Below are 544,261 nucleotides of genomic sequence, written 5' to 3'. Positions count from 1 at the left end.
CTATTATTAATGACTTAGATGATGGGACTGAGTACAAGGTATCCAGGTTTGCTGACGATACAAAGTTCAGTGAGAAAGTAAGCAATGAGGAGGACGCAAGGAGCCTGCAGAGGGTTATGGACAGATTGGGTGAGTGGGCAAGAAATGGCAGATGGAATACAATGTGGCAAAGTGTGAAGTTATCCACTTTGCTAGGAAAAAACAATCTTTTTTGAATGGTGAGAGACTGGTAATTGTGTGCAGAGAGACATAGGTGTCCTGGTACATGATTCAAAGGAATTTAACATGCAGGTACAGCAAGCAATTGGGAAGACAAATGGTATGTCAGCTTTTGTGATAAAGGGGTTGAAGTATAAGCATAAAAAAGTCTTATTAGAATTATAAAGGGCATTAATGAAGCCGACCTGGAGAACTGTGTGCTGTTTTAGTCTCCTTACCTAATGAAGGACATACATGTCCGAAAGGGAACGCAATGAAGGTTCACTAGACTGGTTCCTGGAATGAGGTAATCATCCTATGAGGAGAGATTGAGTAGACTAGGCCTATATTCCCTGGATTTTAGAGGCATGAAAGGTGATCTAATTAAAATATATATAATTCTTAAGGGACTTGACAGGGTAGATGCTGTAAATATGTTTCCCCTGGCTGGGGAATCGAGAACACGGGTCCACAATCTCAGAATAAAGCGATCGGCCATTTAGGACTGAGACAAAGAGAAGTTTCTTCACTCAAAGGATTGTGAACCTTTGGAATTTTCTACCCCAGACAGCAGTGGATGCTCAGTCATTGAGTATATTCAAGGCAGCGGTTGACAGATTTTTGGATACTAAAGGAATTAAGGGATATGGGGACAGTGCAGGAAGATGCAGTTGAGGTAGAAGAGTAGCCATGATATCATTGAATGGTGGAGCAGGCTGGAAGGGCTAAATGGTCTACTCCAGCTCCTATTTATGTACTTGTGAATTCTGTCATCCTGAGAGAGGACAGCAGGTTTGTGATTCACAGAGCCACTGCCACTTCTTCAGGGTGGCGCCTCTATCATCCTAGTAATCTGTTGGAGGACAGTTGCTCGACTGCTGGGAGATCCTCCATATCCCTTTGAGCACAAATTCCCAGCCATGATGGCAGCAGTTTCAGCCTGCATGCCAGCAAGCATGGATCTCATGACCTCACTCTGACGTTCCACTGCAATACTGAGATGTTGGGTGATGTGCTGAAATGGAAGCTGAGATATTGGCCACCAGACACTGGATTACGGCAAAAGGAAGAGTAGTAAAGGGACCAGGAAAGAAGCAAAAGATTTGTCGAGAGGAAATTTCCTTTTATCTTTTATCTTGCAGGATCATCACTTTTGATTTTTTAATCATTCTTGCCTTCCACCCATCACAGACCTTCCCTTTTGTTCTTTCCTCCCCCCTTCCTTTCTCTGTCTCTGCACTTAGTTAAAATCTAACAATTGCCATTTCTGATGAAAGGTCATCAACAAAGAACAAGAACAAAGAACAGGACAGCACAGGAACAGGCCATTCGGCCCTCCAAGCCTGCGCCGATCTTGATGCCTGACTAAACTAACACCTTCTGCACTTCCGGGGCCCATATCCCTCTATTCCCTTCCTATTCATATGTTTATCAAGATGTCTCTTAAACGTCTCTATCGTATCTGCTTCCACCACCTCCCCTGGCAGCAAGTTCCAGGCACTCACCACCCTCTGTGTAAAAAACTTGCCTCGCACATCCCCTCTAAACTTTGCCCCTCGCACCTTTAACCTATGTCCCCTAGTAACTGACTCTTTCACCCTGGGAAAAAGCTTCTGACTATCCACTCTGTCCATGCCGCTCATAACTTTGTAAACCTCTATATCATGTTGCCTCTCCACCTCCGTCGTTCCAGTGAAAACAATCCGAGTTTTTCCAACCTCTCCTCATAGCTAATGCCCTCCAGACCAGGCAACATCCTGGTAAACCTCCTCTGTACCCTCTCCAAAGCCTCTACATCCTTCTGGTAGTGTGGCGACCAGAATTGCACGCAATATTCTAAGTGTGGCCTAACTAAGGTTCTGTACAGCTGCAACATGACTTGCCAATTTTTATACTCTGTGCCCCGACCGATGAAGGCAAACATATGCCTTCTTGACTACCTTATCCACCTGCGTTGCCACTTTCAGTGACCTGTGGACCTGTACGCCCAGATCTCTCTGCCTGTCATTACTCCTAAGGGTTCTGCCATTTACTGTATACCTCCCACCTGCATTAGACCTTCCAAAATGCATTACCTCACATTTGTCCAGATTAAACTCCATCTGCCATTTCTCCGCCCAAGTCTCCAACCGATCTATATCCTGCTGTATCCTCTTGACAATCCTCATCATTATCCAAATCATTTATATATACTACAAACAGCAAAGGTCCCAGCACTGATCCCTGCGGAACACCACTAGTCACATCCCTCCATTCAGAAAAATACCCATCCGCTGATACCCTCTGTCTTCTATGACTGAGCCAGTTCTGTATCCATCTTGCCAGCTCACCTCTGATCCCATGTTACTTCACCTTTTGTACCAGACTGCCATGCGGGACCTTGTCAAAGGCTTTACTAAAGTCCATATAGGTAACATCCACTGCCCTTCCTTCATCAATCATCTTCGTCACTTCCTCAAAAAACTCAATCAAATTAGTAAGACACGACCTCCCCTTCACAAAACCATGCTGTCTCTCGCTAATAAGTTCGTTTGTTTCCAAATGGGAGTAAATCCTGTCCCGAAGAATCCTCTCTAATAGTTTCCCTACCACTGACGTAAGGCTCACCGGCCTATAATTTCCTGGATTATCTTTGCCACCCTTCTTAAACAAAGGCACAACATTGGCTATTCTCCAGTCCTCTGGGTCCTCACCTGTAGCCAATGAGGATGCAAAGATTTCTGTCAAGGCCCCAGCAATTTCTTCCCTTGCCTCCCTCAGTATTCTAGGGTAGATCCCATCAGGCCCTGGGGACTTATCTACCTTAGTGCTTTGCAAGACACCCAACACCTCCTCCTTTTTGATAATGAGATGACTGAGACTATCTGCACTCCCCTAGGCTCATCATCCACCAAGTCCTTCTCTTTGGTGAATACTGATGCCAAGTACTCATTTAGCACCTCGCCCATTATCTCTGGCTCCACACATAGATTCCCATCTGTGTCCTTGAGTGGGCCAACCCTTTCCCTGGTTACCCTCTTGCTCTTTATATATGTATAAAAAGCCTTGGGATTTTCCTTAATCCTGTTTGCCAATGACTTTTCATGACCCTTTTAGCCCTCCTAACTCCTTGCTTAAGTTCCTTCCTACTGTCTTTATATTCCTCAAGTGCTTCGTCTGTTCCTAGCCTTCCAGCCCTTACAAATGCTTCCTTTTTCTTTTTGACTGGGCTCACAATATCCCGCGTTATCCAAGCTTCCTGAAACTTGCCAAACCTGTCTTTCTTCCTCACAGGAACATGCTGGTCCTGGATTCTAATCAGCTGACGTTTGAAAGACTCCCACATGTCAGATGTTGATTTACCCTCAAACAGCCGCCCCCAATCTAAATTCTTCAGTTCCTGCCTAATATTGTTATAATTAGCCTTCCTCCAATTTAGCACCTTCACCCGAGGACTACTCATATCCTTATCCACAAGTACCTTAAAACTTATGGAATTATGGTCACTGCTCCCGAAATATGAATATTTCAATCTGAAATATTGGGCAGGATTTTCACCCCCAGATGGGGGTGAGTACGGAGGTGGGCAGGTGCCAAAATTTGGTTTGCCGGCACCATCCCCTCACCAAGCCATTTTCCCAGAAGCGGAATGGGGGTTGGCAGGACTACCTGCCCACAAGCGACAGGTAAGCAATTAAGGGGATTAAATGGCCACTTAAGGCCTCTTGTCAGAGGCTGACTGGAATTTTCCAATGGGACAAGTAAAAGAAACAAAAGAAAAATCTGGAGGAAGTGTAAATGGGAATAGGAGAATCATCTCCAACAGCTACTGCCTGAAAAAAATGGGGGCAATGGTTATTGTTGTGTATAACTGTTATGATCTGAAATTGTTGAACTCAATGTTGAGTCCAGAAGGTTGTGAAGTGCCTAATCGTAAGGTGAGGTGCTATTCCTTGAGCTTACACTGAGCTTCATTGGAACAGTATAGTGGGCCGAGGACAGAGAGGTCAGAGTGGGATTGGGTGGAGATTTAAACTGGCAGGTGACTAGATGCTTAGGGTCGTGCTTACTAACATGAACAGAGGTGTTTTGCAAAGCAGCCCCTCAATCTGTGTTTGGTCTTCCCCAGTGTGCTCCCGAGTCCAACCGACTTCCAAAAGCCAACTGCTTTCTCTGTGTCCAACAGCCTATCTGAAGCCAACAGCTTTCTAAAAGCCAACAAATTGTCAGCAAGCATACAGATCAAAATCCCAACAGACACTCTCTGCATTATCTATCGCCATAGCAAAGTGGTACATATGGTATGTCCCAGATAGCAATTTAAACTAATTATTTTCAACTCCAAATCTTCTCTTTGTTCTGGGAAAGCATATGAATAATTTAAACCCTTGATTGAGGCAGCTGCAGACACCCATCCCCAAGAAGAGAGGTTCCCATTGTTCAGGGTCTTCACATTTCCCGTTATGACCTTATTAAATAAACATGGGCCACCCTTTGATTTGTAACCACCCTAGATTTGTTTTAAAAACAAGAAGTGCTGGAACCACTCAGCAGGTCTGGCAGCATCTGTGGAGAGAGAAGCAGAGTTAACGTTTCGGGTCAGTGTTTGCCTGCTTCTCAAAACAGGTGTTTTCATATGTCTTGCATTTAAAAAATAAATTATTTAATTAAAAGTTAGTTCTAGAAAATTAAGACAAACCATGAATTAGATGATTATAATAGCCTGCTGAGCTGCTGACCCTCCAATTAATTGGCTGCCATTGACAAAATGCAACCCTGTTCCCACAGACTGCCGAAAAGATGTGGCTTTCACCACCACCCCGCCACCCCCCCACCCCACCCCACCCACCTTCAGGGCAGTCGGTGGGACCCATGCTGCAATAACAAAATCCAGCCCCATATGGTAGTGAGTTCTACATTCTCATCAATAACTGCGTAAATAAATTCCTCCTAAATTCTTTATTTGATCTCTTAGTGTCTGTGTTATATTTATTTCCCTTCATTCTGAACTCACCCACCCTATCAATACTTTTCATCATTTTAAAGATCTCTATCAGGTCTTCTTAGTCTTTCTCCCCAAAGAAAAATCCCTAACCTGCTCAATCTTTCCAAATAGTTTCCTTTTCAGTTTAACTGACTCTTAGTTTTTGCATTTTGCCAGTTCATTATTTCCCTTCCACTTCAAATGTAGCCCATCCTTGGTGAACAGCTCCAATTTTCCTCTGAAATGATGCCAAAGCCCCATAAAATGAAACCTTTCCTGACATCACAGGCCACAATAATCTTCATGGCCTTTCTTATTCTACTATATGGCGAGAGGAGTAATCCAGAGATTATCATCCTTGAAGACCTACTGCTAAATCTGATTCCCAATCTCCCAAAAATCAGTTGCAGAATTTTAGACCTTTCCTATAATATGGGTCCACAATGACTGCCACTTTTTCGTTCTCCTTCCATGACCTTTATGTGGCTTACAAAAATGTCCCTTGCCCTAGCACCTGGGAGGCAACAAAGTATCTGAGACGCTAGGTTTCAACTGCAAAAGATAATGTCCACCCTTCTAACTTTCAAGTCCTCTGTTGCTATTGCATTCCTAACTGAATTGATAATCTCATTCCCACCTCATATTTGGTGCCAATGTAATCCATTTAATGCTATTTCTCAGATTCATCGTCATCCACATAGGAAGCCAGTGCTTCAAAGATGTTAGGGTAATTTACTCTGGCTTGCTTTTCCTGACCTCTGGATAGTCACCCCTCCTTCCTCCACCACTACTAGCCCTCTATCTCTCAGTGGAATGGCTACCCTCTGAAAGTCTTGCTCAGAAATTTGTCTTTCTTCTGGATGAGGCACATTGTCTCTAACTCCACCTTGAGTTCTGAGATTTTGATCTCAAGTAATCTCAGTCGGAGGCACTTCCTGTAGACGTCCAAGTTAACATCTGCTACTTGGAACTCATGGATCCTGCCTGTGCTACCAATGTCACTACAAAGGTTAGTTAATTTTACATTCTTATCAATTCAAATTTCATTCAAACTGCTCTGCTCCTCTTTCACCCCTGTTCCAAACTCCTAATCTAGTCTAATTCCCATCATGGAAGCACTGTTTTCACTTACTCCATAATGTGCTTTACACTCAAACTGGTGTGCTCTCACTAATATCTCTTTTTATTTACATCTTTTGCGGTAGTCAGAACAAGGTCTCATCAGAAATGTTAACTACAGACATGCCAGCTTTTATATTTACTTCGGGCAGCACAGTGGTGCAGTGGTCAGCCTCACAGTTCCAGCAACCTGGGTTCAGTTCTGGGTACTGCCTGTGTGGAGTTTGCAAGTTCTCCCTGTGACTGCGTGGGTTTCTGCTGCGTGCTCTGGTTTTCTCCCACAGCCAAACACTTGCAGCTGATAGGTAAATTGGCCATTGTAAATTGCCCCTAGTGTAGGTAGTTGGTAGGAGAATGGTGGGAATTTGGTAGGGAATATGGGATTAATGTAGGGTTAGTATAAATGGGTGGTTGCTGGCCAGTACAGACTTGGTGGGCTGAAGGGCCTGTTTCAGTGCTGTATCTCTCTATATCTAACTCTTGCAAATTCACCATGAGAGACAAAATTTTTGGGTAAAATTGAGCCTCTCTCACAATCTTGCAAGAGGGCTCAGAAATTTTGGGATCTCACTGAACATCAGAGACGAGGCTAGCACCAAAGGAGATGGGAAACTGGCAGTGGCTGCGGTTGAGACCTGAATGCCTGAGGAATGCAGAGGCCTAGGGAAGAGAGAGGGAGTGCGGACCAGCAGCCACTACCAACAGTATGAAGTGACTTGAGCAGTGGAGGCGGCTCTTCAATCTCAGGGTAGAGTGGCCTCCAAAGAGCGCATTTGTATACCTGTTGTGTTCTGTCGTAAGGAAAGTACAAGATTTCAGATCACACCCTGCCTGCAACATTTCTTAGGAAAGTGGCCAGATAATGGCACAGGTGAAATATGTTCACAAAAAGTTACTTCGGGATTATATTATAAAATGTAAAATTTTTCATGAGTTTGTCAGATCCAGACAAGTTACAGCCTTAGCTGTACTGAATAGAAGCAATATCTATTCCCAGTCAAACTTATATATTTGTGTCAAAAGCCCACTTTTGAAATTAAAGCAGCAAAAATAGAACCAATTCCAGAAATGGAGTTATTAATTCTAACTCATTGATCCCCACCATTAAAATTGTGCCACTGATAAGACTCAGAGGAACCTCTACCCTGAGGTTCTTCCACACATCTACAATCTATGCACTCACTTTGATGCACTGCTTCCCAATCTGATGTCAGTATATGCCATATACACCGAGATCAGCCGTGGGCTCTTAAAATCCAGCCCAATATGTGTGTTTTTCTGAGTTTCCAGCACCAATGATAAAAGCGTGTGACATGTCATTTGGATCTGACTATTTCTCTGTCCAGTCCTTCCCTATGTTTAATTGTACATATTAAAGGAGATGCTAATGGCATGAGAGATCGACCATTGACATGCTGTTCTCCCTTCGTCAGCCGCAGGAGAAATGCCGCGAACAACAGATGCCCCTCTGTGTTGCTTTCATTGATCTCACCAAAGCCTTTGACCTCGTCAGCAGACGTGGTCTCTTCAGACTACTAGAAAAGATCGGATGTCCACCAAAGCTACTAAGTATCATCACCTCATTCCATGACAATATGAAAGGCACAATTCAGCATAGCGGCGCCTCATCAGACCCCTTTCCTATCCTGAGTGGCGTGAAACAGGGCTGTGTTCTCACACCTACACTGTTTGGGATTTTCTTCTCCCTGCTGCTCTCACACGCGTTCAAGTCTTCAGAAGAAGGAATTTTCCTCCACACAAGATCAGATGGCAGGTTGTTCAGCCTTGCCCATCTAAGAGCGAAGACCAAAGTACGGAACGTCCTCATCAGGGAACTCCTCTTTGCTGATGATGCTGCATTAACATCTCACATTGAAGAGTGTCTGCAGAGTCTCATCGACAGGTTTGCGGCTGCCTGCAATGAATTTGGCCTAACCATCAGCCTCAAGAAAACGAACATCATGGGACAGGATGTCAGAAATGCTTCATCCATCAATATCGGCGACCACGCTCTGGAAGTGGTTCAAGAGTTCACCTACCTAGGCTCAACTATCACCAGTAACCTGTCTCTCGATGCAGAAATCAACAAGCGCATGGGAAAGGCTTCCACTGCAATGTCCAGACTGGCCAAGAGAGTGTGGGAAAATGGTGCACTGACATGGAACACAAAAGTCCAAGTGTATCAAGCCTGTGTCCTCAGTACCTTGCTCTACGGCAGCGAGGCCTGGACAATGTATGTCAGCCAAGAGCGACGTCTCAATTCATTCCATCTTCGCTGCCTCCGGAGAATCCTGGGCATCAGGTGGCAGGACCGCATCTCCAACACAGTCATCCACAAGGCGGCCAACATCCCCAGCTTATACACACTACTGAGTCAGCGGCGCTTGAGATGGCTTGGCCATGTGAGCCGCATGGAAGATGGCAGGATCCCCAAGGACACATTGTACAGCGAGCTCGCCACTGGTATCAGACCTACCGGCCGACCATGTCTCCGCTTTAAAGACGTCTGCAAACACGACATGAAGTCCTGTAACATTGATCACAAGTCGTGGGAGTCAGTTGCCAGCGATCGCCAGAGCTGGCGGGCAGCCATAAAGGCGGGGCTAAAGTGTGGCGAGTCGAAGAGACTTAGCACTTGGCAGGAACAAAGACAGAAGCGCAAGGGAAGAGCCAACTGTGTAACAGCCCCGACAACCAATTTTTTCTGCAACACCTGTGGAAGAGTCTGTCACTCTAGTATTGGCCTTTATAGCCACTCCAGGCGCTGCTCCACAAACCACTGACCACCTCCAGGCATTTACCCATTGTCTCCCGAGACAAGGAGGCCAAAGAAAGAAAGAAAGAATGGCAAATGAACAGAGGGGACAGAATTTGTCAACTAAAATGCATTGGTGAGAAGGAGCATGAGTTCAGTAACGTCAACAAAAATCAAACTTTGTCCGTGAATGGAGAGCGGTCATTTTCAAAATTTAAAATTCTCAAATACTCATTTGCAATTATCTGTCACTGGTGAGGCTGTAATTAATGATAAGGAAATTCCTTGTAAAAAGATTATCAGTGGTTAGATTGGATGTGGTAGATTTCCATCTTCACTGCCCATGGTGGGGAGTTGGGAGTTGGGGGGTGTGGGGGGGTGGCGGGGTTTATCTGTCAGCGTGTCCTATTATAGAAATAGCCCAAAGTCAGTGAAGAAAATTGGCTGAGGTAAAAAAACAGGTAACTGATTCACTACTGCAAGCACTCTATCTCTGCTGAAGTTACAGATTACCCCCAATTGTGTTATGTAGTTGAGGGCCCAGCCTCTTTGATTCATGATGCCATCAGGGTTGTAAATTGTCATCATTAGATGACACCAAGCTTGATGGTGTGTTGCTTGAACATTGTCGGAGATTATAGACATTAAAGGCTACGATGACAGGTCTAAATCCAAGACAGGTATCTAAGCTCAACATGGCACTTTCTTAATTCTTGCAGACCATCATTCCAGAAATTCCCACTGGTTTTAGATAACTAATGTAGACTACCACATTCTTAGAAAGTATATTTCCATTACCCTGGTAGCAGGAATGCGTCAGGGAGCTGTCCCAGCTTGTCAAGGGGCAGGGAAAATTCAGCCGACTAACTCTGTTTCTTTCTCCATAGATGCTGCCAGACCGGCTGAGTCTTTCCAATATTTTCTGATTTATTTCTGATTTCCAACAGCTACAGTGTTTTGCTTTTGTCAGAAATGTTATGTTATTTTCTGCTGTCACATTTATGACCAGACCATCAATATCTTCCTGCAGCCTACAGCTATCCTCCTCGCTATCTACCACACGGACAATCTTTGTGTCATCTGCAAACCTCTTGATCATGCCCCCTACATTTACATCCAAATCGTTAATACATATCACAAAAAGCAGGGAACCCAGTACTGAGCCCTGCGGAATGCCACTGGAAACAGCCCTCCAATTGCTAAAACACCCGTCAACAATTACCTTTTGTTTCCTGCCACTGAGCCAATTTTGTATCCACCTTGCGGCAATTCCCTGGATCCCATGGGATCTTTTTTTTAAACCAGTTTGCCATGTGGGACCTTGTCAAAAGCCTTGCTAAAATCCATATAGACCACATCAACTGCACTACCGTCATCTATCTTCCTTGTTACTTCTTCAAGACATTCGATCAAGTTGTTCAAACAAGATCTTCCCTTAACAAGTCCATAGTACAACATGGAGTGGTTGAAGAAAATAGTATAGATGCATTTAAAGGGAAGGTAGACAAGCATGAGAGAGCAGGGAATAGAGGGTTATGATGATAGATTTAGAAAAGGAAAGATGGCAGGAAGCTTGAATGGAGCAAAAAATGCTGGCATGGACTGTCTGGGCCGAATGGCCTGTTTCTGTCCTGTATATCCTATGTAGTCCTATATAATATGTAATCCTTGCAGGATGGTTTGCTAGTGCTTTTTGGGAGGGTTTAAACTAAATTGGCAAGGAGATGGGAAACAAGAGGTAACAGCAGAGAGCACGGTGCATGAAGAATTGGAAGAGGAAGATACCAAAGAGTAAGAAGGACTGGGCACTAAATAGGGGAGGTAGTGGCGTAGTGGCATTGTCACTGGACTAGTAACCCAGAGACCCAAGGTATTCCTCTGGGTACATGGGTTCGAATCCCACCAATGCAGAAGGTGGAATTTGATTTCAATTAATAAAAAAAACCCTAGTCTAATGATGGCCATGAAACCATTATCGATTGATGCAAAAACCCATCTGATTCACTAATATCCTTTAGGGGAAGGAAATCTGTTCTCCTTACCTGGTCTGGCCTACATGTGACTCCAGACCCACAGCAATGTGATTGACTCTTAAATGGCCTAGCAAGCTGCTCAGTTGTACCTAACCACTGAAAGGTCAATAAGGAATGAAACTGGACCGACCACCCGGCATCGACCTGGGCACCATAAACAACAATGGCAAACCTAGTCCTGCTGACCCTGAAAAGCCCTCCTTCCTAACATCTGCGGGCTTGTGCCAAATTTGGGAGAGTTGTCCCAAAGACTAGTCAAGCAACAGCATGACCGTCATACCTTACAGACAATGCCCCAGACACGACCATCACCAGCAGAGGCAGGGGTATACAGTCAGGAGGGAGTTGCCTCAACGTCGAGATCGGACCCCATGAAGTCTCATGGCATCAAATCAAACATGGGCAAGGAAACGTCCTGCTGATTACCACACATTGCCCCTCTCAGCTGATGAATCAATACTCCTCCGTGTTGAACACCACTTGGAGGAAGCACCGAGGGTGGCAAGGGTGCAGAATGTACTCTAGGTGTGGGACTTCAATGTCCATCACCAAGAGTGGCTTGGTAGCACCATGACTGGCCGAGTCCTAAAGGACATAGCTGCCAGACTGGGTCTGTGGCAGGTGGTGAGGGAACCAATAAGAGGGAAAAACATACTTGACCTCATCCTCACCAATCTGCCTGTTGTAGATGCATCTGTCCATGACAGCATTGGTAGGAGTGACCACCACACAGTCCTTGCAGAGACAAAGTCCCATCTTCACATTGAGCATACCCTCCATCGTGACACTACCACCATGCTAAATGGGATCGATTTCAAACAGATCTAGGAATGCAAAACTGGGCATCCATGAGGCGCTGTGGACCATTAGCAGCAGCAGAATTGTACCCAACCACAAGCTATAACTTCATGGTTATATCCCCCACTCTACCATTACCAACAAGCCAGGGGATCAACCCTGGTTCAATGAAGAGTGCAGGATGGCATGCCATGAGCAGCACCAGGCATACCTTAAAATGAGTCGTCAATCTGGTGAAGCATGCTAAGCAGCATGCGATAGAGCTAAACGATCCCATAACCAATGGATCAGATCTAAGCTCTGCCGTCCTACCACATCCAGTCGTGAATGGTGGTCGACAATTGAACAACTAGCAGGAGGAGGTGGCTCCACAAATATCCCCATCCTCATGATGGGAAAACCTGGCACATCAGTGCAAAAGATAAGGCTGAAGCATTTGCAACAATCTTCAGCCAGAAGTGCTGAGTGGATGATCCATCTCAGCTTCCTCCTGAAGTCCCCGCATCACAGATGCCAGTCTTAAGCCAATTCGATTCACACTGCGTGATATCAAGAAATGACTGAAGGCACTGGATATTGCAGAGGCTAAGGGCTCTGATAACATTCCGGCAATAGTACTGAAGACCTGTGCTCCATAACTTGCCGCGTCCCTAGCCAAGCTGTTCCAGTACAGCTGCAACACTGGCATCTACCCGGCAATGTGGAAAACTGCCCAGGTATGTCCTGCACACAAAAAGCAGGACAATCCAGCCCAACCAATTACCGCCCCATCAGTCAACTCTCAATCATCAGTAAAATGACGGAAGCTGTCATTGACAATGCTATCAAGCGGCACTTGCTTAGCAATGACCTGCTCAGTTTGGGTTCCGCCAGGTTCAGGTCCACTCAGCTCCTGACAGCCTTGGTTCAAACATGCACAAAAGAGCTGAACTCAAGAGGGGAGATGAGAGTGACTGCCCTTGACATCACGGCAGCATTTGACCGAGTATGGCGTCAAGGAGCCCTAGCAGCGGCAACAGGGAGAGCAAGGTGGCAGCTGGGTAAGTGAGTTTACAACTTATATAAACTTACCTTTTTGTTTTGGCGGTTTCTTTTTGCAGCGGCGACAGGGAGAGCGAGGTGGCAGCTGGCTAAGTGAGTTGACAACTTACATAAACTTACCTTTTTGTTTTGGCGGTTTCTTTTTGCAGCGGCGACAGGGAGAGCAAGGTGGCAGCTGGGTAAGTAAGTCCTATATATTTGGGCAGCGGTTGAACCCGAGACACTACACCTGCAGTGTCTCCCACCCGCCCTCCTCCTCTAACCAAAAAAAAGGACTCGGTGGTGTGTAGATAAGGTAAGGCTTTTTCTATTTATTTTTTTTTCTTGTGATTGGTAAAAACTTTTCGTTCCTTTTTCGTTTATCTAAGTTAAGACTAACTTAAGCTTAAGATTGAAAATGGCAGGAGATCTCAGACCCGTGTTATGCTCCTCTTGCTCAATGTGGGAGCTCAGGGACACAGCTGATGTCCCTGACTCCTTCATGTGCTGGAAGTGTGTCCAGCTGCAGCTCTTGTTAGACCGCATGACGGCTCTGGAGCTGCGGATGGACTCACTTTGGAGCATCCGCGATGCTGAGGAGGTTGTGGATAGCACGTTTAGCGAATTGGTCACACCGCAGATCAGGATTGCTGAGGGTGAAAGGGAATGGGTGACCAAAAGGCAGAGAAAGAGCAGGAAGGCAGCACAGGTGTCCCCTGCGGTCATCTCCCTCCAAAACAGGTATACCGTTTTGGATACTGTTGAGGGAGATGGCTCACCAGGGGAAGGCAGCAGTAGCCAGGTTCATGGCACCGTGGCTGGCTCTGCTGTTTGGAAGGGCGGGCAAAAGAGTGGGAGGGCTATAGTCATCGGGGATTCGATTGTAAGGGGGGTAGATAGGCGGTTCTGTGGTCGAAAACGAGACTCCCGAATGGTATGTTGCCTCCCAGGTGCACGGGTCAGGGATGTCTCAGATCGGCTGCAGAGCATTCTGAAAGGGGAGGGTGAACAGCCAGTTGTTGTTGTGCACATAGGCACCAATGATATAGGTAAAAAAACGGGATGAGGTCCTACAAGCAGAATTTAGGGAGTTAGGAGCCAAGTTAAAAAGTAGGACATCAGAGGTAGTAATCTCAGGATTGCTACCAGTGCCACGTGATAGTCAGAGTAGAAATGAAAGAATAGTCAGGATGAATGCGTGGCTTGAGAGATGGTGCAGGAGGGAGGGGTTCAGATTTTTGGGACATTGGGACCGGTTCTGGGGGAGGTGGGACTATTACAAATTGGACGGTCTACACCTGGGCCGGACGGGAACCAATGTCCTTGGGGGTGCTTTTGCTAACGCTGTTGGGGAGGGTTTAAACTAATGTGGCAGGGGGATGGGAACCAAATGAGGTCAGTGGACAGTAAGGAGGTAGTAACTAAAGCCTGTAAGGAACTAGATAATGAAGTCAGCATGACTAAGGGAAAGAGTAGACAGGGAGCAGATGATGAACGCAAAGGGACTGGTGGTCTGAGGTGCATTTGTTTTAATGCAAGAAGTGTAGTAGGTAAGGCAGATGAACTTAGGGCCTGGATTAGTACCTGGGAGTATGATGTTATTGCTATTACTGAGACTTGGTTGAGGGAAGGGCATGATTGGCAACTAAATATCCCAGGATATTGATGCTTCAGGCGGGATAGAGAGGGAGGTAAAAGGGGTGGAGGAATTGCAGTACTGGTCAAAGAGGATATCACAGCTGTGCTGAAGGAGGGCACTATGGAGGACTCGAGCAGTGAAGCAATATGGGCAGAACTCAGAAATAGGAAGGGTGCGGTAACAATGTTGGGGCTGTACTACAGGCCTCCCAACAGCGAGCGTGAGATAGAGGTACAAATATGTAAACAGATTATGGAAAGATGTAGGAGCAACAGGGTGGTGGTGATAGGAGATTTTAATTTTCCCAACATTGACTGGGATTCACTTAGTGTTAGAGGTCCAGATGGAGCAGAATTTGTAAGGAGCATCCAGGAGGGTTTTCTGGAGCAGTATGCAAATAGTCCAACTCGGGAAGGGGCTATACTGGACCTGGTGTTGGGGAATGAGCCCGGCCAGGTGGTTGAAGTTTCAGTAGGGGACTACTTTGGGAATAGTGATCACAATTCCGTAAGTTTTAGAATACTCATGGACAAAGACGAGAGTGGTCCCAAAGGAAGAGTGCTAAATTGGGGGAAGGCCAACTGTACCAAAATTGGCAGGAGCTGGGGAATGTAGATTGGGAGCAGCTGTTTGAAGGTAAATCCACATTTGATATGTGGGAGGCTTTTAAAGAGAGGTTGATTAGCGTGCAGGAGAGACATGTTCCTGAGAACATGAGGGATAGAAATGGCAAGATTAGGGAACCATGGATGACAGGTGAAATTGTGAGACTAGCTGAGAGGAAAAAGGAAGCATACATAAGGTCTAGGAGGCTGAAGAAAGACAAAGCTTTGAAAGAATATCGGGAATGTCGGACCAATCTGAAACGAGGAATTAAGAGGACTAAAAGGGGTCATGAAATATCTTTAGCAAACAGGGTTAAGGAAAATCCCAAAGCCTTTTATTCATATATAAGGAGCAAGAGGGTAACTGGAGAAAGGATTGGCCCACTCAAGGACAAAGGAGGAAAGTTATGTGTGGAGTCAGAGAAAATGGGTGAGATTCTAAACGAGTACTTTGCATCGGTATCCACCAAGGAGAGGGACATGACGGATGTTGAGGTTAGGGACAGATGTTTGATTACTCTAGGTCAAGTCGGCATAAGGAGGGAGGAAGTGTTGGGTATTCTAAAAGGCATTAAGGTGGACAAGTCCCCAGGTTCGGATGGGATCTATCCCAGGTTCCTGAGGGAAGCGAGAGAGGAAATAGCTGGGGCCTTAACAGATATCTTTGCAGCATCCTTAAACACGGGTGAGGTCCCGGAGGACTGGAGAATTGCTAATGTTGTCCCCTTGTTTAAGAAGGGTAGCAGGGAAAATCCAGGTAATTATAGACCGGTGAGCCTGACGTCAGTGGTAGGGAAGCTGCTGGAGAAGATACTGAGGGATAGGATCTATTCCCATTTGGAAGAAAATGGGCTTATCAGTGATAGGCAACATGGTTTTGTGCAGGGAAGGTCATGTCTTACCAACTTAATAGAATTCTTTGAGGAAGTGACAAAGTTGATTGATGAGGGAAGGGCTGTAGATGTCATATACATGGACTTCAGTAAGGCATTTGATAAGGTTCCCCATGGTAGGCTGATGGAGAAAGTGAAGTCGCATGGGGTCCAGGGTGTACTAGCTAGATGGATAAAGAACTGGCTGGGCAACAGGAGACAGAGAGTAGCAGTGGAAGGGAGTTTCTCAAAATGGAGATGTGTGACCAGTGGTGTTCCACAGGGATCCGTGCTGGGACCACTGTTGTTTGTGATATACATAAATGATTTGGAGGAAAGTATAGGTGGTCTGATTAGCAAGTTTGCAGACGACACTAAGATTGGTGGAGTAGCAGATAGTGAAGGGGACTGTCAGAGAATACAGCAGAATATAAATAGATTGGAGAGTTGGGCAGAGAAATGGCAGATGGAGTTCAATCAAGGCAAATGCGAGGTGATGCATTTTGGAAGATCCAATTCAAGAGTGAATTATACAGTAAATGGAAAAGTCCTGGGGAAAATTGATGTACAGAGAGATTTGGGTGTTCAGGTCCATTGTTCCCTGAAGGTGGCAACGCAGGTCAATAGAGTGGTCAAGAAGGCATACGGCATGCTTTCCTTCATCGGATGGGGTATTGAGTACAAGAGTTGGCAGGTCATGTTACAGTTGTATAGGACTTTGGTTCGGCCACATTTGGAATACTGCGTGCAGTTCTGGTCGCCACATTACCAAAAGGATGTAGATGCTTTGGAGAGGGTGCAGAGGAGGTTCACCAGGATGTTGCCTGGTATGGAGGGTGCTAGCTATGAAGAGAGGTTGAGTAGATTAGGATTATTTTCATTAGAAAGACGGAGGTTGAGGGGTGACCTGATTGAGGTGTACAAAATCATGAGAGGTATAGACAGGGTGGATAGCAAGAAGCTTTTTCCCATAGTGGGGGATTCAATTACTAGGGGTCACGAGTTCAAAGTGAGAGGGGTAAAGTTTACGGGGGATATGCGTGGAAAGTTCTTTACGCAGAGGGTGGTGGGTGCCTGGAACGCGTTGCCAGCAGAGGTGGTAGACGCAGGCACGATAGCGTCTTTTAAGATGTATCTCGACAGATACATGAATGGGCAGGAAGCAAAGAGATACAGACCCTTGGAAAATAGGCGACATGTTTAGATAGAGGATCTGGATCGGCGCAGGCTTGGAGGGCTGAAGGGCCTGTTCCTGTGCTGTAATTTTCTTTGTTCTTTGTTCTTGAAGTCAATGGGAATCAGGGGGAAAACACTTCGCTGGTTGGAATCGTACCTAACGCAAAGGAAGATGGTTATGGTTGAAAAACAAGAAATGCTGGATTCACTCAGCAGGTCTGGCAGCATCTGTGGAAAGAGAAGCAGAGTTAACGTTTCGGGTCAGTGACCCTTCTTCGGAACTGCCAAGTATTAGAAAAGTCACAGATTATAAACAAGTGAGGTGGGGGTTGGGCAAGAGATAACAAAGGAGAAGGTGCAGATTGGACCAGGCCACATAGCTGACCAAAAGATCACGGAGCAAAGGCAAACAATATGTTAATGCTGTGTTGAAAGACAAAGCATTAGTACAGATTAGGTGTGAATATACTGAATATTGAACAGCAGCAAGTGCAAACCTGAAGAAAAACAACCTGAAAAAAACAGTGGGTAAGCAAACTGAACAAACTAAGATGAAATGAAATAAATGCAAAAAAAGATTGTAAAAAATGTAAAAAGGAATGTAAAAAAAAGGAAGAAAAAATAACTAAAAATGACTAAAAATGAAAGTAAAGTGGGGGGCTGTCATGCTCTGAAATTATTGAACTCAATGTTCAGTCCGGCAGGCTGTAGTGTGCCTAATCGGTAGATGAGATGCTGTTCCTCGAGCTTGCGTTGATGTTCACTGGAACACTGCAGCAATCCCAGGACAGAGATGTGAGCATGAGAGCAGGGGGTAGTGTTGAAATGTTTCAACACTACCCCCTGCTCTCATGCTCACATCTCTGTCCTGGGATTGCTGCAGTGTTCCAGTGAACATCAACGCAAGCTCGAGGAACAGCATCTCATCTACCGATTAGGCACACTACAGCCTGCCGGACTGAACATTGAGTTCAATAATTTCAGAGCATGACAGCCCCCCACTTTACTTTCATTTTTAGTCATTTTTAGTTATTTTTTCTTCCTTTTTTTTACATTCCTTTTTACATTTTTTACAATCTTTTTTTGCATTTATTTCATTTCATCTTAGTTTGTTCAGTTTGCTTACCCACTGTTTTTTTCAGGTTGTTTTTCTTCAGGTTTGCACTTGCTGCTGTTCAATATTCAGTATATTCACACCTAATCTGTACTAATGCTTTGTCTTTCAACACAGCATTAACATATTGTTTGCCTTTGCTCCGTGACCTTTTGGTCAGCTATGTGGCCTGGTCCAATCTGCACCTTCTCCTTTGTTATCTCTTGCCCAACCCCCACCTCACTTGTTTATAATCTGTGACTTTTCTAATATTTGTCAGTTCCGAAGAAGGGTCACTGACCCGAAACATTAACTCTGCTTCTCTTTCCACAGATGCTGCCAGACCTGCTGAGTGAATCCAGCATTTCTTGTTTTTGTTTCAGATTTCCAGCATCCGCAGTATTTTGCTTTTAATTAAGATGGTTATGGTTGTTGGAGGTCAATCATCTGAGCTCCTGGACATCACTGCAGGAGTTCCTCAGGGTAGTGTCCCAGGCCCAACCATCTTCAGCTGCTTCATCAATGACCTTCTTTCAATCATAACGTCAGAAGTGGGGATGTTCGCTGATGATTGCACAATGTTCAGCACCATTCGCGACTCCTCAAATACTGAGCAGTCCGGGTAGAAATGCAGCAAGACCTGGACAATATCCAGGCTTGGGCTGATAAGTGGCAAGTAACATTTGTGCCACACAAGTGCCAGGCAATGACCATCTCAAACAAGAGAGAATCTAACCATCTCTCCTTGACATTCAATAGCATTACAAATGCTGAATCCCCCACTATCAACATCCTGGGGGTTACGATTGACCAGAAACAGAACTGGAGTAGCCATATAAATACTGTGGCTACAAGAGCAGGTCAGAGGCTAGGAATCCTGCAGCGCGTAACTCATCTCCTGACTCCCCAAAGCCTGTCCACCATTCACAAGGCACATGTCAGGAGTGCGATGGAATACTCCCCACTTGCCTGGATGGGTGTTGCTCCAACAACACTCAAGAAGCTCAACACCATCCAGGACAAAGCAACCCGCTTGATTGGCACCCTGTTCACAAACATTCACTCCCTCCACGACTGACGCATAGTAGCAGCAGTGTGTACCATCTACAAGATGCACTGCAGCAATGCACCAAGGCTACTCAGGCAGCACCTTCCAAACCCGCGACCTCTACCACTTAGAAGGACAATGGCAGCAGATGCATGGGAACACCACCACCTGCAAATTCCCCTCCAAGCCACATACCATCCTGACTTGGAACTATATCACCGTTCCTTCACTCTCACTGGGTCAAAATCCTGGAATTCCCTTCCTAATAGCACTGTGGGTGCACCTACCTCACATGGACTACAGCGGTTCAAGAAGGCATCTCACCATCACCTACTCAAGCGCAATTAGAGATGGGCAACACTGGCCTGGCCAGCGATGCCCACATCCCATGCAATGAATAAAAAAACATTCCTGGATACAAGACGTTCAGGAAAGATTGGGAAGGCAAGAAAGGAGGAGGGGTGGCTGTTTTCATTAAGGAGAATCTTACAGTGCTGGAGAGAAAAGATGTCCTGGAGTGGTCAAGAACAGAATCTATTTGGTCAGAGCTAACAAACAATAGAGATTCTTTAGGCCACCAACTCGACGAGAGATAAGGTTCCCCACGGTAGGCTATTGCAGAAAATACGCAGGTATGGGGTTGAAGGTGATTTAGAGCTTTGGATCAAAAATTGGCTAGCTGAAAGAAGACAGAGGGTGGTGGTTGATGGCAAATATTCATCCTGGAGTTTAGTTACTAGTGGTGTACCGCAAGGATCTGTTTTGGGGCCACTGCTGTTTGCCATTTTTATAAATGACCTGGAAGAGGGTGTAGAAGGGTGGGTTAGTAAATTTGCGGATGACACGAAGGTCGGTGGAGTTGTGGATAGTGCCGAAGGATGTTGTAGGGTACAGAGGGACATAGATAGGCTGCAGAGCTGGGCTGAGAGATGGCAAATGGAGTTTAATGCGGAAAAGTGTGAGGTGATTCACTTTGGAAGGAGTAACAGGAATGCAGAGTACTGGGCTAATGGGAAGATTCTTGGTAATGTTGATGAACAGAGAGATCTTGGTGTCCAGGTACATAAATCCCTGAAAGTTGCTACCCAGGTTAATAGGGCTGTTAAGAAGGCATATGGTGTGTTATCTTTTATTAGTAGGGGGATCGAGTTTCGGAGCCACGAGGTCATGCTGCAGCTGTACAAAACTCTGGTGAGACCGCACCTGGAGTATTGCGTGCAGTTCTGGTCACCGCATTATAGGAAGGATGTGGAAGCTTTGGAAAGGGTGCAGAGGAGATTTACTAGGATGTTGCCTGGTATGGAGGGAAGGTCTTACGAGGAAAGGCAGAGGGACTTGAGGTTGTTTTCGTTGGAGAGAAGGAGGAGGAGAGGTGACTTAATAGAGACATATAAGATAATCAGAGGGTTAGATAGGGTGGATAGTGAGAGTCGTTTTCCTCGGATGGTGATGGCAAACACGAGGGGACATAGCTTTCAGTTGAGGGGTGATAGATATAGGACAGATGTGAGAGGTAGTTTCTTTACTCAGAGAGTAGTAGGGGCATGGAATGCCCTGCCTGCAACAGTAGTAGACTCGCCAACTTTAAGGGCATTTAAGTGGTCATTGGATAGACATATGGATGAAAATGGAATAGTGTAGGTCAGATGGTTTCACAGGTCGGCGCAACATTGAGGGCCGAAGGGCCTGTACTGTACTGTAATGTTCTAAAACAAAAGGAACAAATTTTCAAGAAAATTACAAAAGATGCAAAATCTATAGTGTAGTTATAATGGGGGACTTTAATTATCCTATTATAAACTGGGATACTAATAGTGTAAAATGCAGAGAAGAGGAAGAGTTTTTGAAGTGTGTTCAGGAGAATTTTCTACATCAGTATGTTTCTGGTCCAATGAGGAAGGAGGCATCAGTGGATCTGGTTCTGGGTAATGAAGTGGGGCAAGTGGATCAATTGTCATTTAGGGGAACATTTAGGGGACAGTGATTGTGTCATAAGCTTTAAGTTAGCTATGGAAAGGAAAAAGGAGCAATCCAGAGTAAAAATAATTTACTTGTGGAGAGCCAATTTCAATGGGGTAAGAATGGATCTGGCTCAGGTAAATTGGAATCAAAGATTGGCAGGCAAATCTGTAACGGAACAATAGGCTGCTTTTAATAAGGAGATAGGTTGGGTACAGTTGAGGTACATTCCCATGAGGAGGAAAGGTAAGACGCGGAAAGCCAGAGCACCCTGGATGACGAAAGAGATAGAAAGTAAGATGAAGCAGAAAAAGGGTGCACATGATAGATGTCAGGTTGATAATAGTTGAATAAAAAGGAAGTTCAGAGGGGAAGTGAAAAAATAAATAAGAGAAGCAAAGAGAGAGTATGGGAAGAGACAGGACAACTAACAAAAAGGGAATTCAAAACATTTCTGTTGGCATATAAATAGTCAAAGGTGATAAAGGAGTGGGGCTGATTCGGGACAAAAAAAGAGGATTTATGCATGGAGACAGAGGGAATGGCTGAGGTGCTAAATGAGTTATTTGCATCTGTCTTTACCAAGGAGGAAGATGCTGCCAAAGTCATAGTGGAAGAGGAGGTAATTGAGACACTGGGTGAGTTAAATATTGATAAGGAGGAGGTATTAGAAAGGCTGGCTGTACTTAAAGTTGATAAGTGACCAAGACCAGATCAGAAGTATCTGAGGACACTGAGGGAAATAAGAGTGGAAATTGAGGCAGCACACAGGCCATAATCATCCAATCCTCTTAGATACAGGAGTGGTGCCAGAGGACTGGAGAATTGCAAATGTTACTACCTTGTTCGTAGTGTGTAAAAGTGTGTAAGGATAAACCCAGCAACTACAGGCCAGTCAATTTAACCTCAGTGGTGGGAAAGCTTTTAGAAATGATAATCCAGAAGAAAATTAAACAATCACTTGGATAAATGTGGGCTAATTAAGGAAAGACAGCACGGAATTGTTAAAGGCAAATAATGTTTAACTAAGATGGACTTCCAAAAAGCATTTGATAAACTCCCACATAACAGGCTTTTCAGCAAAGTTGAAGCCATGGAATAAAAGAAACAGTGGCATCTTGGATACAAAGTTATCCAAGTGACAGGAAACAGGGTGTAGTGATGAAGCCTTTTTGTCCGGACTAGAGGAAGGTAGTTAGTGGGATTCCCCAGCAGTCGGTATTAGGACCACTGCTCTTCTTGATTTGTATTAATGACCTAGACTTATGCAGGGCGCAATTTTAAAATTTGCAGATGATACCAAACTTGGATGTATTGTGAACAGTGAGGAGGATAGTGAAAAACCTCAAGAGACATAGAGGCTGGTGGAATGGGTAGACATGTGGCAGATGAAATTTAGTGTAGCGAAGTTGAAATGATATATATTGGTAGGAAGAATGAGGAGAGGCAATTTAAAATAAAGGATACAATTCTAAAGGGGGTGCAGGAACAGAGAAACCTGATATGTGAACAAATTGTTGAAGGTGGCAGGGCAAGTTGAGAAAACGGTTAATAAGGCCCATGGGATCCTAGGCTTTATAAACAGAGGCACAGGCCAGAATTTTATGTTACTCACCACCCCCAGCCCCCTTCGGAGATCAGACTGGGGAGGCAGGGTGACTTAAAATCGGGTCAGATGACCTGCCTATCACCTACCCGCCTCTGCTGGTATTTTACCAGCACTCATAAAGTCATAGAGTTATGCAGCACAGAAACAGGCCCTTTGGCCCATCGTATCCATGCTGGCCAACAAGCACCTATCTATTCTAATCCCATTTTCCAGCACTTGGCCCGTAGCCTTATACGCTATAGCATTTCAAGTGCTCATCTAAATAATACTTAAATGTTGTGAGAGTTCCTGCCTCTACCACCCCTTCAGGCAGTGTGTTCCAGATTCCGACCACCTTCTGGGTGAAAATGTTTTTCCTCAAATCCCCTCTTAACCTCCCACCCCTTACCTTAATTCTATGCCCACTGGTTATTGACACCTCCGCTAACAGAAAAAGTTTCTTCCTATCTACCCTATCTATGCCCCTCATAATTTTGTATACCTCAATCTACAAATATGAAATTCACATACGTGTTTGGTGAATACTTACAGATTGAAGTCAGATTGAATTTCACCGAAATCTGATAAAATGTTATTCTTTTGAAATCATTTTGTAATATTGGTATCACTCCTACCTTTGACATCTGTTAGTTCTTAGGCAGCAAAAGCATTCTTAGTGCATTACATTAAAGTCAATATTTTTGACCTTTGTTCTCCACTCATAGAAATGCATGACTTTAGTCTATGCAACCTCTAGAAACTCTGTTGCATTAGAGTGCACTAACATTGCACACAACTGCTGGCAGCTAAAATGGCTGGCAAAATTCTTCTTAGGTAGTTAACCCATTTAACTAATTCATATATACTGTTGTGCACAATGGGCCAATCAAGTTATTATTGCAAAATATCTGTGAGAAATGAAATCAGAATATTGAAAGCATAAAAATAGAAGTAAAGATCAACCTCTGCCGTGCAAGAACCTGGGAAAAATGCTCTCCTTGAAAATGAGGGGCAAGCCAACATTGCCAAGAAAGTGAAACAGGTGTGATATTAATTATGCAGAAGGTTATCATTAGCTCACATCCAAGGAGTTGTGGGTGTATATTCAGAAGTGTCAGATTTAAGGAAAATTGCTGGGGGAGCAATGAGAATCTAAGTATCAGTAATGTTCAGTTAGTAAGCACATGCTACCCCGTGGGCTACAATTATTAAATCACTATTCATAATCTATCTGGCTATGCTCTGTACTGGGCTCTGCTTTAATTTCACTTTTTAGAGCAGGTATCAGTAATGTTAGCACTCAATCCCTTCCTAAACATCTCCTAATTATTTGATTATAATTCCTAGTTCCCATGCTTGTTGGCATTATTTTACTCCAGCACAATTCCAATTTCTTTCAAAACTATCACCATTGCTCCTCTCTTCTAAAGCCCCACTCTTAATTGAGCTATTCTCTCTAATAACAACCCAGGTCTAATTTCCATTTCATCTCTAACTTCCTTGACTGTGTCATTGCTTCCCAACATTGTTTCTCAGTTGCCAATAGAGGGAGAGAAAGGTTAAGTAATGGACCTGACATTTCAGGGAAACTGGTAATGAATCAAGGACTGGAGCTCACCAAAGTAAATGTAAGCAAGAGAACAGTATTAGCAAAAATAATGGCACTAAAGACTGACAAATCCCCAGGACTTGATGGTTTCCACCCCAGGATTTTAAGAGAAGTAGACTAGTCACTGGACTAGTAATCCAGAAGCCCAGGCTAACGCCCTGGGAAACAAGTGCAAATCCCACCAATACATTCAGTTAATTAATAAAAATCTGGAATTGAAAGCTAGCATCAGTAATTGGGCCATGAAACTATCATCAATTGTTGTAAAAAAAACATCTGGCTTTCTAATGTCCTTTAGGGAAGGAAATCTGCCAACCTTACCTGGTCTAGCCTACATGTGTCTCCAGACCCACAGCAATGTGGTTGACTCTTAACTGCCCTCTGGAATAGCCTAGCAAGCCACTCAGTTGTCAAGGACAATAAGGGATGGGCAACAAATGTCTGCCTTGCCAGTGAGGCCCATATCCCATGAAAGAAAAAAAGAGAAAATTGCAGATGCTTTAGCCATATTTTTACAATTTTTTTTAGATTTGGGAATTAGCCCTTTACAAAGGTAAGAGAGATAGAGAAATCAAGAAATTATAGACCTCCTGCTCCCGCCCCGAACTGGAAAACTTTATCAACTTTGCTTCCAATTTCCACCCTTCTCTCACCTTTACATGGTCCATCTCTGACACTTCCCTTCCCTTCCTTGACTTCTCTGTCTCCATCTCTGGGGATAGGTTGTCTACTAATATCCATTATAAGCCCACCGACTCCCACAGCTACCTCGACTACACTTCTTCACTCCCTACCTCCTGTAAGGACTCCATTCCATTCTCCCAGTTTCTCCGTCTCCGACGCATCTGCTCTGATGATGCTACCTTCCATGACGGTGCTTCTGATATGACCTCCTTTTTCCTCAATCGAGTATTTCCCCCCACTGTGGTTGACAGGGCCCTCAACCGTGTCCAACCCATTCCCCGCACCTCTACCCTCACCCCTTCCCCTCCATCCCAGAACCGTGACAGGGTTCCCCTTGTCCTCACTTTTCACTCCACCAGCCTCCATATCCAAAGGATCATCCTCCGCCATTTCCGCCACCTCCAACGTGATGCCACTACCAGTCGCATCTTCCCCTCCCTTCCCCTGTCAGCATTCCGAAGGGATCATTCCCTCCGCGACACCCTGGTCCACTGCTCCATTACCCCCACCACTTCGTCCCCGTCCCATGGCACCTTCCCCTGCAATCGCAGGAGGTGTAATACCTGCCCATTTACCTCCTCTCTCCTCACTATCCCAGGCCCCAAACACTCCTTTCAGGTGAAGCAGCGCTTTACTTGTACTTCTTTCAATGTAGTATACTGTATTCGCTGCTCACAGTGTGGTCTCCTCTACATTGGGGAGACCAAGCACAGACTGGGTGACCGCTTTGCGGAACATCTCCTCTCAGTCCGCAAGCAGGACCCTGAGCTTCCGGTTGCTTGCCATTTCAACACTCCCCCCTGCTCTCATGCTCACATCTCTGTCCTGGGATTGCTGCAGTGTTCCAGTGAACATCAACGCAAGCTCGAGGAACAGTATCTCATCTACCGATTAGGCACACTACAGCCTGCCGGACTGAACATTGAGTTCAATAATTTCAGAGCATGACAGCCCCCCCATTTTACTTTCATTTTTAGTTATTTTTTCTTCCCTTTTTTTTTACATTCTTTTTTACATTTTTTACAACCTTTTTTTTTGCATTTATTTCATTTCATCTTAGTTTGTTCAGTTTGCTTACCCACTGTTTTTTTTCAGGTTTGCACTTGCTGCTGTTCAATATTCAGTGTATTCACACCTAATCTGTACTAATGCTTTGTCTTTCAACACACCATTAACATATTGTTTGCCTTTGCTCCGTGACCTTTTGGTCAGCTATGTGGCCTGGTCCAATCTCGACCTCCTTTGTCATCTCTTGCCCCACCCCCACCTCACTTGCTTATAACCTGTGACTTTTCTAATATTTGTCAGTTCCGATGAAGGGTCACTGACCCGAAACGTTAACTCTGCTTCTCTTTCCACAGATGCTGCCAGACCTGCTGAGTGGTTCCAGCATTTCTTGTTTTTATTTCAGATTTCCAGCATCCACAGTATTTTGCTTTTAAATTATAGATCTGTTAGTCTAACATCTGTTATAGGAAAGTTATGGGAATCTATAATTAAGGACAGAGTGACTGAACACTTACAGAAATTTGAGCTGGTTAGAGAGACCCAACATGGATTTGTAAGGAATAGGCCATGTCTAATGGACATAATTGATTTTTTGAGGAAGTAACTAAAGTAGTGGCCAGGGGAATGTCTATGGATGTAGTTTATGTAGACTTCTGGAAGGCATTCAATAAAGTTCAACATAAAAGACTGTTAGCTAAAGGTAAACCTTATGCAATTGAAGGCAAATATTGACCTGGTTAGGAGATTGGTTAGGTGGTCGGAAAGACAGAGTATGCATCATGGAAATTGGAAGTAAATGATTGGTAGTGTCCCATGAAGCTGTGTGCTGTGGCCTCAACTATTCACTATATTTATTAATGACTTAGATAACACAATAGAGAGCCATATATTCAAATTTGCCATGACACAAAGATTGGTGATGGGAGCATAAAATTACAGAGACATTGATAAATTAAGTGAGTGGGTAAAACTGTGCCAGGTAGATTTCACTGCATGTAAGTGTGAAGTCATCGATTTTGGAACAAAAAAGGATAGATCAGAGTATGTTTTAAAGGCAGAAAGCTAGGAACAGTGGATGTCCAAAGAGACTTAGGGGTCCATGTACACAGATCACTAAAATGAAGTAGTCAGGTACAGAAAATAATCAAAAAGACAAATGACACATTAGCTTTTATAACTAACGGGATAGAATATAAAGGGGAAGATGTTTTGCTACATCTACACAAAGTACTGGTTAAACCACATATTGAGTATTGTGTATAGTTCTGGGCACTTCTTCACAAGTCCATCTTTTCAACAAAGCTATTAGTCACACCTCCTAACTCCAAAAATGACTTGGCACCTGTTCCTTTTTATTTTTACCTCTGTAAAGTGCCTCAGGATGATTTTCTAGATTAAAAGCATTATATTAACACAAGTAGTTGCCTTTGTCATTTAGATTTTAAAACAAGCATAAACAACTTTACATATTTTAATTTAAGTGGTGTTTAAGAAGCCAACAAACTAATCCTGGAACCTAGTGTCTTACATGCATTCAACCAATTTGTTCCTTTGGAGGCATAGTTAAAAATGCACTAGTGTTTCATTAATGTTCCACTACTGCACATTAACTCATACTTAGTGGTTGCATTAGCTCTAAAATGGCTTGGCCATGTGAGCCGCATGGAAGATGGCAGGATCCCCAAGGACACATTGTACAGCGAGCTCGCCACTGGTATCAGACCTACCGGTCGTCCTTGTCTCCGCTTTAAAGACGTCTGCAAACGCGACATGAAGTCCTGTGACATTGATCACAAGTCGTGGGAGTCAGTTGCCAGCGATCGCCAGAGCTGGCGGGCAGCCATAAAGGCGGGGCTAAAGTGTGGCGAGTTGAAGAGACTTAGCAGTTGGCAGAAAAAAAGACAGAAGCGCAAGGGAAGAGCCAACTGTGTAACAGCCCCGACAACCAATTTTTTCTGCAACACCTGTGGAAGAGTCTGTCACTCTAGTATTGGCCTTTATAGCCACTCCAGGCATTGCTCCACAAACCACTGACCACCTCCAGGCGCTTACCCATTGTCTCCCGAGACAAGGAGGCCAAAGAAGAAAAATAGAGTAATTTCATTGTTCATTAATTATGCCAACCATCGTAGATTTAAACAAGGATGATTTTGGAGTATATTTTTCTTGAGTTACTATTACTAGTAAAAAAGGTTGATGCAAGTATAAAACAGTTATTCCTGTTTTATAGTACACTAACTTTTATGCTAACCTTTGTGACAGGAGAAAAATATGGCCCAAATGACCAAATTAACAAGGAATAATCTATTTTGACAATTTCAACATAACAACAGTTTGGAACTCAACCAGGCCATATATGAATGCAATTATTACTTAGAGAAAAAATTATAAAATCTACTGACCCTTCTGGGTACCTTTTCCATAATCCCATAGGGTTTTCATAGAAAAGGATAATGTGCCATAATGTTCTAGAAATGCAAGCTGATAGCAGGGTAATGAGGCATCTGGGAACTCAGTGAATGGAGGGACCACAGCGTATCTCCTTAACCAATGAGATTTAAGGATTGAGAAAGAAACCGAGAAACGACTAAGAAGGAGGGTAAATTAGAGTCAAATCAGATCCAGAGAGGGAAAGAAAGATTGAATTAAGAGAGAGAAAAAAAGTCAGGAAAGAAAAGTAAGGAAAAGATTTTAAAACTTAAAATTTGACATTTTTTAATTCACTAAGAACAATTTACCACCTGAAGGAATGAGACTCCACTGTTTAAATTGTTCAATTTCTGGGCTAGATAGGTTGACTGGCATTTCATTAACAACTATCATGTCACTAAAAAGGTACGATACTGTTAATTACTAGACTTAACTTTCTGTGGTGAGTTTAATGGGCAATTAATGTGCAAATCCAGACAGTTTTTAAAAATAATTAGAAGACAAAGGGCGAGATGGCAGTAGTGTGAAGTAAACAGCGGAGTTGGGTAATTCAGCCAACAAGTCCTGGAGATTCACAGCTAATGGCGTGTCTCTTCATCCCTGAACTTGCTGGCCGATTTACACATTAATAATGGCAGGAGTCTCTAATATGCTATTATTTTTCCAACAAGATCCAGCCCAATGAATTGAAAAAATCTTTTAACATCCCCAACAGTGTGATAACATATACATTATATACAGACAAGCATATACATTTTGATATACAGTTGAAGCAGAAATACAGACATTCCTTTTAATACACTATAGATAAGATGCAAATGCATAATAAGGCACACCAGATCTTATGGTTTATGAAAAGATCCAATTGTTTGCTGTTCCAATTACTTGCACGAGGTCTATGTAGAAGATGTTGACAGCTTTAAGATTTTTTGGTTCCCTTCCAGAGATGTTGATTGGAAATATATACACATGTTTCAATAATGCACTTTCAGTACCAATCAAAACAAAAATTTAGAACAAGCAGATTACAGGGCAAATTTCTCCAGTGTAAGGTGGCTAATGTAAAGGCAGAATTGTCACTTTCCTCAGTGCTAAATTGAGATAGCCACACTATGCTAATAATTCCCAACACACTATTCTTATAAAGCTCATGTGTCCCAGGGTAGTTGAAATTAAAATTTACTGCATTGTTGGTGATAGCATAATGAAAGCCATAGTTTACTCCACTTTTTCAGAATTATGCTGCATAAATTATTCAAATTGTTCTTTCTTGCCGGCACTGGACGATGGTCTGTGTGACATGTTTTTCATTTCTAATCACACAGGTTGACCATCTGTTATTCAGTTCATATTTCATCACTGGTTGCTTCATTTGTGGAAATAAAACCACATTAAACAGATTGCCAATCAACATTCTCTATCTATAATAAACCGTCTCATGCGACTAAATCTGAACTTAGTTTGCCAGAAGTATCAGGCTGTACAGAAATAACAGACAAGCAAATCAAACTGGCAACATCCCAGTTGTAGTGCTGAGGACCTGTGTATCAGAGCTAGCCACTCCCCTGGCCAAGCTGCTCCAGTACAGTTATGACACTGGGATCTATCTGACAATGTGGTAAAAGAACAGGAATAAAGCTAACCCAGCCAATTGCTGCCCTATTAACCTCCTTAATCATCAGTAAAGTGATGGAATGCCACAGTGTTCAGCTTATTATTCTTCCTGTAATGAAATGACCCGTGCCAACCTGCAGCAGTCCTGGATTTACGTAGAGTTACAGCACAGAAACAGGCCATTCAGCCCAACTGGTCTATGCTGGTGTTTATGCTCCATCCACACCTCCTCCCACTCTTCCTTATCTAACTCTATCAGCACATCCTTCTATTCTTTTCTCCCTCATGTGTTTATCTAGCTTCCCCTTAAATGCATCCATGCTATAAGGGTAACATCAATGCTTGTGCTAACAACTGGGAGGTAACATTCATACCTCATAGTAATTTGGTAATGGCCATCTCAAATAACAGATGAATCAGCCACCCCTCCTTAACCTTCAAAGGTGTTACCATCACTGAGTGCCCCGTCATCAACTTGACCAGAAGGTGAACACATCAGCCATCTAAACACTGTATTTACAAGTGCAGGATAAAGAGCAGGTGCTCTACAAGTAGCTAGCCTCCTGATACTTCAATACTTCTCCACAATCCATAAGGTTCAAGTCAATATTCTTCACTGGCCTGGATGGGGGTAGCCACAAAAACACTCATAAAGCTTTACACCATTTGGAATGGGGCAGTTTGCTTGTATGGTGTCCCTGCCTCTGATTTCAGTATTCATCCCCTCCATTACCAATGCACTATGGCTGCAGTGTGCACCATCCATAGGATACAGTGCAGCAACTTGTGAAGGTTATTTCAACAGCATCACCTTACTTTGTGATCCCTACAATCAACGAGGCCAAGAACAGTAATGTCATGGGAACACCATCACCTCCAAGTCACACATTATCCTGGCATGGACATTGATCAGTGATTTTTCATTATCATTAGGTCAATATCCTGGAATCACTTACCTAATATCATCACCACAAGGACAGCAGTGGTTCAACGAGAAGTCTCTCCACTAACTTGTGAGGGTAACTATGGATAAGCATTATTACAGACTTGGTAGTATCGTCTGCATTATAAGAGTAAATAAACAAAAAAATAGACAAAGGGATGTAAGGTAAAGAGATTGTGCTCAGCCTTGATGCTCCTCATGATTGAATAGCCTCTCAAAACTTACTATTCAGTCTTACAAATAAAGAATGATTACTTGGGCAAGATACTGTGGAAAAATATTCCATCACAAGCCCATGCCTTCAGGACGAGAGAGAAATGGAAGGAAAAATACTTTCTCAGTAAAATACTTGTCAAACTGAAACACTAATTTATTTTATACAGCTTTAAAAATGTTTCTTTTAATCCTATGACATTCAAGGTAGGGACTTAGCTATCTTATCTATAATATATATAGTGATGGCATCTTCGCTGCCTCCGGAGAATACTTGGCATCAGATGGCAGGACCGTATCTCCAACACACAAGTCCTCGAGGCGGCCAACATCCCCAGCTTGTACACACTACTGAGTCAGCGGCGCTTGAGATGGCTTGGCCATGTGAGCCGCATGGAAGATGGCAGGATCCCCAAAGACACATTGTACAGCGAGCTCGCCATTGGTATCAGACCCACCGGCTGTCCATGTCTCCGCTTTAAAGACGTCTGCAAACGCGACATGAAATCCTGTGACATTGATCACAAGTCGTGGGAGTCAGTTGCCAGCGTTCGCCAGAGCTGCGGGCAGCCATAAAGACAGGGCTAAAATGTGGCGAGTCGAAGAGACTTAGCAGTTGGCAGGAAAAAAGACAGAGGCGCAAGGGGAGAGCCAACTGTGCAACAGCCCCAACAAACAAATTTCTCTGCAGCACCTGTGGAAGAGCCTGTCACTCTAGAATTGGCCTTTATAGCCACTCCAGGCGCTGCTTCACAAACCACTGACCACCTCCAGGTGCATATCTATTGTCTCTCGAGATAAGGAGGCCCAAAGAAGATTAACAACCATATATCTGCATGCACTTTCAACCTTTTTCATTAAAAATTATGTCCATGTCTAGAATGGCAAATGCCTATGTAAATCTTTCATGCTCTACCTACAGTCTCCTATAAGTATTCAAAAGTTATGCATTCACAATTATAAGGGAACCTAAAAAAGGGAAATATGGAAAAATTATTTCCTTGGGTTACTAACTGGGGGCATCAATCTAAGATATTCACTGGTAAAATAAAGGATGCGGTTAGAATTTTTTTACATATAAAGGTTAGAATGTGGAATGCAGGAATACAGAAATAATGGTGGAAGCAGAATCCTTAATAGTTTTAAAAGGGAATTTTTGGGGAGGATTTCAACTACCCCAATATCAACTGGGATACAAACATTATGAAGGGCACAGAGGGCACAAAATTCTTGAACCGCATTCAAGAGAACCTTTTTAGCCAGTACGTAACAAGCCCAACGAGAGGGGATGCAATTCTAGATTTAGTCTTTGGTAATGAAGCTGGGCAAGTGGAGGAAGTAACAGTGGGTGATCATTTTGGAGATAGTGACCATAATACAGTATAATCATAGAAAAGGACAAAGATAAAGCAGGAGTAAAAGTTCTAAATTGGGGGATGGCAAATTTTACAAAACTGAGAGGTGACCTGGTGAAAGTGGACTGCATACAGCTACTTGAAGGAAAATCAGTGACAAACCAGTGGGAGGCATTCAAAAGCGAGATTCTACAGGCACAGTGTAGACATGTCCCCACAAAGATAAAGGGTGCTACTGTCAAATCTGGAGCCCCAGGTTATCTAGAAGCTTACAGGGTAAGTTAAAGCAGAAAAAGAAAGCTTATGACAATCACAAAAAACTTAATACTTTAGAAAGCCTAGAGGAGTATAGAAAGTGCATGGGTGAAGTAAAAAAGGAAATTAGAAAAGTCAAGAGAGGACATGAAAAATTATTGACAGGTAAAATCGAGGAAAACCTGAAGATGTTTTACCAGTACATTAAGAGCAAGAGGATAACTAAGGAAAGGGTAGGGGCTATCAGAGATGTAGAAGGGAACTTATGAATGGATGCAGAAGGTGTGGGCAAGGTTCTTAATGAGTTTTTTGTCTGTCTTCGCAAAGGAGATGATTGATGCAGACATTGTAGTTAAAGAAGAGGAGATTAGATACGATAAGCGTAATGAGAGAGGAAATACTAGAGGGTCTGACATCCTTGAAAGTGGATAAATCACCAGGGCCAGAGGGATTGCATCCCAGTTGTTAAAGGAAGCCAGGGAGGAAATAGTGAATGCGCTGATGATCAATTTCAAATCCTCACGAGATACAGGCAAGGTACCAGATGATTGGAGGTCTGCAAACATTGTACCATTGTTTAAAAAGGGTGCGAGGGATAGGCCAAATAAGAATAGGTCAGTCAGTCTGACCTCGGTGGTGGGTAAATTAATAGAATCAATTCTGACGGACAGGATAAACTGCCACTTAGAAAGGCACGGATTAATCAGGGATAGTCAGCATGGATTTGTTAAGGGACGGTCAAGTCTTGCTAACTTGATTGAGTTTTTTGAGGAAGTAACAAGGAGGATTGATGAAGGTGTGCAGATTGCAAGCTGAGTTTGGAGGTTTGAGTTTGGTGAGTGGCGAGTTCGGTGAAAGGAGAGGAGGTGTTCCATTTTTCTACTTTTTTTTCTACTTTTATAATGCTCAAGAATTTTGTTCTTGTTTTGGTAGTGGAAGGAGCTGTTTGGTAAGTATCTGATAAGCTATTCTACTTATAATAAATAGTCTGTAAAGTTAAGGTATAACAGGGCATCTCTGCCGAGTGGAATGTACAGCCTGTGACATGTGGGAAGTCATGGACGCACCATGTATCCTAGACAAACACATCTGCAGGAAGGGTCACCAGCTGCAGAAGTTTGAGCTCCGGGTTTCAGAACTTGAGCGGCGGCTGGAGTCACTGTTGTGCATCCGCGAGGTGAAGGACTACGTGGATAGCACATTTAGGGAGGTGGTCACACTGCAGGTTAGGAGCATGCAGGCAGATAGGGAATGGGTGACCACCAGGCAGTCTAAGAGAACCAGGCAGGCAATGCAGGAGTCCCTGAATATGATCCCACTCGCTAATCAGTTTTCCATTTTTGATATTGGTGAGCATGGTGGTTCCTCAGAGGCGTGCAGTCAAAGCCAAGTTTGTGGCACCACAGGTGGCTCAGCTACACAGGAGGAGAGGAAGAAGAGTGGAAGAGCAGTCGTGACAGGGGATTCATTGTTTAGGGGAACAGACAGGCGTGGCTCCAGGATGGTGTGTTGCCTCCCTGGTGCTAGGGTCAAGGATGTCACAGAGTGGCTGCAGGACATTCTTCTGGGGGAGGTTGAACAGCCAGAGGTCGTGGTCCACATTGGTACCAATGACATAGGTAAGAAAGGGGATGAGGTCCTGAAAGCAGATTTTAGGGAGCCAGGAAGATTAAAAAGCAGGATCTCAAAAACAGTAATCTCGGGATTACTCCCAGTCCCACATGTAAGTGAGCACAGGAATAGGATAATTGAGCGATTGAACACATGGCTGGAGAACTGGTGTAGGAGGGAGGGCATCAGGTTTCTGAAACATTGGGACCAGTTCTGGGGCAGGTGGAACCTGTACTGGCTGGATGGGTTGCATCTTACCAGAACTGGGATGAATATCCTCACAGGCAGATTTGCTAGTGCTATTGGGGAGGGTTTAAACTAAATTTTAGGGGGATGGGAACCTGAGAGGGAGCTCAGATTAGAGAGAAGCAAAACTGGTAACTTGTCAGGGGTGTGGGAACCAGGAGCAAGTATCAGAGAGGAATACCAAGGAGTACAGAATACTGGGGGAGATAGATAGCACGAGAGTAGGGAATAGTAAGTTATTAGGTGGGAACAGAGTCAGGGAAAAAGTAATAAAGTCTGAATCAGGGTTAATGTGCATGGATTAGAATGCATGGAGTGTGGTGAATATGATTGGTGAGGTACAGGTGCAGATTGCCATGTGAAAATATGATGTTGTGGCTATAACAGAGACCTGGCTCAAAAAAGGGCAGGACTGGGTGTTAAATGTTCAGGAAAGATAGGAAAGGGAAAAAAGGGGGAGAGGTGGCGGTAATGATTAAGGAGAGCATCGCAGTGCAGGAGAAAAATGATGCCCCAGACGGGTCGAGGACAGAATCAATCTGGCTTGAGCTAAGGAACAAAAAGGTGCAGTTACATTGCTTGGTGTTGTCTATAGGCCACCAACTAGTGGGAAGGACGTGGAGGAACAAGTTTGCAAGGAAATTACAGAGAAAGTGGTAACGCAGGTAGACAGGGTGGTGAAGAAGGCGTATGGCATGCTTGCCTCCATTGGCCGAGGCATTGAGTACAAGAGTTGGGACGTCATGTTACAGTTGTACATGACGTTGGTTAGGCAGCATTTGGAGTACTGTGTGCAGTTCTGTTGCCTGCTTTGGAGGGCTTGAGTTATAAAGAGAGATTGGATAAGCTGGGTCTGTTTTCTCTGGAGCGAAGGAGGCTGAGAGGGGACATGATAGAGGTATATAAAATTATGAGAGGCATCGATAGGGTAGATAGCCAGAGTCTGTTTCCCATGGTAGGGGTGACTAAAACTAAAGGGCATAGATTTAAGGTGAGAGGGAGGAGGTTTAAAGGGGATCAAAGGGGTAAATTTTTCACACAAAGAATAGTGGGTATCTGGAATGAACTGCCTGAGGAGGTGGTGGAGGCAGGAACAGTAGCGACATTTAAGAGGCATCTGGACAGGTACTTGAATGAGCAAGGCATAGAGGGATATGGAATTAATGCAGGCAGATGGGATTAGTATAGATAGGCATTGTGGTCGGCATGGACGCGGTGGGCCGAAGGGCCTGTTTCTATGCTGTACGACTCTATGACTCTATGACTCTAAGTGCAAAAATTATAGGGTAGTTACAATGGGGGACTTTAATTATCCAAACATAGTCTGGGATAATAGTAGTGTAAAGGGCAGTGAGGGGCAAGAGTTCTTCGAGTGTGTTCAGGAAAATTTTCTACAACAGTATTTTGCCAGTCCAATGAGAAAGGAAGCACTGCTAGATTTGGTTCTTGGAAATGAGATGGGCCAAATGGATCAAGTATCAGTAGGAGAGCATTTAAGGGATTGTGGTCATTGTATCATAACGTTTAGGCTGACTATGAAAAAGGACAAAGAGCAATCCAGGGTAAGAATAATTAACTGGGGGAAAGCCGACTTCAATGGAATAAGAATGAAGCTGGGGTGAATAAATTGGAGTAAAAGCTGGCAGGAAAACTGGTAGATGAAAATGGGCTACCTTCAAAAAAGAGATAATTTGGGCACAGTCAAAGTATGTTCTCTCGAAGGGGAAAAGTAGGGTAAACAAATCCAGAGCTCCCTGGATGACAGAGATTAAGATAAAGAAGAAAAAGTGTGCTTTTGACAGATGCCAGGTAGAAATTACTATTGAGAACTAGGCTGAATATGGAAGGTCCAGAGGGGAAGTGAAAAAGCAAATAAGAGAAACAAAGAGAGAGCATGAAAAGAGACTGGCAGCTAGCATTAAGGGAAATCCTTAAGTTTTCTATAGGCATATAAATCATAAAAAGGTGGTAAAAGGAGGAATGGGGCCAATTAGGGACCAGAAAGGGGATTTACACATGGAGGCAGAGGGCATAGCTGAGGTATTAAATGAATACTTTGCATTTGTCTTTACCAAGGAAGAAGATCCAACCCAGGCAATGTTGAAAGAGCCAGTGAGTCAGACACTAGAGGGGTTTAAAATTGATAACGAGGAAGTATTAGATAGGCTGTCTGTACTTAAAGTGGATAAAACACCAGGACCAGATGAGATGCATCCAAGGATGCTGAGGGAAGTGAGGATGGGAATTGCCGAGGCACTGGCCATAATTTTTCAATCTTTCTTATACTCTAGGGTAGACTGGAAAATTGCAAAAGTTACACCCTTGTTCAAAAAAGGGTGTAAAGATAAGCCTAGCAACTACAGGCCAGTCAGTTTAACTACGGTGGTGGTAAAACTTCTAGAAAAAATAATGCAGGACAAAATCAATAGTCACATGGACAAATGTGAGTTAATTAAGGAAAACCAGCATAGATTTATTAAGGGAAAATCATATTTAACTAACTTACTGGAGTTTTTTGAACAGACAGGTGGCAGATAAAGTTCAATGCAGAGAAATGTGAAGTGATTCATTTTGGTAGGAAGAATATGGAGAGACAATATAAAATAAACGGCACTATTCTAAAGTGGGTGCAGGAGCAGAGGGACCTAGGTGTATATGTTCATAAGTCATGAACAGACGGTGGCAGGATAGGTTGATAGAGAAGTTAATAAAGCATACAGAATCCTGGCTTTATTAATAGGGGCATAGAGTACAAGAGCAAGGAAATTATGTTGCACTTATATAAGACATTTGCTCGGCTTAGTATTGCATCCAGTTCTGGGCGCCGCACTTTAGGAAGGACGTGAGGGCTTTGGAGAGAGTACAGAAAAGATTCACGAGAATTGTTCCAGGGATGAGGAATTTCAGTTGTGAAGATAGATTGGAGAAGTTAGGACTGTTTTCCTTGGAAAAGAGAAGGCTGAGAGGTGATTTGATAGAAGTATTCAAAATCATAAGGGGTCTGGATAGAGAGAAACTGTTCCCACTCGTGAAAGGAGCGAGAACGAGAGGGCACAGATTTAAAGTATTTGGTAAGAGAAGCAAAAGTGACACGAGGAAAAACTTTTTCACGCAGCGAGTGGTTAAGGTCTGGAATGCATTGCCTGAGAACGTGGTGCAGGCCGATTCAAATGAAGCATTCTAAAGGGAATTAGAAGTTATATGAAAAGGACGAATGTGCAGGGTTATGGGGAGAAGGCAGGGGAGTGGAACTGAAGGAATTGCTCTTTTGGAGAGCCAGTGTGAACACGATGGGCCGAATGGCCTTCTTCTGCACTGTAACGATTCTGTGATTCTGGATGTGGTCTACATGGATTTTAGTAAGGTATTTGACAAGGTCCCACATAGCAGACTGGTCTGTAAAATGAAAACCCATGAAATACAGGGAAATGTGGCAGGTTAGATCCAAAAATGGCTAAGTGACAGGAAACAAAGAGTAGTAGTCGACGGATGTTTTTGCCACTCCAAAGCAGTTTCCAGTGGCTTCCACAGGGCTCAGTGTTGGGTCTCTTGCTGTTTGTGGTATATATTAATGATTTGGACTTAAATGTGGGAAACATGATTGGGAAATTTGCTGATGACACAAAAATTGGCCATGTAGTTGATAGTAAAGAGGATAGCCGTAGACAGCAGAATGATATCAATGGTTTGGTTGAGTGGGCGGAAAAGTGGCAAATGGAATTCAATCCAGCAAAATGTGAGGTAATGCATTTGGGCAAACAAAGAGAAAGAATACACAATAAACGAGAGGATACTGAGAGGGGTAGAAGAAGTGAGAGACCTTGCAATGTATGTTCACAGGTCCTTGAAGGTAGCAGGCAGGTGAAGAGAGTGGTGAAGAAGGCATATGGAATGCTTTCCTTTATTGGTCGAGGTATAGAATACAAAAGCAGGGATGTAATGTTGGAACTTTATAAAATGCTGGTTAGGCTACAGCTGGAGTATTGCGTACAGGTCTGGTCACCCACCGCATTACAAGAAGGGCATAATTGCTCTGGAGAGAGTATAGAGGAGATTCACAAAAAATGTTGCCAGGGCTTGAAAGTTGCAGCTATGAGGAAAGATTGGATAAGCTAGGTTTGTTTTCCTTAGAACAGAGGAGGCTGAGGGGGTGACTTAATAGAGGTGTACAAAGTTTTGAGGGGCCTAGATAGAGTAGATAGGACAGACTTGTTTCCCCAAGTGGAGAACTAGAGGGCACAGATTAAGGTGATTGTTAGAAGGATTAGAGGGGACATGAGGAAAAACTTTTTCACCCAAAGGCTGGTAGGTATCTGGAATTCACTGCCAGGAATGGTAGTGGATGCAGAAACTCTCAATTCTGGATGTGCACCTGAAGTGCTGGAACCAGCAAGGCTGGTTCAAGTGCTGGAAGATGGGATTAGATTGGGCGGCTAGTTTATCTTTGGCTGGCACGGACATGATGGGCTGAATGGCCTCCTTCTGTGCCATAATTTTTCTATGTTTCTATGGAAGAGGAAAACTCTTAGTAAAAGAATAATTTAAAGGGCAGAGAAATAAAACAAAGCACATAGCTTTTTCAGAGTCGTGGAACAGGTGTGTTGGGCTGAATGGCCTCATTCTGTGCTGTGAAATTCTATGGGCAGAATTTTCCCAGGCTCGGAGCAGTGGTCTTGGAGGCAGCAGAGGGGGGAGTGGTGGGGGGTGTCCAGGAAAATAGGGAGTCGCTTCGGAATGGTTCCCTGTTGCATTCTCTCTGCCGAGGAGCTTTCTCAGGGGTAGGCTGAAATGCGGATCGACAGCCCACTAAACAGAAGTTGGCAGCCAATGTAAATACTTAATGCCCCAATTAAGGGTGAGTTAGAGGGCCCGCCGGCAATTTTCTGGTGGCGGAGAAGTACCCTGCTATGTGGCGAGGCCACCACCTCAATGGAGCTGGCCTCCCTGCAGCAATCTGGGGGGGGGGTGAGGGGGGTGGTGGCTGGGTGGGGGCCATAGGAACCAGAGACTCCAGCCCCCAAAGAGGGGGCTGGTGACAGCAAAGGCCGCACCCACAGTCCAAATCCCTACCTGCTTGGCCCCTCTAAATTTATAGTTTAAATTCATACCTCTGAGGATGCTTCCATTTTGAGGTGTCCTCGAGGTCTCTTACCTGCCTCAGCAATGCCCACCTCTCTCGCTCCCACCCTGTGATTGGGCCGTGTGCATCAGGACCCTATTCCTAATTGGACAGCAATGTATAGGCAGCTTATAAGGATGCCACCTCCAGGAAAATAGCTCCCCCGTCTGGCTCCTGGCAAGTGCGGGCACTGGACCCCCGTTTGGTCCCAAAGTCGGTGCCCTGAAGCTCACAGGACAATCCTGCCCTATGATTTGGCTTGCTGTTTTCACTATTTTTGTAACGCTTTTTATGCCAACATTTTTAGTAGAAAAAAGCTTGTCAAAACTTTATGATGGTCAAATCCTATTTTCCTGTCACACTGTTCTGGAAGGTCTCCTTCTCTGCCTCCCCATGCTGTCACTAATCACGATTGCAAGACTGCTTTCCTTTATGCTGTACTATCTCTCAGTTACTTCAGCACTTAACTCTTCCTGGGCTCATTCCTCAGCTCTTTAGGCCTGTCCTTAATTGTAACCATGCTCGAGCTTTCCTTACAATTCCCAGGGGTTGCTTTTACCTCATGTTTTCTGACCTGCCTGTTTCATGCTTGATGCTTCGAAATGCACATCTGCCATCATCCCTTCCAATCCTGGCATGCCCAGTTTAACAGATCATCAAAAGATGGCACTCCAGACAATAAGGCACTCTGTCAGTAATTCACTCAAGTATTAGCCTAGATTATGTGCTGAAACAATGGAAATGAGCTTGAAGCCTCAAGCTTCTGACTCAGAAATAAGAGTGCTACCAACTAAGCCAAGGTAATGCTTAAAGTACATTTATTCAGGTTTTGTTAAAAAGGAAAAGATTTGACAAGTACTGAATTTACATTAACTTTATCATGAAATATAAACACCATTTAATCGTTTTAATATTTTAATGTTCTTGGATTCAAAATTTTAACATTGAAATACAGTTGAAATCTTTTTTTAAAAGTGCCATTATCGTACCTAAATGCAGGAAAAGTCTTCCAGTTAAGTCATGGTGGTGGAGCAGGAGCAGCTCTGAGGAAATTTGGAATTTGTATGTACCTATAGTACAGGTAATTCTGTACTTCATCTGGATCTGCCTGTTAATTCTGTGAAAGTGGTGTGAACCAGCTTAATGTTTGGAAAAAGATGTGGAAAGCGTAATGATTTTGTGGTGCCAGTAATGGTGATGTATTCAGCGTTTGCCGCTACTGGATGTTGAAGAAGCTCCGGACACAATAGTGCATTAATCTGAGAACTGAGGTGATTTGGTCCACTGGCCGGTAACGGAGGTCCAGTGGAGCTTTGGGATTTCAATTCTCCCTCGCCATAATTGCACATGTAAGGAAAATTAGGGACATATTAGAATCCTGCATATAAGTTTTGAAAATAACATACATACATATGAACTAGGAACAGGAGTAGGCTATTCAGCCACTCGAGTCTGCTCCACCATTCTATAAGACCGTGGCTGATCTGTTTGTGGACACAACTCCACTTTCCTGCCTTCCCCCAATACCCTTTGACTCCCTTGTTTGTCAAGATTCTGTCTACCTCTGCCTTAAAAACATTCAATGACCCTGCCTTCACTGCTCTCCAGGGAAGAAAGTTCCACAGACTTACAACCCTCAGGAGAAAAACATTTCTCATCTCTTTCTTAAATGGGAGACCCCTTATTTTTCAACTGTGCCCCCTATAGACAATAAATTACTATAAATTACTGTACAAACTACATGAATACAGATGATACCATGGTTCAGACTCACTGAATGACTTGCAAAAGGCAAGTTTCACATTCCAATTACCAGCTTTGATCCATCACTTTTAAAGGTGCTTTTGCATAAACAGACAATGATTTTCATATAATAAAAGCAAAATACTGCGGATGCTGGAAATCTGAAATAAAAACAAGAAATGCTGGAACCACTCAGCAGGTCTGGCAGCATCTGTGGAAAGAGAAGCAGAGTTAACGTTTCGGGTCAGTGACCCTTCTTCGGAACTGGCAAATATTAGAAATGTCAAAGGTTATAAGCAAGTGAGGCGGGGGTGAGGCAAGAGATAACAAAGGAGAAGGTGTAGCTGACCAAAAGGACATGGAGCAAAGGCAAACAATATGTTAATGGTGTGTTGAAAGACAAAGCATTAGTACAGATAGGGTTTTAACGGACTGAAGATTGAACAGCAGCAAGTACAAACATGAAAAAAAAAACAGGGGGTAAGAAAACTGAACAAACTAAGATGAAATGAAATAAAATAAATGAAATAAATTATTATTAATGATTTTCATATATTTGGGAAACTATGAGAATCATTACCTTCCCATCAATCGGCGTGTACATTTGCTCCGGATGCACGCTTGCCTCCCCAACTGCGACAATTATTGCTGTGGCTTCATTGTGTGTGGGCCTGGGCAGTGTTGTTGCACCAACAGGCATGATCCTGGGCTGTGACTGGACATGGAGTGACGTGGAGGGCCTGGGTTGCATAGCCAAATTGAGAGGCTGGTGCATTCCTCTTGTAGCAACAGGAAGGAAAAGAAACACTATGGTATCAGATTTTGCGAGGGACATTTGTGCAAATCCAATAGATCTATCATCTTTTTCTGACTGAAGGATGCTGCATTAGTCAGCACTGGAAGAGATGTGGCATGTAACATGAAACTTGCAGTTATATAAACAAATATATTACCCTGGCCGAAGGCAGTAAGAATTTCTTCTTGGAGGCAGCAATTAAGTATTGAAACCTCCTCCACCTTCTCCTGGAGGGCTGCCTTCTCTGCTTCCAAACTCTCAATCTTAACAAGCAGCTCCTGGCACTGGACAGGCACTTGTCCTGAGGAATGCAAGTGGGGTGGGACTTCCATAGAAGCATGGTGGGGGGGAGGTGGTGTGAGCGGGGAGCGGGTGGTGCTTGGGGAGCTCTGTCACAATCTCCAGTTCTTTATGGGGCCAGGAGGTATCAGCTGTTCTCGGGGGCAACTTCACTGCCCCCTTCACCTTTCCCATTAGTCGCTTGTCCATGATGGTCTTCAGCTGCTTGACTTGGGCATCCTGAATTCGTGCAGACCTTTCCTTCTGGAAAAAAATGAGATATTCAGAAGCTTTTCACAGCATTTGACATTGATGGTGTCACTGGATTTACAAGTTCCATACGTTCTTCGCAACATGGCACTTAATTGTCCATGCAGGCCTGTGAGAATAACATTTTAAATGCTGTAATGAAAATCACCGAGAAGATAGCTGCTGGAGAACATGCCCTGCCCATATTAACACCTTCCATTGCTCTCTTTGTGCTCATAGTTGAAAGGGGGACATCATCAGTACTGCTGCCTGGTTCCACTGTGGTATCCACAACCTTAAGGATGCGGAATCTCAAGCCGCATTCCATCTTAAATCGGATCTCTTTATGGGTCTCTGTGGGAACAACAATTAACATGCCCGAAAAACACACTGAATTTGCTAAGATTCATGACTCTTCTCAGCCCTTATGGTCCAGAAATCAAATTTTCCTCATTTCATTTAAATTTACCTGCATGCATAAGGATCTGCGCTCTATAGAACCCGTCATCCTTTTTTCTGTTCTCCTTCCCGGAGTTGTAGTCTACGGAGCCACCAACACTCGCTTGGACCCATCGCACCATGTAGGCCTTGATCTCGTGGTGGGACTCTGGATCAAAATGTTTGACATCTTCTGCAATGCAGACTAGCCGGCGGATATTATCGGCAAGGAATCGGGCATATACGAACTTAACAGATATGACAGAGTTAGATCTGTACAGATAAATAAATTGATATGGTTAATTTAAATTTGTGTCATTAAAAAATTGATGTTAAGAGAAATAGCTCTCTCATATCATTAAAACGGAAAGTTTGGAAAGGTCATAGACCTGAAACATTAACTCTGTTTCTCTCTTCACAGATGCTGCCAGACCTGCTGAGCATTTCCAGCACTTTCTGTTTTTATTTTAGATTTCCAGCATCCGCAGTATTTTGCTTCTCTCTTCCCCCCCAAAAATAGTAATGTCCCAGTTAGAATCTTTCTCCCCATTTGCAAAAATTCCAAAAAAAATCCATGAAATTCAGATTTTCAAATCTCTCACCCCTAGTTGCAAAAAAATCAAAGAAGATAAGATTTTAAAATCTCTGTCTCCCTGCATTTGGAAATAAAAGAATAAATTAAGTCCAGCTCCCACTTTTAGACTCTCTCCCTAAAAGCTTCTCAAATGTGTATCCAAAACTTACCTGCCAAATCCTGCAGAGATAGGGAATGAATCAAAATGCCTGCACAGACTCTCTTAATGCTGCTGCTGATTGACATTTGCAGTAGCCAATAAGTGACCACCTCCAGGCGCGTATCCATTGTCTCTCGAGATAAGGAGGCCCAAAAGAAAGAATAAGTGAGGGAAATTTCAAAAGCAGCTGACCAATCGGAATGCAAGTGGGGTGGGATTTCTGTTTCGACCTCTCCCTCCCTCCCTGAAAACCACCTGGTGTTTGCAAATAGGCTGCGTTTGCTGACAACGTAACCACTAGGTGGTGCAGTACTTGCACATGTGCAATCACAGCCTCTTGCACTGAAACCTCACTGTCTGCGATGTTTTTGGCAGCTGCCAGTAAAGATGGCACTGCTTAATTTATCACAAAAACAAAAACAAATGAAACCCAAATGTCCACAGTGGCTGCGATTGCCACCTCTATCCCACCCTCAACAGAACCCCGCTCCCTCCTGCCATTGCTGTTCTCTTTGCCGCTGCCTCCCGTGCCCATTGGCTCGCTGCTTGCTGCACGCTTCGCCACTTCACCCCCCTCGGCCACTCGCTCCCCACTTCAACAACCCCCCCCCACCTGTGGGCCACTCGCTGCTTCATCTCCTCTTCTCTGCCTCTGCTTCCCGGTCCGTCCCGCTCGCAGTCTCCCTCCCCTCCCCTGCCTATCTTGTCACTCTCTCTCTCCCCCACTTCCCCCGCAATTGCGGGAGTGAGCGGGGACCGGAAGCGGGAGGGAGTGGGGTGCAGAGGTGGGAGGGAGCGGGGAAGCAGAGGGGAGGAAAGGGTGAGGCCAGGAATGAGTGGCCCGCAGGTAGGTTGGGGGCGGGGGGGTGGGTGGTAAAACAGGGAGCGGGCAGCCAAGGGGAGAGATGTGGTGAGGCAGAAAGCGAGCGGCAAGCAGACATTACAGTACACGATGATGTTTTAGCGCGTGTGCGAATTAGTCCTGGCAAGCTGAGTGCTGCGTGTAAAAAAAAAGAAAAAAGTGTCCCTTCTGTGCATGTACGAAGCTGGGAGTGGTCTGATGACATAGGCACTGGGCTGCGTTGTCAGGAGTCACTTTGTTGCAAATATGCTCTTCAGGCAGTTCCTTGGGTTGTGATGAGGTCTGAGGCTTCTAAAGCAGAGGTCAGCATTCCTTTCTGATCTGCATATTTTCATATGCTGCATGTGAACAGAGATTATTGTAGTTTAGAGAGCACATGTGACTTGCAGCAGAAAGGGGTGTGAATTGTCTGAAATCTCGGTGTGATTAGTATTTATGTTAAAGACATTAGTCAGAACAATACACGTAGAAGCTACAGCAGGCATGCTAGCTACATCTCATGTCAAGGTGCAAGTTTCCGGTATTAGCCCAGTTCCTTTTGTAATGTGCATAAGTTTCTTCACATGCAAAATTTGCCACTCTTGATGCATGAGCTTGCAAGCTCACCATTAGTTAAAAGATTTTGTAGTGCAATGTTAAGCCAAGGAAGAGAGAAGAAAATGCCCTTGAAACCTTTGGGGAAATAAACTTTTTAGGCAGAGGTGAGTTGCGAACATTCAATTCCCAAGAAGTGGCAGCTTTATCCAGAAAAGGTTATACCATTGATAGGGATGATATGGCACATGTATACACAGAATATGCAAGAATAGGATGGTTGCTTTGTACACCACAATACAGATCTAAGACTCTGCGCATAAATGATCCTCTTCTGTTATTAGCCAATCAGCAATTTGGTCAACTGCAAAGGTTATTGTCTAGTGATTAAGAAAGAGCTGTTGATTCAAAATGCCCATTTCAGGATCCACAAACAAACTGCATTTCATATCTGAAAGTCCACACAGGCATTTCTCCAAATATAAATGGAATGCCTCCTGGAGAAGCAGTGGCCAAATGTGTATAATGGACATTGGTGATAGTGGCAGATCTTCCATTGCATACTTTCCAAATTATGTGGTTCCAAATGTGATCTCTGTTTATTTGAACAGTTTGAAACTGTACTCTATAATTACATGGCTCCTTGTAACAAAGTGTTCTTGTGTAAATCTCAAACAGTGCGAATCGCCATTGAAATTCTCACTTCATTCCTGCAACTTTGTTTTGCAAAAACAATAAAAGGATGCAACAATGAACATGCACCTCAAACAGACTTTCATTTTCACAAAAGGATTTTTCCAGCCCTCGGAATAATGTACATGGAATATTGTGAGTCTGTTGGTAATCAATTAAACCATTGCCGTTAGGTGTACAAAATTCCTGACAAGCGCCCTTTCGGAACAAAATAGGTTCCCCGAGAGGGACAAGTCAACATTGTTACTGGTTTGATTTAAGTCATACCAATTTGCATTAACTGGTGTGTCTTCACTTAAATTTACAACCAGTTTCCTTTCAGTATGTTCATCTGCATGCCATCTTGTTCCAGTTAAACCAGCTACATGTAAACTGCCTCCAATTAACTCCGACTGCTTCCAGCTCAAACATGCACATCTGACAACTGGATCCACATTTACCAGTTAACATGTTAACTGGTACCAGTGAAGTTGAACTGATTCTAGTTTAAGTCGGTTGGAAAATGCTATCTCCAAATGGACACCTGGAATCCCAACTGGCTTCCAGTTATACTTGCCAGTTATCCCAACTGACTCCACTTGAAATCAGTTGAGACCACAAGGCATCCTAGTTGTCTCCAGTTTAAATCGTTTGAGACCAATTATGACTATTTGAAATTTTCAGCTGGATCCAGCTAGTTATCCCTTTTCATTAAGAGCCTTGTTAACCAGAATTAAAAGATACTGACTGAGATTGTCAAGTCCGTCTCCAGTTTCCCAATGCAACATGGGTGGTGGGGGCGCAGTTTAACTGCTTCGAGTCATGCACCCAGCGGCAAGAGGGGGCCAGCGCTCCTGGCAGGCCTATAGGCGCTTCCTGGCTGCCTGGGTGCACATGCAGCCAAAGGCCACTATGTAGAGGGATTCACAATGCTCGCCTGGCTGCTTTTACTGTTTTTTGTTTAAATTGTTAAGAAGTTTCCATGTTTCACCTCCATGTTCAATAGCCCTCTCAGTTACTTAGGGCTAAATTTTCGCAGCCCCCTAACGTCAGGAACAGAGGTGGGGATGGTGGGGGGGGGGGGGGGGGGGGGAGGGCCTGAAAATACCAGCACCGTTTTTCCTGACAATTTCAACACACTGATCCAGATGCTGGCAATAATCACGAGGGCTGGTGGAGGGTGGGATTGGAATCCCACTTTCCTCCCAGTTGAGACCAATTATAACCGTTTAAAAACTCGCGAAGAGCTTGTCCTGATTGAACCTTGAATTTTTTAAAGGAGCGCTCACGTTACCCAGCTTTCAGAAACAGATCTAATGAAGGAAGGCGGATACAGAATGAGGAGTCAGCAATGGCTGTCCCTGGGAATCTCCCCAGTCCCACAAGAGGGCCAGCAATGCAAAGGGGGACTTGACACTTGGAATGGAGGTGTCCTTAGTGCTGCACAGGTGGCAGGGAGAGTGGGTATTCAGTGCTCAGGTGTTAAACAGGGTTGGCACACCCCTGGCATCGTGGGGCAGAAGAGCAGGGGGGAAAGCTGCCAAGGACAATTGGGGAGCCATCGGTCCAGAAGGAAAGCTGCAGCTGGCAATTGGGACACGATTGTCAGTTTTTGGGCCCAGTGGCGATGAGGAGCAACACCCTCTGCAGTAAAGATGGAACCCTGAGCAGCAGGAGGGCACAGGAAAGGAACGAGGGGCAGAAAGGTCTTCCCCAAAATACAGGAACTACCACCAAAAATGGAGCTCCCTGGAGATGGGCGAGACCCAGTGTCACAGGTGACTGAGTCTCTCCAGGCTGATGGTCACAGACATCTGTGCCCTAATCACCGAAGACGTGCACCCCACAGCAATAGTCACCACACGTAATCAGTAGCCATCAAAGTCATTGTCCTTGAACCTCTTCACTTCTGGCTCATTCCAAGGATCTTCTGTGGACCTTGGTGGCATCTCGTAAGCAGCTGCATAATACAACATCTCACAGGTCACTGATTCTCTCTTTTGCTGGGCCAGACAATACATGCATTTCACGAATGACCCGGCTTCGCAGGGCCGGAGGGCATTGGGTATTGCCGCCATTGCTGGATTCCCCCGAATGTAGGGCATCATTGATTGAACCCATGTGGCCATTAATGCATCCAGTGACTGCCCACTCAGATTTATCAAGTGGAAGGGCTTCCACTCCCTCAACGTTCAACTGGTCTGCCACCACAACAAGAGCTTCCTCCATGTGTGTGCCCACTTTCCTGGCAGTTGCCATGACTCCTTCATCATCCGCCAGTCCACTCTCCCTCAGATCTTCACTGCAACCCCCAGAGGGCATGGATGGATCCTTGGGGACAAGGGATATCCCTTGAAGACATGGCCACTTACCCTGCTACAAGAGCCTAAGATAGAGGCACAGAGATGATACAACCAATACCACCTTCTCAGTAGGACAAACATTGATCAGGCCATTTGACTTCTGACAATGCAATTCCAGTGCCTGGACCAGTCAGGTGGTGCTTTCCAATATCCTCCCGCAATGGTCTCAGTCACTGTCATGGTCTGCTGCTCTCTCCATACATGGCCCTCCAGAGAGGTGTGAACCTTGAGGATGGTGAGGCTCTGGAAGGAGACAGCTCATCTGGGCAAGAGCAGGAGCAGGAGTTAAGAGAGGAGATGGAGCAAGATGACACTGATCAGAGATGTGCCCCTGCTGCACAACGAGTTGGCCTCCTCCTGCCACCTCCTTCCTCTCCTTACGGCCTCCAGAATTAGATCCAGGTGGGCATCAATGAAGTGAGCAGCATCCCTGCCCGGGTGCCAAGCCTCCCGTCTTCTGTAACAACTTGCCTCCCTCTGGCGCTGTGGAAAGTTTTGGCACAAGCAGCAGATTTCTCCCTTCAGACAATAACAGCCTCAGTGATGACTGCCATGGGAAATCTAAATGAATCACACACTTCATCTGACCTGCCTTTGCTCCCACTCCCACTGGCTCTAAGTGAACAGGAAACCTGTCGCCATAGCAATTAATGGCTCACCACCATGAAAATCTTAACTTTAATCAGTTTCCCAGCAGAGTCGGGTTTCTGACCGATAACAAACCTAGCTCCTTTTTCTCACATCTGTGGTGAAAATTCAGCCTTACTCTCTTCTGCAGCCTGCTGCTCCTCTCAAGTTGGAAGGCCTCCGATTGGCCCTCCAGCTTTGAGAGCCTGTCTGCCACCCTTAATTGGACAGGGAATCTTTCTCCATGCCAATTAAAAGGGTGCCTCCGTGAAAATCCGAATGAATGACTGTTTCCTCCCGGGGTGGGTTCGGGACCTAGAAACAGTTTCCCACCCACGTAGGGAAAATCCAGCCTGTTAACTCTGTTTGTCTCTCGACAGATACTGCCTGACCTGCTGTGTGTTAACCACTTTGAGGTTTGTTGTTGATTGATTTCTAATGGCTGTTGGATTTAGGAGAAGTGTTTTGATGTTTGCAGAGCCACTTAAAGTTGATGAAGTCTATAGTGAGTAATCGGTAGGTGTTGAAGACCTTGGGCTGGATTTTATTCTGGCAACAGTGTTCCTGGTGATGGGACAGAAAGACGAGGGGCCTCCGCCATTTGTCAGCATCTTGGCCGCATTCAATGATGGGCAGGCAATGAACTGCCCATCGTCAGGGCTGCCATCCCCTTTAAGGACGGCAGCCCGCTTCAAGAGCTGCTGGCCAATCAGAAGGCCGGCAGTTCCTCAGTCCCAACAGCACCACTAGAAACAGGAGCCACTCCTGGGACTGCAGATGATGACAATAGACACCAACCACTACACAAGGTGAGTGGGGTTGGGGTTCATCAGGGCCAATCGGGCAGGCAGTCAGGCCCTGGTGATCGGGTGGGGACAGGGTTAATGGTGAGAGCAGGGGGCATTTGTACTGCGAGGGCAGCTATTGCCACCAGGGTTGGGGGGGGGGCCCTCTCCGTAAGCCACAAGTGGCCGAGTAGGAGGGCCCCCGGAGTCTGCTAGGTGGCCGCCAGGCTTCACGTAGAGCTGTATCCATGTGGCAGTGGGCCCCTCCAAAGTTGGCTAAATGCCATTGGAGATGAAGGCACCCCTTAAGTGGCCCTTAATGGGCGACTTGAGTGGCTCAATTGGCCTTCCAGCAGACCTCCCATCCACCACAGTGCCTGCCTGAACAAAATGGCATGGGACCTGGACAATATTGGGCACACCACCTGACACTACCCCGCGCCATTTTGTCTGCCCCCCGGCTCCCAGCCTGTTGCCACAGGCCCCATGAACATTTGTCCCTTGGTTCTCACTTCAAGTGTTCTTCTCACACCACTTGTTCCCAGTCATGGCTGCTGTAGTTTCTATAGCCCATGGCCTACTGCAGAACAGAAAGAATAAGAACGTAAGAACACAACAAATAGGAGCAGGAGTAAACATACTGCCTCTCAAACCTGCTCCGCCATTAAAATATGATCATGGCTGATCTTCTACCTCAACCTCACTTTCCTGCTTGTTCTCAATATCCTTTGATTCCCTGAGAGACAAAAAAGATCTAATTATATGTAAAGATGGAACATTCACAACCCCCTGGATAGACCATTCCAAAGATTCACAACCCTCTGATTGAAGAAATTTCTCTTCATCTCAGTCCTGAATGATCGACTTCTTATCCTGAGACTGTTCTAGACTCTCCAGCCAGGGGACACAAACTCACAGGACTGGATTTTTGGCCATGGCTAGGGCCAGGAATGGAGGCGGACGGGAGCTAAAAATAGCTCCGCCAGCCACTGCGGCAGTTCCCTGGCTCCATCCAGTCTCTGGACCATTTTTGCCAAGGTTGGAATGGGGACCAGCAGGGCTACCTGACTGCAAGCAGTGAGTAGCCGATAAGGCTCATTGAGAGCCTAATTGAGGCCAATTGAAGAGGCCGACTGGAATTTTTTACTCAGTCTCAAGGTTCCTGCAGGTGGCAGGGGAACCAGCTTAGGTCCCTGCAGGCAGGCATCAGGTGGCAGGCCGTTGGAGGGGGACAGAGGGCAGTGCTCCAGACAGGTCTGGAGACCCTCCATGTTTGCCTCTGCCTGGGTGCATGAGCTGCTACACATCACCCTGTAGAGGGGCTCCCCCCACCCCCCATGCCCCCCACCCCACCCAACAGTGGTAGCCTGGCTGCAGGATCCAATTTTTGATGAAAGATTTTAAAAAGGTGGAGAAATGACTTCTTCATTGCCGTCTTCTCCTCCTTTCAAGCTGGAAGGCCTCTGATTGGGCCTCAGGCTTCGAGAGCCCATGGCCATCCTTAAGTGGATGGCGAGTCCACCCTCTGGCCATTAATTCGGGGAAAATCAAATGGGTTTCCACACAGTGCAGGCTTCTGACCACATTTGAGCCTGATGGAGGAGTTCAGAAGCCTACAGGAAAATCCTGCCATCAGTGTCCACCCAATAAAGCTTGTTCAGAATCTTGTATGTTTCAATGAGATCACTTCTAATTCTTCCAAAGTCCAGAGAGTATAGGCCCAATTTATTTAGCCTCTCATCGTAGGACAACCCTCTCATCCCAGGAACCAATCTCGTGAGCATTCACTGTATCTCCTTCAATGTAAATATATCCTTCTTTGGCTTATGTAGACTAAAACTGCACACACTAATCCAGGTGTGGTCTCACTAAAACCCTATGCAACTGTAGCAAGACTTCCTTCTTCTTGTACTCCAATCACCTTGCAATAAAAGCCAGCATACCATTTGCCTTCCTAATTGCTTGCTGTACCTGCATGTTAACTTTCTGTGCTCCTTGCATGAGTACACCTAAGTCTCTCTGAACATCAACATTTAGAAGTGAAACAATATTCAGCTTTTCTATTCTTACTACCAAATAGCTGCACACTTCCCCACATTATACTCCATCTGCCATCTTGTTGCTTCTTCACTTAACCTGTCTTTATTTCTTTGCAGCCTTTGTGTCTTACTCACAACTTATATTCCCTCCTAGCTTTATATCATCAGCAAACTCTTGGTCTCTTTGTCAAAGTTATTGATATAAATTGTAAATAGCTGAGGCCCCAGCACTGATCCTTGCGGCGCTCTACTCAAGCCTGCTAATTTGAAAATGTCCCGGTTATCCCTATTCTCTGCTTCCTCTCCATTAACCAATCCTCAATCCATGCTAATATATTACCCCCAACTTCATTAGCCCTTATCTGGCTTATTAACTTTTTGTGTGGCACATTATCGAATAATTTTGGAAATCCAAGTATACTACATCTACTGGTTCCCCTTTATCTACCCTACTAGTTACATCCTCTGGGCTGTAGTTCCCTGTTTTCTCTCTCCCTCTTTTCTTAAACAGTGGTGTTATATTGCTAACTTTCAATCCATTGGGACCATTCTACAATCTAGGGGATTTTGGAAAATCAGAACCGGTCCATCAACTATCTCTGTAGTACCTCTTTTAGAGCCCAAGGATGTAGGACATCAGATCTTGGGGATTTGTCAGTTTTTAGCGCCTTAAGTTTCTCTAATACTTTTTCTCTGCTGATATTAATTGCTTTAAGTTACTCACTCTTATTAGCCCCTTGATACCCTCTATTTCTGTTATGTAAAGACAGACAAAATGTATGTGACACAAAGCTGTGTGCAAGACTGGTGTTTGACAACTCCATGCTCCTTGACAGTGAACATAGGCTTTCTGGTAAGCTCAGCACTGGCTGCAGCCTCAGTCATGGCTACTCCAATGAAAAGGCTGAAGACATGCCTTCATGCCTGTCCCCTGCAGGTTAGGTCCTGCTGCCTGTGGTTGTGCATCACCTTGTCCTGCAAGAGAGAAGGAGATGTGGTCAGTCAGTGTGGTGCCATGTAAACACATTACACATCGCTGTCATGGTTGAACTGCTGGGAGTGTGGGCAAGGTATGAAATGTAGGTGTGAGCCTTTCAGCAGTGCTAAGTGTGTGAGGGTGAGGTGAGGCTTTAAATATGAAGTCTGAGTTGTGATTGAGAGTGATTGTTGGTAGGTGAGTGAAGGGACAGTGATGAATTGAGCAATGTGTGAGGTTAATGGTTTGCATGTAAGGATATGGCATTTGAAGATGCATTCACTGACTTTGACCAATTCTGTGAGATCATTGAACTTCTTGCGGTACTGTATCCAGGTCTTGGAGTTTCACTGCTGGCACTGACCACGACGGTTATCTGTTCCCACTGCTTGTGCAGTGTCTGAAAGAGAGCCCCCTGGACCCCTGTGGATAGAGCAACTCTCTCCTCTTGTCCACCTCCTTCACCAAAGCCTCCATTGCTACATTTGATTGCTAAATGTGCTGTTTGCACATTTTTCAGTGTTCCTCCTGCATGGACACTCTCCCCAGCCACTTCCAGCACCTGTTGCAACCAGAATGCACCTCCCTTTAAGAGGTGCAGGCTGCCTTTAAGTAGTCCAGGCTAACTTTAAGTGGTTCTAACTTTTCATGATTGTGCACTCACGGATCAGTGCGGCCACTCAGTAACATTCTTAGCATTGGCTGTACACTACAATCATGGTAATGAGCAGGCAGCACCAAGTTTTCATGCTGCCTGTATCGCGATCAATGTTGTTACAACCAGGTGAGGAAGGTGACTAGGTGTCTGTTACTGTCTTTACCTGGTCTTATTGTAACAGGGTTTTATTTTTTAAACACACTGTGTTTTGAGCTCCCCCTTTGTGAATCCTTGTTCACAGCTTTCCAATTATAAGGTAAAGAAATGAGCATTAATGGGCTTCCTTAGGTTTAAAGAAAGAAAGTGAAATTTATTAAACCTTAAACTTAAACTCTAATATGGTTCACGCCTATGGATGTAAGATGCGCCCATACTAGCATGCGCATGCGATACATACATGCAAATAGAGACAGAAAAGAGCAGAAGAAAAATAAAATGGAGAGGTTTGAGGCAGTCTCTAAAGGGGGTTCCTTGTTACTGTTTCTGTGTTTCCAGCTCACCGTAGAATCCTTGATTGTAGACAGCTCTTACTTTTCGTTGGGGCCCCAGTATTCTTCTTAAATCTTGTTCACTGTAGGAGACTTTTCTCTCTTGGAGTTCATATGTCTTCATTGGTTTCCGAAGCTGGTGACAGCGAGATGAGAGCAGACAGGAGAGAGGTGTTCTCAGTCCAGGAGAAAAGTGCTTTCTGATCTCAAAATTCGGTTGGAAGCTCAAATTCAAAAAACTCCAACAGTCAGCCATGTGACCAAACTGGCCCGACTACGTCTGTTTGTGTATTCGGCCATCTTACTAGTTAACCTGGAATGCTTCAATGTCTGGTAATCAAAAGTTCATTGTGGATTAAAGTTGGAGCAGGGAATAGCTCCTTTGTCCTTTGAAGTACTTGTCTGTTGATATGCTAATGTCTCTCTCCAGCCAAAGTCTCCAATTGATTTTTAAAGCAAGTTCTTTCTTCACCCTCAGCAGCTTAAAATCAATGTTCATGTGGCAAAATTAATTTCCTCATTCTTGGCAGGTGGGGGCTTGCCTGACACCTCCACACCCAGGGGAATGAAATGTGATTTGAAGAAAAACGACGCATATCATTATAGGGTTTGAAAGAAATAAACGATACAGAAAGAAAAACTATGCATTTCTCTCATTCATTTTCATTCATTCACCCAGTCTTAAAACCTATTAAAAATGATCTTTCCGAGGTGCCAGGGCTGTTTTAATTTCCCCTTTTTTTTCCTCAAGAGAGTTAGTAGTGGGAGAGTCTATCCTGAACTCTCTGAGTCATGAAAAGGCTTTTGACTTCTGGGGATGGGTAGTTCCCTTTTCCTCTGACTGTGGGGGAGGAGTATTTGTTACCCTCTCCTTTGCTCTCTGGGACACTTCTACCTGCAGGTATTTGTGCAGACTTAACTGCACTCTCCTGTGACTAGGTGAGGCATCGCCCTCACAGTTTCTCTGCCCCCTAGAGATTTCTCTTTGTCTCTGCAGATTCCTGTAAATGCATGTTAGCAACTCTGGTGATGTGCTTCTAGACTCTGCATTTACATAAGAGGATGTGGGGTCTGTCTTTTCACATTTTACGGGGTTGGTTGTTCGGACAGTAGGGGATTTCATCCAGAATTCTTCCCAGACTTCCTTTAACCTGCCCTCTTGGTCACTTCTTTCCCTTCTCTTTCTACACTTTTGCCAGCCGTGTGCCTACCTGTCTCCTTTTGTTCTCGGCAGGGGTCCCCTACAGTTCAGCAGCCCTTGGCTGGAGGGTCCTTTTAACACCGTTAAAGAACTTGGGGTACAGGTTTCACTGTAGATTGGGGTTTCCCCTCAACATGGCACATGTGGCAACTCCTGCAGTACTCCACCACATCTTTGTGGAGTTTTGGCAAGTCAAACCGTTATCTTATGCTGGCTTTGGTCTTTCGTATACTGCTATGTACAGCCACTGTAGCCTTGTGAGCCCTTCTTAATATTTCTCCCCCGTACCTCTGTGGCACCACGAACTGCTGAATTACTGTCCACCCCTTGTCCTCAGGTCTGTGAGGAGAACTCCATTTCCTCATCAGTACCTCATTCTTTAAATAGTAGCAATCAGGGACTCCCTCTGCTTCACTTTCAGACTGGGTAGCCTGTGCTAACTCTCGCAATACTGGGTCGGCTCGCTGAGCCTCAGCTAGGGAAAAGTTATTTAATTCATTCCCTGGGTCTCCTAACTTTCCAAAGAAATTCTCGGACAGGCAGACCTCATGGTCATTTGCCTGCAGTGCCAATGCCGTCTCCTCTTGGGGAGCTGGTTTGATCATAGCCTGATCCACTACACATTCAGGGACTCTGCAGGGGACTGTCTCCTGTCACTGTCCTGTCTCTCTGACCTCCTGTAGTCTTTCTTTCACTACTGGGGGGCTACTACCTTCATCCCTGCCAGGTCATTACCTAGGAGGAGGTCAACCCCATCCACAGGCAAACGAGGGACAATCCCCACAGTCACCGGTCCCGAAATTAGGTTGCACTCCAGGTGCACCTGGTGTACAGGTACAGGCATACACTACCCTCCAATACCATTCACCACCATTCTGGTGTTCATTGAATTCTCTGGGGAAAAGGTCAGGCCTTATCCCAGTAAAAGGGATCTGCTGACCCATGTGTCCCTGAGAATTACTATGGCTTGCTTGCCCCACTCGAGGGGTATGGGGTTACTTTCCCTATTACCTTTTCCTGTAGTGGCCGTAGTAAGCTTCCTGGGTTGCACACTTACTGCAGTTAAAGCCATCGCTTGCTCTGTGCTTTCCATCAGGGTCCCGTCTGCACTGAGCGGGTGTTCCCTGATTAACCCTACCGGTTTTCCCTTTAGTTTCCAGCAGTTAGCTTTTAAATGCCTTGCCTTATTAAAATGGAAGCACATAGCTCTCCGGGTCTCACTCTTGCTCACAGCACCTTCCTTTTTTGCTGGAGGAGGGCCCTCTGTGTCTCCTGCTTTCCTTTCTCTTCCAGGACTGCCTGGGCAGATATCAACTTCCCACCCTTTGTCCTTTTCGGATTTGTGGAGGTGATTAGGAAAGGTTCTCCCCTGGGAAACCTACTTATAAATTAAAGCAAACTCATCGGCCAGAACAGCCGCTGGCCAGATTCCCTGAGCCTGCTGCTGCTCTACATGGGTCTTTATTGAGAATGGGAGAGAGTTTTTAAATTCCTCTAACAGGATTACTTCTCTGAGAGTCTCATAGCTGAGCTGTATTTTTAAAGCCCTCAGCCACTGGTCAAAAGCCAGCTGCTTACTTCTTTCAAACTCAAGTTAAGTTTGATTGGCTTGCTTTTTGAGGGTTCTAAACATTTGCCGATAGGCTTTGGGTACTAATTCATATGCCCCGAGGATAGCATTTTTGTTCAGCTCAAAATTTGATGAACTCTCATCTGGCAACAAGGAATAAACATCATGGGCTTTTCCCGGCTAGTTTGCTTTGCAATAAGAGAGACCAGGCCTCAGCTGGCCATTTTAGCTGCCTTGCCAGTTTCTCAAAAGACACAAAAAATTCTTCCACATCTTCCTCATTGAATTTTGGAATTAATTGAGCGAGTTTTAACAATTTTGTACCCAGCCCTGAATTATGCTCCTCCATATTGTCCATGCTTTCACTGGGGTCACTCTGTCACCCCCTAGTTAACGCAAGCTGCCTCAACTCTCTTTCTTTGCATTCTTTCCGGAATATTCTTTATCTCTCTCTCTCCTCTCTCTCTCTTTCTTTCTCCTGTCTTTCTGTTTTTTTCACCTTCCTTCTGGAAGGCTCTCTCTTTCTCCTTCTCTTGACTCTCTCTCTCTCTCTCTCTCTTTCCTGTCTCTCTCTCTTTTCCCTCTAATTTAAGTTTCCTTTGTTCCAATTGTATCTTTGCTAGCAGAACCCTGTCTGGGTCTGCTTCTAACCCTGTTTCTGCTTCTTCTGATTCAAGGGAAAAATGGTTGACCACTAGCCTTAGGAGTTCAGACTTCTTAGCCTTGCCAGTACAGTGATCCCACACTGCTCAGCCATTTTCCTCAACTCCTCCATAGACAGTGCTTTTAACTTATCCCAAGTTACTTCACCCTGGCTTGGAGAGCTACTAGCTTCAGTTGCAGACATGTTAGTTTTCAGTCACACACAACCACAAGAAAACCTGTATTGAAATTTGCTTTTTGATTGCGAACAATTTGGCTTCCCACTTCCAATTTCATTTGTTCATCTATGGGTAAAATTCTTTACAGTAGCACCCAAATGTCTGTTATGACCAGGTGAGAAAGGTATCTAGGTGTCTGTTATTGTCTTCACCTGGTCTTATTGTAACAGGGTTTTATTTTTTAAACACACTGTGTTTAGAATTCCCCTTTGTGAATCCAATTATAAGGCAAAGAAATGAGCATAAACAGGCTTCCTTAGGTTTAAAGAAAGAAAGTGAAATTTATTAAACTTTAAACTTAAACTCTAATATGGTTCACACCTACGTATATATGATGTGCCCACACTAGCATGCACACGCGATACTATTTACTATTTAATGCGAAATTTAATCTTCCTCATTCTTGGCAGGTGGGGGGCCTGCCTGACAATGGGCACATCACGATTGCCACACCTGTTTACAGGCCTTATCAAATTTCATAGCTTATGAATGATGCTTGCTTTTACAAGTCGAAATATAAATTAAAAATGTCACTACTGGCTGTGATTTATTAATTATGCTTGCTTGAAACATTACAACTTTTTAAATATTATTTCAATGTAGTTTATACAAATTTTTGTGGGGAGCTTTGAGAACCTGAAGAACATTTTAATACCTACCATTATGTTATGGAAGCTGCTTTTCATATCCTCCAGAGCTAACCAGCCAGCACCTCGAAAATCCCTAAAGAAGATTAAATATTAAATTCAGAACCATCTCAGCCTCAAAAAGTACTTGATCGAGTGTTTAGCCACGCATCTGGTATTACTGTTTAAATAAAGAGAAAAAAACTGCAAATACTGGAAATCTGAAATAGAATCCAAAAGTACTTGTAGTACATTTCAGGCCAGTTAGCATGCGGAATGCACATTAAAAGAAACCTTCTTCACGATGGTAAATTGAAAGATAAAGGTGAAAATGGCCTTTGGTGGTAATGTGAATCAGGCAATAGTAAGCTCATGCCCAATTTTCTTTTGCATTCAAGTCCCTGTTCACCATCAAAATTCTTCTGTAATAAAAGCAAAATACTGTAGCTGCTGGAAATCTGAAATAAAAATAAGAAATGCTGGAAATACAGGTCTGGCAGATTCAGTAGAGAGAGAAGCAGAGTTAACGTTTCAGGTCAGTGACCCTTCATCAGAACTCAGCAAAATTCTTCTGTCTGTCTGAACTTGTTCTTGACTTGAATCTTTTAATTCCAGTCACTTTCTACAGATGAACTGTCCATTGGTCCTGCTGATGCTTGCCTTTTTGTACATAAGAACAGGTGCAGGCCATTGAGCTCCTCGAGCCTATTCTGCCATTCAGTTAGCTAATGGCTGATCTGTATCTCAATTCCATTTATCTGCCTTTTTCTCATACCCCTTGATACCCTTCTCCAATAAAAATCTATCAAACTCAGTCTTGAAAATGTCAATGGTCCTAGAGTCCACACTTGCTGTGACAGACTTCAAGATTTCCAATACCCTTTGTAGAACACTCTGTGTTCTAATCTTGCTCAATCCTCCTCCCTTCTTCCATTACATTGATGCCTGTGTCAGTTCTGTTTCCTGCTCACACTCTGAACTGCAGAATTTCATTAACTATGCTTCTAACTTCCAGCGATCCTTCAGCTTCATTTTTTTCCATCTGTTCATGGGATGTGAGCGTCACTGGCTAGGCCAGCATTTATTGCCCATCCCTAATTGCCCTTGAGAAGGTGGTGATGAGCTGCCTTCTTGAACCACTGCAGTCCTTGGGGTGTAGGTACACCAACAGTGCTGATAGGAAGCGAGTTCCAGGATTTTGACCCAGCGATATTGAAGGAACAGAGATATAGTTCCATGTCAGGATAGTGTGTGGCTTGGAGGGGAACTTGCAGGTGGCGGTGTTCCCATGCATCTGCTGCCTTTGACCTTCTAGGTGGTAGAGGTCGGGTTTGGAAGGTGCTGTCAACTTGGTGAGTTGCTGCAGTGCATCGTGTAGATGGTACACACTGCTGCCACTGTGTGTCGGTGGTGAAGGGAGTGAATGTTGAACATGGTGGGGATGGGGTGCCAATCAAGCGGGCTGCTTTGTCCTGGATGTTTTTTTTAAAATTCATTCATGGGATGTGGGCGATGCTGGCTATGCCAGCATTTATTGCCCATCCCTAATTGCCCTTGAGAAGGTGGTGGTGAGCTGCCTTCTTGAACCGCTGCAGTCCATTTGGGGTAGGTGTACCCACAGTGCTGTTAGGAAGGGAGTTCCAGGATTTTGACCCAGCGACAGTGAAGGAACGGCGATATAGTTCCAAGTCAGGATGGTGTGTGACTTGGCGGGGAACTTGCAGGTGGTGGTGTTCCCACGTATTGCTGCTCTTGTCCTTCTAGTTGGTAGAGGTCATGGGTTTGGAAGGTGCTGTCTAAGGAGCCTTGGTGCATTGCTACAGTGCATCTTGTAGATGGTACACACTGCTGCCACTGTGCGTCAGTGTTGGAGGGAGTGAATGTTTGTAGATGGGGTGCCAAACAAGCGGGCTGCTTTGTCCTGGATGGTGTCGAGCTTCTTGAGTGTTGTTGGAGCTGCACCCATCCAGGCAAGTGGAGAGTATTCCATCACACTCCTGATTTGTGCCTTGTAGATGGTTGACAAGCTTTGGGGAGTCAGGAGGTGAGTTACTCGCCTCAGGATTCCTAGCCTCTGAACTGCTCTTGTAGCCACGGTATTTATATGGCTACTCCAGATCAGTTTCTGGTCAATGGTAACCCCCAAGATGTTGAGAGTGGGGGATTTAGCGATGATAATGCCATTGAACATCAAGGGGAGATGGCTAGATTCTGTCTTGTTGGAGATGGTCATTGCCTGGCACTTGTGTGACGCGAATGTTACTTGCCACTTATCAGCCCAAGCCTGGATGGTGTCCAGGTCTTGCTGAATATGGACACGGGCTGCTTCAATGTCTGAGGAGTTGTGAATGGTGCTGAACATTGTGCAATCATCAGTGAGCATCCCCACTTCTGACCTTATGATGGAGGGAAGGTCATTGATAAAGCAGCTGAAAATGGTTGGGCCTAGGGCACTACCTTGACGAACTCGTGCAGTGATGTCTTGGGATTGAGATGATTGATCTCCAACAGCCACACCCATTTTCCTTTCTGCTGGGAATGAGTTTTTCCCCTGATTCCCATTGACACCAGTTTTGCTAGGGCTTCCTGATGCTATTCTTGGTCAAATGCTACCTTGATGCCAAGAGCAGTCACTCAGACCTCACTTCTGGAGTTCATCTCTTTTGTCCATGTTTGGACCAAGGCTGTAATGAGGTCAGGAGCTGAGTGGCCCCGGTGGAACCCAAACTGAGCATCAGTGAGCAGGTTATTGCCGAGCAAGTGCCACTTGATAGTACTGTCAACAACCTCTTCCATCACTTTGCTGTATTTTTGTGGATCATCAAGTGCTATTAAAAAGGAGACAACTTCAAGTTTAAACAGCTTGTACATAAAGAGGTCAGTAACAATATAAAATTGAAGAGGGCATATGGCGCCTTTGGTATACCAGAAAATAAGGAAAGAGGATGAGGAAAGCAAATAAGGAGTATGAGGACAGCATGTCAAAAATATTTGAAAGGAAGTAAAATATTCTATAAATATATCCATAAAAAACAAATTGTTAAATGTGGGGTGGGATTCCTGATAAAAAAAAAAGCATAGGAAGTTCATCGAGGATAAATATAAATTAGCAGGAATACTGAACAAGTGTTTTGTATCAGTGTTTATCAAACAGAAGGGTATTGGTCCAGTGGGCCACAATATTTTTATGGACAAGGAGAATCCCCACATAAACACTCCATAAAAAAGGTTCTGGGTCTTTTCCTAAATGGCCACCACCTGTCTCTTTAAGGCCGCTAACCACTTGATACAAATAGGCAGCATATGTCTGACATAAGTCCACCCATTTGTACCGAAAATTAAATTTGGAGCCCTAAAAGGACTTTGCATATTTCAGCAACCTTACACCTGAAACATGCTGTGTGTCCATTTACAGGCCTGCCTGAAAATTACATCAGGTGGGCCTTTGGCATCAATGGGCCAGCTGAGTTGCTCCTCAACCCCCTGCAATTTTTAACTGCTGCTTCTTAGCTGAGAAACAGGCAAACAGCAGTTGAAAATTGCCCAGACTATTTTCAGTAGTTGAGGGGTCTAGAATGAGGGGATATAGATAAACTATAGATTTAGAGCAGAGCGTAGGAGAAATCTTTTTAGATAAAGGTCTGCAAATTTATGGAATGCTCTACCAGAGATAATGATTGAAGCAGATTTCACATCAATATTTAAGAGAGAGAAATACAGGGATATGGGAGCAGCCCAAGCAAATGGGCTCAAATCCATAGTTTGTGTGGAAAATAAACACCACTACAGACTGATTGGACTGAACAGCCTCTTTGTATGTGGTAATATCTATGCAATTCTTTGTGACGGCACTACGCTTTCAATACCAAAAATGCCTGTCTTTTTCTCTCAGAATCTTGATTGTTCTTAACTCAATAACTTTGGCAATGTAATAACTGTATCATTCTTGCTGTCATCTGTAACATTTTTAATGAATAGCCCAAGAGATTAGCACTGAAATAGTTAATATGTGTCATACATTGGCAGTTTTTGTGCTGTACAGATGTTTGGGTTACATCCACAGTTAATTTTTTTATCACTTGCTGAGGTGATGCATGCCGAGGAACTGGTAGACTCTGGATTCCTCCAGCACACATATGTTACCAAATGAAAGACGATAACTAACTCTTATCAGGTTACTGCAGACCTTCATCCATCTGAGAGTGGAGTTTCACCATGATGGTTGTCTTATGATTATTAAAGTTGTGGTCTGAAGCGTTGCAAGTGCTTAATAAATTATGCAAAGCTCCAGTGCTGTAATTTTAATCAGAGATTAGATGAAAGTCTAAGCTCTTAAGAAGTAATTTATTCTATTATTATCGAAGAAACATTACAAAAAAATTCCAATGCTGAAACAATTGCCACTGGAGTATATAATACATCAAAATACTTTTCCTACATTCACAGGAGCATTAAAAAGCAGTTAAATATTGTGGCTAATACATAGTATAGCCGTGATGTACAATATTAGTTGTAAAAGACAATTTTATGTGTTCATGCTGGAAGCAGGGAGCATATTGTGAAGCTGCAGCAATTGTTTTAATGGACATAATATTGTAGGCTGTAAGCTGATGCTTTTTAGAATATGCACAGCTGGCAGTCTCCACAAGCAGATCAAAGGGAGAATTTCTTTCTCAAGTTCCACTAGCTGACAGCATGTTGAAAGTGGGTGGTGCGAAGATTCAGGCCACAGCTGACCATTGTTGCCATTGCATACATCAGCTCTTATACTGCATGGTACCAGCAGCCCTTCCTACATGAGATGATACATCATTTGTATCTTTCTCTCTCTGCTGACCTAAATCATGAGGAGACTGTTCCCGTGGTCATTGACTAATAAACATAACAGCCCTGCAGAAATGCTTGTTGTCTTATTGGCAGGTGTGGTTAATTGGGGTGCAGTGACCCCATCATGCCTTCTGTGATGCAGTGATCAGGGAGGAACCATCCAACATTACGGTTATTCAGATATTGACATACTTTTAGTGGTTTTCTGTTCCCATTTTCTTTAAGAAGATGAATCTCAGCTGCCATAATTATCTGTTAAAGTGAGGCATAGTCACCTCTGTCTCTAGATGTAGCTGTGCAGTTCCTGGCTGCTTGTTGGTAGGCACACAGCATCTCTGTTGTAGTCAAAGCTGCCTGATGTCCATCTGTAGGTCATTCTCTTTCTCAAGACACATCAGAGACAGCAATTCCTTTTGACAAACCAATTACTGACAGTGGTGGTGTTCAAGGCAAAAGTAACTAATTTACATCACTAGGCACATGAGAGGCTAAGGTCTACAAAGAAAAAGAATGAAGCAAAACTGTTAGGGGGTGTTGGTGATAATGTCACTGTGCTAATAATCCAGAGGCCCAGGCTAATGCTCTGGGGTCATGTGCTCAAATCCCACCATAGCAGCTGGTGAAGTTAAATTCTATTAATTAATAAAAATATGGAATTGAAAGCTAGTTTCATTAATGGTGCCATGAAACTCTGAGCAATTGTTGTAAAAACCTATCTGGTTCACTGATGTCCTTTCGGGAGGAAATCTGCTGTCCTTACCTGGTCTGGCTTACATGTGACTCCAGATCCACAGGATTGTGGATGACTCTTAACTGCCCTCTGAAATGGCCTGGCAATCCATTCAGTTGTCAAGGGCAACAAATACTGGCCTTGCCAGCGACCCCCACATCCCATGAAAGAATAAAAAGAAGGCTGAAGCACTTACTTTTATATTGCTACATCCTTCCGATAACCTCCTGAATGCTCATCACTGCCTATTAACTCTGGACATTCAATTATAATAGATGTAGAATGTCATGCACAACAGAATTGTGGAAACAGGTGTGCAAGCCGAACATACTCCCAAATGAAACGAGTGTTAAAAATAGCAGGTGATTCTACTGCGACGGGTCCTACCCATCAGAAGATAACAAACACTGACTGAGCAGTCACACAAAGTGTAATACGTTTTTCATCCAAGTTATGTGGGTTTGCTGGTAAGTCTGGCATTTGTTATTCATCCCAAGTTGCTTTAAGAAGTTGTTGGTGGACACTCCCAGAGGACAGTTAAGTGCCAACCATGTTTGTGTGGGACTGGAGTCTAATATAGATTAGATCGGGTAAGGCTGGCAGGTTTGCTTCCATAAAAAGCAATGATGAAGTAGTTAGGCTTGCATGCCAATCCAACAGCTTTATGGCAACTTTCACTGATATCAGCTTTGAACATATATTTGCTAGATTATTAGTTCATACCTCTGGATTGTTAGTCCAGTAACATGCACACAAGCAATGATTTGCATCTTGTCTAGCTTAGCATGGGCTGAAACAACTAAAATAAATTTTAAAAGATGTTTCACATTGAGTATGATAAGGTTAGCACCGCAGCCTCACAGCTCCAGCGACCCGTGTTCAATTCTGGGTACTGCCTATGTGGAGTTTGCAAGTTCTCCCTGTGTCTGCGTGGGTTTCCTCCGGGTGCTCCTGTTTCCTCCCACATGCAAAGACTTGCAGGTTGATAGGTAAATTGGCCATTATAAATTGCCCCTAGTATAGGTAGGTGGTAGGGAAATATAGGGACAGATGGGGATGTGGTAGGAATATGGAATTAGTGTAGGATTAGTATAAATGTGTGGTTGATGGTCGGCACAGACTCGGTGGGCCGAAGGGCCTGTTTCAGTGCTGTATCTCTAAACTAAACTAAACTATGCCTGACTGCATGGGTCACCTAATTTGCAGAAAAGTGTGAAGAAATACATTTTCAAAGTAAAAACCAGGAAAAGGAATGCATCATAAATTGTGATTTTAAATGGAGTTGAGGAGTAGTGGCACCATGGTTTGCAAATGCATTGGTCATTAAAGGTGGTAACACAGATATATAAAATCATAAAAAACCAAAGAAATTTCTTGCTTTATAACTAGATGTATCGAATATAAAAGCAGAGATTATGTTAAATTTGTTCTTAGGCTGCATTTGAGGTACAATGTGATATTTTGAACACTCCATGGTAGGAATGGCATAAAAAAATTAAAATCATTCAATGTTGGTTCATATGAACTAAGAGCAGAAGTAGGCCACTCGGCCCCTTGAGCCTTCTCCGCCATTCAACAAGATCATGGCTGATCTGATTGTAACCTCAACTCCACATTCCCGCCTACCCCTGATAACCTTTCACCCCCTTGCTTATCAAGAATCTATCTATCTCTGCCTTAAAAATATTCAAAGACTCTACTTCCACAGCCTTTTGTTTGATAGAGTTAGAAAGACTCACGACCCTCTGACAGAAAAAAATGTCTTATCTCTGTCTTAAATGGGCGACCCCTTATTTTTAAACAATGATCCCTAGTTCTAGATTCTCCCACTAGAGGAAACATCCTTTCCACATCCACCCTGTCAAGACCCCTCAGCAGCTTATATGTTTCAATCAAATCGCCTCTTACTCTTCTAAACGCCAGCAGATACAAGCCCTAGCCTGTCCAACTTTTCCTTGTAAGACAACCCGCCCATTCCAGGTATTGGTCTAGTAAACTTTCTCTGAGCTGCTTCCAATGCATTTACATTCTTCCTTAAATAAGGAGACCAATATTGTACACAGTACTCCAGATGTGGTTTCACCAATGCCCTGTATAACTGAAGCATAACCTCTCTACTTTTGTATTCAATTCCCCTCACAATAAACGATAACATTCTATTAGCTTTCCTAATTACTTGCTGAGCCTGCATACGAACCTTTTGAGATTAATGCACTAGGATACCCAGATCCCTCTACATCTCAGAGCTCTGCAATTTCTCACCATTTAGATAATATGCTTATTTTTTATTCTTCCATTCAAAATGGGCAATTTCACATTTTCACACATTATACTTCATTTGCCAGATCTTTGCCCACTCTCTTAACCTATCTATATCCCTTTGTAGCCTCCTTATGTCCTCTTCAAAGAACAAAGAACAGTACAGCACAGGAACAGGCCATTCGGCCCTCCATGCCTGTGCCGATCTTGATGCCTGTCTAAACAGGTATCTGTATGATTGCCTTTAAGAGTGATATCTCTTTAAGATCTGCTATACTACTGAGCTAAGTACCAGCATGTAGTCATGTGACTCAAAACTAGAATCACTCTGCAACTTTAACACCCAGAGTAAGGTTCTGTACTGTATAATAGTTTAGCTGTAATTTATCTGTTTGAGAGCTTCAACTAACTAGACTCCACACATCTCATTTATGTTGCATCAAACAACATAAAGAACTCATTATATGGTGGCAGCCGTGGTGAAAAGACAAAGTCTCAGTTTGAAGACCACAAATAAAATAGCCTTGAAAACTACCCTTCCTACAGCCAAGAGAGAGAAAGTAAAAATAAATACTGGCTCAAACAGTAAAAAAAAAGGAACTTACCTCCAGCTGTAGAAGACAGAGCATAGAACAACAGGCTGCAAGTAAATTCCTGCATTCAGGGTGAATCAAAAGAAAAAGCTCTGAAGTGCTTACAATTGTTTTTTTCTCTCAAAGCCTCCGTAGGAGATGGAAGAAAAAGGGGAAGACCTGACTCCTCTTCCAGGCTGATTGAGGTCAGCGCCATTACAGGAGGCGTCCGATTGCAAGAAGACGGGAAAACCCTGATCACTGCAGAGCCTTCATCCACGCAGCCAAAGTTTAAAAAAACATGAAATCATTTGAGCATGAAGAAGAGCTTCCATTTGTAAAGCTACAGTTAGAAAAAACATTGAACTACTTGAGTGTGAAGAACATGAACAAACTCTCACAAACAAAACATTGAACTGCCTAGTGAACAGCTGTGTAAACAGACCAGCTTAAGTGCTGCAAAAAATCTAAACAAATAACAATTGAGTTGCCTTTTGAAGAGCTGTGTAAACAGACTAGCTTAAGTGCTACAAGCAAGATAAACACACAGCACTACAAAACACTTGCTCCTCTCCATCAAAGCAGCTAGTCTAAATAACAGAGAGTTTCTTAAAGGAGAAACAGTGCAGAGTCATAGGACAAGTTGTAAAGCAAAAGAACAGCAGGAAGACGGATACCAAGTTTCCCATCATGGAATGGAAGGCCATGGATATTATATCTGAATTCAAACTTTTTAAACAAAGAATGCAGTTATGCTTCACTGACCAAGCAACTGCAGCACCAGCAAAACAGGCTGTAAAAATACTAATAGCAGTTGAAAATGAGGGATTACTCAGAACAAATCTCTCGGGATTATCTGATGAGGACCAGAAAGATCCCGCAAAGGTATGGAAAGTGCTAGAAGATCAGCTCCAGTTATGAGTGAACTTTAGAATTCACTGCCTGGAATTGATGTCCTATAGGCAACAGCAACAGGAATCAATATATCAATTCATCAGCAGATGTCATAGTAAGGGCAACGAATGTGATTTTTCAGAAACTGAACTGTCAGAGTGACTAATGGAACTGGTGATTGGCTCAATCCCCATTGAAGCATTTCAGAAAGATCTCTTGGGGAAAAAGAACGGTCACAGCATTGATGCACTGCTAGAAGATGACAGGAAATACGGAGCCATTGTAGCTGGACAACAGCACCTGCAAGCAGTAGGTGCAGCCAACAATATTGGCATGATAACCAGGTCAAAAAGAGCAAGCAAGCTGTGTGGTAAGTGTGGTTGGTCCCACTCACTGTGAATTTGTGCTGCATTTCAAGACCTGTGCAAGGCGTGTGGTGCAAAAGGACACTGGGCACACCTATGAAAGAAATCTGTCTCCAAAAATGTAGCCAGAAGTCATGGTAGGTCACAATCAAACAGAAAACAGGGCAACAGCAGCAAGGAACGTTTCAGAGACCTGCGTAAACACAAGCCGATACACAAAGTCCACAGCAAAACAGACCTGAGACAAGAATCAAAGAGAAGCAATTCTCAGTCAGAAGATGAACAGGCGTTTCACATTGTGAACCTGACACATCATGTTGATGAAGTCAAACTATTGGAAGCTTTTGCTACCATTAACATTACGTGCCCAAAGAAAGCTGGCAAACATACACTCAGGGTTAAGATTGACACCGGCACTAGTGCAAATATCCTACCAGTCCGAATTCTGAACGATATGTACTGGAGTCATTGGAAATCAATGACGGAACCGACAAATGCAAAGTTATCTGCATAAAACAGGTCACCCATCCCTTGCAGTGGCACACTAACAACACAATGCAGCTACGGCAAGTGGACATGGAAACCACAAATATTCTACCTGGGAGACATGAGTGGACCAGCAGTGGCAGGACTACCAGCATGTAAGGACCGCAACATGATAACTATCCACAAGGTCACTAAGATATCAATTACATCAGAAGACACCAACAGTATCTGCATTGAGTCACAGTTCCTCCAGGAGCTCAGTAATTCTGGTTTGGAGATGTTACACCAAGAGAATGAAGATCCAAACTCAGATGGTGAAAGTTTTTTGTCAACAGGCAGTGTATCCTCACACTCCAACGACTTAGAAGAAGAGATTGATGTTGTCACTACTGAGAAGTAAAGGCTGGCAGTGGGGAGCATTGCCGAGGGGAAATCTCCAAAGACCAGAACCCACTCGCATACTCTGGCCAACATCAAATGGTGCCGTCTGGAAATCCAGAAACAGCACAACTATGCTGCGCCTTCACTTCTGCTCTTTAGAGAACCGCCAGCACCACAATGAGACTTCATGGTACTTCCATGAGGCCAAGTAATCCTCCCCCAACAAGTCCTTGACCTTGAGCCCAAGACCTTCAGACGCGAGGAGAGGCGAAGGACACGCGATATCCTGAAGTGGCAGAGGAGAAATGGTTAAAGCGTTGTCTGTTGGCTCTTTGAGATGAGGTGCTAATGAGCTAAGTATCAGGATGTAGCCATGTGACCCGAAACCAGGATCACTCTGCAACCGTAACACCCAGAGTAAGGCTCTGTAAAGAGTTAGCCCTGTACAGTATAATAGTTTAACTATAAACTTGTAATAAACTTGTTTGAGATCTTCAGCAAACTGAACTCCACACATAAAGAACTCATTACATTCACAACTTACTTTCCTACCTATCTTTGTGTCATCAGCAAATTTAGCAACCATACCTTCAGTCCCTTCATCCAAGTCATTTATATAATTGTAAAAAGTTGAGGTCCCAGCACTGATCCCTGTGGCACACCACTCATTACATTGTGCCAACCAGAAAATGACCTATTTATGCCTACTCTCAGTTTCCTGTTACCTAGCCAATCTTTTATCCATGCCAATATGCCACCCCCTTATTGTTATTATTATTACAGAGGATGAAGTGCTTCAGTCATAGATCATGGAATCATAGATTGGTTACAGCACACAAGAATGCTTTTCCCCATAACCATGCAAATATTTTCACTTCAGGTAAATATCCAATTCCCTTTTGAAAGCCATGATTGAATCTGTCTCCAACATACTCTCAAGCAGTACATTCCAGATCCTAACCATTTGCTGTGTAAAAATATTTTTCCTCAGGTTGCCTTTTGTTTTTTTGCCATTCACCTTAAATCGGTACCCTCTGGTCCTCAACCCTTCCGCAAATGCGAACAGTTTCTCCCTATCTACTCTGTCCAGACCCCTCATAATTTTGAAATCCTCTATCAAATCGACTCTCGACCTTCTCTTCTCCAAGGGGAACGGCCCCAGCTTCTCCAATCTATCCAAGTAAATGAAGTCCTTTATTCCTGGAATCATTTTCGTAAATATTTTCTGCACGCTCTCTAATGTCCACACATCCTCCCTCAAATGTGGTGCCTAGAATTGGACACATAAAGAGAGACTTGTGAAATTAGGGCTTTGTTCACCAGCAATGGGAAAGTTTGAGGACTTCAAAATTATGAAAGCTTATGATAAAAATAAATAGCAATAATAGTTTATATCTACTGGTCAAGATGGTACAAATTTACAAAAATGAGAGGAGATGTTAGAAAAATAACTTTGCACAAAGGATGATTGGAATGTGAAATTATTTGCTAGAAATTATTGTTGCAAGAGTCCATATATTTCCTCAAGGAAAAATTAGCTGCTTGGAAAAGAATAAAAGAAGCGAGCAGGAGAGTAGGATAGACTAGGGTGGCTCATGCAGAGAAAAATACCAACGCAGACCTAATGGGCCAAGTGGCTTGTTTCAATGCTGTAACATTTTATGATTCTATTATTTTGCCACATCAAACCTCTCAGAGGCGTCCCTGGCTGAAGTAATTTATTATGCTGAATTTCCTCTTATGAATTAAAATCACATAAAATGATGACAGAAATTTGCACTTCCATCAAATATTTTTTTAAATTACACAGAAAATACAGCAGTAGGATAGTAAACCAGGTGATGAATGTAGTTATGGACTTTCCTGTGAAACAAAGTGTTAATGTTTGAGAGCAGTCACAGAACGGCATAATTAACAATGATATTAATTAGCAAGACAGCTTGCACTGGTACAACACCTGTGATGTGTATGAGTAATGATTGCACTGTCCTGTGCATGAATCTTGATATCAGAATTAATCCTGAAGACTAATAATCTAAAACATTTATACCTAGAAATTTCTGTTGACATGGTCATCAGATCATAGTGATTTTTGAAAAGTATTAGGAAAATTCACAGCAGCTTATTAACCCTCAATATTTCTGTTGTTGCTGCAAGTGAATTGACTAGTCTCTACAGCAGGCTGACTAATTGCAATTTAGCAGTTTAGAAAGGATTTAAATCCCAGATTAATGCAAACCGTGAAAAGATTTGTTGATCAAATAATAGAAGTATTTGTTCAAGAAATGAGGGAATAAGGGGTTTCTTTTTGGCACACTGGAGCTCCTCCTCCAAAAGTGACTGGTCCAACAAACTTTGGAATTTGATTGCATTAGATTGACATGTTCATTTTCTGTTTTGTTTCAATGCGTCTTGCATCACTCTCACCGCCATTACCAAGCATCAGCACAGGTACACGTGCCCCAGTGGATTTAACAATCTTGATGAGATAACACGGAGCAAGTCACAGTTCACTAGTGAGGAAGAACAAATGGTGTTGGCAATAAGATCAGTCACTGGGTGCCTAAAGATCCAACATGGTTCATGCTTTTATTGCCGTGACGAGTGAATTCTAATCTCAGAATTTACAAATAAATAAGGATTGCAGGCTGAGCAGAAGTATCTCCAGAAACCACTTGAATCCATGCAAAATACCCTACAGAATCTAGTTAGAAGCATGAAAGAATCTTTAAGTTAAATGTGTAGGAAACTCTTCTACACAGGAAGAAGTTTGTAATTCTCTTCCACAATTGGCAATTGATACTAGATCAATTGTTATATTTAAAACTGGGATTGATAGATTTTTGTTAACCAAAAGTATTAAGGGATATTAGGTATAGGCTGGTATATGGAGTTAAATTGTGGATCAACCATGATCTCATTGAATAATGGAACAGGCTCGAGGGGCTAAATGGCCTCCTCTTATTCCTATGTTCAGTGTTCCAATCTGAAGCAGAGCCCTCAGTGGTATTGGCTCTTGGAACAAAGGGATTATCCTATGAATACACAATTTGTTCTGTAGGCTTTGTTTTCCAGTGTAGAAAAGGCTCTCTTATAATGCTTTAATATATTGGGCAATTGACTCATGGATAAATTGAGGGAATACTCACCAGAAGTGGGATAACTTAAGTAGGCATGATTGAAGCTGCAGCTCCTCAGAACAATGTTACATCTGGTCCATTCAACAATTTTGTGCCAGTGACAATAGATAAAGCAGAAAGCAAGTAAGACCATTCAGCCACAGTGGCAAACATGCTGAATCAGTTGTGGAACCATCTCATATGAATTTCAATCTATTCTCACTGAAACCCAGCAAATATCATACTCCTTTTACACCTAAAATAAGTCATTAGGGGTTAGCACACAAAGTTTATTAATATCAAGGGAAAGCTCTGTTGGAAAAGGCAGAGATGTCATTCACACATAAAATAGGGTAATGAATTGCTTGAGCTGTATTTGAACTTTATCCAGAGAGTTTAATTTTGATTGAGCAGAATAATGTAGCAGCACAGTGAAGGAATAACGTCAATGATAGTTGAATAAATGAAAAAGGCGAGGAATTTTGGGCCACTTAATTTTATGAACATAAACAAGAGGATTCTTTAATGGGGCAGCGCAGGCAGTCAGTTAAATACATGCTGTACGAGAGCTTGACACATAGGTTCGTATTTCCAAATTTGAGGCGGGAAACAGGAGCCTGGACTGGTTTTTGGTCAGAAAACTGCCTCCTGTGGGAAGCTGATTCAGACTGTAATTTTCAAATGGGAAAGCCTTAATTGGTACTGGGTCTGTTTTCCTGTCCTCTTAGAGGCAGTGGGATTGAAAATGGCAGTGAGGCAGATCAAGTCTGGGGCTCGTGTAGACTCCTGCGGCAGCCATCACTGAGGCTGCTTCTCCTGAGGGAGAGATCTGCCTTCCAGAGCACATGAGGGAGGTGAGATGTCACAGGGGAGCTGGAGGCCCGGCACTAGGGGCAGGGCAGACCCTCGCTTCATCCATGCCCACCTGGATCTAATGCTGGAGGCTGTGAGGGAGTGGAGGGAGATCCTCTTCCCAGAGGGTGGCAGGAGGGGGCTACCTCATCGTGCAGCATGGGCACCTCTTTGTTCAGTGTTATCTCCCTCTGCCTCCTCTTCCCCCACCTTTCTTACCTCCTGCACCTCCTCTGATGAGCTGTCTCCTTCCAGGGCCTCACTGTTCTCAAGGTCCACACTTTCCCTGGAGGACCATGTTATGGAGAGCACAGCAGACCACCACAATGACACAGACCCTTGCAAGAGGGGATTGGAGGGCACCATCCGACCAATCCAAGCACCAGATTCGCATCTACAGAAACCTGACGGCCTGCTGAATGGTTGGCCAGCTGAGCAGGTGGCATTGGTTGTTTCGCCTCTGTGCCTCTGTCTGGGGCTCCCATAGAGGGGTCAGTAGCCATCTCTCCAAGGAATTTCCCTTGTCTCCATCCATGCACTTTGGAGGATGGAGTGAAGGTCTGATGCAGTCTGGACTGGCGAAGGAAGGAGTCATGGCAGCTGACAGGAAAGCGAGTGCAAACATGGAGGATGCTCTTGTTGTGGTAGCGGACCATTTGGACATTGATGGAGTGGAAGCCCTTCCTGTTGATGGATCTCATTGGCCAGTCGTTGGGTGCCTTGGTGGCCACATGGATAGAATCGATAATGCCCTGCACCTGAAGGAATCCACCGGTAGCATCAAACCTCAATGCCCTCTGCGCCAGCGCAGGCTCATTTGTGTCAAAGTGGGTATAGTGCCTGCCCTCCTGAAAAGGGCATCCATGATCTGCGTGATGGCATAATGAGAAGCCGACTGCGAAATGCAACCTAGATCTACATCTGATCCCTGGAATGACCTGGTTGCATAGAAGTTCATGGTGCCTGAGACCTTGATGGCTGCATGTAGGGGACTACCATGGGAGCTATGAGGCCTCAGGTCATTTGTAGATTAGAGCACACAGGACTGAGACCATCTTCCTGGATAGGTGTACACCTCCTACGGCACGCGCTTTGTCATTTGTATGTAGTTGACTATCGGGCTGTGCACCCGATGTCTTGGGTAGCACTTTCACCCCCTTGAAGCCCCCCACTGCACTCCTCTGGCCTCCTGCCGTCCAGGAGGTTGCATCTACTGAAGCTCATCCTGGCTGCTCCGTCCAATGTCTGAATAGTCTGCTCCCATCTGACTTGAGTCAGCTGGGCTTTGAATGCTCACCAGGCCTTCCCGTGCCAACCCGAGCTGCCACTGTGATTCAGTGGGCTCACTTCCCTATCCAGTTTCATGGCACTCTCCAATGTAACATTTAACTCTTCCAGTTTCAACAATATCCACACTGAGACGTATGTGAGGCGGCACAGTGGTTAGCACCGCAGCCTCACAGCTCCAGCGACCCGGGTTCAATTCTGGGTACTGCCTGTGTGGAGTTTGCAAGTTCTCCCTGTGTCTGTGTGGGTTTCCTCTGGGTGCTCCGGTTTCCTCCCACATGCCAAAAGACTTGCAGGTTGATAGGTTAATTAGCCATTATAAATTGCCACTAGGATAGGTAGATGGTAGGGAAATATAGGGACAGGTGGGGATGTGGTAGGAATATGGGATTAGTATACGATTAGTATAAATGGGTGGTTGATGGTCGGCACAGACTCGGTGGGCCGAAGGGCCTGTTTCAGCGCTGTATCTCTAAACTAAACTTGCTGCCTCTGCTTTAATTTAATCAACCCTTCCCATAGCCCTCATATCCCTCCACAATGCTTATGTTTTCACAAACCTGTTGTGCTCTCCCCATACCCAGACTTTACAAATAGCTCCTTGCTCCTCATCGGCCAATTAATGAGCTCTTTAATGAGCTCAACAGGCAATTAATTGGATGCAAGACCCAGCACCAAGAACACAAAAACACAAGAAATAGGAGCAGAAGTAGACCATATAGCCCATTGAGCCTGCTCCGTCATTCAATATGATCATGGCTGATCTTGGGCTTCAATTCCACTCTCCTGCCCATTCCCCATATCCCTTGATCCCCTTCGAGACCAAAGGCTGAATTTTATCAGTGCATTGCGCGACGCGGCAACGCGCTGTGAAGGCGGCGGACTTCCGACACGGAAGTGCCACTGCATAGCCCCGCAATATTATGCGCGGGAGCTCATTTAAATGGAGGGGACGGAGTGGCCGCCCCTGATGACATCGAGGGGGTGGCTGCCACACATCCGGCGCCATTTTCAAGGGCTTCAGGCCCTTCAGGATATATTTAAATATTTAAAAGTGCCGGTAGGCTTAAAAAAATTTATAAATGTCTAATGTAACATTGAATCCCCTATTCCACCTCCCACCCCCACTGAGCCCGAAACACAGAAATTGACCTACTCCCCCCAAAAATACACTTTTTGAAGTTCTGAATGTTCCCCTGGAGCTTCAGTATCTTTGACACTCAACCCCTTCCCACCATCCCCACAACCAATAAGAATAGTTTTCTTCGCTCCCCTCCACCCTGATAATTTTATTCCTCCCTGCTCCCCACCAGTCTCTCGCCTCCAAACTCCAACGGAGTTCCAAAGGCGTGAGAGTTGCGGCCGGTTGGCTGTAAAATCAGTGTGGGACAGTCTGCGGCGACAGGTAAGTTCATTTGCATTTTAATGTGGCTAATTTCAATATTTTAATGAAGGCCTTGCCGCTTGGCAGCGTGGGGACTACACTGAGGCCTCGCCACCACCACTAATATCCAACAGGGCCGTCTTGGCATTGTGAGTCGTGGCGGGCCACACCCGCAAGCATTTTATGGGTCTCCCCACTACAACCCATGGCGTCGAGGGGCTGGTAAAATTCAGCCCCAAAAATCTGTTTATCCCAGCCTTAAATGTATTCAATGATAGAGCATCCACAACCCCTTGGGGTAGAGAATTCCAAAGATTCACAATCCTTTGAGTGTAGTAATTTTTCCTCATCTCAGTTCTGAATGATAGGCCCCTTATCCAGAGACTGTGTCCCCATGTTCTAGATTCCAATCTCCGGAGAGCATAGGCCCAATTTACTCAGCCTCTCGTCATGGGACAACCCCTCATCCCAGGGACCAATTTAGTAAATCATCGCTGCACTGCCTCCAGTGCAAGTACATCGGGCTGAATGTTACCAGCCCTGCGACACCGTGGGTTGCGGCGCAGAGGCCGGTAAAATTCTGCGGGGAGAGGCCCGCCTCGACCCACAACATTGAGAAGGGACCACTGCTTATTACCGGCAGTGGGGGGACCTCGGTGCAGCCCCACCACCGCATGCAGTGTGCCCTTCATCTAAATATGCAGATTAACATTAAGTGGATGCAAATACACTTACCTGCAGATGGCGGCCATCCCATGCTGATTTTACGGCCGCTATTCGTGCGTCATGTGTCTTCGGAACTTCATATGGAGTTCCGAGGCGAGAACCTGGTGGGGAAAGGGGAGGTATGACATCTTCAGGGCGGGAGGGGTGGAGGTGCGGGGAAATCAATTTTTATTGGTTGTGTGAATGGTGGGAAGTGGTTGAAAGGCAAAGAGTGCAAAGTTTGGGGTATAAAGGTCGGGGCTGTCAAGAATGGTTTATTGGTGGAGGGAGGGTTATAAATTTATTGTGTGATCAATGTGCAGGGTGGATGTGGCGATTTTATGGTAAATGAAAGTTTTCATTGAAAGTTAAAGTCCTGGTCCTTTTAAAACCAAAATCTCTGCTAAGGGCTTAAAGCCCTTTAAAAATGGCGCCAGCGCCTGCACAGTGGCACTGGATGCCATTGCCAGTTGTGCTGCGGCTGCCCCCTCTATGTCATCGGGGGCAGCCGCTCCCCCCTCTCTATTTATATGAGCCTCCACACGTAATATCGCGGGGGCTCCTCGGCAGCACTTCCGTGTCGGAAGGCCGCCAAGTTGAAAGTGCGTGATTAAAATTCAGCCCATCCTTTCTTTAATGTGGAGACCAAAACTGCACGCAGTATTCCAGGTGCGATCTCACCAAAGCCCTGTACAATTTTAGTAAGACTTCTTTATTCCTGTACTCCAATCTCCCTGCAATAAAGGCCAACATGTCTTTTGCCTTCCTAATAGCCTGCTGCACCTGCATGTTAACTTTGTGCGTTCCTTGTACGAGTACTCCCAAGTCTCTCTGAACATTGACACTTAGCAGTATCACACCTTTTAAAAAATATTTTACTTTTCTATTTTTAGGGCCAAAGTGAACAACTTCACACTTCCCTACATTATACTCCATTTGTCATCTTGTTGCCCACTCAATTAACCTGTCTATATCTCTTTGCAGCCTCTCTACATCCTTCCTGCAGCTTACCTTTCAACCGAGCTTTGTATCATCAGCAAACTTAAGATAGTCATTAATATAGAGTGTAAATAGCTGCCTGCCAACTTGAAAATGCCCTATTTATGCTCACTCTCTGCTTCCTGTCTGTTAACCAATCTTCTATCCATGCTAATATATTACCACCAACACCATGAGCCCTTATCTTGCTTATTGATCTTTTATGTGGCGCCTTATCGAATACCTTTTGGAAATCCAAGCATACTACATCTACTGGTTCCCCTTTAACTACTTGATGAGTTACATCCTCAAAAAACTCTAATAAATTTGTCAAACAGGATCTTCCTTTAGTAAAACCATGCTGACTTGTGCTAACCATACTATGCTTTTCCAAGTCCAAAGTTAAGACTTCTTTAATAATAGTTTCCAGCATCTTCCCAATAAACTGATGTTAGGCTACTCACCTGTAGTTTCCTGTTTTCTCTCTACCTCCTTTCATGAAAAGCGATGTAGCATTTGCCAACTTCCAATCTGATGAGACCATTCCTGAATCTAAGGAATTCTGGAAAATCATAGCCAGAGCATCCACTATCTCTGCAGCTATCTCTTTTAGAGCCCTGGAGTGTAGGCCATCTGGTCCCAGGGACTTGTCAGATTTTAGCCCCTCAAGTTTCTCTAATACTTTTTCTCAGCTGATATCAATTTCCTTAATTTCCTCACTCTTTTTAGCCCCTAGGTTACTGCCTATTTCTGGTGGGAATTTGGTCTTCTACTTTTAGTTTAAAACTTCGAAACCGACCTTCAAACTGTGCTCGCTGCCGTTCTCACTCTGAGCAGCGTTTGAAATTATGGCCCATAGTTTTTCAGACTCCGCTGGTGTTTCAGAAGCTACAATCACATGGTCAATATTTGCTTCATGCTCTGGCCTTGATTCCTAATTGGCATCCTCCTTTCCCACAGTTAGGTTTCTTTGGATATAGCGAAAACTCACTGGTAATGATGGTCTTGGATACTCTGTACAGGCTGTACTGCAAGATGTTCTCGAATCTGATTAGACATTTGAGTGCTGCCAATATACATGCTCAATAATTAGCCTCGTGGTTGCATACCTCTCTTATCTATGGTCTGCTTCTGTCCATATCTGCCACAAGGATGTGTTTAGATACGTTGAGCAGTATTACCTTTGTTCTGAAGGAACTATCCTTCCATCTCCCTTCACCTTGAAATAAGGTGGGCAAAGATGATCAGCATAAAGTGAAAGCATTATAGGATTTGCTGGGGAACAAGCATTGGCCTATATTATTTGGTTCCTGATACTCACAAACAGTTGCGCACTGATGGAGTAGAACTGCTTTACATTTTGGTGAGGAGCCTGGATAGCCACAAGGGTGCTTTCTGTCACTCTGTTCTTGAAGAACATTGGGAGTCAAGTAGAATTAGACAGCACAGTCTTGCTGCTGTTGCAGGTGAATGGGAAAGGAAGTGAAGATGTAAGCGTTCATCAGTAAATCATTAATCTGTGGACAGAAAATTGGTTAATACTACTCATAACCCTCTCCACCAGTCTGGAAGAAACCAGAAGTATAAAGATTGAGGGCTAAAAATTGGATATGACCCATTAACGGGCACGGAGATCATGAGTCGTGATTAATCCATGCCCGATCGAGGTGATGCAGGCAGCATGCAAACTTCGTGCTGCTTGCTCATCTCTGTGATTGTGGCATGCAACTCAGTTGGCTCCACTCCCCTGCCTTTTCCCCGTATACTTACAAATTGTTTCTGTTCAGATAATTATCCAGTTCTCTTTTGAAAGCCTTGATTGAATCTGCCTCCACCACACTCTCAGGAAGTGCATTCCAGATCCTAACCACTTGTTGTGTAAAAATGTTTTTCCTCATGTCACTGTTAGGTCTTTTGCCAATCACCTTAAATCAGTGTCCTCTGGTTCTGGATCCTTCAGCCAATGAGAACAGTTTCTCCCTCTCTACACTGTCCAGACCCCTCATGATTTTGAACACCTCTATCAAATCTCCTCTTAATCTTCTCTTCTTCAAGGAGAACAGACCCATCTTCTCCAATCTATCCACATAACTAAAGTTCCTCATCCCTGGAACCATTCTTGTGAATCTGTTCTGCCCCCTCTCGGCTGTCTTAACACCCTTCCCAAAATGTGATGCCCAGAACTGGACATAATACTCTAGTTGAGGCTGAACCTGCGTTTTATACAGGTTCATCATAACTTTCTTGTTTTTGTACTCTACGCTCCTGTTTATAAACCCCAGTATCCCATATGCTTTATCAACTGCTTTCTGAACCTGCCCTACAACCTTCAATGATTTGTGCAGATATACTCCCAGGTCCCTCTGATCCTGCACACCCTTTAGAATTGCAACCGTTAATTTATATTGCATGCGGTGAAAGTGGCTGGGATAGACTTTGTAAGCAGGAACAAAGCTGTGAAATGGAGCAGCAAGACAGAGAGAGGGCTCACAGGTTCCCTGATGCAGCACAGGAGGCCTTATTGCAGGAGGTGGAAACAAGGAGAGATCTCAGCTTCCAGAAGGGGGCCAGGAGACCCTTCAGACATACACTTTGAAGGCAGTGGAAGCAGATAGCCACAGGGTCAATGCAAGGAGTCTGGACCCAAGGACTTGCCTACAGTGCCAGCAAAAGTTCAATGTCCTCACACAAGTGGAAAAGTCAGGGTATGCATTTTCAAATGTCATCTGCTATTCACCGCATTACCAGCCTCACGCACTGCTCAATGGACCACACCCTCATCACTTAACCATCAGCTCTCTCTAGCAATTAGAACTCGTGCCAAACATTCATCACATTCCATCTCAGCCTCACACACTCACCACTGTTGTGAGCCTCACATCCACATCTTGCAGCTTCAATATGCTTCCAGCTATTATAATAAAATAAAAGCAAAATACTGCGAATGCTGGAAATCTGAAATAAAAACAGCTATGAAGGTACATCACCCTAACAAATTGCAACACTCTCACTGATACTCCCTCTCTCTCTTGCAGGACAAAGTTGCACATAACAGGAGGTAGCAGCAAAGAATCAGCAGGGGCAGACACGGTTACATGCCCTCAGCCCCTTGGAGAAGACAGTACTATGAATTACTGGTGCGGCATTCACAGAGGCTGTTGCAACTGGCATTGCTGAAACCATCCTGGATGATAGTCTGTTCCTGCCTTATGCACCTTCTCAAATCCCACTTTACCCTCAACCTGCAATTTGGTATGATATACAAACTGCAGATGCTCTGACTATGCACCTCTTGTTTTTGACATCCCCCCCCCCAAATGCCCCGACTTCTCTCACCTTAACACCACCGCCACCACCACTAACCCCCCCACACCCCAGCCTGACTTCTGCATTTATGCTTTCATAGACCTGCTGCCTGACTAGTCAGTGCAGCTTGATGAGGAAGGGCAAGAGCAAGAGCACACTTTTGAGATAGAAGAAACATCATCACTTGATCTGACACTTACAGGCACCAGACCAGATACTAGCACCGCATATACCTTAAAGGGTAGAATAGAGGCAAGATCTGCACTTGGTGAGTCACCGGGCAAGGGTGGGCTGCAGCAAGGTCAAGGGAAAGAATAGCATGCATGCCAGCTCCCCAGAGGGCAAAGTCACAGATGAATTCTGCTGGAGAGGACTCAGATAAAGACTTCTATGGGGTGGTGTACAGAAAAAGGCTGATGGACATGCACAATGAAATGCACTTGCAGGCCTGCCACATGGCCTGTTGTCACTGTCAAGGAGTATGGAGGAGTCCAGCTCCAAGTTGGCACAAGGCTTCACACAGAGTTTGGAGTCCATCCTTTCCAGTGTGGAAGTGGTGGCCTACTCCATGACAACACTTGTGGACTCAGCTGTGACATGACGTGACGTTTGATGGCCACTATTTCAGCTTCCATTGCAGCACAAGCAGGAGCCACCCAAAATCTGAGTGCTACAGTGGAAGCTCAGAGTGAGGCCACAAGATCTTTGCATGTTGCCATGCAAGCTCAGACTGCAGCCACCATGGCTGCGGATACCAGTGCTCATAAAGGCTTGCAGGGTGTTCGGGTGTCACAGCTGTCCAGCAATCTGAGCTCCAGCAGATTAGTAGGATTGCTGAGGTGCCACACTGGGGGAGTGGCAGTTGCTCTGTGAAGTATGAACCAGCTATCTCTCATGATGTCAGTATTTGAAGTCCCACCACAGCCACTCTGCCAAAATCCCAATGTTGCCTTTCAACCATTCAGCCCAGACCACTGCTGCCCATTCTGAGGTGGTACAGTCTGAAGCCAGGCCTCAAGTCCAGAGCTGCTTGAGGTTGTTCTGCAAGGCCATCTGTAGTCTCCCACATTGAAAGTTAGCAACTTTCCACCAGCCATGCTGCAGCCAATGAAGGTGGTACTGTGTAAGAGGACTAGGCCAGGAAAAGGTATCCACAAGACAGGCACTAAGAGGATGCATAAGGGTGATTAATTGACATTTGCATAGAATATTGGAAGAGATTTTTGGATAAATTTGGCATGGAATTGTTGTTTTGTCATGTCTTTTCTTTCAGGATTTTGGACAAGGTGTCGCTGCGATGGTCTGTGAAAGAGAGATGGAAAGGTGAGGAAGTGTGGAACAATGGTGATCTGGAGATTTTTTCACAGTAGCTGGAGTCTGATGGACAGCCCATCCAAAATGATGATGTCCTGGTTGCCTCCTCCTTTCCTCCACCTCCTGAAGTGGTCGTTGAAGGCCTGGTGGCAATGACTGCATCTTCATGACGGCAGGTTGTTGAGGACACAACAGACCATCATGAGTCACAAGATCACAAAATAGGAGCAGGAGTAGACCATATGGCCCATCGAGCCTGCTCTGCCATTCAAAACTATCATGGCTGATTTTAGGATTCAATTCCACTTACCCGCCCACTCCTCATATGCCTTGATTCCCTGTGAGACCAAAAATCTGTATGTTCCAACCTTAAATATATTCAACGATGGAGCATCCACAACCCTCTGGGGTACAGAATTCCAAAGATTCACAACCCTTAGAGTGAAGTAATTTTCCCCCAGCTCAGGCATAAATGATTGGCCCCTTATCCTGAGACTGTGACCCTGTGTTTTCGATTGCCCGACCATTGGAAACAATTTCTCAGTGTCTACCTTATCCAACCCCTTTAGAATCTTATATGTTTCAATGGGATCACCTCTAATTCTTCTAAACTCCAGAGAATATAGGCCCAATTTACTTAGCCTCTCATCATAGGACAACCCCCTCATCCCTGGGACCAATTTAATGAACATTTGCTGTACCACCTCCAATGCAAGTATATCTTTGCTTAAATGTGGAGACCAAAACTGCATACAATACTCCAGATGTGGGCTCACCAAAACCCTGTAAAATTATAGCAATACTTCCTTATTCCTGTACTCTAATTCCCATGCAGTAGAGGCCAACATGCCAATTGCCTTCCTAATTGCTTGCTGTACCTGCATGTTAACTTTCTGCGTTCCTTGTACAAGTACACCCAAGTCTCTTTGAACATCAATACTTACATGTTACACACCTTTTAAAAAATATTTTGCTTTTCTATTCTTATGACCAAAGGGAGTCGCAAGACATGCTCTGGTGAGCAGAGCTCTTTAGAGCTCCCCCTGAGTGGTCAAGGCAGTGGAACCATTGTTTGAGGATGTCGATAGTCTGCTCCATGACGTAGCATGGCTCTCATTGTAAGAGCACTGTCCACATGTGGTTGGGTGGTGGACGGGAGTCATCAGTCACATGTTCAGCAGTTAGCTCTTGACTATGAGCAGCCACACTCTGATTCAACATGATAGTTCAAAGATGGCAGTAATGGCTGTCTGGTGCAGGACAAAATACCATGACTGCTGCCAGTGTAATAGTCATTCGCCAACATGATGGTCTGGGCATGGTCACACACTAACTGTACGTTCAGGCAGTGGAACCCTTTACAGTTCTGGTACACTTTCTGATTGGGATGCAGCACCTGCAGAGCCTCCTGCTTCTCTCTGCTTGGCGAGAACACAATGAAGTCCCCTATCCTGGCAAACAGGGTTACGGAGACCTCTCTGATACAGCAATGGATGATGAACTGAGATATTTTGGCGATGTTACTGCTCCAGCCTAGAAGGATCCTGAGGCATAGAAATTGAGACCACTGTGACATTGCCAACCACTGGCAGCACTGTCCGAACCCTGCTGAACAGTTGCAGGTCTGGCTGGAAGAGGTGGCAGTTCAGTAACTACCTCTTTTGTGAAATTGCTCCTGGCTGAGATGGAGGTAGGGGATGTGCTGTCTGAAGACTCTTGATGGATATGTCCTGTTGAGAACTCCCCTCCTCCTCCTCCCTTTCTGAACAGCTTCTTTTCTCTGCTGCCTCTGCTGTAGCTCCATGTCATGTTGCAGCCCAAGAGGAGAGGGTCGTCATGGCCTATCCCGCCCCCGGGAGAATCGGAACCGGGATTCCCAGCGTCGGGTTCCATGACGCGCGATTCTGCTATAATTCTCCATCTCCCCCACCACAAAACCCGCCGTTGAGATGAGAACAAAATTCAGCCCTACATGTTTGGAATCCTTTTACTCTGTACAATAATTGTGAAACTGAGTAAAGATCGGCTCCAGCATTATCCTTTCACAATAAGCTTTCGAGAATTTAGCACCAGCAAGGGATGGGAAGGGAGGGTACTGAGGGCAGGCAGGGGTGATTGCTGAGGAGCGGCCTTTGCCTCTGGGGGCCCTCTGTGGGCCACAGATTGCCCACAAAAGAGGCCCTCCCCCCAGGCCACCGGGAGGCTGCCTTGTTAAACTGAGCGACCTCCTCGCATGGCGGAACCACCCCCCACTCCTGCAACCCCGCCGCTGGTCTAATTCCAGCAGCAGTGGGAAGAGGCCCTTAAGTGGCTAGTGGTTAGCCAGCTAAGGGCCTCAATTGCCCTCTTGGTGGGAAGTCTGTCTTTGGCCTTTCTCACCCCTGACTTAATTGCGGTCCAATTGGAAGGCAACTGGTCCTTTGCCCTCCACCCTGCCCCCCCCTCCCCTACCCATCCCCGCCACCGATCTTCTATGGGCTCCCTGCCTCCCAGCCTGTCTCTCGGGGGCCCATTAAATTCCACATCTTGTGTGAACTCCTCCAGCAACACTGTACACAGTGCTTCCTCTAACTCTGCAGCAGCAAATAGAACGTCAAAAGCACCAGCTTACCAGTCGAATTTAGTGGCCTGAGGGTCATAGTAAACTTAATGGTCACTGACAGTGCTGTTCCAATGTTTGAACTTGACTGTAATTATTTCTGTAGCAGATTGCACAACTCTGGATTTACCTCCATGCCAAACATCAGTCTCTGAAGGAAATGCTTTTCAGACAATACCAAATATCTGTACCTGGGTCTATAGTGGACTGGTATTTGGGAAGTTCTGGTGGCGTGTAAGATCTCTTGCAGCTCTTCCTTTCTGAATACTGAAATGAGAGATCCAGTCTAAGTTGTAATGCTCGTTTCAAATGGATAGAATGAGCAAATTCCTTTGATAATACATTAAAATTGTAATGTTGTGGGCTGTCCTTGAATATCCAATAATTTTCCAAATCAGGAACCAAGGTTAATGCATGATTTAGGTGCAGCACTGCATCCTCAATTTAATCCTCATATACAATTTTAGGACAGGTGGAAAAATGGGCAGACATCACACAATACAAGAGACTTACCAAGTTGCTAGTCATTAACATTCAACTGTAGCTGACATAAATCTTTGTATCAACAATAATTTCTATGCTGTAATCTTAAAGATAAACAGTTATCATAGTTCACAGTGACAAATAAAACCTTAGCTGATGCACCAAACATAAGCCTAATGTGCAATCATAAACAGTCATAAAAACAATCACAAAAACCATCAGAAACGAGCAATCAAATCCTTTTGCTTTTAACTCTTCTTTAGAATAAAAATTACAGTGCTCCTCATAAAAAAATCTTCTGTTTTAATGGAGGCATTAATTTATTGGGATTAATGTTTCCATTACAAAAGCAGAAAGTTATTTTATGAGTTTTCAACCATTCATATGATAACGATGTGACACTTATTTCTACCATTGTACCTCTTCATTCAGATAGTGCTCCATGTTATTGTGCCTACTGTAGGTATTCATGCACTGTGTAATGCTTCTGCTTACCTTGCCATTTCTTTGCCCAGTTGCACCATTTTGCACTGCATTTTTGGGTCTCCCCGAGGATGGGAATGGAGGTGAGGGGGTTAATGGTAGGGCCTGAAAATACTGGCATGTCAGTGTTGAGATGCAGTTCCCAGCGCTGGCAATGTTCACCTGAGTGGGGGGCTGCTGGCAGAACAGTGAACCTGTCCGCCTCCTGATTGAGGCCATTTAAAATACTTCAGCAGCTTGTTAAGAGCTTGTTAGAGGTGGAGGTTGAAAATTTGAAGGGGGCACACGGGTTTAGCACACTGTCAGTTGCTGATCAGCTGAAGGGAGGCAGGTACTGAGTGAGGATCCAGTCATGGCTGCCCCAGGAAATCACCCCAGCCCCATAAGAGGGTCAGCGGGGCAAAGGGGACTCACCCTTTGGTAAGGAGGTGCAGGTGACAAGGAGAGTAAGTACTCAGTGCTCGTGATTTGAACGGGTTCATCTTCCCCTGGAATCGCGGAGGCAGAAGAGCAGGGGGGAAGGCTGCCAATCACAGTAGGGTGGCCACCTGCCCAAAAGGAATGCTGCAGCTGTCAATGGGGGCACGCCTGTCAGAGTTTGGGCCCAGTGGCAATGAGGGGTGACACCCTCCGCAGGAAGGGCGGAACCCCGAGAAGCAGGAGGGCACCAGAGAGCAAAGAAGCGCAGGAAACCACGGAGGCCTTATCCACACAACATGATCTACTGCCAAAGACGCAGCTCCCTGGAGATGACCGAGATCCAGTGCCGCAGGAGACTGCGACTCTTCAGGCCGATAGTCACTGATGTCTATGACCTCGTCACCAAGGACCTCTCACCTGGCAGCGCTGGTCACCATGCCCTGTCAGTAGCTGTCAAACTCACTGTGGCCTTGAACTTCCTCACTTTTGGCTCCTTCCAGGGATCAGCTGTGGCTGTTAGTGGCATTGCACAATTGGCAGCACAGCATTGCACCTTACAGGTCACTGATGCCCTCTTCAGTAGAGCTGGACAGCGAACATACACGGCATCGCAGACACAAGGGGGCAATAGGTGTCAGCATCATCACTGGATTCCCCCAGGTGCAAGGCATCATCGATTGCAGGCATGTGGTCATCAAGGCACCCAGTGACTGCCTAATCGGATTCATCAGCAGGAAGGACTTCCACTCCCTTAATGTTCAGCTGCTCTGCGACCACAATTACAGCTTCCTCCTTGTGTGCACTCACTTTTCTGGCAATTGCCTTGACTCCTTCATCCTCCAGCAGTTCAAGCTACTGCAGCTCTTCACTCCAACCCCCAATGCGTTGATGGATCCTAGAGGACAAGGGATATCCTCACCCTTCTCACCCCTCTAGGTGAGCCGCAGGCTGGGGTGATACAGCCAAAGCCTCCTGCTTTGAGCAGGCCATCGGGCTTCTGAAGATACTATTCCGGTGCCTGGACCGGTCCGGTGCCGCCCTACAATACCCTCCTGCAGTGGTCTCAGTCATTGCAGTGGTCTGCTTCGTTCTCCATAATATAGTCCGCAAGAAAAGTGCGAACCTTGAGGGCAGTGAGGTTCTGGAAAGAGACAGTTCATCAGGGGAGGAACAGGAGGTAAAAGAGGAGGCGGGCGTGGAGGCGAAGAGAGATGACGCTGAATAGAATGGCGCCCAGCTGCATAAAGGGGTGGCCAGTCATGGCTCAAGGCATGAAGAGCCCGTCAGGACGCCATGAATGTTGGGGATCTCCTGATTCAGGAATGCTTCAATTGCACCTCTCTAACCCAGGTGAGGGGCATGGCAGGGAAGGGAGTCTGTGATACCTGTGCTAACACATGCATGGAAGATGCAACCTGGAACATCTAATCACATACCACCAATGAAGGAAGCCCAGAGGTTTTGCCCTCACAGTGGAGGATCCCATTATCTCTTTCACCACCTCATGCCACTTTTCTTGTCATGGCAGCAATAAAACGAGTCCCAGACATGTGGCTTAAAGTATCATCTCCACATTGCAAAGAGAGAAAAACAGTTGACAGAGACAGTAAGAAGCCACCCCAGTGACTCACTTAGTGCTCCACTCGATGCGGTGGCCTCCGTACTTGGCCACTTCTATGCAGTGCTCCCTTCGTGGCTTAGGAGGAGGTGGAGGCAACCTGCTCACTTACCTTGGCTTGTGGTTGAGTTGAATATGCTGGTAGTCCTCGTTGCAAAGGTACAAGTGGGGTTACCTCCAGAAGCTACTGCACCTGCATCATTGCAGAGACAGCCTCCGTCACATGGCTCTGCTGCACAGATGGTCCCTCAGTCAGAGGGACCAAGGAAGGCGAGGATGATAAGGCATCCAGCGAGGGGTGGCACCCTCAAACTTCTCCGTGACTTCTTCAGCCCTTGCCAGCTGCTCAGGATGCCTGGTGGAGGACACCAGCTGGGGTGCAGAGATCCAAAGCTCTCTGTGCCATCAGAGCCACTGACTTGTCCATGTTACCCAGCGTCTCATACCTCCTGTGAATGTCAGTGTGCACTCCTAGTGATGCCTCATATGGCTTTCCATGCCTGGAAGACAAGGAGGCCATGGAAGGGTGCTGCCCTCCCAACCAGGTAAGTGGGCTCTGGGGATGCTAGGGATGCCAGGGCCAGTCAGGCAGGCCCTGGAAAGAGGGTGGGGGTGGGGTGTTGGTTTGGTGAGGGTGAGGAGGATTGCCTCAGGGATGGCCATTGCCGGAGGTCTGTCCATGGGCCAAAGAGTGCCCAGCGAGGAGGGCCCTGTAATGAGAAGCTTTTTATGTTGTCTGATGCAACATAAATGAGATGCGTGGAGTTCAGTTGATTGAAGATCTCAAACAGGTTTATTAACAGCTAACACGTATATACAGTACAGAACTACCTATTTACAGAGTGAGTTCTGGCATCTTGACTGCATCCTGGTGCTTAGCTCATTAGCATACTGAGATCTTAAAGGGATATCACTCTTAAAGGCAATCACACAACAGGCCCTCCCACCTAGAGCCTGCAAGGCCGCTGCCAAGGTTCACCAAGGCAGTCTTCTCATGCAACGGAGGGCCCATTATTCCCAATGGCAGGAAGAGGCTCTTAATTGGCCACTTAATTGGGAGGAAGGGCCTTCCTCCACATGTGCCGCCACTGGTAAAATGGCAAAATAAATTGCAGATGACACATAAATTGGCCATGTAGTTGATAGTGAAGAGGATAGCTGTGGACTCCAGAATGATATCAATGGTTTGGTTGAGTGGGCAGAAAAGTGGCAAATGGAATTCAATCCGGAGAAGTGTGAAGTAATGCATTTGGGGAGGGCAAACAAAGCAAAGGAATACACAATAATCGGGAGGATATTGGGAGGGGTAGAGGAAGTCAGAGACCTTGGAGTGCATGTCCACAGGCCCCTGAAAGTAGCAGGACAGGTCGATAAAGAGGTGAAGAAGGCATATGGAATGCTTTCCTTTATTGGCCGAGGTACAGAATACAAAAGCAGGGATGTAATGTTGGAACTGTATAGAACACTGGTTAGGCCACAGCTGGAGTATTGCGTACAGTTCTGGTCACCACATTACAGGAAGGACATAATTGATCTGGAAAGAGCACAGAGGAGATTTACAAGAATGTTGCCAGGGCTTGAAAGTTGCAGCTATGAGGAAAGATTGGATCGGCTGGGGTTGTTTTCCTTAGAACAGAGGAGGCTGAGGGGTGACAATTGAGGTGTACAAAATTATGAGGGGCCTAGATAGAGTAGACAGGAAGGACCTGTTTTCACCCAAAGGGTGGTGGATGTCTGGAACGGTGGTGGAGGCAGAAACCCTCAACTTATTTAAAAGGTACTTGGACATGCACCTGAAGTGCTGTAACCTGCAAGGCTACGGACCAGGTGCTGGAAGGTGGGATTAGATTGGGCGGCTAGTTTTTTGTTTAGCCAGCAGACACGATGGGCTGAATGGCCTCCTTCTGTGCTGTAACTTTTCTATAGTTCTATGGCTGTATGACATGGTGGTGGGAAGCTGATGGTCACTCCACCCCCTGCCTTCCCTCGCCATTTTACAGGCCCTCCTGCTGCCTCCCAGCCCATCCCTAGAAGGTTGGTAAAATCTTACAGCATATATTAACCCTGAAACCATTAGTTAGTTTTTTTTATTCATTCATGGGATGTGTGTGTCGCTGGAAAGGCTTATCCCCAATTACCCTTGAGAAATCTGAATGTGTTTCCTGCTATCCTCTTTGAACTGTTGTTATCAGGCTGAAAACTTTCCACAATGAACCTTTCAAACCATGTTGCATGTTTTCTTTAAGTTATGGAACACTAAAAATATTGTGGTCCCAATTTCTGTCATTCATATAATTTTGTATTTTATTACTCTTGATTTACAATTTGCTGCAGAATATGTGCCAACAATAGTACTAGCTTCATGTTTGGACATTGCACTTCCTCCTAGAGATGAGAGCAAAAACATATTTTTTGCCATGTGATTTTCACTCCATGTTGTCAGCAGAGTACAGTGGAGTTAATTAATGCTGATGGTCTGCAGCTTGAACATGGTCCAATGTGAATTCATTGAGACCAAGTGCCTTGCCACGTTTCATGTTATTGAGCGCTTTTGCCCCTTCTGCTTCATCGGATTATCAGTGACACTTTCTGCCTAACTCTCAGTGGGTCCAGCAGGCTGATATCTAACAGATTCCATTCATTCAGCAGCTTTTGAAAGTCATGATTCCATCTGGTCTATATCAGTGCTGGAGATTGGTGATTTTTACCATCTGTATACTTCACACAAGATGACAGCATTGGATTAACCTTGGCTTTCCCTCTGCCTTGTGAAACTGTAGCTTTGCTGTCTTTCCACGTTTTCAGAAGTCAAGTAGTTCAACATGTGCTTTGCTTTTCCTATCACACAATTCTCTGAAATGCAAGCTTAAATTGTCAATAGGACTCTGGGAATAGGCTTAATGTATATTTAGTTTTCCTTGGCTTAATGATTCTCTTTAATTGATGAGATGAAAAGATCATCATCATTATCATTTCTACAAGGAAGTTCAGCTTCTGAGACAGGAATTCCTGACAGTAGTCACGCTAAGTTATTTGTTTTCCAGATTTGCTTCCTTATCTCTCCTCCCTGAAAGCATCAACTTCCGCTACAGCATACAAGCAGTGGCAGGCCTCTGATTTCTCAGCTAAGTAACGTCCCATGTGACTGTTGGGATAGCCTAGTCTAGATTTTCCAATCCTGGTGAAGTTCAGTGCTAAATGATTAGAATTGGTGATTTTTGCCTTCTGAGTGCAAAGTTAATCAGGTGTGTAGTGTGCTATTTGTACACAATTTTCTGTGAATAGCTCATTAGCATAACTATTCATAGCTCCAAATGCTGTTTTGGCCTTGTGGGGGAGGGAGCCTCATTGCCTCATTTAGTTGGGGGTGGGGGGAAATGGGAAATTGTACCACATTAATATGAGGGGAAATAGATACTTAAAGTTAAAAGACAGCATAAGGCTCAAAATTATTACAGCCTTTCTTAAAGGTCAAAATGCATTCCATCCATTAGTAACTTATGGCCCTGATTTTGACTCTGGGCTGGTTTTGGATCTGTGGATGAAGGTGTGTTACAAACTCTGGCGCAGCTCCAGAAATGAGCTCTGGAGTCCTCAACTCTCAAGCCTTATTTAAGTCTCGATGGCAGACTTGCCACCTGTTCCAGCCATGTGGCCCCCAAGACCAGGTAAGTGGTGGAATTGGTTGCCAGTGGCATCTCATGGGGGTGTCACGATCAGGAATAGGGTTTGTGGGGGTGGGGGGGGTGGGTGGTGGATGTTGGGGAGAGATCTGTGCCAGGGAAGACCTAATCTTTCCTTGTGGGGCCTGGAGGTAGATTTGTGCTTCTCATGGCCTCACAATGAAAGTTAAAGAAAAGTTTTAAAACTTAGGTTTTTGGGCCATTTCTGGCCCTGATCCACTTACACGCTAGGCTGGCCTGGCAGGAAACTCACTGCATCTGTCAACTAAGGTCATCAAGTTAAAATGGCAGATGGATTCCTTATGACATCACCAGGATCCAATAGGCATATGTAAAAAAGCCGATACTCTTCTCAAGTGGCAATGCTGGATGCCCATTTTATATGAGCATGACTTACATTCAAAATTATTGAGGCAATAGTGATGGAAGAAGGCTGTATGATGCCACCATATCTTTACTCCCACATTTAAAAAGGCCTGTTCATTTTAGGATGGACACTACTGATGTTAACAGGAAAGAATGGGAAAAAATGTAATGGTTGTAGTAAGGAGTGGTATCTGATGTATATTTTCTTGTCCACACCTGATGGAAATCCAAGCTATTTTTGGGGCTTAGTAGAGGGGGTTCATTCTGCACCTAACCAGGCTATAGCTCGCCTAAGAGAATTTGATGCTAACACTAGCCAAAAGCAGAAGGACGTGTTCCATTACCTCCTTCACCTTGAAGAATACAGGAATTCAATAAAAATATAAATGTAAAATTGTAGTGGGATTTTGTAGGAACTTAAACCATATTTGTACTTCGGTTTATGTCAGTGAAAGGGTTGCTCAGCACTTGGTTGAATTTAAGAATTGATTAATAAGGCAAAGTGATTTTATTATATTCTATTGTGTCATGAATCAGCTAAAGTCGTGTCATGAATCAGCTAAAGTCACTGAACAAAAAAACACAGTTCAATCAAAAGCTAATTCTAAACACATTCAGAAAATATTCATGTTAAAGTAAATTCTAAGATGAATTATGTTCAAGTTGATTAAAGTCTGAACAGAAGTAACCTCAAGTATTTTGTGTTGGAATATAGCACCTGCTCCCAATCAATATTATATTAGGAATGTATTGAAACCCTGTATATAACCCTGACCATGTAATCATAGTCACTGAAACAAGAAATTGGAATGACAGCAGTGGTCACCCCTATCTGTTTTAAATAATTTTTTCCTTTAGAACAAAAAGTCCAATGTGACAGAATAATTACTAAAAATATCCTTTTCCACACTGCCAAAAAAATGGAATGACTATGTCAGAGAAGGAGAACTTTCAGATCGCAAGCAAATTACTGTTAGAAAATCATTAAAATTTTACAACTTTGCTCTTTTGACAGAGAGCTTACCTCACTGGTAGCACACGTTGGAAATTCAGACGCATGCAAAGTCGCTGGAAAATCACGTGTAGCATGGACCCACATTTCCAACATGTACTGGTAATGCGTGAAGTCCTTCATCAACAATACAGTCACAAAATTTTCACAGACACAGTTGTCACATGTTTCAAAAAGTACACACAATGGACACCAGCTGTAGAGTAAACCAAAAGGGGGACTGAATTTTACCAGCCCCTTGACATCGGGGGTTGTGGTGGGGGGAGGGCCCATAAACAACTTGCGGGAGCGGCCTGCCATAACCCCCGACGCTAAGAAGGCCCCGCCGCATATTACCGGTGGCGGCAAGGCCTCGGGGAAGGGGGAGGAGTGAAATTATCAGGGCTGGGGGGGCAGTGGTGAGCGTGGAAAACAATTTTTATTGGCTGTGGGGATGATGGGAAGGGGTTTAAGGACAAATGTAACGATGTTGGGGGGGACAGTTTGGAGTGGGAATAAAGTTATTGATCATCATGTAGGACAAAAAAAAAATTGGGGAGGTTGGGAAAGGGCCTCTAGCTTTTGATTATTTTTATAACAAATTCCAGAGTAATGTTCGTTTAAAAATTCTCATTTTTCTATGGGCTTGAAGCCCTTTAAAAATGGCGCCAGACACCTTTGGTGGGGACAGAGCGGTCGCCCCCTTATGCGTCTGAGGCGGCCGCTCCACCCCCTCCATTTAAATGAGACCCTGCATGATATATCGCGGAGGCTCAGCGGTGGCGCCTTCGCGCCCGAAGGCCGCCGACTTCAAAGTGCGCCACCGCGATATTGCGGTGCGCTAATAAAATTCAGCCTGGGATGTTGAGAAGATCTAACTTTTCGGCTTGTACATTGAATTCACTTGCAAGCCCTGAAAGCTCCTGTTTTATCTATTTATTTGCCTGCAAACAAAGAAAAAGCTTGGAAGAAGCCAATGAGCTGGATTTTACCAACCCTGTGATGGGCTGGGAAGCTGGAGGCCTCGTAAAATGGTGGCGGAAGGCGTCAGAAGGGGAGCTAAATGTCTTCCCACTTCCACCGGATATTATCAGCGATGGGAACCTCAGTGGCATGGCCAATGAAACCAATTAAGAGGCCTGTCTGCCTGGTGTGAGAAAGTGAAAAAACTTACCTTGCCTTTGAGGGTGCCTCTTCTTCCTTCAGCCTCAGCAACGGTCACCTCTATGGTGGTGCTGCCGAGGCTGCTGAGCAGCCAACCCTCTGATTGGGCCAGCGGCTCTGGGAAGCTGGGGCGCGGTGGACAGCGGTCCCTGCAGCAGCCTCCTAATTGGCCATTGCCGGTAAAATGCTGCCCAAGTTCCCACCCGCCGCCGGCCAGTGCAGGGTCAGGCCTTACTTTTGGTCCCGGCGGAGGGACTACTTCTGAGAAAATAAAGCCCAGCGTGTTTATATTCCAACTGAACATCCAGTTATCAATTACTTTTAGTTTCTCGTCTACTCAATATAAGGTTTTATATCCGAAAGCATTTCCGAAATTTGTTGAACTGTTTCCTGGATTTATGTATTGCTTGTGTTACCTGATGTTGAATGTACCTTTCAAAAAGCAATTGTGTGAGGACACGATAACTAATTGACTACGACCGAAATCAAATCTGATCACATATTGCTGTTGGATTCCAACATAATAGCAAATTATGGTCAGTCACTTTGTCGGGCGACTTGAAGAACATTTAAATCTTTTTCTTTATTATGACAGTTTTAGATGTGGCGACGACTATTTCCATGAAATTATAGTTATATCCAAAAATTGGTAGAAGCCCTATCCCCTATGATATCAGCCCTCAGAAGAGTATAAACAATATTAATATGGGGGTGAAAATGTACTGAAGAATTTTTATTCATTTTATTATCCCAATAATTTTGCATATGTTTACAGGGTAACTTTGCTTATTTTTTCTGAAGGAAATGACTGTCAGAAAACGCTTAGTGCTAAAATACATCAAACTGTCCACGGGAAGACACTGAACGTTTAAAATGGTACAAGATTGCTGCAAGGCTATGCACAGAGCTGGTTTTCATTAATTACTCGACATACTTCAGTAAAGGCCTTGATTGTTCAACATCTGCTGCATGCACAGTCATAGAATGCTACACAATTGTAATTTTTTTTTATTTGACTGTTCAACAAGAAAAATGGCAATACATAACCAAGCCTAGATTAACATTCTCAGTGCCCCAGTTGACTTTAATTTTTATTTGTTCAGAATTAGATGCAATCCTGGCCAGTATACCACAAGAAACAACACATTATCATGGGCAAGACATTTTACCATGGATGGGTGAATCTGCACTTTGGTCACCTCTACACCACCAAGAATAACTAGTTTCTCTCTATCAGATCAGCAGGAAACAAATTTTGCTTGTGTCCACTGTTATGCAGAAGTGAATATATATTGACTTATCAGGACTTCCAACCACCACATTCATGCATTACTGATTCCAACTGATTATCCAGCCTTTGGTCATTATTATAATTCTGCTGGGCTCCTCAGACCCTGCTGGAGAGTCCACCTAGAGAGGGTGTGGAATATTGCTGTGGCAAGGCATGCATGCCTACCATAGTTTTGAGTTGTTGGTGGCCACTGTAGTAGCTGAGGATGTTTCCCAATTTTTTTAAAAGTTAGTGCAATCAATTGCTTTAGCTTTTAGGCCATTTAAACGTTACGAAAGCTGAGGTGCAATCCGTCCAGCTGTACAGGTCCTATCTCTTCCAGAACCAGTCTCAATGCCCCATGAATCTAAAGGCCGCCCTCCTGCATCATCTCTCCAGCCATGCATTCATCTGCTCTATCCTTCAATTTCTATACTCACTTGTGCATGGTACCGGAAGTAATCTGGAGATTACTACCTTTGAGGTCTTGCTAGCTAGTTTCTTTTCTTCCTCCCTAAACTCTGCCTGCAGGACCTCATCCCCCTTTCTAACTATGTTGTTGGTACAGATATGGACCACGTGCTGGCTGTTCACCCTCCCCCCTCAGAGTGCTCCTCAGCCACTCAGTGACATCCTTGACCCTGGCACCAGGTAGAGAACATATCATCTTGGATTCAGATCTGCTACCTCAGTAATCCCTGTCTGTTCCCCTAATTATTGAATCCTCTATTACTATTGCATTTCCAATCTTCCTCCTGCCCCCACTGTATCTTCTGCACTTCTACAAACATCAAACTGGGATTTGGAGGCTGGATTGCTCCTTCATTTGCTTGCAGACTCATGCCTGCACCTTGAATTTCCTTTCTCATCCCTTTTGCTTGCCACTTAATCATTTGCTCCCTCACTACAGATTTGGCAAAGGCTGTTAAGTGGTTGAGCTGCCTTCTGAGCCTTCGAAAGGCCTTCAGAATTATTCTCCACTTAAACTGACACTCCCCTTAAATTTTATCCCTCCGTTTAAATTCCACGCCATTTTCTTCTCCCACCACTAATGTGCTCAACGCACCTGTCCAAATAAACACTAGCTATTTGGGTCTAAGCTATGTCCAATGTAGAAAATCTAGGTTATGTAATCTTGGGGTGGATTTTATCAGGGCCCCAACATCGGGGGTCATGGCAATTGGTCAGGGGGGAGTGGGTAAAATGGCTCTGGGAGAAGCCCGCCACTCTTCCCGATGCCAGGAAGGCAACACCCCATATTACCGCCAGCGGTGAGGCCTCATGGTGGCCCCCCCCCGCCGCTCAGTGACAGGAACATAATTAATATATGTTAATGCGTGTAAATTTAAGAATTAATACTTACCTCATCGCACCAGCCACCCCACTGCCATAATCCAGCTGGTTGCTGGGACTCCTGCGCCTTCAGATCTCCGTTCAGAGATCCGAGGCAGCACATTGGTTGGGAGGGGGGAGCAAGTAAGTTTTCAGGGCTGGGGGGGAGCGGGGAAAGGTATTGTGACTGGTGGAGGGGATGGTAGGAAGGGGTTGAAGGTGAAAGTTAAAGTTCGGGGGAAAGGTCGGGATCACAGGGTAAGCTTTTTTGGGGGGAGAAGGCAATTAATAAATTGTTTAGTCATGGGAAGGGGTGGGAGAGGGGCTTGAATCCTTTAGTAAATTTTTAAATTTAACTTCAAAATGTTTACAACTTAAAAATTTAAATGAAGTTGAAGGGCTTGAAGCTCTTTAAAAATGGCACCGGCACCTGTGCAGCAATGCCAGACACTGTTGCCAGGGATGGAGCACCTGCCTCCTCCACGTCATAGGGGGCCGGGGCGGGCGGCGGTTCACCCCATACATTTAAATGAGCCGCCGTGTCGCGGAGAATCCTCGCGCGTGCGCCCCTTGAAAAGATTCAGCCTCTTGTCCTAGGAATGATCAGGAGAAGGGTTGATTTTCTTCTTTTGTATTTGGTTTCAAATGATTGCCAGAGCAGAGGAAAATCAAAGAATCATTTCTGGATAATGGAGTTTGCTCGATTTTCTGCCCTTCTAAATCAAGTAATTGCATCCTACCAATGGAACTATTTACACCCACATGCAAAAGAGGAAAATTTAAGTAAAATAAAAGCAAAATACTGCGGATGCTGGAAATCTGAAATATAAACAAGAAATGCTGGAACCACTCAGCAGGTCTGGCAGCATCTGTGGAAAGAGAAGCAGAGTTAACGTTTTGGGTCAGTGACCCTTCTTCGGAACTAGCAAATATTAGAAATGTCAAAGGTTATAAGCAAGTGAAGTGGGGGTGGGGCAAGAGATAACAAAGGAGAAGGTGTAGATTGGACAAGGCCACATAGCTGACCAAGACGTCATGGAGCAAAGGCAAACAATATGTTAATGGTGTGTTGAAAGACAAAGCATTAGTACAGAAAGGGTGTTAATGGATTGAAGATTGAACAGCAGCAAGTACAAACATGAAAAGAAACAGTGGGTAAGAAAACTGAACAAACTACAATGAAATGAAATAAACAAAAGAAAAAAAAATTGTAAAAATTGTAAAAAAGAGAAAAAGAAAAAAGAAAAAATAACTAAAAATAAAAGTAAAACTAAAAATGATAGTAAAAGCAAGCTCCAGCAGCTGATGGGGGACGAATGCTCCTCCAGATCCTCCTTCCGCTTCACTTCCCTCTGACCCCACCCCTTCTGATCTGACCCCTTGCCGTGTATTCACTATACCCTCTGACCTTCCCCTCTCTGATGCTGAACGTTCTGTACTCAGCAAAGGTCCCAGTTTTATCCCCTTATGCCCCCACCTCAATGCATTTCGTGCTTGGCATGACGTTGAGCTCTTCTTCCGTCGCCTCCGCCTTCGGGCTCACTTCTTTGACCAGGAGTCCTCCCCCCGACCAGCAGACCCATTCACCCGCCTCCAGCATTCTCCCTCTACCTGGACCCCTCCCCCTGGCCTCTTACCTGCTCTTGATCTCTTCAGTGAAAACTGTCGACGAGACATTGGTCATCTCAATTTCTCTGACCCCCTCACTCACTCTAACCTGTCCCCCTCTGAACTTGAGGCACTCCGTTCTCAGGTCTAACCCCGACATGGTCATCAAACCTGCAAACAAGGGTGGTGCTGTTGTTGTATGGCGTACCGACCTCTACCTTGCAGAAGCTCAATGCCAACTCACAGACACTTCTTCCTACCTCTCTGTGGACCATGACCCCACCACCGAACATCAAGCCACTGTCCAAAGGACTGTCACTGAACTCATCTCCTCTGGAGATCTTCCCTGTACAGCTTCCAACCTCATGGTCCCGCAACCCTGGACAGCCCGCTTCTACCTCCTTCCGAAAATCCACAAACGGGACTGTCCCGGCAGACCCATTGTGTCAGGCTGCTCCTGCCCCACTGAACTTATTTCTTCCTATCTTGGCTCTATCTTTTCTCCGCTGGTCCAGTCTCTTCCCACCTACATCCGTGACTCTTCTGATTCCCTACGTCATTTTGACAATTTTCAGTTTCTTGGTCTCAACCGCCTCCTCTTCACTATGAACGTCCAATCGCTCTACACCTCCATCCCCCACCAGGATGGTTTAAGGGCTCTCTGCTTCTTCATTGAACAGAGGCCCAACCAGTCCCCATCCACTACCACCCTCCTCCGCCTGGCTGAATTTGTTCTCACATTGAACAACTTCTCCTTCAACTCCGCTCACTTCCTTCAAGTAAAAGGTGTTGCTATGGGTACCCGCATGGGTCCTTGTTATGCCTGTCTTTTTGTGAGATATGTCGAACATTCTTTGTTCCAGTCGTACTCAGGCCCCCTCCCCCAACTCTTTTTCCGGTACATTGATGACTGTATCGGTGCCGTTTCCTGCTCCCGCCCCGAACTGGAAAACTTTATCAACTTTGCTTCCAATTTCCACCCTTCTCTCACCTTTACATGGTCCATCTCTGACACTTCCCTTCCCTTCCTCGACTTCTCTATCTCCACCTCTGGGGATAGATTGTCTACTAATATCCATTATAAGCCCACCGGCTCCCACAGCTACCTGGACTACACTTCTTCACACCCTACCTTCTGTAAGGACTCCATTCTATTTTCCCAGTTTCTCCGTCTCCGATGCATCTGCTCTGATGATGCTACCTTCCATGACGGTGCTTCTGATATGACCTCCTTTTTCCTCAAGCGAGGATTCCCCCCCACTGTTTTTGACAGGGCCCACAACCGTTCCGCCCATTTCCTGCACCTCTACCCTCACCCCTTCCCCTCCCTCCCAGAACCGTGATAGGGTTCCCCTTGTCCTCACTTTCCATCCCATCAGCCTCCATATCCAAAGGATCATCCTCCGCCATTTCCGCCACCTCCAGCGTGATGCCACTACCAAACGCATCTTCCCCTCCTTCCCCTGTCAGCATTCCAAAGGGATTGTTCCCTCCGCGACACCCTGGTCCACTCCTCCATTACCCCCACCACCTCGTCCCCATCCCATGGCACCTTCCCCTGCAATCGCAGGAGGTGTAATACCTGCCCATTTACCTCCTCTCTCCTCACTATCCCAGGTCCCAAACACTCATTTCAGGTGAAGCAGCGATTTACTTGTACTTCTTTCAATGTAGTATACTGTATTCGCTGCTCACAATGTGGTCTTTTCTACATTGGGGAGACCAAACGCAGACTGGGTGATCGCTTTGTGGAACACGTCCGCTCAGTCCGCAAGCAGGACCCTGAGCTTCCGGTTGCTTGCCATTTCAACACTCCCCCCTGCTCTCATGCTCACATCTCTGTCCTGGGATTTCTGCATTGTTCCACTGAACATAAACACCAGCTCGAGGAACAGCATTTCATTTACTGATTAGGCACACTACAGCCTGCCGGACTGAACATTGAGTTCAATAATTTCAGAGCATGACGGACCCCCATTTTACTTTTATTTTTAGTTTATTTTTTTACATTTTTTTTCTTTTGTTTATTTCATTTCATCGTGGTTTGTTCAGTTTGCTTACCCACTGTTTTTTTTCATGTTTGTACTTGCTGCTGTTCAATCTTCAGTCCATTAACACCCTATCTGTACTAATGCTTTGTCTTTCAACACACCATTAACATATTGTTTGCCTTTGCTCCATGACGTCTTGGTCAGCTATGTGGCCTTGTCCAATATACACCTTCTCCTTTGTTATCTCTTGCCCCACTCCCGGCTCGCTTGCTTATAACCTTTGACATTTATAATATTTGTTAGTTCCGAAGAAGGGTCACTGACCCGAAAGTTTAACTCTGCTTCTCTTTCCACAGATGCTGCCAGACCTGCTGAGTGGTTCCAGCATTTCTTGTTTTTGAAAATTTAAGTGACTCTGATATACCTTGCAGAATTATGACTGTATGAGAGACAAAAGCAACAGGCTCTCACTGAACATTGCAGCAAAAACCCTTATATTTAAAGTTATAAGGCAAGCTGATTGTGGTATTTCTGTAGTTTAAAGTTTACCATAATCAAATAAAGCACGTGATCATGGAAAGGCTGTTGAAGCATTACCAACCTCAGTGGAGCAGCATTCTAAAATTGGTATCTGTGCAATTATCCAATCACAAATACAAGCATGGTGCCATGGCAATCACCACTTTATTAATAATTATAGGCACTGCCAACATTGCACTGTAATTGATTTTGGCTGTTCACCATCTGATAGCTTTAATTATTGATGGCCTGTGCATCAGTGGTCTCTGTTAACTAGATAGTGCATATATGTGCATATTATCTTCAAGTACTGAAATGCACTCCAAACACCGCTATATGTTTCCTTTGTGTGACTGATGTAGAAGCACAATTTTTTTTACCTTGTTACATCTACAAATACTTAAAAATAAGCTTTATTGTGCAGCAGTACTGTTCAAAAACTTAATGGAAGAAAGAGAATTGCTCCCTTTTCATGAACTGCTGCTACTCACTGTAATGAGACCTTAGGGAACATATCTGTTGTTGCTCAAAGGATCAGCTTATAATGAGTTCTTTCTGTTGTCTGATGCAACATAAATGAGATGTGTGGAGTCCAGTTGGTTGAAATCTCAAAACAGGTTAATACAGTACAAAGCTAATACAGAACCTTACTCTGGGTATTACAGTTGCAGTTACAGAGTGACTCAGGCTTCGAGTCACATGACTACGTCCTGGTACTTAGTTCATGAGCATACTAAGATCTTAAAGGGACATCACTCTTAAAGGCAATCATATAACACCCCCCTTCTTTCCAAAGATAAGTCCCATAGGCTAAAAGTAAAAATACATAAAATTAGACGATGTCAAAATTATTTACACAGGTATAGAGATTATAAAGTTTACACATGCCGAAGCTTAATAGTCCGCATAGCGGGCTGAATTTTACTGAACCCGACGTCGGGATCGTGGCGCGGCGGGGGACATAACATAGCTCCGGGAGAGGCCCGCCACACTCCCTGATGCCAGGAAAGCCCTGCCCCATATTACTGGCGGCGGCGAGGCCTTGTGGCGGCCCCCTACCGCCGCTTGGCGACGTCAGCCACATTTAAATATGTTAATTAATGTTAATTAAGGAATTAATCACTTACCTGGTCCTGTGAGCTGTCCTACCCCGATATTGCGGTCAGTGGCCAGCATTCCTGTACCATTGGTTCTACGACCAGTGTTGTAAGATGGAACAGTGGTGCGGAGGGGGGAGGAAGTAAGTATATCGGTGGGGGTGGGGTGGGGAGCGGGGTCGTCTCAGGGGTAATGGGAAGTATTAAAGTTAAACGTTTCTGAACTTTGAGTGGGGAAGGTCAGGTGAATGAGCTAAGTATTTTGGGGGATGTGGGAGAGGGGCTGGGAACATTTATTAAATTTTTTTTCATAACTTTTGAGGCAATGTGTTATAAAAATTTAAATCAAATGTAAAGGCTGGAAGCTCTTTAAAAATGGCGCCAGCACCGGCGCAGTGGCGTCGGATGCCGTTGTTAAGGATGGATTGCCCGCCCCCTCCATGTCATCGGGGGTGGGGGGGGAGGGGAGGGGTGCGGGGTCCAACCCAGCCATGTAAATATACCACCATCTGCTGCGGAGTAAAACCCGTGTGTGCGGACCGCCATCTTTTATGGTCAGGCGGCAAAATAAAATCCACGCTTTGGTGGTTTGATAACTCTTGCTCAGAGAATTTGCTTCTTAGTTGTTGCTGTTTTCTTCTGAGGTTTCTCCCTTTCTGCGTTCAATTTCTGTTACTCTATCTTCAGCCTGGAAACATACTCTGTTGCTTTTCTCAAGATACCGACTTTGAGGCCTTGTTATTCTTGGAAAGCTCTGGCATCTCATCTCGAAGAGCCAACAGGCAATGCTTCAACTCATTCCCCCTCTGCTTATTCAGGCCATTGCGTGCCCTTTGCCTCTCCTCATCCTCCATGTCGGAAGGCTTGGGGCTCAAGGTCGAGGACCTGTTGGGGGAGGAGTACTTGGTCTCATGGAGGTACCTGTCCATTCTGGCTCATTGTTGTGCTGGCAGTTCTCTCGAGAGCAGAGGTGATGGCGCGGCATAGTTGTACTGTTGCTGGGTTTCCAGACTGCACCGTTTGCTGCTGGCCAGATTCTGTGATCTGGTCCTTGGAGACTTCCCCTTGGCAATGCTCTCATAGATAGTTATGATGTTCAGGTCCTTACACGCAAGGTAGAATGTTTGTGGTTTCCATGCTGACTTGCCATATCTGCATTGCATTGTCAATGTTCTATTTCAAGGGAGGGGTGACCCATTGTATGCAGATAACTTTGCAGCTGTAGGTTGTTTCATTGGTTTCCAATGGCTCCAGTACATATCTTTGAGGATTTGGACTGGTAGGATATTTGCACTAGCACTGGTGTCAATCTTGAAGGGAATCTAACTGTGGAGCCAGAGGAAATGAGTGAGGGACTAAATGAGTACTTTGCATCAGTATTTACCAAAGAGAAGGACTTGGTGGATTATAAGCCTAGGGAAGGGAGTGTAGATAGTCTCAGTCATCTCATTATTGAAAAGGAGGTGGTGTTGGGTGTCTTGCAAAGCATTAAGGTAGATAAGTCCCCAGGGCCTGATGGGATCTACCCCAGAATACTGAGGGAGGCAAGGGAAGAAATTGCTGGGGCCTTGACAGAAATCTTTGCATCCTCATTGGCTACAGGTGAGGTCCCAGAGGACTGGAGAATAGCCAATGTTGTTCCTTTGTTTAAGAAGGGTAGCAAGGATAATCCAGGAAATTATAGGCGGGTGAGCCTTATGTCTGTTGTAGGGATATTATTGGAGAGGATTCTTCGGGACAGGATTGACTCCCATTTGGAAACAAACGAACTTATTAGCAAGAGACAGCATGGTTCAGTGAAGGGGAGGTCGTGTCTTACTAATTTGATTGAGTTTTTTGAGGAAGTGACAAAGATGATTGATGAAGGAAGGGCAGTGGATATTATCTATATGGACTTCAGTAAAGCCTTTGACAAGGTCCCGCACGGCAGACTGGTACAAAAGGTGAAGTCACACGGGATCAGAGGTGAGTTGGCAAGATGGATACAGAACTGGCTCAGTCATAGAAGAGAGAGGGTAGCAGTGGAAGGGTGCTTTTCTGAATGGAGGGATGTGACTAGTGGTGTTCCGCAGGGATCAGTGCTGGGACCTTTGTTGTTTGTAGTATATATGAATGATTTGAAGGAAAATGTAGCTGGTCTGATTAGTAAGTTTGCGGATGACACAAAGGTTGGTGGAGTTGCGGATGGTGTTGAGGATTGTCAGAGGATACAGCAGGATAAGCAGGATATAGATCGGTTGGAGACTTGGGTGGAGAAATGGCAGATGGAGTTTAATCTGGACAAATGTGAGGTAATGCATTTTGGAAGGTCTAATGCAGGTGGGAGGTATACAGTAAATGGCAGGATCCTTAGGAGTATTGACAGGCAGAGAGATCTGGACGTACAGGTCCACAGGTCACTGAAAATGGCAACGCAGGTGGATAAGGTAGTCAAGAAGGCATACGGCATGCTTGCCTTCATCGGTCGGGGCATAGAGTATAAAAATTGGCAAGTCATGCTGCAGCTGTACAGAACTTTAGTTAGGCCACACTTAGAATATTGCGTGCAATTCTGGTCGCCACACCACCAGAAGGACGTGGAGGCTTTGGAGAGGGTACAAAAGAGGTTTACCAGGATGTTGCCTGGTCTGGAGGGCATTAGCTATGAGGAAAGGTTGGAAAAACTCGGATTGTTTTCACTGGAACGACGGAGGTGGAGGGGCAACATGATAGAGGTTTACAAAGTTATGAGCGGCATTTTATTTTTAATTCATTCATGGGATGTAGGCGTCGCAGGCCAGGCCAGCATTTATTGCCCATCCCTAATTGCCCTTGAACTGAGTGGCTTGCTAGGCCATTTCAGAGGGCGTTTGAGAGTCAACCATATTGCTGTGGATCTGGAGTCACATGCAGGCCAGACCAGGTAAGGACAGCAGATTTCCTTCCCTCAAGGACATTAGTGAACCAGATGGGTTTTTACAACAATCGACAATGGTTTCATGGCCATCATTAGACTAGCTTTTAATTCCAGATTTATTAATTGAATTCAAATTCCATCTTCTGCTGTGGTGGGATTCGAACCCATGTCCCCAGAGCAATATCTGGGTCTCTGGGTTACTAGTCCAGTGACAATACCAGTATGCCACCACCTCCCCCTGGAGGACAGAGTGGATAGTCAGAAGCTTTTTCCCAGGGTGGAAGAGTCAGTTACTAGGGGACATAGATATAAGGTGAGAGGGGCAAAGTTTAGAGGGGATGTGCGAGGCAAGTTCTTTACACAGAAGGTGGTGAGTGCCTGGAACTTGCTGCCGGGGGAGGTGGTGGAAGCAAATACAATAGCGACGTTTAAGAGGCATCTTGACAAATACATGAATAGGATGGGAATAGAGGGATACGGTCCCCGGAAGTGCAGAAGGTTTTAGTTTCGGCAGGCATCAAGATCGGCGCAGGCTTGGAGGGCCGAATGGCCTGTTCCTGTGCTGTACTGTTTTTTGTTCTTTGTTCTATGTTTGCCAGCTGTCTTTGGGCATGTGATGTTAATAGTGGTGAAAGCTTCCAGTTGTTTCACTTCATCAACATGATGTGTCAGGTTCATAATGTGGAATGCCTGTTCATCTTCTGGCTGAGAGCTACTTCTCTGAGTCTTGTCTCAGGTCTGCTTCACTGTGTACTTCATCTATCAGCTAGTATTTATACAGGTCTCTGGCGTTTTCCTTGCTGCTGTTGCCCTGTTTTCTGTTTTCTTGTGCTCTACCGTGACTTCTGGTTGCATCTGTCGAGCCAGATTTCTTGCATCGATGGGCTCAGTGTCATTTTACACTGTACGCCTTGCATAGGTATTGAAATGCAGGCAGCTTCGCAGTGAGTGTGACCAATCACACTTACCCCACAGCTTGCTTGCTCTTTTTGATCTGGTTATCATGTCATCTTCCAGCAGTGCATCAATGTTGTCACCTTTCTTTTCCCCCCCAAGAGGTCTTTCTGAAATGCTTCAATGGGTTCTAATACAATCACCAAATACATTATTCAGCCTGACTGCTCAATTTCTGAGAAGTCGCATTTGTTGCCCTTACTATGACATCTGGTTCTGATGAACTGGTCTATTGATTCCTGTGACTGTTGCCTGTAGATATCAATTCCAGGTGGTGAATTTTAAAATTCACTCTTAATCAGAGTAGGACTTCTAGCACTTTCCATATCTTTGAGAGATCTTTCTGGTCCTTTTCAGCTAAGCCAGAGATATTGATTCTGTGCAATCCCTCATTTCCAATTGCTATTAGTATTTTTTCTGACCTGTTTTTCCTGGTTCTACAATTACTTGGCCGGTAAAGCATACCTGCATTCTTTTTTTGAACAGTTGGAACTCAGACAGGATATCCAAGTCCTTCCAGTTCATGCTGTAAAATTTGTTATCCATCTTTCTGATGTTCTTTTGCTTTAAAACTTGCTTTAAGATTTGTTCTATGACTCTGCACTGTTTCCCCTTTAAGAAACTGTTACTTAGACTAGCTGCTTTGATTGACAGGAGCAGGTGTTTGCTAGTGCTGTGTGTTTATCTTGCTTCCAGCACTTAAGCCTATTCTGTTTACACAGCTGTTCAACAGGCAGTTCAATTTCTTTTTTGGAGCTTTTTTTACAGCACTTGAGTTGTTGTGTTTACACAGCTCTTCACTAGGCTGTTCAATAGGTTTTTCTTTAGTTGATGTTCTTCACGCTCAAGTGGCTTTAATGGCGTTTTTTTTACTGTGGCTTCCTGAATGGAAGCTCTTTTTCATGCTTGAGTGGTTTATGATTTTTTAAAAACTTTGGCTGTATGGATGAGGTTCTGCAATGATAGGGTTTTCCTACACTGTTTATAACAGATGCCCCTTCCAATGGCACTAGTAGGGGAGTCAGGTTCCGCTCCCCCCCCCCCCCCCCCACTTTTTATGGATCCTTCAGAAACAATCAACCTTTTAAGGCACTTCAAAGATTTTTTTAAAAGCAAGATCCCTCGACTGTTGGTATTATGACTCATCCAATTTCCTTGCAGCCTGTTGTTCTGTGTTCTGTCTTCTACAGCTTGAGGTAAGTTTTTTTTACTGTTTGAGCCAGTATTTTTGAACATTCTCTCTAGTGGCTGTAGGAATGTTTTTTAAAGTTGTTTTACCTGTGGTCTTCAAGCTTAGACTTAGTTTTCTTACCACAGCTGCCACCATCTAATGAGTTCTTGATGTTGTCTGATATAACATAGATGAGATGTATGGAGTCCAGTTGGCTGAAGATCTCAAAACAGGTTTATTACAGCTAACTATTCTATATAGTACAAAGCCAACTATTCACAGAACCTTACTCTGGGTGTCACAATTGCAGAGTGACTCAGGCTTCGAGTCACATGACTACATCCTGGTACTTGGCTCATTAGCATACAAAGATCTTAAAGGGACATCACTTATAAAGGCAATCATACAACACAGATAACGACAACATTTCTGACTAAGACTGGAAATGGACACATCAACAGCCTAAAAATAGGAAATCCAAACAATCTGTATACAGCTGCCTTATCACAAAACTGTAGCTTTGTTTATATGGAGCTGTAGCACTGTGTTCTTGCATGAAAATGCTTCATAAAACCTATTTCATCAACACAACTTACCGTAGACATTGTGAAAAGGGCTTCAGCATCTCAAATGTTCTTTCTGATGTTGGAATGAAATAATATTCTCAATGAGCAGATAATGGCCAAGATTTTACTGGCCCCTGGAGGCAGGCTGGGTGGCGGGTGCGGGGGGGGTGGGGGGGGGGGGTGCTGGTAAAATTGCAGGGAACCATATCCAATTGGTTCCCCAGTGCGTTCCCACCATTGGGGTATTTTACTGGTGGCAGGACCAGATGTGGAATAATTAATGGCCAATCTAGGGCCATTTTGCAGATCTGTCACATTTTGCTGACGACAGGGTGACCTGGTGACCCTCCCGCTGTGTGGGAAGGCGCCATATATTGATGGCAGCCTCCCAGTGGCAGCCTGGGGTGGGGGAAGGTTTTATGGATCCAAGGAGGAGGCGGCAGAAAGGGAAAGCCATCCCGTGACCCAATGGTTTCCTCGGAGGGACATTCCCCCCCGAAACTGGGCCCCTTGATTTTTTTTCCTCACCTGCTGTCAACTCAATGTCTCCTGCATTCTTCAACAGCGACCACCTCTCCTGGTGGCACTGCTGAGGGTTCAGAGCTGCTGGCCCTCTGATTGGACTGGCAGCATCAGGAACAGGTCCACAGGCAGCCAATTAGGATGCAACCTGTGGTAAAATTGCCGAGTAGCTCCCGCTGCTGGCAAGCGCAGGCTCGGGACCCGCTTTTTACCCCGACGTCGGGAATCCAATGCTCCTCATAAAATCCTGCCAATGTTTCAGTCCAAGCTGCTGAATGAATGAACAGGTTATAAGAATTTTATATGCATGTGTAAAGATATGGCTAAAACTCATGAGTAGGCTTAACTTGTTCCAAATTTGATCATACTTTAAAAGAGAGATTTTTTGCCCTCTTGTTTTAAAGTTACTCAGAGCACATTCTTGGAGCTGAGTTGAGTTAGGATTCATTACAAGGAATGTACAGTTGAGCAGCTAGTCAGGAATGAACTGCAATGGTGATGCTAATTTCTACTTTAGCCCCTTAATGTACACAGTGGTGCTGTAATTAATGCCTGCTGCATCAATCCAACTATGGAACAAACAAATTGGAGCACTGACGAAAGTGGTGAAGCATAGAAAGTCTATTTTACTGATGAGGCTTTTCAGATTATTGTGAAGGGATGGAGGAATGCTGTCTGCAGATCAGAAGTGGAACTCACCATCTAAACAGGTGTTAGAGGTAATCGAATGGGAGGTCAACCCTATCTCTACAGCCTGCTGAATTTGGACCTGTGTTTGAAGAGGAGACAGAGCAAGTTACTGATCACATGTCAGGAAAAGGGTGGTGATGACTGAAGAAGGGCTAGCTGCCAGGTCGCAATAATAAAGCATGGCCATAGGCTGTACTTTTCAGTCATAATTTCTCAAGGTGTATTTCTTACAGTGCTATCCCCTATATGGAGGGCTGGACTGTTTTACGTTGGAATATTGCCATTTCCTCTATATTTTATTATTAAGTAATTTTTCCTGGCATTCTACTCCTCGTTTTCTCTTCAAGTTTACCTGACCTTTACAATGGTGCTTCCTGGGCACAAACATCTGGAGGCACTAGGTAGTGCCCAGGCCTGGCAATTCCTTCCAATTATTCCTGTGCTCCATGGGCAGATATCACAGCCTCTTCTCAACAACTCTAATATGGACTGGATCAAAACTGGAACAGAAATGGTCTCAAATCACTAATTGCCCTATTCTATAGGACAAATTAATTGGCAGTTTCTGACTAACATTCCTTCAATGCCAAGGTTATCCCATTTAATATAAATGAGTTAATGTCAGCATTAAATCTGGTGAGTGAAAAATCTGAGCCTCAATGCTCTAATATGCAGGACCACCCGAGAAGTATAATACTTTGTAATTTAAGATCAAGCATATGTTAGGCATTAAGTTGCACAGAAAAGGTTCATTGTAATTATAAAGAAATACTGTGCCAATTTCTTATATGCATCTTTTTTCAATAAAGATTGATTTCTAATCACACCCATTGGCACAGACTCATTGGACAGAATTTTCCTCTGGGGCTTCAGGAACCCACCATCAGGGTCAAATGGGAGTCCAAAGCCCGCACTGTATGGAGAACAGTCACCAAGAATTGGCCAATTAGTGGCCAGAGGGCAGGCTTAATGTTCAATTAAGGACGTTGGGCAGGCTCTCAAAGCTGGATAGCCAGCCAATAGGAGGTCTTTCGGCAATGAAGAAGCAGCAGGCTGCCTTTTCAGGTAAGTGAGAGAGAGGGCACCCCAAGATGGAGTACCCTCAAACTTTTTTAACTTTAAACTAAAAAATCCCCTTAGCAACCAGGCCACTGATGTGGAGGGGGAAATCCACTACAGGATAGCCTGTGGATGCAGCTGAAGCCAGGCAGACAATAACAGCCTCTAAGCCTGACCAGGCAGCTACACTGTTCCCCAATGCCTTGGGAGGCCTGGAGGTCGACTGGAAAATTCCACTCGGCCTCTGACAATAGACCTTAATAGGCCTTTAATTGGCTCAAATGGCTACCCGCTGCTTGCAGGCAGGTAGTCTTGCTGCACCTCCACCCCCATTCCACCTCTGGGAAAATTGCCCAAGGGCGGAATGGTACACGCCGGCTAGTGGCGCAAATTTACACGACTGCCTAGCTCCATGCTCGGCCCCATCGAGGCCTAAAAATTCAGCCCATTGTGTTCTTCTGAGTCTTAATAATAGCTAAAAATAGGCATTTAAAATGTTACATTTGGTCCACAGTTATAGTGTTGCCAATATATTTATACAATAGTGGAAAGCCACAGGAGGCCTTCCTGTAATTACAGATATTAGCAACAGAATGACTGTATATTGTAATACAACTTGAACAAAGCACAATATATTGGAGAATTAACAACTTGTGAACAATACCAATACAAAAGCAGAAAGGATTCCATTTTTTTAGGTTCTTTCAGCTACCATTTAATTTGATCAAAAGCCTTGTGAGTATACTACATAAAATCAGATTGTAAGCAAATAAATAACTTTACTCATGTCATTGCCATGAAATATTCCCAATAAATGTTGACCATTGAAGCTTACACATCTCAGGAATATGCTAGACAGAGAGCTCCTGGCAACTGGATGGACAGGCAATTAAAATCAGGTAGCGACTTACATCCTCCAATCCTCGGTCTATTGGATGTCAGGCAACATCTGTGGAGAGAAAAGCAGAGTTAACATTTCAGGTCAATGAAGGCCATAATGGGGCTCCCAGCACTGGGTCGAAAAGGCAGAAGATCCCCGCCATGGCCTTTTTGTCCCCGCCCCGGGAGGAATCCTCCATTGTTTCACTGCCTAAGTGTCCTGCCCCAGCATGCCCATTCCCTTAAAGACGGGGATCCCGCCTCCAAGAACGGCTAGCTAATCACAGGGTCAGCAGCTCAGCAGTAGTGGTGGCCACTGCCAGTACTGCAGAGGTCTTGGACCCAGGCCCAGCGCTGGAGACCCAGACCAGAAGTAGGCGAAGTGGGGTTACCAGGGTCAGTCTGGAAGGCCCTGGCGAGGGCTGGGTGGGGAAGCTGGGCATGAAGTCCAGGGGGAGAGGGGGTTATGGAGTTTTAGGTTTTGCTGGCGAGGGTCCTCTGTGGGCCAGAAATTGCCCATGAAGATTGAGCCCCTCCACCCCACCCACCAAGACCGCAGGGAAGGTGCCTCATTTTACAGGGTACCCTCCCTGCATGGTGGAGGCACCCCCTGCTGATGGTTAGATCCCAGTGGCAGTGGGAAGAAGCCCTTAAGTGGTCGTTAATAGGCCACTTAAGAGCCTCAATTGTCCTCTGGGCAGGAAGGCTGTCATTGGCCTATCCCACACCTGGCAAAATTGCATGGCGACGGGGCAGCAATGGGCCCTCCACCCCCTGCCTTGTGTCACGATTCTATGGACCCCACCCCCCACCTCCAAGCCCACCTCATGGGGGCCCATAAAATCCAGCCTGTTAACTCTGCTTTTCTCTCCACAGACACTGCCTGACCTGCTGAGTATTTACAGCAATTTCTGTTTAACTTTCAGATTTCCAGCATCAGCAGTATTTTGCTTTTGTTGTAGGAATGTAAAATGTTCAAGAAAAATAATCAGAGCTATTTCCTTGACCTAGATTCTTGTATTTTCTTACCTTCTCAGACTGCTACTTGTTTCCTTGTGGTTAAAACAGTAATTTCCAACGTGATAGTAAAACCTAGGCTTTGTTGATTTAAGAAATACAGCTCTTTATGATGATCTATTTGTTGGAATTTTCAAACTGTCTTCTTTTGCTAAACTCAATATTACTTAAGATGCAGTTCAGTTCAATCCAGACCCATTACAGTATACCCGCCTCTTGGGCTGGGTATCCTGCGAACCCCAAACCCACCTCAGCAAAAATGGTTGGCACCCGCAATGAGATCGGGAAACCAGCTCACCAGCTGGTGCCGGTATTTTCGGGCTCCGTCTGCCTCCATTCCCAACCTCGGTGGGGCCTGATAACTCTTCCCAATCTTTCAGATCTGTGACTTTTCATCAGAACTGGGAGAAATTAGAAATGTTATAGGTTTTGAGCAAGTAAAACGGGGAGAAGGTGGGAAGAAGAATAAAAGGGAAAGTCAGGTCTGTGATAGGATGGGGGGTAGGAGAGATTAAATGACAAAAGGTTTCATGTTACAAGGCCAAAAGGAGTGATAATGCGACAAGTAAAGAAAAAAAATGTGGCTAGAGGAGGTGCGAAAGGCAGAACAGCTGCCATCCGAATACAAAGTGAAGGAAACAAGAGAGAACGGAGAGAGAAAGAAAACAAACCAGCAAAAAAACACAAAACAAAATGGGGGCAGAAGTTAAGATCTAAAATTGTCGAACTTAATACTGAGTCCAAAAGGCTGTAAAGTGCATTGTCAAAAGATGAGGTGCTGTTCCTTGAGCGTACATTGAGTTTCATTGGAACCCTGTGACAGGCCAAGCACAGAAAGGTCAGAGTGGGAGCTCCCAGTGGCTGACCTGCTGAGTATTTCCAGCATTTTATGTTTTTATTTCAGATCTCCACCATCCACAGTGTTTTGCTTTTGTGTTTGTGTCAAAGGGTTGATAATCTATCTAGGCCTCCACCTGAGGTCCCCAGCATTACAAATGCCAGTCTTCAGCCAATTTGAATCATTTCACGTGATATCAAGAAACTGTTGACTGCACTAGATACAGCAAAGCCTATGGGCCCTGATAACGTCCCAGCAGTAGTGCTGAAGACAGTAGTGCTCCAGAACTAGCCGCACCACTAGCCAAACTGTTCTATTACAGCTACAACACTACCATCTACCCAACATTGTGGAAAATTGCCCAGATATGTCAAGTATACAAAAAGCAGGACAAATGCAATCCAGCCAATTACTGCCCGAATACTCTCAATCATCAGTAAAGTGATGGAAGGTGTTGTCAACAGTGGTATCAAGTAGCAGTTACACAGCAATAACATGCTCACTGATACTCAGTTTGGATTCCGTCAGGGCTACTGGGCTCCAGACCTCATTACAGCCTTGGTCCAAATGTGGACAAAGGAGCTAAATTCAAGAGGTGAGGTGAGAGTTACTGTCCTCGACATCAGGGCAGCATTTGGCTGAGTATGGCAACAAGGAGCCCTAGCAAAATTGAAGTCAATGGAAACAGGGAGAAAACTCTCCTCTGGTTGGAGTCATACCTAGCACAAAGGAAGATGGTTGTGGTTGTTGGAGGTCAACATCTAAGCCCCAGGACATCACTGCAGGAGTTAGTTCCTCAGGGCAGTGTCCGAGGCCCAACCATCTTAATCTGTTTCATCAATGACCTTCCGTCCATCATGCGGTCAGAAGTGGGGATGTTCGCTGATGATTGCACAATCTGTAAACTCATGGCATTACATATTCCTTACTCCAACAAGAGAGAATCTAATCATCTCCCCTGACATTCAATGGCAATACAATTGCTGAATCCCTCACCAGGGCTTACCATTGACCAGAAACCTAACTGAACCAGCCATATAATTACTGTGGCTACAAGAGCAGGACAGAGGCTAGAAATTCTGTGGCAAGTAAGTCACCTTCTGACTCTCCAAAGCCTGCCCACCATCTGCAAGGCACAAGTCAGGAGTGTGATGTAATACCCTCCACTTGCCTGGATGCGTGCAGCTCCAACAACACTCAAAAAGCTCGACACCATCCAAGACAAAGCAGCTCGCTTGATTGGCACCCTATCCACCACCAGTGCACAATGGTAGCAGTGTGTACCATATACAGGATGCACTGCAGCAACTCACCAAGGCTCCTTTGACAGCACCTTCCAAGCCTGCGACCTCTACCGCCTAGAATGACAAAGGTAGCAGATGCTTGGGAACACCACCAGCTGCAAGTTCCCCTCCAAGCCACACACCATCCTGCCTTGGAACTATATCACCATTCCTTCACTGTTGCTGAGTCAAAAACCTGGAACTCCCTTCCTAACAGCACTGTGGGTGTACCTACACCCCGAGGATTGTAGCGGTTCAAGAAGACGGCTCATCACTCACCTTCTCAAGGGCAATTAGGAATGGGAAATAAATGCTGGCCTAGCCAGCGACACTCACATCCCATGAAAGAATAAAAAAAAGCCTGTTGGGGTGGGAGGGGCGCATCCTTCCTGCAGCTGAATGCATTTTCTGCTGTGCAAGGTTAAGAGAGAGCATTAGCTCCTCAGGGAGATCAGGAGTTCCTCAGGGTAGTGTCCTAGGCCCAACCATCTTCAGCTGCTTCATCAATGACCTTCCTTCAATCATAAGGTCAGAAGTGGGGATGTTCGCTGATGATTGCACAATGTTCAGCACCATTCATGACTCCTCAGATACTGAAGCAGTCCGTGTAGAAATGCAGCAAGACCTGGACAATATCCAGGCTTGGGCTAATAAGTGGCAAGTGACATTCGCGCCACACAAGTGCCAGGTAATGACCATCTCCAACAAGAGAGAATCTAACCATCTCCCCTTGGCATTCAATGGCATTACCATAGCTGAATCCCCCACTATCAACATCCTAGGGGCTACCATTGACCAGAAACTGAACTGGAGTAGCCATATAAATACAGTGGCTATAAGAGCAGGTCAGAGGCTAGGAATCCTGCGGCGAGTCACTCACCTCCTGACTCCCTAAAGCCTGTCCACCATCTACAAGGCACAAGTCAGGAGTGTGATGGAATATTCACCACTTGCCAGGATGGCTGCAGCTCCAACAACACTCAAGAAGCACAACACCATCCAGGACAAAGCAGCCCGCTTGATTGGCACCCCATCTACAAACATTCACTCCCTCCACCACCAAAGCACAATGGCAGCAGTGTGTACCATCTACAAGATGCACAGCAGCAATGCACCAAAGCTCCTTAGACAGCACCTTCCAAACCCACGACCTCTACTAACTAGAAGGACAAGAGCAGCAAATGCATGGGAACACCACCAGCTGCAAGTTCCCCTCCACACCACACACCATCCTGACTTGGAACTATGTCGCCATTCCTTCACTGTGACTGGGTCAAAATCCTGGAACTCCCTTCCTAAAAGCACTGTGGGTCTACCTACCCCAAATGGACTGCAGCGGTTCAAGAAGGCAGCTCACCACCACCTTCTCAAGGGCAATTAGGGATGGGTAATAAATGCTGGTCTGGCCAGCGATGCCCAAATCCCATGAAGGAGTAATAAAAAAAATTAGCTGGAGTGTTGAGGTTGAAAATGGCACCCCTGGAGTCAAATCACTATTACATGCTGACTAACGTCACAATCTTCTTACCCTGCATACTCCTGGCACCTAAACTAATGACCTGCCCAAAATGGTTTCCAGTGAGGCCCACACCAACAGTGTGTGCGTGCTGCATGGATGTCATTTTAGATCTGTTGTGTCAAATGTATGGGCACTACACAATCGAATTGGCATCTATAGATTCATAAAGCTGGATTTTACCAAGCCCAAAACATCGGGCGCTGTGGCGGGGGTGGGGGAGGCGGTGGTGGTGGGGGCAGAATATGGGTCCGGCAGCAGCCCGCCACAGAGGTTGACGCCAGGAGGGCCCGGCCTGGTGACAGGAACAGCATTCCAATATTTAAATGAATAACATGAATAAATATAAGTAAACGTGCCTGAAATCTTCCGGGCGTGCCGTGATTTTTGGCACGGTGATCAGCACTTCCGCGCCTTCAATTTCCCGTCCAGGGAAAGTCAGCATGACACTGGTGGGGAAGGGGGAGGAGTTAAGATTTTCAGTTGGGGGTTGAGTCAAATGAACATAATGGGTGTAGGGGATAGTGGGAAGGGGTGAACTTTAAACTTTGTGCAGTTTTGGGGAGCAAGGTCAAATTTAAAAGTGGCTTGGTGAGGGAAGGGCAAATAGTTAATCTCGTTCTTATTGGGGAATGGGGAATGGGAAAGGGGCGTTATAATTTTATTGGATAAATTTTGGGGGGATGCTGCTTTAAAAATTCAAATTGACTGGCAGGGCTGGCTGCCCTTTAAAAATGGTGCCAGTGCCTGCGTACAGGCAGCTGATGTCACTGCCAGGGACGGACGGCATGTGTGGTCTGAGATCAGCGGTGAGCTCTTAAAATCCAGCCCATAGAATCTTACAGCAAAGAGTAAGGCCATCTGGCCCATAATGCCTGACTAGTTCTTCGCAAGAGCTATCCAATTAATTCCACTCCTCTGCTTTTTCCTCATAGCCTTGCAACTCTATATTCATGAAAGCAAACTTGCTTAAGGAAATGTAACACTCAGTCATAGAGTCATTTTTGGCACAGAGGAGGCCATTTGGCTTGTGTAACATCTTTGCACCCTTTTGTAGCTCAAAACTATCGCAACAAATTTACATGCATAAAAACTGCACTTCAATGCCTGCAACATGTAACTGTGGAAACTGTTCAACAAAAGAAACTGTAAAATTAAATATTTAAAGCATTGTCCTGCTTGCACAAAAACATTTGAACAAAATTCTTACTAATAGTTGTTTGGTAGTACAGAACTCGCGTATTGCTGAAAAAAAAGAGACATTTTGTCGAAGCTTTTTGTCACACTCATCAGGACAATTCACAAAAATACCAATGTAAGGGAAGCACACATTGCGCCTGTTTCAGCTAAACAAAATAAGTGACTGTCATTTGCTGGTTCATTCCTCAGGGCAATGCCTTGACCAAACAGAGTCGAGCTGCCTGGTTTAAATTTCAAACAAAGTTTGGCAGTTAACTGTCAATCACCATAAACTGGTGCATTCTCCATGGCAATGCCACTACCAATCATAGCCCACTTGCCAACCAATCAGCACTCTCTTCTCACACAGTATAAATCTGTTGCTTCCTTACATACCACTGGGATGCTGCTGTGGTCAACTTTGCATGCAATATTGGCGGATACTGATGCATTCATCATTTTGCATCTGAGCATGACAAATTTCTTGGAGCTTTTTTGAACTTGCTGTCCATTGTGATGCAGTGAACTGAGAATATGACTCAATCTCATTAATAAAGTTAACATATTGTCGTGTAGGATGGTCAACAGTAGCTCTGGACAACGCATCTGCTGTGGTTTGCAGCTTGCCCTGTACGCTTATCATTTCGTATGTGATTCTCATTAGTCTCAACTGGAATCCCTGGACTCTAGGAGGCATCCTAGCAAGTTCCTATTCATCAAGTAAGGAAACTAGAGGTTTGTAGCCTGTCTCTATGACCACTAAGTTGTTAATAGAATCTGAGAACTTCTCACAAGCCCAAGTGACTGCGAGAGCATCTTTCTCTATGTCGGCGTACCTCGTCTCAGTCTCAAACAATGCTTGAGATACATAATAAACCGATCTTCGACATCCATCTGGTTGATCTTGAAAAAAGATGGCCCCTAACTTATAGATGAGGCACCTGCTGCAATTGTGGTCGGTAGTAAGGACTTACGATGCGCTAAGACATCTGGCAAAATCAACAGCTCCTTGATCCTTTGAAATGCTTGCTCCTTATGTGTATCCCAACACCATGCTTGAGCTTTCCTTAAGGGTTCAGTAACTTGTGCTAGATTGGGTAAAAATTTTGCCAGGCAGGGTTTAATGGTATCTTTTGCTTTCCCTCCCCCTCTGGTTAAGGAACTGTACGGTCGCTGGACGTTTCCTGAACCAAGGCTTTTCTTCACCTCTCAGGATTGTTCTGTTCTTTTTCCAGACCTCTGTTTGTCTCACCAGCTGCAATGCTTTGTCTAGGATGAGGTCTTCCTTAGACTGCAATAAATCTGATTGGGATTCATCAGCAATTAGGTCTCCATATTCACATCCTGCAGCTAGTCTGTAAAGGTCATTAATAAAACCATTAACTGTTTCACCTGGTTTCTGGATCCTTCTGTTAAATTTGGCCCTTTCTAGAATCTTATTGCTCCTCAGATTAAAATAATTATCAAAGGCTTTTAAAACTTCATCGAATTTGTCTGATGTCTCATTAATGCCTGTCTTGCAATAACATCCAATTGCTAATGCTTCAATGGAATAAAGCAATATATTAGCTTGTTTTGCTACAGACTGGCTGTTTAATTTTGAAGCAATTCTATACCACAAAAATCTTCTTCGTCAGTGGCCAATTTTGAGTTTGATTTGGTCCTTCCATGTGTCCAGACCTCTCTGGTGTCATAAATTTAAGAGCCATGGCTTTCTATGTAGTTTACATTCTTTTTAACATTTTCCCTCCAATATCGGATGTTTCCTGCACTTTTCTGCATCACACTGACTCCCGCTATAGTCATTGTTTTTCCCCTGTGATTTATTTCTTTAAACATGGTTTTGCAGTATTTTTCCATACTCTTTACTCCCTTCTCTTGAAGTATTGAGTATTTGCAGCCTCTTTGTTCTTTTCTGCCTCACGGTAGCCACGTGTAAGGGCGCCAACCTTGGATCTGTCCTCGCTAAGGACTTTTGGTTTTCCCAGTGAAGCCTGCCGAGTGCCATTAGGAACAAATTTTTACCCTCTGTTCGGGTTTCTCACCAGATCCCAGACCATTGTTTGGTTCTCTGCCTCTGTGATGCAGCCTGAATGCCTCTGCAAGCCGATTCCCTGAATCTCCGTGCCTCCGTGATCCATGGAGCAGCTCTGGAGCTTTTTCTCAGCCTCTTTTCAAGTTCTGCAGTTCTGGTGCCTTTTTTCATTTCAGCTTTCTTCAAAGTATTTTTCAAATTCTTCTGGGTGTTTTATGGTAAGAAGCGTCGCTGTTCACCATATTGTATGTTTGGTTAGTCTGCCACCACTTGAATATTTGGTTAGTCTAGCTAGAAGAGATTACTGAGTCTTCTGTAATTTTAACATTAACTCATTTATTACATTTTAACTGTATACAGATTTACCATAAGTCTGTATGACTTCTCTGAAGCCATGCTGCTTCTCATTTGAGTCTCTCTCACATGTGATCTCTTATATCATCATGGTGGGAGGTATACCTCACACCTTCTAAAATATTAACCCTTTCAAACCGTTGTACTACAAACACCATGTTGATTCGGGCTCCGTAGAGGCATCTTTGACGGCTGCCTGAAACAGGTAATAAGTGTCCGAATTCCTCTTCCCTCCCTTCCTTTACTCAACAACAACAATATAGCTGAAGCAATGGCTTGCAAACTGTTACACCTTTAGGAGCAAAAACTCAACTGATGCGAAGGGACTTACTTTGCAGCACCTGTTCTATGGTTAGCCTAAGGAGGACTATTCACGTGCATGAATCACATTACGGAAACCTCCCCTCATTTGTGCACAAATTAGTGTTCCAATGAGTCTAGCTCATGTTGAGTAGGCTGTAAGCATGTGAGGTGCTGCCAGGTCAAATTATACAATGCTGAGTACATGGGATGCTCTGTAGGTCTCAGATGTCACCACCCTATAATGCAGGGAGTAGGTGCTTGAAAAAGTACTACAGGTGCTGAAGATCAGGTTATCTGTCATCTAGTTCCTACCTTAGTAATATCTGCAAGCATTTTCTCTCTATTCCCATATGTATTTATATATAAGAATAAATTATGCTTGTTTGTTCTTCTTGCACAGAACCACGTTTGACAGGAGCACAAATGTCTGCCTGATTCACGGTACTCCTGGTTTTCTGGCAATTAATATCATATATAAAACACATAACCTTGAAATATAATCTATATAAAATCTATATGTGTTTTGGGAGTTTAATGGCACTGTAAATGAAAAGCTTTTTAAAGAATTGATCAGAAAGTCTAAGACAAAGGTTAAATACAAAATAATTTTTTGTCTTTATATTCTCAGATCGCTGGTAGAGGCACATGTGTAAAAACACATTAGGACAGACCGCAATCTTGAAATAATGAGAAACAAATTATACAGAAGCTGCAAATCCACTGCTTCACTGATTTTAACCAGACCATGGGAGCAGTTGTCTCGCTGATTAGGTTCAAACACTCAAATGTATTTTTTGAAATACTTCTAATTGACACATGGACTTGATTTAGTACAGCTTGAATAGGGTATATTAGAACATTAGTGCAACCTACCAATAATTGCTACCATTCTATTAATACATTTTGTGGTTGAATTTCTGCAGGGATTGAACTGATAGTCTGTGAGAACTTCGGCAGCAGATCAATGGAAACCCCAAAGGAACTCCATTCCCTCAGGCCTTGCACTGAAGGTAGAGAAGATGATCGGATGAACCCTTGTCGAAATTCAACCCTTTTACCTTAATGTGACAGTGTCATTCATAATGATTGTCTTACAAGCTGCATATCCTGGTTTGGAAACAATGGCCTGGGATTTATGTGGTAATGTTTTTGGTCTCCTATTATAACTTCAGTGGGAGATTGTCAGTAGCCCCACTATGTAATTGGCCATTTCCAGCCATTAATCTAGTTTCTATGGGGACTCTATCAGTCTCCTTCTGAAATAACAAAGGGAGATTGGGAAAACTACAACACAATTTCTGGGCAAATGCATAAATTAGATTTTGGTGCATTAGGGATCAACCATCAAAGCCTTGATCCAGGCATGGACTGAAGAGCTAAAGTGTCAACCACACCTCAGTGGCAGCACTCTTGCCACAATCAAGCCCCATTCCAAAGACTTCAGGACATAGTCTAGGCTGACACTTCAGTACACTACTGAGGGAGTGCTGCGTGTGGAGAGGTACTGTATTTCAGATCAGATATAAATCACGGTCCTTTTTTCTCTCTCAGATGTGCATGAAATTTAAGTATTACAGGTTTATACCTAAGTGCATTAAAATTGTGTCCCAGGTGGAATGCTTCTGTTTAGCTGCTCCCAGATTCAGCACTTTTCAACTCTTGACAGCTGGGTTGAAATTTTAACGGTGGTATAGAATTCAGTGTTTGCAGTCATCTGTCATTTAATAACTGTCCTAGAATTGACATCTGAAAACTTTTGATACCTTCTGCTGTAGTCTATTGGATACAGTAAGTTGCTTTGCTGTGTCAAATGTCTCTCTCCACGTAGAAGATAATTATTTGGCTCATAATGTCATCAAAATTAGTTGGTGAGTTTCAGCTGTTGACATCTCAAGTATACAGTATACAGAATGATTGCGACTGGAAGATGCAGCATTCAAGCAATTCACTAATGAGTTATACCAAAAATAATAAGAACTGTCAACAATTCTTACCGGCCACCCGCAGCAAGGTACCTCTAAATCACTACTGTAACATAGCTGCACCTTTCAGAAGGTGCACAGATCCTTTCAGCCCAAACAACACAAAGTTTCATCCTGGAACAAAAGCTGCTGGTCATGATTCTCTCAACACTTAGAAATTGTGGCAACAATGGGCAGTTTTAAATTTTTGGACCTGCTCACAGCAGGGGAGTCCAGCAGTGGGTCCAAAACCCAAATGTTCTGGGAGTGGGTTTTGCCATGGCTCTTCCAGTTTTGTAAGGTGCTGTCGAAGGAAACTTGGTTAGATGTTGCAATGTATCTTGTAGATGGTACACACTGCTGCCACTGTGCGTCGGTGGTGAAGGGAGTGAATGTTAAAGGTTTTGGATGGGGTGCCAATCAAGTGGGCTGCTTTATGCTGGATGGTGTTGAGCCACTTGAGTGTTGTTGGAGCTGCCATCCAGACAAGGAGTATTCCATCACACTCCTGACTTGTGCCTTGTAGATGGTGGACAGGCATTGAGGAGCCAGGAGGTGAGTTACTCGCTGCAGAATTCCCAGCCTCTGACCTGCTCTTGTAGCCACAGCATTTATATGGCTGGTCCAGTTCAATTTCTGGTCAATGGTAACCCCAGGCTGTCGATAGTGGGGATTCAGCGATGGTAATGCCATTGAATGTCAAGGGGAGATGGTTAGATTCTCTCTTGTTTGAGATGGTAATTGCCTGGCACTTGTTTGCATGAATGTTACTTGCCACTTATCAGCCCAAGACTGGATGTTGTACAGGTCTGGCTGCATATGGACATGGGCTGCTTCAGTATCTGAGGAGTCGCGAATAGTGCAGGCATTGTGTAATCATCAGTGAACATCCCACTTCTGACCTAATGATGGAGGGAAGGTCATTGATGAAGCAACTGAAGATGGTTGGGTGTAGGACGCCACCCTGAGGAACTCCTGCAGTGATGTCCTGGGATTGAGATGATTGACCTCCAACAACCACGACCATCTTCCTTTCTGCTAGGTACGACTCCAACCAGCGGAGAGTTTTCCCCCTGATTCCCATTGACTCCAGTTTTGCTCGGGATCTTTGATGCCATGCTCAGTCAAATGCTGTCTTTATGTCAAGGGCAGTCATTCTCAACTCACCTCTTGAGTTCAGCTCTTTTGTCCATGTTTGGCCAAAGGTTGTAATGTGGTCAGGAACCCAGTGGCCCGGCAGAGGCCAAACGGAGCATTAGTGAGCAGGTTATTAGAATTAGAATTAGAACATTACAGCGCAGTACAGGCCCTTCGGCCCTCGATGTTGCGCCGACCTGTGAAACCATCTGACCTACACTATTCCATTTTCATCCATATGTCTATCCAATGACCACTTAAATGCCCTTAAAGTTGGAGAGTCTACTACTGTTGCAGGCAGGGCGTTCCATGCCCCTACTACTCTCTGAGTAAAGAAACTACCTCTGTCATCTGTCCTATATCTATCACCCCTCAACTTAAAGCTATGTCCCCTCGTGTTTGCCATCACCATCCGAGGAAAAAGACTCTCACTATCCACCCTATCTAACCCTCTGATTATCTTATATGTCTCTATTAAGTCACCTCTCCTCCTCCTTCTCTCCAACGAAAACAACCTCAAGTCCCTCAGCCTTTCCTCGTAAGACCTTCCCTCCATACCAGGCAACATCCTAGTAAATCTCCTCTGCACCCTTTCCAAAGCTTCCACATCCTTCCTATAATGCGGTGACCAGAACTGCACGCAATACTCCAGGTGCGGTCTCACCAGAGTTTTGTACAGCTGCAGCATGACCTCGTGGCTCCGAAACTCGATCCCCCTACTAATAAAAGCTAACACACCATATGCCTTCTTAACAGCCCTATTAACCTGGGTAGCAACTTTCAGGGATTTATGTACCTGGACACCAAGATCTCTCTGCTCATCAACACTACCAAGAATCTTCCCATTAGCCCAGTACTCTGCATTCCTGTTACTCCTTCCAAAGTGAATCACCTCACACTTTTCCGCATTAAACTCCATTTGCCATCGCTCAGCCCAGCTCTGCAGCCTATCTATGTCCCTCTGTACCCTACAACATCCTTCGGCACTATCCACAACTCCACCGACCTTAGTGTCATCCGCAAATTTACTAACCCACCCTTCTACACCCTCATCCAGGTCATTTATAAAAATGACAAACAGCAGTGACAAAACAGATCCTTGCGGTACACCACTAGTAACTAAACTCCAGGATAAACATTTGCCATCAACCACCACCCTCTGTCTTCTTTCAGCTAGCCAATTTCTGATCCAAAGCTCTAAATCACCTTCAACCCTATACATCCGTATTTTCTGCAGTAGCCTACCGTGGGGAACCTTATCAAATGCCTTACTGAAATCCATATACACCACATCCACTGCTTTACCCTCATCCACCTGTTTGGTCACCTTCTCGAAAAACTCAATAAGGTTTGTGAGGCACGACCTACCCGTCACAAAACCGTGCTGACTATCGCTAATGAACTTATTCTTTTCACGATGATTATAAATCCTATCTCTTATAACCTTTTCCAACATTTTACCCACAACCGAAGTAAGGCTCACAGGTCTATAATTACCAGGGCTGTCTCTACTCCCCTTCTTGAACAAGGGGACAACATTTGCTATCCTCCAGTCTTCCGGCACTATTCCTGTCAACAATGACGACATAAAGATCAAGGACAAAGGCTCTGCAATCTCCTCCCTGGCTTCCTAGAGAATCCTAGGATAAATCCCATCTGGCCCAGGGGACTTATCTATTTTCACACTTTCCAAAATTGATAACACCTCCTCCTTGTGAACCTCAATCCCATCTAGCCTAGTAGTCTGAATCTCAGTATTCTCCTCGACAACATTTTCTTTCTCTACTGTAAATACTGACGAAAAATATTCATTTAACGCCTCTCCTCTGATTCCACACACAACTTCCCACTACTATCCTTGATTGAACCTAATCGAACACTCGTCATTCTTTTATTCCTGATATACCTATAGAAAGCCTATAGTCCTCTTGATCACACTATCGACAACCCCTTCCATCATTTTGCTGATGATGGGAAGGTAGACTGATAGGGCGGTACTTGGCTGGGTTGGATTTGTTCTGCTTTTTGTATACAGGACATGCTTGGGCAATTTTCCATGTTGTTGGGTAGTAGCACTGCTGCCAGTGTTGTAACTGGACTGAAACAGCTCGGCTAGGGGTGGGGCTAGTTCTGGAGCACAAGTCTTCATCTCTTGGCCCTCTGTCAGACCCCCAGCCGAATTCCATAAGGCCTGGCTGAATTCCGTGGCAGGCAACCAATTAGCTGTCTGCCGTTTGGGACACTGTCCCTTTATGGGGACAATTGGACAGTCAGCAGCTCAGCAGTACCAGTAGTGGTGGCCACTGCCAGTACTGCAGGATTTAAGTGAGGTCAGAGTTGCCAGGGCTCCGGTAAGAGGATGGGGGGATCTTGCCATTGGCATGGCCATTGCCACCAGGGAGACCCTTCGTGGACCATGGGTTGCCCCCAGATGGGGGTTCTTGCCCCCGAACATGTTAGGATGCCGCCAGCTCTCACCTGGTTTTGTTTCCACACGGAGGCAGGCCACCCCGCCCCCCCGACATTAGTTGAATGGGAATGGAAGCAGGAAGCTGTACTTAACTGGCCCCTTAAGCGGCTCATTTGGCCTTGGGCTGGAGCGCCGTCCTCCACCTTCCCCACCTCTGGCAAAATGGCATGCGGGTAGGAGAATGTCAGGCATGTCACCTGACGACAACCCACATCAGTTGTGTGCCACCCCCACCTCCGGTTCACATCTCCAAGGGCAGGATAAAATGCAGCCCTATGGGCCGAATTTTAGGCCCCCCCCCCCCACATAGAGCAGAAGGTGGCAGGGGGGTGGGGGGTGCGTAAAAAGGAGCGGAAGGCTCGGACAGCCCTTTCCAACCCTCTCCCGCCTCCACCGCCACTTTACACAGGGCGGCGGTGGCGAAAAATGGCCCACCCACCCCAGGCCAATCAAGGCTCTTAAATGCCCAGTTAACGGCCACTTAAAGACCTCCGCCCGCCTCCATGGGGATTTTACCCTTGGCTGGTTGGGTAGCCCAGGCCCGAGAAAAGCCGCCTGACAAAAGCAGGCAGCTCTCTGATGGCCTGGTGGGCCTTCATGATCAGGTACCCTGTGCCCGATGGAGTGTTGCTCCCGATGCCCCAACCACCCCCAACACCCAACACGCCACCCTGTCCACCCAATCGATCACTGTTGCCTCGCCAGGGCCCGAAAACTTACCTTTTCCTGAGGCCGTCCTTCATCTTCCTTCCGATGGCTGGCCGCTGCTCCTGGTGGTGCTGCTGGGGCAGAGATCTGCCAGCCCGTTGATTGGCTGGCAGCTCCATTAAGCTGGACCTCCTACCTTAATGAGGTGGAAGTCCCGCCTCAGACCAATTAAAGGTCTGGGGACCGTAAAATGCAGGCCGATCCCCAGGCCAGGCGGATTCGGGTTCGCCACTAACCTTTCCGTTGGTTGACGGCTCCCGTCTATTGAGGGTAAAATTTAGCCCTATGTTTCACATAAGTTTTCTCTATTAGGACCTCAAATTGAAAATATATGGTGACAAAGGAAATAAATTAAAGCACTGGTGAAGGGACAGAAGCAGCAGCAAAATAAAACTGGGGCTAAGGAGATTACTTGAATAGTTTAAGACCCTAAAACCACGGAATGATAGTTTCCTTCAGCTCTTTCTCTGCTTAGGTCTCCCTGGTGACTCAGTGACACATTTCATTCAGTTGCTGAGCCATTTAATTTTGGAAGGGTCCTGATTCAATTTTTAGTCTGTGTTGAATTTGGTGAATTGTTTCCCTCTCCAACACTGATCTTTTCCTCTCTTTACTTTCCTCCTTTAGTAGAGAACGGTTGCACCTTAGCAACGTGTGGCTGACTCCAGCTCCCTTTCATTCATTAGAGTTCAAAAGAAACTGTTCATAACATTTTATGACATTAATACAATGTGAATAAGATTAAAATAAGTTCAACCTAGCCTACATTACAATAAATTTACCCAGATGAAAACATCAGCAATACCTTTTTGATTGTGCCCCATATCACAGTAGATGTCACAATGCCTAGTCAAACTGCTAAGGTTTAATTGCCTCTTTCCTTAATTTTAGTGGAATAATTTTGTTGTAATATTAAAAGTGAGAAACTCCATTATTTCCTTATCATAAATAATAAGCAAAAATATAATTAATATTTATGAATCTTTTAGCACATTCAACTTTCGTAAACAACATTTTTGTAAGTGTTGAAGATGATTACATTGTAAATGGTTGCAAAGTACTAACTCGTTATTTAAAATACAATGTCTTCTTTGGCCTCTTTGTCTCAGGAGACAATGGGTAAGCGCCTGGAGGTGGTCAGTGGTTTGTGGAGCAGCGCCTGGAGTGGCTATAAAGGCCAATACTAGAGTGACAGACTCTTACACAGGTGCGGCAGAAAAGGTTAGTTGTCGGGGCTGTTACACAGTTGGCTCTCCCCTTGCGCTTTTATCTTTTTTCCTGTCAACTGCTAAGTCTCTTCGACTCGCCACACTTTAGCCCCGCCTTGTATGCTGTTGAATTCCACCACAATCTTTTGATGTAGATGCTAATTATTCCTTAAATAATCTTCAGAAAACTTGTTTAGTAACTAGAATTTCCGTCCGCGCACTGTGAAAAAGAACAGCCAATGGGGTGGGTGATCTGTGGGGGTGTGGGCAATCTCGAAGGGGGTTTGATTGGGCTAAGAGGGGGGGTCAATTGGGGAGAAAGGAGGAGAATCTCGGGTGGGGAGGAGTAGATCAAGGGGGGGCTCAATCTGAGGGGGGGGGGGGCGGTTGTCAATCAGATGTGGTACCAATCCCAGGGAGTAGGATTGGAGGCCTCATGGTGGGGAGGGCAGATCCTTGGTGGTGGGGGAATTCGGAAACTTGGAGGTGTGGAGATTCTGGGCCATGGTAGTGGAGGGTAGGTCAGAGGCCTCATGGGGGGATTGAAGGCTTTGGAGGGGTCAGTTGGGTGGGGGCGGGGGGTTGGGTGCGGTGGGGGGGGCTGTGGAGGGGTGGTGATGGCCGATTATTTAGGCCTCTCAGGTAGGCACCTGGATCCAGGAGCTAGGTGTAAATCTGCCAAGTCCTCACCTTGTTGAAGCTGCCGGGTGTCCCAACACTGGGAAAGCCAGGCCAACTAGAGTTAAAGTTAAAAAGCAGAATGACAATCAGGCTTGCAACCTCATTATCATATTTAAAGTTCCAACCTGCTTCCTTGGTTGCCTGCCCACCTTCTGACCTTAGACCTTAAAGCCAGAAATGGGTGGGTTGGAGGGGGGCTTGAGTGGGGAATCAGATTTTTCAGACTGTAACCTCCCCAACCATTTGTTAGGTCAAAATTGACCCCAGTAATTCAGTAAATCATTTAATATATTCAAGAAAAGAAATGATTTGGATTAAGAGGCTAAGTGATTAAGCTTTTTTCTACCATCTCCCATTAATTTCTTCATTAAAAAGGAAGAAAAAAACAGAAAGTTAATTTCCATTTCTGCTATTTCTCCATGGTTTCTGTTGATTTTCTGCTGAAGTTATAGTGAGACATCAGGAGAATCTCCATGGAAATTTCAGGCATTAACTAATGGTCTGGTTTAGCATTGCTTGTTGGTGCCAGTGAAAGACTTGATAGTGGGCCTGACACTGTCTGGTGTCCTTTCCATTAAGGGCAATATTACACTCCAAAGTGAAGTCAGAATTCTCACCAAGAAAGTTAAAGATGCCAGGGAATGTGGCTACAGTAATTTCAGCAGCATTTCATTGTGGCAGAGCAGGAATGAAGGTTCACAGTTATTCATAGGTGTTAGCTCCAAAGTCCTGGTCCACAAGTCCAGTGCCAAAGTCTGTCACAGAGACATTCTCTTTTTAACTAGAGAACTGACTGAACATGTGAGCAGCCTGTGACCCGTTGCATTTGCTAATCTGGTTCAGCCCTGCTCCAAGCTCATTTAAACAGTGGACCAGCTGATTTGGCCTATGTCCCTTGCAGCGACTTAGAAGACTTAGAAATTCAATGTAATGGGAACCTTTACAGCCACAGAAAGGGTACCTCTGAGGTAGAAGTTGTCTGCACATTAGCCTGGAGGAGATTGCACAGTTCTGTGATCGCCTTTCTCATGAAGTGAATGTTTCCTCTGAATTCCTCAGATACGTTTATCTGGGTCTGTAAATGCAAGCTCTACTCTAAGAATGGGAACACGTATAACACATAAGGTGAAGTTGCATCCGCCTTATTGTCCCCGCAGCATGACATTTTTCTCATCTCAATTATGAAGTACTTTTCGGACATCTCGAGGAATTCGCACCTGGGCCGCTTTACTGCAAATTCTATTAATTGGTAACTTAAAAGTCAAGCAATGCAGAAACAATGGTTCCCTCCACAGCAACAGAAATCCATGCACAGAAGAAAATACACAGCAAATGTATGTTCTTACTTTAAAAAATTATACGTTGCAACCAAAAACTGATTCACAGCTTTCAGTTGTAACAAAGAGTCTAGATTTGAAACATTTAAGTCACGTAGTAACATTATAATACTTTTAGGCAGGAGATCACCTTCAGTCCATCTAGTCCACCTATTGACACTATTTTCTTGATACACTTTTAATAACCCTGAATCCCATTTATTGACAAGAACCTGATGAATGTTTTTCTTGCAACCTATTACAGTTGCTTGGTCGACCAGCTGGGTCAGTAATAGTCATGGCCCTTTTAGTAAAGGCTTCCTCCTGCATTTCCTATTTTCTTTTGTCATCCTTAAGTATGACTCCCTGATGCTTAAATGTTGTATGCATGCACAAAAGCATATCTGGATCCAATTTGTCCAAACCTTTCAGAATTTTAAACAATTCTATCATATCTCCTCTCAGTCTCCTACTTTCAAGAGAGAAAATACCCCAGGTAGACAATCTTTCCTCATACATCGATCCCTTAAGTTCTGACATCAGCCATGTAAACCACCTCTCCAATAACTGAATATCCTTGTAAAATAGAGAGATCAAAACTGCACACATCTCATCAGGGCAACTTAGTTTTAAAATTATCTGTCTAGATTTATGTTAGTTATTATATGGGTACCTTAATATAATGTTTCAGAATGAGTCCCTTACAATTTCAATAAATTACTGCTTGCATGCAAACTTTCCCCTTTGTGCACTCCGGTCCATATGAGGAAGATTGAAATTCCCCAGGATTATTACAGAACATTTGACACTCATCTGCATTATTATCTCCCACATAACTGCATCAGCATCCCTTTCATTATTTGGTGGCCTATAGCACATTCCTGTTGCTAAGTTGCCTGTTCTCTACAGATTTGACTGACCTGCTCTGTGTTTCCAGATGTTACCATTTATGTTTCAGATTTCCAGTGTCAGCGATTTTTTTTCTTCGTGCTTTGTTTATAACCTTTACAGGTCTGGACAGGCAATGACTCAAGGAGCTATTTTACATGGGAGAGAGAATCGAGAAAACAGCGTGATCTCTAGCATGCAATCTATTTAAATCAATCATTGCAAGTGTAATGAGGCTGCTGTAGTACTGTAGATCAAAGCTGGTAATTTACTTTAACACAAAATGTGGCACATAGTGCATCCAATTTCACAGCCTGCACTCACTGATAGTAGGACTCCATGCTGCCAACACAGCCTGTCAAAATCGGGGCTGTAATTAAACATCAGAGCTCATAGAAAATGAGAACATTTAATAGTCCTAAATACATAAATTAATTTGAAAAATTATCTTAATTCTCACACCCAATGAGCAATTGATGGATTATGTTAACCTGATATTATTGTAAATCCCACAGCTAGTTGCATATTTCCAAAGCACTAACAGTTAGAGCTTCTTAACATCCATCCCTGAATTGTTAAAGTTTCTGAATTTGCCATTTAAATATTTGGTGAATAATTATTGCCACTTCTTTTCATATGCACCAATCTAGTCCTGGATGTTGCAATGTGGCAGACATCAAACATGTGTCATCATTAATGGTCAGGTCACTGAAAGTGTGAAAAGTGCAAGAAAATTGATAAAGTGAAAGCTTTAGACCGGATTTATTAAATATTATTTTTGTCTAATTACTCCTGAGGACATTTTTTTCTACAATAAAGGTGCAATATAAATGCAAGTTGTTTTTGCTATTTTTATTTTACAGGGATTTCATTAAAGTTTCTATTAGTAGGACCATCTAATTACACATTTCAAAATTGTGGGAACTAAGGTTTGTTGTTTGGGTTAATGTTGCACGATATACATAAGTAGCCTAGGAATTTCGGGATGGGGTAGGGGGTGTATGGGGCTGGGGGGAAGAAAGAGGTGAGTTTTTCCAGTCCACTGCTGTAACTTTGGCAGAGCAGCAGGGAAATAGTGTAAAAGTCTAAAAATGGACATCAATGATGTTTCTCCAGGATGTTCACCAATCTTCTGCAGTAGTCACAGTAAAAGATTTTGAGAACCCAATTGAAATTCTCTCCTAGTGTTACATAACAACTCACATTTAAACAACACTTTTGATGCAGTAAATTTCAGAAGGCATTTCACAGAGGATGAAGGGGAATAAATGGATGCAACACCTAGAAGATATTAAAGAACATTGGCCAAAATCCTGGTCAAAGAGATGGATTTTGAGGGGATATTAGAGGAGGAGACGGAGGTGGAGAGGTGAAGGAGTTTAGAAAGGTTGTTAACAGTCTGGATCAGAACAATTGCAGGCCAAATCAATACAGTGTGCACACATTTCAATACAGGTTACAGTTGTCATATAATCATACTGATGCACAATTTGCTTTTTCTCAATCAGTGCATGTGGGTTAGCTGGATTCCTATATGCTTCAGATATGAAGTTAATGAATACCAGGGGCTGAATTCTGTGGCCACCCCGACGTCGGGGTTCGTGGCGGGAGGTGGGGGGGGAGGGGGTGGGGGTGGAAAATGCCTCCGGGAGAGGGCCGCCATGCACCCCGAGGTCGGGGCCACATTTGGCCAGCAGCGGCGAGGTCTTGTGGCGGCCCCCCGTCGCTTGGCAACGGGACCCCCATTTACATATTCAAACAAATTTAAACAAATGCATTAATTATACTTATGCCGCCGCCTTCCGTCCCAGTGCGATCTTCCTGCTGCTGGCTGGAATTTTTCGAATCCCCGTCTGGGGAAACGAAGCAGAACACTGGTGGGGAGGAGGTACGTGTCTCAATGTGGGAGAGGGGTGAGGAAATGGGGTCAAAGGGACAGCATTGGTGTAGGGGATGGTGGAAAAGGCTTTAGGTTAAAGTTTATGCACTATGGCGGATGAAGGTCGGGTGGACAAGGTAAGTGTTTTGGCAGGGCAAGGGCAAGTAATTAATTTTATGGTTAATGCAGGGGTGGGAAAGGGGCAAAATAAATGCATTTTTTAAAATTAACTGCAGCTTTGAATTTAATGGTAGGACTCAAAGACCTTTAAAAATGGCGACAACACCTGCGCAAAGGCAGCTGGCGCCATTGCCTGGGACATACAGCCCGCCCCCTCCGCGTCATCGGTGGGGGGAGCAGTCTGCCCTGGCTATTTAAATGAGCCGCCATGCTTAGGATGGCTGTGGCTCCGTAACGTGCAGCCTGCATGGACGGGCTGCCATTGTTTTTGCCCACCGCCAATTTCAGCAGCGGGAATGTAAAAGTCAGCCCCAGATCTTTCCATATAATCACGATAGTATTTCTCCATCTCACGTGTAGTTAAGTCCATATTGTCTGTATTGAAGTCAATAGAATTGAAAAATGGGTGGCTGAATTGATATCGCCCATTTTACACTATTGCTCAAAGTCAAAATTATACCCATAATGTGAATAGCAGTGGATGTTATTCATGTCCTCTAAACAATTTGTCATTTATATGTGTTGGATTGGGCTTATCTGCCATCAGAGGGTTTAGGGACATCACATTTACCCTGTTGGAAACTTCATGCCGGACACACTAGTGAAAGATTGCTGACAACAATAAAAGATGGGATTTCATACAGGAGGGTATTATTGTTAATAAAACTAGCAAATAGGGATATTGAATACAAAATCATAAATGTTTTTAACTGTGTGCAGAATCAAAGCTATAAACCCAAATTCAACTCACCATTGTGCAGCTTATTGGAACTCCACTGCATGAAACACCACTGTCCAAGCATCGACTAGCTATTACTTTTTGATGTAGTGCCAGACGTAGCTCAAATGAGTTTTTTATCCTTGATAGTGATGGAAATGACCGAGGATGGAGGGGTACACTGTCTTTCTCTATTTCTACTTCTCCACGGGTCACAACATATATTTAAATGTTTTATCCAGTTACCAATATGGCTAATTATATACTTCATCTATTTTAGTTTCAGAATAAAATCCACGAATCAGGTTTCTTCAATAGACAACAAAATTATTAATTTATTATAAAACAAATGCTGCAACCAGGTGAGAAAGGTGTCTAGGGGTCTGTTACTGTCTTCACCTGGTCCTTTGTAACAGGGTTTAATTTTAAACATGCTGTGTTTTGAACTCCCCCTTGGTGAATCCTTGTTCAGAACTTTCTAATTATAAGGCAAAGAAATGAGCATAAACAGGCTTTCTTAGGTTTAAAGAAGAAAAGTGAAATTTTATTAAAACTCAAACTTAAACTCTAATATGGTTAACGCTTAAAAATATACGATACTCCCATACTAGTATGCATGCACGATATGCACATGCAAATAGGGACAGAAAAAGAGCAGAAGAAAAAAATAAAGTAAAAAAGTTTGTGGCAATCTCTGGAGGGATTTTTGCTGTGCTTCGAGCTCGCTGTAGTCCTTTATTGTAGGTAGTCTTGCTTTTTGTTGGGGCCCAGTTTTCTTCTTAAACCTTGTTCACTGTAGAAAACTTTTCTCTCTTGGGGTTCATGTATCTTCAATGGGTCTTCAGTTCCATGAGAAACAGATGGAAGCAGACAGGAGAGAGGTTTTCTCAGTCCAGGAGAAAAGAGCTTTCTGAGTTCAAATTCCCTATGGCAAGTTCAAATTCAAACAGCCAGTTAGTCATGTGACAAAACTGGCCTGACCAGCTCTTCTGTGTATTGGAGAAGCAGGAACTGGGTTCTTTGTTCCAACAGTGTCTGCCAGTATGCACAAAAAGGTCTTTCCGGCGAGGGGTCTGGCAATTCCTTGTGATAGGCTCCCTTTACTTCCCAGCAGCAATTTTAAGTTTTAATCTTCATAAATAATGTGCACCTCATTCTTGGCAGGTGGGAGCCTGCATGACACAAGACTTATTCAATAAAGATGCAAAGCATTAACACGGAGGTTGAAACATGAAAGTTCCCTTCTAAATTAGCCCAACACTCTCTCTCTCTCTCTCTCTCACACACACACACAAATACACATCCATTAAAAAATAAAAAATAAAGAAGTTTTCTCTGCAGAAATCTCTTCACAAAATGACAAAAAAATATTTTGAACAAATACCTGTTAATACTTGAAAGAGAAAAGGATAAGATATGCAATGTTGTCTGCTTGCCCTCTTAGTCTGGTGTTTTTTTTAATTCATTCATGGCATGTGGACGTCGCTGGCCAGGCCAGCACTTATTGCCCATCCCTAATTGCCCTTGAGAAGGCGGTGGTGAGCTGCCTTCTTGAACCGCTTCAGTCCATGTGTCCAGATACTCGTAAACAGCTGCCCTGTGATCTCTTTTTGGAGCAGTTCTCTTCAGGCGACATTGACGATTAATCTGGCAGGCTTTTCAGGAGAAATGCAGCATCAATTTCTCCAGTTCACACACTGGATTCTTCGAGTTTCTCAAAGGGGTGGAAAAGGATGGGGTGGGCTTCACAGGTTGACCACCAACTGACTTAAAACAATATCCAAAGTGAAACCAACTCTTGGCCACCATAAATTTTGACATGTCACTTCTCTGTAAGCAACTCCCCTAGTCACCAAGGCTCCAGCTGTTTACTTAGCTCAAGGCATGTGACATCCAGTAAGGGTTTGTTTTGAAACAAAATATCAAGTTCTTCCAGTAACATTTAAAAAAGAACAAAGTCCAGCACCTATGGAATCTCTTCAATCTTTCAGATGAATCCATTTCCACAATTTTTAAACATGAGTTCTGAAAAATATAAAAAAAATGGAAGTACGTTCATAACACTTCTATCCTTGGAGGAATGAAACACCATTTTAATGCATTTCATTACAAAGAGTGGAAAAAAGATGAAAAAATGAAAACACATTTAGACACTCATTCACTCTTTACCTGTAACTAATACAGTTATGCCCTGTAACATCTTTGTACTCAGATAACTCAAAGCAAGGTTAAATCCTAGAAAAAGCATCAGCAGTTACATTATTTTTCCCCACAAAATGGATAATCTTTAACTGATAGGGTTGCAATAGTAAACTCCATTGAAATAGTCTGACATCTGGTTTTGGAATTTTTCCACAAAGGCTAGGGGATTATGATCAATATATACCAGTGTCTCTCTGTAGTCATGGTGGACAGATACTTCAAAGTGTTTAAGAGCTCGTAATAAGCCCAGGGTTTCTTTTCCCACTGTAGAATATCATTTTTGGTTTTGATTTAGCTTTTTGGAAAAGTATCCCACTGGCCTGTTTATTCCCGATTCATCTTCTTGTAACAGGACTGCACCAACCCCCAGATCACTAGCAGCAATTGCTACCTTGAAGGTCTTAGTGAAATTAATCAAAATGGCTTTCAGCCTCTCAAACGATGCTTGGCATTTTTCTGACCACACTATCTTGGCTTTATTTTTTTGTAACAAATCCGTCAGTGGAGCAGCTATAGTGCTAAAATTTGGTACAAACTTGTGGTAGAAAACACACATCCCCAAAAACCTCATGAGTTCTCATTTAGTCTTAAGGGCAGGGAACTCCAACAATGCTTTTGCTGTTCTTGACAACACTTGTCCTTGCCCTACTATATGCCCTAGGTGAGTTACCCGCGCTTTTGCGAATTCACTTTTGGCAAGGTTTATCAACAAATCTGCTGACTGTAATTTTCTAAATAGTTTCGAGTTGTTCCAAGTGGTGCTTCCAAGTGTCACTGTATACCAGCACATCATCAAGGTAAACCACACAGTTAGAAACACTGGATACCAGTTGGTTCATTAGTCTCTGGAAAGTTGCTGGGGCATTTTTTTAGCCGAATGGCATCACTCAGCATTAGAACAAACTGTCTGGTGTGACAAAGGCCAATATTTCTTTAGCTCGGGATGTTAAAGGAACCTGCCAGTATCCTTTAAACAAATCTATTTTGGTAAGAAACATGGCACTGTCAACTCTATCAATATAGTCTTCCAAGGGGGAGGCGGTGGCGTACTGGTATTGTCACTGGACTAGTAACCCAGAGACCCGGGGTATTGCTCTGGGGTCATAGGTTCAAATACCACCACGGCAGAAGGGGGAATTTGAATTCAATTAAATAAAGCTAGTCTCATGGTGGCCATTGCTGAGTGTCGTAAAAACCCATTTGGCTCACTAATGTCCTTTAGGGAAGAAAATCTGCCATCCTTACCTGGTCTGTCCTACATGTGACGCCAGACCCACAGCAATGTGGTTGACTCTTAAAATGCCCTCTGAAATGGCCTAGCAAGCCACTCAGTTCAAGGGAAATTAGGGATGGGCAATAAATGCTGGCCAATCCAGCGGAGCCCACATCCCACAAATGAATAAAAAAACACATCAAGGACAAAGCAGCCTGCTTGATTGGCACCCCATCCACAAACATTCACTCCCTCGACCACAGACGCACATTGGCAGCAGTGTGTATCATCTACAAGATGCACTGCAGCAATGCACCAAGACTCCTTAGGCAGCACCTTCCAAACCCGCGACCTCTACCACCTAGAGGAACAAGGGCAGCAGATGCATGGGAACACCACCACCTGCAAGTTCCCCTCCAAGCCACACACCATCCTGACTTGGAACTACATCGTTATTTCTTCATTGTCGCTGGGTCAAAATCCTGGAACTCCCTTCCTAACGGCACCGTTGGTTTACCTACACAACATGGACTGCAGCAGTTTAAGAAGGCAGCTTACCACGACCTACTCAAGGGCAATTAAGGATGGGCAATAAATGCTGGCCTAGCCAGCGACGCCCACATCCCACGAACAAATTTTAAAAAGTGAGAATTGGGTAGGAGTCTGCCTTTGTTACTGCATTAACCTTTCTGTAGTCCATGCAAAATCTAGTTGAACCATTGGGTTTATGCAGTAACACCACTGGGGAACTCCAGTTGCTTTGACTGGGTTCAATTAGGTGGTTTTCCAACATGTATTGGATTTTTGCTTTCACCTGGGCAGCAATAAGGATGCTGTTTTATCGGAAAGGATTCTGCTACATCCACAACATGTATGGCTAAGATTGTACATCCTGGTTTATCCATATAGACTGCTTTAAATGCAGTGAGTAGGCTTGTCAGGACTTCTCGTTGTTCTGCATCTAAATATGAAAGCATAGTGTCTAATCTCCCTAACAGTTCAGTATTAGCTAACTGGATAGTAGGAGATTGAATTTGAGAATTATCTTGGCCTCCTTCTGCCTCATCCTCACTATCCCTTTCATCCTCCGCTGCCCCTACTACCTGACATACCTGTTCTTGTTTATCCTCCTCCCAGCGGTGATATTGTTTCAATATATTGATGTGACACAGTTGATTCTTTTTCCGGCAATCTGGAATGGCAATCAAATAATTTGCTTTACCAATCCTTTTGACTCCTCTATTTGTCCACTGAACCGTGCTTTCAGTGGTTCACCCTGTAAAGGCAGTAATACTAACACATCATCACCTGGTTGAAATGTTCAGGCCCTGGCATACTTGTCTGATCATTTCTTCATGGTTGTTTGGAAAGCTTTAAGGTGTTCCTGAGCCACTTTGCAGGCTCTCGTGAGCCGCTGCCAGAACATGGATACATAATCTAACACGGAAGATTCGTCCCTCAGTTTTGAAATCTTTTCTTTGGTTAGTTTTAGAGGACCTCGTACCTCATGCCCATAAACTAATTCAAAAGGACCAAAACCAGTAGACTAATTAGATGAATCCCTGGTGGCAAAAAAAGAAATTCCAGCTTTTTGTCCCTATCATGGAGATATTCATGACAATATGCCCTGATCATTGTTTTGAGAGTCTGATAGTACCATTCTAAAGTCCCTTGTGTCTGTGGGTAGTATGCTGAGTACTTTAACTGTATTATACCCAGATTACTCATAACTTTGTGAAAAATTTTAGATATAAAATTGGAACCTTAATCCAACTGGATCTCAATTGGTAATCCATATCGAGTGAAGAATTGGGTTATCATCTCTACCAATACCTTAGCAGAAATTTTTCTCAAGGGAGGGCTTGTGCAAATTTAAACAGCTCTCCACTGGGTCCTGGGTCGTTCCTCAGCAGAATTTCCATCAGGGTCAAGACCACTTTTTTTTTTAGTTCTAGTTTGTTTAAATTGAAATATCCTTTCTTACTCTCTTTCTTCTTTTTATCTTTCTTTTCTTTTTCTCTCTCCTGCCGCTCTGCTTGCTCCCTTTGAAATTCAAATTCAAATTTTTCATTTCTTTTTCTCTTTCAAATTCAAGCTGCTTCATCTGCAACTGAATTCTAGCTAATTCAACTGAACAATCATTTGGTTCGCCTTTTCCTTCTTCCGAATTTCAAATGCTGTTCTATTACTTCACTTATGTCTACTTTCCTAGCCTTTGCTTTTAATTCTAGCTCCAACTTTTCTGCCCATTCTTTTAGCCTAGCCTTGATTAAGTTTTTCAAATTACTCAGGGATAAGTCTTCCCTCTCCAGAAAGGTCATAGCAACTGACAAAGTCATTCCGGCAGTGTAAACTTTAATGCACAAGAAACCTGGTTTTCCTTTTCCAGTATTATTACCCAACTTACAATTGCATATTGTCAGCTTTGGGTTATCCTGGATGAGTCCCCAATTAATTTATTATAAAACAAGACTTACTCAAATTCAACTCACCATAATGCAGTATATTGGAACTTAACTGCATGAAACACTGCTGCCGAGGCTTCTCCTAGCTATTATTTTTTGATGTCGTGCCAGACTTAGTTCGAATGAGTTTTTTAATCCTTGATATTGGTGGAAACCTGGAGCACAATATATGACTCGGGTAGACATTGGCCTCCAAAAGGTAAAGGTAATCTTTGCACATAGGTCAGTTCTCAGCTCATTCCTAATCCTTCAAGCCATGATTTTATTTCTTTGATCCTTATAGGGATTCTATTAAATTATACATGCAGTCTTAATTTACACTGGAAATAGAAGCATAGGTCATTTAATCCCTCCAGCTTGTTTCACCATCTAGTGAGATCATGGCTGATCTGTGACCTAGCTCCATATACCCTACCTTTATGCCAAATCCCTTAATTCCTTTGGTTGTCAAAAAGCTAACAATCTCAGACTTAAAATTAACAATTGACCTCGCATTAATTGCCACCTGCGGAAGATAGTTCCAAATTTCTGCCAATCTTCGCATGTAAAAGTGTTACCTAATTTCACTCATGAAAGGACTGGCTCTATTTTAAAGACTATGGTCAGAATTTTACAGCCTCCAAACAGCAGGCTGGTGGCAGGGGTGGTGTAATATTGAGTGGGAGAACAGGGGATTCCCGACTCCCTCCTGCCCTGCTGCAATTTTATGCGGGGCAGTGGTAGCAAGAAAGGGCTTGCCTGCCCCAGGCCAATCAAGGCCCTTAAGTGGCCAATTAACCGCCCCCAAAGCCCCAACTACCCCATCGCACAACACTTCTCTGCCCCACAAACTACCCCCCCTTGCCTCATCGGAGTCCAGCTGATTTGTCCCCGGCAAGGCCCCAAGAACCTACCTTGTTCCAGGGCCCTCCTTTACCTTGCTTGCAATAGCTGGGTGTAGTCCAGCTGTGGCCACCACTCCCAGTGGTGCTGCTGGGATTAAAAGCTGCCACCCGTTGATTGGCCGACAGCTCCATTAGGCAGGACTTCCTGCCTCAAGGAGGTGGAAATCCTGCCTAAGGCCAATTAAAGGCCTGCGGAGTGAAAAATCCTGCCGTGGCTCCCCAGGCCTGGCGGACGTGAGCTTGCCCCCAACTTTTTGGCTGGTGGCAGGGGCCTCCCACCCTACATAAAATTCTGGCCTATACCTTTTAGTCTGAAACACCCCAACCAGCAGAAATAGTTTCTCTCTGTCTACCCTATGGGTTTCCCTTAATATTTTGAAAACTTCGACTAAATCACCCCTTAAACTTCTAAGTTCCAAGGAATACAACTGAGTTTGTGTCATATGTCCTTGTAATTTAACCCTTGGGGTCCAAGTATCATACTGGTAGATCTCTACTGCACTCCCTCCAAGATCAATATATCCTTCCTAATGTGTGGTACCCTGAACTGAACATAGTACTCCAGGTGTGGTCTAACCAGGGTTTTGTTTTGTAGTATGATTTCTACCCTCTTGCACTCTAATCCTCTAGATACAAAGGTCAGCATTCCAGTTGCCATTTTGATTATTTTCTCTACCTTTCCCCAGGACCAGATGGTTTCCATTCCAGGGTTTTAAAGGTAGGTGAGAACATTGCAGATGCCCAACTATAATCTTCCAAAGTTCTCTAGATTTGGGAACCATTTCTTTATATTTGAAAATTATTTATGCCACTCCACTATTTAAGAAAGGTGAGAGAGGAAAACATTTTGATGATTTATGTACATGGCCTCCCAAGTCTCATTGATCTCTACTGTTTCCAGCTTTTCACCATTTTAGACAGTACGCTGTTCTATGCTTTTTAAGGCCAAAGTGGATGACCTCACATTTGCCTACATTGAAATCCATTTGCCACAGTTTTGCCCATTCACTTAATCTATCAATATCTCTTTGTAATTTTATGGTTCCATCTACACTGCTTACAATGCCACCTATCTTTATGTCATCGGCAAATTTGGATATGTGGCTTTCTATCCCATGATTTAGGTTGTTAATAAATATGGTGAATAGTTGAGGCCCCAACATAGCACCTTGCAGGACACCACTAGTCACATCCTGCCAATTAGATTACCTATCCATTATTACTCTCTGTCTCCTTCTGCTCAATTAATTTCCAAACCAGGTCAATAATTTGCCTTCAATTCCATAATCTTCAACTTTACTGAACAGTCTCTTGTGCAGGACTTTATCAAATTCTGGGAGCTGATATAAATAACATCCATAGATATTCTCCTGTCTAATACTTTAATCACCTCTTCAAAAAAAATTCAGTTAAGTTTGTCAGGTATAAAGTATGCTTAACAAATCCATGCTGGCTCTTTTGATCAGCTGAAATTTTCAATGTGTTCGTCACTTTATCTTTAATTATTGACTCGAATAATTTCCCGATAACATATTTTAGGCTAACTGATCTATAATTCTCCAGTTTTCCTCTCTCACCTTTCTTAAATAGTGTGGTGACATAAATAATTTTCGAATCTAAAAAAATGGTTCCCAAATCAAGAGAACTTTGGAAGATTATAGTTGGGCATCCGCAATGTTCTCACTTACCTTTAAAACCCTGGAATGGAAACCATCTGGTCCTGGGGATTTGTTACCCTTTAGTTTCTTCATTACTGTTATTTTGCTTATGTTCATTTTGGTGAGTCCCTGTCCCTGATTTAATATTAGTTTCCTTGGGATGTCTGGCATTCTATTGTCATGCAGGCCCCCACCTGCCAAGAATGAGGCACATCATTTTGCCACATGGACATTAAACTTAAAATTGTTGCTGGGAAGAAAAGAGGGTCTATCACAAGGAATTGCCAGGCCCCTCACTGGAAATATCTTTTTTGCATAATGACAGACAGTGTTGGAACAAAGGAACCAGACCCTGCTCCCCCAATACACGAAGACGTGGTCAGACCAATTTAGTCACATGACTAACTGACTTTAAACTTGCCACAGAGAATTTGAACTCATAAAGTTGTTTGCTCCTGGACTGGAAAAGACCTCTCGTGGCTGGCATGCCACCGCCTCTCTCCTGTCTGCTCATCTCTTTCTCACCAACTTTGGAATCCATTGAAAACACAGGGACCCCTAGAGAGAAAAGTTTCCTACAGTGAACAAGGTTCAAGAAGAATACTGGGCCCCAATGAAAAGCAAGAATTATCTACAAGCAAGAACTACCTACAAAAGAACTATTGTGAGCTTGAAGAACAGTAACAAGAAACTCTTTTGATATTACCTCAAACCGCTCTACTTTATTTTTTCTTCCGTTCTTTTCAGTCTCTATTTGCATGTGTGTATTGCGTATGCATGCTAGTGTGGGGCGCGACAGGTATCCGTAGGCGTTAACCGAATTAGAGTTTAAGTTTTAATAAATTTCACTTTTCTTCTTTAAATCAAAGAAAGCCTGTTTATGCTTATTTCTTTGCCTTATAATTGGAAAGTGGTGAACAAGGATTCACCACGGGGGAACTCAAAACATGGTGTGTTTAAAAATCAAATTCTGTTGCAATAAGACTAGATGAAGGCTGAAAGAGACCCCTCGACACGTTTCTCACCTGGTCGTAACCCTATCCTCTTTCTCTTGTAAATACTGATGCAAAGTAATTATTCAATTTTCTTATTTTCATTGACAATGCCATCATTATCAGTTTGCAACGGGGGGGGGGCCCACATTTATATTAACTGCCCTCTTTTTCCGAATATAACTGTAAAAATGTTTTGTGTTGATTTTGATTTCCCTGGCAAATTTCTTTTCATGCTCCATTTTTGAAGCTCTTATTTTCCATTTTGTCATCTTTTATTGTTCTTCGTATCTGTCCCAGTTGCCAGGATCTGTGCATTTTTTGTGCATTTTTGTATACTTTTTCTTTTAGTTTTATGTTATCTCTTTGCTCTTTAGTCATCCACGGCTGTTTATTTTTGGCAAGTGGAGTCCTAGCCCATTAGGGGTATAAACTGCTCCTGTAACATAGTAAATTTTTATGAATAACTCTCACTGATCTTGTCCTTACCCATTAACAGATTTGGCCAGTTTACTGGGGACAGTCACAGGGCTGGAATTTCTTCACGCGCTGTGCTCTGCGGCGATGCACTTTGAACTCAGCGGCCTGCCCGCACTGAGCGGCAGCCAGCGAGCTAGCGCGGGGGCTCATTAGCATCACTGCAACGCACCAACCACCCCCCCCCCCACCGGCTGCACCCCCCCCCATATTATGGGGAGAGCCGGGACATCTGGCGCAGTGAGGGACCTTTTATCAGCTGTGTAGTAGGTGCTGGAGCTCTATTTAAAGCGCTTCCTGCTTCCTGACAGCTGCCAAAGAAATACTTACCTCACTACTGAAGAGTGGGGCTGCTGTCAATCTGGCAGCAAAGCTGAAAGTGCTGGAGAAACTACACAGGTCAGGCAGCATCTGTGGAGAAAGAAGCAGAGTTAACTTTCAGGTCTGACCAAGTTCACAGACCTGAAAGTTAACTCTGCTGCTCTTTCTACAGATGCTGCCTGACCTGCTGGGTTTCTCCAGCACTTTCTGCTTTGCTGCCACATACTTGCTCTGCTGTGTCCCAGTGTCCTGTGAAGTTGCGATCCTCTTCTTCCACTCAAATGATACATTGCTTCTTGTAGGCATGCCACACCTGGGTGAATAATCTTAATTTTGCACATTTTAGGACGTGAGACTTAAATGTACCAGAAAAGGCAAATACACAACAGAAGTAAAACTATAACTGAAGAATATCGACATACTATGGGCTTCTAAACAGCTGACTGTGAAAAACCGCAGACTAATATGCATTTGGAATCTGTTTTCATTTCTCTGCTAACTGTTTTGTGAAAAGACATGTAACTGCAATTAAACAATCTTTGTAAAAAAACAGGAAATATGTTCATACTCTAGCTGCATTGCCAACTAGAAATATTACACCAATAACTATGATCAGCTGTTGCAGAAGCAAAGTGTACGTGGACATGTGTCAATGTGTAATAGTTGAAAAGCCATGACAACAGCATAGATTTCCTCACGAGTCCTGCATTGATTTTCAAACATGTGCAGGACAAACCTTGTAGCCAGAAGTTAGAGCAGTTACACAGCGGAGTCACCTTTGCATTTAAAGGACCACACCAAAAGCCGAGGATGGCAGAGGGGTACTGTACGTTGGCTCTACAGTTCAGTGAAGCCTCCCTGGTCACTCTCCTCCAGGCTGTGTGGGCAAGGCGGGAGGACCCTTTCCCCATTGAAGGTAAAAAGAGGCCCTCTCACCTGACCAAAGCAGCCTGGCTGGAGATGGCAGAGGAGGTGAGTAGCTGTGGGGCCAACCGGCATCAAAGGGTCCAATGCTGGAAGAGGATGAAGACTGCCCCAGCCAGTCAGGGCCATCTAGGCGTCGTGTGCACAGGGTATGACCGCCAATGTCATCCACAGCCAAAGGCAATCATATCAGTAGCCTCCCTATAGTCAGGTTGCTAGCACAGAAGTGGCAGCATGTACGAACATCCGCTAGCATTTCCAAAAAGCAGCATGACACAAATGGGTCTGCATGGGTGACACAATAATGTAGAAAGGCCGAAAACAAAATTGTCTTCACTAACATGTGCGTTGCTTTTTACTGTGTGAATGAAGTGTGTCAGCATGTACTGATCGGGTCTCCTCCCATTAGCTCATTGGCCTTTCAGAACTGCTAATGTATGGAATAACATCATTGCCATGCCAGTATCACTCATGTGCATCTCCACGGATGCAGGACAATGGTTCAGTCTTCTGCTGCCAGTAACGGTGGATGTTGCAGATGCGGACTGCTGCACAACAGGTGAACAAGGATGCTGTATGGCTTGCAGAGCCCACGGTGGTTGCTGTGGCGTGGAGAACCTTTGATCAATGAGGCGCTGCCGTGCATCCTTAGCTCGCTGCTCGCCCTGCATGCAGTGCCTGGATGTTCTCTGTCCTTCCATGTGCCTTTCCTGTGGTAAGTCCTCAGCGTCCTCATCATCTGAGGATGAGTCCTGCACGTGTCTCTCCTCATCCTGAAAGGCCTCCACCCTATTGAGTGTATTGTTGAGCAGAGCACAGCAGACAAGAATGATGCGAGCTAACCTTTCTGCCTCATACTGCAGGGTACCACCCGATCTATCCAGGCAGTGAAAGGGCATTTTCAGCATGCTGATCGCCTGCTCAGTGGTGGCTCTTGTAGCTCCGTGGCTGGCGATGTATCTCTCCTCTGCAGCAGTGGTGGGGTGTCTCACTGGTGTCAGGAGCCATGTATGCAAGGGGTAGCCTTTGTCTCCAAGAAGCCATCCCTCCATCTGAGCCATTTCAGTGAACAGCAACGGCAGCTGGGATTGGCACAGGATGAAGGCATCATGGCAGCTGCCTGGAAAGTGGGCACAGATTTGCATGAATCATTTCCGGTGATCACATACAAGCTGCACATTGGTTGAGTGGAAGCCCTTACGGTTTATGTATTCAGCTGGTCACCCGGCAGGAGACTTGATGGCCATATGGGTGCAATCTATGACCCTTTGCACTTGTGGGAATCCCACAATGGAGCCAAAACCGATAGCCCTCTGTGCCTGGCTTTCAGGGTCCGTCGTGAAATGGATATAGTCACCAGCACTCCGGAACAGGGCATCGGTGACTTCCCTGATGCAGCCGTGCACTACTGACTGTGTGACCCCACCAAGGTCTCCAGTGGGCCTGTGAAATGATGCAGAGGCGTAAAAATTCAGATCCACAGTCACTTTAAGGGCCACAGGCATAGAATGTCCCCTAAAGCTCCTGGGCTGCAGGTCATCATTCAGCAGGGTACAGAAATGTGTCACTGCCTCTCTCAACATCTGCAGTCACCTCTGACACTGGTGCTCTGACATCTGCAGGTATGTCATGGGTGGCGATCTGTAGTGGCGAGCTCTCTTTGGGTGCTGCTGCTCATGATGGGGGCCTCTATGTGGGCTGCAACTGCCTGTTAGTTTTGCCTGCGGTGCATACGGATCTTCTCAAGAAGCGCATCAATGAATATAGGGTAAACCATCCCCATCTTCAAGTTGCAAGTTAACTCAGTTCCTTCAATTCTTCGAAGGTTCCTGACAGGGCAGAGATTGATGTTGAGTGGCACATCAGGTGCTTTCATGCAGCAGCTATGCGGCATGGCATTGCCCGTCTTAGCTCCCACTATGAGTGGCACCGCATGACCACATAAAGATTCTACAAGCTGCATCGATTGGCCCACTGGACATATAAGCTTCACACGTCTACCACATACAGGGTGACTCGAGTGCCATTGCTCCTTCACTGACAGGCAATCAATGGCACAGAACTGATAACCATTACGGACGGCGAAATTGCAGTCGCTCCCTATACATCTGCAGATGTTGTCCTTGTAATCCCCCCCTCCTCCCTTCCAGTCTGCAGAGTGAGACCCCTGTAATCCCCCAGTCCCTCCTCCCAAGCAGTATGAAGAGTGAGACCCCTGAGTATCTGGACTTACCTTCACTGGCGAGTACTCCTGCTTCTGATGTCCCGTCAGCTTTTCTGTTTGTGAACGGCCGCCCATTGAATGTAAAATGCGGAAGTGTAGAGTGAGAGGTAGCAGGCTGCATAATCAGGAAAGTAATTGAGGTGCTGCCACTGAGCTGCGGGGGGGCTGTACCGGGGTCCCCCTGCTGCCGGTAATATGCGGCGCGCCCTTCTCGATGTCGGGGGTTGAGGCGGGCCTCTCCCATAGAATTTTACCGTCAGCCCTCTGTTTCATTGCACTGAAGTCAGTCTTGCCTAAATCTAAAATCTCAGTAACTGTTTCATGGTTCTCCCTTTCAAACACTATGATTTTTAAAATTCATTCACAGGATATGGGCATCGCTGACAAGGCCAGCATTTATTTATTGCCCATCCTATACAATTGAGTAGCTTGCTCGGTCATTTCAGAAGGCAGTTAAGGGCTACATTTTTGGGTCCTGCTAATGGTGAGAACAGACGTGGGCAGGGGACAATACTACTGGTGCTGGCCAACATGCCTGTTTCCCGATGTTGTTCCCATCGCTGGTGAGTTTTACCAGCACAGGGGGCGGGTGGCCATGACATCCTGTCCAATCCATTATGAAGGCCAATTAAGATTGTTAAAGAGAGACTGAGAACTCATTCAGAGCTCGTTAAGGGGCACGTTCTAATTTTCATGGGGGCGCATGAGCTGCACAGGCTATCTGGGGCAGACCAGCTGAATGGAGGCACACACACAGTAGGGAGCCATGGCCATCCCAAGGAATTAGCTGGGCCCCCATGAAAGAGGGACTTGACCATAGGGAGACAAGTGCAATCGGCTCGTTGCAGGTGGCGGGGAGAGTGGGCAGTAAGCATGCAGGCAGTGCAGAGGGTCGTAACCCTACTGGAATAACGGGGACGTAAGAGGAGGGGCCAAGGCTGCCAAACACAATTGGGGGGCTATTTGAGCACAAGAAAGGCAGCAGCTGGCAATGGGGGCACAATTCTCAGATTTTGGGCCCAGTGGCAATGAGGAGCAACACCGTCCGCAGGAAGGGCAGAGCCCCAAGTATCAGGAGGGCAGAAGAGAGGGATGCGAGGCAGGAAGGACACGGAAGCAATACCCTCAACATCGGATCTATAGACAAAGATGAAGCAACATGGAGATGACTAAGAACCAATACCGCAGGAGACTGCAACTCTCCAGGCAATTGGTCACAGACATCTGTGCTCTCGTCACCAAAGACCTCACTCCTCGCAGCACTGGTCACCATGTCTTGCCAGTGGCCATCAAAGTCACTGTGGCCTTGAATGTTTTCACTTCTGTCTCCTTCCAAGGATCAGCTGCGACCTTGGTGGCATCTCGCAAAGGGCTGCACACCACTGCATCTCACTGCTCACTGATGCCCTAATTGCCACAGCTGGGCAGTTTATTCGATTCCAGACAGATGGGTCCTCGCAAGCATAGAAAGCAGTGGGTTTTGTCCCCATTGCTGGATTCCCCCAGATGCAGGGCATCATTGATTGCATGCATGTGATCATCAAGGCACCAAGTGACCGGCCAGTCAGATTCATTAGCAGGAAGGGCTTCCACTCCCTCAATGTTCAGATAGTTGCGACAACAACAGGAGCTTCCTCCATGTTTACAGTCTCTTTCAAGGCAGCTACCATGACTCTTTCATCCTCCACCAGTCCAGGCTGCCGCAGCTCTTCATTCACCAACACAAACTCCATGGATGGTTTCTAGGGGACAAGGGATATCCTTTGAACAGTTGGCTACTCAGTCCTCTACGAGAGCCCCAGGCATAGGCACAGAGATGATACAACCAAAGCCATCTGCTCACTAGGACTACTATTGTGCAGGCCATTGGGCTTCTGAAGATGTGGTTCCAGTGTCTGGACCAGTCAGGTCGCCCCTGCAAATGCACACCTGCAAGGATCACTGTCATTGTGGTGGTCTGCTGGAAACTCTGTAACATGACCCTCCGGAGAGGTGTGACCCTTGAGGGCAGTGAGGCGTTGAAAAACCACAGCTCATCGGAGCACCAATGAATGATGCACATCTGCCCAGAGATTTCACTGTCACTATTAACGAAATCCTGCTCTCCTTCACGGCTTCATATCTCTTTTCTTGTCCCACCATTAATAAAAGAAGGCTCACACAGCTATCTCCAACTGTCATTATTTACATTGTACTCATAAAGAATAACAGTGCACAGTTAGAGGAAGAGGACATGTCAATGACCCACTCAGTATTTTGCATAACATGGTGACCTCTGTGCTCAACTACCTCTATGAGGTAGTGTCCTCAGAGGAGGTGGAGGCAGCCGAATCATTTGTTATGACCTGCTATTAAGATGCACGTGGCAGTCGTCCTCATTGTGGAGGTGTACATGGAGGCATCTCCAGAGCTGCTGCACCTGAATCATTGTGGGGAAACCTCCATCATTAGACCCTGCTGCACAGATGCTGCTTCTGTCAAAGGGCTATGGAGGCCAAAGATGATGATGATGATGATGCCCCCTAAAGGGTGGCACTCCATTCTCTTTGGTGACATTCCCAAGCCTTGGCTGGCACTCCAGATGGTTGGAGGGGAGCACCTGCTGGGGTGAACCTGGCATCTGTTCTAGACATCCCTGCACCATCAGTGCCACTGACCAGTCCATGCTAGATAGTCATAGAGTCATAGAGTCGTACAGCATAGAAACAGGCACGGCCCATTGCGTCCATGCCGACCATAATGCCTATCTATACTAATCTCACCTGCCTGCATTAATTCCATATCCCTCTATGCCTTGCTCATTCAAGTACCTGTCCAGATGCCTCTTAAATGTTGCTACTGTTCCTGCCTCCACCACCTCCTCAGGCAGCTCATTCCAGATACCCACTATTCTTTGTGTGAAAAAGTTACCCCTTTGATCCCCTTTAAACCTCCTCCCTCTCACCTTAAATCTATGCTCTCTAGTTTTAGTCACCCCTACCATGGGAAACAGACTCTGGCTATCTACCCTATCTATGCCTCTGATAATTTTATATACCTCCATCATGTCCCCTCTCAGCCTCCTTCGCTCCAGGGAAAACAGACCCAGCCTATCCAATCTCTCTTTATAACTCAAACCCTCCAAACCAGGCAACATCCTTGTGAATCTTTACTGCACCCTCTCTAGCTTAATCACATCTTTCCTGTAGTGCGGCGACCAGAACTTCACACAGTACTCCAAATGCGGCCTAACCAATGCTATGTACAACTGTAACATGATGTCCCAACTCTTGTACTCAATGCCTCGGCCGATGAAGGCAAGCATGCCATACACCTTCTTCACCTCCCTGTCTACCTGTGTTGTCACTTTCAGGGAACTACGTACTTGCACCCCAAGGTCTCTCTGCTCAACAACACTCCCCAGGGCCCTGCCATTCACTGTATATGTCCTGCCCTGTTTTAACTTCCCAAAATGCATCACTTCACACTTGTCTGCGTTAAATTCCATTTGCCGCTCCCTTGCCCATTTTCCCAGTTGATCTATATCCTGTTGTAACCTTAGACAACCTTCTTCACTGTCCACTATACCACCAATTTTGGTGTCATCTGCAAAATTACTAATCATGCCCCCTACATTCACATCCAAGTCATTAATATATATGACAAACAACAGAGGACCCAGCATCGATCCCTGCGGCACACCACTGGACACCGGCCTCCAATCTGAAAAACAACCTTCCACTACCACCCTCTGCCTCCTAGCACCAAGCCAATTTTGTATCCAATTTGCTAGCTCACCCTGGATCCCACGTGTTCGAACTTTCTGGACCAGCCGACCATGCGGGACCTTGTCAAAGGCCTTGCTAAAGTCCATGTAGACAACGTCCATCGCCCTGCCCTCGTCAATCCTCTTGGTCACCTCCTCGAAAAATTCAATCAAATTCATGAGACATGATTTTCCACACACAAAGCCATGCTGACTATCCCTACTCAGACCATGCCTTTCCAGATGCATATAAATCCTGTCTCTCAGAATCCCTTCCAATAACTTTCCCACCACTGATGTAAGGCTCACCGGCCTGTAGTTCCCTGGCTTATCCCTGCTGCCCTTCTTAAATAAAGGCACAACATTAGCTATCCTCCAGTCTTCCGGTACCTCACCCGTGGCTAATGATGATACAAAAATCTCTGCCAGGGCCCCAGCAATCTCCTCCCTTACTTCCCACAGCATTCTAGGATACACCTGGTCAGGCCATGGGGATTTATCCACCTTAATGCACTTCAAAACCTCCACCACCTCCTCCTTTGTAATGTTGATGTTGATATGCTCCAGGATATTGGTGTTCCCTCCCTTGAGCTCACTAGCTTCCATGAACTTCTCCATGGTAAATACGGACGAGAAATATTCATTTAAGACCTCGCCCATTTCCCATGGCTCCACACATAGATTGCCACACTGATCCTGAAGAGGACCTACTCTCTCCCTAGCTACCCTTTTACTCTTAATATACTTCGAGAATCTTTTAGGATTCTCCTTTATCTTATCTGCCAGGGAACTCTCATGTCCCCTTTTCGCCCTCCTAATTTTCTTCTTAAGTGTAGTCCTACATCCCCTATACTCCTCGAGGGACTCGCTCGATTCCTGCTGCCTATACCTGATATATGCTTCCTTTTTTGTCCTGACAAGACCCTCAATATCCCTTGTCAACCAAGGTTCCCTAAACTTGCCAGCCTTGCCCTTCCATCTAACAGGAACATGCCAGCCCTGAACTCTTCCTATCTCACTTTTAAAAGCCTCCCACTTGCCAGACATCCCTTTACCTGTAAACAGCCTCTCCCATTCAACTTTTGAGAGTTCCTGTCTGATGCCATCGAAATTAGCCTTCCCCCAATTTAGGACTTCAACCTGAGGACCAGTCCTATCCTTTTCCATTACTATCTTGAAGCTAATAGAGTGTGGTCACTGGTCCCAAAGTGCTCCCCCACTGACACATTGTTGTAGGGTATTCCCAAGCGCAGAGGCACCTGCAGTAAATATCATACTGTTTAAATGTTACTTGAGTAAGTAGATTCATATAATCCTAGTGAATATATATATATATATATATACACACTCATATACAAGTTGAAAGTATAGCCACATATTGTTATAAAATGGAGTACTCATCCAAGGCACTGTGAGAACAAGATTGGCGAAGTCATATCCCTGGGAATGGTACCGTGAGACCCAGACAGTTAGGCTGACCAAGGAGGCCCCTCATATCAGTGTATAAGACAGTTTCTTTGTGTAACTACAGACTGCACGAAGCAATCAGGAATGCAAGTTTGATAAAGGTAGAAGGATTCATTGTAAAGACTCAAGGATAGTTGATAAGGGGGTCTGGGAAACATCACAAGATGATCAGGGGGCTTGCATGAGCTAATCACGTAGCCACATGATGCCTAATGAGTAATCTAATTGGTAATATGTGTAATGTATGTAATCAATAACCGTTATGATTGGATCATGTCCAGCCAGGATGGGCTGAGTAACTGTTTGAAAAATGTATAAGTATGCATGATTTTCCTTTGTTCGGTGGAGAGGCATCTGGACAGACCAGTGACCTGCTCCCCGCTGGTGTAACTAAATAAACTGTTTGACATTGGAGCAGACCTGAGTGTCGAGTGATTCTTCTAGATTCATTCCCGCCAACAATATCAACCACCTGCCCATCCTCATTTCCTAAGAGGAGGTCGAATGTAGCCCCTTCTCTAGTAGGGCCATCCACATACTGCTTCAGAAAACTATCCTGGACACACTAAACAAATTCTTCGCCATCTGATCCCTTAGCACTAAGGCAGTCCCACTCAATATTAGGGAAGTTAAAATCACCTACTATTACAACCCTATAATTCCTACACCTATTTGTGATTTCCCTACATATCTGCTCCTCCACTTCCCTCTGACTACAGGGGGGTCTATAGTATAATCCCATCAAAGTGATCACCCCTTTCTTATTTCTAAGTTCCAGCCATATGGCCTCGCTGAACATTTCCCCCGGGATATCCTCTCTAAGTACTGTCGTGATGTCCTCCCGAATCAATAGTGCAACTCCCCCTCTTCTCTTACCTCCACCTCTGTCATGCCGGAAAGATCGGTACCCCGGAACATTGAGGTGCCAGTCCTGCCCATCCCTCAACCACGTTTCTGTAATAGCTTTCATATCACAATCCCATGTACCGATCCATGCTCTGAGTTTGTCTGCCTTACCTGTAAGGCTTCTTGCATTAAAGTAAATGCAGTTTAGCCTACCAGACCTTCCACGCTCCCTGTCCTGCCCCTGCCCGGCCTGCCTACTGGACTTGCTTGCTTTAACCTCTACAATTGCCTCAACTATCTCATCTGAGAGACTACTACTTTGGGTCCCACTCCCCTGCAAGACTAGTTTAAACTAGTTTAAATTGTGTGGCATGCATTCTGTATATGCCAGTGTGCAGTTCCTGCAAGCGCTCCGTGCTGCCACATATGGCTCTCCATGAGGTTGGCCACTCACTCAACGGAGGAGCTCATACATTCAAAGCCCTGAGCCATGGTGGTGTACATGAACTGAATGAACTCCATTCTCTGCCCAAGATCACGCACTGCCTCAGGGAACTCAGGCATGTGGGAACATATCTGTTGCTGCTGAGCAGGGCTGTGTCTGTCCTCTATCCTCCGAGGGGGACTGCCCACAGTGCCTCTGCCTCTGGCACCTCCTCCTGCACACTAGTACCATGCTCTTCACCCAGTGCCACCCTAACTAACCACAAAAAGACCAACCAAGGTGACTGTTTCTGTGCTGGTGGACAGCACGCTTGTAAGGTGTTCTGATGTTTCTTTGGAGATTTGCTGTTGCTGCTCTTGGCCTGGTGATGGTGAAGAAAATTGTCTCCTTGGCTTGATGCCTGCATCTGTGGGAGACACAAGAAGAGATCTTGCGAGCAAGCCTTGGAAAGCAGAAGCCTCTGCAGTGCTCAGGCTTCCCAATGCAACTCAGTGCTCGATATGCTGTCAGATGGGGTGGAGTGCAAGGCTGCCCCTTAATGAACACATTGCCCTATCACCATCTCCACCATGAGTGCCCATCCTGCAATGGCTAACTTCCTCATGGTCCACAATCCTAGCTGTTTTCAAGGCTCACTCCTCCGTGGCTGTGATTGTGTGAAGGTAGGGGACCCTTCCACTAATCTGGGCTATTCCCTGGGCATTATTTGCCTTTTTCACCTGCAAGAGCAAAGGAGAGTGTGATAAAGTACTACTGTTGTCTATGGCAAATGCCAGCTGCTCCTATTCATTGGCAGCTGCATAAAACAGTGCTGGCAGGTCCTCTGCAGCACTATTGCACTGAACTATTTTTTAAATTCTTTCATGAGATGTGAGCATCGCTGGTAAGGCCAGTGTTTGTTGTCCATCCCTAATTGCCCTTGAGAGTGAGGTGGTGAGATGCCTTCGTAAACTGCTGCAGTCCATGTGGTGTTGGTACACCCACAGTGCTGTTAGGAAGGGAGTTCCAGGTATTTGACGCACCGACCATGAAGGAATGGCAATACAGACCCAAGTCAGGATGATGTGTGACTTGGAGGGGAACGTGCAGGTGGTGGTGTTCCCATGCATCTGCTACCCTTGTCCTTCTAGGTGATAGAGTTTGTGAGTTTGGAAGGTACTGTCGAAGAAGACAGTGCATATTGAATATGGTACATATTACTGGCACTGTGTGCTGGTGGTGGAGGATCTGAATGTTTAGGGTTACTGATCAAGTGGGCTGTTTTGTCCTGGATGATTTTGAGCTTCTTGAGTGTTGCTAGATGGTGGACAGACTTTTGGGAGTCAGGAGGTGAGTTACTTGCCGCACAATTCCTAGCCTCTGACCTGCTCTTCTAGCCACAGTATTTATATGGCTACTCCAGTTCAATGGTAATGGTCAATGGTAACCCCCAGGATGTTGATGGTGGGGAATTTAGTGATGGTAATGCTGTTGAATTTCAAGGGGAGATGGTTAGATTCTTTTTTGTTGGAGATGGCCATTACCTGGCACTGGCACTAGCGAATGTTACTTGCTACTTATCAGCCCAAGCCTGAATCTAGCCCAAGCCTGAATCTTGTCCAAGCCTTGCTGCATTTCTACGTGGACTGCTTCTGTATCTGAGGAGTCACGAATGGTGCTGAACATTGTGCAATCATTGGCCAACAGCCCCACTTCTGACCTTATGATTGAAGGAAGGTCATTGATGAAGCAGCTGAAGATGGTTGGGCCTCGGGCATTACCCTGAGGAACTCCTGCAGTGATGTCCTGGGGCTGAGATGATTGACCTCCAACAACCACAACCATCTTCCTTTGTGCTAGATCTGACTCCAACAAATGGAAAGATTTCCCCCTGATTCCCATTGACTTCAGTTTTGCTAGGGCTCCTTGATCCCATACTCAGTCAAATGCTTCCTTGATGTCAATGGCAGTCACTCTCACCTCATCTCTGGAGTTCAACTCTTTTGTCTATGTTTGAACCAAGGCTGTAATGAGGTTTGGAGCCAAGTGGCCCTGGCAGAATCCAAACTAAGTGTCACTGAGCAGATTATTGCTGTGTAAATGCTGCTTGATAGCACTGTCAACGACACCTTCCATCACTTTACTGATGATTGAGAGTAGACTGATAGGGTGGTAATTGGCCAGATTGGATTTATCCTGCTTTTTGTGTACAGGACATATCTGGGCAATTTTCCACATTGTTGGCTAAAGCCAATGTTGTAGCTGTACTGGAACAGCTTGGCTAGAGGCACAGCTAGTTCTGGAGCACAGGTCTTCAGTACTATTGCCGGAATGTTGTCAGGGCCCATAGCCTTTGCTGCATCCAGTGCCTTCAGTCGTTTCTTGATATCATGTGAAGTGAATCGGATTGGCCGAAGTCTGGAATCTGTGATGGTGGGGACGGCAGGATGAGGCCGAGGTGGATCATCCACTTGACGCTTCTGGCTGAAGATGGGGGAAAATGCTTCAGCCTTATCTTTTGCAATTATGTGCGGGGCTCCCCCATCATTGAGGATAGTGACGTTTATGGAGCCTCCTCCTCTAGTTAGTCATTTAATTGTCCACCAACATTCACGATTGGATGTGGTAGCACTATAGAGCTTTGCTCTGATCTGTTGGTTGTGGGATCGCTTAGCTATGTCTATCACATGCTGCTTCCACTGCCCAGCATGCATGTAGTCCTGAGGGGGCAGTAAGTGGCACACACACTCCTTTCATATTCATGAGCAGTATGTGCCCTGAGGCTCCTCAGCTGGCGTGCCTGCTGGAGGGTGAATATCCAGAGAACTGTCCTGAGTGTTGGGGGTAGAATTCCTCTTGCCAGAGCTGATCAGGGCATTGAATTGATCTTTTACCGATACTGGATCCAACTTCTGCAGACCACATTTCTTCTGCTGATTATGTCAGCTATGTCCATCTAAGCCTGCTTAGTCTGGATGAGTGGCCTCCTCTTCTCAGTCTCCGGGAAACGGAGCTTCCCCTCTCCCTTTCAGGCTCCAGGAAGACCTCCAGGACCGCATCAGAGAATTGAGGTCTGCCTTGCACTGGGTTCCAGTACTCTGGTGTGATTGAATATAGGTATAATAGGCTTAATTAAGTAGAATTTAGAAATAGTTAAATATTATACCTTCTAGAATTAAAGTCTGAATAGGTGGTCAGGTTTTCAAAACTCACTGACATTCCCCTTTAAGAATGTAGAGTTAAAAAATTTCAAGGTCCCTATTATGAACCAGAAACAAGTTAGGAAATCCATTTGTGTCTCTGTTGTCAGTGGCTTGGAAGATAAACACATTGAAATATTCTGTCAGTAAGAGGTAGCAATGAACTTAATTGGTTTGTGCAAACAGGTCGGCTTTAGAGGTTGCTTTGGGGTGCCATGGAAAGGGCAATTATAGATAATGAAACAATAAATGGAAAGGACTAACAGGAACAAAAGGTTAAATAAACACAATTATAAACATTTTGACCAGATAAATGCTCACAACTTCAAAAGCAAAGGAATTTCAGTAAAACATTAAGTGGAGATGATAATTAAAGATATGGATTTTAAAGCAGGATAAACACACAGGAATGTCACATCTATATGCTAAAAGTCATATGACACTTCAGAAACAGTATAAACATAAGAGGTTTTGAAGCAATGATTAGAAAAGTGTTGAATCCTCAAAAAATGCTTCTCAACTAAGGGGAATTTAAGGTGAAAAGTTTACTTTAAATTTTGATGGATATTCTGGATATTCAAAGATATTTTTGCTGTAACATTAGCAAGCTTAAACTTTTGGATTCTATGTTAGAAATAAGATTATGTGTTACATCTTTTCGTAATATTTGATATTGTGATATACTTATCCACTTAGAAATGTATTGCATATTAAGTTCTTTAATAAATCTATCAAAGTTAATAAATCGTCTCATGTCGTATTCTGTATGCAGCTATAAAGAACCCCCTCTCTGTGTCTCTTTAAGTGGAGAGATACATATTGAAGAGAGTTCCCAGGCCCTTATAATATCTGGAATATTTATGACTTAGCCATAATTATTAAAAATAGGCTATCCGAAAGATGGTAATATTCTCTGTTGGTTTTCTTTCTTTGAAGGAAAGCTAGTACAATTCTTTGCACTCAAATAAGTGTCTATGAGAATTTGTCTGGTTTGAACTTGATTAAAGGGGATTCATAGGGATGTACTCCTGAGGTTTGGTCCCTATAAGTGGTGAAAGTCATAAATCGCTTCACTGGCTCTCCTGAGACATTCCAATTTCTTCCAAGCTGAAGTTCGAGCATTCAAACGGCAGCCACAGCAGCCCCTGTGGGTACTTATTGGCCACCAAACCCATCTCCATGCCAATTAAGGGGTTGCCCCCATGAAACTCGGGGCAGATGACTGCTTCCACCCGGGATGGGTTTGGGCCCCGGAAACGATCCTGACTTCCATTTCCGTTCCGCAGTGAAAATCCTACCCTAGGAGTCAACCACATTGCTTTGGGTCTGAAGTCACATTATAGGCCAGACCAGGTAAGGACAGCTGATTTCCTTCCCTAAAGGAGATTAGTGAACCTGATGAATTTTTATGACAATCCAATCGTTTCATAGTCACTATTACTTTTTTTATTCCAGATTTATTTAATTAACAGAGTTTAAATTCCCTGGCTGATGTGGTGGGATTTGAACTTATGTCTACAGATCATTAAACCAGGTCACTGGATTACTAGTCCAGTATGATATATACTATATTATTGTACCTTTAACAATACTTTTTTATTCATTCGTGGGGTGAGGGGGGCCACTGGCTAGGCCTACATTTATTGCCCTTGAGCATATATTGAACACAATTGTATTATGATCGCTGTTAGATAAATATAGCACCTTTGGGCTGTTAACTAATTCTGACTCTTTCCTCATTATTTTATCTCATATGGCCTTCCCCCTTTTCTGGTTCTAGGACATATTGTTGCAGCAAACTATCATAAACACACTCAAGAAATTCACTACTTTCACTAGTCTGCTTATTCCAATCTATATGAAAGTTAAAATCCTCCATTAAAATCATTCTGCCTTTGCTACATGCTTATGTAATCTCTGCATTTATACATTGTACCACTTCACAGCTACTGGCCAGGAAGCCTACAGACTCAAATCATTTTCTATTTCCTAATTCTGCACCAATTTCTTACCTTTCATGATGACCTCTCTTATCATTGAGGTGATGCTATTCTTAAGCACTAAGACGACTCCTCCACCTCCAGCATTTTCCTTATCTTTCTTGCAGACTTTACAACAGGGTATATTTAGTTCCCAGTCCTCATTGTCTTGAAGCCATGTCTTAGTAAGGCTACCATGTCATGCCCTCCAAATTGAATTTGCACCTCCAATTCATTCAATTTATTCCTTATACTCCATGCGTTTGTATAAAGATTGCTTATTTGGGCCATACACCCGAACCTGTCCTTCTACTCTAATGTTTTACTCACACATGTCTTATTTCTATCTTCTGGTTTAATTGCTAAAAACTTTTAATTTTCACTTTACCTGTAGTGCCTAAAGCACAGTTTCTGACTATTGCTCTACTCTCAGCCCTTTTGTTTTTTTCAGAACTAATATTTATTCTACCTTTTCCACCTGAGCCCTCCCCTCCCTTTACTATTTATAATTCCTTGTGACCACGCTATTTATCCTTTCTGTTAGGACCCTGCTCCCAGCCCAGTTCAGGTGGTACCTGTCCTACTATAACAGTTCCTTCCTATCCTAGCACTGGTGCCAGTGTCCCATGAAATGGAACCCCTCCTGCCCACACCTTTCCTTCAGCCATGTGTTCACCTTCCTAATCTGCTTATCACTATGCCAATTTGCACGTGGATCAGGTAGTAGTCCAGAGATGATAACCTTTGAGTTCCTGTTCTTTACTTTAGTTCTTAGTTCCTGGTACTCTGCAACAGGACCTCTTGCCTACCCTACCCTATAAAATTAGAGAAAGTTCAAGGCATAGAAAGGCCCATCGTGTCTGGGCCAGCCAAAAAACGATCCACCTATTCTAATCCCAGTTTCCAGCATTCGGTCTGTAGCCCTGCAGATTACGGCACTTGAGGTGCATATCCAGACTTGTTTTGAATGTGTTGAGGGTCTCTGCTTCAACTACCCATTCAGGCAGTGAGTTCCAGATCTGGGTGAAAAAGTTTTTCCTCATCTCCCCTACAATCTTTCTACCAATCACTTTAAATCTATGCCCCCTAGTCACTGAACTCTCCACTCTATCCAGGCCCCTCACAATTTTGTACATCTCAATCAAATCTTCCCTCCGCTTTCTCTGTTCCAAGGAGAACAACCCCAGCCTATCCAATCTTTCCTCATAGATGCATTTTTCCAGTCCTGGCAACATCCTCGTAAATCTCCTCTGTACCCTCTCTAGTGTAATTACATCCTTTCTATAATGAGGTGACCAGAACTGCACACAGTATTCAAGTTGTGCCCTAATCAATGAGTTATACAGTTCCAGCATAGCCTCCGTGCTCTTATATTCTATACCTCAGCTAATAAAGGAAAGGATTCCATATGCCTTCTTAACCAGCTTATTAACCTGTCCTGCTACTTTCAGGGATCTGTGGACATTCATTCCACGGTCCCTCACTTCCTCTACACTTCTTAGTGTTGTCCCATTTATCGTGTATTTCTTTGCCTTGTTTGACCTCCCCAAGTGCATCACCTCACACTTCTCCAGGTTGAATTCCATTTGCCACTTTTCTTTCCATCTGACCAGACCATCAATATCTTCCTGCAGCCGAGAGCTATCCTCCTTGCTAACTACCACACGGCCAACCTTTGTATGGTCTGTAAACTCCTTGATCATGCCCCCTATATTTATGTCCAAATCATTAATATATCACAAAAAGCAGGGGACCCAGGACTGAGCCCTGCGGAACGCCACTGGAAATGGCCCTCCAGTCACTAAAACACCCGTCAACAATTACACTTTGTTTCCTGCCACTGAACCAATTTTGTATCCACCTTGCTGCATTTTCCTGGATCCCATGGGATTTTATTTTTTAACCAGTCTGCCATATGGGTCCTTGTCAAAAGCCTTGCTAAAATCCATATAGACCACATCAACTGCACTACCCTTATCTATCTTCCTTGTTACTTCTTCAAATAATTCAATCAAATTGGTCAAACAAAATCTTCCCTTAACAAATCTATGCTGACTATCCTTGATTAACCTGTGCCTTTCTAAGTGACAGTTTATCCTGTCTCTCAGAATAGATTCCAATAATTTGCCCACTACTGAGGTTAGAATGACTGGCTTGTAATTATTCAGTCTATCCTTCGCTCCCTTTTTAATCAGAGGTACAACGTTAGCAGTTCTCCAATCCTCCGGCACCACACCTGCATCCAGTGAGGATTGGAAAATGATGGTCAGACCCTCTGCTATTTCCTCTCTTGCTTCTTTTAATGCCTAGGGTACATTTTATCTGGCTCTGGTGATTTATCAACTTTCAAGGATGCTAGTCCCATTAATACTTCCTCTCTCCCTATGTTCATCACATCCAATACTTCATACTCCTCCTCCTTAACTACAATATCGGCATCATCCCCCTTTATGTGAAGACAGACGCAAAGTATTCATTAAGAACCATACCAACATCTTCCACCCCTACACATAGGTTACCTTTTTGGTCTTTTATGGGCCCTACTCTCTCCTTAGTTATCCTCGTACTCTTAATGTATTGATAAAACATCTTTGGGTTCACCTTGATTTTGCTTGCCAGTATTCTTTTGTACCCTCTCTTTGCTTTCCTAATTTCCTTTTTGATTTCACCTCTCCACTTTCCATGCTCCTCTCGGCTTTCTGTAGTATTGCGTTCTCGGTGTAGGACATAAGCTTACCTTTTCTGCCTTATCTTACCCTGTAGGCTCCTTGACATCTATGGCGCTCTTGATTTGGCCGTCTTCACCCGTTTTCTTTGTGGGAACATGTTTACTCTGAACCTCCTGAATCTCCCCTTTGAATGCCGCCCTGTGCTGTTGGTCCCAATATGATCGCAATGATTGTTTCCTCCGCCTCCCTCTCAATATCCAATCAAACCAGCTCAAGATGCCCCTTACCCTGGTACCAGGTAGGCAACATTCAAGTTAGAACTCTCAGCCCTGATGACAAAGAATATTATCCTCCTAATTATTGAATCCCCTATAATTACCGCATTACACTTCCTCTCCTCCTCCTCCCCATTTCAGATAGCCTCCTGCTCCAAGGTGCCATGGTCCACATTCTGGCTGTCCTTCCAACTGCCATTATCCATACCCTCACAGGTAGCAAGTACATTGTACCTGTTGAATAGGATCAGTTTCTGCAGATCCTCATTAACTATCTCACTTGGGTTCCCTTACTCTGCATACTGTCAGTCACGCTAACCCATTTGTGATCCTGCATCTCTCTACAAGATCTGACTGAGATCTGTAGCAAACTGTCCATTGGTCCTCCCCTTCCTTTATGTGGCTTTAGCAGTCATCAATTGATTTAATACCTCTGGTTATGCTTCAATATTGACTGATATGTTGCTGAATATGCAGGTCTGCTTTCCTTGTAATGGCACTCCAATGAACTATTACTACAAGAACTAGATTTTTGTAAGCTATTTGGAGCTGAATTCTAACATTATTTAGTCAAATACTGTCTCTGAGTTATCAGCACCTGTATAATAGGAGGTAGTGTAGGAAAGAAATGTGCAAAAATCTTAGGCCCATGCTAGATTAGTAAAATAGAAAACTACTAAGAAAGAAACATAGCATGAAGCACAGTTTACAGAAGAAAAAAAATCTGTCAGTGGTTGCACAGAATGTGAAATTACAGAATAATCACTTTGCTACATATTCTAAACCTTTATTCTTAACTCAGCTAAGGTTTGTTGCTGTTAGAGAAATTGATTTACTTCTCGGAGGGTGACGTTCACTATTTGTCGGAGATGGTGGGAGGTCAACAAGAGAATTTCTTTGTTGGTGTTTCTCTGATACTTTTACCCTGTTTCCAAAGGTGTTAAAAACTTGTAATCTAAGAATGAAAGCAATGACCATATTCAACTATGTAGTTCAAAAAATTTCTGGCATACGGAATTCTGCTCCTAATATTTTGCTCCCATCACTTCGGCAACATTGCATGACTGTGTTTGTGTGTGTGTGGGTATGTATGTGAGGTGGAGAAAAACTGTATTGACACCTCTTATACAACGATAATATTAATTATTATGAATGACCGCATCTGCTTCATGTTAGCTTTCTTTCTTAGTAGTTTTCTATTTTACTAATCTAACATTGGCTTAAGATGTTTGACCGTTTCTTTATCCTACAGTTTTTATGTTGTGGTAAGGCACAGAGCTTGGAAATAAATATCAACTTTTTTCTTTGTTTTCCTGCAGTTCCAAACAGGGTCAATTACAATAACAGTCATAATACTACCTAAAATAAAGGATTCTGGCTTCCCTCTTGCTTCAACTGACTTCAACATAGAATGGTTACAGCACAGAAGTGGGTCATTTGGCCTGTGTGCCCATGCTGGCTCTCTGCAAGAACAACTCAGCTTTAACAGTCACAATACTTTGGGGGAAGGGGTGTATGAAAATAAACCAGTAAAGGATATCTGTAAGGTGGAATGAAAGTTATGTGCATGTCCTGTGGAATCTGGGCAGTGTAGTGGGTTAAATCCCATCCTTCCTCTCTGGAACATGGTTTAAAATCCAGCCCAGATTGATGGCATGGAAGTGTCTACCATTTCTAAGGTTCAATATGAAATGAGTTTGGTCAGTATCTTTCCAGTTCCTAGTACATATAGACCTAAAGCACAAACCTGTCTTGAGTTCAGCAATCTCATTCAGTGTGGCTATAGGATGACCACTGTGGTAAATAGGAAATAAATTTTACACTGGCACAGTAGGGGGTACTTTTCTGAGGTTGTAATTGAGGCACCTTGTTGGTGCAGAGTAGATAAAGGTTTACTCTGCATCTGACTATGTTATATCTGAGCTGAAAGTGCTTGACGTTGGTAGTGATGCTTTGAGTAGGAAGAATTGTATTTCTCACTTTGATGACCATGAAAAATAAATAAGTGGATGTCTTATTAATTAATCTTACAAGAAAAAACAATTTGTGTTCAATGAGTGCATATATTACTTCTAAGCAATTTAAAATTTGGCATCCCTTCCATTACTAAAAATGCATCTAAGATGCCTAATATCCTTTCATCACTTCTTTATCCGTCAGTAACTTTAAACTCTGTAAAGTGCTTCTGAACTTTCTTGTCTTGTCCCTTCTAAGCTGCAAATATTTCATTCTATGTGCTCATCTCCTCTCTATACTCTCACTATGTTGGAATTATTTTTGTCCAGGAATGTGAGAAAGGTGCTAGAAAAACCTTTCCAGATGTATGTGCAATATTATATAAAAGTACATTAAATCTAGAGCACAGGAACAGACCGGCCAGTTTAACTGGTCTATGCCGGTGTTTATATTTCACACAAGCCTCTTCTCACTCTAATTTTCATCTTTCTCTCTTCTGTTCTCCCACATCTATGTATTAATTCTCCCCTGAAATTTATCAATGCTTTCTGCTTCAACCACTCCATGTGGCAGCAAGTTTCACATTCTCACCACTTTCTGTGTCAGGAAGTTCCTTCTAAATTCTTTGTTTGACCTGCTAGTTGCTATTTTATATTTATGCCCCCTTGTTCTGGAATAATCCACAAGTGGAAACAATTTCTTCACATCCCTTATTGAACCTCTTCATAATTTCAAAGAACTCTAGTAGATGTCCTCGTAGTCTTTCCTTTTCCAAGGAAAAGAGCCCCAGCCTGTTCAATTATTCCTGATATTTCAATCTATTCACATCCTTGTAAATCTTTTCTTCATTTTCTCCACTGCTTTAATATATCTTTTATTACGGACAACAAATCTGCACGAAATATCCCAAGTGTGGTCTAACCAAGGCTCTATATAAATTTAAGATTACCTCCCTGTCTTTAAAATCTGTTCTCCTAGGAATTACTTTGTTTGCACTCTTTATGATGTTATAAACTTTTGTTACAAGTGATTTAGGTATCTATATTTCCAGATCTCTTTGCTCCTCTACAAGATGCACTGCAGCAATGCACCAAGGCTCCTTAGACAGCACCTTCCAAACCCACGACCTCTACCAACTAGAAGGACAAGGGCAGCAAATACATGGGCACACCACCACCTGCAAGATCCCCTCCAAGTCACACACCATCCTGACTTGGAACTATATCACCGTTCCTTCACTGTCGCTGGGCCAAAATCCTGGAACTCCCTTCTTCACAGCACTGTGGGTGTACCTACCCCAAATGGACTGCAGCAGTTCAAGAAGACAACTCACCACCACTTTCTCAAGGGCAATTAGGGATGGGCAATAAATGCTGGCCTGGCCAGCGTCGCCCACATCCCATGAATGAATAAAAAAAAAGATTAGTGTGTTTATGTTAAGCAAGAAAACATAATATAGTGTCAGCTGGTTGCAGCTGAAGATCTGACTTAAAGTTTCTGCAGATCCTGCAAAGCTGAACACATCTGCTTGCTCCAGAAGCTCAGGTGTGAAGGTTTGAAAACTCATCAGGTTCCTCTGTGATCCTTTTGGCAGCATCAAAGTCTTTGTAAATGACTCTGTGATATTTTTGGCACCGAACTTACAACAAGTCTGCATCATTGGGACATCACACCGTGCATCGATTGACAGGCATCGAGACACGATTCTATAGCTTTATGTTAAGGGAATGTGAGTCTGAGACATGCTGCGATAACTTTTTCTGTGGGAGACAATCAGTCAAAAGCCGACTCCAAGAGGTGTGCACTGGGCAGAGCTCTGTCGAGTGGGAGCACCATTGTTGCAGACGGGTCATTGGATCTGGAGTTCAGGGGGGTGCAATTGATCGATTGCGACATGGCCAGGCAGAAACATCTCTGTGCAGCAGCCTCCAGGCATTTGAGAAGGCCAGAAACTCGACACCATCTAGGACAAAACAGCCTGCTTGATTGGCACCCCATCTACAGACTCTGACTCCCTCCAGCACCGAAGCACAGTGGCAGCAGTGTGTATCACCTGTAAGATGCACTGTAGCAACTCACCAAATCTCCTTCAACAGCACCTTCCAAACCCACAACCAGGGGGAGTTTAGGGAGTTAGGTAGAAAGTTAAATGACAGGACCTCTCGGGTTGTAAACTCCGGATTACTCCCTGTGTCACGTGCCAGTGAGGCTAGAAATAGGAAGATAGTGCAGCTAAACACGTGGCTGAACAGCTGGTGTAGAAGGGAGGGTTTCAGATATCTGGACCATTGGGATGTCTTCCAGGACAGATGGGACCTGTACAAGAAGGACGGGTTGCATATAAACTGGAGGGGCACAAATATCCTGGCTGTGAGGTTTGCTAGCACCACTCGGGAGGGTTTAAACTAGTGTGGCAGCGGGGTGGGAACCAGAGCAGTAGGACAGCAAGTGAAATAAATGAGGGGGAACTAGTAAATAGGGCCAGTAAGACTAAGAGGAAGAGCAGGCAGGGGGATGTTGCGGAGCACAGCAGGACTGGTGGTCTGAAGTGCATTTGTTTCAATGCGAGAAGTATAACAGATAAGGCAGATGAACTTAGAGCTTGGATTAGTACTTGGAACTATGATGTTGTTGCTATTACAGAGACTTGGTTGAGGGAAGGACAGGATTGGCAGCTAAATGTTCCAGGATTTAGAAGCTTCAGGCGGGATAGAGGGGGATGTAAAAGGGGTGGGGAAGTTGCATTACTTGTTAAGGAGAATATCACAGCTGTACTGCGGGAGGACACCTCGGAGGGGTCGTGCAGCGAGGCAATATGGGTGGAGCTCAGGAATAGGAAGGGTGCAGATACGATGTTGGGGGTTTTCTACAGGCCTTCCAACAGCCAGCGGGAGGTAGAGGGGCAGATATGTAGACAGATTTTGGAAAAATGTAAAGGTAACAGGGTTGTAGTGGTGGGTGATTTTAACTTCCCCTATATTGACTGGGACTCACCTAGTGCTAGGGGCTTGGATGGGGCAGAATTAGTAAGGAGCATCCAGGAGGGCTTCTTGAAACAATATGAAGATAGTCCAACTAGGGATGGGGCCGTACTGGACCTGGTATTGGGGAATGAGCCCGGCCAGGTGGTCGAAGTTTCAGTAGGGGAGCATTTCGGGAACAGTGACCATAATTCCATAAGTTTTAAGGTACTTGTGAATAAGGGTAAGAGTAGTCCTCGGGTGAAGGTGCTAAATTGGGGGAAGGCTAATTATAACAATATTAGGCAGGAACAGAAGAATTTAGATTGAGGGCGGCTGTTTGAGGGTAAATCAACATCTGACATGTGGGAGTCTTTCAAATGTCAGTTGATTAAAATCCAGGACCAGCATGTTCCGGTGAGGAAGAAGGATAAAATTGGCAAGTTTTGGGAACCTTGGATAACGCGGGATATTGTTAGCCTAGTCAAAAAGAAAAAGGAAGCATTCGTAAGGGCTGGAAGGCGAGGAACAGACGAATCCCTTGATGAATATAAAGACAGTAGGAAGGAACTTAAGCAAGGAGTCAAGAGGGCTAAAAGGGGTCATGAAACGTCATTGGCAAACAGGATTAAGGAAAATCCCAAGGCTTTTTATACATATATAAAGAGCAAGAGGGTAACCAGGGAAAGGGTTGGCCCACTCAAGGACAGAGAAGGGAATCTATGTGTGGAGCCAGAGGAAATGGGCGAGGTACGAAATGAGTACTTTGCATCAGTATTCACCGAAGAGAAGGACTTGGTGGATGATGAGCCTAGGGAAGGGAGAGTAGATAGTCTCAGTCATCTCATTATCATAAAGGAGGAGGTGTTGGATGACTTGCAAAGCATTAAAGTAGATAAGTCCCCAGGGCCTGATGGGAGCTACCCCAGAATACTGAGGGAGGCAAGGGAAGAAATTGCTGGGGCCTTGACAGAAATCTTTGCATCCTCATTGGCTACAGGTGAGGTGACTGGAGAATAGCCAATGTTGTTCCTTTGTTTAAGAAGGGTAGCAAGGATAATCCAGGAAATTATAGGCCAGTGAGCCTTACGTCAGTGGTAGGGAAATTATTAGAGAGGATTCTTCATGACAGGATTTACTCCCATTTGGAAACAAACGAACTGATTAGCGAGAGGCAGCTGATTGTAATTATGCCGAAGTTTTTACTTTTCATTATTTTACTTTTATTTACTTTTCATTTTCATTGATTTTGTGAAGGAGGGGTCACATAGGGCAGCACAGTGGCGCAGTGGTTAGCACCGCAGCCTCACAGCTCCAGCGACCCGGGTTCAATTCTGGGTACTGCCTGTGTGGAGTTTGCAAGTTCTCCCTGTGTCTGCGTGGGTTTTCTCCGGGTGCTCCGGTTTCCTCCCACAAGCCAAAAGACTTGCAGGTTGGTAGGTAAATTGGCCATTATAAATTGCCCCTAGTATAGGTAGGTGGTAGGGAAATATATAGGGACAGGTGGGGATGTGGTAGGAATATGGGATTAGTGTAGGATTAGTATAAATGGGTGGTTGATGGTTGGCACAGACTCGGTGGGCCGAAGGGCCTGTTTCAGTGCTGTATCTCTAAACTAAACTAAACATGTCTCACTAATTTGGTTGAGTTTTTTGAGGAAGTGACAAAGATGATTGATGAAGGAAGGGCAGTGGATGTTATCTATATGGACTTCTGTAAAGCCTTTGACAAGGTCCCTCATGGCAGACTGGTACAAAAGGTGAAGTCACACGGGATCAGAGACGAGCTGGCAAGATGGGTACAGAACTGGCTCAGTCATAGAAGACAGAGTCAGTTACTAGGAGACATAGGTTTAAGGTGAGAGGGGCAAAGTTTAGAGGGGATGTGCGAGGCAAGTTCTTTACACAGAGGGTGGTGAGTGCCTGGAACTTGCTGCCGGGGGTGGTGGTGGAAGCAGGTACAATAGTGATGTTTAAGAGGCATCTTCACAAATACATGAATAGGATGGGAATAGAGGGATACGGTCCCCGGAAGTGCAGAAGGTTTTAGTTTAGGCAAGCATCAAGATCGGAGCAGGCTTGGAGGGCCGAATGGCCTGGTCCTGTGCTGTACTGTTCTTTGTTCTCTACCACCTAGAAGGACAAGGGCAGCAGATGCATCGGAACACCACCACCTGCAAGTTCCCCTCCAAGCCACACACCATCCTGACTTGGAACTATACCGCCCTTCCTTCACTGTCGCTGCATCAAAATCCTGGAAGTCCCTTCCTAACAGCACTGTGGGTGTACCTACCCCACATGGATTACAGCGGTTCAAGAAGGCAGCTCACTACCACCTTCTCAAGGGCAATTAGGGTTGCTGGCCTAGCCAGCAATACCCACATCCCCTGAATGAATAAAAACAAAGAACTTAATCACCATATTCTTTTTTCTCTTGAGGACATTGGGGTCATAGCAAAATTGCCCTTCGTGGGTGTAGCCAACAGCATGTGGACCAGGAGACAGTGACACTTTTTCACGCCAATTTCACCCTTCATGCCAGGGCTTGCAGAAAGCGTGCAAATCCAGAGGCAGCGCCACACACGCAAAGCCTCTCTATACCGGTCCACTGGGCTGTGGTAACCTGTGGAGCTGCAGGCAATTGCTGCTGCAGTGTTTTTATCCCCCCAAGACATCAAAGAAGTTTTTTTGGCTGCAACTAAGTCTTACAGTGCCAGTTAAAGGGCAAGAATGACATCAAAGTTTCCATCCCTAAACTGGAAGGGAGCAGATCTCCTCACTGAATTTAAATTATTCAGACAGAGAATGGAGCTGTGTTTTCTTGACTTGGTCATTGGCAAGCAATTATTGTTAAGATTGCCATTGGGAATGAAGGCCTCCACAGGCTGAATATGTCCGGTCTTTCAGGGGATGACTTAAAAGATCCAAGTGATCTTCAGAATACATTGTCTCGAATTTATGTAATTCCAGCAGCAGCCAAAAGAGACATTAGACCAATTCATGAGCCAATGTAGACATAAGGGGCGTGATTGTGATTTTTCTGAGCCTGAGATAGTTGACAGGGTTATTGAACTTGTGATAACTTGAACCCCCTTTGAAGCATTCCAAAAAGACTGCCTTGACCAACCCAAAAGCTACAGCTTAAACGCCTTGCTTAAAAGCAGTCATAAATTTGAAGCCATCCTTAAGGGCAGGCAAAGCCTACAGGCCCTATGTTCTTCATCTACTATTGTCAACACAGTCAAAGCTGGCAAGCCACATAGGTACATTCTTCAAGAAATTGTCTCACCGTTCATGGTATTTGCAAAGCATGTGGCAACAGAGGACACTGGAACACCAGTGCAAGAAACCTAAGTCACAACAAGACAAGCAATAGTTGGATGAACGACAAGTACGGCATCCCAACAGACAGGGGAACAGTCCAAATTTCATAGGCAAAAAGTACATGGGATGACCAGCTAGACTGAAAGTTTGGAAGGTGAACACAACCAAGGCACTGACATACAAAATGAGCAGGTATTTCATACTGTTGACCTCACAGAGTGTATTGACATGATGGTACCTTCCAAAGCCTTTGCTACCATCCAGATTATTTGCCCACCAAAACCTGGCAAGCACAAACTCTGGACCAAGATTGACACAGGTACAAGTGCCAATATTCTACACTCTGTACCCTGAAGAACATATATTCACAGAAATGGCAAACCATGGCCCAACTGACCACTGCCAAGCTCACAGCCTACAATGGTTCAACGATTCCGTCCTTGGGATCCGTAATGCTCCAGTGCAGATACAACAACTCACCATGGTCACCCCACACTTTTTAAAAGTCGTTTGGTAGTACAGAACTTGAGTATTACTGAAAGTAGAGACATTTTGTCAAAGCTTTTTGTCTTGAACTGATCAGGACAAATCGCAAGAATACCAATGTAAGGGAAAGCAACAAATCTATACTGTATGAGAAGAGAATGCTGATTGGTTGGCAAGTGGACTCCAATTGGTAGAGGCATGGTCATGGAGAATACACCAGTTTATGGTGACTGACAGTTAACTGCCAAGCCTTGTCTGAAATTTAAACCATGCAGCTTGACTCTGATTTGTCAAGGCATTGCACTGAGGAATGAACTGGGCTGTCACTTAGTTTATTTAGCTGAAACAGGCACAATGTGTGTATATGTTCTTTCTGTCTGCAAAGAATAGGGCCCTGTGTATTAATGTATGTAGTTTCCAGTACGCGCAAATGCGCCACACTGCGAGCCTGACTGACAATCTTAAATTGGTTGTCAGTGTAATTCCTAGCACACTGAGGATTATTTAGCAAATGTTATCCAATCGCGGAATCACATCTAATGTTGGACACTGTGTTTTGAGTTTTGCAAGCACGGGCTGGTTGGGTACAGTCTGTACCTTTCTCGTTGCGAACAGCGGAAGGGACACGTTGTTTGATATGATACATCAGTTTTTGGGACGTACGACCTATATACCTAGCATCACACTGGCATTGAAATTAATAAATCACGTTACTCATTTGTGTGATAGGCAGAATGTCTTTTTGGCTTGATGGCAGCTTCCTGTTAGTGGCGAACACCACATGTGTTACTACTGCATTGTAGCAGCATGAAACATCTAGTTTCACCTGTTGCTCAAATTTTTGGGATTCATTACAGGCTGTACCCAACCAGCCCGTGCTTGCAAAACTCACTGGTTAATTCCTCAGGGAAATGCCTTGACCAATCAGAGCCTAGCTGCCTGGTTTAAATTTCAAACAAAGCTTGGCTGTTAACTGTCAGTCACCATAAACTGGTGCATTCTCCATGGCAGAGTCCACTTGCTAACCAATACTGCTTTCTTTTCTCATACACTATAAATTTGTTGCTTTTCCTTACATTGGTAGTCTTGTGAATTTTCCTGATAAGTGCAAATGTCTCTATTTTCAGCAATACCCAAACTTTTTACATCGTGGACACCACAGGTCCAGCGATTGCAGGCCTTCCGGCAAGCAGAGACCTGACCTTGGTTACATTTCATAGCTTCGGCATGTTATGACCAGGTGAGGAAGAGGTCTCAGGCTCCCCTCTTGCCCCTTCTCTGGTTTGACTGTAACAGGGTTTATCTTTTAAAACACAGTGATTTTAGCTTACCACCCCAATGAGTTCTTGCTCACTGCACTCTCATTACAATTGTAAATGAACCAATCGGACAGGTTTTCTTAGGTTTAAACAAGAAAGATGCAAGTTTATTAGCCTTTTCACTCTAACCCAGTTAAAATTACACAACCACACTCTCATGCATATGAGATAAACACAAATAGATACAGAGGGGAAGAAAGAGTTGCAGGGGATGGTGGGGGTGGGGGATTGAAGTAGAGTTGGCACTAAATGGAATACAGGTACTGTCTTTTGTGTCGTTAATGTAATGCCCTTGATTGAAGTTAAGGTCTGGGAGTCCTCGCTGGGGCCACGTATACAATTCCAGACTTGTTTCTCTGGTACCAGAAAGCCGAAGAGGGGCTTTGACTGTAATTTTGAAGTCTATGCTGCCATTGTGGGTTCCCTGGGACTTTTCAGGAGAGAGAGAGACAGAGAAACAGAAATGGACTTTTCTTCTGCCAGTCCAGTTGCAGTCTTTTTCCTTTCTGTGAGGCACAATTCAAGAAGCCCCAGTCTTATCAGCAGGTAGGTCATGTGACCATCTCTTTTTGTACTAGCACCTTCTTGGAGGGTGGTTGGATTTCACAGCCTCCCAGACATACTCGGTAGGGGGTGGAGTTTTGTCTCTTACAAAGTCAAAAGTTGTTGGTGTCTTTTGATCATCACTATTGACAAAACCCATCTCGCTAACTGAATCAATGAGCACTCCCATTGTCTCTCTATTCAACTGTCTCTCAGCTAGTCCTGGTCATTTCAGAATGCAATGTACAACCATGTTTTCAGCTGTTCAGTTCTGTTTTTTTTTAAACAAGTTCTTTGCAATATCCAGTAAAAAAGTTTCAAGTAGTGTCCCATATGACAAAATTAATATGTTTCCATTTGGCAGGTGTGATTTCCATCACAGGCACGATAATGGCGAAGACAACAGAGGACAACTACAGATGATCTGTGATAAGCAGGAGCAGGCACTGCAGGTGCTGGGCTACAACCTCAGCGAATCAAAATTCAAAATCGAGGCAATCAAAGAAGACAACACAGCATTGCAGGGTCCAACTGGAAACTAATCTGAAGATTGAGAAAGAGTGGAGATGAGCACTACAGAATGGCCTTCAGAGGGAGAGGGACACCACCTCAGAACTGAGAGCACAAATACAGCACCCTGAAGAAGGAATTCCTTTGATTACAAATAGACATTGGATAAAAAGGTCAAGTTCAACATCCAACTGATGGAACGTTGAATCCAGCGGAAGTTGTCAGTAGTTATCCAGAACCACGGTCATGCCAGGTCCAAGCTTCCAACTACATGATATTGCATAGGAACCGCTGTCAAATTTGAGAAGATCCAGACCAAGAAGCACTAAATAATCCCTCTGCCAAAAGGACGTGTTCCAAGACATGACCCAAACCCAACATTCCCACTGACAGTCAAAACTGTGAGACTGTACAGCGACCCCAAACTAAACTTATAGTGAGCAAATCAGGGCATGTCATTAGACCTCCAATATGCTTTAGAGACTTGTAAATTTGTTGCTGTATATTTTAACCATTTAATACATTTTTTCACTCACTATATAGTTCAGATTATCTTAAGACATCTTTAATTGAGAAAAAAGGGGGATGTTGTGGTATTACTTTAAGGGGCTTATCTAAAAATGACTATCCATCACCAGACAGGATATAATGTTTAGACCCATGTGATCTCTAGGCAGTTATTGGAAGCAGCTCCAGAGATAAGACTTGTTATCCTAGTATTGCTATATGTAAGTTAGTATCTTCAATAAAAGCACCCATCTTTTAGATTCACCAGTCTTGTCTATGTGATTGATGTGCTTGTGTTAAGCAAGAAAACATAACAGGTACTGCAGAAAGCATCAAGCCTGGCATCAATTCTTGTCTGGCATGAGGACGGTGCCCTAGAGTTCCTACCTGGACATTACTCATCTCCCCCACGTCGTGCAGCAGTGTATCCAGTTCACCAGGCCTTACCAGGTGTGATATGCAGCACAGCTCCACAATTTTCCCACATACTCTGTTTCATGCCTTCACATTAACCTTTCCTTCCTTTCAGTCCTGCCAGACATTCTGAACCTACATACAGTCTTTGCAATGACCACCAGAATTTTGCAATTACTTTTGACACTTTAGAAAAGTTCACAAGCATAGCAATGTCACTATCACAGGGACAGAACTGAGTCATAATGTGCGAAGGAACTCAGATCTGAAGAAATGTTAGCAACTTGAGCTGCACAAATGGGTGGAATACAAGTGGGTGCAAGCACATCTTATGCACACTTCAAATGAAAACTTGAAAAGGGAACATTTAATTTTAGGATCACTGGCACTGAAGAGTTAAATAAGGAGAATTCTACTCAAATCTATTTATCAAGCAGTAATTATTGTTTCCATTTTGTACATGCCACATGATAAATGTTCCAAAAGTATTTATTTTCTGAAGAAATACTTTTCCCAAATGTTTATTGTTACCTCCCATGACCCTCAGCCTTCAATTATAGCATCATGCATTGGGATGTTATTTTCTTTGGTCTGATTAGGCTGTTGTTAAGCAAGACAAATTGTGACCTTGCTTCAGAGGGAGTTCCTGTGTGATGAAGAGCATATCCTGACTGGAGTAACAATGCAACCAAACAATTTCCTCTGTGAATATCGCAGTGTGTAACAGTTGAAGGATGTAGAATGATGCTTCTTTTTGTTGTGAATGGAAGCTTGGTTCCAAGGGAAGGATGGAGCAGGTTTTCCCTCAGCACAAACAATAACAGACAGAATAAATCTCAAAGAAACACAGGACTGGGTTTTACCGAGCCCCCAACGTCGGGCTCCTTGGTGGGGGGGGTGGGGGGGGCGGAGGCGCGGGGCGGCAGAAGATTGTTCCGGCGTAGGCCCGCCAAGGAGTCTGATGCCAGGTGGGCCAGGCCCAATCTGCCCGGTGGTGGCGAGGCTCCGTGGCGGACACCCCGCTGCTCGGCAATGGGACTCAACTTTAAATATTTAAATCGCCTCTTTGCATACATTAATATTCATCCTGGTGTGATTCAGCCATCAGTTTATGATCTTCAGCTGAACGTGTAGCACTCACGTGCCTTCGATTTCACGTCCCAGAAAAGCCGGCGGCACTGCGGCATCAGTCCTCGGAGCCTGTGAAGGTAAATAGGTGGCTGTAGTGAAAGGGGTCTGAGCTCTGCATTCGTGAAGTGGGGTAGGTGGGTGGCTGTAGTGAAAGGGGTCTGAGCTCTGCATTCATGAAGTGGGGGAGGTGGGTGGCTGTAGTGAAAGGGGTCTGAGCTCTGCATTCATGAAGTGGGGGAGGTGGGTGGCTGTAGTGAAAGGGGTCTGAGCTCTGCATTCATGGTGGGGTAGGTGGGTGGCTGTAGTGAAGGGGGTCTGAACTCTGTATTCATGAAGAGGGGTAGGTGGGTGGCTGTAGTGAAGGGGGTCTGAGCTCTGCATTCATGAAGAGGGGTAGGTGGGTGGCTGTAGTGAAGGGGGTCTGAACTCTGTATTCATGAAGAGGGGTAGGTGGGTGGCTGTAGTGAAGGGGGTCTGAACTCTATTCATGAAGAGGGGTAGGTGGATGGCTGTAGTGAAGGGGGTCTGAACTCTGTATTCATGGTGGTAGGTGGGTGGCTGTAGTGAAGGGGGTCTGAACTCTGCATTCACGAAGGGTGGTACCCCATACCCTTGTTCCGAAAAGGGGGCCACTCTGCACCTGTGAATGTTGTAGGCGGGGGGGGCGGGGGGGGGCGTGAGGAAGGAGGCTGACCCTGCAGTCAGCCAACAATGTTTGGAGGAGGGGGATCAATGGTAGTCGATGAGTCCTTTATGTGCTTTATGTGGGGTGGGGGCCATAAATGATAGGCGGTTTAACGTAATTTTGTCAGTGGTCCAATCCAGGCAACTGCATTGATATGAGTGTGGTCATGCTGCCCTGCTCTTTGTTAAAGCTAAGATGGGCAATGTCATGCCATACCATACAGCTCATGCCAGAACACAGCTGAAGCACCAATTCACATCACACTCTGCCTGGATTGGTGCTATTGACCTAGTGAAGGAACTATATTGACCTCCAGCAAAGAGATGGGGTTGGTCCACCCTGTCTTTCTTGATCCACGTGCCATGAGAAGCCATATCCGCCGGAGGCTGAACCAAGAGGCAGGCGCAGCCCATATGGAACATCCTAGACGCGAGCAGCAGCAGCCACCAAGGTACATTCGAGGCCAGAGAAGACAGCGGGTCTGCAGGCCCCGCATGACATACCTGCAGATGTCAGAGCACCAGTGTCAGAAACATCTGCGGATGTCCAAAGAGGTGGTGACACATCTCTGTGTCCTGCTGAATGATGACCTGTAGCCGATAGGGCTTGCTGGACACCCTATGCCTTTGGCCCTCAAAGTGACAGCGGCTCTAAACTTCTATGCCTTCGCATCATTCCATGGAACCACCGGCGACCTGTGTGGAGTTTCACTGTTAGCAGTGCACCACTGTAGCAGGGAGGTCACCTATGCCTTGTACAAGAGGGCTGGTGACTATGTTCAGGATGGACCCTGACAGTCAGGACCAGAGGGCCCTCGGATTTGAGGCCATTGCAGGATTCCCACAGGTGCAAGGAGTCATCGACTGCATGCATGTGTCCATCAAGGCTCCAACGAAATAACCAGCCACATATCTCAATAGAAAGGGCTTCTACTCACTCAACATGAAGCTAGTATGTGACCACAGGAAGCACTTCTGGCAAGTGTGTGCCCACTTTCCAGGCAGCTGCCATGACTCCTTCATCCTGTGCCAGTCCCAGATGCCACTGCTGTTTACTGCACTGGCTCAGATTCAGGGGTGAATTCTTGGAGACAAGGGCTACCACTTGCAAGCATGGCTCCTGACGACAGTGAGGAACCTCACCAGCGATGCAGAAGAGCTATACAATGCCTGCCACGGCTCCATGTGAGCTACCATCAAGTAGGCATTGGGATGGGCAATAAATGCTGGCCTGGCCAGCGACACCCACTTCTCATGAAACAAATAAAAGAAGATGCTGAAGATGCACTTCCACTGCCTGGATAGATCGGATGTGGCCCTACAGTATGCACCCGAAAGGGTTGGTTGCATCTTTGCTGTATGCTGTGCTCTGCACAACATTGCATTGCAGAGTGGGGAGGCCTTGCAAGATGATGAGAGACTGAAGCAGGAGACATCCTTGGATGATGAGAACACAGAGGGCACCCAGCAGCATATGCGCATGGGAGGACAAAGAGCATCGATGCACCACATAAATGGCGAGCGGCGAGCAAGGGATGCACGACAACACCTTATTGCTGAGCAATTCCACAATCCCTGAAGTACACCATATGCTCCCCACATCACACACCACCGTGCTTCACCTCATCTGCAGTCTTCTGCATCTGTGACATCTGTCTCTCCACCATTACTGGCAGCAGCTGACTGAGCCATTGTCCCTGTGACTGCATCTGTGCAGTGTCACATCAAGCATACTGGCATGACAATGATGTTATTCCTCTACATTGCTTTCATTGATCTCACCAAAGCCTTTGACCTCGTCAGCAGACGTGGTCTCTTCAGACTACTAGAAAAGATCGGATGTCCACCAAAGCTACTAAGTATCATCACCTCATTCCATGACAATATGAAAGGCACAATTCAACATGGTGGCTCCTCATCAGAGCCCTTTCCTATCCTGAGTGGTGTGAAACAGGGCTGTGTTCTCGCACCCACACTTTTTGGGGTTTTCTTCTCCCTGCTGCTTTCACATGCGTTCGAATCCTCTGAAGAAGGAATTTTCCTCCACACAAGATCAGGGGGCAGGTTGTTCAACCTTGCCCGTCTAAGAGCGAAGTCCAAAGTACGGAAAGTCCTCATCAGAGAACTCCTCTTTGCTGACGATGCTGCTTTAACATCTCACACTGAAGAATGCCTGCAGAGTCTCATCGACAGGTTTGCGTCTGCCTGCAATGAATTTGGCCTAACCATCAGCCTCAAGAAAACGAACATCATGGGGCAGGATGTCAGAAATGCTCCATCCATCAATATTGGCGACCACGCTCTGGAAGTGGTTCGAGAGTTCACCTACCTAGGCTCAACTATCACCAGTAACCTGTCTCTAGATGCAGAAATCAACAAGCGCATGGGTAAGGCTTCCACTGCTATGTTCAGACTGGCCAAGAGAGTGTGGGAAAATGGCGCACTGACACGGAACACAAAAGTCCGAGTGTATCAGGCCTGTGTCCTCAGTACCTTGCTCTACGGCAGCGAGGCCTGGACAACGTATGCCAGCCAAGAGCGACGTCTCAATTCATTCCATCTTCGCTGCCTTCGGAGAATACTTGGCATCAGGTGGCAGGACTATATCTCCAACACAGAAGTCCTTGAAGCGGCCAACATCCCCAGCTTATACACCCTACTGAGTCAGCGGCGCTTGAGATGGCTTGGCCATGTGAGCCGCATGGAAGATGGCAGGATCCCCAAAGACACATTGTACAGCGAGCTCGCCACTGGTATCAGACCCACCGGCCGTCCATGTCTCCGTTATAAAGACGTCTGCAAACGCGACATGAAATCGTGTGACATTGATCACAAGTCGTGGGAGTCAGTTGCCAGCATTCGCCAGAGCTGGCGGGCAGCCATAAAGACAGGGCTAAATTGTGGCGAGTCGAAGAGACTTAGTAGTTGGCAGGAAAAAAGACAGAGGCGCAAGGGGAGAGCCAACTGTGCAACAGCCCCAACAAACAAATTTCTCTGCAGCACCTGTGGAAGAGCCTGTTACTCCAGAATTGGCCTTTATAGCCACTCCAGGCGCTGCTTCACAAACCACTGACCACCTCCAGGCGCGTATCCATTGTCTCTCGAGATAAGGAGGCCCAAAGAAGAAGAATGATGTTATTCCATACATTGGCATTTCTCTCAGGTCAATTATGTAATAGGAGGACACATAATCAGTACATGCTGGCATGTGTCATCCACAGTCAGAAAAGCACATTTACTGGCAACAATTAATACATAGGCGGGTCACCCATGATAACCCATATGTGTTATGGTGTCTTTTTGAAACATTTGCAGGTGTTCCTTTGCAGTACGACTAATGCGCTAGCAGCAGGACTGGAGGCAGGCTGCTGATCAGGACGCCCTTTGGCTTTGGATGACTTTGGTGGTTGTCCTCTGGATGCCTGAGGCCGGGTGGACCCTAGCTGTGCATGCCCTATGGTTGATCTTGCCTTAACTCTCTCTGCAACTCCAGCAGTCGATACCAAAGGATCATCATCAGTTTGGGCTCAGCATGGGCCTGGCCACCCACAGTCCTCCGATTGTCAGAGGCGTTGCCTTTCTCAGCCTCAGCCAGCCATTTGGGCGCATGTGTGGTGCTCTCACCAGCTTGTGACCCAGATTCTAAAGCCAAAAGGATTCCAACCAAAGTGAGTGTATCTGCGCTGGTGGAAGGTGCGGGAGTGTCATGGGACACTGCGTGCTCTGAGATTGTCTCTTCCTTAGAGGTGGTGACTGCTTCGGAGCTTTGCCCTGCAAGATACAATGTGAAGAGTATAGTTTTAGGTTTTATGGTGCCAATGTTGTGAAGATGAAAACATAGTCTCCAAATAAGAAATGTTACGAGTAATCATTGTGTTTGTCAAAAAATAGGCTGTTCACTTGGGACCCCAAGCTCCAGGTACGAAAGGGCACATGCTCCCTGGCTGCCAGCTAGCTCCAGCACCTCCTCTTCAGCCTGCGTGAGCAGCCTCAGCTCTGGTACCCTGCCACCAGTCCTGCATGCCTCTCAAACATTGTAGGCCCTCTTCGCCTGGAAGAGGGCAGTATTATGCAGGATGATAGTAGGATGCAGATATTAAACATTGCCAAATGACAACATGGCATGTGTCACAACAGGGATGCTTCAACAAAAGATAGGGGAAGCTTAGTCTGGTCTACAGACTCAGCCTGTCATGTATGTGGCATGCTCTGAGGTGCAAACGAGAGTGAGTCGATTCACACATTCAGCCACTCAGGTGGCATCAATCCTCCCTGACGGAACTCCCTGGCTTTGACATGGCAGTGGCACCCATGTGCCACTCTGTGTGGGGGCACCCAGGGCAAGTGGAGTGAATCTGCAAAGTGCCACTTACCTTTGCCAAGCATACAAGATTGTTCACCCTCTTCCAGCACTGCACCCAGTCTCATCGGATGACCCCACAGCTGCCGACCTCCTTTGCTCTCTCTATCCAGGCTTGTTTGGTCATGCAGGAGGGCCTCTTCTTACCATCACTGGGGAAAAGGACCTCTCGTCTTTCCCTTGCAGCCTGGAGGAGAGTGAGCAGGGAGCCACCATTCCTTGAACCTCTGACATTTCCAGTTGCCTTCCAGAAGGTGCTCCTTCACAGATGGGGCTGTTCTGCAGGCATTGCTTGCTGCTCAGCTCGAGCAGCACATGATAGAAGTGGGAAGAGGGTTCATGCAGGGCTGGCTGCCTTCTGTCTTTTAAAGATGGCACCAGCATCTGCTGACTAGTCAGCTGACACTATTCCTGGTGTCGGAGGGCCTGCTTCCTCCATGTGATTGGGTGTTGGGGGGGTTGCTGACCGGGGCATGCAAATGAGCTGCCGCACATTAGATCGCGGCGGCTCAATGGCATGTGACCTGCCTGCCGCCGGGAGTGGCAGCAGGCTCTTAAAATCCAGCCTACAATCTAGTAAAATTAAATATTTTGTTAACACTTCAAATTTACAAAGCTCCAATAATCCTTTTGCTTACAAATGAGCATCTTAAGGAATATTAAATAATCATAACAAGATGAGCAGATGGGAACTAAATTTGTATTTGTGCATGCTGCGTAAAATGTTATGTTAAACAAAAAGTAACAGTGGTGCTGTTTTTGTCACAGGCATCTTATACAGCAGGAATAAGTTTAGCATGTTCTATTAATGCATTCTTCATGTGATGTTCACAACTCGCTTGCTCTTTTACAGCATGTTCAGCTTCCAGGCACCTAGCCTTGTGTTATGAATATGCGTCTATATCTTTTGTTACTTTTTTTTTGAGGACTCATATTTAAATTGTACAGATGGATTCTTTAGAAGACTGAAGATTTCATAAATGTTGAACTTGGTTTTGTTGTCGACAATTCACTGAAAGGGCACTGAGATGTTGTTTGAAAACACCTGTGCCGGAAATCATGTGCTTTAAGCTCAGTAAACAACAGAAACCTTGGTGACATGGGAAGATGTTTACAGAGAAGCCACTTGTCAAGGTTTATGGAGGTCAAGAGGTTGAATTTCTGTTTTGGGGTTGAATATTGTTTCCAAGTCATTTGGGTTGTGAACTATTTTGAAGACAGTTGATGTTTTGCCTGCCAAGGAAAAAGAAACCATCCAGCTCACCTCTTTATCTACCTCTTTGAAGAAACCCTGCAAAGATCCAGTGTGTGGGAGCTAAATCCCTGGTTCTGCATCTCTCTTGAGAAGCTGGAAAACCTGCCAGATTGACTCTCAATGCTGCCTGAAAAGAATTGCTTTAGAAAAGATTCCAGTGACCCATCTCCATATACCCGGACACCAGACCAAAAGGAACAACTGACTTCCTTCCATATCTTCTCTTTTTCTTCAAGAATTAGCAAGTATTTTGCCAAAGTATTCTTTTTTGCCTTTTTTTGTAACAGACCTCTGCAGAGAGAATTTATGTATTTTTTCAGTGTGTATGGGGAATTTATAAAAGGAAATTTCATATTTCAATCTATGTGTCAATGCTTTGCTTCATTTTTGTATAAGTCTTGTTTGATAATAAACTGATAATTTTGTTGTTTATTAAAGAAACCTGGTTGGTGTATTTTATTCTGGGATAAAAAGTAGAGTCTATGATTGACTGCATTGGTAACTGGGCAAACATTTAAATATGGCTGCATTTGCTGACAACACTACCGCTAGGTGGCGCTGCTGTGGCACATGCGCAAATGCAGCATGTGCCACTAAAATGTCATAGTTTGCGACTTTAGGCAGCTGCCAGGACTAAAGATGATGCTGCTCAAATAATCACACGGAGGCAACCTAACAAACACATGGCAGCACACAATGGCGGAGTGAAAGAGCGAGCGAATGAGTGGGCCAGGGCCGGGGCCAGGGAGCAGGCTGGGGCCGGAGCCAGGGCCGGGGAGCAGGCCGGGGAGGGGGTGGGGGGGGTGAGTGAACAGGCCGGTGACGGAGGGGAGCGGAGCGGGCCTGGGGGGAGCGGAGCGTCCGGCGAGTGGGCGAGCGAACAGGCCAGTGACGGAGGGAAGCAGAGCGGCCGCAGACAGCAGTGGGGAGGGGGTGGGGTTGGAGGAGTGCGTTTTTCTGCGCATGCGCCATAACCTTGCAATGGCAAAAGACGCACCGGCCGATCCCTGCACCCGGCAACACCAAGGTCTTCGGCCGCTTGCTCCCCGCGGCCTCTCGCTTCCGGCCCTCTCCATCCAGCCGTTCCCTCCTGCTGCAGATCCCCCATCCAGCCGCTTTCTCCCCTACTTCTCAACTGTACTTTAGGCATTGCAGCTGTCTGGTCCCTGCCTTTTGCATCCCCCTCTTCAGGCTCTTCTGAATTTAAGTCCCTCCACTACACCCCCACACCCCCTCTCCCCCACACCCCCACCTCCCTCTCACAACCCCCCATGCCCCCCCACCCCCCTCCCCCACCAGGACCACACCACAGTTGAATATCTGAAGTGCAGTTGCAAAGTCGGGAAAATAGCATCAAAAACCTCAACAATTCCAGGTTTAATTATTGAGAAATTTTATTAAGTACATTAAGCATTCGAGGCACTGCTGTCCATGGATACATGAGTGTTGAGTCGCCAGCATTCCCGTGAGACAGACAGGCCGAGTCTCTGCTATGCAGAACTAAAGAGATTTTTCCTGGAGAGCCTTGTGGTGAATGAACTCTCTATTCCACTACTGTATTGTCCATGTGAAGAAGACAAAGTCACAAGAGTCTGAGCTCAGTTTATTCTTGGTGAATGTTCCCCAAACGCATCCCAATGTGCGCTCCCACTTCATCCATAAATGCAAGGTTCCTTTCCACATCGTGACAAGCTCCGCAGCATGATCCAGTTGTCTTTGTTGCTTGAATGCTGACTTTAAGTCTCAAGGATTGTTTTCTCGACGGCATGTTTTACATGAAAAGAAATAAGGAAAGAAAATCAGTGTCAGAACTTCCCCCTCCAATGAAATTACTGTTGAGCATGCTTTATGTTCTGCAGTAAAGGCATGTACTGATAACACTGCCAATGAATCACTTAGTACCCACCTCAACTATAGGAGTCAGGATGATGTAACTGCCCCTATCTCGTGATGGTTCAATGCTGCTCTCAGGGAAAACATGAATGATGTGAGGGTGCTGGAAAAAGAAGCACATTTCTTTTGGACTATGAACATAAAGCAGGCCATTTAGCTCAGCTGTTCCCCGATAGTGGTTATGCTACTCCTGCGCCTTCCCATCCGCTCCCATTTAATCCTGCCTACTACTTTCAGCATCACCTTCCATTTCTTTTGCTCTTATCTACCTTTGCCTTAAAGAAATATTGAGGATGGAGAATGGTGTGGCTGCACTCCCACCTCACCAATTGTGTACAAAGCAAGAGCATTCACATTTGTGCTACCACTGGACATGGCATGCTTGTTTCTTTTAGTGCTCAGTCTCTTCTTGCTGAATGTTCCCCAAGTGCTTGACCGCTTTGGACGCCCTCTCTGCTTGACAGGCAGCAGCTGGCAATTGCGGAGTCTCACAAGGCTCTGCATGGTTGTTTCAAGGACGGATGGGGAAACAGGTGGCTGTGTGTGCATGTGCATGACTCTGATGGGTGCAGGAGCAGGTGGCTGTGTGTCCATGAGCATTGCTCTGATGGGTGCAGGAACAGAGCCACTTACAACAGGGACTGGAGCACATGTACTGCCTGCACACAGCCCCAGACAATGAAAAGGATTTTAGTGCAGTGCAGTGGACTGGAGCACATGCAGTGCCCCAGACAATGGAAATGTTTTCAGAGCAACTTACCTTGGAGCAATCTCCTCTCTCTGATAAAAATGAAGCAGACTGAAATCTTCAAAACGACTAAATAATTGCGATAAAATGCGAGAAAATGCCCGACAAAACCTCTCCTCCTTCCACTTTCAGAAACTCGCGCCGAAGCTTGACGCATGCGTGAATACCCGTTGGCGTTGCATAAAGCGCATGCGCAGAGGCCGACCAGGCGCGTTGCTCGAAGATGCACACGTCACGCGATGACATCATCGCCGCTTGTGCTAACCAGTACTGGCAAGCCGGAACGCAGCGCATGCGCAGAGAGCAGGAGACCGTCTGCGCATGTGCGCACTTCGGCGCAGCCTGATGACGTCAGTGGCGGCCAGCGTTGTCAGGAATCACTTTGTTTAAATATATGTTGTAACCTGTGGAGAAGTGGAAATAAAGGGACAGTGCACTCTTCCTACTTCGGTCATAACACTTGATATTCAAGGAAGGAAATCTCCCACCATATTTTCAGTGTGGTAAAATAGTTGATCTGACAGTTTCATTACCATAATAAAACACAAATCTACTCAAATACTATGGGATTAAAGTAATTAATTTATTGTATCTTTCTAAATGGTCTACTGAATTCAAGACTTTTTAATAGCTGTTCAATGTGAACTGAAACTTGATTCACATGACAATTGCTGCATCAGAATTCATAATAGATAAAAAAAATGTCAATTGAAATACAAAGGAATTGTTCATGACTAACCATTGCTTATGACTGATTTTTTTTAACCATTCTTCCAAGTTATGTCCTGACATTAATTTGATGTACCTATGTACATTCAGCCCTTCTATTTAAAAAAAAATACTTTTAATTCACGTGCTGATCAATCATATTCAAATTTTGTGAATCTAATTGTCATGTTTACTTGTTGAAAATTTCCCAGATGAAGGTTTCATACCCCATCACAGAAATTCTTAAATTTATTGTTATATCTAGTAGAAAGAATGATCTATGGACACAGCAAAATAATTGAAGATCGAATCAGCTGAGTGGTTTTAATCCAATGGAAACTGCCAGCTTTGATAATTAACAGCTGGAAGCAGTGATATGGCTGATGCTCCCAGTGGCTTACTATATTATGATCTTATTACTAATGAGCTGCACCTATGTTAATATTGCTACATTATGGAGCAGTGTTCTTTTTCTAGAACGTGAGCTTTTAGGAATTACTTGTGCATGATACAATTATTTAAAAAAGGAGATTTATTATTGTCAAGCTTGCCTGGAGAGAAAAATACAAAATTGCCTTGGAACAAAAATATATTTCTGCTGGAATGCACTTTGAATTAAATTATCAGATTTCTTTGGTTAATAGATTTCTTTTCACAAATTAAAAGCTTCATATTACAATTAATAAGAATAAATATTACAGTATGAACAAAATTATGTAGTTTGCACCAGTGATTACCATATTGGCATACAAATGGCTGCACATATAAGTGGCACCCCAAGCATTTGTTTCAGTGCACTGTTATGACCTCACTGAGACTGTTAACATGAAAATATGAGCTATGATATATTTCATGTTTTAAGACTTATTATTACAACTAAATGAAAAGAAATCCCTAATTACCTAAATAGTAATTTGTAAGTGGCTGGTACCTCAAATTACAAAGAAATTACTTGCTAAAAATATTTAAAACCTTCACACCACACTTATACTTTACATAGTCCTTTTTGATGATGAAATCCTTTGTGGTTATAAGTGCCAAACTGCTCCCAGTTGCAATGGATTGGATCTCCCGGACTATTCCAAGAATCAATGTTCTCTTCGCTCACTTCTCCAAGCACTTCTGACCTGGACATCCATGAATAGGGTGTTTCCTAGTGATCCTGCTGGTCTTCTACTTCTCCTCAAGCTTCAAATTTCAAAACAGGTTCAAGTCTTCACAGGCTTTTACTGTAACAGGCTTCCGAGAGAAGGTGTCACCTCTCCCTCTCTCTTGAGGCCATAACCACTGTTTTTTCTTTCTCTTATAGCTCGCTCTGAGGCTGCATCCACTGAATTTTCTTCTTACCACTTGCCTGAGGCCACAACCATTGGTTTCTTCTCTTACAGCCTGTTTGCCTTCAGAAAGTCTGTTAAATTTATCCAGACCCAGAAGTCAATAGCTTATTGTATTGTTCCAAAAATGTAGAGACCAAAAGTCCAGTTTCACAAAGCCATTTGGGTCTAATTTCTCTTGTCCCCAGGCGATAACAGCTGCCTGGTACATTTACATCTTCTGTATTACCTACCCCTTGTCTTACAACCTGAAAGTCTGGGAGGGCAAAATCCATTTTTCTTCAGGCATTAACCCTTCAGTCTCTGTTTTTCAGAAAATAGTCTTTCATCTGTGTTCTCTGTTGTCCTGGTAGCTTTTCCCAGAGTGGACCTGATATTCCAGACTCCATCTTGACCTTTTAAAAAAAATCACAAATTTTAAAACATAATCATGGTACAAGGTCATGGTGCAACATAACAGCACAATGACTAATATATGAAAATCACTAGTGTAACACTAGTGAACCAATGCTAATTAAGTTTAGCTTGTTTACATATCTTTTGATTAGTGTAAACTTTACAAGCTGGGCAACTAAAATTGTGCGATAAGAATATACAAAACAATTATAAATAGTTGGATATTCAGTAGAAGTGAATACCAAAATGAAAGTAATGGATTCATGGTATTAGTTCCATGCATGTGGGAATTCTCCATTTAATAGGAACACCAGGTCCTATGCTTTCCCATGTAGCATTACATGCTTTGCAGTTTTCCAATATCATTTCGCAAATTTAATCTTCTTGTCCAATTCAAACTTCAGGAAACAATGCAATTTCTCCAAGAATCTTGGCAGTCATGAAAAAAAGTTCAGTTGTTCTGCAAAATCCTCCCACACACAGCAGCTACATCTTCAAAGAAGGCCAGATAAAGTTTGAAGCAAGCTAACAAAGAATGAGGGCTACTCATCACATTGGCATTGCACTCATTTTAAAAAAAATCAGTTAAGCTACTAGACTCACCATTCAGAAAAATATGTAGTCTCAGATTGATTCCCAAAGACATTGCTCACGAGGATTGGAAACAGTGGGATACCCTTAACATTGGCATAGGTCAACACTCTTGCAGAAGTGAAAAATCATGAGTAAAGTATGTTACCAGATTGGATGACTAAATGCAAAAGGTCAGCTCTTGTAATGTGAAGTAGCCATTCTCTCATAAGAAATTTTCTTAGGAGGGCAACAATAAGAGTATGCCTGTGCAGGGAGATGAAAGTTGCAGTAAAAGAGAGGACTTAAATGCAGGGGGAAGAAAAAAATCCTACATGCAAGGACATCATAGGAGCAAGACTAAGGGGTATGCTGAAAGAAAAATCAAGGATCTGTGAATCAGAACATAAGAAATAGGAGCAAGAGTAGTTCATTCGGCCCTCTGGGCCTGCTCCACCATTCAATTCGATCATGGGTGATCTTCTACCTCAACTCCACTTTCCTTGACTATCCTCATATCCCTTAATTCCCTAAGTACCCAAAACTCTATTGATCTCTATCTTCAATACACTCTATGACTGAGCATCCATAGCCACACAGTTTAGGTTAGGTAGTATCTGGACTGTGATTGGAGTGTAAGCTACTCATATAAACTAAGACTAAATTTACTGAAATTAATAAATTTGAAAAATGTTAAGAACTATTTGGAAAATAGCTTTTACACCCAAATTATGCCCCCAGTGTTTTGTCTATCACCATGCTTTCTTCTTTAGACAGGAAGGCAGGATAGACTGGGCTGCATGATTATGCAGCAGTTTCCATGGTTATCTTTTATGGTTATTTTTTATTTATTTGCTTGGGGGATGTGGGCATTACTGGCTAGGCCAGTATTTTTTGCCCATTCCTAATTGCCCTTGAGAAGATGGTGGTGAGCTGCCTTCTTGAACTGCTGAAGTCGATGTGGGATAGGTACACCAACAGGGCTGTTAGGAAGGGAATTCCAGGATTTTGACCCAGTGACAGTGAAGGAGCAGTGATATAGTTCCAAGTCAGGATGGTGTGTGGCTTGTAGGGGAACTTGCACATGGTGGTGTTCCCATGCATCTGCTGCTCTAATCCTTCTAGGTGGTAGAGGTTGCGAGTTTGGAAGGTTGCTGTCGAAGGAGCCTTGGTGAGTTGCTGCAGTACATCTTGTATATAGTACACACTGCTGCCACTGTGCGTTGGTGGTGGAGGGAGTGAATGTTGAAGGTTCTGGGTGATGTGCCAATCAAGCGGGCTGCTTTGCCCTGGATGGTGTCGAGCTTCTTGAGTGTTGTTGGAGCTGCACCCATCCAGGCAGGGGGAGAGTATTCAATCATACTCCTGACTTGTGCCTTGTAGATGGTGGACAGACACTGGGGAGACAGGATGTGAGTTACTTGCTGCAGAATTCCTAGCCTCTGACCTGCTCTTGTAACCACAGCATTTATGTGGCTGGTCCAGTTCAGTTTCTGGTCGATGGTGACCCCCAGAATGTTGATAATGGGGGATTCGGCAATGGTAATGCCATTGAACGTCAAGGGCTGATGGTTAGATTCTCTCTTGTTTGAGATGGTCATTGCCTGGCATTTGTGTGGCGTGGATGTTACTTGCCACCTATCAGCCCAAGTCTGGATGTTGTCAAGGTCTTGCTGCATATGGACATGGGCTGCTTCAGTATCTGAGGAGTCACGTATGGTGCTGAAAATTGTGCAATTACTGGCAAACATCCCCACTTCTGACCTTATGTTTGAAGGAAGGTCATTGATGAAGCAGCTGAAGATGGTTGGGCCTAGGACAATACACTGAGGAACTCCTGCAGTGATGTCCTGGGACTGAGATAATTGACCTCCAACAGCCACAACTGTCTTCCTTTGTTCTAGGCATGACTCCAACCAGCGGGGAGTTTTTCCCCTCCTGATTCCCATTGACTCCAGTTTTGCCAGGGCTCCTTGATGCCATACACGGTCAAATGCTGCCTTGATGTCAACGGCAATCACTCTCACCTCACCTCTGTAGTTCAGCTCTTTTGTCCATGTTTGGATCAAGGCTGTAATGAGGTCAGAAGCTGAGTGGCCCTGGCGGAACCCAAACAGAGCATCAGTGAGCAGATTATTGTCGAGGAAGTCAACGACCCCTTCGATCACTTTGCTTATGATTGGGAGTAGACTGATAGGGCAGTAATTGGCCAGGTTTGATTTGTCTTGTTTTTTGTGTACAGGACATACCTGGGCAATTTTCCACATTGCTGTGTAGATGCCAGTGTTGTACTTTACTCGAACAGCTTGGCTAGGGGTGCGGCAAGTTCTGGAGCACAAGTCTTCAGTACTATTTCCGGAATGTTGTCATGGCCCCTAGCCTTTGCAGTATCCTGTGCCTTCTGCCATTTCTTGTTATCACATGGAGTGAATAGGATTGGCTGAAGACTGGCATCTGTGATGCTGGGACCTCAGGAAGAGGCCAAGATGGACACCCACTCGGCACTTCTGGCTTAAGATGGATGCAAATGCTTCAGCCTTGTCTTTTGCACTGATGTGCTGAGCTTCACCATTATTGAGGATGGGAATGTTTGTGGAGCCTCCTCCTCCTGTCAGTTGTTTAATTGTACACCACCATTCACGACTGGATGTGGCAAGACTGCAGATCTGATCCATTGGTTGTGGGATCGCTTAGCCTTGTCTATTGCATGCTGCTTCCGCCTGCAAGTATGGCATACATGTTGTAGCTTCACCAGGCTGACACCTCATTTTTAGGTATGCCTGGTGCTTCTCCTGGCATGCCCTCGTGCACTCTTCATTGTACCAGGGTTGGCCCTCCGGCTTGATGGTAATGGTAGAGTGGGGGATATGCCGGGCCATGAGGTTACAGATTGTGGTTAAATACAATTCTGCTACAACTCTACAATCATGATGGCTTGCAGCGACTCAGGGATGCCTAGATTTGAGTTTTAGATCTGTTCAAAATCTATCCCATTTAGCACGGTGTTAGGACCACACAACACGATGGTGGGCACCCTCACCATGAAGACAGGATTCGCCTCAACAAGGACTGTGCGGTGGTGAATCCTACCAATACTGTCAGGGACAGATGCATTTGTGACAAGTAGATTGGTGAGGACAAGGTCAAGTAGGTTTTTCCCTCTTGTTGGTTCCCTCACCACCTGCCACATACACAGTCTAGATGCTATGTCCTTTCGGACTCTGCCATATTTCCATAAATATCTCTGTATCCTCCTACAGCACTTCAAGACCTTTGTGCTCTTCCAATTCCAGTCTCTTGCGCATCTCCGATTTTTGTCACTCCACCATTGGCGGCTGTGTTTGCAGCTGCCTAGCTCCTAGCTCTAGAATTCCCTTCACAAACCTCATAATCACAGCTGCAGAAAGGGAGGTCGTCGAGGAGGTTTTATCTACTGAGTCAGTATGGGTGGAAGTTAGAAACAGGAAAGGAGCAGTCACTTTATTGGGAGTTTTCTATAAACCCCCCAATAGCAACAGAGACACAGAGGAACAGATTGGGAGGCAGATTTTGGAAAGGCGCAGAAGTAGGAAGGTTGTTGTCATGGGTGACTTCAACTTCCCTAATATTGATTGGAACCTCCTTAGTGCAAATAGTTTGGATGGAGAAGATTTTGTCAGGTGTGTCCAGGAAGGTTTCCTGACTCAGGGGGATGGGAACCAAATGAGGAGGTCAGTGGACAGTAAGGAGGTAGTAACTAAAGCCTGTAAGGAACTAGATAATGAAGTCAGTGTGACTAAGGGGAAGAGTAGGCAGGGAGCAGATGATGAATGCAAAGGGACTGGTGGTCTGAGGTGCATTTGTTTTAATGCAAGAAGTGTAGTAGGTAAGGCAGATAAACTTAGGGCTTGGATTAGTACCTGGGAGTATTATGTTATTGCTATTACTGAGACTTGGTTGAGGGAAGGGCACGATTGGCAACTAAATATCCCAGGATATCGATGCTTCAGGCAGGATAGAGAGGGAGGTAAAAGGGGTGGTGGAGTTGCATTACTGGTCAAAGAGGATATCACAGCTGTGCTGAAGGAGGGCACTATGGAGGACTCGAGCAGTGAGGCATAATGGGCAGAACTCAGAAACAGGAAGGGTGCGGTAACAATGTTGGGGCTGTACTACAGGCCTCCCAACAGCGAGCGTGAGATAGAGGTACAAATATGTAAACAGATTATGGAAAGATGTAGGAGCAACAGGGTGGTGGTGATAGGAGATTTTAATTTTCCCAACATTGACTGGGATTTACTTAGTGTTAGAGGTCTAGATGGAGCAGAATTTGTAAGGAGCATCCAGGAGGGTTTTCTAGAGCAGTATGTAAATAGTCCAACTCGGGAAGGGGCCATACTGGACCTGGTGTTGGGGAATGAGCCCGGCCAGGTGGTTGAAGTTTCAGTAGGGGACTACTTTGGGAATAGTGATCACAATTCTGTAAGTTTTAGAATACTCATGGACAAAGACGAGAGTGGTCCTAAAGGAAGAGTGCTAAATTGGGGGAAGGCCAACTATACCAAAATTCGGCAGGAGCTGGGGAATGTAGATTGGGAGCAGCTGTTTGAAGGTAAATCCACATTTGATATGTGGGAGGCTTTTAAAGAGAGGTTGATTAGCGTGCAGGAGAGACATGTTCCTGTGAAAATGAGGGATAGAAATGGCAAAATTAGGGAACCATGGATGACAGGTGAAATTGTGAAACTAGATAAGAGGAAAAAGGAAACATACATAAGATCTAGGTGGCTGAAGAAAGACGAAGCTTTGGAAGAATATCGGGAATGTAGGACCAATCTGAAATGAGGAATTAAGAGCGCTAAAAGGGGTCATGAAATATCTTTAGCAAACAGGGTTAAGGAAAATCCCAAAGCCTTTTATTCATATATAAGGAGCAAAAGGGTAACTAGAGAAAGGATTGGCCCACTCAAGGACAAAGGAGGAAAATTATGCGTGGAGTCAGAGAAAATGGGTGAGATTCTAAACGAGTACTTTGCATCGGTATTCACCGAGGAGAGGGACATGACGGGTGTTGAGGTTAGGGATAGATGTTTGATTACTCTAGGTCAAGTCGGCATAAGGAGGGAGGAAGCGTTGGGTATTCTAAAAGGCATTAAGGTGGACAAGTTCCCAGGTCCGGATGGGATCTATCCCAGGTTCCTGAGGGAAGCGAGAGAGGAAATAGCTGGGGCCTTAACAGATATCTTTGCAGCATCCTTAAACACGGGTGAGGTCCCGGAGGACTGGAGAATTGCTAATGTTGTCCCCTTGTTTAAGAAGGGTAGCAGGGATAATCCAGGTAATTATAGACCGGTGAGCCTGACGTCAGTGGTAGGGAAGCTGCTGGAGAAGATACTGAGGGATAGGAACTATTCCCATTTGGAAGAAAATGGGCTTATCAGTGATAGGCAACATGGTTTTGTGCAGGGAAGGTCATGTCTTACCAACTTAATAGAATTCTTTGAGGAAGTGACAAAGTTGATTGATGAGGGAAGGGCTGTAGATGTCATATACATGGACTTCAGTAAGGCGTTTGATAAGGTTCCCCATGGTAGGTTGATGGAGAAAGTGAAGGCGCATGGGGTCCAAGGTGTACTAGCTAGATGGATAAAGAACTGGCTGGGCAACAGGAGACAGAGAGTAGCAGTGGAAGGGAGTTTCTCAAAATGGAGACGTGTGACCAGTGGTGTTCCACAGGGATCCGTGCTGGGACCACTGTTGTTTGTGATATACATAAATAATTTGGAGGAAAGTATAGGTGGTCTGATTAGCAAGTTTGCAGACGACACTAAGATTGGTGGAGTAGCAGATAGTGAAGGAGACTGTCAGAGAATACAGCAGAATATAGATAGATTGGAGAGTTGGGCAGAGAAATGGCAGATGGAGTTCAATCCGGGCAAATGCGAGGTGATGCATTTTGGAAGATCCAATTCAAGAGTGAACTATACAATAAATGGAAAAGTCATGGGGAAAATTGATGTACAGAGAGATTTGGGTGTTCAGGTCCATTGTTCCCTGAAGGTGGCAACACAGGTCAATAGAGTGGTCAAGAAGGCATACGGCATGCTTTCCTTCATCGGACGGGGTATTGAGTACAAGAGTTGGCAGGTCATGTTACAGTTGTATAGGACTTTGGTTCGGCCACATTTGGAATACTGCGTGCAGTTCTGGTTGCCACATTACCAAAAGGATGTGGATGCTTTGGAGAGGGTGCAGAGGAGGTTCACCAGGATGTTGCCTGGTATGGAGGGCGCTGGCTATGAAGAGAGGTTGAGTAGATTAGGATTATTTTCATTAGAAAGACGGAGGTTGAGGGGGGACCTGATTGAGGTGTACAAAATCATGAGAGGTATAGACAGGGTGGATAGCAAGAAGCTTTTTCCCAGAGTGGGGGATTCAATTACTAGGGGTCACGAGTTCAAAGTGAGAGGGGAAAAGTTTAGGGGGGATATGCGTGGAAAGTTCTTTAAGCAGAGGGTGGTGGGTGCCTGGAACGCGTTGCCAGCGGAGGTGGTAGACGCGGGCACGATAGCGTCTTTTCAGATGTATCTAGACAGATACATGAATGGGCAGGAAGCAAAGAGATACAGACCCTTAGAAAATAGGCGACATGTTTAGATAGAGGATCTGGATCGGCGTAGGCTTGGAGGGCCGAAGGGCCTGTTCCTGTGCTGTAATTTTCTTTGTTCTTTGTTCTTTGACTCAATATGTAGATAGGCAGACTAGAGGGGAAGCTATGTTGGATTTGGTGCTTGGCAACGAACCAGGCCAGGTGGCAGATCTCTCGGTGGGAGAGCATTTCGGTGATAGTGATCACAACTCCCTGACCTTTACTATAGTCATGGAGAGGGATAGGAGCAGACAGGATGGGAAAATATTTAATTGGGGGAGGGGGAATTACAATGCTATTAGGCAGGAACTGGGGCGCTTAAATTGGGAACAGATGTTGTTTAGGGAGCACTTGCTGTGACTGCTGGGTAGGTTTGTCCCGATGAGGCAAGGAAGGGATGATAGGGTGAAGGAACCTTGGATGACAAGAGATGTGGAACAGCTAGTCAAGAGGAAGAAGGAAGCTTACTTAAGGTTGAGGAAGCAAGGATCAGACAGGGCTCTAGAGGGTTACAAGGTAGCCAGGAAAGAACTGAAGAATGGACTTAGGAGAGCTAGAAGGGGACATGAAAAAGTCTTGGCGGATAGGATTAAGGAAAATCCCAAGGCGTGAGGAACAAGAGGATGGCCAGAGTGAGGGTAGGGCCGATCAGGGATAGTGGAGGGAACTTGTGCCTGGAGTCGGAGGAGGTAGGGGAGGTCCTTAATGAATACCTTGCTTCAGTATTCACTTGTGAGAGGGACCTTGTTGTTTGTGAGGACAGCGTGAAACAGGCTGATATGCTCGAACAGGTTGATGTTAAGAAGGAGGATGTGCTGGAAACTTTGAAAGACATGAGGATAGATAAGTCCCTGGGGCCAGGTGGGATATACCCAAGGTTATTACGGGAAGCGAGGGAAGAGATTGCCGCGCCTTTGGCGATGATCTTTGCGTCCTCACTGTCCACTGGAGTAGTACCAGATGATTGGAGGGTGGCAATTGTTATTCCCTTGTTCAAGAAAGGGAATAGGGATAACCTTGGAAATTCCAGACCAGTCAGTCTTACGTCGGTGGTGGGCAAATTATTGGAGAGGATTCTGAGAGACAGGATTTATGATTATTTGGAAAAGCATAGTTTGATTGGAGATAGTCAGCATGGCTTTGTGAGGGGCAGGTCATGCCTCACAAGCCTTATTGAATTCTTTGAGGATGTGACAAAACACATTGATGAAGGAAGAGCAGTGGATGTGGTGTATATGGATTTTAGCAAGGCGTTTGATAAGGTTCCCCATGGTAGGCTCATTCAGAAAGTAAGGAGGCATGGGATACAGGGAAATTTGGATGTCTGGATACGAAATTGGCTGGCCCATAGAAGACAGAGGGTGGTAGTAGATGGAAAGTATTCAGCCTGGAGCTCGGTGACCAGTGGTGTTCCGCAGGGATCTGTTCTGGGACCTCTGCTCTTTGTGATTTTTATAAATGACTTGGATGAGGAAGTGGAAGGCTGGGCTAGTAAGTTTGCCGATGACACAAAGGTTGCTGGAGTTGTGGATAGTGTGGAGGGCTGTTGTAGGTTGCAACGGGACATTGACAGGATGCAGAGCTGGGCTGAGAAGTGGCAGATGGAGTTCAAGCTGGAAAAGTGTGAGGTGATTCATTTTGGAAGATCGAATTTGAATGCAGAATACAGGCTTAAAGATAGGATTCTTGGCAGTGTGGAGGAACAGAGGGATCTTGGGGTCCACGTCCATAGATCCCTCAAAGTTGCCACCCAAGTTGATAGTGTTGTTAAGAAGGCGTATGGGGTGTTGGCTTTCATTAACAGGGGGATTGAGTTTAAGAGCCGCGAGGTTATGCTGCAGCTCTATAAAGCCCTGGTTAAACCACACTTGGAATATTGTGTTCAGTTCTGGTCGCCTCATTATAGGAAGGATGTGGAAGCTTTACAGAGGGTGCAGAGGAGATTTACCAGGATGCTGACTGGACTGGAGGGCATGTCTTATGAAGAAACGTTGAGGGAGCTAGGGCTTTTCTCATTGGAGCGAAGAAAGATGAGAGGTGACTTGATAGAGGTGTACAAGATGATGAGAGGCATAGATAGAGTGGATAGCCAGAGACTTTTTCCCAGGGCGGAAAGGGCTATCACCAAGGGGCATAATTTTAAGGTGATTGGAGGAAGGTTTAGGGGAGATGTCAGAGGTAGGTTCTTTACACAGAGAGTGGTGGGTGCGTGGAATGCACTGCCAGCGGTGGTAGTAGAAGCAGATACATTAGGGACATTTAAGCGACTCTTGGATAGGTACATGGATGATAGTAGAATGAAGGGTATGTAGGTGGTTTGATCTTAGAGTAGGTTAAAGGTTTGGCACAACATCGTGGGCCGAAGGGCCTGTACTGTGCTGTACTGTTCTATGTTCTATGTTCTAAACCTGTCTGCCTCCCTACCTCACTCTGCTCACCTGTCCTAGTATCTTCTTATGTGGCTCAATGTCAAATTATGTTTGATAACCCTCCTGTGATGCATCTTGGGACGTTTTACTGTGCTAATTGTGCTATATAAATGCAATTTATTGTTGTTGTTACCATCTATTTTGCTCTGTTGTGTATTGTTGGGACTAGTCTATTTAGTTATTTTTTTTTGTTGAGATAGTAAGCTTGACTAACGTTTTACTAAAGCTGTCAGCATTTGCAGGTGACCACAATTCTGAAAATGAAGACAAAGATTACATTTTGGCATAATTTTCAATATTTGTATGGACTTAATAAGAAACAATGGGTACTGAATTAAACGATCAACCATGATCTTTTTTGAATGGCGGAGCAGGCCCAAAAGGCCGAATGGCCTACTCCTGCTCCTATTTTCTATGTTTCCTATTTTCTATGTAAATTTCTCAAAACACGATTAATATTTCATTCATCTGCATGTGAGGAACTCTGTTGTTCTTTCCCAAAATCAAAGCCAGCCACTCTGTTGCCTTTGACTCAATTGGCACCTCCTCTTCTCCACTGCTATATAAATCCAAGTTGTCGTTGTATTATTCCTGTTTTGTAGCTTTAGACCAATAAAGATGTAACTCAGTTCAATTATTTGAATTACCTTCCCTCATCCTTTTGTTCTTCATGCAACATCTGTGCTTTTCTGTTTGAATGAATCATTGAAGTAAATATTACCAGAATTCTCTCAAAAACATAATAACAGGAGAACATGTGAAATAAGAGGAGTAGACCATACGGCCAGTCCAGCCTGGTCCGTCATTCAATACGATCATAGCTGATCTTCGGTTTCAACTCCACTTTCCCATCCCTTCCCCATATCCCTTGATTCCCTGGGAGACCAAAAATTCGTCTACCTCTGTCTTAAATATATTCAACGATGGAGCAAACACAACCCTCTGGGGTACAGAATTCCAAAGATTCACAACGCTTTGAATGAAGAAATTTCTCCTCATCTCAGTCCTAAATGTTTGACCCCTTATCCTGATGCTGTGGCCCCATGTTTGAGATTCTCCAGCCAGGGAAAACAACTTCTCAGTTTCTAAGCTGTTAAGCCCCTTCAGAATCTTCTATGTTTCAATGAGATCACCTCTCATTCTTCTAAACTCCAGAGAATATAAACCCAATTTACTCAGCCTCTCATCATAGGACAACCCTCTCATCCCAGAAACAAACCTAGTGAACATTCGCTGTACTGCCTCCAATGCAAGTATATCTTTCCTTAATTATGGAGACCAAAACTGCACACAGTACTCCAGATGTGGTCTCACCAAAGCCCTGCATAGTTGCCACAAGACCTCTTTATTCTTATACTGCAATCCCCTTGCGATAAAGGCCAGCATTCCAGTTACTTTCCTAATTGCTTGCTGTACCTGCATGCTAACTTTCTGTGTTCCTTGTACAAGTACACCCAAGTCCCCCAGAGCATCAACATTTAGAAGAATCATGTTTTTTTTTACAAAATATTCAGCTTTTCTGATGGAATCTGTGGTTGCAAAGCTTGTCTTTTTTTAAACCCTAACTGAGAGGGAAATTAGAATTGAAACAGAAAAGGAACCTAAAAACTGAAACAGAAGCTGGAAAAAAACAACAGGTTTCCGGGGAAACTGACACTGGTTAGAACCAGATAAAAGGAGACAGAGTCCTCCTCAGATCAGGTAGACAAGATAGATCAGGCAGGAGTGGAGTGCTGGCAAACAGAAGAATGCAAAGACTGAATCCAGGAACTGTTTCTATTACTTAAAGTAGCCAACTAACCAGACCTGGTTCTACATAGAGTGATACAACACTGAAACAGGCCCTTCGGCCCACTGAGTCTGTGCCGACCATCAACCACCCATTTATACTAATCCCACATTAATCCCATATTCCCTACCACATCCCCACCTTCCCTCAATTCTCCTCCCATCTACAATTTACAATGGCCAATTTACCTATCAACCTGCAAGTCTTTGGCTGTGGGAGGAAACCGGAGCACCCGGCGGAAACCCACATGGTCACAGGGAGAACTTGCATACTCCGCACAGATAGTACCCAGAACCAAACCCAGGTCGCTGGAGCTGTAAGGCTGCAGTGCTAACCACTGCGCCACTGTGCCCAGGTTGTCACTGAAGGACTCAGAAAAATGGAAGACTGGTAAATCCACACCATCAAAACTGCCGCAAGCAGAGCTGAGGAGTTCTGGGCAAGTGCACCTTGTGGTGAAGACCGCACCCATGGAGTTCAGATTAAGAGGGTACTTCTGTCAGAAGAACAGCAGCTAACTCCTTGAAGAAAGGAGCTGAAAATCTACCTGAGGAACTTCAGAGTTAGAATTAGAATTAGAACATTACAGCGCAGTACAGGCCCTTCGGCCCTCGATGTTGCGCTGGCCTGTGAAACCATCTGACCTACACTATTCCATTTTCATCCATATGTCTATCCAATGACCACTTAAATGCCCTTAAAGTTGGCGAGTCTACTACTGTTGCAGGCAGGGCGTTCCACGCCCCTACTACTCTCTGAGTAAAGAAACTACCTCTGACATCTGTCCTATATCTATCACCCCTCAACTTAAAGCTATGTCCCCTCGTGTTTGCCATCACCATCCGAGGAAAAAGACTCTCACTATCCACCCTATCTAACCCTCTGATTATCTTATATGTCCCTATTAAGTCACCTCTCCTCCTCCTTCTCTCCAATGAAAACAGCCTCAAGTCCCTCAGCCTTTCCTCGTAAGACCTTCCCTCCATACCAGGCAACATCCTAGTAAATCTCCTCTGCACCCTTTCCATAGCTTCCACATCCTTCCTATAATGCGGTGACCAGAACTGCACGCAATACTCCAGGTGCGGTCTCACCAGAGTTTTGTACAGCTGCAGCATGACATCGTGGCTCCGAAACTCGATCCCCCTACTAATAAAAGCTAACACACCATATGCCTTCTTAACAGCCCTATTAACCTGGGTAGCAACCTTCAGGGATTTATGCACCTGGACACCAAGATCTCTCTGTTCATCTACACTACCAAGAATCTTCCCATTAGCCCAGTACTCTGCATTCCTGTTACTCCTTCCAAAGTGAATCACCTCGTACTTTTCCGCATTAAACTCCATTTGCCATCTCTCAGCCCAGCTCTGCAGCCTATCTATGTCCCTCTGTAACCTACAACATCCTTCGGCACTATCCACAACTCCACCGACCTTAGTGTCATCCGCAAATTTACTAACAGTTGTGAAGAACTGTGTGACTGCAGCTTGGTGCCATATATGCTGGGTGGACTGTGCAGTGAACTGTGAGACCCATCTTTGTTGTATCTGATAGTAATGGTGTATTTTATAATCTACATTGACCAGGATCTGTCTGTTGCTTAATGTTTAATTTATGTTGGTTTTGGTTTGAGTATCAAAGTAAAATTTATAAAAGTGAAATCTTGTCCGTTCGGATTGGTTTCCTGAATTGGTGTCAGTTGGTGGATTTGATTCTTCTGGTTTGTTGATAGTCTCCATGGGGATCATAAAAAAAAACTGGGGCTCGTCCAGGATCTGGTTCCATGGTTAGGCAGTAAAATGGGAATTTTCCAGAGTTTAAGCAAACTAGATTTCACATTTACTTTGGCTGGATTCTGTGGGAAATCAACTTGACTACCATTAATGTACTAGAATTTGTTAAGAGAGAAAATTTGACTCTCAGTATACTGCAGCAGTGAAAAAAGTTGATTTGGTTGCGATATCAGCACATGTGGGGGTGAATTTAGTGAAGAGGGAGTAGAAATATATTTTGCATCATTTGAGAAAATTGCCATGAGTCTGGAGTGGCCTAAATCATCTTGGCCAATGCTGCTACAGAGTGCTTTCATAAGGAAAGCTTTGGAGGTGTACTCATCTCTGTCAGATGAACACATGAGATTATGACAGAGTAAAGATTGTTGTTGTCAGTACTTATGAGTTGGTACTGGAGGCCTACAGACAGAAATTTAGAAACCTAAAAAAGAAACAGGGCCAGACATATGTGGAATTTGGTAGAAAGAGGAAATGGTATTTGATAGGTGTTTTAGGTTGATGAAGATTGTGCAAGACTTTAAGAGCCTTAGGGAAGTAATTCTAATGGAAGAATTCAAAAATAGTGTCCCTTCTGAATCATGTCCCACCTGGAAGAACATAAAATTGGCAAAATAAAGGATGTCACAGCAATGGCAGATAATTAAGAGTTGACAAAAGCAATAGGTATACACCTCAGTTTGGAAACTTTCAGAGAAGTTAGAGATAGGATGGTTGATAATGAAAAGAGATTTGGTTCTATTGAGAAAGATAGCAAAGGTAAAGAGAATGACAAACCACAGGTCAGCAAAACAGAAAGCCAGGAGGAAAAGTTTGATTCAAGGCAGCCGATATGCTAATTCTTAGAAAGGACATGTGAAGGCTAAGTTTTGGAAGAGGAAAAACAAGCCCATTGCACGTGTACAGCCAAAGTGTGTTTCCAAAGGAGATACTGTCCTAGCAAGTAACCTTCATGTCAAGCAGATAGTTTCACCCATGTTCACTGATAGAGTGAATCAGGTTACAGAGAACTATAGAGGGTGAAGTATCTTCACAGTCATCTTGTGAAGCAGGCAAGTTGATTGTCATCTTTAGAGATGGCACAGTCACTGATGTTGGCAGGTGACCGAAATTTTTCCCCCAGTAGTTCACCGAATGCGAAGGTGGTAATCCAGGGTATAGATAGAACCTATTTATCCATTCCTTTATATAGGGCTCATTTAATATGTGACTTAGTCACTGGTCCTGTTGTGGTCATTTATAGTTTGCCATTTGAGAGGGTAGATTTTCTGCTAGGAAATGACTTGGCTGGGGATAAGGTCATAGAGTGATACAAGCACTGAAATAGGCCCTTCAGCCCACTGAGTCTGTGCTGACCATCAACCACCCATTTTATACTAATCCTACATTAATCCCATATTCCCTACCACATCCCCACCTACCCTCAATTCTCCTACCACCTACCTACACTAGGGACCATTTACAATGGCCAATTTACCTATCAACCTGCAAGTCTTTGGCTGTGGGAGGAAACTGGAGCACCCGGCAGAAACCCACGCAGTCACAGGGAGAACTTACAAACTCCGCACAGACAGTCCCCAGAACTGAACCCGGGTTGCTGGAGCTGTAAGGCTGCAGTGCTAACCACTGCGCCACTGTGCTGTCCCAGGTATTGGTACCTCCAGTATGTTGGAAAGACCAGTTGAGGCTGCTGAGATTGAAGTTTTGCAGGAGGAATCTCCTGGAATATTCTCAGATTGTGTTATATTGAGATCCCAGACTCTTAGGGTTAAACAAGATGAGAAGGATTCAGCTGTTGTGAAGGACAATTCAGGTGTTTGGTTGGCTGAAACCTTTTTCAAGGATTTAGATGGGGATTGTTGTGTTATTAGTTCTTAACACAAACATACCAAACACTATGAAAATGGTTGGTAAGTTAAATGAAGGGTTCTTTATTAAAGAATAACAGAATTACAGGAGAGCTCTTCAATACACAAACAAAGAACAAAGAACAGTACAGCACAGGAACAGGCCTTTCGGCCCTCCAAGCCTGCGCCGATCTTGATGCCTGCCTAAACTAAAACCTTCTGCACTTCCGGGGTCCGTACCCTTATTGAAACACTGCTCCAACAACTGTATTACATGTCAGCTTGCATTACTTCCTGTGATGATGTATGCGAAACTATTCACATATTCAGTGGTATGTTTACTAGTATTAAAGCAGTTAAAGAAATATCACAACAGGGATGTTGGGGATAAAGCCTCCAAGACTAGCAATGGTGAATTGTTTACCAGATCCTCTTTAATTGAGGCAGAACAAGCAGACCTTGACTTAAGAGGACTTTCTCAGATGGTATGTTCTGAGGTAGAGGCTGAAAAGGTTCCTGAGTGTTATTTTGTCAAGAATGACATTTTGATGAGGCAATGGAGACCTTCCCAAAGGCCTGTTGATAAGGATTGGGCTGTAGTCCATCAAATTGTTGTCCCTCCTTGCTTGCAGTGAAATTTTGAGAATTGCCCACCAGTCACAGGTCATTTGGGTATTCGGAAGACTCAGGCTAGGGTAATGATGCATTTTTACTGTCTGAAGCTGCACATAGATGTGATTGACTTCTGTATGACATGTCACATCTGTCAGATGGTTGGGAAGCCACAGCCTTTGATTAAACCAGCCCCATTAATACCAATACCTGCATTTGATGAACCATTTAGTAGGGTTCTTGTGGGTTGTGTTGGACACTTATCTATGACTAAGTCATGTCATAAGTATCTCCTGACTATCATGGATTGGTCCACCCGATTTCCAGAGGCAATACCAATGAAGATGAAAGTTGTGTTTTTGGGGTTGGGCGAGTTTTTCACTAGGTATAAGTTGCCAAAAGAAATTCAATGTGACCAGGGGCCAACTTTCATGTAGGTGTATTTCAGGAGGTCATGTGTAATTTAGGACTGAAGCAGCTCAAATCATTTGCTTATCACCTGCAGATTCAAGGTGCTTTGGACAGGTATCACCGCACCGTGAAGAATATGATTAGGTATGATCTGGGCTTATTGTTTTGAGTATAGCTATGATTGGGATAAAGTGATATCATTTTTGTTGTTTGCAACTAGGGACCAAATAAATCTACTGGTTTCACTTCCTTCGAATTGATCTATGGACATGAGATTAGGGGGCCTCTTAAACTCATTAAGGAGTGATTTTTGGCACAGGAGGAGGAAACTACCCTCCTACATTATGTGTCAGAGTTTTGAGAGAGAGACTCTCAAAAACTTGTGAGATGGCCAGAGAACATCTCAAGGTTTCTCAACAGGTGATGAAAACACAAGCAGATAGGACAGCTAAGACATGTAGTTTTCAACCTGGAGATATGGTGCTATTTTTGCTGCCTTTGCCTGGTGCACCACTGAAAGTTAGGTTTAATAGACCTTACTGCATCAAAAGGAAACTTAGTGAGTTGAACTATGTGGTTAGTATCTCAGACAGATGGAAAACTCAAATGGTGTGTCATGTGAATATGCTGAAGAGGTAGTATGACAGTGAGCATAGTCAGCCAGTAGGTGTAGCATGGGTAGTAGAAAATGTAGATGGTGATACTGCCGCACTTGGTAAACCGGAGAATGAGTCTGAGGCTGAATGTTCCCTTATTGAGCCCCCTTTGGTGAAGTCGGCAAAGACAGAGGTGTTAGAGGGTCTGGGTGAAGTGCTATAACATCTACTTGAGCAATAAAGGAAAGACATGGCTTATCTATTGAGGGAATATAAGCCAGTATGTGCAGATAAGTCAGGTCGTACTTCCCTGGCTATTCATGAGGTTAATGTCGGGGAAGCTAAACCCCTACCGACTCAATCCCAGCAAATTGGCCAAAGTCAGAGAGGGGGTTCAACACACGTTAAATAACGATATAACTGAACACAAAGTGGTATATCTATATATATATCTATATTGACCGTGATCTGTCTGTTGCTTCATGTTTAATTTATGTTGGTTTCGGTTTGAGAATTAAAATAAAATTAATAAAAGTGAAATCTTGTCCATTTGGTTTAGTTTCCTAGTCTTTCAATTGTAAGTTTTGAATGTTTTTGTAAAATAAAATTACCTGATTGAGACATGGACCGCAAATTTACGCCACCCCAACAAGGGGGATGATGGTGGGGGATGGGGGGGGGTGTAAAATGGAGCGGGAGGCTCCAGGAGGCTTTCCCAACCTGCTCCCGCCTTTTCCCCCTTTACGTAGGGCGGTGGGGGGGAGGGGGGGGTGCAAGAAAAGGCCTGCCCACCCCAGGCCAATCAAGGTGGCCAGTCACGCATGGCAAGTTGGCATCCTGAAGCCAGAAAAAACCGCTGAGGAAAAGCAGGTGGCTTCCGATCGTCTTGGGGGGAGGTCCTGCTTATTGGGCACAGGGTACCTGATGGAGGGCTGTCCCCGCTACCCCAACCTCCCTCAAGACCCAACACGCCCCCTTCCCCCCAAACACCCACCATTGCCTCGCCGGGGCCCGACCGATTAACCCCAGCGAGGCAACCAAAACTTGCCTGGACTCCCAGCTCCATGTCTTCCTCTGCGGTCGTCTGGGCTGCAGTCCCAGCAGTGGCCACTGCTCCCGATGTCGCTGCTGGGACTAAGAGCTGCCGGCCGGCAGCTCAATGAGGCGGGACTTCCTCCCTCAAGTGGGTGGAAGTCCCACCTCGGAACAATTAAAGTCTGGGGACCCGTGAAATGCAGGTCAGATCCCCAGGCGAGGCGGAAGCGGGTTCACCACCAACTTTTCAGTCAGTGGCCGGCTCCCGTCCGCCTAACGTGAAATCCCAGCCCTGTTCTGTATTTTCTATTTCTTTGAATGGATTTTTATAGCAACAGTATTTCAGTACATCAAAGATGTTTTGGTACGCTGATACATATCAATTTGACTACTCAGGATAATCTTTACTGTTGTTTGCTTCAATTTCTTTCTCATTATTTTCGAATAAAATTCAAATGTGAACTTCAATAATATGACAAGTAATTGTGCACTGACACGGAACACAAAAGTCCGAGTGTATCAGGCCTGTGTCCTCAGTACCTTGCTCTACGGCAGCGAGGCCAGGACAACGTATGCCAGCCAAGAGCGACGTCTCAATTCATTCCATCTTCGCTGCCTTCGGAGAATACTTGGCATCAGGTGGCAGGACTATATCTCCAACACAGAAGTCCTTGAAGCGGCCAACACCCCCAGCTTATACACACTACTGAGTCAGCGGCGCTTGAGATGGCTTGGCCATGTGAGCCGCATGGAAGATGGCAGGATCCCCAAAGACACATTGTACAGCGAGCTCGCCACTGGTATCAGACCCACCGGCCGTCCATGTCTCCGCTATAAAGACGTCTGCAAACGCGACATGAAATCGTGTGACATTGATCACAAGTCGTGGGAGTCAGTTGCCAGCATTCGCCAGAGCTGGCGGGCAGCCATAAAGACAGGGCTAAATTGTGGCGAGTCGAAGAGACTTAGTAGTTGGCAGGAAAAAAGACAGAGGCGCAAGGGGAGAGCCAACTGTGCAACAGCCCCGACAAACAAATTTCTCTGCAGCACCTGTGGAAGAGCCTGTCACTCCAGAATTGGCCTTTATAGCCACTCCAGGCGCTGCTTCACAAACCACTGACCACCTCCAGGCGCGTATCCATTGTCTCTCGAGATAAGGAGGCCCAAAAGAAATTGTGCAATACTTAGCTACAAATCACTATTTTAAATGAACAGTGCAGAGCACAGTAATACAACAACCCTCTTCTGGTGCAATAATATATTTTGTTTAACACAAAGAAATGCCAAGCTTTCACTTACACCACATTACAGGCAATAACAAGACAGCCTGTGACTTGGTCACAGTCAGACTTTAACTTGGAAGGAAAATCACTGCAGCAGGTGGTGAGCTCTAGAAGTCAGTGAGGATTAAATTGCTGAGGATCAAGAGATTAATTTCTTCACTGTATAACTTACATTGGTTTATGATGACTGCTTAGTGAAATAATATTTCTTTAACTTCAAACACAGAGGAAAATATATCCAGTCTTCTAAAAAATTAGTTTGAAAATCTCTTACCAGAACTTCTCTGAAAATGAAGTACTGCCCTTTCTACTGCTGGTCAAATTTTTCAGCAATACACATTACAAAATTAAAGCTTCTTTAGTTCACCGTCACTTATACACACAATATGAACAGCAAATAAAGTAAGACAGGAGCACATTAACAGTAGAAATATTTCAGTCTTTTAAATTTTTGAATAAATACTTTTGAAGGTAGCCTGGCTCAAGGAAATAATGTACTTCCTTTAGCTAAACCCAGATAAACCCTTCAAAATGTACACCCCATTCCTGGTTTACTATCAGTGACTGGCTGCAACATCAACAGCATGTCTTACATAAGTTGCATATCAAGCATTGCCAAAGTCCTGATGGCACAACTAAATGTTACCAGTCACTAACAGAGCATGTAAGCACATCAATATCCACCAGCATCATGATGATTAGCTGAAAGTGGTCCTTAAGCTTATCCATAATCCCAATCATTCCGTAGCACTCACTTACTCCAACAACCATTGGGTACAATGCCCAATGGGGATGGTACCGGACTAACTACACATCTTTTGAACAAGGAAGCCTGGCTTTTTCCTGGTCTAATCTACATGTGACTCCAGTCCCGTGCCAGTGTAGTTAACTACTCTCTGACGTGGCTTAGAAAGCCAGTCAGCTATATTAAAACCACTATCCAGTTCTTCAAAAAGGGTGGTCCAGGGCACTTAGAGGTGAACAATAAATGCCCGCCTTGCCAACAATGCCACATCCCAAGAACGAGTTTAAAAAACAACATAACTGATGTAGTGTAAGATTCAGATCCCCTTGCAAGAGATATATTTTAGGAGGAGAGCTACTATGCTACAAAGATGTGAAAACAAGGATGCAAAGGAAAGCTTATGGTGACACTTGTCTTCTTTTTTTTCTTTTCTTTTGGGCCTCCTTATCTCGAGAGACAATGGATACGCGCCTGGAGGTGGTCAGTGGTTTGTGAAGCAGCGCCTGGAGTGGCTATAAAGGCCAATTCTGGAGTGACAGGCTCTTCCACAGGTGCTGCAGAGAAATTTGTTTGTCGGGGCTGTTGCACAGTTGGCTCTCCCCTTGCGCCTCTGTCTTTTTTCCTGCCAACTACTAAGTCTCTTCGACTCGCCACAATTTAGCCCTGTCTTTATGGCTGCCCGCCATTACACTTGTAATCAAAGGAAATATACCTGATTTTGGTCATTTTTCTTGGATTTTTGTGGGCCATGTCTCTGGTTGGCTGTCTCAGAGGTTTTTAGACATGACCAACCAATCCAATTAGCGTAATTAGAGTCACAGGATCAAAATCCTGGAGCTCCCTGTACCTACCCTCACATGGACTGCAGCAGTTCAAGAAGGCAGCTCACCACCACCTTCTCAAGGGCAATTAGGGACAGGCAATAAATGCTGGCCTAGCCAGCAACGCCCACATCCCATGAAACGAATAAAAACAACTCTGACCTAAGTGAAGCAACCAAGTTTAGGTGGATTGAAATTGTTACAACTATATCTGAGGTGCAAATATGTTCTACCTCATTACATGTTGCCTTTGGGAACCAGTAAGAATTAAATGTGCGCTATAAGTCATTATCCCATGGCATAAAACAAAATGTCAACAAATTCCTGTTGCTGTATAACAGATATATGCTGTAGCTGAAACCCTTCTATTGAAAATGGAATTTTTTTTACCAGAGCTCGCCTTGGCAGACAGTGCGCATAGAGGCTCTAATGTTCAAGGTAGACTGTAATATGTCATGCTAGACCCCCACCTGCCAAGAATGAGGCATATTAATTTTGTCATATGAACATTGATTTAAAAACTGTTGCTGAAGTGAAGAAAGGACTTGTTTAAAAAAAAATCACCAGGCCCTTGGCTGGAAAGACATTTGCATATTAACAGACAGTGCTTGTAGAGACAGAAGGGGTTACTCCCCTCATCCAATTTAACCCACAATGGACTTTGAGCACCAGACGTTGAAGGTGAGGGAGCTCAAATTTCAGGATAACTGCTGGGATGGCCGAATCCACAAACAGACGTGGTCAGACCAGCTAGTCACATGACTAGCCTGCTTGGCAACCTGGTTTTTCTGAATTGTACAAATAGTTTGAACTGACAGTGTCTTTTTTGCTCCTGGACTGAAAAGAACTCTCCTGCTGGCTCGCCACAGCCTCTCCTGTCTGCTCCCATCTCTTTTTTATAGAACTCCAAATCCACTGAAGACACATGAACCCCAAGAGAGAAAAGTCTCCTACAGCGAGGAAGGTTTAAGGAGAATACTGGGCCCCAACAAAAAGCAAGATCTACCTACAATCAAAGACTCTACAGTGAGCTCGAAGATCCGTAACAGAAACCCTCTTCAGAGATTACCCCAAACCTTTCCACTTCATTTCTTCTGCTCTTTTCTGTCTCATGCTAGCGTGAGCGTGTCGTGTATCCGTAGGCGTTAACTGAATTAGAGTTTAAGTTTAATAAATTTCAACCTTTCTTCTTTAAACCTAAGAAAACCTGCTTGTGCTAGTTTCTTTGCCTTATAATTGGAAGTTAGTGAACAAGGATTCATTAAGGTGGAGCTAAATAAAAGGTGTGTTTAAAATTAAAACCTGTTATGGTAAGACCAGGTGAACGCTGAGAGGAAACCTGTCTCACCTGATCGTATCAAAGAACAGAGACAAGTTTGAAATTTTAACTGACCATTATATTTGTTGGTTCTTCAGAAGCACTCAATTACACTATGTCATGGTTTATGTGGCACTTATGCAATGGATTTTGGGTAATCATCAGTCAAAAAGGCTTAATTGCTGCATTTGCCACAATGCCACCAATCATATTTGCAGACATTGGGCTGAATTTTACGCTGTCCCAGCGGGTCGGATGGTGGCGTGGCGGCGGTGTAAAATTGAGCAGCAGGCTCCGGGAGGCCAAACCGCCCTGCTTCCGCCTCCGGACAAGTTTACGGCGTCGGGCGGGGCGTAGGAAACCGCCCACCCGCCGAGGCCAATCAAGGCCCTTAAGTGGCCACTTAACAGCCACTTAAGGGCCCTCGCCTACCTCCACCGGTATTTTACCCGTGGCAAGCGAGTGTGCTGGGGACGGAAAGGCTGCCCAGCGATAGCTGCTGGCCTTTCCGCGCCCCGGGTGGGGGGCAGCACAGCAGTCGGGCACAGGGTGCCCGATTGAGGATGACCCCCGCCTCCCAACCCACCCCCAGGACCCAAGACACCCCACTCCCCCCAAACGACCACTCCAGCCTCACCATGGAAGGACCGATCCCACTGGTGAGGCATGCCCCTACTTACCTTCCCTCCTGGATCCATGGTGTCGGCTGGGCAGCAGTCCCAGCAGTGACCACCGCTTCCGGTGGCACTGCTGGGACTAAGAGCTGCCAGCCCGCTGATTGGCCAGCAGCTCACTGAGGTGGGATCTCCTCCCTCAAGGGGGTGGAAGTCCCTCCTCGGGACAATTAAAGCCTGGACACCCGTAAAATACGAGGCGGATCCCTGGGCTAGGCAGAAGCGGTTCACCACCGACTTTCACGTCGGAGTCCGGCTCCCGTCCATCCACTGTAAAATTCCGGCCATTGTTCCTAGGTGGAAAAGGTTTTAGGGAAGTGTATTCAACAAAGTCAGATCCAGTGTTGTTCCATCTGCTGAAAGGACACCTGCAATGAATATGCACTATAGAGCCAGCACAGTAAGTGATAGGGCTGATCATATATGACCACAAACTCCTTTACCTTCATATTTTTCTGTCATATCTTAAAGTCTGGCTATTTTTCCCTTGGTAAAGTCTACTAATGAGTTGAGATGCCTTCTGAGTTTTCCTGAAGGCTTTCAAATTTCAACAGTGCAACCCCCTGCCTCCCCAACATCATAATACTTGCCTAAATTGTATCCTTTTAAATGTCACTTTTTTGCTCTCACTAGTGCACTCCATACAGATCTGCAAAATGATCTGAGACAAATAATACAAATGAGCTGAAATTTGCTGGGAAACAAATTGGCTGCTCATTTTACACGCCACCAGATTCTACCTTTCATTGACTTCAGTTTCCTGATGGGCAAAATAGATTAAAATGACTCCCACATTATAATTTTACTATTGTTATTGAATGGCCCATTTGTAGTGTGGATGGTGATCCTCTACATCTCCTTGTTCCAGCAGCACCTGTCCATCTCTCTCACTGCTATAGTTGTATTTGCTTCATTGATATTCCCTACCTTAATAGGGGAACAATTTATTTTAGAGAACTAGAGTTGTCTTTTACTTTAACGAGTGGAGTAACAGTTGGGTGGCGGTGGGGGGTTGCATTCACCCATACTCTCAACCGTACAGACCAAGATCCCACATTCAATCCCCAATGTATGCTGAATTAGCTGATTTTACTTTGGGCAGTGGCAAGGGTGTTACAATTGATCTTGTGTAAGGGAGAGAAACATTGACTACGATTCACTCTATTGAACTATTCACCAATCCTTACTGTTAGTGTGTATCTCTGAATGTAGGGTGAGAACAAAATTGGGCTTGATTGGGATGACTTATATGGTTGAATAGCTTGCTCCCAGGGCTCACACATGAAGAATGGGTGAGGTACCATAGTTTGACGACTAAGTTATGCCATCTTATTATCACATTCCTTTAACTTCCTTCATTTTATATATTTCTTTTCAAACAGATATTTAAACCATTATTTGTATTAAATTGACAATAGACTCCATGGCTACCATCAGCTTTGCCAGATCCCTATGATGTAAATATTGGGGAAAAAAACTACTTAATAAGCTCTCTGTAAATTTAATTCTTCTGGCAAAAGGACATCATGTGAATGGGAATGGGTGGCAATGTTAAAATGTTATGTTGCTCTGTGTGTTGACACTTTCTGACATGCTCCTGTAGATTCAGAAAGTTCAAGAGTGAGCTGTTTGATGGTGAATCTAAAAATCTCAGTAGTTTAAGAGCAGGGAAATGATTTGAATGCAGATTAATACACATTTGTACCACTAAATAAATTTCCATTTATTTCATTCTTTTAAACCATTGATTAACTCTGGGTTGGTGATAATAATAAATAGATTTCCCAGCAAGATTCATTTCCCTCCGTAAGATTATAGGAGTTCAAATAATTTAGATCAATTTTAATGAATCTCAAACACAAATCAGAGAAAAGTATTTCATGACAAATTTAACAACGAGTTCTTATGTTAACTTTATAGTCTGGATTCCCATTTATTGACAGGTTAATTTTTTCATTTTTTTAATACAACACAGTGAAACAGTGATAGTGAGTACATCAGATATATAATAGTATAAAAAAGATATTTAATCTTCCTGAAAAAAGACACTTACAGCTGACATTAAGAACTGTCTGAAAATAAATATGAGTCAATAAATACAAAACAATCACGGCACAGTCCTTAACTGTTTGATTGCCAGGCTGATGGGGAGCAAGAGATGTGCTGATTCAAATGCTTGATGTGTATTTAAATGATTATGACCACCCATAGCAGTCAAAGGGTTATAGCAAGAAAATGTAAACATAAAGAATCTATTACATATGACCAGTTCTGTTCATATCTGGAGTAATACATTCCTCCTGCTTCCTTGACCACCCAGTCAACAGGGAGAAGTCAAAGGGTTTACTGACTAGAAGCGATTACAGGAAGAATCCTCTATCTTTGTTCAGTATGTTAATACTCGCCAGAACCATGCATTAAGCTGAAGAACTAGCAACTGAGGAATCATATTAGCTCATATTTGGGGAGAACTAGGTTGTGTTTCCCTTTTCATCTATGCCTACCAAGGGCATCGTACAACTCGAGGGACTTCGTCAGAGGCAAAGTTGAGGCATTGGAGGGAGCACACAAACCTGCAAACTGCTCATCTGTCCGACCCTTCAACACCACCTGCCTCTCATGTGGCAGAGTCTGCAGATCACACATTGGACTTATCAGCCATCTCAGAACCCATCGAACTGGAGTGGAAACAACTCATCCTCGATCCTGAGGGACTGCCTAAGAAGATACCTGCCAATCATAGCATCTTTTACTATCAAGCAAGTCATTTGTTTAAATAGTTTACAAAGGTCAGGTACAATGGCCGAATGGAGATATTGCACAAATGAAGTGCAGTGGCATAAATCCAATAGACAGAATATTTAAAGTTGGATGAAAGTACCCTTTGAAAATGACTTTCAATCGCATTTGGAGTACTCCAGAACAGTATCTTAGACCATAGGCCTTATTAAAAAGTACAATTATGTTTAACTGTAGGTTATAACAGGAAATAGTAGGTCAGGCCAATTATCTGAATTTAGTTTCTTTTCCTGTTATTTAATTTCTTTAGTTGGCAGCTAAAGGTCAGAGACAAGAGACAGGGAAGAAAGGGAAAACTCTTTAAGTATGTAGAACAGTAATATTTTCTAAATTAAGATATTTAAAGTTCAATAATTACAACAGCCTGAAAATGTACTGAGTAATGTTAAAGGCAAACCTTTAACTATTTTAAAAGCCATTTGTCACTTACGTTTCCATACAAAAGCGAGTTCAGATTTGTGTGAATTACATATTGGTGAAATGGCTGCTTGTCATATCAGTGCACAGCCCAATGACAGGTTGGCCCCAAGGGGAAGCAGCTCTTAAAAGTAACAACGATTTCAGTTTAGTCACTGAGTTTTAAAATACTGAATGAAACAATCTATGCTGCAGGTTTATTTAAAGCTACAGCAAACCACAGTCGTACTGTAATTAAAAGGTGGAAGCTGAAAGAAACCCATCTCTAAAGATGTTTCATCCATTGAACCAGTCATTAGGGAGTTTTTAAAGTGAGTTTGCATCCTCATGGTAATGAATAATCCCCACCCCTCACTGAGTTTCTGTTTTTTGCAGCACTGGAGCCAGTGGAGGAGGGAAGGGGTGCAAAATTGGAGTTTTAATGCACAAACACTATTGTACTGATATCAAATTTTACTGCAAAGACATATAGATCTTCAAACAAGATTCTTTTAAAAGTGGGTTTCTTCAGCTTCTACCTGCTTGTCATATTTAACTTAGTGGTAACTGTGGACCACTGTGACTTCATAAATTGTTATTTGTACACATAATCCACATTACACTGAAATGCTTAGCGAAGGAACTGATGGTGCTGTAGTGCACTGCTAATGTCTGTAGATCTCAGGCTTTATATAAGAGCAAATATCAATGCGAATGCATGGATTCATTGGCAATTAAGACATGCTCAGATTCGACTGATTCATATGATAATCAACACACCTCTTATTCAATATCCCTAGATAATATCTTATGAACATTAAAATGCAATTGACTGAAAAATTAACCACACTTTTGATTATATGTAGTTCATTAATGGACATTTCTTCAATCAATCAGAAATTCACCCATGACATCATACAACATGTATATTAATGTTGATGTTGCTCTGGCAGCAATTTCAGGTAAAAGTCACATCACTGTTAATTTTGTTCAATATTTCCCATTTCTGGCATTCTCCAACAATTCCAAGCCTTCTATGATAAAAATTATTCCTCTTGATGGGTTTATAGAAGTTTGAACAGCCCTGTGTATGGTAGCATGAAAACCAATCAACAGGAGCTCCCTTACTGTAATTCTACATTTCCATTACACAGCATTTAAATCTACATGAACAATAGCTATTGAAAACTCCACACATTGACTTTGCTCAGAACTGCTTTGACAAAACAAAAATGTAAAATATATTTAAGGCTGTTAACAATATTGCAGATATTTTTGGCCCCTGTTACTTAGATACAGAACAGTCCAATTTTCTATGCTTTATAATCCTGGTTTCATACTTGAAAGGAGCAAGTGCAGCAAGATTTCCTCATTCGACATATAGTGATCTTCTTTGGAAAATGAATGCAAAAGGAGAAGGGTCTGTCTGGTCCAGAAAAAAAGACTTCAGTCAGCAAAAGGATTCTCAACAAAACCCTCAAAATTGAGAAGAGACCAGGTTCAGCAATGTAATATAGTACCAGTCTTGATAAAGATCTTGAGAAGTATTTTCTTGTTTTTCCTTTTTTAAATCTGGAGTTAAAAGTCCACTCGGGCATCAAGCGTGCAGATAAAAGGCCTATACGGAATGGCGCACCAAAGAAAGACAAAGGACTGAAATACAGATGATACCGTGTATCATGAAAGCTTCCTCCTCTCTCTTTCATAATCTCCACTCATGCTCAGAACTGACGACTCTGAGAAAATCAGCCATGATTCACGTGTCTCAGGCACAGAGATGCCTCCTCATTGCTGGGTTCCAGCATTACAGCCCACTTGTTGAAATCACATGTTGCTTCTGCTTCAATCACACCCACTCTTGCATGGATCGCTTGCAGTATAGTAGGTGGCGTGGCGTTCCTTTCCTCTTAAATTGAACCACTGTGTAAACCAACACCAGAAAACACAAGGCCAGCATACAAGGGATAACAATGGCTATGGCATTCACAGTGCTGGAAGTGTTATCAATTTTAATCACAATGTCAACATCATCTTGAGTATCATGCCTGTTCTTGTCTCCAGTTTTAGTTCGGTCACATCCCATCCATTCTTTAAGTATTGATCTTGGATAGTTAGGCTCCACCCTGAGTTTATGATTATTGAATTTCCAGTACTCCTTGCCTTTGTAAAAAAATGTATACCCTGGAAATGCAAAAACAAAATGATTCAGTCTCACAGCCGAACACAATAAAAATTAATGAAAATATACAATGGGCCAGCTGATTCCTGCAAGATGTAAGGCAACATTTTGGGCAAGTTCATCGGAACCGTCAGAGCTACGAGGAAAGCTCCTTTATAGGGCCAAAACAAAGAAGATAAAGCAGAAGGTAAAGGTCAAAGGTATAGAGATATGAATTACTTTCATAAAAAGTCAGCAAGCGCTAAGAGATTTATACTAGGCAGATGACTTTATGCTAGATAAAGGGCTGTATACTAGACAAAAGGCTGTAAACTTAACAAAAGGATCATATAAGAACATAAGAATGAGAGCAGGAGGCCCTTTGATCCTGCTGCACCATTCAATAAGATCATGGCTGATTTTCTACTACAGCTACAACTTCTCACACAATCCCTCTATCCCTTGATTCCCTTAGTTTTCAAAAATCTGTCAATCTCTGACTTGAATATACTCAACAACGCCATCCACCATTCTCTGCGGTAGAGAATTCTAAAGATTCACAACTGTTTGAGTAGAGAAATTTTTCCACATCTCAATCCTAAATGGCTGACCCCTTATCCTGTGATTGTGACCCCCTACTTCTAGACTCCTCAGCCAGGGGAAACATCCCCCCAGCATCTAATACAAAAGCAAGATATAACAGTGACATACTTCAAAAAGTACTTCATTGGCTGTAAAGCACTTGGGAAATCCGGTGATCGTGAAGGGTGCTACATAAATGCAAGTCTTTCTTTCTTTAGAGGCCTTTTTACTACAAAGTTATTAATTAATCCTTGCCAATTGTGCAATACTAGATCTAAAATAAACTGTTCCCTAGTTGGTTCCTCAACATACTGATCTAGAAACCTATTTTTTATACATTCCATGAACTTGTCTTCCACAGTATTCCTATAAATTGGTCTACATAAACATTGAGGTTCTCCATGATTACTGTATTACCCTTCTTACATGTGCCTCTAATTTCCAGATTTATACTCTGTTCAATATTATAACTATAGTTAGCTACTCTCACCAATATTTTCTGCCCATTGTTGTTCCTTAACTCAACACAAACTGATTCTACATCTTGATTTTCCAAACTAAGATCCTTTATCTCTACTGCCTTTATCTGATCCTTTATTCTCAGGGCTAACTCCCCTCCTTTTCAATCTCTTCTAAAAGTAAAGTATCTTTGAATGTTTTGTTCCCAACCTTGGCCATTCTGCACCCACGTCTCTATAATGGCTATTGAATAAAAACAAATAATTTTTATCTGTGCTAATAATTCATCTATTTTGTTGTCAATGCGTCTCACATACAAATATAATGCCTTGAGACTTAACTATTTTCTATTGTTCCCTGATGTCACCCTAGTCACTAATGCCCGAATATCTTTTTAATCTCTCTGTCCTTTTCTGACCCACTCTACTGATATACTAGACAGAGAGCTTAGCAAGTAGCACACCTATCTGGGGAGTGCAATATCTGGCTTGGAAGAAGCTCTTAGCAGGACATAGCTTGACATTAATGTATAATTGGTGGCTATGGCCATAGAGCAGACTAGTTCTTCACAATGCGGCAGTGATTATCACTGCTCTCTTTCATGCTGAAGAACGGGAGGTGCTACTGCAGGGAGAGCACCAAAAGAGGGTGGCCCTATTTGGGGCTGAAGACTACTCTCCAGTAAAAGCACAGGGGGCAGCTGCATGAAGGTATCAGCAACCAAGTCAATGTAGTCACCCAGGTCCCTTGTTCCTGGTTGCAAAGTGGGATAAGTTTGTTTATATCAGAAGGCCGAGGTAAGTGTGCTCTTCATTTTTTCTCACATTTCTTATGAGGCCTGCCAACCGTGGCTAAAGCCCTAATTTAGGACCTGCTGCATCTTTTGGGAAGTACCACTTAAAACATTGTACAAAAATTTTCCTCTTTGGACACACTCTACCATTGTTTTAAAGTTGAACCATACACTTTTATTGCAGGTGGAGGACAGAGGAAACATGTGGTTAGGATTCCACTCGATTCACTCCTCTGCTGTTATTGAGTTTCTTGGTTGAGTCAGCAGTCGTGAATGTAAAGGTGAACTCTGGTGTCTGAAGAACTACCCACTTGGTGATTCTTCTTCAAATAATGTGACTACCTGGACTGCCACATAATGAAGGAATCATAGCTATTTCCTGGACAGTGCCAGTCAACGTCCATAATTATGTTTCTTTTGTAAGTTTTAGGGATAATTAGAAAATGATTAAGTTAGGATAACTTGACATGAGGAGAAAGCATCATGGGTTAATTGGTATGGGGACTATGGCAAATGTGTAGATAGGTGAGACAGAGACCTAGAGGGGATCTGAAAGCCAAAGATAATTATCTGCAAAGTCAGACAGCCTGAGCAAGATAAAACTGTGTAGATGCAATTAACTGTATTCTTTGTAGACAATAGACTCTTAGATGGAAACTGTATCACATGACTTATGTTTAAGATAGTTAAGGAGGTTGCTATGGATACAGAACTATAATGGAGAAAGTGCTGCTCACTAAAGGCCAGTTTGACTTCTCCTGTGTGTGCAGTATGTAGAGAACAATGATCAGATTAAGCCATAATGCGTAAGAAAGGGAAGTTAGCTACATGACCGCTGGCATACTTGCACACTATCCTTATGTTAGCCTTGTGCATTGAACTGTATGAAGCTACAGCACACCAGTACACTTTAGGAGCTCCAACGAGTCTTGTCTAAGGCTGGCAGTGAGAGAAAGTAGCTTGAAAACCCCTGATGAGTTATTTGTTCATGAGTATTTAATTATTGATTTAGTTACCAGTTATTAGGATTTTGTTATTAATCAGCTATCTCTCTATCTGTATCTCTTGACATCATATGCCTGTATCAAAATGGAACAGTGATGAGAACATTAATTGAATGTAAACCCAAGTAAATCAAGGGGTGATTTAAGGATCATTAAAGTCAGTTTTGGCTCAGTGGTGGCACTTTCATTACTGAGTCGTAAAGTCAATGTCTACTCCAGAGACTTGAGTACATAATCTAGGTTGACATCATTGCAGCATTGATGGAGAGCTGCATATAAGAGGTGCTATCTTTTAGGTCAGATGTTAAACTAAGGCCCTGTCTTTCCTCTAAGGTCGACATAAAAGATTCCCATATCCTTGTCATCACAAAGAGTGCCGAATTCTACTTCTACTTCTATAGCATTGCCTATCTTTTCCTTAGCCCATCTGCCATTGAAACCCTCCTCCATGTCTTTGTCACCTACAGACTTGATTCCATCCTTTACCCATTATAGGCCGGAATTTGTTGCTTGTTGGATGGGAGTCGACTACTGACCGAAAAGTCCGTGGCGATCCCGCCTCCACAGGGTCTGGGGATCCAGTCTGGATTTTACGGTCCCCAGACCCTTAATTGGTTTTAGGCGGGACTTCCACCTCATTGAGGCTGGGACTGCAACCCAGCTTTCAGATGAAGAGGAAGGATGGCCCACGAAAAAGGTAGGATTTTGGGCCTCGCCAGGGGTGATCGGTCAGGCCCCGTCGAGGCAAGCGGGGGGGGGTCGACTGAGGGGGTGAGGAGTGTGTTGGGTGTTAGGGGTGGTTGGGGCATCGGGGGAGGCCCTCTGTCAGCCACAGGATGCCCAATTAGGAGGGCCTCCCCCCAGGCTGTCAGAAAGCCGTCTACTTTTGTTTGCCGGCTTTTCTCAGGTCTGGGCCGCCTGCTTGCCAATGGTAAAATCCTCGTAGCGGTGGGTGGAGGCTGTTAATTGGCCATTAGTCGGCCACTTATAGGCCTTGATTGGCCTGGGGTGGGCAGGCCATTTCCCACTGCCGCCACCCTGCGTAAAATGGCAGTGGAGGCGGGTGTGGGATGGGAAAGGCCTCCCAAGCTGCCCCCACTGCACACCCCCACCCGCCCCCCGCCTCCCCCCCACCGCTACCAGCCCACTCTTTGCGGGGACATAAAATTCCAGCCATAATCTTCATTCATCCAGAGCTCTGTCTTGTACCAAGTCCCACCTACTCATCAGCACCACCTCACTGGCCTGCATTGGCTCTCTATTCACCAATACCTCAAATTTAAAATTATCTGCCTTGAATTTCTATACAAGTTCTCTCAATCTACTGCAGAAGATCAGTTAAACCGTCTGGAACAAAAACATGTAATGATTCAAAACATCTGTTTTGTTCCATTTCCCGCCAAAGTTACATGGGAGATGGAAAGATTCCGATGGAAATTCTCTCCCTTGGTCTTAATTTTTGCCAGGGAGGTGGGAAACAGGAGCCTGGTGTGTTTTTGGGTCAGAAATCCACTGTCGGTGGGAAATTCATTAAAGTTCTGATTTTCGCCTGGGGGAGCCCTAAATTGGTATGGAGATGAGCTTCCTGTCCACTTAGAGCCAGTGGGGGCAGGAATGGAGGTGGGACAGATGAAGTCTGGGACTCATTTAGACCCCCACAGCAGCTATCACTGAGGCTGCTGGTTGTCCTAAGGGTGAGATCTGTAATTTTTGCCAAAGCCTTCCACTTCACCAGAGGGAAACGAGATGTCACCTGGGAGCCGAAGGCCAGGCACCTGGTGAGGGCTGCTCCGCACTTCATTGATGCTGACTTGGATCTAATGCTGGAGTCCGTGAGGGAGGGGAGGCAGGTCCTCTTCCTGGAGCGTGGCAGGAGGAGGCCACCTCATCATGCAGTAGGGACACCTCTCTATTCAGTATCATCTCCCTCCACCTCCTCTTCCTCCTTCTCTCTCACCTCTTCCTCCAATGAGCTGTCTTCTTCCAGGGCCTCATTGTCCTCAAGTTACAAACCTCACGGGAGGGCCATGCTATGGAAAACGCAGCAGACCACCACAGTGACCGAGACTCTTGCAGGAGAGTATTGGAGGGTACCACCCAAATAGTCCAGGTACTGGAATCACATCGTCAGAAACCCGATGGCCTGCTCAACTGTTGTCCTACTGAGCAGATGGCATTGGTTGTATCACCTCTGTGCTTCTCTCTGGGGCTCCCATAGAGGGGTCAGTAGCCATCTCTCAAGGGATATCCCTTGTCCCTTCGGGCCCATCTATGCTCTTTGGGAGTTGGAGTGAACATCTGAGGCAGTGTGGACTGGTGAAGGATGAAGGAGTCATGGCAGCTTCCAGGAAAGCGACCGCACACATGGAGGAAGTTCTTGTTGTCACAGACCAGTTGGACGTTGAGGAAGTGGAAGCCCTTCCTGTTGATTCATCTCACTGGCCGGTCACCAGGTGCCTTGATAGGCAAATGGATGCAACTGATGATGCCCTGAATGTGGGGGGATCCAGCGATGCAGGCAAAACCCTGCCCTCCATCTCTGCAAGGCCATATCTGACGTGAAACGAATGTGTTGCCCAGCTCTGGAAAAGAGGGCATCAGTGACCAGTGAGATGTAGTTGCGTGCAGCCGTTTTTGAGATGCAACTAAGGACGCAGCTGATCCTTGGAGGGAGCCGGAAGTGAAGAAATAGTTCAAGGCCACAGTGACTCTGACAATAACTGGCAGGGCATGGCAACCAGTGCTGTGAGGTGCGAGGTTTTCAGCGTTGAGGGCACAGATGTCAGTGGCCATTTGCCTGGAGAGTTGCAGACTCTTGCGGCACTGGTCTCGGTCATCTCTAGGTAGCTCCGTCTTCAGCGGTAGAGCCTGTAGTGACAGTTTGGCCTCCGCTGCCTTCCTGCTGCTTTTGCCTCTCCCTTGCCCTCCTGATGCCCAAGGTTCTGCCCTACCTGTGAAGGGTGCTGCCCCTCATCACCCCTGGGCCCAAAGTATGAGAGTCAAGGCCCCATCGCTTGCTTCAATTGGGTTGCTGCCCAATTGTCCTTGGCAGCCTTGCCCCCTGTTCTTCTGTCCCTGCAATGCCAGTGGCGTGCTGACCCCATTTAATGCTTGGGGACTGTGTGCCCATTCTCCCTGCCAACTGCATAGTGCTAAGGGTACCCCCTTACCAGGTGCTGAGTACTCCTTTGCCATGCTGACCCTCTTATGGGGCTGAGGTGATGCCCTGGGAATCATGATTGGCTTCTCACTGTTTACCCGCCTCCCTTCAGATGATCTTTTCTGAAGGCATGGGTAACTTGAGTGCCCCTTTAAAAATGTCAACATCCTAACGAGCTTTTAAACACCTTTAATGGCCTCAATTGGGAGGAGAGAGGGATTTCTGTCCTGCCTTCCCCCCAACCTTGGTGAACATTGCCGATGCTGGGAACAGAGTCCTGCAGCTGACACGTTGGCCACGCGGGTATTTTCAAGGCTATCCGCCTCCAAACTCGACTTCGGGACGGGGCTTTGAAACTTCCGTCCCTTCTCTTAGTTTAAATTCTTCCATGGATTTACCTATGCCTATCTGAGTTTCTTCCTCCAGCCCTACAAGACCCCTGAAACTCTTTGTGCCATTTATGCATCCCCCCTCCCCCACCTTCCCCCCCCCCTTTTGCCTCACCTTTGGTGACTATGGGCTGGATTTTGTTCTGAAGACGGCGGTCCCGGCGATGGGCTGGAAGGTGGAGGGAGACCTCATCTCAGCCCTCTATCACACCTCTGTTGCAATTCCACGGTGGCAGGCAATTAACTGCCCGTCGCGGGGACTCAGCCTCATTAAGGAACCAGCTCCCGCCTCGAAGAGTTGCAGGCCAATCGGAAGGCTGGCAGCGCTGCAGTACCGACAGCATCACTGGGAGCAGTGGCGACTGCTGGTATACCAAAAAGTCTGGAGATCCCGTGAGAAGTGAGTGGGATCGGGGTTGCGGGGCCATTCAGGTAGACCCTGGCGAGGGAGTGGGGGGTGGGGGGGGGTGAGTAGTGAGGGTGGGGGGATGGGAGTGAAATCTTCCCATGGTGGGAGGTGGAGGTGGTGTGGGGGAGGGTCTCCCCCACGTGGGGAGGTCGTCCAGTGAAACAAGGCAGCCTCCCAGCGGACTTTGGGGGTTGGCCTTCTCCATGGGCAATCAGTGGCCGACAGAGGACCCCTGACAGCAAACACCCCATGTCCTGTAACACCCACCCCCCTGCACTCATCACCTACCCACAGTCCCCACCATTGCCGTGGCCGGCTGTACTTAACTCCTCTCTGGGTCTCCAGTGCTGGGCCTGCTCCCTGCCTCCTGCAGCACCGGCAGTGGCTACCGCTCCCGGTGGTGCTGCTGATATGACTGAGCTGCCAGCCCTCTGACTGGCAGCTCTTGGAGATGGCATCCCCGTCCTTCAAGGGATGGGGATTCCGGCGCTGGGCACTTAAGTGCCTGCGCGTATTGAATTGCACAGGGGGACTCCGAAAGCTGAGGCAGGGTTCCCCATACCTTTTCAGCCCGGTGCTGGGAGCCCTGCCAGTGTGACTAAATTCAGCCCTATGAGTGCAAGTCGTTGTTGCTTTAGGGTTAAAATACAAGTCTTAGAGGGAGAAATTCATTCAAATAGCACTGCTTCTCGCAGCATTACGGGAACAAATTTCTCCCCCCATTGTTAAATACTCAGTTTGTCTCAAGCACTGGTTTGGCCCCATCTGAAAGGCTGTATGAAATTCTAGTCATTGTAATAGAGTGAAAACAATCTGACTTTGGAAAGAGGGTTTAGATAAAAGCAACTAAGCTGATACTCTGGATTTGACAACTGAGACTCGGGAAGAGGCTAAGGAGGTAAGAAATGTTCACATTGGAGAAATCTGCTCCTGGAGACTTTGTAAAAATTTTAGTAAATCTAAAGGAGGAGACGGAGTTTGAGAAGGTTGGGGAGGAAATTACAGAGTGTGGAACCTGCTGCCATTGCACAGGATGCGCACCTATTAATTCCCAAAATGCACTCCCTTTGAATGCCATTCTACTGTGGAATCCCGCATCTGTTCCTGAAGTTTGCATTGACTTTGTTTAAGAAATGTGCTGGAAGCCAAAAAATAGGAGAATTGGAATGAGGGAGACAGCTGAAATGGCGAGCATTAGGAAGATTTAAGGTAATGTTGATGGACAGAATGGAGATGTGAGACATTGTGAGGGCACATGATCTTTATATTCTTTGGGGGTAGAATTTCCTTTTTAGAATGTGCATAAAGCATCACTGGGCCACAGCCAATAGAGGAAAATCCAGCAAATAGGACTACCTGCCTCTTAGATTAGAGATACAGCACTGAAACAGGCCCTTCGGCCCACCGAGTCTGTGCCGAACATCAACCACCCATTTATACTAATCCTACACTAATCCCATATTCCTACCAAACATCCCCACCTGTCCCTATATTTCCCTACCACCTACCTACACTAGTGACAATTTATTATGGCCATTTTACCTATCAACCTGCAAGTCTTTTGGCTTGTGGGAGGAAACCGGAGCACCCGGAGAAAACCCACGCAGACACAGGGAGAACTTGCAAACTCCACACAGGCAGTACCTGGAATCGAACCCGGGTCCCTGGAGCTGTGAGGCTGCGGTGCTAACCACTGCGCCACTGTGCCGCCCTTATGGAGTCTTATGGAGTCCACCTAATTTTCCATTCATTCAATTACATTTCTGAGGAAGGAGGTGTGTGCAAAAGTTGGATCTAGTCAGACACAGCTAGCATCTTGATCCAAGAAGTTTGAGACTGCAAGTTTGGAGCCTTATAATTTAGCAAGAGACTTCTATCCATTCAGATTGTGCTGGTCTCAAACCTGGGTCTCGGACTTGACTTGAGACATACAGTTAAGAGTGGTGCTGCTTGATAAAGGCTATTCTTAACTTTCAGTGCTAAATTTGTAATGAAGGCAATAAAAAAATTATTAAAATTTAAGGTAAAAATCCACAAGAATCTGAAATCCAATGCAGTACCTTGTTTGTTATATTTATGAAAAATATTTTTTCAAAATCATTGTCCTGAAACTTTGACTGAATCAATATACAGCAATGTACATGTTTGAACAAAATAAAAACTACAGCAGCTGTCATGGTTACATTTGTTCTTACCATTTTCTTTGCTGACAAAAGCCCCTTGTGGAGACTTGGGGATTCCTTTCCATATTGAAATGGATTTGGGATAACCACTGTCTACAACATGTGTTTCTTCATTGTACCTCCAGTACCTATAGGTAGAAAAGAAAAAAATGAATTTGAACAATCTGATTGAAATAATGCTATCAGAGATTAGAGTCCTAAAATTGCAAAACTCTGCTCCCAGGAGCATAAATTGAAGATTTTGGAGTGGAGGTCAGCACAGCCAATTTTAATTTTCCAACATAATAAAAGCAAAATACTGTGGATGCTGGAAATCTGAAATAAAAACGGAAAGTGCTGTAAATACTCAGCAGGTCAGGCAGCATCTGTGGAGAGAGAAGCAGAGTTAACGTTTCAGGTCTGTGACCTTTCTTCAGAACTGGCGAAGTTTAGAAATGTAATAGGTTTTAAGCAAATAAAGCAGGGGTGGGGGAAAAGAGAACAAAAGGGAAGGTGTGTGATAGGACAGAGGGCGGGAGAAATTAACTGACAAGGAGGTCATGGGGCAAAGGCAAAGAGAGTGTGCTAATGGTGTAGCATTAGTGCAGAGGAAGTGTTAATGACAGAATAATGAGCCATCTTTTTTTGTTTTTTACCATGTGCGTGTCTACTAGTTTTTTCATGCTTGTGCTTTTGGCTGGGGCTGCTCGTTTTCTGTCATTAGCACTCCCTCTGCACTAATGCTTTGTCTTTCACCACACCATTAGCACACTCTCTTTGCCTTTGCCCCATGACCTCCTTGTCAGTTAATCTCTCAGCCCTCTGTCCTATCAACACCTTCTCTTTTGTTCTCTTTTCCCCCACCTCCGTGATATTTGCTTAAAACCTATTACTTTTCTAACCTTTGCCAGTTCTGAAGAAAGGTCACAGACCTGAAACATTAACTCTGCTTCTCTCTCCACAGATGCTGACAGACCTGCAGAGTATTTCCAGCACTTTCTGTTTTTCTTTCGTGCCTCCTTAAACTTCTTTCCCTATCCACTTAACCCTTACCTCTAACAAGAAGTACCAGGAGCTCATCTCCATGATCGAGATGATCAATTCAGCAGCTTCTTCCACTTCCCTCTGCCCACTAAATTAAACTTCCTCAAACGCCATCCCCACCCTAGCCTTGTAGCTTATTTTTTCTAGTTTCACCCCATCTCTTTTAAGGGTTACTCCTCGCCCTTTCAACGTCATCTCCACTAAACTCCTGATCACCGTCTGGCACCTATTTTAGTTGACATCGCAAATAGTTGTTTTAGATTGGCTCAGTTGGTATCACATCCTCCTTTGAGTCAGAAAATTGTGGCATCACATCCCACTCAAAAATATGATTATGTAATTCATGATGACACATTAGTATAACATGGAGAAGTTCTGTCTTTCAGATTATAAACCCCTGCCTGCCTATTGAACAATCCCATGGGGCTATTCAAAGAAAGGTACGTAATTCTGTAGGGGTCCTAGTCAACACTCATCCTTCAACCAACATCATTAAAACAGATTAACTGGTTATTTATCTCATTATAGGTCCTTGTTTTATGCAAATTGGCTGTCGTGCTTGCGGAAAAACAATAGTGTTTAACTTTAAATGTAATTCATTGGCTGTGAAGTGCTTTGGGATGTCCTCAGGCTATGTTTCCTGATACCAGATAATTTCTTCTTCCTGATTTGTAGTCAGGGGTGAGGAATTTGGATGAATGCATTGACCCTATCATTGACCTCATTCCATGCGTCTTGCACTTGTGCTTTTATTGGAGTTTGGCTTCCAATCTCAAATAGGACCACCCTGCTTTAGCGCACATCCAGCAGCAGGATCTCCAATTGTTCATCATCAAAAGTAGCTGTGTGTCCACCTATTTTCACTGTACCATTGTGAACAATGTGTGTAATTATTTTTTTCTTCTCCTGTTTGGAACTCTCACCAGCTGGTTGTGGCTATGAGAAATTTGGGAAGCTGCTATGCACAATTTTCTGACTACTCTATTTTCATCGTAGTCACTGAGTTTCTGATACACACTTCCTGCCAGCAGCATAAAATCATCAAATCACCCCCAATTAGTCAACTTTGTCTGCCATCACACTTGCCCTTTAATGATGGGTTGGAGGCCAAGAAGAGTTGACATCTTGTTGGATTTTACGCTTCCCTGCCAAGTGTCCTATGAACCCATGTCCCTGGGCAAGTTTTGCATTTGCTGGTAGCCTACTTAAAACAGCAAAGTCAGTGCAAGCCATTCTCTGGGCTGCTGATGAATATGAGCTTGCACTATGGGTAATCTTGACCAATTTGTGGAAAATAGGGACACAACCATTATCATGGTTACCACTTAGCTTCAAACTATCAAGCTATCATTTTAATATTACATTTTTGTAAATTTGCTTTTAATCTTATTTTTCTTTCACTCGTTGAAAAAAATGTTTCTCGGGTTCTTTTAATGTCTTATACCAGTTTTTCCACATTGTATGCTTTCATTTTTTTTCTTCCTTTCACTCTTGTTTATTTGTTTTGCCTCCTTTGACTTTAGTCTCCTTCTTTGCTTATATTTTATGTATTTCCTTCTTTGAGTATTTCTCCTGTTTCTATTGATCTCAGTTTCCTTTCTTCTCACTATTTTTACTTCTATTCAATGTCTGCATCCAGAAGTTCCTATTTTACAAAGATTTATTGACACTGTATCAAATGAAGATTGTCTGATTATCACAAAAAATCTACATTAAAACAACACAACATAGCAATAACTTCAGTCCATGCTTAAATATTATTTTTCACTGGAGACTGATGTGACAAAAAGCTCTATATGAAAAGTATAACACCACAGTGATGTGATGTGCTTTTGTAAGCTCAGGATTTTAAGAATCTTGAAGTAACACCTGTACTATCCAGAATAAATTAACATGCTGAAACTAAAATTTCTCATGTTGATCATTTTAACAAAAACGTCAAACTGAGTACAAAACGGGGTACTCTGTTTTGTATTTGCACTGATTTTTTCCAGTAAATTTGTGACAAGAAGAATTTCACCCCTTTTGTTTCCAGTGGCTAATGAGAGCTGAATCAGGAAACAAAAATCAAATAGCACAATAAACTTCAAATGACTTACTTAGCATTTTCCACAGTAAATCCTGCATGGTTCATGAAGTTGGAACAAAGAGCAGGAATTTTCTCCGCTGCTTCACCTTAACTTTGCCAGAAATGCAGAGAAAACCCTGCTTGTGTGTAAACGGGGTTTCCGCTACATTTCTGATGTAACTGCAGTGGCAGAATAAGAACAGCTATGGGGAAATTTTATTGATTTAAAATTTACTCGATGATGTGGTTGCCAAAAAGGTAGGGGTCACCATCATATTCATTACAGCAATTTAACAGTGTCCCATTAGCCAACTTACCTCATGCCCCCCTGCTTCTGATAAGATCACCCTGCAGTAAAAAAGGTAAATAAGGAACTGGGTTGCATTAGCAGATGGACAAAGCAGAAATCAAAAGAGCTTATGCTCTTGCTGTATCTGCTTTGATCAGACTGCATCTTGAGTTCTGTGTGCAGTTCAGGTCACCTCAAAGGAAGGATATTATTACATTGGAGATGGCATGGAAGAATAAGCAAATGATTCTGGCTCTCAGGAATTTAAGTTATGAGGAAACATTGAGAAAGTTGGCCATTTACTTTGGAAAAGTGAAAAAAAATTAGTCATAACAACACCAACAACTTGCATTTATCTTTCTTTCTTTGGCCTCCTTGTCTCGGGAGACAATGGGTAAGTGCCTGGAGGTGGTCAGTGGTTTGTGAATCAGTGTCTGGAGTGGCTATAAAGGCCAATTCTAGAGTGACAGACTCTTCCACAGGTACTGCAGATAAAATTGGTTGTCGGGGCTGTTACACAGTTGGCTCTCCCCTTGCGCTTCTGTCTTTTTTCCTGCCAACTGCTAAGTCTCTTTGACTCGCCACACTTTAGCCCCGCCTTTATGGCTGCCCACCAGCTTTGGCAATCACTGGCAACTGACTCCCACGACTTGTGATCAATGTCACAGGACTTCATGTCGCGTTTCCAGACATCTTTAAAGCGGAGACATGGATGGCTGGTGGGTCTGATACCAGTGACGAGCTCGCTGTGCAATGTGTCCTTGGGGATCCTGCCATCTTCCATGCGGCTCACATGGCCAAGCCATCTCAAGCGACGCTGGCTCAGTAGGGTGTATATGCTGGGAATGTTGGCCGCTTTGAGGACTTCTGTGTTGGAGATACGGTCCTGCCATCTGATGCAAAGGATTCTCCGGAGGCAGCGAAGATGGAATGAATTGAGACGTCGCTCTTGGCTGACATACGTTGTTCAGGCCTCGCTGCCGTAGAGCAAGGTACTGAGGACACAGGCTTGAAACACTCGGACTTTTGTGTTCTGTGTCAGTGCGCCATTTTCTCACACTCTCTTTGCCAGTCTGGACATAGCAGTGGAAGCCTTTCCCATGTACTTGTTGATTTCTGCATCGAGAGACAGGTTACTGGTGATAATTGAGCCTAGGTAGGTGAACTCTTGAACCACTTCCAGAGTGTGGTCGCCGATATTGATGGATGGAGCATTTCTGACGTCCTGTCCCATGATGTTCGCTTTCTTGAGGCTGACGGTTAGGCCAAATTCATTGCAGGCAGCCGCAATCCTGTCGATGAGTCTCTGCAGACACTCTTCAGTGTGAGATGTTAATGCAGCATCGTCAGCAAAGAGGAGTTCCCTGATGAGGACTTTCTGTACTTTGGTCTTCGCTCTTAGGCGGGCAAGGTTGAACAATCTGCCACCCGATCCTGTGTGAAGGAAAATTCCTTCTTCTGAAGACATGAACGCATGTGAGAGCAGCAGGGAGAAGAAGATCCCAAACAGTGTAGGTGCGAGAACACAGCCCTGTTTCACGCCACTCAGGATAGGAAAGGGGTCTGATGAGGTGCCGCTATGCTGAATTGTGCCTTTCATATTGTCATGGAATGAGGTGATGATACTTAGTAGCTTTGGTGGGCATCCGATCTTTGCTAGTAGTCTGAAGAGACCACGTCTGCTGACGAGGTCAAAGGCTTTGGTGAGATCAATGAAAGCAACGTAGAGGGGCATCTGTTGTTCGCGGCATTTATATAGCACCTTTAACATAATAAATCATCCCAAGACATTTCAAAGTAATGATATTAAACAAAATTTGACATCAAGCCACATAAGGAGATATTAGAACAGGTGACCAAAAGCCTGGTCAAAGAGGAAGGAGGTAATTTTTGGTAGTGCGTTCAGGTGTGAAAGATTCTCTGAGATGGCCAAGTTGAGGTCTCGAACAGGTTTAGCACACATTTAGGCTAAGACAGTATCTTGGTAAAGGAGTAGAAACCTGCGCTAGGAATAGCCACCTGTGTTGCGTTGTTGTGTTTGTATTAGTAGCGTTGTAGGGCATTCTAGAGGAAGTCTCAGACTCCAGTAAAGGTAAAATCACAACATCTTATTATTTACAGTTACTATGGACACTCGTCACAAGCCACTTAAGCTAGCATCCTTCATGCTGCTATAACTTCTTCTCAAGCCTATCTCATGTGACTGATACATCATCGCTTGTACAGTGAGAGGGGTCTCTCTCATTGTCTTCGGTATTAACCCTTTACATTAGGGTTGTCCAACCTTTTTGCGTGGAGGGCCACATTCCAATTTTTGTCTTACATAGGGGTCTGGTGAGACAATTTCAGAACAATAAAGGCATTACAATTTATCTTACTATTATTCAAAACAATGACAAATGTACCTTTTTGTGAAGAAGCTTTAAATGAGATGAATAATTTATCGAATAACTTTCTCATCACTATGTTGGCCACTGATTTAGTGAGATACCTGGCATTTTTTTGCTTGCACTAGTAGTCAATGTTTGCCCGCATACTTGATGTAGCAATGCAATTCTGTCAGGAGTAATCTTGATCGCTCTCTCTCCCTTTCTCTCTCTGTGTCTCTTGCCCTCTCTCCTGTGCCCCCCGTTTCTGTGTTGTCCCCCCCCTCGTCGTCCTCGCTCTGTGTTCCCCTGTCACCCATTTTCTCTCTCCCTCCCTCTCTCTCTCTGTGCCCCCTCTCTCTCCATCCCCCCCACTCTCTCTCGCTCCAGCCCCCCCTCAGCCCCCCCTTGCTCTCTCCGACCTCCCTCTCTCTCTGTCCCCCTTCTCTCTCCATCCCCCCTTTCCCTCCCTGTCCCCCTCTCTATCTCTCTCTCTGTTGCCCTCTCTCTCTCTCCCTCTCTGTTCCCACTCTCTCTCTCTCTGTACTCCTGCCCTTTCTCTGACAGTTGCAGAGAGCGGGAACACTCAGCAGATGCTTGGTCAGTTTTTTTAAAAAAGATGGCAATTCAGTTTCACAGTTAACAGTTGCTGACATTGGGAATAGCTGTTTCTCAACTTCAGATAGACTCGAAAGTTTTTGCCAGGCTTTTTGAAAAAAAGTCAGAACCCGCTGGAAAACCCCCATGTCTGTCTGAAGTTGGGAAGCAGCTTTCCCGATGTCAGCAACTGTCAGCTGTGAAACTGAATTGCCATCTTTTATAAAAGCTGCTCTGACAATGGGAAATTTCTCATCTCCAGTCACAGAGCCCTGGTGAAGATAAGGAATGGTTGGGGTACAATTTACATCTGTGGGCCAAATGGAAACCTTTGGTGGGCCTGATCCTGGCACGTGGGCCTTATGTTGGACAAACCTGCTTTACATCCTTATACTACATCTCCCCCCAAGTCTTTATCCAACATTTTTCCAAACATGCATGTATAAAGGCAGACAACTGGTACAGTTTTTATGGGCTGGTTGTGGCGGGGGAGGGGGGGGGAGGGCTCGGAAAATACCTCTGGGAAAGGCCCGCCACGAGCCTCGTTGCCATATTACCGAAGGCAGCAAGGCCTCATGGCGGTCCCCCGCCTCTCAGCGATGGGAGCCTAATTAAAATATTTTAATTTAGTCAAAGAAAGAAAGAAATACTTACCTCATTGCGACAGCCGTCCCACTATGATATTCAGGCTGGTTACTGGAACTCCCACGCTTTCTGATCTCCATTCAGAGATCCAAGGAGGAACACTGGTTGTGGAGGGGGGGGAAGCAGCTAATTTTTCAGGGCAGTGGGAGAGGGAACGGGGAAAACTAAAGTGATTGGTGGGGGGGATGGTGGGAAGGGGTTGAAGGTTAAATGTTTTAAACTTTGTGGAGGGAGGGTTGGGATTGCGAAATTAGTATTTTTGGAGGGAAAGGACAATTAATAAATTGATTAGTCATTGGGGGATGGGAGAGGGGATTGAAACTTTGAATACATTTTTCACTTTAATTTTCTCTCCCTTATGACTTTAAAAATTTAAATGATCCGGAAAGGCCTGAAGCCCTTTAAAAATGGTACCAGCGCCTGCACGGTGGCACCTGAGGCCATTGCTGGAGATGGAGTGCCCGCCCCCTCTACCTCATTGTGGACGGGACGACCGCCCCGGCCATGTAAATGAGCTGCCGTGCCAAATATCGCAACGGCTCTGCGGAGCACTTCTCGTGCATGCGCCGCGCCATTGTTGAAACTCGCTGTCGAACTTGGTGTCGAGCTGAAGAAATTCTGCTCATATATGTCTTACACAATAAAGAATTTTCTTTACTGAGTAGGAATGCATGTTTTCAACTGCAGTTGATTGAAAAGGTAGCCGAAGTCAAGCAAACAAAGGTAAACGATTCCTTGTACATTTATGACTTCTCTCCTACTCTCTCTCTCCCCAAGTCTCTGACTTTACAGATTCAGTCTCATCGGAGGTTTGACAAGTCTCCCCAATCTAGTTGTAATCTGTCTGGGACAATCAGTAGTCTTCATAGGAAGTCTGGGTTGCTGACTAGATTTTTCATTTCTACAGGTTGCAGTATTTCGTTTGGTTTGAGTTTGTGCATTTTCATTTGGATCTTGCAGATGGATTACTGGCTCTTGTTTTTGCGGAATAGGAATGATATTCCTCCGATTCCATTGTATGTTCCCTTCCTTCGGTCGTACAACATACAATCGCTCATAGTCCTCGGGTTAATGGATCACTGTATCTTCTTGTTCCAAGGCACGTATCCAAACTTCTTGATCACTGCTTAATTTGCGTAAGCTTGTTCAAAGTGGTTAGCACTGCAGCCTCACAGCTCCAGGGACCCGGGTTCGATTCTGGGTACTGCCTGTGTGAAGTTTGCAAGTTCTCCCTGTGTCTGCGTGGGTTTTCTCCGGGTGCTCCGGTTTCCTCCCACAAGCCAAAAGACTTGCAGGTTGATAGGTAAATTGGCCATTATAAATTGTCACTAGTATAGGTAGGTGGTATGGAAATATAGGGACAGGTGGCGATGTTTGGTAGGAATATGGGATTAGTGTAGGATTAGTATAAATGGGTGGTTGATGGTCAGCACAGACTCGGTGGGCCGAAGGGCCTGTTTCAGTGCTGTATCTCTAATCTAATCTAATCATAATCTAATCTAAAATCTCCTATTGTATTTCCGGGTTTGTTTCATTCTGTAGGAGTTTTCTCTTTCTTGAATTTTCTCGTAGTCTTGAGTCTTCAATCTAGGCATTAATTGTTGAGGCAATACTGAAAGCTGTGTTCTTAACTTCCTTCCCATTGGTAATTCTGCTGGTGATAATCTGCACAGCAGTGGCATTGAACGATAAACTAGGAGTGAGATAGGAGGATCTTCATTTTTCTTGGGTCAAGATTTTATGGTTCTCATGCCTCGTTCTTCCTCGCCATTGGACTGTGGATACCGCGGTGAGCTTGTAAGATGCTGAAAGCCCATCTTCATGGCAAACTGAGTAAACATTTAGTCGCGAACTATGATCCGTTGTCTGATAATATTTCATCCAGAATCCCGTGTGTCGCGAAGATGTCCGTAAGGATTTCGATAACTACTTCGGTGGTCATAGAATGTAATTGTCGGACTTCCAACCACCTGGAAAAGTAGTTGGTAATGATGATATATGACTTCCCACCAAACATGAATAAATCCATGCCTAGCCTTTGCCAAGGTCTAGTTTGAAATTGGACAGTCAACAGCAGTTCGCACTGTTCTCATGATGGATGATCTATGATTGCCCTCTAATGCATCAGCTGACGATTGGAAGGAATTGTTTACCTTTGTTTGCTTGGCTTCAGCTACCTTTTCAATCAACTGCAGTTGTAAGCATGCATTCCTGCTCAGTAAAGAAAACTCTTGATTGTGTATGACCTATAAGGTCCAGTTGTCTTCCTTTATGCTGAAGAGTTGCTTGGAGTTTAACTTTTACTCACAGTTCTGTCCTGCCTGGACCATGCAACTGTCTGTCGGTTGCAGGTAATGTCTTTTCACACAATTGGTCAGTCATTACCATGTGTCAAGGTTAAAATTTGTGAGGTGTACATTCATGTAGATGTCTGCTGTCCAGAAATCTTGGTCTGGATTGCTGATTTCTCCCAAGAACTCTCCAGGTTCTTTGTCTTGTGTGTATTGCTGCACTTGATTCACTGCTGTTTGTGTGACGCTTTGTACCTTTAAGCAAAGAAATTTTACTGTGGCACCTCTTCCTATAGTGTCCAGTATTTCCATACTTAAAACACTCAGCTTTACTTGCTGGGCACTGCTCTCGTCTGTGGGTCTTCTTGGCTCTATAACGTTGGCAATGTTTTCCAATGTCATGCGCCTTCTCACCTGTATGTTTTTTCTATTCCTCAAAGTATTTCACTGGCTTTGGCTTAACCAGTTGGAAGGGCATTGGGCTCCTTCTCATCCACGGCTTGTCTTCAATGCGTAAGATGTACCTATTCTGTTTGAATACTTCAGCCTGTCTTACAATTTGAATGGCCTTTTCCAGTGTAAAGTCTTCCTTGGATTGCAACAGGTCTGACAAGGATTCATCTGCTATTCCGTTGACTAACCTGTTTCTGATGAGTTCTGCCTTTAATTTACCGTGTTCACAATCTTCTGCCAATTTATATAAATCATTAATATAGGAGTCTACAGTTTCGCTAATCATCTGCGCTGGCTTGTTAAATTTGGCTCTTTCCAGGATTTTATTGGCATGGAGATGAAAGTATTCATCAAAGGCTTGGAGTACCTCTTTGAATTTGTCGGTGGCCTCGCTGATTCCTTGTCGGACTATTATGTTGTCAGCAATCGCACCTACTGAACATTTTTGTATGGAGTTGTGAAGCAATTCAAAACCTTAGGAACCTTTTTCTCCAGGATATCTAATTGTGAATCTGATTGGCTCGCGCTTGATTCTGGAAACTCTCAGGCATTCCCAATTTTAGACCCATATCCAGGGCCACTCAGCTCCAGACCTCAATATAGCCTTGGTTCAAACATGGACAAAAGAGCTGAACTCCAGAGGTGAGGTGAGGGTGACTGCCCTTGACATCAAGGCAGCATTTGACTGAATATAGCATCAACGAGGCCAAGCAAAATTGGAGTCAATTGGAATCAGTGGGAAAACTCCCCGCTGGTTGGAGTCATACCTAGCACAAAGGAAGATGGTTGTGGTTGTTGGAGGTTAATCATCTCAGCTCCAGGACATCACTGCAGGAGTTCCTCAGGGTAGTTCCTAGGCCCAACCATCTTCAGATGCTTCATCAATGACCTTCCCCACCCCATCATAAGTGGGGATGTTGGCTGATGATTGCACAATGTTCAACATCATTCGCAACTCCTCAGATACTGAAGCAGTCCATGCAGAAATGCAGCAAGACATGGACAATATCCAGGGTTGGGCTTATAAGTGGCAAGTAACATTCACGCCACACAAGTGCCAGGCAATGACCATCTCCAACAAGAGCAAATCTAACCATCTCCCCATGACATTCAATGGCATTACGAACACTTAATCCCCCACTATCAACATCCTGGTGCTTACCATTGACCAGAAACTGAACTGGAGTAGCCATATAAATACCATGGCTGCAAGAGCAGGTCAGAAGCTAGGAATCCTGTGGCGAAGAACTCACCCCAGAGCCTGACCACCATCTACAAGGCGTAAATCAGAAGTGTGATGGAATACTCTCCACCTGCCTGGATGTAAAGGCCTGCTCTGGTCTGCAAATGAGACTCAACCCAAGCCCGACAGAACCCCATCCGACCCCGAGCCCAACACGGCCCGAGTCCCTCCATTTTGTCCCGCGCCCGACCCGACCCGACCATCAGTTAACCTACCTTCCATTTTTCACTTTGTTCCTTACCTGCACAAGCTTAAAATAACTGTAGCAAAACCACCTTTAAAGTCCAAAAATCAAATTAACATTAAAGTCACTTACTTGAGGTGGTGATAGAACGTGTCCAATCTGGTCCGACCTGACCCAAGCCTGAAAGCTGGACCCAGAAGTGCGATCCAACCTGACCCGAACCCGACACGTGTCGTCGGGTCCCATTGGGTTTGGGTCGGGTAGCAGGCCTTTACCAGGATGAGTGCAGCTCCAACAACACTGAAGAAGCTCAACACCACCCAGGTCAAAGCAGCCTGCTTGATTGGCACCCTGTCCACAAACATTCACTTCCTCCACCACTGACGCACACTGGCAGCAGTGTGTATCACCTACAAGATGCACTGCAGCAACGCACAAAGGCTATTCAGGCAGCACCTTCCAAACCTGCGACCTCTATCACCTAGAAGGACAAGGGCGGCAGATGCATGGGAATACCATCACCTGCAAGTTCCCCTCCAGACCACACACGATCCTGACTTGGAACTATATCGCCATTCTTTCACTGTCAATGGGTCAAAATCCTGGAACTCCCTTCCTAACAGCACTGTGGGTGTATCTACCCCACATGGACTGCAACGGTTTAACAAGGCAGCTCACCACCACCTTCTCATGGGCAATTAGGGATGGGCAATAATGCTGGCCTGCCCAGTGACACCCACATCCCATGAAACGCATAAAATAAATTGCTTTCTTAATAGACGTTTTAGAGTGCTCCATTTTAGGAAAATCTGCTTGTTTTTTCAGGCTTGGTTGCTTTATTGGAGGTCCCCAGCTGTTTTTTTTTAGAGTTCCCTGATCTTTTAATAGGCTTTTCTATGGTTTTCCCCTTTTTTTGATAATTTCACTGTTTTTTCTGGCTTGGTTGCCTTAATGGAGGTTCCAAGCTGTTTGAGAGCTCCCCACTGTTTGAATAGGGTTTTCTCGGGTTTTCCCCTTTCTTTGAGAAATGCAGTTTGTTTTTTTTTCAGGCTTGGCTGCCTTAATGGAGGTGTTCCTGTGGTTTTCGGGGGTTTCTCACAATTCTCAGAAGTTCCCGTGGTTTTCGGGGATTTGCCAGCATTTTCCCAGCATTTTTTTGTAACTTTCTGAGCACAATGCCTTTAGAAAAGTACCACAAGCTTTTCAAAGGTTTTTAATGTGATTCCCGACCATTGGTATTGTGACTCACCCGATCGCTGCATTCTACTTGCAGACTACCATGCTTCTGTTCTGTGGTGCAGCCTATATTTCTGTGCTCTGGCTCACCACAGCTGTGGAGCTCTCCACAGCCTCTTCTGCAGGTAAGTAGTCTTCTTACTGTATCAGGACAGTATTTATTTTTAAGTTTCTCTGTTGTTCACCTGGTGTTTCTTCCAAAGGTAAAAAGATCTTCAAATTCTCCTGGTCACTTTCACCGCTGTTTACCATTGCAACCATGTTGTTGGGTTTATATTTGTAGCATTGTAGGACATTTTAAAGAAAGTCTTAGACTCAGTTAAAGGTTAACTAACAACTGTCATGCAGGCCCCCACCTGCCAAGGATGAGGCATTATTAATTTCGCCACATGGAAAGTAAATTTCAAATTGTTGCTGGGAAGGAGAGAAGGCCTGTTATAAGGACTGCCAGACCTTGGCTGGAAAAAAAGACACTTGCATATTAACAGACAGTACTTGGAAAGGACAAAGGACAATTCACTGACATGCAATGCACAGAGCCAAGACATGGTCAGTGCAGTTCGTCACATGACTAACCTGCTTGGCAACCTGGGGGTTTCGGTATTGTAGAACTTGAACTGCGAGCTTGCAGAAAGCAGAATGCTCCTGTCTGTCCAAAACCCACTGAAGACACATGAACCCCAAGAGAGAAAAGTCTCCTACAGCGAACAAGGTTTAAGAAGAATACTGGACCCCAACGAAAAGCAAGATCTACCTACAATCAAGGACTCTACAGCGATCTGGAAGCACAGTAACAAAAAAACCCTCTTCAGAGGTTGCCTCAAACTTTTCCACTTTATTTTTTTGTCTGCACTTTCTGTCCCTATCTGCATGTGTGTATCATGTATGCATGCGATGATGGGCACGTCGTGTATCCGTAGGTGTTAACCGAATTAGAGTTTAAGTTTAAGTTGAATAAATTTCACTGCCCTTCTTTAAACCTGTGAAAACCTGTTGTGCTGGTTTCTTTGCCTTATAATTGGAAGGCGGTGAACAAGGATTCACCAAAGTGGAGCTAAAATCACAGTGTGTTTAAAAATAAACCCTGTTACAGTAAGACCAGGTGAAGGCTTAAAGGGAACCCTAGACCTCTTTCTCACCTGGTCATAACAGAGATCTGGGGGCTACCATCCGGAATTGACCCACAGACAAACGAGAGAAATTGGAAGTGGGAAGCCAAATTGTTCCCAAACAAAAAAGAGCACGTTTTCAATACAGGTTTTCCTATGGTTGCATGTGATTAAACACTAACATGCCTGCGACTGAAGCTAGTAGCTCTCCAAGCCAGGGTGAATTAACTTGGTATAAGTTAAAAGCACTGTTTATCGAGGAGTTGAGGAAAATGGCTGAGCAGTGTGGGATCACTGTACGTGGCAAGGCTAGGACGTCTGAACTCCTAAGGCTAGTGGCCAACCATTTTTCCTTTGAATCTGAAAAAGCAATAACAGGATTAGAAGCAGACTCTGACAGGCTATTGCTAGCAAAGATACAATTGGAACAGAGGAAACTTGATTTAGAGGAGAGGGAGAAAGAAAGAGCCTTCCAGAAGAAACGTGAAGAAAATGAAAGGCAGGTGACGGAGAGAGAAAGAATATTCTGGAACGAATGTGAAGAAAGAGAGCTGAAGTGGCTTGAGTTAACTAGGGGGCGACAGAGTAATCAGAGTGAAAGCATGGCCAACATGGAGAAGCATAATTCAGGGCTGGTACAAAATTGTTAACACTACTTCAATTAATTCCAAAATTCAATGAGGACGATGTAGAAGAATTTTGTGTCCTTTAAGAAACTGGCAAGGCAGCTAAAATAGCCAGCTGAGACCTGGTCTCTTTTACTACAAAGCAAGCTAACTGGAAAAGCCCATGAGGTTTATTCCCTGTTGCCAGATGAGAGTTCATCAAATTATGAACTGACCAAAAATGCTATCCTCGGGGCATATGAATGAGTACCTGAAGCCTATTGCCAAATGTTTAGAACCCTCAAGAAGCTAGCTAATCAAACTTATCTGGAGTTTGAAAGAAGTAAGCAGCTGGCTTTTGACCAGTGGCTGAGGACTCTTAAAGTACAGCTCAGCTATGAGAATCTCAGAGAAGTAATTCTGTTAGAGGAATTTAAACACTGTCTCCCACTCTCCATAAAGATCCATGTAGAGGAGCAGTGGGATCAGAGAGCCCCCCAGGCGGCCGTTCTGGCCAATGAGCTTGCTTTAATTTATAAGTCGTTTTCCCAGGGCAGAAGCTTTCCTAACGACAAATACGAAAAGGAGGTCCTGGGAAAGAACAAAGAACAAACAAAGAACAGTACAGCACAGGAACAGGCCATTCGGCCCTCCAAGCCTGCACCGATCTTGATGCCTGCCTAAACTAAAACCTTCTGCACTTCCGGGGTCCGTGTCCCTCTATTCCCATCCTATTCATGTATTTGTCAAGATGTCTCTTAAACGTCTCTATGGTACCTGCTTCCACCACCTTCCCCGGCAGCAAGTTCCAGGCACTCACCACCCTCTGTGTAAAGAACTTGCCTCGCACATCCCCTCTAAACTTTGCCCCTCTCACCTTAAACCTATGTCCCCTAGTAACTGATTCTTCCACCCTGGGAAAAAGCTTCTGACTAAAGGAAAGCAGTAGACACAGGGGGCCCTCATCCAGCCAAAAAGGAAGGTGCTGTGAGCAAGAGTGAGACCCGGAGACCTGTGTGCTTCCATTGTAATAAGGCAGGGCATTTAACAGCTGACCACTGGAAACTAAATGGGAAACCAGTAGGGTTAATCAGGGCACACCCGCTCAGTGAAGACAAGAACCTGACAGAAAGCACAGCAGAACAAGCTGTGCCTTTAACTGCAGTATGAGTGAGACCCAGGAAGCTTACTACTGCAAGTGCAGGAAAAGTTAGTAGGATTCCTGAACGTTATCAGGGTTTGTGTCTGAAGGGAAAGTAACCCCATACCCATCAAGTGGGGCAAGTAAGCCCATAGTAATTCTCAGGGACACAGGGGCCACTCGATCCCTTTTACTGGGAAAAGGCCTGACCTTTCCCCCAGAGAGTGCAGTAAACTCCAGAATCATGGTGAATGGTATTGGAGGGCAGTGTATGCCTGTACCTTTACACCGGGTGCAGCTGGAGTGCGGCTTAGTTTCAGGACTGGTAACTGTAGGGATTGTCCCTAGTTTCCTTGTGGACAAGGTTGACCTGCTCTTAGGTAATGATCTGGTTGGGGTGAAAGTGGTAGACCCCTCAATACTGAAAGACAGACTGCGGGAGGTCAGAGAGACAGGGCTGTGGCAGGAGACGGACCCCTGCAGCTTTAATAGGTTTTATGATTCATGAATGAATCGGAATGAATGAGAGAAATGCATGGTTTACTGCATCTTATATTTTCTCTCAGCCCTTTTAATGGAATTTGCTTTTCTCAAATCTGATTTCATTCCCCTGGGTGTGGAGGTGTCATGCAGGCCCCCACCTGCCAAGGATGAGGCATTATTAATTTTGCCACATGGAAATTAAATTTCAAATTGTTGCTGGGAAGAAGGGAAGGCCTGTTACAAGGACTGCCAGACCTTGGCTGGAAAAAATACGTTTGTATATTAACAGACAGTACTTGGAAAGGACAAAGGACCATTCCCTGACATGCAATAGACAAAACCAAGACATGGTCAGACCAGTTAGGTCTGGGGGTTTCTGAACTGTAGAATTTGAACTGAGAACCTGCAGAAAGCAGAATGCCTCTTGACTGAAGAAGACCTCCTGTCTGTCTGTCTGTCTGCTCCCATCTCTTTCTCGTGGAACTCCAAAACACACTGAAGATACATGAACCCCAAGAGAGAAAAGTCTCCTACAGTGAACAAGGTTTAAGAAAAATACTGGGCCCCAACGAAAGGCAAGATCGACCTACAATCAAGGACTCTATAGTGAGCTCGAACTACAGTAACAAAAAACCCTCTTCAGAGATTGCCTCAAACTTTTCCACTTTATTTTTTCTTTCACTCTTTCTGTTCCTATCTGCATGTATGTATTGTGCATGCATGCTAGCATGGGCGTGTCGTATATCCATTGGCATTAACCGAATTAGAGGTTAAGTTTAATAAATTTCACTTTTCCCCGGCATTTTACAGGTCCTGCCACATCCTAGCCCATCATCTGGGGGCTGGTAATATCTTGCCCTTTATTTTACAATTGCACCAATTGTAACTTCAGCTTCAAATAACCTCATTGCAGAAGGATCTGGTAGAATAACAGTTCATATATACCACATCATCATACTGCTATCCTCTTTTGCCCAGATAAAATCTCGCAGGTCAATGGCAGATTCAGGTTGCACACAATTACCATTTTTACATTATGCCAATGCCAGTTATAAAGTCTACAGGCAAAGATGTGGCTATTGGTGCCCGTTTGACAATTGCCAAGGGAGAGTTAGATTACAAAAATTGCTTGAGGTAAATTCATACCAGGGCTACTCTAGAATGATCTTTATAATGTAAACCATTCTCAAAATAAGTAGGTGATGTGTCACATGAAATATTTAACACTGACAACAAGAAGATTCAATTTTTTATGTTGTAAAGCCTGAGACAAACAACAATGGGAATGACTGATTTGGACCTGTGATGTGCTTGAGAACTCTCCAATGTTTCATAACATTGCATAAGGAGCTTGACAGGAGAAAGCTTGGCAAGCACACACAATACCTAAAGCAACTGCACACACGCACAGTGCAATGCCAGGGGGATTCAGCTTCTACCAGAGGTCAATCTGTGTGCTGAATGATGAGTTCAATTGACTTAATCCTAAAGAACAATAGATTGTTTGTGTATCATTGTACAAACAGTATAATCCTTATGTGAGTAATGAAGTTGTGTGAAAAAAGTTCTCTGTAAGGAAGACTTTCATCTTTGCTTTCCAGTTAAAGGATTCTCACAGGTATCACAAGCCATTCAGACCAACACTTAAAAGCACATTAATCACTTTGATATATCATGCACATTCCACAGGCAGAGGCACTAACCTGTCTCCTTTGAAGAAATAGGTTTTACCAACATCTTCCCACCAAACTGCTGTGTCAATACCCTGGGAAGGCACTCCACTTCCTAGTTCCACCACATTTTGAGGATATCCTAACTCCAGCGTAGCTTCCTTAAAGACCCAGTACTTACTTCCTACAAGAAAATGATTTGTAACATTCATGATTTAGTTACATTGAGTAAATGATTAAGCTAAAAAAAAATCTTGAGTCCTAGGTATAACTGCGTCTTGTTAAAAAAGAGAACCTTCATTTTGCTGTTTGCAAGACATATTCAAAATTATGATAACTTATCCATTTGAAGCTTCAAAAGTACAGGATAGACTTGCACTTCCTTTGTTGTAGTGTTTACTGAACAGCTATTATTACCATAAACAAGGGTGACTAATAGACATTTGTGTATAATCAAGTATCTGCATTTTTGTCTTGTGCGTATGGTACAGCAACACACTTACACTGGAATAAAGACAAGTACAAAAATACAGAAAATAGATTAAGTCTTTTATCAGCTGTGAAGCTGATGCATATCAGACAGGAGGAGATTGTTCATCATGATAAGTGGAAGATGAAATTTAATGCAGAGAATTGTGAAATGATTCACTTTGGTAGGAAGAACAAAGAGAGGCAATATAAACTAAAGGGTACAATTCTAAAAGGGGTGAAGGAGCAGAGGGACCTGGGGATATACATAAACAAATCACTGAAGGTTGCATGGCAGGTTGAGAAAGCAGTTAATAAAGACATATGGGATCCTGGGCTTTATAAATAAAGGCATAGAGTACAAAAACAAGAAAGTTATGATAAACCTGTATAAAACACTGGTTTGGCCTCAACTGGAGTATGGTGTCCAGTTCTGGGCATCATTCTTACGGAAGGATGTTAAGGCATTGGAGAGGATGCAGAAAAGATGCACAAGAATGGTTTCAGGGATGAGGAACTTCAGTTATGTGGGTAGGTTGGAGGAGCTGGGTGTTCATAATCATGAGGCGTCTGGACAGAGTAGATATGGAGAAACTGGTCCCAAAAGCCGAAGGATCCAGAAACACCGGAGACTGATATAAGGTGATTGGCAAAAGAAGTAACAGTGTTATAAGGAAAAACTTTTTTATGCAGTGTGTGGCTAGGATCTGGAATGCACTGCTTGAGAGTCTGGTGAAGGCAAATTCAATCAAGGCCTTCAAAAGCAAACTGAATAATTATCGAACAAGAAAAGATTTGCAGGCCTGTGGAGAGTGGAACTAGATGAGTTGCTCATGTATACAACTGACAAGGATATGATAGGCTGAATGACTTTCTTCTGTACTGTAACCATTCTGTGATTTTATGAGTTGTGCAATGAGGCAATATCTTGCCCAAGGTTTTTCCTCACACATAATAATTGGGGAAGAACTGGAGCTTGGATCCTTTAGCTTCTACTGTTTTTACAGTAACTACAATGGGATTGTGATTCAGATGGCCCCATACAATGTATTAATATCTGAAAAGGTCTCAGTATGTGTTGGGGTGATATGGATATGTTACCATTTGTTGGTATGGACATTGTGTAGTTTGCCTCAGGTTTTCTATAGCAAGGCTCAAATTTTTAAAATTACAATAGAACATCACCTGTAATAAGGTATGGCAAACCATAAGGAACCAAAGTTTAGTTTAGTTTAGTTTAGTTTAGAGATACAGCACTGAAACAGGCCCTTAGGCCCACCGAGTCTGTGCCGACCATCAACCACCCATTTATACTAATCCTACACTAATCCCTATATTTCCCTACCACATACCTATACTAGGGGCGTCTCATTGCAACAAATTTTATGGATATCAACAAAGCTATCAAAAATGGTTATCAATCCATGAACCAAATCTTTCAGTGAGATGGGCTGTAAACTACCTTGACGCACAGAAATAATTTTTTCACTATAGCTAAAGTGGATAACTTCACCGAAACATAGGGCAGAATTTTCCCAGGCCCAGGTTAGGAGGCAAGTGGGGTGGGAAAGTCCCAGAAACTGATGTTAAGTTGGGGTCCTGACATGATCCTGTCCTTTTCTGGCTTTCCCCGGGACGGATTGAAAGAGAGCGGGAACCCCCTTGGATTTGTTGGGTAAATAATGAAGAGCTTGTTGAGGTTATTAAGAAGCAATTACGAGGTGTTTTAGCCCAGAATCCTGGATTTTTCAGACACGGGGCTGGATTTTGTTGTTCCGCCTCCAGGAGTGGTGGCTTAGTTTTAGTTTTAGAGATACAGCACTGAAACAGGCCCTTCGGCCCACCGAGTCGGTGTCGACCATCAACCACCCATTTATACTAATCCTACACTAATTCCATATTCCTACCACATCCCCACCTGTCCCTATATTTCCCTACCACCTACCTATACTAGGGGCAATTTATCATGGCCAATTTACCTATCAACCTGCAAGTCTTTGGCATGTGGGAGGAAACCGGAGCACCCGGAGGAAACCCACGCAGACACAGGGAGAACTTGCAAACTCCACACAGGCAGTACCCAGAATTGAACCCGGGTCACTGGAGCTGTGAGGCTGCGGTGCTAACCACTGCGCCACTGTGCTGCCTGTGGCGGCTGCAGAAAATGGCGGTCGCCCCACATGGGACCCGCGCCGTCGCAATTTTGCAGTGGGCGTCCACTTAGCATATTCACGGTAGTTGCCCTCCCCCCAATCACATGACAGCAGCGGCATTGGCGATGCTGTTCACGACATCACCTGATGCGGCAGCAGGTGCTGCCGCCATTTTTAAAAGGTTGGCACTCCTACAGACAGTTCAACAAAATGTAGAGTAGACCCTCCCCCGCAACTTCCCTATACAAATAGTGCAGAGTTTACCCCTTCCCCCCTTCTATATACAAATACTGCAGAGTTGATCCCTTTCCCCTCTTCCCTATATAGTGTAGAGTTGACCCCCTTCCCCACCTCAGTGGCGCCAGCTTTCCCTGGATGGAAAAGTGAAGGCACATGAGTGCCGTATGTCGCGCTGAGGATCGGGAACTGAAGGTGAGATTGCTGCGGGTTACATTTAAATTAATGCTAAGATCTAATTAACATATGGAAAGCAGGGTCCCGTTGCAGAGTGACAGAAGGGCTGCCATGGAGCTTCCCAGCTACCGGGAAGATTGGGACTGGAAATCTCAGCGTCAGGTTCTGTGGCAGCCACTGCTGTTTCTTCAGCGCACCCACCACCCCCTGCCACAGAACCCAACATCGGGCTGGGAACAAAATTCAGCCCATGGAATCCATTTCCTGATCTGTCAGCAACTCGCCAGAGTCACTGAGGTGAGTGCACAACAGTAAGAGATTCTTCAGTGAAACTACAAGCTGGGAAGGCTTTGATCAGCTACACTGAAGAACTCCAGCCATGGCCATTGAAAGACTGCTGTTCAAAGCACTTCTTCTCTCAGAGAATGTTATCACTACTTGACAGGTGACAACTTTTTGGGAGGCATTTCATCTGTCGAGCACTTCACTTACCTCCAGCTGCACCTCCCTGCTGCCAGCCTTCAGCATAGCATGGGAGCAGCTTATGCAGCTCCACCTTCCACCTCTGCTGAGGGTAATAAGCAGAGGCCACACCAAGACCAACTGATCCAGCACAGCAGCAAAAACACCACCAACAGCACCAGCTGCCTTCTCCCCAGCTGTATGCCCCTCCACAGGGAAGAGGGATGGACACTGAGATCCAGGAAGGAGGCTACAGGCAGAGGATCAGCTCTCTCGACATGTCTGAGCATCATTGCCTCAGGAGGCTCAGGCCCTCATGGCAGGTCATTGCTGACATCTGCAGCCTCCTAAAACAAGACCTCCTTCCCAGTAGAGCAGGTGGGAATCCGTTTTCAGTGGTCAATAAGGTGCTGGAAATCCAGCACCACCCCTCTAGCCCCACTGGCTTTCTGCCTCTTGCCAAGTTGCATGCTCTCTTCTCTTACAAGGAGAGGAAGCAGAGAGATGTGAGTGCTCACAATGGCTTGCGTGCAGAGGAGGAAAGGACATTTGTGGAGGGTGACTGTGAGGCATAAGTGCATGAGGGCAATAGGATGAGGGTGAGTGTGAGTGTTGGCTGTTCAGATGAGAATGTGAGGTGCCTGCGGGGAGAGGAATGAGTGGAGCTGCAAGTTGTGTTGACCTAAGGAGTGCTGCGCAGGAAAATGCTGGGAAAGTCACAGTCTGGGCCTTGGCACCTGAAGGTGTTATGCCACTCACCTGTCATGGCCTCCTGCGGTCCTGGACCCTCTCGGTGCACTGTCTCCAAGTTGGAAGGCACGCACGCCTGCTGCTGACTTCCTTGGCTACTTCCATCCATGCCTGCTTGGTTGGAGAGGCTGTCCTTTCCTCACGTGCTTGGGAAAGATTTCCTCATTGCAGCCCATCAGTTCCTGCAGCAAGGCCTCCAGGTAAGAGTGAGAGATCCGGGAGGGGTAGGGGATGGGGGCGGTGGGGGGAGGGCGGTGGGGGGAGGGCGGTGCGGTGGCAGCCTTCCCAGATCTCCTCTCCATTCCTGTGGTTGCTGCATGCTGAAAAGTCCAAATGCTGGTACGCTTTACTGAAACATACCTTAAATTAAAAATTCGTTCTTTGACAGAATGGGTGCGTCATCCTGTCCTCCCACCCAAATTTGTCAGGGAGCCTGCAGGCAGGATGTCAATTGGTTTACTCTCGTAAAGAGCAACTGCCGGGTGCGCTGAGCAGAGATTCAGTTTTCAAACTCGAAAATGGTCCTGCCATTGTGGCAGGAACCAAGGTGGTAAGACTACGCCCATATTTTTTTCTCTATGAGGTAGGGAGGGCAGGCAGATCTTCTTTTGTATGATCATAGCAAAAACAAATCAAATCTTAATATCTAAGTCAGACATCCAGGCTAAAGCTGTGGAGTCATAGCGTGGATATTTTGTAAGCTGTCTGTAAATTTTCTCGGAGGGCAGTGCTCAATGAGGTACTCCTGGGTCTGATTTAGAGCTCCACAATCACATGATGGAGATGCTTTAGTCTTCCATTTATGGAGAAAGTGGCAGCATCTACCATGACCAAGTTCTGAAGCTTTTGGTGGTTATCCACTGTTTGCGGGGAAGGTTTGATCCTCTCAGTTGTACCCTGGGGTTCTCAGTAAGGAATCCATTTGGTATGTTGCAATGCTTCCAAGCATTCTGCCATCTGTCATTAAAGCTGAGAGGAGATTGCTGAAGGGTTTCTGCAATGGTCCAAAGTGGCCCTTTAGATTTGAGACAGGTTGGTCAAATCAGTCTGGATCAGCATGTTTTTGATGATGTAATGGTGGTTTTCTGTGGAGACTGCATATTTGCGGCATGTGTGGTGGTGTGATGTTTGCAGGCACAGGCCGCCAGGGTGTTTATGCTGATAAATGTGTACTGGTGATAGTAATGTTCAACTGGACATCAATGGATTTGATATGCAGACTTGATAGCCAGATGACTTGTATGCCGGGCTCCAGGATTAAAAGATTGTACTCAGGCCACTGGGTTGGTATATTGGAAGAATGAGATAAAATGGGTAAAAGTGCCTTCTTCATCTGTGTCGCAGATTTTGGGGCTAAAATTACACTTCTGTGCAGCCTGTGTTGTCTGATGGGCATGAGATGGATCCATAGGTGCTTTGAACAGCCTCCTGGCATAAGCCTCATTTACTACAATGGGAATTCCGAGGCCAATATGGTGTGTCTTTCAAACTGGAAGTATAGCAACCGGAAGTAGCTTTAATACTATTCCAACTAACCCTTTAATGAGATTAAAACTGATCTTTATCTGCTTTTGTTCCTTGACATTGCACCATTGATTGGATGTTTATTTGCTGCCATTTGGTTTGAACTTTACTGATCCAACCAGTCTTCTTCCTGATCTCCACACAAAATAAAGCAGAAAATGACAGTTTCAAACACTGTCACTAACAGGACGTACAAGTACCACATTAAGAGACTGCACCAACCCGTTTTCTGCTGAAGGCATCTGGACCTCTGCACTATCAGTAGATCACAGAATCAATACAGTGCAGAAGGAGACCATTCAGCCATTGTGTCCGCACCAGCTCTCTGAAAGAGCAACTCCCTCAGTTTTATTCCCCTGCTTTCTCCCCATAACCCTGCATGGATGATGCAACGTACAGATGATGCAACATCATTTAAATGAGGGAACAGTGGAAGTTTTCTCCATGCACTGGCTGGACAAATTGTGCTGAGCAAAGTTTTCAGCTGACTCATAGGAAATTACAACCACTTTGTGACCTCAACTTGCACATACAACTCTTGAGCTGCAGCGAAGGGATGTGTGAGTGTAGTCCAAAGTGACTCACCAACTAATTTGCTGTACTTTCCCATTGGAACCATGCTGTCTATGCTCACAGCCTGATAGACTCCCTATGATGGCAGAAACCAGATCAGTAAGAGATCCTGCTGTGTGGAGAATTGCTGTTTCCAGTCCTCACTGCTAGCGAGCATCACAATTTAATTGAGCTTATCAAGAAGGTGTATTCAGTTATACAAGGTTGTGAAGTCACATAAAGCTGCTCGTTCTCACAAATGCTGGTAGATTTATGTTATCATTAGAACCTAAAAAATATCATTTCTATCTTCATCAATACATGTCAGAAACCTAGCAAATTATATCATCAGACACGGGCCCATCTCCCGAAATTTGGCAAAGATCACTAGTCAGATTATTTGGCATGTTGGTCAAGGCTTATTAGGCTTCTGATTGTAAGAAAGGAAAACAATGTGGAGTTTTTGAGGGGAAAGTATTTTAGCTGCCAGAAATGACCAAACCAAGTCTTTACTTGGAAGTATTGTGAACTGTGAGGAGGATAGTGATAAACTTCAAGAGGACAGAGACAGGCTAGTGGAATGGGTGGACAAGTGGCAGACGAAATTTAATGCAGAGAAGTGTGAGATGATTGATTTTAGTAGGAAGAAGGCACAGAGGCAATATAAACTAAAAGGTACAATTCTAAAGGGGGTGCAGGAGCAGAGAGACCTGGGAGTAAATGTGCAGAGATCATTGAAGGCGGCAGGGCAGGTTGAGAAAATAATTAATAAAGCATACGGGATCCTGGGCTTTATAAATAGGGGCATAGAGTACAAAAACAAGGAAGCTATGATAAACCTGTACAAAATACTGCTTTGGCCTCAACTGGAGTATTGTGTCTAGCTCTAGGCACTACACTTTAGGAAGGATGTGAAGGCATGAGAGGAGGTGCAGAAATGATTCATGGGACTTGTTCCAGGGATGAGGAACTTCAGTTACGTGGATAAATTGGAGAATCTGGGGCTATTCTCCTTAGAGCAGAGAAAGCTGAGAGGAGATTTGCTAGAGGTGTTCAAAATGTTGAGGGGTCTGGACAGAGCAGATAGGGAGAAACGGTTCCCATTGGCAGAAGGATCCAGAATCAAAGGACACCGATTTGAGGTGATTGCCGACATGAAGAAACATTTTTTAGGCAGTGAGTGGTTACAATCTGCAATGCACTAGCTGAGAGTGTGATAGAGGCCTTCAAAACAGAATTGGATAATTATATGAAAAGAAATAAATTGCAGCGCTACAGGGAACTAGGACTAGGTGAGATGCTCTTGCAGAGAGCTGGCACAAACAAACGGGACAAATGGCCTCCTTCTGTGCTATAACCATTCTTTGAGAGTTACAAGAGGCCCTCAAATATTCTGAAAGATTTCTCATATTTATCACTACCTCATTCTGCTGGCAAGGCAGCGGTACAAGAAACAATCTTTTAAATTATGCTGAACCAACAAGTCAGTCCTGCAGGTATAAATACTGAGACAAGGATCAATTGGTGGGGGGAAGGGAGCAGGATGTATTACTGAGCTGGAAACAAATTCCTGTCATAGCAATCTGAAAATGCTGTAGAATTGAAGAAACCTACAACAAAACTGAACTCATGGATTATAATTTTATCTATATATATATATAATGTGAAGAACTAGTAAACTCTGATTCTGTAGCTTAATGAAGCTTTGCAATAGTACAATTTTTTTTAAAAAGGTTGCTTCATTGCCTGAAGCATTTTAGTTGAAACCCTTCCTATACTCATATTCCTTTCAGTTTGGGGAGCTGTTTATAGACCAACCAGTACTCAAAGTCGCTCATCATTGGAACAACTCCCCCACTGGCTCACAGCTTCACTGTAACTCATGAAAGACATTGGTAGACTGCAGCAGACTTGGCTGCAAAGGGGTTTCCGAGTTGCTGAGCTCTTCACTTTTATTGGCATCAGCAGGAGTTGAATGTCTGATTGCTTGTGGTTAGCAGTTCCGCAAGGAATTTCCTGTCATTCTACCTGATCTTTTCATGCTCATCCAGCAGACTTGTTATACTGGGAGAGCACTGGTTTCCTATTAGAGGAGTAAGAGCTGCAATATGTTTCAATTCTCTCCCACTCTTACAGTCCAGAGCGTCTTTCCAGTAGTTGATTAATAGCTTAAAGCAATTTTCTATTTTACGTAACAGACAAAAAATTCATAATAAATTAGTCTACAACTTAGTAACAGGCTGTATTTTGGAGCCTCTTTATTGAAGTATGAACATTATGGCAAATAGTCTGTTAGGAGCTGCAGACCTATCTGCAGCCTAGTGGCCATTAAGTTGAATGATTGATGGGTGTAGCAAACAACTTCCAGTCTCATTGAAGAAGCCTTGTAATGGAAAGGAAGCTGCCTAAAAAGGGTAAACCCTTTCAACAGCAGATTTGAACATGTAAAGTATAAGCAGTCAATCTATGTAAATGCAACTTCCTGATAGAACAAAATAATTGCTGACTGCGGGCTCTTTTCAGTGCTGTTTCTTGCAATTTTTTGTGGCAAAAGTAATTTATAATGATGTTTCAAAATATACATATTTCTTAGCTTATTTGTGGAAAATATATGAGTTCCTTTATTTTATATTGATGAATATTAATTACTTGGAGGCATGTTGCCATGAGTAACTTTGCAGATGTTCAGCAAGGCTATTAGTGCGAAATGAAATGCTGGGAGCCCCAGCCTTCGTTAACTATTGACGGACTCCGGGACATAAATACAATGCTGGCACAGATTACAATGCTCTAACATCCGTAACAATAATAAGGGATGAAACATTCTGTACTACCCTGCTTTGAGGTGTTATTCTTCATTGTTTTTTTTAATTAACAAAAGTCTTATAAATAAATATTTCAAGAAGCACTGATGTCAGTTTTCGTACAAATTTAACAACCCAGGTTTTTAGGAGGGTTTTTTAGGAGTGGCCAATTAATTGCCACTTAAGGGCCTCCACCTGCGGACGCTGGGATATTACCAACAGTGGAGGGCACCGTCAGCTGCGGAGACTGCCCAGTTAAACCTGACGGCCTCCTTGTGGGCTGAGAGGGGGGAGCCTGATGGGACATCCTGTGCCCCATGGAGGGCTCTCACCATGGCACAAGCTGCCTCTGTTGAAGCATCGCACTACCCTCCCCATCCCCCAACCGAACTCCCCCCCCACCCCACCCCCGCTTTGCTGGGGCCCAGCCGATTGTTTCTGGCGAGACTCACACAATAACCTTAATTTCAGGGCTTCCTCAATTGCTGCTCCTCTCATTGGGTGCAGTCCCAGCAGTGGCCACCAATTCTAGCAGCACTGCTGGGACTGAAGAGCTGCCAGCCCGCTGATTGATCACCAGCTCTTGGAGGTGGGAAATCATGGCTTAGAGGGGCAGAGGTCCTGCCCGAGGCCAATTAAGGGCCTGGGCCACGTAAAATCATGATGTGGCTTCCAGGTTCGGCAGTGGCGGGCTTGCCCCCAACTTTCTGGCCAGTAGGCGGGGCCTCCACCCTGACATAAAATATCGGCCATTAGGTCAGATGACCAAAAACTTGATCAAAGGCATGGGTTTTAAGGAATGTCTTAAAGGAGGAAAGCGAGGTAAACAGGCGGAGAGGGAATTCTGAGCTGCAGACCGAGGCAGCTGAAGGCAGAGCCACCAATGGTGGAGCGATTAAAATCAGGGATGCTCAAGAGGCCGGATCAGATGAATGCAAATATTTTGGAAGGTTGTATGGCTGGAGGAGGTTACAGAGGTAGAGAGGGGCCAGGCCATGGAAGGATTTGAAAACAAGGTTGAGAATTTTAAAACCGGGAGCCAGTAAACACAGATGTGATGGCTGAAAGGCATTTGGTGTGATTTAGGACACAGCAGCAGAGTTTTGGATGACCTCACATTTACAAAGGGAGGCTGGCCAGGAGTTCTTTAGAATAATCAAGTCTGGATATGTGGTTGAAAGCTCATTCCAGGGTCAAATAATATACTGAGGTTCCGCCAGTTGTCAGGAAGAGGGATGGAATTGGTGGCGAAGGAGCGGAATTTGTGGCAGGAACCGAAGCGGTGGGTTTGGAGACAGGATGAGCATAAAATTAGGTGGGACGGTGGGGAGAGGGGCAACTCTGCCAGCATTCTGCCTCCGCCGAACTTTAGTCTGGGGTGGGAAGGCCTGAGAACGGTCTTCTTGCACTACTGTCAATTGCAGGCCTTAACTCGGTAATTAATCCCTAATTAAGAGTGTCTTCCCACCACAGGCTCAGTTACCCCACGCGGTGGGCAGCCCTGTCACCACACGGGAAGCACAGCATGAAAAATTGTGCAGGTTGCTTCCTGCTTTTGGGGCGGGGGGGGGGGGGGGGCTGGTGTCTTTTGTTCAAAGGCAGTTAGTGTCTGATCGAGGAACCCGGCACTGGGAAGGGGAGTACCCGCTGAGGGCCACCCCCCTGGCCTTGCTGCCAATCTGCCCCCACCCCTTCCCTGCGACCACCACCCCATGAGACCCCTCCCACCCTGACCTACCTTAAGCCTGGTTCCAGCGCCGCTCCTTGGTATCTGGTCACTTGAGCTACAGCAGCAGCCACTGGTTCCGTGGTGGCACTGCAGATGCCAGCCTCTGATTGGCCGGCAGCTCTGCAAGGTCGGGACTGCCGGCTATGGGGTCCTAAATCCTATGGAAGGCCCGCCACCATCAAGGTAAGTACCTGATTGGCACTAAATTTGGTGGGCCTTCCACACAAAAGACGACACGGGGAGCTTGGCATCGATTTCCCCCCCAACCTCGAGACCCCGATGCCAGCATAAAATTCCACCCATAGTTTCAGTCTTCCTAATATTTAATTGCAGGAAATTTCTGCTCATCCAGTACTGAATATCAAATAAACAGTCTGACAATTTAGGGACAGTGGAGGGATCTGGAGAGGTGGTGGTGAGGTGGATTTTGACAGCATACATGTAGAAACTGACATTGTGTTTTCAGATGATGCTGCTGAGGGGCAGCATGTAGATGTAGGTTAGAAGCTTGGGGAACACCAGAGGTAACTGTGCAGATATTGGAAGAGAATTCATTGATGGCAATTCTCTGGCTGCGATTAGATTGATAAGTCAGCTGGATGATGGTGGAGAAGTGTTGAATGAGGATGGTGTGATCAACCTTGTCTAATGCTGATAGGTCGAGAAGGGATAGTTTGCCTTTGTCACAGTCACATAGGATGTTATTTGTAACTCTGATAAGAACCGTTTCAGTACTGTGGAGGGATGAAAACCTGTTGGGAGGGATTCAAACATGGAGTGCCAGGAAAGTTGGCAGGAATTTGGGAGGCAACAACACCTTCAAGGACTTTGGAGAGGAAAACAAGTTGGAGATGTGCTGGTACTTTGCAAAGAAGGACGGGTCAAAGGGGTGGTTTTTTGAGGAGAGGGATTATGACAGCAGATTTGAAGGCACGGAGGACAGAACCTGAGGAGGCAGAACTCATCAATATCACCTAATATGGCAGCCAGGAAGGGAAGTTGGTTGGTCAGTAGTTTAGTGGGAATACAGTCAAGAGAGTAGGAAGTGGGTCTCGTGGACAAGATGTGCTTGCAGAGAGCAGGAGGGGAAATAAGAAAGAAACTAGAGAAAGGTGAGAATTCAGGGCTAGGACGGGGGTAGGGGGTAGCCTTTGAGGTTGTTTGGCCTGATGAACTTGTGAAAGGGAGGGAAGAGTCAGCGGCAGCTAATCAAATGATGTTAATCTTGGTGGCAAAGAAATCCATGAGCTTCTCGCACTTGACATTGGAGGTGAGGGTAGGGGAGAGAGGGAGAGTGGTTTAAGACTGTTTACAGTCGAGAAAAGAAACTGGGGTTACCTTTCCATTCTAGGATGATCCTGGAATGGTAAGTAGTTTTCACAGATGACAGCAGGACCCGATAATGCTTTATATGGTTTAGCCTGATCTGGCGGTGGATAGCTAAACCAATTGACCAATTGCCCACCATATCCGTTCCAGTTTGTGTCCTTTGGACTTAAGGGAGCAGAGGTGAGGGCCATACCGGCCAGGGTGAGAGAGAGTAATGGTTTTAATGAGGACTAGGAAATCAAAGTTGGAGTTGAGGCTGTGATTGATCAGATTGGTAGCTTCAGAAATGTCATGGGGAATGAAGGGCTAAAGGCAAGACAATTAGAAATTTAACAGTGCACTTCTAAGTGAATTGGGGAGAGCTTTTTCGAAGGGAGGATACAGAAGGAAGTAGGGTCCAGAGGAGGATGTGGGTGGTGAACAACACAAGGAAGAGATCAGAGATGGCCTAACCTGTGATATAGGGGCAGCAAGGTCATGTGAGATGGCAAGGTCAAGCAGGTGGCCATGAATATGGGTTAGGGAGTTTATATCAAGTGTGAAATTAAGGGAGCATAGGAGGACAGTGAACTTAAAGGAGACAGAACATGGCGCATTGAGATAGAGGTTAAAATCACCTAGGATGAGAAGCTGCTCAATGCAGAGGCTGAGGGAGGAAAACAGTGAAGGTAGCTCGTTGAGAAAATTGGCATGGTATTTGGTTGGGCAGTAACGAAATAGGATTTTAAATGAGAGGTGAGAGGGGTGGAACAAGGTGAGTTGATCAAAGGAGGAAAAAGTTTCAAGAGGAGTAAGGGGACAGGCCAAAATGAGATTTGGTTATAAGCGCCACACCACCACTGCAATGGTCTGGGCGAGGCAAGCGGTGAAAGGTATAGTTAGACGGGGAGGTTTTATTTAGGGGGAAGGTGCCATCACCCCTCAACCAGACCCCCAAATCAAGGCAAATTTAGAGAAAATCAATAAAACCAGAAGCTGTTTATACCATTGCTTATGACTATTATTATGAACACTGGACCTTGTAATATGATTATTTCTTAAAAATTGTGATTTTTAGAATGTCAAGATGGAATCCACAAGGTCAGGTGACCTCATCTCTACTCTGCGAAAGGTTACCAGGACAACAGAGAACACAGATCAAAGACTGTCTTCTGAAAAAGAGATTACAGCACTAACACCTGAAGAACAATGGGATTTGCCCTCACAGACTTTTGGTCGTAAAACAAGGAGTCAGTAATTGGGAAAATGCCAATGAACCAGGCAGGTGTTGACACCTGGGGACAATGGAAAGGCCCCAGTGACTTTGTGAACCCAGACCTATAGTCTTTGCATTTTGGAGCAGAACAATAAGCTATTGACTTCTGAGTCCAGATCAACTTAACAGACTTTCTGAAGGCAAACCGGCTGTAAGAAGGCAACCCATTGGAGTGCAGACTCAAGGCAAGCTGAGAGAGGATACCCAGAGGTAGCAGCTGAAGAGAGAGAGAGAACTTCTGCTCTCTGAAGATATACAGCAAAAGGCTGTGAAGATTTGAACCTGTTTTGAGAGTCAAAGCTGTAGAGGAGTAAAGGACCCAATGGATCACCAGAAATAGCATTATTCATGGATGTCCAGGTTGGAAGTGCTTGGAGAAGTGAGAGAAGAGAATATTGATTTTTGTAAAGTCGTGGAGATACAATTCATTGCAACTGGGAGGAGATTGGGGCTTTTAACTGCAAATTATCATTATCAAAAAGGACTGTGCAACGTATAAATGTGGTGTGAGGTTTTCAAATGTTTGAAAAAGTAAAAAAAAACGTTATTTGTAATTTGGGGTATCAGCTACTTAAAAAGTATTATTTAGTTAACTGAGGATTTCTTTTATTTTAGTTTTTATAACAAAGGTCTTAAAAAGTGAAATCTAGTGTAATTCATTAAATTGGTCTTGGGGGTCATATCTCATATTTTTCGCATTAACGATCTCACTGAGGTTGTTATCAATTTATGTTCCTAATTTCTGATATATATTAATTTTGCAGAATTCTAATTACTTAGCTGATACATTCAAAAGCACTATCATATACCCAGACATGAATTATGTATAAAGAGTTCCGAATGGGAAAAAAGATTATTTCTGTTTTTTCTTTGTAACAAAAATGTTTTTTTCTTGTAAGATGAATGCCTATTTGGCTAACCTTTATAAAATAAATGGTAGAGGAACCTACATATCTGATAGTAAATTTAGTGATATCAGAGCCCCTGTCCTCTGTCTCCATTCATCTCGTCACTGGGTCAAAACTTCAGTTTGTCAGTAAAGAGAAAATACCACACAAATTATTCCCAGTTTTGGCTCTGCCCTAAGCTTTATTGCATTGTAACACTTACCCTGTTCTAAGTTTTCCCTTCCTCCCCAGCTTCCAACCATTCACCGCCTTCCCCTCCAAGTCTCAAATCCAACTTTACCACCACTTTCCCTCAATTCCTAACTCTGTTCTACCTTCACCCATCCATAGCTACCTTCTTCCCCTCCGACCTCTAACTTTATTGGTCTTTCTTCTCGACCTTCCCCACTTAGTCTATTCCATCCCGGCCAATATTTATCCCTCAATCAATATCATAAAAACAGATTATCTGGTCATTATCACATTCTTGTTTGTGGGAGTTTGCTGTGTGCAAAATTGGCTGCTGAGTTTCCTACATTACAACAGTGGCTACACTTCAAAAGTACTTCATTGGCTGTAATGCACTTTGAAACTTCTAGTGGTCGTGAAAAGTGCAATATAAATGCAAGTCTTTCTTTATCATTGCAGTTGTTGTTCAGCTCTGGCCCACTTATGCCTACCTGCTAACCCTACATCATCTGAAGACTACACTTGATCTTGACTCTCTGGGAACAACACTCATAGGACATTGATTAGTTGCATATTAAAATCAGTGAGTGGGTTGCAATGATCTTCATTAGGCTCTGTCTATGGCAGTATCATCCAATATATTAGTCACTAGTGTTACGACCAGGTGAGAAAGGGGTCTAGGATTCTCTCTCAGCCGTCACCTGGTCTTACCATAACAGGGTTTAATTTTAAACACATCGGTTTTTTTAGCTCCCCCTTAGTGAATCCTTGTTCACTAACTTCCAATTATAAGGCAAAGAATCTAACTAAACACGCTTTCTTAGGTTTAAAGAAAAAAGGTTGAATATTATTAAATCTAAACTGTAATTCAATTAACACTTATGGATACGCGATGCGCCCACGCTAGCATGCATACGTGATACATACATGCATTTAGAGATAGAAAAGAGCAGAAGAAATAAAGTGGAAAAGTTTGAGGCAATATCTAAAGATGGTTTTGGTTACTGTTCTTTGAGCTCGCTGTAGAGTCCTTGATTTTAGGTAGGTCTTGCTTTCCGTTGGGCCCAGTATTCTTCTTAAACTTTGTTCGATGTAGGAAACTTTTCTCTCTTGAAGTTCATGTGTCCTCATGAGTCCAGAGGCTTGTGAGAAAGAGATGGGAGCAGACAGGAGAGGTCTTCTCAGTCCAGGAGCAAACAGTCTTCCTGAGTTCAAAAGCTCTGTGGCTAGTTCAAAAAACACTGCACCAGCCAGTTAGTCATGTGACCAGCTGGTTTAACCAGTCCTTGCTTTTGTGGATTGCATCACCTTAGCAGTCTCTGGAATACTCTTTCTTACACCTTCGATGTCTGGTGATCAAAATCCATTGTGGGTTGAATGTGATCCTTTTGTCTCCACAAGCACTGTCTGTTAGTATGCAAATGTTTTTCAGTTAAGTGTCTGGCAGCCCTTGTAACAGGCCTTCTCTTCCTCCCAGCAAGTTTTAAATCAATGTTCATATGACAAAATTAATATGCCTCATTTTTGGCAGGTGGGGGCCTCCATGACACTAGCCATATGTGATTAATTGGGAATCCAGATGTGGCTAATTACATCTTTGATTAATAAAAAGAATAGAAAACAGAAGGCTGTGGGGTGGCCTTATAGAGAACTTTAAGATTATGAACGGTTTTGATAGGGCAGTTGTAGAGAAAATGTTTCCACCTGTGGGGAGTCTAAAATTAGAGGTCATAAATATAAGATTGTCACTAATAAATCCAATAGGGATTTCAGGAGAAACTTTGTTATCCAAAGAGTGATAGGAATGTGGGAATGCGCTACTATGAGGAGTAGTTGCAGTGAACAGCATAGATGCATTTAAAGGGAAGTTAGATAAGCACATGATGGAGAAAGAAATAGGAGGCTATGCTGATAGGGTTAGATAAAGTACAGTAGGAGGAGGCTCGTGTAGAGCATAAACACAGGCCAAATAGGCCGAAAGGCATGCTTCCATTTTGTAAACTTTATGGGCTGAATTTTGACAGGGTGGGCTGAGTGGGCAGTTTCTGATGAGAAACGCAGAAGTTCATGTTTCCCTGCATGCTGTGGAGTTTTGATTTCATCGTGTGCGTAGTTTTACTTTGACAAATTCTCTGCCTGGAAGATGGCCTGATTGGTCCTGCAGGTAAGTCACTGCTGCTAGTGGGAGTGTTGGGGTGGGGGAGGGGAATGGTAACTGTATGGTGGGGGGAGGCGTGTCTATGAATTTACCTTCTCCCTACTGTTGTCCTCACCTCCCTTCAGCTGCCAGGTTTCCACAGCCTTGAGAAACCTGGCTAGCCAAAGTTAAATCAGAGACTACCAGCCTCATTAAAATATTTAATCAGGGGTGGGTTGGCTGCACATCCTTTTTCCTGCCTCTGTTAAATGTGTAGATGGGTGGGTTGGGGGCAGGTTTGAGATTTCTAAAGTTTTAATGTCTCATCTAATCCCAACCCATCTGTCTTGGGGTTAAGGTTCAGCCCTATTTAGCTGAATAATGGTTTCTGTTACGACTGGGTGAGGAAGGAGTCTCAGGCTCCCCTCTGGCCCCTTTCCTGTTTTGGCCGTAACAGGGTTTAACTTTTAAAAACACAGTATTTTAGCTTCACTTCAGTGAGTCCTTACTCACTGCTCTCTAATTGTAATTGCAAATGAACCAATCAGACAGACTTTCTTGTGTTTAAACAAGAAAGGTGTAAGTTTATTAACCTTATCACTCTAACTCAGGTAAAATTACTAAAAACACACGACTCAACCATGCTAACATGCATACAAGATAAACACACACACAAATAGATACAGAGGAGGAGAAAGAATTAACAGTAGTAGATGGAATTCAGTTATTGTCTTTTGTTTTGCTGTAAAGTCTTTGGTTGGAGTTGTGGTCTTCTAGTTCCCGCTGAGGCCCAATACACACTTTCAAACTTGCTTCTCTGGTACCAGAAGGCTGAAGAGATCCTCTGTCTTGAGGCTTAAGTTGCTTCCATGGGTCCCTGGGACTTTGCTTCAGAGAGAGAGAGACAGGGAGAGAGAGCTTCCTTCTCGTTTGTCTTCAAATTGTCGTCTGCCCCAAACATTTCTGTGAGGTACAATTCAACAGTTCCCAGTCTGGCCAGAGGGTAAGTTATGTGACCAGCTCTTTGGTTGAAACCGCATCTTCTGGGGAGGATTGTTGATTCTTCAAAGCTTACTAGACACACTCGGTGGGGTGGGGGGTGGGGGGGGGGTGCGGTGATGGAGTTCTGTCTCTTACAAGGTCAATGGCTCTCAATGTCCTTTGATCATCACTATTGACAAAACCCATCTCGCTAATTGAATCAGGGAGCACTCCCATTGTCTCTCTATGCAACTATGTCTCGGAATGCAAATGTGCAACCATGTTTTAGCTGTTTAGCTCTGTGGTCCTTTTAAACAAATGATGTTCAATGTCCAGTAAAATGTTCAAGTAGTGTCACATATGACAAAATTAATCTGTTTCCATTTGGTAGTGTGTGGTTTCCATCACATCTCCATATCCACCTCTTGCCGAATGAAATGCAACATTAGGAGAGCATTTCATTATAAATTAGAAGAAAGGGACAGTACAGGAAAGCACACATACATTTCTCTCATTCATTCTCATTCATCCAGAAATCTTAAAATTGTTACAGCTTTTCTTTCCTTTTTAGCAGTGCCACTTTAAACTCCCCTTTTTCCTTGAGGCGGGTCTGAGGTAGTTATATGTTGCTTAAGAGGTTTCAGGTTTCTCCGTTATCAGCTTGAAATATGTCGGGAATGGGCATCCCAATTAACGTGATTTTTGGGGAGGTTTCCATGATTGTCTAGGGTGCCTTTGTTCCTGTTGGAGTCTGCAGGGGACTGGCTAGATTTAATAAGTCTGGTTTGAAGCTCTGATCATGGGAGGCGGCTGTGGGTGGATCTACTCCGACATCACTTTCAGTGCTCTGGTGAGTCATGCAAGTGCTGTTCACTTCAGGGTATTGTTGGTTCCCTTTTCTCCTTACCATGGTAGACAATTCTTTGCTAATCTTCCCTTTGTCCTCTGGGGCATTCCTGCTTACAGTCCCCTGTGACACTTCGACTAAGTGAAGCACCATCCTCATGATTTCTCTGCCCTCTTGAATACTTGCTTTGTCCCTGCAGGTTTCTATAAATGTTGTTTGCAACACTGGTGGGGTGCTTCTGGTGTCTGCATTTATATAGGAGGATGTGGGGTCTAATTTTTCAAACATTTCTGGGTTGGCTGACTGGACAGTAGGAGTTTTCTTTTGGGAATCCTCCTGGACCTCCTTTAACCTGTCCTCTTTGTCACTTTTTCCCCTTTCCCCTCTAACGTTTTGCGAGACCTGTCACTGTCTGTCCCCTTTTGTTCTCGGCAGGGGTCCTGCGCAATTCACCAGCCCTCTGCTGGAGGATTTCCCAAAAGCCGATATACGAATTCGGGGTGCAGATTTTACTGCAGCTTGGGGTTTCTCCTCAACCTGGCACATGTGGCAACTCCTACAGCACACCACCACGTCGTTGTGGAGTTTTGGCCGGTCAAACTGCTGTCTTATGCGGGCTTTGGTTTTCCGTATACCGACATGTACAGCCATTGTAATCTCATGGGCCATTCTTAATATTTCTTTCCAATACCTCTGTGCACCACTAACCTGTGAACCACTGTCCACTCTTTGCTCTCAGATCTATGAGGAGAACTCCACTTCTTCATAAATACCTCAATATTTAAATAGTAGCATCAGGGACTCTCTCTGCTTCAATTACAGACTGGGCAGCCTGCGCTAACTCTTTCAATATTGGGTCGGCTCACTGAGCCTCAGCTAGGGAAGATCCATTTAATTCATTCCCTGGGTCCTCTAACTTTCCAAAGAAAGTTTGAGACAGGCATTCCTCATGGTCATCTGTCTGCAGTGCTGATTCAATCTCCTCTGGGGGAGCTGGGTTGGTCACACTCCGAGTCATTATACATTCAGGAGAACTGCAGGGGACCGTCTCCTGCTGATGCCCTGTCTCTCTGACCTCTTGCGGTCTTTCTTTCACTACTGGGGAAGCTACCACCTTCACCCCCACCAGATCATTACCTAGGAGCAGGTCAACCCCATCCACAGGTAAACTCACAGGTAAATCCCTGCAGTCATCAGTCCCGAAACTAGGTTGCACTCCAAGTGCACCCGGTGTAAAGGTAAATGCGTACACTGCCCTCCAATACCATTTACCACCATTCTGGTATTTACTGCACTCTCTGGGGGAAAGGTCAGGCCTTTTCCCAGCAAAAGGGATCTGGTGAACCCTGTATCCCTAAGGATTACTATGGGCTTGCTCTCCCTTCAGATGCAAAATCCTGATAACCTGTAGGGATCCTATTAAATTTTCCTGCACCCACAGCAGTATTTCTTCTGGGTCTTACTGCTGCTGCAGTTAAAGCCACAGCCTGCTCAGTTGTGCTTTCCATCAGGGTCCCTTCTCCTGCCCTGAGAGGATGTGCCCTGAATAACCCTATAAGCTTTCCCTGTAGTTTCCAGCAGTCAGCTCTTAGATGACCTGCCTTATTACAATGGAAGCACACAGGTCTCCACGTCGCACTCCTACTTACAGCATCATCCTTTTTGGCTGGGGGAGGACCCTCTGTGTGTCCCTCTTTTCTTTCTCTTCCAGCACTGCTTGGGCTCCTATCACCTTCCCACCCTTTGTCCTTTTCGGATTTGTGGGGGTGACTAGGAAAGGTTGTCCCCTGAGGAACCGATTTGTATAATAGACCAAACTCATCAGCCAGAACTGTGGCTTGCCTCATTCTATATACTTTTTGTTCCTCCGCATGGGCCTTTATGGAGAGGGAGAAAGAGTTTTTAAAAATTTCTCGAGGGGAATTACCTCTCTGAGGTTTTCATAGTTGGGCTGCAGTTTAAGAGCCCTCAACCACTGGTCAAAAGCCAGCTGCTTACTTTTCTTAAACTTCAAATAAGTTTGATCGGCTTTTTTCTGGAGGGTTCGAAACTTTTGGCTTCCGGTACTAGATCATATGCCCTGAAAATAGCATTTTTAGTCAGTTCATAATTTGATAAATTCTCATCTGGAAACAGAATAAACCTCATGGGGCTTTTCTTGTTGGCTTACTTTGCATCAGGAGAGTCCAACTCTCATCTGGCCATTTTAACTGCCTTACAAGTTCAAAACAAAAATGCTTCCACGTCTCCCTCATTAAATTTTGGAATCAATTGGGAAAATTTTAAAAACTCAGCCCCGAATTACTATTCTCCATATTGGCCATGCTTTCACTGGGGTTACTCTGTCGCCCATAGCTAATTCAAGCCACCTCAGCTCTCTTTCCTCCTGTCCCTTCTGGAAATTTCTTTCTCTCTCTTTCTCCTGTCTCTCTTTTTCTTTTCCTGCTCTCTCTCTTTCTGTTTTCTAATTCAAGTCTCCTCTGTTCCAGTTGTACCTTTGCCAATATTACCCTGTCTGACTCGAATTCTGGCCCTGCCTCTAATTCTTCAGAGTCAAGTGAAAAGATGGTTGGCCACAAGTCTTAGGAGTTCAGATTACCTAGCCTTGGCACAGAATGTGATCCCACAATGCTCAGCCATATTCCTCAACTCTTCCATAGGCAGTGCTTTTAACTTATCCCAAGTTACTTCACCCTGACTTGGGTAGTTACTGGCTTCAGTCATGGACATGTTAGTATTCTAGCACACACAACCACAAGAGAACCTGTGTTGAAATCTTTTCTCTTTTTGATTGGGATCAATTTGATTTCTCACTCCCAATTTCTTGTTTGTCTGTGGGTCCAATCCGGGATACTAGCCCCCAACTTTCTGTTACGACGGGGTGAGGAAGGGGTCTCCGGATCCCCTCTGGCTCCTTTTCTGGTCCGGCCGTAACAGGGTTTAACTTTTAAAAACACAGTTTTTTAGCTTCACCTAAGTGAGTCCTTACTCACTGCTCTCTAATTGTAATTGTAAATGAACCAGAGAGGCTTTCTTAGATTTAAACAAGAAAGGTGTAAGGTTATTAACCTTATCACTCTAACTCAGTTAAAATTACTAAAAATATGCGACACAACCAAACTAGCATGCATACGAGATAAACACACACACAAATAGATACAGAGGAGGAGAAAGAATTAAACGGGGAGGGTTTGGAGCAGTAGATGGAATTCAGTTACTGTCTTTAGTTTTGCTGTAAAGTCTTTGGCTGGAATTGTGGTCTTGTAGTTCTTGCTGGGGCCCAATGCACACTTTCAAACTTGCTTCTCTGGTACCAGAAGGCTGAAGAGGACTTTAGTCTTGAGGCTTAAATTGCTTCCGTGGGTCCCTGGGACTTTGCTTAAGAGAGAGAGAAACAGGGAGAGAGAGCTTCTTTTTCTTCAAATTGCAGTCTGCCGCAAACATTTCTGTGAGGCACAATTCAACAGTGCCCAGTCTGGCCAGAGAGTAAGTCATGTGACCAGCTCTTTGTTGAAACAGCATCTTCTGTGGAGGATTGTTGATACTTCAAAGCTTACTAGACACACACAGTGGGAGAGGTGCAGTGATGCAGTACTGTCTCTTACAAGGTCAATGGCTGTCAATGTCCTTTGAGCATCACTATTGACAACACCCATCTTGCTAATTGAATCAGGGAGCACTCCCATTGTCTCTCTATGCAACTGTGTCTCGGAATGCAAATGTGCAAGCATGTTTCAGTTGTTTAGCTCTGTGGTCTTTTTAAACAAGTTATGTTCAATGTCCAGTAAAAAGTTCAAGTAGTGTTCCGTGTGACAAAATTAATCTGTTTCCATTTGGCAAGTGTGGTTTCCATCACAATACTGTCAAGGGCATATAATCTCAATACTCATAACCACACAGTGTATGCATATGTACTTAGAACCTTTTTGTGTATTTGTAGGTAAAATGATAAGATGAAAAGCAGTGTGCAAATGTTTTTCAATCGTCTTGTGTGCTTTACTTCCTTGGTTTCTGCTTATCTACTAAAGTGATGGCTTTTTAAGTTCATTTGTTGGATTTGATGTCACTGGCTAAGCTAGCATTTATTGCTCATCCCTAATTGTCCTTGAACTGAGTGGCTTGCTAGGCCATTTCAGAGGGCATTTTAAGAATTAACCACATTGCTGTGGGTCTGGAGTTACATGTAGGCCAGACCAGGTAAGGACAGCAGATTTCCTTCCCTAAAGGACATTAGTGAACCAGATGGGTTTTTACAACAATCGACAAGGGTTTCATGGTCACCATTAGACTAGCTTTTAATTCCATATTTATTCATTAAATTCTTCACAGCATTAGCCTGGGCTCTGGATTAATAGTCCAGTGACTTTATCACCATGCCACCAGCTCCGCAAAAAACCTGGTGGAAACTGGTGAAAATGCCAGATTTCAGAACCATGGGAACACCAGCAATATTTTAGGAGAGCGAAACTGCCATTGTGATCAGCTCAACCAAACGGAATAACTGCTCCAGGCCAGAAGAAGAAATCAAGCTCAATCAATACTGAGCAGCTCTAATAGGGCATGTCATGGCAAAGGATATGCAGCATCCAACCAGATTCTGGATGGAGAGCAAGGGTCAGTCTGGCTCCTGCTGTGAGAGTCAACATTCTTAGCAATCACTCTTTTGAGGTCAACTTTTCCACGTGACCTAAATGTGAAGAAGACGTTCTTATCAAGTATAATAATGTAATTTGTGATAATACCCAAAATATGGGTCATAGATATTTAAAACACAGCCATATTCTGGCATGCATTGCGCAGGTCAGCCTCTAGCTGTATGTTCCTCTGTTCCAGCCAATTTATTGCCTTAAAATGTCGAAGTGCTTCAGAGCAGCCCTAAGTCTTCCTCGGCTGAAAAAGCTTATCGTGCACATTTCCTCCTTTCCCTATACTGACAAGTGATCCTCTTCCCTGTTCACATGTACCACAGGACTATGCTCAGTGGAATCCGTTTTGCTGCTGTCCTTTATCACTGACCATTTCTGGATTTCAGGAAGGGTAACGAACTTTCCCCATAGTAAAATTGTACTGTGGTCCTGCCAGATTTAAAGTGGTGGTGACTGCGCACACCACCACCCCGCCCCCCCCCCCCCCCACCACCATCACCCACCCAACCTCTTTGGGTCAGAAATTGGGCCATTCAAGAGGAAAATTGATAGCTACTGCAGACCCCCCATGAACAGAAGCTGGGTGTGCAGGAGGGGAGAGTCTGTTGGAAAAAAGGGGATGCTCGCCAGAACACTCTCCCTTGAGGTAAAGACCACCATTTTCAGAAGCTTCCCCATGTCCACCCCCTCAACCAAAAAGTTTGCTTACCAGAGCTTCCCCTTACTGAAAGGATTTGCAGGATCTCCCTTCCCCCTGCCCTTCCCTCTAAGTTTCACTGCCTTTTCTCCTGCCATTTCCCCTCTCCTGCAAAGGTTACCAGATCCCATTTGGAATATTTTGTGTGGTTTATTGCATCCCACATTAAGAAGGTGTCATGAAGACCCCCACCTGCCAAGAATGAGGCATAGTAGTTTCACCATATGAACATTAATTTAAAACTGTTGCTGGAGTGAAGAAATGACTTGTTTAAAGAGATCACCAGACACTTGGCTGGAGGACATTTGCATACTAAGAGACTGTGCTTGGAGAGACAAAACAATTATCCTCTGGTCCAATTAATCCAAATGGATTTTGATCACCGGACATTGAAGGTATAAGGAAACTTGCATTCCAGGGTCTGCGAAGATGATAGAATCCACAAATGCAGGAATGGTTAAACCAGCTGGTCACATGAAGGGGGAGGGTGAACAGCCAGCAGTCATGGTCCACATCGGAACCAACGACATAGGCAGAAAGAGGGATGTGGTCCTGCAGTCAGAATTATGGAGCTAGGGAAGGAATTGGCAAGCAGGACCTCAAAAGTAATAAACTCTGGATTGCTCCCAGGGCCACATGCAAGTGAGTATAGAAATAGAAGGATAAGAAACATAAATGCGTGGCTGGAAAGATGGTGCAGGAAGGAGGGCTTTAGATTCCTGGGACATTGGGATGCAGATATTGTAGTTAAGGAGGAAGAGTGTGAAGTATTGGATGTGATAAACATAGGGAGCGAGGAAGTATTAATGGGATTAGTTGATAAATCACCAGGGCCAGATGAAATGTACCCTAGGCTGTTAAAAGAAGCAAGAGAGGAAATAGCAGAGAGTCTGACCATCGTTTTCCAATCCTCACTGGATACAGGTGTGGTTTCAGAGGATTGGAGAACTGCGAACGTTGTACCTCTGTTTAAAATGGCAGCAAAGGATAGACCGAATAATTACAGGCCAGTCAGTCTAACCGCAGTAGTGGGCAAATTATTGGAATCTATTCTGAGAGACTGGATAAACTGTCCTTTAGAAAGGCACAGGTTAATCCAGGATAGTCAGCATGGATTTGTTAAGGGAAGATCGTGTCTGACCAAATTGATTGAATTTTTTGAAGCAGTAACAAGGAATATAGATGAGGGTAGTGCAGTTGATGTGGTCTACATGGATTTTAGCAGGGCAGATTGATTAAAAAATAAAATCCCATGGGATCCAGGGAAATGCAGACAGGTGGATACAAAATTGGCTCAATGGCGGGAAACAAAGGGTGATTGTTGTCAGCTGTTTAAGCGACTGGAAGGCTTACTGGGTCCCCTGCTTGTTGTGGTATATATTAATGATTTGGACGTAAATGTAGGGGGCATGGTCAAGAAGTTTGTAGATGAAACAAAGATCACCATATGGTAGATAGCGAGATGGATAGCTCTAGGCTGCAGGAAGATATTGATGGTCTGGTCAGATGGGCAGAAAAGTGGCAAATGGAATTCAACCTGGAGAAGTGTGAGGTGATGCACTTGGGGTGGTCAAACAAGGCAAAGGAATACATGATTAATGGCACAACACTGAGAAGTGTAAAGAAAGTGAGGGAACTTGGAGTGATAGTCCACAGATCCCTGAAGGTAGCAGGACACGTCGATGAGGTAGTTAAGACGGCATATGGAATCCTTTCCTTTATTAGCCAAGGTATAGCATACTAGAGCAGGAAGGTTATGCTGAAACTGTATATCTCATTGGTAAGGCCACAACTTGAGTACTGTGTGCAGTTCTGGTCACCTCATTACAGAAAGGATGTAATTGGACTAGAGAAGGTACAGAGGAGATTTATGAGGATGTTGCCAGGAAAAATGCAGCTATGAGAAAAGATTGGATAGGGTGGGGTTGTTCTCCTTGGAACAGAGAAGGCTGAGGGAAGATCTGATTTAAATGTATGATATTTTGAGGGGCCTGGGTAGAGTGGAGGTGCAGGGTCTATTCACCTTAGCAGAGAGATCAGTGACGAGGGGGCATAGATTTAAAGTGATTGGCAGAAAAATTGTAGGGGAGATGAGGAAAAATATTTTCACCCAGAGGGTGGTGGGGGTCTGGAACTCACTGCCTGAAAGGGTAGTTGAGGTACAGAACCTCAACTCATTCAAAAGGAGTCTGGACATGCACCTCAAGTGTCATAATCTGCAGGGCTATGGACCAAATGCTGGAAGGTGGGATTAGAATAGGTGAATTGTTTTTCGGCCGGCCCAGACACGATGGGCCAAGTGGCCTCTTTCTGTGCCTTAAACTTTCTTTGATTCTATGATTCTATTCCAGCAATAGTACTGAAGACCTGTGCTCTGGAACATGCCGCACCCCTAGCCAAGCTGTTCCAGTACAGCTACAACACTGGCATCTACCTCACAATGTGGAAAATTGCCCTTTTATGTCTCGTCCATAAAGATCAGGACAAATCCAACCCGGCCAATTACTGTCCCGTCAGTCTACTCTCAATCATCAGTGAAGCAATGGAAGGTGTCATTGACAGTGCCATCAAGTGGCACTTGCTTAGCAATAACCTACTCACTGATGCTCAGTTTGGATTCCGCCAGGGCCACTCAGCTCCAGACCTAATTACAGCCTAGGATCAAACATGGACAAAAGAGATGAACTCAAGAGGTGAGGTGAGAGTGACTGCCCTTGACATCAAGGCAGCATTTGACCGAGTATGGCATTACGGAACCCGACCAAAATTGGAGTCAATGGCAATCGGAGGAAAACTCTCCACTGGTTGGAGTCGTACCTAGCGCAAAGGAAGATGGTTGTGGTTGTTGGAGGTCAATCATCTCAGCTCCAGGACATCACTGCACGAGTTCCTCAGGGTAGTGCCCTAGGCACAACCATCTTCAGCTGCTTCATCAGTGACCTTCCCTCCATCATAAAGTCAGAAGTGGGGATGTTCGCTGATGATTGCACAATGTTCAGCACCATTTGCGACTCCTCAAATACTGAAGCAGTCCATGTAGAAATACAGCAAGACCTGGACAATATCCAGGCTTGGGCTGATAAGTGGCAAGTAACATTCGCACCACACAAGTGCCAGGCAATGACCATCTCCAACAAGAAAGAATCTAACCATCTCCCCATGACATTCAATGGCATTGCGATCGCTGAATCCCCCACTATCAACATCCTGGGGGGTTACCATTGACCGGAAACTACAAGAGCAAGTCAGAGGCTAGGAATCCTGTGGCGAGTAACTCACGTCCTGACTCCCAAAAGCCTGTCCACCATCTATAAGGCACAAGTCAGGAGTGTGATGAAATACTCTCCACTTGCCTGGATGGGTGCAGCTCCAACAACACTCAAGAAGCTCAACACCATTCAGGACAATGCAGCCCGCTTGATTGGCACCCCGTCCACAAACATTCATTCCCTCCACCACCAACGCACAGTGGCAGCAGTGTGTACCATCTACAAGATGCACTGCAGCAATGCACTAAGGCTGCTTAGACAGCACCTTTCAAACCCGTGATCTCTACCACCTAGAAGGGCAAGAGATGCAGATGCATTGGAACACCAACACCTGCTAGTTCCCCTCCAAGCCATGCACCATCCTGACTTGGAACTATATTGCCGTTCCTTCATTGCCACTGGGTTAAAATCCTGGAACTCGCTTCTTAACAGCACTGTATTTAAAGGCCTGCTCAGGTCTGCAAATGAAACACGACCCGAGCTCGACAGAACCAGATCCAACCCGAACCCAACCCGGCTCGAGTCCTTTCATTTTTTCCCACGCCCGACCCGACCCAACCAGCGGAATGTTCAGTTAACCTAGCTTCCGTTTTTCACTTTTTAAGCTTGTGCAGATAAGCAACAAAAACTGTAAATGAACTTGAAAGGTTGTTTAAAAAGTGCATTAAGATTGGAGCCATGTAACGGAGGTGGTGATAGAGTGTGTCGGACCCAGCCCAACCTGAACTCGACACATGTCGTCAGGTCGCGTTGGGTTCGGGTCGGGAAGCCATGCTCTACTGTAAATGTACCTACCCCACATGGACTGCAACGGTTCAAGAAGGCAGTTCACCACCACCTTCTCAAGGGCAATTTGGGATAGACAATATGTCCTGGCCTAGCCAGCGATGCCCACATCCCATGAACGAAAAAAAAACTCCAAAGAAAATGTTCAGTAAATCTCTGATTAAGGCTCAGCAAGCTGATCCAAAGTTAAATAAATTGGCACAATCAGCTTTAACGGAAGCTGAAGCAAAGGCAGTTCCGGAAGGCTACTATATTAAAAATGGGATTCTGATGATCAAGTGGAGACCTCAACACAGACCTGCAGATGAAGAGTGGATGGCTGTTCACCAGATAGAAGTACCACCCAAGTATCGCTGGGAAATATTAAGGATATCCCATAAAATTTCTATTGTAGGACACGTGGGGATCCAGAAGAACCAATCATGTATAGGTCGACATTTTTACTGGCCAGGTCTTTCCAAGGACATGGTGCAGTTTTGTAAAACATGCCACATGTGCCAGATTATGGGAAAACCGCAACCTGCCATAAAACCAGCACCTCCAATTCCCATACGAGTTTTTGGGGAACCATTTAGTAGGGTGTTGGTAGACTGTGTAGGACCTTTACTGAAAACAAAAGTTGGACATCAATATATACTCACTATCTTGGATATCGCTAGTCAGTTCCCAGAGGTCATTCCCTTGAGAATAATTTCTGTTAAGGTAGTCGTAGAGAAGTCAACCCAGTTCTTCACTAGATATGGATTACTGATAGAGATTCAGTCGGATCAAGGTTCCAATTTTATGTTTAAAATTTTTCAGGAAGGTATGAGTAATTTGGGTATAACACAGTTAAAGTCTTCAGCACACCACCCACAGACACTGGTGGTTTGGAAAGATACCATCAGACCCTCAAAATTATGATCAGGATATACTGTCATGAATGTCCCCATGATTGGGATAAAGGGCTAGAATTTCTTTAGTTTGCCACCAGGGATTCACCTAATGAGTCTACAGGTTTTAATCCTTTCAAATTAGTTTGTGGACATGAGATAAGAGGTCCTCTAAAACTAATCAAAGTTTTTAGAATAGAGGGACAAATCTTCTGTGTTAGATTGTGTATCCATGTTCCGGTAGCAGCTCACGAGAGCCTGCAAAGTGGCTCAGGAACACCTGAAAGCTTCCCAAACAACTATGAAGAAATGGGCAGATAAGCATGCCAAGACCCAAACATTTCAACCAGGGAATGAGGTGTTAGTATTACTGCCTTTACAGGGTGAACAACTGAAAGCACGGTTCAGTGGTCCATGTAAAGTTGGCAAAAAAATTGGTAAAGTAAATTATTTGATTAAAACCCCAGATTTCCGGAAAAAGATTTGGCTGTCATATCAATATGTTGAAACAATATCACCGCCTGGAGGAGGATAAACAAGCACAGGTATGTCAGTTAGTAAGGACAGGGAAAGATGAAACGGTTGAGGCAGAAGGAGACCTAGACAATTCTCAATTTGAACCTCCTACTATCCGGTTCGCTAATACTGAGTTGAAAGTGAAACTAGACAGTATGCTTTTATATTTAGATGCAGAACAATGAGAAAACCTAACAAGGCTACTCACAGCATTTAAAAGGAGTCTGTAGGGACAAACCAGGATGTACAAACTTAGCCACACATGATGTGGATGTAGGGGAATCCTTTCCTATAAAACAGCATCCTTATCGCTTAAGTCCAGGGGAACAGGCCCAGGTAAAAGCAGAAATCCAATACATGTTGGAAAACAACCTAATTGAACCCAGTCAAAGCAACTGGAGTTCCCCAGTTGTCTTTTAGCCTAAATCTGATGGTTCAACTAGATTCTGTATAGACTACAGAAAGGTTAATGCAGTAACACAGGCAGATTCCTACCCAATTCCTCGCTTGGGCATGCCACGTTTGGGTAAACATTTGAAAATATATGTTGTACTTGTGGAGAAATGGGACTCAAAAAAATAGTGCACTCCTCCTGCCTCGGGTGTAATAACTATAAATTATATTCTCTTGAGTCTAAGGGATGATCTGATTGAGAGGTTTGAAATAATGAAAGGAATTAACAGGATAGAAAGGGAATGATGTCTCTAGGAGTCAAATTCAGAAGAAGGTAACCGAATCTTAGAATTCAAACTAAGTCAAATAAAAGAAAATCATTTTTTATATAGGGTTGCGGCAATGTAGAATGCACTGTGCCAGAGGATAACAGATGTAAAACCATTTCAGATACTTAAAGAGGAGATAGCTAATTGCCTAGAAAGTAAGGATATTAAGAAAAAAACAATAAAATGAAATTAGTTTCCATGATTAATTAGAATGGCAGACTGTGTTTATGGACAGAATGTCTATAAACATTTTATTTCCTTTGAAACTATTGTCAAAAGTCAGTTTAATGTTAAATTCAATTTACCAAAAAAATTACAAGTTAAAGCTCCATGTGGGCCTTTATACAAACCTCACTGTGCTATTTAATGATTTTACTGGCTAGCATAAGTGTAACTTCTGCACTGTAGCAATACTACAGTCTCAATTTAAGAGAGGGATGAGGAGAAATTTTTTCTCTCAGAGGGTCATGAGTCTTTGGAACTCTCTTCCTCAAAAGGCGATGGAAGCAGAGTCTTTGAATATGTTTAAGGTAGAAGTAGATAGATTCTTGATAAGCAAGGGGATGAAAGGAATGTGGAGTAATCATGAACCTATTAAATGGCGGAGCAGGCTCGAGGGGCCGAGTGGCCTACTCCTGCTCCTAATTCATATGTTCGTATGTTCATAATTTTAACCAAACCACCTGGTGAAAACAGGGAGGTTTCGGGTCAAATCCCCAATCTGTACCCAGTCTGATTCTGAGCTCAACTGAAGTCAAATCAAAGTAAAAAATCAGGCAGGTATAAAATAGGCGTCTGACTCAAATCCACACCATTCTCACTAGGTGGGTTGGGTTGAAATTGGAGCACTATTTATGACTGTACTTGCATTCATTAGGGTAAATTCAAAGAACTCACACTCCTAGTTGGGAGCCCTGCCAGAAGGAAGTGGGAGTTGGAGAATCTGAGTTACTGTTTTGTAGGCCTATCACTAACCTTTGCTCCCTTCAATGGGTAAATTTATCCTACAAAGGAACCAGCAACATAAAATATCATGCTGGCATTCTTACATTTCATTAAAAAAAAAACTATAACCTTGTCAGAGAAAAAAAATAAAATTAGATGATCTTCCATGAATTAATCTCTTCCTTTTCCTTGACTTTCTCACCTTCTTCTGTTAAAGTCCTGAGTTTTGCTGGGATATGATTCGACTGGCATTAGCAGCCTTCACACCTTTCATAACTGGACAATCTCCATCCATTAGCCTAGACAATGGGAGTGATATTCATTCCCTACCACCAAGTTTGCACTGGGACACGAGTGGGATTAAAATAGTGTGGCTCGTTGAAGCAGAACCTCTGCCCCCGTGCAGGGGCGAGTACGGAAGGTGGCGGGCATTAAAATTAAATGTCCTTGCTTTCTGCCCCTTTCAATTTTTGGGTGGATTTTGATCTAGGTGGCTGGAGCTCCTGCCATAAACAGCTGGCCGCCTCAGAAATATATGTTAATCAGGGTCAAATGATTATCAGCCCTCCCCCACTCCCCGTCTCACCCTCACAATGCTATTTTTGCCTCTGTGCACTAAGGACCAGCAATTTTGAGTGGCCATTAATGGGATAGTTAGCTTCATTTAAACAAAGCCCGATCAGGCATGTCATGCATTTCCCCTGCAGCCCCCGCCCCAACCCCACCACTGCCACCTCCCCCTCCGCCCTCCCCACCCCCAAACACTTGTTTGATTTCAGGCTAAAAGCCTTCCACTTTTAATGTCATAGGCACTGCAAAAGTTTTGCCTGCTTCTCAAAGTGGTGATTCCTTTCACTTCTAGTGCCTCCACACCACCCCTTAAAGGGGTCATTGTAGGTCCTTCACACTTGGCTGTCTAGATAGGATTCCTGCTGCCAGATTGGCAAGCTGCCTATAGGGAACACATTTCACGATGTCAGGTTGCTGAATTCAAGGAAATGAGGCTTGGCTACAAAAGTGACAGGACATCAGGAAAAGTCCACAGCTCTTTGTTGTGGGATCTTTTACGTCCACCTCAGGGAGCAGATCTCGACTTAATGTTTCATCTGAAAGATGGGTGTGTATTGCACAATATCATCTTATTTCATGGATTAAGCCACTGAGCCAACTGAAAAAAACTCTGCTTTTCCTGATTGTGCCTTGCATACTTAAAAGGATTATGCAGTACATCAGTTTTGCATAAGGTTTAGTTCTGAATATAATTAAGTTTTGGAAATAACAACAAAGGAAAACTCAAAGGGCTGGATTTTTGGCTCACGCTGGGGCTGGGATCGGAAGTAAGCAGGGCCGGAAATTAGAACCACTGGCCGGCATGCCGGTTCCCCAGTTCCACCCTGCCTCTGGGCAATGTTTGCAGAGGCAGGATCGAGGTTGGCAGGGCTACCTACCCGCACGCTGCAGGTAGTTGGTCAGGCTCATTAAGAGCCTAATTGAGGCCAATTGGAATTTTCCAGACAGCATTCAGGTTCTCACACTGGTGGGGGACAGTTTAAATGCCTGGAGGCAGACACCTGGTGACAGGCCAGGAGGGCAGCCCTCGAGGCAGGCCTAGAGGCCCTCCCTGCCTGCATGGGTGCAAGGGAAGATACAGGCTGCCCTGTAGAGGGACTCCCCTACTACAGTGATGGCCTGGCTGCTGAATCTATATTTTAACATGAAATTTTAAAAAATTGGAGACAGGGCACCTCTATTTTGAAATCCCCTCTCTTTTACTTATCTTCCATTGCAGCCTGCTCCTCTCAAGCTTGAAGGCCTTTGATTAGCCGTCCAGATTCAAGAGTCTCCCCCCCCCCCATCCTTGATTGGATGGAGAACTGTCTCTATGCCAATTAAGGGGGTACCACAGTGAAAGTCCAGGGGGGCTGGGTGGGTTTGGGACCCATAGTCCTGAACTCTGTTTCCCGCCCCTGGAGGGAAAACCCAGCCCAAACAATCAATAGAAATCAATCAACTGACTGCAGTCTATTTGATTTATAAATACATTTTGTCATATACCTGTAAATGATCAATTTTTACTGTATAAGTATCGAACTCAATATAAATTCAGATCAGCACATTTGCTATATGAATTATGTTTAGCATATTAAAGTTTAATTTTCATCCTCACATAAACTATTAAAATGAGATTAATGCAAAATTAAATACAGTTACTAAATAGGACATTCTTTCTGGAGGTTACAAAGTTTATAAAAGGACCAGTTTCTTTTCAGTGTAGACAGCACAATTAATTTTTGCTCTCACACTCACCTTTAAAAAACACAAATTTCCCATCAGGCCGTTCATAGACTGCATCAATGTTAGAAGGCAAACCCCTCCAGAAATAGGCAATTTGCATGGGGTAACCATCCAGAACTTTATTGTTCCGAACACGCCAAAACCAATGGTCCTGTAATTGGAGAGTTCTCTGGTTAAATTTGTTGTCCCTTAGCATTTGTATATACTACTTACATTTGTGTACACCCACACATGGAAAATAAAATTGAACAGCATGTTAAACGGACGACCTACCCGATCCTGGGTTAGGTTAAAATTACCCCCAGGAATAGGCAATAATTGAAACATAGTTTTCTATTAAACAACTTGCAGGCTATTTAACCCATTAACTTCCTTTCTTTGCATAGAATAATTCTTATATGAAAACAGAAAATACTGGTCTGACAGCATTTGTAGAAAGAGAAACAGAATTAATGGGCTGAATTTTACCAGCTCCCCGATGCCGGGGGTTGTAGCGGGGGTGGGGGGTGCCCTGAAAATACTTCTGAGAGGCCTGCCATGGGCCTCCACTACAGACAGGCCCCACCCCATTTTACCGGCGGTGGCAAGACCTCGGGGTGGCCCCCCCCCGCTGCTCGGCGGCGAAGCCTTCATTTAACTATTTAAATCAATGCATAAACACTTACCTTGTCCCGATGGCTGCCCGACGTTGATCTTCCAGCCGGTGGCTGGAACTCCGCCGCATACGGATCTGCATTTGGAGATCCGAAGCATGACACTGTTGGGGAGGAGGGAGGAGTGAATTTTTCAGGCCAGAAGTGTGGGGGGCGGTGGGTGGGGGAGCAGCAAGAATGAACGTGATTGGTTGAGGGGATGGTGTAAAGTGGTTGAAGGTTAAAGGAAAGAAAGTTTGGGGGGAAAAGGTCATGATGATACATTTATTTTTTTGGGGGGGATAGGACAAACAATTAATTGATTATTCATTGGGGGGGGTGGGAGAGGGGATTGCAGGTGTGAATAAAATTTTATTTAAATTTTTTGACAAGCCTGTCACTTTAAACATTTAAATGGCCTTGAAGGGCTTGAAGCCCTTTAAAAATGGTACCAGAGCCTGCAAGGGGGCGCGGCATGCCGCTGCGCCCGCCCCCGATGACAAGGGCAAAATATCGCAGTGGCTCCACAGCGCACGTTTCGCGCGTGCGCTGTGCACTTTTTGAAGCTCGCCATGAGCTATTAAAATTCAGCCCAACATTTCAGGTCGACGACCTTTTATCAGAACTCAGAATATCTCTTGTTTTGCCTTTCTTTTTTTCACCAACCCTACTAAAATGCTTAATTATCTTTCAGTTTTCATTTCAGGTGAGGGTTATTCTCAAAACATTAAACTGCCTTTTCTCTTTACAGATATTGACCTACTATACATTTCTACTATTTCTGGTTTTGTTTCACTTTTGACTGAATATTTTGCTTTGTTAAGAATCCTTACAAAAAATGCTAATCACTGCGTCAATGACATAAGTATAACTTCAAACTCTATTGACAAGTCACAATAGTAAACCGTAATTTTTGTGCCTTAGAATCTCTTAGCATTGAAAAACCGCAGGCAAGTGTGAACAGAAAACATTGAGGAGTGATTTATATTCAAATTGCTCTTTCACCACTTCATAAATGACTAGTAATTTTGACTTTGGATGACTGTAAAATTGGGAATCAATGGAAATGAAACTCTGGAGAACTGGATAAAGTGGGACTGATTCCACATTACATGTTTTTACATTATCACCCACAGACAAAATTAGCCCTTTTAGTTTTATGAAGTGATGAATGACAGAATTTTAAACATTTCTCAACGGAGATATTTTTACACTACAATTTTCACACAGAAACCACATTCACAAAACAGCCATAACTGCTTCTTAATATCAGTTTTAGTCATTAAAGGCTTGGCAACTAATTTACTCAATTGCTACACAGAGATCACATTGACAGCATTATTTTATCACTACAAGTGACCATTTTACCATGCTTCCTATTCATATTGGTACAAATTTATCAAAAAAGCTTTCACAGAATTGTTAAGGAATCCAGTCGGCACAAATACATTCTCTTCAAGAATGTATTAACTGCCTTTTCCCTCCTTATGTTTATCCATCATAAGGCAGCTACGAACAAGTAGCCTCCGACAATGAGGAGGGCAGGAAGGGTTGCGAAACCAGCTTCTCCATGGCCACTAACAAAACTACTTTTTGATGCACATAAACCCAGTTCTTTCATTGTGGAACAAAAGAAACTCAACAAACACACTGGGGGAAAAAATTTGTTTGCATAGCGCCCCTTCAAGTGTTGCTATGCAGACTATGTGGATTCCCCATGGACCACTACCTGTGTGGCCTGCATAATATTCTTCAGTGATATCAATGGAGAAATCTGCATGGATCACTGCCAGCGGCATTGTCTGCCCATGGGGAATTGATGCAAGTCTGCGTACCACCACAATGCGAACAAATTTCTCCCCCATTATGTGCAGAAGCCCTGAAATTTAAAGACGTGTGCCTATAAATTGGCTCAGGCCTGAGGCCCAAGTAAATCCATAGCAAATTGGTCCACCACCCCCCTCATTAGCTCGTATCTCAGTCAGCTGCAGGTCGAAGGAAGGGGCCCAGGCACTGTCTGACAGCAGCCCACAGTTTTAATGTGAAGGCAGGAGGTGCACCCCTGCTCCTCCTGGCTCCACATTAAGATATTTTTCTTAAAATTAACATTAATGGTGGTGGCCTCCAGTGGGTCCTTTAAGTTAGATCATATAATGCCAAACACAGCAGGCTTGACCAGGGCAAACCCATTTCCAAAATGGGACTGAAAACTGGTGTTAGGCCCTTTATTAGCATTTTTCAAGGGCCCCAATACATATTTTAGGCAGTCGCCAGTTATTCTAAATATTTCAATTCTAATAACCCATCACAATTTACAGTAAAGTGATGTTAGCCCATTTGCTTTTTTTTTCCCAGCTTCACTTCCAAATTGCTTATTAATGATTGCATGAGAAGAACAGTTCAATTTCTACAAGTGTTTGTCTTATTGTGGTGAGAGCAGAAGTATTATATATAGAGTCTTACTGTATTGCTTGAACCAATATGGTTTTGGACATATTTTTTGCATAGCTCAGTTGCCTCCGAGTCAGAAGGTTGTGGGTTGAAGTCCTCCTGCAGCGAGGCTAACACACCTGTGCAGTACTGATAGAGTGCTGTACTACCTGAGCTCCATCTTTAGATGAGATGTTAAACTGAGGCCCTCTCTGCCCTCTCAAGTGGGCATAAAAGATCCCATGGCACTATTTTGAAGAAGAGCAGGGGAGTTATCTTCGATGTCCTGGCCAATACTTATCCTTCAATCAACATCACAAAATCAAATGATCAGGTTATTATCACTGTACTGTTTGTGAGAGTTTGCTGTATGCAAATTGGCTACATTACAACATGACTACACTTCAAAAGTACTTCATTGGCTGTAAAGCACTTTGGGATGTCAGGTGGTCATGAATGGCACAAGTCTCATAGAGTCATTTACGGTACAGAAAAAGGCCATTTAGCCCATCAAGTCCATGCCAGCTCTCTATGGAGCTAGGCAATCAATTCCATTCGCCGGCATGATCCCTGCAGCCCTGCAAGTCTACTTCTCTCAGGTGGCCATCCAACTTCCTCTTGAAGTCATTGATCATCTCTGCTTCCACCACCCTTGTTGGTAGCGAGTTCCAGGTCATTACCAACTGTTGCATAAAAAAGTGCATCCTCATATCCCCCCTGCATCTTTTGCCCAAAACTTTCAATTTGTGTCCGCTCGTCCTTGTACCATTTGTTAGTAGGAACAGTTTTTCCTTGTCTAACTTATCTAAGCCTGTCATAATCTTGTACACTTCTATTAAATCACCCCTCAATTTCCTTTGTTCTAAGGAGAACAAATCCAGCATTTCCAACCTAACCTTGTATCTAAAATCCTCCATCCCTGGAGCATTCTGGTAAATCTCCTCTGCACCCTCTCAAGGGCCCTCACATCCTTCCTGAAGTGTGGTGACCAGAACTGGACACAACACTACAGTTGAAGTCTAACCAGAGCTTTATATAAGTCCAGCATAAGTTCCCTGCTTTTGTACTCAATGCCTCTATTTATGAAGCCCAAGATCCCATATGCTTTACTAACCACTCTCTCAATATGTCCTGCCACCTTCAAAGATCTATGCACACACACCCCCAGGTTCCTCTGTTCCTGCACACTCTTTAGAACTGTACCATTAAGTATATATTTCCTCTCCCTATTCCTTCTGCCAAAACTTATCACATCACACTTGTCAGTATTAAATTCCATCTGCCACCTCTCTGCCCGTTCTACTAGCCTAGTCATGTCCTGTTGCAGGACATCCTCACAGTTGTTATGTTGATAATTATACATTATGTCAATCGGTATTATGGGCTCTTTAAAATAACCTTTACTATCTTTCTATCTCCCCTCCAACATAAGGTGAGAAGTGGGGATGCTAGTTTATGACTGTACAATGTTCAATACCATTCACAACTCCTCAGAAGCAGTTCATGTCTACATGCAGCAAAATATAAACAACATTCAGGCTTTGGTTGATAAGCAGCAAGTAATATTCGTGCCAAATAAGTGCCAGGCAATGCCCATCTCCAATGAGAGAGAATCTAACTATCTCCCCTTGACATTCAACTACGGCACAGTGGCGCAGTGGTTAGCACCGCAGCCTCACAGCTCCAGTGACCCGGGTTCAATTCAGGGTACTGCCTGTGTGGAGTTTGCAAGTTCTCCCTGTGTCTGCGTGGGTTTCCTCCGGGTGCTTCGGTTTCCTCCCACAGCCAAAAGACTTGCAGGTTGATAGGTAAATTGGCCATTATAAATTGCCCCGAGTATAGGTAGGTGGTAGGGGAATATAGGGACAGGTGGGGATGTGGTATGAATATGGGATTAGTGTAAGATTAGTATAAATGGGTGGTTAATGGTCGGCACAGACTCGGTGGGCCGAAGGGCCTGTTTCAGTGCTGTATCTCTAAAATTACCACTGCTGAATCCCCCACCATCAACATCCTGGGGTTACCATTGATCAGAAACTTAACTTGACCAGCCATATAAATACTGTAGCTACAGGAGCATGTCAGAGGCTGGGAATTCTGTAGTGAGTAACTTACTTCCTGACTCTCCAAAGTCTGTCCATCATCTACAAGGTACAAGTCAGGAGAGCGGCTCCAACAACACTCAAGAAGCACAACACCATCCAGCTGTCTTCCTTTTACTTTCCTCCTTTTCTACTTTCTTTCTTTTGTTCGGGGATGGGCTGTTGGTCCCTTAATTGTACCACTTTGCACACATTCTCCACCCAGAAAATTGGTGCAGTGCAGTCCATTTTTCCCCTGTGATCCGATGCTTGGAAGCAAGGTTTGGACTTCTTACTGCTTTTCAGTTGTCCTATTTACTTCATTTCTAATATCCCACCACAATGTTTTGCGGTAAACTGATGACAGCCCCTTTATTTCCAAATTGATTATCAATAACTGCATGGCAAGAACAATGCAATTTCCACATTTGTTTGTCTTATTGTGGTGGCAGCAGAAGTATATAATATATATAGTTTACTGTATCTCTACATCATATAAAAGGGCACCTGACTTTCAAATTCATTAGCATGGGGACAACCGGCTATTATGATGCTTTCTTTTTGGTCAGTAGTCAAGTGTTCAAATGTGTCCGCCTTTATTCAAACATATTTTTCCAAGTCTATGGGGAAATGCAGTAGGTGAACTGTATCACTTTATTTATTGTTTTTGACAACTTCTCTGGTTAACTGACATATATAAAAACTTCAAACAACTGTAAAATACATTTTTCCTCAATGTTATAAAGACCTCATGCAGCATAGCAAAAATGACAACGGCTCTTGAACTGAATTGCAATGGACTTTTATCTCCTGACATAGTGATGGGAACTTAATATGGCAATGTCAGTTCGCTTCCCAGTGCAAGGGTTCTGAAAACCTAATGTGCAGAAAATCTTGTACTACATATCTCTGTAAATAATTTATCATCTTGCAAAGTATGCCACCTATATGTTATGAAGCCACATATTGATGTCAGTTGCTTCGGTAATCTCTGAGCAACTAAAATAAAACTAAAAACCCTCACAATATTTTCTACTTAGAATGCCAGTATGGAGTAAAATTAAAATAAACGTTTGGATTATAAATTGCATATGAACATACATACAAACATAAGAATTAGGAGCAGGAATAGGCCACTCCGCCCCTTGAGCCTGCTCCGCCATTCTATAAGTTCATGGCTGAACTGATTATCCACATTTTCACCTACCCCTGGTAACCTTCCACCCCCTTGCTAATCAAGAATCTATCTACCTCTGCCTTAAAAATATTCAAAGACTCTGTGTCCACCACCTTTTGAGGAAGAGAATTCCAAAGATTCATGACCCTCTGAGAGAAAATTTTTCTCTTCATCTCTGTCTTAATTGGATGACCCATTATTTTTAAACTGTGACCCCTAATTCTAAATTCTCCCACAAGGGGAAACATCCTTTCCACATCCACCCTGTCAAGACCCCTCAGGATCTTGTATGTTTCAATCAAGTCACCTCTTACTCTTCTAAATTCCAGCGGATACACGCCTAGCCTGTCCAATCTTTCCTCATAAGACAGCCTGCCCATTCCAGATATTAATCCAGTAAACCTTCTCTGTACTGCCTCCAATGCATTTACATGCTTCCTTAAATAAGGAGACCAGTACTGTACAGAGTACTCCAGATGTGGTCTCACCAATGCCCTGTATAGCTGAAGCATAACCTCCCTACTTTTGTATTCAATTCCACTCACAATAATTGTGAACATTCTATTAGCTTTCCTAAATACGTGCTGTACCTGCATACTAACATTTTGCGATTCATGCACTGGGACACCCAGATCCCTCTGCATCTCAGAGCTCTGCAATCCCTCACCATTTTGATAATATGCTTCTTTTTTATTCTTCCTGCGAAAGTAGACAACTTTACATTTTCCCACATTATACTCTATTTGCCAGGTCTTTGCCCACTCACTTAACCTATCTATATCCCTTTGTAGCCCCCTTATGTCCTCTTCACAAGTTACTTTCCTACCTATCTTTGTGGCATCAGCAAATTTAGCAACCATACCTTTGGTCCATTCATCTAAGTCATTTATATAAATTGTAAAAAGTTGATGCCCCAGCACTGATCCCTGTGGCACACCACTCGTTACATTTTGCCAACCAGAAAATGACCCATTTATGCTACTCTATGTTTCCTCTTAACTAGCCAATCTTCGATCCATGCCAATATGTTACCCCCTACACCATAAGCTTTTATTTCCTGCAATAACCTTTGATGTGGCATCTTATCAAATGCCTTCTGGAAATCTAAGTACAATATATCCGGTTTCCCTTTATCCACAGCACATGTAACTCCCTCAAAGAACTCCAATAAATTGGTTAAACATGATTTCCCTATTACGAAACCATTTTGACTCTGCCTGATTTCCTTGAGTTTTTCCAAATGCCCTGTTATAACGTCTTTAATAATAGCTTTTAACATTTTCCCTAAGACAGATCTTAAGCTAACTGGCCTGTAGTTTCCTGCTTTCTGTCTCCCTCCCTTTTAGAATAAAGGAGCTACATTCACTATTTTCCAATCTAACGGAACCTTCCCCTGAATCTAGGGGACCTGTTTTCTGTTAGTAAAACATCAAAATGTTACGGTGCTACACAAATCACTCTATTATAATCCAGATGCATGGGAACACCACCACCTGCAAGTTTACCCCCAAGCCATACACCATCCTGACTTGGAACTGTACCGCTGTTCCTTCACTGTTGCTGGGTCAAAATCCTGGAACTCTCTTCCTAACAGCACTGTTGGTATACCTACATCTCAAAGACTGCAGCTGTTCAAGAAGGTAGTTCACCACCACCTTCTTAACGGCAGTTAGGGATGGGCAATAAACGTTGGCCTCGCCAGCGATGCCCACATCCCACAAAGGAATAAAAATAAGCTCTAAACACAGTAATGAGGGTACAGCTTATACATCGAGGCTAAACATTTACATATCACTTGATGAAAATTGACTGCACTATAGTACCATTTCACTGATATACAAAAATTATGCCACGGTTTCTGTAGTTCATTCCATTTTTTTACAACTCCACAGATTTCCTTAAAGGACTTCCACAGTTTCTGTTTAATGCCAGGTTATCAAAAATATTGCATAAATGCCCAAGAGCAGATGAACAGATAGAAACTCTGGGTGGCAACCCGTGCAGTTCCTTTGGTTAAATGAATTCTAGTCTAAAGTTTTAACAAGTCTCAAGTGAAATTAGGAAAAGAACAAAAGTAATATACAAAATAAAGGTTTTAATAGGGAAGCAAAATAAAATGAAGACACTGGGTGGAATCTTAACATAACGGACCTGCACAAGGCGGGGTGATGGGGGGTTGTGGCAGAAGATTGGGAGCCCAATTGTAATTGAAATGGAAGCAAAATACTGCGGATGCTGGAAATCTGAAATAAAAACAAGAAATGCTGGAATCACTCAGCAGGTCTGGCAGCATCTGTGGAAAGAGAAGCAGAGTTAACGTTTCGGGTCAGTGACCCTTCTTCGGAGGTCAGTTCCGAAGAAGGGTCACTGACCCGAAATGTTAACTCTGCTTCTCTTTCCACAGATGCTGCCAGACCTGCTGAGTGATTCCAGCATTTCTTGTTGTAATTGAAATGGACTTGGCCATGGCTCTTTAACTCAGCCATGGTATTAACTTTCTGCTTCCAGGTTTCTCGACCAATCCTGGAGGGTGGGCGAGATGGTGTGCTGCCATCAGTCAAAGGAAGGGTAACTGGTTAAAGGGACCCCACTAGGGGCCAGAATGGCTGTACTGCACACTGATTCCTGAGGCTTCAGGGTTGCACAGGAACATAAAGGAGACCTCAGAAGGCTGCCCCTGGGTCTCTCACTCTCACATGGAGGTCCTCCTGCAGGATCTGAAGAACAGAAGTGAGGTGATTTTTCCGAAGGATGGGTTAATCTCTCAAACCAAGCAGGCACAGATGGAAGTGGCCGAGGAAGTGAGCATCAGGAGTGTCCAAACCTGGAGATAGTGCCAGCAGAGGTTCAATGGTCTCATAAGGGCAGGAAAGCTGAGTGGCATAACACTTTGAGGTGCCAAACTCCACACTCTGATTTTCCCAGCATTCTCCTGCACAACACTCCTCAGACCAACACACCTTGCAGGTTCACTCATTCCTCTCTCTCAAGGCACCTCACATCCCCATCTGAACAGCAAACACTCACATTTAGCCTTATTTTTGCACCATCTCACACCCATTCTTCACAGTCACTCTCCACAAACATTATCCTCCTATCCACACAATCCATTTCTCACTCACAGCCCTCTGCTTTCTCTCCTTGCAGAAGAGAGCACAGAACTCCAGAGACAGGCAGAGAACCAGGAGGTGGCTCTCCAGTGACAGACACCTTGATGGCCACTGGCAATGTGTGCCCACCTGCTCCACTGGGAAGGAAGTCTTGTTCCAGGAGGCTGCAGATGTCAGCGTGAACCTCCTGAGGCACTGGTGCTCACACATGTCGAGAGAGTCGATCTTCTGCCTGCAGACCCTGTGCCAGGACCATTGCCTCCTTTGAGGTGCATCCTTGTATTCATCCCCTCTGTCCTGTGAAGCAGAACGTGGCTGAGGAGAAGGGATCTGCTGCTGTATTGGTGTTGCTCCTGCTGCTATTGGTGTTGCTGCTCCTCTTGTTCCTCACCAGAGATCCAAAGTAGAGCTGTCTAAGCTGCTTCCATGCCGCAGTGAAGGCTGACATTAGTGAAGTGCAGATCAAAGTGAATGAAGACCAAGACAGATGAACTGACTTCCAAGAAGTTAGAACTCACCTGTCAAGCAGTGAGAGAACACTCTCAGAGGAAGTGCTGTGAGCAGCAGCCTCTCACTTAGGCATGGTAACAGCTATTGAGTTTCACTGTTTGAAGGCTTCCCAACCTGTCAGTTTCCCAGAGGTACACACGTGATACAACCAATGCCACCTGCTCAGCAAGCCAACCATTGAGCAGGTCATAGGGCTTCTGAAGATGCAATTCTGGTGCCTGGACCATCGGGCGGCACCCTCCAATACCCTGCAAGGGTCTCTGACATTATGGTGGTCTGCTTCACTCTCCATAACATGACTCTCCAGAAAGGTGTGGACCTTGAGTACAGCAAGGCCCTGAAAGGAGGCAGATCATTGCAGGAGGAGCAGGAGCGAAGACAGGAGGAGGAAGAGGAGGCAGAGGGGGATAACACTGAACAGACAGGTGCCCTTGCTGCACAATGAGGTGGACTCCTCCTGCCACCCTCTGGGAAGAGTACCTCCCTCCTGTCCCTCACGGCCTCCAGCATTAGATCCAAGTGGGCATTGACAAAGCGAGGGTCTGCCCTGCCCCTACTGCCAGGCCTCCAGCTCCCCTGTGACAATTCATTTCCCTCTGGTGCAGATCTCTCCCTCAGGACAACAAGCAACCTCAGTGATGGCTGCCATGGACGTCTACATGAGCCCCAGATTTGAACTGACCCACTGCCATTTTCAATCCCACTGGCTCTAAGTGGACAGAAAACCAGTCTCCATACCAATTAAGGGTTTACCCATTTGAAAATGTGAACCTGAGCCAGTTTCCCACCAAAATCTGACCCAAAATCAGACTTGGCTCCTGTTTACCACCTCCATAATGAAAATATGGTCCGACTACTGATTCATGCTCCTTCAACAGTGGATCCATGCTGGGAGCATACTTGATGTCACTTGCACCATAGAATGGTGACAACAGAGAAGGAGGCCATTCAGCCCATCAATTCTGTGCTGGCGCTCTGCAAGAGCAACTTATTAGTCCAGCTCTGCTACCTTTTCTGCATAGCCCTGCAAAGCTTTTCCACCTCAGATAATTATCTAATTATCTTTTGAAAACCACAATTGAATCTGCCTCGAACACACTTTCAGGCAGTGCATTCCAGATCCTAACCACTTGCTGCTTAAAAAAGATTTTTCCTCATGTCGCCATTGCTTCTTTTGCCAATCACCTTAAATTGTTTTCCTCTGGCTCTTGTCCCTTCCACCAATGGGAACAGTTTTTCCCTATCTACTCTGTCTAGAATCCTCACAATTTTGAAAACCTGTATCAAATCTCCCCTGAATCTTCTCTTCTCCAAGGAGAACAGGCTCAGCTTCTCCAATCAGCTGACTTGGACGTGCCGAGTGTCTTTTGGAACTCCACAAAAATCTCTATTTATAAAACACTGAATCCGGTATGCTTTATTAACCACTCTCTCAACATTCCCTGCCACCTTCAATGATTGTGCACATATATCCCCAGTCTCTCTGCTCTTGCACCACCTTTAGAATAAACAGATTCAGACCTGAAATCATCACAGAATAGCATTAGAGAAGCTTCATGTAATATTGCTCCTATCTGCCTAACAAAAGGGGTAGATTTCTGTCCTGAACCTCTTTTCAGACTCTTTTCATGTGAGCAGGATATGGCCAAAGAGAAAGGCCTGAAACCATCTTAAAATTGGGCGCAAACCTCACCTACATGTTCAGGGAGAGCTGCTGACATCTGTCGGGACTCCATGAGCAGAGCGGCCCATGGGAAGAATTAACTTTAGGCCATCAGGAGCAGCCCCATCTAAGTTCCAGGATGGCGGTTAGATTGGGCAATGCAAGGGCTGATGGCTGACTGTCGAGTCAAGGAAAGCAATCCTGCACCTCTTGGTTCCACAGAATTTGTAATTTAAAAAATTTACACTGAGCACTTACCTCTTCTTGGCCACCATGGGAGCCACGGGAGAATCCTAATTTTATAACGGGTATATTAAATGGGTGTTAGGCCCCAGCTTAACATAGGTAAATGACCTAATGCCTGTTTTAGGTCTCCACCTGGAATGTCTAAAAATTGTCCGCACAAATTTGGCAATGGGACCAATGCCTGAGGAAATTGGGCACAGGCTGTCCCAATGCTAAATTGGTATGCTTTGAGCCATTTTTATACCTGAAAAATGAGCACAAACCAATATCTTTGCCTTTATCTCTTCCTTTAACATAGCCATCACTTACTTGAGCTGTTGCACTATGAAGTGGGCTGTGGCATGTCTCTGATTTTCCAAACTTGATTGAATTTTTCGAGAAGGTGACTAGATGTGTAGATGAGGGTAAAGCAGTTGGTGTAGTCTACATGGACTTCAGTAAGACTTTTGATAAGGTCCCGAATGGGAGATTGGTTAAGAAGGTAAGAGCCCATGGGTTCCAGGGCAAATTGAATCCAAAATTGGCTTAGTGGCAGGAGGCAGAGGGTGATGGTTGAGGGTTGTTTTTGCGATTGGAAGACTGTGACCAGTGGTGTACCGCAGGGATCAGTGCTGGGACCCTTGCTGTTTGTAGTGTACATTAATGACTTAGACGAGGTATGATCAGTAAGTTCGCGGATGACATGAAAATTGGTGGTGTTGTAAATAATGAGGAGGAAAGTCTTAGATTACAGGACAATATAGATGAGCTGGTAAGATGAGCAGAGCAGTGGCAAGTGGAATTTAATCCTGAGAGGTGTGAGGTGATGCAATTTGGGCAGACTAACAAGGCAAGGGAATATACAATGGATGGTAGGACCCTAGCAAGTACAGTGGGTCAGAGGGACCTTGGTGTACTTGTCCACAGATCACTGAAGGCAGCAGCACAGGTAGATCAGGTGGTTAGGAAGGCATATGGGATACTTGCCTTTATTAGCCAAGGCACAGAATATAAGAGCAGGGAGGTTATGATGGAGCTGTATTAAACGTTAGTTAGGCCACAGCTGGAGTACTGTGTACAGTGCTGGTCACCACACTATAGCAAGGATGTGACTGCACTGGAGAGGGTGCAGAGGATATTAAACATGATGGTGCCTGGGCTGGAGTATTTCAGCTATGAAGAGAGACTGGATAGGCTAGGGTTGTTTTCCTTAGAGCAGAGAAGGCTGAGGGGGGACTTGATTGAGATATACAAAATTATGAGGGGCATAAATAGGGTAGATAGGAAGAAACTTTTTTCCCTTAGCGGACATGTCAATAACCGGGGGCATAGATTTAAGGTAAGGGGCAGAAGGTTTAAAGGGGATTTGAGGAAAAATGTTTTCACCCAGAGGGTGGTAGGAATCTGGAACACACTGCCTGAAGGAGTGGTAGAGGCAGAAACCCTCACAACATTTAAGAAGTATTTAGATGAGCACTTGAAACGACATAGCATACAAGGCTACAGGCCAAGTGCAGGATAATGGGATTAGAATAGATAGGTGCTTGATGGTCGGCACGGACACGATGGGCCGAAGGGCCTGCTTCTGTGCTGTATAACTCTATGACTCTATGTCTCATTGTAACTTCAGTAAAATTTCTGCAAGTTATTCTGTGCTTCCAGAAATCACAAGTCAAATTTGTGAAGCTTATGTCCTTTTCATGGATTTTAAGATAATCAGAAATCTAGATGAGGACAAAAGACCTTTCATAGATGAACTGTCCTGGTTGTCATGCCCTGAATACGTAAAATAAATGATATATTATGTGATATTACAAATAACAGAAGATAAGCCAAAATATGGAAAAGGGCATTATTGTCTTGGGGGTAAATGTGGTTTCTGGAACAGTTAAGAATAGCTTACATCTGACTGTGGAATTGCTTTGCTTCCATTTGGATATTTCCCCAGTGGCTCAGTGACAATAACTTTAATTCTATATTTCTTTGAAAAAAGATCGGATTGGTACTCTGCTGTCTGTTTATATTTGTCTGGGTGCACCTTGCAAACTATCATATAAGACTGTTGAAATTGAGGACAATACCTTTGGTAAAGGAAGTGAAACATAATTCTAATAACTCTTGGAACAAGACGAATGTCAAAGCCAGTATATTGGTGAAAATGTAAAGAAGAATTCTCACTTTTCCTTTCAGCAATTATGGATCTTTGTATATTACTCTTCCATGGACAGAAATCATGTCACAGGCTATGCTTCTCTGATAGCTGAATGGGCCACTGGAAATAGTGCAGTCATTCATCCAATTAGTGACTAATGGGGTTATGGAAAATTATTTATCTCCGACATACTTTAAAGCAGTGTGCTTATTGTCTGAGCAGTACATGGACATGATCCATGACCAAATATCTTGACTACAGATAATGACACAGTTCGTAAAATAACTTTGTCTCAAAAAACAACTTTATACAAAATCCATGATGGTTCTATTCATTCTAAAGCACAAATAGATTGTTCCAACAGTAGATGGCATCAGGTCGAACATGGACAAGGAAACCTCCTGCTGATTACCACCTACTGCCTCCCTCATCTCATGAATCAGTACTCCTCCATGTTGAACACCACTTGGAAGAAGTACTAAAGGTGGCAAAGACACAGAATTTACTCTGGGTAGGGGACTTCAATGTCCATCACCATGAATGGCTGGTAGCACTATTGCAGAATGAGCTGGTCGAGGCCTGAAGGACATAGCTGCCAGACTGGGCCTGCACCAAGTGGTGAGAGAACAAAATTGAGATGACAGTATTGGTAGGAGTGACCATTGCGCAGTTCTTGTGGAGACGAAATCCCATCTTCACATCAAGAACACCCTCCATCGTGTTGTGTGGCACTACAACCATCTTAAATGGGGTAGATTCAGAATGGATCTAGTAGTTCAAAACTGGGCACCCATGAGGCACTGTGGGCCATCAGCAGCAGCAGAATTGTATTCAACCACAATCTGTAACCTCATGACCTGACATATCCCTCAATCTACCATTACCATCAAGGCAGGGGATAACTCCTGATTTAATAAGGAGTGCAGGAGAGCATGCTAGGAGCAACACAATGCATACCTGAAAATAGGATGCCAACCTACTGAAGCTATAACACAGGTCTACATGCATGTTAAACAGCAGAAGCAGCATGTTATAGACAGAGCTAAGCAATCCCACAACCAAAAGATCAGATCAAAGCTCTGCAGTCCTGCCACATCCAGTCATGCTTGGTGGTGGACAATTAATCAACTAACCAGAGGAGGAGGCTCAATAAATATCCTCATCCTCAATGAAGGGGGAGCCCAGCACCTCAATGCAAAAGACAAGGCTGAAGCATTTACATCCATCTTCAGCCAGAAGTGACGGGTGGATGATCCGCCTCGTCTCCTCCTGAGATCCACAGCATTACAGATGCCAGACTTCAGCCAATTCAATCCACGCCATGTGACATCAAAAAATGGTTGATCACAATGGATACAGCATAGACTATGGGCCGTGACAACATCCTGACTGCACTGCTGAACATTTATACTCCAGAACTAGCCTTGCCTCTAGCCAAGCTATTCCAATACAGCTACAAAACTGACATCTACACAAAAAAGTGGAAAATTTCCCAGGTATGTCCTTCCACAAAATGCAAGATAATCCAATCAGGCCACTACCACCCCATCAGTCTACTCTCAATCATCAGCAAAGTGATGAAAGGTATGGTCAACCATGCTATCAAGTAGCAAAAATCTGCTCACCAATGCTCAGTTTGGGTTCTGCCAGGATCACTCAGCTCCAGGCCTCATTCCAACCTTAGTCAAAATATGGACAAAGGAGATGAATTCCAAAGGTGAGGTGAGAGTGACTGCCCTTGACTTTAAGGCAGCATTTCACAAAGTGTGAAATTAAGGAGCCCTAGGAAAATTGAAGTCAATGGAAATTGGGTGAAAACTCTCCATTGGCTGGAGTCTACTTTGCACAAAGGAAGATAGTAGTGATTTCTGGAAGCCAACCATCACAGCCCCAGACATCACTGCAGGCAGTCCTTCAAGGCAGTATGTTTAGCTGTATCATCATAGACCTTCCTTCCATCATAAGGTCAGAAGTGGGAATGTTCACTGATGATTGTACAGTGATCAGTTCCATTCATAATTCCTCAGACAATGAAGCAGTCTGTACCCTCAAGCAGCAAGACTTGGACAACATCCAGGCTTGGGTTGATAAGTGGCAAGTAACGTGCACGGCACACAAGTGCCAGGTAATGACCACCTTCAACAAAAGAGTATCTAAGCATCTCCCCTTGACATTCAATGGTGTTATCATTGCTGAATTCCCCACCATCAACATCCTGGGGCTTACCATTGACCAGAAACTGAACTGGATGAGCCACATATGGCTACAAGAGAAGGTCAGAGGCTGGGAATCGTGCGGCGAGTAACTCACCTCCTGACTCCCCAAAGCCTGCCCATTATCCACAAGGCACAAGTCAGGAGTCTGATGGAATACTCTCCACTTGCTTGGATGAGTGCAGCTCCAACAACACTCAAGAAGCTCGACACCATCCAAGACAAAGCAACCCACTTGATCAGCACCCCTTCCACTATTTAACATTCACTCCCTCCATCACTGCACACAGTGGCAGCTGTGTATACCAACGACAAGATGTACTGCAGCAACTCGCCAAGGCTCCTTTGACAACACCTTCTAAACCCAGGACTTCTAACACTTAGAAGAACAAATGTCTTTGGCTCTTTATTGACCTACAGCTAGAGTCCGGTAGAGGCCTGAGGTCAGTACTCATTAGTACATAGCAGCAAAAATGCACCCAGGATAATATAGTCAACTACTCTACTGGACAAAGGATAAATTGGCTCACTCATTGATATGTTTCTCAATCCTTTGTAGGCTTGCCAACCTGAGTTCTTCTCTGAAGCCTAGAAACCAAAAGAGAAAACTAACGATTTGCAGTTATATCTAAAATCAGGCAGCAAAACAGATCACCAACAGTGGTACCTATCGCCTTTACTTATGACACGATTAAATTATGCCATGATCTCCCAACAATCCGATCCTTCCAATTTTCCCCTCTGATGTCTTTGATCTCTTCCACTGACCTTTCTGATCTTCCACCCCTGCACCTGCGATCTCCCCTGCACCTCCGATCTCCTCTTCCCCATTGTCTCTGCCCCCGCCCCACCATGTGTTTCTGTTTCTTCCAATGTCTTCAACACCAACCCAACACCTGTATCTCCAATCTCTCCAATGTTTCTCCAGCTCCCAATGCATCTCCATTTTCTCTGATGTCTCGCAATCCTCAATCTGTCTCCAGACTCTCTGATGTCTGTGTTAAATTTGGCAGGAACTGAGGGAAACCCATTCTTCCGGAAAATGGCAACCCCCTCCCCACCACCCCGGCTCCCATACTATTGGAGGTCGTATGCTATCCTATTAATATTTATGAGTTTTCTCCTCAAATTGCTATGTGCCATGAAGTAAATCACAGACTTAACAGCTGAGATCTTGAACAAAATCAACCATTTTGAGTGGACAGACTTGGGAAACCACTGTCAGCTAGATGGAGATAAGAAGAATTCATTTAGATTGATAAGAATTCATTTGAATTAAATAAATTTCATATGACGATTAAACAGTCTTAGGTATTTTAATAGAACTGATTTTTTAAATGTCTTGGCAGTAAGAATAAAAACCTGCTCACAAGGGATCAGCTGTGAGGATAATTGTTACTGATAGCAACTGAATTTGTTTTTTCTGACCTTGAAGGCGGGAATCATTAAAACATTAACCAGCGCAGTCATGACAGCCAAAGTAAGAGAGGAATATTTTGTGTAGTAAAAAGGATAGCTTTCCTTTCCCAACGTTAAAAGTAACAATGCTTAAAACTTCAGTGATTGTTGTTCTTCGAGATATCATGAGGTGAAAGGCATTGCATAAATGTAAATTCTTCTTTTAATCATTCAGCTGACTATTATATATTATGACAACATTAGTACTGTTTGCGAAATGCAGGTATTATTCAGCTAATTATAGTCTTTTGAATCACTGACTATCATAAATATAGAAATAATCTATATAATCACCACTTTATTGGTGTAAATGAGTGTGCAATTAAGAATAACAACACTTGCTCAAAGTAAACCTGCAATTGCATGAATTAAAGCTATGGCATATGTAATGGCATCAATCTCTTTATGTAAAATAGCAATGCATTCCTCCTGGAAAATAATTTCCCCTTTGTTAAAACGGTTCATCCACGTAAATCATTATATGAAAATGCAAATCAAGTTTAATAGCTAATTTTCTTTAGATATCATAAAAAGTCAAAAATACGTATTATAAAATGTCATCCTTGAAAACAAGATTGATTCCATTCATGGGGAAAGCTTTCTCTATCTCTTGATGGAGAACAAAAGCTGTATTCTGTACAGATACAGTGAGTTTTCTGCATAGAAACAGAGAGACTACATAGAAACTTCTTAAGATGCTGTACTAGACATGTCTCACCAATGTAGCTCTCTGATGGAACTCTACTGCAATACAACAGAAAATCCTTCAGCAGCTGCTCAAATGGTTCTCCTTTGCCATTTCAAGATTTTCCATCAGGCAGTGACAGATATACAACATATCCAACCACATATGGAATGCATATTGTGATAGCACATTAATTATAGGAATATACTGCCTGTATTTTTTGTCATTTCTGCTCTAACAATGTTGGGTGGTAGAAACATCTGCATTCCTGGCATCTAGGGTTGCTATGGTAGACATGGGGGCTTTTAAAATGAAAAGGCTGCCTAGCTGGTGCAAAAAATAGCAGGGTCATCAATTACATAGGATCAGGTATTATTTGGAAAACAATAAGTAAAAATAAATTGTTTTCATTTTTGGGATAGCTCCAAGGCACCTGGGCACACTGAGACAGGCTCCTGAGGCCTACTTCACCCATTCTCCACACATCCCTAGTTTAGGGACCCTGCTTAAATTAAGTCAATCCAGGAAATCAACTGAGTGATCGCTCAATGGGCTGGATTTTTTGAGGTTACTGCCGATCTCTAAGGTGAGCTCAAAAAATGTCAGCCCGCACGCACAGGCCACATGCCAGAGAGCAGCTGCAATCTCCCGCACAGTGACTCATTTAAATAGCCGGGGCAGACCGCCCCCTCAATCACGTGGAGGGGGCAGGCTGTCCGTTGCCGGCAATGTGCTGATGCCATTTTGAAAGGGCAGCCAGACCCTGCCAGCATATTTACATTTTTAAAAACCTATCCCCCAAAATTTATCAAAGAAATTTCTAACACCCCTTTCCCACCCCCCAATAACAATTACATTAAGTATTTACCCTTCCCCCCCCACCACCAACAGAACACTTACCTTTTAAATCTGACCTTTCCCACCTCCAGACTGTTCAAAGTTTAAAGTTCAACCCTTCCCACCATCCCCTACACCCATTAGGCTGAATTTTACCAGCCCCTTGATGCCACAGATCATGGCACAGGGGCTGGTAAAATGCTGTGGAGAGAGGCCCGCCTTGACCCGCAACTTCGAGACAGGCCCGCCGCATTTTACCGGCGGCGGCGGGACCTCGGTGCAGATCTCTGCAGCACGGCGGCAGCACCACAATCAACATATGGTAATGATTACTTACCTATGCTGATTATGCAACCCGCCACCTCTCCACTGACACTGCTGGATTTTTCGTTGAACGGGCGGCCATCACATTCACGATCTGAAAAGTCGGCGGGCCCTCACTCTGCATTCTTAAAGGGAGAAGGGAGGGGTGGATACACAGGGGTCTAACTTTGCATTCTTAAAGGGAGGAGGGAGGGGGGATATGCAGGGGTCTAACTCTGCATTCTTAAAGTGAGGGGGTCTGGGATTACTGAAGATAAAGCTGTGCTGGCATGAAGGGAGGTACTGTACACCATCCCTCTGTTAACAGTGCTTGTGAGGGGGCAATGGCACACTAGGCACCCTGTGTGTGGGGAGGGTGCCAGAAAGGGCAGGAGTATTAAGGTTTTATGGATGGCGGCATCAATCAATTCAGCTGGTAGTATCTTGATGTGTTTATGATGTGCCACTCTGAGAGTTGGCCAAGATGGGCAATGACATGGCAGGTCACATAGTTGATCCAGGAAAGCAGCTGATGTACCAGTCAATACCAACCCATGCCCCCTGTTAGGAACCTTCGAATACATGCAGGGTTCAACTTTATTTATCACATGGAAATAGGCATGGCTCATCCTACATAATGTTATCTTCTGCACGTGAGGATCTATATGCGCCAGAGGCAATATCAACAAGCAGGTGTGATCCCCGTAGAGGCCCCTGGTTGTGAGCAGCAGCCCCCAAGGGGAGCCTGCCATTATGGTTGCCATGCAACTACAGGCCCCACAAGACATGCCCTCGGATGTCAGAGCACCAGTGTCAGAGGAGATTGCGCATACAAAGAGGGTGGTGACACGTCTCTGTGCCCTGCTCAAAGATGACCTGCAGCCCTGTTTATCCCTGTCTGGCGCAAAAGTAAAACAGGAAAGGTAGCCAAACCGTGGCTTACAAGGGAAATTAGAGGTAGCATTAGATCCAAGGAAGAGGCAGATAAATTTGACAGGAAAAACAACAGACCTGAGGATTGGCAGCAGTTTAGAATTCAGCAAAGGAGGACCAAGGGATTAAAAAGGGGAAATTAGAGTACGAGAGCAAGCTTGCGGGGAACATAAAAACTGACTATAAAAGTTTCTATAGGTGTGTGAAGAGAAAAAGATTGGTGAAGACAAATGTAGGTCCCTTACAGTCAGAAACGGGGGAATTTATTATGGGGAATAAAGAAATGGCTGACCAACTAAATGCATACTTTGGTTCTGTCTTCACAAAGGAGGATACAAATATCATACCAGAAATGTTGGGGAACACAGGGCTTAGTGAGGGAGAGGAACTGAAAGAAATCAATATTAGTAGAGAAATGGTGTTGGGGAAATTGATGGGATTGAAGGCTGATAAATCCCCAGGGCCTGATGGTCTGCATCCCAACGTACTTAAGGAAGAGGCCCAAGAAATAGTGGATGCATTGGTGGTCATCTTCCAAGATTCTATAGACTCTGGAACAGTTCCTACAGATTGGAGGGTAGCTAATGTAACCCCACTATTTAAAAAGGGAGGTAGAGAGAAAGCAGGGAATTATAGACCAGTCAGCCTGACGTCGGTAGTGGGGAAAATTCTAGAGTCCAATATCAAAGATTATATAGCAGAGCACTTGGAGAACAGTGGTAAAATCGGACAGAGTCAGCATGGATTTACAAAAGGGAAATCATGCTTGACAAATCTACTAGAATTCTTCGAGGATATAACTAGTAGAGTTGATGAGGGGGAGCCAGTGGGTGTGGTTTATTTGGACTTTCAGAAGGCTTTCGACAAAGTCCCACATAAGAGATTAGCACGTAAAATTAAAGCGCATGGGATTGGAGGTAGTGTATTGCGATGGATAGAAAATTGGTTGGTGGACAGGAAACAAAGAGTAGGGATAAATGGGTCTTTTTCCGAATGGTAGACAGTGACTAGTGGGCTACCCGCAGGGATCGGTGCTAGGACCCCAGCTATTCACAATATACTTTAATGATTTAGATGAGGGAACTAAATGTAATATCTCCAAATTTGCAGATGACACAAAACTGGGTGGGAGGGTGAGTTCTGAGGAGGATGCAGAGAGGTTTCAGGGTGATTTGGGCAAGTTGAGTGAGTGGGCTAATGCATGGCAGATGCAGTATAATGTGGATAAATGTGAGCTATTCCACTTTGGTAGCAAAAACAGGAAGGCAGATTATCATTTGAATGGCTATAAACTGAGAGAGGGGAATATGCACCTGGGTGTTCTCGTACACCAGTCGCTGAAGGTAAGCATGCAGGTGCAACAGACGGTAAAAAAGGCAAATGGTATGTTGGCCTGATTCGCGTCCAGAAGCAGGGATGTCTTGCTGCAATTATACAGGGCCTTGGTGAGGCCGCACCTGGAATATTGTGTGAAGTTTTGGTCTCCTTATCTGAGGAAGGATGTTCTTGCTATAGAGGGAATGCAGCGAAGGTTTACCAGACTGATTCCTGGGATGGCGGGACTGACGTATGAGGAGAGATTGAGTCGGTTAGGATTATTTTCGCTGGAGTTCAGAAGAGTGAGGGGGAATCTCACAAAAACCTATAAAATTCTAACAGGACGTGACAGGGTAGATGCAGGAAGGATATTCCTGATGGTGGGGGAGTCCAGAACCAGGGGTCATAGTCTAAGGATATGGGGTAAACCTTTCAGGACTGAGATGAGGAGAAATTGCTTCACCCAGACAGTGGTGAGCCTGTGGACCTCACTACCACAGAAAGCAGTTGAGGCCAAAACATTGTACGTTTTCAAGAAGGAGTTAGATATAGCTCTTGGGTCTAAAGGGATCAAAGGGTATGGGGCAAAAGCCGGAACAGGCTACTAAGTTGGATGATCAGCCATGATCATAATGAATGGCGAAGCAGGCTCAAAGGGCCAAATGGCCTAATCCTGCTCCTATTTTCTATGTTTCTATGTTTTAGCCCATGGGCTCTGGTGGACATCCCATGCCTTTGTTCCTCATAGTGGCAGCGGTTCTCAAGCCTGACGCATCTGCAGCCTTTTAGGGGCCCACACTGTCAGCAATGCACTGCTACATCACAGAAAGTCACCAATGCCCTGCACCGGAGGGCCAGTGAGGATATCCGCTTCAGGACGGACTCTCACAGCCAGGCCCAGAGGGCCATTGGTTCTGGCACCATTGCCGGAGAACCATAGGTTGTAATGTTCATAGACTGCACTCATGTGGCCATCAGGCCTACTGCCAGGCTACCACCTGCAGACATCACCATTAAAGGAGCCCTCTCAATCTCAGTGAAGCTGCTATGTGATCATCGCAGATGCTTGCAGCGAATGTGTGAGCGCTTCTCAGGCAGCTGCCATGACATCTGGGTCTTGCACCAGTCCTGGCAGCCACCGCTGTTCACTGAACTGGCACAGATGGAGGGGTGGCTTCTTGGAGATAGGAGCAACCCTTTGCAGACAGGGCTCCCGACACTGGTGAGAGACTCCACCACAGCTGCAGAGAAGGGATACAACATCAGCCACTGAGCTACATGAGCCACCATTGAGCAGGCAATCGGCATGCTGAAAGAGTGCCTCCAATGCCTGTATGGATAGGATGATGGCCTGTACTAAGGGCCAAAAGGCCATCTCCTTTCTTTGCTGCTCTGCACAACTACGCACCCAATAGGCCTGGCATGATGAGGAGAGCCGTCAACAGGATTCCTTTTCGGACTATGGGGATGCTGAGGACCTACAATCTGAAAGACGCATGGGAGGGCAGATGACACCCAGGCTCTGCACGCAGGGCTAGCAGTGAGGTAGGGATGTATGAAAGTGGCTTATCAGACAAAGGCTGTCTACTCCATAGGAACCGACATGAGCTCTGCAAGTCACACATCACCCTCGCTCACCTGCTGTGAGCATCCTTGTGTAAACCATTAGAGGCAGCAGCTGACTGAGCCAATGTCCATGTCACTGCATCCGTGGGGACGTTCATGAGTAATGGTGGCATGGCAATGATGTTTTTGCATATGTTGGCTCTTCTTAAGGGCCAATGGTGCAAAGGGATGTGACATTGGTGCTACATGCTGGCACATATCATTCGCACAGAGAAAAGGACACACATGTTGGTGAGGAACATTTAGTGAAAGATGTATTTACATTGCTGTGACACCCGTGCATTCCCATTTGTGTCAGTGTGTTCTCTGTAAACCTCTGTAATACCTTTTATGGTGTATTGAAGTCTCACGTGCTGGAATGTGCAAATTTAAGATTGTTCACCCAGGTCCAGCACGCCTACAAGAAGGAATATTACACTTGAGTGGGAGAAGGGGATCACAACTTCACAGGACACTGGGACACAGCAGGGTAAATATGTGGCAGCAAAGCGGAAAGTGCTGCAGAAATCCAGTAGGTCAGGCAGCATCTGTGGAGGGAGAAACAGAGTTAACTTTCAGGTCTGTGAACTTGGACAAGCTTCTTTCTGCACAGATGCTGCCTGACCTGCTGAGTTTCTGTAGCATTTTCTGCTTTGCTGCCAGATTGACAGCAGCCCCACTCTTCAGCAGTCAGGTAAGTATTCTTTGACAGCTGTCAGGAAGCAGGTGCTGAGGTGCTTAAAATAGGGTCCCAGCACCTGCTGCACAACTGTCAAAAACTCTCGCTGCACCGAATGTCCCGCCTCTCCTCACGTAATATCGGGGGGCAAGGCTCGGCGCAGTGATGCTAATGAGCCCCCACGCGTAATATCGCGGGGGCCCTGCAGCAGCTGCTAAATGCGAGTGCCACGCTGAGTTGAAATGGCGCTGCTGCGGATGGTGGTGCCCCAATAAAATTCAGCCCATAATGTTTATTTGACCCCATTTCCGCATCTCCCCGTAGTGAAAGTTTTAATTCCTCCCCCCTCCCCACCAGTGTCGCGTCACTTTTCCCTGGAAGGGGAATTGAAGGCGCGGGAATGATGGCTGCTGCGCTGAAGATCGCGGAGGGCATGGAAGGTTCCAGGTAAATTTATTTAAATGTATTCAAGTCATTCATTTAAATATTTAGATTCAGTTCCCGTCACCCAGTGGTGGGGATGCCGCCATGGACCCTCACTGCTGCTGGCAGGATCAGGCTGGGCCCTCCCAGCATTGAGCTCCATGGCAGGCCTCTTCTGGACCCATCTCTGGCTCCTCCCTCCCCGCCACAGATCTTTGGGGGCTTGGTAAAATCCAGCCCAACAAATCTTGTGGGAAGGGGGCATAGGTGGGAATGGAACGGCAGATCATTGAGGTAAGTGGAACACTTGCCCAACCAAGGTGTGGCATGATTCTGCCAAATTAGGAAAAAAAATCACAGGTAACAACAGCAATAAAAGCAGAAATGTATATAACAGTTCATAGGATTTCATGAAGGATGACACAATTTTCTCTCTTGAACAATGATCAGATCTGCTATGCATTTTTGCTATTTTCTGTTTTTATACTGTTAATTATGCAACATGAAGTTCTGATTATGTCTGAAAGGAACACATTGTAAATGACCCCCATTCCCTATAATATGTCAACATGTAAGCCTAAAAATGCATATGTCTTCAAGTTCTGTTACTTTATTTGTTTAAGAAAGAAATGGCATGCAGTACCACTTTCCCAGAGAAGATGGAGGAAGTGAACTCAAAACTTAAGAATGTCTAGAATTTATGTTGCAGAATAGAGTCTCACCAACACTGAAAAGAAATGTACATTTCTATCAAGTTACACTTCTAAATTCAATTTTTGGGTAACAAGATCTTGTGATGAATCTCCAGCTCTATCACCCCAGCCAGGCTCTGCGTGCTTTTGCTGCAGGCTATTTTAGCACAGGGAAAGTCTGTTAAAACTAAACATAATCTAATTCACAATATGCCATCACACATCGGGAAGAGACTGGCTACTGCCGGCAAGTTAATAATTCCCACAATTGTAAGTTAATTGGTGTAGGAGGAATTTAAATTGCCCCAAAATATGCAAATTTGTTCTGCAATATGAACTAGCACTTCATAATGGATGGAAAGGAAGAACCAGTCTGCTAGGGGGGATACAGCACCAGTCTATTAGAGTCTATCAGTAATGCAAAAGGTTTATTTTGAGAACTACATAAAAGTATTTTTCATGTGAGATTCCCTGTGGTAAATATTTAAAACTGATATGTCAGGCACATATCAAAGCTTGATTGTTGCTTAATAGGCCTTTTCAAACATAAAGTTCTCAGACGATATCATCCTACTCTACATGTAAACATATTTTTATATTTAATCTGTTACAACCGAGGTGGGAGTAATGCACTGTCAATTTAGTCCCAATATTCCACAGGTCACAGCATATTATTAAAGTTTTCCTTTAGCCAAATTAAACACTTTATTAACCCCCAGAATAAAGTACACCAAACCAGGTATCTTTAGACAACAACAAATTAACTATTTATTAATAAACTAAATCTTAACACTATTAAGATAAACCTATGTCTAAAGATGTTATAACTTCGTATTTAACCTAAGCCTCCCCATGCACACAAGCATACATTCAAAAACTAACAATGGTTAGCTGGTTTTTAAAAATAGTATTTTTTAAGAAAATAAGTAGCTGGGTTGTAAGTCCTGGTGAGTTATGTTCCTGGTTGGTGAGGTGTCCCAAATTAGAACAATCAGATGCCACTTGAAGTCTTCAGGCGAATTCGACGAAACAGTCTTTTAATAAACAAGCATTCGACGCACTTCAGATGCAGCAGGCGTCACACAGTTCTTTTAACAACGGGTATAGCTACATGTCTGTTTGGATTCTAAAATTGGTGGTTTTTCAGTAGAAACTTTACTGAGAATTCCAGCAAACACAAACAAACGACAGAGTCCCTCTTGAAGGCAAACGTTCTTTTTTTCCAGAGTTTTTTTTTCTCCTTAGGCAAACAGAGCCTGAAGATAAATATAGATTTTCTTGCTAAGAGAGATAGGCAACTTCTTCCTTCAGAGCACGCTTCACTGGACTCTAGTTCAAACCAGTTGAAGCCAGTCTTTATCCACAGTTAAAAGTTACAGTACACCATGTGACCTTCTCTCTCCTGCTGTGGTCTAGGAAACAGGTGCAGCTGCTGGCACACTGTGCTCAGTCTTAAAGGCACACTGTCTTTAAACAGAGGAGAAGAAAATAGTTCCATGACATATCTACAATCTATATGCTGAAATGCTCAATGGGACTTTTAGTCAGTAAAGTGCTCTGAGCCTGAGTGTTATTAACCAATGTTCAGTGCCTGAAATGACAAATAACAAGCTATTCTGGAGTCCTTGCTGTAGTTAAATTGTTATGCAATTTGTGCAGTCACTAATGTTTTTTTCTTACTAGAGATATTCTGATGAATCTGCACACCTTCTACTCCAGTTGGCCACTACATTTCATTGAAGAACTTTTCTTTTTAATGTGGACACACAAACATGTCGTGTGTACAAGATGCTGTGAAGACAATCTCATCAAATACACTGCACTAAGAAAAAGCACTAAGGCAACATTTGCAAATTCTATGTTGACCAGCTCTTACAGATCACATCACTGATATGAGACTGTGCAAAAGAGAGGCATGAAACAGATTTCAACAGCAGCTGCAGAGGTACTCCACAGAGAGCAATGGGTTATTTTGCCCAGTGATCTTACTGGAATGCTTTCCAATTAGATTTTACATTTGTTTAAGCACAAAAAGTCATTTAAGATAGCATATTAGCAATGCATTTTTATGAAAATTACAATTATTCTTTTAAGTGAAGATATAACTTCATGTCCTGGCTTACAATTTGGTGACTTTTTAAGTAGCATCAGACTACTGTAAGTAATCGAGTTGTTCCATATTTCCTTGTGCAAAGTTTTGATTTTAATCCAACTTCTTAATTATCTTGGCCATGGAGAGATACATCTGGTGCAAAGTTAAAAATTTATGTCGTGTGTCTTTGTAGCATCTGGCAAGAAATGGCTACCAGTAATTGGAAGTCATATAATTAGATGCACTAGCAATTATGAAAATATTAATTTATTACTCTAACAACTGATTCGCTTGGCTTTAGTTAACTTTTTCAGAGACTTCAAGCTTTGAACTTGAGTTCAGCACCTCCAGCATCAGATCTAACTCAATGTACCCTCAAGCCATTAATAAAATAGATTCTGCAGTGTAAGTTGTGGAATTAACAATATTAGACTCACTTGGACACTATTGGGCCTTGTTATGGACTCTAACCAGAGTGGAATATTGCTTTTTAAAATCAGGTAAGAATCGGTGCAGGTGGGTATTTAAATTACTTAAGGGGGTCTGAAAACCAAAGTGTGCTTTTATTGTTTGTTTAGTATCTCAGGTGGGAGTTGCAGAGGAATCTCTGATCTGTTCAAATGACCAGAAATCCAGGTGGGTTAAGGTCATGTCAAATAGAGTGCAATTCAGTTGTGTTTCACTTGAGTAGGGTAATTGTGAGGACTGTGGAGTCAGGGGATCACTCCTGCTCCTACTGTTTCCACAGGTAAATAAAAAAAAAAATGTTTAAAAATAAACTTCCCTTTCATTGGTGGCTACTGCTTCGGCCATACCTGCTGCTGAAGAATCCTGAACAAGCGCATTGCTGCCCAATTTTTCTAAGTGGACCTCAAACAGTAGCCAAGACCCTCACTAACATACATTACGAATATCGCTGCTAGTTTTAGTAGCCGCTAGAGACTCCTGAAAAATGGCCTGACACAATGGCATGTTCGACATTTTCAGGAATCCTTGGGGCGCAGGTTGTTGGTCCCAGAAATTGGGCCGTGTTGCATCAAACACATGTACCAAGCCATCAAAAGTACAGTTGTCTCATTGAATGGTGGAGTGGGCTCGAAGTGCTCCTATTTCTTATATTCATATGATCAATTATCTAGATATATTTGTATACAACACCATCACTGTGGTATCTGGGGAGCAGTGAATGAGTCAGCAAGTAATTACTGAGCCAAGGAGCTCTGATTATAAATAAAGACTAAAGCAATAATTATTCTGACTGCAGTTTTACCTGCCAGGAGCACATACCAGAAACTCAGGCATGCACTGCACAACATTTCCATGCATTCATTTAAATTAATACGTGTTCCTGACAGGCAAGGCTGCCATGCCAGGAGTGCAAAGCCAGAAAATTACTCATTAAGAATTTGTTTGTAAAGCTGCTTGAATTTTGCACAATGGCCTGAGTTTTATTCGGGTACCATGCTCGGCTGCGGCACTCGGTGAACACAACGGCGATATTACACACGGGGACTCATTTAAATAGAGGGGGCAGAGCGGACGCCCCCGATGACACAAGGGGGCGGCTGCCGCGTCCCTGGCAATGGCGTCCAGCGAGACCGCGCAGGCGCCATTTTTAAAGGGCTTTAAGCCCTTCAGTACAATTTTAATATTTAAAGTTGTAGCATTGAAAAATTTTATTAAATAAAAAAAATTTGTGATGGAGGCCCTTCCCCAACTCCACCCCAATGGTCATTTAAGTGGCATTTAATGTCAGAAAAAACTTTATTCCCTTCCCGAACCTTCCCCCCCAACCTTCTAACCTCTTCCCACGATTTACACAACTAATAATATTTGTTTTCCCTGCTCCTCCACCCATGCCACCTTGAAAATTTTATTCCTCCCCCCTCCCCACCAGGTTCTCGCCTCAGAACTCCGTGCAGAGTTCCGAAGGCGCGGCATAATATCGGCATGAGACGGCTGCCGCCTGCAGGTAAGTTTATTTGCATATGATTAATATTACTTTGCGTATGCTGATGAAGGGCCCGCCACCAGGCTGCGGGGGTTGGGGGGGGCCACACCGGGTCTCTCCGTCGCCAGTAATATGGTGCCCTTCTCAACGTTGCGGGCTGAGGCGGGCCTCTCCCCCCAGAATTTTACTGGCCCTCGTGCCGCGACCTGCGACATCGAGGGGCTAGTAAAATTCAGCCCAGTGTTTTAAACTGACATGTAATATAATATCAAAAGGTGATCTTTCGTAGTGATTAGGGTTGCCTGATAACTGGGGAAAGACAATACTTTATCTCACAATGGATTAGAAAGATTTATATTTATATAGCACCTTACCTACCTTTCAAGAACATTTCAAGGCATTTCACATACAAAGAATTGATTAAAATGCAGTGACTGGAAGAAACGATACAACACAGAAAGAGGCTATTCAGACTTACTTGCCTATGCTGATGCCAATTAACCCCAAACCCCTGTTCATTCCTCATACAACTTAAAATTTCCCCCCTTCATATATTTATCCAATTCCCTTTTGGAAGTTAGTATTCTCCTCCCACCACTCTTTCAGGCAATGCATTCCAGATAATAACTCACTGCATAATTATTTTCTCCTCAGATTGCCTCTGGTCCTTTTGCCAATTACTTTAAATTGGTATCCTCTGTTTATTGACTCTTCTGCCACTGGAAACTCCTTATTTACTGTATGAAAACTATTAATGATTTTTAACATCTCTATCAAATCTTCCCTTAACCTTCTCTGCTCCAAGGAGAACAACCCCAGATTCTCTAGCATCTACATGTAACTGAAATCCTTCGTCACTGATACCAATTCAGTAAATCTCTTCTGCACTGTCTTTCATGCATTGACATTCTTCCTAAAGAGTGATGCCCAGAATTGATGTCCAGCTGGGGCTTAATCAGTGATTTATAAAGATCTTGCATACCATCCTTGCTTTCATACTCTTATGCCTTTATGTATAAAGCCCAGGATCCTGTATGTCTTGTTAATAGTGTCATGCTTGGAAGGAGCCGTGATGATATAATGAATTGGAGGAAATATGAAAATAAAAAAAATCAACTGTAAAACTGAACAAGATCATGGACACTTGTACCACAGACAAAATGGAGTAGTGGTCAGGTGACCCCTCCTGTACTGGAAATACACATCTCTGTCTGTTGAGAATGAAACACATTAACCTTGTCTGAAATAGCTCTGGGCAGAACCCATTGAAATTGAAAGGAGCACCATTGCATATTGATGACTCCTACTTACATGAATGAACGAACAAAGAGTTCTGGAGACAGACTGAGTCACAGCCGAAACCAAAATGAATAGTTATAAAGTAGCACCATTATAACAGAATGGTCCCCATTCAGACATCAATAGGTAACATGGTTTCCATATCCTGGACCATTGTCTGGTCAAACCAGGGGAGAGAGTGCCATATCACCTGACAGAGACTCAAATGCGATGGATTTTACGTTAAAAGGCATCCACATGGAGAGAGAGAGAGAGGGATCAAGCCAAAACCACAGAAATACAGTTTCCAGCCAGAGGATGTGAGAGAGATCCAGCTAAACAAAAGAACCCCGCTGACCAAGAACTGAACAACCACGACAATTCACCAAAGAGAAGGACTTGGTGGATGATGAGCTTCAGGAAGGGAGTGTAGATAGTCTCAGTCATCTCGTTATCAAAAATGAGGTGTTGGGTGTCTTGCAAAGCATTAAGGTAGATAAGTCCCCAGGGCCTGATGGGATCTACCCCAGAATACTAAGGGAGGCAAGGGAAGAAATTGCTGGGGCCTTGACAGAAATCTTTGCATCCTCATTGGCTACAGGTGAGGTCCCAGAGGACTGGAGAATAGCCAATGTTGTTCCTTTGTTTAAGAAGGGTAGCAAGGATAATCCAGGAAATTATAGGCCGGTGAGCCTTACGTCAGTGGTAGGGAAATTATTAGAGAGGATTCTTTGGGACAGGATTTACTCCCATTTTGAAACAAATGGACATATTAGCGAGAGGCAGCATGGTTTTGTGTAGGGGAGGTCGTGTCTCACTAATTTGATTGAGTTTTTTGAGGAAGTGACAAAGATGATTGATGAAGGAAGGGCAGTGGATGTTATCTATATGGACTTCAGTAAAGCCTTTGACAAGATCCCTCATGGCAGACTGGTACAAAAGGTGAAGTCACATGGGATCAGAGGTGAGCTGGCAAGATGGATACAGAACTGGCTCTGTCACAGAAGACAGAGAGTAGCAGTGGAAGGGTGCTTTTATGAATGGAGGGCTGTGACTAGTGGTGTTCCGCAGGGATCAGTGCTGGGACCTTTGCTCTTTGTAGTATATATAAATGATTTGGAAGAAAATGTAGCTGGTCTAATTAGTAAATTTGCGGACGACACAAAGGTTGGCGGAGTTGCGGATAGTGATGAGGATTGTCAGAGGATACAGCAGGATATAGATCGGTTGGAGACTTGAGCGGAGAAATGGCAGATGGAGTTTAATCCAGACAAATGTGAGGTAATGCATTTTGGAAGATCTAATGCAGGTGGGAAGTATACAGTAAATGGCAGAACCCTTAGGAGTATTGACAGGCAGAGAGATCTGGGCGTACAGGTCCACAGGTCACTGAAAGTGGCAACACAGGTGGATAAGGTAGTCAAGAAGGCATATGGCATACTTGCCTTCATTGGTCGGGGTATAGAGTATAAAAATTGGCAAGTCATGCTGCAGCTGTACAGAAATTTAGTTAGGCCATACCTAGAATAGTGCGTGCAATTCTGGTCGCCACACTACCAGAAGGACGTAGAGGCTTTGGAGAGGGTACAGAAGAGGTTTACCAGGATGTTGCCTGGTCTGGAGGGCATTAGCTATGAGGAGAGGTTGGATAAACTCGGATTGTTTTCACTGGAACGACGGAGGTGGAGGGGTCACATGATAGAGGTTTACAAAGTTATGAGTGGCGTGGACAGAGTGGATAGTCAGAAGCTTTTTCCCAGGGTGGAAGAGTCAGTTACTAGGGGACATAGGTTTAAGGTGAGAGGGGCAAAGTTTAGAGGGGATGTGTGAGGCAAGTTCTTTACACAGAGGGTGGTGAGTGCCTGGAACTTGCTGCTGGGGGAGGTGGTGGAAGCAGGTATGATGATGACGTTTGAGAGGCATCTTGACAAATACATGAATAGGATGGGAATAGAGGGATGCGGTCCCTGGAAATGCAGAAGGTTTTAGTTTAGGCAGGCATCAAGATCGGTGCAGGCTTGGAGGGCCGAATGGCCTGTTCCTGTGCTGTACTGTTCTTTGTTGTTCTTTGTTCTTCCAGCAGAGAAATTACAAAGTGGCTTTGAGACTCTATCTGTGAAGGTAAACCAAATTCACACCACCAACTTTGAGCTGAGTTTTAACCAATAGAATTCTACAACACATCAGCAAGTTCAAGACTTCAAATAACCAGGCCTGCACCTTTAAAAAAAAAAATTTCCTCCCAAGAAGATTCAACTCTCTTCTGCAAACCACGAACTCTTACATTACCTTGTATTTTAATTGCATCCTACCTTTTTTTTTCTATCTATCTATTCTTCTGTATGCACGTGTGTGAATGAGCGAGTGGGTGAAGGTTGCAACCATTTTGGGAATTGTTTAAAATAAATAGTTATCTTCCTTTTTTAACCTATGAGAAAACCTGTCATTTGTCTGTTTATTTTACCTAAAACGCTCAAGGACTAACACTTTATTTTAACAAAACACGATTGCAGTCAGTTGGGAGGTGAAAAGTGGAAGCCACCACACACACTTACCACCTGTCTGTCATAACAGCCTTCTCAACTTGCCCTGCCACCTTCAAAAACGTGTGTACTTGCACCCCCACATCTCTTTGTTCCTGTACCCCCTTTAAATTGTACCACTTATATTCATCCTATCAAAATGCATTACTTCACACTTTTCTGCGTTAAATGTTATTTGCCTCGTGCCTACCTATTTCACCAGTCTATGCCTCCTGGAGACTGTTACTATCCTCCTCATTTTTACTACATTTTTGAGTTTCATGTCATCTGTAAACTTTGAAATTACGCCCATTATACCAAAGTCTAGGTCATTAATATATATCAAAAACAGCAGTGGTTTCAACATCCAATCCCTGGGAAGCACCACTGCACACTTCCCTCCTGTCTGAAAAATAACTACTCACCACTACTCTCTGCTTTCTATCTGTTAGGCAAGTATGCATCCACACAGTTACTGTCCTTTTCATCCTAAGGGCTTCAATTGTGTTAACAAGTCTATTAAGTAGTTGTCGAACCCTGGAACAGAGGTAGATGAGGTGGGGTCACCAGGGCCAGTCTGGAAGGCTGGGGGTTGGGGGGTGGTTATTCAGTTCATGGGGAGGGGTCCCTGGGGGGTAAAGTTGTTCCTGGTGGGGATCCTTCATGGGCATCAAATTGCGCATGGAGGAGGGGCCCCCTCCAAGCCCGCAGGGAGGGAGCCTCAATTTACAAGGCGTCACCCCTGCATGGCAGAGGACCTCCCCTCCCCGGCTGCTGGTAAGATCCCAGCGGCAATGGGAAAAGGCCCTTAATTAGCTGTTAATAGGCCACTCAAGGGCCTCAATTGGTCTCTGGTTGGGAAGGCTGTCGTTGGCCTATCCCGCCCCCAGGAAGATTGCTGGGCGATGGGGAGGTGACGGGCCCTCCCCCTTGCCACCTGTCGTGATACACCGTGCCACCCCTGCCTCCAAACCCGCTTCAGTAGGGCGGGCGGCCGGTCCCCTAAAATCCCAGCCATAGTTTGCTGTTCACACAATATTCAGCACCATTTGCGACTCCTCGGATACTGAATTAGCCAGTGTCCAGATGCAGCAAGACCTGGACAATATCCAGGCTTGGGCCGATAAGTGACAAGTTACATTCACACCACACAAGTGCCATGCAATGGCTATCTCCACATGAGAGAATCTAACCATCTCCCCTTGATGTTCTGTAGGCCCTGAAAGGTTGGTAAAGGAATGCTTTATACCCAGCATGCTCTAAGGCAGCTAAAGATAAGCGCAGAACTTGCTGAAGTAAGCTAACAGACATGTCGAAGCTTGTGGTTAGGGATATGTGACCATTAGACTAGATTGTTGAACACAGAATAGATAAAAGAGGAACAGATATAGGGGAATGAACGATGGTTATTGTAAACAAGTCTGGACTTCTGTCCAGGTGGCAAGTATGGCTAATGCTTGCCAAAGATGAGCTAATGCTTGAAGATTTGTGCAAAACAAGATTATGTGAGTCAGGGGTTGAGCAAGGAGCCTTCAAAGAATATATAAGGGTTAACACTTGAGGGTATTCGTGGCGAGAACCCGGGAACAACTCTCGAAGACAGGATCCTGAGTCTGGAGGCTCAGTGATCAACTGTGACAAGAGACTGATCACCTTTGTGTTGACAGGTAGTATCTTGCACAAGAAGTGAGACTTGTACTTATTTGGTGTCAAATTAAACTGTATTTGTAGAGTTTAAGCATTTGTACGCTTTAAGTGATTTTAGTACTAATAAAGTGGAGTTATATGAGACTTTGGTTTCAGTGTATCTTTGTCCGTCACGTCAGTTGATACCCTACAGAGAAAAAGGTCAACAGTTCAATGGCATTATCATTGATGAATCCCCATTATCTACATCCTGGGGATTACCATTAACCAGAATATGAACTGGAGCAGCCACATAAATGCTATGGCTACAACAGCAGGTCTGAAGCTAGAAATTCTGCGGCAAGTAACTCACCTCCTGACTCCTCAATGTTGGAATGCTCTCCACTTGCCTGGATCGGTGCAGCTCCAACAACACTCAAGAAGCTCTACACCATCCAGGACAAAGCAGGCCACTTGATTAGCACCCCATCCACTACCTTCAACATTCACTCCCTTTACCACTGACGCACAGTGGCAGTCGTGTGTACCATCTACAAGATGCACTGCAGCAAATCACCAAGGCTCCTTTGACAGCACCTTCCAAACCCACGGCCTCTACCACCTAGGAGGACAAGAGCAGCAGACGCTTAGGAACACCACCATCTGCAAGTTCCCCTCAAAGCTACACACCATCCTGACTTGGAACTATATCACCGTTCCTTCACTGTTGCTGGGTCAAAATCCTGGAGCTCCCTTCCTAACAGCACCGTGGGTGTAACTACCCCACATGGACTGCAGCGTTTCAAGAAGGCAGCTCACCACCACCTTCTCAAGGGCAATTCGGGATGGGCAATAAATGCTGGTCCAGCCAGTAACGTCCACATCCCATGAAGGAATAAAAAAAACTGTGCTGGCTTTTATTTATTAACCCATGTTTCTCCAAGTGCCAATTCTTTTATTATTATCTGTAAAAGCTTCCCCACAACAAACATTAGGCTAACTGACCTATAGTTGGTGGGTTTATCGCACTCTCCTTTTTCGAAGTGGGGTGGGGGATGTAACACTTGCAATCCTTCAGTCCAGTATCCAAGGAGATCGAAAGTTTGTGGTTGGAGCTTCCCAATTTCCACCCTTACTTCCCTCAGTAACCCAGAATGCATCTTAACCTGACCAGCTGACTTTTTCTACCTTAAACGCCTTAAATATCTCCTCTTTTTATTTTATCCAATGTCTCCACTATCTCCTCCTTTATTGCGAAATTAACAGTATTCTCTTCTTTAGTGAAGACAGATGAAAAATAGACATTTATTATCTCAGCCATGCCCTCCGCCTCCACAAGAAAATTTCCTTTTTGGTCCTAATGAGCCTAACCCTTGATTTTACTACCCTTTTACTACATATCTTTTTATTAAAGACTTTTTGATTCCCTTTTATATTATTCCCTAATCTATTCTAATATACTCTTTTTGCTCCTCTTATTTCCTTTTCCATTTCTCCTCTCTACTTTTTGTATTCAGTTTGGTTCTTTCCTGAACTTGTTTCATTTAACCTCATCCAGAGAGCTCAAGCTTTGGATGCCCTTCCTTTCCCCTTCATGGGAATATGTCTCGTCTGTACCCAAACCATCTCCACTTTGAAGGCCTCGCATTGGTCATTTACTGTTTTGCCTGCCAATCTTCGATTCTAATCCACCTGGGCCAGATCCTTTTTCAACTCACTTCAGTCAGCTCTAGCTCTCCTCCAATTGAGTAATTTCACTTGTTGAACCTGATTTTTAGGTCTCGCCGGGGACGCGTGGACTGCACGCTGGATCAGGAGCAGACCAGGTGCATGGAGACGGCAACACAGCAGGAAGCCAGTCAAGGCTGCCCCAAGAAATTAGGTGGGCCCCATGAAAGGGAGAATGGCTGAGAGGGGCATTCAACCATTGGCACACAGGTGCCATCGGGTGTGCACATGTTGTGCGGAAAGTGTTAACTATGTACTCGGGCAGTGCAGGGGGTCATCACCATCCTGGCATTGTATGGGCAGAAGAGGAGGGGACAAAGCTTCCAGACACAATTGTGAGGTCACCTGAGCACAAGGAAGGCAGCAACTGGCAATGGGAGCATGACTCTCAGATTCCATATCCAGTGGCAATGAGGAGTGAGAGCTAGGCAGTACATTCATTTCCAGACAGATGGGGACTCACAGGCACAAAGGGCCTCCATCGCTAGATTTCCAAGGTGCAGGGTACCATTGAATGCACCCATCATCCGCAGGAAGGGCAGAGCCCCAGGCTTAATGAAGGCAGTGGAGCGGGACAAAGGGTAGGAAGGCCACGGAGGCCATATCCCCAGCATAGGACCTACTGCCGAAGATGGAGCTACCTCGAGATGACTGAAAACCAATGCAGCAGGAGACTATGCCTCTCCAGGCAGAGCGTCACAGACATGTATGCCCTCATCCCGGAAAACCTCACACCTCATAGCAGTGCTCGCCATGCCCTGCCAGTAGCTGTCAAAATCACTATAGTCTTGAAATTCTTTGACTCTGGGTCCTTCCAAGGATAAGCTGTGGACCTTGGTAGCATCTCGCAAATGGCTGCACACCATTGCATCTCACAGGTTACTCTTGACCTTTTTGCAAGAGCCGGGCAATACATTCATTTCCAGACACGTGGGGCCTCGGAGGCAAAAAGGGCAGTGGGTTTCACCTGCATCTCGTGATTTCCTCAGGCACAGGGCATCAGTGATTGAATCCATGTGGCCATCAGGGTACTGAGTGAGCAGCCAGTGAAATTCATCAACAGGAAGGGCTTCCACTCCCTTAATGTTCAGCCGGTCAGCGACCACAACAAGAGCTTCCTGCATATGTGCACTTGCTTTCCTAGTAGTTGCCATTCTCCTTCATCGTCTGGCAGCTGCAGAGTGCTGCAGCTCTTCATTCCAGCCCCCAAACTAGATTTTAGGGGACAAGGGTTATCTCTTGAAGAAATGGCTACTCACCCCTTTATGTGACCCCAAGATGGAGTCAGAGGCACTACAACTGAAACCATCTGCTCACAAGGACCACAATCAAGCAGGCCGTTGGGCTTCTGACAATGCAGTTCCTGTGCCGAGACCGGTTGGGTGACTCCCTGCAGTACATTCCTGCAAGGGTCTTGAAGATTGTGGTGGTCTGATGCACTCTCCATAACATGGTCCTCTAGAGAGGTATGGATCTTGGTGTGAGATCCTGGAATGACACAGCCCATTGGAGGAAGAGGAGGAGCAGGACGTGGAAGAGGAGGAGGAAGATACAGAGCACAGAGGTGCCCTGGCTGCTCAGGGAGGTGGCTGGGTCTGGTGCAGGGCCCGAGTACCTCGTCAGGTTGCCATCAACATCAGGGATCATCTGATCCAGGAACTTTTCAGCTGAGCCGCTCTAATCCAAGAGAAGGGCATGGTCAGGAACGCACTTCGAGCTCCTGTGAGGACACTTCAATTGAAGACGCAGCCTGGAATAGATCCACTCTTACCGCCAATGAAGGATGCACATCTGTCCAGAGGTTTCACTGTCCCCATTTAAGGACCCTTGCTCCCCTTCATCACTTCATCCCTCTTTCTTGTCTCGCCATTAAAGTATGGAAGCTGACAAGTCTGGTGTCATGTATCAATATTTATATAGTGTGGAAAAATAGTAAAAGTGCAAATCTACATATAAGGCAAACCCCATTGAGCCACTCAGTGCTCTGTCTGATGAGGTGGCCTCCACTTTCAGCCACTTCTATGCGGTGTCCCCCTTGTGGTCTAGGATGAGGTAGAGGCAGCCTGCTCACTTGTCCCACTTGCGACTGAGATGCACAACTGGATAACATCAGGTCAGAGGCTGGGAATTCTGCAGCGAGTAACTCACCTACTACCTCCCCAATGCCTGTCCAATGCCATCTACAAGGCACAAGTCAGGAGTGTGATGGAATACTCTCCACTTGCTTGGATGGATGCAGCTCCAACAACACTCAAGAGGCTTGACACCATCCAGGACAAAGCAGCCCACTTGATTTGTACCCCATTCACCACCTTCAATATTCACTCCCTTCACTACCGACACACAGTGGTGGCAGTGTGTACCATATACAAGATGCACTGCAGCACTAAGAACACACTAAGATTCCTTCGATAGCAGCTTCCAAACCTACTACCTCTACCACCTAGAAAGACAAGGGCAGCAGCTGCATGGGAACACCACCACCTGCAAGTTCCCCTCCAAGCCACACACCATCCTGACTTGGAAATATTTCACTGTTCCTTCACTGTCACTGGGTCAACATCCTAGAACTCCCTTCCTAATGGCACTGTGGGTGTACCTACACCCCAAGGACTGCAGGAGTTCAAGAAGGTAGGTCACAACCATCTTCTCCAGGCAATTCAGGATGAGCAATAAATGCTGGCCGAGCCAGCAACTCCCACATCTCACGAATGAATAAAAAAATGTCAAGGGCAGTCACTCTCACCTCAGCTTTTTTGTCCATGTCTGGACCAAAGACTTAATGAGATCTGGAACCAAGTGCTCCTTGCAGAACCCAAACTGAGCATCAATGAACAGGTTATTGCTGCATAAGTGCCACTTGATAGCACTGTCAATGACACCTTCTATTACTTTGAGAGTAGACTGATGGGGCGATAATTGGCTGAATTGGATTTGTCTGCTTTTCCTGTGTGGACAGGACACACCTGGGAAATGTTTCACATTGTGAGGTAGAAGTCAGTGTTGTAGTTGTACTGGAACAGCTTGCCCATCAATAAAACTAGCAATCTATAACATGCGCACTCCTGCTGCTACTGATGTGAAGATTCAGCTTTACAATTTACAGAAGCTTGTGAAGCTATTTGGGTGAAAACAATTTTTAGAACTCAGTGAAAAGTTGTGTTCTCATTCTCATCTCTAGTCTTTAGGATGATCACCAAGTAGTATCAGAACCAAGCTACAGGCAGCCCCAAACCCACATCTTATTAAGGGAATAGATAGTGTGCAAAGAAAAATTGGCATACAGCTGCTCTTCACTAATGTAAATGGACTCCTAATTTTATGCTCCCCAACCTGTTCTTGGCCAGTTAACATGGTGGAGAGCAGGTATGTGTCAGGAACATGATGCAACACTATGCCTTCCACCACACCCCACCTCCACCACCAAATCTTAAACCTGCACCCATTCAGGTTAGGTAGGCAGGGTTAAAATCAACCCTTAACTTATGGACTCCCTCTGTACCTGTTATTCCCCAATCTGTGCTTGGACCTGAAGAATTACTCCTCCATATTCAGTACAAATGAGCTCCGAAATCAATCTTGAATCCAAACAAGATTAATTTTGATTATTCTGCATTTGTCCAATGTGCCAAATTTGAACCTCAGGTACAAACTCTGCCCATTCCCATTAAACACAACAAAGCCATTGCAAAATTCTGGAAGATGTTCTGGACAAAAGATTGTAGCCATAAGGAATTTCAAGTCCAATTCAGGTTGCCTCGTCAATTTTATGTATGTAACGTCTTCTCAAATCAACCTCTGCTAACTGATTGAATCAGTCAATAGACTGGGGTATTGGGCAGCTCCAATCCAGCAGGATAATTCTGCTATATATGCGGTGGATTATTAAGGGCAGAAAACAATGAATGGCACAACAAATTGTTCCTGTATAGACTGGCATTGTGTATTCCATTTGTTTTTACAGAAATTTGGTGCAGTGTATCTTTCATGTGCAATAACTACGCCTGAAAACACTGATGCCTGAGCACGTAGTATATCAACAGACATTGCATTGATAGGGTTCACTGCAACAGCACTTATATTTTCAACAGACTGCTGGGCCCCAATTCAGCACAGTTGGAAACTTATTTTCTGAAGTGAAAATAATTAAATCAGTAAAATTATGTGTAATAAAATAGTTAATTACGAGACTTATCTTTCTCCCAACCATCTGGTCCCAACTGTAATGATTATTTCTAACTATGTACAGTCCATCAACAAAAGTAGCAATCTATAAAATGTGCACTCCTGCTGCTACTGAGGTGAAGATTCAGCTTTATAATTTACAAAAGCTCCTGGAGCTACTTGGGTGAAAACAATTTTTGAACTCACAATGAAAAGTTGTGTTCCCATCCTCTTCTCTAATCTTTAGGATGATCACTAAGTAGAGTCAGAACCAAGACACAGGCAGCCCAAAACCCACATCTTATTAAGGGAATACAGAGTGAAGAAAACTTGGCATACAGCTGCTCTTCACTTGTGTGAATATACTTCTTGTGATTTTATGCTTAATAATAACAGCTGCCTATATATTGAGTGGATTTTGCAATCATTCCCTTATCTATAAAAATTTCCCACAAAATGCAATTCCTTACAGCACCGATCTAGAAAAACTATATTCATGTCTGATTACAAAATAAATAAGACTATATGAGAACCCTACAAATAGGGATGTGGTCACAGAACTGACAGTTGTCGATTGGTTATATACCCATCTGAAAATCAGGCTTTCCTAATTTCTGATCTTTTCTCTTCCATGTCATCAGCTTCCTCCTCTTCAAAGCACAGGAACAATGCAATTCCGAGAAGGAAATCCATTATTCCACTAAGCAGAGGCCCCATTAAATTCTCAGCAAGTTTCACAAAGACCTTTAAATGTTCAGAGACTGCAGCTTCTAAATAGTAGAAATGACTCCCGACCAAAGCAGTGCAACAGTGTTGCAGAATTGCATTCCTGTTTAACCTTTCATCTCACCAACTCCTCCTTATAATCTCCCAGTGTTGGTGGGTGACAATATTGTGTCACCATCACCAGCTTTACTTTCCAGACTACCTCTGCACCAGCCAAAAATCAGGGCCTGGCTCTTTACTCTTAGCCTCATTGACCCCAATCCGCAAACCAGGCTGGAACGGGGGAAGGGTGTTTGGCAGTTAAAATGAGAGCAGCGACATCCTGCTATGTCCCAGTGTTAGTCTCTTTTCAGCAGATGCACAGTACATCTGCAGGAAGGCAGCGGAGTCTTTAAATGTGTAGATCAGATCCCAACTCAGCAACGCTGATGTACTGGAAGCTGGAGACTGGTCTCTGCTTAGAACAATACAGGCTTAGTTGTTCTGAGTTATACTGCTAGTTCTGTATCATTCTGTGGTCAGTCAATCAGAGATTTGTCTGCTCAGCAGCACCTAAACACTAGTTATCTTTGTAAGGATAGCAATGGCCAAATGGAATAACTGATTCTTTGAAGTGCCAAAAAAATTTTAAATGAAGTTTCAGAAAAATCCAACATGGTTCAACAGACTGCCTGGAAACTTTTAAGTGTTATCTTTACACCAGTTTCAATTATAGTGAAGCCAGTGCAAAGCTGTAGTGCTGTGAGATTACCTCTTCAAGATCATCCACAACCTTGATGTCTTCCTGGTTCAGTGAATTCACTCCCAAGTCATACTGCAATTTTATCATCAATGTAATCAAAAACTTGTAACATCAATGCAGAAAATTATTGTAACTGGGTTAGTAAAGGTGCTTTGCAATTCTGGCTTTAGATGAGCTAGGTTAAAATCTCACATGACCTGACTTTCTTAGGATTATCTGTTATCTTTTGTACCTCTTCATATAGTGCACCTGTTCCAACATTCAACTAATGTTTGCCAAGCTACAGAATGAAAATACTACAGCAATCTATTACCTTTTGTCAACATAAAGTATAATTAAACAACATTTTGGAAGGAATTACATATTTACCTAATCTAATCTAAATGCAACTATTTAGTATCTATATGAATCAGAATCAATTTAAAACTTAATGACATTTTGCAAATGGGATTCAACTTGGAGACATGTGAGGTGATGCATTTGGGGAGGTCAAACAAGACAAAGGAGTACACAATTAATGGGAGGATACTGAGAAGTGTAGAACCTTGGAATAAATGTCCACAGATCCCTGAAGGTAGCAGGACAGGTCGATAAGGTGGCTAAGAAGACATTTGGAATCCTTTCCTTTATTAGCTGAGGAACAGAATATAAGAGCAGGAAGGTTATGCTGAAACTGTATAAATCATTAGTTAGGCCTCAACTTGAGTACTGTGTGCAGTTCTGGTCACCTCACTACAGAAAGGATGTAATTGCACTAGAGAGGGTACAGAGCAGATTTATGAGGATGTTGCCGGGACTGGAAAAACACAGCTATGAGGAAAGATTGGATAGGCTGGGGTCGTTCTCCTTGGAACAGAGAAGGCTGAGGGGAGATTTGATTGAGATGTACAAAATTGTGAGGGGCCTGAATAGAATGGAGGCAATGGGCCTATTTAGCTTAGCAGAGAGACCAGTGACTAGGGGACATAGATTTAAAGTGATTGGTAGCAAGATTAGAGGGGAGTTGAGGAAAAGTTTTTTCACCCAGAGGGTGGTAGGGATCTGGAACTCACTGCCTGTAAGGGTAGTAGAGGCAGAAACCCTAAACTCATTCAAAAGGTGTTTGGAAATGCACCTCAAGTGCCCTAACCTGCAGGGCCACGGACCAGATGCTGGAAAGTGGGATTAAACTAGGTGGCTCGTTTTTCTTCCGTCACAGACACAATGGGCCATGTGGCCTCTTTCTGTGCCATAAACGTTCTATGATTCTATATACCAATTAGGGGAATTTCTAGAATTTGGAAATATCACACATATTGGGCCATAATTGCTATCAAAATAACATTGAGACTAATCAAGCTCGCTGTCATTTACACACAAATGCTACAGCAACTTCAGGCAAGACAGATGCATCAATAAATGCAAAAATCCAGAAGGTACTGTCTGAGTTGCACCACTCTGTCATTAGCTTTATGAAAACCACATCTCACTGTCAGGCTCACCCTTGACATGCATTATATGGTGTGAAGTTACTGCACTTGTGCAATAGATACAAACAAAACTTGCCACAGAGAGTTAAGTCTTGTTCTCTCCAGTCTAAGTACCCTTTTAATAATGTGATAAGTGTTAATTACTGCCAGTCAACCTCTTACACTGAAAATTAACTATAAGTGTGGAGTCTCATTTCTTCAGGCTGATAATTGTTGTTGGAGATTCAACAACTGTAAAATTTTAATAATATGTTTAACTCTTCCTTTCTGTCCCCTTTTTCTCACTCTCTTAATCCAATCTTTGTTCCGAGGAAAGGTCACCGAGCTGAACATTGCCATTGTTTCCCTCTCTATAGATATTGCCAGACCTGCTGAGCATTTCCAGCATTTTCTGTTTTTATTTCAGATTTCCAGCATCCACAGTATTTTGCTTTTGCTTTCTTTCCTTCTCTTTACTTTTCTTTCTGTACCTAATTTGACATTGAATTCTCAAACTCTAATTTACATTTCTTTCACAGTCCTTGCACAGTTAATTTCACAATTCTTCATTCTGATTGGTTAAGGAGATACACAATTGCTTGCCCTGTTCACTCAGGTCCCAGGTGCCCTGTATCCCTTCCTGCAACATTATCAGCTCGCACCTCAGCAAAAAATGTAAGTGTAAATGTAAATGTGAAAATGTAAAATCCTAAACGTGTAAGGACAAGTATAACTTTAATGGCAGTTGCCGTAAAATGCCCAGCCATGGCAAATTATGGGCTATGAATGTATTAATTATTCAATGAGTTCCATTGTTATAAAAGTAGAAGGTAGGATACTTTAATTAATATACCACTTATTTATTTATTTAGAGATACAGCACTGAAACAGGCCCTTCGGCCCACCAAGTCTGTGCCGACCAACAACCACACATTTATACTCTTCTTTGGCCTCCATGTCTCGGGAGACAATGGGTAAGCGCCTGCAGGTGGTCAGTAGTTTGTGGAGCAGCACCTGGAGTGGCTATAAAGGCCAATACTAGAGTGACAGACTCTTCCACAGGTGCTGCAGATAATATTTACACTAACCCTACAGTAATCCCATATTCCCTACCACCTACCTACACTAGGAGCAATTTACAATGGCCAGTTTACCTATCACCTGCAAGTCTTTGGCTGTGGGAGGAAACCGGAGCACCAAGCGAAAACCCACGCGGTCACAGGGAGAACTTGCAAACTCCACACAGGCAGTACCCAGAATCGAACCCGGGTCCCTGGAGCTGTGAGGCTGCGGTGCTAACCACTGCGCCACTGTGCCACCCTGATGTGATTTTCAGAAAGTATTTATCACTTTAGAACATATTATTTGAATAGTTTCCTTTCCCAACCTAGAAATTGTTCCTGACTAAAAGAGAACAAGATTGTAAGGAAGAGAGGTAAATTTAATGTCAAACTTTCAGATCCATCCTAAAGTACTGAGAAAAAAACTGCATAATATCTCTTCTCCAAAAGGAGATATTATTTATTTGAGTCATAAAGGATCAGTGTCAAGGAAGGCCACATTACCCTCCCAACATGATCAAATGACTCCGGTCCCAGTTTGCACTGGAACCTTTAGTTCTGCTTCTTCTTCCACCCACTCTCTCTTACAATATTAAAAATTAACCAGCAAGGGAGTAGCTCTCTCGATATGCATGTAAGCATTGACATGCAAAGCTTCTTTGTCATTAACCTCAGTGAAAGGCACACAGTTGGCAGTGTAACTTGAGGCTGCAAATTGATTTTACACTGCATGCACTGGCCTGAGATCGATAGCTGTAGTGTAACTACGGCCGAAAATCAAAAGAAGCTACACCGTCTGCAAAGATTATTTTGATCATGAGTGGGAAAGCGGTTGCTCTAAAGCTTACATATATTCACCACACTATGGCCAGGATTTTATCTGGGCAACGGGGGTCTCCAACACATTGCCTCCTCTGGGGAAGGCCCACCAAATCAAATGCCAATTAGGCACTTAAGTAGACAGCGACAGAAGTCTCCCCCTTTAAGAGCTGTTGGCCAATCAGAGACCGGCAACTCCTTAACTGAGCTATGCCACCGCGGAAGTGGTGGCTGCTGCCGGTACTGGACTTAGCGGTGGCGCTGGATCCAGGCCACAAGTAAGTCAGGGTGGGAAGAGTTTCACAGGTGGGCGTTGCGGTGGAGTGGGGAGTAGGATCGGCAGCAAGGGCAGGGGGTGGATCTCACTAAGTTCCTTTTAACGAGGGACCTCCTAACCACCCCCCCAACCTCCTCAAGGAGCTGGTAAGCAACTTGCACAGGTTGCTTGCCATGCCCCCCCCCCCCCCACCCCCGCAGCGACTAGTCTGCTGCTGGGCAAATTCTAGCAGCAGAGGGATGAGGACCTTAAGTGGGCATTAATTGCCCACTTAAGGGCCTCAATTGATGGCAGGGCAGGAAGGCTGTTCATAGACCTTCCCACCTGGGACTTAATTTGGGTGGAGGCAGAAAGGTGGCAGAGTCCTTCCCTCCGGTTCTATGCTCAGCCCACCTTCAAAGTCGCCGCAGGGGACAACATGAAATTCTCCCCCATAGTAATACTTGAACAACTCTTACCTTAAAAACAAACATTTCACCCCGTAAGATAGCTAGCGTGTTGAAATTTCCATCACAGATATTAGGCTTGGCACCAGGATAGGAAGGTTTATCCCGAGTAGGTGGTCGAGGAGGTCTTGGTTGTCTGTTAGGCTTTCTTGGATCCAATGGTGGATTGGAACGATGTGGTGGTACTGTAGGTAAGGGCTTTGTAGGGTCTGTAATCTTATCTGGTGGACCTATTTAAAAATGTAGACAGAAACATATTAAATCAAGAATAATAGCTACTAATGTTCAGATATAAAAATATTGCGTTAGATTTTCAACTTGCCACCTGGGCAAAAAACTAACATTGCAGAACAGCACCTGTTTTAGAAACTGCCCAATTATCATTTCTATTGAAATGAATGGACAACATCAGTTTAATGCCAGAGAGGCGAGCTGAAAATCTATGCGATGTTATGCAGCTACAAACCATATATCTTCTGGATGCCCTGTAAGTCATCTTGAGGAAGCTGGAAGTTTTCTGTATCCATATACTGGTAAAATGGAGCCATGATTGCACTGGGATCATTGGAGTGTTCCAGGCCTAGCGCATGGCCTAGTTCATGAACTGCAACCAGAAATAAATCATTTCCTATGGAAAAAAAGAAAAAAGATGTAAATTGACTGTTAAACCTAATTGTAAAAAAAAGAGTTAAGTTTTGATAATTTGTAGGAGAAAATGGGGGTGAAGAGAAAATAAAATAAGAAAAGGAAGGTAAAGAGATGGAAAATCTTTCAGAAATACACGTATTAGATGTTATGCGAGTGCTTCCATTTAAAAAAAACATATATGTTTTTAAGGACTCATATTTAAGTTATGGAAATGGATTCATTTGGAAGTCTGAAGAAATGCTGGGATTTGTTTTTTTTTCACTGGGCTCATTGAAAGCCACACTTGACTGTGGAAACAATTACTGGAAGAAAAAGGAGTGCTAAAAACAACCTTTACTGGCGATCACCTGCCTTAAGATAAATAAACAACAGGACCCTTGGACAAAGGGGAGATGTTTATAGAGAAGCCGCATGTCAAGGTTTATGGAGATTGACTTTCTATTTGGGGTTTGGATATTGTTTTCAGTTCAGTTAGGGTCTGAACAGTTTTAAAGACAGTTGGCGATAAGCCTACCAGAGAGCAGCCACCATCAGCTCATTCTTTTCTATCGCTTTGAGAAGCCCTGAGAATCAAGCGTTAGAAATAGAGAAACTGAAGCAGCATTTTTCCTGAGACGCTCCTGGAAGGCCTGCCAGATTAATTCTTGATGCCACCTGAAACGAACTGCTCAAGAAAAGATCCCAGTGACCCGTCACTGTATAACCGGACGCCAGACCAAAAGGGACAACTGACATCCTTCCATATCTTCCCTTTTTTTCTTCAAGGATTAGCAAGTATTTGGCCAAAGTATTCTTGCAACAGCTCTGCAGAGAGAATTTCTGTATTTGTGTCAGTGTGTGTGAGAGTTTGTGTGTGGGGTATTTTAAATGGTAACTTTCATATTTTAATCTGTGTAATTTCTGCCTGGGAGGGTGGTAGAGGCGGGTTGCCTCACATCCTTTAAAAAGTACCTGGATGAGCACTTGGCATGTCACAACATTCAAGGATATGAGCCAAGTGCTGGTAAATGAGATTAGGTAGACAGGTCAGGTGTCTTTAATGCATCGGTGCAGACTCAATGGGCCGAAGAGCCTCTTCTGCACTGTATTATTCAGTGATTCTGTAAAGCAGCAGCTGAAGCATTATGGTGTGGGAGGAAATCTGCAGAAGATGCTGACAGATGTAATTATCTCCTACCAACCTTGAAAAACATCACATTTTAAATCTTTCCTAAGTCATACAAGTAACATTTACAATGATTTAGAATTTTACAATTTATCTTATGAGTCCATAAATGTAATTTCCTACATAAGTGTATTTCTTTTTTGTCTTTAGAATGTATAATTGGGATTATCATGTTTCAGCAAATTTTTGGCTATGGGCGGAATTTTACAGCACCAAACGAGTGGGCTGGTGGCTGGGGTGGGGGTTGGGGGTGCGTAAAATTGATTGGAAGGCAGGCGGGCCGTTCCCTACCCCCTCCCGCTCCCATCACCATTTTAAACCGGGCAGCAGCAGTGAGAAATGGACTGCCTGCCCCAGGACAATCAAGACCCTTAAGCGGCCAATTAACTGTCACATAAAGGGACTCCTCTCACCACCGCAGGTATTTTACCTTGGCGGGTGGACGGCAAAGGCCCCAAGAAAACCGCCAGGTAAAAGCTGGTGACCTTCTTGCCGGGAGGGGGGGGGGGCCTCCTGATTGGGCACCCTATGCCCCACGGAGGACAGCCCCTGAAGCCCCAACTGCCCCCACGCACAACACTACCCCCTTCCCCAATCCAACTGGCACCCCTTGCCTTGCCGGGGCCTGGCCAATTCTCCCCAGCGAGGCCCCAAATACTTACCTTTGTTCTGGGACTGTCCTTCACCTTGCTTGCGATGGCTGGGTGTAGTCCGAGCAGTGGCCACCACTCCCAGTGGCACTGCTGGGACTAAGAGCTGCCGGCCTGCTGATTGGCTGGCAGCTCCATTAGGCGGGACTTCATGCCTCAAGGAGCTGGAAGTACTGCCCAAGGCCAATTAAGGGCCTGGCAGGGAAGGGCGAAAAATCCTAGTGTGGCTCCCCAGGCCCGACGGACGCAGGTTCGCCCTTGACTTTTCGGCCAGTGGGCGGGGCCTCCCAACCAATGTAAAATTCTGGCCCAAGTTTCCACAAAGAAAATTGCAAATAAGAATTACTTTGAATGTTTCTTAAGCAAAGTGCCTTTTAAATATTTTTTTCAAGCACCTAAACAAAAAGGTGATTAATACTTTAAATGGAAGTTGGTTTCCTCATAGATTACACAATAAACAACTCACTAACTTGTGTAGGTGCTCAAACCCAATTTTTACCTCCTACCCACCCCGCCCACACTGACTGGGCAGTGCTGGGCTAAAGTTACACCTCTACGTTTTTAAACTTCTGCTCTATTCTTCAGGCAGTAAATCACAGACCCTGAGAATATTACACTTTATAATATCATAGTCCATACTATCAGCAGAATTGAAATGAAAAACTGTCATAAGTGATTTTCTGCTCAGTGATATTTCCAATTCGTTGACCCATTTTTGTCTCAATTGTGGTGACAAGCTAACAACTCAAATGTTTGGATAAAATTATTTAAAATCATTCCCGTTTTTAAATTTTGATTAAGATTTGATTTAATAAAATGCTTGGGCCTTGAGTTCCATGACCCTTGACTCTTGTTGCGTGTTCCTCTGTGCTTTGCTTTGTATCATTATGCAAAGATTACTTGCACTGATTGAACAAAATGAGACTGACTGTAACTATTGCTCTACATGTTTACTTCCTGTGAAATAGTGCAGCTCAGATATTCGTATCAAACCTCAACTTACCAAGTATTAACTCGGTCCATCTTCAGGGAGATTGAAGAGGTACATGTGCAAAAGACACAAATATCTGTTTTAAATTATAAGGGGATGCTTTTGTTATACTACTGCTCAAGTAGATACAGATCTGTGTCAGTCAATTCCTCTATATATTAAGACACTCAGACCACTTATCTGAGTTATTTATTCCAACCCTGAGAAGGAAACTATGGCAGAGCTAAATTTGTAACAGGGATGTTTGACAGTAATGATTATCATCATTATGGTGATGATAGCTTCTCACATTTTAGAAGTTCTACCTAATTGGCAAAATGTAGAATACATTTTCTAATATACACTGACTCTGGTGTCTTGGCAATAAAAGTGTTGAGTGTTACTTGCTAAGCCTGCAGTCATTACAATACAAATGTTAACCTTTGAGTGGTAAAGCCACCACTTACCAAATAATGAGTGCAGTGGTCTTACTACTCCACTGTCGCAACAAGCCCATATACAATCCAAAAACAGAATTTATCAAAAGTCCTGAAATCCACAGCATATCTCTTACAAAGGAAAGAATGGTTGTGAGAGCAATTCAAGATGTCTTTGGGGATTCTAAACCATGCACTTGCACAGTTTCATGTGCCGTCAGAAGCCAACCATCAGATCACTCACTTGTAATCATTCCCTGGGATGATATATATTTGGAATAAACTGTCCGACAGAGTAGTAAAAGGAAAAACATTTCATTGTTCAAAATAGTAGACAGATGAGCTTTGACGGGCCTAAAGGCCTTTATTCAGCCCTGAGTTTGCTTATAGTTATGTTCTAACCTTTCCCAATCGTCCACCATTCATTTAACAGAGGAAAAAGTAATCATTGTTTCACAGTGTGCTTTAATGTGAGGTTCCTTTCTTCCACCGAGTCAAAAGTGTCCATGAATTGAGTACTACATTGCTTTGGGTGATAAATGGAATAAAAACATTTCTATATTCTCACAGCTAAACGAACTAAAAGTTATTTTAGTATTGATAATTTAATACAGATATTATAAAGTTTGAATTGTTACTTAAATATAAATTAGTCTGTTTAATATTTTCACTGATTTTTCTACCATAGGATGGCAGCAATAAATTCTTTAAGGTTACTGTAATAGAAAACTATGGTTTGGATTCTTCACAGCAACCCTGTCTCAAATTGAGCAAGATCATCATGTAGAATGAAGGAAAGTGAGCTGACTTCTGCCTCATCACCCAACCTCTAGTCCCCTCCCCTGCTCCCACTGGGACACACTGGTCTTTGCTAACCCACCTGCTGCATGTAAATAGATGCAAAAAAGCGAGGCCCAGGACCTTGACGGACTTCCTTCCCACCAGCTTGTGTTAGCGCCACTTTCCAGGACCATTAATGGGATGGTGGCAGTAGGCCCAGGGATGTGCAGTAATAGCCCGGAGGTGCCCTGTGGAGGGAAAGGCCTTGTAATGGCTTCCTCAGCTTCCATTCTACTCTCATATGTCTACAGTTGCTAATGTCTTTGGAGTGTTTCTACCAATTTAAACCCACCCCACCTCTGCTGGGCAGCAGGTATACTGCTGGAAGCCCGAGACACATTGGAAATGAGCCTGAATCTATGGAAAAAAGTTGGGGTTGGGCAGATTTGAAGAAGCAGGCAGCTGTCCCTGTGACGTTTCTGAGATGACATTGCGTCCTAACTCACTGGCAGTTATGTGATCTACCAGGCTTTTCAGAGCAGGACCACATCCTGGATTCCAAACGATTTGTCCAAAATACTATTTCCTTTAATGTTTTGAAATGCTCCCTGTTGTAAGAGATTGATCTCCTGGGGGTAGGGAAGTGGGATCATGTGCTCCACAGATAATCTACCAGCCTGCCATTGGCATATAAATTGCAAGACCTCCCATGAAAAGTACATACATAAATAAGTGACAGTAGAAGACCAGCAGGTCCTTTGAGACTCTCCCAGCTTGTTTCATACTGAATGAATTCTGCTAATCTCCACAATCCAATTATCAATATCCAGAAACTAAAATAATATTCACGAGGGTTAAATATACTAGAACCAATTAGAACCAACAGTGGAAAACAGGTGAGTTGCAGCCTATTTAGAAGTCCAGGCCTCATTTACATTCCTCCAGCAAGTTGTCAGTGCCAGGTAGCAGCCGTTCCCAGGATGAGTCTTGCATGGACTGGCAGCAGTCTGGCTTTTTTCTGGATCCAGGCGGTGGACATTCCTGAGCCATCTTGTGAGTGGCCGCCAAGGGGTGCTCATTAGATGACTCACTCCAATAAGGGTGCTGCGATTGCCACACTTTAATTAAACATCTGACCTGTTTCAGGCGGGCTCCGAGATCATCCTTGTGAAGATCCCTTACAAAATGTTGGTGGCTGGGATCAGAGAGTGGTATTTGCAGGATTTCATTCCTGCCTCATTACTGCTAATTGGTGGGAGATAAAATTGGCTCCACTGTGTGCTGTGATTGCAGATTATATCCCGGGTGTGTGCTGAGCAACGTTAGCTCAACTGGCCTTAAGGTCAACATGACCTGGAATTTTCTTTTGGAGGTGCTTTCAGCTTGGCATCAGATCTTCCTGGGCAGTATGGCAAAATCCCATTTTCACATGTAAACAGAGTTTTCACTACACTATTGGAGATGTTATGACAGAAGAGCAGGCAGGATAAGCTCCGAGCAAATTTCTGCTCCATGCGTCTGAGGTAGCAAGGGGAAAAATTGGTTACAGTTTCCACTCTTAATCACAATAACCCTTGTTGGAAAATGAATGTATGTGGACAATGAGTGGAGGGCATGATCAGGCTCTGCTGTGATGTTTCTCACAGTCAAATAGCCAGCAGACACATTGACTAGGCTTACAAATGAAGAAAGGTCTCTCAGCTGAGGTTCTGAAGGGTACTCAGCATCTGTTGACCTATACCAAAGCATGAATCACTACCTTCAGGACAGAAATGAGAAAATAAAATCAGAGACATGCACGAATGGCCATGAATTACTCAGTGAACCATTATGCACATTTTTATAGAATCATCCAGATTGTTTCTATTAATATTCATGAATCAACTAGGAAGACAAAATATGTCATTTCAGCCTTTAACAGACTTTTCCTTTACAGATGTACACACAATCCTTCATGCATATCCACACACAGATATGTGTAGGACGGTTGAACAAATTCACACTGCTGCCTCTTAGTGTACGAGTCAAACAAGCGTAAAATGTCAAATTTCCAACAGCAGCTAAAACTGAATAAGCACAGAGAGGGAAAAAAAGGCCACACTCATTTGAACACAGTTCCAGGACCAAACAACACAGCAAAGGAATAACAGCAACAAAAATTTCAAGATCCTGACATGGCTGAAATTGCATAAAAATGAATGGGTATTTTAGAACATTCATTTAGAACTTTCCAACAGCTTACCTTTGGGGTAAAGATTGGTCTGAAATGGTTGCACAAAATGAGCTTTATTGGTTTGGCCATGCGTTATATATAGCACCTGATATTTAATTCCATTGACTGTAACGGAACTGAATATCAGATGCTGTGTATAACGGGTGGCCAATCCGATATCGCCTGTTTTGTGCCAGTGCTTAAGGCAAATTTCAATCCATTTATCTTTCTAGTAAATGTAACAGCATATACATTTTCCGATTTTAGTATCACATAATTTTAATATGGGATGAAAAAGAAATTAACTGGCTTTATTATTTAATTTTGTTTTCTAATGTGTACATTTTGAACTGATTGGAGTGACGTATGCAACCAGGTCCTGTATGAGTCAGAATTACTTTTCTTGTATGAGATATAAAAGACCTGGATTCCCGTATAAGGAGTACAATTTTGAAGTGCATGAATGATACAAACTTGGCAACATAGTAAATAGTGAGCAGCATAGTAGGTGACTTCAGGAGGACATAAAGAGAATGGAGAAATGGGTAGACACATGACAGATGCAATTTAATGCAGAAAAGTGTGAAGTATTTATTTTGGGAGAAACGACAGTATAAGAACAAAGAGAACAAAGAACAAAGAAAATTACAGCACAGGAACAGGCCCTTCGGCCCTCCAAGCCTGCGCCGATCCAGATCCTCTACCTAAACATGTCGCCTATTTTCTAAGGGTCTGTACCTCTTTGCTTCCTGCCCATTCATGTATCTGTCTAGATACATCTTAAAAGACGCTATCGTGTTCGCATCTACCACCTCCGCTGGCAACGCGTTCCAGGCACCCACCACCCTCTGCGTAAAGAACTTTCCACGCATATCCCCCCTAAACTTTTCCCCTCGCACTTTGAACTCGTGACCTCTAGTATTTGAATCCCCCACTCTGGGAAAAAGCTTCTTGCTATCCACCCTGTCTATACCTCTCATGATTTTGTACACCTCAATCAGGTCCCCCCTCAACCTCCGCCTTTCTAATGAAAATAATCCTAATCTACTCAACCTCTCTTCATAGCTAGCGCCCTCCATACCAGGCAACATCCTGGTGAACCTCCTCTGCACCCTCTCCAAAGCATCCACATCCTTTTGGTAATGTGGCGACCAGAACTGCACGCAGTATTCCAAATGTGGCCGAAACAAAGTCCTATACAACTGTAACATGACCTGCCAACTCTTGTACTCAATACCCCGTCCGATGAAGGAAAGCATGCCGTATGCCTTCTTGACCACTCTATTTACCTGCGTTGCCACCTTCTGGGAACAATGGACCTGAACACCCAAATCTCTCTGTACATCAATTTTCCCCAGAACTTTTCCATTCACTGTATAGTTCACTCTTGAATTGGATCTTCCAAAATGCATCACCTCGCATTTGCCCTGATTGAATGCCATCTGCCATTTCTCTGCCCAACTCTCCAATCTATCTATATTCTGCTGTATTCTCTGACAGTCCCCTTCACTATCTGCTACTCCACCAATCTTAGTGTCGTCTGCAAACTTGCTAATCAGACCACCTATACTTTCCTCCAAATCATTTATGTATATCACAAACAACAGTGGTCCCAGCACGGATCCCTGTGGAACACCACTGGTCACACGTCTCCATTTTGAGAAACTCCCTTCCACTGCTACTCTCTGTCTCCTGTTGCCCAGCCAGTTCTTTATCCATCTAGCTAGTACACCCTGGACCCCATGCGACTTCACTTTCTCCATCAGCCTACCATGGGGAACCTTATCAAACGCCTTACTGAAGTCCATGTATATGACATCTACAGCCCTTCCCTCATCAATCAACTTTGTCACTTCCTCAAAGAATTCTATTAAGTTGGTAAGACATGACCTTCCCTGCACAAAACCATGTTGCCTATCACTGATAAGCCCATTTTCTTCCAAATGGGAATAGATCCTATCCCTCAGTATCTTCACCAGCAGCTTCCCTACCACTGACGTCAGGCTCACCGGTCTATAATTACCTGGATTATCCCTGCTACCCTTCTTAAACAAGGGGACAACATTAGCAATTCTCCAGTCCTCCGGGACCTCACCCGTGTTTAAGGATGCTGCAAAGATATCTGTTAAGGCCCCAGCTATTTCCTCTCTCGCTTCCCTCAGGAACCTGGGGTAGATCCCATCCGGACCTGGGGACTTGTCCACTTTAATGCCTTTTAGAATACCCAACACTTCCTCCCTCCTTATGCCGACTTGACCTAGAGTAATCAAACCTCTGTCCCTAACCTCAACATCTGTCATGTCCCGCTCCTCGGTGAATACCGATGCAAAGTACTCGTTTAGAATCTCACCCATTTTCTCTGACTCCACGCATAACTTTCCTCCTTTGTCCTTGAGTGGGCCAATCCTTTCTCTAGTTACCCTCTTGCTCCTTATATATGAATAAAAGGCTTTGGGATTTTCCTTAACCCTGTTTGCTAAAGATATAATCTAAATGGCATAATTTTGAAGGAGGTCGCACAAGCAGAGGGACCGGGGGTGCACATGCACAAATCCTTCAAAGTGGCAGGGCAAATTGGTAAGGTAATTAAGAACGTGTATAGGATACTTGGCTTTGTAAGTATACCACTGAATACAAAAATAAGGAAGTCATGCTAAGCCTTTACAAATCACTAGTTAAGCCTCAGATTGAGTATTGTGTAAAAGTCTTTTTTAAAATTCATTTATGGGATGTAGGTGCTGCTTGCAAGGGCAGCATTTATTGCCTATCCCTAATTGGCCTCAAGAAGGTCATAGTGAGTCACCTTCTTGAACTATTGCAGTCCACGTGGTATAAGTATGCCCACAGTGTCGTTCGGTAGGGAGTTCCAGGATTTTGATTCAGCGATGATGAAGGAATGGTAATATCTTTGTGAGTCAGGATAGTGTGTGACTTGGAAGGAAACTTGCAGGTGGTGGTGTTCCCTTGTTCTTTTATGCAGTGGAGGTCATGGGTTTGGAAGGTGCTGTCGTAGAACCCTTGGTGAATTGCTACAGTGCATTTGCTACAGTACCTCTTGGGCACCACGCTTTAGGAATGATGTCAAGATCTTGGTAAGGATACAGAGGAGGTTTACTAGGGTGATATCAGGATTTCAGTTATGTGGAGAGATTGGAGAAGCTGAGATTGCTTTCCTTAGAGTAGAGAAGGCTCATGGAGGTATTGAAAACTGTGAGGGGTTTTGATAAAGAAAGTAGGGAGAAACTGGCATGTGGTTTAGTAACCAGAGGTCACAGATTTAAAATATTTGAAAAATAGAGCTGGAGGGGCAATGAGAATAAATTAATTCACACAGAGAGTTGTAATAATCGGGAATGCACTACCTGAAAAAGGTGGTGGAATCAGATTCTGTTGCATATTTCGAAAGGCAACAAGACATGCATTTGAAGAGAACGAATTTGCAGAGTTATGGGGAAAAGGCTGGGGTATGGCCAAAATTGGACAGATCTTTCAAAAACCTGGCAAAGGCATGCCAGGCTGAATGGCCCCCTTCTGTGCAGTATGATTTATCCAAATTGTGCATTCTAAATATTAACAAGATTGTCTGACAGCAGGGAATGATTTCTACTTAGAACTGGTGTAACAAAATTATAACGCTATTCTTCACAAATGGATTTAGGATTTTGCTGCACCTAGTACAAGAACAAAATCTTCCCCCAGTGATCCTGAAGCTCTGCTTTAAATCCTTCCTGATAAAGCTGCTCCAATAAATTCAAAGTCAACCAGGCTATTTAAGAAAAAGGCCGCTGTTACAGTTACATATCAGCAGTTAGTTCACGCTCAGTCTACACAAGGACACTTGGTATGTAAAGCGACAACTGGAAAACCTACATCAAGCATTTCCTGTGCCTTCCCCAGAGGTTTATAACAAATATCATTTTAATTAGCAGCTTCTGACTTTAAAATCTTACTGTAAATGAAAACAGACATCAACCTAACTAATCTCTATGGAATAATGAATAAATAATATATTCCCAAATGTTTGCTTTTCCATTTTGGAGGGACTAATAAGTTCATTTACCACAAGCACAAATTCCCACAATTAAATAAAACATCTATGATTTAATAACTTCAACATAGAAGTATCCCTGGTAATGAGCTACAATGCAAGTCCACTGAGCAAGCCAGACAACATACTCCCAGCTTTCTATGTATGTTATTCTGTAAGATTTTTTTTTCCAAATTCTTTTATGGGATGTGGGCATCACTGGCAAGGCCAGCATTTGTTGCCCATCCCTAATTGCCCTTGATAGCTGAGTGGCTTGCTAGGCCATTTCAGAGAGCAGTTAAGAGTCAACCACATTGCTGTGGGTCTGGAGTCACATGGAGGCCAGGCCAGGTAATGACAGCAGATTTCCTTCCTGAAAGAACATTAGTGAACCAGATGAGTTTTTACAACAATCAATGATTTAATCGCACCATTACTGAGACTAGCTTTCAATTGCAGATTTTTTTCCAATGAGAAAATAGAATTCAAACAGCTGTGGCGGGATCTGAACCCATGCCCCCAGAACTAGGCTGCTGCATTATTAGCTCAACGACACCACCATCTCCCCCATCTAGGAGGAAGTATGTGATAATGACACAAGTTAACTTGTGCACTGAATGTTCCCTGTTTTCTGTTATAGTTTGGCTTCCATTCACGTTCCTCTTCCTTGCCTTGCCTTGCCAAGAACACAATGCTATAAAGTTGCGTGAACAAATTTTTGGCTGTGAGCAAATTATCTTGCTGCACTTTACTGCAGGATCTCAGTGAAGCTACCTACTGTATTACCACATCACACCATGAGTATTTAAAGGCACAAGCAACCAGGTGAATGGAACATTTGTCTCATCAAATGTGTGCCCACTTAAAGTGGCTTCTATTGTATAAAGACATGATATTATTGCCATATCTGGTCTTAATTTCCTTTTTAGTCACCTTGCTTTTTATAATATTCATTGAACATATTATGGGGTGAATTTTCCCAGCCCCGTGATAGCGGGCTTGGTGATGGGGTGGGGCGGAGGGGTAGCTGGGAAAATGGGGGGGAGCCACGTCGGGATGGCTCCCTGATGTATTCCCACTGCTGGGGAACATTCCTATGAGTGGATGGGTAACCAGATCAGCTGCCCACTCCACAGAGGCAGACAGCCAGTTAAAACAATTAGGTCTGATATTGTGGGCATTTTGCCGCTAGCGGAGTGGCCCCCTTCCACGCGCAGAGGCTGCCATCGCAATGGAGACAGCCTCCCTGTGGCAGGCCAGTGGGCCATCGGAGCCAAGGCTCCCTGCTGCAAAGAGGGGGCCACGGCCAAGAAAGGCCTTACCAGTGGCCTAAACAATCTACCCGGATGGGTTTCCCTTCAGCGTCGAGGGGTCTAACGGCTTCGGCCCTAATACCGGGAGAGGTGAGCACTGCTGAGGCAGGTTGGGGACCACAAAGGTGTCTCAACATGGAGGCACCCTCAGAGGAATGCCCACCTCTCCTAGTGGTGCTGCCTAGGGTTTAGAGTTGTCAGCCCTCTGATTGGGCCAGCAGCACCAGGAGCCTGCCCGCTGTCCTTAAACAGCAAGCGTGGAGGTGGCCAATTAGGCGACCATCTCTGGGAAGATTGTGCCACTGGTCTTGCTGTCAGTAAGTGCAGGCTCAGGCCCCAGTTGATCCCGATGTTGAGGTCCAAAAGCCCGTAAGAAAATCCATCCCATTGCTCGTGTTCTATACTTGCCAATGTTCCAGTGTTGTATTAGAGTCACCAGGATTCTCCAACGTGGTACATCAGTACTGTATTTTTATATTGGAGATGTTTCTTACTCATTAATAGGAATTGGACATCGTTGGCAAGACTAGCATTTATTGCCCATGCTTAATTCTTCTTGAGAAGGCGGTGGTGACCCGTCTCTTGAACCACTGCAGTCCACGTGGTGAAGGTACTCCCACTCTACTGTTAGGGAGGGAGTTCTTAAATTTTGACCAGGTGACAATGCAGGAATAGTGATATATATTCAAGTCAGGATGGTGTGTTACTAGTAGGGGAACCTAGAGGTGGTGGTGTTCCCATGCACCTGCTGCCCTTGACCTTCTAGGTGGTAGAGGTCACGGGTTTGGAATGTGCTGGTGATGAAACTTTGGTAGATGGTATACACTGCAGACACGGTGCACCAGTGGTGGAAGGAGAGAATGTTACAGGTACTATGAGAAAGATGGAAATCAAAGCTCTCTTCCAACTAAATATTGGGAAGACCAAAGCCATTGCCTTCAGTCCTTGCCACAAACTCCGTTTCCCAGCTACCAACTCAATCCCTCTCCCTGACTCTGTGAGGCTGAACCTAACTGTTCATAATCTTGATGTTGTATTTGACCACGAGATGAGCTTCCGACCACATATCTGCGGCATCAACAACAACAACTTATATAGTGCCTTTAATGTAATAAAACATCTCAAGTTGCTTTACAGGAGCTTTATGAAACTAAGTATGACACCGAACCTCAAAAGGAGATATTAGGTCAGATGACCAAAGGTTTGGTCAAAGAGGTAGGTTTTAAGGAGTGTCTTAAAGCAGGAAAGGAGTTTCTTAAAGGAGGAAAGTGAGGTGAAAAGGTGGAGTGGTATAGGGAGGGTACTGCAGAGGTTGGAGTCTAGACAATTGAAGGCGCGGCCACCAATGGTGGAGTGATAAAATCAGGGATGCACAAGAAGCCAGAATTAGAGGAGTGCAGATATCTTGGAGGGTTGTGGGGCTGGAGGAGATAACACAGATAGGGAGGGATTTGAAAATGAGAATTTTACAATCAAGATGTTGCTTGACCAGGAGCCAATGTAAGTCAGCGAGCACAGGGGTGATAGGGGAATGGCGCTTGGTGGGAGTTAAGAAACGGGCAGCAAAGATTTGGATGGCCTCAAGTTCACAGAGAGTAGAATGTGGGAGACCAGTCAGGACTGCATTGGAGTAGTCAAGTCTAGAGGTAACGAAGGCATGAGTGAGCATTTCAGCAGCAGATGAGCTGAGACAGGGGTAAAGTTGGATGATATAATGATAGAAACATAGAAAGATAATAACACAGAACGAGGCCATTCAGCCCATTCTGTCCGTGCCAGCCAAAATAACTAGCTGCCCAATCTAATCCCACCTTCCAGCACTTGGTCCATAGCCTTGCAGGTTACAACACTTCAGGTGCATGTCCAGGTACCTTTTAAAAGAATTGAGGGTTTCTTCCTCCACCACTGTTCCTGGCAGTGAATTCCAGACACCCACCACCCTCTGGGTGAAAAAGTTTTTCCTCATGTCCCCTCTAATCCTTCTACCAATCACCTTAAATCTGTTCCCCTGGTAATTTACCTCTCCGCTAGGGGAACAGGTCCTTCCTGTCTACTCTATCTAGGCCCCTCATAATTTTGTACACCTCAATTAAGTCACCCCTTAGCCTCCTCTGTTCCAGGAAAAACAACCCCAGCCAATCCAATCTTTCCTCATAGCTGCAACTTTCAAGCCCTGGCAACATTCTTGTAAATCTCCTCTGTACTCTCTCCAGAGCAATTATGTCCATCCTGTAATGCCGTGACCAGAAATGTATGCAATACTCCAGCAGTGGCCTAACCAGCATTTCATACAGTTTCAACATTACATCCCTACTTTTGTATTCTATACCTCGGCCAATAAAGGAAGGTATTCCATATGCCTTCTTCACCACTCTATCTGTCTTGCCACCTTCAGGAACCTGTGGACATGCACGCCAAGGTCTCTCACTTCTAACCCTCTCAATATCCTCCCATTTATTGTGTATTCCCTCGCTTTGTTTGCCCTCCCCAAATGCATTACACTTTTCTGGATTGAATTCCATTTGCCGCTTTTCTGCCCACTCAACCAAACTGTTGATATCATTCTGGAGTCTAAAGCTATCCTCTTTACTATCAACTACATGGCCAATTTTTGTGTCATCAGCAAATTTCCCAATCATGCCTCCCACATTTAAGTCCAAATCATTAATATATACCACAAACAGCAAGGGACCCAACACTGCGCCCTGTGGAATGCCGCCAGAAAACACTTTCCATTCGCAAAAATATCTGTCAACTACTACCCTTTGTTTCCTGTCACTGAGCCAATTTCGCATCCAACCTGCCACATTCCCCTGTATTCCATGGGCTTTCATTTTACTGACCAGTCTGCTATGTGGGACCTTGTCAAATCCCTTACTAAAATCCATGTAGACCACATCCACTGCACTACCTTCACCAGCCTCCTTGTTACTTCCTCAAAAAACCCAATCAAGTTAGTAAGACATGATCTTTCCCTAAGAAATCCATACTGACTATCCCCGATTAAACCATGCCTTTCTAAGTGGCAGATTATCCTATCCCTTAGAATTGATTCTAATAATTTACCCACCACCGAGGTGAGACTGACTGGCCTATAATTATTTGGCCTATCCCTCCCACCCTTTTTAAACAATGGTACAATGCTCGCAGACCTCCAATTGTCTGGTACCTCGCCTGTATCTAGTGAGGATTTGAAGATGATCTTCAGCGCATCCGCTATTTCCTCCCTGGCTTCCTTTAACAACCTGGGATGCAATCCATCTGGCCCTGGTGATTTATCCACTTTCAAGGATGTCAGACCCTCTAGTACTTCCTCTCTCATTATGCTTATCGTATCTAATATTTCACACTCCCCCTTTTTAACTACAATGTCTGCATCATCCTTCTCCTTTGTGAAGACAGAGACAAAAAAACTCATTAAGAACCCTGCCCACATCTTCTGCATCCACTTATAAGTTCTCTAGTACATCTCTGATAGGCCATAACCTTTCTTCAGTTATCCTCTTGCGCTTAATGTACTCATAAAACATCTTCGTGTTTTCCTTGATTTTACCTGCCAATAATTTTTCATGTCCTTGCTTGGCTTTTCTAATTTCTTTTTTTACTTCACCCCTGCAATTTCTATATTCCTCTAGGCTTTCTAAAGTATTACGTTTTTTTGTGATCGTCATAAGCTTTCTTTTTTTGCTTTAACTTACCCTGTAAGCTTCTAGATAACAAGGGGGCTCTAGATTTGGCAGTACCACCCTTTATCTTTGTGGGGATATGCCTACACTGTGTCTGTAATATCTCACTTTTGAATGCCTCCCACTGGTTTGCCACTGATTTTCCTTCAAGTAGCTGTATGCAGTCCACTTTCACCAGGTCACCTCTCAGTTTTGTAAAATTTGCCTTCCCCCAATTTAGAACTTTTACTCCTGTTTTAGCTTTGTCCTTTTCCATAATTATGCTAAAACTAACTGTATTATGGTTACTATCTCCAAAATGGTCACTCACTGTTACTTCATCCACTTCATTACCAAAGACTAAATCTAGAATTGCACCCCCTCTCATTGGGCTTGTTACATGCCGGCTAAAAAAATTCTCTTGAATGCAGTTCAAGAATTTTGTGCCCTCTGTGCCCTTCACACTGTTTGTATCCCAGTTGATACAGGGGTAGTTGAAATCCCCAACTATTATTGCCCTATAGTTTTTGCACTCAGAGATTTGCCTACATATTTGTTCTTGTTCTGTTACAGAGGTGGAAGTAGACGCTCTTAGTGATGGCACAAATATGAGGTTGGAAACTCATGTCAGGGTCAAATGTGACACCAAGGTTGCGAACAGACTGGCTTAATCTCAGACTGTTGCCAGGGAAAGGAATGGAGTCGGCATCTAGGGAACAGAGTTTGGACTGGGGACCGAAAACAATGGCCTCAGCCTTCTAAATATTTAATTGGACAAAATTTGTTTTCATCCAGTACTGAATGTCGGATAAGCAGTCTGATAACGTAACAACAATGGAGGAGTCGAGAGAAGTAGTGGTAACATACCGCTGAGAGCTCATGAAGACCGCTTACTTATACCTCCTTAACCTTGCTCAATGACTCCATCCCTGAGTCAGCTCATCTGCTGCTGAAAGCCTTATCCTTGCCTTTGTTACCTGTAGGACTTGACTTTCAACTGCTCTCCTGGCCAGCCTCCCATCTTCCATTCACCATAAACTTGAGCTCATCCAAAAGTCTATTACCTCTACCAAATTACACGAAGTTCCATACACCCATCACCCCTTTACTTGCTGACCTACAATTACTGGTCTGGCAACACCTGAATTTTAACATTCCCATCCTTGTTTCCAAATCCTTCCATAACACAGACCATGGGTCAGTAACCTTTTTTACCTAAAGAGACTTTCTAATGAAAATTGCCAAAATAAAAAATATTGGGAGCCACATGACAAATACTTGGCAAATTGCCAATGCTTTTGGTAGAATACATAATTTCCATATATAATAAATAAAATACATGCATTGAATTTATGTATCAATGGAAAAAATCAAAATTAAAATCGACCTAATGCTGAATTATGGTGGTTTTGACTTAATTTTTACTATGATTTTGTTGGTAAAGTCATCTTTAAAATAAACTATAACTTAAGATCCGTAGAATTAGGATAATTTTTTCAGCTATTGATTCTTGTGATAAAAAAGGCTTCTGATAACACATTCTGAATAATTTATCATCTCAGCTATATTAGAAATAATCATGGTCGCAACCATAAAACCTGTTCCTTGAACCAAAGGCATTATCTATAACCATGGTGTGGCTGTACTACTGGAACAGGTTTATTTAGAGAACGATGATCTTTTTCATTAAAATAATCATTTGAAACCATATGGCCTCAAGTTCACAGAGAGTAGAATGATTAGCTTTTTGTTCCCACAATAAAAACACGGCCCTTACTTTTCTTGACTTAATTTTTTTTTAGGCTTTTTTCTTGTTGATGCGATTCAACTGGAAAAGGTTGGGAGCTACAAATGAGGTGTTAAAGAGCCGCAGGTTGCAGACCCCTGGCCTAGACCCTCCCCATACTGTAACGTCCACCAGCCGTACTACTATCCGAGATCTCTGCTCTCCTTCAATTCTGGTCTTTGCACATCCTCTGTTTGAAAACGCTCCTGTGAAGCACATTAGGACTTTTTACTACATTAAAGGCACTATATAAATGCATGTTGTTGTTGTTGTACTCAACATTGTCTGACCTTTATTTCATTGTAAGCTTCTCCTTGATGTGGACAAATTCTAAATCAATGAGTGAAAATGTACCCCAAATACAACTTGGCACTCTAAAGTTTAGCATTATTACTAATATAGCCCATTACTGGAAGAAAATACAGAGAATGGTTACCCTATACTGAATTCTTAAACTACTTAATCCAGCAGCATGGGTCAGCATTCACATGTACATGGATGTCACCTATGTCTATTGATCCAAAGGCCCTTGCTATAATATCTAACTACGCGACTGACATTATATTGGATGTGCCAAAATTTCTGCTTGGCTCAAGCTGAGCTGACTCCCCCCATCCCATATCCATTACATTTCTGCTTTCTTCCACATCCATAACATTGTCTGTCAACATCTTCATGTTCAAATACCTCCAAGGTCTTGTACCTCATTATCTTTAATATCCTCCAGTTCAACAACTCTCTGAGAATTCTGTGTTCCTTTAGCTCTGGTGTCTTGTGCTTCTCCTATTCCTTTCGCCTCACCATTGGCGACTGTGCTTTCGGCCAATAAGGAACCTAAGTTCTAGAATTCCCTCCCTAAACTTCTCCACCTTCCTCCTTTATGACGCTCCTTAAAACCTACCACTGTAACCAAGTCATTAGTCACTCATCCTCATGTTTCCTTCTTTGGTGTCAATTTTTGGCTGATTATGCTCCTCTGAAGCACTTTGTAACATTTCCCTAGGTTAACGACACCATTGTTATTGCTGGTGTTGCATTCTCCTTAACCTCTTGACACCCATCTGATAAGAATAAGGCACATTAAGTTTGTCATGAACATTGATTTTAAACTGTTACTGGAGTGAAGAAAGGCCTTGTTAAACAGATCAGCTGTGGCTGGAAAAGACATTTGTATATTAACAGACAGTGTTTGGAAGGACAAAGTAGCCATTCCCTGACACATTCAACCCACAATGGACTTTTGATCACCAGCCGTTGAAGGTGGGGGAGCTCGCATTCCAGGTTGACTGCTAAGATGGCCCAATATACAAATGGACATGGTCAAACCAGCTGGTCACATAACTAACCTGCTGGGAAACCTGAGTTTTTTGAACTTGTACAAACAGTTTGGGCAGAAAGTCTGTTTGCTCCTGGGCTGAGAAGATCTCTCTCCTTTCTGCTCCCATCTCTTTCTCACAAGCCTCTGAATTCACTGAAGACACATGAACCCCAAGAGAGAAAAGAAGACTCCTTCAGCAAACAAGGTTTAAGAAGAATACTGAGCCCCAACAAAAAAACAAGATCTACAGGGATTCCACAGTGAGCTCAAAGAACTGTAAAACAATTCTTCACATATTGCCCCAAATTTTTCCACTTTATTTTTCTTCTGCTCTTTTCAGTCTCTATTTGCATGCGTGTATCGCATATGCATGCTAGCACGGGGCGTGTCATGTATCCGTAGGCATTAAGCGAATTAGAGTTTAAGTTTAATAAATTTCAACTTTTCTTCTTTAAACCTAAGGAAACCTGATTGTGCTGGTTTATTTGCCTTATAATTGGAAAGCGGTGAACAAAGATTCACCAAGTGGGAGCTAAAAACACAGTGTGTTTAAAAATAAACCCTGTAACAATAAGACCAGGTGAAAGCTGAAAAAGACCCCCAGACACATTTCTCACCTGGTCGTAACAGAAATTTGGGTGCTACCATCCTGGATTTTACCCACAGACAAACGAGAGAAATTGGAAGTGGGAAGCCAAATTGTTCCCAATCAAAAAAGAGCAAGATTTCAATACAGGTTTTCTTGTGGTTGTGTGTGATTGAATACTAACATGTCTGCGACTGAAGCTTGTAGCTCTCCAAGCCAGGGTGAAGTAACTTGGGATAAGTTAAAAGCAATGTCTGTGGAGGAGTTGAGGAAAATGGCTGAGCAGTGTGGGATCACGGTACATGGCAAGGCTAGGAAGCTTGAACTCCAAAGGCTAGTGACCAACCATCTTTCCCTTGAATCTGAAGAAGCAGAAACATAGAAAATAGGAGCAGGAGTAGGCCATTCGGTCCTTCGAGCCTACTCCGCCATTCATTATGATCATGGCTGATCATCCAACTCAGTAACCTGTTCCCGCTTTCTCTCAATTTCTTTGATCCCTTTCGCCCCAAGAGCTATATCTAACTCCATTTTGAAAACATTCAATGTTTTGGCCTCAACTGCTTTCTGTGGTAGTGAATTCCACAGGCTCACCACTCTCTGGGTGAAGAAACTTCTCCTCATCTCAGTCCTGCAAGGTTTACCCCATATCCTTAGACAATAACTCCTGGTTCTGGACTCCCCCACCATCGGGAACATCCTTCCTGCATCTACCCTGTCAAGTCTTGTTAGAATTTTATGAGATCCCCCCTCACTCTTTGAACTCCAGTGAATATAATCCTAACCGACTCAATCTCTCCTCATATGTCAGTCCCGACATCCCAGGAATCAGTCTGGTAAACCTTCACTGCACTCCCTCTATAGAAAGAAATCCTTCCTCAGATAAGGAGACCAAAACTGCACAAAATATTCCAGGTGTGGCCTCACCAAGGCCCTGTATAATTGCAGCATGTCATCCCTGCTCCTGTACTTGAATCCTCTTGCTTTGAAGGCCAACATACCATTTGCTCTTTTTACCGCCTGTTGGACCTGCATGCTTACCTTCAGCGACTGGTGTACGAGAACACCCAGGTCTCGCTGCATATTCCCCTCTCTCAGTTTATAGCCGTTCAGATAATAATCTGCCTTCCTGTTTTTGCTATCAAAATGGATAACCTCACATTTATCCACATTATACTGCATCTGCCATGCATTTGCCCACTCACTCAACTTGTCCAAATCACCCTGAAGCCTCTCTGCATCTTCCTCACAACTCACCCTCCCACCCAGTTTTGTGTCATCTGCAAACCTAGAGATATTAGATTTAGCTCCCTCATCTAAATCATGAATATATATTGTGAATAGCTGGGGTCCTAGCAATGATCCCTGTGGTACCCCACTAGTCACTGCCTGCCGTTCAGAAAAACACCCGTTTATTCCTACTCTTTGTTTCCTGTCTGCCAATGGGGAGGCGGTGGCCTAGTGGTATTATCACTGGACTAGTAACCCAGAGACTCAGGGTATTGATCTGGGGACATGGGTTCAAATCCCACCACAGCAGAAGATGGAATTTGCATTTAATTAATAAATCTGGAATTAAAAGCTAGTGGCCATGAAACCATTGTCGATTGTTGGAAAAACCTATCTGGTTCACAAATGTCCTTTAGGGAAGGAAATCTGCTGTCCTTACCTGGTCTGGCCTACATGTGACTCCAGACCCACAGCAATGTGGTTAACTCGTACATGCCCTCTGAAATGGCATAGCAAGCCACTCAGTTGTACCTAACTGCTACGAAGTTAATAAATAGGAATGAAACCGGACGGACCACCTGAGATCGACCTAGGCACTGGAAACGACAACGGCAAAACCCAGCCCTGTCGACCCTGCAAAGTCCTCCTTACTAACATCTGAGGGCTTGTGCCAAAGTTGGGAGAGCTGTCCCACAGACTAGTCAAGCAACAACCTGACATAGACATACTCACGGAATCATACCCTACAATGCCCCAGACACTGCAATCACTGTCCCTGGGTATGTCCTCTCCCACCGGCAGGACAGACCCAGCAGAGGAGGCGGGACAGCGGTTTACAGTAGGGAGGGAGATGCCCTGGGAGTCCTCAACATCGACTCTGTGTCCCATGAAGTCTCATGGCATCAGGTCAAACATGGGCAAGGTAACCTCCTACTGATTACCACCTACTGCCCTCCCTCAGCTGATGACTCAGTATTCCTCCATGTTGAACACCACTTGGAGGAAGCACTGAGGGTGGCAAGGGCACAAAATGTACTCTGGGTGGGGGACTTCAATGTCCATCACCAAGAGTGGCTCGGTAGCACCACTACTGACCAAGCTGGCAGAGTACGAAAGGACATAGCTGCTAGACTGGGTCTGCAGCAGGTGGTGGGGGAACCAACACGAGGGAAAAACATACTTGACCTTGTCCTCACCAATCTGCCTGCCGCAAATGCTTCTGTCCATGACTGTATTGGTAGGAGTGACCACCGCACAGTCCTTGTGGAGACGAAGTCCCACCTTCACATTGAGGATACCGCCCATCGTGTTGTGTGGCACTATCACCGTGCTAAATGGGATAGATTTTGCAGAGATTTAGCAATACAAAACTGGGCATCCATGAGGCGCTGTGGGCCATCAGCAGCAGCAGAATTGTACTCAACCACAATCTGTAACCTCATGGCCTGGCATATCCCCCACTCTACCATTACCAACAAGCAAGGAGACCAACCCTGGTTCAATGAAGAGTGCAGGAGGGAATGCCAGGAACAGCACCAGGCATACCTCAAAATGAGGTGTCAACCTGGTGAAGCTACAACCCAAGACTACTTGCATGCCAAATTGCATAAGCAGCATGCAATAGACAGAGCTAAGCAATCCCATAACCAACGGATCAGATCTAAGCTCTGCAGGCCTGCCACATCAAGCCGTGAATGGTGGTGGACAATTAAACAACTAACTGGAGGAGGTGGCTCCACAAATACCCCCATCCTCAATGATGGGGGAGCCCAGCACATCAGTGCGAAAGATAAGGCAGAAGCATTTGCAACAATCTTCAGCCTGAAGTGCCAAGTTGATGATCCATCTCGGCCCCCTCCTGAAGTCCCCAGCATCACAAATGCCAGTCGTCAGCCAATTCGATTCACTCCGCGTGATACCAAGAAGCGACTGAAGGCACTGGATACTGCAAAGGTATGGGTCCTGACAATATTCCAGCAATAGTACTGAAGACCTGTGTTCCAGAACTTGCCGCAACCCGAGCCAAGCTGTTCCAGTACAGCTACAACACTGGCATCTACCTGGCAATGTGGAAAATTGCCCGGGTCTGTCCTGTGCACAAAAAGCAGGCCAAGTCCAACCCGGTCAATTACCGCCCCATCAGTCTATTCTCGATCATCAGTAAAGTGATGGAAGGTGTCGTGGACAGTGCCATCAAGCAGCACTTGCTTAGCAATAACCTGCTCAGTGATACCCAGTTTGGGTTCCGACAGGGCCACTCAGCACCTGACCTCATTACAGCCTTGGTTCAAACATGGACAAAAGAGCTGAACTCCAGAGGTGAGGTGAGAGTGACTGCCCTTGACATCAAGGCAGCATTTGACCGAGTATGGCATCAAGGAGCCCTAGCAAAACTGGAGTCAATAGGAATCAGGGGGAAAACTCTCTGCTGGTTAGAGTCATACCGAGCGCAAAGGAAGATGGCTGTGGTTGTTGGAGGACAATCATCTGAGATCCAGGACATAACTGCAGGAGTTCCTCAGGGTAGTGTCCTAGGCCCAACCATCTTCAGCTGCTTCATCAATGACCTTCCTTCAATCATAAGGTCAGAAGTGGGGATGTTCGCTGATGATTGCACAATGTTCAGCACCGTTTGCGACTCCTCAAATACTGAAGCGGTCCGTGCAGAAATGCAGCAAGACCTGGACAATATCCAGGCTTGGGCTGATAAGTGGCACGTAACATTTGTGCCACACAAGTGCCAGGCAATGACCATCTCCAACAAGAGAGAATCTGACCATCTCCCCTTGACACTCAATGGCATTACCATCGCTGAATCCCCCACTATCAACATCCTAGGGGCTATCATTGACCAGAAACTGAACTGGAGTAACCATATAAATACCGTGGCTACAAGAACAGGTCAGAGGCTAGGAATCCTGCGGCAAACAACTCACCTCCTGACTCCCCAAAGCCTGTCCACCATCTACAAGGCACAAGTCAGGAATGTGATGGAATACTCTCCACTTGCCTGGATGGGTGCAGCTCCAACAACACTCAAGAAGCTCAACACCATCCAGGACAAAGCAGCCCGCTTGATTGGCATCCCATCCACAAACATTCACTCCCTCCACCACCGCGCATAGTAGCAACAGTGTGGACCATCTACAAGATGCACTGCAGCAACGCACCAAGGCTCCTTAGACAGCACCTTCCAAACCTGCGACCTCTACCACCTCGAAGGACAAGAGCAGCAGATGCATAGGAACATAACCGCCTGCAAGTTCCCATCCAAGTCACACACTATCCTGACTTGGAGCTATATCGCCGTTCCTTCACTGTCGCTGGGTCAAAATCTTGGAACTCCCTTCCTAACAGCACTGTGGGTGTACCTACCTCACCTGGACTGCAGCGGTTCAAGAAGTCCGCTCACCACCACCTTCTCAAGGCAATTAGGATTGGGCAACAAATGCTGGCATAGCCACTGACGCCCGCATCCCATGAATGAATAAAAAAAAATTATTTTCTATCCATTGTAATACACTACCCGAGATCCCATGCGCTTTAACTTTACATGCTAACATCTTATGTGGAACTTTGTCGAAAGCCTTCTGAAAGTCCGAATAAATCCACTGGCTCCCCCTCATCAACTCTACTAGTTACATCCTTGAAGAATTCTGGTAGATTTGTCAATTTCCCTTTCGTAAATCCATGCTAACTCTGCCTGATTCTACCACTGTCCTCCAAGTGCTCTACTATAAAATCTTTGATAATGGACTCTAGAATTTTCCCTACTACCGACGTCAGGTTGACTGGTCTATAATTCCCTGCTTTCTCTCTACCTCCCTTTTTAAAAAGTGGGGTTGCATTAGCTACCCTCCAATCTGTAGGAACTGTTCCAACGTCCATAGAATCTTGAAAGATGACCACCAACGCATCCACTATTTCTCGGGCCACTTCCTTAAGTACTATGGATGCAGATTATCAGGCCCTGGGGATTTATCAGCCTTCAATCCCATCAATTTCGCCAACACCATTTCTCTACTAATACTGATTTCCTTCAGTTCCTCGCTCTCACTGAACCCTGTGTTCCCCAACATTTCTGGTATGTTATTTGTGTCCTCCTTTGTGAAGACAGAACCAAAGTATGCATTTAGTTGGTCAGCCATTTCTTTGTTCTCCATAATAAATTCCCCTGTTTCTGACTGTAAGGGACCTACATTTGTCTTCACCAATCTTTTTCTCTTCACATACCTATCGAAACAGGGATAGAAGCCAACTCCAACAGAGTATTGTTAGCAAAGATATAATTGGAACATAGGAAACTCGAATTTGAGGTGAGGAAGAGAGAAAGAATACTCCGGAAGGAATGCGAAGAGAGAGAGTTGAAGCGGCTTGTGTTAACCAGGGGTGACAGATTAACATCAGTGAAAGCATGGCCAATAAAAAGAAGCATAATTCAGGGCTGGGTACAAACTAATTGTGAAATTCAATGAAGAGGTTGTAAAAGTATTTTTGTCTTTTGAAAAACTGGCAAGGCAGTTAAAATGGCCAGCTGAGACCTGGCCTCTTTTACTACAAAGCAAGCTAAATGGAAAAGCCCATGAAGTTTATTCTCTGTTGCCAGACAAGAGTTCATCAAATTAGGAACTGACCAAAAATGCTATCCTCGGGGCATATGACTTAGTCCCCGAAGCCTATTGCAAAAAGTTTAGAACTCTCAAGCAGCAAGCTAATCAAACTTACCTGGAATTTGAAAGAAATAAGCAGCTGTCTTTTGACCAGTGGCTGAGGGCTCTTAAAATACTGCTCAGCTATGAGAATCTCAGAGAAGTAATTCTGTGAAAGGAATTTAAACACTGTCTCCCAATCGCCATAAAGACCCATGTCGAGGTGCAGTGCAATCAGGGAGCCCGGCAAGCGACCGTCCTGTCCAATGAGTTTGCTTTAATTTATAAGTCAGTTTCGCAGGGGTGAGCCTTTCCTAGTCACCCCCACAAATCCGAAAAGGGCAAAAGATGATATCCGCCCAGGCAGTCCTGGAAGAGAAAGTAAAGCAGGAGCCACAGGGGGCCTTCCTCCAGTCAAAAAGGAAGGTGTGCTTCCATTGTAATAAAGCAGGCCATTTAAGAGCTGACCGTTGGAAACTAAAGGGAAAACCTGTAGGGTTAATTAGGGCACACCCGATTAGTGAAGGAGAAAGGACCCTGATGGAAAGCACAGCAGAACAAGCTGTGGCTTTAACTGCAGTAAGAGTGAGACCCAGGAAGTCTACCACTGCAAGTGCAGGCATATTGAATGGGGTTCCTGAGGGCTATCAGGGTTTTGTGGCTGAAGAGAGAGTAACCCCATACAGCTCGAGTGGGGCAAGCAAGCCCATAGGGATTCTCAGGGACACAGGGGCCACTAGATCCCTTTTACTGGAAAAAAGCCTGACTTTTCCCCCAGAGAGTGCAATGAACACCAAAATGGTGGTGAATGGTATTGGAGGGCAGTGTATGCCTGTATCTGTACATCAGCTGCACCTGGAGTGAGACTTAGTTTTGGGACCGGTGACTGTAGGGATTGTCCCTAGTTTACCTGTGGATGGGGTTGACCTGCTCCGAGGTAATGATCTGACAGGGGTGAAGGTGGTAGCCCCCCCTCCAGTAGTGAAAGAAAGACTGCAGGAGGTCAGACAGACAGGGCAGTGGCAGGAAACGGGCCCCTGCTTTTTCCCTGAATGTGCAGTGGATCAGGCCGTGAGCAAACCAGCTCTCCCAGAGGAGACTGCATTGGCACTGCAGGCAGATGATCATCAGGTCTGCCTGTCCGAGACTTTCTTTGGAAAGTTAGGAGACCCAGGGAATGAATTAAATGGATTTTCCCTAGCCGAGGCTCTGCGAGCCGACCCAGTATTGCAAGAGTTAGCACAGGCTTCCCAGTCTTAAAGTGAAGCAGAAGGAGTCCCTGATTGCTACTATTTAAAGAATGAGGTACAGGTGAGGAAATGGAGTTCTCCTCAGATCTGAGAGCAAGGAGTGGACAGTAGCTCACCAGTTAGTGGTGCCACAGAGGTACCAGAGAGAAATATTAAGAAAGGCCCATGAGACTACAGTGGCTGCACATGCCGGGATACGAAAGACCAAAACCCTCACAAGACAGCAATTTGATTTGCCAAATCTCCACAAAGATGTGGTGGAGTACTGCAGGAGTTGCCATATGTGCCAGGTTGAGGGAAAACCCCAACCCATAGTGAAACCTGCACACCTAAGTCCTCCTGTTAGGAGGACTCTCCAGCAGAGGGCTGGTGAACTGTAAGGGACCCCCGCCGAGAACAAAAAGGGACAGGCAGGCACAAGCTGGCAAAAAGTTAGACAGGGAAGGGGAAAAAGTGACCAAGAGGACAGATTAAAGGAAGTCTGGGAGGAATCCCGGATGACAGCCCCGACTGTCCGGTCAAACAACCCAAAGAAATGTGAAAATTTAGACCCCACATCCTCCTACGTAAATGCAGACACTAGAAGCACCCCACCAGAGTTGCTAACATTTACAGAAACCTGCAGAGACAATGAAAGACCTCAAGGGGGCAGAGAAACCATGAGGTGATGCCTCACCTAGTCGAAGTGCCACAGGTGAGTGCAGTCGAGTCTGCATAAGTACCTGCAGGCATGAGTGTCCTCTGGGACAAAGGAGAGATTAGCAAAGAATCCTCCCCCACAGTCAGAAAAAAAGCGAACCACCTATCCCCTGAAGTCAAAAGCCTTTGCATGACTCAGCAAAGCACTGAAAGAGAGTTCAGGATAGACCCACCCACTACTGACTCTTTCTTTAAAAACACATTACCTCAGTAGGAACAAAGATGCTAGGCAGCCATGGAAATGGGCAAACAGAAGAGAAGACTCCCAAAAAAAACATGTTTATTGGGATGCCGATAAGGGAGCAATTAAAGCAGCACTGGTACCAAGAGAAGACAGGCTGTAATAGGTTTTAGGGTTTATGAATGAATGGGAATGAATGAGAGAAATGCATGTTTTTTTTCTATATCATATATTTCTCTCGACCTTTTTAATGAAGTGCACTTTTCTCAAATCACTGGGTGTCGCGGTGTCATGCTGGGCCCCCACCTGCCAAGAATGAGGCACATTAATTTTGTCATGAACATTGATTTTGAACGGTTACTGGAGTGAAGAAAGGACTTGTTAAACAGATTAGCCATGGCTGGAAAAGACATTTGCAGACAGTGTTTGGAAAGACAAAACAGCCATTTCCTGACATTCAACCCACGATGGACTTTTGATCACCAGATGTTGAAGGTGGGGGAGCTCACATTCCAGGTTGACTGCTAAGATGGCTGAATACACAAATGGACATGGTCAAACCAGCCAGTCACTGACTAACCTGCTGGGCAACCTGAGTTTTTGGAATTTGTACAAACAGTTTGGGCAGAAAGTCTGTTTGCTCCTGGACTGAGAAGGTCTCTCTCCAGTCTGCTCCCATCCCTTTCTCACAAGCCTCTGAATCCACTGAAGACACATGAACTCCAAGAGAGAAAAGTCTCCGACACTGAACAAGGTTTAAGAAGAATACTGGGTCCAAAGAAAAAGCAAGATCTATCTTCAATCAAGGACTTGACAGTGAGCTCGAAGAATCGTAACAACAACTCTTCAGATATTGCCTCAAATTATTCCACTTTATTTTTCTTCTGCTCTTTTCAGTCTCTACTTGCATGCGTATGTCGCGTATGCATGCTAGTGTGGGGTGTGTCGTGTATCCGTAGGCATTAACCGAATTAGAGTTTAAGTTTAATAAATTTCAAATTTTTTTCTTTAAACCCAAGAAAGCCTGTTTGTGCTGGTTTCTTTGCTGTATAATTGGAAAGCGGTGAACAAGGATTCACCAAGGGGGAGCTAAAAACACAGTGTGTTTAAAAATAAATCCTGTTACAGTAAGACCAGGTGAAGGCTGAAAGGGACCCTTAGACACCTTTCTCACCTGATCGTAACACTCTCCAAACTATAGTCACCACAAATGTTCCCATATTATAATGTTCCCAGAGCTGGCTTCCTCACCTCAGCTCTCCAAAGTTTATAATCCACATAAAACAGGGTAGCTATGTTTTCACCTGCACAAAGTCTTGTACTCTTATCAATCCTGTCCTCTCCAAGCAAGTTGACATCGGGTTTCTTACACACATTTCCAAATCCCGACCAAGGCTCATTTCAGATGACTTTGATAATCCCCTTCAATTTTTCCATATACTATATGCTAGCCAGTAACAATGTGATATGATCACCTGGTGACCAACAGATGAAATACCTGTTGTCAATACTGAAATGAAATAAAAGTGAATTTGTGACAGATATCAGAAAAGTAATGAGTTCTATTTCAATCTGTGTAGTTTTCTCTAAAAGCATGACATCAGTGTCTTTTTAAGCAAAACATTAATATATTTAAAATGCTACAGAATTGCTTAGTTTCTGTTTTTCGTCAGGAGGAGCATGACAAACATTAAACCTGAACTTTTTTCCAATATAATTAATCTGACAACCACTTCTGCCAATTTTCATGATGAGACCAATGAACCCAGGCAATCGCATATTTAAGCAGACTAACAACCATCAGAACAAGGAAAACTAGGCTTCATTAACTGTAGTATCACAATGCTTTGCTGTATTTGTTTATGGTGTCTATGGCACCAGAAATAAAAATGCTGTACTATGAGACAGTGTCATCGACCTTTGAAGATTCACCATCACACCTTATTGAAGGCTATAATGTAGACATAAAATAAGATCCATCTACTGAAGCTAAAAAATAACTACTTAAAATACAACTGGCATGTGGTGCCTGGAAAGTTGTTGTGAAGTAATTCTTTTCTGAAGCCCTTGCTTTTCTCCATTTGCTGACATTTTCTCAGTGAGTCCGGTAGTTGTCTTTTTAAATCAGGTCTGAAAATTATTCAGTATTTTCTCAGATGGAAACTACAGTACATGTTCGAAAAACAATGTTTTGCTCCAATGATGGTTCAGTGGGTTTGCACAGTGAGCAGCTGAGCCATACAGACCAGGAATATCCTATTCGATGTCAGGTCTGTGCTCAGTTAACGGATCTCAGCTGGTGCAATGTGCCATGGTTCCTGCTCCTGACTATAATCCAGAGAACTTTATGGGGCATGTACATGCGGACATTCAGAGAGGACATGATTAGCTATGCTGAGATTCTTCCTCCAGTCATACAGCCTGCCAACACTTAGGCCTGGATTTTAACTGTTCGTGAGGTTTCCGACTGGTGAGTCAATTTCCATCCCCTTATGGCAGAATGAGACCTGGCCTATTATAATTGCAACTGAATTGGTAGAAGTTCAGCACATTATATATGATATGAGACTGCCTTGAGGAGGTGGTCGAATCTGTCTTTGGATTTGTAAAATCAACATGTTAAACATTAATATTAAATTTACGATGGGCCCAAGGAATCTGTTCACTGGACTCAAATATTAGAAAAATTCACCACGTAGTAAATTGGACTGATCTAAATGCATATAGATTTCTGCTTTACTGCATTTGCCAACAATGCAAGAAGGGTGGTATCACTCAATGATGCCAGTCGTAGTGCTCTCAAAATCATATTGGCATACCACTGGGATAACTGATCTATTAAATAACTGTGCGAAGAGAAACTACCTATTGTATCAACTTTTCAGATCAGGCCAACATGGTCTCACCTTTCACATATAACGATGGTTAGAAGACTACATAGATTATTCCCATGGAGACACAGCAGAAAAGCAGATACTGAATATCAGGTGACCAGAAACTCAGCTTAGTCTTCTCATGCCAAACTGATCCTGTGACCATTACTACATGGGAATGATGTGAAATATTTATTATGTCGTCTTATAAGTTGTTGATTTTTCACATTTTATTTAATCATACTCTTAAGGTATGAAGAGCAGTTAATTGTCAGTGCTGATGTCAAAACTAAGTTTAAGCAGACTCACGTCTGATGCCATACATCTGCAGCTTTTTATTAGGTCTCCAGCAAACAGATTTCACAGTGACTATTATCAGGAAGAATAATGGACCTGAAAAAAGTGATGGGATAGTGCCTCCTAATGCCCTCCAGCACTGACCCTGCCAAAGTCTGTCGGGTAAATGAGAGGACACCTAATGTGTCTGAGACAGGTAGGTAAAAAGAAGCACCATAGTGAATGTATTTCCAAGGTCCACCTATCTCATGCAGCAAGAAAATTTGTTGCATGCCCACATCAGGGTTGTTGGGGTTGGGGCTGGGCTACACAGCCTCCTCCTCACCACACCCCAACAATATCTCCTTTAGTCACTTATGCAAGAAAGTTCACTTTCTTCAGGGGCTGAGACCAATTTCCTCCTCTTATTTAAGGTTTTGGTCTCCAATACTATGCCACGTCCTGGCTGAGTCTGGCAAGTGGAAATCCCTTGTGTAGGTGACCTCCACCCCTGCTGATATCTGCCTTGGAAAGGGGCAGTTTGAGGCTTTGTCTCTTTCAGGACATGTCAGAAATTCCCAGGATAGGCAAAGACAGGGCACATTTTATTCTGGGGGTGGGGGGCAAGACCAATGGAATTGCTGCAGCTTTTGAGGGTTAATGTTCTTCCATAGATGGACGAGGACGAGTTTGATGGCATAACACCTCCCTCACTGATAATGTTTTACCAACCAACAAATAGTTTAAATTAAAAAGATATAGGTGGGAAGTTTACGCGGGGTGGAAGCCCCGCCCACTGGCCAAAAAGGGCCTGGAAGCCACGCCATGATTTTATGTGGCCCAGGCCCTTAATTGCCCTCAGGCAGAACTTAACATAGAAAATAGGAGCAGGTATAGGCCATTCGGCCCTTCGAGCCTGCTCTGCCATTCATTATGATCATGGCTGATCATCCAACTCAGTAGCCTGTTCCCGCTTTCGCCCATACCCTTTGATCCCTTCAAACCCAAGAGCTATAAAGAACAAAGAACAAAGAACAGTACAGCACAGGAACAGGCCATTCGGCCCTCCAAGCCTGCGCCGATCTTGATGCCTGTCTAAACTAAAACCTTCTGCACTTCCGGGGACCGTATCCCTCTATTCAATATTAGGCAGGAACTGAAGAATTTAGATTGGGGGCGGCTGTTTGAGGGTAAATCAACATCTGACATCTTTCAAATGTCAGCTGATTAGAATCCAGGACCAGCATGTTCCTGTGAAGAAGAAAGACAAGTTTGGCAAGTTTCGGGAACCTTGGATAACACAGGATATTGTGAGCCTAGTCAAAAAGAAAAAGGAAGCATTTGTAAGGGCTGGAAGGCTAGGAACAGATGAAGCACTTGAGGAATATTAAGACAGTAGGAAGGAACTTAAGCAAGGAGTTAGGAGGGCTAAAAGTGGTTATGAAAAGTCATTGGCAAACAGGATTAAGGAAAATCCCAAGGCTTTTTATGCATATATAAAGAACAAGAGGGTAACCAGGGAAAGGGTTGGCTCACTCAAGGACAGAGAAGGGAATCTATGTGTGGAGCCAGAGGAAATGGCGAGGTGCTAAATGAGTACTTTGCATCAATATTCACCAAAGAGAAGGACTTGGTGGATGATGAGCCTAGGGAAGGGAGTGCAGATAGTCTCAGTCATCTCATTATCAAAAAGGAGGAGGTGTTGGGTGTCTTGCAAAGCATTAAGGTAGATAAGTCCCCAGGGCCTGATGGGATCTACCCCAGAATACTGAGGGAGGCAAGGGAAGAAATTGTTGGGGCCTTGACAGAAATCTTTGCATCCTCATTGGCTACAGGTGAGGAACCAGAGGACTGGAGAATAGCCAATGTTGTGCCTTTATCTAAGAAGGGTGGCAAGGATAATCCAGGAAAATATAGGCCGGTGAGCCTTACGTCAGTGGTAGGGAAAGTATTAGAGAGGATTAATCGGGACAGGATTTACTCCCATTTGGAAACAAACTAACTTATTGGCGAGAGACAGCATGGTTTTGTGAAGGACAGGTCGTGTCTTACTAATTTGATTGAGTTTTTTGAGGAAGTGACGAAGATAATTGATGAGGGAAGGGCAGTGGATGTTATCCATATGGACTTCAGTAAAGCCTTTGACAAAGTCCCGCATGGCAGACTGGTACAAAAGGTGAAGTCACACGGGATCAGAGGTGAGCTGGCAAGATGGATACAGAACTGGCTCGGTCATAGAAGACAAGAGGGTAGCAGTGGAAGGGTGCTTTTCTGAATGGAGGGATGTGACTAGTGGTGTTCCGCAGGGATCAGTGCTGGGACCTTTGCTGTTTGTAGTATATATAAATGATTTGGAGGTAAATGTAACTGGTCTGATTAGTAAGTTTGCAGACGACACAAGGGTTGGTGGAATTGCGGATAATGATGAGGATTGTCAGAGGATACAGCAGGATATAGATTGGTTGGAGACTTGGGCGAAGAAATGGCAGATGGAGTTAAATCCGGACAAATGTGAGGTAATGCATTTTGGAAGGTCTAATGCAGGTGGGAGGTATACAGTAAATGGCAGAACCCTTAGGAGTATTGACAGGCAGAGAGATCTGGGCGTACAGGTCCACAGGTCACTGAAAGTGGTAACGCAGGTGGATAAGGTAGTCAAGAAGGCATACGGCATGCTTGCCTTCATCGGTCGGGGCATAGAGTATAAAAATTGGCAAGTCATGTTGCAGCTGTACAGAACCTTAGTTAGGCCACACTTAGAATATTGCGTGCAATTCTGGTCGCCACACTACCAGAAGGACGTGGAGGCTTTGGAGAGGGGACAGAGGAGGTTTACCAGGATGTTGCCTGGTCTGGAGGGCATTAGCTATGAGGAGAGGTTGGAAAAACTCGGATTGTTTTCACTGGAACGACGGAGGTGGAGGGGTGACATGATAGAGGTTTACAAAGTTATGAGCGGCATGGACAGAATGGATAGTCAGAAGCTTTTTCCCAGGGTGGAAGAGTCAGTTACTAGGGGTCATAGGTTTAAGGTGCGAGGGGCAAAGTTTAGAGAGGATGTGTGAGGCAGGATTTTTACACAGAGGGTGGTGAATGCCTACACAGAGGGTGGTGAATGCCTGGAACTTGCTGCCAGGAGAGGTGGTGGAAGCAGAAACAATAGTGACGTTTAAGAGACATCTTGACAAATATATGAATAGGAAGCGAATAGAGGGATATGGGCCCCGGAAGTGCAGAAGGTGTTAGTTTAGGCAGGCATGAAGATCGGCGCAGGCTTGGAGGGCTGAATGGCCTGTTCCTGTGCTGTACTGTTCTTTGTTCTTTGTTCTATTTCCATCGTATTCATGTATTTGTCAAGATGCCTCTTAAACATCGCTATTGTACTTGCTTCCATCACCTCCCCCGGCAGCAAGTTCCAGGCACTCACCACCCTCTGTGTAAAGAACCTGCCTCACACATCCCCTCTAAACTTTGCCCCTCGCACCTTAAACCCATGTCCCTTAGTAACTGATTCTTCCACCCTGGGAAAAAGCTTCTGACTATCCACTCTGTCCATGCCGCTCATAACTTTGTAAATCTCTGTCATGTCGCCCCTCCACCTCCGTCGTTCCAGTGAAAACAATCCGGGTTTATCCAACCTCTCCTCATAGCTAATGCCCTCCAGACCAGGCAACATCCTGGTAAACCTCTTCTGTACCTTCTCCAAAGCCTCCACATCCTTCTGGAAGTGTGGCGACCAGAATTGCACGCAATATTCTAAGTGTGGCCTAACTAAAGTTCTGTACAGCTGCAGAATGACTTGCAAATTTTTATACTCTATGCCCCGACCGATGAAGGCAAGCATGCCTTATGCCTTCTTGACTACCTTATCCAACCGCGTTGCCACTTTCAGTGACTTGTGGACCTGTACGCCCAGATCTCTCTGCCTGCCAATACTCCAAAGGGTTCTGCCATTTACTGTATACTTCCCACCTGCATTAGACCTTCCAAAATGCATTACCTCACATTTGTCCGGATTAAACTCCATCTGCCATTTCTCCGCCCAAGTCTCCAACCGATCTATATCCTGCTGTATCCTCAGACAATCCTCATCACTATCCGCAACTCCACCAACTTTTGTGTCATCCTCAAACTTACTAATCAGACCAGTTACATTTTCCTCCAAATCATTTATATATACTACAAACAGCAAAGGTCCCAGCACTGATCCCTGCGAAACACCACTGGTCACAGCCCTCCATTCAGAAACGCACCCTTCCACTGCTACCCTCTGTCTTCTATGCCGGAGCCAGTTTTGTATCCATCTTGCCAGCTCACCTCTGATCCCGTCTCACTTCACCTTTTGTACCAGTCTGCCATGAGGGACCTTGTCAAAGGCTTTACTGAAGTCCATATAGATAACATCCACTGCTCTTCCTTCATCAATCATCTTCGTCACTTCCTCAAAAACTCAATCAAGTTAGTGAGACACGACCTCTCCTTCACAAAACCATGCTGCCTCTCACTAATCAGTTTGTTTGTTTCCAAATGGGAGTAAATCCTGTCCCGAAGAATCCTCTCTAATAATTTCCTTACCACTGACGTAAGGCTCACTGGTCTATAATTTCCTGGATTATCCTTGCTACCCTTCTTAAACAAAGGAACAACATTGGCTATTCTCCAGTCCTCTGGGACCTCACCTGTAGCCAATGAGGATACAAAGATTTCTGTCAAGGCCCCAACAATTTCTTCCCTTGTCTCCCTCAGTATCCTGGGGTAGATCCCATCAGGCCCTGGGGACTTATCTACCTTAATGCTTTGCAAGACGCCCAACACCTCCTCCTTTTTTATAACGACATGATTGAGACTATCTACACTCCCTTCCCTAGACTTATCATCCACCAAGTCTTTGGTGAATACTGATGCAAAGTATTCATTTAGTACATCGCCCATTTCCTCTGGCTCCACACATAGATTCCCTCCTCTGTCCTTGAGTGGGCCAACCCTTTCCCTGGTCACCCTCTAGCTCTTTATTTATGTATAAAAAGCCTTGGGATTTTCCTTAATCCTGTTTGTCAATGACTTTGCATGACCCTTTTTAGCCCTCCTGACTCCTTGCTTAAGCTCCTTCCCACTGTCTTTATATTCCCCAAGGGCTTCGTCTGTTCCCAGCCTTCCAGCCCTTACGAATGCTTCCTTTTTCTTTTTGACTAGGCTCACAATATCCCGTGTTATCCAAGGTTCCTGAAATATCTAACTCCTTCTTGAAAACATGCAATATTTTGGCCTCAACTGCTTTCTGTGGTAGCAAATTCCACAGGCTCACCACTCTCTGGGTGAAAGTCCAGCCTCCAAGGGGGGGCCCCCCATGGGGTGCAGGGTACCCTATCAGGAGGGCCCTCCACCCCCAGCCTGCAAGGAGGCTGCCAGTTTTAACTGGGCAGCCTTCTCAGGAGGTGAAGTGCACATCCGCTGCTGGTAATAAATTAGTGGCAGCGGGAGGAGGCCCTTAAGTGGCAATTAATTGGCCACTTAAGAGCCTCAATTGGCCTGTGGTGGGCGGGCCGTTTGCCACCTCCCCCGCCGCTTGTAAAATTGCAGCAGGGCCAGGAAGATGACAGGAACAGGAACGGTGTGGGGGTTGGGGGGTGTAAAATTCTGGCTATATATCCTATTCTCACTTTTTTCTTTCTTTTGTGCAAGCAAAAAAGTGAATAAACCCTTTGATCTTTCTACATATTCCTTGTCACTGCGAAATGTACATTTATATTCACCTAAACGATCCTCTGGGAACCTCATGCTCCTGGCATAGATTACTGGTCTGATGAAAGGTCACTGGCCTGAAACGTTAATTTTGCTTCTATCTCCACAGATGCTGCCAGACCTGCTGAGTATTTCCAGGACTTTTTGTTTTTATTACTGATCTGGACTTGGTTTTGGGTAATGACGCTGGGCAGGTGGAAGGAGTGGCAGTGGGAGAGCATTTTGGTAGTATGATCATAATTCAGTTGGTTTTAACATAAGAATGGAAAAGGACAGAGGTAGAACAGGAGTTAAAGTTCTAAATTGGGATAAGGCCAATTTTACTAAGCTGAGAATTGATTTAGCAAACGTGGACTGGAATCAGCTACTTGAAAGTAAATCAGTGTCAGAGCAGTGGGAGGCATTCAAAGAGGAGATTCAAGGAGTTCAGAGTAAACATGTGGGAAAAAGGGTGGGACGGCCAAATCTGGTGCCCACTGGATGTCAAGGAGCTTACAGGATATGATAAGGCAGAAAAGGAAAGCTTATGTCAGACACTGAGAACTCAATACTGCAGAAAACCAAGAAGAGTATATAAAGTGGAGGGGTGAAATCAAAAAGGAAATTCAGAAAGCAAAGAAAACATTTTGGCAAGTAAAATCAAAGAGAACCTAACGATGTTTTATCAATACATTAAGAGTAAAAAGATAACTAAGGAAAGAGTAGGGCTCATAAAAGACCAAAAACGTAACCTATGTTTGGAAGCAGAAGATGTGGGTATGGTTCTTAATGGATACGTTGTGTCTGTCTTCACAGAAGAGGGGGACGATGCAGATATTGTAGTTAAAGAGGAAGAGTCTGAAGTATTGGATGTGATAAGCATAGGGAGAGAGGAAGTATTAAGTGGAGTAGCATCCTTGAAAGTGGATAAATCACCAGGGCAGGAAGAAATGTACCCCAGGCTGTTAAAAGAAGCCAGGGAGGAAATAGCGGGTCTGGTCATCATTTTGCAATCCTCTCTGGACACAGGTGTGGTGCTGGAGAATTGGAATTCTGCTAATGTTGTACCTTTGTTTAAAAAGGGAGTGAGGGATAGACCAAATAATTTCAGGCCAGTCAGTCTAACCTCAGTAGTGGGCAAATTATTGGAATCAATTCAGAGAGACAGGGTAAACTGTCACTTAGAAAAGCACAGATTAATTGAGGATAATCAGTACGGATTTGTTAAGGGAAGGTTGTGTCTGACTAACGTGATTGAGTTTCTTGAGGACGTAACAAGAAGGAATGATGAGGGTAGTGCATTTGATGTGGTCTACATGGATTTGGCAAGACTTTTGACAAGGGTCGGAATTTAATGCCCCCGCAATGAGCAGGCTGGTGGTGGGGTGGGGGGTGGGGGGAGTGTAAAATTGAGTGGAAGGCTGGGGGAGCCATTCCCGACACCTTCCCGTCCCCACTGCAATTTTATGTGGGGCAGCAGTCGGCAAGAAATGGCCCGCCTGTTCCAGGCCCTTAAGCAGCCAATTAAGTGTCACTTAGGGGCCTCCTCCCGCAGCCGTTGACATTTTACCCGCATCGGGTGGATGGCAAAGGTCCCAAGAACACTGCCAGGTAAAACCTGGTGGTATTCTTGCAGGCTGGGGGGGGTGCCCTCCTGATCAGGCCCCCTGTGCCCCACGGAGGGCCGTCCCCGAAGTCTCAATCACCCCCACCGCACAAGACTCCCCCCAACCCCCACCAACTGACCCCCCCCACTTGCTTCGCTGGGGCCCAGCTAATTGGCCCTGGCAAGGCCCCAAAAACATATTGTTGTTCTGGGGCTGTCCTTTCTCCATCTTCCGATGACTCGGTGTAATCTCAGCAGTGGCCACCGCTACCCGTGGTGCTGTGAGGACTAACAGCTGCCGACCCACTGATTGGCTGGCAGCTCCATTAGGCGGGACTTTCTGCCTCAAGGAGGTGAAAGTCCCACCCAAGACCAATTAAGGACCTCGGGAGTGAAAAATCCTGGTCTGGCTCCCCACGCCCAGGAGAGGTGGGCTTGCCCCTGACTTTTTGGCTGGTGGGCATGGCTTCCCGTCCAATGTAAAATTCCGGCCATGATCCTGTTGGATATCGCTGTCATGATATAGTATGTTGTTGGTAGCATGGTGATAGTGCTCTTCATAAAGGTCTCGAGTCTCTGGATAGCTGAACATTAACTCTTATTTATATTTACATTATATTTACACTGTCCATGAGTATCTCGAGCTAGTACTTCTAATGGTGCTTCTAGCTGCTTCCAGGTCTACTGTTCATGTGACTTTTACCAAGTCATCCCTACAGTGGGAGGGGTTACTTGCACTGTCTCAAACATTCACCCTTTCAGATCCTTATACTACAGGTCCCACATGGCAGACTGGTTAATAAAAAAGCCCATGGGATCCAGGGAAAGGTAGAAAGCTGGATAAAAAATTGGCTCAGTGGCAAGAAACAAAGGGTAATTGCCGACAGGTGTTTTTGTGATTGGAAGGCTGTTTCTAGTGGGATTCCGGAGGGCTCAGTACTAGGTCCCCTGCTTATTATACATACATTAATAGTTTGGACATAAATGTAGGGGGAATGATCAAGAAGTTTGTAAACGACACAAAAATTGTCCACGTGATTGATATCGAGGAGGATAGCTGTAAACTGCAGGAAGAGATCAAAGAGGTCAGGTGGGCATAAAAGTGGCAAATGGAATTTAACCGAGAGAAGTGGGGAGGTCAAACAAGGCAAAGGAATGCATAATAAATGGAAGGAAATTGAGAGGTGTAGAGGAAATGAGGGAACTTGGGAGTGTATGTCCACAGAACCCTGAAGGTAACAGAACAGGTCGATAAGGTGGTTAAGAAGGCATATGGAATCCTTTACTTTATTAGCTGAGGTATAGAATATAAGAGCAGGCAGGTTATGCTGGAACTGTATAACTCATTAGTTAGTCCACAACTTGAGTACTGTGTGAAGTTCTGGTCGCCTCATTACAGAAAGGATGTAATTGCACTAGAGAGGGTACAGAGGAGATTTATGAGGATGTTGTCAGGTTTGGAAAATTGCAGCTATTAGGAAAGATTGGATAGGCTGGGGTTGTTGTCCTTGGAACAGAGGAGGCTGAGGGGAGATTTGATTGAGCTGTACAAAATTGTGGGGCCTGGATAGAGTGGATGGGAAGGAACTATTTACCTCAGCAGAAAGATCAGTGACTAAGCAGCATAGATTTAAAGGGATTTGTAGAAAGATAAGAGGGGAGATGAGGAATTTCTTTTTCACCCTGAGGGTGGTGAGGGTCTGGAACTCACTGCCTGAAATGGTAGTAGAGGCAGAAAACCTCATCTCATTTAAAAGGTGCCTGGATATGCACCTTAAGTGCCGTAACCTGCAGGGCTACGGACCAAATGCTGGAAAGTGGGATTAGGCTGGGTGGCTTGTTGTCTGTTTACTTTTGGCCAGCGTAGGCACAATAGGCCAAGTGGCCTCTTTCTGTGCCGTAAACTTTCTATGATTCTATGATTACAAAAAGGTAAATCGTGTGACTTTCACAACAGCCTGGTACACACCAGAGGGAGCCCTTGGCTCTTGCATCAGTCACTGAAGTAGCAGCAGGAGTCACATTTCCATAATAACTTACCTTCCCAGAGAAGAAAAGTTCATATCGTTATACTTTTCACTTCAGACATTAACAGTTTCTTCTGGTTCTCCTCCAGTGCCACCACCCAACCCCCTCCCCAGCCCCCCCCCCCCTCCCCCCCCCACAACCTTCCAACACATTCCCAAAATCTTAGGACTCAGATATATTTCACAATTTCATCCCACATGGAGGAGTCTTTTGTTTTGTTTTACACACTTTTCTGGAGTTAGATAATCCAGAATTAGTCAGTTACTTAATCCACAACTACGCTGTAATGTGAAGGAGACTTGTGTTGAGCAACTGAACTTTCTCTTTGACCATTAGAATTTAATGTTGAAACTTGTCACTTAAAACCAAATGTTTGAAAAATAAAGATGATTTGCAAGACTTCCCTCATGAAACTGAACAGATTCCTGACTCTCCACACCCCCAACACTAGATTGGCAAGAAACATACATTACCTCAAAAAACTGCTCAGGAATGGATGTGTGCTTCCTGTCACATTGCCAGGGGGAAAAAAATCCTTTTTTCTGTTTGAGTTTTTCTCAAAGCGGTTTTACATGTATTTAAAGATAGTTTAGAATTTATAAAAGTATTTTAATATTTTTTTAAAATATTATCTTTTCGATTTCACCTCTGGAACCAGTGAGGTCTCCCTTGGTCCTTTCCTGTTTCTCTGCCTAGAGGAGGAAGATGAGGATCTAAGCTACTACAGCGATGCTAGGCTGGAGAGGGACAGTAGGTAGCTTCTGATCACTCTCTGCTGGTACCCTTGCCACCCTCGCTACAGATCCACGTGGGCTATTTTCATTCTGATGCTCAGCAATCTTTGAGAAGGCTGCATTTCCCTCACAAAGCAATAACTGACTTGTGTCAGTGGCTAGGCAGCTGCAGGAACAGTTCATAAGGGAGAGATCCAGGTGACTAAGATCCAAGGCCATCAGCATACCCGTTTGGCAGCAAACTTAACACAATCACTTGCTGACATGAATATGTAACTTCTTCATGTAGGTAGTTTCCCAATTTGTCCCTAATCTTCTGCACAGTTCTTGTTAGTAACATAATATTTCACTGACAACAAATCAGACAGGTTTTCTACTGTTTAAGACACCTACTCCTCCCCTTGGTGCCTACTCCTGTAAGCTCTATCAATCTTAGTCTCTTCTCAGCAAGTCATAGGTTCTGAGGTGGTTCACTGGTGATTTACAGCAGTCCCCACAACTTTGACTTAAAGAAAGGCCCATTTTCCCAGTAATACCATAATATTTTCTCAAAATCCTACAAAATGTTTCAGATATGACAAACATTATATACACTATTAAAGATAACTTCAGTTGACTCACCTTGGCTCATACAATATGGGACTCATGTTGTACAAGGTGAATGGGGGCCCGGTTACAACACAAGAATTGTTCTAAATTTGTCTATACTGTATGACAATCTTTGAAGGGGAATCATTTTCAAACTTTGTTTTCATGGTTTATGATATTGTTAGTCTTGGAACATGCTGCAATTCAACTGTTATGCTTGCAGTGTAATTTGCATATATACTTAAGAACTTTCAAAATTCCTTGAAGTGTTTCATCAAAGACACCCACACGATAAGCTCCTTCAGTGTGACAGATCACACTGTCTTTAAGAGTGTCTCTTTTTGTTCCAAATCCAAAATTGTATTTATGTCAGGCTCAGTACTGATTAATCCCTTCAAACTCTGGTCTGATATCTGTTTCTTTCTGCCTAGAAATTCTAGTGTACCCAAAAATGGGCACATAGGGGGCACACAGGGAACAATCCCTGCATTTGAATTGATCAGCCTGAGACGCACGTAATATTAGGCCCTGGTCCTCATTATCATCGGGCTGGCAAGCTGCAGACAACTAATAAGTTTCCCGAGGTAGCTCACCGAAGAAGAAGACTTAAAGATTAGGGCACTGCAATGCCAGCAATGGTCCTCGGGTGAGTCCTTAAATGGCAACGGAAAGAAGGATGACAGAGAGAAGGTAAAAGTGGCGAGAAGAGTGGGTGGAGGTCATTAGGAGGGGCAGCAGTGTTGACTGGAAGGGTCGGCCGCTTTCCTGCTTGGGAGTGTGTGGAGCTGTGTGTTGCTCAACCATTAGCATATAAAGAAAGAGATGTGTGTGTGTGTGTGTGTGTGTGTATGGTGCATCCAACTGTTTCCCTGTTCAGTTGCCAGGGCACAATTTCCTCCGTGAAAATAGTAACAGCTGAGCACCTTTCAATTGCTAAAATATGACTAATGAAGTAACGCAAAGCATGAGGAGTAAACTGTTCCACCCCCGTACAACAAAACATGTGGTATTTAATCTCCAAATATTTTTAATTGAAGCAAATAATAAAGAATTCAATTGTAATCTCTAACAAAATAAGTAAATATAATTGAGTGCAATGCACTGTTAAAATTGCAAGCTGTTGCTTCTAATCATTGCTTTTGGAAATGTTACATAACATGAAACGTATGAGTTTGAGAACAATTATAGTTAGATTTTATAATTTGTTTTACGTGAAATGGTGCCATTTATTATAAAATAATAGTAGGCCACAGGTCCCAACATCAGGACTGGAAGCAGGTGTGGCTTCGATTGGGGCAATGAGCAGCCAGCCGAATGCGATTAAGTGGCAGCTGGCCAATTAAGAGTCGGGATTCCCGGGGCCCATCCAGTGAGGACGGAGGCGGTAGGGGAGGCCATGGAAGCTCCTGGTGCAATATTTAAAGGGCTTCCAGCCCTGCACTCAGTACTGCCTGCTGTTCCAGAGCACCTGCCTGCTGCTGCCTGCTGTTCCAGAACCCCGCCTGATGCTGCCTGCTGTTCCAGAACCCCGCCTGATGCTGCCTGCTGTTCCAGAACCCCTGCCTGCTGTTCAAGAACCCCTGCCTGATGCTGCCTGCTGTTCCAGAACCCCTGCCTGATGCTGCCTGCTGTTCCAGAGCACCTGCCTGCTGTTCCAGAACCCCTGCCTGATGCTGCCTGCTGTTCCAGAACCCCTGCCTGCTGTTCCAGAACCCCTGCCTGATGCTGCCTGCTGTTCCAGAACCCCTGCCTGATGCTGCCTGCTGTTCCAGAGCACCTGCCTGCTGTTCCAGAACCCCTGCCTGATGCTGCCTGCTGTTCCAGAACCCCTGCCTGCTGTTCCAGAACCCCTGCCTGATGCTGCCTGCTGTTCCAGAACCCCATGCCTGATGCTGCCTGCTGTTCCAGAACTCCTGCCTGATGCTGCCTGCTGTTCCAGAGCCCTGTCAAAGTTCGGAAGCCGACAGGCAGAATGGCAGAGGAAGACCCCGGATAGCCCCACAGTTTAGAGATGCCTCCCTCCAGACTCTCCTCCAGGATGCAAGGGAAAGATGGAAGGTCTTTTTCCCCAGGGATAGGAGGAAGAGACCCAAGTAAGCTTGGACGGAGATAGCGGAGGAGGTCAGCAGCCATGGGGTCACCTCCAGGACTTGGATCCAGTGCCAGAAAAGGGTCAGTAACCTGATCTGGGCTGCCAAGGTGAGCGCTCCATATACCTCCCACCCTTTGGGCCAAGCTTGTGGCAGAGTAAGAGGGCATGTTTGGTGGAGAGGGAGTGACCACCCAGCCATGGGCAATGGAGTTAGAGAGTTGGGAATGCTGCCTAAGGGATGGCTGCATCTCAGTGAGAGGTGTCCATCTGTCAATGCATTCCCCAGCACAATCCCTTAAGAGTGGCCGCATGCAGGGGCATTTGTGTGCCCCCATCATAGGCAGCTGGACTACCACCAGCATAGATGCTGTGCCTATCCCCAATGGTGGAATATCATTGCGTCTCTGTGCATTTGCAGGAGAAGATTGTGCACAGCAGAAAGGAGTGGGCCAAGACTGGTGGTGGTTTGTCTTACCTACACGTTCTGAGCCCAATGGAAGAGGAGGCGATGGAACTGGCAGGACAGCAAGGTGGCCCTCCATAGTGGATGGGGAGACAGGGGCGCCCACCCAAGAGAGTGAGTGCGGATGTTCAGGAGCACAAGGGTGTATGTGGCACAAACATACCATGGTGCTCATGTGCCCACCACTGGATACATGGAGCTCCACAGTCGGGTAAATGGAATATTGCGTCAGGAAACTCAGAACCTTTCAATCTATCTGCTCTCTCATGCAGGCTACGCCCAAGGACAGCAACAAAGAGCTCAAGAGACTGGGGGACAGCTGGCTGCCTCTGAGGAGGAGGAGGAGGAAGAGGAGGGAGCCTCAGAGGATGCACCGACACATTATTCCTTTGCACCCTCCACCAGAACAGATACTGTCACGTTGGTGCATATCCAATCATGGTTAGATTTGGGCACACAACCTAGTGAGCACATCACAGATGTGCATGGGCAGCTGCCGGAGGCTGTGACAGCTGAGGCCACTGACAGTCAGAGGACTTCGGCAGGCCAGCCCCATGCCCATGCTGAGGCCCAGGCTCATGATGTGCCTCTGGTGTTACCAGCAACACAGGAAATGCTGCAGCTGCAGGGAGAGGTAAAGCAACATCTGGCAGAGATGCCGGAGGCAATGCGTGCCTAGGTGCGGACAATGGAGGAGTCCATCCGGGCCTCAAGTGCTACCATGCATCTGACTGGTGCATGCGTGGCTTCCTCCATCGAGCCCCTCAGTGTGCCGGGGGCCTCCAGACCTCAGGCAGCCAGAGGACGGCTGCTAAGGTCAACCCAAGCCAGGGGACAGCGAGGTCAGCAGCCTTCCTCCACCTCAGCTGCTAGCTAGGGGGAGCACTACGTAGAAACATCCAGAAAAGATTTTAAAATAACACTTAGATGCACCTAGGGATTCATGGGTGAAGGTAGATTCCAGAAGAAAGGGGTTACGTTTGGTGTCACGCAGAATAAAGATGTGTTATTTGCACTGTGTCTCCTTCCTATTGTTGATGTCTGTTGCAACTTCACATAGACCCTGCCTCTCAAGGGGTTGGACACGAGGGACCAAGGTGCTAGTGCTCCATGCTTAGGTCTTGCCACTGTGCAATGTGCAGCTGGGCGCTGGAGTGTAGAAGGAAGGAGGCGATAACAGGACTACTTAAAGGTAAGGCTTTATTGGTGCAGTTCCAGAAGGTGGTAACATTTCGTGTCTACCTTGCACGTATCTCATGGTTCCTTTCCGGGTGTCCCTAGGGTCCTTCATCTTGTAATGCCTGGGCAACATCCCCTTCCATACTGTTATGTCAATGTATTTTGTTGAATGATAATTTTCTTTAATCCACTGACAGGAGATCTGAATTTATATTTTTTTCAAAGATATTTTTAAAAGACAAGCTGCCAGCAAAGTCATCCTTTCAGATGAAGATGATCACCTAATTTGCAACACTGTATCCTACTTTGCAATGCTTGTGAGGAGAGAGACACAATGTCTGCTAATTCCCCAGCAAGAACCAAGACCCAGGAAGTTTAAAGTAACTACCTGTTCTTTCAGCAAGAAGAAGAAATACTGCTAACTGCGATGTTTGAATCACTGAGTGAGTTATGTGACAAGCCCCTCCCCATCTGCGATTTTAAACTGGTGTTTTCTCGGACTTTGACATGAGCAGACCCTAAGTGGGGGTCTCTCTCTCTCTCCATTCCAGCTTGAAAGCTGTCAAATCTTGCTTGTTGACTGACCACCTTTGCATACTCCGGCTACAATCAGAAACCCTGTTGGAGGTTTTTGAGGGAGTTACATGTGCTGTGGATAAAGGGGAACCGGTGGATGTATTGTACTGAGATTTCCAGAAGGCATTTGAAAAGGTGCTACATCAAAGGCTATTGCTAAAAATAAAAGTTCATGGTGCAGAGGGTAACATACTGGCATGGATAGAAAATTGGCTAACAGGAAACAGAGAGTAGGCATAAATGGGTCAGTTTCTGGTTGACAAGATGTAACGAGTGGTGTGCCACAGGGATCTGTGCTGGGGCCTCAACCTTTTACAATTTATATAAATGACTTAGATGAAGGAACTGAAGGTAATGTTCCTAAATTTGCTGATGACACAAAGATAGGTAGGAAAGTTGGTTGTGAAGAGGACATAAGGGGGCTACAAAGGGATATATTTAGGTTAAGTGAGTGGGCAAAGACTTGGCAAATGGAGTATAATATGGGAAAATGTAAAATTGTCCATTTTGGCAGGAAGAATAAAAAAGCATATTAACTAAATGGTGAGAGATTGCAGAGCTCTGAGATGCAGAGGAATCTGGGTGTCCTAGTGCATGAATCGCAAAAGGTTCATATGCAGGTACAGCAAGTAATTCAGAAAGCTAATAGAATGTTATCATTTATTGTGAGGGGAATTGAATACAAAAGTAGGGAGGTTATGCTTCAGCTATACAGGGCATTGGTGAGACCACATCTGGAGTACTGTGTACAGTATTGGTCTCCTTATTTAAGGAAAGGATGGAAATGCATTGGAAGCAGTTCAAAGAAGGTTTATTAGACTGATATCTAGAATGGACAGGCTATCTTATGAGGAAAGATTGGACAGGCTAGGCTCGTATCCGCTGGAATTTAGAAAAGTAAGAGGCGACTAGATAGAAATATATAAGATGCTGAGAGGTCTTGACAGGGTGGATGTGGAAAGGATGTTTCCCCTTGTGGGAGAATCTAGAACCAGGGGTCACTGTTTAAAAATAAGGGGTCGCCCATTTACGACAGAGATGAGGAGAAATGTTTTCTCGCAGAGAGTCGTGAGTCACAGAAGCACACAATAATACAGCACAGAAGAGGCCCTTCGGCCCATCAAGTCTGCACCGATGCATTAAAGACACCTGACCTGTCTACCTAATCCCATTTGCCAGCACATGGCCCATAGCCTTGAATGTTACGACATGCCAAGTGCTCATCCAAGTACTTTTTAAAGGATGTGAGGCAACCCGCCTCTACCACCCTCCCAGGTAGTGCATTCCAGACTGTCACCACCCTCTGGGTAAAATGGTTCTTCCTCAAATCCCCCTTAAACTCCTGCCCCTCACCTTAAACTTGTGCCCCCTAATAACTGACCCTTCAACTAAGGGGAACAGCTGCTCCCTATCCACCCTGTCCATGCCCCTCATAATCTTGTACACCTCAGTCTTCTCTGCTCCAGCAAAAACAATCCAAGCCTATCCAACCTCTCTTCATAGCTTAAATGTTCCATCCCAGGCACCATCCTGGTGAATCGCCTCTGCACCCCCTCCAGTGCAATCACATCCTTCCTATAATGTGGCGAACAGAATTGCACACAGTACTCCAGCTGTGGCCTTACCAAAGTTCTGTACAACTCCAACATGACCTCCCTGCTTTTGTAATCTATGCCTCGATTGATAAAGGCAAGTGTCCCATATGCCTTTTTCACCACCCTATTAACCTGCCCTTCTGCCTTCAGGGATTTATGGACACCAAGGTCCCTTTGTTCCTCGGAACTTCCCAGTGTCAGGCCATTCATTGAATACTTCCATGTCACATTACTCCTTCCAAAGTGTATCATCTCACACTTTTCACGGCTAAATTCCATCTGCCACTTTTCTGCCCATTTCACCATCCCATCTATATCTTCCTGTAACCCAAGACACTCAACCTCACTGTTAACCATTCGGCCAATCTTTGTGTCATCCGCGAACGTACTGATCCTACCCCCTACATAGTCATCTATGTTGTTTATATAAATGACAAACAATAGGGGACCCAGCACAGATCCCTGTGGTACGCCACTGGACACTGGCTTCCAGTTACTAAAACAGCCATCTGTCATCACTCTCTGTCTCCTACAGGTAAGCCAATTTTGAATCCACATTATCAAGTTACCCTGTATCCCATGTGCATTTGCTTTCTTGATAAGTCTCCCATGTGGGACCTTGTTAAAGGCTTTGCTGAAATCCATGTAAACTACATCAACTGCACTACCCTCATCTACACACCTGGTCACATGCTCAAAAAATTCAATCAAATTTGTTAGGCATAACCTCCCTCTGACAAAGCCATGCTGACTATTCTTAATCAAATTTTGCCTCTCCAAGTGGAGATAGATTCTCTCCTTCAGAATTTTCTCCAGTAGTTTCCCTCCCACTGACGTGAGACTTACGGGTCTATAGTTCCCTGGCTTATCTCGACAACCATTCTTAAATAGTGGGACCACATTAGCTGTTCTTCAGTCCTCTGGCACCTCCCCGGTGGCCAGAGAGGAATTAAAAATTTAGGTCAGAGCCCCTGCAATCTCCACCCTCGCCTCCCACAGCATCCTGGGACACAAATCGTCCGGACCTGGAGATTTGTCCACTTTTAAGCCTGCGAAAACCTCTAATACCTTGTCACTCCCTGTGACAATTTGCTCAAGAACCTCATGGTCTCTCTCTGAGTTCCATATCTACTTCCTCATTCTCTTGGGTGAAGACAGTTGTGAAGTATTCATTCAACACCCTACCAATGTCCTCTGGCTCCACCCACAGATTTCCCCCTTGGTCCCTAATGGGTCCTACTCTTTCCCTGGTTATCCTCTTCCCATTGATATTCTTATAGAATATCTTGGGATTTTCCCTACTTTTACCAGCCAGAGCTTTCTCATATCCCCTCTTTGCTCTCCTAATTGCTTTCTTAAACTCCATCCTACACTTTCTGTACTCCACTAATGCTTCCAATGATTTGCTCTCTTTGTATTTGCTAAAAGCCTCCCTTTTCCTACTCATCGTACCCTGAATGTTTCTGGTCATCCATGGTTCTCTAGGCTTGTTGCTCCTACCTATTACCCTAGAGGGAACATGTTGGGCCTGTACCCTCCCCATTTCCTTTTTAAATGCCCCCCACTGCTCTTCTGTAGATTTCCCGACAAGTAATTCTTTCCAGTCTACCTTGGCCAGATCCTGCCTTATTTTACTAAAATTCGCTCTCCCCCAATCCAAAACCTTTTTTTGCAACTTGTCTATTTCTTTCTCCATAAGAAGCTTAAATTGTACCATGTTGTGGTCACTATCACCAAAATGCTCCCCCACCAACACATCAACCACTTGTCCGGCTTCATTCCTCAGATTTACGTCCAGCACTGCACCCTCCCTTGTTGGATCCTCTACATACTGAGCTAAAAAGCTCTCCTGTATACATTTTAAGAACCCCACTCCATCTAAGCCCTTAACGCGATGACTACCCCAATTAATGTTGGGAAAGTTGAAATCACCTAATATAATTACCCTATTATTATTTTTACACACCTCTGTGAATTGCGCACATGTTTGCTCCTCAATTTCCCGCTGACTATCTGGGGGTCTATAATAAACACCTAGCAATGTGGCTGTCCCTTTTTTATTCCTAAACTCTACCCATAAAGCTTCATTTGATGCCCCCTCCAAGATATCATCTCTCCTCACTGCAGTAATTGATTCCTTAACCAATATTTCAATGCCCACTCCTCTTTTGCCCCCTCCTCTGTCTCGCTTGAAGATTCTATATCCTAGGATATTGAGCTGCCAATCCTGCCCCTCCCTCAACCATGTCTCTGTGATGGCTACTATATCACAATTCCACGTGTCAATCCTTGCCCTTAACTCATCTGTTTTACCTGTAATACTCCTGGCATTAAAGTAGAGGCCATCCATCCTGGTCTTACTCCCTTGAAACTTTCTTCCACTGTATTCCCTGTGACTTGTTTGCTTTCCTGTGTTTAGCTGTATCCCTATTCTGCTAGGAGTCTGCGTCCCCTCCCCCTGTCAAATTAGTTTAAACTCCTCCCAACAGCACTAGCAAACCCACCAGCAAGGATGTTAGTCCCTCTCTGGTTCAAATGTAGACCATCCCGCTTGTACAGGTCCCACATTCCCCAGAAACGGTCCCAGTGGTCCAGGAATCTAAAACCCTCCCTCCTGCACCAACTCTTAAGCCACGCATTCATCTGTGCTATTCTCCTATTTCTATACTCGCTAGCATGTGGCACTGGGAGTAATCCAGAGATTACAACCCAAGAGGTCCTGCTTTTTAGTCTGCTGCCTAACTCCCTGAATTCTTGATGCAAGACCTCATCCCTCTTTCTACCTATGTCATTGGTACCAACATGTACCATGACCTCTGCCTTATCATCCTCCCCCTTCAGGATGCCCTGCAGCCGTTCAGTGACATCCCGGATCCTAGCACCAGGAAGCAACACACCATCCTGGAGTCACGTTGACGGCCACCGTAGCGTCTATCTGTTCCCCTGACTATAGAATCCCCTATTACTATTGCTCTTCCTCTCTTTCCCCCTTCCTGTGCAGACAGGCTGTTTGTGGTGCCAGAAGCTTGGCTCTGTCCACACTCCCTGGAGGAACCAGCCTCATCAGTCTCCAAAATGGAATACCGATTTGCAAGCGGGACCCCAGGGGACTCCTGAACTACCTGCCTGATTCTCTTGAAGTGCCTGGTGGTCACCCATTCCCTTCCTTCCTCAAGTCCCTTCAGCTGCGGTGTGACCACCTCTCTATATGTGCTATCCACGATGCTCTCAGACTCACGGATGCTCCACAGTGTTTCCAGCCGCCGTTCCAGCTCTGAAACCCGAGCTTCCAGGTGCTGCAGCTGGACACACATCCTGCACACATGCTGGTCCCGGGGACTGGAAATGTTCCCGGATTCCCACATGCAGCAAGAGGAGCAAACCACAGCTTTAAGCTCTCCTGCCATGACTAAACCCTTTACATTTAAAACTTTAGAAGACTATTATCATTAAAAAAATCAACTAAGTCTTGCTAAAACAATGACTTACAATTCAATCCAGTTTGAAAAATACCCACCAGGACTTACTCACCAGTCAGATGTGCTCTGTGGAAACTCTCGGCTCCCCTCACGCTCTTTGAGGACAGGTAGGAAATGAAAGGAGCTCCTCACTCCCTCCTCACCGAATTCCCTCAGTTGCAAAACTCCCACTTTAGCACTCTAATGCAACCCAAGTCAGCACTTCAGTGCAAACAAGGTGGCCCACTTTTATACTGTCTGACTCTAGCCCCTGAAAATTGGTTTAAGCCAATTATCTAATTAACAAGGTGTAGCTGCAAGCAGAGCCTGAGTGAACTTTGTTTAAAGCTGGTCTAAAACTCACCTTCTCCAACCCAAACAGCAACTGTTAAGTTAATTTGCTGCTTAAAAGAAAGACTAGACTTTAGATACAACTAACCCTTAATTACCCTCAGTCACAAAACTCACATTTCAGCACTCCAGTGCAAAAAAACTCTCTGGAACTCTCTTCCTCTCTTCCTCAAAAGGCAGCAGAAGCAGAGTCTTTGAATATGTTTAAGGCAGAGGTAGACAGATTCTTGATCAGTAAGGGGGTGAAAGGTTATCGAGGTAGGTGGTAATGTGGAGTAATCAGTTCAGCCATGAACTTATTGAATGGCAGAGCAGGCTCGAGGGGGCGTGTGGCCTACACCTGCTCCTAATTCGTATGTGCGTATATCATCCGCACCATTATCTCCAAGAGCCTCACCGAACCAGTAATCTACATCTTCGAACTGAAAGCCTCAGGACCATTAAATTCAGCGAGAAGCTAGCCGAATCACCAAACTCCACAGATTATACATTTTTGTATGGACTTTAACTCAATCAATCTATATTTCCCCACTCTGTAACCTATTTGTGTGTGTTTAAACCACTAGTGTGTGTGTGTCTGAGAGTGAAAGATGCGCATTATTATTTTATTAATTTGTTTTAGGTGCAATAAAGTTAACCTCTTTCTTTCTTTACTCAAGAAAACCCGACTGATAGGTTCTTGTTATGATCATAACAAGAACCTATCAATCAACTACTGAATTGGCCAATACAATTAAACCTGTTGTGGTCAAACAAGCAGAGGGAAAAGAGGGAAGCCCTTTGTCCCCTCCTCACTTGACTGTAACAACATCCTCATCATCAGAGGAGGCATCGCGCTCCACGATATCCTCAGTGGTCAGCACCTCCCCCCCTGCAGCACCAGGTTGTGCACTGCACAGCTGACCACCACGATACGCGAGACCCTCGATGGGGCATACTGAAGAGCTCTGCCAGATCAATCCAGGCAATGGAATCTCATCTTGAGCAGACTTTAGGTGAGCACTTGAAACGCCATAACATACAAGGCTACAGGCCAAGTGCTGGAAAATGGGACTAGAATAGTTAGGTGCTTGATGGCCGGCACAGACATGATGGGCCGAAGGGCCTGTTTCTGTGCTGTATAACTCTATTACTCTATGACTAATGGCCTATTCGATGGTCACTTGGGTTGATCTGTGGCAGGTTTTGTATCTCTCCACTGCATTCATGCGTGGGTTTCTCATGGCCGCCAGTAGCCATGTCCTCAGTGGTTAGCCCTGTCTCCAAGGATCCATCCCTGAAGGTGTGTGGAGGAACGGAAAAGTTCTGGCACCTGGGACTGCCGAAGTATGTAGGTGTCGTGGTTGTTTTCCAAGAACCTTGCACAGACCTGTAGGATCCTTCAGCGGTGTTAACAGACCAGTTGTACTTTTAGGGAGTGGAAGCCTTTCCTGTTGATGAAGGCTACTGGCTGATCTGTGGGAGCCTTGATGGCCTCATGCATGCAGTCAATGACACCCTGCACCTGGGTGAATCCAGTAATGGCCCAGAACCCTATTCCCCAGTCAGCTTGACAGTTTGGATCAGTGTGGAAGCGCACATAGCCGCCTGCCCTCCTGAACAGGGAATTGGTGACCTCCTTGATGCACAGATGCATCGCAGACTGTGAGATTCCACACATATTTCCAGTTGATCCCTGGAATGGTCCAGTGGCGTAGTAGTTCAGTGTCAGTCGACCTTGAGCGACATTGGTCTCCGGTGCCCACCAAGTTCCATAGGGCTAGGTTCATCCTGCATCATGCAGCACAGGTCAGTAATGGCCTCCCTGGACAGCCACAGTCTTCGGAGACACTGCCACTCGGACATCTGCTGGTAGTTGAGCCTCAGCTGGTAGATATTCCATGAAGCATCGCTTCTTCTGCATGCAAGAGGCTGTTGGCGTGCCCCTCTGCATCCTTCTTCATCCTCCTGTTCCAGAGGCTGGCCCTCCTGTGGGCACCCAACTTGCTGGAATGCCCCTGCTTGTGCCTGAAACTCTCTCCCTCTTTGCTGCTCCTCCTCCTAAACAGGGGACCCGAAGCCAGGGTGAACAAGGCCCATGACATGTTGGCTGTCCCTGAGTTCAAGGCCCTCATGGCAAATGGTCCCCCTCTTCTCCTCACTTGTCATGTCTGCACCCTGGTATGGCTCCTCTGCAGTCCTGGCACCTTTGCCTCCATTCCTGACAGCGACTCCTGACACCCTCCCTCCTCTACCCTCGCTGCCAAGCAACGCTGCTGCTCCCGATGGCTTCCCAGTGAAGTCAGCTCTGAGCTCCCACCTCTTTATCGTCTCCTTTAATCAAGCAAGGCTCTGAATTCCCGTGGCTGCCATTCACCATCAGTTAAATCGACCCAGTGAGTAAAGTTTTTGCCTACCGGGCTCTTAAATATCTTAATTGCCTTCCTGCCACATGGATGTGCGAAGTCCGCCCTCCATGTTGGCTGCCGACAGTAAAATCTGGACGGGCCAGCAAGAGGTGCGACGTCTTCCATTGCAATTTTATGCTGCCACCCTCCCCACTGTTCCTATTTCCTGAATAAAATTCAGCCCTTGTACTCAGTATGTTCTTTGAGATACAGGTACTAATATAGTAAGGACTGACATTTAGAGTTTGGAGATTAGAATCTAACCATCCCTGTGGATACTATATCAGTGCAGATGAGAAGGGGATGTTGCTTTTCTTGCACGCTCACCTGTACACTTGATCCAATTTTCATGACAGTCTTTCATTGGGATGCATGTCAGATGTTACAATATTAGCACATGCCCTACAATTATAGTGCGGAACCTGCTTCTATTTCAAGCATCACTCTGATAAACATTGAAAAGAATCTACAGGAATGATTTGTAGACAAAAATAATGGCCAGAATTTTACGTTGTGGCGGTGGACCTGCCCACTGGCTAAAAAGTCAGGGGAGCGCCTACCTCCGCAGGGCCAGGAAGCCACGTTGCAATTTTGCATGGCCCAGGCCCTGAATATGCCATGGTCGGGACTTCTGCCCTTCTAAGAGCTGCAGGCCAATCAGTGGATTGGCATCTCTTCAGCCCCAGCAGTGCCACTGGGAGCGATGGCCACTACTGAGAATGCATCCAGCAAGGAGAGGACGATGAAAGCCGCCCTTCAGGAAGGTAAATGGGATTTGGGTCTCACCGGGAACAATTGGCTAGGCCCTGGTGAGATGGGTGGGAGTCAGAGAGCAAGGCAGGGTAGGGGGGGGGGGGGGGGTAGTTTTAGTGTGTGGCATGAGGTAGTAATGCACGTCAATCGAAGCAGCACTGTATCTTGGCTATAGGGTCACAAGACATCTACCGGCCTCACCAGCTGTGTCATGAGAAGACCTCACTGTTGCCTTACTTTAATGGAGTGTATTCACCATGCTGCTAGGGGGGCCCTTCATGGGACACAGGGTGTGGGATCAGGAAGGCCCCCTTCCCAGCCTGCAAGGAGGCAACCAGGTATTACTGGGCAGCCTCCTGGGTTGCTGAAGTGCCCATCCGTCGCTGGTAAGATACCAATGGCCATGGAAAGAGGCCCTTTAGTGGCAATTAATTGGTAAAATAGCAACGGGGATGGATAGGCTATAGGCATGGTGCCCCTGCTTCTGACTTGATTTTACCTCACCTGCCTCCCAGCCCACTCCCAGGGTTGTTGGGGGGTGGCGTAAAATTCCGGCCAAAGTGCTTAAAGACCTGCAGCCTTTTCAAAGGAATTGCTGTAGTAGTGATCAAATTATTGGCCATGTCACCCAGCAATCTTGGGAGCAATCGGTTGTCCTGTTCCTCAGATGGGAATGTAGAAATGTTATTAGATCAAGTGTGCTGGAGGAGGGAGTTACCGGATGGTCATCTGTTGCCCTGAAGAGTGGATGAAGGTGTGTGGCATGAGATAGTAATGCATGTCAATCGAAGCAGCACTGTATCTTGGCTATAGGGCCACAAGACATCTACTGGTCTCACCAGCTGTGTCATGAGAAGACCTCACTGTAGCCTTACTTTAATGGAGTGTATTCACCATTCATGCCATGATTAATACCCCCCCACTCCCCCACAGCCGCCCCCACCCCACACCCCCACCCACACAGTCCTAAAGCACTTTAATAGCTTTTCATGATTACTCATTATGCTCCTGGGTACATTTATCAGCAGCTTTCTTTCCTAATAACAGTTCATTTCCTAACAATCTTTTCCTTCCTTACAAACTCTTCCATTCACTGTACAATGATAAAACATATTCCTCTCCTCTCAACCTCTCTGGGCAGTGATCTTGGAGGATTGTAGGGCTGGATAGCCGTTGAGGAGTACACAGAAGAAATACTGATAACGTGCCACATAATCAGCTGGTCAGCAAAATTGAAGCCCATGGAATAAAAGGTATAGTGGCAGCATTGATAGGAAATTGGCTGAGTGACAGAGAGTTGTGTTGAATGGTTGTTTTTCAGACTGGGAGAAAGTATTTAGTTGGGTTCCCCAGGGGACAGTACTAGGACCACTGCTTGTCCTGCATTATTTTAATGACATGGACTTGGACCCAATTTCAAAATTTGCATAAAACCTGGAAGGAGGATAGAGATAGACTTCAAGAGGACATAGATAGGCTGGTGGAATGGACAGACACGTGGCAGATGAAATTTAATGCAGAGCAGTGCGAAGTGATACATTTTGGTAAGAACAAGGAGAGGCAATACAAAATAAAGGATGCAATTTGAAAGGGGGTGCAGGAATACAGCGACCTTGAGTCTCTGTGTACAAATCATTAAAGGTGGCAGGGCAGGTTGAGAAAATGGTTAAAAAGGCATAAGGGATCCTGGGTTTTATAAAGAGGCACAGAAAGTACAAAGGCAAGGAAATTATGATGAACCTTTATAAAACTCTGGTTTGACCTCAACTGGAGCATTGCATTCAATTCTGGGTGCTACACTTTAGGAAGTATATGAAGGCTTTAGAGAGAATGCAGAAAAGATTTGCAAGAATGGTTTCAGGGTTGAGGAACTTCAATTATGTGGATAAATTGGAGACGCTGGGATTATTCTCCTTAGAGAAATCATGAGGGGGTTCGAGAGAGTAGATAAAGAGAAACTGATCTCATTGGAAGGGTGAAGAACTAGATCACAGATCTAATGTGATTGGCAAAAGAACCAGAGGTGACATGAGGATAAAACTTGTTTACGTAGTGAGTAGTTAGGATCTGGAATGCACTGCCTGAAAGAATGATAGAGGCAGATTCCATTGTGGCTTTCAAAACAGAATTGGATAAGGGAAAGAATTTGTAGGCCTACGGAGAAAGGACGGGGGAGTGAGACTTGTTAAATTGCTCTTGCAGAGAGCTGGCACAGGCTCAATGGACCGAATAGCCTCCTTCTGTGCTGTAACCAGTCTGTGATTCTGCTATGAATCAATCAAGCCTTCTCACCACAAGAAAACACATGGTAGAAAAATTAGCATGACACACAGATGGTTGAACTTCAATTGTGTTGTGCGCAGGGAGTGTTCTTGTTATCGTATTGAATGATGTGTTCTTGCATGATAGGAAGAAAGCCAGTGTGTAAATCAGGCACCTGATCCAATTCCATCAGTTAGGTTAAGGTTACCCCCCACAGTCTTCAGGCTTCTAAAACCCAAGCTTAGCATCATCTAATTGCTACAATGTACCTCTTTTATTCTTTTTAACTCTGGTAGCTTCTTGTCTTATAGACCTTGACCCTTCACCTTAATTTCACAATTTAAAAACACAAGGGCATCTCTACCATATAACAGTATCGCCGTTTTTTCAACTACCCGGCAGGGATTGCACATAAACCACTGAATGCTCTAATAATGGCTGAACTGGCCAGGTGATATTTACAACAAATTTACTGAAGAAAAAGTCCTACAGTGCCTTGTTCTATCAACATTTCCTGCTTCTATCTAGAACAAAGCAAGTGACAGAATAAATTGCTGTGTTCAGCAGATACTTGTGAGGAACACCTCAGGCACTACCTGATCTACTTCTATCTGTAGTTTTTATCTCTTAATTCATTTTGCTGACCTACATAGGCTTTGATGAAAAACAAAAAGATTTACAATAGCCTCTCTAAACAGTGATGAGATTCCCTCTATTAAAGGGGTTGTTTTCTAGGAAAGTGCTTGGCAAATCTTTCTCTTTTTTACAACACACAATACAACCATGTAAACTACATTGAAGCACCAATGCAACAAGAATGATGTCTGGTGTTTGGGTGCTTCTCCATCTCCAGTCAATGAATGGTTTTGCTGAACACTTTATCATTAAGAAAACACTTCTAAAAGTGTCCATTTTTCAGTTCTTACCAATGGCTCTCCAATGGCACTGATTATGGTAGTTTGAAGGGGACATTGAGGACAGCAATATTATATCATGTAATTCACAATGTATCATTCTGCCAGTTAAATACAACTAGGTGTAACTTGTTGTGTCCATATCATAGATCATAGTTAAAAACTGGGAGGAATTTCATCCCACCCACCTGGCAGAAATGGAGAGGGCACACAGTTAAAATAGCTGTGTAAAAACTTACAATCTGTTCCTGCTTGATTCGCACCTGCTGACATCCTTTCTTCTGGACAACCTTGGACTCAAGCAGGAGCCCCATTAATATGTGCAAATCATGGTCCTGTAATGAGAAACCTGATGGAATTTTAACGGCTGACTGAGCGTGGCACCTGATTTTAACAGCTGGGCTGACTTCCCAATCCTTTTTGGCAGCAAATCAGCAAGCGGCATGTTAAAGAGGCCTGGCCATTAAAATAGGCCAAGCCTACCCGCTGCTGCTCCCCGATGGGCAATCGGCAAAGTGTTTGTAGAGCCGGGAGTTAAAATCCTATAATTATATTAATTCACTCCCTGAAATCAAAGCCATTTTTTTTCATTCTGTTAACCTTGTACTTGATAATTACTTGTTAATTGAATAATATTTAATTCATTTTACCTGATATGTTCTCTTTCCCCTGCAACACCGTACAAATTGTCTCACTGCTCCCTATCTTTTTGAGTCTGATGCATTTCTTGTTACTGTAGCGTATAACAGTTAGTTTTGGTCATTGAACACCAGGCAAAAAATAGCAGGGCAATATTAAACCAACATGTGCGACACAACAATTTGGTGCCATCAGTCTCACTGCCAAGATCCTTCAGGCTTTGTTATGACTCTTAAGGCCAGAATGAAAATCAGCTCCATGTGATTGCTCTGGTGGTTGTTGTAAGCAGAAAGGTACATTGTGCATGTGGGAAATGCAACCTTTCCCACCTGATTGACTCAATTGATATATTTTTGAAATTTGATAACTTTTAATTGATAGTTATTCAGTTTATGGTAAGAAATCATATTTTTTACATATCTGATTTATTCGCAAAAGGTGACGTGATTTTTTAAAAATATTACATTATAAAGAATTCCAACCAAAGTGGCACAAAGGCAAGTATTGCACTGACTCATTTATTCTTATTTTATAAAAAAGATGGATGAGATAAAGAGATTGTCAGCGCAATAAACAGGTAATTAGACATGACTGCAAGACAAACAGCACCAACTTGCATTTATCTATCATCTTTAACATAGTAAAACACTACAAGGTGCTTCACAGGAATGTTATCAATCAAAATTTGGCACTGAGCCACATAAGGAGCTATTAAGACAGGTTTTAAGGAACATCTTAAAGGAGGAGAGAGGAACAGAGAGGGTCCAGGAGGAAATTCCAGAGCTTAGGTGGAATGATAAAAATTGGGGATATGCAAGACATACATATAAAAATCAGTTGTTACAAGAATATTAGCAACCTTATTGTGCACCTAGGAATGGCTGGGGGTTCCCTTCCCACAAGGAACTTAACTTTCTCTAGCTCAGAAGCTGATCGAGCTGCCTGACATTACAGTAGCCCAGAGTCTGTAGGCTGACTCAGAATGATTGGTTTCTGGCTGCAGTCTGCTGACCAGATGGAAATGAGGACCAGTCGATAAATCGGACAGGGTCTCCCATGGGACTACCAGTCTGCTGGCTGGTATGCTATGTCAGCCAGCCACTGGAGCAAGCCACTCAGCTAAAACAGCCTATAAAAGCTTGTACTACTAAGCTTGAACATAACAAAATCCCACCCCTCCGCAACATTCAGCAGTATATATTCTCCTACCAAGGCCCAGATTCAGTGACCATCGGTCTCTAACCTGCTATCAGTCTGAGCTCCAATAATGTCATCTCTCCCCAACTATAGTTGCAGACAGAGAGTTTAAACAGAAGAGGGAAAAAAATGAACTGGAACGGCAAAGGTGGAGGGGCAACATGATAGAGGTTTACAAAGTTATGAGTGGCATGGACAGAGTGGATAGTCAGAAGATTTTTCCCAGGGTGGAAGAGTCAGTTACTAGGGGACATAGGTTTAAGGCGCGAGGGGCAAAGTTTAGAGGGGATGTGCGAGGCAAGTTCTTTACACAAAGGGTGGTGAGTGTCTGGAACTTGCTACCGGGGGAGGTGGTGGAAGCAGGTACGATAGTGACGTTTAAGAGGCATCTTGACAAATACATGAATAGGATTGGAATAGAGGGATACGGACCCCGGAAGTGCAGAAGGTTTTAGTTTAGACAGGCATCAAGATCGGCGCAGGCTTGGAGGGCTGAATGGCCTGTTCCTGTGCTGTACTGTTCTTTATTCTTTGAAAAATCATGAGAAGTAAAGGAGCAGAGAGAAAAAGATGAGAAAGAAGAGTGAGAAAAATAGAACTTAGCAAGCAAATATAACAAAACAGAGGTAGTTTGGTTGCTGTAAACATGCCTGTGAATTTTCATGTTTTTTACAGCAGTTCCCTGGACTTGACATTTTTCGCCATGCTTTCCTCCGAAGTTTACAATACCAAAATTACAGCCCTAGCTATAGGTGATTGCTGTTCAATATCTTCAGGATTGGAGTTATAGAAAGAAAGGACAAGGCTCTTGGGCAATTGAAAGCCTAAAGGCAATCCATCTCTGAACAATACAATGCATACAGCTGGTAAGTTGCAGATTTGGTGACTGCCATTGGTTAAGAATCAATTTGACATTGCTCCATTCTTTCTTATACTGTTGTTACGACCAGGTGAGAAAGGTATCTAGGGGTCTCTTTCAGCCTTCGCCTGGTCTTAATTTTAAACACACTGTGTTTTGAGCTCCCCTTTGGTGAATCCTTGTTCACCGCTTTCCAATTATAAGGCAAAGAAATGAGCACAAACAGGTCTTCTTAGGTTTGAAGAAAAGTGAAATTTATTAAAATTTAAACTCTAATTTGGTATACGCCTACAGATATACACCGCACCCCAGGCTAGCATGCATATGCGATACGCACACGCAAATAGAGACAGAAAAGAGCAGAAGAAAAAAATTAAGAGAGGTTTGAGGCAATATCAGAAGAGTTTCTTGTTACTGTGCTTCGAGCTCACTGTCGTCCTTTTATAGGTGGTCTTGCTTTTCATTGGAGTTTCAGTATTCTTCTTAAACCTTGTTCATTGTTAGAGACTTTTCTCTCTTGGGGTTCACGTATCTTCAATGGGTCTTCAGTTCCGTGAGAAAGAGATGAGAGCAGACAGGAGAGAAATGTTCTCAGTCCAGAAGCAAACAGCTTTCTGAGTTCAAATTTTAAAAAAACCAACAGCCGGTTAGTCATGTGACTAAACTGGTCTGACCACGTCAGTTTGTGTATTCGGCCATTAACATGGAATGCTAGCCTCTCCACCTTCAACGTCTGGTAATCAAAAGTGCATTGTGAGTTAAATTGGAGCAGGGAGTGGCCCCTTTGTCCCTTCCAAGCACTGTTTGTTACTATGCAAATGTCTTTCCAGTCAGGAGCTTGGCAACCCCTTTTAATAGGCCTTCATTTCTTCCCAGCAACAATTTTAAAATTTAATGTCCACGTGGCAAAATATCTGTGCCCCATTCTTGGCAGGTCGGGGCCTGCATGACACTGCCACACCCAGGGGAATGAAATGCAATTTGAAAAGAAACGGCGCATTTCATTACAAGGTTTGAGAGAAATAGAAGATACAGAAAGAAAAAACATGCATTTCTCTCATTCATTTCCATTCATTCATAACTCTTAAAGCTTATTAAAATTGTCTTTTCTGGGTGCCAGTGTTGCTTTAACCTCCCCTTTTTGTTTTTGGCATCCCAGTAGTCATGTGGTTCTTTGGGGAAGCTTTTCTTCAGTTTGCCCATTGCCATGACTGGATAGGGTTTTGTTCCTGTTGAGGTAATGTTTTTTCCAGGAGAGTTAGTAGGGGGCGGGTCTATCCTGAATTTTCTGAGTCATGCATAGACGTTTGACTTCAGGGGATGGGTGGTTCCCTTTTTCTTTGACTGTGGGTGGGGGGGGGGATTCTTTGCCAATCTCCCCTTTGTTCTCTGGGACACTCCTACATGCAGGTATGTGTGCAGACTTGACTACACGTTCCTGTGGCACTTCAACTAGGTGAGGTATCACCATCATGGTTTCTGTGCCCCCTAGAGGTCTCTCTTTGTCTCGGCAGGTTCCTGTAAATGCTGTTAGCAACTCTGGTGGGGTGCTTCTAGTGTCTGCATTTACATAGGAGGATATGGGGTCTAACTTTTCACATTGTTGGGGGTTGGCTGAACAGACAGTAGGGGCTCCCGGACTTCATTTAACCTGCCCTCTTGGTCACTTTTTCCCCTTCTCTTTCTAAACTTTTGCCAGCCGTGTGCCTGCCAGTTCCCTCTCTCTCTCTCCTGCCTCTCTCGTTCCCTCTCCTGTCTTTCTGTTTCTTCATGTGCCTTCTGGAAGGCCCTCTCTTCCTCCCTCTCCTCCTCTCTCTCTCTTTTTCTCTTTCCTCTAAGTCAAGTTTCCTTTGTCCAATTGTATATTTGCAAATATCCTGTGTGATTCTGCTTCTAACCCTGTTTCTGCATGTTCAGCTTCAAGGGAAAAATGGCTGGCCACTAGTCTTAGGAGTTCAGACTTCCTAGCCTTGCCATGTACAGTGATCCCACACTGCTCAGCCATTTTCCTCAACTCCTCCACAGAAAGTGCTTTTAACTTATCCTAAGTTACTTCACCCTGGCTTGGAGAGCTACTAGCTTCAGTTGCAGACATGTTAGTATTCAATCACACACAACCACAATCTTGCTCTTTTTTGATTGGGAACAATTTGGCTTCCCACTTCCAATTTTTCTCGTTTGTGGGTAAAATCCCCGACCCTAAAACACAATTTTCTGTTACGACCAGGTGAGAAAGGTGTCTAGGGGTCTCTTTCAGCCTTCATCTGGTTTTATTGTAACAGGGTTTAATTTTAAACACACTGTGTTTTGAGCTCCCCCTTGGTGAATCCTTGTTCACCGCTTTCCAATTTTAAGGCAAAGAAATTAGCACAAACAGGCCTTCTTAGGTTTGAAGAAGAAAAATGAAATTTTATTAAACCTTAAACTTAATCTCTAATTCAGTTAACGCCTACGGATACACACCGCGTACCACACTAGCATGTATACGTGATACGCACATGCAAATAGAGACAGAAAACAGCAGAAGAAAAAAAATGAAGTAGGGAGGATTGAGGCAATATCAGAAGAGTTTCTTGTTACTGTGGTTCAAGCTCACTGTAGTCCCTTTGTAGGTGGTCTTGCTTTTTGTTGGGGCCCAGTATTCTTCTTAAACCTTGTTCACTGTAGGAGACTTTTCTCTCTTGGGGTTCAGTTCTGTGAGAAAGAGATGGGAGCAGACAGGAGCGAAATGTTCTCAGTCCAGGAGCAAGCAGCTTTCTGAGTTCAAATTCTCTGTGGCAAGTTCAAATTTTAAAAAAAACAGCCAGTTAGTCATGTGACTAAACTGGTCTGACCATGTCAGTTTGTGTATTCGGCCATTAACTTGGAATGCGACCTCTCCACCTTCAACGTCTGGTAATCAAAAATGCATTGTGGATTAAATTGGAACAGGGAGTGGCCCCTTTGTCCTTTCCAACACTGTCTGTTGCTATGCAAATGTCTTTCCAGTCAGGGGCTTGGCAATCCCTTGTAATAGGCCTTCTTTTCCTCCCAGCAACAATTTTAAAATGTAATGTCCATGTGGTGAAATATCTGTGCCCCATTCTTGGCAGGTGGGGACCTGCAGGACACTGTGCATAGACTACAATCTTCATAATATCACAGACATGTTGGGGCTGAATTTTTACAGCAGCTTACCCACTCGTCTGACGTAAACTCAGCTAATGAGCCCTGGAAAAACAGTGTAGACACCGAGCAACTGAACACCTTGTAGAAATCAATCCCCTTAGAGTCAATTCAATAAAGGAAATTGGTGGGCTCAGCCCTTGCATGGCATGGGAATTGATGAGCTATATGCGATGACAAAAGGTAGGGAGTTGAAGATAGTTCCACATGGTAATGTGCATTCCAAAATAGAAGAAGTTGTGAATTGAATATTTTTGGACCTGTCTAGTGGTGGCTGAGAGGTATGTTGCAAAGGAACCAGGGCTGTAGGTGGCACGGGCATTGGCTCTTTCTCCCTTTCTCAGGCCTATTGCTGTCAGTTTACAACAAATCACTCAAAAAACAGTGTGCTTACTAATGTTCCAGAATATACTACTGCTTATTTTCAGCAATTATGTTGTCAAATGCAAATGGAACATTTCAAGAAACACAACATAGATTGGGAGTACTTAATTACAATACATTTAAGTGGAAGCTAGGTAAGTACATGAGGAGAAAAAGGGATAGGAGGATATTTTGATAGGGTTAGATGAGATAGGGTGAGAGGAGGCTTGCATGGAGTTAAACACTGACAGAGACCAGTTGGGTCGAATGGTTTGTTGTGGTGTAAATTCTATGTAATACTGTCTGACCCAAAAAAATATGTAATCATACAAGACCCATTCATTAGTGTAGGATATATGGATTTTACCACCCTGCTCCAGAAAGTTGGACACAGCAAGTTATTGCTTTCCTACATGTGACTGCAGACCCACAGCAATGTGGTTGACTTAACTGCCCTCTGAACTGGCCTAGCATGCCACTCAGCTCAAGGCAATTAGGGATGAGCAACATCCCATGAATGAATAAAAAAAAGGCTCTTATTATTATTTTAATGAATCCATGAAACATGCCCAATTCTAAATACATTAACAAGTTACAAAATTGTTTACTCTATGATTTAAGCTGATCTGTTTATATCCCAAATACCTTGGACACTATCTTCCTTTCAGTGCAGCCTTTCGCTATGAATGAAGCTGTTTGATCATGAAGTGTGTCAATACATTGCAATCAACTACATTCTACCTTACAGTAAAAATCTTGCCTTTGCACTATTTAGTATAAAGATTTAGCAGGCAGCCCTCTCCAGCTGGCATGAAATTCAACCAATAGTTGCTCCCTCCTGTCACAGGTTGGCCATTTAGGACTGAGATGGGAAGAAATCTCTTCATGCAGGGGGCCGTGAACCTTTAGAATTCTCCACCCTGGAGGGCTGTGGATATTCAGTCGATGAGTATATTCAAGACTAAGATCGATAGATATTGGACTCTAAGGGAATAAAGGAATATGAGGATAGGCTAGGAAAGTAGAATTGAAGTAGATCAACCATGAACTTATTGAATTGTTCAGCAAGCTCGAGGGGCATCATTGCCTACTCCTGGTCCTATTTCTTATGCTCTTGAATGAGTTAAGTTTATTGCTTTATTGCAGTTTAAAACCTTGTTCACATATGCTAACATTTGATGTATTACAGTTGAAGCATTGCTGGAGCTAGTTCCTCATTTACACTGCGGGCTGACCATGGGTCACCAACATTGTTAATTCTGTTCCTGTTGCTATTGCAACAACAACTACTTATGTTTATATAGTGCCTTTAATGGAATAAAATGTCCCAAAGTGCTTCATAGGAGCATTATAAAGCAACATTAAATACTGAGCCACAGATGATGACATTCGGGAAGATGACCAAAAGCTTGGTCAAAAAAGTCGGTTTTAAGGAGCGTCTTAAAGGAAGGAAGCAAGGTAGTGATACAGAGAAATTTAGGGAGGGAATTCCAGAGCTTAGGGACCAGGCAACTGAAGGCATGACCACCATTGATGAAGTAATTAAAATCAGGAATGCTCAAGAGGCCAGAATTAGATGAGTGCAGATATCTTGCAAGGTTATGGGGCTGGAGGACATTAAAGAGATAGGGAGGGGTAAGGCCATGGAGGGATTTGAAAACAGATATGAGAATTTTAAAATCAGGGCATTGCTTGACTAGGAGCCCATGTAGGTCAGTGAGCACAGGGATAATGGGTAAAGGGGACTTGGTGTGAGTAAGGACAGGGGCAGCAGTTTTGAATGACCTCAAGTTTACAGAATGTAGAATGTGGGAGGCCAGCTGGGATTGCATTGGAATAGTCAAGTCTAGAGGTAACATGGCTAATGGGAAGATTCTTGGTAGTGTAGATGAGCAGAGAGATCTTGGTGTCCAGGTACATAAATCCCTGAAAGTTGCTACCCAGGTTAATAGGGCTGTTAAGAAGGCATATGGTGTGTTAGCTTTTATTAGTAGGGGGATCGAGTTTCGGAGCCACGAGGTTATGCTGCAGCTGTACAAAACTCTGGTGAGGCCGCACCTGGAGTATTGCGTGCAGTTCTGGTCACCGCATTATAGGAAGGATGTGGAAGCTTTGGAAAGGGTGCAGAGGAGATTTACTAGGATGTTGCCTGGTATGGAGGGAAGGTCTTACGAGGAAAGGCTGAGGGACTTGAGGTTGCTTTCGTTGGAGAGAAGGAGGAGGAGAGGTGACTTAATAGAGACATATAACATAATCAGAGGGTTAGATAGGGTGGATAGTGAGAGTCTTTTTCCTCGGATGGTGATGGAAAACACGAGGGGACATAGCTTTAAGTTGAGGGGTGATAGATATAGGACAGATGTTAGAGGTAGTTTCTTTACTCAGAGAGTAGTAGGGACGTGGAACGACCTGCCTGCAACAGTAGTAGACTCTCCAACTTTAAGGGCATTTAAGTGGTCATTGGATAGACATATGGATGAAAATGGAATAGTGTAGGTCATATGGTTTCACAGGTCGGCGCAACATCGAGGGCCGAAGGGCCTGTACTGCGCTGTAATGTTCTATGTTCTATGTTCTAAATACAGTCTGGGAATGCTTATTTGTTCATCATGGTATGTTGATTCGTCATTCTACTTGTATTCTACACTTCCTGTGCCCTTTCCTATCTATGATGTGAAGCAGGAATCTGCTGGCAATATTATAATGAGGTGGACTCCCCATGACCTTAAACAATGCAGCAGCAGCACAAGTGGATGATACTGATGGCTATTCTGCTGCACTTAAAGCTGTGAAGCAGTTCCATTCATTCTTGGACCCAATGTATTGGACAGCCACTCAACTGATCCCAAAAATGCTTGTGTTTAAATGGCATTACTCAAAGCATTACCATCCCTTTTGCCATTTAATCACTCCTACCCGTCACCCTATCACAAACCTTTCACTTTTGTCCTTGCTCCCCTTCTCCCCATGGCTTTGTACTTGCTTAAAAGCTGCTCATCTCTAAGCAGCTCCTAATTCTGCGCAAAGTTCATCAACCTGAAACGTTAACTCTATTTCTCTCTCCACAGACGCAGCCTGGCCTGCTGAATGTTTCTAGCAGTTTTTTCTTTTGCTTATGGATAGCTAATATCTGGTCAGAGCTGGAGTTGCAGCAGCAGAAGGAACAGGAAGGTGTAGAAGATGAACTGAAAGAAACAGAAAGAGCATATGGGAGCTAAAGCTCTTCAATCTTCAATGACAAACAAATTCAGTTCTAGCTTATTGCACCAGACAGACTGAAGAGTTTGAGATCAGAAGCAAGAATATCCATGACTTCATGGCAATAATGTCGTGCTGCTGGGTGCGAAATTAGGCTTGTTGGTGTCGGTATTTTGGGTTCTTCAAGTGCCCAAGTACTATCTAAAGGGATCATTAACTACCTACAGGTTAGTTTCTGCTTGATTTCTTCTAGCTGTTGCTATATTTATACAAGTTTTTGGAGCATTCTGTAGTTGCTTCAAATTGCAAAAGTCTGCAGGAAGTGGTGTGGCTGTGCTGAAGAAGTTTTTGGTGCTTTCAAGGCTTCTGCACAAACCTGTGTACCCAGACAGCGATGCACTAGTAGCCATTCCCCTTGGATAGATCATGACTTGGAGAATGAACAAAAGCCATGTAGAGCAGGACAGGCTGCTGGAAGCGGGAGGAACAGGAGGGGGAGAAGGGCTCGAAACCAGAGGCCACATCTGCCTAGGGTGTTCAGGGAGCAATTCTCCAACCTGAACCTCAGCGAGGAACAATGTGTGTGATGTTTGTGCTTCAGTAAGGAGGTCCTCACTGTAATCTGTCACCTACTGCAGCCACAACTGTAACTCCAGAGCAGGATGAGGACCATAAGGTCAGAGGCTGTGAAGGTGACCAGGGTGATGATCTTTTATATATCTGTTTTCTTCCAGGCCAGAGCTGGAGATATTAGCAACATCTCAAAGTTTGCCATCCATTGTTGCCCTCTATCCATTGAGAACTAACTACATTTCATTCTCTCTTGCCAGAGACAAGCAGGTGGAGTGAGCTCATGGCTTCACTAGGATTGCACCTTTCCCCATGGTGCAGTGTACCATTGACTGTACACACATGGCTTTGCAGGCACTGCAAGTCAGCTCTGCCCTATACCGGAATTGAAAGGAATTCCACTCCCTCAACATCCAACTAGTGTGTGACCATAAACAGTGAATCATGCAGATCAACTGCTGTCTCTTGACAGCAGTCATGATGCCTTCATTCTGTGACAGTCCACTGTGCAGTTGCGTTAGAACCATCACAGCAACTGGGCAACAAGGTCTATCTGATGACATGACTGATAATCCTGGTGCCCAACCCACATTTTTGGGTGCACCATGCATACAATGAAAACTATACTGCCACAGGAAATGTGACAGAGCAGACCATTGGCATGCTGAAACAATATTTTCACTGCCCTCTGGAGGAGCCCTGCAATACTCAGCAGAGTAGGTATCAAGATTCTTGGTAGTCTGCTGTATACTGCACAACCTTGCCATCATGAGGGCATAGCCCTTGCCACCAGGTGTACAGTGAGCAACTGAACAGCAGGAGGAGGAGCAGCAGGAGGAAGAAGAGGAAAAGGAGGAAGAGGAAGTAGGCAACCTAGGCAGCCCTTTTCTGACTGGACAGTGTGTGAAGAATTCATCCAAGTGTGATACCAGTAACTGCAAACCCAAATCTCCATTCATCAACAGTCCTACACTTTACCTTCCCTCTGTCACTACCCATCACCATCCTCTTGGCCACAACGTAAAAATAAAAGCCACAACAGCAAGGGAACTGGCGGAGTAACAGGGGTGGGAGGACGACTGCTGTCATCCTGCAAGAGGACAGCAGGTTTGTGCTCCATGGAGCCAATGCCACTCCTCCAGGACATCACCTCAGCAATCCTAGTAATCTGTTGACGGACAGACTGCTGGACTGCTGTGACACCCTGCAAGCTCCTTTGTACACTGTAACCTACAGCCATGATGGCAGCAGTCTGAGCTTGCATGCAGCAAGCTGACCTTGCACGAGTTCAGTCTGAGCTTCCAGTGCAGCACTCAGATGTTGGGTGGCTGCTGCTTGTGCTGCAATGGAAGCTGTGGCATCCACTATCAGATGCTGTATCGTGGTTGGTTTCACAAGTGTGCAAATTGATTCGACCACCACTTCCATGCTGGAAAGGATCGGCTCCAAGCTTTGAGCAAAGTCCCTTGCCAAGTTGATGTTGGACTCCTCCATGCTCCTGGACAGTGACCATAGGCTTTCTGGCAGGCTTCCCAAAGCACCAGGCATTTCGTTGTGCATGCCCATCAGCCTTCTTCTATTGGCATCCCATCAATGTCTTCATCTGAGTTCTCTGCAGCAGAAACTGTGTATGACCTTGTCCTTTCAGCAAGCTGGCACTTGTGCTATCCATGACCTTTGCCCTGGCTGCAACACACTCGTGCCTGGTAACTCACCATATGCAGATCCCAGCTAAAATATATCCTCTGATACATGCAGTGCCAGTACCTGAGCTGGTTTCTGCAAGTGGGAAATCAAGTGACAGTGTTGTGTGTTCATCATCATTCTATTCTTGGTGTTTCTCCACTACCTGGCCACTTTGCACCTCTTGGGAATCTGAAAGGAAAAAGACACAAGGTGAAGCTTGTGGTGGGGGTAATGGGAATGTAAGAGGAGCATGCTTACACTATCTGCAGCTTGTAGAACAGAAGAGAGTGTGGGATGAGGAGGAAGTGGGATTTAAGAAGGAGGATTAGGTATGAGGATATTGTCATCTTTGACTACAGCCTCAGTTATGGGCATTTCAATAATAGCCAGTATCATCTCCTTCATGGGGGTTAGGACATGCAGGTTATCCTGTCTCCTCTGGTTAACTCCTGCTCTCTCCAGTTGTTTGCTACCTTGCCCTGCAAGAGAGAGGGAAGTGTTTCACTGATGTGGCTATAGCTATGGAATAGCTATATTGTGTGCAACATGTGAGATGTTGAGCTAAGTCTTTGAGGGTGAAGTGAAACATATGAAAATTAGCTATGAGGCCTGAAGGTGAGTAATGGGGGCTGTGGTGAATTGAACACTGGCTGAGGGTACTGGTGCAGGTGGTAGAATATGGCATATGAAAATGCATTCACTGACCTTGACCACTCATGTGAGGTCATTGAACTTCTTGCGACACTGCATCCAGCTCCACAGGGCTTGACTCCTGGAATCTGCTCCCATTGCCTTTTGAGTGTGTGTCTGAAGGCTCTCCTTGCCTGGTGCAGATCCAAGTCATCTCTCCTCCTTTCCACCTCCTCCACCAAGACATCCAATACCGTGTCTGAAAAGTCTGCAGCCCACACTTCCACTGTTGTACCATTCCTCATTCTTTGCCAGGTCAGGTTCCCTTTCACCACGACTCCCAACACCTGCTCCAGCTATAATGTACCTCCCCTTTAAGAGGGGCAGGCTAGCTTAAAGCATGGTAGGCTAGATTTAAATGGTGCTAGCCACTCATGATATCGGTCCCCTGCCAATGAATAGTGTGGTTAGTGCTGGCAGGAAGCAGAGATCATTCAAATAAGCAGGCAGCATGAAGTTGCCATGCTGCTTTCATTACAATTAATGGGCATGGATTAATCACGCTTTGCGATCCCACGCTTGTTTTCGAGAGCTTTCCAATTTAGCCCCCACTGAGTTACATATCAGTGAAAGACCGTGTTGAACAATGAACTGCAATTCGGAAATGCCAAAAAAACTTACAAGGTCAAGATTCCTTTTATGCGGCGGCCCCTCTGACTCTGTCATAACTGTAACCCATTTTTCTGAACTGGACTCATTTCCCGTGCACATCAGGCTCCCAGTGGTACTTAAACCATTAATGCCAGTGCCATTGCTAACCTGAGCCTACTGACTCCATCATCCCCTGAATGATCCTGTGAGAGGTGTTAAGAAAGACACATAATAGGGATATCTCCTGGGAAATAGGGCCCTATCCTATTTCCATTTACATGCAGCAAACAGGGAAGGAAAGGCCAGCAGCTGTATTGGCAGGGCTGGGAGAGGAAATCCAGGTTGGGCACAGTGCCGATGGCTAGCCTCACACTTCCTCATTGCTATCCCGCCCAATCTCAAGTCGAGATAGTGGAGGAAAATCCAGTCCCCATTCACATGAATCATATATAATGTGATTTTTATTTTGTTCATGGGATGTGGGTGTCACTGGCTAGGACAGCATTTATTGCCCATCTCTAATTGTCCTTGAACTGAGTGGCTTGCTAGGCCATTTCAGAGGGCATTTAAGAGTCAACTACATTGCTGTGGGTCTGGAGTTACATGTAGGCCAGACCAGGTAAGGACGGCAGATTTCCTTCCCTTTAGGACATTAGTGAACCAGATGGGTTTTTTACAACAATCGACACTGGTTTCAGAGTCACCATTAGACTCGCTTTTTAATTCCAGATTTATTTTATTAATTCAAATTTCACCACCTGCCGTGGTGGGATTCGAACCTGTGTCCAGTGATGTAACCACTATGCCACCGCCTTCCCTAGTGATGCACAAGTGCTTTGCTAAATACTCTTTTCGTCACTTCATATTCCATTCAAGTGTAGTTATACATGTATGTTTCAACACATCTTCATTACTTACAGTGCAAAACGATATTTTCTAAAGATATATAAATGACTTTCAAGCCATTTAATCTCAGCCGCAAATTAATTACATTTCCTCTATTTTACAGTGTAAAAATTTCCATTGAATTGCTCAAAGGCATGAAGAAGGCATGAGGCGGCTTTGCTGCTCAGAGTCCAAAAATATGATTAACTGGCTGAGGGGTTGGAGCTGATAATACAACTTATTAGACAAGTACCATGGAGCACTCTGACCAGCAATCATTTTAATTAATAATGGCTGCATTATATTATTTGACAAAGCCATAAGAGTTACTTTACATGGTACAGGAGAATTCAGAGTCTTCTGGGTGTATTTAGTTTTGTGGACATTTAGCCAAGCCAGACAGGAGAAAAAGCTCTGGAGTCATAAACACTTCACCGCATCATTAGTGAAGTTCTACCAATTTTAAGCTCATTAATTGCGCCGATCAGTGGCATTACTACAGGTGTGGTAGAAATAATTCAAAAGCAAAATACTGCTGCCGCTGGAAATTTGAAATAAAAAGAGAAAATGCTGGACAGACTTTCCCAGCCTGAGAGCATTTGTACCAAAAATATTTGCCAAGTGATCTAGCTTGAGATGGCTCTATTGAGTTGAATTTTTTGGCATTCAACCATGTTGCACACAGTTAAAGGAACAAGAAAAGAAAGGCGTGCATTTACATAGCACATTTCATGACCACAGGATGTCCCAAAACACTTTATAGCCAATGAAGTACTATTTTGAAGCATAGTCACTGTTGTAATATGGGAAATGTGGCAGCCAATTTGCACAAGCTCTCACAAACAGCAATGTGTTGATGACCAGATAATCTGTTTTTGTGACGTTGATTGAGGGATTAATATTGGCAACGTATAATTCCCCTGCTATTCTTTAAAATAGTGCCACAGTACATAGGAAATAGGAGCAGGAGTAGGCCATTCAGCCCATCAAGCCTGCTCCGCCATTCAAACAGATCATGGCTGATCAACTACCTCTATGCCATTTTCTGAGAGGGCATCTCATTCAAAAAATGGTAACCCAGACAGTGCACCACTCCCTAGGTATTGCATTGGAGTGTCAGCCTCTATTTTAGCGCTCCAAGCCCTAGAGTGGGGACTTCAATCCACAATCTTCTGACTCAGAGGCGAGAATGCTACCAACTGAGCCACAGCTGACACTGCAAGACCATGAAAGTTTGAATATTCACAGCAATCATTCTTAAAATGGATAATTTTACAAAACCTCAGGCAGGTCTACCTTAATTATTTGTTTTGGTCTTAATCCATGGGGTGGGTGTGATAATAGTTCAATGAGGCAGTATATTATATCACAGAAATGAACACTGAAAATGATAAGTTTCTAAACGAAATAAACCGAAGTTCCATTATGATAGTAAGGGAAACTCTTCCTGCTTATTTTGAGGATAAAGCAAATAAATTGAACAGCTCACCAAAGACAGTTTGGTACAACAATCATTCACATCTGTATCATAGTATTCACGAGTTGCAGTTTTTTTATACAGAAAACAAGCATTACCAGGTTCTGTTATTTTGAGCAAGCTCCTTAATTTACATTGTCAGCAAGGCAGACTTAACTTTTGGAGTGAATGTTACCTTCCCTGGTCCTTACATAATAGTCAAATGTAATCATTTTCTGCAATACATTCTAGTCGTCAACATGCGTAAATAATTAATGTTCTCTGATTGGCATCTATGGGGTCATTTTAACTTGACTCATCTAGGAGGAACTGATGTGATCATGTCACTCTCCACTGACATCAAACATGCATCTGACCCAATCCCGTCAGTTTCCCACAGGGCAGATTAAGTTAAAATTATCCAACTTGTTTGACTAGAACCTGACATGACTTACTGGATGTGACCCATTCACAGTCATATTCATACCTGCTTTCCTCTATCTTTCTATACACATTACACACACACACACACACACACACACACACACACACACACACACACACACACACACACACACACACACACACACACACACACACAGTTGGATTTTATCTCAGCGACGGGGTCCATGCGGCGGGCAACCCACCTTGACCCTCTGTTGGACCTACAGCCAAATTCAATGGCGGGCAGGCAATTAACTGCCAATCTTTAAGGGACAACCCCCAGATCCAGAGCTGCTGACCAATCAGAGGGAGTGGTGGACTCTGCCGGCACTGCAGAAGGTCTGCAGTAGTGAACATAGAGAAGACCCCAGGATCCAGGTAAGTGGGATCAGGGTTGCCGGGGCCAGTGAGACAAGCAAGGGAGTGGAGGAGGGGGGTGGTTGGTGAAGGTGTGGGGGGGGCCCTTGCCATGGGGGCAGTCATCGCCTCTGGGGAAGTGCCTCCATGGGCCATGGATTACCCTCAAAGGAGAGACCTTGCCCGAGCCCACTATGAGGCCTCCGATCTCATGTGGTGGTGTTTCCATGTGGTGGCTGGCCCCTCCGACATTAGTTGAATGGGAGTGGAGGCAGGAAGCTGCCTTTAAGTGGTCTTATTTGGCTACTTAAGTGGCTCAATTGGCCTTGGGTGGGAGGGCAGTCCTCCACCTTCCCCGCCATGGACTAAATGGCATGGGGGCAGGAGAAGGTTGGGCAGGCTGCCAACGCCACCCCACACTATTTTGTGTGCGCCACCCCCACCCTCACCCTCCCCACCTCCATTCCTGTCTCCAAGGGCAGGATAAAACTCAGCCCACTATTTCCCATGTATTTATAAACATCTGTCCATCAGAGCAATTTTTTTCACTTTTCTTGCTGATACTCTTAGTGGCTCAACACTGGTATCACATTTAGTCAAAGCAAACAAGGATTTCAGAATTATAATGGGATTAATAAAGTTAATTGATTGGCATTACAAATGAAACCAGTATGGAATAACATTGGCCTCAAAAACCTTAATTTAGATGTGATAAGCCTAAATATCCTTCTTCCCTGTATTTACAAATGAAACTAGCCAGGATGCTCCTTAATTTCAGGAGCATGCTCAAGATAAGCCATGATATAATTGAATGGTGAGACAGGCTTTAGCGGCTGCATCACCTTCACCTGCTCCTATCTTCCGAAATGTAACATTTAAAGAATGAGAAGGCTTATTGGGGAGACCTTCTGGCTTCTCTGCTAATCTGGCAAAGTGTTTGGCTTGTACAAACTGTCCTGTTTTCATTTCCTTTATTAGAATGGAATAAAATTTGGGTGGGTTCTACAACAAGCAGATAATCCTGGCAGAGCACTGGCCAGGTGAGCAAGCCAAATATTGACCTCATATGCTTTTACTTTCGCTAGTATAAATTGTTCCACAAGTAAAATTATAGAAAAACTATTTTACTAAAACATCACTAAAAAAATTATCAGAATTCCTAGTTCATCTAAAGAGTATCAGGCTGAATTTGCAAGGTTTTGGGAGGGTGAGGGTGTCTTCTGAACATCTTCTTTAACTTCTGTGGGAGATCCATGGAAAGTGAGGACCATTTACTCCAGGATTCCCATGGATCTTCCACCAAGGTTAAAGCAGGCAATTGGGACAGCATCTTTTGAAAGTTAATGGCATATGTCTTTAACCTTACACACAGAGCAATATTTATCTCTTTAAGTACGTTCATCTCTTTGAAAGTTGCACCACATAATATACAATGTATGTAAAATGAACAATAAGGCCTGTCCCTGCAATGTTATTTCAATCTTATCGCTGCCTTGCACTTCGGACCTTGGCCCTTCATCAGTATAAAATATAGGAGCTCAGTTGCATCTTCCACAACACTGAAGAATTACTCTGATTGCTGTTTGTAGCAAACCTCACCACCCCCATCCCTGTCCCCACCCCCAGTAAGTTTTCTGAAGTGTTACTAGGTTATTTGGCAAAGTGAATTCTGGAAAATATATGATTTGGTATGTAATTATTATAGAAATGTCAGAGTAATGTATCTTAATTTACAGCATCCTTTGAAATGAAACAGCTGTGTCCTGGATTTACTGTTTATTTTAGTGTAGTCTCTGAAGAGTAAAAGTAATAATGTCAGTGTCTAATGTATTTATAGTATCAGCTCCTATAATAAACTATCTGTTGATAAGAGCCTCCTGTTACTGCAATTTCTCTCCTGGATCCTTGTAATGTTCATTAACATCGAGGGTTCCAAAGCAAGATATGATGAGTCACAATTATTATTTCAGTTATAGGTACATATGACTTTCAAACATCCTATGGATTATTTTTGAAATAAGAGTGCTTACCATCATGGTTTGGGTTTCCTAATGTCCACGGCTCATCGGAGTCAAAGTGAGTGTCACCCCCAATGCCAGGTCCTGGGAAATAAGCATGTGCAAGGAAGCCACCTTCCCCGTCAAAGGGTGAGCTGTCACCATGGAAACCAGAAGCAAACATAATTGTAATGTCCACATCCCTCTTCTTGTTTTCCAACTCCTCATATGGTATTTCTTCAAATGTCAGGGGAGTTACATTCTGCCACACATCAAAGGCACGGCGTATTGCTCTGTGGGTTTCAAGTTTTCCTACTTTCGGAGTGAAGTTCTTAATGCTGTAGGTAAAATAAGAAAGAAAATGACAACTTTGACGAAAAGGGTTCAGGTCTGTGGCATTATTAAACTATAACAACATTTCTTTCAACTTCTCTTGGCCAATTGACAGTTGGCCTTGGCTACAAAAAAACCAAAAGATCAATAATGGATATATGTAACCTGTTGAACATTCTTATCTAACTTTAGGAGAAGAATATTTTTTGGAGTAATTTTTTAAAATTGCTGTCTAAAGAAAAGTTGCAACTAGCTCTGTGGAAGATTGGAACTTGTTATGATTGTTGTGGAGACTGCTGAGTTTTCCAGCAAGATTCAGCTGCCTCAATTTTCTTGCTGTTTCTTCCAGTTTTGGCAACTAAAAGAAGAAAATTCAGACTGAAAAGTTTAAGGAAAATGCTTGTATCTCCATATTAAATTTCACAGAATCACAGAATCGTTACAGTGCAGAAGGAGGCCATTCGGCCCATCGTGTCCGCACCCGCTCTCTGAAAGAGCAACGCCCTCAGTTTCATTTCCCTGCTTTCTCCCCATAATCCTGCATATTCTTCCTTTTCATGTAACTGTCTAATTCCATTTTAAATGCTTCAATTGAACCTGCCTCCGCCATATTATCAGACAGCGCATTTCGGACCTTAACCACTCATTGCATGAAAAAGTTTTTCCTCATGTTACTTTTGTTTCTCTTACCAAATACTTTAAATCTATGTCCTCTCATTCTCGATCCTTTCACGAGTGGGAACAGTTTCTCTCTATGTACTCTGTCCAGACTCCTCATGATTTGAATACCTCTATCAAATCACCTCTCAGCCTTCTCTTCTCCTAGGAAAACCATCCTAACTTCTCCAATCTATCTTCATAACTGAAATTCCCCATTCTTGTGCATCTTTTCTGTACTCTCTCCAATGCCATCACATCTTTCCTAAAGTGCTTGCCCAGAACTGGACGCAATACTCCAGCTGAGGCTGAACTAGTGTCTTATTCAAGTTCAACATAACTTCCTTGCTCTTGTACTCTATGCCCCTATTAATAAAGCCCAGAATTCTGTATGCTTTGTTAACTACTCTCTCAACAGGTCCTGACACCTTCAATGACTTATGCACATATACACCTAGGTCCCTCTGCTCCTGCACCACCTTTAGAATTGTACCCTTTATTCTATGTTGTCTCTCCATGTTCTTCCTGCCAAAATGAATCACTTCACATTTCTCTGCATTGAACTTCATCTGCCACCTGTCTGCCAATTCCACCAACTTGTCTATGGCCTTTTGAAGTTCTACACTATCCTCCTCACAGTTTCACAATGCTTCCAGGTTTTGTATCATCGGCAAACTTTGAAACTGTGCCCTGTACGCCAAGGTCTAGGTCATTAATATATATCAGGAAAAGCAAGGGTCCCAACACTGATCTCTGGGGAACTCTACTACAAACCTTCCTCCAGCTCAAAAACCATTCATTAACCACTACTCTTTGTTTCCTGTTACTCAGCCATTTTCATGTCCATGTTGCTACTGTTGCTTTTATTCCATGAGCTACAAGTTTGCTCACAAGTCTGTTCTGTGGCATTGTATCAAATGCCTTTTGAAAGTCCATGTACACCACATCAATAGCATTGCCCTCATCAACACTCTCCGTTATCTCCTCAAAAATCTCCAGCAGGTTAGTTAAACATGATCGTCCCTTAAGAAATCCATGCTGGCTTTCCATAATTAAATCGCATTTGTCCATGTGACAATTGATTTTGTCCTGCATTATTTTTTCTAGAAGATTTCCCAGCACCAAAGTTAAACTGACTGGCCTGTAGTTGCTGGGCTTAACTTTACACCCTTTTTTGAACAAGCGTGTAACATTTGCAATTCTCCAATCTTCTGTGACCACCCCCGAGTCTAAGGAAAACTGAAAAATTATGTCCAGTGCCTCTGTGATTTCCACCCTCACTTCCCTCAGTATCCTTGGATGCATCTCATCTGGTCCTAGTGCCTTATCCACTTTACGTACAGACAGTCTATCTAACACTTCCTCTTTATCAATTTTAAACCCCTCTAGCGTCTGACTTACCTCCTCTTTCAACATTGCCTGCATTGCATCTTCTTCCTTGGTAAAGCCTAATGCAAAGTATTTATTTTATACCTCAGCTATGCCCTCTGCCTCCATGTGTAAATCCCGTTTCTGGTCGCTAATTGGCTCGATCCCTCCTTTTACCACCTGTTTACTATTTATATGCCTCTAAAAAACTTTGGGAATTCCTTTAATGCTAGCTGCCATTCTCTTTTCATGCTGTCTCTTTGCTTCTCTTATTTATTTAGATATACAGCACTGAAACAGGCCCTTCGGCCCACCAAGTCTGTGCCAACAATCAACCACCCATTTATACTAATCCTACACTAATCCCATATTCCTACCACATCCCCACCTGTCTCTATATTTCCCTACCACCTACCTATACAAGGGGCAATTTACAATGGCCAATTTACCTATCAACCTGTAAGTCTTTGGCTGTAGGAGGAAACCGGAGCACCTGGCGAAAACCCATGCAGACACAGGGAGAACTTGCAAACTCCACACAGGCAGTACCCAGAATTGAACCCGGGTCGCTGGAGCTGTGAGGCTGCGGTGCTAACCACTGCACCGCCTATTGATTCTCAATAGTATTTTCTATCTGGCATTTGTCATAAGTGCACTTTTTCTTCTTTATCTTAATCTCTACCTCTTTTGTCATCCAGGGAGCTCTGGGTTTGTTTGCCCTAATTTTCCCCTTTGAGGGAACATACCTTGACTGTGCCTGAACTATCTCTTCTTCGAAGGTAGCCCATTGTTCATCGACCGGTTTTCCTGCCAGCTTTTAACTCCAATTTATTCGCCCCAGCTCCATTCTTACCCCATTGAAGTCGGCCTTCCCCCAGTTAATTATTCTTACCCTGGATTGCTCTTTGTCCTTTTCCATAGTCATTCTAAACCTTATGATACAATGACCACAATCCCCTAAATGCTCTCCTACTGATACTTGATCCACTTGTCCCATCTCATTCCCAAGAACCAGGTCTAGCAGTGCCTCCTTTCTTGCTGGACTAGCAACACACTGTTGTAGAAAATTTTCCTGTACACACTCTAAGAACTCTTTCCCCTCACAGCCCTTTACACTACTATTATCTCAGTCTATGTTTGGATAATTAAAGTCCCCCATTATAACTACCCTATAATTTTTGCACTTCTCTGTAATTTCCTTGCAATTTTGTTCCTCCATGTCCTTCCCACTAGCTGGTGGCCTATAGACAACACCAAGCAATGTAACTGCACCTTTTTTGTTCCTTAGCTCAAACCAAATTGATTCTGTCCTCGACCGCTCGGGGACATCCTTTCTCTCCAGCACTGCAATGCTCTCCTTAATCAATATCACTGACCCCTCCCCTTTTTTTCCCTTGCCTATCTTTCCTAAACACCTTGTATCCAGGAATATTTAGCACCCATATCCTCAAAAAACTCTAATCAATTTGTCAAATACGATTTCCTTTTCATAAAACCATATTGACTTTGATCATAATATGACTTTCTAAGTGCATTGTTAAGATTTCCTTAATAATAGACCCCAGCACTTTCTTGATGACTGGCCTGTAGTTCTTTGTTTTCTCTCTCCCTCCTTCCTTGAATAGCAGAGTTACATTTGCTAACTTCTAATCTGCTGGGACTGTTCCAGAATCTAGGGTATTTTGGAAAATCATAACCACTATCTCTGCAGCTATCTCTTTTAGAATCCCTAGATGTAGGCCATCAGGTCCTGGGGATTTGTCGGATTTTAGTTCCTCTAGCTTCTCCAATACTTTTTCTCTGATGATATTAATTACCTTAATTTCCTCACTCCTTTTAGCTCCTAGATTACCCTTGATATCTGGTATGTAACTTGTGTCTTCTACTTTGTGGTGGCACAGTGGTAATGTCACTAGACTAGTAATACAGAGCCCAGGCTAATGCTTTGTGGACATGGTTTTGAATCCCAACACGGCAGAGGTGAAATCTAAATTCAATTAATAAATCTGGAATTAATGACCATGAAAGCATTGTCAATTGTTGTAAAAACCCATCTAGTTCACTAATGTCTTTTTGGGATGGAAATCTGCTGTCCTTACCTGGTCTGGCCTATGTGTGACTCCAGACCCACAGCAATGTGGTTGACTCTTAAAATGCTCTCTGAAATGGCCTAGCAAGCCACTCAGCTCAAGGGCAATTAGGGATGGGCAATAAACGCTGGCCTAGCCAGAGATGCCCACATCCCACAAATGAATTTTTAAAAAATGCATGATATTTGTTCAATGTCTCTGCCACTTACTCATTCCCCATGATAACTTCTCCTGTCTCTGCTTCTAAGGGGCCAACATTTACTTTAGCTACTCACTTCCTTTTTATATACTTGTAAAAGCTCTTGCAATCCTGAAATCTGTTTTTATATTCCTGGCTAGTTTACTTTTATTCTATTTTTTCCCTTTTTATCAACATTTTGGTTGCCCTTGCTGGTTTCTAAAACACTCTTAATCCACAGACTTACAACTATTCTTTGCAAGATTATAAGCCTCTATTTTTAATCTAATACTATTCTTAACCTCCTTAGTAAGCTATGGATGGATGTTTCTTGGTGAGTTTTTGATTTTCAATGGAATATATTTTTGCTGAACATTTTGAATTGTTTATTTAAATGTTTCCCACTGTTTATTTACCACCATACCTTTTAGTCTATTTACCCAATCAAACTTAGCCAGCTCTCTCCTTTCACCTATGCAATTGGCTTTGTTAAAATTTAAGATTCCTGCTTATGATTGGAGTATGTCATTTTCAAACTTAATATCGAATTCAATTGTATTATGATCACTATTTCCCAGCAGATCTTTTACTATGAGATTACTAATTATCCCTGCCTCGTTACACAATACTAGACCTAAAATAGCCTTATTCCTAGTTGGTTCCACAACATTTTGCTCCAGAAAACAAAAGCATTCTGAAAACTCATCTTCCAGACCACCTTTGCCAATTTGATTAGTCCAGGTTATATGAAGATTAAAGTTATTCACAATTATTACATTGCTTTTGTTACATGCTCCAATAATTTCTTATTTAATGCTGTGTCCAATGGTATAACCACTATTTGGGGGCCTATAAACCACTCCCAGAAGCATTTTCTGACTCATACTCTTCCTAATCTAAATCCAAACCGATTCTACTTCCTGATATTCCAAGAATAATGGCTCTTGATTGGACCCTGAATTGGTGCTATTGGCTGTCAGACTCTGCTGATCATCCTGGCAGCCAGTCCCTCGAAAAGTCAACATTTTGGTTGCCCTTGCTGGTTTCTAAAACACTCTTAATCCACAGACTTACAACTATTCTTTGCAAGATTATAAGCCTCTATTTTTAATCTAATTTAATTTTTAATCCTGTCCCTGGAGGCAGGACAGCATCAGGGAGCTGCCCCAACGAGGTTTCCTGCTACTTTCCCAATCCCCCACCACCAAAACCATGGGGCCAGGAAATTCAGACTGTTAACTCTGTTTCGCTTTTCACAGATGCTGCCTGATCTGTTGCATATTTCCAGCGTTTTTTTGCTTTTGTTTTACCTTTGTTTAACTTCTTCCTGAATGATCACACCTCTGAAAACTTCCTCAGGACCACATAAAACGATCAGCCTAGATTTGGAGCACAAACACTGGTCTTTCTCTTGAATCTACAACTTACTGAAAGAGAGGTGAGATTACTATCAATGTAGTCAAGCTGACACACAGATTCATTACCTATTAAGTTGAAAAGTTGAATCATGTTGTGCAATGTACACAGCATTCTGCTCCAACTGACAGAATAGGCTAAAAAGACAGTTGCAAAGAGATGCTTGCACCGGCCAATGTGTTGACTGACTCTCCAGAGATGGGATGAGGTACTCAAATCAAATGATTGAGAAAACAGGAAAGTACCCTATCCATCTCCATTGGACATAGTTCTTTTTAACCTGAATCATTAATCAAACAATGGCAATGAAATTGCATCATCCTTGATGGAAGATGAGCCCTTTCCAATTTAAGGACTTTTAACTATGATTGAAACTGCAGTTGGCCATTTAGGACTGAGATGAGGAGAAATATCTTTACTCTGAGGGTTGTAGATCTTCGGAATTCTGTACCCCAGTGGGTATGGATACTCAGTCATTGAAAATATTGATGTCAGAGATCAATAGATTTTTTGGATACTAAGGGAATCAAAGGATATAGGGAGAGCATGGGAAGGTGGAGTTGAGGTAGAAGATCATCCATTATCATATTGAATGGTGGAACAGGCTCGATGGGCTGAATGGCCTACTCCTGCTTCATTTCTTGTGTTCTCAAAATATGGTTCTGAGTTGTGATACGATCGTATCAGAAAGAGTCAGAAAATGTTAACACTGTTAAATTGTAGTGTAATACAACGTGCAATGTGGGAAGTCAGGGACACTTCCAGTGCCCAGGGCCAACACATGTGCAGGAAGTATCTCCAGCTGCAGCTACTCAAACTCCACGTTTGATATCTGTAGCAGCAGCTGGGGACACTGTGGAGCATCCACAAGGCTGAGATCATCATGGATAGCCCATACAGGGAGGTGGACACACCGCAGGTAAAGACTGCTCAGGCAGAAAGGGAATGGATGACCGCTAGGCAGGTAGTGCAGGAGTCCCCTGCTTCCATCTCCCTCTCTAACAGATTTTTCGCTTTGAATACTATTGGGGGAGATAGCTTGTTAGGGGAATGCAGCAAGAGCCAAGACTGTGGCACCACGCGTGGCTCAGCTACACAGGAAGGGAGGAAAAAGAGTGGGAGAGCTATAGTGACAGGGGATTCTATCGTAAGGGGTACAAATAGGCATTTCTGCGGTCGCAAATGTGACTCCAAAATGGTATGTTGCCTCCCTGGTGCTAGGGTCAAGGATGTCACGGAGCAGCTGCAGGACATTCTGAAGGGGGAGGGTAAACAGACAGAGGTCGTGGTCCATATTGGTACCAACGACCTAGATAACAAGAGGGATGAGGTCCTGCAATAAGATTTTAGGGAGCTAGGTAGCAGATTAAAAAGTAGGACCTCAAACGTTGTAATCTCTGGATTACTCCCCGTGCCATGTGCGAGTGATATAGGAGGATAGAGCAGATGAATGCCTGGCTGAAGAGATGGTTCAGGAGGGAGGGCTTCACTTTCCTGTATCATTAAGTCTCTTTCTGGCGAAGGTGAGACCTGTACAAGTCAGACGGTTCGCATCTGAACCGGAACGGAACCAACATCCTTGCAGAGAAGTTTGCTGCTGTTTGGGGGTGTGGGGGGGGGGGAGGCGGGGAGGTTAAACTAATTTGGCAGTGGGATGGCGTACAGAGTGGAGATACAGTAGTGGGTGATGCACAGTCAAATATAGAAAAGAAACTAAGTCAGTATGGAAGACAGAGCAAATATAGACCTGTTAAGGCACAAGTGAATAATGCAAGGCTGGATTGCTTCTATTTTAAACGCAAGGAGTCTTACAAGTAAGGCAGATGAATTGAGGGCATTGATTAACACATGGGAATATGATATTATTGCTATCACAGAGACATGGTTGAGGGAAGGGCAGGAGTGGCAGCTTAATATTCCAGGGTAGAGAATCTTCAGGCATGACGGGGGTGAGGGAGGGGTGGGGGTGGAGGGGGGTTGTAAAAGAGGAGGTGGTATTGCACAATTGATCAAGGAGTCAATAACTACAGGAAGGAGGAATGATATCTTAGAAGGTTCCGCAAATGAGGCCATATGGCTGGAACTTAAAAACTAAAGAGGGGCAATCACTTTACTGGGAGTGTATTACAGGCCTCCAAACAGTCAGGGAGAGATAGAGAAGCAGATATGGTGTCAAATCTCAGAGATGCGTAAAAATAATAGGGTAATAATAGTAGAGGATTTCAATTTTTTTTAAATTCATTCATGGGATGTGGGCGACGCTGGCCAGGCCAGCATTTATTGCCCATCCCTAATTGCCCTTGAGAAGGTGGTGGTGAGCTGCCTTCTTGAACCACTACAGTCTATTTGGGGTAGGTATACCCACAGTGCTGTTAGGAAGGGAGTTCCAGGATTTTGACCCAGCAACAGTGAAGGAACGGCGATATAGTTCCAAGTCAAGATGGTGTGTGACTTGCAGGGGAACTTGCTGGTGGTGGTGTTCCCATGTATTTTCTGCCCTTGTCCTTCTAGTTGGTAGAGTTCGCGGGTTTGGAAGGTGCTGTCTAAGGAGCCTTGGTGCATTGCTGCAGTGCATCTTGTAGATGGTACACACTGCTGCCACTGTGCGTTGGTGGTGGAGGGAGTGAATGTTTGTGGATGGGGTGCCAATCAAGCGGGCTGCTTTGTCCTATATGGTGTCGAGCTTCTTGAGTGTTGTTGGAGCTGCACCCATCCAGGCAAGTGGAGAGTATTCCATCACACTCCTGACTTGTGCCTTGTAGATGGTGGACAGGCTTTGGGGAGTCAGGAGGTGAGTTACTCGCCTCAGGATTCCTAGCCTCTGACCTGCTCTTGTAGCCACTGTATTTATATGGCTACTCCAGTTCAGTTTCTGGTCAATGGTAGCCCCTAGGATGTTGATAGTGGGGGATTCAGCAATGGTAATGCCGTTGAATGTCAAGGGGAGATGGTTAGATTCTCTCTTGTTGGAGATGGTCATTGCCTGGCACTTGTGTGACGCGAATGTTACTTGCCACTTATCAGCCCAAGCCTGGATATTGTCCAGGTCTTGCTGCATTTCTACACGTACTGCTTCAGTATCTGAGGAGTCACGAATGGTGCTGAACATTGTACAATCATTAGCGAACATCCCCACTTCTGACCTTATGATTGAAGGAAGATCATTGATGAAGCAGCTGAAGATGGTTGGGCCTAGGACACTACCCTCCAACAACCACAACCATCTTGCTTTGCACTAGGTATGACTCCAGCCAGCGGAGGGCTTTCCCCCTGATTTCCCCAATTTCCCCAATATCAACTGGGATAATCTTAGTGCAAAAGGCTTAAAGGGAGCGGAATTCTTAATGTGCATCCAGGAGAGCTTTTTCAGCTAGCACATAGATAATCCTACAAGAGAAGGGGCGGTACTGGACCTAATCTTAGGGAATGAAGCCGGGCTAGTGGCAAAAGTGTCAATGGGGAAGCATTTCGGGGGTTGTGACCATAACTCTAAGATTTAAGGTAGTTATGGAAAAGGATAAAGCTAGACAGGAAATAAAGGTACTGAATTGGGGGAAGGCCGATTTCAATATGGTAAAACAGGATCTGGCCAAAGTGGACGGGAAGCAGCTACTTGCAGGAAAGTCTACATCAGACCAGTGGGAGTCATTCAAAAAGGAAATAGTGAGAGTTCAGGGTCAACATGTTCCCTTAAAGGTGACGGGTAGGGCCAATAAGTCCAGGGAACGCTGGATGTCAAGGGAGATGGACTGGATAAGGAAACAAAAGGAGGCTTATGGCAGATTCAGAGAAATGAAAACATAGGAGGCCCGAGAGGAGTATAGAGAGTGTAGGGGGATACTTAAAAAAGAAATTAGGAGAGTGAAGAGAAGGCATGAAAAAACACTGGTGGGCAAGATAAAGGAAAATCCCAAGGCGTTTTATGTATATTAAGGGCAACAGGATAACCAGGGAAAGAGTAGGGCCCATTAGGGACCAAAGTGGCAATCTGTATGTGGAGCTGGAGGACGCAGGTGAGGTTTTAAATGATTACTTTTCATCTGTGTTTACGATGGAGAAGGACGATGTAGGTGTAGAGATCAGGGAGGGGGATCGTGATATACTTGAACAAATTGGCATTGAAAGGGAGGAGGTATGAGTGGTTTTAGCGGGCTTAAAAGTGGATAAATCCCCAGGCCAAGATGCGTTGTATCCCAGGCTGCTATATGAGGCAAGGGAGGAGATTGTAGGGGCTCTATCAAATTTTCAAATCCTCTCAGGCCACAGGAGAAGTGCCAGGGGACTGGAGGACAGTGAATGTGATACCATTATTCATGAAAGGTAGCAGGGATAATTAGAGGCCAGGTAATTAGAGGCCAATGAGTTTAACATCAGTGGTAGGGAAACTACTGGAAAAAATTCTGAGGGACAGGATCAAACTCCACTTGAAGAGGCAGGGATTAATCAAGGATAGTCATCATGGTTTTGTCAGGGAGTGATCATGTCTAACAAATTTGATTGAAATTTTCGAGGAGGTGACTAGATGTGTAGATGAGGGTAAAGCAGTTGATGTAGTCTACATGGACTTCAATAAGGCTTTTGATAAAGTCCTAACTGGGAGATTGGTTAAGAAGGTAAGAGCCCATGGAATCCAGGGCAATTTGGCAAATTGGATCCAAAATTGGCTTAGTGGCAGGAGGCAGAGGGTGATGGTCAAGGGATTGTTTTTGCAATTGGAAGCCTGTGACCAGTAGTGTACTGCAGGGATCAGTGCTGGGATCCTTGCTGTTTATCGTGTACATTAATGATTTAGACACGAATATAGGAGGTATGATCAGTAAGTTTGCAGATGACACGAAAATTGGTGGTGTCGTAAATAGTGAGGAGGAAAGCCTTAGATTGCAGGATGATATAGACGGGGTGGTAAGATGGGCGGAGCTGTGGCAAATGGAATTTAATCCTGAGAAGTGTGAGGTGATGCATTTTGGGAGGACTAACTAGGCAAGGGAATACAGAAAGGATGGTAGGACCCTAGGAAGTACAGAGGGTCAGAGGGACCTTGGTGTACTTGTCCATAGATCACTGAAGGCAGCAGCACATGTTGATAAGGTGGTTAGGAAGGCATATGGGATACTTGCCTTTATTAGCCAAGGCATAGCATATAAGAGCAGGGAGGTTATGATGGAGCTGTATAAAATGCTAGTTAGGCCACAGCTGGCGTACTTGTGTCCCACACTATACCACACTATAGGAAGGATGTGATTGCACTGGAGAGGGTGCAGAGGAGATTCACCAGGATGTTGCCTGGGCTGGAGCATTTCAGCTATGAAGAGAGACTGAAAAAGCTAGGGTTGTTTTCCTTAGAGCAGAGAAGTCTGAGGGGAGATGTGATTGAGGTATACAACGTTGAGTGGCATTGATAGGTGAGATAGGAAGAAACTTTTTCCATTAGCAGAGGGGTCAATAACCAGGGGGCATAGATTTAAGGTAAGGGGCAGGAGGTTTAGAGGGGATTTGATGAAAAAAAATTTCACCCAGAGGGTGGTTGGAATCTGGAACATACTGCCTGAAGGGGTGGTAGAGGCAGGAACACTCAGAACATTTAAGAAGTATTTAGATGAGCACTTGAAACGCCATAGCATACAAGGTCAAGTGCTGGAAAATGGGATTAGAATACTTAGGTGCTTGATGGCAGGCAGACACGATAAGCTGAAGGGCCTGTTTCTGTGCTGTATAACTCTATGACTCTATACTTTGCTAACCACTCTCTTAATATGTCCTTCCACTTTCAAAGGTTGATGTCCATGCACCCCCAGGTCACTCTGTTCCTGAATACTCATTAGAACTGTGCCACTGGCTGGGATTTTATTCTGGCATCGGGATTCTTGATGTCTGGAAAAAGCAACGCCGAGATCCCTGCGTTGCCTATTCTCCGGAAGGCATGCCAAATCTAGTGTCAATTAGGCACTTAGGTGGACAGAAGCGGGCCTTCCACAGGATCAAGGACCCCGTTGCTGGAAGTCGCACTCTTGGAGAGCTGACAGCCAATCAGAGCCCAGCAGCTGCAGCGTCACCCCAGAGGCAGTAGCTGCTGCTGGAGGAGAACCTATAGGAGGCTGAGGAGCATTGATGAACCCAGGTAGATCAGGGCAGGAGGGGTCTCGTGGGGTGGGGATGGCGGGGGAGGGGGGTGTATTGGGGTTCGGTGGCAAGGGCAAGGATTGGCTCTCAGCGGGCACCCCCCCATTCCTGATGACGGGTCCCTCATTCAGGCACAAAGTGCCTTCTAACAAGGGATCCCCCACCCCCGGAGCTGGGAAGCAGCTCCAGCAATTTGCTCAGTATCACTTCCCTGTTGATTGTAATTTTCTAGAGTTCCTCCCTTCCTTCCATTTCCTGATTTACAGCTATTTCTGGGATGTTACTTGTATCCTCTATAGTGAAGAGCGATGCAAAATACCTGTTCAATTCATCTGCCATCTCCTTATTTTCCATTATTAATTCCCCAGACTCATTTTCTATTGGCCAACGCTCACTTTGTTAACTCTTTTCTATTTTAAATATCGATAGAAACTCTTACTATCTGTTCTTATATTTGTAGCTAGCTTTCTATCACACTCTAATTTTTCCCTCCTTATTAATCTTTGAGCCATTCTTTGCTTTTTTTGAGATTCTGTCCAATCTTCTGACCTGCCACCCATCTTTGCACAATTATATGCTTTTTCTTTTAAGTTTGATACTATCTTTAACTTGCTTAGTTAACCACAGATGGATGGTCCTCCCCTTGGAATTTTTCTTTCTCGTTGGAATGTATCTACTCTGTGTATTCTGAAATATCCCCTTAAATGTCTGTCACTGCATCTCTATTGACCTATCCCTTATCCTAATTTGCCAGTTCACTTTAGCTAGCTCTGCTTTCATGCCCTCATGATTTCCCTTATTTAAGTTTAAAATACTAGTCTTCGACCTACTCTTCTCTCTCTCAAACTGAATGTAAAATTCAATCATATTATGATAGCCATTGCTGCGGGGCGCTTTCACTATAAGGTCATTAATTAATTCTATCTCGTTGCACAATACCAGGTCTAGTATAGCCTGATATCTGGTTGGCTCCAGAATGTGCCTTTCTAAGAAACTATCTCAAAAACATTCTATGAATGCCTTATTTAGCTACCTTTGCCCATCTGCTTTTTCCAGTATATATGTAGATTAAAATCCCACATGATTATCGGCTTGCTTGCATGTTGTCCAGGTCTTGCTGCATTTTAACAAGGACTGCTTCAGTATCTGAGGAGTTGCAAATGGTACTGAACATGTGCAATCATCAGTGAATATCCCCACTTCTGCTTTTATGATGGAGGGAAGGTCATTGATAAAACAACTGAAGATGGTTGGGCCTAGCACAGTACCCTGAGAAACTCCTGCAGCAATGTCCTGGGACTGAGATGATTGACCTCCAACAACCACAACCATCTTTCTTTGTGCTAGATATGACTCCAACCAGTGGAGAGTTTTCCCCCTGAATCCCATTGATTTCAGTTTTGCTAGGGCTCCTTGATGCCACACTCGGTCAAATGCTGCCTTGATGTCAAGGGCAACCACTCTCACTTCAACTCTTGAGTTCAGTACTTTTGTCCATGTTTGGAGCAAGGCTGTAAAGAGATCAGGAGTTGAGTGGCCCTGGCAGAGCCCAAACTGAGCGTCACTGAGCAGGTTATTGCTGTTTAAGTGGCGCTTGATAGAACCGTCGACGACATCGTCCATCACTTTGCTGATATCATATTGTGCTGTTGCAGAATCTAGTTTGTCACGAACGGATGCTTGATTATTTGTAAAGCTTGTTAACAGTGCCTAATGTTAGAAATCATGTTCTATAATGACATCAGAGCCAAGCAATTCTGAATTTTTTGGCAGTATTATTGGAACAAATATAATCCTTGGTTTGTATCTAGGGGCTTACAGTATGAAAGCATTGATATAACATTAAATTTGTACATGGCATTAATTACACCACAGTTACAGTTTTACGAGTCTCATTTTGGGAACGATATAAAAGGAATGGTAAAAATACAGATAGATTGACTAACATGTTTCCAGGGATAAACAATAACAGTTCCAAAATGAGCTTTTTATTTCTGGAGCTGAGAAGGTAAAGGCTGTGACCTGACAGACATCTTCAAAAACAAGAAGGATTATGATATGGTAAACAGTGATCAATGAGACAATAAGAGGACACAAATTTGAGAAATTCACAATAATTGACGGGAATATGAGAAAAATGTCTGTTCATGTCTGTGATTATGATATGTAAACTTCTGCCACAAATTATTGTTGAAGTAGATTTCTTTTAAAGGATAATTAGATATTTGCTTATAAAGAAGAACACTGAAATACTATATATGGGGTACATTCAGGAGAGTGGGATTAGAATAAGTGACTCATGTAGGGAAAAAAAGCACTAGCACAGATTTGTGACCGGAATTTACATTGGGTGGAAGGCCCCGAACCATCGGCCAAAAAGTCAAAGGCGTGCCTGCCTCCGCCAGGCCTGGGGAGCCACGCCAGGATTTTACACTCTCCAGGCCCTTAATTGGCCTTGAGTGGGATTTCTGCCCCTCTGAGGCAGGAAGTCCTGCCTCCAGGAGCTGGCTGACCAATCAGCGGGCCGGCAGCTCTCAGTCCCAGCAGCACCACTGGGAGTGGTGGTCACGGCTGGGACTGCACCAGCTTCAGCAGCAAGAGGGACGCTGTCCTGGAAACAAGGTGAGTCTCTGGGGCCTCGCTGGGGTCAATCAGCCGGACCCCGGCAAGGCAAGTGTGGGGAGTTGGGAGGGAGTGTTATGTAGTGGGGGCGGTTGGGCTGGGGGGGGCCCTCTGTGGGGTACAGGGTGCCCAATCAGGAGACCCCCCCCAGCCCACAAGAAGGCCACCAGGTTTAGCTGAGCAGTCTCCTGGTGGACCTCAGCTGCCCACCCACCCCTGGTAAAATTGCAACGGGGGCGGCAAGGCATTGGGAACGGCACTCCCACCTCACACTCAATTTCACAACTCCTCCCCGCCAACAGCCTGCTCCTGTGGGGCGGGGAGGGGGTGTAAAATTCCAGCCTATGAGCCTGTTTCTGTGCAGTAATTATATAGCTTCACGCACACAAGGAAAGCACCCATCTGTTGAAGGAGACATTGGGATTTCACTTGCCACATTTCTAGCATACCACAGAATCATTTTAAACAGCATGCATCACATTTCAGCATTTAAATAGAATTACATCAAAGTTTTACAGGACAGAAACAGGCCATTCGGCCCAATGCTGGTGTGTATGCTCCACCTTCAGCTCCTCCCCCCTTACTTCAACTCAAAAGCAAAATGCTGAAAATCTGAAATATGTCAATAACCTATCATCAGAACCCCGAAAGGTCATCAACCTAAAATGTTAACTTTGATTCTCTCCCCACAGGTGCTGCCAGACCAGCTCACTATTTCCAGCATTTTCTGTTTTTATTACTTCAATTCAACCTGCTGTAAAAATAATCCTAGCTGTCATGAGGTTTTTTTTCATGAATTGAAAAAAAAATGTATCCTTAGCATCATGTATGCCTAGTGTATGAGATTCCTGCACCTTGCTTGTTCTGCATCTTCCTCTTTCTCTGGTGATAAAGACAGGGATCTTTAATTATAGTGCAAATTTTTCTACAGGTTGTATATTTTTGGACTTTTGACACTTTTAACTTATTATCATTTGACAGATTATCAAAATAGCAGAAGTAATGGAACCTGCTATACTCAAGACAACTGAGAAATTCAGTCGTAAAAGTGGTAACAAGTGAGGTCTGGTACAATTGCTTCGGTAAAAAATGCACGGTTCACTGTGGACTGAGTCAGACAGACCATCAAGGTTCCATCTGGGTTAACTGACCTCAGCTAGCTGAGACAAATGCGGGTCCACTGATATTAATCTCAGTGTTCCTGAGCAAGGGCATGGCAAAGTCAGTGCCAGTTTCCATTCATGAATACTACATGTGCGCATGTTGAGTGAAGTTAAAGAAAGCATGAAACTTAAGGAAAAAGCATATTATTGCTCAAAGGTGAGTGGCAGGCCAGATGATTGGTCAGAATATAAAGAATGGCAGAAATGACTAAAAGGTTAATCAGGAGAAAGAAATTAGAGTATGAGAGGAAGCTAGCTAGAAATGTAAAAATGGATAGCAAGAGTTTCTGCAGATATTTAAAAAGGAAAAGAGTAAGTAAAGTGAGTGTTGGTCCTCTAAAGAGTGAGAATTGGGAGTTAATGGTAGATATTAGGGAAATGGCAGTTGAAATGAACAAATATTTTGCTTCTGCCTTCACTATAGAGGATACAAAAAACATTCTGGCAACAGGTGTAAATCAGGAGGTGGAAGGAAGAGAGGAACTTGGCGAAATTACAATCACCAGGGAAGTGGTACTGAGCAAACTGATGGAGCTGCGGGCTGACAAGTCCCCGGGTCCTGATGGGCTTCATCCTAGAGTCTTAAAAGAGGTGGTTAATGAAGTAGTAGATGCATTGGTGTTAATGTTTCAAAATTCGCTAGGTTCTAGAAAGGTTCCATCAGACTGGAAAATAGCAAATATAACCCCTCTATTCAAGAAGGTGGGGAGGCAGAAAACAGGTAACTATAGGCCAGTTAGCTTGACATCTGTCATGGGATGGTGTTAGAATTAAGGAGGATACAGCTGGGCACTCAGAAAAACTCAAGGTAATCAGGAATAGTTAACATGGTTTTGTGAAAGGGAGATCATATTTAACCAATTTATTGGAGTTCTTTGAAGGAGTAACATGTGCAGTGGATAAAGGGGAGCCCGTTGACGTACTGTACTTGCATTTCCAGAAGGCATTTGACAAGGTGCCACATAAAAGGTTCTTGTGCAAAGTAGGAGCTCATGGTATAGTGGGTAACATATTAGCATGGATAGAAGATTGGTTGGCTGGCAGAAAATAGACAGCATGCATAAATAGGTCCTTTTCTGATTGGCAGGATGTGACGAGTGGAGTCCCGCAGAGGTCTGTGCTGGGGCCTGAATTTTTTACAATTTATATCAATGGCTTGGATGAGGGGAGCGAGGGCATGGTAGTTAAATTTTCAGATGACACAAAGATAGGTAGGAAAGTATATTGTGAACAGGGCATAAGGAGGTTGCAGACTGATATAGATAGATTGAGTAAGCAAAAATCTGGCAGATGGAGTATACTACGGGAAAATGGAAAAAATACTTACCTGGCAGGAGAGAGACCATGATCAGTGGCCTTTGATCCTGTCCCAGGTATGCTTTGAATGAAATGGCTGTAACCAATTCTACAGCTTCAGGCCAGGGAGTGCGTAACACCGTTTGTGTGGTGGTGAAGGACAAGGAAGGAGATGCACCAGTTGACCGTACCTTCATCATCAAGAAAATCCTCATCGATGGCTGTGGATTCCAAGCTACGGACATCTTCTGCCTGCAGGACTTCCCCAGCAGTGGATATTTCGAGGTGACATTCAAAAATGTGGCGGGATGCATCAAGTTCCTGAAGGTGTTCAAGGAGAAGGGAAACCAGGCACCACTGTCCATTCTCACAGTCCATTCTTCATGCTGCCATCACAACGTGACCGGGTGGTGACAATTCACCTATACAACGCCCATGTTCCTGTCGTGGATGTACTCACCTTTCTCGCCAAGTACATCGAGGTGGTCGGCAGCAGCACTGATGTCAAGGACCCTTTTGGGATTTGGACCAGCAAGTGGCAGGTCAGGGTGACCTTGAAAGTCGATGCCAATGGAGCCATCATCCACCCTCCCTCCAGCTTTGCTATCGGGGGAAGTTGAGGCTTCTTGGTCTATGCAGGGCAGCCCCGAGTTTGTCACATCTGTGGCAAATCTGGTCACGTGGCAGCTAACTGCAGCATGGTTGTCTGCAAGAACTGCAAGAAGGAAGGCCATCAGACCAAGGACTGTAAACAGAGTAAGTGCTGCAACCTGTGCAGTGAAGCAGGCCACCTCGACAAAACCTGCCCCAAATGCTGCCTCAGTTATGCTCAGGTGGCAAGGTCCAAGGAAAGGCTTGGAGAAGGAACGACGAATGCGTCTGGTGCTGGGAAGGAGACAAGCAACCCTCTCCGCAGCGAGGAAAGTCTACCTGAGAAGGGGAAGAAAGGGGAGGCAGCTGAAACCGGCGTCCCAACACCTACCCTGTGCCCAGAAATCCCTCCTCTACAGATAGAATCAATGGAGGAGGAGGCAGCAGATGGACAAACTGGTCAGTGGCAAGTGGTACAAAGGAAAACCGCAAAGAAAAAATATCCCAAAAAGGTACAGGTCACCACCCAAACCAGTGGCAAGAGGAGGCTACCGTCTGAATCAGACTACGGCAGCTCCTCCTCACTGGACGAGGAAGTGCCGGAACAACGGCACCTGCAAAAGAAGCAGCAGAACTCAAAGGAGCTGGAAGATAAAGCCCCCCAGCTCTGGGGCACTGGAAGCTTTGATGGGCCCAGCGCACCCCAAACCCAAAGCACCGAACCTAGCGACATGCCCAGCGCATCCCAATTCCGGGACACCGAGAACAAAGAAGCGTCGGGTGCACTCCAGCTCCAGGAAGCCGGGAGCTGTGATGTTTTCGTGGAGGAACAGAGGGGAAAGATACCAACAGCAGAGGCTTGCTGCCTACAAGACCACCCTCCCCCCCAACCACCTATGTCACCCCAGCGGAACAAACCCTGCATGAGAAACCAGGAGGGGTTTCTGAGCCCAACGAACATGAAACAGCTTGCGTACACTATGGGTATGCAGGAACATACCGAAGGACTGGGACTAGCAAGGACAAATGGTGTGGGAAGCAACAACTAACTTAAAAATGGGTATAAAGATTACTTCAATTAACGTGCGTTGCATTAAATCCACTACGCAATGTGTTTCAACCTTGGACTACCTTGCCAAGGTCAAAGCTGACCTACTGTTTCTACAGGACACCTCAGCACCTACAGGCAGTGGTCGCGATGGTGGTCCCACGGGCCATCGATCTGGTCAGGGAGTAATGATTCCCATTCCTCCGGCCTGGGTATTCTGCTGCGGGGAGGTAACTTCAACATCTCCGAAGTTAAGGAGGTGGTGGGTGGTCGCCTCCTCGTAGCAGATGTAATGGACAACAATGCTCTGCTCCGGTTGATCAACGTGTACGCCCCGGTTCAATGCAGCGAGTGGCTGACCGTCTTCCAGCAGCTCCCACTGCTGCTGGCGACGTCCAGGCCAGTCATTCTAGGCGGTGACTTCAACTGCATCATCGACGCAGCTGGACGATCCGGAAGTGATGACAGCAAACTGGACGCCATGTCCAGATTCCTAATGGAAAAAGTAAAAGATGCCAAGCTGCACGACGTCTTCAGCAAACCTGCAGACGGAGCGCAGCGTAGATGCATCTGGTCAGGATGGGTCGGTACAAGCGGAACGGGGCGAGGGCAGAAATCAGAAATTGGCGGCCCATCTCACTGCTTAATGTCGACTACAAGATTCTGTCCAAAGTCATAGCCAGTCGAGTCAAGTCTGCTCTGGAGTTGGTGATTCACCCTGACCAGACTGCACTGTACCTGGCAGGAAGATCTCTGATAGTCTCGCGCTACTCAGGGTTACGATCGCCGATGTACAGGACAGGAGGGTGGACACCTGGCTCATTAGCCTGGACCAGGAGAAAGCTTTTGACAGGACATCGCACACCTACATGATGGACGTGCTTTCCAAAATGGGGTTTGGGGAGGGAATCTGCAATTGGATCAAACTGCTCTACACAAACATCAGTAGCGTAGTCTCAATCAATGGGTGGTAATCTCTCTCCATTGTGGGTAAGAACCTAGTCATCAGGTGCGAGGCGCTCACGCTGTTGCTGTACGCGGCGCAGGTCTGGCCCATACCACACTCCTGCGCCGTGGCGGTCACCCGAGCCATTTTCCACTTTATCTGAAGATCCAAAATGGACTGGGTCTGGAGGGACACGATGTTCTAACCTCTGGATAAGGGCGGGAAAAATGTACCCAACGTCGCCCTCAACCTGATGATCATCTTCGTGTGCGGCTGCATCAAGCTGTCTGTAGATCCCCAGATTCACCAGTTTATTTCTGCTCATGGTATCTTCTTGTGTGCAAACTGGCTGCCATGTTTGTCTACTTAACAGTAACTTCACTTCAAAACATAATTTTATGGCTGTGAAGCAGTTTGAGACATTCTAAGGATTAATTTCTTATTATCAGATATTCATTCAAATGAAGTTAACTTTAAAATAAATATCTGCCAGCATCAGAGAAAGCAGCCAGCACTATTGAACTTTCAACTCTTAAGCTGCATCAGTTAATAAGATTCACCCTGATGAATCCATTGCTTTGGAATTACATTATGTGATATTTGCAGTAAATCTATTAGAGTATTCATATGAAGTTTTTTCTTCTATTTTAACCCATTCATATATTAATATTTGTTAAAATAAAATAAAGGAATTACATCAGAACATGCTATCATGTTTGTTACTATTGCACAGCCACATCCAGTTGTGAATGGTGGTGGACAATTAAACAACTAACTGGATGAAGGGGCTCCAAAAACATTACCATCCTCAATGGTGGGGAAGCCCAGCACGTCAATACAAAAGTCAAGGCTGAAGCATTTGCAACCATCTTCAACCTGAAGTGCCGAGTGGATAATCCAACTCAGCCTCCTCCTGGGATCGCCATCATCATAAATGCCATCATCATAAATTCAGACAATTCGATTCACTCCACGTAATAGCAAGAAATGGCTGAAGGCACTGGATACAGAAAAGGCTATGAGCCCTGACAGCAGTACTGAAAACTTGTGCTCCAGAACTAGCCGCATCCTGAATCAAGCTGGTCCAGTGCATCTGCAACAATTGCATCTACACGGCACTGTGAAAAATTGCCCAGGTATGTCCTGTCCACAAAAAGCAGGACAATCCAATCTGGTCAATTACCGCCCCAAATTCTTTCTTAAAATCCAAATAGACAACATCCACAGCATTCTCTTCATTAAGCTTCTCAGTTAGTTCGTCAAAAAATTCAATTAGATTAGTCAAGCATGATCTGCCTTTTACAAATGTGTGCTGGCTATCCTTGATTAACTCGAACCTCTCCAAGTCCCTGATTATGATGTTAAACTAACTGGCCTATAGTTGCTAGGACTGTCGTTACACACTTTCTTGAATAAGGGTGTCGCATTTGCCACTCTCCAATCCTCTGGTATCTCCCGCATATCTAGGGAAGATTGTAAGTTTATGGCAAGTCCTTCCACTATCACCACTCCAACTTCCTTTTGCCCCCTGGGATGCAAGCTTACTGGACCAGGTGGCTTATCTTCCCTAAGCATAGCCAACCTTGACAGTACCTCCTCACTCTCAGTTTTTACCCTATCCATTGCCTCTACTCTCTCTGCTTCGATTGATATTTTGTCAGATTCCTCTTCCCCTGAGTAAATGCTGATACAAAGTACTCATTAAGTATTCTAGCCTTGGCCTGTGCCTCTAAGCATATATTACCCTCTTTGTCCCTAATAGGCCCCACTCCATCTCTTACTATATTCCTGTTCCTTCACTGGTGCTGAGTCAAAATCATGAAACTCCCTCCCTAACAGCGCTATTGGTGTATCTACACCACATGGATTGCAGAGGTTCAAGAAGGCAGCACACCACCACCTTCTCAAGGGCAATTAGGGATGGGCAATAAATGCTGACCTTGCCAGTGATGCCCATATCTTAAGAATCAATTAAACACCCAACACAATCTTAATCCACTTGTGGAGCTGGATTTTGTTGCGCTGGCGGGGCTCTGGGCGCTGGGCCAAATAATTGAGCGAAACCCCACCTCGGCCTTTCAAAGCCCCTCCCAGTGTGATCTAACAGCGCTCAGGTACTTAATTGCCCAGCACCGGGATCTCCGTCCCTTTAAAAATGGGGATCCCACCTCCAAGAGCTGCCAACCAATCAGAGGGCTGGCAGCTCATTAGTATCAGCAGTTGTCACTGGAAGCAGTGGCCACTACTGATATTGCAAGAAGCCTTGGACCGAGGCTCAGCTCTGGAGTCCAGAACCAAGGTGAGTGAGGTGGGGTTGCCAGGGCCAGACTGGCAAGCCCCAGTGAGGCGTGGGGGAGGGTGAGCATTTAGTGCAGGGGAGGGGGATTAACATAGATGGAGTTTTTCCCAGTGCAGGATCTCCATGGGCCACAGATTGCCATTGAAGGAGGCACCCCCCTCCCCCCAACCACAGGGAGGTTGCTTTGTTTTACTAGGTGACCTCACTGCACGGTGGAGGCACCCCACTGCTGCTGGTAAAATCCCATTTCCGAGCAGCAGCAGGAAGAGGCCCTTAAGAGGCTGGCAATGGGCCACTTAAGTGTTTTAATTGGCCTCTGGGCGGAAAGGCCATCATCCCGTCCTATCTCACCCCTGACTAAATTCCAGTGCGATGTGCAACAGGACCTCTGCTCCCCCAGCCTCCCACCACATTTCTATGGGCCTACAGCCTCCGAACTTGTCTCCAGGAGCCCATAAAATTCAGCCATGATTTCTTACTAATTTGACTTTGTATTTAACAGTTACTGAACTAGAGGATCCCAGAAGGCAAATGCTTGGGAGTTTTCATCATCCTCGATGCTGGAAAAATCTTGAACAACGTTGAGTATATATTAAAAAGTTGTACCTGCGATGGCTATAGTTTATTCAGAATCCATAAAATGTACATCTGATGTTTTATAAACTTTTATTTTCTTTTTTGTATTACGTGACTGAAACAGACAGACTATTTTATCCTGAAACTTAGGAATACATGTGGATTGTATCTAACCTGCCAAAAAAGTTGGCAGCTCACTAGCCAAGTTGGACTGACAATCGATGCACAATATTATTCTAAACCAGAGCTATTGAATGTTGAGTATCTCTGTTTGTTGAGTATCTCTTCCCTTTCAAATTAATTTATGCAAAACTACACATCCAAATTTCTGATATGCATTAACAGCAGGTTAGACTTGCTCCCAAGAATCCAAAGTGAGAAAAATACCCTTCTGGTGAAAATGTTTACATTTTACCACATCTTCCAGTCTTGGGAGACTAGTCATCATTATGTCTTCTTGTCAAAATGACATTCAAACAATTTCAGTCTCAAACAACTGAACGCAAGTGCCGACAGCAAAACAGGGCAGCAATAACATATTTATTTTCACCCGACAACTGACCGTGTTATTTTGCTCCTGAAATAATATATAATAGTTTGCTGGCATACATGCAGGTTTACACATACCCCACAGAAAATCAATATTACTTGTTAGTGACAAACAAGTTGCTGCTAGATTCCAAGCAAGTAATATTTTACAGATCACTGAAACTATAAAGGAAAAGGCAGGTCACTGCCTAAAAGTGAAAATAGTGTTTCAAGTGGAACCCTTGTCTTAGTTCCTTCTCTTTCAGATGCTAACAGGTTGTGCATTTCCAGCATGTTCTGCATACATTTCAGATTAACAGCACTGAGACATTTTTTCCTTTTCATCTTTACAGTACACTTCCCAATGAATATTTTGCGAAGCTGCTTATTTGATGATTTGTGAGTATAGGTACCTGTAGGTGATATGTTTATGATGCCACTTCTGCCCAGTTAATGCGTAACGTTTTCTTCTAACACTAAATCTAACGTTGCTGCCAAACTGGTCAGGCACACCACAGCGAGGCTTCTTCATCCAGCTGTGAAAAATAAAATAATACATCCTTAAACCTGCTGCATTTGTTCTGCTTTGTAACAGTGAGGTTTATTACTTCATTTCTTTGCAATGCAATTTATGCTCTTTTAAATGGAAATCTCCATTGTAGAGCCCATGGAGTAATTCCTCGGCTCTTTGAACAGACTCTATGGGGTTGATTTTAACTGTTCTCACAAGCCGGAAAGTGGCAGCAGTGGGTTCACTGCATAATTTACATCTTAACCAATTTTTCTTTCTTTTGAAGTCAATGAAAAACAACTTTGGATGGGGTGTAAAATGGGCGCCCGACCTTTATACTGCCCATTTGGTGCCCAGCAGGGATACTTAAAATCAACCCCTACGTCTCCCAATGTATTTTCATTGTTTTTTTAATAGATCTGATTAGATTTTTAGTCCGTTTTTAAATTAGGCTTTTATTTTATTGCAGGAAGTCCCCAGAGTCAGATTGACACAGGTGTAATGACCCTGAAAGTAATTCAATTGTGTTTATCAATGGGTTATATTTGGCCATTTAATCAGCAGGTTAGAACTTCATGATCCATTCATTACTCATATGTTCATTCTCCAGTCTCCATCAGTCAATGACTGTTAAATACTATGGTTGATCGATGCAGTTTTAGTGTTTGTTTGCATTTTGCTAAATTAAACCTAACAATTAAAGAAACTTTCTTTTGATGCTGTGATACCCATACCACATTTTTGGATGTACTAGGTTAGGTAAGCATGCAAGTGGGTTTATTTAATGGACTGAATGTCATGTTAATAAGTGAAATGTAGAATAAAATAAGCCAAAAGCTCCATTTTCAATAATCATCTTTTGAATAATAATTGTGATTACCTGGCAGAAAAAACTCTCCTAATGTAATTTAGAATGTCTGCATTTAACAGCATGATCAATTAAGGATTCATCCTTCCTGATCCTGGACGAAGTGCATTAACCACTCACTAATGTGCAGTTTCCAATTTACAATTACTAAACAGTTTGGCATGTTTAATTGTTTTATGAAAAAGCTCACACTTTCTGGCATGAAGTCTTAATCTAGCCTTCTCCCCACTACTTCTGGCATATTTGTTGGATTTCATAGGGTTAAACAGGTCTGAAATATGCTTATTAATTACACTTAATTTCCAAAATATACAACTATATCTCGAGGACCACAATCATTGCCTTAAAGACAGTCATTGCTATTTAAAAGAATTAAGTTCACACCACAGCAAAATTGAAATATATTTGAAAAATGAGGAGATACTTAAACAAGACAAAACAAATTCTCACCTCAACGTGATATCACTATATCACATGAAAGAAGCAAGGGACAGAACAAAAAAAATGAAGCCATTAAGGTGTCATTATCCACATAATAAAGTGAACTAAAGCAAGCTCTCCATACACCACAATTATACCAAACCAATAGCCTGATTTTCAAAAACCTTGTGCTACATCTGCCTTTGTCTGGCAAATGACATTGTCCTTTTTGTTAAGGGGACAGGTTGAACACTAATGCTAAAAAACTTAAACTGATTTCGATGGCACATGTTTATATTCAGAATAGTGGACAAAGCAGCCATTTTTGGCCTATTAGAATAATAATACTAATCTATTCATTACCTTGATGTGAGGGAGGGGAGGCCTCCACTTATTATTGTGATCTAAATTTGGAAAACTAAGAACCTTCACATTCATTTCACATTTATCTTTGCCACAACACATACAGTGCCAAAGTGAAGCACTTGTTCCATCATTATGTCAAATCAAATATCAGAACTGAACATAACACTCGATTGGTTGCAGTTAAGTCAAATTGCACATAAATATAAAAATTCATCAATAATTATGCAAATACAGTTCAATCTAAATTATGAGTAGTGCTCAATCTAACACTTGTTTTGAGCACTCAAAGTTCTATCAAATGGCAAATTGTCAGCAGAGTGAGTAAATGCATTGCCCAGTGTGATGCCAATCAGGAATGTGTCAGATTTAAATGAGCAAGTTTGCTCAATTCCACTCAGGGAGCAGTGGGCGGAGAAGGAATTAGTCTCGGTCTCTCTAAACTGGGAAGATAACAACTGATTGTTATCAAATGGCTTTTGCAGGACCAGGTTTAGTTGTGATGCTCTGCAGTGATGGAGCCTGCCAACAATCAGTCTGGATTCTTGCATAAAGAATAGCCACATTGGTGGGGCCTCAGCAGAAGTTTCTGCTTCCAGGAATGGAGTAAAGGAAAGAACTTTCCAGATCAGTGTATGTATAAGTAACAGCAGAGTGTGAAATACTGATCTGATCACAGGCATGTACATCACTTACAGCAGATTTAAACAAGGAGGCTCAATCACAGACCAACCTTTTGCACAGGGACATAAAGCTTTAGAGATTTACTAAACAGTAACTTAATTGGATAGCAGAAGGATTGAAAGAGCCTTCGCTATGGACGCTTTAATATTAACTTTGATTTTATTTACAAAGGAAATGTTGAGATAAATCATCCTGTTATTGCACTTGGGCATAAAGGACCAACTAAGTGGAACGTGTAGAGGAAAACAGAGCAGGTGGGTCATACACCTGGAATTAAACTTTATTTGTGATGCCTGCTCCCATCCAAATAATCTGCTGATACCCACTATTACATATGACTAAAGGCAACTTGCATGAGGAAACAGAGGGGAAACATCATCCTTTTGATAGTAGGGTCAGATAAAATAACTATTTCACTATCAGTTTACTAAAATGGACCCAGTTGTTGGCATAATTAACTGCATTAGATCCATCTCTTCCTATAGTTTTCATGATGACGTTACGAAGGATACTGCCACATACTGTCCAGAGGTTCAACGCTCTCAATGTTTCGTTAGATGGCCTTAGTTAGGCCACACTTAGAATATTGCGTGCAATTCTGGTCGCCACACTACCAGAAGGACGTGGAGGCTTTGGAGAGGGTACAGAGGAGGTTTACCAGGATGTTGCCTGGTCTGGAGGGCATTAGCTATGAGGAGAGGTTGGAAAAACTCGGATTGTTTTCACTGGAACGACGGAGGTGGAGGGGCGACATGATAGAGGTTTACAAAGTTATGAGCGGCATGGACAGAGTGGATAGTCAGAAGCTTTTTCCCAGGGTGGAAGAGTCAGTTACTAGGGGACATAGGTTTAAGGTGCGAGGGGCAAAGTTTAGAGGGGATGTGCGAGGCAAGTTTTTTACACAGAGGGTGGTGAGTGCCTGGAACTTGCTGCCAGGGGAGGTGGTGGAAGCAGATACTAGAGCGACGTTTAAGAGACATCTTGACAAATATATGAATAGGAAGGGAATAGAGGGTTATGGGCCCCGGAAGTGCAGAAGGTGTTAGTTTCGGCAGGCATCAAGATCGGCGCAGGCTTGGAGGGCCGAATGGCCTGTTCCTGTGCCGTACTGTTCTTTGTTCTTTGAATTTCCTCAATGTTAGTTATGTTGTGGTTATGCCATCATTGCTCTGGAAAGTTATATCATTCAACAGCAGAGGAGGTTCCATGCAAATTTCCTGGGTAAGTTAATTAGCATAAGAACTAGCGTAAGTACCAGCAGAGTTCACGTGTCAAACAAGTGTAAGCAACAGAACTCCCAGGAAACTTCAATATCAGTGTAATTTAATTTCAAAGATCCATGCAGAATCCAGTCTTCAGTATAACCCGGGGAATATTTTTTCTCCCGGCTCTGGTCAAATATCTCCACAGCTTCTATAATCCACATCTTTATTCTATGCTGGCAGAAGAATGGCAATGGAGGATGGTGGCATTGCAGAAGTGTCATGGGACTAGTAATCCAGAGGCCTGGGGTAATGCCCTGGGGACACGGGTTCAAATCCCACCATGGCAGCTGATGGAATTTAAATTCAACCAATTAATAAAGATCTGGAATTAAAAGCTAGTTTCAGTAATTGTGCCATGAAACCATCAACGATTGTCATAAAACCCATCTGGTTCACTCATGTCCTTTAGGGAAGGAAATCTGCCATCCTTACCTGGTTCAATGTAGTTGACTCTTAACTGCCCTCTGAAATGGCCTAGCAAGCCACTCAGTTGTCAAGGGCAATTAGAGATGGTCAACAAATGCTGGCCTGGCCAGTGAAGCCCACATCCCATGAAAGACTAAAAAAAAAATGCAGGTGGCACCTCTGCCCCCTGGGCAAGCAGGCAGAAAAAGCAAAACAGTGATCTTCGAAGAGTAGGACTTTGATGCTTCTTTAGATGAGGTTGTGGAGAGGAAGCACAGTCTCTTGGAATGGTCCTCTCCAAATTTGACAAAGAACTGATTTGTGGCACCTGAAGGGAGATGGTACTGGCGTTCTTGACCAACTCCCTCTCTTCCAGGATAGCAGTGCAGAAAAAATTCAATGATCTCACCACCTCCACCCTATAAGTAGAAGATCATGGTCCTCATGGGCAGACACACCACCATAGCTGGAGGAGGTAGTTATCAGTGTCATCCTGCCAGGGCCAGGTAGGTAACCCAACACCTGTCTAAATGCCAGCACTAAATCAATGGGGCTGTAGATCTAGGATCCAGGACTAGTGGTGGCTGAAGTCCTTGTGAGTGATACTGCCAAATCTTAGGACAGCAGTATGCGCAGTTCCTGTCAAAAAATGGTTAGGCATGGCAGGAAAGCACAGTGCTGAGAAAGATTAGCAAGTTGTATAATTTGGTTGTATATTGAATTATTTTTCTGTAAATAAAATCAATATTTTGTTTGGAATAGGTGGTGCTTATCTTGTGCTTTGTCACTTTCAGGAAGGGGAGCACTCATATGGTGTGGTCTTTTCCACACATCTGGGGCTGGATTCAATGTTGCCGCTGCCATAAAAGATAGCGGCCTGTACGCACAGGTTTTACTCCGCAGAGCCGCCACGATCTTATACGCGGTGGCTCATTAACATGGCCGGGGTGGACCGCCACCCCCCGCAATGACATGGAGGGGGTGGGTGAGCAGTCCCCGGCAACGGTGTCCAGCGCCACTGCATAGGCACCGGCACCATTTTTGAAGGGCATCAAGCCCTTTGAAGAAATTTTAATTTTAAAGGGACCGAAGTGTTAACATTTAATTTACACATTACATTACATCTGCACTCTCCCCACCCACACCCCCAAGGAATAATCAAGTCATTAATAGCCCTTTCCCACCAAAAAAAACGTTGACTCAGATTGCGATCTTCCCCCCACCCCCCCAATCTTGAATAACTTTAACCCTCAAACCCTTCCCATCATCCCCCCAACAATCCAAAGAGTTTGACCCCGCTCCCCACTCCCGTCCTGAGAAACTTACCTCCTCCCCCCCTCCCCACAGGTGTTGCGCCTCATTTCCCCGGATGGGGATTTGAAAGCGCGGCAGTGCCGGCCGCCAGGATGAAGATCACGGCAGCACTTCAGGAGGCGACAGGAACATCATTAATGCAGGTGAGTTAATTTATTTGAATATTCAAATCTGGGTCCCGTCGCTGAGTGGCGGGTGGGCCGCCATGAGACCTCTCTACCGCCGGCAAGATCAGGACGGGCCCTGTCAGCATCGAGATCGATGGCGAGCCTTATCTGTGGCAATCCTCATGCCCCCCTCTCCCCCCCTCACCAGCCACAAATCCCAACTTTGAGGCCCCGATAAAGTCCAGCCACTAATATTTCATGGCAACATCATGTTGGGCCAAAATGGTTTGCTATGATGCCATCTGGTAGAGCAGGTAGAAGAAAGTGAGGCTGAGGAGCTGCCACTGCAGGTAATCAGTGATAAAAAAAAAAGTCCCTGGATCTGTGTCTTTGCTGCCTGACGGGAATACCCATTTGGAGGAAATTAGTGGCTCTATGAAACATTGTCCATCACCTACATGAGGTCGCACAGATCTCCTGCGGCAGTTTGGAGGGATGCGGTATCATAAAATTGAGGGCTCTTGTCACTTTTAGTTATGAGAGGTGCCAAGCAGCCTAGTAAAGGTGAAGCCATCAGATGCACATTTCAATGAAGAGGTTCTCATAGGACCGATACAAATATTGGGCTTCTGCCCTCTGGCATGCTGTCTGATTCTCCTGGCCTCGACATGACGCTGCTGCAACTCCTCTTCCACTCTGATGACACAGAGTGGGAAAACAATCCATAACTCTATAAGATTTAAGGTAGTTATGGAAAAGGACAAAGATGGACCCGAAATAAAGGTACTGAATTGGGGTAAGGTCGATTTCAATATGATAAAACAGGATCTGGCCAAAGTGGACTGGGAGCAGCTACTTGTAGAAAAGTCTACATCAGACCAGTGGGAGTCATTTAAAATAGAAATAGTGAGAGTTCAGAGCCAACATGTTCCCTTAAAGGTGAAGGGTAGGACCAACAAGTCCAGGGAACGCTGGATGCCAAGGGATATAGAGGACTGTATAAGGAAACAAAAGGAAGCTTATGGCAGATTCAGAGGGCTGAAAACAGCAGAGGCCCTAGAGGAGTATAGAAAGTGTAGCGGGGGAGGGGGGGGGGGGGTACTTAAAAATGTAATTAGGCAGTGAGGAGGGGGCATGAAAAAACACTGGTGGGCAAGATAAAGGAAAATCCCATGGCATTTTATAAGTATATTAAGAGCAAGAGGATAACCAGGGGAAGACGAGGGCCCATTAGGGACCAAAGTGGCAATTTGTGTGTGGAGCCGGAGGATGTAGGTGAGGTTTTAAATGATTACTTTTCATCTGTGTTCACTATGGAGAAGGGCAATGCAGGTGTAGAGATCAGGGAGGGGGATTGTGATATACTTGAACAAATTAGCATTGAAAAGGAGGAAGTATTAGTGGTATTAGTGAGCCTAAAAGATGATAAATCCACAGGCCCAGATTAAATGTAACCCAGCTGCTATGTGAGGCAAGGCAGGAGATTGCAGGGGCTCAGACTCAAATCTTCAAATCCTCTCAGCCACAGGAGAGGACTGGAGGACAGCAAATGTGGTACCATTATTCAAGAAGGGTACTAGGGATAAACCAGGTAATTATAGGCCAGCAAGTCTAACATCAGTGGTAGGGAAACTATTGGAAAAAATTCTGAGGGACAGGATTAATCCCCACTTGGAGAGGCAGGGATTAATCAAGGATAGTCAGCATGGCCTTTTCAGGGGGAGATAATGTCTAACAAGTTTGAGTGAATTTTTCTCGGAGTTGACTAGAAGTGCAGATGAGGGTTAAGCAGCTGCTGTAGTCTACATGGATTTCAGTAAGGCTTTTGATAAGGTCCCATATGGGAGGTTGGTCAAGAAGGCAAGAGCCCATGGGATCCAGGGCAATTTGGCAAATTGGATCCAAAATTGGCTTAGTGGCAGGAGGCAGAAGGTGATGGTTGAGGATTGTTGTTGCGATTGGAAGCCTGTGACCAGTGGTGTACCGCAGGGATCAGTGCTGGGACCCTTGCTGTTTGTAGTGTACATTAATGATTTCGACATGAATATAGGAGGTATGATCAGTAAAAGTTTGCATATGACATGAAAATTGGTGGTGTCGTAAATAGTGAGGAGGAAAGCCTTAGATTACAGGACGATATAGATGGGCTGGTAAGATGGGCGGAGCTGTGGCAAATGGAATTTAATCCTGAGAAGTGTGAGGTGATGCATTTTGGGGGGACTAACAAGGCAAGGGAATATACAATGGATGGTAGGAGCCTAGGAAGTACAGAGCGTCAGAGGGACCTTGGTGTACTTGTCCATAGATCACTGAAGGCAGCAGCACAGGTAGACAATGTGTTAGGAAGGCATATGGATACTTGCCTTTATTAGCCGAGGCATAGAATATAAGAGCAGGGAGGTTATGATGGAGCTGTATAAAACGCTAGTTAGGCCACAGCTGGAGTACTGTGTACAGTTCTGGGCACCACACTATTGGAAGGATGTGATTGCACTGGAGCGGGTGCAGAGGAGATTCACCAGGATGTTGCCTGGGCTGCAGCATTTCAGCTATGAAGAGAGACTATGAAGAGAGGGTTGTTTTCCTTAGAGCAGAGAAGGCTGAGGGGGAGACCTGATTGAGGTAAACAAAATTATGAGGGGCATAGACAGGTTAGATAGAAAGAAACATTTTCCCTTAGCGGAGGGGTCAATTACCAGGGGGCATAGATTTAAGGGGCAGGAGGTTTATAGGGGATTTGAGGAAATATTTTTTCACCCAGAGGGCAGTTGGAATCTGGAACACACTGCGTGAAGAGGTGGTAGAGGCAGGAACCCTCACAACATTTAAGAAGTATTTAGCTGGGCACTTGGTCAGGTGGGAGATTGGTCAAGAAGGTAAGAGCCCATGGGATCCAGGACAATTTGGCAAATTTGATCCAAAATTGGCTTCGGGTCAGGAGGCAGAGGGTGATGGTCGAGGATTGTTTTTGCAATTGGAAGCCTGTGACCAGTGGTGTACCGCAGGGATCGGTGCTGGGACCCTTTCTGTACAAGGCTAGGGGGGCCAAGTGCTGGAAAATGGGATTAGAATAGATAGGTGCTTGATGGCCGGCACAGACACGATGGGTCAAAGGGCCTGTTTCTGTGCTGTATAACTCTATGACTCAAATCCCTTGTCTGATGTTAATTTAAGTTTTTTCTGGGAAGAGAGGAAAACACTAAGCTAAAAATGAAGTGCATGTGTCAGTGTTTCAAAAATGTGAAATGGGTTCAAAGCTTCAAAGCCTGTAATTAGTAAGTGGGATCAGCTAGTCTACTAGATAATGCGTAGAACATCTACATTTATAAAACAGTTTCAACTACTCTATAAAGAACAATGCTAGCCAAAGATTTTAACATGTCAGATGTGGCAGTTGCTTTGAATTTTTGGTTCCCTGGGAATGAAAATCACAAGAATAGTCGTATGTGCAAAGTTGCAAATAATTATATGCCCTTCTTCCTGTGTAAATGTAATCAAATAAACATGATTGCCTGTTTCAATCTATTTCACTCAAGTTAATTAGATAGTTTTGTGCATTTGAGATAACAGTCACAATGCACCAGAAGGCAAAGATGTGCGAGAACACCTCCTCCAGGTGGTCTCACACTAAATGCAGTATCCCAGATTGCTGCAAATTGGGTTCCATTTACTATTCCAATTATGTTTCAGTTGCTTCACAGCAATGCAAGCTATGCAAGACACTGGCAGGATTAGCAGGAGGTTGTATCGATGCCATATAAAACAAATGGGGGCATAGGTATATGCATATTATTTTTAAACTTTAGGAATGAGAGGTTAAACATTATGCATTTCAGAAAATTTCTTTTGCGACTGTTTTAAGAACAGAAGGGATTTCAGCTTTAAGACAACTGCAACTACAGATTCTCAGGCAAATATTGGGCCAGTTCACTCTCTCTCTTCTCTCTTTGGCCTCCTTGTCTCGAGAGACAATGGGTAAGCGCCTGGAGGTGGTCAGTGGTTTGTGAAGCAGCGCCTGGAGTGGCTATAAAGGCCAATTCTAGAGTGACAGACTCTTCCACAGGTGCTACAGATAAAATTGGTTGTCGGGGCTGTTACACAGTTGGCTCTCCCCTTGCGCTTCTGTCTTTTTTCCTGCCAACTGCTAAGTCTCTTCAACTCACCACACTTTAGCCCTGCCTTTATGGCTGTCCGCCAGCTCTGGCGATCGCTGGCAACTGACTTCCACGACTTGTGATCAATGTCACAGCACTTCATGTCGCGTTTGCAGACGTCTTTAAAGCAGAGACATGGACGGCCGGTGGGTCTGATACCAGTGATGAGCTCGCTGTACAATGTGTCCTTGGGGATCCTGCCATCTTCTATGCGACTCACATGGCCAAACCATCTCAAGCACCGCTGACTCAGTAGTGTGTATATGCTGGGGATGTTGGCCACCTCAAGGACTTCTGTGTTGGAGATACGGTCCTGCCACCTGATGCCAAGGATTCTCCGGAGGCGGCGAAGATGGAATGAATTGAGATGTCGCTCTTGGCTGACATACGTTGTCCAGGCCTCGCTGCCGTAGAGCAAGGTACTGAGGACACAGGTTTGATACACTCGGACTTTTGTGTTCCGTGTCAATGCGCCATTTTCCCACGCTCTCTTGGCCAGTCTGGACATAGCAGTGGAAGCCTTTCCCATGCGCTTGTTGATTTCTGCATCGAGAGACAGGTTACTGGTGATAGTTGAGCCTAGGTAGGTGAACTCTTGAACCACTTCCAGAGCGTGGTCGCCAATATTGATGGATGGAGCATTTCTGACGTCCTGTCCCATGATGTTCGTTTTCTTGAGGCTGATGGTCAGGCCAAATTCTTTGCAGGCAGCCGCAATCCTATCGATGAGTCTCTGCAGACACTCTTCAGTGTGAGATGTTAATGCAGCATCGTCAGCAAAGAGGAGTTCCCTGATGAGGACTTTCCATATTTTGGCCTTCGCTCTTAGACGGGCAAGGTTGAACAACCTGCCACCCGATCTTGTATGGAAGAAAATTCTTTCTTCTGAAGACTTGAACGCATGTGAGAGCAGCAGGGAGAAGAAGATCCCAAACAGTGTAGATGTGAGAACACAACCCTGTTTCACGCCACTCAGGATAGGAAAGGGGTCTGATGAGGCACCACTATGCTGAATTGTGCCTTTCATATTGTCATGGAATAAGATGATGATACTTCATAGCTTTGGTGGACATTCGATCTTTTCCAGTAGTCTGAAGAGACCACGTCTGCTGGCGAGGTCAAAGGCCTTGGTGAGATCATATTGCTGTTAAAATTAAGGTAAGGCTCATGGCGCTCACTATTATTTATGCATAATGGTACAGCAACTTCAGGCAAGGAGCAGAGGCACAGTTAAATGCTACTATACAAAAGTTGCTGTCAGATCTGCGGCTCTTTGCCGTTAGCTTCACGAAAATGACATCATCTGCCTGCATAACCATTGACATGCAATGAATGGTTTAGCGTTGCTGTATATGCAGATTAGATACTGTGGAAAGCTATGTCTTGTCATTACAAGCTTAAAAAATCCTTTAAAAACTATGATTAGCAATTAACTATTGGCAAACTCTCGGGCTCTAAAAAATAACGAACAAATGTGGAGTCTTATTACTACAGGTATTACATGTTGTTGGAAATATTTAAAAAAATTAACTTTAGCATTTTTACCTTTAATTTTTTTTTGTCCCTTTTTTGTCTCTCTCTTCATCCAATGTTTCTTTCCCTCTCTTCAATTTTCTCTCTGTACCTGATTTAGCATTGAATTTGCCTACTGTAATTGACATTTCATTCTCCAGCCTTGCTTTGTTTATTTCTCAAGCTGATTAAGGAGATATCCTGTTGCTTGCCCTGTTTACACAGGCAGCAGGATGCCCTGTTTCTCTCACTGAATTTTATCAACTTCCAGTTTTAGCAACTTAGTGGGAAATATATATTTGAGCTGAAGACTGCAGGGGCAAGTCTAACTAATGGCAGACGCTTTTTAGATGCACTGCTACAACTAAATCGGTCCCATTGTTCTCAATTATTTCTAAGATGACTGATGCACATTTTACAAAACTTCCATGCCTCAAACTTTAAAAACATTCTATAGAATTAAGGCTCCAGTGGCGTGAGTTGTAATAAAAACTTTTCAATAGAAAAAATAAATATACTGGGGCCCAGGTTTCCCACTGACAGCTCATGATTTTCCACTTATTCAACTGAATGGCGCCAATTGTGAGCTGACAAGTGCAGAAGCCAATGTCCCAGCCATAAACTGAGTGTGTGGACATCAGGCATAAAATTGGAACAAATATCTGGATAAACATTGTAAACTCAGGCAGATACAGGGCTATGGAGTGAGAGCGAGGCAGTATGATCAGTTTTGGATTGTTCCAGCAGAGTCGGCACCACATGATGGGTTGAATGGCCTCCTACTGTACTCTAAAATTCCATGGAGTATGTTTTTGCCTGGAAAATACTCAACAAATACTTAATACATTGCCTTTGGTAGATATTTTGCGGGAGCAGCTAAGCTCTTCTGCTCAACCAAGTCAGGATTTTTCCCAAGGTAACACAATTTGACTTATTGAAAAGAATCCAACACTATACATGTAACAGGCAAGCTAAAACACAATTATAAAATTCCTCCTTTAATTAAAATATTAAAGAATACGTATTTTCTCCAAAAGTAGTAACGTGCTAACAGAACTGTGGTCACAAAAGGCTTTGAAAGTGCAATTCCTGAGAAGACACTTCTGTTCATGGGATGCTCATTACAGAAACAGTCAGCATTCTCACACTTTTTCTTAAACAAGGAACTATGGGCCTCTTTATATGTTCCCTCAAGAAAAAAGAATTCCTAAAATTCAGGTGGTCAGAATTAGACACTATTAAATGCTGAAAGGGAATTCAAAGCCTGAAGCAGTTATACTGCCAGGGTTACCACCTTGGAATAAAGCTGTTCATGCTTTCCTTATGTTGCCAATATATTAGAGCAAAATTAAACTGTTCAAAATGAAATTAAGAATATCTGAGTGTACAAGAAGAGATTGTTTCGATCACTATTTTGGTAGGATAGACCTCATTTCTTTAAAAAAAAATTTACCCTGTTTTCATTCTATGTCATAAAATATGGGTGGATATGAAAATGGCCAATGGGTAACACACAGGAGTGACTAAGGCGTCTGATTTTCTAACTTTCTCTGTGGCCTTTGGTCAGTAGTTCTTCACGGCTGAGACAAGTTAATCACTGGATGTGAAGGAGTGTGAGTTTGAACCTATGTCCTACCACTCTGTTGTACAGCACAGCTGGGCTCCAGTACATTGCCCTTGACTCCACTTTCAGCTTCAGGCAGGTATGTTGTCATTACTTAGTTCATCAAAATCAGTTCAACTTGATGCATCAACTTTATTAAAATACAGCACTAATTCAAAGTCAGAGATTATATTAATGGTGGTTTTGGCAAAATGCCTAGTGCATACATCCTAATGTTGTTTTCACAGCATTATCCCACATGACCTATGCTCCATATACCATATGGAAGGAAGCATGAGGAGCATTCGACTATATACACTCATGAGGGAAAGTTTTTATTGCCATTTTGTAATAATTAAAAATTAATACAGCTGATCTTTTGTTCCTTTTAGGACAGTCAGCTACCGGCCGAAGCTATGTCTTTGTTCTTGTTTCAAATAGCATCATCAGTTGATCTTAATTGCAGTAAGAAAATGCTAATTCTACCCTCACAATATAAGCTCCTATTTGTGGTACAATGTCATGGATGCCTCCTCATATCCTGCAAGAAGCAGCTCTGTCACAACTGTCCATTCAGTTTTGGAGTCTTTTCGGCCTGTAATTTCAGCTGAGCTTGATACTTCTCTAAATTAAGCTATCAAAATTATTGAGAAATGTTTTTTAATCCAATGAAGGAAATTTCCATTCTCTATTGTTGACTTAAATTAAAATGACAATAGACTTGCCCAATTTTTCCAAGATATTACCTTTTGCATAGGCTAACAGTTACTGTTTATGCTTATTCAGGTCGTGATAAAGGTGTTGAAACACTTTCAAGATAACGACAGTAATTAATGTCCCTAGGGCAGATCTGGTGTAATGCAACTTTAACACCTCCTAAATTGAGAATATTGAATCAACTATTTCAATGCTATGATAGTGTTCAAGCAAACTTCAACCTTGTATTTTAATGACTTGAGCAAGATGGAATTCAAATTCAATTCCAGGAGATAAAAGTACTGAATGAGATTAGTACCTGACCAGGTTTTAGCCGACTATAACAACAAGGCTCATGTACTGCTTGCTTTGAAAAATTTGGGAATGGTTCACTCATGGGTTTTCTTCTCTTGAAAGCAGCTGTTCACTATGCAACCTCTGACTGGGAGGGGTGGGGTGTTCTGAGAAAGTGTACAACCACTGTTTGTGCTGAGGCCAGGCACGTTAGACACAAGTTTTTCTCTGCTGCCTCACAGGAGAACTTCTTGCCATTTTATGGCTTGGTCAAGAGTTATGAAAAACTCACCCCGATGAGAAAAGTAACTTTGAGGCACACACTGCTCATAAACTTTGATCCACCATCTTCTGGTTGGTACTGTAGCACCCAGAAATTTGCCAGGTTTCACTGGTCCATTTATAAAGGCGATGGAGCTAGTTTGGAATATTAAAAATAGTAGAGGAAATAGGAGTCCCCCATGAGTTTTCAATAAGACATTTTGGGCAGTATGAAATGCTTGACCTTCAGCTATTCCAAAAAAGGTTTAGATGAATATATACTAACAGGAAACTGTCACAGAAGATCCTTATTGTAAAAATCAAGTTCAATTTTCATCAACAATAGTCCCTGATAGTACTGTGCAGATCTAATATGTTATGCACCTCACACTACCCTCCCAGTCTTTCTTCAAGGTAGCAAATTGTCTTTAAATTGTGTGCGTCTGCAACTTACTGGTAAATATTTTTATTAGAGATTAGGCCTGCCTAGATGGTGGTTCTGCACAACCATGGAACAGAAAAGAAGCAAACCCTTGATCTGTATATTTGAAAGGTACCTGCTGAATATAAATGATTATTTTACATTTCCTGCTACCTCCAAACATTATAACCACTACATTAATAAGTGGCATTTTCTCTTTAGAGGTAATGGCGAAATCTTATATTTTCTGGTTTTATTGAAAATGACAGTAATGTTGCTCTGTGAATTACAAGTAGGAGTTGATTGACTTCTTCTAGCAGACGTATGCAGCACTTGTGAGCTGGTGCTGGCTGAAGGGGAAAACAGACATTCCTTACTCTATTGTGTTTTCATCCAAAGTCCCCGTAACTTTAATTCCATAGAATTGCTGCATAGCAGCTACAGCTGAGTGCAAGGACTGTGAAGAGCGCAATACTGACATTCTGGGTTCACTAGCTTGAAGATAGCCGTACTTCTGTAACCATACCTGGAAAAAAAGAGATGCCAATTGATCAGTCCATTATATCCATTGAAAAAGCATCCAGAGAAATCATATTTGAAAAAAAATCCGTACATTTCTAAGCAATGGTGGCACTGCATTTTAAAGCACAAACATAAGGCATTGTTGAATGGTTGGAACAAAATGCCATAAATGCTGGCGATCTGAAACCAAAACAGAATACATTGGAAATACTCAGGTGGTCAGGCAGCTTCCATGTAGATAACAGACAAGACATTTCAACTATGGACTCCTGAAGTCTGAGGAAGGGTTGATACCCTAAATGTCTTGTCTGTCACCTCCATGGACCTTCTGAACTGCTGACTGTTTCCAGCATAATCTTACAATCAGAGCTAAAAGCAAACCCAGAAAATCATTCTTCACACAATGGGTAGCAAGACTCACTCCCCCTAAGACCATGGATGTAGAATGAATTATGTTGTTTAATAGGAAAATACTTACTTGAAAAGCAAGGATATAGAGACAGGACAGGGAATTGGGATTAAAAGGTAAAGTGCTGCCAGGGTAGCAAAATGGTTGGCAGGCTTGTTGGACCAAAGGTCTACTCCTATTCCTATGTAATGCTATGGTATTGAACATCCCTACTTTTGACCTTATGATGGAGGGACGGTCATTGATGAAGCAGCTGAAGATGGTTGGGCCGAGAACACTACCTGTCCTGAGGCTGAGATGATTGGCCTCCAAAAATCACAACCATCTTCCTTTGTGCTAGGTAGGCTCTATCCAGTGGAGAGTTTTCCCTCAATTTCAATTGACTTCAATTTTGTCAAGGGCTCCTTGATTCCTCATTTGGTCAAATGCTGCCTTGATGACAAGGACAACTCTCAGCTCAACTCTGGAATTCAACTCTTTTGTCCACATTTGGAGCAAGGCTGTAATGAGGTCTGGAGCTGAGTGCCCTTGGCGGAACCCAAACTCAGCATCAGTGAGCAGGTTATTGATAAGAAAGTTGTGTTTTATTTATTCATGGAATGCTGACTAGGACAGCATTTATTCCCCATCACTAATTACCCTTGAGAAGATCCTGGTGAGCTGCCTTCTTGAAATGCTGCAGTCCATGTGGGGTAGGTAAGGGTAAGTGCCACTTGATAGCACTGTCTACTCAACTGGCCCGTACTTTCAAAACTCAGAACACAATGGGCTGAATTTTACAGACCCCTCGACATTGGGGGTCGTGGCGGGGAGGGCCGGAAAATGCCTTCAGTACAGGCCTGACACAGGTTTCAATGCTGGGAAGGCCTGGCCCAATAATGTGGTGGCCTCCCCCCACTGCTTGGCGACAGAAGCCAAATCTGCATAAGTAAAATAATGTGAATGAAGGAATAAATGACCTACCCGCTTCCGCCGTCCATTCTGGAGCAATATTGGTGCTGGTGGCTGGCACCCCCGTGCCTTCGGATACCTTTCCAGGGATCCGAGGCAGACTGATAGGGAGGGGGAAGCAGGTAAGTTTTTCAGTGATGGGGGGTGGTGCGGGGGTAGAGCAGCATCAAAGTAATTTAATTGGTGTAGGGGATGGTGGGAGGGGGTAAAGTTTATTGTTAATGAACTGTGGTTGGGGGGGGAGGTCAGCTGGGCAAGGGATGTGTTTTGGTGGGGGTGAGGGCAAGTAATGCATTGCATGGTTATTGGCTGGGGGGGTGGGGGGGGAGTGGTTGGAGAGGGGCCAATTAAATGCTTTTAGAATTTTTTGCACCATTTCTCTTTAAATATTTAAATTAAATGGAAGGGCTTGAAGCGCTGTAAATATGGCGTCAGCGCCTGCATAAAGACTGCTAATGCCATTACTGGGGATGGAATGCCTGCCCCATCCATGTCATCGGGTGGGCGGTCCATCCCGGCCATTTAAATTATGTGTTTCCGCCACCGAAATGTAAAATGCAGCCCAATGTCTACTGAACAATCCCAAGTGTGAGAAGAATTACACCAACAACCAATTTAAGATTATCAGTCAGGCTTGCAATGTGACTCACTTATGTTTACTAGAAGCTACGTATAATCATACACAGGGAACTGTCCCTCTGTAGGCAAAATGAACATGTCCAGGCATTGCACCTTTTTTGAATTAAACAAAGCGTGGGAGACAACAGTTCCCTGGTCCATTCTCCATGGCAATGCCTCAACCAATCAGAATCAACTTGCCAATCAATCAGCACCCTTTTCTCATGCGGTTTAAATTGTTGCACCCTTTGAAATTTGGCATTCTTGCATCTGTCCTGATGACTGCAAGTTAAATACTCAGACAGCATGTCTCTTTATTCACCAATACATAATAATTAACTGTCAGCATCAATGGCAAGACAAGCATTTATTGCCCATCCCTAATTGCCCTTGAGAAGGTGGTGGTGAGTTGCCTTCTTGTGCCGCTGCAGTCTATCTGGTGTAGGTACACTCACAGTGCTGTGAGGAAGCGAGTTCCAGGTTTTTGCACCAGAGACAGTGAAGGAATAGCAATGTAGGTCCAAGTCAGGATAGTGTGTGGCTTGGAGAGGAACTTGCAGGTGGTGGTGTTCCCATGCAACTGCTGCCCTTGTCTTTCTAGGTGGTAGAGGCCATGGGTTTGAAAGGTTCTGTCAAAGGAAGCTTGGTGAGTTGCTGCAATGCATCATGAATATGGTACACACTGCTACCCATGTGAGCAAATGGGGGAGACAGTGAATGTTGAAGGTGGTGAATGGGGTGCCAATCAAGTGGGCTGCTTTGTCCTGGATGATGTTGAGCTTCTTGAGTGTTGTTGGAGCTGCACTCATCCAGGCAAGTGGAGAGTATTCCATCACACTCCTGACTTGTGTCTTGTAGATGTTGGACAGGTTTTGGGGAGTCAGGAGGTGAGTTATGCACTGCAGAATTCCCAGCCACTGACCTGCTCTTGTAGCCACAGTATTTAAATGATTGGTTCAGTTATGTTTCCAGTCAATGTTAACCCTCAGGATGTTGATGGTGGGGTATTAAATGATAGTAATGCCATTGACTGTCAAGGGGAGATGGTTGGATTCTCTCTTGTTGGAGATAGTCATTGCCTGGCACTTGTGTGCCGTGAATATATATGAACATACGAACTGAGGGCCAGAGTAGGCCATTCAGCCCATCGAGTCTGCTCCGCCATTCCATAAGATCATGGCTGATCTGTTTGTGGACTCAACTTCACTTTCCTCCTGACCCCAGATACCCATTGACTCCCTTGTTTGTCAAGAATCAAAAGACATTAGTGAACCAAATGGCTTTTTACAACAATCCAGTTGTTACATATCATCGTTACTGATACTGGCTTTTCATTCCAGATTTATTAACTAATTTTACATTCCCCGGTTGCCATGGTGGGATTTGAACTCATGTCACTGGATCACTAGTGCAGGCTGTTACTTGCCACTTATCAGCCCAAGCCTGAATGTTGTCCAGGTCTTGCTGCATATGGATACGGACTGCTTCAGTATCAGAAGAATCGCGAATGGTACTGAACACTGCCATCATCAGTAAACATCCCCCTTCGGGCCTTATGATGGAGGGAAGGCCATTGATAAAGTAGCTGAAGATGGTCGGGCCCAGGACACCATCCTGAGGAACTCCTGCAGGGATGTCCTGGGGCTGAGATGCTTGACCTCCAACAACCACACCATCTTCCTTTGGGCTAGGTATGACTCCAACCAATGGAGAATTCTCCCCACTCCACCCGATTCCCAGTGACTTCAATTTTGCGAGGACTCCTTGATCATTCTCAGTCAAATGCTGCCTTGCTGTCACGGGCAATCACACTCACCTTGCTGTGTGATTTCCTTTAAGACTAATAAAGAACAAAGAACAAAGAACAGTACAGCACATAAACAGGCCATTCGGCCTTCCAAGCCTGCGCCGATCTTGATGCCTGCCGAAACTAACACTTTCTGCACTTCCGGGGCCCATATCTCTCTATTCCCTTCCTAGTCATGTATTTGTCAAGATGTTTCTTAAACGTCGCTATCGTATCTGCTTCCACCACCTCCCCTGGCAGCAAGTTCCAGGCACTCACCACCCTCTGTGTAAAAAAACTTGCCTCGCACATCCCCTCTAAACTTTGCCCCTCGCACCTTAAACCAATGTCTCCTAGTAACTGACTCTTCCACCCTGGTAAAAAGCTTCTGACTATCCACTCTGCCCATGCCGCTCATAACTTTGTAAACCTCTATCATGTCGCCCCTCCACCTCCGTCGTTCCAGTGAAAACAATCCGAGTTTTTCCAACCTCTCCTCATAGCTAATGCCCTCCAGACCAGGCAACATCCTGGTAAGCCTCCTCTGTACCCTCTCCAAAGCCTCCACGTCCTTCTGGTAGTGTGGCGACCAGAATTGCACGCAATATTCTAAGTGTGGCCTAACTAAAGTTCTGTACAGCTGCAACATGATTTACCAATTTTTATACTCTATGCCCCGACCAATGAAGGCAAGCATGCCGAATGCCTTCTTGACTACCTTATCCACCTGCGTTGCCACTTTCAGTGACCTATGGACCAGTACGCCCAGATCTCTCTGCCTGTCAATACTCCTAAGGGTCCTGCCATTTACTGTATACCTCCCACCTGCATTGGACCTTCCAAAATGCATTACCTCACATTTGTCTGGATTAAACTCCATCTGCCATTTCTCCACCCAAGTCTCCAACCGATCGATATCCTGCTGTATCCTCTGACAATCCTCATCATTATCCGCAACTCCACCAACCTTTGTGTCGTCCGCAAACTTACTAATCAGACCAGCTACATTTACCTCCAAATCATTTATATATACTACAAACAGCAAAGGTCCCAGCACTGATCCCTGCGGAACACCACTAGTCACATCCCTCCATTCAGAAAAACACCCATCCACTGATACCCTCTGTCTTCTATGACTGAGCCAGTTCTGTATCCATCTTGCCAGCTCACCTCTGATCCCGTGTGACTTCACCTTTTGTACCAGTCTGCCATGCGGGACCTTGTCAATGGCTTTACTAAAGTCCATATAGGTAACTTCCACTGCCCTTCCTTCATCAATCATCTTCGTCACTTCCTCAAAAAACTTAATCAAATTAGTAAGACACGACCTCCCCTTCACAAAACCATGCCGTCTCTCGCTAATAAGTTTGTTTGTTTCCAAATGGGAGTAAATCCTGTCCCGAAGAATCCTCTCTAATAGTTTCCCGACCACTGACATAAGGCTCACCGGCCTATAATTTCCTGGATTATCCTTGCCACCCTTAAACAAAGGAACAACATTGGCTATTCTCCAGTCCTCTGGGACCTCACCTGTAGCCAATGAGGATGCAAAGATTTCTGTCAAGGCCCCAACAATTTCTTCCCTTGACTCCCTCAGTATTCTGGGGTAGATCCCATCAGGCCCTGGGGACTTATCTACCTTAATGCTTTGCAAGACACCCAACACCTCCTCCTTTTTGATAATGAGATGACTGAGACTATCTGCACTCCCTTCCCTAGGCTCATCATCCACCAAGTCCTTCTCTTTGGTGAATACTCATGCAAAGTACTCATCAGTACTTTGGGGCAGCACAGTGGCGCAGTGGTTAGCACCGCAGCCTCACAGCTCCAGCGACCCGGGTTCAATTCTGGGAACTGCCTGTGTGGAGTTTGCATGTTCTCCCTGTGTCTGCGTGGGTTTCCTCCGGGTGCTCCGGTTTCCTCCCACATGCCAAAGACTTGCAGGTTGATAGGTTAATTGGCCATTATAAATTGCCCCGAGTATAGGTAGGTGGTAGGAAAATATAGGGACAGGTGGGGATGTGGTAGGAATATGGGATTAGTGTAGGATTAGTATAAATGGGTCGTTGATGGTCGGCACAGACTCGGTGGGCCGAAGGGCCTGTTTCAGTGCTGTATCTCTAAAACTAAAACTAATTTAGCACCTCGACCATTTCCTCTGGCTCCACACATAGATTCCCATCTGTGTCCTTGAGTGGGCCAACCCTTTCCCTGGTTACCCTCTTGCTCTTTATATACGTATAAAAAGCCTTAAGATTTTCCTTAATCCTGTTTGCCAATGACTTTTCATGACCCTTTTAGCCCTCCTAACTCCTTGCTTAAGTTCCTTCCTACTGTCTTTATATTCCTCAAGTGCTTCATCTGTTCCTCGCCTTCCAGTCCTTACAAATGCTTCCTTTTTCTTTTTGACTAGGCTCACAATATCCCGTGTTATCCAAGCTTCCCGAAACTTGCCAAACTTGTCTTTCTTCCTCACAGGAACATGCTGGTCCTGGATTCTAATCAGCTGACGTTTGAAAGACTCCCACATGTCAGATATTGATTTACCCTCAAACAGCCACCCCCAATCTAAATTCTTCAGTTCCTCCCTAATATTGTTATAATTAGCCTTCCCCCAATTTAGCACCTTCACCCGAGGACTACTCTTATCCTTATCCACAAGTACCTTAAAACTTGTGGAATTATGGTCACTGCTCCCAAAATGCTTCCCCACTGAAACTTTGACCACCTGGCCGGCCTCATTCCCCAATACCAGGTCCAGAATGGCCCCATCCCTAGTTGGACTATCTACATACTGTTTCAAGAAGCCCTCCTGGATGCTCCTCACAAATTCTGCCCCATCCAAGCCCCTAGCACTAAGTGAGTCCCAGTCAATATAGGGGAAGTTAAAATCACCTACCACCACAACCCTGTTACCTTTACATCTTTCCAAAATCTGTCTACATATCTGCTCCTCTACCTCCCGCTGGCTGTTGGGAGGCCTGTAGAAAACCCCCAACATCGTGACTGCACCCTTCCTATTCCTGAGCTCCACCCATATTGCCTCGCTGCATGACCCCTCTGAGATGTCCTCCTGCAGTACAGCTGTGAAATTCTCCTTAACCAGTAATGCAACTCCCCCACCCCTTTTACATCCCCCTCTATCCCGCCTGAAGCTTCTAAAGCCTGGAACATTTAGCTGCCAATCCTGCCCTTCCCTCAACCAAGTCTCTGTAATAGCAACAACATCATATTTCCAAGTACTAATCCAAGCTCTAAGTTCATCTGCCTTACCTATTATACTTCTCGCATTGAAACAAATGCACTTCAGACCACCAGTCCCGCTGTTCTCAGCAACATCTCCCTGCCTGCTCTTCCTCTTTGTCCTACTGGCCTTATTTACTATGTCCTCCTCATTTATTTCACTAGCTGTCCTACTGCTCTGGTTCCCACCCCCCTGCCACACTAGTTTAAACCATCCCGAGTGACGCTAGCAAACCTTGTAGCCAGGATATTAGAGCGCCTCCAGTTTAGATGCAACCCGTCCTTCTTGTACAGGTCCCATCTGTCCCTGAAGAGAGCCCAATGGTCCAGATATCTGAAACCCTCCCTTCTACACCAACTGCTCAGCCACGTATTTAGCTGCACTATCTTCCTATTTCTAGCCTCCCTGGCACGTGGCATAGGGAGTAATCCCGAGATTACAATCCTAGAGGTCCTGTTTTTTAACTTACTACCTAACTCCCTAAACTCCCCCTGCAGGACCTCATCATTCTTCCTGCCTATGTCATTGGTACCGATGTGTACCACAACCTCTGGCTGTTCACCCTCCCCCTTCAGAATGCCCCCTGTCCGTTCAGAGACATCCTTGACCCTGGTCCCAGGGAGGCAACATACCATCCTGCAGTCTCTTTCACGTCGACAGAAGCGCCTATCTGTGCCCCTGACTATAGAGTCCCCTATAACTATTGCTCTTCTGCACTTTGTCCCTCCCTGCTGAACAACAGTGCCAGCCGTGGTGCCACTGCTCTGGCTGCTGCTGTTTTCCCCTGATTCCCCCCCAACAGTATCCAAAACGGTATACTTGTTAGAGAGGGGGATAGCCATAGGGGATTCCTGCACTGACTGCCTGCCCCTTCTAGCTTTCACCCATCTATCTGCCTGCACCTTGGGTGTAACCACTTCTCTAAAACTCCTGTCTATGACGCTCGCTGCCACCTGCATGCTCCTAAGTGCATCCAGTTGCCGCTCCAACCAATCCATGCGGTCTGTGAGGAGCTGCAACTGGGTACACTTCCTTAATGTCCCTTTAAGATCTTAGTATGCTAATGAGCTGAGTACCAGGATGCAGTCATGTGACTACATGCCAGTCTCACTTTGCTACTGTTACACGTAGAGGCAAGTCATGTAAATGATTAGCTCTGCACTGTATATACTTGTTAGCTGTTGATAAACCTATTTGAGATCTTCAATCAACTGAACTCCACACATCTCATGTATGTTACATCAGACAACATTAAAAGCTTCTCATTACATGGTGGCAGCTGTGGTGAGAAGAGAGATTGAAGACAACAGAAAAACAACTTTAAAAACTACCTACAGCTAATGGAGAGAAAGTTAAAAAAAAACACTGGGCCAAACAGTGCAAAGAAGAAAAAGAAACCTCACCTTCAGCTGTAGAAGACAGAACTGAACGATAGGCTGCAAATCAATCACTGTGATCATGTATGTCAGTGTGCCGTTGGTACAGGAACCCCAGTTAAAATAAACACAAGCCTTGAGGTGCTTGAGAAAAATCGATTCTTTTCAAAGCCTCAGTAAAAGAAAAAAAAACAGGAAAAACCCAATTCATTATCTCAGGCTGATTGATTGTTTTCAAAGGCTCTCCCACGCTGATTAAGTCTGCGCCATTGTAGGAGGCACCCAGCAGCAAAAAGTGCAGGAATCCTCCATTCACGCAGCTCGCAGCTGAAGCTATAAATAATAATCCATTAAGTCACTCCAATGTGAAGGGCGTTCATTCACTCAGCAGAGTTTAAAAACTCATAAAACCACTCAAGCATGAAGAATTGCCTATTGAACAGCTGTATAAACAAGCCGTAGCAAAAAAAAAAGCACTTGAGATGCCTATTGCACAGTTGTATAAACAGACAGACTGGAGTGCTGGAAGCTAGATAAACAGACAAGCACTGCTAAACACCTGCTCCTGTCAATTAAAGCAGACAGCTTACAGAAGAGAATTTTTTTTAATGGAAGACAGTACAGAGTCACAGAACCAGATCTTAAAGCAAGTTTTAAAGCAAAAGAACAACAGAAAGATGGATACCAATTTTCCCTGTATGAACTGGAACACCTTGGATCTCCTATCTGAGTTCAAACTGTTCCAACAAAGAATTCAATTATGCATTACAGACCAAGTAACTGTTGAACCAGAAAAACAAGCTGTAAAAATAATGATAACGATTGAAAATGAGGGATTGCACAGAATCAATACCTCTGGATTATCTGAACAGGACCAGAAAGAGCCGGCAAAGATATGGAAAGTGCTGGCAGATCAGTTCCGATTGAGAATGAATTTCAAACTCACCACCTGGAATTGATGTCCTGCAGGCAACAGCCTCAGGAAATGATAAATCAGTTCATCAGCTGATGCCACATCAAGGGCAACAAATGTGATTTCTCAGAAACTGAGCTGTCAAACCAAATAATGGAGCTGGTGATCATATCAACACACATTGAAGCATTTCAGAAAGACCTCTTGGGGAAAAAAGGTCACCGCATTGATGCACGACTGGAAGATGGCAGGAAATACAAATACATCGTAGCTGGACAACAACACTTGCAAGCACTAGGCGCACCCAACGGTATCGGCACCATAACCAGGTTGAAAAGACCAAGCAAGCTGTGTGGTAAGTGTGGTTGGTCCCTCTCACCATGACATTGTACTGCATTTCACGCAAGGCAAGGCATGTGGCGTAATAGGACACTGAGCCCACCTATGCAGGAATTCTGGCTCCAAAGATGCAACCAGATGTCACGGCAGCACACAGGCACAGAAACAGGGCAATGGCAGCAAGGAGAGCTCCAGAGCCTGGCGTAAATGCAAGCTGATACACAAAATCCATAGCAAAACAGACCTGAGACAAGACTCAGAGAGAAGCAGTTCTCAGACAGAAGACGAACAGGCATTTCACATTGTGAGCCTGACATATCAGATTGAAGAAGTCCAACAATGGGAAGCTGTTGCCACTATTAATATCATGTGCCGAAAGAAAGCTGGAAAACATACAGTCAACGTCAAGATTGACACCGACGCTAGTGCGAATATCCTACCAGTCCGAATCCTCAATGATATGTACCGGAGCTACTGGAAGTCTATGATACAACTGACAACTGACAAATTATCTGCATACAACTGGTCACCTATCCCTTGCAGTGAAACATTAACAATGTAATGCAGATATGGCAAGTCGGCATGGAAACCACAAACTTTCTACCTCGTAGACACGAGCGGACCAGCAGTGGCAGGACTACCAGCATGTAAGGACCTCAACATCATCACTATCCAAGACAGCATTGCAAATGGAAATCTCCAAGGACCAGAACCCGCTTACAGACTCTGACCAACATCAAACGGTGCAGTCTGGAAGCCCAGCAACAGCACAACTATGCCACGTCTTCACTTCTGTACTCTAGAGAACCGCCAGCACCACAACAAGCCAGAATGGACAGGTACCTCCATGAGACCAAAGACTCCACCCCAACATGTCCTTGACCTTGAGCCCCAAGCCTTCAGACGCGGAGGATGAGGAGAGGCGAAGGACACGCAATGTCATGAAGAGGCAGAGGAGGAATGAGTTGAAACATTGTCTGTTGGCTCTTCGAGATGAGATGCTGGAACTTTCGAAGAATGACAAGGCCTCAAAAGTGATCATCTTGAGAAAAGCAACAAAGTATATTAGCAGGCTGAAGGCAGAGCAACAGAAACTGAATGCAGAGAGGGAGAAACTACAGAAAGAACAGCAACAGATGAGACGCAAATTCCCCGAGCAAGAGTTGTCAAACCACCAAGATGATATATGGACTTTTGAGCCTTTATATTTGTAAAGTTCATAATCTCTATCCATTTGTAAAAATTTTGATGTTATTTCATTTCCTGTGTTTTTGCTTTTAGGATACTAGACTTATCTTTGCAAAGAAGGGGGATGTTGTGTGAGTGCCATGAAGATATACCTTGATGTACCTTGCCATGATATACCTTTAAGCTCTTATTATGCTAATGAGCTGAGTACCAGGATGCAGTCATGTGACTACATGCCAGTAACACATAGAGGCAACTCCTGTAAATGGTTAGCCCTGCATTGTATATACTGGTTAGTTCTTAATAAACCTGTTTGAGATCTTCAATCAACTGAACTCCACGCATCTCATTTATGTTGCTTCAGACAACAAAAAAACTTCTCATTACACACCTCACCACTGAAATTCAGCACTTTTGTCCATGTTTGGACCAAGGCTGCTATGAGGTTCAGAACTGAGTGGCCCTGACAGAACACAAACTGAGCATCGCGGAGCAGGTTATTTCTGCGTAAGTACCATTTGATAGCACTGCCGACGCCTTTCATCACTTTGCTGATGATAGAGTGTAGACTGATGGGGAAGTAATTGGCCAGATTATATCTTTCCACATTGTTGGGTCGATGCCAGTGTTGTAGCTGTACTATAACAGCTTAGCTAGGGACATGGCCAATTTTGGAGCACAAGTCTTCATTACTACTTCCAGGATGTTGTCAGGGCCCAGAGCCTTTGCAGTATCCAGTGCCTTCAGTCATTTCTTGATATCACGCAGAGTGAATCAAATTGGCGGAAGACTGGCAACTGTGATGTTCGGCACCTCAGGAGGAGGCCTAGATGGATCATCCACTCGGTATTTCTGGCTGAAGATGGCTGTAATTGCTTCAGCCTTGACTTTTGCACTGACGTGCTGGGTCCCCTTCATTGAGGATGGGGATGTTTGTGGAGCCTCCTCCTCCAATTAGTTGTATAATTGCCCACCACCATTTACAACTAGCTGTAGCAGGCCTGCAGAGCTTAGATCAGATCCATAACTTCTGGGACTCTAGTATGTTCTACAAATAAATTTACTACAATGATAGAAAGTGCAAGTTATCAACAACTGGGAATTTTCATTCTCAAAATAAAATGCTGATTTGTATATTTAAATATTACCAATGTTCTAGAGTTTTTATGCATCAATTAAGGACTTTATTATTGACAGAACTTCTAATTCAGGTTGAATTCTCAATGGTGTGTGTAGGATGGGAAAACTAAAATTATTTATTGAAATCCTCCATCCTTATCAAACTGTGTAAAAAGGTAGCTGGACTCCATTCATGTGAAAGAGAAAAGACACAATTAAAAATGTTTCTCATCTTATGGGTTCTTACTGCCACTTCAAACAAAGCCAAAAATTTGAACAGATGGTTACTAATATGCCCTGTTCCAGATAATCATGCTCCAGCCACATGGGAAGTCAGTTATTATCATTAGTGTGAGTACTTCTATCTAACAAACAATATGAGCATCGGTAATAGTTATACCAGTAGCAATATTGGCAATTCAAACTAACAACCTCTGCCCAGATGAAGATAAGATGCTTATTTATATTATCTGAGTCATAGTGTTGTAGCCCAGTGGTTATGGTATTGGACTAGCAACCTAGAGGTCATGAAGTTGTGTGAAATTATTGTGACATTGATAAATCTGATAATTTGTGGGCTAATGAAAAGCTGTTGGATTGTAATTAAAAATACAACTGGTTCATTAATGCTGAAAGAAGTCAGAGAGGAGAAGTCAGAGCAAAGGCTCTAACCACATTTTTTCAATCTTCACTAAATATGCAAATTGTGCCATTGGATTGGAGATTATGATCAAGAAAGGAGAGAAGGATAAACCATAGATTCATTAGTCTAATGCCACTTGTGGGAAAGCTCTTAGAATCCATAATTGAAACTAGTGAGCATACATAGGTTAATGAAGGACAGCCAAACCTGAGTTGTTAACTATATTAACGACTTACACAGCACCTTTAACATAGCAAAACATCCCAAGGTGCTTCACAAGAGCTGTGTGGATTTATTTTAATAAAAAAAAGTCAACATATGAAACTTGCCGCCGAACAAAGGCGGTGGAGGGGTGCCACCACCACCCGGTAAACAGGACCTGGAACAAGCAGAGATCAGCAGTCGCCAGCCTCTCAATCCGGTATCAAACAAAATTTGATGTTGAGCCACATAAGGAGACATTTGGACAGGTGACAGCTAGGTTTTAAGGAGCATCTTATGGGAGGAAAGAGAAGCAGAGAAGTTTAACAATGGAATTAGAGGCAGGAATTTTACATTGCCAAAGGGAGGAGGCTGGGAGGGTTAGTAAAATCAGTTGGGATGACAGGGGTTGCTGTGTCAGTTGCCTACCCACCTCCACTGGTATTTTGCAAGTGCCAGGGGAGGTGGCAGGTGGCCTGCCTGCCCATAGGCTAATTGGGTTTCTTAACTGGCCAATTAGCAGCTGTGGATGGGCACTTCACTACCTGGAGAGACTGTCCAGTAAAACCTGGTGGCCTCCATGCAAGCTGAGGGTGGTGGGGGGGGGGGTAGAAGGGAGTCCCTTCAGTTCGGGCACCCTGTGCCCTACAGAGGGCACCCCTCCCCTCGCACTCCCCCCCTGCCCTCACAATCAACCTCTCTTCGCCTTGCTGGGCCTCGCTGATTGGCTCTGATGAGCCCTGACCCCATTTACCTTATTCTTTGGCCTCTATTATTGCCTGGGTTCGCTGACTGCTGCAGTCCCAGCAGTGGCCACCAGCGGCTCTTGTAGGCAGAACATCCTGCCTCAGAGGGGCAGAAGCCATGACCTCAGGCAATTAATTGCCTGAGTCACACAAAGTAGCATCATGGCTTCCAGGACCAGCAGAGGCGGGCTCGCCCCTGGCTTTCCAGCAGGTGAGCAGGGCCACTGCCTTCTCATTAAATCCCAGCTATAGAGTTTCAGGCCATGGCAGCTGAAGGTATGGCCGCCAATGGTGGGGTGATTAAAATTGGGGTTGCGGAATTCAAATTGTGGCTGACAAATTTATTGAAGCGCCATTGAAGAAGTGACACATGGATAGATTAAGAGAATGCAGTATATATAGTTTATATGGATTTTCAGGAAACATTTTTGATAAAGTGTTTCATCAGAGGCTTTTTTAGATTCTACATAAGGGGTCAGTATTTAGCTCATTTTTGTTCTTGATACGACGGGTTAAGTGGCCTCTTTCCGTGCCATAAACTTTCTATGATTCCATAGATGATTTGGACTCAGTATACAGAACCTAATCTCTAAAATTGCTGAAGATACAAAACTAGGAGGTTTGGAAAACAATGACGATGACTGTAAAATACTTCAAGAAGAGACAAACAGGTTTGTAGAATGGGCAGACAGATGGCAAGTGCAACTTAATATGGATAAGGTGAGGTCCTACATTTAGAGAGGAAAAGGAATGGAAATATACATTAATAGAAAAACACTGAAGGATAAACAAAGAGAGAGACTTTGTGGTTCAAATAATTTCCTCAAAGCACAAGTGTAGGAAAAGAAAGCTACGAAAAGCCAAAAAAATGGGTTTTATCAAAAGAGTAATGAAGTAAAGATAAATTTGCACAGAGCATAAATTAGGCCACAATTGGAATACTATGTGCAGTTTTGGGAGCTCCATTATAGAAAGGACACAAAAGCCATTGAGAGTGTACAGCAAAAAGTTATCAGGATTATGTTATGGATGGGAAACCATAGTTAGTGATGAAGAGTCATCAACTAAAAATTTATTACTAAGAGATTGTGAAGAGCAGGGAGGAGAAATTTAAAGAGTGCTGCTGGAGCATGGAATGCTTTTTCACAATTTTTAAGACTGAGACCAAAGCATATTTTGAGAGAAAACTGGATAAATATTTGCAGAAGGTACAATGCTACAAGGAGGGCAACGGTAATAGTTTTGGATTAATTTTGCAAAAAGCCAGGATTGACACAATGGATTGAATGGCCAGCCACTTTTAGTGTTGAAAATTTCAGTGGTTCAATAGCTTCATAGAAAATCTTGGCAATGACAATGGCAGTGGTTGGTAATATCAATAGAAAAGTTTCCACATGTAAATCCAGTGTGAAAACTTCAAAGTTACAATATACATTAATTGGAAAAAAAACCTGAGTATTATACCAGGTGGCGTGAACCCCAAGCATAAAAAGGACACATTTTAGTACCAGAAAAGACAAGTCTGGAGATGATTCTTATGAGGCTTTTGAAGACAGAAGGAGTGGCAGACAATGTGACTTTAAGAAAGAATTCCAGAGCACAGGCGCACAGTAATCATAAAATTGGCATCTAATGGTGAAGTGGAGGAAGCTTTCCGTAATCTGGAGTTAAAGGAGCAGACCTTGCGGTTAGAGAGACATGTTTGGAGAAGATCATTCAGGCAGAACAGGCTAAGGCCAAGTGAGGGGAGGTACATTTGCTGAGGCACAGGCAAAACTTGGGTTAGAAGTGGTGTGGTGTCAAATTTAGTTTCACAACACTCCTGTGAAGCACCTTGGGATGTTTTACTATGTTAAAAGTGCTATATAAATGCAAGTTGTTGTCTGCACAGAAGTTCTAGATTAGCTGAACTTTGTAAAATGTGTAGGCAGAGAGATTGGCAAGGAGAGTTCTTGAGGTGGTGAAGTCAGGGATTAAAATTTCAATACTGATAGTTTGAAGTAACGAATACACAAACAATGAATGAGGTCTTGCCAGCAGATCAGATGTGGGGAGTACAAATACTCACCCAAGGATTGAACATTGAAGTTGCATACCACGGGCTGAATTTTGTCAGCCCGTCGCGGGTCCCAGTGGCGGTACCCTGCCACATGTCATGCGTGTGGCTGGCCTCATATGGCAGCCGGTCCATAACATAACCGAGGCTCTGGGCCCATCCTATTGTAGGATGGGGGTGGGCGACGAGGTGCTGATGGCACCATCAGATGACCAGAATACAGGCGCTGGCACTATCTTTAAAGAGTTGATAGCCCTGATTATACTGCTGCCTTTCACTGATGCAGTGAAGCTGGAGTGCTGTGGAGCCCTCTCTACCGCTACTGTAGCTTCTAGACCCCCCTCTGCAGCTGCTGCTGCTGCTGCTACTGCTCTGATAACTCTGGGACATCCCTCTACTAGTGCTATTGTAGCTATACCCCACTCCACCACTAGTGCTGCTGCTGCTGGGCCCTCCTCTATCACTGCTGCGACTCCTGGACCTCCCTGTGCCCCGGCACCAGGACTGCAGACCGACCGAACTGAGTGGGAGCCAACTGGGACCATGTCAAGGCAAGACACTGAGTGGCCCCATGGTTCAGCGATGCCTCCTTCCAGTCTGCAAGGGAAAGGCAGGAGGTCATCTTTCCAAGGGATGGGAAGAAGAGATCCTCCTGCCTGACCAAGCAAGCCTGGATGGAGATCACAGAGGAGGTCAGCAGCCATGGGGTCACCCCGCCACACCCCCGGAACTGGGTCCAGTGCAACAACAGGGTCAATGACCTTCTTCCCTCTGCCAAGGTGAGCCCTCCATAACCATCTCCTCTTTGGGGTTTGCATGTGGTTATGTGAGAGGGAGCACTACATGGAAAGGGAGTGACCAACCAGGAGGTGGCAAGTGGGTGAGGCAGCAGCAGATCCAGACAGATGCACAGCTGCATCTTGGCGACAGGTAGCCTTCTTTAAGAGTTCAACCCATTACGTCCCATGAGAGGAGTGGGGAGGAGCCATTTAGGAGACCCCATCAGGGAACAATGGGTGCCACTAACATAAATGTTCTGTTTGCTCTTAATGCGAGGTCTATCTGTGTCCCTTCTTCCACTTGCAGGAGAAACGGGCCTATAACACCAGGGAGACATCAAGGACTGGCAGTGGGATCCCTGATGTGCATCCTCTGATGCCAGCAGAGGAGAAGGCTGTGGAGCTAGCAAAGGCCCAAGATTGCTGTGAAATCATGGACAATAAGATTGGAGTGTCTGCACAAGAGAATGAGGGGACATTATGTTCATGTGTCCTCCACCACACTTCTGGAGATTGACATCACGCATGGTTGGCATAAGGAGATCTGAACAACCTAACCCACAATTGGTTGTGTTCTCTCACACAGGTCATGGCACTTCAGAGACAAGCGCAGCTGCTGGGACAGGAGGCCTGCAGTCAACCTCTGAGGAGCAGGAGGAGGAACAGTCAGAGAATGCACCATCACATCATTCCCCTGCAACCACCACCAGTGCAGATACTCTCACATCGGTGGGTATGTGCTCGGGCTTAGATTCAGGGTCACAAGCTGGTGAGAGCACCAGACAAGTGCCCAAGCAGCTGACAGAGGCTTCGACTGTCACAGCCTCTGCCAGTTAGATGACTGTGGGAGGCCAGGCCCGTGCTGAGCTCCAGGCTGATGACAAGCTTCTGGTGTCAGCACAGAACATGCTGGAGTTGCAGATAGAGGTAAGTGAACATCTGGCAGAGCTGCCAGAGGCAATACGAGGGCATGAGTGGACAATGGAGGAGTCCATTCTGCCATGAGTGCTAACACATCTCAGGTGTGTGACAGCATTGCTTCCTCCATTGAGAGGTTGGCAACCCTCATGGAGAGCAAATCCCAGAGATGTGCACAGACCTGTACACCATCGCCTTGGCTATTAGCTCATCTCAGCAGTGGCAAGTTGAGAGAATAATGAGGTACCTGGAGTATTTTCCAGGTTCTCGTCCTTCTCTGGTCAGCAGGGAGGTTCAAATGAGCCTTGAAAGAGAAGGGGAGAGGCTGACCTCCACATCTGAGGGCACCCCGCAGGGCACTCTGAGTGTCAACAGTGGCTCCTCAGCCCCTCTGCCAGTGACCCCAGCTCCAGTGGCCGCAACAACTGAGGAGGCTCCTGCACCTGTGCAGGAACCTCAGCCAGCTGGGGCCCTCCAGGCCTCAGGCAGCCAGAGGACACTGGCCAAAGTCATGCCAGGCCAAGGGACAGCCCAATTAGCAGCCTGCCTCCATGCCAGCTGCCAGCGCAAGGGTCGCACCATGTAGAAGCACACAAAAGTGTATAAAGAAAAGCACCTAGATGCACTTGGCGCTTCGCAGATGTATTAATTGTGGCCTTTGCTTTGGTACCTGCAATTGTGCTAATAAATTGCTGTAAATGGTTTATGGTTTCATTGCTGAATTGTGAAATTCAACCTTTACCCTTGCTCCCTCAATAGGCTGCCAGTACAGACACAGGCCACGTTTTGTCAGCGTCACAGATGTGTCAGAACGTGTGGTGAAGCTGGACGCTAGGCACTGCAGTGAGACAGGAAAGAGACGACAGGTGGAATACAATGAGATGAGTTTTTATTGAGTTCACTTTGGCGGGTCCATTATGGTGGCAAGAAGTGGGTATGTGTGAGATTGTGCCCTGCCTCCCTTGCGCACTTCTCAATGGTCCTAGCCTCTGCTACAAGGGAAGCAAGTTCCAGTGCTACCTGCTCATTAGCCACCTCCACGTCCACCTTGTCGGTTGAGGGCTAGCAATCAATCATGTCTTCTTCATACTAAATTGTGCACAGCACAGCACAGCACTACATACGCAAGATCCTCGCTGGGGCATACTGCAGAACTCCACTGGATCAATCCAGGCACCAGAATCTCACCTTCAGCAGCCCAATGACCAGTTTGATGGTCGCTCGGGTGGACCCGTGGCAAGTGTTGTACTTGGCCTCTGCTGCAGTGTGAGCGTCCTGACAGGCATGAATAGCCAAGTCATCAATGGGTAGCCCTTGTCCATGAGAATCCATCCACAAAGGTGCATGGGGAGGGGGTGCCTAAAAAGCTGCGGCACCTGGGACTGCCAAAGTATGCAGACATCGTGGCTGATTCCTGGGAAATGGGCACATACCTGCTTTCGGTGGTCACAGATAAGTTGTACGTTAATGGAATGGAAACCTTTCCTGTTAATCAAGTCCGCTGGCTGCTCCATGGGAGCCTTGATGGCCACATGCGTGCAATCGATAACACCTTGCACTTGGGGGAAGTCAGCAATGGCTGAAAAGCTGATGGCTCTCTCTGCCTGACTGTCAGGGTTGGTCTGGTACCGCACATAGTTGCCGTCCCTCTTGAACAAGGCATTGGTCACCTCCTTCATGCAGCGGTGGGCTGCTGCCTGAGAGACTGCAACATAACCCCAATGGATCCCTGGAAACACCCAGACACATAGGAGTTGAGTGCCACAATAATCTTCAGGGCCATGGGCATTGGGTGTCCACAGAAGCCCTTGGATCGCAGCTCATCCTGCAGTATGGCGCAGGAGTTGGTGATGGCCTACCTGGAGAGCTGCAGTCTTTGCTGACACTGCCTTTTGGATATTTGGAAGTAGCTGAAGCAAGTCTGGGACATACTTTGGCATGGATAGGCCCTTGCTGATGTGGCTGGATGCTGGTGCTCTCCTATTGTAGCTTCATGGGCGGGCCCAGACCCAGATGCATCCTGGCCCTCCCTCATTCTGAGCTGCTACTGTGTGCATGGTGGTCCACAAAGACTGGATGTATGAGACTGTTACGACCAGGTGAGAAAGGGGTCTAGGGGTTACCTCTCAGCTTTTGTCTGGTTTAACCATAACAGGGTGTAACTTTTTAAAACACTGTGTTTTTAGCTCCCACTCAGTGAATCCTTGTTCACTGATTTCCAATTGTAAGGCAAAGAAATCAATCAGACAGGTTTTCGTAGATTTAAACAAGAAAGGTGGAAGTTTATTAATCTTAAACTCTAATTTGATTAATGACTACGAATATGCGACGCGACCATGCTAGCATGTATACGCGGTAAACACACCCAGATAGAGACAGAAAAGTAGAAAGAATAAAGGGGAAAAGTTTGAGACAATAGCTGGGTTTCTATTAACAGTCCTTTGAGTTCGATGTAGAGTCTTTGGTTGCCAGTAAGTCTTGCCGTTTCGTTGGGGCCCAGTGGACGCTTTTAAACTTGTTTCAATGTAGGAGTCTTCTCTCTTAGGTTTACGTGTCTTCAGTGGATCTGGAAATTCATGAGAGAGAGAGAGAGAGAGAGAGTCTCTCTTCTTCCAAGTTCAGTTGCAATCTGCAGTCTGACCCAAGCAGTCCTGTGAGCTGTTCAAAACCAGAACTGGGCCAGCAGGTTAGTCATGTGACTTGCTTTTGTAGCAAACTCCTGCATTTGTGGATTCCAAAGCTCTCGGTGGGGGCCAGTGTAGTGCTGTCTCTTACACTGACAAGATATGGATCACCATTGCCAGACCAATCTCTGTAAAATGAATCAGTGAACAGTTCCCATTATCTTTTCTGAGGTGACTGTCTCTTATAATGCAATTTTTTTTTCTCCAGTCACTGCTGATCTCTTTAAACAAGTCATCTCTCTACTCCAGCAACAGTTTAAAATTAATGTTCATGTGATGAAATTAATATGCCTCATTCTTGGCAGGTGGGGGTCTTCATGGCGGAAACCCATGCCAGCTGATTTTTACCCCTTCCGTGCGCTATACTTGCAGAGAAGAACTTGCCTTGTGAACCTCCCGTTGCTACTCCCCTCTGAAGATGCACTACTGCCCCTCAGTGCCCACCATTGCAGAGATCCCAGCGCCCAAGAGTGAGCCCACCTGAGTCTTGTACCCGTGACTGCGCCCACACGTGCAGAGAGCCCAGCAACGCCACCCCCCCCCCCCCCTTCCCTTATCCACTGCTGCTTTCCCATGGTAGCACTGAGGTCTCGTCTCCATGCCGCCACCTTTAAACGGCTGCGGAGCTGAAGGCACATGATCCCTGTGCAGCGTTGACTAAATGTAACCCCTACCATGCACCCCCACCAATAACATTGGCTTCAATTCAATGCAAATGCATTTTAACTAGCTGTTGACCAATTCAAATTGCAGTTCCACCACATCAGGGCAGCAAAGCCACCTTGCAGCTTTTCCGTCACTTACAAAATGGGAACAAATGTCACGATGTCGGGTTTTCAGGCGAGTGTGTCTACCCCGATATTTTGGTCCCCGCACCTCCACTCCCTCTTCTGCTGGCCAGATAAAATCCAGCGCCACGAGATTTAGCCTGAGAGGTCATTTGGGAGGTAAATGGAGACAAAGCTAGAAGCAAGTCGATGTAGATTTTCATAAAAAACTGAACTGCATGTATTATTAAACAAAAATCAACATTTAAGAATTGTAACAGACTCTTGAGGTTTTAAATGGCTCATGATATTGAGAGAAGCTGGTGCTGGGAAAAAAAAAGCACTTTCCATTATAGACTCCTTGGAGCCAAAAATGTAATGTCAAGCACCTGACACAGACAGAAAATGCTAAAGGTTCATTAAGTTCGCAGCTTTTGTTTAAATTCGAGGTCTACTCCACAACACAGCTAGAGCCACCTTGACAATATTCCAAATTCTCAGCATCATTTTTAGGAGGCTTTTGAATTCAGGAGGATTTTAAAATTCTTTTTATTGCCCATCCCTAATTGCCCTTGAACCGCTGCAGTCCATGTGGTGTAGGTACATCGACAGTGCTGTTCGGAAGGGAGTTCCAGGATTTTGAACAAGTGACAGTGAAGGAATGGCGATATTGTTCCAAGTCAGGATGGTGTGTGACTTGGAGGGGAACTTGCAGGTGGTGGTGCTCCCATGCATGTACTTCCTTTGTCCTACTAGATAGAAGAGGTCGTGGATTTGGAAGGTGCTGTTAAAGCAGCCTTGGTGAGTTGCTGCAGTGCATCTTGAATATGGTGCACACTGCTGCCACTGCGCATTGGTGGTGGAGGGAGTGAATGTTGAAGGTGGTGCATGATGTGCCAATCAAGTGGGCTGTTTGTCCTGGATGGTGTCGAGCTTCATTAGTGTTGTTGGAGCTGCACTCATCCAAGCAAGTGGAATGTATTCCATCACACTCCTGACTTGTGCCTTGTAGATGGTGGACAGACATTAGAGAGTCAGGAGGTGAGTTACTCTCCACAGAATTCCCAGCCTCTGACCTGCTCTTGTTGCCACAGTACTTATATGGCTGGCCCAGTTCAATTTCTGGTCATTGGTAACGCTCAAGATGTTGATAGTGGGGAATTAAGCAATGGCAATGCCATTGAATGTCAAGGGGCAATGGTTGGATTCTCTCTTGTTGGAGATGGTCATTGCCTGTGCTGCGAACGTTACTTGCCACTTTTTTTTTATTCGTTCATGGGATGTGAGTGTTGCTGGCTAGGCCAGCATTTATTGCTCATCCCTAATTGTGCTTGAGAAGGTGATGGTGAGCTGCCTCACTTATCAGTCCAAGCCTGAAAGTTGTCCAGGTTTTGCTGCATATGGGCCCAGGCTGCTTCAGTATATGAGGAGATGCGAATGGTGCTGAACATTGTGCAATCATCAACGAACATCCCCACTTCTGACCTTATGATGGAAGGGAGGTCATTAATGAAGCAGCTGAAGATGGTTGGGCCTAGGCCACTACCCTTAGAAACTCCTGCAGTGATGTCCTGGAGTTGAGATGATTGACCTCCCAACAACCACAACCATCTTCCTTTGTGCTACATATGACTCCAACCAGTGCAGCGTTTTCCCCATTGACTCCAGTTTTGCTAGGGCTCCTTGATTCCATACTCGGTCAAATGCTGCCTTGATGTCAAGGGCAGTCATTCTCACCTCACCAGACAATATAGCTTTTGGAAAGAATTCCGGAGCACAAAAGCACAGTAACCACAAGATTTGCATCTAATGGTGAAGCGGAGGAAGCTTTCAGTAAATGGAGTTAAAGGAGGAGATGTTGGGTTTAGACAGAAATGGTTGGAGAAGATCATTCAGCCAGAACAAGCCAAGGCCAAATGAGGATCTTTAGGCAAAATTTTGCAAAATGAGGGTTATGAAAGTTATTAAAGTCAATGTTCTGCAGAATGTCCAAGAACAACATTAACCCTTGGTTTGAACATTGACTTAAGTACCTTCTGACCTTGGCTATGTCCTCTATTTTCTTTACAGCAGGGTATGTTAGTGATACAGAGGCCAATTAATTCGTATAGATGTTCTGACAGGGTGCCCCATGGTGTAGGGCTGTTTATTCTCTTCCTTCAATACAGTTGGACCCACCCACTCTGCTTTGATTCTCCCAATCTACTGCTGTAACTTTTCAGGATGATTGGCACAACCTCTGGAGAAACCACATAGAAACCTTTGACTCAGAGGTGAGAGTGCTACCACTGACTGAAGATTGACATCTTGCAAGCCCTACAACTTCCTGTCTAAGATTTCAGAACCCGTTGCTTTTCTTTCTTTGCTTATCTTTCAGTTTTCAGTTCTGACAAAGGGTTACATCTGTTGTGTGATTGCATTTAAGAATGATGTACCTTTAAGATCTTAGTACGCTAATGAGCGAAGTGCCAGGACATAGTCATGTGACTCGGAGCCAGATTCACTCTGTCACTGTAACGACAAGAAGCAAGACCTGCAAATAGATAGCTCTGTACTGTATATCCTTATTAGCTGCTTAATAAACCTGTTTTGAGATATTCAATCAACTGAATTCCACACATCTTATTTGTGTTGCATCAGACAACATAAAAAGCTTCTCATTACATGGGGGCAGTGGTGGGATTCCTTAAATAAGGAGACCAATACTGTACACAGTACTCCAGATGTGGTCTCACCAATGTCCTGTATAGCTGAAGCATAACCTCCTTACCTTTGTATTCAATTCCCCTCACAATAAATGATAACATTCTATTAGCTTTCCTAATTACTTGCTGTACCTACATACTAACCTTTTGCAATTCATGCACGAGGACACCAAGATCCATCTGCATCTCAGAGCTCTGCTATCTCTCACTATTTAGATAATATGCTTCTTCTTTATTCTTCCTGCCAAAATGGACAATTTCACATTTTCCCATGTTATTCTCCATTTGTCAGATCTTTGCCCACTCTATCTATATCCCTTTGTAGCCCCCTTATGTTCTCTTCACAACTTACTTTCCTACCTATCTATGTGTCATCAGCAAATTTAGCAACCATACCTTCGGTCCCTTCAACCAAGTCATTCATATAAATTGTAAAAGGTTGAGGCCCCAGCACTGATCCCTGTGGCACACGACGCATTACATCTTGCCAACCAGAAATTGACCCATTTATGCCTACTCTCTGTTTCCTGTTAGATAGCCAATCTTCTATCCATGCCAATATGTTACCCCCTACACCATGAGCTTTTATTTTTCGCAATAATCTTTAATGTGACACCTTATCAAATGCCTTCTGGAAATCCAAGTACAGTACATCCACTGGTTCCCCTTTATCCACAGCACATGTTACTTCTTCAAAGATCTTTTGCAGGTCTTGCCTCTTGGTATTACAGTTACAGAGTGAACCTGGCTCTGAGTCACATGACTATGTCCTGGCACTTCACTCATTAACATAATAAGATCTTAAAGGGACATCACTCTTAAAGGCAATCACATAACATCCCCCTTCTTTCCAAAGACAGGTCTTGTATGCTGAAAGGAAAAATACGTGAAATCAGCTATCAGAATTATTTACACATGGATAAAGATTATGAATTTTACAAATATAGAGGCTCAAAAGTCATCACAGTGATTTGACAACTCTTGCTCAGGGAATTTGCGTCTCATCTGTTCTTTCTGAAGTTTCTCCCTCTCTGCATTCAGTTTCTGTTGCTCTGCCTTTAGCCTGCTAACATACTCTGTTACTTTTCTCAAGATGACTACATCTGGGGCCTTGTCATTCTGAGAAAGTTCCAGCACCTCATCGCAATGAGTCAATAAACATTGCTTCAACTCATTCCTCCTCTGCCTCTTCAGGACATTGTGTATCCTTTGCCTCTCCTCATCCTCCGGATCTGAAGGCTTGGGGCTCAAGGTCAAGGACTTGCTGGGGAAGGAGTACTTGGCCTCATGGTGGTACCTGTCCATTCTGGCTCATTGTGGTGCTGGCAGTTCTCTAGAGAGCAGAAGTGAAAGTGTGGGATAGTTATGCTGTTGCTGGATTTCCAGACTGCACTGTTTGATACTGGTCAGAGTCTGCGAGCGGGTTCCAGTCATAGTCATAGTCATAGAGTTATACAGCACAGAAACAGGCCCTTCAGCCCATCGTGTCAGTGCCGGCCATACAGCTAAATACTTAAAATGTTGAGGGTTCCTGCCTCCACCACCTCTTCAGGCAGTGCGTTCCAGATTCCAACCACCCTCTGGGTGATAAAATGCTTCCTCAAATCCCCTCTAAACCTCCTGCCTCTTACCCTAAATCTGGTTCTTGACCCCTCTGCGAAGGGAAAAAGTTTCTTCCTATCTAATCGATCAATGCCCCTCATAATCTTGTACACCTCAATCGCGTCCCCCTTCAGCCTTCTCTGCTCTAAGGACAACAACCCTAGTCCTTGAAGATTTCCCCTTGGCAATGTTCTCATGGATAGTTATGATGTTGAGGTCCTTACACGATAGTAGTCCTGCCACTGCTGGTCCACTTGTGTCTACCAAGTAGAGTACTTGTGGTTTCCATGCCGACTTGTCATAGCTGCATTGCATTGTTAGTGTGTCACCACAAGGGATGGGTGACCCGTTGTATGCAGATAACTTGGCAGTTGTCGGTTGTATCATTGATCTCCAACAACTCCAGTACATATCTTTGAGGATTCGGACTGGTAGGATATTGGCATTAGCGCCAGTGTCAATCTTGACCTTCAGTATATGTTGCCAGCTTTCTTTGGGCACGTGATGTTGATAGTGGTGAAAGATATCATTTGTTTGACTTCATCAACGTGATGTGTAAGGTTCGCAATGTGGAACGCCTGTTTGTCTTCTGGCTGAAAATTACTTATCTCTGGGTCTTGTCTCAGGGCAGTTTTGCTGTTGACCTCATGTATCGGCTTGCGTTTGCACTGGTCTCTGACACTTTCCTTGCTGCTGTTGCCCTGTTTTTTGTTCGTTTGTGTTCTACCGTGAGTTCTGGCCGCATCTTTGGAGCCAGATTTCCTGCATAGGCAGGCCAAGTGTCCTTTTGCACCGCATGCCTTGCACAGGTCTCGAAATGCAGGACAGCTTCGCCGTGAGTGGGACCAACCACACTTACCACACAGCTTGCTTGCCCTTTTAGACTTGGTTATGGTGCCGATACTGTTGACTGCACCTAGTGCTTGCAAGTGCTGTTGTCCAGCTACAAGGGCTTCGTATTTCCTGCCATCTTCCAGCAGTGAATCAATGCTGTAACCTTTCTTTTTTCCTAAGAGGCCTTTCTGACATGCTTCAATGGGTGTGTCGATACAATTTCTAACTCCATTATTTGGTCTGACAGCTCAGCTTCTGAAAAATCGCATTCGTTGTCCTTACTTCGGCATCTATTGATGAACTGATCTATTGATTTTTGTGGCTGTTGCTTGTAGAACATCAATTCTAGGTGGTGAATTCTAAAATTCACTCTTAATCTGAGTTGATCTTCCAGCATTTTCCATATCTTCTCACTACAACATCCAAAATGTTAACTTTCTGTTTACAGATGCTGAATGATCAGTGTCTATCTGTAGCAATTACTGTCTTTGTTTCACTGCAGAATGTGACATTTTCCTAAACCCATGATGAGTCATGAGATTGCCAATTAGTTCTGATTTACTTTTGTCCAGAGGGCTATTATGGACTGAGAATGCCAAAACACATTTCAACCCTTAAAACCCTTAAGGCTCTAAGAGAGAAATGATTCAAATCCCATTAATCTAGGCTGGCTTCAATCTCAAGTCCTGGATAAAAGATCAGGCCATGTTCTACCTGTTCCCCGCTTTCTAAATAATTTATAGCAGTATTTAAACTCCCTGAATTGTGCTACAGCAGTGCACCATCCTAACCATAACTGATTCTCTTAATTATTGTGTGTAATAGATAGATTTGCCTGCTAAACAATTACAGACTGTTTATGATACATACAAGTTCTTTCTCTCTCTGGGGGTAATTCTCAATTTAACGCTGGAGCATAAAAACAGGGTACTGTGCCTGGAAGTTTCCAAAATGAAACTAGACAGCAAAGCCCTGATTTTAACTCACGGTAGAAATTAGACAGGCAAGGGCATGGCGTGTGATGACATAATCACCCCACCACCATCTGATATCGCCAGCCAGACGCTTTGGGCAATTTTAACTCCCGTGCTTCGTCTGATTCCCCCTGTTTTTTCCCACCAGAAACCAACGGAAAATGGCAGCTATCCAGCAGGCAGAAGTGTAATGTCGGCTGGCAGGAGGCTGACAAGGAAAGGAATGAACCCCAGCACTCAGTTTAGTCAGAAAGGAGTTTTTGATAAGGCCTCACAATCGATGGGATGGGAACCTGGGGTAGAAAAAGTCTACACTTTCTTTGTGCGGCCCAGAGGGGAAATAACAAGTATGAAAAGGATACTTACTTCTTTGGGCCTCTTTTCACCTAACTGCTCCTGCTGCTAGGTCGACCTGCCAAGAAAGCCACAACTATTTCCATGCTCAGGCCCATGGTTAAAATAACAGTTGGGCTCTAATTACATCATCGGAGTCCTTATTTGCACATTTAAAGAAGGATACTGCCGGTTTCCGGTGGATGTCTTTCCTGCTTGTTCAAAAGAGCAGGTTAAAACCTTAGCCTGCATTACCACTAATGATATGACATACTATGACTGAAATACTTTTGAAGAATCATCCAATAGAACAATTAGATTTTCAAATATATCTGTACCATCAGGCCTGCTGTCACAATCTATGATGAGAGGTGAGGTTTTCTTACACACCAATACTCTGCTGGTCAGGTATGTGCACCTCCCTCTGTGAAGGAGGGTATGTGGCTGCCAGCAGGCAGGTGTAGAACACCACTGATGCACTTTGACCTGACTGACACACACTTCTGGTGTTCCTCTTATTCCTCCAAAAAGCTTCCAAATATGGACATTTCCTTTGTGGCATCAATGGAACTAAAAGGCAAAAAAGGTAGCAGAGCAATTACCTGAATTGCGTCTGGAAGCCTAACTAGCAGAAGAAATAAAAGAAATGGAGAAATACAATTCACAAATGGCCTTAAAACTGTAAGCTGAATACTTTTACTAAGCCATTTAAAATGAACTTCCATTGGCAGCATCTCCCTGGCTACCCTGGATATCAAATATATATGGGTGAGATGAAAACCTGGCTCTGTGTCAGCGTAACGGTTGGAAAATTACTTGGGAAATATTATGACATCATGCTCACATAATTTAAATATTATGTCCTCAGGTGCATCAGAAATGTGCATCAAGCTCACATGTGGCATAACAGGCGTGAAAATTGGCACCCAAAGATCTGATTTTTAAAGCAGAATTCCACTTTGTCCCCCCACTCTTTGTTATAATCCGGGGCATAAATTTATTAAGGTTATTGCCAAAGACTGAAAAACACTTTAAATTAATTTCATCTAACGCAAAGCAAACATCAGGACTTACGCCACAAAAAGATTCTTGGTAGTGTAGATGAACAGAGAGATCTTGGTGTCCAGGTACATAAATCCCTGAAAGTTGCCACCCAGGTTAATAGGGCTGTTAAGAAGGCATATGGTGTGTTAGCTTTTATTAGTAGGGGGATCGAGTTTCGGAGCCACGAGGTCATGCTGCAGCTGTACAAAACTCTGGTGAGACCGCACCTGGAGTATTGCGTGCAGTTCTGGTCACCGCATTATAGGAAGGATGTGGAAGCTTTGGAAAGGGTGCAGAGGAGATTTACTAGGATGTTGCCTGGTATGGAGGGAAGGTCTTACGAGGAAAGGCTGAGGGACTTGAGGTTGTTTTCGTTGGAGAGAAGGAGGAGGAGAGGTGACTTAATAGAGACATATATGATAATCAGAGGGTTAGATAGGGTGGATAGTGAGATTCTTTTTCCTCGGATGGTGATGGCAAACACGAGGGGACATAGCTTTAGGTTGAGGGGTGATAGATATAGGACAGATGTTAGAGGTAGTTTCTTTACTCAGAGAGTAGTAGGGGCGTGGAACGCCGTGCCTGCAACAGTAGTAGACTCTCCAACTTTAAGGGCATTTAAGTGGTCATTGGATAGACATATGGATGAAAATGGAATAGTGTAGGTCAGATGGTTTCACAGGTCGGCGCAACATCGAGGGCCGAAGGGCCTGTACTGCGCTGTAATGTTCTAAAAAAAAGCCTGTGTCCTGCTCTGTTATTCAGTCCTCTTTTCAGTTTGGACTTGGAATAGGGCGCCCCCCTCAGGTGAAGTGTGCACACATTTCCATCCCAAACACAAAGCATAATTAAAAACATCATTTGATGATACAGCAATATATGTGTTTAACAGCTGGTATGTTGAGGTCTGGTGCCGTTGCTTGAATATCCATGTGTGAATCATTGTCAACATCTGTCATTCAGCCAGCCAGAGTGCCAGTATTTCACACCAGCTGTGCTCCTGCACCTGCTGCTGCACAATACAAACTGAGGGAATAGAGATATCTGATTGTTTGTACAATAAAATCAGAAATGCTAGATTCAGGAAAACAAACATATGTACTGATAAGCTTGCTCACTCCATTTTATCAAAGAAGTTCATAGTCAGTGTGGTTTCTACATATAATTCACCTTTTAGCAAGCACAAATATGATTGAAGCAACAAGTCATTATATTGAAGAGAAGATTCAAACTTTCAATACTGGCTCACTGAGACTCTGGTGGAGGAAGGTGTTAATTCTATAAGTGAAACTTAAATGTGGCCACCAAGTATTCTTTGTCAGGGAGAGATATAGGAATGCTGGAGTTTATATGTTACTGCAATTATTGTGCCTCTGCTCATCATTTCTGGGGAATTTAGTAACATGTTCTGTATATATATGTTTATGGTTTTGCTACAAATAGAACAGAGGAAGTCTTCTCTCAACACAATGTGGGGCTGAATTTTACCCTCGTCTGACAGGAGCCGTCCACCGACTGAAAAGACAGTTGCAAACCCGCCTCCGCCTGGCCTGGGAATCCAGACCACATTTTATGGTCCCCAGGCCTTTAATTAGAACAAAGAACAAAGAAAATTACAGCACAGGAACAGACCCTTCGGCCCTCCAAGCCTACGCCGATCCAAATCCTCTATCTAAACCTGTCGCCTATTTTCTAAGGGTCTGTATCTCTTTACTTCCTGCCCATTCATGTATCTGTCTAGATACATCTCAAAAGACGCTATCGTGCCCGCGTCTACCACCTCCGCTGGCAATGCATTCCAGGCACCCACCACCCTCTGCGTAAAGAACTTTCCACGCATATCCCCCCTAAACTTTTCCCCTTTCACTTTGGACTCGTGTCCCCTTGTAATTGAATCCCCCACTCTGGGAAAAAGCTTCTTGCTATCCACCCTGTCTATACCTCTCATGATTTTGTACACCTCAATCAGGTCCCCCCTCAACCTCCGTCTTTCTAATGAAAATAATCCTAATCTACTCAACCTCTCTTCATAGCTAGCGCCCTCCATACCAGGCAACATCCTGGTGAACCTCCTCTGCACCCTCTCCAAAGCATCCACATCCTTTTGGTAATGTGGCGACCAGAACTGCACGCAGTATTCCAAATGTGGCCGAACCAAAGTCCTATACAACTGTAACATGACCTGCCAACTCTTGTACTCAATACCCCGTCCGATGAAGGAAAGCATGCCGTATGCCTTCTTGACCACTCTATTGACCTGCGTTGCCACCTTCAGGGAACAATGGACCTGAACACCCAAATCTCTCTGCACATCAATTTTCCCCAGGACTTTTCCATTTACTGTATTGGTCTGAGGCGGGACTTTCTGCCTCATTGAGGCAGGAAGTCCCGCCTAATGGAGCTGCCGGCCAATCAGCGGGCTGGCAGCTCTTAGTCCCAGCAGCACCACCGGGAGTGGTGGCCTCTGTTGGGACTGCAACCCAGCTTCGGGAAGAACGGGAAGGACGTCCCTGGGAAAAAGTAAGTTCTTGGGGACTCGCCGGGGTTGATCGATCAGGCCCCGGCGATGCAAGGGTGGTTGATTGGGGGGATAGGGGGTGTGTTGGGGTGATTGGGGCATCGGGGGTGGCCCTCCATTTGGCATAGAGTGCCTGATCATGAGGGCAACCCCCCCCCCTCCCCGCCCCACCCAGGCCTGTTTTTGTCAGGCGGCTTTTCTCAGGCCTGGGCCACCCGATCGGCCAAGGGTAAAATCCCCATGGTGACGGGCGGAGGCCCCTAGGTGGCCATTAACTGGCCACTTAAGGGCCTTGATTGGCCTGGGGTGGGCAGGCCGGTTTTCACTGGCGCCGCCCCGCGTAAAATGGCAGCTGAGGCGCGAGCCGGTCAGGAAGGGCCCCCGAACCTCGCACTCCATTTCACACCGCCTCCCCCACCCCCCGCCAACAACCCGCTCTTTATGGGTGTGTAAAATTCCAGATGTGGTTTGAAGTTTCAACTGATTACACTAAATGCAGCACTTTTTAAGCTCATAACAAATTGTCTTCAATGGATCAGTGGGAATACGTGGAGTCAGCACTTTCCAGCTAGAATATTGACTTCAGGTTGTGGAAGAGCATCCGTTTACAGACAGCAAAAAGTCATTATATTGAAAAGAAGATTACCGATCCAAACAAATTTAAATGTTTGTAAAGGTACTGAAATAATTGAGCTACTGGGATGAACTTTGCCCGAACCCCAGAGGTCAATTTTGAGGAGCGCCCAGGGCCAATGCAATGAAGGTTCCTGCAAGGCCTCTGATCTGCAGATGGGGCAAACATAGCACAGCCACTGAAGTCAGCCATTTCTGCTCCTCCTAGCCCCAGAAAAATGAAGAGGAACTCACCTGAGGGAGCCTGTTTGTCAGGACCACCATCTCATACTGGTCAGAGCTCCACCCAGCACAGTCCATGAATGCTATAGGGCCCCAATTTCTACTTGAAATGTTCCTGTCACCTGACTCAGGGACCACTCTGACAATCCAATTGGAGGCCTGGCAAAGATTGCCATTGCCAAAGTGATGCCATTGACCATGGCTTTCAGAGTGCTACTGCCCTGTTTCCACCATGTAGATCTCAAAATTTATCCCATTGTTTCTTCAGCCTGTCACCTTGTCTAAACTACATGCTCATTTACTGCTGAAATGTCCAGACTTTTGATGAGCTGTCAGAGGCTGATTAAACCAAACAGCCTCATTGAAATGATAATCTCATGCACATTTCTAATTAGTGATTAGATGTTTAACTATTTCAGCCAACATACATTTAGGGTAACAGAAAAGGCTGAGTAAACAGTGAGATAATGAGATTAACATATAAATGTTATATGAGTATTTTGAAGGGATGTGTACTAGCAATAAGTACAGAGAACAGTAAATGATAATGTTTATATGAATCCCAAATACAACAAAACATTTTACTGTGACGCATTGCAACTACAAATTGAACTGAGCATGTCCATTGATACGATTAACCCAGAATTTGATGGAAGGCAGCGACTTACAAAATGCAGTTATAATTTATAATTGGGTTGAAGTTTAGATGATAACGCTCAGATTTATTTCGATAGGCAGACTGGACATCAGCAAAAATATTTCATCTTAAACACACCATTTCCAGCAATGCAGCACTCACTCAGCTTTACTCTGAAGTGGCAACTCCAGGCTTTGGGAAGGCTTGAACCCACCACATTGTGACTCAGAAGGCAAGAGTGCGAGCTCGGTAAACAAAGGTGACTTTGGTGTCCCGAAACTTGCTGGTCTTCCAGCGCAAAGAGTTGTCCACCACCGAATGTTGCAGACTGGCACATTCCAAGGTCCAGGACTACGTGCTGAGGGACGCACTAAAGCTTGGGGCAGCCGCAGCAAAGGCTCAATGGGGAAAGACCACAGTGTAAGGTTCCCCCACCAAGCTGGACTGAGGGGCTGGATCCATGGGAAACCCCTCGAACTGTATCGTAAATATTCTCAATTGCTGTAAATGTAAAACTGTAATTGACATGACAATTGTGAAACGGAAGGGTTGGGAAGAAACTCATGACAGTATTGAAGGAAACTGATCTCCCTTGCAATGTTTGTATTTTTTGGTGCTGTTTGGAAACTGTTTGGCAATGTAATTTTTACAGATTTTTATGAATAAAGTATATTTTGGAAATAAAAAAAAAAGGTGACTTTATCTTCACAGAGGGCGAGAGAGAGAGAGAGAGAGAGAGAAATGTCCCGACTCCAGAAAAGTATGCAAAATCTGCTCCGGCTGCAGTCGATGGGGGTCGAGATCAAGGAGGAACTCCATGAGGTGAAGAGCCAGCAGGCATCGATCTTTGCCACGGAGGCCTCCAAGATCAACTTCCAGTCCAGAGTCCGCTCCATTGAGCAGGATGAGACGTGCTCGTGTTACTTCTTCCAAAAGGTACACAGAGAGATCTCTGTGATCATCAGCCTGAAGGAAGAGGATGGCTCGGTAACATCTTCGCAGTCCGACATACTAAGGATCAGCAAATCCTTTTATGTTGGGCTGTATGACGGAAGCCCACAGACAGCAGAACCTCCCAGTCCTTTCTATCATCTATCACAGAGGTCTTAGATGACAGCATGAGGGAGAGACTGGACAAGCCTCTAACTCTGGACGAGCCGACAAAGGCCGTCAAGTCCTTCGAGAAGAGTAAAACTCCCGGAAGCGATGGCTTACCAGTTGAGTTGTATTCGGCCCTGTGGGGCTGAGTCGGCCCGGACCTGCTGGAAGTATACGAGAGTATGCTCCTGGCCGGCAGCATGTCAGTATTCATGAGGAAAGGCATCATCACCCTCATTTACAAGCGGAAGGGGGAGAGGGCAGAAATCAGAAATTGGCGGCCCATCTCACTGCTTAATGTTGACTACAAGATACTGTCCAAAGTCATAGCCAGTCGAGTCAAGTCTGCTCTGGAGTTGGTGATTCACCCTGATCAGACCTGTACTATACCCGGCAGGAAGATCTCTGATAGTCTCGCGCTACTCAGGGATACGATCGCCTATGTACAGGACAGGATGGTGGACATCTGCCTCATCAGCCTTGACCAGGAGAAGGTCTTTGACAGGATATCGCACACCTGCATGATGGACGTGCTTTCCAAAATGGGGTTTGGGGAGGGAATCTGCAATTGGATCAAACTGCTCTACACAAACATCAGTAGTGCAGTCTCAATCAATGGGTAGGAATCAGAAAGTTTCCCGATCCAATCTGGAGTCAGACAGGGCTATCCTCTCTCCTCTGTCTTGTTTGTTTGCTGTATTGAACCCTTTGCTGAGTCTATTAGGAAGGATGCGAGCATAAGAGGGGTGACAATCCCAGGCAGTGGAGGCACTCAGGTTAAAACCTCCCTGTACATGGGTGACGTCGCCATGGTTCCCCATGGTCGGCTGATGGAGAAAGTGAAGTCGCATGGGGTCCAGGGTGTACTAGCTAGATGGATAAAGAACTGGCTGGGCAACAGGAGACAGAGAGTAGCAGTGGAAGGGAGTTTCTCAAAATGGAGACGTGTGACCAGTGGTGTTCCACAGGGATCCGTGCTGGGACCACTGTTGTTTGTGATATACATAAATGATTTGGAGGAAAGTATAGGTGGTCTGATTAGCAAGTTTGCAGACGATACTAAGATTGGTGGAGTAGCAGATAGTGAAGGGGACTGTCAGAGAATACAGCAAAATATAGATAGATTGGAGAGTTGGGCAGAGAAATGGCAGATGGAGTTCAATCAGGGCAAATGCGAGGTGATGCATTTTGGAAGATCCAATTCAAGAGTGAACTATACAGTAAATGAAAAGTCCTGGGGAAAATTGATGTACAGAGAGATTTGGGTGTTCAGGTCCATTGTTCCCTGAAGGTGGCAACGCAGGTCAATAGAGTGGTCAAGAAGGCATACGGCATGCTTTCCTTCATCGGACGGGGTATTGAGTACAAGGATTGGCAGGTCATGTTACAGTTGTATAAGACTTTGGTTCGGCCACATTTGGAATACTGCGTGCAGTTCTGGTCGCCACATTACCAAAAGGATGTAGATGCTTTGGAGAGGGTGCAGAGGAGGTTCACCAGGATGTTGCCTGGTATCGAGGGCTCTAGCTATGAAGAGAGGTTGAGTAGATTAGGATTATTTTCATTAGAAAGACGGAGGTTGAGGGGGACCTGATTGAGGTGTACAAAATCATGAGAGGTATAGACAGGGTGGATAGCAAGAAGCTTTTTCCCAAAGTGGGGGATTCAATTACTAGGGGTCACGAGTTCAAAGTGAGAGGGGAAAAGTTTGGGGGGGATATGCGTGGAAAGTTCTTTACGTAGAGGGTGGTGGGTGCCTGGAACGCGTTGCCAGCGGAGGTGGTAGACGCGGGCACGATAGCGTCTTTTAAGATGTATCTAGACAGATACATGAATGGGCAGGAAGCAAAGAGATAGAGACCCTTAGAAAATAGGTGACATGTTTAGATAGAGGATCTGGATCGGCGCAGGCTTGGAGGGCCGAAGGGCCTGTTCCTGTGCTGTAATTTTCTTTGTTCTTTGTTCTTTGTTCTGCTCGGATCCGCTGTCACAGACTGATGAGCATCTGCGACCAGTTCAACCTGGCCTCAGGAGCCAAAGTTAACCACGGCAAGAGCGAGGCCATGTTCTTTGGGAACTGGGCTGACCAATCTTTTGTCCCCTTCACCGTCAGGTCAGACTACCTGAAGGTGCTGGGGATATGGTTCGGAAGGGCCGGGGCATGCACCAAAACCTGGAAGGAGCGTGTAGCCAGGGTACAACACAAGCTGAGCATGTGGGAGCAGCAATCTCTCTCCATTATGGGTAAGAACCTGGTCATCAGGTGCGAGACGCTCACGTTGTTGCTGTACGTGGCGCAGGTCTGGCCTATACCCCACTCCTGCGTTGTGGCGGTCACCCGAGCCATTTTCCGCTTCATCTGGGGATCCAAAATGGACCGGGTCTGGAGGTACAGATGTTCAAACCTCTGGATAAGGGCGGGAAAATTGTACCCGACATAGCCCTCATCCTGATGACTACCTTCGTGTGCGGCTTCATCAAGCCGTGTGTAGACCTCCAGTACGCAAACTCCAAGTGTCACTATGTGCTGAGGTTCTATCTGTCCCCGGTGTTGCGAAGGATGGGCCTGGCCACATTGCCGCGGAACGCTCCATCCAGTTGGACTGTGCCGTACCACCTATCCTTCGTGGAAAAGTTTCTGCAGAAAGACACCTTTGACCACCAATCCATCAGGCAGTGGTCTGCACGGAATGTCCTCAAGGCCCTACGGGAAAAGGAGATGGTGGATTCTGTAGGATGGTTCCCTGAGCAGACTGCCAAAGCCATTTGGCGGAATGCCTCATCACCAGAACTTTCAAACAAGCACCAAGATGTAGCTTGGCTGGTGGTGAGAAGAGCCCTCCCCGTCAGATCCTTCCTGCACGCCCGCAGTCTCACCCCCTCCACACAATGCCCTCGAGGTGGCTGTGGTGGGGAAGAGCTGGATGCCCGCCTCCTTCTGGAATGTGTCTTTGCAAAGCAGGTGTGGAAAGAGATGCAGTGGTTTTTCTCAAGGTTCATCCCAAGCAGCTCTGTAACACAGGAGTCTGTGCTCTACAGGCTGTTCCCAGGGATGCACACCGAGATAAACATCAACTGTTGCTGGAGGACTATCAATTCGGTGAAAGACGCCTTTTAGTCTGCCCGAAACTTGCTGGTCTTCTAGCGCAAAGTGTTGTCCATGACCGAATGTTGCAGACTGGCACATTCCAAGGTCCAGGACTACGTGCTGAGGGACGCACTAAAGCTTGGGGCAGCCGCAGCAAAGGCTCAATGGGGTAAGACCACTGTGTAAGGTCCCCCCACCAAGCTGAACTGAGGGGCTGGATCCATGGAAAACCCCTCAAACTGTATCGGGAAAATTTTCGTTTGATGTAAAATGTATATGGCATGAAAAATGAAATGGAAGGGTGGTTAGGCAACTCACTCCTGTATTGAAGGAAACTAATCTCCTTTGCATTGTTTGTATTTTTTGACTTGGTGCTGTTTGGAACTGTTTTGTAATGTATTTTTTTTACAGATTTTCATGAATAAAGTATATTTTGGAAATTAAAAAAAAGTGACACTCTAAAATGGAGGGGAAAGTAAAGGGAAGAGAAAACTGGAAAGAAAAGCAGGAATGGGGAAGAGGAAAATGAAGGGAAAAGGGAAGGAGAATGGGGAAATGGAACAGGGAAGCTTGGATGAAGAAGGAAAGAAAGGAAATAGAAGTAATGCTTTTGTGGTGGAATGGGCTAAATGGGAAGAAGGCGGGAGCAGTGTTTTTGAGGTGGGGAAATGGCAAAGCTGAGCTTTCACTTTGCAGGCAAGAAGACATGAGCAATGCTTTGGTGGTGGGGTGTGATGGCAGAGAGGGAATTAAATATGAGCAGTACTTTCAGGTGAGGAGGAAGGAGGGTGCCAGTTTGAACTGGAGAAGCTGAGGAGGAATCGTAGGCAGTATAGGACTTCTGTGAGCTGGGTCCAAGGACGATAGACTGCTTCTGCAAACAAGAATGTGGTCAGGGGCAGTCAGGGGAAAGTGATTCGAGGTATCTTTTGTGTTCTGCTGAAAACCCAAGCTTTGTTTTCCCTTTTTCTGAGATTAAAAATCTATTAATTGTGAATTATAAAATTGTTTGAAATTAACCAGAATTTACAATATTTGACACCAACATTTTCCAGGGAAACAAGGATCTGCCTAGAAATGCAACACATGTTGACAGAAGCACAGGAAAAGTGGGGGCAGGGGGAGTGGGTTGTTAAATTTGGAAGCAATGTCCATAATTCAACAGCCTGACTGATTCCCATGGTCAATAAAACAGGATTCAATCTCCCATTTGTTACTTTCTTAATTTTTTTTCTCTCCGTGTAACGGATTATTTGCTGCTGCTGAATGAAGCCTTGCTTCTGTGTCAATAGGTTAAAAGCCCATTGTAGGTATTTAGCATACATTATAGGCTGACATTTCAGTGCTTTATTGTTGGATGTGCTGCCTTTCAAATAAGATGTTAAACCAAGGTCATAAAAACATTAAAAACAGGGGTAGGGGTAGGCCATATGGCCTCTCAAGCCTACTCTGCCATTCAATAAGATCATGGCTGATCTGATCTTGGTCTCAACTCCACTTTCCTGCATATTTTCCATTACCCTTAACTCCCCTATAGTTCAAGAATCTGTCTATCTCAGCCTTGAATATATTTAATGAACCAGTCTCCACTGCTCTCTAGGTGAGAGAATTCGAAAAATTCACAACCCTCTGAAAGAAGAAATTGTTTCTCATCTCAGACTTAAATGGGAGACCCCTTATTCTGAAACTGTGCATCATAGTTCTAGATTCCCCCATGAGGGGAAACGTCCTCTTAGCATTTACGCTGGCGAGCCCTCTCAAAATCTTATATGTTTCAACAGATCACCTCTCATTCTTCTAAACTCCAATGAGAATAAGCCCAACGTGCTCAACCTTTCCTCATAAGACAACCGCTTCATCCCAGAAATCAAACTAGTGAACCTTCTCCGAACTTCCTCCAATGCAAGTATATTCCTTCTTTAATAAGGAGACCAAAACTGTGCACAATACTCTAGGTGTGGTCTGAGCAACATCCTGTACAGTTGTAGCAAGACTTCCATACTTTTATACCCCATCCCCTGGCAATCAATACCAACATTACATTTGCCTTCCTAATTAAATGCTGTACTTACAGGCTAACCTTTTGTGATTCATGTATGAGGACATCTAGATCCCTCTGTGCTGCAGCATTCTGTAGTCTCACTCCATTTCAATAATATTTTACTTTTCCATTTTCCCTACAAACAGCAACTGCAGGCCAGTCAGTTTAACTTCAGTGGTGGGAAATCTTCTAGAAAAAATAATTCAGGACAAAATCAATAGTCACATGGACAAACGTGATTTAATTAAGGAAAGCCAGCATGGAGTTCTTCAGGAAACATCATGTTTAGCTAACTTGTTGGAGTTTTTTGAGGAGGTAACAGAGAGGGTTGATGAGGGCAATGCTGTTGATGTGGTGTACATGGACTTTCAAAAGGCATTTGATACAATACCACACAAGAGATTTGCGAGCAAACTTGTAGCTCATGGAATAAAAGCAACAGTAGCAACATGGATATGGAATTAGCTAAGTGACAGGAAGCAAAGAGTAGCGGTTAATGGATGTTTTTTGGGCTGGAGGAAGCTTTGTAGTGGAGTTCCCCAGGGATCAGTGTTGGGACCCTTGCTTTTCCTGATATAGATTAATGACTTAGACTTTGGTGTACAGGGCACAATTTCAAAGTTTGCCAATGATACGAAACTTGGAAGCATTGTGAACTGTGAGAGGGATAGTGTAGCACTTCAAAAGGACATCGACAAGTTGGTGGAATGGAGAGACAGAAGGCAGATGAAGTTCAATGCAGAGAAATGTGAAGTGATTCATTTTGGTAGGAAAAACATGGAGAGACAATATAGAATAAAGGGTACAATTCTAAAGGGGTGCAGGAGCAGAGGGACCTAGGTGTATATGTGCATAAGTCATTGAAGGTGGCAGGAGAGGTTGACAGAGCAGTTAATAAAGCATACAGTACCCTGGGCTTTATTAATAGGGGCATAGAGTACAAGAGCAAGGAAGTTATGTTGAACCTGTATAAGACACTAGTTCAGCCTCAGCTGGAGTATTGTGTCCAGTTGTGGGCACCACACTTGAGGAAAGATGTGAGGGTATTGGACAGAGTACAGAAAAGATTCACGATAATGGTTCCAGGGATGAGGAATTTCAGTTATGAAGATAGATTGCAGAAGTTAGGACTGTTTTCCTTGGAGAAGAAAAGGCTGAGAAGTGATTTGATCGAGGGATTTAAAATCATGAGGGGCCTGGTCAGAGTAGATAGAGAGAAACTGTTCCCACTCGTGAAAGGATCGAGAATGAGAGGGCACAGATTTAAAGTATTTGTAACAGAAGAAAAAATGACGTGAGGAAAAACATTTTCATGCACCGAGTGATTAAGGTCTGGAATCCGCTGCCTGAGAACATGATTGAAATATTTGAGGACGTAACTAGAAGGGTCAATGAGGATCGTGCTTTTGATGTAGTCTATATGGATTTTAGCAAGGCTTTTAATAAGATCCCACATGGCAGACTGGTGACACAAGTAAAGGCCCATGGGAGCCAAGTAAGAGTGGCAAGTTGGATCCAAAATTGGCTCAGAGGCAGGAATCAAAGGATAATGGTCGATGGGTGTTTTTGTGATGGAAGGCTATTTCCAGGGGGTTCTGCAGAGCTCAATACTATGTCCCTTGTTTTTGTGGTATATATCAATTACTAGGACATGAATGTAGGGGGTATGATTAAGAAGTTTGCAGACAATACAAAAATTGGCCTTGTGGTTGATAAAGAAGAAGAAAGCTGTAGATTGAAGGAAGATATCAATGGACTAGTCAGGTGGGTGGAACAGTGGCAAATGGAGTTCAATCTGGAGAAGTGTGAGGTAATGCATTTGAGGAAGGTTAACAAGGCAAGGGAATACACAAAAATGGTAGGATTGAGAGGTGTAAAGGAACTAAGGTGGCTAACAAAGAAGTTAAAAATGGCATTAGATCAAAGGAAGTGGCTTACAAGGTCACCAGAAAAAGTGGTAAGCCCGAGGAATGGGAGCAATTTAGAGTCCAGCAAAGGAGGACCAAGAAACTTATAAAGGGAAAAGAGATGATGAATGCAAGCTAGCTAGAAACACAAAAGCGGACTGTAAAAGCTTCTCTAGGTATGTGAAAAGCAAAAGATTAACAAGGACAAATGTGCGTCCATCGCAGGCAGAGACAGGAGAGTTTGTGAGAGAGAGGAAGGACATGGCAGAGAGACTAAACAATTACTTTGTGTCTGTTGTCACGGAGGAAGACACAGAAAATCTCCCAGAAATACTAGGGAACCAAGGGACTTGCTCATTTCTTTCAGTTCCTCATTTTTAGATCAATAAAAAGGTAGTACTCGAAAAATTAATTAAAAGTTGATAAATCCCCTGAACCAGATGAGCTACATCCCAGAGTATTGAAAGAGGTGGCTATAGAGATAATGGATGCATTGGTGGTTATCTTTCCAAATTCTCGAGAAGGGTTTCTGCAGACTGGAAAGTAGCAAATGTAACCCCACTATTTAAGTACGGAGCAAGAGAGAAAACGGAGAATTACAGACCTGTTAGTTTGACGTGAGTAGTAGAGAAAATGTTAGAATCTATTATCAAGGATGAGATAACTGGATACTTGAAAAATAATGATATGATTGGGCAGAGTCAACATGGATTTGTGAGAGGGAAATCATGTTTCATAAACCTGTTGAGTTTTTTGAGGATGTTATTTGTAGCACAGAGAAAGGAGAACCAGTGGATGTGTTGTATTTGAATTTTCAGAAGGCTTTTTATAAGGTCCCATACAGGAGGTTAGTAAACAAAATTAGAGCACATGGTATTGGGGATAATATACTGCAATGGATTGAAAATTGGTTAATAGACAGAAAGCAGAGACTAGGAATAAACGGGTCATTCTCAGGATGGCAGGCTGTTACTAGTGGGGTATCGCAAAGATCAGTGCTTGGGCCATGGCTGTTCACAATCTATATAAAAGATTTGGGTGTGAGGACCAATTGTAATATTTCCAAATTTGCTGATAACACAAAACTAGGTGGGAATGTAAGTTGTGAGGAGGATGCAAGGCGGCTTCAAGGGGATTGGGACAGGCTAAGTGAATAGGCAAGAACATGGCAGATGGAATAAAGTGTGAATAAGCGTGAAGTGATCCACTTTGATAGAAAAAACAGAAAGGCAGAGTGTTTCTTAAATGGTGAGAGGTTGGGATGTGTTGATGTCCAAAGAGACCTGGGTGTCCTTATTCATGAGTCACTAAAAGCTAGCATGCAGGTGCAGAAAGCAATTAGGAAGGCAAATGATATGTTGGCCTTCATTGCAAGGCGATTTGAGTACAGGAGCAAAGATGTCTTGCTGCAATTGTATAGAGCCTTGGTGAGACTGCACCTGGAGTATCGTGTACAGTTTTGGTCTCCTTATCTAAGGAAGGATATACTTGCAACAGAGGGAGTGCAGCGGAGGCTCACCAGACTAACCCTTGGGATGGTGGGATTGTCTTAAGAGGAAAGATTGCAGAAACTGGGCCTGTATTCTCTAGAGTTTCGAAGAATGAGAGGTGCTCTCATTAAAACTTACAAAATTCTGACAGGACGTGACAGGGCTTTTTTTTATTCATTCATGGGATGTGGGCGTCGCTGGCCAGGCGAGCATTTATTGCCCATCCCTAATTGCCCTTGAAAAGGTGGTGGTGAGCTGCCTTCTTGAACCGCTGCAGTCCATTTGGGGTAGGTATACCCACAGTGCTGTTAGGAAGGAAGTTCCAGGATTTTGACCCAGCCACAGTGAAGGAACGGCGATATAGTTCCAAGTCAGGATGGTGTGTGACTTGGAGGGGAACTTGCAGGTGGTGGAGTTCCCATGCATTTGCTGCCCTTGTCCTTCTATTTGGTAGAGGTCGCGGGTTTGGAAGGTGCTGTCTAAGGAGCCTTGGTGCATTGTTGCAGTGCATCTTGTCGATGGTACACACTGCCACTACTGTGTGTCGGTGGTGGAGGGAGTGAATGTTTGTAGATGGGGTGCCAATCAAGCGGGCTCCTTTGTCCTGGATGCTGTCGAGCTTCTTGAGTGTTGTTGGAGCTGCACCCATCCAGGCAAGTGGTGAGTATTCCATCACACTCCTGACTTGTGTATTGTAGATGGTGGACAGGCTTTGGGGAGTCAGGAGGTGAGTTACTCGCCTCAGGATTCCTAGCCTCTGACCTGCTCTTGTAGCCACGGTATTTATATGGCTACCCCAGTTCTGTTTCTGGTCAATGGTAGCCCCTAGGATGCTGATAGTGGGGGATTCAGCGATGGTAATGCCGTTGAATGTCAAGGGGAGATGGTTAGATTCTCTCTTGTTGGAGATGGTCATTGCCTGGCACTTGTGTGACGCGAATGTTACTTGCCACTTATCAGCCCAAGCCTGGATATTGTCCAGGTCTTGCTGCATTTCTACATGGACTGCTTCAGTATCTGAGGAGTCACGAATGGTGCTGAACATTGTGCAATCATCAGCGAACATCCCCACTTCTGACCTTATGATTGAAGGAAGATCATTGATGAAGCAGCTGAAGATGGTTGGGCCGAGGACACTACCCTAAGGAACTCCTGCAGTGATGTCCTGGAGCTCAGATGACTGTCCTCCAACAACCACAACCATCTTCCTTTGCGCTAGGTATGACTCCAGCCAGCGGAGGGTTTTCCCCCTGATTCCCATTGACCTCAGTTTTGCTCGGGCTCCTTGATGCCATACTCGGTCAAATGTTGCCGTGATGTCAAGGGCAGTCACTCTCACCTCACCTCTTGAGTTCAGCTCTTTTGTCCATGTTTGAACCAACAGGAGCTGAGTGGCCCTGGCAGAACCCAAACTGAGCGTCACTGAGCAGGTTATTGCTAAGCAAGTGCTGCTTGCTGGCAATGTTGATGACACCTTCCATCACTTTACTGAACTTAGAGAATAGGCTGATGAGGCGGTAATTGGCCGGGTTGGACCTGTCCTGCTTTTTGTGTACAGGACATACCTGGGCAAATTTTCACATTGCAGGGTAGATGCCAGTGTTGTAGCTGTACTGGAACAGCTTGGCTAGGGGTGAGGCAAGTTCTGGAGCACACGTCTTCAGTACTATTGCCGGAATATTGTCAGGGCCCATAGCTGTTGCAGTATCCAATGCCTTCAGTCGTTTCTTGATATCACGCGGAGTGAATCGAATTGGCTGAAGTATGGCATCTGTGATACTGGGGACCTCAGGAGGAGGCCGAGATGGATCATCAACTCGGCACTTCTGGCTGAAGATTGTTGCAAATGCTTCAGCCTTATCTTTCGCACTGATGTGCTGGGCTCCCCCATCATTGAGGATGGGGATATTTGTGGAGCCACCCCCTCCAAGTAGTTGTTTAATTGTCCACCACCATTCACGGCTTGATGTGGCAGGACTGCAGAGCTTAGATCTGATCCGTTGGTTATGGGATCGCTTCGCTCTGTCTATCGCATGCTGCTTATGCAGTTTGGCACGCAGATAGTCCTGTGTTCTGGCTTCACCAGGTTGACACCTCATTTTGAGGTGTGCCTGGTGCTGCTCCTGGCATGCCCTCCTGCACTCTTCATTGAACCAGGGTTGGTCTCCTGGCTTGATGGTAATGGTAGAGTGGGGATATGCTGGGCCATGAGGTTACAGATTGTGTTTGAGTACAATTCTGCTGCTGCTGATGGCCCACAGCGCCTCATGGACGCCCATTTTTGCATTACTAGATCTGTTCAAAATCTATCCCATTTAGCACGGTGATAGTGCCACACAACACGATGGGCGGTATCCTCAATGTGAAGGCGGGACTTCGTCTCCACAAGGACTGTGCGGTGGTCACTCCTACCAATACAGTCATGGACAGAAGCATATGCGGCAGGCAGATTGGTGAGGACGAGGTCAAGTATGTTTTTCCCTTGTGTTGGTTCCCCCACCACCTGCCGCAGACCCAGTCTACCAGCTATATCCTTTAGTACTTGGCCAGCTTGGTCAGTAGTGGTGCTACCGAGCCACTCTTGGTGATGGACATTGAAGTCCCCCACCCAGAGTACATTTTGTGCCCTTGTCACCCTCAGTGCTTCCTCCAAGTGGTGTTCAACATGGAGGAGTACTGAGTCATCAGCTGAGGGAGGGCGGAAGGTGATAATCAGTATGAGGTTACCTTGCCCATGTTTGACCTGATGCCATGAGACTTCATGGGGTCCGGAGTCGATGTTGAGGACTCCCAGGGCAACTCTCTCCCTACTGTATACCACTGTGCCACCACTTCTGCTGGGTCTGACCTGCCGGTGGGACAGGACATACCCAGCGATAGTGATTGCAGTGTCTGGGACATTGTTTGTCAGGTATGATTCCGTGAGTATGACTATGTCAGGATGTTGCTGGGTTTGCTGTTGTCGTTTCCGGTGTCTTGGTCGATGCCGGGTTTCATTCCTTTTTATTAACTTCGTAGCGGTTAGGTACAACTGAGTGGCTTGCTAGGCCATTTCAGAGGGCATGTAAGAGTTAACCGCATTGCTGTGGGTCTGGAGTCACATGTAGGCCAGACCAGGTAAGGACAGCAGATTTCCTTCCCTAAGGGACATTAGTGAACCAGATGGGTTTTTACAACAATCGACAATGGTTTCATGGCCATCATTAGACTAGCTTTTAATTCCAGATTTATTAATTAAATTCAAATTCCACCTTCTGCTGTGGTGGGATTCGAACCCACGTCTCCAGAGAAATACCGTGGGTCTGTGGGTTACTAGTCCAGTGATAATACCACTCCGCCACCGCCTACAGGACAGGGTGGATGTGGATAGGATGTTTCCTCTGGCTGGTGAGTCTCGATCCAGGGGACACAGTCTCAGAATAAGGGGCAGGCCCTTTAAGACTGAGAAAAGGAGGAATTTCTTTACTCAGAGGATGGTGAATCTGGAATTCTCCTCCCCAGAGGGCTGTGGAAGTTCAATCATTGAGTATGTACAAGACAGAAATTAATAGATTTCTGGATACTAATGACATCAAGGGATATGGTTATAGTGGGGAAAAGTGACGCAGAGGTAGATGATCAGCCATGATCTGTTTGAATGGCGGAACAGGCTCGACGGGCCAAATGGCCTCCTTCTGCTCCTATTTCCTGTAATCCTATGATCCCTATGAACGGAGGGCCCTTGGAGTACATGTCCAATGATCCCCGAGGTTGGCATATGGGATATTTGCCTTTTTAGCCAAGGCATAAAATATAAGACAAAAGCAAAATACTGTGCATGCTGGAAATCTGACACAGAAATGGAAAATGCTGGAAATATTCAGCAGGTCAGCACCATCTGTGCAGAGAAAATCAGAGTTAACGGTTCAGGCCCGTGTGTTCTGATGAAAGGTCACACCTGAAATATCAACTCTGTTTTTCTCTCTACAGATACTGCCTGACCTGCTGAGCATTTCCAGCATTTTCTGTTTTTGTTGCAGAGAATATAAGAGCCAGGAGGTGTCATACAGGTCCCCACCTGCCAAGAATGAGGCACATTAATTTTGTCATATAAACATTGATTTTAAACTGTTGCTGGAGTGAAGAAAGGACTTGTTAAAAAATCACCAGACACTTGGCTGGAAGGACATTTGCATACGAACAGACAGTGCTTGTGGAGACAAAGGGCTATTCCTTGGTCCACTTAACCCACAATGGATTTTGATCACCAGACATTGAAGCTGTAAGGAAGAGCATTCCAGAGACTGCAAAGGTGATACAATCCACAATAGTCAGGATTGGTGAAACCAGTTGGTCACATGACTAACTGGCTGGTCCAGGGTTCTGTTTTGAACTAGCCACATAGAGCTTAAACACAGAAAGACTGTTTGCTCCTGGACTGAGAAGACCTCTCCTGTCTGCTCTCATCTCTTTCACACAGAACTCCGAATCCACTGAAGACGTGAACCTCAAGACAGAAATGTCTCCTACAATGAACAAGGTTTAAGAAGAATACTGAGCCCCAACGAAAAGCAAGATCTATCTACAATAAAGGACTCTACAGTGAGCTCGAAGAACAGTAACCAAAACCATCTTCAGATCTTGCCTCAAATTTTTCCACTTTATTTCTTCTGCTCTTTTCTGTCTCTATCTGCATGTGTGTATCGCGTATGCATGCTAGCGTGGACACGTCGCATATCCGTACGCGTCAACCGAATTAGAGTTTAAGTTTAATCAAGTTCAACCTTTTTTCTTTAAACCTAAGAAAACCTGTTTGGCTGGATTCTTTGCCTTACAATTGGAAAGCAGTGAACAAAGGATTCACCAAGGGGGAGCTAAAACCATGGTGTGTTTAAAATTAAACCCTGTTTTGGTAAAACCAGGTGAAGGCTGAGAGGGAACCCGAGACCTGTTTCTCACCGGGTCGTAATAGAGGTTTTGCTGAAACTGTATAAAACACTAGTTAGATCACAGTTGGATGATGGCGTGCAGACTGGTCACTGTACTATAGCAAAGATGTGATTGCACAAGACAGGGTACAGAAGAGATTTATGTGGATGTCGCCTGGACTCTAGAATTTTAGTTAAGAGGAAAGATTGGATAGGCTAGGATTGTTTTCTTTGAAGCAGAGGAGGCTGAGGGGAGACTTATTGAAGTGTATAAAGTTATGAGGAGTCTGGATAGAGTGGAAAGGAAGACCCTATTCCCTGTGCTTGAGGGTTCCATAACTGGGGGCAGAGATTTAGGCTAAGAGATAGAAGGTTTAGAAGGAACTTGAGGGTAATTTTTTCACCCAGAGGGTGGTGGGGATCTGGAACACACTGTCTGAAAGGGTGGTTGAGGCAGAAACCCTCATTTAAAAGGTACTTGGATATGCAGTTGAAGTGCCGTAACCTACAGGGCTATGGACCATAGAATCATAGAAGGTTTATGGCAGAGAAAGAGGCGACTTGGCCCATCATATCCGTGCCAGCCAAAAAAATGAGCCACCTAGTCTAATCCTACCTTCCAGCATTCATCTTTCAGGCAGTGAGTCCCAGACCCCCAACACCTTCTTGGTGAAAATGTTTTCTTCATCTCCCCTCTAATCTTTCGACCAATCACTTTAAGTCTATGTCCCCTAGTCACTGACCTCTCTGCTAAAGTAAAGAGGCCCTTCACATCCACTCTATCCAGGCCCCTCACAATTCGGTACATTTCTATCAGATCTCCGCTCAACCTTCTCTGTTCCAAGGAGAACAACCCCAGCCTATCCAATCTTTCCTCATAGCTGTATTTTTTCCAGAGCCAGCAACATCCTCGTAAATCTCCTCTGTACCCTCTCTAGTGCAATTACATCCTTTCTGTAATGAGGTGACCAGAACTGCACACAGTACTCAAGTTGTGGCCAAACTACTGACCAAGAGCTAGAAAGTGGGATTAGACTGGATAGCTACTAGTGAGCCAATGAGGACAGGATGGGCCAAATGGCTGATTCCGTGCTGTAAATTTTTATAATTCGAGGAACATAGGAGCAGAAGTAGGCCATTCAGCCCATCGAGCCTGCCCCACCATTCAATATGATTATGGCTGATCATCCACTTCAATGCCTTTTTCCCACACTACCCCCATATCCCTTTATGTCACTGATATTTAGAAATCTGTCAATCTCTCTTTGCACATACTCAATCACTGAGCTTTCACAGCCCTCTGGAGTAAAGAAATTTCTCCTCATCTCGGCCCTAAGTGGCTTCCCCCTTATTTTGAAATTGTGTCCCCTGGTTCTAGACTCCCCAATCAGGGGAAACATCTTACCTGCATCTACCCTGTCTATCCCTTTAAATATTTTGTAGGTTTCAATGCGATCACCTTTCATTCTTCGAAACTCTAGAGCATACAGGCCCAGTTTCCCCAATCTCTCTTCATAGGACAGTCCCATCATCCCGGGAACAAGGCTGGTGAACCTCCGTTGTACTCCCTCTACGGCCATAATATCCCTCCTGAGGTAAGGGGACCAAAACTGTGCACAGTATTCCAGGTGTGGTCTAACTAAGGTTCTATACAATTGAAGCAAGATTTCGATACTCCTGTAGTCAAATCTTCTTGCGATAAAGACTAACATACCATTAGCCTTCCTAATTGCTTGCTGCACCTGCATGTTAGCTTTCAGTGACTTATTGATGAAGAAAGCCAGGTCCCTTTGTACATCTACACTTTCTAATCTCTTACCATTTGAGAAATACTCTGCACATCTATTCCTCCTACCAAAGTGTATAACCTCACATTTTTCCACATTATATTCCATCTGCCATGTTTTTGCCCACTCACTAAGTCTGTCCAAATCCCCTTGAAGCTGCTTTGCATCTTCCTCACAAGACATATTCCCACCTAGTTTTGTGTCATCCACGAACTTGGAAATATTACATTTGATCCCCATATTGATACATATTGTGAACAGCTGGGGTCCAAGTACTGATCTTTGTGGTTCCCCACTAGTCACAGCCTGCCAACGCGAGAATGACCCGTTTATTCCTACTCTGTTTTCTGTCTGTTAATCCTTAATCCATGCCAGTATATTACCTGCCATCCCATGTGCTTTAATTTTACTAACCAACCTCCTATGGGGGACTTTATCACAAACCTTCTGAAAATCCAAGTATACTACGTCCACTGTAAGTAGATATTAGGGCAGGTGGCCAAAAGTTTGGTCAAAGAGGTAGGTTTCAAAAAGTATCTTGATGCTGCAACGAGAGGTAGAGAGGCAGAAAGGTTTAGGGAGGGAATTCCAGCACAAATTGCCATGGCAGCAGAAGGCATGGCCGCCAATGGTGGAGTGATTAAAAGGGGCATGCTAAAGAATCCAGGAGATTTCCCCGCGGATTGTAGGGCTGGAGGTGATGACAGAGGTAAGAAGGGACAAGGCCATGGAAGGGTTAAAAACAAGGATGAAAATTTTAAAATCAAGGCATTCCTTAACTGGAAGCCAATATAAGTCAGCCAGAACAGAGGTGTGAGTTAGGAAATGGGCAGCAGAGTTTCCAATGACCTCAAATTTACAGAGGGTAGGACATGGAAGGCCGACCCGTACTGCTTCGGAATAGTTAAGTCTTGAGGTAACAGAGGTAAGGATGAGGGTTTCAGCAGCAGATAATCTGAGGTAGGAAAAGTTTCTCATGAATTTCCTTTTGGACTTATTCGTTACTGTCTTATATTTATGCCTCTTATTCTAGTCTCATCCACAAGTGAAAACATTTATCTACATCTACTCTATCAAATTTCGCATTCAGTTTGAGGGTGAGAAAAATAGACCTAAGACTAGTGTTTTAAACTTAAATAAGGGTAGTTATGAGGTGTTTGAAGACAGAGCTGGTTAAAGTAAACTGGAAAATTAGGTTAAGGGATTGGTCAGTAGACAGGTAGTGTCAGACATTTAAAGAAATATTTCGTAACACTCAGCAAAGAAACATTCCAGTGAGACTCCAGGGGAAGGACGCTCCATCCGTGGCTAACTAAAGAAGTTAAAGATAGTATCAAATTGAAAGAAAAAGCGTACAATTCAGCAAAGAGTAATGGCAAGTCAGAAGATTGGACAGAATGTAAAAACAGCAAAGAATGGCTAAAAGAATGAGAGAGAAATTAGAGTATGAGAGAAAGCTAGCTAGAAATATAAAAATGGATAGTAAGTGTTTCTTCAGGATTTAAAAAGGAAAAAAGTAAGTAAAGTGAGTGTTGGTCCTCTAGAGAGTGAGTCTGGGGAGTTAATAATGGAAAATAAGGAAATGGCGGAGAAATTGAACAGATTGTTTTGCATCTGGCTTTACTGTAGAGGATACAAATAACATCCCAGAAATAATTGTGAATCAAGAGTTGAAAGGGAGGGAGGAACTTAAACCAATTACCATCACCAGGGAAAAAGTATTGAGAAAATTATTACAGCTAAAAGCTGACAAGTCTCCAGGTCCTGATGGACTTCATCCTAGGGTTTTAAAAGAAGTGGCTGCTGAGAAAATGGATGCATTGGTTTTAGTTTTTCAAAATTGAGTCCGAAAAGGGATATAGATAGGTTAAGTGAGTGGGCAAAGATTTGGCAGATGGAGTGTAATGTGGGAAAGTGTGAACTTGTCCACTTTGACTGGAAAAATAGAAAAGCAACAATGGAGAGAAATTGCAGAACTCTGAGATGCAAGGGGATCTGGGTGTCCTAGTACACAAAACACAAAAAGTTACAGGTACAGCAAGTAATTAAGAAAGCAAATGCAATGTTGTCATTTATTGCAAGGGGAAAGGAATATAAAAGTAGAGATATTTTGCTACGGTTGTACAAGGCATTGGTGAGTCCACATCCAGAGTATTGTCTACAATTTTGGTCTCCTTACTTAAGAAAGGATATAATTGCACTGGAAGCAGTTCAGAGAAGGTTAACTCGACTGATAGCTGGGATGAGAGGGTTATCTTATGAGGAAAGGTTAGACAGGTTGGGTCTGTAGTCACTGGAGTTTAGAAGGATGAGAGGTGATCTTATTGAAACATACAAGATCCTGAGGGGACTTGATAGGGTGGATGTTGAAAGGATGGTTTCCCTTGTGGGAGAGACTAAAACTAGGAAGCACAGTTTGAAAATAAAGGGTCTCCCATTTAAGACAGAGATGAGAAACTTTTTCTCGGAGGTTTGTGAGTCTGTGGAACTCTTCCCGGAGAGCAGTGGAGGCAGGGTTATTGAATATTTTTAAGGCAGAGGTAGACAGATTCTTGACAAACAAGGGAGTCAAAGGGTATCAGGGGTAGGCAGGAAAGTGGGGGAGTTGAATCCACAAACAGATCAGCCATGATATTATAGAATGGTGGTGCAGACTCGAGGGGCCGAGTTTGCAAGTTCGTATGGTCGTATGTAAACCCTTTCATAATCTTGAAGAGCTCTATCAGGTCACCCCTCAGTCTTCCCTTTTCTAGAGAAAGGAGCCACAGCCTATTAAATCTTTCCTGATAGATATAACCTGCAGTTCTGATATCGTTCAAGTACATCTTTATTGCACCTTCTCCAGTGTCTCTAACTTTTTTTTAACATGGCGCGTGAACTGTTCACAGTACTCCAAGTGTGGTCTAACCAAAGTTCTGCACAAGTTGAAAGTAACTTCTCTGCTTTTAGTTCTATCCCTCTAGAAATGAACCTCACTGCTTTGCTTTTTTTATGGCCTCATTAACCTGAATGCTACTTTATCTGTTCTTCTAAATCCCAATGTTCCTCTACCCTACTTAGACACTTATTTTTCAAGGGGTATGTGGCCTCCTTTATCTTCCTACCAACATGTATTACCTCACAATTATCTACATTGAAGTTCATTTGCCAATTACATGCCCATTCTACAGGTTTATTAATGTTTTCCTTATTTTGTTGCAGTCCTCCTCTGTATTTACTATACTCGCCAATTTGTGTCATCCTCAAATTTTGAAATTGTACTTCTGATTCCTGAGCCCAAATCATTTATGTAAATGGATTAACAATAGTCACAGTACCAATTCTTGTGGAACATCACTTCCCACCATTTGCCAATCTGAATAACTACCATTGCTCTGTTTTCTGTTCTGTAGTCAGACCCGAAGAGAAATTGAGATCAATTATAATCAAAGAGAAAAATAACCTTTAGCTATTGTTTTTGGTTTGATGAAATTTGAGCAGTGTATCTTTGAGAAAAATACAACTGTAGAAAGGGATCAAAAATTAGTCGAATCCATTTTGAAAAAGGTTCTAATTAGTGCTCCCAGATAGCTCCAGAAAATGATATCCCACCTTTGAGAATATGATTTTGAGGTTGTCTGGAGGAAAGCCAAGAAAAGTACATTGTGTACATGCCAATCGACACACATTCAGATACAGAAGTAGATAGATAACATCAATATGCTGTAATAGCTACCCCTGAGGATAGAATGACCAAGATTCAGTAAACTACAAGAGAAGATTTGAAACTGTTGATAAGCAAAAGATGTCCTGTTGTAGGATTTCTTTGCATTTCAACGTTAAGACATGAGCTGAACATAAAGAATGGGGGGAATTTTACACTCTCCTCCACAGCGGGTTTGGAGGTGGGGAGAGCATTTAGTTGGGCGGGATGGTGGCAGGGCAGACCTGACTTAAGTCACCGGCAGGAAGGCCCGTGGACTGCCTTCCCGCCCCGCCACCAATTGAAGCCCTTAAGTGGGCAATTAAGGACCTCATCCCGCCGCCACTGGCATTAGCCCAGCAGTAGGCGGGCCTGTCGTCGCACAGGGAGCACACGATGCAAGCCTGCATGGGTTGCTTGGCGGCTCCAGAAGGAGGGGCGGTCCTTGTTAAAAAGCACAGTGTCTGAACGAGGGACGCAGCATTGGGAAGTTGGGGACCCGCTGAGAGCCACCCCCCCGCCCTTGCTGCCGACAGCCATACACCCTTCTCCCGTGTGATGCCCACCCTGCAAAACCCCTCCCGCTGTGACTTACCGGTGGACTGGTTCCAGGGCTCGGGTGAGTCCAGTACCGGCAGCAGCCAACATCTCTGCGGTAGCGCTGCTTAGTTAAAGAGCTGCTGGCCTCTAATTGGCCAGGATCCTGGACAAGGCCCGCCGTTGTCCACTTAAGTGCCTAATTGGCACTTGATTTGGCGTGCCTTCCCCAGAGGGGGTAGTGGGGGGCTCTCGCCACTGCTTTTGACGATGGTTGAGACCCCCGTCACCAAAACAAAATCCCAGCTGTCGATGGGGAGAGGTATTGGAAGTACAAAGGGTTCCACTCCGGCATGACCGGCACAGACACAATGGGCCGAATAACTCTATGACTCTATGACTCCATTAATGTGCAGTTGGTGCGCACCCATGTCCAAACAACCATGTTGGTGCATGCCCACTATCCTGGTAGCAGTCTTCATTCTGAGGCAGTCTGCTGTTCCTGTCATCTTTAGGCCACCACCAAGAACCAAGTAGTCGTTTGGAGACAAGGGATACCCCCTGTACACATGGCTGATGAACTCCCCTCGGCCACCTGATCATGCAATGAAAACGGGCCTACATTAAGAGCTAAGCTGCTTTCAGAAACGTCATGGGGCAGACCACTGGTGTTGTTAGGCAATGGTTCCAATGCCTGGACCCCTCAAAGCAAGCCCTATAATACTCACTGGAGCATGGCTTGGATTTTGTCCTAGTCTCTTACATCCTCCACAACCTCGCCATTATGAAGGCACAGCCACTGCCACTAGGCGTACGGAGGCCACCTTGGGAGGAGGAAGAGGAGGCAGGGAAGAGGCATCCATGACCCCTTCGTTCTGGACGGACTGTCAGTGAGTGCTTACTGAGACTTCCGTTCCCTTAGGATGTCATTGTTTCACCACAATTGATCCACAATTCCCCATCTTCCCATCCATCTGCCTTGTCACATTACAGTGCCCTCTTGGCAAAATTCTGCAGCAAAAGCCACCGATAAAAATCTTTCCATACCATTTTTATGCAAGAACACAACCAATTATACAAACATAAATGATCTATTCACACATGTGCGTTCCCTTAATATCCTGCCTTGCGCCCACTTTGCCTGGCCCAATGCTCCTATGCAGTGCTACCCCAGTGTCTGCAACATGACTGGTGGAACGCTTTTAATAGGGGAGACTGTAGATGGGGTTGTAATGTGTTCTTGAGCAGCTCTGAGCCTTGTGGAGCCAGCTTCAGAGTGTATAACCTCAGCATGGCTACCAACAGTCTGGGCTGGCTGGTCAAGAGCCAACACCAAGGGTTACTAGCGGAGTGGCAGTGGCGGGAGCATGCATGTGGTCATCCTGAGGGTAGACAACAGAGAGTGTCACTGCCACTCCCCCAGGGCTGCGCCTCAGAAATCCTAGTAAGCTGCTGGAGGACAGATAACTGGACTTCTGTGTGAGCCTGCATGCCCCTTTTAGCACTGAGATCAGCAGCCATGATCACATAGTCTGAGCCTGCATAGCAAAAGAAGAGATCTCATGACCACCATCTGAGCTTCCACTGCAGTACTGAGACATTGGGTGGCTTCTGCCTGTGCTGCAATGGAAGCTGAGACATCGGCCACCAGAAGCTGCATCACAGCTGAGTGCACAAGTGCTGTCATAGAATTGACCACCACTTCCACGCTGGAAAGGATGGACTCCAAGCTCCATTCCATGCCCTGTGCCACGTTGGAGCTGGACTCTTCCATGCTCCTTGACAGTGGCAGGAGGCTGGTGTGCATGCCCATCAGCCTTCTTCTATAGAACGCGCCATCGAAATCATCTGAATCCCCTGTAAAGGAACCTGTGTGCGATCATGCCCTCCAGTGAAGCTGGCACATGAATTATCCTTTTCCCCGGCTTGTCTGCAGCTCACTTATGCCCAGGACTCACCATGTGCAGATACCAACTCTATATTGCCCTCTAAAGTTCAAACAGTGCCAGGATCTGAGCTGGTGGCTGCAACTGTCAGATCAAATGATGAGGACACAACACATCAGTGCTGTGGTGTTGCTCTCAACCTTCCTCCTGAGGCTATGGCTGGGCAGACGGCAGTTCTTGTGTGTCCGAAAGCAAAAAATCAGAAAGGCTGGGTAGGGGTGAGGGAAGTGGGGTGGGATGGAAAGCAAGAGCTCCATGATCACGCCATCAGCAATTTGCACTTCATGCCAGATAACAGGATGATGTTGAGGTGAGTGCTGCACAGGGGCATAAGGCACGAACATATCACCATCATCAAAAGTGTTCTCAGTGACACTGGTTGCAATGGATTCTGTGGCAGCCATTCCCATGGTGCAGCGAACCATCACCTCCACAGGGCTCAGGAAATGTTGGCGCGCCTCTCCTCCGCCGGCTCTGCTCTGCTCCCTGCAATTGTGTGTGACTTAGTCTTCCCTCTTTCTTGCAGGACAATCAATGATTGGGTTCCATTGTGTTTGGATGATGTGCCTATCATAGCTGAATGCTGCGTGTATTTGCAGGCTGCAAGGGTGTGAGGCTTGCATCATTGGAAGGTGTATGAAGGTGAGCTGCAGCATGTGACTGTCAGGCCTGAGTGCTCACTGCTAGGGACTGCTGATGGGTGAATGATGGGAGTGTGGTGCATTGAGCAATGTGAGAGGTTCATGGTGTGATGGGCATGAGATGTCCTTTGAAGATGCATTCACTGACCTTGATCACCCGTGTGAGATCATTAAACTTCTTGCGGTACTGCTGCCACGTTGCCGAGGCCAGACTCTGGAAGTCGACCTCCCTGGCCACCTGCTCCCATTTCCTTCTCAGGCTGTTCCTTGTAGGCCCCCTGATCCCCCGTGGAAACAGAGCCTCTTGCCTCCTGTTGACCTCCATCACTAACGGCTCCAAAACCATATCCGTGATCTTCAGGGCCTTCTCTCTTCCCAATGCTCCATTTGTTCAGCTTCCTTTTGCAACCATTTGCACAACTGGCAGTCAGCAGCAGCTTCCTCCTAATCAGTGAAGTTTCCCATAAGAGCTGGGAGTTAGCTGGAACACGTGCTAGCCATACATGCTTGCTAGGCCCCCTGTTGAATGTACTGCTAGCCAGTAGCAGGGTCATGCTCGGATGAGCACTACAATCATGGAAATGTGGAGGCAGCACAAAGTTTGGGTTCTGCACCTGCCTCAATGGGACCAGGCATGGTCTGCTTGTGATTCATGACCCCCGTGCCAGAAAATGGTTGCGAACCAATTTTTCACCCCTCGAGTCAAATTACAAAGCGAAGAACACATTTTAAAACTGCCAAAACAATGTTGAAGAAAAAACACATAAGGGCAGTGACAAATCAATCCCTGTTTTTCTAAACTGATGTAATCCACCAAGTGAGAAACTGGGAAGCTCATCAGCATGGAGGCAGATGAAGCAAAGTACCTCCCTTCTGCAGCTTCTGAGAATGAGATAAGTTATGTAAAAGACAAGTTCTAGCTGATAAGAATCAAGCAAGTTCAGAGAGAAGGGACAGTTGTTAGAATTCACCCAAAAAAGAAAGGGAAATGGATACAACAAAAAGCACTACAGCAGGTCAATGTCAGGTCCTGCAATGAAAGGATCTTTACCTCATTCCACTCATTACTTAAATCTCAGCTTCACACACTATGCATAATCCAATGCTGCTGCTTGCAAAAGCCACTTATCTATCTCTATTTACACAAGCCACTAAATGCTAACTCATGTCCCTTACTTCCATTTCAGATACAAAAGCTCCACACAGTCTTCAGGGAGCAGAACAAGAGTACAACACCCCACCACGGCGTGTTCACCTCTACAAATTGGTCCAGAATTTGCTGAGGCAATAACAGTGTATGTGAAAACTGGCCAGCAATTTGTGACAATGAAGACATATCCTGTGAATTGTAAATCATGTCAAGCGGCTGGTCGTTTTGCACTGCTGCGCTGTTTCGCAAAAACAGCAGCTTGAACTTAATCTCCCCATCAGTTTCATGAAGTCGCTTCATTTGCACATAAATTGCCAATTAAACTCACCACAGAAAGTTAAGTTTATTAATTAGCAGAGTAAGTACCCTTTTAATGATGTGATAATTGTTAATGACTGCCAATCAACCTCTGTGGCCCAGAAAATGAGCAATAAAAATTATGGAGGTAGGGAATTGTTGGTGATTTTAAAGAAGACCATTTTTATTTTAAAAAATCTCACTTTTCTTTTCTGGCTCTTTACAAATCTTTCTTTGCCTCTCTTTATTTCTTTTCTGTTCCTGATCTGATATTGAATTCATTCAATCTAATTCACCCTCCTTCTCAGTCCTTCCTCTGTTTGTTTCTCAATCATTAGTTAAGGACTTTTCCCACTGGTCCTGCCATACACCAAGGTCCAAAAGATGTCCTCACAATTATCAGCTTACATTTCCACCATCTTTGCAAGTGAAGGGTGCAGGTAATGTTTAACTAACCAAGCATACCACAAAGATGCCCTACTAATTTTGAGCCATTGAGTTTGTAAACTTACACCCCTTTCTTAAGTGATTTATTCTGCGTGAGTATTGAAAAAAAATGGCTGCACATCATGTGTTAAAGTAAAAAGCAATGGCTTCCTATTTTTAAGTAAAACTGTAACTGTCCTTTAACTCTTCTCACATACTACAACAAAAACAAGAATTCAAAGGCTGGCGGACATATTTTATATAAAATAAAAACAAGAAATGCTGGAAATACTCAGCAGATCTGGCAGCATCTGTGGAGAGCGAAGCAGAGTTAACGTTTTAAGTCAGTGACCCTTCATCAGAACTCCAGTTCTGATGAAAGGTCACAGACCTGAAACATTAACTCTGCTTCTCTCTCCACAGATGCTGTCAGACCTGCTAAGTATTTCTAGCATTTCTTGTTTTTATTTCAGATTTCCAGCATCTGCAGTATTTTGCCTTTATTTTAGGACATATTTTATAAATGTACTTTATTAAATGAGTATCTACCTCATCAAAATGTCAGGCTAACAATTTTGAGAAGACTCAAAGTCATGCGTTATTTTTGCCGTGACTGTGCCATCTGGCCTGATAATATTTTTTCAATGTGATTTACATTACTCCTTTTGCGTTTGTAAATAAACTGATAAATGATTTCTCAAAAGGCTTTTTCATAAAGATAATCTTTCTTTAAATTAAGTTTCCTTTGGGAAGTCCATCTGGCTATGAATAGAAGTTTAGAAAGCAGCAAACGTATATGAAGAAAACCACATAAAATTCCCTCCAGTAGATCAGTTCTAACAGCACCACCACAACAGGTGGCAGGGGTGAAGGGTGGGTGGTGCAGAGGCATTGGGATGTAGATTAAAAAATTTTAAATCACAAAGTATTCTCTATCCACCACATACGCACCAGCCACCATGTTTACAGCAGCGGGTTGCGAGGTGTGTCTGTATTTCACTTTCGAGAAGCGGGACAACTCATTATAATATTTAAATCAGGCTCCCACTGTGCAGTTGAGAGCTCAATTTAAATTTAAGAAGTGACTCCTGACAACGTAGCCCAGCGCCGACGTCATCAGAGCGCTTCCAGCTTCACAGATGCGCAGAACAGACTCTTGTTGTCAATATGGTGCTGCGCATGCGCAGCCTACGCCAGCACCCCACCTGGCTTGCCAGGACTAATTCACGCATGTGCATGAAAATGTCATCACGTACAGCAACGTCTGCTCGCCACTTGCTCCCCACCTCAGCCACTCGTTCCCCACTTCACCCCCCTGATCTGTCAGCCACTCGCTCCCGGCTTCGCCACTTCTCTCCCCTTGGCCGCTCACTCCCCATTTCACCACCCCCCCCCCCACCTACCTTTGGACCACTTGCTCCAGCCTCGCCACTTCCTCCCCACTGTTCTGCCTCTGCTCCCCGCTCCCTCCCGCTTCTGCACCCCATCCCCTCCCTCAATTGCCGCCTTTCTTCTCCACACGGGGTAAGCGGGGGAGAGAGAGAGTGACAAGATAGGCAGGGGAGGGGAGGGGAGGGAGACTGCGAGCGGGATGGAGCGTGGAGCAGAAGAGAGTGCGGGAGTGGGGAGCAGAAGCAGAGGGAGGGGGAGTAGAAGTGGGTGAGAGTGGGGAGCAGAAGTGGGAGGGAGCAGGAGCAGGGAGCAGAAGTGGGAGGGAGCAGGAGCAGGGTGCAGGAGCAGGAGGTAGTGGGGAGAAGAAGTGGGAGGGAGTGGGGAGCAGAAGCAGGAGGGAGTGGGAGCAGGGAGCAGAAGCAGGAGAGAGCGGGGATCAGAAGCAGGAGGGAGCGGGGAGCAGAAGTGGGAGGGAGTGAGGAGGCGAATGAGGGAGAAGCAGCGAGTGGCCGAGGGGGGAAGAAGTGGCAAGGCTTGGAGCAAGCGGCGAGCAGACGGGCGCAGGAGGCAGCAGCGAAGAGATGCGCGATGGCAGGAGGGAGTGGGGTACTGTTGGGGGTGGGATACAGGTGACAATTACAGCCACTGTGGGCATTTGGGTTTCATTTGTTTTTGTTTTTGTGATAAGTTGAGCAGCGCCATCTTTACTACTGGCAGTTGCCAAAAACATCGCAGGCAGTGACGTTTCAGTGCATGAGGGTGCATTTGCGTGTGTGCAAGTACTGCGCCACCTAGTGGTTGCGCTGTCAGCCTTAAATTTAACAGTTGCCAGCTAGAGTTCCCAAGGCTCAGGAAACCAGGCAGGTAAATGGAGATGGGAACAGCTGAATCAAGTGGGTAAGTGCTTTTTACAGCACTGATTGTGAGCAGCGAGGAGCAAGAAAGCTATTCCCGCCCCTCTAACAAATCTTCTGCCGTGATGAGCCAACATCCCCCCACTATCCAAACACATGATCCCAGGCCTTCTATCCCTAGATATCTCCCAGCCCTCCCCACTTCTTTACTGTTGGTCTGACCACATACCCCCACCCCACCTCTGCCCTGAAATCTCTTGCCTAACAGACAGTCCAACTCCTCCCACCCCTTCTTTTCATGGTCTCTCCTGCTCCCCCTGTCTCCATTACCAATCTGACTTACCCCCCAACCAAGCCCTGATTTTTCCCCGATGAGGGGGACCATCCACAATAATCCTCCGTTCCTGCCTTCTGCAACTGGCTTTCACGTCCATCAGCCTATGTAGAAATGCCTGTCAGTCTGCCCAGCTGCTGAACAGAAAAAAGGGTTAAAAAAATGAATCACGAGGTCCTGGCGCTAATTCAGCAGGACCTCCACATTCCCAGGATTCCCCGCACAAATGTGCTCCCCCCTCTCCCTCCAAACCTCCCATAAATATTGGGGCCATTGACTCATTCCTGGCCCTTGATGAGCTGTAAAGCGATTGCAAACATCAGGGACTTGCAGAAAACTAATTTCAAAGAGGCTACACTTCAGTTACAATAACCTTTGAAGCCCTTTATAAACACCTTTACTAAAGCAGACAAATTAAACTTAGTTCCAACTGTCATTGATTTAATTCAACCTCACTGTTAGATTTTTACAGAGCTGGAAGTAATGTGTAGGAAAGCAAGATAAATTAAAAGGTTGAGGACCACATAGAGAATACAAATGTTGTGAGTCTAATTTAGAGCAGTCAGATCCACTTGAATTTTGCTGAGCTAAATTCATGGTGGCTGGAGAGAAGTGAACGGATTGGTCAAGCTTTAGGCTGCAGGATCAATTGTTCTGATGAGGGACACTGTTAGGGAGCAAAAAACAGGGGAATATAAATGGATCAATGGGTTTTAATCATTCTCACTCCCCTACAAAAAAAACTTAATTTCAAAACAGTACTCAACAGCCTTGAGTATAATTTTTCATTCTGAATTCTGTCTACAAAAGCCAGGCACATGCCTGTAGAGTATACTGAAAGCCTCCTGTGCAAACACACAAGTGAATTGTAGTCAATCTCATGAATGGAAATGAAAACCACATTTCACTGGGAGGCATTCAGTATTCCAAGTAGTTTTAAAAATTAACTATCTCATGATGTTTCTGGCACTGAAATTAGAGAAAATTATTGCTTAATGTTACTGAGCAGGGGTGGTAGTCTTGGCAATAGTGGAAAACACGGAATTTTATCTCCATGGAAACAATAATCGGGAGAGGTGTTTAATGGGTGGCCAGGACAATATTCCCTGTTTTATAAAGTCAGCGTTACCTGAGAGTGGGAATATAATTTCAATTTTCACACTTAAATGACTACACAGACAATTTAAACTATCGGCACAATGAAAAATCCAAAGAGACTATCAACACTTTAAAAGTTTAAGTGTTATTTGAAAAAGTGAAAGGGCTCACAACATAATTACTGCATCTGCATCAGGGTTTACATGAATAATTACAGAGGTAATCTTTTCAAAGTTTTGAAGCATTTGAATGATCAAGGAATTGACTTGTGGGAAACTGTGCGGAGCAGTTAACTGCACACTAGCCTTTCACCTCAAGAATCTAGGTCTGAATGCAGTTCAGTAATGGGTCGAGAGCCTTATTTGCCTGTTGGCTGCAAGAGTCCTAGACAGCATAAATGAAGCAGTCTTAACCAGGGATAGGCACCAACATGTTGCAGCACAGACATGAGATAAAATTATTGACTCAGCCTCGGGCAAAGGGGCTATTAATTTGTATATAAAGTATATGGCCAACCTAATGCCATCAAAATACAGTCTGATTTAAGACACATTTCTCCCTATTTAGTGAGATACCTGGCATTGTTTTTGCTTGCACCAGTAGTCAATTTCTGCCGGCACTCTTGATGTAGCGATGCAGAGATTTTGGATAAATGTCCATCTGTCAGGAGTGATCCTGATCTCTTTCTCTCCCCCTTCTCTCTCTCTTTCCCTCTCTGTGTCCATCCCTCTACCCCTCTCTCCCTCACCCTGCCTGTGTCCATCTCTCTCCCTGCTCTCTCTCTCTCTCTCCCCCCCCTCTCTGTCCATCTCTCTCCCCATGCCTGCCCTGAAACACCCCCACCCCTGTGTCCCTCTCTCCCCCTCTCTGTGTCTATAACTCTCAAGGGATACGGGAATAGTGCAGGAAAATGGCGTTGAGGCAGAAGATCATCCATGATCTAGTTGAATGGTGGAGCAGGCTCGAGGGGTCAAAATGCCCTCGTCCTGCTCTTATTGCCTATGTCCCTATGGCCAGATAGCTTAACATTTGTAATACGGAAAATGTTAGAAGCTATTATTAAAGACGTTATAGTAGGGGACTTAAAAATTCAAGGTAATCAGGCATAGTCAACATGCTTTTATGAAAGGGAAATCATGTTTTACCAATTTATTGCAGTTCTTCAAAGAAGTAATATGTGCTGTGGATAAAGGGGAACTGGTGGATGTACTGTGCTTGGATTTCCAGATGGCGTTTGATAAGGTGCCACATCAAAGGTTATTGCGGAAAATAAAAGCTCATTGCGTATGGGGTAACATATTGGCATGGACAGCAGATTGGCTAGCTAACAGGAAACAGAGTAGGCATAAATGGGTCATTTTCTGGTTGGCAAGATGTAGCAAGTGGTGTGGCACAGGGATCAGTGCTGGGGCCTCAACCTTTTACAATTTATATGAATGACTTGGATGAAGGGACCGAAGGTATGGTTGCTAAATTTGTTGATGACACAAAAATAGGTAGGGAAGCAAGGTGTGAAGAGGGCATAAGGAGGCTACATAGGGATACAGATAGGTTAAGTGAGTGGGCAAAGATCTGGTAAATGGAGTATAATGTGGGAAAATGTGAAATTGTCCATTTTGGCAGGAAGAATAAAAAAACATATTGCAGAGCTCTGAGATGCAGAGGGATCTGGGTGTCCTCGTACATCAATTGCAAAAGATTCATATGCAGGTACAGCAAATAATTCGGAAAACTAATAGAATGTTATCATTTATAGCGAGGGGAATTAAATACAAAAGTAGGGAGGTTATGCTTCACTTATACAAGGCACTGGTGTGACCACATCTGGAGTACTGTGTACAGTATTGGTCTCCTTATTTAAGGAAGGATGTAAATGCATTGGAAGCAGTTCAGAGAAGGTTTACTAGACAAATACCTTGAATGGGTGGGTTATCTTATGAGGAAAGGTTGGACAGGCTAGGCTTGTATGTGCTGGAATTTAGAAGAGTAAGAGGCAACTTGATTGAAACAAATAAGATCCTGAGGAGTCTTGACAGGGTGGATGTGGAAAGGATGTTTCCTCTTGTGGGAGAATCTAGAACTAGGGGTCACTGTTTAAAAATAAGGGGTCGCCCATTTAAGACAGAGATGAGGAGAATGTTTTCTGTCAGAGGATCGTGAGTCTTTGGAACTCTCTTCCTCAAAAGGAGTGGAAGCAGAGTTTTTAAATATTTTTCATGCAGAGGCAGATAGATTCTTGATAAGCAAAGGGGTGAAAGGTTATTAGGGGTAGGTGGGAATGTGCAGTTGATGTTACAATCAGATCAACCATGATCTTACTGAATGGCAGAGCAGGCTTAAGGGCCAAGTGGCCTACTCCTGCTCCTAATTCATATATTCCCTCTCTCTCGCCCTCCTCTGTTCCCCAGGCCAGTGCTTGTTTCAAGGGCAGCCTGACTCCCTGTGTGCTCCCTCATCACCATTCCACTCCACACCTTTGTCTGTGTGCTGGCCCGCTTCCTGCTCTCCCCTTGGCTTCTCTTTCCCTCTCCCCCACAGCAGCCATTCCTGCACTCTCCCTCACCCGCGTGAAAACAGCGGGGCTGGCCAATTGCACAAACTGCCAATCAGCACTCACCCCGCCCAGGCAGCCCAGTGTCAGCCACTGAGCAAGCAAAGAAAGGCATCCGCCACCCATCAGACGCAGGTTCTGCCCGCCCCCTCCACCTGACGCACACTTTAACGAGAGAGCCGTCAATCAAAGCTGAACCATGGGCAGCCCGCTGTCAGTCACAGAAGATTGACGGGCCAGATAGAAACCTTCGGAAGGACAGATTCTAGCCTGCGGGCCATATGTTGGTAACCCTGTTTTAAAATAACCGAAGAAGGGTCACTGACCCGAAATGTTAACTCTGCTTCTCTTTCCACAGATGCTGCCAGACCTGCTGAGTGAATCCAGCATTTCTTGTTTTTGTTTCAGATTTCCAGCATCCGCAGTATTTTGCTTTTATTTAAAATAACCTAGCCACTCTGTTATTTTAAAACAAGTTGAAAGGCTGTTAGCGAGACATTTAAAATTAACACACACCTCAAATTTTTTCCACGGAAGCTGACGTCCGTGTACAGACATGTTGCTGACCACTAGTCTCAATCCATTTCTTAGGCTTCCTGCACAAAATTGCCCCTGATTTAACATACCAGGTAAAATTCTCCTTGCTGGGAACAAATTCCCAGCCCTCAATTTTTCATCCAGAAAGTGTCTGCTGCGAGAGCACAATTTTATGACACATGCTCCCAGCACACACCATAGGGCAGCACATTCGGAATTTTTACTCTTAAATTGGCAGGTTCACCGAGAGAAGAATAATTGTCAGTGTGGGAAATTGGAATTATTGCACTGGTGCACTAGGGACGATCTTCTGAGGCTAGGACTGAGGCACATTGTTGAGATGGAGTCGAAGAAACCTTACTCTGCAAGTAGCTGGGTTAAATGATGATGTTGGGTACCTGAAATGGGAAAGTGCACCACTTCCCTGTGCAACCATCCCTCATATTGGTGAGCACAAAATTCACCATAAAAAAGGCCTCTCACAGAAGCAATGATGGATTTTGCAGTCAGCAACGAGGTAACGGCGGTTGCCAGTGACCTGGGAGGAAGCTGCCCACAAGGATCTCAAGTCCACATCACAGTGATCTTCACCTTTCCCGACTGCAGTTCAAATCTGGTGCCAGGTCAAGGGGATTTCCAGGTGTCCAGCAGTAGTGATGTCTGCAAGCAGGGTAAGCAGCCAATCACATTGAAGTATTCTCATAGACAGCAAACCAGGAAGTTAAAAGTACTGAATTCCTTTACTTTTAATTTAAAATTTCAGATAACAAAATGAATGATTAAGATTGTATTAAGACTGCAACTAAAATATTCTAAGTAAATTAAAAAAAAAAAATTTTTAAATGTGTAATTTTTAATCACAATGGAAAAATGTGATATTCCACAAATATAAAATATTCCACAAATATGAACTATAAATACTGCTTAACACCCTTACTGGCCCTTTTCAGGGCCAGTAAGGGTGTTAAGCAGTATTTATGAACTTAGTACAAAGTTAAAAACCTAGTTACACTACATTCAACAAGGTGTAACATTTCCAAGAATTTTTACAGCAAGACTAACAGCATAAAAGTAGAAGTTTTCTCCATTTCTTCACTGATGTTCAGGAAATGCACTCTGAGGGGACTTCAACAGCATACCCGCTGGAGGAATTTAGAATCATTGACAGCAACTTCTGGATTTCTGAATTATTCAGTGCATGTGCTGACTCCTGAAACTGCTGTCAGTTTCAGTGGAGTAATGATAGCAAATGCTTACAGTTTCTCCATTTTTACCATGGCAAAATTCAAGCTAATATTGAAGCTTAGTTTGAAAGGGCTATGCAGTACTAATAAAATAGCGTGGACATGAGACTGACAGCAACAACTGCACCGATGGTTATATTTTCCAATTGTGTTCTCCTAGAGCAGTGGCTGCTTGAGGTTACAGCAGAAAATCAGGGGCTGTGTGTACTTGATTTTCCCGATATTTGCTCTTGGTGCACAATTATCCCATTTACCCTTTTTGTCCAATGGTTTTATCTGCTAAAGATGCCAAACAACAGTTGTTCTGAAAGAGTAACACTGAGTAACAAAGACTAGGCCTATGCCAAATCAACTGGGAACTTGAAAATGACTCTTGGTACAAATAGTGACATTTGCCTTTTTATTATAAGCCTCTAGAGACTGTAATTATACTATTTTTTTTATATTGTCTTCCTTGCAAGACCATGCATTTAATATTTGTAGAAAGCCTAAAACAAATTCTTCATCAGAAAAAATCTTAAATTACAATGGAAAACAGTTTAGCTTTCCATGGCACAATTAAAGTGACAAATGCACAGCAACACCAGAAAAGAGATTTTGTACTAAACTTTGCAATCTATGAACCATTTTGCTCACTGTGCTGTATTGATAATGCCAGAAAACATCCACATTCATACTGGAGCCACAACATCCAGACTAAACGGTGAGATTGTTGAGAACCTGACACCAGTCAGGTCTTTACGACGTCAACCTGGGGCTCTCTTCAATTACTCATTGGACCACTGGTGCGATTTGTTTTCCCCCCAATATGTTTAAATAATTCAACATGGCTCAGCATTGTAAACAGAAGGCAACAGGCCAATATCAAGGTCATTTAGTTTAGTTTAGTTTAGTTTAGTTTAGAATAATAAAAGACAGGTCCTTCTCCGCCACAAAAATCTAGTTCAGATTTGGCTGGGATACTGAAGTGCTAAGTGTGACTGCTGTTCAGTGATAGTGCAAGTTGTGCTTATTGTCAGGAAGATAGTTAACACCCACCCTCTCCATCCCTTGGGCCTGTTTCAGTGCATTCAGTTCTGCTGAGGTAATATTTTCACTATATGCATTGAAACACACATGTAATTTTTTTCTTTTCAAACTTTATCCTTTAAGAGGATGCTAGTGAATTTGACAGTAGGAAACAGTTAGTGATGAGTGTATCCAGGGTATATTTTCTGAGTCCAGGCTAGTGGACAGGTGGTCAGGCTGCCCAGACTAATACATATGTATGTAAAACAGTGTGTAGCTTCCATTTAAAAGTTTCCCTTCCTGCCAGTGAACTCTACTTCAGTGTCACAATGTAAAATACTCCTTATTCTTGTCACATAATGCAGAGCCACATGAAAAATACACTGGCAACAATGTCAGTAGTAACACAGGTCACAGCTTCGAAAGTAAAGCTCCAACAGAAATGAAAAAAAAATCCATTTATATAATGTCTTGTTGTGTCTCTTAAAAATTACTTTTCTAAGCAATGCCTGCCCCTTAAATAAAGATGTTCATATATAAAGTGCCTTTTCATGTCTCTCAGAAACATGCCAGAGTGCTTCACATACAAGGAATTAGTTTGAAGTGCAATGATTGCTGTTAGTCCATAAACCTAGTAACTTCCTTAAAAAGTCCAGTTACATTATTAAGACATGACCTTCTTTTCCATCAAGTCATGACGAGAGTATGTAATAACACTTTCTCTGTCCGGCTGGTCAGAGTATCTCAACTGAACCCTTCCAGAAATTTTCTCATTTTTGCACAAATTCTTTATTTCATTTTCGAATACAGATGGGAAATAGTACAGTCTACAAAGTTTTGCCTTGGTTTTTGTTCTGCCTCATGGACAAGGCACAGGGCCATGTTAGTTGCCTGGTGGACATCACAGTAGCATTGCAGGAAAGATAAGCTGCATTGATACGCAGGGCATACTGCAAGAAGAAAGCAATGAAAGTTTGCTGGGCCTGCCCTAAATGTGTAGTTCAATAGATTCAGCCTATGGTCTATGTGTTGTATACACTGACTACATCCAGTGGCCGCAGTAAAAGAAAAGAGCTTGGATTTCAAAATTCAGACAGTAAAATACACTATGGTAAAATAAATTCAATTTCTATTACAGTACAACACAAGGTTAAAACTACATTTCTGGATTCTCCAGTTATCCATTGTTCAGTTTAAAAACTCTAGTCTCTAGTCTTTTTTTTGTTTGCACTGGAGTGCTGACTAAGGTTGCAATAGAGTGTGACAGTGGAAGTTTGGTAAGTGAGGATAATTAAGGGTTAATTTTATCTTAAACCTAATCTGTCTTTTATTTAGCAGATCAACTTAATAGTTGCTGTTAGGGTTGGAGAAGGTGAGTTTTAGACCAGCTTTAAACAGGGTTCACTCAGGCTCTGCTTGAAGCTGCACCTTGTTAATTAGAGAATTGGTTGAAACCAGCTTTCAGGGGGCGAGAGTGAGTCAGTATAAAAGTGAGCCATCTTACAGTGCTGACTTTGTTTGCATGAGAGTGCTGACTTGGGTTGCAATAGAATGCTACAGTGGAAGTTTGGTAAGTGAGGAAGTTCGGTAAGGAGGGAGTGAGGAGCTCCTTTATTTCCGACCTGTCCTCAGAGAGAGGGGAGCCGAGAGCTTCCAAAGACCACAGCTGACTGGGAGAAGACTCGGAGGGCAGAGTTCGGACCAGCAACTATAAAAAACTTACTGCTGGTAAAAAAAAATGAAATTGACGTCACAGGAAAGCTGTGACTTGATTGGCTGATAGGGAATTTTTTTTTTACTGAATTTGAAAATAAAACATTGATAAAAATTGATTAAAACCCTAATTAACTAATTAATAAGTTGAGTAACTAAACCAGAGGGAGGAGATTACTGTATTTAGTTAGCATTTAATATATATAGTAGGAATCTAGCACAAGGGACCATATAATTATCATAATTCAGTAAGGATTTAATAAGTATTTATTTATCTGAAATAAATTTATTAATTAGTGCTAGAAATGTCAGTTAGAGGGGTGAAGTGTTTCACCTGTGAGATGTGGGTGGTCCGTGACACGTCCAGCGTTCCGGACGACTACATCTGCAGGAAGTGTACCCAGTTGCAGCTCCTCACAGGCCGCATGGATCGGTTGGAGCGGCAACTGGATGCACTTAGGAGCATGCAGATGTCATAGACAGGAGTTTTAGAGAAGTGGTTACACCCAAGGTGCAGGCAGATAGATGGGTGACTGCGAGAAGGGGCAGGCAGTCAGTGCAGGAATCCCCTGTGGCTATCTCCCTCTCGAACAAGTATACCGTTTTGGATACTGTTGGGTGGGATGGCCTATCAGGGGAAAACAGCAGCAGCCAGAGCAGGGGCACCACGGCTGGCACTGTTGTTCAGCAGGGAGGGACAAAGTGCAGAAGAGCAATAGTTATAGGGGACTCTATAGTCAGGGGCACAGATAGGTGCTTCTGTGGACGTGAAAGAGACTCCAGGATGGTATGTTGCCTCCCTGGTGCCAGGGTCAAGGATGTCTCTGAACGGACAGGGGGCATTCTGAAGGGGGAGGGTGAACAGCCAGAGGTTGTGGTACACATCGGTACCAATGACATAGGCAGGAAGAGTGAGGAGGTCCTGCAGGGGGAGTTTAGGGAGTTAGGTAGAAAGTTGAAAGACAGGACCTCTAGGGTTGTAATCTCGAGATTACTCTCTGTGCCATGTGCCAGTGAGGCTAGAAATAGGAAGATAGTGCAGCTAAACACGTGGCTGAAAACCTGGTGTAGAAGGGAGGGTTTCAGATATCTGGCCCATTGGGATCTCTTCAGGGGCAGATGGGACCTGTACAAGAAGGACGGGTTGCATCTAAACTGGAGGGGCACAAATAGCCTGGCTGCGAGGTTTGCTAGCGTCACTCGGGATGGTTTAAACTAGTGTGGCAGGGGCGTGGGAACCAGAGCAGTAGGACAGCAAGTGAAATAAATGAGGGGGAACTAGTAAATAAGGCCAGTAAGACTAAGAGGAAGAGCAGGCAGGGAGATGTTGCGGAGCACAGCAGGACTGGTGGTCTGAAGTGCATTTGTTTCAATGCGAGAAGTATAACAACTAAGGCAGATGAACTTAGAGCTTGGATTAGTATTTGGAACTATGATGTTGTTGCTATCACAGAGACCTGGTTGAAGGAAGGACAGGATTGGCAGCTAAATGTTCCAGGATTTAGAAGCTTCAGGTGGGATAGAGGGGGATGTAAAAGGGGTGGGGGAGTTGCATTACTTGTTAAGGAGAATATCACAGCTGTACTGCAGGAGGACACCTCGGAGGGGTCGTGCAGCGAGGCAAAATGGGTGGAGCTCAGGAATAGGAAGGATGCAGTCACGATGTTGGGGGTTTTCTACAGGCCTCCCAACAGCCAGCGGGAGGTAGAGGAGCAGATATGTAGGCAGATTTTGGAAAGATGGAAAGGTAACAGGGTTGTAGTGGTGGGTGATTTTAACTTCCCCTATATTGACTGGGACTCAATTAGTGAGTCTTGGATGGGGCAGAATTTGTAAGGAGCATCCAGGAGGGCTTCTTGAAACAATATGCAGATAGCCCAACTGGGGATGGGGCCGTAATGGACCTGGTATTGGGGAATGAGCCCGGCCAGGTGGTCAAAGTTTCAGTAGGGGAGCATTTTGGGAACAGTGACCATAATTCCATAAGTTTTAAGGTACTTGTGGATAAGGATAAGAATAGTCCTCGGGTGAAGGTGCTAAATTGGGGGAAGGCGAATTATAACAATTTTAGGCAGGAACTGAAGAATTTAGATTGGGGGCGGCTGTTTGAGGGTAAATCAACATCTGACATGTGGGAGTCTTTCAAATGTCAGTTGATTAGAGTCCAGGACCAGCATGTTCCTGTGAGGAAGAAGGATAAGTTTGGCAAGTTTCGGGAACCTTGAATAACGCGGGATATTGCGAGCCTAGTCAAAAAGAAAAAGGAAGCATTCGTAAGGGCAGGAAGGCTAGGAACAGACTAATCCCTTGAGGAACATACAGACAGTAGAAAGGAACTTAAGCAAGGAGTCAGGAGGGGTGAAAGGGGTCATGAAAAGTCATTGGCAAACAGGATTAAGGATAATCCCAAGGCTTTTTATACATATATAAAGAGCAAGAGGGTAACTAGGGAAAGGGTTGGCCCGCTCAAGGACAGAGAATCTCTAATCAAAATCATAATCAGAAGGGAATCTATGTGTGGAGCCAGAGGAAATGGGCGAGGTACTAAATGAGTACTTTGCATCAGTGTTCACCAAAGAGAAGGACCTAGTGGATGATGAGCCTAGGGAAGGGAGTGTAGATAGTCTCAGTCATCTCATTATCTAAAAGGAAGAGGTGTTGGGTGTCTTAAGCATTAAGGTAGATAAGTCCCCAGGGCCTGATGGGATCTACCCCAGAATACTAAGGGAGGCAAGGGAAGAAATTGCTGGGGCCTTGACAGAAATCTTTGCATCCTCATTGGCTGCAGGTGAGGTTCCAGAGGACTGGAGAATAGCCAATGTTGTTCCTTTGTTTAAGAAGGGTAGCAAGGATAATCCAGGAAATTATAGGCTGGTGAGCGTTACATCAGTGGTCGGGAAATTATTAGAGAGGATTCTTCGGGACAGGATTTACTCCCATTTGGAAACAAATGAACTTATTAGCGAGAGGCAGCATGGTTTTGTGAAGGGGAGAACGTGTCTCACTAATTTGATTGAGTTTTTTGAGGAAGTGACAAAGATGATTGATGAAGAAAGGGCAGTGGATGTTATCTACATGGACTTCAGTAAAGCCTTTGACAAGGTCCCTCATGGCAGACTGATACAAAAGGTGAAGTCACACTGGATCAGAGATGAGCTGGCAAGATGGATACAGAACTGGCTCAGTCATAGAAGACAGAGGGTAGCAGTGGAAGGGTGCTTTTCTGAATGGAGGGATGTGACTAGTGGTGTTCCGCAGGGATCAGTGCTGGGACCTTTGCTGCTTGTAGTATATATAAATGATTTGGAGGAAAATGTAGCTGGTCTGATTAGTAAGTTTGCGGACGACACAAAGGTTGGTGGAGTTGCGGATAATGATGAGGATTGTCAGAGGATACAGCAGGATATCGATCGGTTGGAGACTTGGGTGGAGAAATGGCAGATGGAGTTTAATCCGGACAGATGTGAGGTAATGCATTTTGGAAGATCTAATGCAGGTGGGAAGTATACAGTAAATGGCAGAACCCTTAGGAGTATTGACAGGCAGAGAGATCAGGGCGTACATGTCCACAGGTCACTGAAAGTGGCAACGCAGGTGGATAAGGTAGTCAAGAAGGCATACGGCATGCTTGGCATCATCCGTCGGGGCACAGAGTATAAAAATTGGCAAGTCCTGCTGCAGCTGTACAGAACTTTAGTTAGGCCACACTTAGAACACTGCGTGCAATTCTGGTCGCTACACTACCAGAAGGACGTGGAGGCTTTGGAGAGGGTACAGAAGAGGTTTACCAGGATGTTGCCTGGTTTGGAGGGCATTAGCTATGAGGAGAGGTTGAATAAACTCGGATTGTTTTCAATGGAACGACGGAGGTGGAGGGGTGACATGATAGAGGTTTACAAAGTTATGAGCGGCATGGACAGAGTGGATTGTCCGAAGCTTTTTCCCAGGGTGGAAGAGTCAGTTACTAGGGGACATAGGTTTAAGGTGAGAGGGGCAAAGTTTAGAGGGGATGTGCGAGGCAAGTTCTTTACACAGAGGGTGGTGAGTGCCTGGAACTTGCTGCCGGGGGAGATGGTGGAAGCAGGTATGATAATGATGTTTAAGAGGCATCTTGACAAATACATGAATAGGATGGGAATAGAGGGATACGGTTCCCGGAAGTGCAGAAGGTTTTAGTTTAGGCAGGCATCAAGATCGGCGCAGGCTTGGAGGGCCGAATGGCCTGTTCCTATGCTGTACTGTTCTTTGTTTGTTGTTTGAATTGTTACTGCGCAAGAAGTTTGGCATTTCAGACTACTAATTATACAGAACAGCATATTGCAAGGAATCTACAAATTAAAATTGCTGTACCCTGTGCCAACTTACCAAAGAGGAAGCAATTAGCTTCACTAATGGTCAAACAGATTAAAAAACTACTATAGGTGGCACAGAGCAGAAGGTTCCAGCTTCACTTCTAAGTCTGTACTGAATTTATGATCTTAGCCAGGGTAGTGGGTAGAATCATAGAAAGTTACAGTACAACATTTGGCCCCTTCAGATCTAAACTTTTTTTCACAACTCTACTCTCCTGCTTACTCGAAATACATTTTCATATTAGCTTTTCTTAAGAAACTTATAAAATTCAAGAGGCTGGCTGCCTAACTTTGGTGCAAGTTTGGTGGAAACCCCATCTAAACAACAACAACTTGCATTTATATAGTACTTTAATGGAGTAGAACATCCCAAGGCACTTCACGAAGCATTATCAGACAAAAAATTTGACACTGAGCCACATCAAGGAGATATTAGGCCAGATGACAAAGTGCTTGGTCAAAGAGGTAGGTTTTGAGCAGTGTCTTAACAGAGGATAAAGAGGTGAAGAGGTTGAGGGAGAGAATTCCAGAATTTAGGGCTTAGGCAGCTGAAAGCACAGTCAGTAATGATGGAGTAAATAAAATCATTGATGCTCAATAGGCCGGAATTGGAGGTGTGCAGAAATCTTGGAGGGTTGTGGGCTGGAGGAGAATGCAGAGATAAGTAGAAACAAGGGCATGGAGGGATTTGAAAACATGGATGAGAAGTTTAAAACCAAGACATTGCCAGACTGGGAGCCAATGTAGATCAGCAAGCACAGGGGTGATGGAACAACAGGACTTTATGCGAGTTAGAATACAGGCAGCAGAGTTTTGGATGAGCTCAAGTTTATGTAGGATGAAAGACAGGAGGTCAGCCAGCACAGCGCTGAAATAGACACAAATTTGCCTTGCTGTCTTTACTTTGCATTTGAATGAAAGTATGATGCACAGCCCTATGAATAAATGAGATATGTTCTGATAAAGGGTCACTGACCTGAAACATCAACTCTGCTTCTCTACGGCGCAACATCGAGGGCCGAAGGGCCTGTACTGCGCTGTAATGTTCTAATTCTAATTCTAATTCTCTCTCCACAGATGCTGCCAGACCTGCTGAGTATTTCCAGCATTTCTTGTTTTTATTTCAGATTTCCAGCATCTGCAGTATTTTCCTTTTATTATTATATTAAATAAGATATGTTGCCTTCTTATGGGGAAGCACATGCTTTAAGGTAATGAAATAGTCAAGTCTAGAGGTAACAAAGGCAGAGATGAGGGTTTCAGCAGCAGATAATCTGAGGCAGGACTGAAGTCTGGTGATGTTACGAATGTGGAAGCAGTTGGTCTTGGTGATGGAGTCGGCAGCTCAGCTCGAGGTCAAATACTGCACCCAGGTTGTGAACGGTGTAGTTCAGCCTCAGATAGTTACCAGAGAGAGGGATGGGGTTGGTGCCTAGGAAACAGAGTCTACAGCACATAAATGTAGTTTCTTTGGGCTGGATTTAGTGCAGCCAGCAGGGCTCCCAGTGCCAGGCCAAAAAGGTGGTAGGAATCCCACCTTGGCCATTCAGAGCCCCTCTTCCGCACCCCCGCACCCCATCCCCCGGATGATTCTACAGTTCTCAAGCACTTAAGTGCCTGGTGCCAGGATCCCCATCCCTTTAAAGATGGGATCCCGCCTTCAAGAGCTGCCGGCCAAACAGAGGATGGGCAGCTCAGTAGTATCGGCAGTGCCATCGGGAGCGGTGGACACTGTTGGTAGTCAAGGGTGCCTTGGAACCAGGCCCAGCGCTGGAGACCCGGGCCTCAGGAAAATGAGGCGGGGTTGCTGGGGCCAGTATGGCCGGCCCTGGCAATGGGGAGAGGGAGGGTAGGCGACGAGTGTTTTCTGCTGGGGGCCCTCCGTGGGCCACAGATTGTCCATTGAGCAGCCCCCAAAGCCCACAGGGAAGTCACCTTATTTTACGGGGTGACCTCCTGATGTGGCAGAGGATCCCCTCCACCCACTGCCGCTGGCTTAGATCCAGAGCGGCAGGAAGGAACCCCCTAAGTGGCTGGTAATAGACCACTTAAGGTCCTCAATTGGTCTCTTTACCTTTCCTTCCCCGACTTAATTGTGGTGCAACAGGAAGGCAACAGGGCCTCCGTCCCCCCCCTGCTACAATTCTATGGCTTCCACCCCCCACCTGCCCCCCACCTCCCCCACCCCACCTCCTAGCTCACCTTCGGGAGCCCATTAAATCCAGCCTTCTGAGTGAAAATGACTGTCTAATTAGGGCTTTTTTTACTAGCTTCCTATCTTGCCCAACATCAGACCAAAAATATAGCTTCAGTTCTTTGAGACACAAACCAGGTAATCAAAAATAAATGGAGGCTATTCTTAGCTCAGTGGGTTATGCACATCATTCAACTCTGAATTTGGGAAGAGACAAAAATATCCAAACAACACAAATTTGCCTTTCTGTCATTACTTTGAACTTGAATAAAAGTATGATGCACAGCCCTATGAATAACTAAGCTATGTTGCCTTTTTAGGGAGGGTAATGGATAAGCACACGCCTTAAGGCAGTGAGGCACAGTGCGCACCATATTATTGCTGGGAAATGTGTATGGTTCCAGAGGTAATTTAATTCTACATATTACTAGTCTACTGTTGCAGACCAGTGCTTTGAATTTAATGACCGTTCTTTCCAATACATGATCAAAATGACTTTACATGTGCATGAGATGGGATGTTGCTATCATCAGGAACACTGTATTTCTCAAAAGAGATATGTCTTCATAGAGCATCTTGCAAAAGACCATTGACCCTTTAAATGATATTTCACTAGTGTGAGTGATAGTTTTTAATATCAATTCCGTGGCTCCTATCAGAAGCAATGTTTAGTTTTGTTTGCCAGCAATTATTTAAACACTAATGGACATGACTGTATACTGCCTGCCAAATCGAGCACAGGCCGAACAACTGAAGGACAAGACCAAAGTCCGTCAATCATCCAGGCTATCCTCAATTAAGAAGGGGCAGTGTACATACAGACCATTACTGCTACTCAGTTTCAGTCTTTGGAATTCAGTTCCATTATTTATTTAACCTGTTAACCGCATGATAATTCACTCCGATAACACCCCCAATACGCTATGGTTGAGTCCAATATGATATCACGACAGCTTGCATTTTATGACATCCCTAATCAAGCTGAACTATTCTCCTTCAGAAATTGAGCATGTGCTTCAGGCAATTATCACTACTCAAGTGAGGTGTGATTATATTACATTTAGGTTATAGCGTATTATCATACCCTGGGGCTAGAATCCTGACTGGCTAAAATTTGGTCACTTACAATGAATTTGTTTTCACTACAAGAAAGCAACAGACAGAAATGAATAATATATAGCACCAACAGACAGGCAAGTGGGCTCTCAAATGCTGAGTGATCTGTCTGACAGAAGTTGTAGTTAATCAACAGGTAAGTGACAGTAGTGATAATATTCAAGGCATAATAAAGTGCTTAAAATAATGCTGTGCGTTTTTTAATTGAATAATGCTAAAGCTAATATGACTGCCGGGGTCAGATTTGAGGTTCCCTCAGTACTGAGTCCCCAGGCATGATGAGCTGCAACTCCTCCAACGCATATAATATTCTAATACTGTGTGGACAAAACAATGAAATTAGCTATCAACATTTTGTACTTACAACAACCCCATATCTCTGAACCATTAATAGTCTGCAGCCTGCTACTGATTGTAACAACCTGCCTATTATTCTGTCACAATCCAGTTCCAGGCTGTGACTACCTACACATTTGGGTCGAAATAAACGAAACAACTTCTTCTCAACATGAACATTTTAAAATCAGTTGCAGCGTCTTTAAACAATAAAATGCTTTATATTGGGTTTGATTTATCTCTGATAGGATCACAGGCCTCGTAGAAATCTTTATGTCTCTCCATTCTCTATTAATAATTCAATTTCATCCTTAATAACAGCATTTCCCTCTGAAAATCTATTTACTGGATGCTCACCTCTTCATGGATCATGCACGGCTGCTTTCACACAGGCCTCAACCGAAAAACTACCTGAGCCACTGAAGAAAGCATTCAAACAGAAAATTTTGGTTCAATTTATGATATATATTGCTTGTCACCAAGTACTGCCTTAATTCTTTGAGAATGGCAGTAGCATTTCTTGGAAACTTACACAAATCACCAGCTTGAACAAAGAATGCTCTATATTAGGAATATCTTGCAGTTTGCCATATTTCTCAAGTTCTTTTTGTTAGTATTGTTAGTGAGAAACATGTAAAAAAATTACCTTGACTAAGATTTGTCTGAAAAGATAGTTTTACATACTTAAAAAGTTTGAAAGGCCTATTGGCCTATAAAACAAAATTAGTGAATAATCGGGAGATGAGTATATCTTCATGGTAAGAATGAGCTCCAATTGTGATTGTAGCTATTTAAACCTCAATGCCTATTGAACTAACACTTGTTGCACTAGTTTCATTTGATACTCTGCAAACAGTCCAAGTAGAAATGACTGAAATTCAGATAATGTAACATCTGTTTATAAAACGAACAGAAGTACTCAATTGAAAAGACTCCATCCAATGACTCCAAAAATAAAGATGATATCCATGGTAGTGCAATAGTTTTTTTTTCACTCGGAATCTGGTTTGAATCTAGCTCAAACAGTTAAATGGTTTGATGGTTGTATGGCTCTGATATGAATATTTTAGCAGTATCAGCCTAGTTTAGAGTCGATGTGAATCCATACCACCTAATGAGGATGGTTGCTGTGTTAAATAGAAATATTCACACTAACACAGTGGTGGAAAAGAACAGGAAGTGCTTGGCTAAGGTTAATGTATATTGTTGAAGCAGAATCCAGGGAGCTTTATTTTCCATCCATTCCATATGTATGCGATCTGAGAATGCCCAGTGCTGACACTAGGCACAATATTTCACAGTGGGGAGGGTTATGGCAGCAGGGAGTGGGTGCTGGGCATGAAATCCATTCCTCAGCACTAAAATTCTGCACCATCTAATGAATACAAAATAACTAACAATTTAGAAAAATAGTCAAAACAAAATGACACTAAAGCGGTCTTTTGAATTAATTGTGCTAAAAAAATCCAATCCCATTTTTCACTTGCAGAAGCAATAACTTGAACAACTCCCATTATGGTGCCTGGTTCTCACTCAAAGCAATTGAAACTGAGAGTGTATTTCCATTGGAAATAATTGAAATCCTTCTATAGTATGAGTTATCTCCACCATCTCTAAATGTAACAATCAAGGAAGAAAAATTGCTTTAGTTTCTGAGTAGCAACATCATAAAGCATTTATTTAAGCGCTTACAATTTCACTACACATAGACTAGGGCTATTCTTCCCTCTAGGTTACTATACGTTCACAGATAGCTACTCATAATAAGCTCTTTTGCTGGAAAATATACCTTTTGATGTGTTATATTTGCTACAATCCATGTTCCCCTTTCATTGAGGAATAATGCAAGAACACAGCCGAATGGATTTCTAGATTGACTATCAGTCACTTCAGTGATCCCAAGAGTGATATTTCTATCTCAATTTACCACAAAAGCGGGCTTTCTACTTTATGCTTATTTCACCCAAGTCCATTTTCAGTCAATTAAGTTTGCGATTTAAGCCTGGAGGTATGATACAACTTTTAATATTACCAGTCAGTCCAGAAAAATGTGAGACATCTTAACATAGCCTAAACATGTACCCAATTTATAGTTATAGGAATTATACAAGAATTGCATTGGGACAATCTGTATTTTACATCATATACCAGATTTATTTTAATGAGACTGTAAATCAAATCAACAACTGAAGAAAAAAAAAGTTTAAAAAATAAGGTTTTACTACACCTGATGTTTCTGGTGTCAGAACCACTGATACCTGAATTAATGCTGATGATCATGCCACTTAGAACTTGAAGAAAAGACTGCATGGCAGTATTTTTAGTGTTACCATCCTGATTAAGACAGTTTAGTCTGAATATGTCTCCATGCACACTTAGCGGAATACAACTAATGATGTTCCTGCAGAAAGACAAGAGCAGTGCCAACAAAGAAACCTCTATAATTCTGTACTAGTAATGAATAGGAGTGCTGAAGAGGCAGTATGTTTTCAGTCTTATATTTTATGTAGTCAAAGGTAATCAAAGGGACATTTTCATCAAGTAAGACATCTTTATCTGTAAACTTTTTGTACAAAAACATGCAAGTTTAGTTATACTGACAATGGGAAAAGTCTTTATTATTATTGATAAAATGGTCAGATCGCCTATTTTATGTCATTATTTAATGGAGATTAGTTATTTGTACTGCTCCACTAGTTAAAGGTTTAGCCACTAACTGAGGGGCTTGCAATTACCTAGTGTCTGTTATTTACATGGTAACCATCAGATTTTCAGTGCCAAAAGAAAATCACTGAATTATTGGGTGTTCCGCTATAGCTCTGTCAACACATGCATTGTGTGATACGGTAATCAGCAATATAGGCCAGGAAGGATGTCAGCTCAGTGCTGAGGTAGCTGATGTCAGGGTTCCTGCTCCCGATCATTGTCCAAAGATCCCTCCCTGCCTGCTTTAAGATGGTGCACATATTTGGATGCAGGGTGTGACAGTTTTCAAGCTTGACCATGGTGCCACCTGCAGCCAAACAGTTCACAAACATTCCCTTATAAGGCAACCATATAAAGAATGGGCATGTAAATCAAATACCAGGGGACCACTACCTTGAGAAGAGGGGAGAATAAATGTGGAAAAATGACAAATGACAGCAGAATGCAAATTGAGATCAATCCAAAACCAGTTTAAGCATTGTTACGACCAGGTGAGAAAGGTGTCTAGGAGTCTTTTACTATCTTCATCTGGTCTTATTGTAACAGGGTTTAATTTTTAAACACACTGTGTTTTGACCTCCCCCTTGCTGAATCCTTGTTCATCATGTTCCAATTGTAAGGCAAATAAATGAGCATAAACAGATTTTCTTAGGTTTAAAGAAGAAAAGTGAAATTTTATTAAAACTTAAACTCTAATTCGGTTAATGCCGACAGTAATGCCGCGCCCCACGCTAGCATGCATACGTGATATGCACATGCAAATAGGGACAGAAGAGAGCAGAAGAAAAATAAAATGGAAAGGTTTGAGGCAATATCAGAAGAGTTTCTTGTTTACTGTGCTTCGAGATCACTGTAGTCCTTTTGTAAGTACTCTTTCTTTTTATTGGGGCCCAGTATTCTTCTTAAACCTTGTTCACTGTAGGAGACTTTTCTCTCTTGGGGTTCATATTTTTTCAATGGTTTCCAAAGCTGGTGAGAGCGAAATGAGAGCAGACAGAAGAGAGGTATTCTCAATCCAGGAGCAAACAGCGTTCTGAGTTTTAAAACTCTGTGGCACCATACAAATTCAAACAGCCAGTTAGTCATGTGACTAAACTGGCCTGGCCAGTTCTTTTATGTATTGGAGAAGCAGGGACTGGGTCCTTTATTCCAACACTGTCTGCTAGCATGCAAATGTCTTTCCAGTCAGGGGCTTGGCAATTCCTTGTGATAGACGCTCTTTTCTTCCCAGTCACAATTTTAAGTTTTAATGTTCATGTGGCAAAATAATGTGTGCCTCAGTCTTGGCAGGCGGGGGCCTGCATGACAGCATTCAATGTATTGTTGTACTACAGGTTTGTGAATTTGAAGTTACAAAATTACAAGAGGTTGGTAATGTGTTATGCAGCAACATTAAGGAATAACACATGGAAATGTGACATGCATGCTCAAACTTTCTATTCCACTGAATTCCTGATGTTACTGTGAGGTAAGGGCCCAGTGTTGTTTCGCACAAGCTCAGAAGGAAAATCAAAAGGAGTCACAGCCTTAGGCCACTTTGTCTTTGACATTGATGGATGCCTGGGTGCAAGTTTCCTGCCACCACAAAACAGCATTAATTGGGTTTCCAACACTCTTGGAATGACCGGGAGTTTCCTGGAATCAAGCGTGCCTCTTCTAAGCTCTGCCTCCAGCAGCCCAAGAGATCAGTGATTTCAATTTTCCGTCCAATGTGTCTGCCATCTGCCCCACCCCCAACCCCTATCAATTACATCACCAGCTCCCTTTAAAAACTCAGGCTCAATGATGTCACCCACCCATTGCCACAGACATCCAGGACCACAAACAGCACAGTAGACCAGGGACTAGAGAGTCAGGAATCGGGAAGCTCATGAATCATGGATGTCTATTCAGGGAGTCTCTGAACTCAAGAGGGCTCTGGGGAGAGGTCTCAAAACAGGGGGTCTCTGAAATCGGGGAGGCTCAAGAGGGGTGGCAGGGGGATGAGACGGGACTGGGGAAGGAATGGGGATCAGGAGGAAAGAGAGATTGGGGATATAGGGATAGATGGAGGCAGGGAAATAGGGATGGAGAAAAGGGAGATTGGGGAATGGGGGCCTGAGGGGGAGAGAGAGAGAGAGAGAGAGATCCCAAGGGACAGGGAGTCAGGGAAAGATGGAGACTGAGAATGAGGCTCATGTAGATAGATTGGGAATTTGGGATGTATCAATTGTTTAATTATATACAGGTGGAGGGTGTTAATTGGGGTCTTACTTGAGCACTTATATGCAGACACTTACTGAGACTAGTGGAGCGATTGAGTGAGGAGCTAGATGTCTGCAATCCTTTTACTGTACAATAAATGCGAAAGTGAGTAAAGATAGGCTCCAGCATTATCCTTCCATAACAAGCTTTCTGCATTTTAATAAGGTCGTGGGAGATAACGGAACTAGTGGTTACAGGATTGGGGATTAAAGGAAATTGGGTTGGGGGTGGATGTGGGGACCAGCATTTCCTACAGAACTGGGAGCAGCAATGTGGTGAGAGAGGAGCAACCAGTAAAGGGCTAAGTGAAACTAGTAGAGCTTACTGTGGTTAAGTAGAGGAAGATTATTTCCATTGGTGGGAGAATAGGGAAATAGGAAACAGAAAGGGCGATGGGGGTCATGTCCAATGGCAAAAGTGCCGGTGAGAGCCCTGCATCACCTCCTTTGGGGAAGGCCCGCCGGATCAAGTGGCAATTAGGCACTTAAGTGAACAGTCTCCGGGATCAAAGACCTCAGTGGAAGTCCCACCTGCTGAGAGCTGCCGGCCAGCAACTCTTTAACTGAGTAGCATCACGGCTGAGGTGGTGGCTGCTTCCAGTAATGGACTCACCAAGGCCACAGGTGAGTCAGGGATGGAGGGGTTTTGCGGGTTGGGGGTCACGGGATAGAGGGTTGTAGGGGGGTTGGCAGCAAGGGCAGGGGGTTGGATCTCAGCAGGCCTCCCCTTTCCCAATTCCGAGTCCCTGGATCACACACTAAGTACCTTTTAATGAGGTACCACTCCCCTCCCCCACCCTGGAGCTGGCATCAACCCACATGGGTTTGCTAGGCGTGCTCCCTGTGCTGTGACAGGCCCACCCTCCACTGGGCTAATTCTGGCGGTGGCGGAATGAGGCCCTTAATTGGGCATTAATTGCCCACTTAAGGGCCTCAATTGGCAGCAGGGTGGGAAGGCCGTTCACAGGCCTTCCCAGTTCGGACCTAATTTGAGTGGAGGTGGGAATGTGGTGGGCCCACCCCCCCACCACCATCCTGCCGATTATATGCTCTACCTGCTTCCAAACCTGACGCAGGGGAAGAGCATAATATTCTTCCCATGGATTCTCACTGGAAGCAACAAGGGGGAAGGGAGGAGGAAAGTTCTCGAAGTGACGGCTTTTCGCTGTGGGATACTTCATGTGGTTATTGAGATAAAGACTAACACATCATTTCGAAGACAATAGAATATATATTTGAAAAGGAAGAATATAAAAAGATCTTGTTGGGGGAGCAATAGGGTTAAAGTGGAAAGCACTGTAATATCCTGTGCTGTAATATCTATAATTCTAAAACTTTCCTTTATTAAGTCCAAGCTCAGAGAGTGGTTTAGAAATGTTGGTGCTGATCATATTTTAAAGCAACCTGTCCTGTGAGATATGTCCCAAATAATGAGCCCACTTCCTTATGTGCAGTCTCTCAGTTTGGTTCAGGCAGTCTGTGCTATGCGAAGTCGAAGTGCAGATCAGCTCTGACTGAGGTTCCAAGTTCAGAGTTGTCACCTTCTCATGGAACTGGAGCCCAAACCAGAGTCGAAGGTGATAGGGAGAAAGATTGGCCTTGTTAAAAGTGGCCAGCTGGAGAGCCTGACCCCGTCTTGTGGAGTGCAGGGGGAGTCAGGCTATGGTTTCAGGGTGAATAGCACCAAGTTATAGGATTATTACATGTTCCAGGTAGGATATAAGGGCATTACACCTATTACTACCAATTAAATGTAGTGAGTTGTTGTAATACTGTTGGTTATGAGGGGAATCTGAGTGTTTCCATATTACTATTAGTTATCAGTGCAATTGCACTGCATTACCATTGGTTACTGGTGGAATCAAATTTCCTCCCACCCACAGTTTTCCCTCTGTGAATTGCTCTCCCACCTTCGATTCCCCACTTCCCTATTCTCAATCTCCTCTCTTCCCACCTTCAGGTTGCACTCCTCCCTGCCCTCCATTTCCCCACTTCCCCACCCTCTGTTTCCTCTCTTTGCCTGCTCATGAGTGGTCTCCTGGTTCTTGAAAATTGTTGCACAACAGGTACTGGTGCAAACCCACAAGCAAAAACACTCACCTACCAGGGTCCACCTTTATAAGGTAAATGAAATAACATCGATGGTAGTTATGTGATCAGATGCCATGAGATCGAATGTTACATGACTGGATTTCAAACAATGGGCTAATACATGGTCAAATGTCATGTGGTCAGAATGTCACATGATCAAACCTCAAGGAATGCCTCCAGAGTTGTCAACCCGAACTGCATAGTGTCAATGCTATTTGGTCACATACAAGCCAGACACTGACTTTTGACTTACCTTTACACAGTGCCACAGCTTTACATGATGTACAATGAAAATGCAAATAAACCAGCACACTACTGTTAACAGGGCACAAATCATGTAATTAAAATTATTTTTAGTGATACATATCATTTTAATAAATTATAGAAACAACACTGAAAAGGAAACATGCTGATTCCTTTGCTTGACAGGACTGAAGTACCCAGAGGTCTTCACTTTGTTTGTTTACCCCCTCCCCCTCCCATTCATAACAGTCAGAAAAGGGGTCGTCTCTTAAACACAGGCCCCTAAACAGTCTTTCCTCCTCCCACTGCAGAAATGTAATGATGGCATTATTCACCCTGAAATACCGTCACCTTGCTGCCTTAGAATACCTACAATGGTCATGCAGTGGCAGTCAGAAAAGTAATCTTAGCAGAGACCTATTGACGGTGATTATAACAAGAGGAAAATCGTGCTATATATATTTACAACACCCAGCACTCTCAATTTTGCTTCATATTGCCAAGCAAACCATTGAAACTGCACCGATTCCAATGTGTGAAGGCAGATTCAGGAATCTCAAGCCCTGTGCTACTTCAGAAAGACGCAATAACTTCACTTCTCCAAATTCAGCTCTTAATTGCATCTGATAAATCAAAACTTATCGGTCGATCAATAGATTCGACAGGAGATTCTTAAGTCGATCCTCTCTGATAACTTTTATGGTCCGATTCACCGCCCATTAAAACTGTACCGTCAAACAGGTCAAGTGCAAAGCAGTTTGCAATGTTGAGAAAGCACTGGAGATGCTCCAAGCTGCCCCGAAAAGCCGCTCTGGAATTGCTGGCTGCTTTTTGGAAACCAAATGTTGAAGCTGGCGTTCGCTCGCCGGGGCAACTGCAGTTCGCCAGTATCACCTGGCAGGCTACATCACGCCCAGATACAAACAGAAAAGCTTCACATGAGAGGATGTATGCAACTCCCAGTCTCAGAGTCTCAATATCCGATCGGGGCGAGAAATATAGAGACGCATAAAAAAGCGAAATGATAATGAAAGGCGGATTCTCCTAAAGGGTGCATCTATATTAAATGAACAAACCCTAATTCAGTTTGTAGATACAGAACCGCGCTCGAATAAGGAGCTGAACTCCAAGTGGCCCGTCACTTGGCCATCATTTATCAAACTAAGGATAAAAAAATGAATATATAACGTGTAAATGATGTATTGAGCGGGACCAGGAGGCAATAGTGGGAGATGCCGTTGGGACTTGACTCACCAACGAACTGAGTCGGTAAAATGAATGGGGTTCGATAAAGTTTGCTGGGTTAAGTCATCATTCCGAAATATGTGTTAATAGCAACTGGTCTCTTTACAACGTCTTCAAGCAATCTTTAGAAATATAAAAGCGGACCAACTAATAATAATTTGCTTCGGATATAGTGTTCGTTTCCCCAGTCATTTGAAATTAGAGGGAGTCTCCGACTGGCGGAATATCAGAAGTCCACAGTAATATCCATAAATAAGAATGGGTCTATGGAGGGGTGAGGATGATTAAAGTTTCATTGTGGCACTGTGATGGTTCAAATACGCGACTCGGCCTTAAATAGAAAGTATCCTCTCCCTAAACACGTTTATTCTCATTGGCCGGGCAATGAATAATAAATCAACAACAAAACCCCTTCTCCACTCAGCTGCTCAAGAAAGTGGATTCACCAAGTCATCGGATAAGGCTCTTTAGCTTGAAAAAAAACCCTCCGGACACTTAAGTCCTTTCTCACTGCTCTGTGAGGAGACCGCACTGTCGTCTTCGTTTTCATGCTTCTAAGAATTATAGTACACTGAAATTTGTTCCACTCAAATGAAAACTTGTAATATACACATATATAAAGGAGATCTTTGTTTAGCATTTAAAGGAACAAACATACTAAAACATCTTTTCTAAGCAATCGTACACACGATTTGTAAGCTGAAGAAGCATGTTTGGTTGTTACTTTAGTAATTTATGAAGATCCCAGTGTGTCTATATTACGGTATCGGAACGTCAGCGAATTCAAATGCAATACTCGAACAGCAATATTACCAATACAGAAAAAAAGTCTTGCAAACTTACCTCCACGCTGAAGGGCTGCTCCTCGCCGCAAACGAAACAAATAATCCAAAGCAAGGTTTGCAAATAAAACGCAGCGGAATATAAAAAGGCTAGTTGTCTTCCTTTGTACAATGTGGCTAAAGGCTTAGTGAACCCGTTTGCCATCTTTCAGAGAAGCAGCCGCTCATTTGTAAGGGAGCTGCCTGTGGCTGTAGATAGAGACAGACTGTGAATTACAGGGAGACAGGGAGCTGTGCAGAACCGGGAGTGCTCTGAGCTGCGGATTGCTCCTTAACAATTTCACTGGCTCCAACCACTGAACTAGAGTGTAACAGTCCAGGGAGCCTCCAGCGAGTCTGCGCACTGACGACCAAACTACCCTGTACAGCTGGCACAGTCCTTCCTCAGTCCTGTACCACAGCGAAAAGCCAGAGAGCAGAGCTGACACAGGCACTCTTCGTTCATTATGCAGACATTGTATTTATCTGTCTCTTGGCAAGGAAGATAGACAAAGTGTAATTAGTGTAAACGGAATGCCTCTCCCCTGTGCTCTGGCGCTTCAAGAATATTTTACCTTACGTTTGTAAAACTAATGCGATGCTGATGCTTATTCCGAGCAATTTTTTCCCATTGACCACTCAGAGGAGAAAATTTAAAACCGAACCATTGTACTACTCATTGTGATTAAAATGCGCTGAGATTTCTCAGTGGGAGCAAAATGAGTATTGTGCCTTTGCCTCCCCCTCCCCATACAAACACGGAAACATAGAAGGATTTACGGCGCAGAAGGAGGCCATTCGGCCCATCATGCCCATGCCGGCCCGAAAAAACCTTATCCACATTAATCCCACCTTCCAGCTTTTGGTCTGCAGCCCTGTAGGTTATGGCACCTCAAGAGCATATCCAAGTGTTTTTCAAATATGATGAAGGTTTCTGTCTCTACCCTCCTTTCAGGCAGTAAGGTCCAGACCCCCATCACCCTCAGGGTGAAAAGAAATGACTGAACTCCTCCCTAATCCTTCCACCAATTAATTTACTTCTATGCCCCCTGGTTATTGACCTCTTTGCGAAGGGAAATAAGTCCTAACTATCCACTCTATCTAGGCCCCTCATAATTTTATAACCCTCAATTAAATCTCCTCTTAGACTCCTCGGCTCCTCGGGCGCTTGGGGTCCAAGGTGTACTAGCTAGATGGATAAAGAACTGGCTGGGCAACAGGAGACAGAGAGTAGCAGTAGAAGGGAGTTTCTCAAAATGGAGACGTGTGACCAGTGGTGTTCCACAGGGATCCGTGCTGGGACCACTGTTGTTTGTGATATACATTAATGATTTGGAGGAAAGTATAGGTGGACTGATTAGCAAATTTGCAGACGACACTAAGATTGGTGGAGTAGCAGATAGTGAAGGGGACTGTCAGAGAATACAGCAGAATATAGATAGATTGGAGAGTTGGGCAGAGAAATGGCAGATGGAGTTCAATCAGGGCAAATGCGAGGTGATGCATTTTGGAAGATCCAATTCAAGAGTGAACTATACAGTAAATGGAAAAGTCCTGGGGAAAATTGATGTCCAGAGAGATTTGGGTGTTCAGGTCCACTGTTCCCTGAAGGTGGCAACGCAGGTAAATAGAGTGGTCAAGAAGGCATACGGCATGCTTTCCTTCATCGGACGGGGCATTGAGTACAAGAGTTGGCAGGTCATGTTACAGTTGTATAGGACTTTGGTTCGGCCACATTTGGAATACTGCGTACAGTTCTGGTCGCCACATTATCAAAAGGATGTGGATGCTTTGGAGAGGGTGCAGAGGAGGTTCACCAGGATGTTGCCTGGTATGGAGGGCGCTAGCTATGAAGAGAGGTTGAGCAGATTAGGATTATTTTCATTAGAAAGACGGAGGTTGAGGGGGGACCTGATTGAGGTGTACAAAATCATGAGAGGTATAGACAGGGTGGATAGCAAGAGGCTTTTTCCCAGAGTGGGGGTTTCAATTACTAGAGGACACGAGTTCAAAGTGAAAGGGGAAAAGTTTAGGGGGGATATGCGTGGAAAGTTCTTTACGCAGAGGGTGGTGGGCACCTGGAACGCATTGCCAGCGGAGGTGGTAGATGTGGGCACGATGGAGTCTTTTAAGATGTATCTAGACAGATACATGAATGGGCAGGAAGAAAAGAGATACAGAACCTTAGAAAATAGGCGACATGTTTAGAGAGAGGATCTGGATCGGCGCAGGCTTGGAGGGCCGAAGGGCCTGTTCCTGTGCTGTAATTATCTTTGTTCTTTGTTCTTTGTTCTTTGATACAACCCTAGCTTTTCCTCATAGCTAAAATTCTCCATTCCTGGCAACATCCTTGTAAATCTCTTCAGTGAATCCGAGTGATCAGACCCTCTCTAGTCCAATCACATCCTTCCTGTATTGCAGTGACCAGAAATGTATGCAGTACTCTTGCTGCAGTCTAACTACTGTTTTATACAGTTCGAGCATAACCTCCCTGCTCTTATACTCTATGTCTCAGTCAATAAAGGAAAGTATCCCATATGCCTTCTTATATCCTTATCCACCAGTCCTGCTACCTTCAGGGATCTGTGGTCATGCACTCCAAGCTCCCTCTATTTCTCTAAACTTCTCAGTATCTTATTGTACATTGTCTATTCCCTTGCTTTTACAAAGGATGTAAATGCGTTGGAGGCAGTTCAGAGAAGGTTTACTAGGCTGTCTTACAAGGAAAGATTGGACAGGCGAGGCTTGTATCCACTGGAATTTAGAAGAGTAAGTGGAAACATATAGGATCCTGAGGGGTCTTGACAGGGTGGATGTGGAAAGGATGTGTCCCCTTGTGGGAGAATCTAGAACAAGGGATTACTGTTTAAAAATAAGTGGTCGCCCATTTAAGACAGAGATTAGGAGAATTTCTTTCTCTCAGAGGGTTGTGAGTCTTTGAAATTCTCTTCCTCAAAAGGCGGTGGAAGCAGAGTCTTTGAATATTTTTAAGGCAGAGGTAGATAGATTCTTGATAAGCAAGAGGGTGGAAGGTTATCGGGGGTATGTAGAAATGTGGAGTAATCAGTTCAGCCATGAACTTATTGAATGGCGGAGCAAGCTCGAGGGACTGAGTGGCCTAATCCTGCTCCTAATTCGTATGTTCGTATGTTGCTTTGTTTGTCCTCCCCAAATACATTGCTTCACACTTTTCTGGATTGAATTGCATTTGCCATTTTTCTGTTCCCCTCACCAGTCTGTTGATATCTTCACAACATTCTTCCTCACTATCAATCACATGGACAGTTTTCATGTCATCTGCACACTTCCTATTCATGCCCCCCACATTTAACTCTAAATCATTGACATATACCACACACAGAAAGGGATCTAGTACTGAGCCCCACTGCAAACAGCCTTCAAATAACAGATAGCAGAAGGGCTTGCCATAATCTTCCAGTCTTCTCTAGATATGCAGGAGGTGCCAGATGATTGGAGAGTGGCAAATATGACAAGAGAGGGAGGGTGTTAAGATATTCCTAGTAACTACAGACCAGACAGTTTAATGGGTAAAGGTTTAGAAACAATAATCATGGAAAAAATCAATAGACACTTGGAGAGGTTTGAGTTAATTAAGCAGAGCCAGCATGGATTTGTAAAATGTAGATCATGCTTGACTGATCTAATTGAATTTTTTGATGAAGTAATAGAGTAGATTGATAAAGGGAAAGCAATGGATGCTGTCCATATGGATTTTAAGAAAGCATTTGACAAAGTGCCACATAAAAGGCTGGTTAACAAAATTGAGGTTCATGGAATAGAAGGGTTAGTGTCAACTTGGATAAAAAATTGGCTTAAAGTCAGAAAACATCGTGTCGTGGTAAATGTTTTTTTTTTAGGGTGGTAAGCAGTAGTGTTTCCCAAGTTTCAGTGTTCGGACCACTGCTTTTTTGATACGTATATAAATAACTTGGATATTGGAATACAGAGTAAAATTTCAAAATTTGAAAATGATACCAAACTTAAAGGTGCGGCAGCCAATCAGGATGATACCAATCAACTGCGACAGGACATAGATAGGCTAGCAGAATGGGCAGACAAAAGGCAGATGGAATTTAATACAGAGAGGTGTAAGGTGATGCATTTTGGCAGAAGACATAGGGAGAAGCAATATAGACTAAGCTCTAAAGAGTGTTCAGAGACAGAGGGACCTGGAGGTTCATCTGCATAGATATTTGAAGCAAAGCATGTGGGATCTTGAGCTTCATAAATAGAGGTATTGAGTTCAAAAGCAGGGAAGTTATGCTGAACCTTTGTAAAGCTCTGGTACGGCCACCACTAGAGTATTGCATCCAGTTCTGGTCACCGCACTTTAGAAAGGATGCGAGGGTCCTTGAGAGGAGATTTATCAGAATGGTTGCAGGGATGATGGATTTTAGCTACATGCTTAGTTTGGAGAAACTGGGGTTGTTCTATTTGGAGCAAAGGAGATTGAGGGGAGATTTGATAGAAATGTTGAAAGGTTATGACAGGTCTAGATAAGGCAGACAAAGAAAAGCTGTTCCCATTAGCTGATGGTACACAGATTTAAGGTTTTAGGTTAGAGATGCAGAGGGGAATGTGAGGAAGAACTTTTTAATGCAGCGAGTGGTAATAACCTGGAGCTCGTTGCCTACGAGGGTTGTGGGAAGGTAGCCGATGAATGCTTTCAAAAGGAAATTGGATGGGTATTTGAAGGAAGTAAACTTGCAGGGCTACTGGAATAGAATGGGGAAATGGGAGTGATTAGGTAGCTCTACAGAGAGCCAGCCAGGACTCTATGGGCTGAATGGCATCCTTCTGTGCGCTAATGACTCAAAAACATCCATCGACCTTAACTCTTTGCTTCCTGCCACTCAGCCAATTTTGGATCCAACTTGCCATTTTCCCTTGAATTCCATGAGCTTTTAATTTTGTGATTAGTCTGCCTTGTGGGATCTTGTCAAAAACCTTGCTAAAATCTATGTAGACTACATTCAATGCACTACCCTCATCGGCCCTCCTTGTTACCGCCTCCTAAATGACAATTAATACTGTCTCTCAGAATTTTTTCCTATAGTTTGCCTACCACAGAAGTTAGACTGTCTGGCTGTAATTACACAGGATACCTTCCAGCCTTTTTAAACAATGGTATGATGTTAGCAGTCCTCCAGCACCAAACCTGTGAGGAATGAAAAATGATGGTCAGAGCCTCTGCTACTTCTTCCCTTACTTACCTTAGCAGCCTGGGATACATGTCATTCAGGTCTAGTAATTTATCCACTGCAAGGATGCTAAATACCTTAATATTTCCTCCCTCACTATGCTTATCCCATCCAATATTTCACACCCTGCCTCCTTAATTAATGTATGCTTCGTTCTCCTTTTCCGTGAAAACAGAAGCAAAATATCCATGAAGAACCATATCCACGTCTACTGCCTCCATGCCCAAGTTATCTTTTTGATCTCTAATTTGCTTTCCTTAGTTATTCTATTTCTCTTTATGTGTATATAAAACATTTTTGGGTTTTCCTTGTTTTTACATGCCAATATCCAGGCGCGTATCCATTGTCTCTCGAGATAAGGAGGCCCAAAAGAAAGAAAGAAAGAAAGAAGAATTTTTTCATGCCCTCTCTTTGCTATCCTAATTTCCTTTTTAATTTCACCCCTGCAATTTGTATACTCCTCTAAGCTTTCTGCAGTATTGAGCTTTTGGCATCTGACATAAGTTTTCTTTTTTTTTGCCTTGTCCTACTCTGTATACTCTTTGACATCCAGGGGGGCTCTAGATTTGGGAGTCCCACTTTTTTTTGGGTGGGAGCATATTTGATCTGAACCCTTTTTATCTCATTGAATGCCTCCCACTACTCTGACACTGATTTACCTTCAAGTAGCTGTTTCCTGTCTGCTTTTGCCAAATCACATCTCAGTTTAGTAAAATTGGCCTTTCCCCAATTTAAAACTTTTACTCTTGGTCTATCTTTATCCTTTTCCATAACTACTCTAAATCTAACTGAATTATGATCACTATCACTAAAATGTTTCCCTACTGATACCCCTGCCACCAGCCCAGATTCATTCCCTAAAACCAAGTCCAGAACTTCCCCTTCTCTGGTTGGGCTTGCGACATACTGGCTAAAGAGATGCAGTGGTTTTTGTCGAGGTTCATCCCAAGCAGCTCTGTAACACAGGAGTCTGTGCTCTACGGGCTCTTCCCAGGGACGCACACCGAGACAAACATCAACTGCTGCTGGAGGACTATCAACTCGGTGAAAGACGCCCTTTGGTCTGCCCGAAACTTGCTGGTCTTCCAGCGCAAAGAGTTGTCCACCACCGAATGTTGCAGACTGGCACATTCCAAGGTCCAGGACTATGTGCTGAGGGGTGCACTAAAGCTTGGGGCAGCCGCAGCAAAGGCTCAATGGGGAAAGACCACAGTCCCCCCACCAAGCCGAACTGAGGGGCTGGATCCATGGGAAACCCCTCGAACTGTATCGGAGAAATTTTGTGTGCTGTAAATGTAAAAATGTATAAGGCATGACAATGAAATGGAAAGGTTGTGAGGCAACTCATGATTGTACAGAAGGTAACTGATCACCTTTGCACTGTCTGTATTCTTTGACTTGATGCTGTTTTAAACTGTTTGGGAATGTAATTTTTACAGATTTTTATGAATAAAGTATATTTTGGAAAAAAAAATACTGGCTAAAAATGTTCTCCTGAATGCATCTTTAAGAATTCCGCTCCCTCTATACCCGGGTTATCCTACATACGGCTTATGGGCCAGAATCTTGCCCGCTGATGGTTTCCAACCATCCGGCCCACTAATCCTCTGTGACTGAGAGCGGGGTGCCCGTGGCTCAGCTTTGATTGACGGCTCTCCTGTACATGTACGTCAGGCGGAGGGTATAGGCAGGACCCGCGCCTGACGGATGCCTGTTTATGATTGGTCACTGTCTGTGACTGACAGCGGGCTGCCCAGGCAGGGTGAGCTCTGATTGGTGGTTTGTTGTGCAAGAATGCTGGGATCAGATGTGCTTGCTGTTTTCAGGGAGTGAGCGAGAATGGCTGCTGCGGGGGGAGAGGGAAAGAGAGAGAGAGAGGTCGAGGAAAGAGGAGGAGGAAGCAAGCCAGAGGCATGGCATGGCATGGCACTGAGGGAGCACACTGAGACAGAGAGAGAGGAGCAGGGAGCTAGGAACGAGTCATAAAACAAGTTGTATGTAAGAGAAAAATGTTCAGCTCACTAAAATAAGCACTTCTGACACAAAAACTGAAATTTCTCAAGAAGGAGTAGAAACTTTGTGGGCATTCATAAAACTAGCTGTACATGAGAGGCAAATGTTCAACTCATTGAGATAAGCACTTTAGGCACAAAATCAAAACTTCTCTAGAACTACTTGAAATTTTTTTTTGCAAGCTGTGGAAAGACTTGTACATAATAGAAAAAGGTTTCAGTCACTGAGATAAAATTAGACATGAAAATCAAAACTTCTGAAGAATGAATAGAATCTTCATGGGCATTCAGTAAACCGGTTGTAAATAAGAGAAAAATGTTTAACTCGCTAAAATAAACTCTTTAAGCATGAAAAGCAAAACATCTCAGGAATGAGTAGACACTTTATGGGCATTCATAAAACTAGTTGTACGTAAGAAAAGAAACTTCAACTCACTGAGACAAGCATTTCAGCAGGGAGTGGGCAGCAAGCAAGAGAGTGGGGAGAGAGAGAGTGGGGAGAGAGGAACAGAGAGAGAGAGGAGGAGAGAAAAAGAGAGAGGGTGGAAGAGTCACAGAGAGAGAGTGGGGGAGAGCCACAGGGAGAGAGAGGGGGAGAGAGTCACAGAGGGAGAGGGGCAAGAGAGACACTGAGAGAGGGGGAGAGAGACACAGGGTAGAATTTTATGCTCTCCCCCATTGCGGGTCTGGTGGGGAGAGCATAAACTCGTGTGGGATGGTGGCGGGCGTGGGGACTCTGCCACCATCCCGCCTCTTCCGAAATTTAGTCAGGGTGGCAAAGCCTGTGAACAGCCTTCCTGCCCCACAGCCAATTGAGGCTTTTAACTGGGTAATTAATACCTAATTAAGCTCCTCTTCCCACCAGAGCTGCAATTATCTGTGTGGCAGGAGGCCCCGTCGCTACACGGGAAGCACGGCACTGTGAGGGCTACTTCCTGGCTGTGAGGGTTGGTGTGGGGGTGGGGGGGGTGGTCGGGGTGGGGGGGAAGGTGTCCCTCGTTCAAAGGCACTTTGTGTCTGAACAAGGAACCTGGCTTCAGAAAGGATGCTGCCCTTGCTGCCTGTGACCCCCCACCCCACAAGACCTCTCCTACCCTGACCTACCTTAAGCCTGGTTCCAGTATCACTCCTTGGTGTTTGATCGTTGCAGCTACAGCAGCAGCCACCACCTCTGATTGGCCGGCAGCTCTGGAAGGCCGGGACCTCCAGAGATAAGGTCCAAAATCATAAGGAAAGCCGGCCACTGTCCAGTTAAGTGTTTGATTGGCACTAAATTTGGCAGGCCTTCCGTACAAGAGGTGACCCAAGGATCTTGGAATCAGTTTCCCTTGACATCGAGACCCCCGCTATCAGCATAAAATTCTACCCACGGGGGTGCAGGGGAGAATGAGAGAGAGGGAGAGAGAGAGACAGGGAGACAGTCACAGAGAGAAGGGGACGAGAGAGACACAGAGAAAGAGGGGGAAAGACAGAGAGAGAGAGCTTGAGGAGAGAGACACAGAGAGACAGAGAGAGGGGGGAGAGAGAGAGGGGGACAGACACACAGAGAGGGGGAGAGACACAGAGAGAGAGGAAGAGACACACAGAAAGGGGGAGGGATAAAGAGGGGGAGAGAGAAAGCTACAGAGAGGGAAGTGAGAAAGTGTCAATAAATTTGTCTTCTCATTTAGAGCTTCACAAAAATGCACATTTGATGTTTTGATTAATAGTAAAATAATTTTTTTAATGCCTTTATCTTTCTTAAATTTGTAGGACAAAAATTGTAATGTGGTTCCCCACATAAAAAGGTTGGACACCCCTGCTCTTCACATTTTACACTGAATGTATCCCAGTTAATATAAGGGTAATGAAATCTCCTACTATTACTGCCCTTTTGATTCTGCACTTCTCAGCAACTTGCCTGCATATTTGCAATTCTATCTCCCTCGGATTGTTTGGGGTCTATGGTATACTCCCAGCAGCGTAATTTTTCCTTTTTTATTCCAATGTTCTGTCCAAATGGCATCATTTGATGCTTCCTCATCCTTTCTCATTGCTGTGATTGTTTCTTTAACCAATAATGTGACCCCCTCCTCCATTTTTATTCCTGTCTCTATCCTATCGGAAACCCCTGTAACCAGGCATTTTGAGCTGCCATTCCTGCACTTCTTTAAGCCATAATCTCAGCTGTGACTGCATAGGGAGGTGCCAAGCATTAGCATCTCCCTATGGTGTCACTGAAAGCTGGGGAATTGGAAGAGGAATCATTCTGGGGCCACTGAAATAAAATTAGGAAAAGTCTGCAGGCCATTTAACTCATTAACTCCCTCTTTCTGATTGCAATGCTGGTTGTTTTCCTTTTTCTATTTTAAACCCTTGCAATAGGCATTCTTATCTTTCCCTTTTCAGTTCTGATGAGGGGTCTATAGGCAAAACATTAATCTAGCTATTCTCTTTAGAGATAATGACAGGGAAAATTGCTGTTCAGTTTTTAGTTTGGGTTTCCTGTTTTCATCTTGCAGGCAAATTCCTGTTCAGTCTCTGCATCTGTTCGTTGTGTCATTATGTTCCATTTAGTAGTTTTGTTGAATAGCTGTAATATGTCTTTTGACCAGTTTAACCATTTTTGTAAAATGATGCCCTTTCCTTTGTGAATTAACCTCTTTTGTGGTTCTCTGTGCTTCAGGCAGCAAGCATTTAATTAAAACTTATTGATGTCTCATACAAACAAATAAACCTCTGGAATAAAAACAGAAAATTCTGAAAACCCTCAGCAGATCTGGCAGCATCTGTGGAGAGAAAAACAGAGAAAGGTTTTGGATTGGGGGAGAGCGAATTTTAGTAAAATAAGGCAGGATCTGGCCAAGTAGACTGGAAAGAGTTACTTGTCGGGAAATCTACAGAAGAGCAGTGGGGGGATTCAAAAAGGAAATGGGGAGGGTACAGGCCCAACATGTTCCCTCTAGGGTAATAGGTAGGAGCAACAAGCCCAGAGAACCATGGATGACCAGAAACATTCAGGGTACGATGAGAAGGAAAAGAGAGGTTTCTGGTTTCAAATGGCATTTATTGTATACTCAAAAACTATTGTAAAAAGCTGACATAAACAGGTAACATTCTTTACTTCCTGAAGTCAGTGGTTGAATGTGAGCACGGAGCAACCTGCAACTGTGGATTCCCACTGGAGCAGAGAAGACTGAGGGGTGACCTGATCGAGGTGTACAAGATTATGAGGGGCATGGACAAGGTGGATAGGGAGCAGCTGTTCCCCTTAGTTGAAGGGTCAGTTACGAGGGGTCACAAGTTTAAGGTGAGGGGCGGGAGGTTTAAGGGGGATTTGAGGAAGAACTTTTTTACCCAGAGGGTGGTGACGGTCTGGAATGCCCTGCCTGGGAGGGCGGTAGAGGCAGGTTGCCTCACATTCTTTAAAAAGTACCTGGATGAGCACTTGGCACGTCATAACATTCAAGGCTATGGGCCAAGTGCTGGCAAATGGGATTAGGTAGACAGGTCAGGTGTCTTTAATGCATCGGTGCAGACTCGATGGGCCGAAGGGCCTCTTCTGCACAGTATTATTCTGTGATTTTCAGATTTCCAGTATCCACAGAATTTTGCTTCTGAAATAAACCTCTGAATTCTGCCTTTAGAATAAACCAGCTGTGCACAACTGTAAAATGGTGTCACATAGGTATCTGCCTACTAATACCAGCATTGCAATTTTGTTTTATTTTCTCTGGTGTTTGTTTCTGCTCTGCACATTTTTTTCCTAAGTTGAATAGCTGATATTTATTTTGTTATATTTGTTTTTGTATTTGGCACTTTAAGATATTGGAGTCTTAAATTTTATGAATGTGGAACCCACTCACCTCTGTGGTTAATTTCTGGTACAGATTCCCACTGCACAAAGCTTTGCACTGTGAGTGCAAATTCGTAAAATCTACCTTTCTAGTCTATTTTTTATGACTTGCATCATACTGGTAAGTGTGAAGACAGGAAGCTCTTGAACAAATACCGTGGAACATTTATTTTGTCATAATGGATCTCCTATGGCATTGTTATATTCCATGCAATAGACAATATACTACTAGGGCCACTGTTTTATTATAATTATAAACTAGTAAATTGGTGCATTCTCATGGCCAGTTAAAGTATATGTGTCTTTTTATATATAAGGTGTCAATAAAATTTGGAGAAAGAATTCAGAAACTTGTTTCACAGAGCTACAGAATCTGTAGCTTCTTTGTTACAGTTGACATAGTAAAATTGAATGGGAAATGTTGAAATAGCAATTCATCATGGTAAATGCTGACAGAAAATCATAACCAATATCATGGCACCAGGAAGTTGTGTTTCTGGGCAGGAAGTGGCTGTGTGACACAGATTTTTCATAATGTTATAAATTTTTGGACTTATAGTTTGTGACTATTTCCACATTTACTTTCCTAGATTGCAAATTGTAAATCAGTGACATTAGAGTATTGCTCACATATGTACTCAGTTGAATTTCATTTTTAAAGCCCTTGTGCTTGGAAGATGATAGGGAAGATTTAGGTTGTAAAGTAAGAGGTGTGGAAAAGCAGTGGCGCAAGTGGGGTAATGTACATGCGAACATATGAACATACGTGTTTTAATTTATTGCATCAGCAGTGCCCTAGTGGTATTGAAGTAATGGTCAGGAAGTGGTAGGGTTTAAAAATATTGGGAAAGTGGGGGGGACCCTTAAATCTAGAGTAATGGGAAGGGAGTTCCAAGATTTCAAAGTACTTGGGGTGATGTGTTGGGAACTTTGAAGTGGTAGGACCGATTAGTAATGGAGGTTGATAGTTGAGTCTTGGAGCAGCAAGCAGCAGAGTATGTGCTTGTTCTAAGAGTTTTGGGAAAAGAGTTGCGTGGGTATGAAACTACTAGGAGGTGTTCTGCAGTCTAGGACCATTGGTAAGGGTGGGTGTTGAATTGGAGGTGTCATTGTGTGATGCAGAAGTAATGTTGAGAGAGGTGCAAAGGTCGAGGATGACTGGGGAGAGTGGTCTTTAGAAATAAGAGAAAAAAATATCTTGCGTGTACATAGCGCCTTTCATGGCCTCAGAATGTTCCAACAATTCACAATCAATGAAGTACTTTTGGAGTCACCAATGAAGGGAAATGCAGCAGCCAATTTACACAAAAGGTCCCATAAACAGCACTGAGATAAGTGAGCCAGCTAATCTTTTCTTGGTAGTGTTAGATGAGGGACAGATGTTGGCCAGTAGATTCCCTGATCTTCTACAGATCATGTCACAGGATATTTTCTATCCTCCTGATAGGGCCTCAGTTTAGCATCTCATCTGAAAGATGGCATCTTTGACAGTACAGCTTTCCTTCATCACTTAAGCGTCAGCCTTGATTATGTGCTCAATTCTCAGTAGAAGGGCTTGAATCTATAATCTTCTGACTCAGAGGCAAGCGGGCTACCACTGAGTAATGGCTGACTCCTAGAAAGATTGCAGGGGGGTGGGGGGGTGGTGTGGGGGGGCAAGCTGTCGGAAAGGATATGAAAGTATCAAGAAGGCTGATATCTGATAATATTTTTGGGCGAAGTGGATCGTAGAATGAAGGTTGTAAGCCTAAATAGATGTCTACCACCCAAACATTTTACAATGCTTTCCCATTCTGAACTGGGAAGCTTTTTTAAGATAAATAAAATGCTTGGTCCGCTGATTGTGTAACTATCAACCATAAGTCAGCAATTATAATATAAATGCTAAATACACTTTAGACGGGCTTCCCAACTCAGTACTGGGAGGAGCATTTCTGGAATTCCACCTCTGTAGTCATAAGGGAAGTCCATAGCTGAATTCTGGCTATGACTTGGTAACTGGCTATAAATTGTTTAAAGCAATGATTGCATTTTTACTGTAATAACCAATTTAAAGTAATTTTCCAGGTCATAGTTGTTAATGCAGCAAAGCTCTTTTTTCAGGGCAGCAATAGTAGGGGTGGAGCACGGGGGTTGGACACAAGGAAACTTGTGCAAGGGGAGGGACTGATGAGGTCCAGCAGGAGGGAATGGAAGAGGTCAATAGGAAAGATGGGGAAAATGTATTGGAGCAAAGATTCTGAAAGATGTACTAGGAAGGAGTGAGCAGAGGCGGCAAGAGTTTACATTGGGCAAGGAGCTTGATTTTGGTATGCATCAGGGAGATGCCACTATGCAGACCAGTGTCACTTCACTACCTACCTTGGAGAAGGGGCTTGGAGGGCTCAATTAGAGGTAACTTTAAGAAATTCGTCAATTTTAAGCATTACAAACAAGCAAAACAGAAATAGTGTGATTAAAAAAGCATGATGGAAATGGAAAGTGTTACAGGAAGTAAATTTTCCATTTACAAGAAGTATATGCAATATCCAAGAGTTTTAATACATTAAAGAGACAAGACAAGGTGAAGCATGGGGAGCTATTGAGGACACTGGTAACTGCTGGGAACATAGCAGAGATTTGAATAGGATGAAATCTTGCTGTGTAATCTTGCTTAGTACACAATAAAGTCAGTAGCCAATTTCCTTTAAACAGACTGAAGATTTTAATACCAATACTTTACTACTAATATTACTCAGTGTGATTTAATGCAAATACTTTATTACTAATATTATTCAGTGTGATTTAATGCAAATACTTTATTACTAATATTACTCAGTGTGATTTTAGCCCAACAGAACCATTGTAAGGTTACCAATTGGTGATAATGTAATTACAATCACATGCACGTTATCCATGTGCACAGACAAATCAGTAAGCAGAGCATGGGATGTCCTCTGCCTTGAGGCAGCTTTGTCATGTGCTTGAAAAAAGTCATCCAAAAATAAATTATCACATGTGGTCAAACACTTGAGATGTAGCAAATCAGAAGAACAAGTATTGACTCCACTGTTTTCCACTTGTTTTTCATCAATGCTATTTACAACTGTTCCTTTTTTACAGTATCTGCTTGTTCTTAACCTCTTGGCATGAACTCTATCCTAGGAAATAAATCGACAAAGTAATTCAAATGCTATCATAATTCTATATGAACAAAGTTAACAGAATATATAACAAAGAAGAATGTAGTAAAGGGATTCAAATTAAAACAAATGCACCATTAATGGTATTTCACATTTTGGTTAAGAAATAGTATTATTTCCGCCAGAAAATATTAGAACTACATTTTCTAATAAAAATCTTGAACATATAGAATTCATATCTGATTCCTGCAGACTGATTCCTTCCATTATTTGTTCAACATAGCTCATCTCAATAAAAGAATTAACCAGATATTTATCAAGAATAAAGTAAATGAAAAAACAGCGGTGCCACAGTGGCGCAGTGGTTAGCACCACAGCCTCATAGCTCCAGTGACCCCAGTTCAATTCTGGGCACTGCCTGTGTGGAGTTTGCAAGTTCTCCCTGTGACCGTGTGGGTTTTAGCCAGGTGCTGCTGTTTCCTCCCACAGCCAAAGACTTGCAGGTTGATAGCTAAAGTGGCCATTATAAATTGCCCCAAGTATAGGTAAGGGGATGTGATAGGATTAGTATAAATGGGTGGCTGATGATTGGCATAGACTCAGTGGGCCGAAGGGCCTGTTTCAGTGCTGTATTAATAAAAAAGTATAGGATATTGTACAGGTATTGTTATTGAGAGGTGATAGGGATGGCTCCCCCTTTTCCATCTCTCGACTGACCGAAGACAATGTTTTTTTTTAAAGGTGCTTTTTTTTTAGCCCCTGAGTGCATTAATTATCAAGAACAGACAAATGACTTGGTTTACTAGATTAATACCTGGAATGAGCGGGCTGTCTTATGAGGAAAGATTGGACAGGCTAGTCTTGTATCCACTGGAATTTAGAAGAGTAAGAGGTGACTTGATTGAAATATATAAGATCTTGAGGGATCTTGACAGGGTGGGTGTGGAAAGGATGTTTCCCCTTGTGGGAGAATGTAGAATTAGGTGTCACTATTTAAAAATAAGGGGTCACCCATTTAAGACAGAGATAAGGAGAAATTTTTTCTCTCAGAAGGCCATGAGTCTTTGGAATTCTCTTCCTCAAATGGCAGTGGAAGCAGAGTCATTGAATATTTTTAAGGCCGAGGCAGATAGATTCTTGATAAGCAAGGGGGTGGAAGGTTATCGGGAGTAGGTGGAAAAGTGGAGTCATCAGTTCAGCCATGAACTTATTGACTGGCGGAGCATGCTCGAAGGACCGGGTGGCCTATTCCTGCTCCTGTTCAACCTTGCCCGTCTAAGAGCGAAGTCCAAAGTACGGAAAGTCCTCATCAGGGAACTCCTCTTTGCTGATGATGCTGCTTTAACATCTCACACTGAAGAGTGTCTGCAGAGTCTCATCGACAGGTTTGTGGCTGCCTGCAACGAATTTGGCCTAACCATCAGTCTCAAGAAAACGAATATCATGGAACAGGACGTCAGAAATGCTCCATCCATCAATATTGGCGACCACGCTCTGGAAGTGGTTCAAGAGTTCACCTACCTAGGCTCAACTATCACCAGTAACCTGTCTCTCGATGCAGAAATCAACAAGCGCATGGGAAAGTCTTCCACTGCTATGTCCAGACTGGCCAAGAGAGTGTGGGAAAATGGCACAGTGACATGGAACATAAAAGTCCGAGTGTATCAAGCCTGTGTCCTCAGTACCTTGCTCTATGGCAGCGAGGCCTGGACAATGTATGTCAGCCAAGAGCGACGTCTCAATTCATTCCATCTTCGCTGCCTCCGGAGAATACTTGGCATCAGATGGCAGGACTGTATCTCCAACACAGAAGTCCTTGAGACGGCCAACATCCCCAGCTTATACACACTACTGAGTCAGCGCCGCTTGTGATGGTTTGGCCATGTGAGCCGCATGAAAGATGGCAGGATCCCCAAAGACACATTGTACAGCGAGCTCGCCACTGGTATCAGACCCACCGGCCATCCATGTCTCCGCTTTAAAGACGTCTGCAAACACGACATGAAGTCCTGTGACATTGATCACAAGTCGCAGGAGTCAGTTGCCAGAGCTGGCAGGCAGCCATAAAGGCGGGGCTAAAGTGTGGCGAGTCGAAAAGACTTAGCAGTTGGCAGGAAAAAAGACAGAAGCGCAAGGGGAGAGCCAACTGTGTAACAGCCCCGACAAACAAATTTTTCTGCAGCACCTGTGGAAGAGCCTGTCACTCTAGAATTGGCCTTTATAGCCACTCCAGGCGCTGCTCCACAAACCACTGACCACCTCCAGGCGCTTACCCATTGTCTCTCGAGTTAAGGAGGCCAAAGAAGATTCATATGTTCATATGTTCACATGACAGGTTTTCTCGTAGCTTTAAAAAGAAGGAAAAATGTTCATTATGCAATGCCAGAAATATACGCAACACCTATTCTCACACTCATACAGCTACACGCACATCAAGAAAAGAAAGAGAATATAAAGATACCATGCATTAGGTCTGATGATCTGTAAAGAGTTATCTCTAAAACTTGCTTTTATCTGGGATGAAGACATGAAATGGAGCAAGCTTCCCTTGTTCACTGGAGAAAGATTTGGAAGGTTCAGGAAGATGAATGTGCTGTTGCAGACTGCTCTTGTTATATTCCAGCCAAAGATCAATGGTGAAGTCCTGGTATGATTTCTCAGGCTGGGCGTTCAATGCCAAACTCTAATCTCTGCCTACATTTTGTTCATTCTTTCATGTGATGTGGACATCACGAACAAGGCCAGCATTTATTGCCCATCCCTAAATGCCCTTGAGAAGGTGATGGTGAGCTGCCTTCTTGAACCATTGCAGTATATGTGATGCAGTGCTGTTAGGGAGAGAATTCCATGATTTTGATTCAGCAACAGTGAAGGATCGACAATATAGTTCCAAGTCAGGATGGTGTGTGGCTTGGAGGAGAACTTGCAGATGGTGGTGTTGCCATGCATCTGCTACCCTTGCCCTTCTAGATGGTAGAGGTCACAGGTTTAGAAAGTGCTTTCGAAGGAGCCTTGGTGAGTTGCTGCAGTGCATCTAGCATATGGTACACACTGCTGCCACTGTGCACCGGTGGTGGAGGGAGTGAATGTTTGTAAATGGGGTGCCAATCAAGCAGGCTGCTTTGTCCTGGATGGCGTCGAACTTCTTGAGTGTTGTTGGAGCTGCATTCATCCAGGCAAGTGGAGAGTATGCCATCACACTCCTGAATTGTGCCTTGTAGATGGCATATGTAGTTTAAAGATGGTTCTTCGGTAGGGTCCTTCCTCTTTGCTGGAATAAATGGAATTCTCACTTTTCATCTAATAACTGAATTAAAACTGACATTGATTCCACTCCAATTATTGCAGAATGTTCTGCTGCCACTCAAAATCTTTTCTCTTGATTGGTTAGTTTGAATGAAGAGTGCAGGAGGTCTTGCCAGGAGCAGCACCAGGCATACCTAAAAATGGGGTATCAGTCTGGTGAAGCTACAACACAGGACTACTAGCATGCCAAACAGCAGAAGCAGCATGCAATAGACAGAGCTAAGCAATCCCACAACCAATGGATCAGATCTCAGCTCTGCAGTCTTGCCACATCCAGTCGTGAATGGTGATGTACAATTAAACAACTGACAGGAGGAGGAGGCTCCACAAACATTCCCATCCTCAAAGATGGGGGACCCTAGCACATCAGTGCAAAAGACAAGGCTGAAGCAATTGCCTCCATCTTCAGCCAGAAGAGCCAAGTGGATGATCCATCTCGGCCTCCTCCTGAGGTCCCCAGCATCACAGATGCCAGTCTTCAGCCAATCCAATTCACTCCATGTAATATCAAGAAACAGCTGAAGGCACTGGATACTGCAAAGGCTATGAGCCCTGACAACATTCCGGCAATAGTACTGAAGACTTGTGCTCCAGAACTAGCCACGCCCCTAGCCAAGCTGTTCCAGTATAGCTACAGCACTGACATCTACCCGGCAATGTTGAAACTTGCCCAGGTATGTCCTGTGTACAAAAAGCAGGGCAAATCTGACCTGGTCAATTACCGCCCTATCAGTCTACTCTCGATCATCAACAAAGTGATGGAAGGGGTCGTTGACTGTGCTATCAAGCGGCACTTGCTCAGCAATAATCTGCTCACTGATGCTCAGTTTGGGTTCCGCCAGGGCCACTGACCTCATTACATCCTTGCTCCAAACATGGACAAAAGAGCTGAACTCCAGAGGTGAGGTGAGAGTTACTGCCTTTGACACCAATGCAGCATTTGACCAAGCATGGCACCAAGGAGCCTTAGAAAAACTGGAGTCAGTGGGAATCAGGGGGAAAACACTCCGCTGCTTGGAGTCATACCTAGTACAAAGGAAGATGGTTGTGGTTGTTGGAGGTCAATCATCTCAGTCCCGGGATACAACTGCAGGAGTTCCTCAGGGTAGTGTCCTCAGCTCAACCATCTTCAGTTGCTTCATCAATGACCTTCCCTCCATTATAAGGTCAGAAGTGGGGATGTTCGCTGATGATTGCACAATGTTCAGCACCATTTGCGACTCCTCAGATACTGAAGCAGCCCGTGTCCATATGCAGCCAGACCTGGACAACATCCAGGCTTGGGCTGATAAGTGGCAAGTAACATTCGCGCCACACAAATGCCAGGCAATTACCATCTCAAACAAGAGAGAATTTAACAATGTTCCCTTGACATTCAATGGCATTACCATCGCTGAATCCCTCGCTATCAACATCCTGCGGGTCACCATTGACCAGAAACTAAACTGGACCAGCCACATGCTGTGGCTAGAAGAGCAGGTCAAAAACTGGGAATTCTGCAGTGAGTAACTCACATCCTGATTCCTGAATGCCTGTCACCAGGCACAAGTCAGAAGTGTGATGGAATACTCTCCACTTGCCTGGATGGGTGCAGCTCCAACAACACTCAAGAAGCTCAACACCATCCAGGACAAAGCAACTCATTTGACTGGCACCCCATCCACAACCTTCAACATTCACTCCCTCCACCACCGACGCACAGTGGCAGCAGTGTGTATCATTTACAAGATGCACTGCAGCAACTCACCAAGTCCCTTCAACAGCACCTTCCAAACCTGCGACTTCTACCACCTAGAAGAACAAGGACAGCAGATGCATGGGAACACCACCCACTGCAAGTTCCCCTCCAAGCCACACACCATCCTGACTTAGAACAATTTTGTCAGTCCTTCACTGTCTTTGGGTCAAAATCCTGGAGCTCCCTTCCTAACAGCACTGTGAGTGTACCTACACCCCAAGGACTGCAGAGGTTCAAGAAAGCAGCTCACCACCACCTTCTCAAGGGCAATTAGAGATGGGCATCAAATGCTGGCCTGGCCAGCGATACCCAACAATAAATGTTGGCCTAGCCAGCGATGCCCAAAACCCATGAATGAATTAAAAAAATCCAGGCTGCTTTGACGCGCCTCAAGTCTGTTTGGGGTTGTTTCATCAGTTCATTATATATTTTATATTTCTCCTTGCATGAGCGTGACATTGTATTCTTGTTAATTGTTTATCAATTGCTTAATTATATGCAGCTGGAGGGTGTTAATTGGGGCCCTACTTGAGCACTTATACAGAGACACTTACTGAGACTGCTGGAGGTTTTGAGTGAGGAGCTACATTTTTGTAGTCCTTTTATTTTGTATATTAAATGTAACACTGGAAATGATTGGCTTCAGCATCATCCTTCAACAAACTTTCTGGAATTTAACATTTATATTTGGCATTTCTGAGGTTAGGGAAATCTGTTAATGTAGAATAATTACACTTAAACTATGCATCCTTCCCAAACTGTATGGCCTGGGCTTTCCATGTCCTCCTTGATTGAAGACTTTCTATGGGGAGTGGGACTTCACACCCTGTCCCAGCAGACATTCCAGCCTCAGGATGGTTATATCCTTAGAGGTAGGCTCCCTGGCCTCTGCTGTAAGGAGAGGGGAGGTCTGGCATGGCTAGCCTTGGGGCCTGGGCAGAGATGGATGAAGGCAATCTACATACTGCATTCAAAAGTGTGTTTTGTAAAATAAAAGTCAGACTCCCTTCTTGGGTCTGTGCAAGATAACATTCCATGAATACTTATCCTGGCTGCAAGGAGAACCTTATTCATCCTTCTACTGACCATTGAAGGCTTGGTGCCAGGTCCAAAGAAATGATTTTTTATCCAGCATTCAAACAGCTCTATTGTTAAAAAAAATTACGTACATTTAACTTACCTCTGCCATAAATTATTAGGCATATTCTACCCTTTTTCGGACCATCCCTCCCAAAAGGGAATAGGAAATGCACATTGTCAAAGATATGGCATTTATATACCCACCCACCCTGGATCGGTCGGTCTGTCCATGCCATCCATGCCGTCAGCCTCGACGCAGTGGTAGCACACCCGCCTGAGCCAGAAAGTCATCAATTCAAACCTCACTCCAAAGACCTGAACATAGATTTCAGGCTGACACTTCAGTGCAGTACTGAGAGCGTGTTGCACTGTTGACGGTGCTGTTTTTCAGATGAGATGCTAAACTGAGACCCTGCCTGTTCTTTCAGCTAAAAGTAAAAGATTCTGTAGCATTACTTGAAGAAAATTAGGGGAGTTCTTGTGGTGTCCTCACCAACATTCCTCCCTTGGCCAGTATTCCATACCACCAAAAACATATAACCTGATCAGCAGCTCACTGTTTGTGGGATCTTGCTATGTGCGAATAGCCTGCTGTGTTTCCTTACATTACTACAATGGCTATTACTCTGAAAATACTTCAGTTGCTGTAAAGTGCTTTGGGAAGACACAAGGATATGAAAGGTGTTGCATATATGCAAATTTCTTTCTTTCTTTCTTTCTTTCTTTCTTTCTTTCCTGATGCAATTACCTTTAACTTAATATTTTGTAAATTGTTTGTGTCACTATGTTCAGAAACTTGTCCTCAAACTTGATCTGTTTCTCTCTTAAAGAGATTTCTTTCTTCTCCATTTACTCTGGTGCAGTCAGAATAGTTTTGATCAGTCAGAGTTCTGGCAAAATTGGTCTATTTCTATGATCTCCACCTGCTTGATTTCTTTTTGTAATTTAAGACCTTCATGTCCCTTTGAACAATGTTGAGAACAAGCAGCTGAGCCTTCTGTTGTTCCCCTGTACATTTAAATTCCAGGACACAGAGAGCTAATAACCTCATGATTGCCTGGAATGGACCCCATCATCTGGATTGCGATCCACTCAGGAAAATTCTCGACTTTGTCTCCTGCCGCTTAACCTATCTCCTAATCTGGTCAATAACTTGCCTTCAATTGCTTGAAATTCAACTTTAGCTCACAGTTTCTTCTGAGGGATCTTATCAAATGCCTTTTAGAATTCCATACAAATAACATCCATAGACATTCCCCTATCCACTCCTTTAGTCAACTCCTCAAAGAATTCCATCAACGAAAGTCAAGGCATGACCTATCCTTTACAAATGATTATTTACATTATTCATTCACACATGATCTTTATCATCACTACTAAAGAAAAATGTATAAACAGGATCAATGACAGATCAATTTGATCTCCAGCCCCAACTGTGGAACCTCCAGCACACAATTGCTTCACAGCCAAACTGCAGGTCATAGATCACTGTGTGATTGCAGTCTTCTATAGTTTGTGATTAAAGGGAAAAGTTCAGCTGGTCTGATTGGGGTTACAGGGGTTGGGGGGAGATTTATTTTTAATAATAACTGAAATTATTTTTCAGGACATCACCACTAAGTGAATATGAAGAAAGTGAGATAAGGTTTTGGAGTTGCCAATATGAATAGGACCTCCAAATCCAAAGCAAATGCGATAGCATTTTGCTCTGAGTACACTGATAGCACATGAATGTACATTCCAACGAGAAAGAAAAATTCCAAGGGGAGGACCCACTATCCGTGGTTAACTAAAAAAGTTAAAGATAATATCAAACTTAAAGAAAAAACATATAATTGCGCAAAGATGGGTGGCAGGTCAGACGATTGGACAGAACATAAAGAACAGCAAACAATGACTAAAAGATTGATAAGGAGGGAAAAATTAGAGTACGAGAGAAAGCTGGCTAGAAATAGAAAAATAGATAGTAAGAGTTTCTATAGATATTTTAAAAAGTACAGTTAACAAAGTGAGCGTTGGTCCTATTGAAAGTGAGTCTGGGGAATTAATAAGGGAAAATAAGGAGATGGCAGATGAATTGAACAGGTATTTTGCATCAGTCTTCATTACAGAGGTTACAGGTAACATCCCAGAAACAGCTGTAAATCAGGCAATGGAAGGGAGGAACTCAAGAAAATTACAATCACCAGGGAAGCGGTACTGAGCAAATTGTTGGAGTTATGGTCTGACAAGTCCCAGGGTCCTGATGGACCTCATCCTAGGGTCTTAAAAGAAGTGGCTAGTGAGATAATTGATGCATTGGTTTTAATTTTCCAAAATTCCCTAGATTTGGGGAAGGTTCCTTTAGATTGAAAAATACTCAATATAACTCCTTTATTCGAAAAGGGAGGGAGACAGAAAGCAGGAAACTATAGGCCAGTTAGCTTAACATGTCACAGGGAAAATATTAGAAGCTATTATTAAAGACGTTAGAGCAGGGCATTTAGAAAATTTGAAGGTAATCAGGCAGAATCAACATGGTTTTGTGAAAGGGAAATCATATTTAACCAATTTATTGGAGTTCTTTGAAGAAGTAACGTGCTGTGGATAAAGGGGAGCCATGGATGTAATGTATTTGATTTCCAGTAGATATTTGATAAGATGCCACATCAAAGGTTATTGCAAAAATAAAAGCTCATGGTGTAGGAGGTAACATATGGGCATGGATAGAATATTGGCTAGCTAACAGGAAACAGAGAGTAGGCATAAATGGGTAATTTTCTGGTTGGCAAGATGTAGTGAGTGCTGTGCCACAGGGATCAGTGCTGGGGTCTCAATTGTTTACAATTTATATAAATGATTTAGCTGAAGGGACCAAAAGAATGCTTGCTAAATTTACTGATGACGCAAAGATAGTTAGGAAAGTAAGTTGTGAAGAGAACATAAGGAGGCTACAAAGGGATCTCTTTGGCCTCCTTATCTCGAGAGACAATGGGTAAGCGCCTGGAGGTGGTCAGTGGTGTGTGGAGCAGCGCCTGGAGTGGCTATAAAGGCCCATTCTAGAGTGACAGGCTCTTCCACAGGTGCTGCAGAAAAATATGTTTGTCGGGGCTGTTACACAGTTGGCTCTCCCCTTGCGCTTTTGTCTTTTTTCCTGCCAACTGCTAAGTCTCTTCAACTCGCCACACTTTAGCCCTGCCTTTATGGCTGCCCGCCAGCTCTGGCGAACGCTGGCAACTGACTCCCACGACTTGTGATCAATGTCACAGGACTTCATGTCGTGTTTGCAGACGTCTTTAAAGCGGAGACATGGATGGCCGGTGGGTCTGATACCAGTGGCGAGCTCGCTGTCCAATGTGTCTTTGGGGATCCTGCCATCTTCCAGGTGGCTCACATGGCCAAGGGATATAGATAGGATAAATGAGTGGGCAAAGATCAGGCAAATGAGGATGATGTGGGATAATGTGAAATTGTCCATTTTGGCAGGAAGAATAAAAAAGAGGCATATTATCTAAATGGTGAGAGATTGCAGAGCTCTGAAATGCAGGGGGATCTGGGTATCCTAGTGCATGAGTCGCAAAAGGTTAGTATGCAAGTTCAGCAAATAATTAGGAAAGCTAATAGAATGTTATTGTTTATTGTAAGGGGAATTGAATACAAAAAGGAGGGAGGTTATAAAAGCCTGCCACCTGACCCGTACCCAACGGGACCCGATAACACGTGTTGCGTTCAGGTCGCACCTCCGGGTCCGGCATTTGGGCTTGGGTCAGGTCGGGCTAGATCGGACACGCTCTATTACCACCTCAGGTAAGTGACACTTTTTGGACTTTAAAGGTGGTTTTGTTACAGTTATTTTAAGCTTGTAAGGAACAAAGTGAAAAATGAATGGTAAGTTAACTGATAGTCAGGTCGGGTCGGGTCGGGCACGGGAAAAAATTGAAGGACTCGGATTTGGTCGGGCTACGGGTCGGATGGGGTTCTGTCGGGCTTGGGTCAGGTCTCATTTGCAGACCCGAGCAGGCCTTTAGGAGGTTATGCTTCAGTTGTACAGAGCATTGGTGAGATCACATCTGGAGTAGTGTGTACAATATTGGTCTCCTTATTTAAGGAAGGATGTAAATGCGTTGGAAGCTGTTCAGAGAAGGTTTACTCGACTAATACCTGGAATGGGTGTGTTGCCTTATGAGGAAAGGTTGGACAGGCTTGGCTTGTATCCACTGGAGTTTAGGAGAGGTGACTTGTTTGAAACATATAGGATCTGGAGGGGTCTTGGCAGGGTGAATGTGGAAAAGACGTTTCCTCTTGTGGGAGAATCTAGAATGAGGGGTTACTATTTAAAAATAAGGGGTCGCACATTTAAGACAGAGATGAGGAGAAATTTTTTCTCGCAGAGGGCCGTGAGCCTTTGCAATTCTCTTCTTCAAAAGGTGGTAGAAGCAGAGTCTTTAAATATTTTTAGGGCAGAGGTAGATAGATTCTTGATAAGCAAGGGGGTGAAAGGTTATCTGGGATAGGCGGGAATGTGGAGTTGAGGTTACAGTCAGATCAGCCTTAATCTTATTGAATGGCAGAGCAGGCTCGAGGGGCCGAGTGACCTACTCCTGCTCCTAATTCATATGCTCGTATGTATGTTCATATGTTTAGATGAGTACCAATGAATCCTTTGTAGCTCGATGTTGGATATCGCTTTGAATTGTTCTCAAATTGTTAGCAACATATTTTTAAAAACTATTGAACTTTAAAAGTTTCCATCTTTCAGCATAGGGTAGAAGAGAAGCTTGATTATAACTTGTGAACATTTCTCTGCCCCACTCTCACTTTGACTTCTCTGTCCTCGGCCTGCTACAATGTTCCAATGAAGTTCAACGTAAGCTTGAGGAAAAACACTGCATCTTGTGATTAGGCACTTTACAGCCTTCTTGGCTCAACACTGAGTTCATCAATTCCAGATCATAACCTCTGCCCCCATTTTTTTGGATGGCTGCTGTTGGTGTTGATTCTGCTTTTCCGAAGAAGGTTCCGAAGAAGGGTCACTGACCCGAAACATTAACTCTGCTTCTCTTTCCACAGATGCTGCCAGAGCTGCTGAATGGTTCCAGCATTTCTTGTTTTTATCATCTTTAGGTTATTTGCCCTGGATTTTATTGACTTTCTTGAATTCCTTCTGATTCTGTTTCAACAATGTCGTCTTAGTATGTGACAACTGCATTGTCACACTGTTTCTTATTTCTTCAGACATTGCTTCCAATTGAAGGGATTGCATTAACATTCCTCCATCACTAACATTTCTTGCTTTTCTTTCTCATTCAAATTTACAAATTTTTCTTGACTTTGGGTTAAGCTTTTGTGTTAGTTCTCTTCTTCAATTACTCCCACAGTTCCTAAAAGCCATTTTATCTTTCTCCCTGATCTATGTTTGGTCTATTTGAATAGTGCTACATGTGTTGAACATTCAAGACAATGGATAAAAATGCCCAGCAAAAATAAACCTCCAAAAAGAGTACAGAAGAAAAACCTCCAAAATCATATAATTGGAACAGAAGGATTTTATATAAGTACCACAGTAATACTTATCTTGCTACACTAACATTAAATAATAACATTTGCAATGCTATATTCAGAAAAATAAGTAATTCTGATTATAGGATTTTCTATTAGCACCTAGTCAGTTAGTCATCTGCCAGTGTAACGCTTCTTAAGTCCTATATCAGATCTAATATTTGGGCATTATCCTGCATCAGTAAAAGCAAGCTAATACAGAGGTCTCCTGTCCACCTTAAATATTCATGTGCTTATTGTTCTTGCTGAAGTTCCTTTATATCCATAGCTAAATTCAATTGGCGGTGGTGAAATTGGTCTTTGACAGTTGTGTAAAATAACCAATAACAAATCAGCAGCCCATTTGACACCCCATATGACTGACTTCAGTGGAAAAAGATTTAAAAAAAATTAAATTCTTGTTGTTTGTTGAATTAGCTGACTTCAGCTGGGACAGTAGTAAGACTGCTATAATCAACCTCAGCCCTCCTTAAGCTAGGGAGGGAAAAAGATCACTCAAGCATTCCCACTCTTGATCCAGTCATTGCAGCAGGAAAGTATATATGTGTAAATGCTGCCTAAGGACAGGCTCAGCCACAACTGTAATGGCTCCGACCATTATTTAATCTATTGGTAGTCATTGTCTGGACTGACACTTGCTAGAGAAAATGGATTGTGCACATGTGTGGAAATATATTGCATAGAAAAACATAGCAGACAAACCAATGACATGCAACCAGATTTCAAAAGTATTTAGAACAGAATTTCTCCACTAAAATCCAGCTTTCATTTTCAAAATGTTCTTCAGCTACTGCCACTCATATTGTTACAATCTATTGTCTAAGAGTGGTAATTGTCACATTCTGCCAGTTATCTCTTTCCTTCTCTTAACTTTTACTGCCAATTTTCTGTCCTCCTCACTTGAAGACTTTAACTTCTTTCATGGTTCCACTTGGATACAGCTCTACAGGGGTACAGCTTTACAGGG

At 44.4% G+C, this 544,261-nt stretch overlaps 1 protein-coding gene across 2 annotated transcripts; it reads right to left on the bottom strand.

The window, feature by feature from the left end:
- Window positions 1–211,249: 211,249 nt before the first annotated feature.
- Window positions 211,250–517,740, bottom strand: LOC137369913 (matrix metalloproteinase-16-like). 2 transcript variants are annotated; one of them, XM_068031639.1, is made up of 10 exons: window positions 517,464–517,740; window positions 431,983–432,131; window positions 417,147–417,263; window positions 393,530–393,840; window positions 318,444–318,605; window positions 317,990–318,207; window positions 271,985–272,123; window positions 238,777–238,927; window positions 221,353–221,468; window positions 211,250–212,384 (listed from the first exon to the last, which is right to left on the bottom strand). In XM_068031639.1, the coding sequence occupies exons 1-10, from the start codon at window positions 517,605–517,607 to the stop codon at window positions 212,050–212,052; spliced, it is 1,842 nt and encodes a 613-aa protein (XP_067887740.1). In that variant the 5' UTR covers window positions 517,608–517,740; the 3' UTR covers window positions 211,250–212,049. The 2 variants fall into 2 exon arrangements, with proteins under 2 accessions (XP_067887740.1, XP_067887741.1); XM_068031640.1 differs by lacking the exon at window positions 417,147–417,263 and having other exon boundaries at window positions 393,530–393,834.
- Window positions 517,741–544,261: the final 26,521 nt, after the last annotated feature.

This window comes from Heterodontus francisci, chromosome 5, assembly GCF_036365525.1.
Source record: "Heterodontus francisci isolate sHetFra1 chromosome 5, sHetFra1.hap1, whole genome shotgun sequence".
NCBI classification, from domain to species: Eukaryota; Metazoa; Chordata; class Chondrichthyes; order Heterodontiformes; family Heterodontidae; genus Heterodontus; species Heterodontus francisci.
This window is presented reverse-complemented; position numbering and strand designations above follow the sequence as displayed.

What these genes read in the sequence shown, in the direction of transcription:
- LOC137369913 (XM_068031639.1), bottom strand. Translation starts at nt 517,607, where the DNA reads ATGGCAAACGGGTTCACTAAGCCTTTAGCCACATTGTACAAAGGAAGA. An exon ending in TTGGATGAAAACACAATAGA is followed by an intron (nt 417,264 to 431,982) that starts GTAAGGAATGTC and finishes TATTTTTCACAG; the next exon opens with CTGGATGAAGAAGCCTCGCT. An exon ending in GTGAAATGTTTGTTTTTAAG is followed by an intron (nt 272,124 to 317,989) that starts GTAAGAGTTGTT and finishes CTCCAATTACAG; the next exon opens with GACCATTGGTTTTGGCGTGT.